Source organism: Castor canadensis, chromosome 13 (assembly GCF_047511655.1).
Source record: "Castor canadensis chromosome 13, mCasCan1.hap1v2, whole genome shotgun sequence".
Classification (NCBI taxonomy): domain Eukaryota; kingdom Metazoa; phylum Chordata; class Mammalia; order Rodentia; family Castoridae; genus Castor; species Castor canadensis.
In genome coordinates, this window is record NC_133398.1 from 79,937,058 (window position 1) to 80,454,453 (window position 517,396).

A 517,396-nucleotide genomic window follows, 5' to 3' on the forward strand; every position below is an offset into this window, starting at 1 on the left:
AGCCTACAAGTCAATGCAGTTCCTTAATATGACTCAAATTATTAGACAGCAGCTGGTCAAGAACTCAGAATTCAATCATCACAGACACCAAATAAGGAGCAAAGAAGAAAGAACAACTCATGGAGCTGTCGTCGTGGTTACCTGGTAGTACTGATGGGCTTTGAAGTCATGTGCTTACTTACATGAGCCATGGGGGTGCTACTTGAGCACTCACAGCACGCATTATCTCAGCTATACTAAACTTAATTCATCCACTTCTCATTAGGAATCCCATACCCTCCACCAGCCCTCCGGCAAGGGGACACATGACTTTCTTCTTTCTGGTATTTCTTAGGAGGATAAGAAAAATACTTCCAAGCACAGTTTACATTCAGTCTATTCAGCTCAACCCCTTTTGGAAACTAATACCTTTCCATTTCACTTACTCACACATACTAATACAAAAAAAAAAAGTTTTTTTTATGATTGGAGTATTGTCACTTAATTGCATAAAAAATTCCCAAATTTTTCCCTTAATATGATTGAAACAATGGATATAATATGAATAACCCAGAACAGTATCTTTTGGGCATTAAAGGTCTTCAGAATTTTGTTATTTTAGGTTGAATACTGACATGATTAGTGTATGATTAAGGTCTAAAATCTCAGCAGGTAGGTCAGAAAAACTGTTGGTTTTGCTTTTCCTTAGCAATTGAGAAACCAGCTCTGTGGAGTTTTAAAGAAATGGACCAGATATCTTAGTGAATGAGATAGTTCAAAAATTCCAAAACTCTCTCACTCAGGAGTTGGAAACTTTAGGGAATTTCTTTAATCCTAAATTAAAGCTGTCACTGAATTTGACTATGAGATTGCATAAAATAAACTTTGAGGCCAGGTGTGATAGTAATCCCAGCTACGTGAGAGGCAGAAATCTAGAGGATCAAGGTTTGAGACCAGCCTGAGCAAAAAGTTATTGAGACCATACCTCAATCAACAAACAGGCATGGTGGTTCACAACTGTAATCCCAGCCATGAGAAAGGCATAGGTAGGAGAATCGAAATATGAGACCAGCCCATGCAAAAGCAAGACCCTATCTGAAAATAACCTAAAGCAAAAAGGGCTGGAAGCATGGCTCAAGTGCAAGGCCTTGAGTTTAAACCCCAGTACCACTGAGAGATACAGAAAGAGACAGGGAGAGAAAAAGAGAGAGAGATGAATAAATCTTGCATCAAAAGCTGAGCTATGGCCAGGTATAGTGGCACATCCCTATTATCCCAGCACTCAGGAAGCTGAGGCAAGAGGATCATAAGTTGGAGGCTAGCCTGGACGACACCGCAAGACCTTGTCTCAAAAAGAGATATAGATATTCCATCTCCCATGTTTTCACCTTTGTTGCAAAGTGGCCGAGATTTGGTTTGGAATGACCGTACCTCTAAAGTGCTGCATTCTTAAATCTGATCACTTAGGGTTAAGATTTATGGCCTTTTCTAGTAAACAAGAAATCTTCACATTCAGAATGCTTTCTTGTAGTCTAGGGAGTCACATTTGTACTTCAGTTAACAAATCAACCACCAGGTTGTTTTCTTGGTTCTTTTCTCTTTTCATGGTTACTTCATTCCCAGTTTCTTCTTTCAAAGAGAACGTGTCTGGTATTGTGACTTTGCTGTATGGTTTCAAGAAGCTGGAGTGGAAATGACAGCAAGTTTGGCTTTGGTCGAAGGGAAGAACCTTGGGTTTATAAGTGTCTCAGTTATTTCCAATAAATTGGAGGTCACCACAAAAGACATTAGGATCATAAATCTAGCCTTTGAGTACACACTCCCTCTCCCCAGCGGGGAACCTTCTGGGATCGTTTGTCTGCTGTGCTGTTCATTATCTTGTCTGCATTATTCAACAGCTCTGCTCTTGCTCAATGGCTTCAGAGAGCCTTGCACAGCTGCAGCTTCCTCCAGTTTTTACTTAAGTTCCCTCTGTGATAGAAAAAAAAAATTATGCCATGAAGAAAAAGGGAAAAGAAAAGGAAGAATGAAAACCTGTATTTGAAAAAAAAAAAAAAGAAAGAAAAGAAAAGAAAGAAAACCTGTCTTTGATGCCCTAGGTAATTGAATCCACATCAAAATGGGAGCGTATTTGTTTATTTTGCAGTAACTGTGTCAGTTACACTCTGGTATTTGGAGATCCAAAAGAGAAATCCTTATATTTACATACTAAGAATATAAGGTAAAAAAAATACCCCAAGACACCTATAGAAGATAATGAAAAGGCAAAAACAAACAAACAAAAAACCATTTCATTTCTTGGAAATACTAAATGTAAGCTCTCTCTTTCCTTTTGTACATGAGAAACCAAGAAAGTTTATTAAAAAATCACCAAAAACTCTGCCACGTGATTCAAAGAGAATAAACTATGAAGATAGGAAAGGGAGGCACCAGTTGGTTTAGCTGATAAAACGCTGCTTAAAAAGGTAGGAATCTTTGCCTGTGGTTGCTTCAGTTAGGCCATATTTAACTGATCCCTCAGGTAAGCTACTTTTCAGAAAGGTTGACAGTATTCATGATCATGTCCCCATTTTATAGGACTCCCTGGAATCTTACCAAACACTATCAATAGTAAAATAAAATATGGTACTGCATTTGTCAACTAGGTGCTGAAGGAAGATCATTTTTCCAATGACCAGAAGTACGAACCTACTTTTGAAAATAAAAAGTACCTGATAATAAGAACTGTTAAAAATGGCAGGAAGGAATAGACAGAGCAAGGATTAAACCCACAAAAAACTCATGGAAACATTTCAGGCCTAGACTTAGAGTAAATGCTGATGATTTTACCAAAGTCAGTGAGATTCAGAGGACTAATGAAAATTTTGTAATCAAGACTAAGGAGACACACTAAGATCAGTACTAGTCCAAACATTTTATGGTAAAGAACATAAAAAATTTGAAATGAAAGGAAAGTCTATGAATAAATCAGCATTTAAAAATAGATTTAGTTCAGGTCATTGGTAAGGAATTATTAAGGTATCCAGTGATAGCAGGATGAGCCATCCATTTTTCTACAAAAGCTTTGCTTTGACTAAGCTGTGTTTGGGATGAGAGTGTGAAGAGAGGGATACTTGTGGACCAAATAAAGTGATTTACATTTGCTACTGTGGCCCAGGAGCCTCTGATCTTTAGCAAGAGAATAAGGTCTACAGAGGTTACAGTCCATGTCCAGAATGGAACGTCTTGATCCATGTATAATAGCAAGGGACTGCAATTTCCTAGCATTAGATCATCATATTAAAAACCAAGGGAGCTTTTCAGCACCACCATTTGATCAGATTAAGATCCTTAGATTTGTACAAAACACAGCTTGTTAGCCACCCAAAGTCTGAAAGCATCTCTAAAGTGTCATAGAAATGCTAAGTAGTCTCAGGCACCTGGACAATGGCTGACATCCAAGTAAAAGCCAAAGACCTCCTCAATTATCAGGATATTTGTTACTGGGGAAAATCTAGATAATTAACTGAATCTGTGATTGGAAACATGTAAATAAATGCCTGAAACTTTTATCCAAATCCTTGGTACAGTTTTTTTCTAGACCTCCTAATGCATACACATTAAATGCCCTGAAAGCAAATATGATCTTTGTCACTTTCTCTCTAGGATGTAAGACATCAATACAACAAAACTGTAAAAGCTATATACTACCCCTCAAAATTATTTTTTGGAATTGTTAAGCATACCATATCTGAAGCTGCTTGCTTAAACTATTGAAATTCAGTTTTTAAATTAGCATTTGCTCTTTTCTATTAGATTCAATTTTGCATTTGCTTTATATATTAATTCTCTTTCTTAGAAAGACTAGATGGTCACTTTCAATTCAGTTAATTTAATTCTCCTCATTACCACCCTTCAGTATACAGTCAGTACAAAATAAAAGGTTTAAGATAAGATACATACAAAGTGGCTCCAGTATCACAGAGTAGGATCCCAGATTGATTTTGTGAAAATAACTTCTATGTTTTGGGTTGTTTTGTTTTTAGTTTCACCATTACTAGAGTAAATTCTCAGGTTTTTGTCTGCTAACCAAGACAAATTGTGTAACAATAAGAAAAAACTCAGAGTGTTCCAAATGTGTTATTTATACCCAAAGTCGAAAGAGAGAGAAGTTTCCAATGTAAGGAAAGCTATGTTAACCAATTATATATAATTAGGGACATAAAAGACGGGGAGAAGGTAGACACACCTTTTAAATATACCATATGATGTTAAACTAAATCTTTAATATTTCAGGTTTGCGTATTACTATCTAGTCTTTATCATTGACCATCTTTTATAAGAAGAAACCCTGGCTTTAGAGTAACAGGAAACACCTTTGTTCAACTACAATGTCCCAGACATAGTGGTTTCTGCTTCACTCTGACTTCCAGGTCAGTACAAGACAACCAGAGGAGTTAGGGAGAGGGTGAGAAGAGGCCAAGGGACTGTCCTGTGAATAGTTCATGCTCTTTTTAGCTATTAACTTTGGGTAGATAGGTATCTCTGCGTGTGTATGTGTGTGTGTATATGAGCGGTGTTGGGGTCAAACCTAAGGACTCATGCACAGTAGGCAAGCACTCTACTGCTGAGCTATAGGCCCATGGAGTAAACTGTTTCTAAAAGCAGACATCATAGTGCGGAACAAAGCTCAGAGACTGGCATGAAGTGCTAGCTATGATCCCGCTAATTATAATTCAATTCCTGTTCTATATGGACATCCATATATTCGTCCATGAAACATAACTTTTTAAGAAGGGACTCAGGCACAGATATAAACCATCTACCACATATTATACCTGAGACTTACAAATTGTGACCCACGGAGTGATTCCAGCATGCCACCTGTTAGTTGTATAACACAAGCTGAGAATGGTTTTTTTTTTTTTTTAACATTTTAAAGTTGTTAAAACCAATCAAAGAAAGATGATATTCAATGACCATATAATCATATAAAATCCAAATTTCAGTGTCCAAAAATAAAGTTTTATTAGGAAACAGCCACACTCATTCATTTGCATATTGTCTACGGCTGCTTTTGCACAATGCAGACTAGAATAGAAGGTAGAATAGTTGTGACAGACACTGTTTGGCCAGCACAGCCTAAAATACCATGTCACTATATAAAAAAGTTACTGGTTCCAAAGCTAGACTTCATGCTAGGGATAATGTATATACTATTAAATTTAAGCAACTATAGTTCCAAAATATTCTAGAATGTTTTGAATTCATTCCTACTATTACTGAATCCCTTGTGCATTTTCATTCTACTTAAAGAGCTTTTTCCCTCAAAGAAACATTGTCAGTGTTAATAGTTTTTAAAATTTGTGATTATGTGAATAGTAATACAAAGATTAGTGCTTTCCTTTTCCTTATTTCTTATCTTTTTAAAAATAATATCTCCTCTCTTTCTTTCTACCTCTTCATACATTTTATATGATCTACTTCTATCATAGCTGAAAAATTCCACTACCCTTAGAAATGAATCAAAAATACTAGCTTCTTTTCAGGCAGTGCTAAGAGTCCTGTAGTATAAATACTTTCCCAAATAAGGCTGGCAAACTTGACCACTGAAGCAGCTGTAAAAATGGAAATGCAATCACAGAAGGAGTTATCAGCCTTATGAATTGAGGCGTCTTGACACTACTTGACATTCATTCTCAATTACCAAGTTCAGGTTTCTTGCCTTCATGGAGCCGCACTGCAGAGCACCTCACATAAATGAGTGGATTCTGGGCAGCCATGATGGTATAAGTAACGTGTGCTTCCCTTCTTCAAAGGGCTTGGGTCAGCCAAGGAAGCACTAAGCATTAAATTATTTCTGACAGCGGCCACAGGCTTTTAGAATGTAACCCGCCTCTCTCTTTCAGATGTTTATCTTTGAGGAAACCACTCACATCTTTATTGCAGTCATAAAGTCTGTCGTAATGATAAAAATAAAAAGGCGTTTAACCTGTACCTACACACTAGAACAGAGCTCTGGGGATATTAATGGCTTTCTCTTGTACTTTCTTCACTTCTAAATTACACGCCAAGACCTGTGGAAAGTTCAAAATGGAGGATTGCTATGGAGTTTACATGATAGTCAGGGATGTGTCAGAGAACTTGTCTCCCCAAGAATATGCGTGGAAGTTAATAATAATAATTTAAAAAGCTGAATTTTGTCCAGACATGCATGCTTTTGTTGCAGTGTTCATAGTAACTTCGTGAATTATAAGATGCAAAAATATCTGTGGCTTCTTTGGAATTTGACATTTCATAAACTTGTGTAATGTTAGAACCCAAAGGAATTTGTTTTATGCATTCATACCTTACTGAACGTCTAATATGTTTCAGACATTATGCTACACAAATACACGTGTGATTACCAATTCTGTTCAATACTATTAAGGAAAACAACAAAGTACTTTGAAAGAATCTGACAGGAATTATTGACGTTTGGCTTGGCGAATGTCAGGCCAGGATTCTCTGGGGAAAAGGTATTAAGCTAGAGGCAAAGGAAGAGATGCCAGGCAAGGAAAGTGTTCATGACCAGTGGCCAATGACAGGAGTATGGTCCTTTCAAGTGAGTGAACAGGTTACTAAGGTTCTGAGATGTTTTCAATAAATTTTTATCTCATCAACAAGAATAACAAGGTGATTCTACATGCCACTAATTGAAATTAAGATTTCTTTTTGTAGGAAAGAAAGGTGTTATGAACTTAATTATTTAATTTGGAATTATGCATTATGTTCACTCAATCATGTGTTAAGTAGGAAAATTAAATTTCTAGAAAGTGCCTGACTTAGAGTCAACTAAATGTGTTCAATATCTGAATTTTCTCAACTTTTTGGTATTATTAGTTGTAACAAGAAATGACAAGACAAGGGGATGGAAGCATGCATCATATCTGTGCCTGTATCAACATGACTGAGATGCCTTAGTTCTGAAAACCATTTGCCCAGGAAGGGGCTCCAGAAGACTCAAAAGTTCCAGAGCAATGTTATAACCATGTCACCTATAAAACCACATAGGACATACCTTTCTTTTATATAAGCCTCTCACAAGCAAATCACTAAAGAACAGACAAGAAATCCAGTGGGAAAAAAAAATAAGACAAATTATTTAAAATAGATAACTCACAAGAAATACAAATATCTGTAACCATGAGATGTGGCTGGGGATATAGCTCAGTGGTAAGCACAAGCTTTGCATGCATGAGGCCCTGGGTGGGATCCCTAGGACAAAAAAAGAGAACCCCTATTCTCAATTAAAGAAATTCAAATTAAAGCTACATTATGATATCATTTTCAAGTACTTAACTATAAAGACTAGAACAGTGGAAAATGCAGAATCATGGCAAGAATTTGGAGGCTTCCACACACACTGTTGAGCATAGTGTAAATTGGTACTCTATTTGTGAAACAATGAGTAGCTATAATTATGAATTTATTTATGTAGCATTGTTTTAAGATAAATAAAAAAATTAAAGTAGCTAAATTGCTCAACAATTTGTTCTTAATAAAATACAGGCTAATCAGACAACAAAATGCCTTGCAGCCATTAAAAAATGAGGCACATGTGTCCCTGTTGATCGAAATGAAAACACCATCAAGATAGCTTAAAATAAAATAAAAGGACAGTGTGAATATTAAGATTCACTAATATTCCTCTAATGAAAATACACGTGTGAATTGTGTCCCCCCCCAAATCCAAATGTTGAAGCCCTATTGACCCCAGAGCTCAGAATGTGACTATATTTAGATATAGGGCCTTTAAACAGGTGATTATGTTAAAATGAACAGTTAAGGTAGGCCCTATCCAATCTGATGCATTTATAAGAACAGAAAATTTGAACATACAGAGCGGCACCAGTGGTGAGCTCATAGAGAAAAGGCCACGTGAGGACAGTGAGAAGGTGGATGGCTATCTTCAAGCCAAGGGAAGAGGACCCAGGAGCAACCAAACCTGACAAATCTTGATCTTGGACTTCTAGACTCCAAAACTGTGAGAAAATGAACTTCTGTTGTTTAATTACCCTCTCTTTGGTCCTCTGTTGTGTCATACACACACATATACATAAGATATTTCTAGATGTACACTTGAGAAACAGCTGATGGTATTTATTCCCAGAGAGTGTGACTAGAAGGTCAGCGGTAGAAATGAAACTTTTGAAACATTTGTAAAGTAAACTGAATGTTTAGAAGCTTTAAAACAAGCAAGTATAAAGAAACTTTATCTGTGTATAAAAAACCCAGAGACTCTATAGCTGACATGTCGATGAACTATAGAGGTGAGGTCACTGGACTAGGAGATGAACTCAAGCTCCACTGTGTAGGGCAGAACACTGAAGAAAGAAACTGAATGAAAAAGGAGAAAAAAGAGCAAAACTCCAAGGGATTAATAAATTATGAACACTGTGATGAATGTTGAGCAAGTTGGAATCAACCTCAGAAAGGTTCAACATAGGAAATAGGTGTCTTAATTCTGAAGCCTGCATCCATGAGTAGCACATACTTCTCTTTTCATTGAACACGAGTAGTTTTTAAAAATCAGAAGAAGGTAACTTCCTATGCAGTTGGCATTTTGAGTCATCACTCATTATTCACATGAACTGATATTTTATTGAATTAGTATATGCCATCTGAAATCTGCATCAGAGTTCAGTCACAGGACTCATGAAAATTGAGGAGACTGCCAACTGTGTCTATAAATACAAGTAAATAGATAAAATATATTAATATTTTTAATGACCATTAAGATTCCAAAGTTTCTTTTGTGCTGAAAAAGTAGTTTCTCAGTTTATTACTCATTATTTTGGAAGTTTTATAGCTATAGAAAATAAGACTCAAAGTATAATTGTCAAAGTTGGAACTAGGATTATCTTGCCTCTCTTTTGTAAACCAAATGTGTTATTCATCCAACTATGCTGATGTCCTAAAACTCAGGCTCAGCGCAGCCTCTGTCTAGAAGCCCCCTGTTACTTTTATGCAGAGTGAATACTCAATCCCAACATTTGAATATGGTTCTGTCTGCTGCACCAGGAGTGGTGCTGCTCATCTGTAATCCCAGCACTTGGGAGGGAGAAGCCAGCCTGGGCTACATAGTGAGACCCTGCCTCAATAAACAAGCAAATAAACAAATAAATAAAAATGAAAAATAATATAGCAGTAAGATGAAGAAAACTTAATCTCCAAAATAAAAGGTAGTTATTTTATTATATTCTATATGTAGGCCTGACATCATACTTTAATATTATGCTTTATTCGCTTAACATGGTTATAAATATTTTTCGTTGTTGCTACTATTTCTATAATTATTTTCCAATTGCTACATACTATACTAACATATATAGCTTTATTTTAACTATGTCATTATCTCTTTGAGATTAAATGTAAAGGCAACATAGTAATGCTTTGGCAAGCTTCACATATTTGAATTTGATTCAAGTCACTAAATATATAATTTTTTCAGTTAATTATTCTAATGATCTCCCCTCTTGAAAGCATTGTTATCGCCAAGGTGTGAACTAACATAAGCCAACATGGAAAATGTGAAAACGTACCTTGAATAAATATCAAATGTTTTGAGGAAGCCTATGCTTTAACAGGAACCTGTCTAAAAACGCCATTTGGGTGTGATGCTGTCCTAGTGATTAAAGCTGTAGTGATCACCACTTCAGCCCAGATAGCAGTGTGGTTTTGTCCGGAAGTCAAATCCCATGCAAGCAAAATTCCTGGAAGAAAATTTTTTTCTCACCAAAGCTGTTTACGCCAAGGCTGGCCATTTAGTGTATAACTGGCTGTGACTGGCACTCACAAAGCTGTGACATTTTCTATCAGCAACAGGGTAGTACTGGAAGCCCAAATAAACATTTATGTGCTGCAGAAGATGACCTGACTTGGGAAGAAAGGAAACAGAAAAGAAGCCAGCTCTTTTCCACTCTCCATGGACAGCGAGGAAAACGCAGTGCTGTCATCCTCTTCTCTTCTGCCCAGTTTCAGAAAGGAGAGAAGATGCTGCCTGGAGAATAAAGGATGAAGTCATGTGAGGTATTCTGTTCTAGAAAAGGCAAATAAAATAAAGAGAATATTCATTAAAGGGGTCCAGAGACCAACTGATAATCAGGGAAGATAGAAAACAACGTTGAATTGTAAAATACCATTCAGTTGATAGTGCTCCAGAAAGGGAAGTGACTAGAAGTATATGGGGAAATAAAAAGCTGCATTTAAAAGCTATGGCATCACTACATTGTTTCTCACATAGCTTGCTTCTCTAACAGCTAAATGTTAATATGACCACGAGAGTATTTTTTGCCTCTCCCATTAGCAAAGATTAAAAAGAAGGGCTGGCAGTGTGGCTTAAGTGGTAGAGCACCTGTGTAGCAAGTGGGCGGCCCTGAATTCAAACCCCAATACCACCACCAAAACACAAAACAAAAAGAAATTTAATATCCAGTTTGGGCAGGTCTGTGAATAAACTGTCTCCCACCTATTGGAAATATAAACTCTGAGTGGAACTAATAGATAAAACTTTCTTAAGCTTCTTTCACACTCACTGACTTGTGGGTTCCCTTACAGAGAGACACTTAAAAGTGTGAAAAAAATCATGCCAGATAGTTTATGATCAAGAAAAACTGGGAACAACATACTTACACATACTTATGCATAAGGAATTGATTAAATAATCATACATCCATACTGTGAAATACTATACATAAGGTAGAAATAATTTAAGAAAAACTTCTAACAGTAGAATATCCGATATATACTAATTGAAAATTAATACAAATGCCTACACTAGTGATAATAATGACAAAAATAAAAGTTAGTATTGTAATATTGTGTGATTCCAACCACATAACGTTATGGAAAAGGCAAAACCACGGAAACAGTGAACAGATCAGAGGTTGCTGGGGTTGGGGGAAGGTGGGGGGTGAGTAGGTGGAGCACTGAGGATTTCTAGGGCAGTGAAACCATTCAGTGTGGTAACTACAATTGTGGATACTTGTCATTACACACTTGTTGAAACCAACAGAATCTAAAACACCAAGAGTGAGCACTATACAAACTATGGACTTCAAGTGATCCTGATGTGTCAACGCGGGTTCAAAGACTATAGCAAATGTCTCACACTGGTTAGAATGCTGATGGTGAGATCAAGGGGAGACAGGGAGCATATGTGCTTTCTACTCAACTTTGCTGTGAGCCCAAAACTGCTGCAAAAGTGACTTATTAATAATTTTAAGCTAATACTTATTGAGAACTTACTTTTCATGTTATGCTATACCCTTTACAAGCATTATCTGACAAGAATTTTAGTATGCAGGTAGTATTTTTGTTGGCAGATGAGGAAATATGAGCTATTTAAGGAGGTTGTACAAAGTGTTCAAGGACGTTTGTAAAGGACGGAGCTAGGTCCCCAACCCAGACATGCCTGGCTCCCAAGTCCAGGCTTTTGGAGTCCCAGGGTGCTGAGGACTTATTCAGAAATCAAGGTCAAGTCTTTTTTTCTTGAGACACTGTTTCACTATGTAGCTAAGGCTGGCCTCAAACTCTCAGTCCTCCTACCTCTATCTCCCAAGTACTGGATTACAGATGTGAACTCCACTCAAGGTCAAGTTTTAATCAAAACTCCCAAATGTAGATTCCTAAAGTATACAATGATCCAATCTTTAGAAGAAAGAAATAGCCTAGTGAATGCACAGGAAAAAATTTAGCATGCTAATCAAACTGTTAACATCCTTTATCTAGTGAAGAAAAAATTATGATGTATAATATTATGTTTATTTCTACAATGTTCATAACTTTTTGTAATAACATTTATTAATTTCTTTTCCTTTTTTCTTTTGGTGAGGAGTTACTTTGTAGCCAATACTGGCCTTAACTCCTAACCTTCTGTCTCAACTTCCCAAGTGCTGAAATTACAGGTGTGAGCCACCACACCAAGCTGCATTTATTGCTTTCTAATAAGAAAAACTAATAAGATTAAAAATGCTTGCTTTCTGAAAGTTGATTGCAAAATGACAATCTCTAAAATGACTGCTCTGTCCTTAATAAATGTTCTGAGAACTTCTAAATTCAGGGATTCCCAATTGCCAGCCTGTGCATGTGTCACAATCAAGCTAAGGAAAATCTCATTGCCATCACCTATTTTTCAGCCCCAAATGCCCCATTCTACCCAGTTCAGTACATCTGGGAAGGAGCTCAGGAATTTACATTTTTAAAAAGTTCCCCAGGTGATTCTGATACCCAGCCAGGTTTGGGAATCACTGTCTAAGGGAATATGATTTATGCAGATCAAAAGAAGAAAGAGAGAGGAGAGCCATATGGTATGTTAACTCTTTCTTTACTTTCATTTAAAGCTGGTGTCTCGGAGAAAAGGTTGCTATATCAACAGACTATGTAACTCAGCACATGCCTTCATCACCGAAAGGGTGACTTCAATCCTATTCATCTGAAATAGGGCAATAATTCATATTTACCTTGGGATGGAGGGAGGGAGGGTGTTTGTAAGGTTTTGTAACTGAGTTAATTAAGATGAGGTGGCATTGGTATAGAGACAGACAACCAGGCCAAAAGAGCATAACAAAGAGCACAGAAACAACCCAACAGAGGTGAGGGCTTGGCTTGTCACAGGGGTGGTCACAGATGGCGGGAAGGATGGTGTTGCGCAGTGGACTCTCCACATTTGGGGGAAAACTGAGAGTAACACTTAGCAGAGTAGATGGTGTTGATCAGGCATTCAGGGTTTTGCTTTAAAAAAAAAAAAAAGGAGGCGAGCGCTGGTGGCTCTCACTTGTAATCCTAGCTACTCAGGAGGCAGAGATAGAGAATTGCAGTTAGAAGCCACACTGGGGAAATAGTTTGTGAGACCCTATCTTGAAAAACCCCATCACAAAAAAAAAAAACAATTGGGCTGGTGGAGCACTCAATGTGAAGGCCCTAAGTTCAAACTCAAATACAGCAAAAAAAAGAAAGAAAGAAATATAGGGTTTTTTAAATCCCCTTTTAAAATCTTTTTTAAAAAAACTTTTTAAACTTTTTTTTTAAATCTTACTTCACTCCTCATCAGAGGAGGTGTCAGTAGCCATCAGCATGCCTGTTTCCTCCCCACCTCCTACCCACTGCTCCTTTCCCTGGGTTCTTTCCTTGCTTGTCCTCCATTTTCTTCACACTCCACCTGCTCTCCTGGATGATCTCATCCATCATGAGGACTTTGACCACCAAAGACAAAAAGAACCCCCAAAGCGATTATTTCTGATGGAGGCTTTTGTCCCAAATTCCAGGCTCATATTTCCACAGTTTTATTATCTTCTCTCAATGCTTTTCCTGTTGTAATTACAATCTAAGTTAACAAAATTGCTACCCAACAAGTTTCCAAGGTAGGAATTTCTGAGTCATACTTCTCCCAGTCAACTGACCACCAAGTTCTGTAATTTACACAGGACTTCTTATTTCTTGACAACTTTCCAATCATATTACCTTTGCCTTAATTCAAGTCCTCACCATTCTCATCCCTGTAACTGCAGGTTTCCAATCTCACCTCCCTACTTTCCACCCTCCGTGGTCCTGTTTATTCATCATGTTCCAAAATAGAGTGGTTTGCCTTTAAATTAAGTTGGTTAAAAAAAAAATCAAATTACATCTACCACTCCCCACCCCTCCCAAGGGAATGCTGGCTTGTGAAGGCCTAAACAACTAAGTCCAGATTCCTTATCTGGCAAATGACAATATTGACAGCAATAGTGTATGAGTGCCTATTTTACAGATGAGTAAAGTGAGGTGCCAAGAGGTTCATTATATTTCCAAAGGTGACTTGTAAGCAATAAGGCTGGGATTTGAACCCACACTGAATCCAACACTAAGATTCCTGCTCAGTTTGAAAGTCACCTCCCTGATTTAACTCATCTGTTTGCAGTTCTGTCTCTCTAAATAAGCTATGAGCTCCCCGTGGACAGGAATATGATCTTATTCATCTTTGTGTCCCTTGTGTCTAGCATACAAAGGTGCTTAGTATATACTTGTTTTTTCAAAGTGGATGAGGGAACAGAGAAAGGAAGAAGGAACAAAGCATTGGAGAAACTGCTCAGGGTGTTGTAAGACCATGATGCTGTTTTATAGTGTTTGAGGGATTGTCGTGTAGAAAGGCTTTCTTGTCTCTAGAGTAAGGATACTTCATCTGAGCTCCATGAATGGGCTTAGGGAACGCATTTTTCTAGGACAAGTGTCCATAACTTTCATTAAGTCTCACAAAACTGTCTGTGATCCAACAAAAAAAGGCTTGGAACTATTTCTCCAGAGAAGAGCAATGAGCAGATGTTACTGGGAGACCAGCTTCAGATCTCTGTAGGGAGGAAATTTATAACAAGAAGAGCTGTTGGAAAATACAGCCTTTACAACAAAATGTCAAAAGCTCTGCATCAGTGGAAGCAATCAGGCAGAGGCCAAATAAACATGTCCAAAGATACAAAGAAGGAATTGCCACAGAATTGCAGGGCGACTAAAGACTCCTCTGAAAAAACAAAACCAAAACCAAAAACTACACTCCCTCAGCCTGTAAGATTCTGTAATTCTATGACACAATCCATAATGCAGTGTCTTTTCTTTTGATTCACAAAGATTTTGATTCCTTCAGAAATCTCTCTCTCAATATGTCACTTTCCCTATCATTTTTAAATTTCTTCATATTTCTTAGCAAACCCAAACAAGTTATATATAAATTCTGTTGAATTTTCAGGCACTGGTAATTCCAACTTCTTTTCCTTTAAAATTAAAATTATAAACACACCCTAATTATATATATTAATGGAATTGACTTTGATATTTCCATACGTACTTCCATTGTATACTGGTCATGTCCACCCACTCTTCTACTCACTCGCTCCCTCCCCCTCCCCCTCTGCCCTCCAGCCCTTTCCAATCTCTACTAATCCCTCTTCTACTTTTTAAAAATTCTCTATATATGAGAGAAAACATGCTATGCTTGTCTATTTGTATCTGGTTTATTTCACTTAACATGATGATTGCAAGTTCCATCCATTTTTCCTGCAAATGACAGGATTTCATTCTTATTTGGTATATACCCTAATTACTCACTTGTCACTTTTCTTGCTTCATAGATTATCGAGATTTTTGTTAACACTCCACAAAACTTTAAATCATAAAGTGCAGAAATAATTGTTCTACTGACCTAACCCCTGTTAGTACCCAATTTCCTGTATTAGGTCCAGTTTCTTTTTTTTCTCTCCTCAAAGACACTTACTTATTTAGTCCACAATCAGTGTTGACATAACATAAACTCTCAAAAATATTTATCTTGCTATTCTCCAAAAGATAACACATGAGTTTAATTTAGTGATATGTAGGAGCTTTTCCTAGTAATGTTTTCCCATATGCATTTCATCATTTGCATCTCCAGGTGATTAAAATAATGCAATACATTTTTAAAAGGATGGATTTGGGGAGGTATGGGAATTATTCAGAAAATAATGTCTGTTTCATGTCAATTTTGTTTGCATCCTGAAGTTGTCATATCTTTACTTAGAGAGAGAATGGATATTTGTAGTATTGTATTAAGAGCAGTTCTCAGAGTTACAATGAAAGTAAGTACTCCTTATTTGGTAATAGACAACTTTTATGTCATATTATCCAAGAATAAACTAAGACCTTTGCTCCTTTATTTCAAATAGTCAGACTTTCATGGTGACCCTTTCAAAATGACAAACCAGGTCTAAAATGGATTAGCTTCTTGCTTCTCAGTGTGAGAAGTAATGAGTGAGGCAAATGTAAATCACTTTCAATTTTTTAGTCTCTTTTTCTTTAGAAATATTGTTTTAATCCACAATGTTTATACATATTTATGGGCTACAGTGCAGTGATTTGATACACAAATACAACTCGCAATGATCAACTCAGTATGATTAGCATTTCATCTCCTTAAACCTTTGTCCTTGCTTCATGTTAGGCTACCTTAAACTCCTCCCTACTAGCTCCTTATAAAACATATAATAATAGTCCTCGGGAGACTGAGACAGAAAGATCACAGTTGGAGGTCAGCTTGGGTTACATAATGAGACCCTGTCTCAAACACACACACACACACACACACACACACACACATAATAACAATAATAATAATAATAATAATAATAATAATAAATTGCTGTGAAATACAGTCACTCTTCTGTGCTGTAGAACGTTAGAAAAAATTATTCTTCCTACGAAGCCATATTTTGGCACTTGTTTTCCAACCTCCGTTCATTCCCCCTCCCTCACTGGTTTGTTGACATAAGTCAAAGAAAATCCATCAAAAAGAACATCAACTCTGAAGATGTAAATAATTACCTTCTCCGGTCAATACTTGCTGCCATCTTCTGGTCAAAGAGAAAATTGCAAGGGATGGACAAAGCTTAAGAGAGAATGAGGTCAGATTGGTAGTAGGGTGGTTATACAGGGCAGGGAGAGGTTAATTATCCAAAATTTTGCTTTAAAAAATATTTTCTATCCCAGATTCAGAGCCAATCCCTCCTGACTACCTGAGGGGAGAAGAAGGTAGGAGGCTGATTGGCTGTCTACCACCCAAGGTAATAATTATTTGCTCTGGTCCAAGAGTCTGGTCATCTACACCTTTATTTCAAGTTCCCCTTCCTTCCTCCCAGATTGCAAAGCCATAGAAACCATTTCTTATTGTGAGGAATAAAATTTCCAAAAGTGTTGCCTGAAAGAAAGGTGGTTCTCCTTGGTGAGAGATTTCAAACTGGCAATTAGAGGTGGAGTACAAAATTTAGACCCAGAGTTTTATTAAATTGGGGATGTTGGTTTTAAGATAAGGAGAGTTTGCATTAAAAGTCAGACAGCTATATTCTTTTGGAAAATTGGAACATCAGACCTCAGTGGCCTCTGTTCCCATACGGCTGGAACATATGGCTAAGTTTACTGGATGAGACATGGGCTTTTCTGCTCATCACAGCTCCAACCACTGCCTGTTGCCTCTCTACCTGAAGCACAGGGGTCAGTTGCTTATATATATATATATATATATATATATATATATATATATATATATATATATGGAATTCATTGTGACATTTCTGAATATGCTTGCATTGTACCTTGGTTAGGCTCACCTCCATGGTATTTCTCCCTCACCCCCTCCCCTCTGCTTAAAATGATTACAAAGGTTTCATTGTTCTATTTCATATAAGTACATAAAGCACATCAACCATATTCACCATCCTTTACCCCCTCCATTCCCCTCCCTCTCCCCACAGTACTCACCTCCTCACAGAACCTATCCTTCATTTTTAATTCCATATTCACTGTTAAAATTGGTTTCTCAATGGTATCTCAACTGTGAATATACCGTGCTCTGGTCAGATTAATCCCCTTTATTACTCTCCCTTACCCTTTCCTCCTACCCCTCTTATTCGAATAAGATCTTTCAGTTAGAGACTTTTCTTCTAATCTACCTCAAGCAGAGTCTACTAATTGTCTACTCTTCCATTTTCTCCTTTTTGTTAGTAACTGACACCATTATTACTAAAGATGATATGGACTTAACTGAAAATTGTATTTTTCCTCTTCCCTTGCAGATGGCAGTGACCAGTGAGATATATAGATATATAGATATATAGATATAAGCTTGTGGGCAGGATTTCTGGGAATATTCTTTAAATATGGTTGACTCGACTACAAGGAAATCACTTTTTCTGTCCTTCCACCCTTCCTTTTTCTCCCTGATCAAAGAGCAGACATGATGGCAGGCGCTTTGGCAGCTATCTTGGATGCTGAGTTAACATGAGGTTGGGGAGTCCAGGGCTCAACATGGTGAAGAAGGATTGAACAAACATGAACTTTTGACAATGATAGTGTTGACATACCAGCTCTGGACTGTCTCCAGAACACTTGTATGTGAGAGAAAAAATAAATTAAGTGAAGCAGTAAAAGAGTTGGGCAGGATACACAGATGTAAAAATAGTATGTTAAAAAGTATAGCTTTTATATTCCCAAGATTAATTCACAAGAAGATATGATAGGTAAGACAATCCCATTTATAAAAGCAATAAAAAAAAGACAAAATACTTAGGGATAAACTATACCCACCTATATGAAGACAACAATGAAACACTCCTAAAAGGCATGAAATAGACAAAGAAGTGGAAAAACATGATTGTCCTTGGTTAGGAAATAAGTCATTACATACCTTTCATATGCTATTCCACCTTTGTGTGTGTGTGGTGGGGGTAATGGGGTTTGAATTCAGGGCCTATACCTTGAGCCACTCTGCCAGCCCTTTTTTGATGGGTTTTTTGAGATACAGTCTTGAGACTATTTGCCCAGGCTGGCTTCCAATGGTGATCCTCCTGATCTCTGCCTCCTGAGTAGCTAGGATTATAGGCATGAACCACCAGCACCCAGCTTTAATTCTCTTTTTTATTCTTGCACTTTTCTCATCCCCACTGCCTGTTGTTGGTCCATCATCCCCTTCATTTAAAATAAAATTATTTCTGAATGCTTTCTAATAGGTCTTCCTATATCTAGCCTTGTCCCCCAATAAACTGTTCTCATTCCTCTCTTCTCGGTGCTTTTTCAAAAATTCAAGTTCAATTAACTTAGGGACATTAAATGATCCCATACCTAGACTTTTCTTCTTCACTCTTATTGCCAGGCTAACAGCTACTATATCTCTAGACTCAGTTTAATATCACTTCCTCCAGGAAGCCTTCCTGACACCACATGTCTGGATTGGTTGATCTTCCTTTTCACTCCCATTGCACTTTCTCCTTCCACACATCCTGCTGGAGGGTATGGAATCATTGTTCATTTGTCTAACTGTAAGCTTCATGACAGGTGTGTTGTTCACCATTTATTCTCAGTGCCTAGAACACAGTAAGTGCTGCATAAGTATTTCTTAAAAAAAAACAAGCCAGATACTGGTGGCTTATGCCTATAATCTTAGCTATTCAGGAGGCAGAGATCAGGAGGATTTCAGTTCGAAGCCAGCCCAGGAAAATAATTTGCCAGACCATATTCCCAAAATACCCAACACACACACACACACACACACACACACACACACACACAAAAAGGCTGGCAGTGTGGCTCAAGTGATAGGATACCTGCTTAGCAAGCATGAAACCCTTAGTTCAAATACCAGTATGGCAAATAAATAAATAAATAAATGAAATGAAAGATAAATTCTATTTTTAATTTTAATTAGTGAATTTATTTATTTATTTTGTGGTGCAATAAATCAAATCCAGGGTTTTGTGTGTGCTAGGCAAGCACTCTACCACTAAGTGACACCCAGCCTGTATGTATTTCTTGAAGGAATGAATAGATGGGTAGGAAGATGGATGGATGAATAGAAGAACTTAATTAGCTATTTATGTGGAGCTATCTGAGTTTATATGTTGATAAGATTAATATTAAAAACTATATATAGCTCTTTTTAAAGAGATGACCAGGGAAATAGAGCAAGAGGAAGATAAAAGACAGGATGCTCTAATTAGGAAAATTTTGGCTTCTGCAGGTTTACTTAGAGAAACTGTTAAGTAGATTGGTTATTCCAATCAATCAAATAGTGAATAAAAACCAATTAAAAATAGGACTTAGAAATGAAAATCCAGACTTTCTGGAATAATATGGCAGATTACAAGCTTCTACCATGTGACTCTGGGAATCGTAAGAGTTAGGGTAAAAAACAGACTATATTCCAAGAAGAGAAAAGGAGGAAGATCATTGAGAATCAACAAAGAGGTGACAAGACAGCTGAAAATCACAGAGAAACAGAAAAGCAACACAGAGAAAGCTAGGAAATAGTTCATAATTCCAGCTCTGGGCCCCCCCAGTGGAGAGGGGAACCTGAAGCCATAACCACAAGGTAAGCCAGGCAGTCCTGGTGACAACACACTGGCAGTCCTAGCTGCAGGAGTAACACAGTTTCCTCAAGCTTTAAATCCAGTGTGGTGAAGTGACTTGTCCCGCATGGCTGGCCAGTATTGGAGAAGAAATCCATTTCATCATTCCCCATAACTTGGAGAGCGATAGCTAAGCACCATCTGGAGAGGGGGCCTGTTCTTTGAGACTGAGTTACTCTGGGGACCTAAAAACAAGGTACAATCACAAATCAGGGGGCCTGGGGACACCCTGCCACAGTGTCTGACTGAGAGATGGCCATAAGAGGCAGCCATGGCGAGAGGGAGGGTCAAACATGGACATATCGAGAAGTTTAAGCAGTTAGGAGGTCTGGAGTGTTCATGGTCAGTGGCTCCACCCTCTGTGGTGAGACGTGAACCCCATTTCCTGTGGGTAACTGCAGAGATTGAAAATTCTGAACCTGTGGCCTGCAAATTGCTCAGCCTCTGGATCTGCCTCCCTCACACATGTGGTTTGCTGCCAGGAGGGACTTGGAGCCCTGAGCCCAGATCTGGATGATCACTCCATGTCTGCAACTTCTTCTCTCCCACAGGGTGGTATACTGTTAGGCAGGGTCTGAAAGTGCTGAGACCATTAGGAAGAGTGCCTGGATCCCTTAGGTCTCTTCCTGCAGTGCAGACCTCAGTGCTATTTGCTTCCCCAAATCTTCAATGCACTTGGGAGACACTCCTTTGCTTGGATATTTGCTGCTCCTGAGTGTGCAAACTGGGGACCTCCAGGGTGAGTGGCAACCTGCCTGTTCCACAGGCTACAAAATTCACTTGGACAAGCAACAGCTCTCCATACATAAAGAAGAGAAGCATCTAAAGTGAATGCATCCCTGACACTGACAACAAGCCCTTGCTAGCCAGCACTCAGCCTGCATGGAGCACCAACCTGTACAGGGGAACAGAGGAGCTACAATAGACTCAGCTATCACCCACCATCCCCACCTCGCACCTGGTACATTCTAATATTAAAAGACTTGCAAAGAAGCTTCTCCAAGTATTTGTCTTCTTTTTTTATTACTATCGTTTCTTTTTATTATTAATTTTATTTATAATTTGAAATTATAACTTAAAATTATGTATTTATAATCTGAAATTTATAATTTAAAATTTTGGTTTTATTTTATAAAATAGTTCATGTATTTTCATTCCCCTTCTTTCTCTGATCTAATTTTATTTATATATTTTCTCTTTATTTTATAGGCAGATATTTATCTCTTACTCATTTTTCTTCCTCTTCCTCACATTATTTTGCTTTTTTACTTCTCTTTCTTTTCTTTATCCTTGCTTCTTCCTTCTTTTTTCCATTTCCCTGCCCCCTCCTTTATTTTGTTATTTTATTATTATTACTTTTACATTTATTGATCTTTAATTTCGTACTTTATCCTACATTATTTTTGCCTCTTTTCTATAGTTTTTGGTAGCATGGCAATTGCCTTTAATAGATTTTTAATGTATTTCTATATCTGGTTTCATTTCTTTTGGTGATGTTGCTGTTACAGTATTGTTCTTTTTTCTTTTTCTTTTTCTGTTTTTTTTTTTTTCCATGTTTCTGAGCAGTACTGGAGTTTGAATCTTTAAGAGAAAGCTGCTCACTAAGAAAATCCCAATGTAACTCTGGAGACAGAGCCATCTGAACAGATGTGCAACTTACAGCACAGAAAAATAAGAAATATGAAAAAGCAAGGTGACATGACTCCTGCAAAATGTCATAACTCTTCAATAACAGAACTCAAAGACATTGAAATGATTAAAATGCCAAATAATTGAAAATTCTAGTTTATAAGTGATAAATGACCTCAAAGAGGATTCAAATAAATAGATGAATGAACATCAAAACTTGGATAAGAAATTAAGCAATTTGGATGAGAAATTCAGTAAAGAGAATTCTGGAAAAAAAAAACAAAATCTTGGGAAAGAAGAGCTCAAGAGATCAAATAAAATACTCGATAGAAAGGATCACTAATAGTCTAGATTAGGCAGAAGAAAGAACATCAAGAATGGAAGACAACATTAAGAAATTATTATATTCAGATAGCAATAAGGAATAAAAGAAGAAATCATGACTACAACATTCAAGGGACACAATAAAGAAAGTAAACCCTTGAATCAGGAGGATCCTAGTTTGAGATCCACCTGGGCAAATAGTTCACTAGATCCCATATCCAAAATAACCAAAGCAAAATGGACTGAAGGTGTGGCTCAAGTGGTAGAGGGCCTGCTTTGCAAGTATGAAGGCCTGAGTTCAAACATCAGTCCCATCAAACAAAAAAAGAGAGAGAAAAGAAAAGAAATGATTTTTTATATATTATCAGATCATAATGGAATAAAATTAGAAATCAATAACAAAAGAAACTACAGAAATTATACAAACACCTGGACGGTGAATAACACATTTTGAATAATCACTGAGTCACTGAAGAAATTAGGAGGGAAATTTCAAAAATTTTTGGAATCAAATGAAAACACAACTTACCAAAATCTGTGAAGCACAGTAAAGGTAATTCTAAGAGGGATATTTATAGCTATGAGTGCCTATACTAAAGAAATCAAAGAGTTCTCAAATAAATAACCTAGTGATGCACCTCAAGGTTTAGAAAAATAAAAGCAATGAAATCCAAAATTAGTAGACAAAAAGAACTATACTACAGAAAAGACAGCTCTTCAACAAACAGTGCAGGGAAAACTGGTTATTCACAGGTAGAAGACTGAAACTAGATTTCTATCACTCATCCTGGACAAAAATCAGCTCAAAATGGATCAAAGACCTTAGAAGAAGACCTGAAACTTTGGGATGGTGGAATGGCTCAAGGGGTAGTACACATGCCTAGCAAACATGAGGTCATGAGTTCAAACCCCAGTAATGCAAAAAAAAAAAAAAAACAAAAAAGACCTAAGACTTTGAAATCACTAGAGAAAAACACTAAAGGCAAAGGCAATAACTTTTTGAACAAGACTGTAAAAACTCAGGAAATAATAGCAAGAATTGACAAAAGGGCTTCCACCAAATTAAAAAGCTTCTGCACAGCAAAGAAACAACCAGAGTGAAGACAGCCTACAGAATGGGTGAAAATCTCTTCCAGCTATTCATCTGACAGGAATCTATATCCAGAATATGTAAACAGCTCAAAAAATTAAACACCAAAAGAACAAGTAATCTAATCAATAAATGAGTAAATGAATTTGAACAGCTCATTCTCTAAAGAAAAAGTTTAAACAGCCAATAAATACATGAAGAAGCTGGGAGCAGGTGGTTCACGCCTGTAATCCTATTTTCCTAGGAGGCAGAGATCAGGAGGATCGTGGTTCAAAGCCAGCCTGGATAAATAGTTCATGAAACCCTATCTCGAAAACCCATCATGAAAAAGGGCCAGTGGAGCGGCTCAAGTTGTAGGCCCTGAGTTCAAACCCCAGTACCACAAAAAAGAAGAAGAAGAAGAAGAACTGTTCAACGTCCTTAACCATAGAGGAAATGTAAATCAAAACTAAACTGAGATTCTACTTCACCCAAGTCAGAACCGCTATCATCAAGAAAATAAATAAGAACTAATGCTTGCAAGAATGTGGGGCAAAAAAAGAACTCTATACACTATTGTTGAGGATATAAATTAGTCTGCCCACTATGGAAATCAGGATGGAGTTTCCTCAAAAAAAAAAAAAAATAGATCTACCATATAAGATCCAGCTATATCACTCCTGAGTATTCACCTGAAGGAATCAAAGTCAGCAAACAACAGAGATACTGCATGCTGGTGTTTATTGTTGTACTAGTCAGAAGAAACAAGCTTTGGAAAAGCCTAGATGTCCATGAACGGATGAATGGATAAAGAAAGTGTGGTGCATATGCACAATGGATGATTATTCAGCCTAAAGAACAAAATCATGTCATTTATAGGAAAATAGATGGAACTGGTGATTGTGCTATTTAATGAACTAAGCCAGGCTCAGAAAGACAAATATCTCATGTTTTCTCTCATATGCAGAATTTGGATCTAAATTTAAAAAAAGTAAAAGGGGGATTACTTGAGAAGAGAAAGGGCAACAGTGGGAAGGGGGAGGGGGAAAAGAGAGAGTAAAGAGATGGGTGAAATATGATCAAATGCCCTATATATGTATGAAAACATCATAATAAAACCCATTGTTTTGTAGAGTTAATATTTGCTAAAAAAAATTTTAAGGAAAATGAAAATCTAGTAATACAAGTAAAACACCATGTTCAACATTCTGGATGGTGTAAGATGAAGAGCAAAGAACACAAGACACATGAACTTAATATTCTGTTTCTCCTGTAAAAGTTTCATTCATTCATTACACTATTATTGTCTACAACACATCAAGGACTTTCTTTGAACAAAATTTAAGAGGCTATTTTTTTAACTATAATTTCAAAGACATAGGAGGAAATACTTTAAATTTCCCTAACATCTACCCTAGAACTTATTAGTTCAATTTTAATTAATCCACTAAACCGTTACATGACTAAGGCACAGAATTTCTGGTATTTTCTAATGCAAATACAAATTAACCATTAAAATGGACACAATGTAAATTACTCACTCACATACAATGGAAACACAAGGTAGTTGGAGATTTTGCAAAGTAGTTCAGAAGGGAATTTCTCTCATATATTACAAAATCCACAGGGTGGTGTCAAGTATTCACTCATGTTTGCAAGTACAGAAAACCATAGCTAGGTGACACAAATTCCTTTAACATTTCATATCTCCCTTTTCTGATCAGTGGTGTTTAATATGCAGTTTATGGAAAGGTTATGAAAGTCAGCTCACAGTTTGAGATGGACATTTGCATGCAAGACATTTACAGGGAATAATCTTGCTAATAATTCCTGTAAGGGAGCAGGGGAAGCCATATTGGGCAGAAGGTAAGTTGCAAAGCAATGGCAACAGAGACCTCAGCTGAGCCTATGAAAACTGTGATTCTGGGACAGCCTTTCAAAAGTCCTATTTCAAGACGTGGAAGTTTAGTCCTTGTGTTATGGTTTGAACATGAAATGTCTACCACAGCTCATGTGTTGAATACTTGGTTCTTCAGCTGGTGGTGCTATGTTGGGAGGTGGTAAAAATATTGGGAGGTAGGGCCTAGCTGGAGGAAGTGGACCAGTGGGGGTGTACCCTTAAAGGTTATACCAAGCCCCTGGTCCCTTCCTCTCTCTCTGCTTTTTGCTTGCTACTAGGTGAAGAGCCTCCTCTGCCAAATGTTCCCACACCACGATATTCTGCCTCACCATGGGTGAGAAACTGCCTGACTATGGGTCCAGAAACAAAGGTCCAAAAGACCCCATGGACTGAACCTTGGACCTGAAATCATGAGCAACATAAATAATTCCTCCCTTTATGTAGTTGACTCAGCTATTTTGGCCACAGCTACACAAGACTATGGTGACCCTTGGTATTCACCTGTGTATGGTTTCACGAAGACCACCATTCCATTAAAGACATGCCACCTTTCAATAAATCTAAAATGTTCACTCTATCATTTAAATTAATTGCATTACTCGCCCTTTTGACTTGGGAGAATTGTCATAACTTTTACCTTGCTTTTCGATACCATTTGCTTTTGGGGGACATACTTTTATTTTCACAAAATTAAGGTCAGGGAAACACTCATCAGACCACACAATGATTTAAACACAACTGATAACTATGTGGGACTGACTGAGAGCTTCTTTACCTCAATTGAGCTGTGTAATGCGCAGGCAGGAATTAAAATGCTTCGGTTTTGAAATTTCTTTTGACTTTTTTAAAAAAATTATGTTTTTGACTATGCTTGGTCAAAATTGTGTGTTATAAATCCATGAATAAAGCAGGCTTGCTATTACTAATACAGAAATTGGTACCAAGAGTGGGGTTGTTACTGATAATGTGGTTCTCAAGCCTTTGGAACTGGCTTATGGGAGGAATTGGAGAGTTTGGAGAAGCAGTCTGGCAAAAGGCCAGGATGCTGTATACAGAGCTTAATGGGAGTTTCTGGTGGGTTCTCAGAAGAGCAGAATGCCAATAGAAATGCTGATAGTAAAGACTGCTCAGAAGGTTTCAAGTGGAAACGAGAATTCTATTGGGAGGCCATTCATGCCACATTCTGGTAAAGAACTTATCTACATTTTATCTACATCCTGAGACTTTGAGTGAGTCTGAATTCAAAAGAAACAGACTCATTAATTTGATGGAGAAAATTTCAAGACAGCATAGTATTTGCACTGTAGTATGGTTATCATTAGCTGCTTTTTTCTGGGTTTACAGTGGGAGTTAGGAGCAAGAGGCCGAGCAGAAAGACATGAAAAATGTGGAGTTTGGCCAGAAAAGGAGCATGCCTGAACTGGGCAGGCAAGGAAGGTGGATTATTAAAGAGAATAGTGCCATTAAAAATAAATCAAGTACATTACACTAAGACAATAGGAAAGATGCTTTTGGGGCATCTCAAGAATCAGTCAGACCCTACTAATCTTAGGATCAAGTATGTAAAAGTTTTAATTCACTTGAAAGACTTTGCTTTGAGAAGAAAGCTCACCCTACATATACAGGGCCACCTATGGAAGTATTTTCCCAAGCTCAGCCACTTGGGCACTCAGAGGCTGCTGCAGCCATGGCCCAAGAGGGCCCTGCTACTGCTTGGCAGCAGACCTTGGTTACAACCATGTGATGCTAATTTTGTGGGTATACAGAACTCAAGAATTATGGGGCCTTGGAGTCTTCTACCCAGATTTCTAAGAAAGGCCTGAGAAGCCAAGCAACATGCAGCAAGGTTGGTCAGGACCCCTGAAGGAAGCTCTGAGACGGCAATGCATGAAGCTGTGAGGGTGACGTCTAAGTTGCCATGGAGACCACAGAATGTTAGAGATGCTAGCTATGTGGACCTTTTGCCAAGGAAAGTGAGTGGAACCAGCCCAAGAGAGAGGCCACGTGGGCTGCAAATGGCAAGGCCGTAGGGATAGGGCTCCCTAAGCCTGTCGGAGTTCCCATCACAATGCCACATGCCCCAGATGCCAGATCTGGAGCTATAGGATTTGATGTTTGCCCTGATGGGTTCCAGTCTTGCTTTGGTCCCTTTTTCTGCCTATTTTCCTCCCTATTGGAATAGAAATGTGTGCTCTGTGCCACTATATCTTGAAAGTATGTAACCTTCTTTTTGATTTTTATAGGAGCTCATAGCTTAGAAATTGTCCTGAGTCTCAGAAAGGACTCTGGACTTTAACTTATGAACAATGTTGGAACTGTTAAGACTTTGGGGACTCTTGGAGATGGGATAAATGCATTCTACATTATGAGACAGCCATGAGCCTTTGGGGCCAGGGGCAGATGTTATGGCTTGAATATGAAAAGTCTCCCACAGGCTGATGTGTTGAAGGCTTGGTGGTGTTATTTTGGGAGGTGGTGGAAACTTTGGGAGGTATGAATTAGCTGGAGGACATGAGTCACTAGTCACATGCCTTTGAAGGTTATACCAGATTCCTGATCCCCACCTCCACACTTCCTGTCCACCACTAGGTGAACAGCGCCACCTCCACTTGCTCCCGGCATCACGATGTTACTCCTCACCACAGGTACAGAATCATGGAGCAAGTACCACGGACTGAACCCTCTGAACTCACGAGCAAAGTAAATAATTTCTCTCTTTAAACTGTTCTCTTAGGTATTTTGGTCACAGCTATGCAAAAGTAACTAATACACCCTGCACTAGCCAGTCACTGGATGTGGGCTCCTCCTGGGGAGAGGGCCATCGGCCTGGGGAGACACCTCTCTTCTGTCCAAGGCAATGCTTGAAAAGGGACTCAGCTGTGAACTGTTGCCAGCTATCAGAAGCTGGGGGATGTCTTGGTCCTGAGGGAGCTGGATGGTGTCCTATGGCATCTTTGTCATATGTGTGTATGTGTGTGCATGTACACATAAATGTATATGTATATATAACATATCATATGTTATAATATACATCAGGGTATAATTAATGTATTATAAATTGTAATACAGAGGTATAATATATATATCAGGGTATGTACTATGTATATATGTATATATATATATGGGTATAATGAATGCATTTTAAAGTTTTATATATTGATCTTATGATAATTATTTTTATTTCCTCGATGAGTTAGAACTACATTATTCTTGGCCCTTTGTTGCATGCACTTGGGTCAAAGACAGTACAGATTTATACCATTACTAGGATTAGTGACTGTGAACAGCCAAACTAATAAATAATGAGCTCAATATATTCTATCCTTTTAGGTAAAGAGAATAAGAGCTGTACGAGTGAATAAACAAAGATTATTCTAAATATTGTATTTGGAGAACCAAGTATTCAGGACAGACAGATACCAGCATTATAATGCAACCAGGTACAAAGGAGCAGGTCTTTTCTCAGGCAGGGCCTCCCCAATGCCTCCTTGCAGATCCCATAGGCTTTCCTAATCCCTGACACGTCCCTCACCTCCCATCATGATGACTGGCACATTGCCTGTGGCTTTCCTTATGATGCTCTCAGCTGCTCTGCCACCCTGCTGTCCTAATGATTCTGGTATGGAGATTAAAATATGATTGACTTTCATTTGTGTTGAGACCAGAGTTAACAGAAGCAGCTTGTTTTTCTAACCAAGGTGAGCTTTCTCACCATATGGGTGTTAATTACAGATTCATGTTAGTTCATCGATTTAACATGAGGGCAATTGAACATATCCATGATTCTGGCTGATCCATGCAATGTCCTCCAATTTCTTATGTAGACGTGTTTAATGGCTTTTGTAATGTAGAAAATGAACCTTTAAAGAAAGTCAATTGGGAAAATAGAAATTTAAGGATTAAAGAAAAAGTTATAGCTGAGCTCCTGGTGAATAAGTACCCATTTCAAAAACAGTAGTGAAAAAGGAACCAAAATTATTCATATGCCAAAACATATATACATACTCTGTACATACACTCTGTACATGAAGTTAATTCTCTAAAAATATTGGGGTTTAGTAAGTCTGAAAAATAAACCTAGCTAAATAGAGCTTCTTTATATCAACTAGGTCCAAGCATTTTCCCAGATTCACAGAATGAAATCTGTTTAATTAAATTTTTGAGGAAGAAAATATTCAAATTGGTTAAAGATGTATTAAGATCATTAAATACATATAGAAATATATGTGCATTAAGTTAGGGGTTATTGATTTTCTAAGTCAATGGTATATCTCTTCTAAGTAAGGAAAGCTCACCTCATAGATTTGAGCAAAAAATACTACCCAAAGCAGGGACTTTGATTTGCATCCTCAGATTCAAAACATGTCCTGGCACATAATAATAGATAGCAATAATAATTTGTTGAGTAAATAAATGGCTGGATGGTGAAATTGACAAAATAAGCCCCAAAACACCACTTACATAATTTTAAAATACATTAATTGTACCCTCATATATATATATATATATATATAATATATATATATATATATATATATTATACTTACCCTGATATATATAATATATTATATGTGTATGTTGTAACTTGTAATACATTAATTATATCCTGATATATATTATAATATACAATATGTTGTACATATGTATACATTTACGTGTATGTGAGTGAAAGCTCGAATCCGAGAGGACTAATGAGATGACTGATTAAAAGGCACAGAACAAGGGACTGAATTGAGCATTGGCAAGGTTTTTTAGTTTGTTTGTTTGTTTGAAACAGGATGTAGCCCAGGTATGTGGCCCAGGCTGGCCTGAACTTGCGATCTCCTGCCTCACCCTCCCAAATGAGGGAATTACAGGTGTGTACCACCATGCCTGGCTTAAAGTTTTCTTTTTTTAAGGCTAAATGTAGAGATGCCTGAGTTAATTCAGTTACTCTAACCTTTAATATAGAGCTTTCAATTTTTTTTAAGGACCTGACATTTACATCCAATATGATTTCTTCACACTGAGCCGGTATCTCACTGCTGCAATCTCAAGAATGGAATTCCAGTAGTGTCCTTTAGTGTTTCTTTTAGTAGGAATCGAGTCCCTTCTGGCCATTCTGCCTACTCATGATACAAGTTTCATCAGCATCAGCTGTATATGATCCCTGTACTCTTGTACAGTGCACAGAGTGCCTAATTCTGGCCAAGTATTTTAAGAGAAAATGGTATAAAAGTGATCTCTATTTCTGTTTTTCTGTATCCTAAATCAACATTGATCCACTTTTATGAAGTCTTCCTGTTTCCCCAAGCAGTAGGAACCTATTCTTGTAGGCTCCTGTTGCACATTGAACATATGTCCATTATGGCAGTTAACATACTCTACAATTGATCATGTGCCTTCCTTCCTGTAGATCAATGTTCCTTGAAGGAGGAGTATTTCCATAGCTATTTATAACCTGACTCGATAGTTGCTTGGCATATATTAGTGATTAGTCTGGTCTACTGGCTCTTGGAAAGATTTATGAACTTCAATATGCCTGTCAGTATTTGAGGGAAGATTATATATGACCAAATTAACCTTCAAGAGATATATGTTAACCAATCCTTGAAAGAGTAAAGAAAACTTTTTTCTATTGCAACACTTCACCTCACCTTCCTCACTCTGCCATAGCGTCTCATATTTCACTACTTTATGTTGAGACATGTGAAATTGATGGTAAAAAACAAAACAAAACCCCAACTATTTTAACCTAGAATATCCAGCAGTATCAAATGACAACCTAATAACATTAGGGAAGAAACTACATCCTGCAGATAGCAGCAGGAAAGGCAAGAGGCAGGAAACAGAGAATCAATACCAAGGACTTCCATCTTCGTCAGGAGGAAGAAGGAAGGAATAAAGAAATGGGTAAAAACTTCAGGAGAGGATTCCAAGATGGCAGCTAGAGGGGGGAAGCAGAAAGCGTGCCTCCTACAGTGAAATCTTGGAAAAATGCTGAAGACACACCTGGCAGGCAAGGTCACCGAGAAGAGGCAAAATTTTGACCCCTTCACACCTTCAGCCTGCACAGAGAATCTCCACTTCACGTTAAATGGAGAAATCAGGAGGGCCCCCAGGCTGCCAGACACCCACGCCCAGACAGCTTGGGAAGACATGGACAAGGTGAGCTAAGCAGTATGTGGTACTTCCACAGACAACCCTGGGCCAGATCAGCATAGCCCCCTGGACAGACCGACCCCCACCCAGGGAAAAAAGAGAAACTGAGTAATAAAAAATAAGAACAATAAAGACACGTGGCAAAGAGGGTGGGGCGCCCTGAGCTCCCAAGAGGGGGGAGGAGAATCCTTCCCAGAACTGTAAATAAACAAGCCCGGCCTGGCCAGAGAGGCTCCGGTGGGAGCAGGGGCGCGCACCCAGCAACCAGGAGCAGAAAAGCTTGTGAGAGTGGTGGAGGGAGGAAAACTCCACAGGCGAGGAGGGAAGACCCACTTCCCATGTGAACTGTAAATAAACATGCAGGCCTGAGAAACCAAGTGTGGTGTTACCTCCCCCAGTGTGCTTGGAAAGGGAAAAGCTTGTAGCAGCAGCTTGCGCACAGAACTCTGAGTAAACAAAGCCTGCAGGGCCAGGTGAGTGTTAAGCTCACTCCTGACATCTGCATAAATAAGGCTCGCAGCAACAGCAGGCTGACAGCAGGGGGCAGGCAAGCCACAGCCACAGATAGCCATTCACAGAACTGTCTCCAGACTCTTTTTTTTCTCTCTCCCTACCTTTGATGAGAAAACAACCAAACTACACCTGCAAGCTGAAAAACTTACTGAAACTGTATTGCATTTGAACTTGGGACACTTGGTGGGTTTTTGTGTGTGTGTGTGTGTGTGTGCAGTTTTGTTCTACTTTATGTCTCCCCTTTGATGAGACAACTACAGAACAACATCTGAGGCACCATCTCCAGGACTGGAGGCTGAGGGATGAACACCAAAATTATTAAGACTGAAACTTCATTGCATTTGAACTTGGAGGTTTTTATTTTTTATTTTGTTTTATTATATTTTATTTTATATATATTTTTTATTTCATTTACTTATTTTTATTTTTATTCTTATCTCTACTCTTTTTATTTTTTATTTTCAATCCTCTCTCTGTTTCTCTAATGTCTTTTCAGCTTACAGTTGATTAGTATACTGTCTCCCTGTTTATATCTTTTGAAACTTTTTTGTTTGTTTCTTTGTTTTGTTTATTTTCTACTTCATTATTTGTTTTTCCCTTTTCCTTTAATTCTTTGCTTTCCATCCCCTCTCACTCTTCCATTCTAAATATCACTAGTGCTATTATTACAAGTCAGAAAATACTTAATTGCACACAGTACAAGGACAATAACAACACCAAGGGAAATGACAAGAAGACAGAAAAAACAGGGAAACCAGTTTCCCCACAGCAAAAAATTAGTACAGGAACCAGAGGGAAATGAAGAAAACAGATACTCAGATCCAGACTCCAACAAAATGAAGATAAACTATGCCAAAGAACCCAATGAAGCCCACAAGAATAATTTAAAAGAAGACATACTACAAGTACTCAATGAGAATTTTATAGAGATGATACTGGATAGGGTCAACCAAAATGTACAGGAGACACTCAAAAAATTCCAAGACAACAAAAAATAGAGAATTTGAAAAAGCAAAAGAAGAAATAAAGGAAACCATAGAAGCACTGTATAAACACCAAAGTGAAACAGAGAACACGATTAATAAACAGATAAATGAACTCAGTACAAAAATAGACAACATAGGGAGGAAATGACCCAGGATATGGAAAACCTCAGAAAAAAGAATGAAACAGAATTGCAAAACAAAATGGAAGGCCAATCCAGCAGAATAGAGCAAACAGAAGACAGAATCTCAGAACTCGAAGATGAAATGGTAATTAAAGGAAAAACCAAAGAACTATTAATTAAACAACTCAAGACCTGTGAAAAGAAAATGCAAGAACTCACCGACTCCATCAAAAGACCAAAGGAGAGAATCATGGGCATCGAAGAAGGAGAAGAGGTGCAAACAAAGGGAATGCAGAATATATTCAACAAAATAATAACAGAAAATTTCCCAAATCTAGAGAAAGATATTCCCATACAGATGCAAGAGGCCTCCAGGACACCAAACATACCAGATCAAAATAGAACTACCCCACAACATATCATCATTAAAACAACAAATACAGAAACTAGGGAAAGAATATTGAAGGCTGTAAGAGAGAAAAAACAAATAACATACAAAGGTAAACCCATCAAAATCACAGCAGACTTCTCAACAGAAACATTAAAAGCAAGAAGAGTGTGGGATGAGATTTTCTGGGCACTGAATGAAAATAACTTCAACCCCAGGATACTCTACCCAGCAAAACTATCATTCAAAATAGATGGAGCAATAAAAGTCTTCCATGATAAGCAGAAACTAAAACAATATGTGACCACAAAGCCACCACTACAAAAGATTCTTCAAGGGATTCTGCACACAGAAAGTGAAACCCAACATAACCATGAGAGGACAGGCAGTACCAAACTACAGGAAAAGCAAAAGCAAGAAAGTAGAGAGTAACCTCAACTTAGGTACACACAATCAAACCTTCAAACAACTAAGACAACTAAATGACAGGAATCACCACATACCTATCAGTACTAATACTTAATGTTAACAGACTTAATTCACCCATCAAAAGGCACCACTTGACAAAATGGATTAAAAAGGAAGATCCAACAATTTGTTGCTTATAGGAGACCCATCTCACCGACAGAAATAAGCATAGGCTTAGGATGAAAGGCTGGCTGGAGTAGCAATACTTATCTCTGACAAAGTAGACTTCAAACCTACATTGATCAAACAAGATAAAGAAGGACATTCCATACTAATAAAAGGAGAAATAGACCAAAAGGAAATAATAATTATCAACCTATATAAACCCAATGTCAACGCACCCAATTTCATCAAACATACCCTGAAGGACCTAAAAGCATATATTAACTCCAACACAGTGGTTGTGGGAGACTTTAACACCCCAATTATCATCAATAGATAGGTCATCCAAACAAAAAATCATTAAAGAGTGGGTGGTAAGGGAGGGGGTGGGGTCAGGGGGGAGAAATGACCCAAGCATTGTATGCACATATGAATAATAAAACAAAAAAAAAAAACCAAAACAAAACTTGAGGAGAGACCTTGAGCTGCCCAGATCCTACCAGGGGTGGAGAGGTGCTGAGTTGCTAGGAATGTGCAGAGTTAGCAAAAAGGGTCCCCAAGGAGATTACAGTTGTAACCTATACCCTGTGGGCCACAACCACAGGGTGGGAAAATGAAGAAGGGAGGAGGGAGGAAAATGAAGAAATCTGGGTTACATTTGTAAATGCATTGGAGAAAACAGATCCTCCCTTATGACTGTTTTCATTTCATTTTGTCATTTTTCAAGATACTTCAAATATTTTGAAAACTCAATGATGACTACAAAGACTTTAAGAATCTGCTATAAAGATACAGTTACTATCTTTGAATTCTTGTACATTACTAATAAAGGTTTAAGAAGATGGAGGTATAGCACACTCTCCTGGCCATGTGTGCATCAAAACAATGAGAATAAGCACCCCTCATTTGTTTCTTAATGTTATTAGAAATAAAGTTAGTGGTGGCCCATTTTCAAGGCAAAGAATTTAACCCTGAATGGAAGTTAATCAAAGATGTCTTATACTTGGGCTAGGTGTGTGGTTCAAGAGGTGTCTGCCTGCCTTGAAACTGTAAAGCCCTGAGTTCAAACACCAGTACCACCACCACCACCACCAAAAAAAAAAAGATTTCTTATACTTGACACCAAAAGAATAATCCACAAAAGAAAAACTTAATAAATGTACTTGATCACTCCACCAGCCCCACCATCTGTTATGTTTGGATGCTTATCCCTTCCAAGTCTCATGTTGAAACTTAATTGCTATTGTAACAATATTAAGAGTTAATTAGGCCATGAAGCATTCATTCTCATGGGTGGATTAAATGACTTAATGAAAGGCCTTTTGAGTGTGGGCTTGCTCATTCTTTAGCAGACTAGTTCAGGAATATTTTCATTGCAGTGGCCAAGAGGAAACAGCAAGTGCTTTTGAAGATATGCTTGTAGGGCAACAGCTAGTAGTATTTCAATTGGTCTGAGCTAGTCACATGACTGAATGTGGGTGGGACAGAATGCCCCACTCACAATGGGAGAACACTGTCAAGTGCCAAGTTGAACAAGATTCATAAAATGGGTTAAAATAATGGAGCCAATGATGAAATTAATACAGAGGGAGTCAGGAACAAACAAACCAATGTATATTATGAGAAGTTGTGAAAACTAGAGTAAGAAAAAATAAAGAATGAAAAAAATAATGGGAAGTAGAGGTAGAGATGGAGCACAGGTGCCAACGTTGGTAGCTGGCTAAGAAAAGCCTCTTCAATTAGGATATATGAGAGACTTTAATATGAGGCAGGATCGTTTGGGGGAGATTTGAAGGAACAAAAATTTAAAAATACTAAAATAAGAGAATAAACAAATGATAGTGAAGAGAAGTCAGCTGGGAATCATCAGCTTGATTCCCATCAAGCCATGTGGTTCCATGATCACTTTTATATGTTTATTAAGTGCACTAAAGCCACATATCTCTTCCTTTTTTGGCACTGCTGGGGTTGAACTCAGGGCCTCATGCTTGCTAGGCAGGTGCTCTACTTCTTGGGCCTATACACCCCTAGCCTTTTCAGCTTTAGCTATTTTTTGGATAGGGTTTCACATTTTTGCTTGGGGCCAGTCTTGATCCTCCTACCTATACCTCCCAAGCAGATTACAGGAATGTGCCACCACACCTGGCCAACCACACATCTTCATTTTGCTTCTCACATTGTTTGTAGGGCCTCTAGTCTGATGATGAATTCAGTATTTCAAGCTGAGTCAGTCACCATGTTTGTCTTTTATACCAAAGGCATTGACAAATTTTATGTAATTGGGGAGTCAGTTTGTACTGGATATGGCCACTAAAAGATAAAAAGAAATTCTATACCTAAAGTTTTGAACATCCCCGGAGACCAGAGCAAATGCCTTACATACCCAGTGAATAGAATTAAACTTTTGTTTAACAAATGGTCAATTAGCAACACAATGTTGAAGGAAAAAAACAAAGCCAAATTTGTGTTCAATATCAAAAAGTTCCAATCAATTAAGATTTTCTTTTAAAAGTATGAATCTGCTGGGTGTCGTGGCTCATAGCTCTAATTCCCAGCTACTCAGGGGGCAGAGATGGGGAGGATTGAGGTTTGAGGCCAGCCCAGGCAAAAAGGTATGGAATACCTCATCTCAACCAACAAGCTGGGCTTTGGTATACCTGTCATTTCAGCGATGACAGGAGGTATAAAGAGGAGGATTGCTGTCCAGGCCAGCCTGGGTAAAAATGCAAGATCCTATCAAAAAATAACTACAGCAAAAAGGGCAGGTGTGTGGCTCGAGTGGTAGAGGGCTTGAAGCATGAGACTCTGAGTTCAAACCCAGAACCATAAAAGTATGAATCCACATGAAAAGCAAGAAATCCTTGGTATGCCGTAATTAACACTCCAATAGGAGAGAAATCAATTCGGTAGTAAAAATATCGTTTAAAATGCTATAGTCATATAATACATGACTAATTTTTAATTTACCTGAAGTTTCGTTAAAAGAACACTTAGGATTTATTTTATAAAATATATAAGAATTAATTTACAATCACTATCATTTAAAAAGAAAGTTTGTCTTAAAAATTAGTGAGGAAAAGAGGATAGAGAATAATACTCAAATGAACTGTATCATTGCATGAACGTGGTGTAATGAAAAGCACGGAAAGCTATTGAGTACTAGGAGGGTGGGGGGATAGGGAAAGAGAGAGTAATAGAGGATGTTTAATACAATTAAAGTATAACATGGTCATGTGTGAAATACCGCAGCCAAAGCCTTGAATAAAGGATATACACTTAAAAAATGAAGGACGGGAATATAAAACAGGTCTTGTTAGGGGGAAGGTACTAGTGCGAGCAGGGAGGGTGAACAGAAATGGTGAATATGGTTGGTGCACTTTATGTATTTGTATGAAAACAGAACAATGAAACCTGTTGAAATTGTTTAAGGTGGGGAATGGGATGAGGGAGAATGATGGAGGGGGTAAATCTAGCCAAGGTACATTGTAAGCATATATGGAAATGTCATAATGAACCTCCTCTGTACAACTAATATATGCTGATAAAAAAGTTTTAAAATATTGGTGATTATCGATTTGGAAGGATTTCACGTACATAGCTCCACTAGATGGTGCTCTTTTAGTTTCCTGGAGGTTAGAACTGAAGCAGTTTGAATCTGTAGCTGATGCCTGACTCAGCTAATTTCATGTTAACGAAACCAACTTAGTGCAGCTGACTTAGAATTTCCTTGGCTAGAAAAGGCAGAATGTATAATCTAAGAACAGTATAAATGTGATAGTTAATTGATATAAACTATTTTTTTAGCAGTGGAAAAACACTTTCAAGGAAATGATTCTGGGGACATTACGTATGTGTTCTTTGGGAAATAATGTTTTATAAAATATGAACAACAGAAACATTTTAGATATTAGAAGGTTTTACTTAACAAGTGATTGTTGAGCTAAATAATTCAAATAAAAGCACGCTACTAGAGTATATGAACCACAAATACATCTGTAGCCTTTTTTCATAATTATAAATATATCCTTTATCTCTAACAGTGAATGTGATTTCTCCTTGTAAAAAAACAAAGGCTATCTTCATATGACATAGAAAATATTATTTATTAAGGTATTGGATGATTTTATACCTTCTACAGTACATCTGAGTGTGTGCATGAGCATACAGACTGGGGATAAGACCTATATTGTTTTCTCTTAATCCCACATTCAGAAATAGTATGTCTTATCAAGATTTACAGAGGTGCATAAACTTAGAAAACAGTTTTAAATTCAGTTTTTTAAACATTTCTTTATAGACTGGTTTATTTCCTGGCAAGTAGCTGTTAAATAAAGAATGCTAAGACATAAACTGTGGTTAAGTAGTCAGAAAATATTTAGAAGTGAGTGTTCGATTTACTTATGGATGAATTAAGATTCTTACAAGGAATAATGTCATATTGTGATCATAAAAGCATATACTAGAAAAAGAAGAGTTTACTGCAAAAATATTAGAAAGGTATTGTGTTAATGAACCTCTACTAACAATGAATATCTGAATATTAAGATATTGAGGAAGCTGTGTGCATTTAAGTATAAGTTTTGACATGAACTTAGTTTTGTAAATAAAAGTATACTGCTGGCAAACACGGGGCTCAAATTTACTAAAATCCCTTTGTGTTATCAAAACCTACCAAATCCATGAGATAATAACTTTTGTTAGACATCTTTCCTCTTGATAGAACTGAATACCATAGACTGATGATTTATAAATAATAGAGGTTGTTCAGCCAGAAGGCATGGGATGAGTATTTGGTGAGGGCTTTCTTGCTGTAACAGAACAGGGTCAAGGGCATGAAATGGCACGAAAGAACAAGTGTGCTAGCTAAGTCTCTCTTCTTCAGGTCTAAAGCCTCATAATGTCTCATAATCTCATCTAATCCTAATTACTTCCCAAAGGCCCTGCTTCAAAATTCCATTAACACGAGTTTGGGAATTGAATTTCAGCACATCAACTTTAGTGAACACATTCAAACCACAGCAACATCTCTTAAATAGATCATAAAACATGCTTGCATTCAATAATGTCTAAATTCACTTTGGTTTTCAGAATTTTCATCTTGCTCGATATTCCTACCATTTTGATATTGCTGACCACCTCTTCCTCCCATAAATCCTTCTTGGATTTCTGTCTCTCTATCCCGGGTATTCTGTCTTTTCCTCTCTTGTCGTGTTCATTTGGCTCCTCCCTAATTGAGTGCTTCTCCACCATTCAGCCTTTATTCTGCTTTTCTTTCTCCCAGTTCTTTACTCCAAAGTGTCATCCACACATTGAGTATTGCTGATTACTTCTGTGGAGGACTCTCACTGGAATGCCATTCTTTAATTTCTAACTACCACTAGACTTTCCTCCTGAATTTTAAATTATTCTTTATCCTGGATATTTCTGGTTAAATTTCAAATCTCATGGAACCTACTTAAAACTGAGCTCCTTATCACTCTCTATAAAACTAGTGCCTTGTTTTCTCATTCCTGTTGCTATGAATAATACCATCCTGGAATTATTTTACTTACTTCATCCACCGTAGTTAATTAGTCTCCAAGGTTGGTAAATCCCACTTTTATGACTTCCATCACATCTATGGCTTTCTAGTCATTTCGATTGCTATGGCCTGGTTGAGATGCATAATTACTTCCCACCTATATCTCAACAATGGCTTTCTGGCTGCTCTTTAACTCTGGGACTTTCCTACCCCATTCCATCCTGGTCAGTGCTTCCTACCTGTATGTTTCAGTTGCATTAACAGATAGGTTGCATAGGCTAGGCAAGGCAGAGTTTGGAACTGCACTTTGACAGCTGGGAATGGTGGTATACACCTTTAATCCCAACACCCTGAGGAGGCTGATACAGGAGGATCTTGGGTTTGAAGCCAGCTTGGGCTACATAGTGAGTTGGTGGTTGGGCCTTTGGAGGGCGTCTTATCAAAAGCAGCATCACACACAGGGTCACACAGACTCCAGTGATTCACAAAGGAAGGAAAGAGAACAGAGAATGGAAATTGAGATTTTGGTCAATATTACAAAGTTCAAATCAGCTGATTTCTGGGAGATAGCTCGAATCCTCTCTAAACCAAGATTGACTCACAAATGGAAAGGATGACTGGACTGAATGAACAAGGAAAGTCAGTTTTATCCATGGATTCAGAATATAAGGAGCCATGTAACACCAGACTCCTGTGCCACAGGACAATTAGGAACACTCTCTCAGCACCTATGTGCTATGTGTGTGGCCTATTTTCTGCACCCTTCACTTCTCACTGAAGCATCCTTGGCAGAGACCCCTCCTCATAGCAGTAGGTATTTACAGAATTGTTAACTACATACAAAATTAAGTAGTAAAAGGGGCAAAAGTGTGTCTAAGGCATCAAGGAAGAGCATACAACCTCAAGGATTGAGTGAGCACAGGGACAGAGTTGAACACTCAGAAGAGGACCCCTCCAGCTAACATGTAGATTTCTACATATGTAGATTGCTTGGCTGGTCTCTGTTTTTGTCTGAGTTCTGAGGATGGGGAATGATGAGATTGGTTCTGATGTTTTTGAGATGGCATGATGAAACTGATTCTGCAAGTGCTGGAGAAAATGGAAGGTAGATTCAGGTGCTACTAAAGCGATGTGATGAAGTGTGACTTGAGGCTGAAAAGTCCAGGAAGTACTCTCTGACCAGATGACATTTTGACACCAAACTGAATGACAAGGAATCAGCCTGTAAAATTAACCTTATAAAAATCTGAGATTGACAAATAATGACGGGCATCCACATTTGGGACCATTTTTATCTGAGAAGAGGCCAATCATTTTAGATATTTAAACCCAGAGGAAAGTGCTTAAAATTCCCTTATTTATATTTCTCTTTCAAGTATTGTGGTGTGGACCACAAAGTAATCAATATTTTAATACACATTCAGATACTTTTACTTCCTAACATTTACCAAATACCCTGAGCAAGGATATTAAAGCTTCTGTGGAATCTCTTAACTCCCAGGCTCATCTCATTTTCTGTGGTACCTCCTAGTTGACCTCAAGTTAGCAGACCTTTTGAAGAATTATTTAAAAATAATCATAGATTCACAGGAAGTTGCAAAAAATTATACATGGAACATGTATGTTGTTAATGTACACTTCACCCAGTTTCTCCCAATGGTAGTGTCTTCAAATACTTGTAATGCAGTATCAAAACGAGGAAACAGGGCTGGTGGAGTGGCTTAAGTGGTAGAGTGTCTGTCTAGCAAGTGTTGAGGCCTTGAGTTCAAACCCTGGTACCACCAAAAAAACAAAACAAAACAAAACAAAACAAAAAACAAGAAATAAGGACACCTGTAACATACATGGTACTTATTCAGATTTCATCAGTTTTATATGTATGTCAGTATGTGTTGTAGTTCTATGTAATTTTGTGTCCCACTACTGCAATCAAGATTTGTAAGTATACCACAAAGACATGACACCTTTCTTTTACTCATTTGTGGCCACATCTATCCATTCTGTTCAAACCTAACTTTTGGCAATCATTAACCTGGTCTCCATTTAATTTATTACTGTTATTTAGTTATTATAATTTATTATTGCTATTTTTTGCAGTGCTAAGGATTAGACCAAGGGCCTTGTGTGTGATAGGCAAGCACTCTAACATTGGGCCCCAACCCCTGCCTCATTTTAAGAATGTCTTATAAATGCAAGTTGGGTATGGTGGTACATGCTTGTAATCTCAGTACTTGAGAGGCTGAAGTAGGGGATTTAGAATTTGACTATAGCTTGGGCTACATAGTTAGATTCTGTCTCAAAATACAAAACCACAAAACAAAAAAGACTTTTATAAATGGAATCATACAGTTTTCATGCAGCATAATTCTCACAGAAAATCCATCTGAGTTGTTGCATGTATTGGTAGTTCATTCCTTTTTACTGCTGAGTACTATTCCATAGTATGGATATACTACACTTTGTTTAGCCATTCATCAGTTGAATAAAACTGGGTTGTTTTTGGCTTTGGCTATTATAAATTATGCTGCTATAAATATTCACATACAGGTTTTTGTGTGAACATAAGTTTTCATTTCTTTGGGATAGATGTCTAGAAGTATAACTGCTGATTCGTATGGTAAACATACTCTTAGCTTTTGTAGAAAGTGGCTACATCATTTTACATTCTCATCTCCAGCACACAAACAATTCAGTCTCCACAATGTCACCAGCACTTGCTACTATTATCAGTATACTTTAAACCATTCTGATAGGTTAAATATGGGCAGATATTCTTTCATTGCAGCTTCAATTTTCATTTCTCCAGTGGAAAATGATGTCAAACCTGCTTAGTCGCCATCTGCAACTCTGAGAAATAAAGCCTGCTCGTGTCTTTATCAATTCTCCAACAAGGTTACGATTATGGTTCCAAATTTCAGTTCGCTCTAATACTATGGAGAGAAATCCTTCCATATGCATGTATAGTTGATCCCAATAACATTTCTGTAACATTCCTATTCACCAGTTTTAGAGGAACAAATTAGTACATTCTCCTGTAAAAAAAAATTAAACTTCAAAGAATGAAGAAAATATACACTACCAAGAGTCCCACCATCTAGAGAGAACTACTGTTAACATTTGGTGAGTATACTTGTAAATTTCTTTCTGTATTTTCTGAACATATATTCTCTGTACACTTAAAAACACGTCCATAACTTGTGGTGTCATTCTGTACCTTGTTTCTCACAAGCAGATGTTATTGACATCTTTCCATATTAACATAGATCTTAATTATCCTTTTAATGTCTACATGATAACCCATTATGGGTATGCATGAGTTTACTTAACTAGCTTCCCTATTAGTAAATGTTTGTTTGGTACCAATTTGATAAAGCTTTAATAAATATTCTTGTGGGAATACCTTTTGGGATTTTTATAGTTATTTTCTTGGACTTAATCTCTAGATTTTTGCTAATTCAAAAGTCATACATATGTATATATATGTGTGTATATGTTTATACACTGATAAGTATATAACTATATATATGTGTGTGTATATAAGTACATTATGTGTTTGTAGATGTTTACAAACTGCCTTTTAGAAAGATTGTGTTGATTTACATTTCTATCTCTACTGCCCTAGTAAGGTTCATATGAGGTTCTCACCTTTTCTTCCTCTCCCAACAAAATTTTTTTTCTTTTAAATATTGGAGCACATTAATCCAAGTAACTTTTTATTGTTCCTATTTTTCCATTAACTAAAATGTCCATTTCCTCCAAGAAGGCCCTATAGAACCTTTAATTTTAGGTCAGTAACTCTGTAAAGATGGCTGTTATAGTCTAAGTCTGCTATTTGACCTTCAATGGGGAATGATAAGGACAAGCAGTACACCACTGACATTCACTTGTGGATAAAGGAACTAATATTTTGAGGGAAAAAAGTCAAGTCCAAGATCACTACAAGCAAGCACAAACTTCATAGATGGAAACTATGCCATGCAAAGTGAGCACAAAACAGCAAATTTTATCTGCAATAATGAGACATTTATTGCAAGTTGGATGATACTGCAGTTTGGGTTATCTGAATGTTTTTTGCCCCCATTTCATCAATTGATCAAAAAATAAAATATAGTATTTTAATTATGATCTAGAGAAAGAGCAATTTACACTGATATATTACCAAATATGAACCTTTTCAACTTTTTTTTGGGGGGGAGTAGTCCTTGGGCTTAATTTTCAAGGTTGAACAGAAATTCGGTGTAATGCATGTACCTATCTTCTACATGATGACATAGTTTTGCTTACCAACTTCCTCAGGTGAACTAAGTAAAACAATAACTGAATACAAAATAGTATGTTTTAGTAATTAAGAGACATATATTCAGGATTTACCACCTAACATTAGATAAGGATTCAGTTACCATATGCTTATTATTCTCTGACCTTTTTAATGGCTGTTTAGCAATTAAATGCTCATACTTCTAGCTTTTCACCAGCACCCTCCTCCTCCTTTAATTTCTCAGGATTCTCCTGCATTGTAGATAAGTAATATGAAGTATTTTCAAGATACTTAAAATGTATTTTTGGAGTGAGTTCTGGAAGGTTTTGTAACTTTAAATTTATGGTACTAGATACAACAGCGGAATTTTGTAGTTACTATACATTAGGCTACTTATTAAAAGTACAATAACAAAATACCTTATTATGTAGGACTCTATCATTTCCTAGCATTTTAATCTCTATTAATTTCTTTATAGAGGTATTCTGAGGTAGATTTCTAATGTTAGCCAAATGCAAAAGAAGCTGGTGGAGTGGTAGTGAGTCAGGAAGGGCTGGATTCAGTTCTGTGTGACTTTCCTCCTAACATCTCAGTTTCATTATCTTTAAGACAGAGAAGTTGATGTCTCTTTGTGAAAGCTCACGAAGGCCTCAAAAACAAAATTATATGAAAATAATTATGACTTCATGTAAAATAAAATTTTACATTTTTTTTGCCAAGCATTTTATTTGCAGAGGCAAACCATAAAACTTGGTTTATGGTTTGAAAACAGGTTTGAAAAACCTGGTGACTATGCACAAAATGTAGTAAAATGATACAGGAAATAGCAGACATCATCATTATTATTTCATGCAAGGAGAAAAAGTTTGAAGTACTCCTGCGTCTAAAATCCTTGAGATGATTAATCACAATTCTCTAAGTCACACATCTACTGTCTCCATGACCTCAGGCCTTTAGGATTATTTTTATATAAACCCAAGCGGGTGGAGCTGTGAAAGAGCTCTAATTTTTTTTTAATTTATTTTTTAAATTTTAGGTCAGAAACTGTAAAGGCTCAAGGTGAGAGTCTAGCCTCCCAGGATTCCCTGGGGGGCGCTCAGCAGTTTCTGGACCGGCTCTCTAACTTTGTAATTTTCAGGGAAACGTGTCACTCTTTGGAACGACAGGCGGCTCCTCGTAAGTGACTTATCCAAAAAGAAGGTTGCCCGGAAGGGGTCTTGCTCTATCTAGATCAGCCCCTCACATCCGTTTGCAGCTGGGGAAGTTAAGGCATCCCAACAGCCAGGGGCGCGTCCATGCCAGGAGCGGGAGGACTGGGAGGAGCAGTTACAAGCGTCCCTACACCCAGGCTGGCCGGACCGTCCTAACCTGTAATAATGGGGGATGCTCTCTGGGACACCCCTCCATGAAGCCTCGGGCCTAACAGCTGAGGGGCTGGAATACTCCCACATCTTACTTAGGGACAGTACTTTCAAACGCTTGGAGCTGCGGGCCATCTCTTCCTCGAGCGGGGAAGAGGCGTTTCCCATCGGACCTTCTGCGCCTCGCCCCCGCCTCGTCTGCTCTGGCAGGTGGAGGCGGGGCCGAAAAAGTTCGCAGCCAGTGACTTACGTCTCGTTGCTAGGCGACGGGGAGGGGGTGGGGCCGACGGGGAGGTTCAGGGCCCCTCCCGCAAAGGGCACGCGCCAGACTGGCGGCCGCGCAGCCGTCCTTTCTCCTTCTCGGGGCGGTGCGCCGGGTCTGCGGCGGCCCCGCCCCCAAGCTGCAGCCTGAGCTGCGCACGCGCGGTTCGAGCGGCCCCCTTCGCCCTCGCTGAGCTCGCGCTGGGGCTGGGCGTCGGGCACGCAGTGGTGCCGCAGCCGGAGCCGCCCTGAAGCGGGTGAACCGAGCTGCCTCGAGGAGGGGGCGGAGAGGGGTGGCCGCTGTGCCCTCCGCGGCTGAGGAGAAACAATGTTCGAGTCACTGGTCGTGGACGTGTTGAACCGGTTCTTGGGGGACTATGTGGTGGACCTGGACACGTCCCAGCTCTCTCTCGGCATCTGGCAAGGTAACGAGGCCGCCGCCGCCCCTCAGCCTCGCTGTTCTGATCCGGGCTTTGACTTCTCCGGGCTTCGGGCGAGCCGGGCGCTGCCACCTGCCGCCTCCAGTCAAGTTACGTAAACCCGGCCTCCGCCCGCGAGTTTGGTTTTGGGGGAGGCGAGGAGGGTCGCGAGTGCGGGCTGAGGGCGCCCGCAGTGGGCTCCGTGCGTCCGGAGTTCAAGTTCGCCCCCGGCACCGTCGGGCTTGTGCGGTGTGGGCCACGGGAACCCGTGACCTGCCCGGGGCTTTGGTTCTCCCTCCGTGGGTTGTGACTAGGGTTCAGGGGACCCCGCGGAGTATCGCACGCTCCCTCGCACGTGTCTCGCCGGGCCCTGAGACGCCCTCTGCTTCCTTCCCGGCCTCACTTTATGGCCTCTCCTTCCGGCCACTGAACCTGGACTTGGGCTGGCTCCCCCCCCATGGGGGCCTGAGCTGCGCTGATAACGAAAAGGAAACGCCTGTGCAGAATAACTCACAGGTGGCCTGGGTGTGGTCAGCTCACACCGGACCCAGGAGACATGTGGGCCATGTGCAAGGCTTTAGGGTTTTGTGGGCTTAATCAGTTAGGAAAGAAAAAAAGAAAAGCAGAAACTAGATGGGCATGCAGCATCTGAGACCTGTAAACCTCAGGGATGGACTTGACACTACACTGCTTAGGTAGCGAAGGACCGAAGCTGTACTTGTGTCCCTTTACTGTGGTGCCTTACCTTAATTTAGAACCTTATTTTTAGTGCTGCCATCTGTTTGGTATTATACCTTTATTTATTTTAAGCGCCCATTAGAAATTAGAGTCCTTTTTAGGCTGAATGACTTAGGCCAAAGTTAGGGCTTTTTATTTGTGTGAATAATGTATCTATCTATCTCGTTATCTCTCTTTGTATTTATTTTACTTTATTCTTGGATGTGCACACACTTTCAGCCTTCTAAAATATTTGTTTATCTTAAGTCTTTTTGTTTTTGAAATAATGTAAGCAAGTAATTTAGTTTGATCTGAAAAGCCTTTTGTACCTACTGTTGTTACCCAGTATCATGATACAGTGTATAAAAATATGGACGGAGTGCTAGCACGGTCTCTGACTAGTACTAGAAAAGTGCAGTTGTTGCTTTTCAGCTGCAAAGTGAAAATAGTAAAACCTATCTATATATATCTCAGAAGCCTTCAAATACCTGAGCTGTGATTTGATCTTAGTGAAATGTTGCTTTTACATTTGAGGCTTTTTATTATTTTATTTTGGTGGTACTGGGATTTGAAATCAGGGCCTCATCCTTGCTAGGTAGGCACTCTACCGCTTGAGCCATTTCACCAGCCCATGCTTCTACATTTAAGGTGGAGGTTTGTGTAGATAAAGTAAAATTCACTCTTGTAGTGTATAAAAGGCACGTATTCACTATCACAGTCGTCGTTCAACCCCCATCCTCCCCCCAAAAATTCCCTTGCTCCTTTGTAGGTGACTCACATCATCTCCTGTCACTGATCTGCTTCCATCTCCGCCATTTTGCCTTTTCAGAATGCCGATGGTTTGTAGCTTTTTACGTGTGACTTCTTAACAAAATGTAGTTGAGTCATTCATGTATTGTATGCATCAGTATTTCATTCCTGTACTTTTGAGTACTGTTTCATTTTATGGATGTACTATAAATATGTGTCCATTTACCAGGTAGGGGATCTTTTGACAGGAATAAAGCATCCATTTGAAGGTTTTGGTATGAACATAAATTGTATTTCTCTTGAATAATAAGAGTGATATTGTGGGTCATATGGTACATGAATACATAACTTTATGAAAAATGATGCGCTGTGGTTTGAATGCGTCCCGCAAATGATCAAATGTTGGAAGTTTGGTCCGCATGTAGTGATGGTAACAGATGCTGGTATCTTGTATGGGTAGGGCCTAGTGGGAAGTTGTTAGTGGTTCCTCACTCTGGGTTCCATCTCCCTGTGTGATCTCTCTTTCATGTGCTTGTGCCCTTGTGGTACCATCTGCTGTAAGTTGGGGGGCTGTATGTGTGTGGGGGGAGGGGGAAACCCGTCAGAGTTAATCACTATGCTGTTTGGACTTTCAGCCTCTAAAATTGAGCTAAATACACCTTTTTTTTTTTTTGGTGGTACTGGGGTTTGAAGTCAGGGTCTTACACTTGCTATGCAGGCACTCTGTCACTTGAGCCACTTCCACCAGCCCTTTTTTTGTGTTGGGTACACACACAACTTATCTGGGCTGGCTTTGAAGCTCCATCCTCCAGATCTCTGTCTCTTTGGTAGCTAGAAGTGGGTGTACTAGTTTGCACTTTAACCATATTGTACCAGGATATAATTACACTACATTCTCACCAGCACTTGGTATTTTCATAAAATTTTTTTTTAGCCATTCTAATTCATCGTGGCTTTAATTTGCATTTCATCAGTGATTAATGCTGTTAAATACCTTTACATGATCTTTGCTGTTTATTTCTGTTAGGAAGTGTCCAAATCTTTTGCTTATTTTAAATTGAGTCTTTTGTTTTTCTATTGAGATTTAACTTACATTTTATAAAACCCTTCCTTTAAAAATGTACAATCCAGTGTTTAGTATAGTATAAAAAATTGTGCAATCATTGCCGTAATTCCAGAACATACAGACACCCTGAAATTAAACCTCATGCCCCTTAGTAGTTATTCACTATGCTTTCCCACTCATGCCCACCCTGCCTCTGGCAGCAAATAGTCTACTATGTCTTTATGGATTTGCTGGTTTTGGATATTTAATTTAAATGGAATAATACAATGTGCAGCCTTTTGTTTCTGCTTACTTAATTTAAGATTATATTTTCAGGATTCTCCATATCGAAGAATGGAGTGAATACTAATGTGTGGATAAGTCACATTTTGTTTATGTAATCAAGTTGGTGGATATTTATTTCCACATTTTGGATATTTTTGATAATGCCATTATGAACATTCATGCACAAGTTCTTTAATGGACATATTTTAAATTCTCTTTGGTGTATACCTAAGAGTGGAATGGCTATAACAAACATATGCTGACACTGGTTAGCCTTTTGAGAAACTGCCAAATTCTTTTCTAAGGTGTTTGTTTTCTTATTGTTGAATGTTGAGAGTTTTGTGAATTTAAGTCCTTTGTCAGGTAAGTGATTTGAGAATAATTTCTTCTAGTCTTCCTGGTCTGTCCTTTGCAGAGCAAACATTTTAATCTCAGTTTACCAAAAACTTCTTAGATGAGTCATGCTTTTGGTGTTATATTTGCAAAATCTTGGCAATGTTAAAAAAAGATGCTCTGGTTTTCTTTACAAGTCTTTTTTAAAATTTTTATTACTATATATTCATTGTACAGGAAGGAATTCATAATGAAAATTCCGATTTGGCTTATATTGTACATTGATTACATCACCCCATCACCTGTCCCCACCCCCTTTCTTTAGAAGTTTTGTAGTTTTACCTTTACTCTCCCCAAAGTTTGTTTCTGTAATGTTTTTTTACAAACCAGAACCCATTTTACCTTAGAAACATTGTTATACGTGAATGAGGAATTTCCAAAAATCTGTTTAATTACAATGTAGTGCATGAGTGCTATAATACTGGGCCAAATACAGTAAAAAATTGTTGGAAACATCTGTTTTGTGGTGGGGAAGAAAGGAATTGAGCTTTACCCCATGTGCTCTTAGCAAATTTTGAGGTTGGTAAAGTTTATTTTTTATACGTGTCTATTTACATTTCTCTCCATTCCCATGTATCATCTTGTTAGGGAATGGTAATATTTCCAGATTCATCATAGAATCCTTGAAAGTAAATATCATTTTACATATTTCCTTCAAGAGCAAGGCCATGTCAGAATTAGCATAGGTGCTTATTATGAATATAGGTTTATGAATACCTCAGAAATTATAATTTGTTTGAAGTAAAGGGACCAAAATCCCAGAGTCTTTCTTTTCTTTTTTTCCCTTTGTACTGGGATTTGAATTCCGGGCTTCTTGTTCAGGCTCTCTCCCATTTGAACCACGCCCCTAGCCCCTTTTCTTTCCAGGACTGGAGTTTGAACTCAGTGTCTATATTTGCTAAGCAGGCACTCTACCACTTGAGTCACTCCACCAGCCACCTCTAGCCCTTTTTACTTTAACTTTTCAAATAGGGTCTTATGTGTTTGACTGGGCTGGCCCCACATTTCAATCCTCGACCTCCTGTTTAGCCAGGATTGCGAGTATACACAACTATGCCCAGCTTGTTTGTTGAGGAGGTCTCACCAACTTTTTGCCTGGGCTGGTTTTGAACTGCCAGTCTCCTGATCTCAGCCTCGCTAGTAACTGGAATAACAGTTGTATGCCACCACCCCCAGTGTGTTGTGTGTGCCTGTCTGTGGTTCCCCCCCCCATTTTTTTTTTTTCTGCAAATAAATGACACTGGAGATTGAACAACTAGATACAATTTAAGAGAATAGTAGGGCCAAAAGTATTAGAATTTCAGAACAGTAAATGTTGCTTGTATGAGAGAATTATCACTTTTTTTTGTAACACTTTGCCCTTTCTTTAGTTTGCACCTCTAACTTTTGTTTTCTCTAAAATTATACCACTTGGACAAATTTGTAATTTACTTTGTTACGCCTGACATCTTTATGTAACATTAAAAGCTCAGAAGATCTTGTTTTTTAGCTAACATACGTATTCTTGTTTCTGAGATGACAGTCTTCTGTTTTAGAGTCTTAAGTTCAGTGGTTACTTACTGCATTCTTCAATCAAGACAAGATTCCTGATTTTAAGCACTCATTCTTCTGTGATAGGGATTTCCTTGGGGGCCAAACAAATGATTCTTATAGTCTGGGGATAATTACCAATTCTAATTCCTTAAATATTATTTTCACTTTCTAAAGTTTTTAAAAATTCAAGTATACATCAGTGTTGCAAGATTTCACAGCCTACATCCATGCGCTCACTATGTAGATTCTACTACATGTATTTTACGGTATAGTTTGAGCATTGGGTTAGTTCTTTAAAAGTCTGGTAAAGTTTAACAGTGAACTGTCTGGTCCTGGGCTTCTCTTTCTTGTAAGGCTTTTTAATTTATGGCTTCAGTCTCATTTTTGTTACTAATCTATTTAGGTTTCTTATATCCTTTTTGTTCAGGTTTTTTTTTTTTTGTGATGTCAGAATTTGAATTCAGGGCCTCATGCTTGCTAAGCAGATGCTCTAGCACTTGAGCTACTCTGCCAGTCCCTTTTTTTGTGATGGGTATTTTCAAGATAGGGTGTCCTGAACTATTTCCCTGGGCTGATTTTGATCCTCCATCTTTTATCTCTGCCTCCTAAGTAGCTATGATTATATGCATGAGCCACCTGTGCCCAGTTCTTTGTTCAATTTTGATAGGTCATATGTGTCCAGAAATTTGTCTTTTCTTCTAGATTTTCCAGTTTATTTGGTAGGTTTTTCAAAATAATTCCTAATGGTTCTGTTAATTTTAGTGGAATCTGTTGTAATATCCCCCTTTTCATCTCTAATTTTATTAATTTGGGTTTTCTCTCTTTTAGTTTGTTAATTTGTTTATGTTTTCAAAGAGTGCCAACTTTTTGTTGGATCCATACTTTGTATTTTGTTTAGTGTCTATTTCATTCATTTCTCCTCTCTATTATTTTTTATTTCTATTGATTTGGGGTTTAGTTCTTGTTTTTCAAAAACCTTGAGATTCATCATTAGATTGAGAGATCTGTTTCATTTTTTTAAAATGTAGGTACTTTTAGCTATAAACTTACCTCTTAGTATAGCTTTTACTGTATCCTATGAGTTCTAGTATGTTATGTTTCCATTTTTATTTGATTCTAGGAATTTTTAAATTACCTATTCTTCACTGACTTTTTCATTCCGAAGTGTGTTGTTCAATGCCCATGTGTTTGTATAGTATTTCTAGTTTTTCTTGCTGTTGATGTCTAGTTTCATTCTGATTTGATCTAAGATTCAAGAAATTATTTCAGTTTAAAAAATTTTGTTAAAACTTGATTTATGGCCTACTAATAATCTATTTTGGAAAAAGTTCCATTGCTAATGAAAAGAATGTGTATTCTGTGCTGTTGGATGGAACCTTCTATACATGTCTGTTAAGTCCATTCGATCAGTAATTTAACTCTGATATTTCTTTGTTGATTTGTTTTCTTTTGGTCTTTGTGTCTTATCTATTTGTGAGAGTGGTGTATTGGGTTTATGTGCTATTATTGTATTGAGGCCTATCTCTCACTTTTTGTCCAAAAGTATTTTGTTTAATAAAATTGGGTACTTTGACATTTGCTACATATGTATTTATAATCATTATATTGTCTTGATGTTGTTCCCTTTATCGATATGTAGTGATTTTCTTTGTCTCTTCTAACTCGTTTTGGCCTAAAGTCTATTTTGTTGGACATGAATATAGTTACTTCTGCTTTCTTTCTGATTCTGTTCACTTGGGATACCATTTTCTATCCATTCACTTTCAGTCTGTATGTCTTGGCCTGTGTGGTTAGTTTCTTGCAGACTGCATAGACCCATTGTTGGGTGTTTTAAAAGAATCAGCTGGTCTGCATCTTATAATTCAGGGTTATTATTGAAAGGTTTATACTTGTTACTGTTATTCTGTTGTTCTTCTGGTTGTTTTGAATATTCTGTGTTTGTTTCTTTCCCTCTTATTCATCTTAGAGGTTTGATGTTTTGCTGTGCTAATAATGTTTGAATCTTTCCTGACTTTCATTTGCTTGTCTACTCTTCCAGTAAGATTTATTCTTTCTTGTGCTGTCCTGTTGTGTTTATTTTTCTTCTTATTTTGGATGTAGTTTTCACTTATATGTCTTTCATTATACTGGCATGAGTTGCTTAGTTCCTTATCTTGGAAAGTCTTTATTTCTTCTTTGATTTGGAAAGATAACTTCTGGGTATAATCTACACTAGTAGGTACTTCCTTTCAGGATTTAAAATACATCACTCCATGCTCTCCTGGCCTTTAGAATTTTTGTTATTTTGATTTATTTATTTTTTTTTGTGGGACTGGGGTTTTGAATTTAGGGCTTCATGCATGCACTCTACCAGTCACACCTCCAGTCCATTTTTGTTCTGTTTATCTTTAGAGATGGGGTCTTTCGAACTATTTGCCCAGATCTCAGTCTCCCAAGTAGCGAGAATTACAAGTATGAGCCACAGGCATCCAGCTTCTGATGGGTTTTTCTTTAAATGTGAATTGACACTTTTAATATTCTTTCTTTCTCCTGTGCTTTTGGCAGTTTAATATGAAGAGATTCTTTTCTTGTCATGCCTACTTGGGATTCTAAATACCTCCTGTACCTGGATGACCATAACTTTTCTAAGATTTAGAAACTTTTCTGCTGTTATTTCACTGAATAGTTTTGCTTATGCCTTCAACCTATAATTCTTCTCTATTGTCTATTCCAGCTATGTGTATTTGTTCTTTTGATGTTGTTCGAGAGAAGTTATATCCTCTGTTCATTTTTTATTTTTTCCTCTTTATTAATAAGCTGTCTGAATGTGGCAATTTATCAGCCTTGTTGTCAAGTCCTAATTATTTTTTTCCTCCCATGGTACGGGTGATTGAATCAGGACCTCAGTCTTGCTAGGCCAGTGTTCTACCATTTGAACCACAACTGTAGTCCTTTTTTGCTTTAGTTATTTTTCAGGTAGGGTCTTACTTTTGCCCGGGGCCAGCCTCAGACCATGATCCTCCTTATCTATAGCCTTCAGTTTAGCTGGAATTATAGGTGCATGCCCACCACACCCAGCTTATTGTTTGATATGGGATCCCAGTAACTTTTTGCCTAAGATGACCTTGAACCATGACCTTTCTGATCTTTGCCTCCTGAGTAGATGGGATTACAGGTGTGAGCTACCACACCATGCCTTTGCTTTTTTAAGTTTACTTTTCACGTAGGATCTTTTACTTTTGCCCAGGCCAGTCGTGAACTGAAATGCTCCTACCTCTGCCTCTTGACTATCTGCTATTACAGGCTTTAAAAAAAATTAGCATTTATTAATTATGCAAAATAAGGGATTTTTATTGTGATGTTTCCATACCTGCATACAATATACTTTGATCATATTCACTCCCTTATCATCCTTTTCTCCTCTCCCCCTCCCACTGCCTCCCCATAAACCCCCAGCTTCACATTCATGCCCTTGTTTTATTTTATTAAGATCTAGCGTCTACATTATCAAAGAGGATATGTGATGTTCTTCTTTTCTTTGAGTCTGCAAGCTCTGATATTCTTTATTCCACTTGATCTAGTCTATTGGTTACACTTTCAACTGAGTTTTTAAAAAAAAATCTGATACGTTTATTAAACTTTCACAAGATTTTTGTGAAATTGCTATTTCATTGATATTCTTCATTGTCTTCCTTAATTCATCCATGTATTTATTTGTATATTTTGGAATTCATTGATCTTTTAATAATTATTCTTTTGAATTATTTGACTTTCATCTACTTTAATATATTTGGATTCAGTTGCTAGAGAGTTATGAATTTAAGCAGGCATCATCTTGCCTATTTTTCTATATTGTGTTTCTTTTTTTTTTTATTCATTTATTCATATGTGTATACATTTGTTTGGGTCATCTCTCCCCTCTGGCCCCCTGTATTGTGTGTTTCTGTGTTGTGATTTGCACATTTGTTAGGATGGCTATCTCTTCTACTTTATGTTAGGGACTTACTAATTAACCTTCTTTTGAGGATGTGCTCCAGTTGGACTTAGTGTAGTTTCATGTGGTTAGTGGGTTTTGACACAAAATGTATTGTGTCAAAGAGGTAGGAGAACTGATTGCTTTTTCTGTAAGTCTTGCAAGAGGGGTCCTGCTGACAGTTCAGGCAGGTGTGGTGTAGACAGCTGTAGGTACGGGATGCATCATCTGTACACATAGATGATGTGACCTATGCTGAAGTCCCTTGTAGGGACAACTGCTGTGTTATTTCTGCCTTCTGTTCCTGTGGGGGTGATTTTCAGGATTGGGGGCTTTCAGTCTCCCCTTGTTGTTTAAATTGAAGTGTTTGCAAAGGTTCTAGTGGGACTAAGTTGTGGTGAGTAAGGTGCAGTGTCTCTCAGCTGGGTTAGAAATGTAGCTCAGCAACAGAGCATTCATCCATTGTGGTTGAAGTACTGGGCTTGCATAAGAAAGAAGATAACAAGCAACAGTAACAATAAACAGAAAAAAACTTCCTAAGGAAATAAAGTAAAACTAAAAACAATAACCACAATGCCAAAAGCAGAATGGAATTGAATAAAAATATAGAATAAAAAGTTAAAAATTAGTATGGATAAAGTTAATAAAAAAGAGCCATAGCAGAAAAGTACAAAAGGGGATAAAAAGGAAAAATGGTTAAAACATTGATAGAGAAAAGAAAAAATGTTAAAAGGAAAAGAAATACATTAACAAAAAAGTACTAACAAAACTAAGAATTTCCTTCCTGCTAAATTTTGTTTCTGATTATGCTGGAAAGACTGGATGTTCACAACTTAGGCAGAGCAGAGGTCTTTTTCATGTCTTCTTAGTTTCTGTGCCACTTGAGAACGAAGGCTGGGGCTTATTCACCCCCTTTCTTTTCTTTTGGTGGTCACCAGGAAACAGTGGTAGTGGTCTGTGGCTGCAGCCTGTTGGAATACCTGTCGGCTTCCTGTCCACCAGAGTGACTTAGATTGGGCTGCAGAGCTCCTCAGGCAAAGATTTACTAAAGTTATTTGGACTGGGCACTCCATAACCCAGGCAGACAAGGACATTGGAGTATGTTTATAAGCTAGCAGGTTTCCTTTGCAGTGCATACTCCAAACGTAGGTTTGATGCCTGGCACTGTAGTATGTCATTGAGTCCAGTACCTTTTCTGCTGGGCACTTTGAGGACAAGAGATGTAGTATATGTGCTGAGATGGCCCCATGTAATCCATTGCCCACTGGTTCTGAAACTTAACTCCCTTGAGAAATCACATGTGACTGCTTGCTTCTGGGACCCCTACAGCTGGATCCTAACTGCTAGTTTTAAAGGGGAAGGCATCCTCTATTCCTTTACAAATTGCAGTCCAGGTTACTACTGTATAGAATTCTCAGTGGACTCCCCCCAACCCTCAAAGAGCATACTGACTCTAAGGGTAGTTGCCCACTGGATCAGGGTGTTAATATTGTTGCTAGGAACTGGAGATAAGAAAATGCAGGTGCCTTTGACTCCCAGAGCAGTAAGTTCAGACAAGACTTTCTCCAGATGACTTCCTATTTATAGCACTGTGAGAATAGTGTCCTCAGAGTCACTTTGTTATGCAATTCCCCAGGTGTTTTGTCTGATCAGATTGTATTTATGTAGGGTGCAATCCTGTGCTTGTAGCACACTCTGGGGCTCTCTTCTTCCCTGCCCACTGCCACATGAGTGGTTCTGTGGTACTCTCTTTCACCCACTGTTCCACTATCCCTGTCCCACTGTCTCTCTAGGTTTTTCTCATCTCTTCCTCTTCATTATTGAACCTGAGCATTCTGCCATAGTCACCCATCTCAATAAGCCATTGCTTTCCAGTTTACTGATTCTATCTTATGAGGAAGAGACCAGTTGCTAGTCACCTCTGATCCACCATCTTGGATGTCCACTTTGTTTTTTGACAAATGCATACTCTTGTTGATCCCTATCAAGATATAGAATGTGACTGTCATCCCAGAAAAATCCTTCCTGATCCTTCCCAATCAATTCCTCCCTCATCTCCTGAGGCACTCTCTATACTGATATTTTTAAAATCATGCAACCTCTATTCCTGCTTTGTAAGAATAATTTTTTTTTTCCTTCAAGAATGTGTGTAGGATTTTCTCAAATGCATTTTCTTCATTTATCAATATGATCATAGGATTTTTGTTCTTTGGTCTATCAATGTGATAGATTGCTTGAATTGGTTTTCAGATGTTGAACTGACTTGCATGTGTGCAATAAATTCTACCTGTAGTACATAATTCTTTTTACACATTTTCAGATTCAGTTACCTAATATTTTGTTAAGGCTCTTTGCATCTGTTCCTAAGATGTATTGGTTTCTGCTTTCTCTTGTAGTGTCTTTATCTAGTTTTGTTGTTAGGATAATGTTGGCCTTATAGAGTGAGTTAGGAAGTATTCCCTCTGCTTCTGTTTTCTGTAAGAGGTTGTAAATAATTAGTATCATTTTTTCCCTTAAATGATTGCTAGAACATCAGTGAAATGATCTGGGCCTGGTGCTTGCAGTTTTGGAAGATTTTCAGTTATTTAAATTCAGTTACTCTCTTTAATAGAAATAGGTCTTTTCAGATTATTTTTCCTGTATGAAGTTTGTTATAGTGTATCTTTAAAGGAATTAATACATTTCATATAAGTTTTAAAATTTGTGGGAATGTTTATGATACTCTTATGCTTTTAACTTTTATGGGATTGGTAGTACTGGCTCTTCTTTCATTTCTGATATTAGGAATTTATGTCTTTTTCCCCTTGCTTTCTTAGTTAACTTCCCCATAAAGTTACTTTTCTTGAATTTTTTAAAAAGCTTTTGGTTTTATTGATTTTTCTTTTGATTTTCTATATGTAATTTCACTGATTTTTAATTTTTGTTTATTTTCTTCTGAATAGTTTGGATTTGACTTTTTTTTTAGATTTCTAAGGTGAAAGCATAGATTATTGGTTTTAGATCTTTTTAAAAGTTTGATTGATTTATTTAGCAATCCCAGGGCTGAACTCGGCTCTCATGCTTGCTTACTTAGCAGGCACTCTACCACTGAGCTACATCCTCTGACTTTAGACCTTCTTTTCTAATGTGTGCATAAATTTCCCTTTAAGCTCTGCTTTTGTTAACACTTTTTTTTTTTTTTTTTGGTGGTGTTGGGGCTTGAAGTCAGGGACTACACCTCCAGCCACTCCACCAGCCCTTTTTTGTGATGGATTTTTTTCGAGATAGGGTCTTGCGAACTATTTGCCTGGGCTGGCTTCGAACTGTGATCCTCCTAATCTTTGCCTCCTGAGTAGCTAGGATTATAGATGTGAGCCACCTACACCAGCTTGTTACACTATTTTTGATAGTTATATTTTCATTTGATTGAAAATACTTTAAAATTTCTTTTATGACTTCTTTAACCTAGTGTTATTCAGAACTAGGGTTCTGAAATGTTTTGTGATTTTCCACCATTCTTCCCATTATATTAATTTCTAGTTTAATTCCATTGTGGTCTGAGTATAATGTCTTCTAAATTTGTTAAGGTGTGTTTTAATTATGACCTGAATATAGTGTATTTGTGATGTTTCCTGTGTGTTCCAGAAGAATGTATATTCTGCTGTGGGATGAAATGTTCCATAAATGTCATTAGACATTGGATCCATTGATTAATAGTGCTGTTCAGTTCAGTTGTGTCCTCATTGATTTTCTGCATGCTATCTCTATCCATAAGTGCTAACAGTTGTTGCAGACTAACTATAATAATGGATTTATCTATCTCTTTTTACAGCTCTATCAATTTTGCCACATGATTTTTGTCAGGTACATATACATTAAGGAATGGTGTGTCTTCTTGGAGAATTGACCCAAGTCTGTTGGAAATGTAGGCCCCAAAAATGACCACGTGTAGAGGAGTGATCTGGCCAAGAGATTATTGCCGGGTGGGAGAGGGGGGGAGCCAAGAGAGAGAGAGTGAGAGGGGCAGGGGCTTAAATACCCCTCAGTGAGACTCAGCATGATCTGATTGGTTAGGAGCTTATGGTTCATGCTGATTGGAGGTTGGGGCAGAAGGAGAATTCAAGCTAGACTTGAGGCAGGACCGTGGCCCTGGAAAACAGAAGCTTAAGGGTGCAGTAAGAACTGAAACCTATCAGCGCCATTATTGCCAACATTCCTCCCTGTTTTGTTTGTTAAGGAAGTGGGGGGTGTTGTGTTTGCTCTGGCTTCTTCGAGCTGGCAAGGGGCAGCGTAGGGGAAGGGAGGGTTAGTTGGCAAACAATGTTGGGGTGGTTTGCTTCATTATGGCATACACCCAGGCTCTGAAAATGAAGATTTCCTCTTCCCTGAAGTTGATGAAGGTCCCTTTTAGCCATTGGTCATAAAGAGTCTCGAGCCAATTCTCCAACCTCCGCATGGTGGGTATCAGCCACCTATCCTTGTGTTTTGGAGAGCTTGGTATCCCTGGAGGTAAAACTGGTTAAATTTTTGATTAGCAATAGCAGACATGTAGTGTGATACAAGGGAGGAAGCTTAAGAATAGGAGAGCAAGAAACACAGGCTTTAGGATGGGCATTGGCCAGGAGAACCACTGTGAAATGTTGTTCCCTAGACAATTTCAAGAGTCCTCCAACTACAGAGAGAGAAATGGGTGGCCATATATTATCTAAGACCCAAACAGGAATATTAGGAGGAGCATAAAAAGGTGTCTATTCAGGGACTACATACCTAGGGATCTAAATTCTGCAAAATCCTATAACTGCCAGGAAAGCTGTAAACTGTCTTATGGTATGGGGGTTGGGAAATGGAAGATTGGGTTGATGCATTTATGACTCAGGGAGTGAGTCTGTCCCTTTAAGACCACACCTAGGTAGGTGACCTGTGGGAGGCAGGGGCTGTCAGGATTTAAATGTAACACTCTTGGATAAAAGAGAGCTTTAGCTCATTATTTTATATAAATTGACACTTTTAACTTTTTAAGTGTTTGTACCATATTTAGATAAAGTATAACATAACATTGTTACAAGGAGGTCATTTAAGACACATAGGCAAATGTGTAAATGAACTCTGATTTAGTAGTATTTAAAGCTTGACAAGATCAGCAGAAAACAGAATAATTTCTTTGATAAAATCTTTCTCTGTAATGGTTTTTTTGTAGATGTTAGTCAGAACAGAACAGTATTAAGATAATCTTGTTATTTCATAGACATAGAAGATTTGATTTTAGTTTGACATGACCCTAAAAATCTTTTAGGCAACTCTTAGATTATATTCAACTTTAACTTTATCACACACCGAAGCTTTATTATACACTTTTCAAACTTATTTAGACCTTTATACAACATACTAAACCCTTTGATGGTTATTCCTTATCCTTCCTATTTGAAACAATCTTTAGGACAAACCCTTCTTTACAAAATCCCTTCTCATCCAAAAAACCATTCCTTTTTCCTTTAACTTCTCAAAAATACATTTATTACCTATCTATATCCTTTCCAGTTGTTTACTTTGTAACTTGTATTTTAAAACTAACTTGTATAAGAATTTTAAATTTATTGTAGAGGCTGGAGCAACTAATTAGTAGTAGCCCTTACTGTTTTTAGGAATAGGCAGAAGGCCTCATCATCCCTCAGGCTTGAGGGGATATTGATTTAGGTGTGAAAACTGTGAGGGATTTTTGAGTTTTATTTGAATAGGGGGGTCGTCCTGGCTCACCCTACACTCATCTCATCAGTCCACACTGTGGAATCTCTTTGTTCTTGAAGGAGGGGGCAGCAGAGATAGCTGCCTGGGGGAGGAGAATTTGAGCTTTTAATTGAGATAGTAAATCCTGTCCCATCAGGGACACTGGAGTTTTAGGTACTATGAGGAAAGAGTGACAGAAGAGGAGGTCTCCCCAAGAGCAGGCCAGAGGCCAGGTAAATTAGCGCTCTAGGGGCTGGCCAGATTTGCCTTGAAAGATAACTTTTGTCATTGGACTGGGGACCAGGAGAAGAAGGTAAAACAGAGAAATGGGCTCTACTGTCTAGGAGGAAAATGACCTTTTGTTTTTCTGCCATTATGGCTCCTCAACATTGATGCCAAGAAGTGGAGTGTGGACAGGAGGCTTGGACCCATCAATCCATAGGAGGAGGCACACTTCGCCTTCCATCTGGAGGCGGGGGCACTTAGACCTCCAGTGGTTACCCTTGCAGAGGGCAGGGTCCCGGTTGGGGGCGGGGCTGTCTCCCGGGCTGTCCCCCTTTTGAGCATCCTCTGCAGAAGTGCCCCTCCTGTCCACCACGGTAGCAAGTTCAGGATACAGGCCCCAGTCAGGTGGGGCCCTCTCTGAGAGCAGCAGTAAGGCCATGGTGTCTCTTATCTTTTACCCTCTTGTTAGTAAGGTCCCAGACATACAGACATAGCCGTAAATACAGACATGGCTATCTGTATTACTTGGTTCAGTGACTTTTCCCTTCAGCCACAGTCTGAGTTTTTTACGAATATGTGGGGCTGACTGTTAGAAATTTATCTTTGAGGAGAACCTCTCTCACCTGTGACTCTGAGTCCACTGTGGTATGCTTTCTGATAGCATCCTTAAGATGCTGTAGAAAGGTAAGAGGATTTTTTTTTTTAAGTTGTTGCTGTAAAGTAAAGTTATTTTACATTGACACCTGACACTCTGGAGAGCAACTCTCTGAACTGTTCTGGGCCTCAGTTTCCTCACTTGAAGAATGAGGAATCTGGTCTAGGTTAAACTACATTTTTCTACTATGAGATGGCTGAAGTGACGTTAATGCCACTTATCTTCTTTACCATTTTTTTAGTAATGCTGGGGAATTGAACCCAGGGCTTTGCACATGCTGGGCAGACATTCTCCCATTGAGCTACTTTCACAGCCCCAAATATTATTATTATTATTATTATTTACTTTGGCTGTACTGGGCTTGAACTCAGGACTTTATGCTTGTAAAGCGGCACTCTACTGCTTGAGCCCCATAATCATTTCCAACCTGAGTGGCCTGGGCCAGAACCCATTGCTTCTCTAATGAGATAAGAATCTGGTCTAGTAGAAGCATAGTATCCTTTCATGTCAGTTGAAAGGTTTGGATCACAGAGGTAAAGGCTTGAATGTATTTGGGCATCAGTACAGCTGTTAAGATGTTTTTAAATTTCCCTTAGATCTGATAACTGGAAGGGGACATAGATTTGCCCTCTTCCTACCATTGCCTGTTGGAGAGGGAAGCACTCATTAAGAGGTTCTGAGTATTGGGGTGGCTTAGAAGGTAGAAATTTGTATAGGGGACCTCAGTTTACTTTTTTACCTTTATAGAAAAGGTCTAATTGGTATTGTAATTTAAGGAACCCTGTGAAGGCCACTTCTCTTGGTCACCCAAGGCATACTGAGGCCAGGCCTCAGTACAAAGCTTCCAATATCTACCAGCCAGAAGACTGGAAGATTCCCATCTAGAAAGAACAAAACATTAGGATCCTGTCTTTTAGCTAAAAACAGGCAACCTCTTTAATAAAGGCTATCTTTTTAGCAAAGAAATCATTTGTAAAGTTAGAGAAGGGCATTCAGAGGGCATTTCAGGCCAATAACAGTACCATATGGGACAACTAGTGTTAATATTTGGAGGGAAAAATTTATGTTGAGGCCAAAGGTATAGAAAATTGTGAATGAGAAGTTTAGAGACCACAGTAATGTCCATTTTGCTATTTCTGGAACTATGACCTTTAGATAACAATTGGCTTACAAGGGCTTGGTCTGATGCCCTGAGGTGTGAGGTGGGCTAGGAGCAGGACTTGTGTAAGGCGCCACTCCCTCTACTCACACCTGGGACAAATGACCCTGACTGCCTAGGCCTGATCCTGCGGCCTGTCTCCCCTCCCCCCTTCCTGTGTACTATGCACACACTTATTCTAGGGGAAGTGGCGGTGGGCCATAGCCATTGCCACATGTGGCTGGTGGCCCAGGATTTGCTGGGTCTTCTCTATGGATTTTCTTAGCTATGGCAGGTGTTTTTGCTGTGTCCAGAAGCCGGCATCCTGTGCACAGGTGCACCTGTTTGCTTTCCCTCCTCCCCTTGTGGGGGCGAAGTTACAGCCTGAGCGTGGCAGCTGCAGTTTCTTTGTAAGCGCTTTTGTAAAGTAGCTGATTTAAAGTTACTTTAGACTGAGAGGCCTGGCAAACTAGTTGGAATAACTTAAGTCATAAGGTACCATGCTACAAGTTTTTCATGGGAGGCAGGGTCCCAGTAAGCCCAGGGAGGGGAAGAAAGACAGAGACAAAGGACACACGGTGAGACCATGGAGGAGGCAGAAAAGGTGCGCTGACATCTTAGGTAAGGGAGGGGAAGGCAGAGCCTGGAGGCTTGACACAGGCCTGAGAGATTAGCCATCACCTGTGTCTCTAGGTTGCTCCCATTGATTGGTACTGGCAGGCTTTCAGCAAAATGAAACCTCCACTCTCCAAATAAATCCGAGGTTTGGTCTCAGCCCAGCGGCTGGGAGCGTGAACTCTCCAGAGCTGGAACCGCCTTGAGGCCGGAATTGGCAAGGAGTGGCTTGCTTAACTCCATGACAGGGAAAGTTTTTCAGGAAGCTAGGAGGAGATAGGTATCGTAATTTGTTTGCATCTCTATTTTTGAAGTGAGTTTCTTGTAGATGACTTATATTTGGTTTTTGTGTTTTTATTCACTCTTGCTATTTCCTGTTTAATTGATATATCCAGACTCTTCCCGTTTAAAGTTAGTATTGGTGTAGTTTATATCCCTGGTATAATATATAGTTGATGGCTTTTTTTCTTTTGGTGGGACCTGTGTTTGAACTCAGGGCTTTGTGCTTGCAAGAGTAGTCATTCTACCCCTTGAGCAACCCCTCCTGTCTGATATATACTTGTTTGTCCCTTTTTCTGCAGAGCACCTAAAATCTTTGGAATTTCCTGTGGTAGGAGTGGCTTTTGTTATTCATAATGAGCTCCTTCATAAGTGAAGGTGACTTAGGTTACTGTCCTTAGCTAGCCTAAGGATGGAACCAGTCACCAGAAAAACCAAGTGGTTAGGGGATTGGAATTTTTAGCACCACTCACCAACCTCTAAGAAAGGGGTAGACTTGCAGACCAAACTCTGTAAAAACTCTTAAGGAGAGTTGATGAGCTTCTGGGTTGCTGAATTCATGAGGTTGGTGGGAATGCAGTATACCCAGAGAGGGCATGAAAGCTCCATGCGCATTCCCCATATCTTGCCCTGTCCCTCTCTTATTTGGATTCTTTGTGATATCCTTAATAAGAAACCAATAAATACTTGCCTAAATTTTGTGAGCCATACCAGCAAAGTATTAACTAAAGAAGAGCGTTCGTGGGAATAGAGTAGAGAGAAAAAGAAAATTTATTTGTATGATTGCACTTTTTTCTCTCACTATATCATTTACACTTCTTTAAAAACTGTCTTAGGGTTTACAGTATTTATTTAAAACTAATCTGAGTCCATATTTGATAGAACAATAATGTCACCATTTTGGTATTTAAGCATAAGCTCTGTCTTAGTCTTGCCAGGTGGTGGAGGATCCAAGATGGTGACTTGCTTGCTCTACAGCCTCAGTGACTGGTCCTTGGATAGAGGCCCAGACATCTCCAACCACCCACAAATCTTTGTGTAGGACTTGCTGTCCTACACAATATGTCAATGAATGTGTTAGTCTATATAAACCATCTGCCCATCTTTTTGTCAGGTTGTTTTGTTGTGTGTTTTAGTCGTAGAAGATGTTTGAAGATATATTTTCTGAATATTGGCCCCTTTGCAAATAAATGATTTGCAAATATTTCCCTCTATTCCATGTGTTGCCTGTTTACTGTTGATAGTGTTCTATAAGGTTGAAGAGTTTTTAATTTTATTACAGTTCAATTTGCCTTTCTTTTTCTTTTGTTGTCTGTGCTTTGGTGTCATATGAAGAAATCATTACAAAATGCCCTAGAACTTTCTACCCATGATTTAAGTTTTATAGTTAGGTCTTAAATTTAGATCTTGGTCTGTTGAATTTATTTTAGCATATGGTGTAACATAAAGGTACAGCTTAATACTTTTGCTCATGGATATTCAATTTTCCCAACAACTTTTATGGAAAAAAATGTCACCAGTGCCAAAACTCATTTGACAATATACAAGAAGGCTTATTTGTACAATTCCTATCCTCTTCCCCATGCCTATGTTTCTCTATTCTAGTATGACAGGTTTTGATTAATGTGGCTTGCAGTAAATTTCAAAATCAGGAAGTATGAGGCTTCTTTCTGTTTTTTTTTTTTTTCTTTAAGATTCTTTTGGCTACCCAGAATCCCTTGAAATTTCATGTGAATTTCAGGATGGATTTTTGTGGTTTTGGACAGTGTCTCACTGTGTATCCCAAGCTGGCTTGAAACTCAGTATTCAGCCCAGGCTGTCCTCGAGCTCATGGTCTTCCTGCCTCAGCCTCTCTAGTTCTGGGATTTACTGGTGTGTGCCTCCATGCTCAGCAAGGGTGGATATTTCTGTTTATTCATAAAAAATTTTGATAGGGATTGTATTGAATCTGCATTGCTTTGTGTAGTACTGAGGTTATGACAATATTGACTCTTCCAATCTATTAATATGGGTTGTGTTTTCCATTACATCTTAAAGTTTCATTATATATGTCAGCTTCCATAATTAAGTTTATTCATAAGTATTTTTGCTGTTATTGTAAATGGAATTGTTTTCTAATTTCCTTTCTGTATCGTTCATTTTTATTGTATAGAAAAACAACTAGTTTTTATGTATTGATTTTGAGCCCAACATTGTTTAAAATGCTTATTTTAGCAATTTTTGGACTATTTAGAGTTTTCCACATACAAGATGATGCCATCTGTGGATAGAGATAGTTTTGCATCTTCTTTTCCAGTTTGGGTATCTCTTCATTGTCAAGTTGCTTGCTATGCTGTGTTGTTAGAAATGGCAGAGACTGGCATTCTTATCTGAGAAGAGAAGATTTCAGACTTTCACTATCGAGGATGATGTTATTTGTGCATTTTCCATTCATGGCTTTTTATTATGTTGATGTAGTTTTGTTTTATTCCTAGTTTGTGGAGTGTTTTTTTGTCATGAAATGGTAAGTTATTATTCATTATAAATAATAATTTTAGCTTCCTTCTGCATCACTTTGAAATTTATTTTTTCTTCACTCTGTTATATGTGGTATATTACATTGATTTGCATATATTGAATCATTCTTGCATTCTGGGAATAAATCCTGCTAGGTCTTGGTGTATATTCTTTTTATCATGCTATTGAATTTTGTTTACTAGTTTTTGTTTAGAATTTTATATCAATATTTGTAAAGACCATTATTCTGTAGTTTCCTTTTCTTGTAGTGTTTTAGTAATGCTGGCCTTAGACAATGTAGAAGAGTTCCCTTCTATTCAGATTTTTGGAAGAATTTGTGGAGGAATATTGAGGGTTGATGTTAATTCTGTTTTTAAATGTTTCCTAGACTCCATCAGTGAAACACTCTGGTCTTCAGTTTTTGTTACTGTTAGGAAGTTTTTCATTACTGACTTAATGTCTTAATAGTTGCAGATCTATTCAGATGAACTATTTTTATCATTATTTAGTCTTGGTGTATTGTGGGTTTCTAGGAGTTTGCCTGTTTCATTTATGTCATTCAGTTTGTCACTGTACATTTGCCCATAGGTTCCTCTCTGGGGATTAAACTCAGGACCTCAAATATGTGAGGGAAGTACTCTAGCACTGAAGTACACACAAAGCCCTGTGCACCATACTTTCTTAAAAGCTTTATATTTCTGTAAAATTGGTAATGATGTCTCCCCTTTCATTTCTGATTATAGTTCTTTGGGTTTTTTCTTTACATTTTTTTTTAAATAGTCAGTCTAGTTAAGGGCTTGTCAGTTTTGTTGATATTTTTGAAGAACTGTGTCATTTGCTGATTTTCTCTTTTTTCTATTAAGCTTATCTCTGCTTTTTTATTTCCTTCCTTCTGCAAGGTTTGAGTTTGTGTTTCCTTAAGATATAAACGTAGGTTGCCATTTGGGATATTTTTTTCTTTTGTAATTTAAGCATTTGTATCTTATATTACAGCTTTCACTGCTTCCTATTAATTTCAGTATGTTGTGTTTTCATTTTTCTCAAGGTACATTATGTTTTTTCTTGTGATTTTTCTCTAATCCATTGTGTGTTTTTCATATATTTGAGGACTTTTCTATTTTCCTTCTGTTGTTACTAGATTCATTCCATTGTTTTCATAGGATACTTTGTATGAGTTCAGTGTTTTGAAGATTTTTGGCACCCATTTTATTACCTTGCATACAGCCTCTCCTAGAGAATGTTCCATGTGTATTTGAAAAAAAGTGTGATCTTTTGCTATTGGGTGGAATTTTCTATGTATGTGTGTTTGATCAATTGGCCAGTAGTGTTGTTTAGGTTTTCCATTTCTTTTATAATCTTCCATGGTTATTGCCATTGTCATCTATTACTACAGTGCTACCTATTTCTCTCCTTAATTCTTTCTTTTTTTTTTTTTTTATTCATACGTGCATACAATGTTTGGGTCATTTCTCCCCCTCTCCCCACCCCCTCGATACCTGGCAGACTATTTTGCCCTTATTTCTAATTTTGTTGAAGAGAGAGTATAAGCAGTAATAGGAAGGAACAAGGGTTTTTGCTAGTTGAGATAAGGATAGCTATACAGGGAGTTGACTCACATTGATTTCCTGTGCATGTGTGTTACCTTCTGGGTTAATTCTTCTTTTTTTTTTTTAATTTTTAATTTCTGTATTATTATTTTAGGGAAATAAAAGTTTGAGAACAAGGACTATACCACATTCTCCTTTTTGTCTTCAGCTTCTTGAACAGTGATTGTCACATGTAGGCATTCAGTAAACATTAAATATCCCACATGTTTCCTGAGTTATTTTTTCAAGAGTGATAATATTTTTGAAAAAATATCTACTTGCAAAAAATAAACTGTGAGTACATAATATGCACATGGTATAATATAAGCCATAAAGTGCCTTAATCTTGAAGCCCTGGAGTATTTCTCTTCAAATACATTACATATATATTTGTAACCACATATTAATACATGAAGATGGCCTGTAAAAGTGTTTTTTTTTATTTTACTATTCATATGTGCATGCAAGGCTTGGGTCCTTTCTCCCCCCTGCCCCTACCCCCTCCCTTACCACCCACTCACCCTCTCCCTCTCCCCCCACCCCCTCAATACCTGGCAGAAACTGTTTTGCCCTTACCTCTAATTTTGTTGAAGAGAGAGTATAAGCAATAATAGGAAGGAACAAGGGTTTTTGCTGGTTGAGATAAGGATAGCTGTACAGGGAGTTGACTCACATTGATTTCCTGTGCATGTGTGTTACCTTCTAGGTTAATTCTTCTTGATCTAACCATTTGTCTAGTTCCTGGTCCCCCTCTCCTATTGTCTCAGTTGCTTTTAAGGTATCTGCTTTAGTTTCTGTGCGTTGAGGGCAACAAATGCTAGCTAATTTTTTAGGTGTCTTACGTTTCCTCACCCCTCCCTTGTGTGCTAAAGCTTTTATCATGTGCTCAAAGTCCAATCCCATTGTTGTGTTTGCCCTTGATCTAATGTCCACATATGAGGGAGAACATATGAGTTTTGGTCTTTTGGGCCAGGCTAACCTCACTCAGAATCCCTTGACTTGAAAGAGGTAATTTTGCACAAACTTGATGTTCTCCAATTCCATCCATTTACCAGCGAATGATAACATTTCGTTCTTCTTCATGGCTGCATAAAATTCCATTGTGTATAAACACCACATTTTCTTGATCCATTCATCAGTAGTGGGGCATCTTAGCTGTTTCCATAACTTGGCCATTGTGAATAGTGCCGCAATAAACATGGGTGTGCGGGTGCCTCTGGAGTAACCTGTGTCACAGTCTTTTGGGTATATCCCCAAGAGTGGTATTGCTGGATCAAATGGTAGATTGATGTCTAGCTTTTTAAGTAGCCTCCAAAATTTTTTCCAGAGTGGTTATATTAGTTTACATTCCTACCAGCAGTGTAAGAGGGTTCCTTTTTCCCCCCGCATCCTCGCCAACACCTGTTATTGGTGGTGTTTCTGATGATGGCTATTCTAACAGGGGTGAGGTGGAATCTTAGTGTGGTTTTAATTCGCATTTCCTTTATTGCTAGAGATGGTGAGCATTTTTTCATGTGTTTTTTGGCCATTTAAATTTCCTCTTTTGAGAAAGTTTTGTTTAGTTCACTTGCCCATTTCTTTATTGCTTCATTGATTTTTCGGAGAGTTTAGTTTTTAAGTTCCCTGTATATTCTGGTTATTAGTCCTTTGTCTGATGTGTAGCCGGCAAATATTTTCTCCCACTCTGTGGGTTTTCTCTTCACTTTAGAGACCATTTCTTTTGTTTAGCAGAAGTTTTTTGTTTTATGAAGTCCCATTTATCTATGCTGTCTCTCAGTTGCTGTGCTCCTGGGGTTCCATTGAGAAAGTTCTTACCTATACCTACTAACTCCAGAGTATTTCCTACTCTTTCCGGTATTAACTTTAGAGTTTGTGGTCTGATATTAAGATCCTTGATCCATTTTGAGTCAATATTGGTATAGGGTGATAAACATGGATCTAGTTTCAGTTTTTTGCAGACTGCTAACCAGTTTTCCCAACAGTTTTTGTTGAAGAGGCTGCTTTTTCTCCATCGTGTATTTTTAGCTCCTTTGTCAAAGACAAGTTGGTTATAATTGTGTGGCTTCATATCTGGGTCTTCTATTCTGTTCCACTGGTCTTCATGTCTGTTTTTGTGCCAGAACCATGCTGTTTTTATCATTATTGCTTTGTAATATAGTTTGAAGTCAGGTATTGTGATACCTCCTGCATTGTTCTTTTGACTGAGTATTGCCTTGGCTATTCGTGGCCTCTTGTGTTTCCATATGAATTTCACGGTAGATTTTTCAATCTCTTTAATGAATGTCATTGGAATTTTGATGGGAATTGCATTAAACATGTATATTACTTTTGGGAGTATCGACATTTTTACTATGTTGATTCTACCAATCCATGAGCATGGGAGATCTCTCCGCTTTCTATAGTCTTCCTCAATCTCTTTCTTCAGAAGTTTATAGTTTTCCTTGTAGAGGTCATTCATATCTTTTGTTAGGTTTGCACCTAGGTATTTGATTTTTTTTGAGGCCATTGTATAAGGAATTGTTTTCATATATTCTTTTTCAGTTTGTTCATTATTAGTGTATAGAAATGCTAATGATTTTTCTATGTTGATTTTATATCCTGCTACCTTGCTGTAGCTATTGATGGTGTCTAGGAGCTTTTGAGTAGAGTTTTTTTGGTCTTTAAGGTGTAGGATCATGTCATCTGCAAATAGGGATATTTTGACCTTTTCTTTAGCTATTTATATTCCTTTCATTCCTTCTTCTTGCCTAATTGCTCTGGCTAAGAATTCCAGTACTGTGTTGAATAAGAGTGGAGATAGTAGGCAACCTTGTCTGGTCTCTAAACTGAAGAGAACACCCACAGAGTGGGAGAAAATATTTGCGGGCTACACATCAGACAAAGGACTAATAACCAGAACATATAGGGAACTTAAAAAACTAAATTCTCCCAAAACTAATGAACCAATAAATAAATGGGCAAGTGAACTAAACAGAACTTTCTCAAAAGAAGAAATTCAAATGGACAAAAAACACATGAAAAAATGCTTACCATCTCTAGCAATAAAGGAAATGTAAATTAAAACCACACTAAGATTCCACCTCACCCCTGTTAGAATCGCTATCAGTAGCAACACCAACAACAAGAGATGTTGGCGAGGATGCGGGGGAAAAAGGAACCCTCTTACACTGTTGGTGGGAATGTAAACTAGTACAACCACTCTGGAAAAATACTTGGAGGCCACTTAAAAAGCTAGACATCGAGCTACCATTTGATCCAGCAATACCACTCTTGGGGATATACCCAAAAGACTGTGACACAGGTTACTCCAGAGGCAGCTGCACACCCATGTTTATTGCAGCACTATTCACAATAGCCAAGTTATGGAAACAGCCAAGATGCCCCACCACTGACGAATGGATTAAGAAAATGTGGTATCTATACACAATGGAATTTTATGCAGCCATGAAGAAAAAGCAAATGTTATCATTCGCTGGTAAATGGATGGAATTGGAGAACATCATTCTGAGTGAGGTTAGCCTGGCCCAAAAGACCAAAACTCGTATGTTCTCCCTCATATGTGGACATTAGATCAAGGGCAAACACAACAAGGGGATTGGACTATGAGCACATGATAAAAGCTTTAGCACACAAGGGAGGGGTGAGGATAGGTAAGACACCTAAAAAACTAGCTAGCATTTGTTGCCCTTAACGCAGAGAAACTAAAGCAGATACCTTAAAAGCAACTGAGGCCAATAGGAAAAGGGGAAGAGGAACTAGAGAAAAGGTTAGGTCAAAAAGAATTAACCTAGAAGGTAACACCCACGCACAGGAAATCAATGGGAGTCAATGCCCTGTATAGCTATCCTTATCTCAACCAGCAAAAACCCTTGTTCCTTCCTATTATTGCTTATACTCTCTCTACAACAAAATTAGAAATAAGGGCAAAATAGTTTCTGCTGGGTATTGAGGGGGGGGAGAGGGAGGGGGCGGAGTGGGTGGTGAGGGAGGGGGTGGGGGCAGGGGGGAGAAATGAACCAAGCCTTGTATGCACATATGAATAATAAAAGAAAAATGAAAAAATAATAAATAGGCACAGGCGAAAAAAAAAAAAAAGAATTAACCTAGAAGGTAACAAAAAACCCTTGTTTCTTCCTATTGTTGCTTATACTCTCTACAACAAAATTTGAAATAAGGGCAAAATAATTTCTGCTGTGTATTGAATGGATGGGCGGGAGAGGGAGTGGGCAAAGTGGGGGGTAAGGGAGGGGAGAAATGAACCAAGCCTTGTATGCACATATGAATAATGAAACAATAAAAAAAATAAAGGTCTGATAGAATTCAGCAGAGAATCCATCAGACCCTGGACTTTTCTTTTTGGGAGACTCTTGATTGCTGCTTTGATTTCATTCTGTGTTATAGGTCTATTCAGGTGATTAATTTCCTCTTGGTTCAGTTTTGGATGATCATGTGTATCTAGAAATCTGTCCATTTCTTTAAGATTTTCAAATTTATTTGAATATAGGTTCTCAAAGTAGTCTCTGATGATTTCCTGGACTTCCATGGTGTTTGTTGTTATCTCCCCTTTTGCATTCCTGATTCTACTAATTTAGGTTTTTTCTCTCCTCATTTTAGTCTGGTTTGCCAGGGTTCTGTTGATCTTGTTTATTTTTTCAAAGAACCAACTTTTTGTTTCATTAATTCTTTATATGGTGTTTTGGTTTCTATTTCGTTGATTTCAACTGTTATTTTTATTATTTCTCTCCTTCTATTTGTTTTGGGATTTGCTTGTTCTTGTTTTTCTTGGAGTTTGACATGTATCATTAGGTCATTGATTTGGGATCTTTCAGTCTTTTTAATATATGCACTCATGACTATAAACTTTCCTTTCAGGACTGCCTTAGCTGTGTCCCATAGGTTCTGGTAGGTTGTGTTTTCATTTTCATTGACTTCCAGGAACTTTTTAATTTACTCTTTTATTTCATCAATGACCCATTGTTCATTAAGTAATGAGTTATTTAGTTTCCAGCTGTTTGCACATTTTTTGTCTTTACTTTTGTTGAGTTCTAGTGTTATTGCATTGTGATCAGATAGTGCGCATGGTATAATTTCTATTTTGATTTTGTCCGTTTGGTGTTCTGGAGGCCTCTTGCATCTATATGGGAATAGATTTCTCTAGATTTGGGAAATTTTCTGTTATTATTTTGTTGAATATATTATGCATTCCCTTTGCTTGCACCTCTTCTCCTTACTCATTGCCCATGTTCTCAGATTTGGTCTTTTTATGGAGTCGGTGACTTCTTGCATTTTCTTTTCACAGGTCTTGAGTTGTTTAATAGTCCTTCGGTTTTTCCTTTAATTACCATTTCATCTTCAAGTTCTGAGATTCTGTCTTCTGTTTGTTCTATTCTGCTGGTTTAAGGTAACACACATGTACAGGAAATTAATGCGAGTCCACTTCCTGTATAGTTATCCTTATTTCAACTAGCAAAAACCCTTGTTCCTTCCTATAATTGCTTATGCTCTCTTCAACAAAAGTAGAGATAAGGGCAAAATAGTTTCTGTAGGGTATGGAGAGGGTAGGGGGGAGACAGAGGGAGGGGGAGAAATGACCCAAACATTGAATGCACTTATGAATAAGATAAAAATTGAAAAAAAAAATAAAGTGTTGGTGTTTAATTCTTTTAGCTTTCTATTTACCAACACATAGAAAAAGAAAAATAATGTAACTTAATGTAAAAAACCCTTTATAATTCAGTCTACAATTTTATACATGTTACTCACAGTATTACCTGGTACTATGAAAACCTGAGATCTTATTTTACAAATGAACCAAAAGAATTGAAAAACATTTCATGAAAAGTATGTGCCATTATTGCTGATTGACAACTTCACATCTCTCTCTGTATGTTTATAAACAATCCATTGTTTTCTCTGGTAAATGCATCCCTTTTCGCATTCTTCAGCTGTGCATATATACATTTCTTCTGTCTGCTCCAGGGCTATATTCATGTAACCATCCAGGCAAGCTAAGACCGTTAATGATCCACTCCAGAGTTTAATTTCACCACAACTGGCCACCCCATGATTTGCTTTAAGAAGTAACTAGGGGCACAGACTTAATTTTAACAATTTTGGGAGATAGGAAACCTGGTTTCTTATTCCAGCTCTGATACTTTATGAGCTGTGTGATTTGGGCATCTCATTTCTCTCTCATGGCCCCAGGTCCTCATCTCTTGGCCAGGGTCCAGAACCTCTACTTCAGATCCCTCATCAGCCTGGCCCGTGTGTACTATCCCAGAGAAAACTGAAATCTTTGGCTTGTTTTTGAGATAGAGTCTTATATTTTTGCCTGGTCTGGCCTCAAATTGAGATTGTTCTATCTGTGCCTCTGGAGGAGCTGGGATTACAGGTGTGTGCTACTCTGCTTGGCTGAATACTGTTTATTTTAATCTGTTCTGCCAATCTGGGTCTTTTGATTGGGAAGTTAAAACTTTGTGTGTGTGTGTGTGTGTGTGTGTGTGTGTGTGTGTGTGTGTGTGTGTGTGTGTCAGTCTTCGGGATTGAACCCAGGGACTTGTGCATGCTAGGCAAGTGCTCTACCTCTGGACTCCATGCTCAGCCCTTGTTTTTTTTGAGACAGGGTCTCACTGTAGCTCAGATTGGCAATGAACTGTGTATCCTAGGGTAGCCTCAGACTTGCCATTTGCTTAAACTTCCAGAATGCTGGGATTTCAGGAGTATGTGCCACTATGTCTGACTAAACCATTTATATTTAAAGTAATTACAAAAAGGGAAGAACTTAGTACAGTCATTTTGTTGATTACTTTTTATATGTCTTACAGCTTTTTGGCTCTTACTTCCCCTTTGTTTCTTTCTTTTTTTGACAGCACATGGGGTTTGAACTTAGGACTTGCACTTTTGTGCTTGCTGTGCAGATGCTCCACCACTTGGGCCATGCTGCCAGCCCTTTTTGCTTTGGTTAGTTTTGGGATAGGGGCTTGCTTCATGGCTGGGTTGGCCTGTCCCTCCCTTGTTCTATTTATGTTTTCTGCATAGTTGACATGACATGTGTACACCACCTCTTATTAATTGAGACAAGGGTCTCCTGAACTTTTTGTCTGGCTTGTCCTTGAGCCACAATCCTCCTGATCTGTGCCTACCCAGAGGATTATAGGATGAGCCACCACTGCTTCCAGCCTTTTTTTGGGGTGTGGGGACGGGGGTGACTAAGGATTTGAGCTCAGGGTTTAGGTAAGTACTCTGCTGATTGAGCCATGCTCCCTACCTTAGTTGAGTTTTTTGTGGGGACATGTCTTGATACCCTTTTTTCTTTTGTGCATATTTTACAGATTTTTTCTTTGTAGTTACTGTGGGGATTGCATAGAACATCCTAATGTTATAATGATGTATTTTATATAGATACTAATTTTGTGTATAAAACCTTCTTTACTGTTGATCCTCTCTTCCTCTATATTTTGGTGTTGATGTAACAAATTGCATCTTTATATGTTGTGTACCCATTAACATAGACATTATGCCTTTATCTTTTAAACCCATAAGACGATAAAAAGTAGAAATGCCCAAATCACAGGAATATTAACTTTTATATTTGCCATCATATTTACCATTCCTGGAGAACTTTGTATTTTCATATGACATTGAGCATCCTTTGTTTTCAACTTGAGGAACTTCCTGTAGATTTCTTGTAGGGTGGGTCTAATGGAAATAAATCTAATGGGAATGTCTTAATTTCTCCTTTGTGTTTAGAGGAGCACTTAATTGGATATAAACTTAGTTAAAAGTTTTTTGCCTTTTTTTTTTTTCCCCTTCCTGCATTTCAAATATATTATCCAGCTGCCTTTTGGGTTACAATGTTTTTGTTGAGAAATCCACTGATAATGTTATTGAGCATTCCAATAGCCCAAACAGTTGTTTTAAACCCTGTGTGGGGTGGCTCACACCTGTAATCCTAGCTACTTGGGAGGCTGGAAATTGGGAGAATTGTGGTTGTAGGCTAGCCTGGGCAGGTAGTTCATGAGACCCCCATCTCTGAAATAACCAGAGCAAAATGAACTGGAGGTGTGGCTCAAGTAGTAGAATGCTTGCTTTGCAAATGAGGAACCTTGAATTCAAATTCCAGTCCCACCAAAACAAATAAAAAACCCTCTAGTTATTTTAAAGTCTTTTTTTCCCTAGTAAATCCTAAGCCTGTGATTCTCTCTTCTTTCCTCCCTCCCTCTTCTTCCTCCTTCTCTTCCTTTCTCTTCTCCCTCTCTCTCCCGCCCCCCTCTCTCCCTCTCCTGTCTCTTGGTGTAGAACTGGGAGTTGATCATAGAGCTTCCCACATGCTGAGCAGGTGCTTCACCACTTCAGCCACTCTCAAGCCCTTTTGTTTGTATTTTGGTTTTGAGAAAGGGCTTGCTAACTGCCTGAGCTGCTGTCAGCCTCTCAATCTTCCTGTCTCTGCATCCTAAGTAACTGGGGTTATAGATACATACTACTGTGCCCAGTGCTGTACTTCTTTAGAGTTGGTTTCTTGAGGTTTATTTTGTTCCTTTGACTGGACCATGTTGTACTGTTTCTTCATATGTTTTGTAATTTTTTTTATTGAAACTTGAGCATTTCAAAAGAGATCCACCTCTCTTAGTCTGTTCAGACTGGCTCTGTGCTGGAGAAAGCCTTTACTAGTTATCACTGAGTGAAGGCTTAAGGTATTTCTGGTTCTCTTTGGGCATGCAGTATGCCTTGCCCTATGTGTGTTTTTTTTTTTCTCAGTTCTCTCATATGTACAACTGCTTTAATGTCTAATATCTTAGAGTCTCACCTCTGCATCTCAGGGCCTGGTTGTTCCTTTTGTATTCTTCTGTGCTTAATCTCTTGACTCACTCTGAAGGTACAGTTGTGTATGCTTCTAATGTGTATTGTGTCTGCCACTGATTTCATTGGCCTTCAACCTGATATCCATACTGTGCCATTTTCCACCTGATCACTGAGTCATGTGAGACAGACATCAGTCCTCTTAGCGGTACCCAGAGAGTCCCACTGTCTTCTTTCCATCTCAAGGAAAGAATCAGATTTTCTTGATTATGCATTTCTTTGCTTGCTGTAGATTTTTAGCCAGTTTCTAAAGTTCCTATCAAGTTATTTTGGTTAGTCTGTTTTTCATTTGATATTTCTTTGGGAGAATAAGGCCCTGGAGCATCCTAGAATGTCATCTCACTTACACTGCTCCCTTTCTCCTTCACTTTTGCAAGACAGTTTGAGTAGATGCGGTATTCTAGGTTGGTGGTTGTTTACTTTCAACACTTTAAATATTTTATTCTTTATTCTTTTTGCTTTTGTTTGTAAAGTGAGTGTGATATAATTTTAATACATGTACCTCTATAGATACATTTGTTTTTCTCCTCCTCCTCCTTCTTCCCTCCTACCCCACTCTGCCCCTCTAACTCCCTTCTATTCTCTCTCTCCCCCCACTCATCCTCATTCCCTGATCTTTTGCTACTGACTTTTGCTGTGTAGCTGTTTGCCCAGGCTGGCCTTGAACTTTTGAAGTTTTGAGCCTACTGCCTTTGCCTCTTGAGTGCTGGGATTACCAGAGTGTGCCTTCAAGCCTGACTTCTTTCTGCTTTCTTCGAAGATTTATTTTCTGCAGTTTGATTTTTAATATGCTTCGGTAGAGATTTTTTTGGCGTTATCCTCCTTGGTGGTTTCTGTGTTTCCTGTATAAATGGTGTATTCTCCGCGCCCCGCCCCCCCACCCCTCCCCCCACCCCGCACCGCCACACACACACACACACACACACACACACACACACACACACACGCTGGGGCTTGAACTCAGGGTCTCCACTTGACCCATGGGGGTGCCCCCCCAACCCTTTTTTAGTTATTTTTCAAATAGGATCTTGCAGTTTTAGCCTTGGAACACATAGCTGTGATTACAGGTGCATGCTACCTAGCCCTTGTCCTGTATCATTAATTTTATAAATTTGTTAGCTATTATTACTTCAGAAATGTGTGTGTGTGTACGCACGCGCTGCACCCCTCTGTACTGTTTTGCTTCTGATACTCATACTAGCTGTGTATCACAGCTTTTATAATTGCCCTGCATCTTGGACATTCTGTCTTGTTACATTTTCACTCTTTTCTTTTCCCATTTGAATTTGGGAAGTCTATATTCATTTATCTTTGCTTATTGATTTTACATTTTTATAATTTATTTTCTACCTGTTCATTGCAAGTATATTTAAATAGGATTCACTTTTTCTTTATTCAGTTTGTTTATTGATCCTGTACTTGATACTTTGTTAGATTAATATCATTTATGTAATTATGATTAAAGCACATGTATAATATTAAGCTATATCCACAGAGAAAAAAAAATGTCAAAAAGTGAAATTTTGGTCAGACATACCACATTAGACTATGCAGAAGAATAAAGGAGAGCTACTGAAAAATAGGTAGATTCTGTTTTCTGTTATGTGTGATTATTTTTCTCTAGTATGATATTTAGGAATTAAGCATATGTAACTTTTTTAAATGAAAATGGTTGGATGTTTGAGGTTTGTTTTTATTACAATTTTTTTTTTTTATAGGAGCTGTGGCCTTCAAGAATCTTAAAATTAAAGAAAACGCCCTGGTAGGTTGGACTATGAAAATTTGTAAGCTAGTGCATTTAACTATGTATGCTTGTTTTGAATTAATTTGCCTTTAATTTAGTTAAATTTGGGGAAAATTTTGGAAGTTATTTTTATATAATGTGAATTTTGCAAAATGGAGCTTTAAGTTCTTTAAAAGTAAAAACTGACAGTGTATTTTTCCCATTTAAAATATTTATATTTAAATAAACATATTATTCCCATGTGATTTTGCTTTAGTGCTTAACCTGTCTTGTAATTGCTTTCAAGTTTTTTTCTAACACCATCTTAATGTATTCAATTCAGTGGCATGAATTATATTCACAATCTTGTGCAACCCTTACAGTATCTGTTTCCACAACTGTTTCACATCCCTAGGAGAAACTCAAAGCATTAAATAATAAGTTCCATTCCTTTTCCCATTGGCCATGGAAATTTTTCTTTATTGTTCACTGAAAACTCTGTACCTATTAAGCAGTAATCTCCCAATTTCCTCTCTCCATTCCCATAAATGTGCCTATTGGTACTTCATGTAAATGGTATCATGTCATGTTTATCTATTTATGTCTGGATTATTTCACTTAGTGTAATGTTTTCTAGGTTCATACATGTTGTAGCATATATCAGAACATCCCTTTTTATAACTGAATATTATTCCACTCTGCATGTATACCACATTTTGGTTTTTTTTTCATTCAGCTACTGCTGAGCACTTGGGTTGTTCCATTTGGCTCTTGTGAAAAATGCTACAATGAATATTTGTTTACATGTGTCTACTCCAGAGCCTCCTTTCTGTTTCTTTGGGTATATATCTAGGAATAGTATTGCTGGATCATATGATAATTCTTAGCTTTTTTTAGGAATGACAGATTTTTTTTTCCCAATCACATAATAATTCTATACTTAATCTTTTTAGGAATGATGATTTTTTTCCCACATTTGTTACATCATTTTGCATTCCCTCCAGCAGTGCACTATGTTTCTAATTTTCCTGCATTTCCTAAGTCTTCCATGATGTGTTATTTTCTGTTTTCATTTGGTAACAGCTATCCTAATGCATGTGAAATGGTATCTCATTGTTTTTATTAGAATTTCTCTAGTGACTAGTGATTCATCTTTTCATGTACTTGTTACCATTTTGTATGTTCTTTGAAGAAATGTCTACTGAAGTCCTCTGTCATACGAATATGTATGTGAATATACATATACATACACATATACCCACATTGCTGGGCAGTACTGGGGTTTGAACTCAGGACCTTGTGCTTGCTAGGCAGATACTCTACCACTTGAGCCATTGTGCCAAACCCCTATTGTCATTTTTTTTTTTTTTTCCCCTATTGTCATTTTTTAATCAGTTCTTTTGTTGTTGTTGTGGTTGAATTTTTGGAGATCTCTGTATGTTCTGCATATTAACTTCTTATGCAATACATGATTTAATATTTCCCCCATTCCGAAGGTTGACTTAACCCTCTGTTGATAGTGTTCTTTGATGCACAGACACTTTCAATTTAATGCAGATCATCTATTTTTATTTTTATATTAATTTTTTTATGTTATGCTGGGTGGGTTACATTGTGGCATTTACAGAAGTTCTTACAATATATCAAATATATCATACTTGAATTCATCCCCTCCAATTCGTCTGTTGTCTGTGCTTGCATTGTCATTTTCAAGAAATCATTACCAAATCTAATGCAATGAATATTTTTTACAGAAGTTTTCCTGCAAGCATTTTGTAGTTTTAGCTCATGTTTAGTTCTTTAATTTTCATACATGGCATAGGACAAAGGTCATATCTTTTGCAACTGACAATCCACTTTTCCTAGTACCACTTTACTGTGAAGGTTGCCCTAATCCTCAGTGAATGGAGAGAAGTAATTTGAAAGTTATTGTTTTGTAAAATTTTGCAAAAGGAAGTTTTAATCTCCAGCAGTAAACCTGACAGTGGAATTTTTCACCTTAAAAAGTATTTTAAAGGTGTTAATGATTCTGAGGTGGATAACTTTTTTGTTCAGTATTAATGTTGACCCTTACACACATTTACTTTGAAAAGAGGAGTTTTCATGAATTTTATTGACTTCAGTAATATTACAGTCAAAATTTAATGAATATAAATAAATGTTAAAGGTAAAAAGACTGTGCAAGGCAATTAAAAACCGTTCACATTATTTTGGGAAGAAAAAGGCAGTCATTTGTATTGTTGATATGTACTGATTCTTTCTATTTTTATTTTTTCTTTGTAGAGTCAACTGGATGTACCATTCCGAGTTAAAGTTGGTCATATAGGTAAGTCATACTCATTTGGTCATGTAGCCAGAATAATCTGACCAGTATCTCCCTTATGTAATGTTTTTAATGTTTCTGAGCATTAATAGAAAATATCATAATCATGTGTTTTTATTTAGGTAGAGCTTAGATGGGTACCTTAAAAGTATTGCAAGGTTCATGTACTCCTTCCTTGCCCTGTATTTGATATCTGTGTAGTTAAGAAATGATACCTCTTCAAATTGAGTTGAGAGCCAGAGCACTGGTCTTACCAGAAGCCATAACTGTCTGAGTTTTCTTGCTTTCTGACTAGTTACTTCTGTTTTGTTCTGATTAGTATGGAATATGTAGTGTAAAGAGGACAGTCTGGATTATGCAAGTACCATGGCCAGGGACCAATCTGAAAACTTGTTTCTGCTCTGGAAGGTTTTTATATTTCCAAAAAAACCTGTTTTAGTTCTTGTTTTGTATTATACTACCTGTTTTTATAGTTTGTATTTTAAATATATTGGTTGAACAAAAAGTAATTTAAGGTTTTTTTTTTTTTTTTTTTTTTTTTTTTTTTTTAAGGTGGGACTAGGGTTTGAACTCTGGCCTTCACACTTGCAAGCAGGTGCTTTACTGTTTGAGTAACCTCCATTTATTTTACTCTGATTATTTTGGAGATAGTTCTTGCAAACTAGAACTATTTGCCCAAGCTGGCCTCAACCTGTGATCAAATCTCAGCCTCACAAGTGGCTAGGATTACAGGCATGATCTGCCAGTGCCCAGCTTGAGTGTGAGGTTTTCATATATTGATTAAAAACTTGTCTGGCATGATTATTAGATTGTGTTGTAATGGTTTAAATATTGTGTCTTTAGTTTGGGTTTTGAAATTTTTTTTTTATTTAAATAAGATTTGTAACAAGATTTATATAATGTTATTGAAACTATATTGGTGTTACTGGGAACAGGTATTCTAAAAACTTGCATAAACTATGTGATGAAGGTCTTAACGATTTTGTGTACTGTGCTTAGAATTGGTATTAGACCATGAGACACAGAAAGTTTTCATCTGACATTTTTCATTGCTGAGGCTCAGATTTGTTCTATCCTCACTGAATTTGAAGACAGTTTATGCTAGGTGCAGTGACTCATAGCTGTAAACCCAGCTTCTTGAATGTGGTTTAAGGCCATCTTGGGCAAAAAGTTAGTGAGATGCCCATCTCAATCAATAAGCTGGGTATGGTGGTACACAAACACTTGACATCTAAGCTATTCTGGAGGCTGCAGATAGGAGGATTGTGGTCAGAGGCCAGCCCTTTGCAAAAAATGAGAGACCCTGCCTGAAAAATATCTAGAGCTAAAAAGGGCTGTGTAGCTCAAGTGGTAGAGTGTTGTCTGCCTAATAAGCAGGAGGTCCTGAGCTCAAACACAAGTACTGCCCTGCCAAGAAAAAAATTTAGCATACATAGGAGGGAGAAAATGTCACCAATTAATTTCCCCCCTAACTTTTTTTTTTTTTTTTTGACACTACTGGGGTTTGAACTCAGCCTTGCACTTATTAGGCAAGTGATACCACTTGAGCCTCGCTGCCCCTAGTCCTCTTTGCTTAGTTATTTTTCAGCTAGGGTCTTGTGTTTTTTCCTGGGAAGGAAGGCTTCAAACCAAGATCCTTCTACCTATGCTTTCCAAGTAGGTGAGGTGATTGGTGTGTACCACCCCTGTCTCAAGAAAGCCCCATCTGGCTTTCTTGTTGAGATGGGATCTCACTAACTTCCCCTACCAGTTAGCCCCAAACTGTGATCCTCCTGATCTCCACCTGCCAAATAGTTGAGATTGCAGATGTGAGCCACCATGCCTGGCCCTTTATTTGTTTTATTTTTTTATTTTTGGTTGCTAGGTCATTTATTTTCTGATAAGGATTTTAGGTACAGATGGAGGAAATGATTTTCCCAATTGCACATTGCTAATTTTTTTTTCCTTTTTCTTTTATTATTCATATGTGCATACAAGGCTTGGTTCATTTCTCCCCCCTGCCCCCACCCACTCTACCCCCTCCGTCTCCCCCCCACCCCGTCAATACCCAGCAGAAACTATTTTGCCCTTATTTCTAATTTTGTTGTGGAGAGAGTATAAGCAGTAACAGGAAGGGACAAGGGTTTTTGCTGGTTGAGATAAGGATAGCTATACAGGGCATTGACTCACATTGATTTCCTGTGCATGGGTGCCCTTTATTTTTGATAGCTTACCTGATACATTTAAATTCTAATAATGTGGTCAGGATTTCCCATAACTACCATCAGTTTGACCTCATATGTTTATTACAGTGCCATAATTATTTGGTGAATGCATATTTGGATATGCTCGAATAATCTCATTATTCCATTTACAACAGTATTACAGCAAATACATAACTTTAACAATTTGCTAAAAGTCATTGAGTTTCTACAGTAATTATTGTTGTATTTCAGTGTATGTAAATTTAACCTTAATTTAAGGAAAGGTAAAAATATATGTCACGAGGGACTGGAAGTGTAGCTCAGTGGTAGAGTAATTCTTACCATGTTCAGAGCCTTGGTATTGATCCCCATAACCACCAACACCCCTCCTCCCCCCCCACATATACCAGGAGAGGATATGGAGCTATTTAAGTTATAATGCAGTACAGTCTGTTTTATAGGAATATATCATTCCCTTGCCATTATTGGGTACTGCTTGTCTTCATTGTCTTTCAAAGAGCTCTTGCAGTCCTCAACAAAAAAATAGATTGATACTGAATGGTTACATTCATACAAATGAATATTTGTATCCTTTTTCTTTTTATGTAGGTAACCTTAAACTTACAATTCCATGGAAAAACCTTTATACTCAACCAGTTGAAGCTGTTCTAGAAGAAATTTATTTACTCATAGTGCCTTCTTCTAGTAAGTCAAATTTTTAAAAATTATAATTTAAATTACTCTTTTGTGAAGGGAAAATCTTTATATTTGATAATTATTTTTGCTGAAAATATCTTTGGGAAATATTTTGAGATTTTTAATATTTAAATTTGGTATTGGTTCAAATTAAATTGGTTTTTATTCTAAATTTTAGTGGACTTTATAGTTTTTGGAATGAGTATATTTAATTTTAAGGTAATTAAGTTTCTTTTTTTTACTTTCTATAGGAATAAAATATGATCCTTTAAAAGAAGAAAAACAACTCATGGAAGCTAAGCAACAGGAATTAAAAAGAATAGAAGAAGCAAAACAAAAAGTAGTTGATCAAGGTAAAGAAAATATTAACAGTGGTAATAAGAAAAATTCAATTAAGAGATCTCAAAATTTATTATAGTAGAATATTTTCTCAGGAGGCATTGAGATTATTTTACACATATGAGATGTTCTTACTACATGGGGAATTACATGGCTTGTATGTTTTGTTGTGTATACAGAAATTTTACCTGGCAGAAATTTCAGGCAAATAATATGCCTAGCTTATAAAGATAAGGTTTGCAGTTTTGAATAACAAGTTTATCAAACACATTTTCTTATCTTTCTAGCTATGCTTTTCTGTCACCTTTACATCAAGTCCTAAACCCTTTTAAAGATACTTAATCCCTTTGATATATTTATATTTTCCTTAATCCTTTTATTTGTCTTCTAACTTTACAAAAAAACCTGGACTACATGGTTACCTTACCACAACTCCTTTTTCATCAGTGAAAAAAATGTTTGTCAGAAATCTAATTCCTTTTCACCTGTCCTCTGGTTACCATCATTGGCTACTTTTTATGTGCTGACTCTTGCTTCTTCACCTAGTGTACCTTTCCTCTTAGCTTGTAGATATTCTATAGCCTCTTCTTCTACTTTTCCTTTTTAGTTTTTGGGGGATTTGAACCTAGGGCCTGTTGCTTGCTAGGCAAGTTCTCTACCACTTGAGCCATGCCCCCAGTCCTTTTATTTGTGTTTTGTTTTTGATGTAGGTTCTCATTAACATTGCCTGTGCTGTTCTCAAACTAGCAGTCTTCTTGCCTTCACTTCCTGAGCAGCTGGGATTATATCCAAATGCCACAATGTCCAGTTTATCTCTTCTTATTTTAAAACACAAAGTTGTATTCTTAGTGTAAGTCATTTTTCTTCTGCTCCTCTCTTCTTCATTATAGGTAAGCATCTTAATAGTATATGTATGTTTATTTCAATCCCTGCCATGTTTTTTTAAATGAAAACTCCAATAGTAAATGTTTGTCTGTTGACAAGCATTAATGGAGACTTAACACAATCTCTGGCAATACCATGTAGTTCTATTTTCTGTGTCACATTTCTTTCATCTCCTGTGTAGTTATTAATCCCTACCTCTGATCCTCTGTCCTAAGTCTCCTTGGGTTTTTTCTTTTAAAAGTTATTTTATTTTTAGCAAGATAACACATACACACAACAAACACAACTTTAAACATTGAATTTTACTGTAGGACTCATAATTAAAAAAAGAAAAATCCCATAAATCTGGCCTCTGACTCGCCGTATATCCTACTTCCTAGAGAACTACCATATTGCTTCATAAGATGCTCACAACTCTTAACTTGAGGTCTTGGAGGTTTTATTAATAGTTTAGATTTCATTTTGTAGGAAACAGGACACCAGGAAGGTTTTTTGAATATGCATCAACACTCATGGATTTGTTTTTGTTTTTTTTGGCAATACTGGCGTTTGAACTCGGCTGTGAGCTTGCTATGCAGATGTTCTACCACTTGAGCTGTGCCTCTGGCCCACAACTTGATTACTTGGTTTAATTAAGTTCATACTATATATATGTGTATGTTTCTGTTTATGATGGACTATACAGATCAACCAGTTGATATATATGTTTACTACTGAGCCCATAGTATACTCTTAATTCATATATTTTCTAACACAGATTTATTATTTTTCTTGATAAGTGGATGTGGATGTGACTGAACTATGTAGACTTTTGCTTAATTTTTCTATTTTGGTGTGGGAGTTTACTGTATCCCTCCATGCATAATGTATTAAATATGGAGCCTATTGTATTTTCTCCAGAATAAATCCTTGCATGGTCTAGTTTCAGTTTTTTGCAGACAGATAGCCACTTTTCCCAACAATGTTTGTTGAAGAGGCTGTCTTTTCTCCATCATATATTTTTGGTGCCTTTGTCAAAAATAAGGTTGGTATAGTTGTGTGGATTCATACCCGGTTCCCCTATTCTGTTCCACTGGTCTTCATGTCTGTTTTTGTGCCAGTACCATGTTGTTTTTACTGCTATTGCTTTGTAATATAGTTTGAAGTTGGGTATTGTGATACCTCCGGCATTGCTCTTTTTGCTGAGTATTAACTTGGCTATTTGTGGTCTCTTGTGTTTCCAAATGAATTTTAGGGTAGATTTTTCAATCTCTGTGATGAATGTCATTGGGATTTTCATGGGAATTGCATTAAACATGTTGATTGCTTTTGGTAGTATAGCCATTTTTACTATGTTGATTCTACCAATCTATGAGCACGGGTATTAAAGTCTCCTACTACCACAGTGTTGGAGTTCATATGTTTTAGGTCCTTCAGGGTATGTTTGATGAAGTTGGGTGCATATAGGTTGATAGTTGTTATTTCCTTTTGGTGTATTTCCCCTTTTATTAGTATGGAATGTCCTTCTTTATGTGGTTTGATTAATGTAGGTTTGAAGTCTACTTTGTCCTACTCCTGCCTGTTTTTGGGGGCCATTATCTTGGTAAATCTTCTTCCCGCCTTTTACCCTAAGCCAGTGCTTGTTTCTGTCAATGAGATGGGTCTCCTGTAAGCAGCAGATTGTTGGATCTTCTTTTTTAATCCAGTTTGCCAAACGGTGTCTTTTGATGGAGGAATTAAGTCCATTAACATTCAGTGTTAATATTGATAGGTATGTGGTGATCCCTGTCATTTGTCATTTAGTTGTCTTTGTTGTTTAAGGGTTGATTGCATGAGGCTGAATCATTGTTACTCTCTATTTTCTTGCCTTTTCTTCTCCTGTGGTTTGGTACTGCCTGTCCTTTCATGGTTTTGTTTGCTTTCACTTTCTGTGTGCAGAATTCCTTGAAGAATCTTTTGTAGTGGTGACTTGGTGGTCATATATTGTTTTACTTTCTGCATATCATGGAAGACTTTTATTGTTCCATCTATATTGAATGATAGTTTTGCTGGGTAGAGTATCCTAGGGTTGAAGTTATTTTCATTCAGTGCCCTGAATACCTCACTCCATGCTCTTCTTTTAAGGTTTCCGTTGAGAAATCTGCTATGATTTCAATGGGTTTACCTTTGTTTGTTATTTGTCTTTTCTCTCTTATAGCCTTCAATATTCTTTCTCTATTCTCTGTGCTTGTTGTTTTAATGATAATGTGTCGTGGGGTAGTTCTATTTTGGTCAAGTCTGTTTGGTGTCCTGGAGGCTTCCTGTACCTGAATGGGCATAGCTTTCTCTAGATTTGGGAAATTTTCTATTATTATTTTATTGAATATATTATGAATCCCTTTTGCTTGGACCTGTTCTCCTTCTTCAATGCCCATGATTCTCAGGTTTGGTTTTGGTGGAGTCAGTGAGTTCTTGCACCTTCCTTTCACAGGTTTTGAGTTGTCTGACTAATAGCTCTTCAGTTTTTCTTTCAATTTCCATTTTATCTTCAGGTTGGCAGAGTCTGCCTTCTGCTTGTTGTAGTCTGCTAGAGTGGCCTTCCATTGTGTTTTGTATTTCTGTTTCATTCTTTTTTCTGAGGTTTTCCATCACATGGGTCACTTCCTCTTTAATACTGTCAATTTTCGGCCATAATTCATTTATCTATTTATGGCGTTCTCTGTTTCACTTTGGTATTTATTCAGGGCTCCTATGATTTTACTTATTTGTTTTTGTGTTTTCTCATCTGTCTTGGAATTTCTTGAGTGCCTCCTACACACTTTGGTTGACTTTGTCTAGTAACATCTCCATGAAATACTCAGTGATTACTTGCAGCATTTCTTCTTTCAAGCTGTTCTTCTTGGCTTCGTTGGGTTCTTTGGGATAATCTACTTTTGTTTTGTTGGAGTCTCGAACTGGGTATCCATTTTCTTTTCCTCTGAATCCTTTATTTTTGGAAGGAGAATGGTTTCCATCCCTTTTTCTTCTTCCCATCCTTCCACTTGGTGCTGTTTCTGTCCCTTCTTGTGTGTAATTTAGTATTAGTTAACTTACAATAGTAAAACTAATGAAACCAAGAAAGAAATAAAAAAGAGAACCAAAGAAATCAACTGGAGAGATGGTGGACTAACAAATAGTGAATAACATGAGCACTTAGAAAGATAGAGAGTGAGAAAAAAAAAAATTCCAGGTTCTGGAACAATAGAATTTCAGTCTTAGTAGTTCTGGTGTTACTGCTTCAGCATACAGTCCTGGTGTTGGTACTTAAGCAGTAGCTCTGTCATAGTCTTGCCAGGTGGTTGGGTCAGGAGATGAGCTTTGTGGACCACTATCTGCCCTATTTCAGGCACCGGCTCATCAGCTGCCTACTGTCAGCTGGCTACTTTTGCAGGGTTTGTTTACTGAAAGTTTGGGTGGAGATCAGCTCCTTGCTCCTCCCTCATTCTCCAGTGCTCTCAGAGCACCCTGCCATCACTGCTGCATGTCCATTTCAGTTCCTTGTTTATTGTTCAGTTTTGTTTTTGCATGGCGGGAGTCTGTCTAAGGGGCTATGCTGGTTTATCCCAAGGGTGGCTGTGGGAATCCCAGGTGCCGCTTATTTGCTCACCTGTTGGTCTGTGTCTCCCAAGCAGGTTGGAGCTCGTGTCTGGTAGTGCAGGAGCCCTCCTGTTTTCTCAGTGTAATGTGGCATGGAGAAGCTTTGTGTGGGCTAGGGATTTGGGGTGTCGGAGTTTTGCTTATTCTTGGTGGTTTTTTTTTGCCAAGTGTGGCTCTAGCTTCTTAGTAAGATTTTGAATTTATGGAGCTCATGCTGTCTGCTTCCTCCTTCTAGTAACCACATTGGATCCCCTGCCACTCTTTTTTTTTTTTCAGGTTTCTTAAGTTTTTTATTAATTACGAATACAGGATGTATTTGTTACGGGGGGGATTCATAATGACAGTTCTGATTAAACTTACATTGTACATTAATTGCATTGCCCCCATCATCTCTTTATTGGCATTCTTGAAAAAGGAAAAGAGATAATAACTAGTGGTAATCAAAGGTATACTTTGAAATATTAGAATATTTATTTTTTGTTTTTTCCATTTCCCTGGAAAATACTGAAACTTGAGGTAATACCGTTTTCTTAAAATGAAACATATGGTGTGTTTCTTTCATCCTTATTTAAAAGGACAGAAGAAATGTATCTCATTCCTTGTTTTATATTGTCAGGGAGATGAGCCTACTATATTCAAATAATTCATAGTTTTAAGTACCAACAACTTTTAGTGGTTATCACTAATTTTAAGGGAGATTCTTACTTTGCTGTTGCTTTAATTCTTACCTAATAATTTGCACTGTTTTTCAGTTCTTTATTACTCAGGAAGAATTAACAGATAAGATTATAAAGTTTAATGACAGTAAGTTTTACAGAGTGGAGCATTAGTCTTACTGAATAAACCACCTATCGAAATTTTGTTCATTTAATTCCCTTTGAAAGTCTTTTAGTATGAGAGACTTGGAAAGAGGCTATTAGTGTTCTGTTAACAAATACATACATGCGTGTGTATGTGTGTGTGTGTGTACTTTTCATTAATGAGGTAAGTTGGTATGTGTTTTCATTCAAGTATAAAAAAAAGGGATATTTGCAATTGCAGAAAATCGGGAGGAGAAACAGGACACTTTTGCAGAAAAATTAGTTACTCAGATCATAAAAAACCTTCAAGTGAAAATATCCAGCATCCACATTCGTTACGAAGATGATGTGAGTATTTTATGAGATGAGTTTTTAAAAAATGCATTTAGATTTAGGGTTTTTTGTTGTTGTTGTTGTTTAATGGCCCTTATTCTGTATTGGCTAGCCTATTAAATGCTAGGAAGTGAAGAGATAGGGAGCTGAAGATGACATGATCTTTCTTTTTTTATAATTGTAGTTGTAGTTTTCAGTCCTTAGTGGTGAGTTCTTGGTTATATTTTCCTTAAGCTGTTCAAACTTCAGATCATGAAGGAAAATGTTGTTAAGAATTTCACAGTCATGTATTTTTACCTCCTAGAAAGAGCACTGGTCTAGGATTTGTTCGAGCTAGACTTAACTAACTGATCTTAAATAGGTTATTGTTCTCATAAACATATAATTTGCTTTACAGTATTATGTCAGTCTTTTTAAATAAACTTTTATCAATTAGAAAAATTCTGCAGATACAGTATTATAGTATAACACTAATACGTTAATATTTTACTGTTTTAATTTGTTTTAGCAAAAATACAATGTAGTAAAATGTTTTTTAAAAAATATTTGAAGTAGGTTACTTCCCAGAAAGTTAACCTTTTCCATAAAGTGAATTTTGTCCAACTATTAAAATATGTCAGTAAAATACTTTTTTCCATCTTTTAGATCACAAATCGGGACAACCCACTCTCATTTGGTATTTCTCTTCAAAATCTCAGCATGGAGGTACTTTGTTAAAAAAGAAACTTAACCATGATTTTGATTGTATAATATAGTCAAACTATTGATTATGGTAAATGTATACCAGCATCTGAAATAGTTGTGCATTTTGTTGTCTATGCTTAATTGGTATAGAAAGGGCATAGGCTGAACCATAAATGAGGGATAAGTAGATTCATACTTCAAACAACTGATTAGAAATCATTCTGAGCATGGTAGTGCGTGCCTGTAATTCTAACATTTAGGAGGCTGAGACAGGAAAATCTTGAAGCCTCCCTAGGCTATATTTCGAGGCTACTCTGGGTGAGACCCTGTCTCAAAAAATTAAAGAAAAAAAAGTTGGAGAACAAATTCTGCTTAAGATATGAGGACTTTTGTTTATTATGCTGTTAGACACTTTTGGTTACTTAAAATCCAATTCATCTCTAGCACTGCCAAAAAAAAAAATCTATTCCCAAATTTTCAGTGAATAAATACAAAATAAAAGTAATCATTTCTGAAATGAAGCTGATAAATCTTGGCTAATAAAAATGTAGCATTTCCTCACAAGATTGTGACATGTTCTCCTACTGTCTAATTTCGAAATTGAGGGACTTTTAAACAAGGAGCACCTAGAAAATTAGGAAATATTTGCTTACATTCAGAATGGATGCTTGTTAGTCATAAATATTTTTATAGGAATAAACTTTTATAGATACAATTTAGATCCATTTTCTCTACTTCAAGCAACTTTTCCTTTTCTAGAGATGAACATTTTTTTTTTATCTTGTTTTGTTTTTTTGATGCCAGAGATTGAATCCAGAACATTGGGCTGGCAATCTACCACTGAGCCTAGCATCTGAACTTCTTAAACTTTTGTATAATATATTAATTAAAAATGTAGGCATTTGGGCTGGAGGCATGGCTCAAGCCGTTGAGTGCCTGCTTAGCAAGAGGGAAGTCTTGAGTTCAAACCCCATGTAGCCCGCCTCTCCCCCCAAAAAAAGATTTAAAAAAATTAGCATAAATACAAACATTTTGTATGTTCTATCAGTTAACTTTTTTCCTCTCACAGTGCTTTTCAAATTTATGTTGCCACATGTAGCACAATTCAATTTCAGCATAGTATTTCGTTACATTGTTTTATATCTTGTGTCTGTTGGGGTTTTTTATGTACAATTTTTTTTCTAAAACATGTCTCTACTGCAAGGAAAAAGGAAAAAGAAAAGCTATAAAGGTTACACATTAAAGGTCCGGGGGCAAGTTGAAAAATAAAGATGGAGAGTTAGTCATTGGATCTGGTAATGTGAAAATCATTGATAACTGTGTGACAGCTGTTTTTAATTATCACTTTTGAGGATCTTTGAAAACTTGTTTGCCAGCTCAGAGCTATGCAGTAGAAACTCTTTCCAGGGTTGGGACCTAGCAGTCCATTTTTGTTTTTTCAGTGCTGGGGCTTTGACATGTCAGACTAGCATTGTACCTCTGAACTACATCCCCAGTCTGCAATCTCTGTTTTTAAAAATACCTCCTTGTGATCCTAATGCATGCTGAAGTTTGAAAATTGTACAAAAATGTGAACCATCTTTCTAAATGAAGAACCTAGCTGGGTGAGATGGCTTACCTCTGTAATCCCAGCACTTGGGATTCAAATTGTGAGTTGAAGGCCAGCCTGAGACTTTGTCTCCAAAAAAAAAGGTCAGGTTAATTTATGCTGCAGTGTTGTTTTTTTTTTTTTTTAAAAGTGTTTTGTAACGCAGAGAAACTAAAGCAGATACCTTAAAGCAACTGAGGCCAATAGGAAAAGGGGAACAGGTACTAGAGAAAAGGTTAGATCAAAAAGAATTAACCTAGAAGGTAATACCCACGCACAGGAAATCAATGTGAGTCAATGCCCTGTATAGCTATCCTTATTTCAACCAGCAAAAACCCTTGTTCCTTCCTATTATTGCTTATACTCTCTCTACAACAAAATTAGAAATAAGGGCAAAATAGTTTCTGCTGGGTATTGAGGGGGGGGAGAGGGAGGGGGCGGAGTGGGTGGTGAGGGAGGGGGTGGGGGCAGTGGGGAGAAATGAACCAATCCTTGTATGCACATATGAATAATAAAAGAAAAATGAAAAAAAAAAAGAACTAAAGATAAAAAAAAAAATAAAGTGTTTTGGTTCTCTCTCAGTGACTTTTGATTGTTCTTAGAATATAATCTGTAGTTGTTTTGTATTACATGGTTTATAAAACCTTTGTAATGGGAACCTAGGTAACATAACCTGCTTTTGCCTCTCTTCTTTTGTTTTACTTTTTTTCTCTGACCATACTGAGCTACTCCAGTTCCCTGAACATATCATACTTGCATATCTTTGAGTCTTTGTACTAGCTATTCCTACTCTGAATCACGTTTCCTTCTGACCTTAAAATTAACAATTTCTATTCATGCTGAATATTAATTAATCATAAGACAATATTTTTAGGGATCCATTTCTATAAGTTTTTTATATTAATAGGTCACTCATTATTTTATCTCACATGCCCTGAGTTTGATGTTCTGCCATGTTTTCTCTACTAAGACCCTAGTCATTTTGTTTTTAGTTTGATTTTCAGAGAGCTTCTTTGACAGGGCTGACTTCCAACCATGATCTTCCTGTCTTTGCCTGCTGGTTACCTGGAATTATATGCATGCACTACAAAGCCCAGTTCTTTTTGATTTTTTTTGAACACCAGCATGTTCCTTGAAGGCAGAGATTTTCTTGTGGTCAGCCAGTAGTCTCTGAATGAATGATATGTTTTCAAGGCATTTTCATGGGAAATTGGTTTTAGGGTATGATAAATAATGACCTATCACTCTGCCATTTTAAATGTAATGACCTTTTTGCAGCTGTTCTTTTCTTCCTTTTCAGACAACTGATCAAAACTGGGTTCCATGTTTACATGATGAAACTGAGAAACTAGTTCGGAAGGTAAAGTAAATACTCATGGACTTAGAGACTTTTAGACAAATGATAACATACGTAATTATGTTTATTTTCTTAACTCTGTGATGTGGCTCACCTAATTATTTGAGACTTCTGAAAATAGATTAGTTTGAAATGCTTCACAAAAACCTGAGATGTAATAAATTTGATTTATTTTCAGTTAATCCGATTGGATAATCTTTTTGCCTATTGGAACGTGAAGTCTCAGATGTATTATCTTAATGATTATAATGAATCTTTGGTAAGTAAATTCTTTGGACTTGTATATATGTATATTGATACCATATTTTCTAAAAGATGTAATTCAGTGTCAATAATCTAACATTAGAGCCATTATCGTTTTTTAGGAAAAATCCATTATAAGTTACAAAAATAGGTGAATTGCATGAACATGTATGTGCACGCATACACATACACACACACACACGCACATCTTAGTAGCTCATAGAGCATTCTTTTAAGTAGTTTAATGATATACTATTTATGCACTTTTAATATTTTGCTCTAAGTCCTCTTAAGTTTGAATTATTTTTTTAAATTGCTTTGAATTGTTTTTCTCTTGCAGATAATAGAATTTTGTAGGATTAAGGTGTATTGGTATGAATGTAAATAACAGCAATTTGTCTTTTATAATAGTACAACTTGAAGGATGGCATTGTCAATGAAAATATTATTCCAGGAGGGTATGATTTTGGTAAGTGTGTTTCATAAAATAAAAATGTAATTAATGAGTACAGATTTTATATTAACACTGGTAATACCACTGAATTATTTTGTTACATTCTCTTACGTAGTTAAGTATATTTATGATATATATGCAAAAGCAAAAGTACCTTATTTTTTTGAAGACAATTTGAAATGGTAAGTGAAATAATAAAGCTAGCTGGTATAGCATTAGTAGTACCATGATCTTATTGTTTGCCAAATGTGCAGTTAAAATTTTTTTCTTCACACTTTTTTCTGTTTTCCAAATTTTCTAATGAATACATACTACTTTTAATATGAGAAACAAGTTACTAAACTACACCAAGGAAAGGGGTAATGTTTCTTTGTCCTTGAAGAGCACACAATAAATTGGTGGTATTCAACTATGTTCTTGAATTTTACTGCCTGATGTCATTACCTATAGAATATCCTTCCTGAAAGTATTACTTTTCTTGACTTTAGTAATACTTTCTGTATTATTGTATCTATATGATAACCTTTTATTAATTTCTTCAAATGGCTCTCCTTGTGTCGATACCTTATTTTTTGCTTTCTTTTTTCAGTGTTGGGGATTGAAACCAGGATCTCTTGCATTTTAGGCAATAAATCTACAACTGAGTTACATCCCCAGCCCCTTGAGCCCACTTTTAAAATATTATTTTCATTGTTTTGAATTTGATTTCAGTTTGCTAATTCTTTCCTCATAGGAAATACTGAGAAAGGATGAGTTATGTTGTATGGCGATAATTCTTAAATCTTTTACTTTGGTTTTGACTTCTGCTTTGCCCTGTAGTCATTTGATACAGTTTGAGTCACAGTCTGTGAGGAAAGAGAATTTTATAGTAATTTGGTTAGAGAAAGTTTATATAAAGAATTACTGTATAAGGGAATTTGAGTAACAGGATTGACTAATAACAGAGCAGATGCTAAAGAATATAGGAATAGTAGATGAAAGGAACCGTCCCTACCCTAGGGTTAAGATACAGAGTACCTAAAGAAGCTCCTCTTCCTCACGACTGAGATTGAGACTTTGTTGAAGAAAACTTGCCCATCGCTCATTGAGAAATTCTCTGTAGTGTTGTGCTAGCAAAAACTCATGATCTGTAATGTTTTGGAAATTTGTCCTCTAGTGAATGGTGCCCTTTGGAGTGGTGTCTCACTGCATATGTTCCTCTATAGAGCATAGCAGGGTGCTGGGGGAAGTTGCTGTGTGCTGGCTGCTGTTAGCTGCTGTACACTGTGAAAGGCTGTGCTAAAGATGACCTTCATGCTGTAGGAGCCAAACTCTGGAGAAACCACCTGTTCTACAGAACCTAGGTGTTAATCCTGTCTCTTCAGAAGCCTTTTGTATGAGCATACTGGAACCAGGCAATGTAACTATTTCTTCTTGCAGTGTCCCTTCAGTGGTTTCTACTGATAAAGCTTTACATATAATAGCTGATAAAGGAAAAAAAATATTTAAAGAGCCTAACACCATTTTTCAGAACAGGCAATAAAGGTGAATTTGGAGCTCAGAGGCAATAAATTGATAGTTGGCATCCCTGTTAGGGAGGGCAAGGGACTGAAGGAGGTCTATCTGTTAGTCTCTACCTCTTTCTTTCCTTCCCTTCTCCCTTCCCTCCCTCTTTTCTTTCTTTTCTGTTTAACAGGAGAAGTAACTTTTTTTTAATGGGCTGAGGTAGGAATGATCCAGTAGAACATGGAAAATGAGTGATGCAGGAGGGATGGGAGAATTTCTGGACTGATATAATTTGAAAGGAATTGGAATCTGGTGCACAAGTGAAGAGTTTTACCTAGAGGTAGGAGCGTGCTCAGTTTATCTATAGGACAGAGTTTAGTTATAAGAGAGAAGTCATGGCTAGGTGAGTAGGTACATTAATAGGAGCTTATGGAATTTCTCTTCAGAGCTTGCTTTCTTTTCTTGCCTCCTTCCGTCTCTTTCCTTTTCTCCCTCTCAGGTGTTGAAGGTTGTTTTGTGGGTAGAAGGGACTATGAAATAGTTTTGTAAGTAAGAGAGTGAATTTGAGTAAGGCAGTGTTCTCAAAGTATGATTCAAATTAGCAACATCAGCATTACTTGGGAACGTGTTAGAAATACATGTTTCTATGACCTATCCTGGGTCTTCTGAATCCGAACTGTTGGGGATGAAGTTCAATATTTGATATAACAAGTTCTCTAACTGATTCTGATGAATACTAAAGTTTGCAACATTGAGCTGGCGTAGGGATTGGGCACATAGCAAAGGCACACATAGTAAATTAAATATTTTACATTTTGCAGGCCCTGTATAGTCTCCGACATGTATATGTCATTGTTTCTTTTAAACCTTTAAAAGTGTAAAAGTCACTCTTGGATAACTAGTCATACAAAAACGGGCTGTGGCATGGATTTGGCCAATTCCTGGACACAAGGAATGTTGTGTGATCCCTCAGCTGCATTAAGGATCCACTTGGGATTTCCAGCATTAAAGCAAGACCAAGGAGTATGACTGATGTTTTCCAGTCACATTCAGATGTTAGATGCAGGTGTGGAGTAAATGGGCTTTGCTGAGCAAGTACTGATGAAGTAAGGATAAAGGAGTTAAGGATGAATGATGAAAATAACTGATGATGGGAGAGTAGTGTGGATGGAAGAACAGGGAAAGGTTGATCCACGGGTGCTGAGTAACAGTGTACAGAAGCAAAAAAGTTCTGTTGTGCCATAGCATAGCCAGGTGGTCTATAGATTAACACCATTTTATTACGTATTTCAAAAATTTTCACCATAAAGAAGTATTTGAGGAGATAGGTATGATTGACCTGATATAAACATTATGCAATATATATGTGTATCAAGACAACACATGGCATCCTATTAGCGTGTGTATCTTTTATGTTCTTATGTATCAGTCAAAAGTAAACTAAAAAGATAAAATAGGTCTTAAAAATCAGTAACAACTAAAATAACTGGTAATAGCTTTTTAGCAGGGTAAGGATGGAACTGAGGACATGAAGCAGAGATGAAGGTTAGAGAAAAGGTAGCAGACCAATGAATTGTAGGTACAGTCTTTAAGTATTTATTTGTATTCAGATAAATATTCTTCGATGCCTAATGTGCAAAAAATCAGGTGCTAAGCCTTAGGGATGATTATCTTTGTATGCAAAGTAGCTTATAATTTAATAGATGATCTCCGTCTAGATTCTGCCATTACTGGTCCGTCTCTGTGTTCCTCATTGGTTTTGGCACTAAGAGCTGAGCCAAACAGGTAATCTTGTAATCATCTTCTTTCCCCACTCCTTTCATAAACGGAAAGGAGGAATCGGTGTATGCAGAGAAATTGAACAGAACTTCAGGATTTTTTTCATTTTCTTTTCTCTTTTTTGGTGGTACTGGGGATTAAACTCAGTGATATGCAAGAGCAAATGCTCTACCACTTGAGCCATGTTCCCAGCCCCTTTGCTTTTTCATTTTGTTTTTAGATAGAGTTTCCCAGTGTTGCCCAGGCTGGCCTTGGACTGACTGTGACTCTCTTACTTCCAACTCTTGAACAGCTGAAGTTACAGTTGTACACCACCATGACTAACCCCAGAACATCAGAAATTATAATCATAAAATGAAAGTCTACATTAAATATAATCTTTTTCCTCTTGGCATTTCTGATATTTATTCTCTAAAACTGTACTTGTACTAAAACTATTTTGTTGGACTGTTTTTCTTATAGAGAAAGTTCTTTTAAGGGTTATATTAGTGGGTGTGTGTGTGTGTGTGTGTGTGTGTTGGTGGTACTGGGGTTTTGAACTCAGGGTCTGGTGCTTGTTAGGCAGGCATTCTCCCACTTGAGTCATATCCCCAGCCTTATATTGGTGTTTTGAGGGGGAATTCAGTTAGCTTTTATTGTATTTGCAGAAGTCAGTATGAATTATAAGTAAGAAAGAGATAAAAGAATCTTCTCCACTGAATAAGGAACAGTTCATCTAACTAAATGATGGCAGTGTGGACATTGAGGAGCTGTAGAAAGGGTATAAAAAAGAAGATCACTATTTTCAGTTTGCTGTCTTTAGTGCCTTGAGACTTCAAGTATAACTCTAATTTTTAAAATTTGTGTTATTTTCCAGTATTTCGCCCCATATCTGCTAATGCCAAACTTCAGATGAATCGCCGATCAGATTTTGACTTTTCTGACCCCAAAATAAATTTGGATATTGAGTTACATAATATAGCAATTGAACTAAATAAACTACAGGTGACTTTTTTTTTGTTGAAATTTTAAATTGTGAGTTAAAATTTGTTACTGTTTGATAAAAGCAAAACTAAGGTTATGTTTCTCTAAAATATATGGTTACATGGTTGCATTTCCTTAAAAAGTTGGTAATTAACTTTTATCTTCAATAATTAAAAGTCCTGTAACATTTAAGAGCTTTAATTTTCCTTTTCTTTAGTATTTCAGTATTATGGAACTTCTTCAATCAGTCGATATGATGGTACAAAATCTGCCATATAGGAAATTCAAACCTGATGTGCCCCTTCACTACCATGCCAAGGAATGGTAAAATGCCTTTTTTTAAAATAAATATTTAAAAAATATGGCAGAAAAGTAAGTTTCTTGAATTTCACAATAATTCTTCAAGATATACTTTAAGTTCTAAAACTGTGATTTGTGGAATGAAATAGATGTGGCTCCTTTTGCTTATTATGTATGCTAATAAATAGACTCAAAGGCTTAAGGGATTCTTTACCAACAGAACTTACAACTGGAGATGCTAAAAACCATAGTTTTTATTTACTGTAGATGGATCAGTATTTTGGAAATTATTAAAAAATTGTTGCTTGATTTGTTTTCTAGCGGTGTCTTTTTGTTTTTTCTGACTTCCTTATCCGATTCACCAAATTATGTTTTAAAACTTGAAGAGATTGTGGGAGTCTTTGCAGTATAACTCCATTTTAGAATTTAAAAGTCTTGTAATTCCATTTTAAGAGCTATATTCTAGCTTTTAGAAATTATTATTCAACTGATTAAAATGTTAATGCTTTCATAGTTATATAAAGTTACATTCTTTTAAACAAAATTGAATTATTCTGCCTATTTTCACTTTGGAAAGAGGTATGATTAATAATTCATGGATCGTTAATATAAATAGGGTTGGGAGAAAGCAAGTGCTTAGATAACATACTATTTTCATAGTCTCTGTATTCTAGTTACATATATCAGAGTAGGAGCAATATCACCTTTTATACTGTTGATTCAAGGGTGTTAAGTATGGATTTTCTTTTTGTTTTTTAACTAGGTGGGCTTATGCTATACATGGTATTCTTGAAGTAAATGTTTGCCCCAGTTTACGGATGTGGTCCTGGAAGCATATTAGTGAACATAGACAAAAAGTGAAACAATATAAAGAGCTGTATAAAAAAAAGTTAACAAATAAGAAGCCATCTGTTGAAATTCTCACAGCTTTAGAGGTTAGTATTATTGCTCTACACAACTCCTCAGTCTTCAGTACCTAATACTTCTAAATAATTCACTGTATTTTTTTTACTGATCATGTTGTCTCTTTTATTTAGACATTTTTGTGCTCTATTCTTTAGTTGAGTAGCATAAGATCTAGTGAAATTCTCCAGTGAGCTTTTAAAATTTATGAAATTATTTTTAATCTGAAGGGATTTGGGTTATGTATATAGTAATGTGAAGCCTCATTTTATGTCTTTTTCTGCCTCAAAAGCCTAAGTGTTTTCTACATTATTTCCAAACTTCTCTATATTGATTTCAAAGCTGTACATTATGTGGCATAACTGCATTTCTGCTGTTACTGTCTGACTATGTGTTAAATAAGTAGACATCCCTGTGCTCGTATAAGCCATATGTCTTTCCTCTCTTCCTATCCCAAGTCTACACCACATGAAGTTATTCTTAAGTCCCTTCTCTTACATGAACTTCCTTGAATTTTCCTGTTTACACAGATCTTTTTCTCTTAATTCCTGTAGCTGTAGTCCTTATCAGCATCTTTATATATAATTATCTGTCTTGATAGTATTATATTCTTATCTTTTAGTATTGGGGCATATTCTAAAAGGACTATTTCACAGGTGAGTGAAGTACAGTTTAGAGAGATTAAGGGATGTTAGATTGTTGAAATTATGTAACTATTGGGTTTTTTTTTTTTTTTTTTTTTGTGGGAGTGGGGTTTGAACTCAAGGCCTCATGTTTGCTAGACACGCGCTCTGGCACTTGAGCCACATCACCAGCCTGTATGTAACCGTTCTGAATCTAGAGTGGATTTGCAATTAAAAACTTACAGTTAGAAAGTCACTAAAGATTTTTACTTTGATTTTGAAGGTGAAAGACTTTCTGAAGACATAGAGCAAATAGGAGTTTTTAAAGGCTTATTGGGTGGTTTCAGATATCCTTAGTTAGGGATCTTAACCTGAATCCTCTGAGTCAGCTGGATAGTAGAATACTGAGTTAGGTTGTTTTTAGATTAAAGCTAAGTGCTGTTTGCTTCTCTTGGAGGAAGAAATAGTTTAGGTTCTGGGAATAAATACCTGTGATGAAAGATTTAACTTATCTCAGTTTATTTCAATACCAATAACTTTGAAACTGTGAAAGTTAAAACCACTTTAAACAAGTTTTAAGCATCTCTAGACCTAGTTGAATGATCCTAATGATGTATGAAGGATTTAGGATTATATATTTAGTTGAAAATGACACTGATATGTTTATCCGTAGCTGTAGTTAAGATCCAGATAAAAGTCCTTTTAAGCCACACATGTAAGGTATCTTTTAGTATGTGTCTGCAGTTGTATAGCGTATGTAACTTACATGCATGATATGTATTTCTGTAAGTTCCTCTCTTACATCACTTTCCAAGCTAGCCTCACAGAATGTGAGAGATACATTGATGGATCTTCTGTTTTCTGCTTCCTATTATGTCTCTCTTCTTTTTTTTAAGTATAGCAATTTGGTAGATTATATACTAAAGTTATTTATGTGAAATTGTTTATTTAAAGTTAAGACATTTTTGTTTATATTTTTAGGAGTTGGAAAAAACCTTGGATGTCTTCAATATAACCATAGCTAGACAGCAGGCAGAAGTTGAGGTAACTTTACATTATCTTTCAATTAGTAGGAATAAATCTAAATTCCATGTGGATGTTACAAAGGCTATCAGTATTGTGCTGCAAGATACTGTTTTCTTAAAAGGGATCAAATTTGCTTTTTTTGAGGCCTAAGAATATTTGATTTGATATTTTATCACATGCATTTAAATCAGGCAGATTTATATGGGAATAATCCTTTGTAAATAATTATAAGCATATATAATAATTGTGCTTATAAAATTTCAGAGTTCATGTGAATGTGAAAAGCCAATGCTTATTCCTCCACCCCATTGCCATGTCTTGTAAGACAGTAAGGAGAACCATGTGGTCATTCAAAGTTCTAATGCTTAGCAAATGTATTTACTGTGTTCTGTTGTTAGTGTATGTATTGTTTACATTCATTTACTCAAATATTTTTTGGAAATACCATGCTTCCATTTCTTTCATTGCTAAAAAAAAGGTAATTGTCATCTACTTGAAAATTTATTCATTTTAGGTAAAGAAAGCTGGATACAAGATTTACAAAGAAGGAGTAAAAGATCCAGAGGATAATAAAGGATGGTTTGGCTGGCTGTGGACTTGGTCAGAGTCAAATACTACTAAACAACAAGCAGATGTCAAACCTGGAAGTATGTCCATTTCATTTTTATGATATAGTAGTCAATCTTGAGGTATGCAAATAAAGTTTTTCAGAAAATTTTCTAATTGAGATAAGTATATACCTAATGATATGTAGTTTAGATTTATTATTATCAAAATTATAAAATTGCTGAAGGCTTTTTTCTTTTTCTTTTTGGCAGTCAGTACTAGGGTTTGAACTCAAGGTCTTTTGCTTACTAGGCAGGTGCCTGACCACTTGAGCCATGCCACTGAGCCCCGAAAGCATTTTTAAACGTTAAATAACTTTTTAAAATCTTACTTATGTTTACAAAAGATTTTCATACCCTGAAAATTTAGTGAATGCATATGTCATAGTAAAAGGTAAATAAAAATTGCAGAATGTTCTAAGCCATTATAAATTTTTATCATATTGTTTCTTAGAAAGAATTTGATATTTGCTTGTTTGTTTCGGGGTGCTGGGAATTGAGTCCAGGGCCTTGTGTCATGCTAAAGTATGCAGTGGACCACCGAGCTATGCTCCAAAGCCCTTAACTTTTTTTGGATGGAACTGGAACTGGGGTTTTTTTTTTTTTTTTTTTGAATACAGGACTTTGTGCCTGCTTAAGCTGTGTCACCAGCCCTTTTTGCATTGGTTATCTTGGAGAGAGGGTCTTAACTTTTTGCCCAAGCCAGTGTGGACTCTGATCCTTCTCTTTTATGATTCTTACCATTGATGAGATGACAGGTGTGTATCATAATGCCCAGCAGTTGGTTGAGATTGGGGGGAGGGGGGGTTCAGGAACTTTTTGCTCAGGTTGGGTTTGAACCACCATCCTCAGTATCTCAAGTAGCTAGGATTACAGACATGAGTCCACTGCCCCCAGTTCCTTATCTATTTTTAAATGAATAGGATTTTGTTTTTTTTGAAATGGGATCTCAATGTGTTGGCATAACTGGGCTTGACTTGCTATCCTCCCACCTCAGCCTCCTAGGTAACTGAGATTACAAGCACATGCCAGTGGGCCTACCTAAGATTTTTAATTCTTACCCAGATGTTCAATAAGATCCTAGCTTCAGAGGTTTTGAAATTTAGAAATATATCTTATATTTGTTGACAGTATGACCCTGGCAAGTTAATTAAGCATTCTGACCCTCTGTTTTATCATTTATAAATTGGGAGAAAATTATACTACCTCTACCTACTTCGTATGCTACATGTTGCTTAATATAATATAATTCTCTTGCTTAGTACAGACATTTAGAAATTGGTATTAACAAATTTATGTTTAGTAATTTCTGTTTTTGGAAAATAATTTCTAAAATTGTCAGTGTTAGCCTAGTATTTATTGGTTCTTAAAAAGTATTACAAAAAGTAAAACTAGAATTTTGTTTATAAAGGCCACCAAACACTCTGTTAGTTTTATATTATTACGGGTTAAGAACACAAAGCACTTATTTATGATTTATAGTTCTTGAAGAAATGCTTACACCTGAAGAAAAAACTTTACTCTATGAAGCAATCGGCTATAGTGAAACTGCAGTTGACCCGACCTTGCCAAAAACAGTAAGATATTTTCTTGCCTAATACTGCCAGGCTTAATATGAGTTGTACCTGTTTCAATACTTTCATAAATACCTGCTGCTGATTTTCCTGTAATCTTTTTGGGTTCACAAATATTGTATTTATTTTAATTTCTAAAGTAGGAATGAAAGTTGTCCTTTTTTGTTTGGTGTAAATGTGGTGGTACTTTAATTGCTAAAGAGTGGTTTTTAAAGTATTTTGTGGTTTTTGAAATGAATGAATTATATAAGATATTTGTTGTGTTTATATATGCTTTTTTTTTTTGTTTTCCATTTTATTCTTCTGGATATTCCGTAGTTTGAAGCCATGAAGCTTTATGTTCACTTGAAAAGTATGTCTATTGTTCTAAGAGAAAATCACCAAAAACCTGAGCTGATAGACATTGTAGTAGAAGAATTTAGCACTTTGATTATACAAAGACCAGGAGCACAGGCAATAAAGTAAGTATTAATTTTTTTTTTAAAACAGGTTTAACATCCCTAATCTAAAAATCTGAAACCTTGATTGCTTCAAGCTCTGCAACTTTTTGACCCTCGGACATAATGTTACTAGTGGAAAAATTATGCAACTGACCTTATGTGATGGGCTGTAGTCAAAACACAGGCTTATTAAAAACAGTGCATAAAGTTAGCTCTAGGCTATAAATGAAATATAAATAATTTTCACATTTAGTCTTGCATCCCATTCCCAAGATGCCATGCAAGATATGTATGCAAATGCAAAGTCTGAAGAAGTTCGCAATCAGAAGTACCTGTAGTCCCAGGCATTTCAGATATGGGATACTCAATCTGTTTCTTAAAAGAAAAACATTTCACTATGAGGTTAAAGTTTAGGTTATAGTCTTTCAGTCTTGAAAAGCATACTGTGGTTTAACATACTCTCTTGTGTTTTTGGGAACAGATTTTTTTTCCAATAATGTATATTTTTACAATTATTAATGTGTTAATTATACATGTTCAGTAGAACACTATATATTGATGAAATGTAAAAGAACACTACAGAAAAATGCAAAAATAGTCAGCAGTTGCACCATACAAAAATAAACAACAGTGTAGTTTTTAATCTTGGAATGCCTTTATTTTACCTTTTGTCTCTCCCTCCCCTCCCCTGCCCTTCCCTCCTTTTACTTCCTTTCTTTCCTTTTCACTGAGTCTTGCTGTGTAGCTGTAGACTGGTCTCAGTCTTGAAATCCTCCTGCCTCAGTGTCCCAGGTGCTGAAATTGCAGCCATATACTACAGTGCCCAAATTTATTTTATGTTTGTTTTTAAAAAGTTTTTTTTTCTTTTTGCGATATAATTCACATACCTATAAGTTTATCCACTCAAAGTATACAGTATGTTGGTTCTTCACAACTGTATTATATATAACAATTTCACATTGGTATATGTACAAAGGTGCATAACTACTACACCATCTAATTCCAGGACATTTCAAAAAGAAACTTCTGTATCTATTAGCAGTCATTCCCTAGTGCTCTCTTTCCCTAGCCTCTGGAAACAACAGTTTGCTTCCTACTTGTAAGAATTGTCTGTTCTGTTCATTTCATATTACTGAAATCATACAATGCATTGCCTTTTCTGTTTGATTTTTTTTCACTTAGCATCATGTTTTTACAGGTTTATTCATGTTGTAGCATGAATTTATAGTTCATTCTTTTTTATTGCCTAATGATCATCCATTGTATGGGTATACCTCATTTTGTTGTTCAATCATTGATGAGTGGATATTTGGGCTGCTGTTGCGAATGCTGCTATAAATATTCATGGACAGGATTTTACTTGGTTGTAGATTTCAAATGTCTTGCTATACACCTAGGAGTGGAGTTGTTGCCTCATATGTTAACTCTTACAACTTTTTGAGGAACTGCCAGAGTATTTCCCAAAGCAGCTGCACCATTTCACATTCCTCACATCAGTGTACAAGATTTCCAGTTTCTCTGTGTCCTTACCCGCTCCTGTTACTTATTATGTGTCCTTTTGATTATAGCCATCTCAGTTGGTCTAAAGTGGTATCTCATCATGGGTTTGATTTTTCATTTCTCTGATGGTTGATGATGTTTGACATCTGTTCCTGTCTTACCATTTTGTCTACATATGTTCTTTAGAGAAATGTCCATTAAGTTCTTACCCAGATCTTTAAAAATTGGGATATCTTTTTATTGAGTTATGAGAGTTTTTTATATATTCTGCATACGAGTCTCAGTCTCTCATCTCTCTCTCTCTCTCTCTCTCTCTCATATTTTGCAATACTTGAGGTGAAACTCAGGGCTTTGCCAGGGTTGATGGTATATGTCTGCAGTCTCAAGACTGAGGCTGAGGCAGGCCTGGGCAACAGGGAAAGACCGTGTCTTAAAACTCACTCTCCTTTTAAGCATCAATATTTTTAATTTTGATCAATTCCCACTTTATGTTTAATTTGTTGCATGTGCATTTTGGCATATCTATGAACTCTTTGCCAAAGTCAAGGGCATGAATATATGTTAGATGTTACTCTATATCTTGTAAGAGTTTTATAGCATTACCTCTTAAACTCAGTTTATGATTCCCTTGTGGGTTCTAGACTCTTCTTTTTTGAGGAATTTCTGATTACTGATTTACTTCATACTAGTTACAGGTTTTATTAGTAAGATCTATAAAGCTTATAAATAAATCTGTATGCTATAGTAAGTTTTAGTTAATAGGTTTTTTAAAGTAATAGTAAGGTTTTACTGTTACAGGATATTCAAGCAGGGAAACGGGACACCAAGGCTTTTTAGGAAGCAGTATTTATTAGTGTGTTGGCAGCAGCTCAGCAATTCCCATCCAAAGGCTGAGCTCTGAGAACAAAGGGGCTAACCTTATATACCCTTGCAAGCAGGTTACAGAGCCAAAAAGCAAAGCAAAGTTTAACCCATATATGGTTGTATGCATCTCTGTTGACTACTTCACTCCCAGTGCTATGTGATCTTCTTCACATTTAGATGCTTTAAGTTTTATCTCTCTGCTATGCTATCCCTCCCTCCCCGCCACCGCTGCATAATCAGGACACAGACTTGCTTATTTCTTTTCTGGCCCTCTTCCTTGTTACATTACTCCTTATTAGTTGTCTAATTTTCTGTTTCCTCTAAAATCAGTATCTGTAATTTATGTTTCTAGGAATTTGTTCATTTCATTTATGCACCTATTTTGTGGGTGTACTATTTTTTGCAATATTCTCTTATAGTCTTTTTTATTTCTCTCAGTTCTGTAGCAGTGCATCCACTTTCATTTCTGATTTTAGCTATTTGTATCTTCCCTCCTTTTTTGCTTAGTTTAATAAAAGCTTAAGTATGTTGATCCTTTCAAAGTAGCAACTTTGACTTCTTTCATTCTCTGTTTTTGTCCTCTCTGTTTTGTCTCTAATCTGTATTATTTTTATTCCTTCTGAAGAAATTTGGTTTTTCTTTTTCTAGTTCCTTAATGTGATAAATGAAGTTGTTGATTTGGTATATAATAGGCCCTCCATCTCCAGCGTTCCACATTTATAGATTCAACCAAAAATATTGTTTAAAAAATGGTATATATGTATAACATGTTTTTATGCATTTAAAATGTGATTATTTCCTAAGTAATACACTATAATAACTATGTTGCATTTATGTTATACTAGGTATTATAAGAAATCTAGATTTTAAGCATACAGAAGGATATGTGTAGGTCATATGCAAACACTATGCCATTTTATAAGGAAAGACTTGAGTATCTGAAGATTTTGGTATCTGTGGGTGGTCCTGAAACTGATCCTTCATGAAGTCCAAGTGATGACTTTTTCTTTTCTTTTCTGTGGGTTTTGTTGTTGTTTTGTTTCTTTTCTTTTTTGATGTACTATCTTGCTAACTTTGCCTGGGTTGGCCTTGAACTCATGATTTTCTTGTTTCTACCTCCTGAGTGGCTGGGATTATGGATGTGTGCCATCATACCTGGCTCTATTTTTCTTTCTTTCTTTTTTCTGTGGTACAGGGGTTTGAACTCAGGGCGTAGATCTTTAGTCACTCCACCAGTTCATTTTTGTGATGAGTTTTTTCAAGGTAGGGTCTTGTGAACTTTTTGCCCAGCCTGGCTTTGATCTTCCTGATCTCTGTCTCCTGAGTAGCTAGCATTACAGGTATAAGCCATTGATGCCCTAATGTTTTTCTTTTTTAATACAGATGCTCCTTGACTTATGATGGGTCTCGATAAGCCTATCATGTTAAAAATAACTACACTTGAAAACTCATTTACTATACTTAACCTACTAAACATAGCTTATCCTAGCCTATTCTAGACATGCTTCAAGCACTTAATGTTAGCCTATAGTTGGGCAGAACAGTCTAAAATAACATAAGCCTGTTTTATAATAAAGTGTTGAATAGTTCATGTAGTTTATTAAACACTGTATTGAAAGTGAAAAATAATGAGTGGTTATATGGGTATAGGAGACACAAATGGAACATTTTATAATCACGATGGGATGCAAACTCTGATGTCACTGCTGATTTTTTCCCCCAATCTTTATCTTTTAGCCTGCCCTCCTAGAGGTTGTCTCTGTGTGAGCATAAGCTATTTACTAGTCAAAGGTTGTGCTGAGATCTCTGGACCAGAAAGATTTTCAGGCCTACCATTAGATCTCTGTATGAGTTGGAAGCTGCTTTCACAGTTCACGGAATTTACAGTTTTGTCTGTGTTCATCCAGGGCCTAGTAGCTCTTGAGTTCCTTCTCTGCTTCTGAAGTGGCACACATCTGTGCACGTACCCAGGTTTCTGGACAGTTTTTGAGTGAATTTATTACTCCTAATAGGAGTCATCTCTAGATTGGAATAATTTGTTCTTGCATGACTGGTAATAGTGGTCCTTTAACACATCTTGAGCCTGATACGAAGTCTTGCTATAGTCTTGCTCTAATTTTTCCTTAGTGGGCTGGAGGTGGCTCAGGTGGTAAAGTGCCTGCCTAGCAAGCATGAGGCCCTGAGTCGAAACCCCACTGCTGCCAAAAAAAGAAAAGAAGAAAAAAAAAAAGGTTGTTATTTTTCCTTAGTGGGTGCATCTTGGTGTATACATATAGGCTTTTGTGTTTATGGAGTGAGTGTGGTCCCAGGAGGAACTTCCTTAACCTTTTCTCTCTTTCTCTGATTCTGCTTGGTCTGCCATTTCATATGTTTGAATGTGGTTTCTAGGCCAGAGCTCTACTCCAGTTCTCTTGGAGTGCCTGCCTGGTATAGAGCTTTTGTAATATGGAGCTGGGGAGGGAGGATGAGAAATCCTGGCTACTTGTCCCTTCTGAGATAAAACTGAACCTTAGACTTGGAGCTGAGGGAAGAGGGGCCCCATCATGGCTGCACCTGTCTAGCATAGACTTTCAGTAATGTGGTATGGGGCTGAGAGTGAGAAATGATCATAGCTTTGATGGTACAGACTCCCTCTGTTCTTACTGAATTTTAGTAGATTTTCTTGAATGTTTTTTCTTTTTGCACTGTGCTCAGACTGATTTCCAGAGACTTTAATTTTCACCAGTTTCCCTTCATGGTTGAGTCCCTGGGCAAAAGGATTGCTGATTGCCTCATACAGCTCTTCTAGAAATCCTGACTTCCTGCCCAAGGTTTTTTTTTTTTTTTATTTAATTTTTGTGGTACTGGGGTTCGAACTCAGTGGTTCACACTTGCAAGGCAAGTGCTCTACTGCTTGAGCTATGCCTCCAGCCCTTTTTGGTCTGGTTATTTTGGAGATAGAGTCTCACTTTTTGCCCAGGCAAGCCTAGACTGCCATCTTCCTACTTTACACTTCCTGCCATCATTGGGAATACAGGTCCACACCCTGACTTTTCCTGGATTGTTCTCAAACTGTAATCCTCTCAATCTCAGCTTCCCAAGTAGCTAGGATTACATGTGTGCCACTGGCACATGATTCTGTGCTTGTCTTTTAATTCTTTGTTTTTATTCTTAGGAGAGGAATTGCTCATAAAATTGTGTTAGTTATGACTTTTTAGTTTTACATTGATTAAGCATTATAGGAATTTGTTACTTTAATTTTAGATTTTATTAGTATACCAAATATTAGCTTATCATGTTTTTTTTTACATAGAAATGAACATGTGAATATGGTTCTTTGTGAAATATACTATGTCAATTCAGAGGAATTGTATATTTTCTACTACATGGATATGCTGGAGTTTCAGGAAATGCAAAGTGAAATTGTCTTCACTAATTTTTATTTAACATTTTCATTTTGAAAAAGTCTTTAAAATTGTTTTCATTTCTAATTTTTGTCCTATCCTTTTTCATGCAGATTTGAAACCAAAATTGATTCATTTCATATTACTGGCTTACCAGATAATTCAAAAAAACCCCACCTCCTGTCTTCATTGGATGATATGTCACTCTTCCAAATTACATTTGAGATAAATCCATTAGATGAAACTGTTGCTCAAAGGTGTATCATAGAAGCTGAACCTTTAGAAATAATATATGATGCAGTAAGCATTTTCTATATTACTAAGTTTTAATGTAATTCTGTTTGCTTTGAGTTTGTGTTTCATGTTAATGATGCTTGTTTTAACAGAGGACAGTGAATAGTATAGTGGAATTCTTCAGACCTCCAAAAGAGGTACATCTAGCACAGCTTACATCAGCAACTTTGACAAAACTTGAAGAATTTCGAGATAAGACAGCAACAGGTAAATTGATGTTGGGGAATTAAATACTGTATGCTATATTGAAATTTTATTTATGTTAAAATAATTTTAGTAAAGTTTATTTTAAATTTATTTTCTGGACTGGATACAGTTTAATAAAAACTAACAAGCATTTTTTTTAACCTTCAGAAACTTTAATAATCACATTTAAGTTAATTGAAGAATTTTGTTTATGGTTTCAAACTGCCATTTGTGACAATAACAGGCTTGTCATCTTGTTATCTTCCTTTCTTTTTGTCTGTTTTGGCAGTACTGGCATTTAAACTTAGGGCTATGAGCTTGCTAGGCAGATACTCTACCATTTGAGCCTTGTCTCCAGTCCTTTTTTCTTTTGTCTAGGCTGTCCTTGATCACAATCGTCTTATTTATGCTTCTTGAGTAACTGGGATGACAGGTGTGCAGCACTACTCTCAGCTTTTATTGGTTGAGATAGAGTCTCATGAACTTTCTGCTAGGACTGGCCTTGAACCATGATCCAATCTTCACCGACCAAGAAGCTATAATTTTAAGTGTGGGGCACCTTGCCCAGCTCATTTTCCTCCCTTTTATAATGAATTTCAGAGTTTGCCATATTGGTCTCAGAAAATCAAAGCTCCATCTTTTTTTTGTTCTCTGGAAGAAGAAAGGTTGGATATTGTTTTGCCCTTTTTGACAGAACTTAACAGTCACCATTTGGGCTTAGAGATTTCCTTGTGGGAAGGTTTAAAATTATAAATTGAGGTTTGAAAATAGATATTTCAGTATAGAGATGATCTGTATGAGTTTAATGCTTTGTAACTTGTTGGGACTTGTTTTCTTGCTCCATATATGATATTTAAACAAATGTTCCATTTATGTTGAAAAGTCTGTCCTATATCTTCTCAGTCATATATTTAAACCTTTCTACATCTTTATTGGATTTTTTTCCCTCCTTTTACCATGTTGGAATAATTATTTAGAGAAATATATGGAAAAATACCTCACTGAACGTACATTTTTCTGTTTCTCTAACAGCGGTTTTTTTCTCTTGTAAATTTTGAAGCTGTAGTAGATGCATACAGAAATAAACTTTTTTCTCTTAGTAACCAAATCTTTTATCTATATGAAGTTGACTGTGTATTTTTAGCAATATCTTAGTTTTTTTCCCTTTATGGGCCTTTTACTTTTTTTGGTCCAATATCAGTATAGATTTGTAAGGTATCTTTTTGTTACAATTTGGTAGGTTTTTTCCTTTCTCTCTCTCTGCCATCCATCCTAATCTATCTATCTATCTATCAACATGACAGAGATGTAACCCAGGCTGGTCTCAAACTCAAGATCCACTTGTCTCATCCTTCTGAGTGCTGAGCTCACAGGCATGGTCTTCTAGGCATGGTGATTGTTGTTTCCTTTTAAAAAATACCTTTTTCTCTATATATTTTCAGATGTGTCATGTCAGTAACGTATAGTAGAAGGTTTTTCACTCTAGAATTATAGTCTTTATTTTTCTATTTGTGTCTGTTTGCATTTAATTTATTGAGGGTTATATCTCACATCTTGTTTTGTGCTTTTATATTTGCTTTTCCTATTCTTTTTTCTTTCTTGCCTTCCTTTAGATAAATTCTGACATTCTTTCTTCCCTCCTCTCCCATACTCTACCATTTGGAAATTAAATGTTCTCCCTTTTTTTTTTTCATTCTGGAAATAACAGCATATTTTCTCAAAATACAAATTTAATAAATTGTTAACCTTCTTACCCCTGACTTAGATGTTATTACTTTGTTACCTTTTTTTAAAATTACCGGTTTGTTTGTTTTAACCTTTTCCCTATGTCTTCATATGGTCTTTGTATCTGCTTGTGTGCTGATCTCTTCTTATGAGGACACCAGTCATACCATATTAGGACCTACTCTCCTTGTCTCATTTAATTATCTTCAACACCCTGTCTCTAAATACAGTCCCATATGAGATTCTGGGGCACAATTTTGGGGGAACACAATTCAGCCCATAATACCTTTTGCAGTGTTAGCACTGAGCTCCTCATTCCTGCCTCAGGTAGTTGGGTCTTTCTAGGTATTTGACTTCTGGGTGATTGGAGCAGATGGAATTAAACAGGATCAAGTGTGGAGTATGAATGTTGGAATTGTTAGTTTTGAGTGAGTTGTAAAATGTTACTTTTATAGTCACTAATTTACCTTTTAATCTTTTTTGGCCCAAAGCACTTTATAATGCTCAACTGACTGAGTTAGAGGCTCTGAGATCCTCTGAACATTATACTCAGGTTGAAATAATCAGGAAATGAAGGAGCATGCCACCTGACTGAAGCTTTACTCTCAGTACTTCTTCCTACCCTTGTTGCCTCTGGGTCCTTCCTTCCCTTTCCAAAGCAAGTGAAAATTACTTTTACTTACAAAATTGGCATGTTTTCTGCTTTGCCCTCTTGATTATTTTTTGTAATTAGACAAAAGAATCATTTTATATCAGTGGTATTTTTCTTGTGTATAAAATTGGTAGTTACAATCAGTAATGTTGTGAGTTGGATAATGTAAGTGAAATTCTTTGTAAATTTGCAGAGACATGTCAGGTGAGGTGGACATTTTATTTGTCCCATCCATTTAATGGTGGGCTTATGTCTGGCTGTGCAGGGATGTGTTGGTGATCATGCCACTGTAATTTTGTCATGAGGAAAAGATTTGCATGATTACTCTTTAATGCAGTTTCTATGAAGGTAGTCCAGAAGTTTGAAGAATCATTGTGCTTCAGAGTTAGAGCACTTAGGCATAAATGTAAGTACAGGTTGAGTATCCCTGATCTGAAATGTTTGGACCAGAACAGTTTTGGATTTTTTGGTATCTTGTTATATTCACATATATACAATGAGATATCTTGAGGAGGGGATCCAAGTTTAAATATGAAAATTACCTGAAAGTAATTATGCAATAATTTTAGTGTGCCTGCCTATTGATGATAACATGTCACATGCAGTTGTGTCATGACTACCTTTGGGAGTTTAGTGAAGCCTAGGGATCGTTTCTCAAAGTAATGGCTTTAAGTACTTCAAATAAAATAGGTAGAATTATGTAAAGACATTTTCAGAATATTTCTGAAATCCCCAAATGTGTGATTATAATAATATATTTTTTACTAAAATAGCGTGAATTAACAGTAGATCAAAAATACCATAAATTAAAAGTAGTAGTGGCAAGGTAAATAATATTTTAAGATATCTTCAACAACTATGTTTTATCATAAAAGTTAAAGAATATGTGACTTCTGTAGGTAATAGAAGTACAGTTACAGTAGTTTTGTTGCTTTTATAATTGAAGTTGATTCTAAATGTCAGCAAGAGTTAGTAAAAAAGAAGGATGTATTTTTTTTTTCTCATTCATTCATGAACTCTTATCTGAATTCCATTCACGGACCTCTGGTTAATGGTGCCTGATCTGGTTCATATTTCAGTATTCTCCCCCAAAAATGTAAAGGCAGACTTTGACTACATTGCTCAAATATTGGTGCATTACATCTATAAGAATTCCTTAATTTATCCATTAATTGTTTAGTAAGAATGAAAAACAGTCAGAAAAGAAAAAATTTATTTACTATAGAATGCCTAATTTTAATGCAATTCAGTAGCTTCTTATGATTAATTTTTCTCTTTTTGTATGTCCATTAATTTATGTGCATAAAATTTTCTTATAATCTAATTCATTAAAGATACTAAGTTTCTCTTCTTTCTAAAGAAAACTGGCATCTGTCCATCTCAGTCTTCTGAGACTTCTTGTAATTTTCAGGTACTTCTTAGAAAGTATTGGTATCTGTTGAGTAGTAATATCATCATCTTAGGTATTTGGGATGTGATTTGACTGGACCAGAGTTTTAGTTGTCTGCCCTACTTCCTCCAGGTTGATTGTAATCTTCTTGATAGAAAAGGTGGAGAAAGCAGGAGTAGAGCTGTTCAGTTGTTCATTCTATCTCTTACCATTGTACCGTGTACTCCAAGGAGAACTGGTTTGTATTTGCTTCCATAATATCTGTTATTTCTGCTCTGTGTATATCTTGTGGGTCCAAACAAGTTTTACATTTGTCTTTGGTAATGTACTTTTATTTTTGTGCATGTAGTCTTAAAATCTGAGATTATCAAGATCACTCTTTAGCTACTTTTGACTTTTTAATTCTTGGCTGAAATTCTCAATTCTAACTTCCATATTTATTTTCAAAGGTTTAGACTTTTTATTAAGCTGGATTACTCATTATCTTCCATTTTAGTTGTTACAAAATTTGACATTGTCATTTGTCTCGTCATTTTCTTGCCACTTTATAATATGGTATAAATGAGATGTACTAATAACCATTTTACTTTTGTTCTATTTCTAATGAGAAATATTTGAGCCAAGTAAATAAAGAAATCACCTGATGTTTTGATAAGACCTTCAAGAAATGTCTATTGAAGTAATTCTTCTTTGTTAGGGTATATGTATTGTACATCTTTTTTTTTTCTTTTTTTAAATATTGAGGTTTGAACTCAGGGCCTCATACTTGCTAGGAAGGCACTGTATTACTTGAGCCATGCCCAATCTTTTTTTTTGGATAGACTCTCGTGTGTTTGCTTAGGCCTTGCCTTGGGCCATGATCCTCTTGTCTACCCTTCTCTGAGATCAAAGCTGTACAATATCATGCCTGGCCTGTAATGTGCATCTTGATCCATCTTTTTTTTTCTCCACAGGGAGGTATACATTACATTCTTCAAGATAGTTGTATCTCTTGCTTTTACCGTTTTTCCTGTTATTAATTTTTTATCTGAATTGGGCTTGAATTAGATTGTAGACAAATACTTTAACAGTAAAAACTGTAGGGCTTATATTTATTTCTTTTTGTTAGAATCTCAGATTCCATTTATAGTTCAAAGTTTGTGTATTGGGTTATTATATATGCAGTAGAAGCCAAAAACATGAGATTAAATCCTTTTGCGGTTCTGGGGTTTGAACTCAGGGCCTCACACTTTATTAGGCAGGTGCTCTATACATGAGCAACCGCACCCGCCCTTGTTTTGTTTTGTTTTGTTTTGTTTTTTGAGATAGGGTCTCTTTTTATGCCCAGGTTGTGATCCTCCTATTTGTGCTTCTTTGCATAACTTTGATGTCAGGCACAGGCCATTGGTAGAGATGGGATTGCAGATACTTTTTGTCCAGGCTGGCCTCAAACTGTGATCCTTGTGATATCCTGCTCCCCCATAGCGAGAATTATAGGCTTGAATTGTGCCATTGCACTCCGTTAACGCTTCTGTTTTAGTCAGTTCCTCTTGATGTGTAGAGATAGTTTGTCAGAGTTAAATGTAAATCGATTGCATTTAAAACTCAGCAATCAAAATTTAGATTTTTTCTCTTAAGATTTTTTCCTAAGCTTTTATCTTATTACTTTATCAAAATTCCTGTAACAGTAAATAGCCACTGTGTAAAATTCAAATGTTATAGAAATATATCTTTAGAAAGTGGAAGTCTCCTGTATTTTACCTTCTAGACATAATCTTTATCATTTGAAGTTTGTTCTTCCATCTCTTTTCTTGTTTAGAATACATTGTTATTTTTATGAAAAATGGAGAGCTAATATAAAACATTTTTAACTTAATTTTTAAAATTAATATATTTTGGGTTTTTTTTTCTAGAAAGTTAAAATTTTGGAAGAGCCTTATTTGTTACATAGCTTTGTTTAGGTTGTTCATTCTCTTCTTTCTTCCTTACTTGTATTTTGTTGCATTATTCTCTATTAATTATTTTCTTTGTATCATTTTTTTCTTATGTTATTTTCTTCATCCCTTTTAGTTCTTTTTCTGTGAAGTGGGAACAGTACGTTCTTTGTCCCTGGCAGGAAGACAGGTGGTGTTTTTTGGTACTTTTTTTGAAATACAGGATTCTCTGATTGTGAACTTGATTGGATTCAGCAGCACCTAGGTGATTAGTAAAACATAACTCTGGGTATGTCTGTGAGGGTGGATCCAGAGAGAATTTATTAAGGGAGAAGATCAAACCTGAATCTGGACAGAACCATGCCATAGGCTGGGGGCCCAGATGGAATTTTGGGGGAAAAAAAGAGGAGAAACCCAACTAATTCATCCCTCCCCTCCCCTCCCCTCCCCTCCTTCCCATCCTCTTCCCTCCCCTCCCCCTTCCTCTCTCCTCTCTCCTCTCTCCTCTCCTTTTTTCCCCCTTTCTCTACCCCTTTTGTCCCCTCTCTCCCCCTCCCTCACCCCCCAAAACCATGAGGCAAAATAAATCTTGTGTGTTGCTTTGTTACGGTAGTTTGTCAGTGACAAAAGTGTTAACATAGGTGGAATCATAACGATTCATTTTCTTTTAATTATTACATTTATTTACTCATCCAAGTATTTGAGTCTAATTATGTATCAGACACTATACTAGGTTTTGGGCTGCACAAGAGTGTTCAGAATGGATGTAGTTCTTGTCTCTTAATCTTACAATTACATAGATAGAACAAATGTAAAACTAAGAGTCATCTATTTAAGAACTGTAATAAATGGTGTGTGGGTCCAGTCAGGAGAGAGAAACCACATAGTAGTTTGACCAGGAAAAGTTTAATGTAATGAATTAGTAACTATAATTAGGAATGGTCTCCTTCCTCCAAAGAGTAAATTTGAAGAGTATAGGAAGAGTAGTTGTAACAAATATAGGACTGAAAGAGTTCCCCGGGAAGAGGCACAGCTCTGACTCACTAAATGGCAGATAAGACATTGTGGTTCCATGTTGGCAAAACTTGCTGGCAATTTGCTATCAGTTGCCCCACAACTGATGTATGGAAACATGGTATTTTTATACAGGAGAATTTTATTCTGCCATAAAGAAGAATGAAATTTTGTTGTTTGCAGATAAGTGGATGGAATGGGAAAGCATCATCTTAAGTGAAGTTATCCAGGTTCAGAAGGCCAAAAGCTGCATGTCCTCTCTCATGTAGAATATAGACCCTCTACAAATACAAGCAATAATATATATACATAGAAATATATGAAGAGCATTTATCTGAAAGGGGACAGGTAGAGGAAACCAGGGAGGAAGAAATGAAGGAAAGAAGATAGCAAATAATAATGAAATATATCGCATCTGTGTAGGAAGAAGACATAAGGAAACAGGCTGAAAGCTATTAACACAGGATGGGGGAAAAGGGCGAGGAAGTGCAGTGGTGGGAGTTACACTGACCTAAGTACAATGTATGTACAGGTAAAAATCCCTCTGACCAACAAATAGACATCTAAGCAATAAAGGACAGGATTGAAAAACAGGTCATGCTAAGGGGAGGGCACTAACTAGAGAGGGAGGGTAAAAGAAGGAAGAGAGGTAAGTATGAGTGATGTACTTCCTATACAAGAATGGATATAGAATTTTTTTTTTTAACATTTTTTTTCTTTTATTATTCATATGTGCATACAAGGCTTGGGTCATTCCTCCCCCCTGCCCCCACCCCCTCCCTTACCACCCACTCCGCCCCCTCCCTCTCCTCCCCACCCCCTCAATACCCAGTAGAATTTTTAAAATGATTGAACTCACCATAAGAAGAGGACTAAGGTAGAAAGGAGAAAAATGTGAGCGAATGATCCAATTTGGGATATAATACATATATACATAGAAAATAACAAAATAAATAAGGAATCCCCTCCCCCCCCAAAAAAAATAAAATAAGGGTTAAGGTAGGACTTCCATGGAGTTCAGGACTTAGATTTAGAGAGGTAGGAATTCCTCACTTGGGTTGATGAATAGAGTAGAAATGCAGATGAAGATAAAGAAGTGCTTTAACAGTAGACCCTGGGGAATATTGAGGGCCATATTGTCTCTTCTAGATGCTTTTTATGACTCACCCAGAAAATAAACTGGATTAAAACTGCTTTCTGTGTTTAAATGTAAATTATTGGGGAAAAATGTAAACTGTGTTTGAGTCAGTTCTGATTTTAAGTTCCAAGTTTATTGGATGAGTATTAGAATTGTTTGGAGACCTATAGTTAACCTCATCCCTATACTTAACATCATCTTGTGTCATTTAAAGAGATTTTGCTCAGGTTTGCTTTGTATAGGGTATTTCTTTTTTTTTAATCCTTCATAAGGGTTTATTATTACGGCATCACAAAACTCTGTATTATGACACCATTTACTTTGGCTTTTGGGGAAGAAGAGCCTAGATAATGGTAAAATAGGAACCAGAGTACTTCCAAGTAGAAGTACATGAACTATTAAAATATTGAGCTTTGTGGGTTAGTTCTTTTAGAAAAATCATAGGACATTTCTGGCAAATGTTTTTTTTTTTAAATCTCTGCCTTTCTTATTCAGTACTCTTGTAACTTTTCCTAACTAGACCTATTCTGAAAGTTATTGGACTAAACTGCACATGCTCTTGACCAGAATATGAGGGTCTACATATTAAGTATCATTTTCAGTCTACTTTTTAAGAGTTTTATTCTTAGTGTAATCCACATTTAATATTTTAGTCCTCATGATAACTCTTTTGTAGTTTTGTTTCTGCCTTTCCACCCCCCGCTTTGGTCTTTGTGAAGTGAGGTAGCTTTCTATTTAAGTATCAGATCTCCTGAATCTTCATAAGTTGAAACATCTTTTATTCTCTCAAATTGATTCCATGGCTGTTCACACAGTTTTTTTCCTAAAAGGAGGGGACTCCCATATTTTACTCTTAAAAGATACTGGGCTTTGGTACATAAAATAGGTTAATTTGGTTACTAATCTCATGCAAGTGAATGTACTAAGTTTATTATAATTAGATGCCTCAAATGAATGAAGAGTTATTTAAGGAAAGGGAAACCCTGTTTGTATTTTCCTTTTCTGTTTATAGATGATGTTGATGAAGATTAATTAATGACCCAGGAGTTTTCATTGTTTTGGAGTAAAATCATTAATTCATGCTTTTTTTTTTAAAAGATATTTATATTTCATTTATACCCAAATTGAGTCTATGGGTTAAAAACATTTTAAAAAGAAATCACTCCAATTTTATACTAAAATTTAATTAAGAGTGTTGTAAGTATTCATTACCATGCATATGTATTAAATTTAAATTGGAAATATTTTGTTCAAGGTTATTTTAAGATTAATACTGATTTTAAATTATTTAAAAACTAGTAATTCATATGTGTAGTGATTCCTGTTTCTTGAGTTACTTATGAAAAGATTTAAATTTTTTACAGGTCTGTTGTACATTATTGAAACACAGAAAGTTCTTGATCTCAGAATTAATTTGAAGGCTTCATATGTTATTATCCCACAAGATGGAATTTTTAGCCCTACATCAAATCTACTTCTTTTGGATCTTGGTCATCTAAAGGTATATATCAATAATGTTTGATTAATAATATGGTATTTAGGGTGTTTCTTTGTTTTAAAATGTACTTTAGCTTTTGGATAGTTTGATTAGGCTTATTGATGTTTACATTTATGGTAGATATTAGGATTTGAGAAATCTTCCTTTCTAGTGAATAAAGTTTCATTTAATGAAAGCAAAGTGACCAAGAGAACTTTCCAGGTCAGATGTAAACTTAATTATATTTATAGAATTTGATATTCATGCTTAAGAAATTTTGTTTCTTTTTCAGTTTGAATCTTTTACTTGATTAATGTATATAGAATAGTGGGGCTACTGAAAGTAATCAAATGTATCTTCATCACCTGGAAACTTTTGCATATATAACTAAATATAGACATTTTAATAGTTCTGTGAAATTTAAATTGAAAAGGTGGTCTTGTATTTATCTAGTTACGTTTTTCTTCTGATTATAAGCTCTTTTTCTTCCCAAAATTTAAGTCAAGGATAATTGTCTTGTATTTCTAGATCTGTGCTATTCAGATTAGCTACGTGTAATTATTGAAATTTAGATAAAATTATAAATTAAGTTTCTTAGTTACGTTAGTCACATTTATGTGTTTAATAGTCAAAAGTGGTTACTGTGTTGGACAGCACAGATTCAGAACATTTCGATTATTATCAAAGTTCTATTGGGCAGTATTGCTGTAAACCTTGAAACATTGAGTCTTAAAACAATTTAAAGACTCAAGGGAGATAGATAATATTAGAGTGATTTTTCTGCCTGCCTAACAAACTGTACTTTTTCTTGATACTGACATTCTCTCTTATATTTATATCTATGTATCTGTGTATCTCCCTATCCCTCCCCTTCCCTCCCCCCACTCACCCCACATACCCACCCATCTTTACTCTGCACTTGGGATTTACATAGACCAACCAGATTTATGTTTATAATAGTGTTTTTACAGCTAATTATTTATATTTGAATAATTTAGTTACTGAATTGTTTCAGGCCTAACAGTATGAGGTAAGGAGTAATGATACCTATCTGATTTTGTGACATTAGGTAGTTTGCTTTACCTGCTACCTAAAATACAGTACTTTCAGACAGAGATACTTTTTGACAGTCTATTTCACATGAGCTGTATAAAATAGAGGGAAGTATTTTCTGTGTGTATGTACGTATGTACACTTATCTATATATCTCCATGCATATACATTTATATATATATACACACACACACACACACACACAAGATCTTTATTTCCTATTTGTATTTCCTACTGTGGAATGATCTCTAGGATGTTAAGTAAAACAAATAGTGTGCACAGTATACCAAGAAAGGGAGATAGAAACGTAGTGTGCTGGGAGCCATATAAATCCCAGTTAGGATAAAAAATTAGCCTTCCTAATATTAAATCCTGCATTCTTTTACTTATTACAAAGCTATCTAAATATTTGCCACTGTATCATTGAAACATAGTAAGCTAAATTTGTCTCTTAATGTTATTCTTAATGAGAAGACTTCTTACTAGATTTTAGATCTTTATAAAGGTGTATTATTTTATTGGACCATCTTGGTTTCCCCCTTTTAATATATGTAAATGGGAAATAAAAATGTGCAAAAATTCACTTTAAACATGTTCTCAGTATACACCTCATGGATTATGACCTTTTTAATAGCCTTGTATGTCTGCTTGCAAATTTACTAAATTTTTATTTTAGTGATCTGAAAGGTAAGAACTTACATTTTGAAGTATTTTGAATAGTCTAAACTGTTAAAATTAACTTCAAGGTGACAAGCAAAAGTCGTTCAGAATTACCAGATATGAAACAAGGTGGGGCCAACCTTGAAGAGATAATGCATAGAGCTTATGATTCTTTTGATGTTCAGCTAACAAGCATACAACTGCTTTATAGTAGAGTGGGTAAGTATAAAATTCATTATTGAGTGATTTTGTGGAATTAATCAGGTTTTAAACACTTTGAAGACCTTCCCATAAAAGTATTAGACTTTGTATTTTTAAATTAGAACTGATAGTAAATTTTGTCCAGTGGTATTCAACCAGGAGTTTTTGTGCCTTGAAAAACAAATGTCAGTGTTGGGAGACATTTTTGGTTGTTACAGGTAGGGCTCAGGGATACTACCTGCGTTTACAGGGAGAGGTCATGGTGCTACTAAACAGTTTATAGTGTCAGGCAAGCCCCAAACAATAAATGTCAGTAGTGCTAAGGTTTAGAAATCATCACCTATAGCAGTGTGTTCCAGCCTTGAACCAAGGATTGGTACATACTGGAAATGATATTTGTATTTCACAATTAGGTAACCAGAAGAGAGTTTTAGATAAACAGGTTGGAGATAATCAATTTAGGGACTTTGACAGCCCAGGCCACAAATAGCCACACAGAGATTCTGAAGGGTTAGTATCCTAGACATATCTTCATTCCAGTCATTTTGGTGTACCAGTCAGGCACCTCTGATCTATGTCTAGTTTTTTAGATGAAGTTAGAATTGGAAGTTGACTTAACAAGAGTCACTTTCACTTAAAGAAGGGCAGACTTCAGTTTCATTCAGCTCTCCATTCTGCCATACTGCTTCTGAATCCCTAGAGTTTTAATCAACCTTTAGATCATTCAACAGAGTTTGGTTATTATTTGTAGAGATCTGTATATTGAGTCATACTTTAATTATCTCTGCTGATTAAAAAAGCAGTGAGAAGCCAAAGTAATCTTTAAAATTATTAGTTTTTGTAGAACTTGATCAGTTTTCTTTTTTTTTGACTCTGAAGCAATTACTCATTTTTAATTTTTTAGATCTTTTTTCTATTGTACTGGGGGTACATTGTGACATTTACCAAAGTTCTTACAATATATCATAATTGATTTCATTCCCTCCATCATTCTTCTTTATCCCCCTTCCCTCCTTTCCTAGAACAGTTTTCAATAGGTGTCATTTTTCCTTTTTTATACATGAGTACATAATAGTTCTACCATATTCATGTTTTTCTTTAATTTTATTTGGTTTAAGATAGTGAACTAGGTTTGTGGTTTGTTTTCTTTTCCCCTTCATATTTTGGTTGTTGCAGAAGGAGCTCAAAAGTACAGTGGGTGGCAAAAGTAATTTTTTTTTTCAAAAGTCCATAAATTCTTTTTCGGGGAATAAATGCATGGCATTTTGGTATGTTTGAATGATACATTTTACTCACAAGTTTTTTTAAGTCTATGAGTCATACTTAAAATTTAAGATACTGAAATGCTTATTTAAAAAATGTTAAAATAACGGGCTGGTGGAATGGTTCAGGTGTTCAAGTGCCTGCCTAGCAAGTGTGAGGCCCTGAGCTCAAACCCCAGTACTTCCCCTCCTCCCCCAAAAAAAAGCTAAAGTAAAAATTTTAAAAAGGTATTATCTGAAGATTATTGGTATTTCTTTGATTTTTTTTTTTTTTAATGGTACTGGGGCTTGAACTCAGGGCCTATACCTTAAGCCACTCCACAGCCCTTTTTTTGTGAACTGTTTGCCCAGGTTGGCTTTGAACCTGGGTCCTCCTGCTCTCTTCCTCTTGAGTAGCTAGGATTAAAGGCGTGAGCCACCAGTACCTGGTTTCTTTGAATTTTTTTTGGTGAATACTATTCTTAAACATTTTTTCTCAGCAGGTTTTTTGACCTTGTGATTACTTTGTATAATTGTCATATAATCTCTTGAGAAATACTGAAATGCATGTGTCCAAATACATGTTTTTAACTCTAAAATTGGAAGTAATGGAAATATTTCAGTTATCTCAATACTGATGAAAAATTCTTTTTTTTATATATATATGTATTTTTTTCTTTTATTCATATATGCGTACAATGTTTGGGTCATTTCTCCCCCCTTCCCCCTCCCCCTCCCTCTCCCACCCAACCCCCTCACTACCAGGCAGAAACTGTCTTGCCCTTATCTCTAATTTTGTTGAAGAGAGAGTATAAGCAATAATAGGAAGGAACAAGGGTTTTTGCTAGTTGAGATAAGGATAGTTATACAGGGCATTGACTCACATTGATTTCCTGTGCATGTGTGTTACCTTCTAAATTAATTCTTCTCGAACTAACCTTTTCTCTAGTTCCTGGTTCCCTTCTCCTATTGGTCTCTGTCGCTTTAAAGTATCTGCTTTAGTTTCTCTGCATTGAGGGCAACAAATGCTATCTAGTTTTTTGGGTCTCTTACCTATCCTCATACCTCCCTTGTATGCTCTCACTTTAATAAAATCTATTTTACCACCTATCTCCAGGAGTCCAATGTCTCTTTTGCTAATTTTCCAAGACTAAGATTTTTTTCGGACTTAAAGAGCAGTTAGGTTCAAGTGTCAGGTGATATTATGAAAATGCATTATATTATATAGATCCCACTAATCTTGTTTATTAAAAAATTTTTTTTGGTGTGTGCAACCCAGGCTTTTGAGCATGCTAGGCAAGTGCTGTACTGTTGAGCTATGCCCCAAGACCTAATCTGGTTACAAAATTTTAAGTTTATCTCTTTTGGATTATAAATACTATGCCTATTTTAGAAAAATCTGAAAAATTTGCAAAACAAAAGAGACTGTTCTTTTTTATTTTACTTTTTTTTTTTTTAATTATTGTACTGGGGGCACAATGTGACCTTCACCCAAGTTCTTACAATATATCATGGTTGAAATCACTCCTCCATCATTCTCCTTAATCTAACTGCTTAGACATGAATACTATTGATATTTCAGTGTGTATCCTTTAGTCTTATTTCATTGTATGCACTTATGAGTATATGAAGTGTGCTTATGCAATGTTTGGACGTACTTGTAAATGATTTTTTTAATATGACTCACATTCCTTCCTCCTTCCATTCCTCTTTATAAATCACTGTGAGAATTAAAGTTTAAACATTGCCCAGAAAGATGCTATTTATTAATCTTGAATAAATTCCAGCATTTATTAGTTACTGTTAAACTCAGTTTTACCTGCCTTTTCCATTACTGCCTTACAGGCATGTTGTTTTTGGGGAAAGATAATCTGGTTTATGTAGTGATTGTCAATAGAGGCACAGTAGATTTGATTTAAAGTATGCTGCTTTTAAAAAAACAAGCATTTTTTTTAATAGGATACAGTCTTATGAAGCAGGACAAGAAAAATAATGAAAGGCAAAAGAATTTACCTGTTGATTGTGTATATTTTATATAATTAAGACTATTTAGATATGGGATCATTTTTTGTCCACCATGTGGTACATGAATATGAAGTATTAACAAAAATTTTAGGTCTGTGTGTTATTCAAATTATGCTGCTATTAAGCATGAATGTTTTTGTGTACTTAGGTGATAATTGGAAAGAAGCTCGAAAACTGAATGTGTCTACGCAGCATATTTTGGTACCCATGCACGTCAATGTGGAACTTTCTAAAGCCATGGTTTTCATGGATATCAGGATGCCCAAGTATGTATATTACCTATTTCATGTGTTTTTTGGATTTTCTGAGTAATTCTATAGCTAGGAAGATAAATTTTATTGACTTATTTGTGGTAAGATATAACAATAGCATTTACCATTTAGACTATTTCTAAATATTTAGGTTAGTGGCATTGAGTTGCACAATATATCTCTAAACTTTATCGTCTTCCAGCTGAAACTCCATGCCCATTAACAGTAGTACCCTGTTCTACCCCGTTCCTAGCCCCTGGCTGATACCAGTCTACTTTTTATCTTTAGTTTAGGTTCCCCATGTAAGTGGAACCATACAATATTGGTCCTATTTTGTCTGGATTACTTCACTTAGCACAGTGTCTTCTAGTCCTCTGTTTTTTAATTGGCCATCTTGCTGGTTGTTCTTTCATTTTTAATGTGAGTTATTGGAGTCTCCTGACTACTAGAGAGCTACTTCTCCCCATTCATTCTGTCAGGGTGTTGTTTTGTTTGTTCTTTTTTTTGTACTGGGATTTAAACACAGGGCCTTGTGCTTGCTAGGTGTATACTCTACCACTTGAGCTATGCCACCAGCCCTAATTGTGTTAGTGTTTGATTCATGTATGTTTGAGCTGTGATGTTTGGTACATATCCTCTATTACAGCCTTCCTTTGTGTTGAGTTGATATTTGTTCTAATGTGTTTTGATTTCTTTCTCATTTCATTTTTGTATATTGTATAGATACCTTTTTTGTGATTATCATGGAGATTATATGTAATATCCTAAAGCTGTTACACTCTGTAAAGTTGATGCCTACTTAGTCTCAATTACATGCAAAAACTACTTTCTTGCTCTACTCCTTTCAGTTGTTAATGTCCTAGTTTAAATCTTCAGATGTTCTTTGCCTATTTACAGACTTACAGTTATTTTTATGTATTTGCATTTTAAATCTTGTAGAAAATAAGAAGTGGAGTTACAAATCAAAATTATAATATTTTTATTTGTCCATACATTTATCTTTACTGTGATCTTTATATTTTATTGTTATCTGAAGCTATGAACCTAGGAGTAGAGAAGTAGAGAAGTCTGTTGAACTAGACTAGAGCATTTAGCTGATTTATTCTTAAATAGTTTTATACCATAAGTAGCCATTTCACCTATTCTGTCTATAGCACCTTTTGTCTCTCTTGCAAGCATTCAAACCTCAGCCACAGCACTATTTCAGATTTTTGTAGAAAGACTCATCTATAACAACCTACCAAGTAGTTTCAAGAGAATTGCTTCTAGCAAGGCAGCAGGAGAACATGGTAATGCTTATGTGTAAAAAGAATTAGGGAATTAGGAATACCTTATCTTTTCCCATATGATTTGTGGTATGGACCTTGTTTTTACTACTTATCCTTCTTACGAGGTAAAAAAGAAAGATTCACTTCCTCCAACCTCTTCCACCACCCCACCACCCCCGCTTTTTTGGGCTGATTTTTATTCTTTTGGAAGCTGAGACATCACCTCCTCCAGGAAGCCTTCCCCCAGTTTTCTTCCCACACCTTTCTTGTTGACTTTTAACTTATAGTGATGCTACCTAATAGCAGACATTATATATTGTCCTAATTCTTGTCCTAGGTTTCCTTCTCTTAGAAAAGCTAAATAGGCTGAGTCTAGGCAGAGGAATGCTTAGAATTTAGTTTAAGGTGGGAAAGAAAGCCATTCTATACATTCTGGTGGTTTTTTTGTTTTGTTTTGGTAATTCAACTTAGACATTTCAGAGGTAAGGCTTAAATTCTTTCCCAGATATCCCCCTGCCTATTTACTTTTATCTAATATTTCCTGCACTTTTTCAGTCTGTGATAAAGAACAAATATGTATGTGACTTCTTGTAAACATCAGAATATGAACTGATTTTTCTTTTTATTCAGCATTGTTTTTATTTCTCCCCCCCTTGGTAAGTATGCTGTAATATAGGATATTCAGAGTACCAAATAAAAGGAGGGAAAAGTGTGAGGGAAGAAAAGGGCAACTTACCTTGCTCTGGACTTGTTCTGTCAGTATATGATTAGAGAGAATATATGTGCTTGTTGCAGGGAGTAGGTACAGGATAGCAGGGATTAAAATAGTTGATTAAAATGTCTTTATGTATATTGATAATGGCTATAGGTTAAGACCAGGGAAGTGTAATTAAAATAATCATAGACCAGAAATAATGATTAAGAAAGATGAAATCTGAGAAATTTTTTTTTGTAATGTCATGAGCAGTAAAAAGTAAATATAACATTATGTAAAATCTGTAAACATTACAATGTCTGGAACCTTTCTTTGACGTTTGAGCTAAGTAAATTTAAAGCATATAAAGGAAGCCTGTGACTTAGTAGGTAGTGTTTTTTGTTTTGTTTTTGCCTGCCATCTTCAGATTGTACAACTTGGATATTTTAAGAAAATGAAGCGTTTAGATGTGTTAATTGTATTTATCCATAATGTGTAATGAGGTTAAACGAGGGTGTGTGGTTAATTACAAAGATTTGGGCTGTTGTAAATAAAAGAAAGCTTATACTTTTCTGAATGAATTCAGATACTCAATATGAGTGATTTGAATGAGTCAGCTTTAGGAAAAATGTAGGGATAAGAAATTTTGAATGAAAACTTTCTCTTTGGTCCATCTTGTAAATTCATTATGTTGCATCTGTAAGCAAAGGAGACTGTCAAGGCAATTTAAAAGAATAATGAAACACTTGGGTGTGGCTTTTTTGTTTGTTTGGTGGGACTAGAGTTTGAACTCAGGTCTTCATGCTTGCAAGGCAGGTGCTTTACTGCTTGAGCCAACAGAGTCTGGTTTTGAGTAATGGTTTTAGACATACAATTTCTTGGACAGATTAGTTGAACATGATAAGCCTTAGGTTTCTTACAGGAACCATGTACATTTGGAACTTACAACCTATGAGAAGTAGAAATAGGTTGTTTACTTCTTAAGTTGTGAAGACTGCTCACAATAATGCATATAAAGTGCTTTCTTCCATGCCTGTCACATAATATACATTTCACAAATAGTAATTGTCATCTATATTTGGCAAATAGTAGACAATACATGAAATAATAGAAAATAAGCCTTTTAGAGTCTAGTCCACCTAATGAGACTTTCACAAGGTAGGATGGAAATGGGAATAGTGATTTTTAGTGCTTAAATCACATTTGATTATACTTGTATAATTTGAGGGAGTCAGCCTGCCTCTTTCTCCCTCTCTCTCTGTCCCACTCCTTCTCCCCTTCTCCCCTTCTCCCTCTCCCCTTCTCCATCTCCCCTTCCCTTCCCAGCTCCCCTCTCCATCTCCCCTTTCCCCCTCCCTTTCCCCGCTCTGTTTCCTATCTCCCCTTCCCCCCTCCCCTTTCCCCTTTCCTCTTCCCCTTTTGCCTTTCCCCTCTCTTCCTTCCTTTCCCTCCCTTTTTACCCTCCCAACCCCCTGTGCTGGGGATTAAGCCAGGGTTTTATGCATACCAGGCAATCCCTCTACTAGTGAGCTACATCCCCAGCCCCAGTTACCTTTTTTAATTAATACATTTAAACCACAATGAAAGCACATCTATAATGATTCCTTTCTTTTAACAACAGATTCAAGCTTTCTGGACAGTTGCCTCTTGTTTCTTTACGAATTTCGGATAAAAAGCTGCAAGGAATCATGAAATTGGTTGAAAGCATTCCAAAACCTGAACCTGTAACTGATGCACCTGCCCCTATCAAGTCATTTCAGGTAATTTTTTAACATTTTTTTTGGAGGGAGCGGGTTGGTACTGGGGTTTGAACTAGGGCCTCATGCTTTCTAGGCAGGTGCTCTACTACTTGAGCCACTCTTCCAGCCCTTTCTTGTATTGAGTATTTTTGAGATAGGATCTCTTAAACTGTTCCCCTGAGCTGGCATCAAACCAAGATCCTCCTGAGATCTCTGAGATTCTCTGTAGCTAGAATTATAGGCATGAGCACTGGTGGCAGGCTCAGGTAATGTTATTTTCAGAATTAAAAGACTGAATTTTAAAAGAAAGTTCACAAGGAGTATTTGAAACAGCCATAGGAATTTCAGGTAAAATGATTTATAATTCATTTTGAACAGACATTTTAAGAAAGAAATTGATGAAATAGTAAAAAGTGCATTTAGATAAGGAAGATATAAAATAATGCCCGTTTTTTAGACACCTCCATTTTCTCTCACTAATGATAACACTGTTAACCACTGCTTCTGTACACACATGTTCATTCATGTATAAATATGTTCTTCAAATTTAAGAAATATGATTGGTGTCCTTTGTGTCATTACTATCATATATTGCATATCTTAGTGATACCTTAATGTTAGCAGTATAAATCTAGACCATATTGATACTGAGTTGTAGGAGTGTTGCATCTTTCATCTAATGCATCCTCTCTGGATGGATGGACGTTCATGTTGCTGTGAGTGTTCAGGTTATGAAAAGTGCTGTCTTGAACTTCCTTGTACATGTATTTGGTTATATTTTTATCCACAGACAAATTTCTATAAATGGAATTGTTGAATAAAAAAGTATATGAATTTTAAATTTAGATGAACTTAGCCAAATTTCCTTTCTAAGTTGGGTATTAATTTACAGTCCATTAACAGTGAATGAGTGTTTTTTTTTTTCCCTCTGCAGTAATTAATCTTATTCTTAGAAAATGTTGTCTTCTGGTTGATTTGCATTTCTATATGAGTAAGAAAGTCTTTTCCTAGGTTTAATGATTGAATTTTCCTTTTGGAAACTGCTGCTTATATCTTCTGTACTTTTTTCTATTGAATTATGGTTTTCCAGTTAAGGAAATTATATTGATTAGTTAAAATGACTTGTTTTTCTGTTTTGTTTTTTTTTATTTTACATATTCATTTATTTTTGCCATAAAAAGTCATTTTTTACATATTCAAATTTTTATAACTTCTGGATTGTGCATTATGTAAGTGTTGTCCTTCCAAGGTAATTTCAGAGGGAGAATATCCAGTCACAGTTTTCTTTGATATTTCCTCTGGTTTCATTCTCGTGAAAGTAATCTTTAACAATTACTTTTTTTCCTCTCTTTTTTTGTTGTTATATTTCCATGCATGCATATAATGTACTTTGATCAAATTTACCCCCTCTGTTACTCTCTGTTGTCCCCCTACCTCCCTTTATTTAACAGTTTTTAACAAGTTTTTTTCTTTTGAAATAATTTCAAACTTGAAAAATTGCAACAATAGCACAAAGAAACCCCACCCCTCCATCCATTTGAGAATAATTTGCTGACATAATGTCCTATTAGTCTTTACTCTACCATGTGAGCCACACTTCTAGCCCAAGTCTTAAGTTTTCTACTTAGGTCTATGTCCATTTTGTGTTAATTTTTTGTATATGGTATCTTTACTGTGTCTTCATTCTATTTTTAAATTTTTATTTCTAGATTTTCAGCTTAATTTATTAGAGAAGACCATTCTTTTTATTAAGTTGACTCTATGTGTGGCACTATTGCTGACTATTCTTTTTCAGTAATTTTTGTGTCTACCCTTTCCACCTGTGTCAGTACCATAGTGTATTAGTTATGCATTAGCTTCATGGTAAGTTTTAAAATCCGGTAAGGTAAGTTATCCAATTCTTTGTTTTTCCAAAATGTTTTTAACTAGTTTCTTTGCCTTTACATGTAACTTTTACATCTTCGTCAATTTTTGTAAAACTTCCTGCTGGGATTTTGATGAGAATAGTATTTAATAATCAATCTGGGGAGAACTGAAATTTTAACAGTATCAAATCTTTCAATTCATTAACATGGTATATTGCTGGCCTCTTTACCTTTTTATTTGTGGTTTATAGTTTAAACGTACATTTGCTATGTTGTTACAGCTTTATGTTCCCTCAAATCCATTTGTGGAATCCTAATCTCAATAGCTCAGGTTGTGACTATATTTGGAGATGGGTCCTTAAAGTCAGTTATTAAATGAAAATAATGCTGTTGTGGTGGTTCCTAATATAGCCTAACTGGTGTCTTTATAAAAGGCAGTTTGGGCATACAAAGAGATACCAGGGGTACATGTGCACAAAGGAAAGATGTCGTGAAGGTACAGCAAGAAGGCGTCAGCAGGCCAAAGGCAGAGGCCTCAGGCAAAATGAGTTCTGTCCATGCCTTGATCTTGGACTTGGTGGTCCAGAACTGTGAGAAAACATGCTTCTGTTGTGTAAGCCACTAATTTTGTAGTATTTTCTTATGTGAGTCCTAGCAATCTCATGTAGATTTTGGTACCAAGGAAGTGGGTTGTTGGTTATTACAAACACTTAACAATGTGGAAGTGGAAATGGTGAATACTGGGAGAGTTTTTGTTAGGAAAATCCTAGATTCTAGTCTTGAAGAAATAATTGGTAGCATGTTAAAACTGCTGCTGGTGAGACCTCCAGTAGAAATCAGGGACATGTTATTTGACACTGGAGGAAAGAGTATTCTTTTTGGTTTCACATTTTTTATTAGCATATAATATTTGTACAGGGGGATACATTATGATATTTACATATGTGCTTACATTATAGCTTAGTTAGATTTACATCCCCCCACCATTGTTCTCCCTTATCACACCTCCCGTCCGTTTCTTAGAACAAGTTCAACAGATTGCATTCTGCCATTTTCATATGTGAATGCAAATTACATCCAACATACTCACTTTTTCCTTATTCCTACCTCCAAGTCTGGAAGAGACTTGTTGGGTAATTCTTTTTTAAAAGTGGCAGAGGACTTGGCTGAATTGTTTTCTGGTGTTTTGTGGAATGTAGAGCTAGTACAGGATGAATTTGAACATTTAGCTGAGAAGATTGCTAAACAGACTATTGAAAGCAGAGTCTTGTTTCTCTTTCCTGCTTATAGTAAAACTTGACAAAACAGCTTTGGATAAGAATAATGTTTAAGGCTTTTCATTTAGGGAAGAAAAGATTTCTTACCCATCAGATTGTTCTGGCTAAGGCTCCTATAATAAAAGGCAGATTAATAAGAGAAAAGTATATGAAGTTATTTTATATAAGTTTAAAGTGAAATGGAATCTTCATCAATGAATACTTAAGAAACAGTAAAGTTTTTTATGGACAGTCCAGTCATACAGAAATAAGGTTGGAGGACAAAAGGATAAGATCTAACTAATACACTAGAGGGAAGTTTAGTGAGTCCTGTTTGTTCAGATTCTTTTTGGAATTTCTGTGTAATAGAGGCCTATCTCATTTTATCTCACTTCACTTTATTATACTTCATAGATAATTGGATCCTTCCTTCCTTCCTTCCTTCCTTCCTTCCTTCCTCCCTCCCTCCCTCTCCCCCTCCCCTCCCACTTCCTCCTCCTCCCCACCCCCTCCCCTCCCTGTTCCTCCTTCCCTCTTTCTCTTCCCCCTCCACTCCCCCCTCCCTCCTCCCCCTTCTCCCTCTCCTTATCTGCCCTTACTCCCTCCCTTTCTTTCATAAATTAAATGTTTGTGGCAACACTGTGTTAAGCAAGTCTTTTGGCATCTTTCTCCCCAGCAACATGTGCTCAGGTTATGTCTCGGTGTCACATTTCGGTTATTTTCTCAATATTTAATCTTTTTCAGTATTGCTGTATTTTGTATGGTGATCTTTGATGCTATTTTGTAATTGTTTTGGAATGTCATTAACCATGCCTTCCCAAATAGACATCAAATTTAATAGATAATTGTTTCCTGTGTTCTGATTGGTCCAATGACCTGCTGTCCTCCATCTGTCTCCCTGTCTTCAGACCTCCCTATTCCCCTGAGATACAACAATATTGAAACTAGGCCAATCAATAACCCTATAATAATCTGTATGTATTGAAGTGAAAGAAAGACTCACATAATCAAAACCTGGAAATGATTTGAGCCTTGTGAGGAAGACATGTCCAGCCGACAGGCAGAAAGTTAGGCTTCTTATGCCAGACAGTTAGCCAAGTTTTGAATGGAAATGTTTTTAAAGAAATTAAAAGTGTTACTCCAGTGGACAAATGGTAAGAAAGCAAAGAAGCCTTATTGCTAATACTAAGAAAGTTCTGGTTGTTAGGACAGAATATCAGACCAGCCACATCATTTCCTGAAGCCAAAGACTAATAATCCAGAGGAAGGCCCTAACTCTCTTAAATTCTGTGCAGACTGAGAAAGGTGAGGAAGCTGCAGTAGAAAAATTTAGAGCTACCAGATGTTGGTTCCTGAGATTTAAGTGAAGCTATCTCCATAATATATACAACTGCAAGATGAAGCAGAAAGTGCTGATGTAGAAGCTACAGCAAGTTATCTAGAAGAAGTAGCTAAGAAAACTGATGAACAAACAGTGAAAAACAGGTACTCAATGTGGACAAAACAGCCTTATTTTGGAAGACAGTGCCACGTAGGACTTTTATAACTACAAAGGAGAAATCAGTTCCTGGTTTCAAAGGACAGACTGATTTTCTTGTTAAATACTAATGCGGCTGTTGACTCAAGTTGAAGCCAGGGCTCAACTTAAGAATTGGGCCCTTAAGCATTAGACTCTATCTATTTGGCCTGTACTCTGTAAATGGAACAACAAAGCACACCTGTTACAACATGGCTGTAGGTTTCCAGTTGGACCTGAATGCAACCCTCTTGAGTTGTAATTGCCATGATTGCCTCCTAAGTCATTTCCTGACAGCTTTAATATTAGCTTGAGACAAGAGTCGTGTGCACATTGGCTTGGATGAAAGTTTCTTGTGTTGAGTACTGTATAAGCTTTCCCCCTGTGACCCAAGTTGCAGGGATGCACCAAGATTTCTGCCAGCCTTGACCACTTCTGTCAGTAAGTCCTCAATAAATTGTACTCCCTCTAATTTTGGATGTGTTTGCCTCTTTCTTTGGTTTTTTTTTTTTAATTCATTTATACACGTGCATACATTGTTTGGGCAATTTCTCCCTCCTGCCCCCGCCCCCACCCTTTCCCCCTCCCCCTCCCTTCCAGGCAAAAACCTGTTCTGCGCTTTTCTCCAGTTCCGTTGAAGAGTAGAAATAAGCAATAATGAAAAAGATGTAGCATTTTTGCTAGTTGAGATAAGGACAGCTATACAGAGAGATTCTTAGCATTGCTTTCATGTACAAATGTGTTACAACCCAGGTTGATTCATCTCTAACTGATCTTTACTCTGGTTCCTGATCCCCTTCTCGTGTTGACCTCTGTTTCTTTGGTTTTATAGCACCTTTTGGCTAGTACTTTTAAAGTGAATTTTCCCCACAATGATTTCGTACTGATTTGAGTATTTACTTTTTTTTTTCCAGTACTGAGGTTTGAACTCAGGGCCTCACACTTGCTAGGCAGGCACTCTACAACTTGAGTCACTTTGCCATTCTTTTTTTTTTGGCATGTGTTTGGGACTTTTTTGAGATGGGGTCTTGCTTTGTGCCCTGGGCTGGCCTCTAATCATGATCCTTCAGATTTCTGCCTCCCAAGTAGCTAGAATTGTAGGCATGAGCCACTGGCACTTGGCCTGAGCACACTTTTGAGACCTGTTGCTCAGAAAATGAAGAGTCCTTTCAAAATACTGCTGCTCATTGATAATGCATGTGGTCACCCGTAAACTCTGATGGAGATAAACAACAGAGTTAATGTTTATATACTTCCTAACAGAACATCTACTCTGTAGCCTGTTTAGTGATTTCCATTTTCAAGAATTAATGAAGAAGCACATTTTATAAGGCTGTTGCTGGTATAAATAGTAATTTCTCTATGCATCTGGACAAAGTCAATGGAAAACCTTGTGAAGAGAACTCACCATTCTTGATGCCATTTGGTACATTTGTGATTGATGGGAGGAGGTACAGCAAATCAACATTAACAGGAGCTTGGAAGAACTTGAGTCCAACCCTCCTGGATGACTTTGAGAGCATCAAGACTTCAGTGGAAGAACTAACTACAGATGTGGTAGAAATAGTAAGAAAACTAGAATTAAAAGTGGAGCCTGAAGACATGACTAAATTGCTACAACCTCATGATAAAACTTAACAGATGAGTGGTTACTTACGGATAACCAAAGAAAGTGAATTCTTTTTGGTGAATTTATAACTGGTGAAAATATAGTGCATATTGTTGGAACGACAACAGAGGAGTTAGAATATTTAAAAATATTTTGAATATTATATAAATTTGATAATACATTGTCAGGGTTCAAGAGGATTGGCTCCAGTTTTTTCAAAGACGTTCTACTGTGGATAAAATACTGTCAAACAGCATTGTATGGTAAAGAGATTTTTTATTTTTTATTTTTTTTGGTGGTGGTACTGAGGTTTGAACTCAAGGCCTCCTGCTCGCTAGGCAAGCACTCTACCAACTTGAGCCACTCTGCCTATAGAAATTGTTTTTATGTGAAAGAGTCAATCAGTACAACAAACTCCATTGTCTTATTTTAAGGTAATTTCAACCTCCCTAATTTTCTACCAGCAGAATTCTGACTGCCCAAAGGCTCAAATGATTGTTGATATTTTTTTTAACAATAGAAGTAGCTTAAAATTAAGTGTAGACATTGTTATTTTTATCCATAAGGCTATTGCATATATACTAGATTATACTAACTTTCATGTGCACTGGGAAACCCAAAGAAGTTTGTGTGGCTTCACTTTATTGCAGTAATCACTTTATTGTGGTGGTCTGAAATTGAACTTGCACTCTCTCTGAGGTATTGCCTGTATTCCTTTCCTCCAGATATAGAAAGGATAGTCCTTTGGAATGATGGTCTATGCCCTGCTTTTGAGGAAAATCACAGAATTCTTTTATGGTCTGCTTCAGGAGAAAAGTATTCTGGAAGTTCAATGATACTTTCTTCTGCTAGTTTTTCAAATGCAAAGTACTGTATTTTCTTGTAGCACATCCTAAATCCATCAGTGTCAAGGCTTACTGTATCGCTCCTTTATGCAAGAAAGTGTCATATTGCTTTAGAAACAGACAGCAGATCAGTAAAGCAGAATAATGTTCAAAAATAATTTTACAATATATGATTAAAATATATTTGATTTGTTACAAGGTAACAAATTGAAGGTAACACTTAAGTGAGGGAAGGATATCCTTTTCAATAAATGGTCCTGAAATAACTAGATTTCTGGGTGGGAAAACAAATGAACTTCATTCTGTATCTCATACCATATACAAAATCAAACTTGAGATGAAATAGATACATAAATAGACCTAATTGTAAAGACTGAAAGTATAAAATTTCTGGAACAAAAACTACAGGAAAAAAATCTTTTGTAGTAAAGATATTTTAAAATATAAAAAGGCGTAAACCATAGCATAAAAAAGCTCAGGGAAGGGGGCCGGGGGGAAGGGAGGAGAAATGACCCAAACATTGTATGCACATATGAATAAAACAAATAAAAAAAAAGCTAAGTTGGACTTCATACAAACTAATTCCTTCTTTTCTTTGAAAGAAACTGAAAAAAATAAAGGGCAAGTCATCCACCTGTCCACTTGAAAAATCTCTGCAAACACACTGATACTAGAAAAAATGTGCATCCAAAATATTTAAGGAGACCCAACAGCTCAATCAGAATGGATAAATAAACAACATGAAAAGATGTTCAACTTTATCCCCTACCAGGAAAATGAATCCATATTAAAATAACACCAAAGAATGACTAGAATTGGCTAAAAGTAAAAAACACAGTAACACTGTGTCTTAAAAGTATTAACACTATGAGAATTTAAAACTTTTAATCATTGTTGTAACTGAAAATGGTGTAACCTCTTTGGAAATAGTTTGGTAGTTTTGTTAAGTAAAGTTAAATGCATAGTTACCATTTGATTTTGGAATCCTAGGCTTTTACCTAAGAGAAAAGAAAACATGCCCACTAAAAGACATGAACTACAATGCTTATAGTATGGCTATTTATAATATTAAAAAGCTTTGAAAAACCCAATTGTCTATCAAGAATTGAATGAATGGATAAAAAATAATAGTATATTCATGTGATGGAATATAACTAAGAAAAAATATTGATACATACAACAATGATGAATGGTGACTGGGAAGAACTTAGTTCAAAAAAACTACAGGATCTTGTAAAGAACAGAACATGGAAATATTTACCAACTTATTTTACCAACTTAACAAATCCTGTGTTCCAAAACATAACAAATATAAAAGAGGAAAATAAAAGACCAATTTCTTTCACAAATATACATGTAAAAATTTCAAAACATTGTAATTTTTTAGGCAGCATAGTAGTTACTCTCTTAGAGGATGCCTAATGATTACAGGGAGCACAAGTGTAGCTTCTCAGTTGCTTATAATGTTCTGTATGTGTATCCAGGTGCCAGGGCTGGGTGTGCTCACACTTTGAAAATTTAGTGAGCTTTCTAACTATGGTTTATATATGCCTGTGTAGTAAGTTATACTTCAGTAATAGTATTGCTACCTCTCCCACAATGAGTTGATTTTCAGAGAAGGGCAGATATAATTAGCTGCAGTATATGCCTATTACAAAATTCCAGTTTAAACTAGAGTGAAATTTCTGGTGAGATTGGCAAAATTTAAGATCTTTGAAACTCCTAACTACTTGTGAGAATAAGGGGCCATACAAACTAATCTATTGCTGGTATTAGAATAATCACTTGTAACAACAATTTCATAGTACTTAATAAAGTAAACATATACAATCCCACTCTTTGGAAAAGTTTTGCACATGAGTGAGGCATGTTCAAGCATGTTTATAGTGGCTCCATAAATAAAAGCAAAAATCTATAACCAATACAAGGTTTCACCAAGAGTGGTGGCTAAATAAATATTGGTTTATTCATCAGTGTAGTATAATTTCGCAGTAATAATTGATAAACCGTTAATATTAAAATTTGTATTATTTTGTGAAACAAGGAAGTCATAGGAAAATATATGTGATATTCCCCCGTTTCTACAGCTTTGAAAGAGCTATACTATTTAGAAAATCATTTATAAGAGCCTAAATTAAAAACTAAATAAAAGCAAGATCATGATTAGTGGTGGGACGTGGTCAAGGTGGAATACAAGAAGATTCTTCTAGTTTGGGGTGTGGTAATGTTTCCTGGGTTGGGTGGAAATTTCAAGCATATTAATTTTTGAATCTGCATCTTTGAGAAAGGGTCTTGGTATGTAGCCCAGTCTGGCCTTGAGTTCATGATTCCTTCTGCCAATTGTCAGCTTTTCAATTCTGGAGGCCTTAAAGGTTGAGATTTTTGATTGTTTCTCATGGATGTCCTGGAGGTAGTTTCCTTGTTTAGTAATAAGTGTTAAGTTAAAATATAACTAAGATTTCTTTCTACTCACAGCTCATCTTCAGAGAAATAGTTAGGACAGTTCTACAATAGATATCTGGCCTTAAAATTGTGAAACCACTTTTTAAAGTCTGTATAATTTACTTTTTGAAATTAGACCTGATTTCTTCTTAGATTATTTGTGTTGAGTGGCTTTTTGTCAAAATTGTCTTACAGCTTTGAATAAAAAAGTCTTTGTGGTAATTGACAGTGAATTATTTTTCTTTCAGACTCAACCATCTACTTTGGCAATGTCACAGATTTCACAGAAAGTAATTCCTCTCTTGGAACTTCCATCCATTACTGATGATGGTAAAAATGAAACTGCTTAAGGAAATTTTCCTTATTATAACATACATAGTTAAAATAATTTCCATTTTGAGGCATATTTTCTTCAAATGACCATGTAGAAGAGTATAAATGTCCTTTCCTTTTAACCTCTAAGTTCTCTAACAAAGAGAAAAAAAAAGAACCTTACTAACATTTATATCTCCCGTGCATGGAAGACACTGAGTAGATGAGTAATTCAAAAGGGTGCTTAAAATTTGGGTTTATGTTCCAGTTCAGTTAAAGGGAAAAGAGTGGGACTTCTTGGCTGGGGAGGCATGTTATAAGAAAATTATGACAAGCAAGGGTAAGGTTTGCCATGTAAAGTCAGCATCTTCTCCGTTGGTAGCAATGTCTTGTAAGTCATCTTCCTGGCACAAAGAGGGAGTCACTATTCCAAGGCAGATTTCCTTTATCAATTTTAACATTCCTTACAAAAGGGAAACTTACGTTCTATCTTCAGAACCTCTTCTGTGTATGCCTTTTCTCAATATAATCAGTTGAGTATAATCCTTATGCTAAAGTGGTACAATTTGGAGTGGTATAGTCTGGTCTCTCACAGTCATACAAAAAACTTATAGACATTAGCAGATATTTGTGTATTATCAGGATCTTCTCACTCAGATTTCTTTAAGATAATACAGTTTGTTCCTTGGAGTTAATTTTATAGCAGGATATTTTTTGGTTTATAAAAATGTTGAATTTATAATTCCAAGGATTACTTGAGCTCAGTTTATTGTGCTCAAGGTTAAAAAACATCCCTGAAACTTTGTAGCTATCTAATTTTAATGTGGTATGTAGTTATTTGGTTAATTTTGCAATAGTAAAATCTATATAGTCTTTCTGTTATTCGAGAAAAATATCAAGTGTTAATTCTTACATGCACCTGCAAAAGTCTCAAATATTCTAGTATCAAATACCTGTTTTTTTATGAGCATATTGGAAAGAAAAAATAAATGTATTTTTCTATTTTCAATACTTTAAAAAAGGCTAAATATTAAGTAATAGAAAGTGCCATGTTGATACCCTTTTTTTCTTAGGGAATGTTTTCTTTTGTATGTGGTGATCAGAGAGGAGATGTTGTTTATAAGGTCATATACTCTTAATTTCAATTTTACATTATTAGGGATACAGTTCAGATTATTTTAGGCTTCCTTAAATGTCTTTTAGTAAATTTATTAAGTGGTTGAATGCTTTTCTAGTTTTTGAGCCTAAGTTTTTAATGTGAATTCATATACATATGTATATATGTATATTTATAGAGAAAGAGTTCATGGTGTGTGGAATCATTGGTATTGTGATTTGCTATAAAATTTTCTAATGCGATTTTGAAATAGATTAATGTTTTTAAAAGGTGATCATTAATCACCTCTAAGTTAATCTTTAAGTTAAAGATCACATTTTGAAAATTTTGGTCAAGATTTTTTTTGTTCAAAAGTAATGTATTTTCCACTGACTTTAATTCTTATGTTTATATTCAATTTTTAAATTCAATAGTATTTGCATTTATTCAGAAAAGTTATAAAAACATTACTGATCAGTTTTCTTGCTGACTTAAACAATACTGTGAAATTTAGATTCCGAGGAGGAATTTTTTGATGCGCCATGTAGTCCTTTGGAAGAGTCTCCTCCAATTCTTACTGGAGTTAAAAGTACTCGACCCAGAAAGTTACAAAAGCAAGAATATTCAAGGAATTTGTCCCAATTTAAAATACGATTTGAAGTAGCAGAGGTATGTACTGTGGTAAAATTATTATGGTTTATTTACATTTTTTCATTTATTAATATGTATAGCTTATTTATATAGTCTGATTGCTCACAGGCACTTTTTTTTTTTTTATCCTGCATATCTGTGTGGTTTCCCTTCATTCTTTTGAGAGTTAGGGGTTGAACTGGGTGCTGTGGCTCATGCCCATAGTTCTAGCTACTTGGGAATCAGAGATCAGGAGGATTATGGTTTGAGACCAGCTGGGCAAAATGTGCATGAGAACCCATCTCAACCAATAGTTGGACACAATGTCTGTCATCCCCATCCATGCAGGAAAGTGCAAACAGGAGAATGGTGGTCTAGGTCAGCCTGGGTGTAAGAGACTATTTTTGAGACTATATCGCAAGAACAACCAGTGCAAAACAGGCTGGCAGAGTGGCTCAAGAAGTAGAGTACCTGCCTAGCAACACAAGGCCCTGAGTTCAACTCCTAGTATAGAGAAGGGGTGGGGTAGATGATATTTTGTGGCTATTTAGTCATATCCTTTGAAAATGATTATTTATACATTGTAAGCACATATTGTATTGAGCAAGTATAAAATTGCTACTAAATTTTCAATGCATAACTTATCATATCATGCATACCTACTGTACCCATATATAACTACTATGTATGTAAACCTGTTTTCCATCAAGGTACTTTTTTTTTAATGGTACTGAGGTGTGAACTCAGGGTCTCACTTTTGCTAGGCATATGATGTACATGGTGGTACTTTCTGTTTCATTTCTTCTGTAGGTTTTGATTCAATTTTATCATCTTGTGGGAGATTGTGAACTACCTGTGGTGGAAATTGATGTTTTAGGATTGGGCACAGAAGCTGAGATTAGAACATTTGATTTGAAAGCAAATGCCTTTTTGAAAGAGTTCTGCTTAAAATGTCCAAAATACTTAGGTAAGAATATATTTTTGTTTTAAAAGATGAATTAATTTCATTGTTTGACTACTTGCTGTATATACTTTTTAGTCTTTAAATTTTGGATCCATTTATATTCTAAAGTAGTTTCAGAAGACTACTATATTTTGAGCTTATATTAGTTTGTTTTCCATTGCTATTGCAAAGTATCTGAGTCTTAGTAATACCTAAAGAGGTTCATGTAGCTCATAGTTTTAAAGGCTGAAAGTCCAAGTTCTAAGTGACTCTGTTTGGCCTCTGGTGAAGACCTCTTGGTTACTACTATCATTGCAGGAGCATATATGGTAGAGATCACTTGGTGAGACAGGAAACCAGAAAGTGATTCAGGCTCCAAGCTCTCTCTTCTGTAACTATTTATTCTCATGGGAACTAATGGACATCTCCCCCAAGACTACCTCAATCTCTTCCAAAGGCAGAGCCCCCAGTAATCTGTTCACTTCTTACTAGACTCTATCACTTAAAAGTTCTAACATGTAATACTGCCGTACTGAGGATCACACTTCTAAAACATGACCCTTTGGGGATGGGGAGAAACCACATCAAAACTACAGCAGAGATAGTTTTTAATTTTTGTAGTTAGTAGGTCAGGGTTGGGGAAAACTAGAGACCAAATAATAATAATTCTTTTCATTAAGGAAAGTTAAATAGGATTACAATTTAAATTTTTAAATGTAGGAACATTAAATTCCTTGTTACTGCTGTAACAATTTACCACAAATTTACTATCTCAAAGGAAAACAAATTTAATGTCTAAAGTTTAAAAAAAAAAAAAGGTCTAGGGAAGTAGTTTGATATTAGTCTCCCTGGGCAAAAATCAAGGTGTCAGAAAGAATTGGTTTTTGGAGGCATTAGAGTAGATACATTTCCATGTTCATTCAGGTTTTAGCTAAATCACTTACATGTGGTTGTTTGTTTCCTTGCTGCCTGTTAGCAGATGGCTGTGTTTTATTCCTGGAGGTCTCTAATGGTCCTTGCATTATCGCCTCCTACATTTAAAAATCAGGAAAGGGCACCAGATAACTTATACTGCCAGCTGTTTAATCACCTCTTACGTTTTGCTTCCACTCTTAAAAAATTTAGTGGAGTAGATTTGGCACACGTGAACAATCCAGGATGATCTCCATTTACCCTTAATCATATCTTCAAAGTCCATTTTACCATATGAGGTAACTTATTCTCAGATTCTGAGAGATCAGAGTGTATGCAGTTATTTTTTGGAAGGGAATAGTACTCTGCCTACCACAAACCCAGAGTCATAGTGGATCTATTACATCAAAGAGAATATTTCTGTTTTCTGCATTAGGTATTTGGGTGGGTGCTATTTATGTCTCTTATATTTTTTGATTTTTCCTTGGCAGGGAATTTTTAAGACAACTATTCAGTAGTATAATTTCATTAGTGTTATATATGAGTGTAGGTGATATTAATGAGGTTTGGTTTTTGTTTTTTTTGGTGGTACTGGGGTTTGAACTCAGGACCTCATGCTTGCTAAGCAGGCGTATAAGGATTGAGCCACTCCATCAGCCTGTTTTTGGTTTTTTTTTTTATCTTATTTTCAGGGCAGTTTTAGATTAATGGAACAGAAGACATAAAGATTTCCCATATACCCCCACCCCATGCAGAGCCCACTCCCCACCATAGTACGGTGTTTTTGTTAAAATTGACGAACCTATATAGACAAATAACTATCATCCAAGGTCCATAGCTGATACTAGGGCTCACTTTTTGTGTTATACATTCTGTGTGTTTGGACAAAAGGATAGTGGCAAGTATACACCATTATATTACCAGACAGAGTAGTTTTACTATGATAAAATCCTTTGTGTTTCAGTTATTCTTACTCTCTGGCTTGTGATACCTGGCAGTCACTGATCTTTTTTACTGGTCTCCATTTATTTTTTTTTTAACCTTTTCCAGCATGCCATAGTTGGAATCATACAGTATGTATCCTTTTCAGTTTGGCTTCTTTCACTTAGTAGTATGTAAGTTTCCCCCATGTCTTTTCCTGGGTTGGTAGTTTTTTTTTTTTTTTTGGCAATGAATAATATTCCATTGTCTGGGTACATATACCATGGCTTACTTACCCATTTACCTACTGAAAGGACATCTTGATTTCTTCCTGGTTTTGGTAGTTAAGAGTAAATCCATTTTAAGTAACCACATGCTGATTTTTGTGTAGACATGAGCTTTCAGTTTCTTTGGGTAAATAAATACCAAGAAACATGTTTGGTGGATCATTTACTTAAAGTATGTTTAGTTTTTCAAGAAACTGTCCAAATGCTTTTAAAGTAGTTGTATCATTTTGCATTTCTGCTGGCAATAAATAAGTGCCTATTGCTCCATATCCCAGCATTTTGGTGTTGTCAGTGTTCTGGATTTGGATCATTATAATAAGTATATAGTGGTAATTTGCATTTCTCTGATGTCTGGAGCATGTTTTTAGTATATGCCTATTTTCCATCTGAATATCTTCTTTGGTGAGACATATGTTAAGATCTTTGGCTATTTTTTAAAAGCAGGGAGCAGTTTTAATTAGTGTAGCGTGAAACTAGGGAGATATGATTTATAATTTTTTCCATATTCTGTCCTCATTGTATAATCCTTGAGAACTTGAGTATTAAAGATAGTGTTATAGTTATCTCTTGCTAAGAACACTATTATATGCTGCAAATAACACAGTTTTGTTCTGTTATGTCTTTTTCAATAAGAAAATGTTTGCTTTGATAATTGGAAAGAAAAGTAAACCAACTTGACAGTGTTGCCTGGTAACCCAGAAGTATTACAACAATTGGTAATTTTCATATTTATGCTTAGTTTTTGTTTGCTTCTTTTCCCAATAGAAAATACTTGCAAACAAAATCGTTTTGCTCTCGTTTTCTGAGGAGCAAGTAGCACAGTTAGTTATAAAAAAGAAATGATCTGTAAATAGTGTACTGAATCAGTGAATGTGTAAACAAACTGTGTACAAAGTGCGGGTCTTCTTAAGGGCTGAAGCTGTGATTTCCCATGTACAGTAGAAAGCTGATCTATGGGCTAATAAGGTTTTAAGTTTGGAGAACTTCTGGAATTTGTGGTGCTTTTTCTTTCTCAAGAACAGTATGATTAGTTTGTTGTCCTTTCTCTCAGTCTCTAGATGTTAACGTGTAGCGGCTTTAGTGCTCAGGTTACCATTGAAGTGGTAGAGCACCTGCCCAACTTTACCAACCATAAGTAATTTGATGAGGATAGTTTTAAAAGTTTCTTCCATGGCAGTTTTCCTAGAAAACCAGGTTTTGAACAGAAACAGTGTTGTAACTTAAGACTGTTATATAGTGGTAAGATTATTTTTAATCTAAGGTACAATATAGAAAAACTTTCTTGTATCACATACTTGATTTGTCTTCTCAACAACTGAGATTTTAGAAAGAGCTCTCATGATTTTCTTTCTGTTTCGGTGAACCAGGACCAGAATTCTCTTCATGCCCTTTCATTGTTCCTAAAAACCACTGTTTTTTCTTTAACAGATTTCTAGTTTTTCTTATCTTACCTCTTGCTTAGGATGAAGAAGGTTTGAGACTTTAGTGTTGAGACACAAGGGAAGGGAACAGAATTGTGAGGAGAAATTATATTTTTTGAGTTTAAAAAATAAAGAAGGAAACTTACTGGGTAGAATTCATTCCAAGACCCAGAATTTATACAGGAAAGCCTTTTTCAATTCTCTAATTGCTGATATTGCCTGTAATTATTTTCAGTTTTCCTACTGAAAGGTAATTTAAATATTATTTTTAGATGCAAACAAGAAACCAGTTTATTTGGTCACAACATTGGATAATACAATAGAAGATCTGTTAACATTGGAATACATGAAGGTAAGCAGTTCCATTTATATCTGCTTATAGGTAAATCTGCTGACGTTTTATCATCAAATTTTGGAAGTTTTGTAATAGTTTGTTTAATCTTTATTCTAATGTAATAAAGAATAATTCTGTAACTCCTAACACTTTAAGTTTCCATTCGTCTTATTGTGATTTATGAATGCTTCATATAGCAAAATAAAGTAGCCTGTGTTCTAATTACAAAAGACCTATAGTTTGATTAACTGTCCTTCCTAGGTACTTCAGAAACACATTTTTAGTCTTGATGGAATTTATTGTTATATAGGATGCAGAATGATTATTTCATTCCATTTTCTACCATTGTCTGAAGTTACTCAATTTTCCTACTGTCAGTGACTTCATTCCATTCTTACTAATTTATATGTCTATTTGTGAAGTTTTGTATGTACTCTGGCCTATTTATGATTTATTCCATGGTCTCATTGATGTTATTTTTATGTAAGTTTTACAACATTTTAATACTTTATAAAAACAATTGTCCAAAGAGCATTTTAGTACTTTTAAGACCATTTTTGCTATCTGTTATTGATGTAGCTATTTTAAGACTTTTGTTGGTATGTTTACATTAACTTTTAGATTGTAAAAGTGTTCTAGATCTAAAGAAAATGAATAACAAAGAAAATAGGGAAACAGATATATATATATATATATATATATATGCATACACACATACATACATATACATGTATATATATATCTCTATATATAGTGAAAAAGGGGAGGAAGTCCTGTTATTTCCAACAACCTAGATGAGCTCAGAGGATATTATATTATGCTAAGTGAAATAATCCAGGCACAGAGAGACAAATATTGTAGGATCTTACTTATATATTGAATCTAATGAAATAGAGAAGAATGGTGGCTACCAGAGCTGGACTGGAGGGAGAGGGAAGAATGGAGAACTATTGACAAAAGGGAAGAGTCTCAGGAATAGGTTTTTGTTTTGTTATACAAAAGGGTGATGTTAGTCAGTAATAATGTATACTTCAGAATAACTAAAGGTAAGTTTCAAATGTCTCACCACAAAAAAATGGTTGGCAAGCAAGGTGATGGGGCTGTAAGTTAGCTTGATTTAATCATTCTGCATTGTATACATACATGAAATGTCATATGGCAACCCATAAATGTATACAATTTTGAGTCCTCATTTATTAAATAGTTGCTAGAGAAGCCCACACTTACCAAATTTCTTTTGTTTTGGTAATGTAGTTGCATTGTTCTAGTGAAAAGTTTCTTGTTTGGGTAAATATATATATAGCATATATACACACACGTAGTATTTATGTATACATATGTATTTGCCTAGTGTATCGTTACCTTTTATATATCTATATAATATACACATCTGGAAAAATTACATAAATGTATATTAGAAGTATAATGTAATTATATACACACAGGTCTTCCTAAGATGCTCTAACAGATTTATTTTTTCTTGGATAGGTTGAAAAAAATGTGCTTGACTTGAAAAGTACCTATAACAATGTTTTACAGCTAATTAAGGTATGAGTAGATAATCATTTATTTTTAAATTAGATACTTTATTTCTTTGTCTTAAGTTTATAATGAAAACTATCTTATAGTTATAAGATTTTTGAGGATAAAAACTGAATAGAATAAATTGAATTCTTTGTAAAACATAGTACCTTGTAGAAACTACACAAGTAATTTTTTTTAATTGACCTATTGCTAAAATCAACATTGTTCTGTAGGTGAACTTTTCCTCTTTGGATATTCATCTACATACTGAAGCTCTTCTGAATACAATAAATTATCTTAATAATGTCTTTCCTCAACCAATGGAAAAATCAGCCCCAGTGTCTGTTACAGAGACTGAAGACAAAGGAGATATCATTAAAAAATTAGGTATAGTTTTTTAAATTCAGTCTTTTAAGCCAATTAAATCAATGACTTTAGGCTTTGGACTTATTAAGTTGCAATATTGACTTCAAAATTCTATTGCCTAGACTAAAATATAGAAGAATTAATTATATACCAGGTTAATTTTAGAAAATAATGGTAAAGGAAACAGATTACTGGTGAGGAAAAGTTATTTATTATATAATTGGTTTTAGTTGGAGATTATACAGTAGAAAGATTTGATTTATGTTGAAGTTCATGCATTTAATAGCATTATTTTAGATTACAAACATGAGACAGACAAAATTTGAGTTGATATCAGAATGTATTTTTAATCAGAATACAGGCTGAGCATCCCTAAACCAAAAACTTGAAATTTGAAATACTCCAAAATCTAAAATACTTTGAGTGTCATATAGGTACTCAGAAAGTGTTATATTTTTAGAGCATTTTGGATTGGGAGTTTTGGATGGTGGATGCTTAACCTACTTTTTCAAAGCAGTGAGCATTTGTAGTTCTCATAATGGCAAGGATCCTCCTAGTAATTACTTCATCTCATTTGATAGGTTTTTTTTCAGATGATTATTCTTCTCTGGGAGCAGTGGTTTTTTTAGCTTATTTGCTTAGGTTTTTGTGATTGTTTTTAGAATTCTCAATTCAATAGGGAATATCTTTGGTTTCAGTTGAATTGGAAATCAGGTTACTTTAATATTGTCATTTGTGGTGATTTTACAGTTGCCTTGTAAGTGTCGTGTGATAACCACTTAAAGTTTTCCTGTGTTTGACAATATGATTTTTTTAGGTTTAAAGGTATCCATGAATGAAGATACTATTACTCTACAGATTTTAGCAGAATTATCATGTTTACGGATTTTTATTCAAGATCAGAAACGAAACATTTCTGAAATTAAGATAGAAGGTAATAAAATCTCATAAAAATAAATTAAAAATTATTAAATGAAAGTAAAAGCAATTATTCATTCTTTTATTCCCTTAGGACTTGATTCTGAGATGATTATGAGGCCTTTAGTAACTGAAATAAATGCAAAGCTAAGGAATATAGTTGTTTTGGATTCTGATATAATGGCTCTCTATAAAAAGGTAAGAATTTGTTTTTGTTAACACATATCCCTAAGAGTGGTCTGTGGTCATACTTAGCAGTTAAATAGACCGTTGTCCTATTTTAGCAGTGTGATTTACTATATGTATGGGTTTGGAGTCCAGCATAATGGAATACTTAACTTAGTTCTGCTTATTTTTTTAGCTTTATCAAATTAGTTATGAGCTTTAGCACATGACCTAATCTCAGATTCCATTTTTTCATTTGACCAAGTACTTTATACTGTCTTGCAAATAACCAGTGATCCTGGAACAAAGAGTTTTGGGGGGAGGCTAATAAATACCCTTTCCCACTTTTTTTTAAAAATAAATATTTCAGATACGAACATCAGAAGGTTTAAATTTTACAAAAGTATTATTGTTCTGGATGCTTACTAATACATCGGTCATAAGGTTAGGAGAGTCCTTGAACTGGATGGTTGGTGATTAAAGGGTAGCTATGTTGTTACTGAGTGTTTCTTGACTAGATACTTGTGAATTTGTACAGTAATTAGTGAATAATGAGGCATTTAGGTCAAATGGTATATTCAAGGGAGTAAAGAGAATATCAAATTATAAGTTCAGGAAAATTTGAAGTACTTCTTATTTTTTAATTTTTAATTTTAATTTTTTTATTATTCATATGTGCATACAATGCTTGGGTCATTTCTCCCACCCTGCCCCCACCCCTCCTTTACCATCTACTCCGCCCCCTCCCTCTCCCCCCCACTCCCTGGATACCCGGCAGAAACTATTTTGCCCTTATTTCTAATTTTGTTGTAGAGAGAGTATAAGCAATAATAGGAAGGAACAAGGGGTTTTGCTAGTTGAGATAAGGATAGCTATACAGGAAGTTGACTCACATTAATTTCCTGTACATGTGTGTTACCTTCTAGGTTAATTCTTTTTGATGTAACCTTTTCTCTAGTTCCTGGTCCCCTTCTCCTATTGGCCTCAGTTGCTTTTAAGGTATCTGCTTTAGTTTCTCTGCGTTGAGGGCAACAAATGCTAACTAATTTTTTAAGTGTCTTACCTATCCTCATATTTCCCTTCTGTGTACTCGCTTTTATCTTGTGAATGAAGTTCCATACCCTTGGTGTCCTTGCCCTTGATCTAATGTCCACATATGAGGGAGAACATACGATTTTTGGTCTTTTGGGCCAGGCTAACCTCACTCAGAATGATGTTCTTCAGTTCCATCATTCAGCGAATGATAACATTTCATTTTTCTTCATGGCTGCATAAAATTCCATTGTGTATAGATACCACATTTTCTTGATCCATTCATCAGTAGTGGGGCATCTTGGCTGTTTCCATAACTTGGCTATTGTGAGTAGTGCTGCAATAAACATGGGTGTGCAGGTGCCTCTGGAGTAACCTGTGTCACAGTCTTTGGGTATATCTCCAAGAGTGGTATTGCTGGATCAAATGGTAGATCAATGTTTAGCTTTTTAAGTAGTCTCCAAATTTTTTTCCAGAGTGGTTGTACTAGTTTACATTCCCACCAACAGTGTAAGAGGGTTCCTTTTTCCCGCATCCTCACCAACACCTGTTGGTGGTGGTGTTGCTAATGATGGCTATTGTAACAGGGGTGAGGTGGAATCTTAGTGTGGTTTTAATTTGCATTTCCTTTATTGCTAGAGATGATGAGCATTTTTTCATGTGTTTTTTGGCCATTTGAATTTCTTCTTTTGAGAAAGTTCTGTTTAGTTCACGTGCCCATTTCTTTATTGGTTCATTAATTTTGGGAGAATTTAGTTTTTTAAGACCCTATATATTCTGGTTATCAGTCCTTTGTCTGATGTATAACTGGCAAATATTTTCTCCCACTCTGTGGGTGTTCTCTTCAGTTTAGAAACCATTTCTTTTGATGAACAGAAGCTTTTTAATTTTATGAGGTCCCATTTATCTATGCTATCTCTTAGTTGTGCTGCTGGGGTTCCATTGAGAAAGTTCTTACCTATACCTACTAACTCCAGAGTATTTCCTACTCTTTCCTGTATCAACTTAAGAGTTTGGGGTCTGATATTAAGATCCTTGATCCATTTTGAGTTAATCTTGGTATAGGGTGATATACATGGATCTAGTTTCAGTTTTTTGCAGACTGCTAATCAGTTTTCCCAGCAATTTTTATTGAAGAGGCTGTTTTTTCTCCATCGTATATTTTTAGCTCCTTTGTCAAAGATAAGTTGCTTATAGTTGTGTGGCTTCATATCTGGGTCCTCTATTCTGTTCCACTGGTCTTCATGTCTGTTTTTGTGCCAGTACCATGCTGTTTTTATTGTTACTGCTTTGTAATATAGTTTGAAGTCAGGTATCGTGATACCTCCAGCTTTGTTCTTTTGAGTGAGTATTGCCTTGGCTATTCGTGACCTCCTGTGTTTCCATATAAATTTAACAGTAGATTTTTCAATCTCTTTAATGAATGTCATTGGAATTTTGATGGGAATTGCATTAAACATGTATATTACTTTTGGGAGTATCGACATTTTTACTATGTTGATTCTACCAATCCATGAGCATGGGAGATCTCTCCGCTTTCTATAGTCTTCCTCAATCTCTTTCTTCAGAAGTTTATAGTTTTCCTTGTAGAGGTCATTCATATCTTTTGTTAGGTTTACACCTAGGTGTTTTATTTTTTTGAGGCTATTGTAAATGAAATTGTTTTCGTATATTCTTTTTCAGTTTGTTCATTATTAGTGTATAGAAAAGCTAATAATTTTTCTGCATTGATTTTATATCCTGCAACCTTGCTGTAGCTATTGATGGTGTTTAAGAGCTTCTGAGTAGAGTTTTTTGGGTATTTAAGGTATAGGATCATGTCATCTGAAAATGGGATATTTTGACCTTTTCTTTACCTATTTGTATTCCTTTTATTCCTTCTTCTTGCCTAATTGCTCTGGCTAGGAATTCCAGTACTGTGTTGAATAGGAGTGGAGATAGTGGGCATCCTTGTCTGGTTCCTGATTTTAGAGGGAATGGTTTCAGTTTTTCTCCGTTAAGTATAATGTTGGCTGTAGGTTTGTCATATCTAGCTTTTATAATGTTGAGGTACTTTCCTTCTATTCCTAGTTTTCTTAGAGCTTTTATCATGAAATGGTGTTGGATCTTATCAAAGGCTTTTTCTGCATCTATTGAGATGATCAAGTGGTTTTTGTCTTTGCTTCTGTTAATGTGGTTTATTACGTTTATTGATTTTCATATGTTGAACCACCCCTGCATCCCTGGGATGAAGCCTACTTGGTCATGGTGAATAATCTTTTTGATGTGTTGTTGAATTGGGTTTGGCATTATTTTGTTGAGGATTTTCCATCAGTATTCATTAAGGAGATTGGCCTACAGTTCTCCTTTTTGGAGATGTCTTTGCCTGGTTTTGGGATAAGTGAAATACTGGCTTCATAAAATGTGTTGGGCAGTTTTCCTTTCCTTTCTATTTCGTGGAACAGTTTAAGGAGGGTTGGTATCAGTTCTTCTTTAAAGGTCTGATAGAATTGAGCAGAGAATCCATCAGGTCTATTTCGTGGAACAGTTTAAGGAGGGTTGGTATCAGTTCTTCTTTAAAGGTCTGATAGAATTGAGCAGAGAATCCATCAGGTCCTGGACTTTTCTTTTTGGGGAGACTCTTGATTGCTGCTTCAATTTCATTTTGTGTTATAGATCTATTCAGGTGATTAATTTCCTCTTGGTTCAGTTTTGGATGGTTATATGTATCTAGAAATCTGTCCATTTCTTTAAGATTTTCAAATTTATTTGAATATAGGTTCTCAAAATAGTCTCTGATGATTTCCTGGACTTCCATGGTGTTTGTTGTTATCTCCCCTTTTGCATTCCTAATTCTACTAATTTGGGTGTTTTCTCTCCTTAGTCAGGTTTTCCATGGGTCTGTTGATCTTGTTTATTGTTTCAAAGAACCAACTTTTCATTTTATTAATTCTTTGTATGGTTTTTTTGTTTTCTATTTCGTTGATTTCAGCTCTTATTTTTATTATTTCTCTCCTATTTGTTTTGGGATTTACTTGTTCTTTTTTTTCTAGGAGTTTAAGATATATCATTAGGTCATTGATTTGGGATCTTTCAGTCTTTTTAATATATGCACTCACGGCTATAAACTTTCCTCTCAGGACTGCCTTAGCTGTGTCCCATAGGTTCTGGTAGGTTGTGTTTTCATTTTCATTGACTTCCAGGAACTTTTTAATTTCCTCTTTTATTTCATCAATGACCCATTGTTCATTAAGTAATGAGTTATTCAGTTTCCAGCTGTTGGCACATTTTTTGTCTTTACTTTTGTTGTTGAGTTCTAGTTTTATTGCATTGTGATCAGATAGTGTGCGCGGTATAATTTCTATTTTCTTATATTTGCTGAGGCTTGCTTTGTACCCTAGAATATGATCTGTTTTGGAGAAGGTTCCATGGACTGCTGAGAAGAATGGATATTGTGTAGAATTTGGATGAAATGTTCTGTAGACATCAAGTAGGTCCATTTGATCTATTGTATATTTTAGATCTTGGATTTCTTTATTGATTTTTTATTTGGATGACCTGTCTATTGATAATAATTGGGTGTTAAAGTCTCCCACAACCACTGTGTTGGAGTTAATATATGCTTTTAGGTCTTTCAGGGTATGTCTGATGAAATTGGGTGCGTTGACATTGGTGCATAAAGGTTGATAATTATTATTTTCTTTTGGTCTATTTCCCCTTTATAAGTATGGAATGTCCTTCTTTATCTCATTTGATCAATGTAGGTTTGAAGTCTACTTTGTCAAGAGATAAGTATTGCTACTCCTGCCTGTTTTTGGGGGCCATTGGCTTGGAAAATCTTCTTCCAGCCTTTCATCCTAAGCCTATGCTTATTTGTGACAGTGAGATGGGTCTCCTGTAAGCAACAAATTGTTGATCTTCCTTTTTTAATCCATGTCATCAAGCGGTGCCTTTTGATGGGTTAATTAAGTCTGTTGACGTTTTTTGATGGGTAAATTAAGTCCGTTGACATTGTAAGTGTTAGTACTGATAGATATGTGGTGATTCCTGTCAGTTTGTTGTCTTAGTTGTTTGAAGGTTTGATTGTGTGTACCTAAGTTGAGGTTACTCTCTACTTTCTTTCTTTTCTTTTCCTGTAGTTTAGTTCTGCCTGTCCTTTCATGGTTACATTGGGTTTCACTTTCTGTGTGCAGAATCCCTTGAAGAATCTTTTGTAGTGGTGGCTTTGTGGTCACATACTGGTTTAGTTTCTGGTTATCATGGCAGACTTTTATTGCTCCATCTATTTTGAATGATAGTTTTGCTTGGTAGAGTATCCTGGGGTTGAAGTTATTTTCATTCAGTGCTGAGAAGATCACTCCCCAAGCTCTTCTTGCTTTTAATGTTTCTGTTGAGAAGTCTGCTGTGATTTTGATGGGTTTACCTTTGTATGTTATTTGTTTTTTTCTCTCTTACAACCTTCAATATTCTTTCCCAAGTTTCCAAACTTGTTTTAATGATGATATGTCATGGGGTAGTTCTATTTTGATCTGGTCTGTTTGGTGTTCTGGAGGCCTCTTGCATCTGTATGGGAATAGAGTTCTCTAGATTTGGGAAATTTTCTGTTATTATTTTGTTGAATATATTACGCATTCCCTTCGCTTGCACCTCTTCTCCTTCTTCGATGCCCATGATTCTCTCCTTTGGTCTTTTGATGGAGTCATTGAGTTCTTGCATTTTCTTTTCACAGGTCTTGAGTTGTTTAATTAATAGTTCTTCAGTTTTTCCTTTAATTACCATTTCATCTTCGAGTTCTGAGATTCTGTCTTCTGTTTGTTCTCTTTTGCTGGATTGGCCCTACATTTTGTTTTGCAATTCTGTTTCATTCTTTTTTCTGAGGTTTTCCAAATCTTGGGTCGTTTCCTCTTTAATGTTGTCAATTTTTGTCCTGAGTTCATTTATCTCTTTATTAATCGTGTTTTCTGTTTTACTTTGATGTTTATACAGTGCTTCTATGGTTTCCTTTATTTCTTCTTTTTCTTTTTCAAATTCTCTGTTTTTGTTGTCTTGGAATTTCTTGAGTGCTTCCTGTTTATTTTGGTTGAGCATATCCAGTATCATCTCTATAAAATTCTCATTGAGTACCTGTAGTATGTCTTCTTTTAAGTTATTCTTGTGGGCTTCATTGGGTTCTTTGGCATAGTTTATCTTCATTTTGTTGGAGTCTGGATCTGAGTATCTGTTTTCTTCATTACCTCTGGTTCCTGTAGTAATTTTTTGCTGTGGGGAAAATGTCTTCCCGTCATTTCCCTAAGTGTTGTTATTGTCCCTGTACTGTTTGCAATTAAGTATTTTCTAGCTGTAATAATAACACTAGTGATATTTAGAATGGAAGGGTGAGGGGATGGAAAGCAACAAATTTAAAGGTAAAGGGAAAAACAAATAATCAAGTGAAAAAAAAAACAATACAAAGAAACAAACAAAAAAAGTTTCAAAGATATGAACAGGGAGAGACAGTGTACTAATTAACAGTAAACTGAAAAGGCATTAGAGAGCCAGAGAGTGGATTGAAAATAAATAATGAAAAGAATAATGATAAGAATAAAAATAAAAAGTACGTGAATGAAAGAAAAAAGTGTATGTATATATATATATATATATATATAATATAATAAAGTAAAATATATAAAATAAAAAATAAAATTAAAAAAAAAACCTCCCAGTTCAAATGCAATGAAGTTTCAGTCTTAATAGTTTTGGTGTTCGTCCCTTAGCCTCCAATCCTGGAGATGGTGCCTCAGTTTTTATTCTGTAGTTGTCTCATCAACAAAAAAAAAAACCCACAAAGTGTCCCAAGTTCAAATGCAATACCGGTTCAGTAAGGTTTTCAGCATGCAGGTATAGTTTGGTTGTTTTCTCATCAAAGGTAGGGAGAGAGACAAAAAAAGAGTCTGGAGACAGGTTTGTGAATGGCTATCTGCGGCTGTGGCTTGCCTGCCTACTGCTGTCAGCCTGCTGTTCCTGGGCGTGTTGTTTATGCAGATCTCTGGGGTGAGCTTAGCATTCATCTGGCCCTGCAGGCTTTGTTTACTCAGAGTTCTGTGCGTGAGCTGCTGCTACAAGCTTTCCCCTTTCCAAGCACAGTGGGGGAGATGACACTGCACCCACTTTCTCAGGCCTGCATGTTTGTTTACAGCTCACGTGGGAAGTGGGTCTTCCCTCCTCGCCTGTGGAGTTTTCCTCCTTCCCTCACTCTTACAAGCTTTCCCATTCCTGGTTGCTGGGCGCTCCTGCCCTCTGTGGCCACGTCTGGCTTGTTTATTTACAGTTCCGGGAGGGATTCCCCTCACCCGCCTTCGGTGCTCAGGGCCCCCCACCCTCTTTGCTTCGTGTCTTTATTTTTCTTATTGCTTATTACTCAGTTTCTCTTTTTTCCCCGGGTGGGGGTCGGTCTGTCCACGTGGCCACACTGATCTGGCCCATGGTTGTCTGTGGAAATACTCACCATGTGGTCCGCATCTTCTCAAGCCGTCAGGGCGTGGGCGTCTGGCAGCGGCCCCAGGGGCACTCCTGGTTTCTCTGTTCAACGTGAAGTGAGATGCTCTGCGCAGGCTGGAGGTGTGGAGGGGTCAAAGTTTTCCCTCTTCTCCGTGGCCTTGCCTGCTGGGTATGTCTCCAGCGTCTCTCCAAGATTTCACTTTAGGAGACACACTTTCTGCTTCCTCCCTCTAGCCGCCATCTTGGAAAATCTCCCTGAAGTACTTCTTGTGTCAGAATTAAGCATTTGGAATTTGACAAGAAGAAAGGAAATACAAAATAAACTTTGCTGATAATATTGATGAGAGTAGTGATCACCCAATTTTGATGTAAAGGCAAAACGTTCTTATTCCTTACTTTTTCCTATTATGGTTTATTTAGCATGAGATTAAGAGAGTGCAAAACATCAAAGGGGCATGACATATAGAAATAAGGAACAAAGTTTTCAGAAGACATTGTTGGTTTTCTTCTACTATTACTTTAAAAATAACAGTATAAGTTTTGAGTGTATGAAGTAGATTACCCATTTTATTTCCCTATCTGTGCAGTAAAGGTCACAGAAGTAAAGGTTCCTACTAAAAGTCATACCAAGTAGTTACAGAACTGAATTAAAACCCAAGGCATTGATTTGTTTTTTGTTATTCTCTGTAATTTTCTTTAAAATATATAAACAAGATTAAAAATTTCATTTTACAAAAAAGCTACAGATGCAAGAGTCTGTTTCTCCCGTCTTCTTGCCTGACTTCCATTCCCTACCTGTGTTTCTTGCCTGTAATTCCACTGGACATGGTTTTTAAATGAGCTGCCATCTTTAGTAACTGTCTAGATGTCATGGGACCAGAGAGGCAAATGCTTTTTATCCTGTGTCAGAACTTGATCGTCGTCGTGCCATCAGTGCACTATAGTGCCTGTGTTTGTTTTAGGTATATTGATCTCTTAAGCCCACCAATGTTAGAGATTAGAGCCCTCAGACCAGCTAGCTGACTGTACTGGAGCAGCATCCTCAATTCACCATTGTGTCTTTGTATGTGTGCTGTAAGGTGAAAAAGATTATGGCTTACCTGATGCTCATGAAATAAAATATTACAGTAAATTTGTGTCTTATATTTTCTTTATAGAAATGTTTCCTGAAAATGAGCATTTACAAATCCATTGTTCATGCTTGTTAATTCTAAGTAATAAGTATACACGTATCTTAAATTTTTCTCTACTTTTCTGGCCTTGCTATCATGCTAATACTGGCTTCATAAAATGAGTTGAGATATGCTTTCTCCTATTTTCTGAAAATTCTATGTAAATCTTATATTTTTTTCTTTCTTAAATCTTTGGTGTAATTCACCAGTGAAGTTTTTTTGTCTGTTTATTGCATGTGGTTGAGATTAGAGTTCAATTTCATTTTTTCCCAATATGTCACTGAATTTCCTACTACTATTTATTGAAATGGCTATCATTTTATGTAATGATCACAAACCCCATTCAGATTAGAATTATATTGTTTGGCTTTAACGCTTAAGAAACTGAAGCATATCAAGCTTTTCCTCATGAGGTCATGTAGCTGGTAGCTTGGATGTAAAGACCAGTAATTCTGGCTCTTTAGTTTATGCTCTGAATGTTTTATACTGCTTCTCAATTTCATATTGATTTAGTTACTAATCTTAATTCTTAAGCTTTATAATTAGTCTTTTACTTGTTACTCTTCTTCAATAATGCCTTAACTTGTCTTTGACCTTTGTGGTTACATACAAATTTTAGAATCTTCTTTCAAGGTTTACTTAAAAAAAAATTTCACTCAATTTTTACTTTTGTCTCCGCATGCAACAACCTCCCCCCCACCCCAGGTTTGTACTTGGGGCCTTAAAGTTGCTAGGCAAGCACTCCATCACTTGAGCCATGCCCTCAGCCATTTTTTTCAGTTATTTTTCAGGTAGGATCTCCTGCTTTTTTGCCCAGGCCAGCCTCAGACTTTAGTCCTCCTTACACCTCCAGCATAATTGAGATTATGAATATAAGCCATCACTCTCAGCTTATTTGTTGAGTTGGGGCCTTGCTAATTTTTTGCCTAGACTGGTCTTGAGTGGTGATCCTCCCAATCTCTACCTCCTGAGTAGTGCACAGGTATGAGCCAAAATACTGGTGTCTGGTCAGTATTTTGTCTTTAAAAAGCAATCAGTTGGCCAGATGCAGTGGTTTAAGCCTGTAATTCTAGCTACTTGGAAGGCAGATTGGAAGAATTGTAGTTCAAGGCTATCCTGGGCACAAAAGTTGGTGAGATCCCATTTCAACCAATTGCTGTGGGCAGTGACACATGTTTGCCATCCCAGCTGTGTGTGAAGCACAAATAGGATTGAGGTCCAGGTCGGTCCTGTCATAAAACAAAACCCTATCTCAAAAATAACCAAAGGAAAAAAGGATGACCAGTTGCTTAAGTAGTAGAGTAGCTGCCTAGCAAGCACACAAGGCCCTGAGTTCAACGTCCAGTACTGCTAAAATAAAAAAATAGATAAAATACGATTGTTTTTTAATGTCATCAAACATCTAGTGAATGCTTACAGTTCCTTAATTGTCTTACAATTCTTTTAGTTTGTTGGGGTCACAGTCTACATAGTTGTATTTGATAAGCCTTTCAGGTCTATTTTAATGTGCAAATTTCCTTCAATCTTCTTCTGTCTTGCATGCACCATTTATTCTATTTCTGTAGAATTTTTTTACAGCCTGGATTTTGCTGATTATATTTTCATGATATTTAGCATGCTCCTGTAGTGCCTATATTTTCTGTAAATTAATAATTAAATCTTAAAGCATAATTAAATTTAGGGCTTTTGGGGACTGGAGCAAGGTTATTGATAATTTTTTATTTACAAAGGAGACAAATAGTTTATAACTTTTTTGTTGTTAATGTTAGGTGCCATCTGTTGTGCTTTCTTCTAATTTGATCTTAAAGTATCTGTTTGAGGAGTGGCCACAGCCATGATAGCCACTGTCTAGGTGTGGCTGTGTTGGGCAGGTGAGACAAAAAGGCAATACAGCAAATACATGACAAACATCTTAGTTCCATGAGACGAGAGGAGAGCAAGGCCAATGGGAAGCCCAGAAGCTTTTGGGAGCTCAACAAGTGGGTAGGAAATGAGTGGGCCCACAAAAGAAACGGGAGGGGGGAGAGGAAAATGGCCCACTTGTTCTATATCCCAGTGATCCCAAACTCAACACAGCCCACAGCTGCTACCACAGTGAAGTCTAATAACCAGCACCAGAGTCATGTAAATAAGTTCCCCTTTCTTTTTCTTTAAATTAGCCAATCCACAGCCCCCTTGGGAGAGCTAAGATATATTGCCTGGGGACTTTAACAAAGGCAGAGTCCATCAGGTCCTCTCTGAACTGTAAATATCTTTTGTACTGGTGGCTTAGTGTCATTAATTGCTTTTGTTTATATTTATCATGGAAGGTCTTTATTTCTCCTTTGATTTTAATGGATAACTTTGCTGGATATAGTAATTTTGGTTGTCAGTTTGTTTCAGGGAGTTGAAATACATTAGTCCATGCTGTCTTGGCCTTTAGGGTTTTTGCTGAGTGGGATTCTGTTATTCTGATAAGTTTTTGCCTTTGTAAGGAGCTTGGTACTTCTCTTTTCAGCTTTTAGTATTCTTACTGTGTTCTATACTCTTGAAATTTTAACTATAATATGTGGAGAGATTCTTTTCTGGTCATGTCTTCTTGGGGTTCTAAATACCTCCTGTTCTTGGATGTCCCTTTCTTTTCCTAGATTTGCTGAATTTTGCCCATGATTTCATTGAATAGGCTTTTTATGCCCTTAGACTGTATCTTGGTTCCCTGTTCACCACAGATTGGTAGATTTAGTCTTTTAGTTGTGTCTCAGTTGTAATTTTTTTCCCTCTGTTGTGCTATCTGAATGTAATAGGTCCACATCCTTGTCTTCAATCCCTGATATTCTTTTTTCTGCCTAATTGACATGTTTTCCATTGAGTTTTTTATGTGATTTGTTAAGCTTGTCATTTCCAAGATTTCTATTTCTTTTTTCTCCCCAAAAGAATTTATCATTCAAGTTGCTGAATTTCTCATGCAAGTCCTGTTCTTTCTTTATTTGCTTATTTGAACCCTCCTTAAGGTCATTGATTACATTTAAAACTATACTTTTGAATTCTTTGGCATTTCAACCATTTCAATATCTTTGTATTGAATTATTGAAGAGTTATGAAGTTTTGGAGGAGTTTTCATAGTTCTTGTTCTATGTTGCAAATCATACATCTGTTGGGATGGATATGTCTTCCAGTTTTATGTGGAGGTCTTCTTAGTGATCAGTCCTCTTTTGAGATCTCAATACCTAGTACCACTCAGAGAAAAAAACAAACTGTCAGAGCAACAGCACCAAAACACACCACATATAGAAATGCAAAGAAAAATCAATGAAGAATAATTATGATACCACAAAAAAAAACAAAAGAAATGAGCAAAAATAGTTGTAATAAAAGAATGAAATAAAAGATGCAGAGAAAGGAAAAAAGAAAAAGCAAGTTTAAATAAATGTAAAAAAGGGATGAAGAGAAAAGGGAAAGAATGTGAGAAAGAGGAACAGAAAATAGAGGAAAAACTGATACAAAATTTAAAAATGTAAATAAAATTAAAGGTAAAAAGACATAAACATAAAAAAATTAAAAGTTAAAACAATACATACACTAGAATGAAACAAAACAAAAGAACCTGAAAGTCAAAGTTTTGGAGATGCTTCTTTCCAGGTCCTTTATCAAGGAATTGAAATTCACCAGGTCTGGCATCAGGAGGTGGGTCCTGTCTTTATTCTATTGTAGCTCTTCTGTTTTTCCACTGTACATGTTGGTGATGTATCCAAATTGATGACAGGTTGGTAAAGATATGTTATCAGCATTAGGGTTATATTCAATTCAGTAGCTTATTTTATTTGTCTACTGAGAGACTCTCTGCTTGCCCCAAAATGTTTTGAGGCCCAGGCCATACGGGTTCCTTTTTGTTCCAGAAGACCCCCATTTTGTACATCCAGTGACAACAAATGTTAAAGCAGAGGGGAATTCTCCTTCAGTGTGTTGGAGAGTGGGGAAAGCAAATAAGAATATTGACTTCTGTACTGGTGGAAGAATACCAAGGGAACTTGGCAATCCTACCTGCTGTTCTCAGAACTTTCAAATCCTATGGAGCAGTAAACTACCTTGTGGTTGAAAAGAAGGTGATGAAAGGAAGGTGGTGGACCAGGGCTCAGAGCTGTCAGTCTCTCCTAAGCAGTCAACTATACTCAGCATTGTGGCAGCCTGGTCTGGATGTTCACAGTTTCAGTTGTAACCCACAACAGAGGGCAAAGGCCACTGACCACTTGAGCCCTCCACAACTCAAGCTCCCAACTGTAGCTTTTTATTGGGTTTGTATCAGACCCTTCTCCTCTCCACAACTGCCTGTCATGGCTGCCTTTCACACAAATACTATGTTAGGGTGTTCTGAGGCTCCCTGACTTGTGATTGTGTTTTTTAGGTCCTTAGAGTAGCATAGTCTCAAACAGTAGGTTCCCCTGTCAAGATGGCACCTAACTACAGTTCTTTAAGATACAGGAAGCAATGCAGTAGATTTTTTTCTCCCATGCTAGCATACCATACAAGAGGAGTTAATGCTACATCAAATCTAGATTTAAGTTTTCTATAAGAACTGGGTTGTTTTGTTTTTTGGGGGTTTTTTTTTTTTTTTTTTGCTGTGTTTTAGAACTGTGATCTGCTGTCATCAGGACTGCTTAGGTTACCTTGTGGTTGGGCCTTTTGGTCATGTCCCTACTCCTTCACCCATCACAACCAACCATGGTTGGAATTTCAGACTTTTCTACTTTGCTCTGCCTGTTTTTTCATTTTTTTTGTTTGTTTTGTTTTGAAGCTATCCTCTCTTCTTGATTCCTCATGTTCTAAATCTCTTTCTTTCCTTAGAATATAGTCTCTCCTTTGTTAGCCTGGAGCCTGGCTCCTCTCATTCAAGGAATCCCACAGCAGAAACTTCTAATTTGCCATTGCACCCTGATACCTTTCTTTTTAGATTTCTGTCATTAAAAAAAAAATCTTTAATATTTCCCTTTCAGTCTCCTTTTTTTCCCATTCTCTACCGATTTTCACCATGTGTTCATGAATTTTTTTCTACTTGAAGTCTTTACTGTATTAATCATAGTAATTAAAATTTTTTTGATCATTAGTTCCAATGTCTGTGTTAAGGTGAGACTGGTTCTGTTGATTGCGTTGTCATTTGTGGGTTATTTTTTCTTGTTTTATTGTGTAGCTCATAATTACTTTGACTGTCAGACAACATAGAATAATGAGAGACTGAGGTAAATGATATTTATGTCTGGAAATGTTCTTATTTTATACTTTTCTTTTTAGTCTATTTGGTTGCTTCACATTCTTTCAGTTGTATTGTGCTTAGAGTGGAGCCTGTGTTTCTGGGATCCTCCATGCTGATGTTTGACCTTTCTTCTTGGCATCTCAGAAACTTCTCTTTCTATCCTCTTGGGTGTTTTTCTTTTTGGAGACTACTGTTACTTATTTCTTGGTGCTTGCAAGCTTGATGGGAAGGAGAGGGAAGGAAAGGTGGCTTGGGTAAGCTTGACAGTTCTTCTGGTCCGTTTTCATGCCTAGTCAGGCCTGTTTCAGTCTCAGAAATGGGGGATTTTTGGTGATCCAGTCCCTTCTTCCCATGTCATCTGAATGATTGATAAGTTTGGTGGCTCCTGTGTGTTCTTGTGTTCTACCCTGTCCAACAGAAGGGATCTCTCATAGTATGGTTGCAGCAGGATTACCTGTTCTTCTCCCAGATATAGAGAGTTTGCTTTTATACTTGTTCCTAGGATTTTATATCTTCACCTGAGTGTTGAGGTCACCAGGGTTTACTGACCTAGTGTCTTAAGGCTTTTACTCTGAGAAGTAGATAATCCTGGTGGTGCTTTGGGCCTTTTCTGTAGTGGAGGTTTCTTCTCTTTTCCAGGACTATGCCAAGGAAAATGCTCTAGCTTTCTACTCTGCCTCCAGTCTTTCTCATGAGCTCTCAGCAGAAACCCATGAAGTACCTGCAGTTTAATGCGTATTACTCTTGTGTTTGTGATTCCCAGGGATTCTGTAAATCACATCAGTCCACAGTCAGCCTTTATCATTTAGCTAAAATAGTCTGCCTAGATTGTATGATAATTGGCATCTCTTATCTCCTGAGTACCACAAGTGAGCTAGTGCTTATCTTCTGTCTGTTCTTGAAGGTACCTGTTTTGCCTTAGATATTAGAGTACTTTGTTGTTCTGTGGTCTCATCTTTCTATTGGTTTTAAGAAAAATTATAATAGTTTATCTGATTATTTCTTGTTGTTAGGGTTTGGAATGACCTTCTCTCCAGCTTTGTGCATCATTGGCAGAAGCAGAACTGTAGATTTCTTTTTAGTCCCATCTTGTACCTCAGCCTTAGGAAATCCCTCATACTTTTGGTTCTTAGGATTTATTGGTTCTGTGGTTGGAATTGATTTGCTTGTTGGTGGTTCTTCAGCTCTCTCTTCTAGCTTTTAGAATTTAGGAGAGCCAAGAAAACTTTAAATTAAATTCGTGCTTTGCCAATGTTCCAAACTTTTAAAAAGTATTTTAAATGTCCTATTAGCTCCTCCATTTTTAACTGGTACTGCAGGGATTAAAATTTTAAGCCCTGTAGATAGTTCCTGGTTGGCAATTAATAAGAAGCAGGAAGTATAGAAATAGGAGGGAGACCCCTTTGAAGACTCTGGAACGCTATTTACATGCCTCTTAAATCAAGAGAAGTGAAAAGTCGATTTGAGTAAGTTGTACATGTAGTATTTTTTCCAACTTTAAAAGTGAGTGGAAAAGTACTTTTATATGATGACTTGTTACAAAAGTGTAAATGCCAAATGAAAATGAATATTCGATATTTTCTCTTCTGTTTTCCATAAAAAAAAACAGCTGAGGTAGAATTATGAATTCTATGAAAAGGGAGTACACTTTACAGTGTAGTTTCTAGTAAAGCAGTTAGAATCATTGCCTCATTTGTATTGACTTGAATACTTGGAAGATTTTCCAGATAATATGTGTATATTTAATTATTTTTTGGCTCTGTTTTATTTTTGTCCTGAATGCACATTACTTCAAAAATGGATTTGTAACAACTGGAATTTTCTCTCCTTCAGGCTGTTTATATCACTGGAAAAGAAGTTTTCAGCTTCAAAATAGTTTCTTACATGGGTGCAACTGCTGGCATTGCATATACAGATATGAATGTGGTTGACATTCAAGTTAATTTAACTGTTGGATGCATTGAGGTAGTGTTTGTCACAAAATTTATATATTCTATATTGGTAAGTATTTCAATGATTTATTCTTTTATACTAGTTAGAAATTGTTGTATCAAGCACAGATGAAGAACAAAAAGAATCGCTCACCTTATTTATTTTTTTGATTTTTTAATTTTCTGAGTACCATATATAACAACAGAACTGTTCAATACCTTATTTATATAACATTTTTTATAAATGTTAAAACATTTTCACATGGGAATATTCTACTTAATCTATATATTTTATATACTAACATATTATAATATATACCATGTAATACATTGCTTATTTTATATATATATATATAGAGAGAGAGCGCACGCATACATTAATTGAAGTCCTTATTTTACACATCATTAGCTTAAATCCTTGCATTTCTTAGCTTCTGACTAAACTGACTTCTAAATACTGAACATGTAATTGAAGTTTGTTTCAGTCTCAAATCATCTGTAGGAAAATTATATTTTTGAGTACATTATTAAAAATGTTATCAATCAGAGGCTTTAATGAATTAGATCTAATCTCTGACTGACTCTACCCTAGGCCTTTGAATTCTAAATTCTGCTTTACATTTTTTTTTCTGTTTTATCCTTGTTGCCGTGTATTACTTTTTCTTGTGACTGTCATACTTATCTCTGTGACATCACTATTCTTTTTATTTGTTTTGTTTTTTTGTTCTATTGCAAGGCTGGTGATCTAATCCATGTCCTTGCATATTGCTAGGCAAGTGTTCTATCACTGTGCTATACCCTCAGTCTACTATTCTTTTGAAACACTATCTAAGTTTTGGTGTACCAACTAGATAATCAAATCCAAGGATGTTGTTGAACATATAGGCCTAGTATAGCAATACTCATAAGCAAGGAGGGAATTTATTTATGCACTTGGATATATTTGGAGATGTGGAGCCCATTTCTGTTATTTGAGAATTTTGACTTGATTCTAACTTCTTGTGATTTTTTCTTTCGGCACTGGCATTTGAACTTAGGACCTATGCCTTGAACCACTCCACCAGCCCTTTTTTGTGATGGGTTTTTTGAGATAGGGTCTCATGAACAATTTGCCTGGGCTGGCTTTGAACCATGATCCTCCCAATCTGTACCTCCTGAGTAGCTAGAGTGACAGGTGTAAGCCACCCTCTCTCGGTGATCTTTTAAATGGAGATTATCATGAAGTTTTTCTATAGCTATAGAGTCTTTTTGTACACAAAAAAGATTTACAAGTATTCTTTGTCTAATCTATTTTTATTATTGAAAAACATAATTTCAGAACAGCTCTCTTTATCTTATACTTTAAATGAATGTTTTTGTTTTTCATCTGAACATGAAAGTTAAGTTTAAATCTAGGTAGTTTTTTTTAATAACCATATCAATGATGAAGTGCTTTTTCTAGAATTTGAAAATTAGAACACTTATTTGAGAATTTTTAAACATACTTTATAGATTTTAACTCTTACAAACATAAATAAGCTGTCCATTGAGCTTGTATAGGGAAATTTGTTTATTTAGATATTAGGGGGAGTACAATAATAAAGGAAATAGATATCAGTAAAACATTCCACTATCCTTATTTTGCTTTGTTTGAGGGACTAGATTTTATGTTTTATCAGTACCTTTTTGGTGTTTTTTCCCTCAATTTTTACAGCAGGAAATTAAGGTTTAATATGGACAGTGAGACTTTGAATAAATGTTTGATTATACAAAGTAAAAGTTGTTTTTATAGAGGCAAAGTTACAAATCAGTATATATTTAGTAAGTCTTCTCAAAGATAATGTTAAGATTAAAATTCTGTTATCCTTGTAGGCTTTTATAGACAATTTTCAAGCAGCTAAAAAAGCCTTGGCTGAAGCAACTGTTCAGGCAGCAGAAATGGCTGCTACTGGTGTAAAGGAACTGGCACAAACGAGTTCCAGATTGGCATTGGATGTTAACATCAATGCTCCAGTTGTGGTCATTCCACAGTCTGCAGTTTCTGAGAATGTGTTTGTTGCTGATTTTGGACTGATTACAATGACAAATATGTTCACCATGGTAACAGAGAGCCAGAGCAATCCACCACCTGTGATTGACTTGATAACAATAAAGCTGAGTGAAATGAGACTATACAGGTAAGCTTTTCACAAGTAGGTTGCAAGTAAGATGCAGTCTTCTTATTAATTTTTACACGAAAGTCTTTGGTATCTTGTGTATTCTCTTTACAGTGGGATTTTATTTTCTTATGACTGCTTGATTTTGTGACTCTCTCACAAGGATTTTCTAGCAACATCAATTAAGTTTTACTCTTTAAAAACTAGAAAATATATGAAAACTGTTCCTTGTGTAATCAGAAAAACTGCCAAATTATCTGAGATAGTATATTTGTGGGGTTTTTTTGAAGTTAATAAGTTGTAAGGCACCATATCACTCAAACTATTCTGTCAGCTTTGAGTATTTTTGAAGCAACTTCATTGAGAAATAATTGACCTGTAATAAATTTGTACCTAATAGTTGTTCACCATGCTCCCTTCTTAGTCATTAAGACTAGCTATGATGTCATGTCCCTCTTCCTAACGTTTATAATTTATGACTTCTAACTGGTCAGTCTGGTTAGGAGCTCATCAATTTTATTGGTCTTAAGGAACCAGTTTTTGATTTTATTGTTTTCTCTGTTTTTCTGATTTCTCTTTCACTGATTTATACTTAACATTACTTCATTCTGTTTACTTTAGGTTCAGTTTTGCTCTTTTTCAAAGTTTCTTTAGAAAGTTTATTGATTTGAAATACTCTTTTGTTCTTTCTTTATTTTATTTATTTTTTTTCTTTCAGTGGTGGTACTGGAGTTTGAACTCAGGGCCTCACACTTGCTAGGCAGGCACTCTACCACTTGAGTCATTCCACCAGTCCTATTTTTTATTATTGTACTGGGGGTACATTGTGACATTTACAAGAGTTCTGATAATATTTATTAGTTGAATTCACCCTATCATTCTTTTTCATCCCCTCCCCCACCCCATTCCTGGAGTAGTTTCAACAGGTCTCATTTTTCCATTAACATACATGAGTACGTAGTATTTCTACCACATTCACCCTCCTACACCCTTTCTTTATTTGCTCACCTCCCACTGGTACCAACCCCCAGACAGGACCTCTTTTGCCTTCCTGTGTAAACTATATGCTCTATCTTCTCTCTATAGTTCTCTTCTTGCTGGCATTTTATCATATAAAGTCTCACTGTACCTTTTATGCTATAAAACATCATTTTATAACCCCCTGGATATTGAGTATTACTAATCAGAAGAATTTTTCCAGAGGAAGTAATCTTTTCACCCAGCACAGTGATAGTTCATGAAATTTATCTAGAGAATGATACTTAATAAGAGATACTTATGAGGATCCAAACATTAATCACAGTAAAGAATAGGAAGCAACAAATTTTTAATATAGAAGACTGATTAAATCACTTATGGTAAAGTCATGTATTATAATGCATAGCCTTTAATGTTGTACATACAGCATTCCCCTGTATGGTTTTTAGATTTCTCAATTGACCTCCATTACGTGGAGATTGCAAATAGCATGTATATTTAAATATAGTGTTATTCCATATAGTTCTTCAAGAAGCAGGTTGATGCCTGGCACAGGTTGAGCCCTGTGATACCCATATTTCTCTCCCACTGAGTAAATGATAGCTAAAATTATATAGTCATGTCTTTGCACCTTGTTTAAAGTTTTGCTGCCAGTTAAAATATTAAGTACTTTATTGAGGAGTAACCATTTGAGGAACAGCAGAAAGTTTGTATGGTCACATTGTCCTTGAAGAGGTCAGTAACTTACTTCTCTTATCCTTATTCCTGAGTATCAGTCCTGCTTTTTATGAGTGTTTGGAGAGGCAAATATGGTTTAACTTAATCAAAATTGTACACTTTCATCTATTTTGACCCACAGAAATGAAAATTTCATGTGGTGCAACTTCATTTCTTATAAAGTAAGGGGATATATGGTTTTTGCTACTTATCTAAATCAGTGAATTAAAATGTTTTTGTAATGATGTCTTATATCATGTTTGTTTACTGGTAATGTAGAGAATTCTTATTTTAAGGATTTTCTATACTACTTGTATATTTTTGCCAGATTTTTCTGTATCATAAAATCCTGTTTTAAGAATTTATTTGTTGGGCTGGAGGTGTGGTTCACGTGGTAGAGCACCTGGAAAAAAAAAAGAGAGAATTTGTGTATGGAACATTTCAGCTTCTAGAATATCACTTAGGTTTCTAGTGGGGTCGTACATCTCTCATTTTGATATGGGAAAAAAAATTAATATAATATTTTTCTCTTCACACAAAAATTACTGATTTCTAGTATTTTATATAAAATGGTAAGTTAAAGTTTATGTTATTTTTTTCCTATCTGAATGTATATGAAACAATTAAAAATAGTTTTATTTCTACTGATAGATCTCAATTTATTAATGATACATACCAGGAAGTACTAGATCTACTACTGCCTTTGAACCTTGAAGTACTTGTTGAGAGAAATTTATCCTGGGACTGGTACCAGGAAGTTCCTTGTTTTAATGTAAATGCGCAGCTAAAACCCATGGAGGTAACTTGATGATTTCTGTTTCGTTTGCTGAAAAGTATTGCTTGGAGACATAAGAAATTGTTTTTGTAGAATTTGTATATAATCTGCTGGGTTAATTTAAATAGTAACAGCCAGGCTTGGTGGTTCATGCCTTTTGTCTCTGCTACTTGGGAGACAGGCAGAGACAGAAGGATCTCCAGCTCAAGACTATCCTGAATAAAGTTATTGAGATCCTATTTAAAAAATAAAATATAAAGTAGCTGGGGTGTGGTTCAAGTGGCAGAGTGCTTGCCTGCCATGAACAAGGTCCCTGGCTTCAATCCATACTACCACAAAAGAAAAACAAAATTGAGATAGTGGTTTATTGACTAAAACTTATTTTATGTTCTCCATTCATTCTTTTAACAAATATTTGCTTGCCTAATGTTTGCTAACCCCTTGTGCTAGATATTAGAGACAGTGATAAAGAAGCCGTGACATCTCTTTGGCTTCAAGGAACTTGCCACTTGAAGGCAGGGGTTGCTTGTGATGGTGGTCTGGAATATGCAGTATTTAAGCAGTGAAAAACTAAACTGATGTACAATTAAAATAGTTACGAAACATAAGGTTCATGAAGGGAACCTATCAATTAGATAAATTAATAGAGAATTTAGTGGAGAGGTTTAGGGTGGAAATACAAATTTGGGAGTCATCAGCGTATAATATTTAAAGCCATGGGTAGAGATGAAATAACAAAGGAGGGGTTGAAGATGCAGATGGGCAGTCATCTTAGGTGTAACTTTGCCTGCCTGTCGGTTGATACTGCTTTATAGATTTCTAATGGAACTCCCACAGGTTAATATTTTTCCATCTTGACTAGATGGAAATCAAAACTCTGTCATATGCATTGCTGCAATGATAGCAACATACATCCTGGAAGGTTTCTTTAAGAAATCTATTAGAAATGAGACCCCATCTCAAACAATAACTAGGTGCAGTGTTATGCGCTGTCATCTCAGCTACATGGGAAGCGTAAATAGGAGCATCACAGTCCTGGTTGGTCTGGGCAAAAAAGCAAGACCCTGTCTCCAAATAACTAAAGCAAAAAGGACCGGGGGTGTGGCTCAAGTGGTAGAGCACCTTTCTAGCAAGCTCAATACCCTGAGTTCAAAACTCCAATACTGCAGAAAAAAAAAAAAACTTATTAAATCTTCTCCCCTCCTTCCATCCCCAATTTTCTTTTCTGTTTCTCTTACAAAAATTTTAGTGAAAAAGAGAAAACCATCTTGTTCAAACTTTTAGACTTTAAGTCAAAATTATATTCAGAGTTTAAAGCATGGAGATGTCAGCTGAGATTCTTTAAGCTCTTACTGTATAAGATAGTATGCATGCTTTAACTTACAGAGTTGGACATGGTATCTTCTAAAGGTAAAGACTTGAAGTCTCTTTATGTTGGTAAGACAACAGATAGGAAACATTAACCATAATTAGCGGGGGGAGGAAATTTCCATTTTTCATGGGGCAACAGGAATACTGTTTTCTCTCAGTCTTACCCAGGAATAATCTATGCAGAATGTCCAGGTGATGCTGCAGACCACCTGCAGATCATGGGCTACCTTCTGGAGCATACTCTCTAGGGGAAGTTGGGTCTTCTCCCCCCTAAATCACCTTAGTTGTTAGCAGCCATTGCAGCTCACTGCAGAGCACACATTTTTGGACACTCTTGAATTTCATCCTGTATGTCATGGAGAGGCTGGAATGAGTCAATTAGTATAATGTATCCAGACCAAGTTCTACAGTTTGTGATTTCTAACTTAAAACATTTTTAGGAGTTGTACACATAGCCTATTCTGATATGTAGAAGTCATTCCTAAGCATTCTTAGGATCTTAGGGTCCTCCCTAATTCCTCCACTGAGTTGTGATATGAATAAACAGTGATAATTAAAATTAGTGAAAATTAAAATTATTTTGGGGGGGCATTTAATGGGCATGTACTAATTGATGTGGTTTATAAATTGTAATATTTAATTTTAATTTATATGAGCCTATTATGTTAGCAGTGTTTGCTACATAATAGTCACAAAGTAACTGTCATGAATAAAAGAATGAAAGCATAAAAAATACAAAACATAAGCAGCATGAGTAATGTACACATGTACTTAATCTTAAAAACTGACTAGTTGGGTATACTGGTGCATACTTACAATCCCAGCTACTTGGAGAGATCAGACAGAACATTGTTCAAGGTCAATCCAGGCAAAAAGTTATAGAGACCCCCATCTCAACAAATAAGCACAGAGCGGTAGGGCACAGATACAATCTCAGCTACATGGGAGGCAGGGTTAGGAGGACCATGGTTCGAGTCTGGCCCCAGTCAAAAGCAGAAGACCCTGTCTGAAAAGAAAGAATAAAATACTGGAGGTATGGCTTAAGTGATGGAATGCTTGCATAGCAACATTAGGCCCTGAGTTCAAATTCTAGTACTTCCAAAAAATAAATACTGTATCTCTGAAAATATAAAGGAAGCCTATTAAAAATAAAGCTGGTCAATTTCATAAGATTAAAGTTATCCCTTTGGGATTATAACAAGGAGAAGTAAAAGCAGTTTGGACAAATTTCAAAGTAAGCCATAAGTAGCAAAGAAAACTGTTTTAAGTATATAAAGTTAAAACTCATAGATTTTTTTTTTATATTATTGCTGTTTGAATCAGTAGGATTTTCCAGAGGAACAGAAAATATGGAGCGTGCATGTGATTGGGGTTAGTATTTATTTTAAGGAATTGGTGGCCATTATGTGGAGGCTAAGAAGTTGGAGATACTGATGATAGGCCAGTAGGATATTTACCCAGGGAAAAATTGATGTAGCAGGAGTCTGAAGGCAGAGAATTCTTGCTTGGAGGAGGTTGGTGTTTTTTCCTTAGTGAGTATCTAACTGGCTAAACGAAGCCCACCCATGTTATGGAAGGTAATATGATTTACTTAAGAATTCTGTTTTAAATGTTAATCTCATCTAACAAAATACCTTTATACAGAAACATCTAGAATAATATTTGGCAAAATAACTACTGTGACGGACCCAGTGTGGCACATACAAGTAAACACATACCTTATAAGATTGGTCTTTGCTGGTGGATTTAGTCTGAAATCAAAACACATGGGATTGAAGTTAGTGCTTTGAGTTCTTTAAGTTTATGTGAACTTAAGCATGTTACTTAACCATTTAGCTTCAGCTTCTTATAAAATCAGTATTGTATTCTGTACACCTAGGACTTTGTGAGGTTCAAATAAAATAATTCATATAAAACACGTGAGCTATTTTTCATTATACAAATATATATAATATATATTTTACAAATATATACACAAATAATATGTAATACAAATACAAATAAATACAAATATATATATGTATATAATTTTGGTGGGATCGGGGTTTGAACTCAGAACTTCAGTTGCTATATACCTTGAGCCACACCTCCAGTCCATTTTTGCTCTAGTTATTTTGGAGATGGACTCTCTTGAACTGTGATCTTCCCAATCTCAGACTAGTGGCTAGAATAACAGGCATGAATCACTGGTGCCCAACAAGATTTTTACATGAGGTGCTTACTAACCAAAAAAGTACAAAATACCTAGATGACAATTTAAGATGAAAGTTCATTTTAAAGGTTGAAGTGATTGGATTATATTATATGTTCATAACAGATAGTTCAGAACTCACCTCTTCATTGGTACTGGCATATGAGAATGTTAAGTGCAGGAAGTAGTGTTAAAGAGCAAATCATTTTTCTTTTTTTATATGAATTATCTTTTTCTTTTTGAGTTTCTAAAAGTTGATATTTTTAACAGTTTATTCTTAGCCAAGAAGATCTAACAACAATTTTCAAAACATTATATGAGAATATATGGTATGAAGATGTCAGTGCCTCACCTGCTGTAAAGAAAGATGAAAGTATCATTACTAGTACTTCACACCATTCAGGAGGTATGTTCTTAACCCTACATCATTGCTCACTTCTCTGTCTTCTCTTTTGCCCTTCCTTCCTTTCCTTCTTTCTTCCTCCTTCCCCCTCCCCCTGGTTTGGGCAAAATAGGGTTTATAAGTCCTTTTTCTAATTAATTTCATTTAGGAATTTTTAAATTATCCCTGTTATTAGTGTTATTATTCTGTTGATTTTTTTTTCTTTGAATCAAAGTTCCTAGTCCTATTGTTTAAAAAAAAAAATCTTTAGTATTTAGTCTGGTTTTCAATCTGAGTGATGCTTTAGTTCAGAATGCCAAATTCTAGAATATTAAATATTACAGAACAAATAACTGAAAAAGGTAGAAGAGAAAAAGCTTTCAAAGAAGTAAGAAAGTTAAATTCTGTAGACCTACATTGCATAGAAGTCATCTCTTAGATTAAAAAAAAGTAAAACAACTAATGATTTTTGAGCAGAATAAGTAAACTGAGACTCCCCATGCAAGCACATTTTCATGAAATATCAGGTAAAGGTAAGATTAAAAATTTTTCAGGGGAAATAAATAAATAAAAATTTTCAGAGAAAAAGAAGCAGGCTGTCTATTAGCGGTTGGAGAAAAAATGATTAGATGATCGATTTTTGTTTTTGTTGCTTTATCAATAAAACTGGGTGAGATGGGATGGCTGTATGATAAAAGATAATAAAACAGTTTTTCAAAATTCTAAGCAATGTATGACTTTGAAGTTAGGGTTCTATACATTGTCAAACCATCATCCAAAATGTGAAAACAAAATATTTCTCAGATTTTCAGTGACTCAGAATTTACTCAAATTCCCTCATACCCTCTTCTGAGGAAATTTATTATTGTTGTTTTTTGTGGTACAAGGTTTGAAATCAAGGCCTACACCTTGAGCCATTTCAGCAGCGTTTTCTTTTGAGATAGGATCTCCCTGGTCTGGCCTAGAACCACAATCCACCTGATCTCTACCTCCTGAGTAGTTAGACTTACAGGTATAAGCCATTGGCACCCTGCTCTAAGGAAATTATTTAAAAAATAGAAAGAGGAAAATCGGGGATCAAGCCACAGTTGTTACCCATTGAAAAGGAGTCCCCAAATTATTTATGTAACTAGGATTGAAGTAATTGATTTTCATTAAAAAGAAACTCAGAATGTTTTAAGGAAAAAAAAAAAAAAGATGGAGTAATATCTTAAGAAAAAAGAGACTGGAGACATAGTTCAGTGTTACAGTATTTGCCTAGCATGCACAAGGCCCTGTGTCTGATTCCCCAGCATAATAGGTGTATTGATTAATTAGCTATATTATGTAAGTGATTCAGAAAGTAAGACATGTTCTCTGTTCTTAAGAAAAAAGTTTCTACTATACTCTAGTGCAGATCTGAAGGAAACTCAATTTTTCATAATTTTTGAGCCATTGTTAAAATGTGGCACAAGAAGACCTCTTCATTTGTTAGATAATACACTAGTGAAATTCTAGCAGCAGTCAGTAGTAGAACAAATTGTAAATCTCTTCACTGAAAAATACCCTATAGTTAACACATGAAAGGCTAACATGTAGTTGCCAAAACATGTTTAGATGACTTGGTTATGGATCAGGGTTTCCTGTGTAGCAAGAGCAGCTCTCTTGCTGCAATCTATTGAAAGTTAGCCCTCAACACAAGGGTTCAACTGACCGGAAAAAAAAAAAAAAAAAAAAAAAAAGGCAGAGGAAGACTATGTAAAGAAGAAAGTAAATGGTATTAACTGATACAGTGCAAGTAAAGGTGAAACTGATTAAAGCTGGAAAGAAAAAGAGGAGACAAGTGAAGGTAATGGACTTAATGTCTAAAATTAATGGAACAGGAAATAGAAATTTAAATATATAATTTTTAAACCATTTTCTCCTGAAAATTTTTACACATATGCCAAATTATTGGAATTCAGTAATGAAGCCACCTGTTCCTATCACCCACTTGCAGCAGTTAGTATCATGGCTCTTTTGTTACTGCTGTACCTCTGCTTCTCTTTCCTTTCTTCCTCCATTCCCCTAGAGTATTTTTAGGCAAATCTCAGATGTTACACCATTGGTTGCTATTTGTCTATAAACAATAAAGACTTTGCTTTAAAAATACAGTTATGTTAACATTATCACCCATAAAAATTAACCATACTTTTGAAACCATAAAATACCCACTTACCATTTATGTCTCTCCTGATTGTCTCATAAATGTCTCTTTATAAGCTTTGATATTTACCTTAAAATATCAATTCGCAAACAGTACTGAATTTGGATATAGCCTTATAGCAGAGCTTTAAAGATTATGTAGCAAAACAGTGACAACACTAAAGAGGAAAGTATGTGCCAGGTACCAGTGGCTCATGCCTGTAATCCTAACTACTCAGGAGGCAGAGCTCAGGAGGATCGCAGTTTGGAGCCAACCTGAGCAAATAGTTTGTGAGACCCTATCTCGAAAAACCCTTATCACACAAAATTGGGCTGGTAGAGTGGCTCAAAGTGAAGGCCTTGAGTTCAAGCCCCAGGACCACCAAAAACAAAAAAAAAGGAAATATGCAGAATCATAGTTGGAGATTTTACCATATCACTGTTAGTAATTGGTAGAGAGATAGACAAAAAAAATCGCAAAGAATATAGAAGACAAACATGGTGAACAAATGACTAATTGATATTAATAAATACTTCCATCAACATTTGCAGAATGCAGTATTTTTAATTGTTACTGGAATATTCACAAAGATAGACCATTTTGGGGATCATAAAATTAGACATAACAAAAGGATATCAAAGGTGATTGAAATATTTAGACACTTAACAATTTCTAAATAATCCAACAGTTTCTAAATAACCCATGGGTCAAAAAAACAGATGACAAGGGAAATTTGAATGGTGGAGGAACATAAAACATCAAAACTTGTGGAATTCAACTTAAGTAGTGGTGAAAGACATTTGTAGCTATAAATGATTAGAAAGGAACAACAGTTTAAAATCAAAGTTATCACATTTTCCACCTCAAGAACTAGACGGGCAACTTAAACTCAAGGTAAATCAAAGGAAGTAAAATAAAATAAAAATATGAATAGAAACCAACAAAAGAGAACAGAAAAACAACACAGAAAATTAGCGAAGTCAAAAATAGTTTCATTGGGAAGACTAATAAAATTGACAAAGCCCCAGCAAAGTGTCATGATAATGAAAGAGAACACAAATTCCCAGTATCAGTTTTCAATAGATTACTACAGATTACTACCAGGATAATGAGTAGAAATTATGAGTAATGACAGTGAATTTTGCAGCATAGTGAAATGTATAAGTTTATTGTAAAGCACAAGTTGCTGACATGAGAACAAATCAAAATTTTGATTAGTCCTATATTTGACGGGTATTGAATTTCACTATTGAATTCTATAAAATATTTAAGAAAGAAATACCAGTGTTACACAAACTCTTTTGGAAAATGGGAGGAGGAAGTGGTTTTCTACTCAATTTATAAAATACACATTTCTTTGATATTAGACTAGAAAATACCATTTGAAGAACAGAATTTATACCAATATCCCATTTGAACACAGATGCAAAAATTCTTAACATATTAGCATGTCAAATTAGGAATATGGATATAAGGAAAGTTTGTCTTGACTAAGTGGGAATTATCCTTTAATTTAAAACAGCAACTTAATTCATCAAGTTAACAGAGTAAAAAGGAAAAATCATATAAACACCTCAACAGATGGAGAAGAAAGCATTTGATAAAACTCAGCACCTATTCGTGGTAAAAGCAAGAAATACCTAAGGGGCATATTTGATGGTGTCATGTTGAAGTGTCCCCTCTAGAAAAGAATGTCCATGACCACCGTTCCTGTCGACATTGCGGTAGCAGATATTGAGCAGTAAGGCCAAGAAAAGAATTAATAGTCCTGGAGATGTAAAAGAAGTATCATTGCCTTTTTTCTCAGACAGCTTGATCAATTAATTATATAAAAATCCCTAAGATGTTCTTGGAACAAAATAAATGAATTTAGCATTTTAAAAAGATAAAGGTTAATATATAAAAATCTTTTATTAGGAACAATTTAATACAAATTTTGAATGCTTTTTGCAATAGAAGAGATCATATAGGACCTCTACACTGACAAATACCATATGCTGATGAGAGAAATTAGATGACTTAAATGTGTAGAGAGGTATATCGTATTTGTGGATTAAAAAAAACCTCAGTATTGTTAAGATACCAGTCTTCATCACATTGATCTAGAGTCACTTTAATGCCAGTAAGACTTTATTTTAATAGAAATTGAAAATTTGCTTTTAAAATTTATATGGAGTGCTAAGAACCAAAAATAGCAAAAAAAAAAAAAAATTGTTAAAAGAAGAGCAAGGTTTTACACCATTTAATTTTACAACTTGCTATCAATCTGTAAAAATCAAGTCATACAGAATTGGCAGAACTCAAGTATACTAGAAGACTTAACATTTACACAAATACAGTCATTTTTAGCAGAGTTTAGTCAGTAAGTTTAGCCTTTACAAATGGCGTCACAACTGTATAAATGTGGGAAAAATTGAATCTTGTGTTTACATCATACACAAAAATTAAATTGAAATGGATAAAAGATCTTCATTTGTGGGATAGGCAGAGATTTCTTAGGTAGATAAAAAAGCACTAATCATAAGAGAAAAAGTATAGACTATCACAATTTTAAATTCTTGCACATCAAAGATTTTATCAAGATAGTGAAAGTCAAGCCTCATACTGAGACATATTCATGATACACGTATCTGATGAGCTTCTTATGTCCCAAATATATTAGCTAGCTATAAGTCAGTAGTAACTTTTAAAAAACAAAGTAATGACCAAAAGATTTGGATACTGGAGAGAGGATGCTATGTAAATGAGCAGTAAAAGCATGAAAAGTTGCTAATATAATTATTAGGGAAACTTCACAGTTTTCAGGCTAAAATTTAAAACGATGATTAAGTGGAGCAGCTGAAACTCTCACTTATCACTGATAGAAATGTAAAATATGAAATAGTATAACAACTTTGATAGAGTTTCATAATTAACCTATACCTGCTTACAACAGAGCATTTCCAGACCTAGGTGTTTTAATTCCACCCTATCTGCAAAATAAGTGTGTATAAACATAAAATGATTTATTTGCCATTGTCAAATGTGTAGACACTCCAATATTTGTCAGTAAAAGAGTGAATAAATTTATTTTCAAAATGTTTAACTATTTAGGTATAAGAAAGAATGGGCTACTAGTACATCCAACACCATGGGTGAATCTCAAAAATACTGTGTTGACTAAAGAAGCCTAATAAGAAAGATTTGTATTTTTCATTTATGTGGAATCTGTGATGTTTGATATCAGACGGGTAGAGATTTGGGAGATTGGCTGGAAAGTGTAGTACTAAGGTAACTTCCTGAAGTAATTTAAGTGTTCCATAATTTAATTGAATGTTGGTAACATAGATGTATAATTTGTCATCTCATTTAATTGTCACAGATTAGATACATATATTTCATTTTATGTAAAGCTTATCTTAATGGAAAATGAATTACCTGGCATGGTGGTACTTTTGTCTGGAGTTGGATAAGATTGGGAGTTGATATGTTTTTATTATAAGCCCCTTTAATATATAACATGTGTTTATACTACTTTGAAAATTTAAATGTAAAAAAAACAGAATTTTGAAACCTGATTAGCAGAAGTCTTTAAAATGACATCTAAAATATCTAGTTTGGTCTTAATTTTTTTTTAAAGAAGTTTGACTTCTAAGCTATTTGTTAGGTATCTTAATATTCATTTTGCATAGACTGTTTTGCTTAATTTCCAAAACAAGTTCAGTGGTTGTTTCTGTTACTCTCTTTTTACAAAAGTAGAAATGGAACCTTCAAGAGGAACCAGAAACAGAGTGTTTAGTTAATAGTTACTGTGGAAGGAACCTGAAGCCAGGAGTTCCACATCTGAATTTTCTAATTTTTTTAATTATCTTGAATATCATTCTCCTATACTCATTGAAATAATAATTGTTAAGTCTGCTTCAAAGTTATTTCTAAAGGCAGCCTTCATAACATTTTATTCAATGATTTTACTTTTTGTAAGGAGCAACTGTGGTGACTGCTGCTGTGGTAGAGGTATATTCGCATGCTTCTCAAGTTAAGACAACACTAAACGCCAGTTTCAGAACTGATTATCTCACTATGGCACTGTATAGTCCAAGTCCTGAACAGGTAAGTTGAGGGAGAAAAGAAACTTAAAAAAAATTTATTTATTTATTTATTTATTCATATGTGCATACATTGTTTGAGTCATTTCTCCCCTCTTCCCCTGTCCCCCTCCCCTACGTTCTCCCCCCAACCCTTCCCCCTCCCCTACCTTCTCCTCCCCTACCCTCTCCCCCCCACTCTCCTCCTCCCCTCACTTCCAGGCAGAACCTGTTCTGCTCTTATCTCTAATTTTGTTGAAGAAAAGATATAAGCATAATAAGGAAAACAAAGCATTTTCCTGGACTTTTCTTTTTTGGGACACTCTTAATTGCTGCTTCAATTTCTTTTTGTGTTATAGATCTATTCAGGTGATTAATAGCCTCTTGGTTCAGTTTTGGGTGGTTGTAATTTTCTAGAAATCTGTCCATTTCTTCAAAATTTTCAAATTTATTAGAGTAGAGGCTCTCAAAGTAGTCTCTGATGATTTCCTGGATTTCTGTGGTGTTTGTTGTTATCTCCCCTTTTGCATTTCTGATTTTACTGATTTGGATTTTTTCTCTCATTTTAGTCAGGTTTGCCAGGGGTCTGTCTATATTACTTATTTTTTCAAAGAACCAACTTTTTGTTTCATTGATTCTTCGTATGTTTTTTTTTTTGTTTGTTTCTATTTCATTGATTTCAGCCCTTATTTTAATTATTTCTTTACTTCTGCTTGTTTTGGGATTTGCTTGTTTTGTTTTTCTAAGAGTTTGAGGTGTAGTAGTAAGTCATTGATTTGAGATCTTTCAGTCTTTTTAATATATGCACTCATGGCTATAAACTTTCCTCTTAGAACTGCCTTTGCAGTGTCCCATAGGTTCCAGTAGATCGTGTTTTCATTTTCATTAACTTCCAGGAATCTTTTAATTTCCTCTTTTATTTCATTAATGACCCACTGATCTTTGAGCAATGTGTTGTTCAGCTTCCAGCTGTTTGCATGTTTTCTACTGTTGTTTTTGTTGTTGAGTTCTAGTTTTAATGCATTGTGATCAGATAACAGTGCATGGGATTATTTCTGTTTTCTTATATTTGCTGAGGCTTGCTTTGTGCCCTAAGATATAATCAATTTTGGAGAAGGTTCCATGGGCTGCTGAGAAGAATGTATATTGTGCAGAAGTTGGATAAAATATTCTGTAGACATCAGTTAGGTGCATTTTATCTGTGGTGTGATTTAGTTCTAGAATTTCTTCATTGATTTATTGTTTGGATGACCTGTTTATTGGTGATAGGCGGATATTAAGGTCTCCCACTACCACTGTGTTGGAGTTTATATATGTTTTTAGGTCCTTCAGAGTATGTTTGATGAAATTGGGTACATTGATGTTGGGTGCATATAGCTTGATATTGTTATTTCCTTTTGGTGTTTACCCTTTTATTAGTATGGAGTGTCCTTGTTTATCTCGTTTGATCAATGTAAGTTTGAAGTGTACTTTGTCTGAGATAAGTATTGCTACCCCTGCCTGTTTTCAGGGACCATTGGTTTGGTAAATCTTCTAGCCTTTCACTCTCAGCCAGTGCTTATTTCTGTTGATGAGGTGGGTCTCATGTAGGCAGCCAATTGTTGGATCTTCCTTTTTAATCCAGTTTGCCAATTGGTGTCTTTTGATGGGGGAATTTAGTCCGTTAACTTTCAGTGCTAGTATTGATAGGTATGTGGTGATACTTGTCATTTAGTTGTCTTTGTTGATCGAGGGTTTGATTGTGTGCATCTGAATCAGTGTTGCTTTCTACTTTCTTGCCTTTTCTTCTCCTGTGGTTTGGTATTGCCTGCCCTTTCATGGTTTTGTTTGCTTTCATTTTCTGTGTGCAGAATTCCTTAGAGAATCGAAAAGAAACTACTTTTACTTGTGAAAAATTTTATAGATGAATGCTTATTAAGTAACAATTACTGATATTTTGTGTGTATTTTGTAGTGTCTGTTTCTCTGAGAAAAATGATTAATCTTTTCTCTTTAATAATACTTTTAGCCACTTGCTTTTTTTTTTTTTTTTTTTGATGGCACAGGAGTTTCAGCTCAGGACTTCATGCTTACAAAGCCAGCACTCTTTTTTTTTTTTCTTTTATTATTCATATGTGCATACAAGGCTTGGGTCATGTCTCCCCTCTGCCCCCTCCCTCTCCCCCCCACCCCCTCAATACCCAGCAGAAACTATTTTGCCCTTATTTCTAATTTTGTTGTAGAGAGAGTATAAGCAATAATAGGAAGGAACAAGGGTTTTTGCTGGTTGAGATAAGGATAGCCATACAGGGAGTTGACTCACATTAATTTCCTGTGCATGTGTGTTACCTTCTAGGTTAATTCTTTTTGATCTCACCTTTTCTCTAGTTCCTGGTCCCCTTCTCCTATTGGCCTCAGTTGCTTTTAAGGTATATGCTTTAGTTTCTCTGCGTTGAGGGCAACAAATGCTAGGTAATTTTTTAGGTGTCTTACCTACCCTCACCCCTCCCTTGTGTGCTCTTGCTTTTATCATGTGCTCAAAGTCCAATCCCATTGTTGTGTTTGCCCTTGATCTAATGTCCACATATGAGGGAGAACATACGATTTTTGGTCTTTTGGGCCAGGCTAACCTCACTCAGAATGATGTTCTCCAATTCCATCCATTTACCAGCGAATGATAACATTTCATTCTTCTTCATGGATGCATAAAATTCCATTGTGTATAGATACCACATTTTCTTAATCCGTTCGTCGGTGGTGGGCATCTTGGCTGTTTCCATAACTTGGCTATTGTGAATAGTGCCACAATAAACGTGGGTGTTCAGGTGCCTCTGGTGTAACCTGTGTCACAGTCTTTTGGGTATATCCCCAGGAGTGGTATTGCTGGATCAAATGGTAGATCAATGTTTAGTGTTTTAAGTAGCCTCCAGATTTTTTTCCAGAGTGGTTATACTAGTTTACATTCCCACCAGCAGTGTAAGAGGGTTCCTTTTTCCCCGCATCCTCGCCAACATCTGTTGTTGGTGGTGTTGCTAATGATGGCAAAGCCAGCACTCTTAACGTTTGAGCCATACCTCCAATCCATTTTGTTCTGGTTATTTTGTACCAAGAGATGAAAGTCTCTTGAACTGTTTTTCCAAGCTGTCCTCAAACTTCTATCTCAGCCTCTCAAGTAGCTAGGATTACAGGTGTGAGTCACAGGTGCCAGACCTGATTTAATGTCTTGTGCTCTTTCTTTTTTGGTGGTACTGGGGTTTGAATTCAGAGCTTCATACTTGCTAGGCAGGCACTCTACCACTTCAGCTACTCTTCCAGCCATTTGCATTTTTATGCATTATCTTTCATATAGGTAATAATGTGAAGAATAAAATTAAAAAGTAGTATTTTTATGGATTTTTTTCTTTTAATTAGAGAGCTTTTGAGAATAGAGAATTGGGGTAGTGTAGTATGTAGCTCAGAGGTAGAGTGTGTGCTTAGCGTGCACAAGGCCCTGGGTTCAGTCTCCAATATCCAAAAAAAAAAAAAAAAAAGAAAAGAAAAGCAGGTGCCATAGTATTGTAGTTCATGACATAAAAGTATACTTTACACTTATGTTTCTGTATAATTTTGTATGTATTTTCTCTTCCACAGACTTCCTTTACAGATGTTCGTGATCCTTCTCTGAAACTTGCTGAATTTAAATTGGAAAATATTATAAGTACCATAAAAATGAATACAGATGACTCAGTATTCTCTTCTTTTTCATTAAAAAACTGTATTTTAGATGATAAGAGACCTCATGTCAAGAAAGCAACTCCTAGGTGTGTTTTGAGTTTTTTGCTTGAGAAATGGTTAATAAGTTTTTTAGAGCTTATCTCCAAAGTTGCATTTCACTTTCTGTACACATGTGAGGGATCGTCAAAGTTTCAGTTCAATTAAGTAATGGTACTTACTTAATCTTTGAAATGTTCTGGTTCGGTTATGTTCTATTCTTACTGGAGAGTTGATGGAGCGGTTAGATAAATAGAAATAATTAGTGTGATTAACTGGGAAATGCATGAGAAATTAAGAAAAAATATGCCAATGTTCAAAATTCTGATAATTTCTTAGACATGCAGTTTCCAGTTTATGTAGCAATTATGTTTCACAAGTTTTATTTGGAGTATCTTGCAGATCCTAGAGCTAAGCCTTCAGAATGCTTATTTGCTATCAGTGAAAAGAATGTATTTGGTTTTTAGTGTTACTCATATGTAGGATTGTTATTATATTTTGCAGAATGATAGGTCTGACTGTTGGATTTGACAAAAAGGACATGATGGACGTAAAATACAGAACAGTAAAAGATGGTTATGTAACTGATGTGGTATTTCAAGAAATGTATATTTGTGCAAGTGTGGAATTTCTCCTGACTGTTGCAAATGTCTTTTTTGATGCCTACACCACAGGCACTGCTGTAGAAACCAGTGTTCAAACATGGACTTCCAAGGAAGGAGGTTAGTTATCAGCTAAAATATGTAATATCTATGTTACTGAAATGCTACAACTGAACATACCTTGATTATCAGCTTCTTAGATGAGAGTAAATCCATGCGTGAAAAACTGTAGAGTAGGAGGAAGACCTTAATATTTTTTCTGGAAAGATAAGACATTTTCATTTGTTGAAGGTGCCAATATTGGGTTAAAAAATTACGAGATTTTTTTGTTTAGAACAAGTCATTTTGCTTATCTGTAGGCAGTAATTTGAACAAATTTATTGGTGGAATAAAAGAAGCAGGGGAATTTTGGACCCTACACTCTTTTTTATAATTAAAGACAGTATTTTAATTTAAGGCACTCTCTAAGATATTTATTTGCAGCTTTTAGTATATAATTTTTCTTTTATTTTTACTTTTTCAATATGGGGATTGAACCCAGGGCCTTACACTTGCTAGACAAGTGCTGTACAACTTGAGCCAAGCCTCCAGCTCTATTATCTTTTTACATACTCATTTTATAGTATAAAAAATATCAAATTGAGAGTTGGAAACTAGATAAGTTTCCAGTTCTGCCTTTAAATAGTGGAGTTTTTTTTTCCTCATTTTAAAAATGTTCCTAGAAATCTTTATTAAGTGGATTGCATGTACTTAGCATATGCTTAGCCTTGGTACCATTTAAATAAAAAGAGTTGCAATAGATGTTTTTGGGATCTGAGTCTTTTGTTTTACTTAGAATGAAGTAACTAACATTTTGTCATAAGTAATAAATTACTCATAAATAATATAGCAAATACATGTATTAAAGTTTTTATTTTTATTTCAATATTAGTACTTGTACAGGAACCAATGAAGTGGGAAGTGAATATTCTTATTAAAAATCCTGAAATTGTGTTTGTGGCTGACATGACAAGAAATGATGCTCCAGCCTTAGTCATTACAACACAATGTGAAATTTGCTGTAAAGGTGACCTTGAAAACAGTACAATGACTGCTGCCATTAAAGATCTCCAAGTTAGAGCATGCCCATTTCTTCCAGTCAAGAGAAAGGACAAAATCACTACTGTGAGTCTGCTATTTAATAATCTGCTTAATGTAATCTAGTTTGGATTTACTGTATGCCACTTTAGGAAATGAAAATTACCTGCATTCATTTTTTTTTTAATTTTTATTTTATTCATATGTGCATACAATGTTTGGGTCATTTCTCCCCCCTTCCCCCCGCCCCCTCCATTACCCGCCCCGTTCCCTTCCCTTACCCCTCACTGCCCGGCAGAAACTATTCTGCCCTAATCTCTAATTTTGTTGTAGAGAGAGTATAAGCAATAATAGGAAGGAACAAGGGTTTTTGCTAGTTGAGATAAGGATAGCTATACAGGGAGTTGACATGCATTGCTTTCCTATACATGTGTGTTACCTTCTAAGTTAATTCTCAAACTAACCTTTTCTCTAGTTCCTGGTCTCCTTCTCCTATTGGATTCAGTTGCTTTAAAGTATCTGCTTTAGTTTCTCTGCATTGAGGGCAACAAATGCTATCTAGTTTTTTGGGTGTCTTACCTATCCTCATACCTTCCTTGTGTGCTCTCACTTTATCATGTGATCAAAGTCCAATCCCCTTGTTGTGTTTGCCCTTGATCTAATGTCCACATATGAGGGAGAACACACCATTTTTGGTCTTTTGGGCCAGGCTAATTTCACTCAGAATGATGTTCTCAAATTCCATCCATTTACCTGCGAATGATAACATTTCATTCTTCTTCATGGCTGCATAAAATTCCATTGTGTATAAATACCATATGTTCTTAATCCATTTGTCTGTAGTGGGGCATCTTGGCTTTTTCCATAACTTGGCTATTGTGAATAGTGCTGCAATAAACATGGGTGTGCAGGTGCCTCTGGAGTAACCTGTGTCACATTCTTTTGGGTATATTCATTCCAATCTTGTTCTTTAAATACCTTCCTTTCTGGTTGGAGAGCCAAAATTAGAATACTATTATTCGAGCTTTAACATTTTTCATTTTTCCATATGTTCTTCTTTGTTTATATTTATGGGAGTATTCTCACCAAAAAGTTGCTTTTATCTTAACACTTTTCAGCTAGGATCTTATTTTGACTTTCAAAATGCTATTTGACCTTTAAGGCTTTCTACATATTGTTTGCTGTGTTGTTTTGATTTTATTAATTTTTTTCTCCTATTTGGATGTTTTTGCTCACATAATGTGTGTTTACTTGTCTCCGTATAAGTTATTTCAGCTTTCAGACATTTGCTTTGACATACTTCATATTTTAATTTTCCTCTTAGCGATATTCTTCTGGGTTTGCTTTGTTTTTCCAGTGCTGGGGATTGAACATAGAGCTTCACACATGCTAGACAAGCACTCTACCACTGACCTAGTCCCCAGCCCTTGAATTTTACTCTCTGCAGTAGCTGCTTGGGCTTTTAAGCATGGTAGAGCCACACTTACCATTTTTTAGGAATATGGTATAATGGTTATATCATAAAGCAGGGAAGCTAGGCCCTTTCCATCATCTTCTATTCCTAAGATACAATTTAACCTGCTTGCCCAAAGATAGTTTAAGCATATCTCTGATATCCTGTTGGGAATGACTGATGTGATAAGGAGAGAACATGTAGGGGATACCTCTTCTCCCTAACAGCCCTATCCAGCAGTTGCACATACCCCTTCGGTCTTATCCCTCTGTCTAGAATTTAGTTATATGTCAACACACAGTTTCAAGTGAACCAAACAAATTCGGTTTTTCCCAACAGTCAAGATGCTTGCCTGATTCTCTTCATTATGCGTTTGTTTTTCTGTTTTAATAGTTGCTGTTCTGTTTTCTTTAGGTTGAATTGTTAGTTTTTTAGCTTATTTTGTGTGTGTGTATGTATGTATGTGAATGTTCTTATGCACGCTAGGGACTAAATGCAGGTCCTCACACAAGCTAAGTAGAGACCACTGAGCTTATACCCAAGTCCCTTTTTCTAATTTCTTTTTTTTTTTTTTTTTTTGCAGTACTGGGGTTTAAACTCAGGACCTTATCCTTGCTAGGCAGGCGCCCTTTCACTTGAGCCACTCTGCCAGTCTCTTTTTGTTTGCTGTGTATTTTAGAGATAGGGTATCAGGAGTTATTTGCTTAATAAACCTCAATCCTCCTTAAACCTCAATCATCCTGATCTCTACCTCCCAAGTAACTAGGATTATAGATGTGAGCCACTGGTACCTGCTCCCTTTTTCTCATTTCTTGACAAATGTTTAGACAATTGATTTTTATCCTTTTTTTTAAGTTTATGCATTTAAAGGTCTAATTTTTCCTTTAAATTCAGAATTAGCTGTTTCTCTAGTTTGTTGTTATTGTTGTGCTACAGATTGAATCCTAGGCTTGCCCCTCCCTCCACTAGTTTTGATGTCTTGTGGTTTTCATTATTCCATTAAAATATTTTCTTATAGCTTGTTTTATTTTTTACCCATGTGTTAGAAGGATTCTGTTTAATTCCTGTATACCTTCAGGTTTTTATTTATAGTTTTGGTCTTAATTTCAGTGAGATATTTTAACATACTCTGATTTTAGTCCTTTGAAATTTGTTGAGACTTGTGTTATTGCCCAGGACATGATTAATTTTGTTTCTGTGAAAGTTTAACATACATAAAATATATTTTGTTGTTTGGAATGACATTCTGTTTTGGTCAGTTTTACCCATAATGTTGTTCAGATCATGTGTATGCTAAAGACTTTTTTTTTTTTAGTCTATTTGTTTTATCAGTTATTGAAAGAGATCTGTTATAATCTATTTTGGTTGTGAATTTAGGAAGTTGTTGCCTATGCCTATATGTTCCAGTGTACTTCCTACTGTTTCCTGTAGTTGTTTAAGTTTCAGGCCTTATATTAGGTTTCTGATCTACTATGAGTTGATACTAGTACAAAGTGAAAGGCAGAAGTCTAGTTTCAGTCTTCTACATGTGAATATCCAGTTCCTACACTGAATTTTTGAAGGCATCAACCTGTAGGATAGTATCATCTTTGCTTTCTGCCGAGTGTACATTGATTTATTTCTGACTTTATTTATTTATTTTTTTTGGTGGGACTTTGTTTGCAAGATTTCATGCTTGCAAAGCAGGCACTCTACTGCTGGAGCCACACCTCCAGTCCATTTTTCTTTGGTTATTTTGGAGATGGGAGATGGGAGACTCACCAACTATTTGGCTGGGCTGGCCTCAAACTGTGATCTTCCAGATCTCAGCCTTCCAAGTAGCTAGGAGTATAGGCATGACCACCAGTGCCTGATCCATTTTCAAATCTTAAGAAAAGTAAAATCATAATGTCGGTGTTTATTTTATATGTATTGTGAATGTTACCTTTTTCGTGAATTTATATCTGTAACTGTCCTGCACTTAGCCTACACACTTTATTTATTTATTTATTTGAAGTATTGGGGTTTCTTTTCTGCAGAGGACTTTTCTTTTTCCAGGTAATGGGGTTTGAATTTAGAACCTTGTGTTTGCTAGGAAGGTGACGCTCTCCCTTGAGCCATGCCCCTAACCCTTTTACACAATGTTTTGATTGATGCTAGGTTTTTCTCAAAATTATTTGCAAATGTTATATTCTTGCTTGTTCCTTGAATGCCATTAAGAATCCATCCTTATCGTGTTCCCATTTGATGTGAAATGATATTATAATGCTTAATACTTGCTTATAATTCTGTGTGTGTAAGACCTTTAGTATGTTAAGAACTAATGTTTTCCATATTTAATTCTAAATGTAAAAAAATATTGATTGTGAATAAGTGTGGAATTGTATTGTGTATGAAAGAACTACCATAGTTTTTCCTACTAGGATAAGTTACACTGATAGTTACTCCTAGAGTAGCCTTATATTTATGAGTTAATTCTAAATTTGAGGATATTTTAATTCATTCTTATTATTTTGTTTGCTAAGAATATTTTAGGATTTTATAACAGAGGAATAAAACTGTTCTATTGGGTGGCGTGCCCATGGGAATGATATTTGTACTGGTACCTGAAGGTTAAGCCTGGGCAGGGGGAATCATAGAAGTATGATTCATACTCCTATGCATTCTAGGAAATACACGTTTCTACTCCATATTTACTCAGATGCTAATGTCTGCACTCATGTTTAACCTTTCCTCTGGTTGTTAAGTGCTCCTCAACTTGGAGCAGTCCATCCCACCACCAAGTTAATGCTTAGAAAGTAGTGAGTTTATAGTGAGCTTTTGTTAGGTGTCTGTCAATGCTCTATACGTGCTTCTGAGATGCTTCTTTGAAGGGGAAGCAGTAGCAGCATCCATATTAAAAATGATATAAGAAAGGGAGTAATATGGTGAAAGTTAGAGTAGGAAGAATAAAAAATGGTAGAAATAACACAAAAGTCACAGTGGGTGTACTTGGAGATCAAAGTAACACTAGCAGGAAAATAATTTTAAGAAAGGATTCTACAAAATGAAGTTATATTATATGGACTGTATTATGGAAAACTTGCCTGTAATATAACTGTGGTGAGAATATACTCTGTTAAGAGCTAGCTACATTTTCAGTTCTAGGGAATTAACTAGACAGTGGATTTGGGGAAGAAATTTGGTGAGAAAATGCAAATACATGTAAAAGGTTCTTACAACTTGAAACATTTTAATTAGCTTTTGGTCCAATTGAAACCAGGAATTTCCTTTAAGCTCCTCCCCCACCTCAAACCCTTGGTTTCAAATGGACCAAAAGCCAATTAAGATGTTTCAAGTCGTAGAAACCTTTTATGTGTTAGTATTTTCTGGATTTTCTTTCATTTTTGCCATATGAAGATGAAGCGATAACACAATTTTCTTTTGTTGAGAATCTAGGATTATGTATTGTAATGTAGTTATACTTTCCTATCCTTAAAAATTAAAGAAATAGTATACTGAATTTTAAGTCATATGCCAGTTGATCTTGCTCATTTATGTGAGATTTCCTGGTGAATGGCCTTAGGTTTTAATTTTTCCTTATTAGTAACAAGCAGAATTGCAAGGTGGCCTCCCAAGTTTCTGTCCCCCGGAGTGTGCACATACATGCACACAGTAGTATTTTCTCTTATAGAGTATGGGCTGGAACAGGGGATATGATTATGTTACTAATCAATTGAGTTTGAGTTCATCAGAGGTAGATTGTTCTTGTTGAAACAACAGAGAAATAGTTGAAAGATGGTTTAGGATCAGGGAGATACTCTTCTGCTGGCTGTTAAGGAGTAAACTGCCATACTATCAAGAGAGCCTAGGAACAACCAGTGGGAACAGAAAGTGGTCCCTGGCTGACAGTAAGCAAGTTGAAATCTACTAACAACTTGAAAGTAGATCTTTACCAAGTTAAGCCTTCATACGAGGGCAGAACATGTCTGCCCTGATTCCAGCAGAATTCCAGACCCACAGAACTGGGAAATAAATCTACATGTATTGTTTTAAATCACTAAGTTAGCAGTAATGTGTTACATAGCAGTAGAAAAATAGTGTGCAGATTTTTTGACAGTTGTTTAAAACGTGGAAGGAACTTTGGAACTGGGCAGTAGGCAGAGGTGGGCAGAGGCTGGAAGAATTTTGATGACTAGGATAGAGTAAACCTAAATTATGTTGAACACACTCCTAGTAGAAGTGTGGTCGTTGAGAACACTACTAGTAAGGGCTCAGAGGGTGGACATAAAAGACATATTGAAATTTTAGGAGATGAGGGACTTTATATATAATGACAGAAACCTTTCCAGAAATTTTCTAGTAGGTTGTGTGCAGAGTAGAACTTCAAGTGAAAAACTTTCTTGTATATATAACAAAGGAGATTTCCAAGTTCCCTGGTTTCTTGCTTTTGATAACAAAAAGGAAAATAAAAGGTGGACTTCGTGGGAAGAACATTTAAGGAAAAAGAACCAGGACTTAATGATTTTGATAATTCTCAGTCTTTCCAAGTGGCAAAAACTGCTAAGAGTCAGAAATGGGTGCCAAAAGTATAACTTAGAGAGAAAAGATTGTATGATTGTACAACCTTTTGCTAGAAAATTTAAAAGAAAAAGTAAGTATCTTGGCTAGGGGAGTACAAGTTACAGATGGCAAAGGGTCCGGGATCTGCCTAACTCCGTGGCTCATGCTTAGGATCTTTCATGAGATTTCAACAAAGCTTTCGGCTGAGGTGTTTGTCTTCTGAAGCTTCACTTGGGCTGGTGGATCTTCCTCAGTTCATTCACATAGCTATTGGCAAGAAGCTTCAGTTCCTTACCACATTGGCCTCTCCTTGCTATTACATAGCTTCTGCTAGCCAGTGTGAGCGGCCAAAAAGAAGAACGGTATCATTCGTGATGGAAGCTGAGTGACTTAGAGAGTGTACCTCAGAAGTGAAGAAATAATATATATTTTATTGGTCACACATGCTAAGACTAATACAATGTACCGATCATTGTGAGCCATCTTCCGGGATGACTGTCATGTACAGCTAAGACTTATAGTGCCATTAATATGTGCCAACAAACTAATGAGGTTAAAAAAAAAAAAAGCTGCTCTTAGGTGATTCTCGGTGCTAAATGTATTGACCAACTTACTTTGTTATGATGAGTATTCATTCTGATTTCCTGTGCTCATGCCCAACCAGTTGCTAAATATGTGGTTATCATTGCTGGATTTGATACTGTTATCCTCATTTTGCAGGTGTGGAGTGTGAGGTTTCTGTACCCTAGTTCCTTCTCATATAAGTGCTAAAACTAGCAAGTAGGGGGAAAATGTTTCTGCTAAATTTTACTAAATTAATATTATAGCTAATAAAATTGTTCATACTTTCTATTATAAAGAATGAATTAATAGAATAAGAAGTGTGTTGTCACTTTTTATAGTTATTTACTAATTATTTAACATCATTAGCTATTACTAAGAAAGTCTCCAAGTAGACATCTTTTAACATTAATTTAGTGGTATTGATTTTTCTGTTGTAGGTTTTACAGCCCTGTGACTTGTTTTATCAGGCTACTCAGATAGGTACAGGTCCACAAGCAATTGATATATCAGTAAAATCTCTTACGCTGAAGGTAAGCTAACATATACTCATTCAAATCTTTTGCATACTTTTTAAAACAAATAATTATTATAGCAAGTCTTATACTTGTTAAATAAACATAAAGATGAATTTGGTTTTGAAAACATTTTTATGAGACTTTTAAAAATATATATACATTTTATGATTAATATGATCTTGTATTTTGTTATAGACATTTGACTGCTTTTGTAGTTAATTCTAATATTCCTGTCGTGTACACTTGATCAATTTGATATTTACAAGATCCATGTAAATATTTTAGCAAACTGAAGTTACAAATTAAAATTCTTTCATAGACAATAAATTATATCTACTATATTGTGGCACTGTTGGTTCATTTTTACTTCCTCCTGACCATTCAGCAAGTATATTTAATATATCTTCCAATACTTTTTCTTTTCTACTTAGGTTTCACCAGTTATCATAAATACCATGATTACTATAACTTCAGCACTTTATACAACTAAGGAAACCATCCCAGAAGAAAATGTTTCTTCTATCTCACATTTATGGGAAAAGAAGGATACAAAGAATTTAAAAATGTGGTTTCTTGAAGAATCAAATGAAACTGAAAAAACTTCTCCTACAGCTGAATTGGTGCCCAAAGGAGAGATGATGAAAATGAACATTGACTCTATTTTTATAGTTCTTGAGGCTGGAATTGGTCATAGAACAGTGCCTATGCTTTTGGCAAAGTCAAGTTTTTCAGGAGAATGCAAAAACTGGAGTACTCTAATAAATCTCCACTGTCAGATTGAGCTAGAAGTAAGCATCTGTAGTATTTTTCAGTTTTCATAGCAAATAATGCTAACATCTACAAATTTGTGCCCTTGAATGGTTGTTTTTATGTGTACCTTATTTTTACTTCTAAAGTATGTATCTATTCCAATTGATTTTATCTGATGGTGATATTAATAGACTTGATTGGATTCAAAATTCTTGTTTTTAGGAGTTAAAATTGAATAACTTTCCCTTTAAGAGGGTAGTAGACTAATTTTAGGAATATATGGGTTACTTTTAGTAGTAATATAAAGAATTGGAACAAACATTTTACTTCCCAGTTTGTCTACATAGAATAATTTCCAGTGATATTTTGGTTAAATTGACTCCACATTTATTGGAAAGTAATCTGATAATTTGCCTTACAAACGTGAGTATGAAAATTTATAAGATTTTATATTTACGTGTGTAGTACAGAGTTACGTAGTGACAGGTATAACTGATGGTGACTAGATTGCAAATTTTCAAATTATGGTTGGAAGTTTGTATATCTTGCAGGGGATTTAATCTAGGATTTACAGGAGATTTGGGACGTTGATGTACTGGTGAATCATGGTACTTGCCTTCAATGGCTTTTAGTCAGTGAATGTAAACAGAAATGTCTTAAAAATATATGGGATAGATGAATTGAGTTTAATGCTTAGTGTCATCTAAAGATGCTTAAAAAAGGACACTGACTGGACTAAAATCTAAGGGATGAATATGGACTATAAAATCAGCTATGTGAGGAAAGTTGAAGGGGAGTGTGTATAAGAAGCTATTGAATGGTTTTCCTGTAGAAGAGATAGCACAACCACAAAATGTGGTGGGAAGCAGCATGAAAATTATTTTAGAAAATAACAGAATGCTTTAAAAAAATGTAAATTCTGTTTTTTAGGTTCATTATTACAATGAAATGTTTGGAGTATGGGAACCTTTGCTTGAACCCTTAGAAATTGATCAGACTGAGGATTTTAGACCATGGAATCTTGGAATAAAGGTATACATAATTGTGTGTGTACTTAAACACTACTTTTCTTAGAGTAGTTTTAGGTTCACAGTGAAAATGAGAAAGTAGGATTTTTACCATACACTCTCTGCCTCTGCACATGCATAACTTAATTATTAATACCCCTCATCAAAGTGTATGTGATACCTGAAAAAAATCTCAAAAATTGATATTCACATTACATTGAAGTCTTCAATTTTATTGTGAGCCTTGCCTACAGACTTCTGTTTCACTTCAAAATAACTATCAAATCTAAAGTCAGTGCTTCCTGTCCTTCTAACATAAATAATTATTGAATAGTAATTATATGCTAGACATTGTTGTAAATAATGAATCTTTGCTTTAACAACAACCTCCTGGAAAAGATAAGTCATCTGTTGTTTTTTTGATAGTACTTGGGTTTGGATGTCAGGTCTTCACACTTGCTAGGCATGTGCTGTCCTGCTTGAGCCACAGCTCCAGCCCTTTTTGCTTTGGTTATTTTGGAGATGAGAGACTCACTTTTTGCCGAGGCTAGTCTGGATGTTAATCCTCTATTGTACGCTTCCCCCATCACTAGAATTACAGATATGCGCCACCACACCCAGCATTTTCCTCTTGAGATGGCGTCTCAAGAACTTTTTTGCCTGAGCTAGTCTGGAAACATGATCTTTTTATCTTAGCCTCCCAAGTAGCTAGAATTACAGATATGAGCCACCAGCTCCTGGCAAGATAACAGTTTTAATCCACATTTGATCATATGAAATGACTTAAGACCAGAAATGTTAATGAACTTTCCTAAAGTAAGAAGAGCTATAAGGTAGAAGAGATGGATGCAATTCGAACTGGGAGTACCCACTCATAATTACTGTTTCAATGCCTCTGTCATTGTTTTGGTTTTTTTTCCCCCCTTTAGTACTGGGGATTGAATTTTCTTCTAGGTAATGATCTAATCTGAATTTTCGTTGTCCTCTTAAAGGAATATCTTATCTATCCAGTTGTCTTTCAGTCTGTCTCTTGAGAAAAGAATATACATTATTATTTGCTTAAAATATATTGTAAATTTATGAAATCATGAGAATCAGGGTCTTTAGATGGATGAAATTATGCTTCTGAAGCAAGAAATTACAGGATTACTAATGTTTTCTGTCTCATAATTACTGAGTCAACTACAGACAAATATTTAGGGGCTTAAAGTCAATTAAAGAAATGACAAAGGTGGTTAGCTTGGCATTTTCACCTTGTGTTAATCATTTAATTTAATCTTCTGGATATTTCAGATGAAGGATTTGGATAAAGAAATCTCTTTGGTAGTTTCTTTTTTCTTTTTTTTTTTTTTTTTTCATTAATCCCCCCTTCCCCTTCCCTCTCCCCCACCCCTTGCTTCCAGGAAGAACCTGTTCTGCCCTTTTCTCTAATTTTGTTGAAGAGTAGACATAAGCAATAATAAGAAAGCATAGCATTTTTTTCTAGTTGAGATAAGGATAGCTATACAGAGAGTTTGCTAGGATTGCTTCCATGCACAAGTGTATTACAACCTGAATTGATTCATCTCTACCTGACCTCTTCACTAGTTCCTGGTCACCTTCCCATATTGACCTGTCATTTTAAGATTACTGTATTAGCTCCTCTGTAGTGAGGACATCAAACACTTTGAAGTTTTGGGTTCCCTACCTATCCCCATTCCTCCTGTATGTGCTCTCCTCTTAGCGTGTGACCCAAGTCCAATAACATTGCTGCATTTGCCCTAGATCTAAAGTCTGCATATGAGGGAGAACATACAATTTTTGGTCTTCTGAGCCTGGTTAACCTCACTTCAGATGATGTTCTCCAGTTCCATCTGTTTACTTGTGAATGATAAGATTTCATTCTTCCTCATGGCTGAGTAAAATTCCATTATGTATAAATACCACATTTTCTCCATACTCTTCTTGCTTTTAAGGTTTCTGTTGAGAAATCTGCTGTGATTTTGATGGGTTTACCTTTGTATGTTATTTGTTTTTCTCTCTTATAGCCTTCAATATTCTTTCTCTATTCTCTGTGCTTGTTGTTTTAATGATAATATGCCGTGGGGTAGTTCTATTTTGGTCAAGTCTGTTTGGTGTCCAGGAGGCTTCCTGTACCTGAATGGGCATAGCTTTCTCTAGATTTGGGAAATTTTCTGTTATTAGTTTGTTGAATATATTATGAATCCCTTTTGCTTGGACCTGTTCTCCTTCTTCAATGCCCATGATTCTCATATTTGGTGTTTTGATGGATTTGGTGAGTTCTTACATATTCCTTTCACAGGTTTTGAGTTGTTTGACTAATAGCTCTTCAGTTTTTCCTTTAATTTCCATTTTTTCTTCAAGTTCTGAGATTCTGTTGTTGTCTTGTTCTAGTCTGCTGGAGTGGCCTTCCATTGTGTTTTGTATTTCAGTTTCATTCTTTTTTTCTGAGGTTTTCCATATCATGGGTCACTTCCTCTTTAATATTGTCAATTTTCATCTTTAATTCATTTATCTCTCTATTTATAATGTTCTCTGTTTCACTTTGGTGTTTATTTAGGGCTCCTATGAGTTCATTTATTTGTTTCTGTTTCTTCTCGTATTTTTGGTGTCTTAGAATTTCTTGAGTGCCTCTTGTATGTTTTGGTTGACCATGTCTAGTAACAGCTCCATGAAATTCTCAGTGATTACTTGCAGGATTTCTTCTTTGAGGTTGTTCTTGTTGGCATCGCTGGGTTCCTTGGCATCATTAATTTTGTTTTGTTGGAGTCTAGAACTGGGTATCCATTTTCTTCATTTGCCTCTGAATCCTGTTTTAAATTATTTTGGGGGGAGAATGGTTTCCATCCCTTTTTCATCTTCCCATCGCTCCACTTGGTACTGTATAACTATGTTCTTAATAGACTATTTGTGGTTTCAGTCATCTGTTTTCTTTCCCTTAGTTAAATTTTGTTTTGTGGGTGTATTGGATTTTTAGCTTAGTGTATGTATGCTATTTCTGTTCCTGGTCTGGGTGTAATTTAACTAGTATTAACTAACTCACAATTGTAAAACTAACAGAACAACCAGAGGGGGGAAAAATGGGGAGAGATGAACAAATACAAACAAATAAGAAACAAGACACACACACACACACACGCACACACTTGTGCGAAAAACTCCAGGTTCAGAAACAATAGAATTTCAGTCTTAGTTGTTCTGGTGTTAACTCTTTTAGCATCCAGTCCTGGTGTTGGTATTTAAGCAGAAGCTCTGTCGTAGTCTCGCCAGTTTTTTTCCCTGTCTTTCAGTGGCAGCTGCTTAGTCAGCTATTCCCTCAGTGAGATGTGGCTTGTCCTCAGGTTCTAGAGATCAGCTCTGTAGCTTACCAGCTGTCCTGCTTTGGAGTTGGGTTTTTGCTGTGCTGGTTTACTGGGGGCTTTTTTCTGTGCCTTGCCCCCTTTCTCTGGGGCAAGGTCAGTGATCCATCAGCTGGCCCCTGCTGTCAGCATGTTGTGATGGTTTGCTGATTGTTTTTCAGTTTTGCAGTGTCATTTGACTTTGCATGTTGCTCACTGGCTCAGGAGATGAACTTTATGGACCACTACTGCTGTGTTTCAGGCAGCCACTTCACAGGTCTGCTGTTGGCCCAACTGCCTTTCCAGCCTTTGTTTACTGAACGTTCGAGCAGAGATCAGCTCTGGGCTTCTCCCCACTTCTCTGGTGCCCTTACAGCACCCCGCCCCCTCTGCTGTGTGTTAGTTTTCAGTTCTTTGTTTATTGTTCATTTTTTTGTTTTGTTTTGTGTTTTTGCAGGGGGGAGGAGGTCAGTTTCCCCAGGGGGCTATGCTGCTTTATCCCATGGGTAGCTAGAGGAATACTGCATGACACTTGGTGCTCACCTGTTGGTATGCTGGATGTCTCCCAAGCAGGTTTGGAGCTGGTGTCTGGTGGTGCAGGAGCCCTCCTGGTTTCTCAGTGTAACGTGGCGTGGAGAAACTTTGTACGGGCTAGGGGTTCAGGGTGTCAAAGTTTTGATTCTTCTTGGTATTTTATTTCCTCCAAGTGTGGCTCCAGTGTCTCAGCAAGATTTTTGATTTATGGAGCTCACTCTGTCTGCTTCTGTGCCCTACTTGGCATCTTGGACCCTCCTCTCTCTGGTGGTTTTTATAGGTCAGAATATAGATGGACAGTGGGTCTATGAATCATAAAAAGAAGTAAATGGTATTGATTCTTTCAAGTCCTGGACTTACTTGTGTTCTACCACTTTGGCCTAAAAGTTTCTGCCCTTTATGACCAACAAGCTAATTTACTTTTCTTGGCTATTTTGCTATGAAGTAGGTGCTTTTGATTTGTTTTCAGATGCCACTTAAGCTTAGTAATTTTAGGGATTTTCTATCACATCAATGGGAATGAGAAAAAATTTCTTTTATACTTGCCCTTGTTCTATGTGACCCCATTTGGCATATCCAAGTAATTTCAGTAAGTTCCAGAACACATAAAATTTGTCACTTTCTCTACTGGTATTTTTGGGATTTGCCTAAAGTTTGATTTTATTTTATAGAATGAGTTAATACTATGTTCCCAGAAGAAGATTCTTCTCTTATATGTCTATAATTTACCATTGTAGATGAAAAAGAAAGCAAAAAAGGCCATCGTTGAGTCAGATACTGAGGAAGAAAACTACAAAGTACCAGAATATAAAACTGTCATCAGTTTCTATTCAAAAGACCAATTAAACATTACACTGTCTAAATGTGGCCTCGTAATGTTAAATAATTTGGTCAAGGTAAGAAATAATATTTGAAAATTAAAATGTGGAGCTACTAATCTAAATGTAGACCCTTTTATCAGATGAATGTTTTATTAACTTAGTTATTTGTTTCATGTCCCTTAATGTTCTGTATACCATTTAGTTTTCCATGTTTTGTTTAAGAAAACTCTCTCTTATTAGGCCTTTACAGAGGCTGCTACTGGATCTTCACCTGTATTCATAAGGGATGTAGCACCATTTATGATTTTAAATTCTCTGGGACTTACAGTCTCTGTTTCACCAAGTGATTCTTTTACTGTACTCAACGTTCCTATGGCAAAATCATATACACTGAAAAATGAGGAGAGTTTGAGTATGGATTATGTACGAACTAAAGACAATGACCATTTCAATGCGATGACCAGCCTAAGCAGCAAACTCTTCTTCATTCTTCTTAGTAAGTAATATGCTTCATTTCTTTCCTGAGGCTTTATTTTCAATTACATTTTCATGGTTTTTTTTTTTTAAACCAACATCTGGAGTATTTTTTTTTTTCCCTTTTGTAGCGTTTTTATTCCTTTTGTCACTAAATGTTTGTATTCCAGTTTCTGACTTTACTTGCTCAATGTATTGTTTAGAGCATGGTAATTAACTGCTTTGTTGTGGGGAGAAAAAATGTTAGATCTGACACCTCTTTTACAGATCACATATGTATCTTGGTAGGTATTCACCAGTTTTGTTGCTGAATGAATTTTGTTTGTTTGAATTCATACAAATGGTGTATTTCTGTTCTTTGGGGATTTGTAAGTGGTTTTTCATAGTCTGCCTGTCGAAATGGAAGACTTTTTTTCTTTGTCTTTGCTGCTTCCCATAAACTTTTCATTTTTATGGGAGGTAAATGTATATGGATTCTTAAATTTTCATAATGTCTAGTCATTATGATAAATAGTCTCAAGTCCTTAGCCATACCATTCTTTGATACTCTTGACATTTAAGTAGTTATTGAAGAGGGCATCATTTGAAAGGCTAACTAGACATTGGGGAAAGGCAAACTAGTATATAGCTAGTTAGAAAATAATGCTTACAGGTGTTTCAGATGTCATCAGGGCATTGTTCTTATCAATTTTACCTGTATTTGTTTTTGAACTAACATTTTTATGGATGGGGTGAAATTTATGCATATAATAATTTTAGGTAAATATTTTAGATATATTAGGTAAATATCTATAAAATTTTGCTTAATCAAACCCGAGATATATTTTTAAAATGATACAAGTAGTTGGAAAAATTCAAAACTGAAAAAGTATTGTTAGCTTGGTATTCGCCAATATCTCTTTGAAGGTGTTAGGCTCTGATTATTATGACAGCAAACTGTAGATCATTCTCCTTTAATTTCATAGTAATTCTTAAAACTCCATTACTCTTAAAAGATTTGCTATTGTTTTGGGTTAACTTGAAGGAGATTTTTTTTTTAATTAAAAACATTTTTGGAGGGGTAAAATGTTGAAGGTTTTAAATGAGTGTTGTAAAAGTAAGTGGTGACTTCTTAAAATACTCCTTTATATATAGATAGATTATATCCAAAGACTTCAGTGACTGATATTTTGTTGTTTAATATTTAAAATTAATAAATAGTGAACTATAATAAAAACTTGCAAACATCTGTATTTAATTTAGCACCTGTTAACCACTCTACTGCTGATAAGATACCTTTAACAAAAGTGGGACGGCGTTTATACACTGTAAGACACAGAGAATCTGGAGTTGAAAGATCTGTTGTTTGTCAAATTGATACAGTGGAAGGAAGTAAGAAGGTAACAATCCGCTCACCAGTGCAGGTATGAAATGACTAATTCTGGAGGAAGTCCTATTATGCATATCTGTGTATTAATAAAAAAATTAATGTGAATGATTGGCAAAAGACTATAAACTCTTATAGAAATACAGCTAGTATCAAGAGAGTCTTACCATTAGTAGCTGCACTACTGTAATCAGATTAGTGGAAGAATTTCAGTCAGTACAATTTTTTGAAAAATTATTTCAGTCCAATAATTTCTTATTGTACTGCTTTATAAAATAATTTTGAGCACTATTTTGTAAAAGAAAAAATAGTGATCATTATTTCATTTAGGTCTTTATAATGTGCATGTATCCTTTCTTTTTATTTAGAGATTTTTTTAGCCGGGTGCCAGTAGTTTAGGATTATATGCCTGTAATCCTAGTTACTTAGGAGGCAGAGATCAGGAGGATCACGGTTCAAAGCCAGCCTAGGCAATAGTTCATAAGACCCTATCTAAAAAATCCTTCACAAAAATAGGGCTGATGGAGTGGTTCAAGGTGAAGGCCCTGGGTTCAAGCCCCAGTACTGCAAAAAAAAAAAAGCAATTTTTTAATTAGAGAAAAAACAGGTTTATTGAGGTATATATGAGAAACTGGGTATAGTTAAAGTTGATTTGACAGAAAATTACACTTACAAAACTTTAATAGAAGTCAAAATAATGAACATTTATTATTCAGAAAACCTCTCTCTCTCCATACTTCCCCATTTGTAATCATCCATTGATCTTTTCTCACTGTACACATTAGTTACAAACACAGTGTTGCATTTTATATAAATGTCATGGAATATACAATAGAATTTGGTTTCTTTCACTCAGCAAAATTTTGTATGTGTCAACTCTGTGTTTCAGTGTTGTTACATGCAGTTTTGTAGGTTTCTGAGAAGTAATCCATTATATGGAGATATTACCACATTTTCATTTTGAGTAAATCTTTGTATATGTTGAGAGTTAAAATATAAAAGTTCAGTTTTTCTATATGACTTTCCAGCTGTTCCAACCCAAATTATCTTTTCCCACTCAATTGCTTTGAGAGTTTTGGCAAATATCAGTTGGCCATGTATATTGATGGTTTATGTCCGAACTCTGTATTCTCTTTCATTGCCCTGTTTATCTTTATCCAGTATCACACTGTCTTGATACTACCTTAATCTAAGTCTTAAAATCAGCTAGTACAATTTGTCCCACTTTATTCTTTTCCAAAGTTCTTTTTGCTATTGTACATCCTATTTCAGTTTCCATTTTAGAATCAGGTTATCGATTTTTATCAAAACTTTTGATAAAATTGGCTTGTTATTAAGTTTTAATTTCTGATCATCTATGACTAGCATTTAGAAGTACAGACTATATTTATATTAACCTATGTTGTTCAGCCTTACTAGACTCGCATATTTGTTCTAATAGACTTACAGTTTTATTGATGTGGACGAGAAGATATCTGAAAATACATCCCTTCCAGCTTGGATGTGTTTTTTTTTTTCTTTTCCTTTTTGTTTACTGGAGGATTTTAAAAGATTATTATGATGAATTATATTGATTTTAAAATGTTAACTCTATTCCTAGGATAAGCTTCTCTTGAGCATGAAATATTAAATTCCAAGAGCATGTTAGATTTGATTTGCTAAAATTATGTTTAGAATTTTTTGCATTTATGTTCATGAGGAATTACATTCTAGAGTTTTAATGTCTTTTGGAAAAGTTTTTAACTGCAGCGTCAATTGATTTAATAGATAGGGAACTATGTCTTTGTTAGTGTATTTGGGTGGACATATTTTTAAAATGTCTTTAGATTCTTAGGTTAATAATATTAATATATCATTTGTTTTTCTTTCCCAGATTAGAAATCACTTTTCAGTCCCAATCTCTGTTTATGAAGGAGACGCCTTATTGGGAATTGCTTCACCTGATAATGAGTTCAACATACCATTAGCATCCTACCGGTGATTTTTTTTGTTTGTTTACTCTAAACTTTCATGGAATTTTTAGTTTCAGATTCTATATAGCATGTATATCTTTATACATAAAGATACAATATAGTTATATTTCTTTAAATCAAGTATTGATCAAATCTACCTTGTAAAATAGCTCATCTAACTTATTCAGGTTCCAAGGCTCTTAGTTCTTTTCAAAAAAAAATATTATTTAATGTATTTCATTTATACCATGTAAATTATTTGTGGTTTTACTAGTAAATACACTGACTATATGCTTGCAATATAGCCATCATAACCATGGTTTTATGTTCATGAATTATAAATATGTCTAATAGAACATGATGGGTGATTTCTGGATTCATATTAAGTGATTTTTAGGGTTTTTTTGGAATCCATTTGGGAAACAAAGTATAATATTAATGTACATATTTATCTGCCTGAACACAGGCATAGAGTTGTAATATAAATACCTTATCTTAAATGTTTAAAGTAATTAGGTTAAACTTAGTATAAAATATTTTATTTTAAGAAAAATTAACAATAAGATGACAAACTTAATTATAGATTTAATATCATAATAAATATGTTTAGGATATTTAAGCTGGAATTGAAAATAATCCCTTTTTTATGGATATTGAACTTACTGGAGAATAAAAGTTGTAGAGTTAAGCATGATAGTTTATTTAAATTCCATTTCAAAGCACACACTAGAAGTGGGTATTCACACCCATGCTCCAGAAGGAATAAAGCAAAGACACAAGCAGTTGTAAGCTGTCCCCTTGGCCTGTTCACTCTGAACTACGCCAGAACGTTTAGGATGGGACTCCTGACGCTTAGAGTGCAATCTAGCTGTTGGACAGAGCACTTTCACGTGGCAGGCACACGAGTCCTTAGAATTGTTTCACTGTTTAACTCAAGTGTGCTGAAGCAACAGAACTTCTTGTTGAGAAAACAGTGACAAAATAGTTTACAATATCTGACCTTGTTCTCTTGAGGATTTGGGGTTGGTTATAAGTCTACATTAAAGATAGCATGAAGCTGGGCACCCACCTCATGCCTGTAATCCTAGCTATTCAGATGGCAGAGATCAAGAGGATCTGGTTCAAAGCTAGCCCTGGCAAATAGTTCCACGAGACCCTATCTTGAAAAGACCCTTCACAAAAAAGGGCTGGTGGAATGGCTCAAGGTGTAGACCCTGAGTTCAAGCCCCAGAACTACACACACACACACACACACACACACACACACACACACACACACACAACACAAAAGGTAGCATAAAAGATACATTTAAAAAGTTTTGTAAAGGCTTGGCATGGTTGCTCATGCCTACAATCCCAGCTGTTTGGGAGGCAGAGATTGGAAGAATCACCTTTTGAAGCCAACCTAAGCAAAAAGCTAATGAGACCTGCAAATCAACAAAAAAACTGGGTTTGGTGGGACAGTTCTGTAACCCCAGCTATGTGGTAGGTGTAGTTAAGAGGATCACAGTCTGAGACCTGCCCCAGCCCAAGTAAAAGATGGAGGACCCTATCTAAAAAATAACTACAACAAAAAAGGACTTGGGGTGTGGCTCAATTGGTAGAGCACCTGAGTTCAAAACCCCAGTACTGCTCCTCCTCAGAAAAATCTGAGAGGAACTTTCATTGTATCCTTGGATAATAGTAATTGCTTTCTGCTTTTCATTTAATATTTGCTATATATTTTGTGACTCTCTATAATAGAGTATACTTTATACTTTTTTGTTCAGGATAAATATTAATTCATTACATGATAGAAAATCTATCCTAATTAGAATTATTAGTGACAACCAGCTAGGATTTTGCATTAATCCAATGTTCATGATATACTTAATATTTAAAATATAAGGTCTTAAATGAACATATGCTTATCTTTCTCTATAGAATTTTACCACACTGTTTACACTTTTTTTGATGGTCCTGGGGATAAACCCAGGACCTGGTACATTCTAGGCAAGTGCTGTAACACTGAGCTACATCCACAGACCTGAATATGTTGATTCTTAAATTTAATTAATTTAACAAATATTTATCAAGTGTTTCCTTGTGAATGAGGCACTGTAGGATACCAAAATTAGATTTGGTCATTGTTACTGAGAGATTGATAACAGTATTTAAATTTATGAGATAGGAAACAGTGGGTTGAGATAGGTACAAAAGTGTTATAGTTACCCAAAACTATGAAAAACAAAGATCAATGTGTGACTCCTAGAGGAGGTGGGAGTTAGAGCTGAAGACTTGGCTTATGTGGTACAGTATCTGTCTAGCACATATGAGGTCCTGAGCTCACACCCCAGTACTGCTCCACCCCAAAAAACAAAACAAAACGAAAAACTCAGGTATTCATGTTCAGTACAGTTGGAGGTAGAACACTTGCACCGGACCCTGCTTCGAACCTCAGTTATCCCCCACCCCAAAATACTGTAGAGCCAGACATGATGATGCATGCCTGTAATTCCAGGTTCGGTTGGGAAGATTATGATTTGAGATCGCCTCGGGCCACAAAGTTAGTGAGACCCCATCTCAATAAGCAAGGCATGTCTTGCACCTGTAAATCACAGCTCCAGGGGATGCATAGGTAGAAGGATCATGGTCCTAGGCCAGCCCCAGGCAAAAACCATGAGACCATATTCAAAAAATAACTAAAGCAAAAACTATGGGCATGTGTGTGGCTCAAGTGGTAGAGCACTTGCCCAACAGGTGAAAGGCTGTGAGTTCAAACCTCTATCCTGCCAAAATAAATAAATAAATAATCAAATATTGTTGAAATGTAAGTAAAAAATGTGATACTCAAATATAATGAAAAGTTATGTGATAGTTTTTTAATCACCATTTTCTTATTCCCACTTCTTGGCATCTGTACCTCACATTTCAATAAAATATCTATTGAAAGCTTTCATTTGATTAACTTTAGAAAGCTGGTGATTATTTTTCCAATGCTAATATATTTCCTTCATGAGCTCAGTCGTGGTATTTACTTCTTGTTGGGACCATGTATCCAGAGAAGCCAGCTTTCTTCAGTTTTGTGTACAAAGCACATGGTCACATGGTCTGCTTAGCACAGGTGGTTAGTGGGATTGTAGACCTTCTGTAAAAGCCAGTTAGTGTCTCGGAAATGTACTTTAAAATGTAAGTGTGTAACAAAACTGACTTCTTCTTAAAAGTCAAATAACTGTCTATTCAAATAACTGCTCGAAAAATATATATGAAAAAACTTAAATTTATTATGGTGTCATGAAAATAATAATTTCACTCTTCTGAAGCAAAGCATTTTAAAGTGTATTGTTTCATCTTTTATGCAGTTCATTTCTTTTTCTGAAGCCAATCGATGAGGACTACCAAATGTGTGAAGAAATTGACTTTGAAGAAATGATCCAAAATGAGGGAACTTTTCTAAAGAGGCGATGCCGATCTCTGACCCCTTCTAAGAGATCATTTTACATTAATATCGTCCCAGAGCCAGACAACTTGACATCTCTGTCAGTGTATTCAGAAGATGGGTGGGATTTACCATACATAATGCACTTGTGGCCACCCATCCTACTCCGAAATCTTCTTCCTTACAAAATTGCTTATTATGTAGAGGTATTCTGGAATTTCATTGTCTTGTCCTTGACTGTATAGCTTGAGTTTTTTTAAAATTATGAACAATTAAAAATGTTTTGACATTGGGCATGCTGGTGCATGCCTGTAATCCTAGCTAAGTGGTAGGTGGAGATAGGAAGATGTGGTTCAGTATCAACCTGAGGGAAAATATTTATGTGGGACCTTCTCTTAAAAAACAATGCAGGCATCATAGTACATGCCTGTACTCTCAGCTAAGCAATAGGAAGAGAGGAGTATCACAGTTCAAGGCCCATCCTGGGCAAAACACAAGACTATCTGAAAAAGCACTGGGGGCATGGCTTAAACTGCAGGACATCTTCCTAGCAAGCATGAGACTTAAAAAACTCCAGTACTGCTGGAAGTTTTGAAGTAAAGGTTGTAGTAGTAGTAAAGCAGAGATAGTACAAAGATTCTTCAAATGGAATTGTTTCAATTTTATTCTGATTTAAAAAGATAGTTAAAAATAGTTCTCATGAATTTATCTTAAAATCTGACTATCACAAATACGGTATGCCATTTAAAAATCTCACAAAGGTAATATATGGTCCTATAAAAATTTAGATAGTAGAGATAATAAAAGTGCCTATAATCACTACCCAAAGGACCACTTACTTTAGAAAATATATTATCCAGTTTTTTCATGCATGTGTATGTCCTATATCATGTTTAAAGATGAATACTAATTTTTGAAACATACGAGAATCAGTATTGAAACAATATTCAAGTATTAGGCTTAAACAGTAAAAGCTTGCTACTTTATATTATATTTAGTTCTAAATCTCTAAAAGAATTGTATGCACTATAAAATGCTTTTTCTCTTAATTAAGTACTCTTTGTTTTAAAAGGTTAATTATGGTACCCTCCTATTAACAGGAAACTCTCCGTCTTAAAATTTTATGAAACCAGGTGCCAGTGACTGACTCCTATAATCCTAGCTTGGGAGACTGAGGGGAGGATCATGGTTCAAGGCCAACCCAGGCAAAAAAGTTAGGGAGAGACCCCATCTTAAAAGAAAAAACCTGGGTGTGGTGGCTCATGCCTGTCATTTGAGGGACTGCAAGAAGTGTAAAAATAGGCCAGCTTAGGCAGCAATCAAGACCCTGTCTCCAAAAATAATCAGAGGCAAAAGGGCTAACTGAGTGACTCAAGTGGTAAGAGCACTTGCCTAGCAAGTGGGAAGCACTGAGTTCAAAACCCCTCCCCCAAAAAAGATTTTATGTAAATATTCTATTTGCCATGCTTATCAAATGACAAAAAATGGTTCTTCACTGTAGTGTATTAATTATAGGTTTATTATACTTTGAAAATTACTATATTTTGCACTTTTCTGGTATACTTTTGGGTGGGGGAGTTAATATCTGTAGCTTAAGAACATTAGTTTTTCCATATGGGTGTCAAATTGTGATAGCGACTAAGGGTTTACACTGGCTGTCAGACTGGAGATTGCATCCTAGCTTTGTCCCTTACAAGCTGTATGTTTTTAGGCAGTGTGTATTCTTTCTCTTAAGCATTTTTTTGTAGTTTATAAGTTGGGAATAACAATAAAATTTTCAAGGTTTGGATATGGGGAGAAGTGGATTAGTTTATGTGAAGGATTTAGTGCATGCCTGGGATGCCCATAGTGGCCTCCCTCGGATTAGCTATTCTGGCACTGTTTTTGTGTGATACTGGTAAAGGAAGGCCCGGGAAGAGATGCTAGAGCACTGGTGAGGTAAGCAGTGTTCTGCTGATGTTTGCATCCCATAGTTTCTAATTTGATGAGTTTCAGGATCACACTGTCTACCAGTTTCCAAAGGATGTGATCAGTTGTTAGCAAATGTGGTTAGGAGACTCAAACTGAAAGGTCACATAGATAGGAGCTAAGGTAATGGAAGGTGGGTGGAGAGAAGTGAAGTTTTGTGAGATACATAAGATGTAATATAAATCGTTTGAAAGTGGGTGAATGCATTGTTCAAAATCAAAAATGGAAAGCATTAGGGAATGCATTTTTCAGATTACTGTTGGTTTTCTCCCACTTTTTTTTTATTTTGCAGTTTTCAAAACTATAATCACTAGTAGTTAAGATTATTTTTTGCTTTACTAATTACAGTGTTTTATAAATTCCGGTGAAGTTTCAACATTATATTATTTAGTCTTCACCATGGTCTTGCCCGGGGGGGGGGCAGTACTGGGGTTTGAACTGAGGGCATGGTATTTGCTAGACAGGTGCTCTACTACGTGAGCTATGCCCCCAGTTTTAGTTTCAGGTAGGGTCTCATTTTTGCTCAGGGCCAGCCTTAGCTCATTAATCCTCCTACCTATGGCCTCCTTTGTAGCTGGGACTACTGGTGGGCACCACCATTCCCATCTTACTGATTGAAATGGGTTCTTGCTAATTTTTTGCCAGGGCCAGCCTTAAACCACAATGCTCCTGAATGTAGCTGAGCTTACCAGGTGTGAGCCACCCCACCCAGCCGGTATAGTTTTTAAGTCAGTTATTTAAATCATTTTAAGAATATAATTTCTCAAATCTAGAAGAAATGTTTTACACTGTTGGCAGAGTTAAAACTTGAATGTAAGTCTTCTGACTTGGTATTTTCAAAAGCATTTTGTGTAGCATTTGGAATAATTAAATGGAATTTGGGGGTATGTTATTCAGAGGCATTTTAAAGTATTTTTTTTTATTACAGGGGATTGAAAATACAGTTTTTACTCTCAGTGAAGGACATTCAGCTCAAATTTGTACTGTACAGATGGATAAAGCCAGGCTACATTTAAAATTACTTGACTATCTTAACCATGATTGGAAAAGTGAATATCATATAAAACCTAATCAACAAGACATTAGTTTCATCAGTTTTACCTGCATTGCAGAAATGGAAAAGACTGATTTAGATATTGCTATTCATGTGACTTATAACACTGGTCAGACTGTTGTGGCATTTCATAGTCCATATTGGATGGTCAATAAAACAGGCCGGATGTTACAGTACAAAGCAGATGGAATCCATCGGAAGCACCCACCTGATTATAAAAAGCCAGTTCTCTTTTCTTTTCAGCCAAATCACTTTTTTAATAACAATAAGGTATGGTAACTTGTTTTTCTTACTTTTGCTCTTATATTTAGTTCCTTGTCTCTCCTTTCTCAATTTTTGGACCTCTGAAAAATAAAATATGAAAGTAGATACAAATAACATTTGTCAAATGTTTGAGGTTAAAAAGATGAACATTTAATGTTGAGAAATACACAGTGCATTAACAAAATATCTTTTCATGCTAAAAAGTGGAAAATTATCAACTTAAGCTTTTTAAAGTTACCCAAATTTTAATGTATTCCAATTTTTTTCCTTAGGTTCAACTTATGGTAACCGACAGTGAGTTGTCAGACCAGTTTTCAATTGACACTGTTGGTAGTCATGGAGCCATTAAATGTAAAGGCCTAAAAATGGAGTACCAAGTAAGCTAACCCTGTGCTTGAGAAATTTTTATTTAAGATGTGCCTGTTGGGATTTAGTAACATAAAGCTTCATGGTTACTCTGACATTAACAATTTCACTGGAATTTTGGAGGAAGAAGCCAAATTTAAGTAGTTGGTGAGCCAAAGTAATAAACAGATGCAACATGTATAGATAACTGTGTTTGGGTAAATTTATCCCCATTAAGGAGCAGAGAACTGGAGTAGCAGCCTTTAAGCTACTGCAAGGAATGTAGAGGATCTCTAGAAAGCTTGAAGGTGACAGCACTGAATGTGGGAAGAGTAGTGCATCTAGAAAAAAATAAAATAAAAAAAAAAAGATGTGCCTGTTGATACTTAGTTAAATTTTGTAAGGATGCCATGAGAGCAGTTTTTTACTGTTCATTTTTTCCCTTAGGTTGGTGTCACAATAGACCTCAGCAGTTTTAATATTACCAGGATTGTGACATTTACGCCTTTTTATATGATTAAAAACAAAAGCAAGTATCATATATCAGTGGCTGAAGAGAGGAGTGATAAATGGCTCTTTCTTGACTTAGAACAGGTAAGTACACAACTTTCAAATATGTGCTTCTCTGGGTTCTCTTCTCTTCGTGATGTTCGATGTCTAAAATTATAATGTAATCTTTTACATACCTAACTTTATTCCGGTTCTGTGAACCTTTATTAAATTTTTATGCTAGGCTCTAGGTATTTAATTGATAAAAAACTGGACCTTGTCCTCTAGGAATGCATAACTTGATTCGGAAGGTAGGCACTTAACAATTACTAAACAGTTTGGTTAGATACTGCAATAGAAGGACAGATGAGGTAGACTTGATTTCTTTTCCCAAGGGAGCTGTCAGGAATGCCTTAATAAAGTAAGGTAAGCCAGCTCTTACTTCAAGTTATTTGAAGGTGGCAGAGGTAACATAGGTGTGAAATTTTGATTTTATACTATCATTAGTTTTATTTCTGAATAAGGGTTTTCTGAATGATGGATTGAGATTGATAGAATACTCACTTTTGAAGAACTTTTATTGTAAGTAAGTGGTAGCATTATAAGGGAAGTATTCAGTGTTTTTTTCCTTCTACATAAAATCATCCTTGTAGGAACATTGCTCTTGAAATTTAAGAAATTTCTTTAGGGCTGATTTTGAAAGTAAATATTATTGTTGATCTGTAAAGTTTTTATTATTTTTTTATGATAATTTTTTCTTTATAACAAATTTTAAGTTAACTTTTTTCCCCCTATAACTGCTTCTGGCTTCCATTTTTATTGGACAGTAGGCTATGAATCTATCATTTCTTTAGAGGTGATTTTCTTTTTCTCTGACTGCCTTCAAACCTTTCTTTTCTGTGTCCTCTAGTCATATCATTATAAGTCTGTATCTGGGTTACTTTTTATTTATCCTACTTGAAATTCTTTTCTCCTAGATCTGTGGATTAAAATATTTCATGCTTTCCATAAAAATTAAAACTAGTATCTCTTTGAATACTGCTTCTCCTTTGTTCTAAGGCTTTCCAGGTAAATCCTTGGTATGGCCCATGTTCTTGCCTGAAAAATAGCACAGATTTCTGACAAGACCTTGACTTCTCAGCAGTGTGGATAACTGGGAAGAGAACATTAGAACCAGAAGTATAAACAACAGTAGGGAACTTACAAGGGTAGAATATTTGACAGGTTTGAGGGATAGCAGAAGAGACCAGTGTTACTGAAAAGCAGTAGAGGACAAAGCAGAAGGGTAATGAAGGATATGCATATAGATACTTACTTGTAAGCAGTTGGAGTGTTTTCGTCAGTAATTAAACATAGTAAGTTCTCAGTAAATATTTGCTGAATGAATATGATTTATTTTTGTAAGTGTTCCACAAGCTGTCATTGAGTCATGGTTCTTTTCTAATGGTATCATGGATTGAACTCAGGACCTCATGCTTGCTAGACAAGTGCTCTGCTACTTAAGCCACACACTTAGCCTGCATGTTTTTATTTATAGCATTTTTATCTCTATATATGTATCACTTACAGATACTGTCAGATCTTGATTATCTTTTAAAAACTAAATATGTAGTTTTCCAATTTTTAAAAAGCTTCAGATCTGTAGCTTTTCAACTGTTCATATTTACATTAATTGCAATTAGAAATGCCTAACAGCCAGGTGTCCCATTTCCAAAATAAGCAGAGCAAAATGGTGGCTCAAACAGTAGAGTGCCTGCTTTACAAGTGCAAAACCCTGAGTTCAAACCCCAGTCCCACCAAAAAAAAAAAAAAGAAAAGAAAGAAATGCATAACAACGTTTTGTACTTTTACTTTCTCGTTTCTTTTTGTCTCCAGTTTAAGATTAAGATAATTTTCTTTTGATAATTTAAAATTTTCGTGTTCTAACTTTGGCTTATAGTGATCAGCCTTACTTTAAGATGCATACTCATATGATCATTACCTCTCTTACATTGTTACTTTACGTTCCTACTTTACTTTACTTTACGTTCCTACTACAAAATACAATAACATTAGCACTTTCTCAAGTCTCAGGAGGTCTTGCAAATAGCACTTAAAAAGGACAGTGTACCTTATTAAACATAAAAGCACAGTATAAGGTAGGGCTATCAAGGAAAAACAGGCTTGAGTGTTTAGAATGCACGTGATTTTCAGCTTTTTCAGGTCATGACAAATACGGTTGGATTTGTTTTCTTGCTATTTTGACTCTCCAAGGTAAGTTCCTGCTCGAATGCAGATTTCAGTGAAGGAACATTCTAAGCCTTTTAAATACTTAGCCTTATGCCATATCTAGCTCCATTAATTACCTATAATAGATGAATGGAACTGTTTTTAACAAGCTAAAATACTTAGCTCTTATAACCAGGTTCTGATACAAAATTGTTTCCAGATCTTGTATGGTAGTGATCAGGTTTCACACATGAAGAGTCTCACTGAAAAATGTGAAGTGACAAGCCTAGTTCTCCGTTCTCATTCTTTTAGTTCTTTGTTTCCAGCTCCTGTTGTCCAGTCTTCTTTCTGGTGTCTGCATTACCTCCTATTAATTAGTCTGATTTCCAGATCACTATTATCCAAGTTGTTTCTTAAGATTATTTTTTTTATGTATAAATTTTTGGAAGTACTGGGGTTTGAAATCAGGGACTCGAGCTTTCAAAACAGGTGCTCTGCTGCTTGAGCCACATTTGCTCTGGTTTATTTGGGAGATAGGGATCTCATGAACTATTTAGGCTGGCCTCAAACCATAGTCCTCCCAATCTCAGCTTTCCAAGTGGCTAAGATTATACCCAGCATCCAGCATTTCTTAAGATTGTTAACTTTCTTTCCTCCTCTGAATTTTAGCTACTTCATTTACCTTTTTTCCCTATCTGATGACCAAGAGGACCCTAGATTTAATACATGTCCTGAATTATGATTTGTGACTCTTTTGACTACTTCTTATTTGCCATCTGATGCCCAAAGCTGATTTTGAGTTTTAGCAACTAAATGTATCCTTGCTTTAAACTGATCTTCTGCTTTCTCGTTCTTGGTTCAGATTTTTCAACTCTTCTTTGTAAGATCTGAACTAAATTAAAGTCTCTTTCCTCCTAAACACTACTTCCCACTGTTCTTCAACTTACTACCATTGCTGCTTATATTCATGGTGTCTATAACACACAACTCATCTCTCAGATGACAGTTTACAGTCTTTAGCTAAGAGCAGTGTTAAAAGAGAGTTTTTAAAGTTTACGTTACTATTCTGACAAGTTTATTAATATGATGTATTTATGATGAAATCTGTTTTTTGTAAATATATCTAATACATGTTTTAGTGTGTCCCCTTTTGGCCTGAGGATGCTTCCAGTAAACTTCTTATTCAAGTTGAAGGGAGTGAAGGTCCTCCCAAAAGGATATATCTTAACAAGCAAGAAAATTGTATTTTACTGCGTCTGAATAATGAGGTAAATTGATTCTTTTTGCATGTATCAGTAGAAAAGCTAATATATACATACTGGTATTATATTTTTTATTTTTGGTGATTTTTTTTCTCCTTTCACCAAAAATGAACAAACATTTCTTTTTAGAAAAGGAAAACAGACATGTAAAATAATTTGTTATGTAGAAAGTTAGTTGAAGTGATTGGAATATTAGAATGTGTTGCATCTGATATTTCACACATTTGCATGTAGTAGATACTCATAGTTTCAAAAATACAAAACAAAAATATGAATTGTTTTCTAACTTATCTCCCTAAATTATGTTTTAAAGTTATAGTTTTATTATTAAATGTTATTAGTTAATATCCTTTGGAAATGTTTTCTTTTCTTTCATTTAGCTTGGAGGTATAATAGCAGAAGTTAATTTGGCTGAGCATTCTACAGTTGTTACATTTTCAGATTATCATGATGGAGCAGCTACATTTTTATTAATAAATCACACCAGGAATGACCTTATTCAGTACAAACAAAGGTAAAATTTATCACAAATGCAGTAATTCCTCATTTTGGCAGAATCTAAGTGATAAGACATTGTCTTCATAATGATTCCTTAAGAATGTAAACTTAGAGTGCCTGCTTAACAGGTGCAAGCCGGGGTTAAAAAAAAAAAAGTAAATACTGATAATGGCATTGTGATTATGTAAAACAATGTCCCATTTTATTTTTTAAAAAATATAATAAAATATGCATGAGTAAAACTGAGTTGATAGCCATGATTTACATTTATTCATTTATTCATTCCTTTATTATATTGTACTGGAGTACATGGTGACATTTACACAAGTTCTTACAATATGTCATCATTATCCTTTACTTCCCCCGCCCCCACCCTGTGTTCCTAGAATAGTTTCAGGACATCTTGTTTTCATACATGAGTACATAATTTACTTTTAAATGCTTCAAAGAAAGAAACACAGATGAGCTAAAGCAAGTGTGACAAAACCTTGGCCATTGTTGAATTTGGTGAGGAATATATCAGGGTTTGTTAAGAATCTCTGAATTTTGTTTAATTTTATTTTTTTCATAAGCATAATATAAATGTTAAATTTTTAGATTTGTCAAACAATAGTCACCTTCTCCTTGCTGAGATCTGTGGGAAAAGGACTGCTTACTATATACCATAGTTAAATCTTGATAGTTTAGGACTGGTTTAAAACTGCTGTTAACACCCTTTATTTCAATTTGCTGTGATACCTTATTCTCCTAGGCTACTACAATTGATACAACTTTATGGTCCCTTAGTTGGCAGTTCCAGTTTATCTTGAATTTATTCTGTCTCGGTTTCTTTTGGTTTATTTTCACCTGTTACTTTTTAGTGGGCCCATTTTTATCTGTGCGTTTATACTGACTTTCCATGTCCAACTGCAAAACTTCCAATCATTGATTAAAGTCAAGCAACCATTCAGTAGGGACCACAGGAATAAGCTAGCAACTTAGAACTCTTCCTTGCCTGTTATTCTCTCATATGTTTGAGGTTGAGAAAGAAGATAATCCTGTTGTTGTTTTTTTTATTTTTATTCATATTATAATTTTATCTTAGTCTGTTTGGACTGTTAAGAAAAATATCTTAGACTGAGTAATCTGTAAGCATATTTATTTCTCACAGTTTTGGAGGCTGGGAAGGCTAAGATGAAGTTCCTGCAGATTCTCTGTGAAGGCTCACTCTCTGATGTGCTTTATAGATGGCATCTCTTGCTATGGCTTCACATGGTAGAAGGGCAGGGCAAGTCCCTCAACCTCTTTTATTCCACCAATCTCATTCATGAGAGCTCTGCCATCATGACTTAATCCACCCACAGGACCAACCTCTTTATGCTATCACATTTGCACTTGAGTTTCAACATACGAATTTGGGGAAGGGTGCACTCATTTCGCATTATAGCATATTGGTTGATTAAAACTGATAATAGCAAATAACATGACTTCTCATTTGCCCTTTAGCTTCGGGGAGCCTTTCCCAATCACTGTTTACAGAACTAAGCTGTACAGAAAATTATTCTGTTGTCTATTCTGTCACTTCTATCAGAGACAGTACATAGTTGGTAATGTGCTAGGTTGGAGCTAAGTTAATCATTTACATGTTGAGGATGCCATGGGACATTATAGCTTAATTCTCTGATAGCTCTTGTTGAGACTGGCTAAGGCTGAACTAGAGACCTCTTAGTCTTTTATTTCACCTTGACTATACAGTTTTCTTTGTCGTACAGTACAGATACAGAAATTTAAATTTTTATCTATTGCATTATTATACTTGTAAAACTGATGGATAAGGGAGGTACTAGAATGTGATCCTTTGTTGAAATTTTGAGACTTAAAAAAACTTTAATGGAAATTTACAAAATTAACAATCTGGAAGAGTGAACACTGAACTTAGATTTAAAGTTGAAGTAGTTATTAAACCAAGAACTTGAAACATTGGTTTAAAAGAGTATTGAATTCAAAATCAATTTGAAGGGTTGATGCTATTTCAAACAGTATTTAGTGGGCCCCAATATGCTATTTTCATGTATATATGCATACATAATATGCATAAATGTTATGTATCTATATTACCAATACATAGGTAAATATTTCTGCACACACATATATACACATGTCGATCCTGTTCACCCTCCAGTACTCTCTCCTTTCCTCCTCCTCCTCCACTTGCTGATTCTGCCCTCCCCCAAACAATCCCCCTTTTACACTCATGTCACATTATTATTGTTACTATTACCATTTTAGGTCTATATTCCTCAAATGAGCGAAAGCATGCTTATGGCTTTTTGGAATTTGGCTTATCTTGCTCAACATAATGATCTCCATTTCCGTAATTTCATTTCTCTTTATGGATGGATAATACACCATTGTGTATCTACCACATTTTCTTCATTCATTCTTTGGTTGGTTGTTGTCTACCTATGCTGCTTTCAAACCCTGGCTATTGTGAAGAGAGCTGCACTAAACATGGGTTGTGCAGGTGTCTCTCTTACATGTTGATTTACACTCCTTTAGATATATGCCCCAAGAGTGGTATGGTAAGTTCATCAGGTATTTACTTCTTTTCATTTTTCTTAAAGCTCTTTTCCACTGTTGTCAAATATCATATGCAGATAGTTCTAGTCCCATTCTGTTCATATTCTATATAATCTTTAGTTATCTTGTCCAAACTCCATTTACTTCCCATGTACTGGTTACTCCCTAAATCTTCTGTTGAGTTTCAGGCTCCTACCTCCTCCTAAATGTCACATAAGATCCTAAAGTGATTCAGAGCTTACCTTATCATTTGCACCATAAAATCTACTCCTCTTTTTTATCCTCTTTTCAGTAAATGGCAGTGTCTTACACTCTTGTCATCCTAGACTATCTCGATTTGAGACACTGGGCAAAAGTTAGTGAAATCCCATCTCAGCAAATAAGTCAGGTGTGGTGGCACATGTCTGTAACCCCAGCTAACGGAGGCGTAGGTAGGAAGATTGCAGTCCAAGGCTGACTCCTGGACCCAATCTGAAAAATAACTAGAGTAAAAAAGTGCTAAGGCATGGTTCAAATGGTAGAGTGCCTGCCTAGCAATTATGAGGCCCTAAGTTCTAACCCCAGTACCACCAAAAAAATAAAATAAAACATGTTTCCAAGTTTGCCTTTCTAAACATTTCTCTTTTGTTTCTTAGTTCTTACCTCATACTTATGAAAAACTGAAGTTCGTTATCTCCTGAATGCTCTAGGACCTTGTCTGGATTTTTACATTTATGGATGCACCTTAACTTCTTTAAAAAGCTCCACTTCTTTGTGGTCCTTCCCTTCATCTCTGTACCCAGGCCGTGATAGCACTTTTGCATACATAGGCTGTAGAATGCTTTTGTCACAGTGTATTGACATTTTCTTTGAATTCCCATTCTACCAAAGATAAATACTGGTTAAATATGTTCGTAAGAAATATTCTGCAGTAAATTCAGCAGCTTTCCATGTTAATTTTAAAGCCAGATATATTTGCTATTCAGCATATTTATGTTTGATTTTTTTCATGTAAAAAAATGAGGAATATTGGGTGGGGTTTTGACTTCCCTTTCTTTGGCTTAAAAAAAAAAGGTTGTTGATTGTGACTTGCATATAAAGATTATAGTAACTTTTTAAAAATTCGTTAGAGAAAAACAGTCTAAAAAGAGAACTATAACCTTTGTAATTCCAGCACTGTCAACATTTTAGTACATTTCTTCCCATTCCATCTCTCTCTCCTTCTCGCTCTCTCTCTCCCCTCCTATTTATCCCTCTCTCATTTTAACAACTATAATAAATTTGTTTTAAAGCACAACTTTTAATAAATATATGTTTAGAATTTTTTTCACCTCCAGGTATATAATGTTAGAATCTATTTATGTATTCATTTTGGTTTTTGAGGCAGTCTCACTGTGTAGCCCAGGCTGTCCTCAAACTCATGAACCTCTTGCCACAATTTCCATAACACTGGGATTATAGGTGTGTGCCACCATACCAAGCTTGTTGAAGAATAGAGTTCTTCAGCTAATTTGTAATAATTATAATAACTTAATTATTTATTCCTTTCCATATTTTGTAGTATGGATTATCTTCTAATGATTTTTTGGAATATATGCATCCTGCTTCTATTCTACATTGTTTTTAGTTCTCAAAGATTTTTTATAACATTTTGAATCAGTTTTTAGCATGAAACAGTATGTGCTAATTGATCCATGAAAAATCTTGAATGCGTTTATGATTTCTTCAAATCTTTGTTTTCCAAATTCCCTATTTCTTATGAACATTTGGGGGTTTTGACCCAGATTCATCTATAATGGCTGATTTTTAAAGATTTATTCAAGGCTATTTGGAATTTGCATTGTTTTATAACATTAACAAAAAATTGACTTATTTATCTAGTTTAGGTATTTACCATTCCTACTGAAGTATATTTCTTTATCTTAGTTCCTAAAATGTTATTTTGAATCATTTCTGGCTTAGTTGGAAAAAGTCTTGAGGTACTTTTTACATAAAGGTTTGTGGATAGTATTTTGTGGTATTGCTTATTTGAAATGTTTCTTACAAATTAGCAGTGACATAAAATTTAAGAGAGAACCTTTTTTCTTAAAATTGTATAGTCATTGCCCCATTTTTGACATTCCATATAGTATAAAAATGTGATCATTTTTAAATAAATTTTATTGTGATTTTTTTTTGTTGTTGCTATTTGTTAGTTTCTTTTTGGATCTAGGGCTGAACCCAGGGTCTGCTTTGTCACTGAGCTACACCCATAAGATCCTGTGTAGTGTTTTGTTGTTCTTTTGGTTTTTGTTTTTGCAGTGTTAGGGATCAAACTCAGGACTTTGTGCATGTTAGACAAGGCCCTCTACCTGTGAGCTACATCTCCAGCCCTCCTACGTAGTTTTAAGTCAGTTGAATTTTTAGATTTTTATGTCATGTCTTGTGATTTTAAAAATAACTGAGCTACTCTTATTTTAGCCATCCTAAGATCATTGCTCAGGGAACAGTTACCAAATTCTCTTAGGTTTGGTATGGATAGAGGAAAGTAATTGAAATATTTTTTTTTGTATTGTAATTTGAGTTAAGACAAAAGCAAAGTAGTTTCAGAGACTTGAAGATATTTCTTTCCTAAGTGTGACAAATGTTTCTTTTTTAATATTCTTGTTTTCTTAGTGTCTTTTTCTTTTAAAAGGTGAAATATTTATACAAATAGATGTTTTTTCATTGTATAAGAAAAAAAGATTTTCTAGTCCTTATTAGAACTTCAATCATCTCAATTAATGAACTACTAATTAATGAAATATCATTCTGGATTCTTTTCATATTACGTAGTTACATTTAATTCAGTGCATTTTTGCTGTTTCTGTCAGTTCTCTCAGTGAAACAGAAGATTCTCTTCCTCCTGGAAAAGCAGTGTTTTATGCATGGGCTGATCCAGTGGGCTCTAGAAAGCTGAAATGGAGTTGTGGAAAAAGCCATGGAGAAGTAACACAAAAGGATGTAAGTATTAGGTTGACCATTATGGTGTTATTTGTAGCCTTTTTGTTTCTTTTAAAGGTACTGTTTTTCAACCTTGCTTACTTTAAGGGCTGTTTTGTGGCTACACTTCTAAGAAAACTGCCAAAAATTTAAAAAAACAAAAACAGTATTCAAGGTTCTTTTCTTTTTTGAATTTTTACCTTAATTAGGTTTTCATTATTTCATATTCCAACCCGAAGCTAAATACAGTTGGAAACAAGTAAGTATTAGTTACTACTCTGAAGGAGTAGAACTGTGCATATTTACTCCAATAAAAGTATGCAACCTATAAGGCAAACATTTTCTACATTTAAAAGAAAAAAAGTTATCTACTAGTGTTTCATGGTCATTGTGCAAAATAAGTTCTATAAGGCTTTATATTGATTACTAAAACCTGGAAGTAGTCTTATTGTCTGCATCACGTTCATTATGTTTTAAAAGCTGAAGTTCTGTGTAAAGAGGGGCTGTTAGCATTCACCTCATACACGCCCGTTATCTGCACTGATGGTCATCTTAGCTTTATTGAACTTCTGTAAGAAACATTTAAGGATCTACTAAGGACGCTAAAAATATTTTATTTCTGAATGGCAAGCTATGAAGATGAAGTTATATATATTTTACAGTAATATAAAAATCTTTTATAAGTTATTTATGTTTTATGTGTCTTCAATATTCATCTTAATTTTACCTCTATTCAATTGTCTTTTTTCTTACCTTTTGTTACTATTTCTTCACTTACAAGAGGCCAGTGATTCACGAATTCCTATTTTAAAGGGAAGGCTAAACAGCTTATTAAGTATGTTTTTGCTCTGGGTATTTTTTGTTAGTTTTTTTTTTTTTTTTTTAAATAAATGCCCTGTATCAAATTAAGGCAACTTAAGTCTTCTCCTAGTTTGTTTAATTGTGTGTCTAAGTGGATGACTGTTGTCTTTTAAATTCTTTTGATTTTTACCTGTTGAAAATTGTTATATGATTTTTTTAAACTTTGTCTTATTTAGAGGATGAATTATATGATTGATTTTATAGGCCAATTTCACATTTATGGAATTGGCTTGCTAATGCTTTGTATATTTATGAGAGAAATGGGCCTATTGGGAGCTACAATGTCTTTTCTAGGTTTTCATATCAATGACGTATTGACTTCTTAAAACTGTTGAGAAATACTTAAAATTTTCCCATTTTCTGGAAGAATTTATGTAAGATTAGTATGATTTCCTCCTTGAATGTTTAATAGTTCACCAGTGAATTCATGCCATCTTACCCTGCAGTTGTCTTTGTTAGGAAGGTTTTAAATTATGAACAGTATTTTATTATTAGATAGAGGACAATTCAGCTTTCTATTTGTTTTATTTTGTTTTTTAATACTTTTAAATATGTTCGTAATACCCATTTTAAAATATTTTCAATATTTAAAGTGATGCTCTTTTTCATTCCTGGTATTGGCTATTTGTGCCTTCTTTTCTTTTTTTCTTGATGACTAGTCATGAATTTTATTAGTTGCTTTTTTTCCCTGCCAGAAGCCATTTTTTTCTCTTTTTATGATGCTTTTTATACGTGTGCTTCAGTTTCACCAATTTTTGCTGTAATCTATATTCTTTTATTTGATCTTTCTTTGGATTTAACTTGGTAAGTTTTTTTATAAGTTAATAGATTATTACATTATACTGTTGAGGCTGCCATAACAAAGTACCATAGAGCAGGCGATTTAACAGCAGAAATTTATTTCTCCAAGTTCTGGAGGCTGTAGTTCTGAGCTCAGGATGCCAGTCCTCAGCTTATGATGAGAATTGACTTTCTGGCTTGCATATCACCACCACATGGCATTGGTAGTGATGGGGAGGGGAAGCACAGCTCTGGTGTCTCAAATGACACTGATGATAGTGGATCAGAGCCCCATCCTTATGGCTTCATTTAACGTTAATTATTGTTCCCATCTTCAGGTATAGTCACTGAGTAACCTCAAGCTACTTATTTTAAGGGAACACAATTCAGTCTATAGATGATACCTAAATCACCGTTTTGTTTTTGCTTTTTCAGATCATTTGGAGTCATTTTAAAATGTACAAATTTTTTTCCAAAACACAGCATTGGTTTTATGCCCCAATTTTTGATGTGGTGTATATTATCTTTTAGCTCAACATATTTTCTAATTTTCATTGTTACTTAATTTTTATATTTTGATTTAGTGGAGGTTATTGCTTACTTTTTAAAAATGTGCCAGTGTCCTAGTAATCTTTGTTTCTAATTGAATTCTACTGTGATCTAAGAGCACACACAGATTTAATCCTTTGAAATTTATTTAGATTGGCTTTATGAGACAGCATGTGGTCAATTTCAGTAACTGTTTCATGTATATTTTAAAAAGAGCATATGTTCTGTAGCTTTTCAGAAATACGTCAGTTTGTTCAAGTTTATTGTTTAAATCTTCTGATGGATTAATAAATTCATTTCATGTTAATGTGAGAGGTGTGATAAAAATCTCCCATTGTAATCATAGATTTCTCCTTTTGGGTTTGTTATTTTAGCTTTTATATTTTGAAGGGAGTTGATTAAGCAGGTACAATTTTGAAGTCTTACATCTTCCTGGCAAGTTGATCTTTTAATCAGTAATGCAGCGGTGCCTACTACAGAGTCTTCTTAGGCTCAAACACTTAAGCTCACAAAACACTCCATCCACAACTTGGATCTGCCTTCTCCACAGGATACCAGCCAGGAACTGGCATCTGGTGGGGAGCATCCTGCAGTCCTTTTGGTGGAAGTCCTTATAGCAGTCCCCACAGCAGCTTAGACACCACAAATGACAAGTGACAGCATAACTCACTTGGTGTGTTAGAAGCCACCCCAACTTAGAAACCTCTGTTCCACAGCACCATATACATTTCTCAATAGCTCATGAGCATAACTTACAGGGTTTTTTCAGAGAATGAACAAACATCACACAAAAAAGCATAAGGCTGTTAATTTCCTACCCTGTTACAATATGCATTCTTAAAATAATTTTTGAAAAATTTGATTGACAGCATAATTATATTCAGTTTTGGAATAAATGGGATGTTTTGATATATGTATATAATGTGGCATGATTAAATCAGAGTAATCATCATACCCATTACTTTTCCTACTCCTTTCTTTTTCTTTGGTAAGACATTTGAAATTTACTCAGTTATTTTAAAATATACAACGTATCATGCTTAAGCATGGTCATCCTGCTGTGCAATAGATTTCAAAATCCAGTCCTTTTGTCTATCTGAAACTCCTTTCCCTTTAATCAGCAATTCTCTATTCCCTCCCTTCCCACCACCCTCTTCCACATTCTGGTAATCATTCTATTGTTACTTGTATTCAACATAGTGAAAGAAGTTACACAAGGAAAATAAATATCATCCAAATTGGAAAAGAACTAAATTGTTCCTTTTTTGCAGACAACATGATCTTATATGTAGAAAACCCTAAAGGATTCCAACCAAAAAACTTAAATAATAAATTAATTCAGTAAAGATGCGGATATAAATTCAACACTGAAAATCCAGTGGCATTTCTATATATTATTAGTGAACTACTTGAAAAGGAAACCAAGAAAACAATCCCATTTTCAATAGCTACCTAAAACAAAATTCGAAGGGGTAAGTTTAACCAAGAAGATAAAAGATCTCAATTATTGAGAATTTATTAAACACTGATAAAAGTGATTGACGAAGATACAAATAAATGGAGAGGATAATTTGTGTTCCCATATTGTCATAATTAATATTGTTGAAGTGTCCATACTACCCAAAGTATTCTACAGATTCAGTATATTCCCTAAAATTTACATTGAACCACAGAATAGCCTGAATAGCCAAAGCAGTCTTGTACAAAATAACAAAGCCGAGGGTATCATATGACTTGACTTCAAAATATACTACAACCCAATATTAATCCAAACGGGATGGTACTGGCATGAAAACAGACACATAGATCAGTGTAGAATAGAGAACCCACAAATAAGGTCAGTTTTTACAGTGATGACAAGAAATAAACATTGGGGAAGGAATGGTCTCTTCAATTCGGGGTGGTGGGAAAACTGGATATTTACTGCAAAAGAATGTAGTTTGCTGGATGCCAGTGGTTCACACCTGTAATACTAGCTACTCAGGAGGCAGAGATCAGGAGGATCACAGTTTGAAACCATCCTGGGTGAATAGTTCATGAGACCCTATCTCAAAAATACCCAACACAAAAAGACAGGGCTGGTGGAGTGGCTCAACTAGTAAGAGTGCCAGCCTGGCAATCGTGAGGTCTTGAGTTTAAACCCCAGCACTTCCCCCACCCAAAAAAAATGAAATTTAATCTCTTATCATTCACTATATAAAAAGATGAATTCAGGACTGGAGGTGTGACTGAAGTGTTAGAGTGCCTGCTTTGCAAGACCAAAATCCTGAGTTCAGCCCCCCTCCCCCCAAAAAAAAATCAATTTGAAATGGATTTAAGACCATAGGATATGAAACTTCCAGAGAAAGCAGAGAAAATTCCTTGACAAATTTTGGGCAGTGATTTTTTTTTTTATTTTTTTTTGGAGGGGGGGACAGGGGAGTTAAGACTTCAAAAAGCCTAGAGAGCAAAAACAAAAATAATAAATTACATCAAACTATAAAAGCTTCTGCATAGCAAAGGAAATAATCAACAGAGCGAAGAGACAGCCTACAGGCCATTATACACAAGCACAGCCCTGCCAGAGACCGGCCACTTACCTCCCTCCTTTCCACAGGCTTCTTTGGACTTGTTTCAACAGTTTGCAAAAGCATGGTGGGTTACTATGCAGTTCTAGGCATGTGGAGATAACAGAAAGAAAGGCATATTAGAAACTGGTGATCGGTGGCATCCAGATAAAAACCCTGAGAATAAAGAAGCAAAGAGAATTTAAACAAGGTGATAAAGGAAAAAAAAAGGGATATTTATGACAAATTCAGCAGAGAAGGATGAAATGGTGGAGAGGCGGCAGGAGTCATTTTGGCAGTCCATTTGAGTTCGGCTTCACATTCTGGAACCCAGATAATGTCTTCAGGATGTTTTTTCATTCAACTTCTTTGAAGACTCATTTGATGACTTTTTTGGGAACCAAAGAGGTCCTCAAAAAAGCAAAAGTTGAGGTGTGAGCTCATTTTCTCTGCCTTCAGAGGATTTCCATCTTTTGGAGGTGGGTTTCCTTCATTTGAGATAGAATTTACTTCATTCTGGTCACTGGGTCACAAGAGTCTCACATCATTCTGATCCAAATCATTTGGTGGCAGTGGGGTGGGCAACTTCAAATCTAAAATAATTAATGACAGGAAAATCACTACAAAGAGAATTGTCAGAAATCGTAAAGAAAGAGTAGAAGTTGAACAAGATGGCCAGTTCAGGTCTTTAATGATAAATGGTAAGGAACAGCTGCTATACTTGACTAACAAGTAATTCAACCCATGCATGTAACAGAAGTGTTAAACAAGAGCAAGCACCATTTTGGGATTAACACGAACTTTTTTTGAAGATTTCAAACGAACTTTCAGTATCACTGTACCTAATTTAAAGTAAAAGCAGCTGTTTGGGACCCCTGTTTGTCATAGAGTTTTGAGTTGCTACTGGATTCTCACAATGAATTATTGTTTTTTGTTAAACGTGATCCTAAGTAAGCCTGTGGAGCTAGAACAAGATAGTGCTCTAACACCAGCCTGGATCTACTTTCCATTGTTTTTGAAATGTGAGCCAAGTAGTACCAGTCTTCTATGAAGCTAACATTGCCATGATGAATCTTCTGCAGAAATAATTTAGTGATGAAACACATTTATTCATTAATAGTATTTTTGGTTTAGTAAGGGTTTTTTCTAGTTCTGCATGAATGTAGCAACTTAGAACGTTTTGACAATTATTTAAATATTTGTAATATTAGCTTAGGTTTTAAAAGAAGTTGGTAAACTGCGTCTTTGTCGTTTGCTTAAAAAAAAATCCAAATGTGGTGCAAAGAAAAATGTGTGTGGGGGGGGAAAGACAGCCTACAAAATGAAGAAACAATATTTATAAACGACATATTAGATAGGGTCCTAAGTTGCAAAATTGTCAAGAAACTCAGACAACTCAAAAGCAAGAAAACAAATAACATTTAAAAATAAGTAGAAAATCTAAATAGACATTTCTCAAAAGAAGAAAACCTGTATTCCTGACCTACTAAAACATGCTATAAATTAGTCTTGTGCCACTTCTTCAGTAACATAAAGATGTTATCTTCATTTACCTTTTTCCATATTATATGCTATTGTGTGCTTTGTTTCTAAATAGCTGTTAAATCCTGTAAGAAGTATTTTTTATAATTGGTATCCCACTTAAATTCACCTTTGACTGATTTTTATTTCTTTTAATTTTTTAAATTTTTTTATTATTCATATGTGCATACAATGCTTGTCATTTCTCCCCCCTGCCCCCACCCCCTCCCTTACCACCCACCCCACCCCCTCGATACCAGGCAGAAACTATTTTGCCTTTATCTCTAATTTTGTTGAAGAGAGAGTATAAGCAATAATAGGAAGAAACAAGGGTTTTTGCTGGTTGAGATAAGGGTAGCTATACAGGGAGTTGACTCACATTGATTTCCTGTGCATGTGTGTTACCTTCTAGGTTAATTCTTTTTGATCTAACCTTTTCTCTAGTTCCTTGTCCCCTTTCCTATTGGCCTCAGTTGCTTTTAAGGTATCTGCTTTAGTTTCTCTGCGTTGAGGGCTACAAATGCTAACTAATTTTTTGGGTGTCTTACCTATCCTCACCCCTCCCTTGTGTGCTCCCATTTTTATCATGTGCTCAAAGTCCAATCCCCTTGTTGTGTTTACCCTTGATCTAATGTCCGCATATGAGGGAGAACGTAGATTTTTGGTCTTTTGGGCCAGGCTAACCTCACTCAGAATGATGTTCTCCAATTCCATCCATTTACCAGCGAATGATAATGTTTTGTTCTTCTTCATGGCTGCATAAAATTCCATTGTGTATAAATACCACTTTTTCTTAATCCATTTGTCAGTAGTGGGGCATCTTGGCTGTTTCCATAACTTGGCTATTGTGAACAATGTCGCAGTAAACATGGGTGTGCAGGTGCCTCTGGAATAACCTGTATCACAGTCTTTTGGGTATATAAGAGTGATATTGCTGGATCATATGGTAGATCAATGTTTAGCTTTTTAAGTAGCCTCCAGATTTTTTTCCAGAGTGGTTGTACTAGTTTACATTCCCACCAACAGTATAAAAGGGTTCCTTTTTCCCCCGCATCCTCGCCAACACCTGTTGGTGGTGGTGTTGCTGATGATGGCTATTCTAACAGGGGTGAGGTGGAATCTTAGTGTGGTTTTAATTTGCATTTCCTTTATCGCTAGAGATGGTGAGCATTTTTTCATGTGTTTTTTGGCCATTTGAATTTTTTCTTTTGAGAAAGTTCTGTTTAGTTCACTTGCCCATTTCTTTATTGGTTCATTATTTTTGGGAGAATTTAGTTTTTTAAGTTCCCTATATATTCTGGCTATCAGTCCTTTGATGTGTAGCTGGCAAATATTTTCTCCCACTCTGTGGGTGTTCTCTTCAGTTTAGAGACCATTTCTTTTGATGAGCAGAAGCTTTTTAGTTTGATGAAGTCCCATTTATCTATGCTATCTCTTAGTTGCTGTGCTGCTGGGGCTCCATTGAGAAAGTTCTTACCTATACCTACTAATTCCAGAGTATTTCCTACTCTTTCCTGTATCACCTTTAGAGTTTGTGGTCTGATACTAAGATCCTTGATCCATTTTGAGTTAATGTAGGTATAGGGTGATATACATGGATCTAGTTTCAGTTTTGTAGTTTGGTTGTTTTCTCATCAAAGGTAGGGAGAGAGAAAAAAAAGAGTCTGGAGACAGGTCTGTGAATGGTATCTGCTGCTGTGGCTTGCCTGCCCGCTGCTGTCAGCCTGCTGTTGCTGGAGGCCGTTATTTATGCAGATCTCTGGGGTGAGCTTAGCACTCACCTGGCCCCTCAGGCTTTGTTTACTCAGAGTTCTCCTGTGATCAAGCCGCTGCTACAAGCTTTCCCCTTTCCAAGCACACTGGGGGAGGTGACACTGCACCCGCTTTCTCAGGCCTGCATGTTTATTTACAGCTCACATGGCAAGTGGTCTTCCCCCCTCTCCTGTGGAGTTTTCCTCCCTCTGCTGCTTTTACAAGCTTTCCTGCTCCTGGTTGCTGGGCATGTGCTGCACTCCCGCCCTCTCCCGCATGCTTGTTTATTTACAGTTCTGTGAGGGATTCTCCTCCCCCCCATCTTCAGTGCTCAGGGCACCCCACCCTCTTTGCTATGTGTCTTTATTGTTCTTATTGCTTATTACTCAGTTTCTCTTTTTTTCCCTGGGTGGGGGTTGGTCTGTCCAGGGGGCTATGCTGATCTGGCCCAGGGTTGTCTGTGGGAGTACCACGTACCGCTTAGCTCACCTTGTGGTCTGCGTCTTCCCAAGCTGTCTGGGCACTGCCGTCTGGTGGCCCGGGGACCCTCCCGGTTTCTCCATTTAACGTGAAGTGGAGATGCTCTGCGCAGGGTGGAGGTGTGGAGGGGTCAAAGTTTTGCCTCTTCTCGATGGTTTTGCATGTAAGGTGTGTCTCCAGCATCTCCAAGATTTTACTTTAGGAGGCACGCTTTCTGCTTCCTCTTTCTAGTCACCATCTTAGAATCTCCTTCTTTTTATTTCTTCCTACATCTTTGTTTTTCTATTTGGGTTCATTTTCTTCTCTAGCTTTTTTTTAAGTGTGAGTCTACAGCTGACGTTCTTTGTTGGTTTTGTCTGAAAATGACCTTATTTTGGCACACATTTTGCCCCCCTTTTGTGGAATACTTGTGCTGAATCTCAAATTTCAGGCTTGAATTTTTTTCCCATTTGACTACTTTCATGGTTTTTTTCATTGGTTTTTAGTTTTACGCTGGTGTTCTCAGGTATAGGTTCCTCTGTATTTATCTTGTGTATTATGCTTCCCCACAGCATAATAAATCAGAAGTCTTGTCTGTCTGATCTGAACATTTTTCAACTACTTCCTCCCCAAATCTAGTTTGTGCTCATTTTTTCCTCTATTAGGAGTCCAGAGTTATGTAAATGTTAGACTTCTCATTGTGTCTGATAACTTTTGTGTGGTTTTAAAATATTGTCTCACCCTTTTCTTTCCATCCTTCAGAAGAAATATTTTCTTAGGAACTATCTTCCACTCTACTTTTCTTGCTGTGGGTAACCTTTTTATAAAGTCACCCATTGAATTCTTAATTTCTGTAATTAAAATTACCAGTTGTAATTGTGTTTTGGGGGAAAAAAAGTTTTCTGTTTGTCAGACAGCTAGTCTAGAGGCAGATTTCCTAAATATACAAGGATTTAGATGACTTGCACCTGATCTTCAGTCCTGTGAGGACTGGTTTCATTCCAATTTACTGTGGTGACTAAGAGTATAGTCATTTGGGTACTTAACTAGAAATTTAAAATTATGACCCCATGTCTTTGGTATTCCCTGTATCCCAGTTTTGATTCTCCCATTCCTAGGAAACTACCTAATATTCAGCTAACTTTCTTAACCTAACAGTTTCTGCTTCTAGTTTTAGAACTGGAAGTTGACTTCCAGAAAAAGCTGCTCCAAATGCAAAGCTCTCAAAAATCCTTTTTTCCCAGATCTTAGCCCCATTTCTCTCTTTTCAAACATGTTTTCCTTTTTATGTTTTGTCTGGCCTTTGTTACTAGCTATAGAGGCAACACCACCTAGTCATAAAATGCCAGAACAAAACTCACAGTATTTAAAAAAACAAAACAAAACTCACTAAACCTTTTAAACTATTACTATTACTCATTCTTAATTTTTCCACATGGAAAGTCATACGCAAGTTACATGAGTTGTTTTTCCTGTTCTTTTCATTTTCCTGGTTTTTTTTCTTGTTTGACTGGCTGTAATCTTTATATATTGTAGAAATGGAAATGATGATTAGAACTAGGGGTATAGCTCAAGTGGTAGAACTCCTGCCTACCAAGCCCCAGTACTCCCAGTATTAACAATGATAATGATAAAAATGATGATACATCTTTTCCCCTTATTTCTGATCTTAAATGAAATGCCTTCAACATTTTGTTTGTGATCTTCATTGATTTTGATGAGAAGTTGAAGAACTTACCATATATTATTTGTTTGCCAAAAGTTTTGGTCATGGTTGAATATTGAATTCTATGAATTTTCCACATAATATTTACATGGCATTCATTTGCTTCACTTTATTTTTGCCACTTTTTAATTCCTTCTGTAGAATTTCTTGAGTCATTGTCTGTTGATGGTTGACCAAGAATTTTTGTCTGTAAGCCTCTTTATTTTGTGTACTTTTCTTCAAGGAAAGATATTTTTGCCAAGTAAGAAATTCTGGGTTAGAGTTCATTTCTTTTAGCATATTGGTGATATTTTTCCACTGTCTTCCAATGTTGCTGTTAAGGAAACTGGTGCAGTTATTTTTTTAAATTGTATTTAAGAGAATTGCCTATAATTGACCTAATTCTAATCTTTTAAAATTCTTGATTATTGGATTCACTTGGGGACAATATTGTATTTTATTATAAAAGTCTTATTTGATCTGTTGATTGGCATTCTTACATAGTTAGATCATACTAATTGTTTGAAACTTATAAAAATCTGAAATTCACTACAAGCTATTAGAGACACTTCATAATTATTTGGAAATAAGATTTTTTATCTCAGTGTAGTGTTAGTGCTATGTAATTTATTTTAGAAAGTATAAGTAATGTGATTGCTACATGACAATTTTAAGTTACCTCCTAATTTTTAATTTCTGTAGATTATATCCTGATTTTATACTACATATTAAACTTTTCAGTTCTCAGAATATTCATTAAGTAGAAATTCTTGCCTAAGTATTAATTACTGGTATTTGCTGCATTCATCTTGTCATTGAACCTCAAGACCCTGATTTGTTTATATAAGGGCTTCGCACACAACCCTAAGATGAACATTGCTTTATAAAGCCTGCAACTGAGTCATCAGATAGTTTTATCCCATCTCATTCAACTGTGAAATGAAGTATGAGTTTCAGACTAAAACAAGTTTTTTTCCTTTTTTTTTTTAAATTGTTGTGCTAGGTGGTGTTTTTACAATATACCAAATATGTCGTAATTGCATTCATCCCCTCCATCATTCTACTTTATGAAACTTCTTAAAACACATTTAGTACATTACCGTAGACTTAGAATAAAGTAGAGAAAAATAGTATTTTGTGTCATTGATTAGCCTACAAAGGAAAACTATTTAATTAGATTTTATTAAGATGTTAAAAGTAGTTAAACAATTGACCTGTCTTCCTGAGTGATAACTTCATAATATTAATGGCAGTGGTTATACTACATGATTTCAGTGAGTAAATTTTCCAAGTATTATACAAATAATTCAATTAGTTGTCATTAACCCTATGAAGTACCTAACACCACCGATTACTTTAACTCTACAGTTTTTACAAATATTCATTTATTTTGCAACCCCAGCCCTATGAAATAGGTGGTATTAATACTCTTATTTTATAAATGTAGAATCTAGACTTTGTGTTGGTTGGAACCAAACTCTTAATTTTTTTTTTTTGGTGGTTTTCTTTTAGGATATGATGACGCCTATAAATTTGGGGGAAAAGACCATTTATTTAGTTTCATTCTTTGAAGGCTTGCAACGCATTATTTTATTCACTGAAGATCCAAGGGTGTTTAAAGCAACATATGAAAGTGAGAAAGCTGAGTTAGCAGAACAAGAAATTGTGTTGGCATTGCAAGATGTTGGAATTTCTCTTGTCAACAATTACACAAAGCAAGAAGTAGCCTATATAGGCATTACAAGGTTAGATGCATTAAATTTTGGATAAATTTAATCTGTCCTTAATTATTAAGAAATGATAATTGTGAAATCAAAAATCTTTAGTTTTAGTGTTTGCACTATTCATCAATACTGAGGTAATTCAAAGTTGCAGGTACAACTGAGGGGTCTTTTTTTACCTTTTAAATTAAAAATGTTATAAATTTATAAGTCCCTTATATTTTTAAGCCTTCAAATGCTCTAAAAAGTTAATTTACTCAACTTAGCAAAAGCATACTTCATTTAACATGTCATAAAAAATGCTTAATTGTCTTTTACCATCTATCACAGTTCAGAGTATACTGTGGATTTTCTATAAATACTTGTTGGTAGATTAAAGACAATCACTTTCTAATTTGACTGTGGCACTTGATGATTTAGTAAGGTTAATACTGTGTTTATCATTAACTATATGAGACATCACCAGTTAAGCTCTTATCGCTTTCTTATGCTGCTGCTATTCCTATTCATTAGTATTTAATTTGGAATTATAATATATAATATGCGTTACATACTATATAATGCCTAATGTAGAGAGTATTCTTCCCAGACTATATAACCAGTTTGAATCCTTTATTTAAGTTAAATTCCCAAATATATGCAAAAGGTATATGATACAAATTTAAGTTCAGTTTCTATGTAAATTAGATGTTGTTGGCCTCTCCAAATGGAATAAATGCCATTTCAAAAGAAATATTAAAAACTTGTCTTAGAAATTTTTATTGTTCCCGCAAGATGTAAATTTTTACTATTTAAATAAAAAAGCCACTTGGGTGTGATGGCAGATATCTATAATCCCAGCTACTCAAGAGGCACACAGGCAGGAGGGTCCTGAGTTCTGGGCAAGGTATAAAGGCTTTGTCTCAAAACCAACAACAAAAAAGGGCTGAGGGGCACAGCTCAAGTGGCGGAGTGTTTTTCTGACATGCGCAAGGAAGGGCCTGTGTTTAATCCCAGTACTACAAGAAAAGAGTAAAAAACAGTCATGCAGTAATAGGTTTTAAGGCCATTAAGCCAATTACATGTTAATCTCCTAAGCTAAATGATATGAATGCAAAGATATATAACGCATCCTCTCTCTCTCTCTCTCTCTCTCTCTCTCTCTCTCTCTCTCCCCCCCCTCCCTCCCTCCCCCACTTGAGCCATGCAGCCACCTGAGCCATGCCCTCAGCCCTCTACCTTTCTATTTATTAAATGGATATAAATTTTTAGGAAGAATAAATAAATTGAATACTTGAATACATACATAAACAGTAAAGTCATTTTAGACGATAGGCATTCTGTAGTTAGGTTTTTAGCCATTTAAATTTCAGTACAATTGCATTTCTTCCATTCACACTGCCATAGATTACTACCTTATACTTTATCTCTCCTCAGACCCCCATCCTCTCTTTTCTCAGCTCACTACTTTCCATCCCACTTTAGTAAAACTTGTGGCATCAATAGTGAACTTCCACAGATCTATTTCATCCTCCATTGTCACAACTTCGTATTTGCCATCATTTTATAACCTACATCCTGTACCAACCTATTTCTTAGAGCTGCCATATATATCCCAGGTCTGTTACTAGTTAAGCATATTTTTCTACTTTTTCCCTATATTTCATTCACTTGCCTACCTGAGGACATTGATCCAGTTCTCCTCTTTCTGTCCTAAGTCTGCAGCTTTGTCTCTGTATTAGATTGCTGTATTTTCCTTCTATCTATTACCAATTTCTTTATTTCCCTTCATATAAACTCCTCAAATGTGTTGCCTGTTTCAAAGAGTTTAATATAGTCACTGTATCCAATTCCTTTTCATCCATTGTTTTCTTTAATAGCTCCAAACAGTCTTTTGCTTTCAACACTCATAAAACTGGTCTTGTATGTTTCATTTTTCATGATTTCAAATATCATATATATTCTGTTTCTCTTGGGGAAACACACACATACCCCAAACACACACACATACATATATATCTCACATTTGGTCAGATCTTACCTGAGCTGTAATCTTGTATGTTTGACTGCTTACACTAAATCTGCTTGAACGTCTTAAGACTTCATATGTGTAACACCAAACTTCTAATTTCTTCCTTCTACCAAAACCTGCTTTCCCATGGGAATTATTAATAACTAATTCCTTTTAGTTGCTCAAGCCAGAGACTTTGGAGTCATCTTTGATTCTTCTGTTTCACACCCCAGATATATTTCATATTTAAGTTCTGTTCTGGCTTTACCTTGAAAGTACACCTAGTTTCTGGATACTTTTTATTATCTCATTGTTATTACCTTAGAGTCATTACCATTTCTCAACTGGCTTATTGCATCACACCTAACAAATTTTCCTACTTGTAGCCTTGACCCCTTTTTCCCCCCTTGCCCCACAACACAGGAAGTACTCTAAAGAAAGAGGAAGTCACATCATGCTGCTGATCTCATAGTCTTTCAGATGTTTGTTTCTTAACTCACTCAGAATAGAGTTCAGATTCTTTACAGTGTCCTGTAAAACTTTGCTCTGTTTGGCCTCTCACATACTTTTGTCATCTTCTAATATTCATGTGTTACTACCCTCTAAATTCCTTGCTTTTCTTCATACACTACAGCTACCGCTGTAGGGTCTTTGCTATAAATGGTCACTAACCTGAAATATTCTTACCCACTTGTCTGCTGGATGAATCCTTCACCTCCTTTAAGGTTGCTGATTCCTCACCTTCTCCATGAGATCCCCACTGAATGTTGCATTTTAATACTGCAGCTCACACCTCTTTGTATATCCCAAGACTCCATATTCCTGTTACCCTTCCTAATGTTTCCTCTTTCAAAAGCATTTCAACTACTGTATATTAAAATTAACTCATTATTTATTGGTTGTCACTTCCTAGCTAAAATAGAGAATGGCAGAGATGTTCACTAATATTTCTCTCAACACCTAAAATAGTGCCTCAATAAGAACTAAGTAAGTATTAGCTGAATAAATTGATGTTTTAAAACTTGTAATATGCTTGTTTGTAACTGAGGATGTTGCAGAATTTTACTGAAGATTTTATAATTCATCTCAATCCAGTTAAAATGAAAATAATTATAAACTAGTACTATAATTTTTGCTTTCATATATAAGTTCTGATGTAGTTTGGGAGACAAAACCCAAGAAAAAGGCAAGATGGAAGCCAATGAGTATAAAACACACTGAGAAGTTGGAGAGAGAATTTAAGGAATATACTGAATCTTCACCTTCAGAAGATAAGGTTATTGAGTTGGACACCAACATTCCGGTAAAATTTTTAAGTACCAATGTGAGGTTTTCATTTTGTATTGTAATTTTGATAACTACTGAATTTTAAGGAAAATCTGGCTTACTTACAAAGCAAATTGAACAAAATTAATACTGATACACATACTACATGTAAAATATTTGAAAGGTGTGGTTACATGTATTAAGAAATTGAACTTTCTCTGAAGATACTAGATGTTAATTATTCTTTCAGTTAATAAAGAACCAAATGTTTGTTTATATCTTTTAAAGTTATTTTTCTTTTGTTGCTTTATTTTTATTGTATAAATTTTAATAAATTATGTAAAAATTGATACAGTCAAGCTATAAGGATTACATGAATATATAAATTTTATGGCTATGAGGTATAAAGATTTGAATCTAAACCTAATCAAATATTTAATCTACAATGTAAAATTATCTTAAAAGTTTTTTGGCTTAAATTTCCACTTTTAATCTATCATAGAAAAGCAAAATTTCATGTCTTTTTGTGGGGGGGGGGTGTTATTTTTTAGGTTCGCTTAACACCTACTGGTAATAACATGAAAATTCTGCAGCCATATGTAATAGCTCTACGAAGAAATTATCTTCCCGCATTAAAAGTGGAATATTGCACATCTGCACATCAGTCATCATTTAGAATTCAGATTTATAGAATACAGGTAAGTCTTTCTGAATATATAAGCAAACATATTAAGAAATCAGATGCAGTCCTGTGTTTTATTTTTGGGTTTTTTTGGTGGTACTGAGGTTTGAACTCAGGGCCTTGCACTTGCTAGGGAGGTGCTCTTCCACTTGAACCACACCTCCAAATCCTTTTAATTTCAGATGTTTTTCAAATAGGTCTCTCTTCTAAGGCAAGGCCAGTCTAGACCACTATCCTCTTACTTATGACTCCCACATAGCTGGGATGACAGACTTTGGCCACGTGCCCTGCTTACTGGTTGAATTGGGGTCCGATGAGCTTTTCTGCCTTGGCTGACCTCAAACCGTGATCCTTCTGATCTCCACCTCCCGGTAGCTAGAATTAGAGGTGTGAGTCAACATGCCTGGCCAAACATTTCTGGTCTTTTGTCTTGTTTCATTTGAGGATTTGTGTGTGTGTGTGTGTGTGTGTGTGTGTGGTGTATGTGGTACTAGAGTTTGAACTCAGGACCTCTCACTTGCTAGCAAGCGCTCCACTATTTTATCCATACCCTCAACCCTTCCTTCTTCTTAAATCTTATTATTCTAGTCATGTTGTGTCATTGATATACTTACTGTGTACTGACCTGTTGTTTATTTTTTTAGATCCAAAATCAGATTCATGGTGCTATTTTTCCATTTGTGTTTTATCCTATTAAACCTCCAAAGTCCATCACCATGGACTCAGGTTTGTTTTCATTTTTTGTTTACCATCAAAACACTTGTTTTAGTTTATTTTATCACTAAAATATTAAACCATTCTCAAGCTTAGTTTTTGCAGAATCATTGAAACATTAAACTCCCTGAAAAAGGACCAGGAAGTACTCAAATAACTTCACCAAAACTTCAAGTGAATACTAAAAAGATTAATTAGAAATGTATATTTTATAAATTTTTAGAAATACTAATTTTAAGGCTGTATTATTAATATATGAGCCTCTAACTTTAAAACCTTTGAGGACCTTTGAATAAATAATGAAACTGTTCAAATTCAGAACATTTTCCTGTTTCACAGGGAAACAGTCCTATGATCTCCACATGAGAATAACTGACACCCTTTCTTCTCCTAAGTTATCTTTCTTCCTCCTTCTTTTTTGCCTATCTTTCTTCCCTCTACTTTCTCTTTGCCTACCACCTTGCTTCACTTCCTGTGCCCTTTGTTTCCCATGAGAGACCACACCATGGTCTCTACACTTTTCTAGGGGATGCTCGTTAATTTGCTTGGAAGCATTTGAACCACTGTGGATGCTTAAGCCCCCCACCTAGAGGTCTAGTTCAAGTCTTCAGAATCTGTTTTCAGTTTCCCTGCTGATTCAAATGTGTACTTCTGGTTTAAAATCATTAATTTTTAGAATTAGTTGTCCTTAGATGACTGCAGATAATAAAAAGTTCAATTATGGAATTTGAAATTAAAATAGTAATGGACCTTGAAAATGTCAATAATTTTAATTGATATTCATGATTTAGTAACTGATTTAATTATCCATTGTAATGTATATTAAATTGACAGATAATGCTTGTCATTGGCATCATGAAAATAATCATGTATAACCTTTACAGCACCAAAGCCCTTTACAGATGTGAGTATTGTTATGAGATCTGCAGGACATTCCCAGATATCACGTATTAAGTAAGTGTTTTCATATATTTCTTATATGTTCACTTAGTATTTTGGTTTAAATATATGAATTATTGGCCCTCTTTTTTTTTTTTATTTTTCTTTTATTATTCATATGTGTATACAAGGCTTGGTTCATTTCTCCCCCCTGCCCCCACCCCCTCCCTTACCACCCACTCCACCCCCTCCCGCTCCCCCCCTCAATACCCCGCAGAAACTATTTTGCCCTTATCTCTAATTTTGTTGTAGAGAGAGTATAAGCAATAATAGGAAGGAACAAGGGGTTTTGCTGGTTGAGATAAGGATAGCTATACAGGTTGGCCCTCTTTTTTTGCACTCTTCAAAATAAATTTCAGAAAACTAAAAGAATTAAGCATAAATACTAAATTTAAAGGTCAAAAGAATCTGTTAATTATTTTATAATCTTAGAAATTCAAAAGGTTCCCAATGAAATATACCTTAGTGTTGACAATTGTTGATTCTAGAACTTGGGTATTATTTTCTTTCTTTTTATATTTGTTTTCTCTCTTTAAGTTGGGTGTAATGACCATATATTGCTTTAGAAACAAGGACAGGTAATACTTCCATATTCACTCACTACTATTTCCAAGAAATAGAACATAGATAGAAACATTCATCTTATGTGATTCTCCCCTATCTCATTCTCCTCTCTTTGTGACTGAGATAAATGATATTACCTTGTTTTCTAAAATGATAGTATTATTGTGTATGTATACCTAAGCATTATGCTGTTTTAATTTATTGCAAACCGTAAACAGAGTTCTGAGGCTTGTTTTGCTAGTCAAAAGTTTTGCTAAAATGTACTGATGTTATTGTATGTAACTATGGTTTATTATCACTGTCATATTATTGATAGTTTACTTATCAATTTCCTCTCTACAGCTTTTTTCATATTTTGGGTTTGTTTTTATAAACAAAGTTGCTATGATTTATTTTATGTATCCATCTAAAAAGTCCTTAGTTCAAAGCTCTAATATTTATCTAATACTTTTTTCTTATCTAATATCTTTAATGCAGTTACTTGATGATGTTTTAATATTTTCTAATTTTTACTGTAGATATTTCAAAGTGTTGATACAAGAAATGGATCTTAGGTTAGATCTTGGATTTGTCTATGCTTTAGCAGGCCTTATGACAGAAGCTGAGGTGACTGAAAAAACGGAGGTAAGACTCACAGTATTAACATCTGATAGGAAGAACTAAGGAAAGAGGAGGACTAAAAGAGTTACCAACTTTGTGGATAAATACAAGGGCAAATGTACTGCTTTTCCTTTTCCTAACTGTTCATCCAGATGTGGCTCACAAATCGTATGTCCGCGCATTTAAAATGCAGTTCAGCACAAAGTTGTACAACCATCAACGCTGTGTAATTCCACACCATTTTCTCTACTCCACAAGAAATACTTTAGTTCTGTGTAGCCACTAATATACTTTCTGCCTATGTAGCTTTTTCTATTCTGAACATGATATACATGAAATCATATACTATGTGGTCTTTGGTGAAGAGCTTCTTTTACTTAGCATGTTTTTAAGGTTCACCTATACATACCACTATTCATCAGTTCATAGAAATTTGGATTATTTTCACATTGTGTTTTGAATATTTGTGCACAAATTTTTCTGTGGGCGTATGTTTTTATTTCTTTTGGTTATATACCTAGATCACATATGAACTAAGTTCAGTCATTTTCAAACTGCCAGTTTTCTAAAGTGACTCTTACCATTTTTTATTCTAACCACAGTGTATGAGGGGTCTTATTTCTCCATATTCTTGCCAACAGATATTCTCTGTTTTTCTTTTCTTTGTGGTGTACTAGGATTAGAACTCAGGTTCCTCTGCTTACCAAACAGGCACTCTGCCTCTTTAGCCACACCCCCAGCCCTTTTTGCTTTAGTTATTTTCTAGGAAGTTTTCATGTTTTTGCTGAGACCATGATTCGTCTACCTATTCCTGTCAGGTAGCTGGGATTGCAGGTGTGTAACACCACACTCCTCTTGTTGGTTGAAATGGGGTCTCACTAGCTTTGCCTCGCTGGCCTCAAACCATTATCCTCCTAATCTACACCTCCTGACCACCTGGGATTACAAGAGTTCAATACTACACCCAGCCTGTTTTTTATTCTAGCCATTCTAGTGGGTGTGAAATAGTTTTTCATTTTGTCTTTGATAACTGATGATGTTGAGCATCTATTGATGTCTTAATTTTCCATTTGTGTATCTTTAATGCAGAAATATTCATTCAGATCCTTGCCTATTACTAATAGGTTATTTGTCTTCTTATTATAGACTTAAAGAACTTCTTTATGTATTCTGAATACAACTCCCTTATCAGATACATGATTTGTAAATATTTTTCCTGCCTTATGGGTCCTTTTTCACTTTCCTGATGTCATCTTTTGAAGCACAAAAGTTTTTAATGTTAATGATGTCCAAATTATATTTTACTTGTTGTTCATGTGTTTGGTATGACTCCTAAGAATCCTTTGCCACATCTAGGTTCATAGTATTCACTCTTAAATTCTAAGCCTTCTAGCATTTTAGCTCTTACAATTATTCTCTGATCCGTTTTGAGTTCATTTTTGTATATGGTGTGAGATAAGGGTCTAAATTGCCCTTCTGCAGGTGTCTATTCAGTTGTGCCAGGACCATATCTTGAAAAAATTATTCCTTCCTCTGTAGATTAATCTTGGCACTTTTGTGGAAAATCATTTGACCAGAGACAACATTTTTAGTCCACTCATCTATCTGTCCTATGCTAGTACCAGAATATCTTGATGATCAGTGCTGTAGTAAGTTTTGAAATTGGTGACTGAGTCCTCCTTCTTTGCTCTTCCTTTTCAAAATCGTTTTAGTTATACAAGTCTTGCAGTTCCATATGATTTTTAAAATCAGCTTCTTCAAAGAATTCACATGAGTTTCTGATAGGGATTATTGCATTGCATCTTTCAATCAATGCAATATTAACAATATAAGTTTTCTGATCCTTGAACATGAGGTGTTTTCCCCTTATGTAGATTTTTAGTTTCTTTTAACAATATTTTACAGTTTTCAGAGTACAACTTTTACACTTCTTTGTTGAATTCATTCCTAAGTACTTTATTATTTTTATAGTATTATGCATGTTGGTTTTCTAATTTCAGTTTTTGATTGTTCATTGTTAGTATGTATAAAAATACAATTGGTTTTGTGTATTAATTTTGTAATCTGCAGTCTTAGTGAATTCGTTTCTCCTAGTTATTGATTTGTGTATTCTTGTTTTTTACCTATCAGATCAGATATGGGTGCTTTTTTCCTTCCCTAATTGGTCTGGTACCAACTGTAAAATGTTAAATAGAAATGAAAGCAGACATCCTTGTATTGTTTCTGATCTTGGAGGAAAAGATTTTCAGTCTTTCACAGTTAAGTGTGACGTTTGCTGAATATTAACATGTGTGTATATTATTATTCTGAAAGATCCTTCTATTTTGTTGAGGATTTGTGTGTTCATATTCTGTGGTTTTCTTGTGATGTCCGTTTTTGGTTTGGTGTCAGAGTAATCTTGACTTTATAGAATGGATTGATAGATGTTCCCTTCTCCTGTTTTTGTTTTTGTTTTTCTTTTTTCAAGGAATTTCTGAAGAATTAGTATACTTTAAATGTTTAGTAGAATCAGCAGTGAAGCCAGCTGTACCCAGATTTCCTTTCTGGGTTGGTTTTTCTGTTTTTTTAACTAATTTAATTCCTCACTTATTGTGGATCTATTTACATGGTCTGTTTTTCTTCTGGAGTCTACTTGATTAGTTTGCATGTTTGTAGGAATTTGTCTCTTTCATCTTTTTTTCTTTTTTTAACATGTTGGCTGAAAATTGACAGTATTTCATTGTAACTCATTTCTGTAAGGTCAGTAGAAATGTCCCCTTGATTCTTTTCAGAGAATCAGCTTTTGGTGTTCAGATTTTTTTCCTTTTGTTTTACTGTTCTTTAGTGCTTTGATTTCTGCTTAAATTTTATTATTTCCTTCTTTCTTCTGGTTTTAGTGTTGGGTTTGCTTTATTTTTAATTGTCTAATGTAGAGTATTGATTGAGATCTTTCAGCTTTCTTAATACAGCTATTCAGGTAAAAATTTCCCTCTTAAATACTAGTTTAACTACTCCTATAAGCTTTATTATGTTGTGTCTTTATTTTCATTTACTTCAAAATATTACTCATTTCTCTTCTGTTTTTTTTTTCTTTTGCCTATTAGTTATTAAGAACGTGTTGTTTAGTTTCTGTGTATTCGTGAGTTTCCCAATTTTTTCTATTACTGATTTCTTTTCATTGTGATTGAAGAATATAGTTTATATTATTTCTGTCCTTTCAAATGTATTGTGGCTTGAAGTATTTTCTGTTCTAGAGAGTGCTCTCCATGTGCTGTTGAGAAGTACGTGTTTCATACCATTGTTGTGTTGACTGTGATATCTGTTAAGGATAGTTGGTTTATATTGTTGTTCAAGTCTTCTGTTTCGTGATTGATCTTCTGTCTAGTTCTGTACCCATGTTTGAAAGCGGAATATTAATGTCTCAAACTATTAATTGTTGAATTAATGTATTTTTCCTTTTCATCTCTATCAGTTTTTGCAATATGCATTTTTCTGTGTTATTAGGGGCATATAGGTTCATAATTTTTATAACTTTTTTATTACTACGAAATGTGCCTTTTGACTCTAGTAAGATGTTTTGTTTAAAAATATATTTTTGTCTGGCAATATGTATCGTTCTTGTTTGCTTCATGGATCATTTTCTATCCTTTTACTTTCAATCTGTTTGTATTAATGATTCTACAGTGTGTTTTTATGAACATCACACTGTTGTGTTTTAGTTTTTACAACCATTTTGATAAGTGCTGCCTCTTGATCAAATTGTTCATTCCTATCTTGTGTTACTGATATTAGATTTATGCCTACCATTTTGCTTTTTGTTTTCTGCATGTCTCATCCTGTTGTGTTTCTCAGTTCCTTTTCTACTGCTTTCTTTGCATTAAGTGAGCATCTTCTTACGAAGCACTCATATTTCTGTAGCAAACTGTTGGTAATGTTTCTTCCTTTTTTGTGTGATTTCTCTAGGACTTAAAACACACATCTCATTAAAGTCAGCTTCTGATTTATACCGGCTTAGCTTTAGTGAACTATAGAAATGTCACTCCTGTATTGCTCTATTCCATCTTCTCCCTCTTAGTAGTATTAATCTTATACACATTGCATCTATTATGTTACAAACCCAATAATACATTGTTGTAACCATTACTTTACCATCTGTTCTCATTTCTTGGTATAGCTCTACTTCCACATACCTTTTTTTGTGCTTTTTCTGGAAAATATATTACATTTCTATATATTATAAGCTCAACAGTATATGTCTGTGTAATATGAGGTCTTTCCTGGAGAATAGCCTGTATGCTCTTGAGAAGCACACATAATTCTACTGTTTTTGAGGTAGGTGAGTATTGGGACTATTTGGTTTATACTGTTTTTCAAATCTTAAATAAGACCTTATTTAATCAATTGTTTTGTGAATCAGTTAAGAACCTTTACCTGTGCCTTTAAAAAAAAAGGATTCAAATTAAGGTTTGGAGTCATATGCTTAAATTAATATTTCTTATAAGGCAAATTTGTTGCAAGAAATTGTCAGATATTGTTTATCTGCATATATCATTCTGTTGCCTTCATTTTGAAAGATAGTTTGGCTGTATCTAGGAGTCTTGGTTGACAGGGTTTTTAGCACTGTGGCTAGCTGCCACATTCTTGCCTTCTTATTTCTATCAGAAAGTCAGCATTAATCTTACTGGGCTTGCATCTAACGAGTGACTTTTCTCTTTCTACTTTCAAGATTTATCTCTTTCTACTTTCAGCCCTTTTACTAAGATGATTTGAAAATCTTCAAGTATTTTTTTTGTTCCATTCTCTGCTCACCTCCTTATCTATATTAGTATATTTAATGATGTCCCACATTTCTGTAAGACTTCATTTTTCTTCACTCTTCTTTCTCTGGTTTTTGATAGTATAATCTCTACACATTTATCTTCAGGTTCTTGGAATATTTCTCAACACTTGGAAAAAACAAGTATAAGTGTTTGGAAGAAAAGTGTTGATGATTGTCAAGAATGAAATATTAGCCACTTCATGCAAAATTATTTTCAGTGCCTTCTTTTAAAATTATATTACTGTCCTATGTAGCTTGCATTAAGGAAGGTACCAAAATGTTATAAGCAGTTATACAGTTGTGTTCCATAGAAATAAATACACACAGAACTATGTTGATAAAACTGATTAGTGTCCTTTTGAGGTATAATACATAACCACATGAAGAAGAGCTTAGTATCATTTAATGAAAGCATAAAGATACACTTATCAGTTTGTGACTGGCATGCAGTGCGTTCCTAACAGTATAAATGTAGTTTCTCTTTTGAGGCACTAGCTTTCATCACGGTATTATATGCGGAGTTTTCTGAAATGTTTGAGCTGTTAGCTTTAAATATCTCATGCAAACAGGTCCTTTCAGTTTTTAATACTTTATGTTCCTTTTGTAGATTGAACTTTTTCATAAAGATATAGAAGCTTTTGAAGAATATGAAACAGTTTCATTAGTAGATCAATCACCGGTCAGTCTCTATGAGTATTTTCATATATCTCCTATCAAGGTAGGGAAATATGTTATTTTCATTGTCTCTTTTAATCTGCATAATCACAAATTGATCTTTTCAGGGAATATAGCACTTAAATTATGTTTTTTAATGGTATAGAAATTTTTTAATTTTACCATTGCAAATACAAATAAGTGATCTATTAAATTTTTCAGGTAATTTTTCACTATGCAGAAATAATAGTGAAGTCACCCATAGCATATATTCTTATATTTATATTTGCCCTAACATTATTTTGCCTTAATTTTCTGTTAAGATTTTCAAAATTTTATGTATCATGTATGTATATGATGAGTTTTAAATTAATTTATAAAGTGGACTTTATTTTAAGACTTGGATGGTGAATCAAAATTAAATCTTAGGTTTTTGTAGTTTTTGGTTTTGCTATGTTTGGTGGTACTGGGGTTTGAACTCAGTGCCTTTCCCTTGCTAGGTAGGCAGTCTACCACTTGAGCTATGCCTCCAACCCAAATCTAAGTCTGTACCACAGTTTCTGAGTTACTTGTAGCATATTTGAAGAAAATTATTGCACAACTATATTTAAAGATATATGTGCAACAGAACACTAACGTGCTTTTAACTGGTTTCATCATACCAACTTAAATTCTAACAGTTGAAATGTTATACTTTCAGAAATATTTGAGTTGTCTTGAAAAGCTTCAACCTCTCAGTTGTTAATGTTAGTAACGAATGTATAAAAATATTTTACTAGGTTTGCCAAAAGAATAAAATTAAAGCCAGGTGTGGTGGTACATACTTGTAACCCCAGGGCTGCATAGTGAGATCCTGTCTCAAAAAAAGAAAAAATAGGATTAAGCTAAATATCATATTGTCTTAAGTAGTTGAATTTAAATTTTAAACAGAGGTATATTGGATTTTTTATTTCTTTAACTTTTCAGTTAGTATTTTTTGGCACAACCTAGGTAACTTTGAAATCTTACTAATGGTGTAGTGAATTTAAAATGAACCTAAGTTTTTTTTTTTTTTTTAAACCTGAAATTGTCAGTATGAAGAAAATGCTATTTAAAATATTTTTCTCTTTATTTTTTAGTTACATTTAAGTGTTTCACTGAGTTCAGGGAGAGAAGAAGCTAAAGATTCAGAACACCGAGGAGGATTCATTGCAGTTCATTCTTTAAATCTTCTACTGAAGAGTATTGGTGCCACCCTTACAGATGTACAAGATGTAGTGTTTAAGTATGTTTAATATTCAGATCTGTGAAGTGATGAACAGTCCATTTATATTTACCTAAAAATTTTGTAAATGAGAATGTGGGCAAAGTATCTCGCAGATCAGAGGCAAAATGTGGCTTTTGCCTTTAAATGCATGAAATGCAATCAAAATAACATCATTTTATCTGTTCTTAATGACTAAATGATAGAACAGTTATTAACTAATTTCCTTCAGAAAAAGAGACATAGACTATGTGGTTTTATTCACTTTAGAGCATTTGGCCTAGGGAAGGATTGCTAAGACATGATGTTCAAAGATGTGGTGCTTGAAAGGTATAGCTTTGCGATCGAGGTTCTACAAAGGATATATGACTAGAACTGAATGCGTGTAGTGACATGGGAAATGAAGGGATCATTTTAAACATGTTGTAGTCAAAAACTTATACTTAGGCCAGGCATAATGGTACACATGTGTAGTGCCAGCACTCAGAACGCTGAGGTGGGAAGATCACTTAAATTCAGGTATGTGCTGTGAGTGGGTCTCCAAGTTAGCCGATTTTAGTTCCTCTGTAGGCAGGACCTGCAGCAATTGAACCCTGGCCATTCCTAAGCAGCCACCTCCATTTACCCCAGCATGTCAGACATTTTCTGTGTGGACCATGGTAGGACAGAATTGGGTAATAGTTGTAGAGGTCTATTAAAGGGACGCAGGGAATCCCCTAAATTATGTGCACTTGTGTGTATATTGGTGGTGACTTCAGAGAATAAGACCCATAGATTTTTTATCAGATTCGTAGAGCATTCCTTGATCATAATGTACAGTTGCATGGGGAAAAGTACTAGAGATTTGGAGGGAAAAAAAAAAAAAAGAAAACCATTTATCAGTATTAAAAATTTTTAAATTTCTCTTCCCTCCCCCTCTGCATATGCATGTGTGTGGGTATGTGTTTATATATGTATTTGTTTATCTCTTTTTTTTCAGACTTGCCTTTTTCGAACTCAACTATCAGTTCCATACAACATCTGAACTTCAGTCTGAAGTGATAAGACACTATTCAAAGCAGGTTTGTCTGAGATTATCTTACAGTGGGACAAAATGATACAGACTAGTGAAACCTATTTGTTCAAGCATGTGTAATGTGTGTTTGTCAAGGGAGTAAATGGTCATTTTCAAAATCGTAGAACATGGGCTTTTGTCTCAGACTTTGAAGAAACAAACCAACATTGCAATTTTTTGTCCTCATCTTCATATTTTTCAGCCAGTGTTAGAATTTTTTTCTGGATCACTGTTAATTGGTAATTCTTTAAGTAAAATATTAGCTAAATAATTCAACACATTTATTTTTAAAAATGGGTTCAAGAAAAACTACTAGTAACTGATTAACACAAAATATTTTTACTATAAAGTTGAGTGAATCAGATATCTTATTTTAATGGATTTTTTCATCTCTAGAAATATTCTGTATCTTATGACATAGACTCAAGAGATCTGGGTTTGGATCCCACTTTTATTTCATACCTACCATGTGACCTGGGCATCATCTTACCCAATAACAGCTGTTACAAGTAATGTTACAGTGAAAGCATGTTAACTATTCTAGGGGTTTATATAAATATAATGTCACATTATCTCTATTACTATAACAACAAAGTGCTTTTTAAAAATAAGGAACATGTAAATGGATAAATGAGACCTGTTTGAACTATTCCAGGAATGGGGGGAGGAGGGATAAAGGACAATGACAGAGGGAGTGAATTCAACTATGATATATAGTAAAAACTTTGGTAAATGTAACAATGTACCCCTAGTATAACAATAATAAATAAAAATTTTAAAAAAGCAAAGAACAGTGATGAATAAGGTGATCTATATAGGGTTAAGTATTGAAATTAGTAGTGAAGATGGTAGCCTGAGAAAACTGGATTGTGTGTACCAAGTAGTCTATAAGAATAGTGGGCCTAATAATCTGAATTAATTAATGTTCATATTTTATTTTTAGGCCATTAAGCAGATGTATGTTCTCATTCTTGGACTTGATGTTTTGGGAAATCCTTTTGGCTTAATTAGAGAATTTTCAGAAGGCGTAGAAGCATTTTTTTATGAGCCTTACCAGGTAAAACAGTTACACTTTCATTATATAAAATGTCAAACTAGTACTTTTGAATAGACAATGCATTTTTATTGTTAACTTGAACTGTGGGTGTAAGTAGATTTTGAGAGACACACAAAATGATATACTAATTTGTCAGAAACAATGGTAAGAAATTTGGGGGAGTTATGAGGAAAATTTCTACTTTTTCCTTAAAATTTAAAGTTAATAAGACTTTAAACATACACTGAATTTTAGGAGAGGGTTTAAAAATGATATACTGAATTTTAAATATTCTTTTGGAATATGGTGGATGCTGGCCAGGCACAGGGTGGCTCACACCTATAATCCTAGTGACTTGAGAGGCTGAGATTACAAGACCCCATCTCCAACTCCAAAATAACCAGAGCAAAATCGATTGGAGGTGTGGTTCAAGCCATAGAGCTTTGCAAGTGTGAAGCCCTAAATTCAAAACCCAATTCTACAAAAAATAAAAATAAAAAGGTGGATACACTTCAAACTATAATAAAAGAAAGATCACCGTGTGGGTAGTTTTGCTTTGTACTGAAGTATGGACATAGAGAAATAACCATAGAAGCTGACACCATGCAAAGCAGTCTTATTAATGAATGAGAAAAAATTATCTGTATGCCTTAAAACTTTGTATCAAAACATCCATTACTCTTGTACTCTATATAAAATGCATAGGATAATCAAAAAAATAAAACTAATACTTATTTTGTACATTGTACATTTATTTTATACATTGTAAGAGATACATTAAGAATTTGAAATGTTTTATTTCTTTTTTAAAAAACTTACTGGGGGGGAGGTGGCCAAAATAATGTATATACCTGTGAGTAAATGTAAAAATAATAAAATAAGTTTAAAGTTAAAAAAATATATATATCAAGAGGGCTGGAGGCCTGGCTGAAGCAGGGGCGCCCTGAGTTCAAACCCCGTTACCACCACCAAAAAAATCTTTACCAAGAATAGTTTAAACTGTGTTTTTGCTTTCATTTCATCATAGAATTTACAATACAGAGCAAAAATCTTTACTTTGGTAATTACCAAACTCTAGACTGTTTATGACAACCCCCAATAGATATCCTTTACACTTTCATTGTCATTTGAAATTGTCCCTGAGAATTCTTCTCATGCAAGGGGTTTTTTTGCTAGCTTCACTTCCTCTGGGACATCTTTATTCTTCTCATCACCACTTTCCTTATTTATATCAATAAGCTCATCTTGAAATGTAAACTTTTTTTTTTTTTTGTCACTTTAGGGGGCCATCCAGGGTCCTGAAGAATTTGTGGAGGGAATGGCACTAGGATTTAAGGCACTTGTTGGTGGAGCTGTTGGTAAGAAAGAGAATACCAAGTTTTATTGTGGTAGAAATGAGTGACATATTTGCTTTTACTAATGATACTACAATTTCTGTTAGGTGGATTAGCTGGTGCTGCCTCCAAAATCACCAGTGCTATGGCTAAAGGAGTAGCAGCTATGACTATGGATGAAGATTACCAGCAGAAGAGAAGAGAAGCCATGAATAAGCAGCCAGCTGGTCTTAGAGAAGGCATCACTCGTGGAGGAAAAGGCTTAGTTTCTGTAAGAAAGTTCATAGGGTTATGACCATTTTAGGGAATAGCTTTTAAAACCATATTCTATGAATAAGGAAACAGAAGCATAACTCTCACTTCTTAAATTATTATTTGGATATTGTAAGAGTAATGAGTGATGGACATATAAAATGTTATCAGTCTCCAAAAACATTGTGTTAGGTAAAATACCTGGGACATATGTTGATTCTGTGGTATAAAAAAGAACTTTGTATTTTTTTGTTTGTTTATTTGTTTAAACCAGAACTTGGTTCTTCCAAGCATCCTGTGAAAGTATTGTAAATTTTTAATTGTGCTTTCCCTCTAGGGATTTGTAAGTGGCATTACAGGAATTGTTACAAAACCAATTAAAGGCAAGTATAGTAGTTCTTTGGTTTGATTCTGTTTTCATTCTTTCCAATTGTGTAAAGTGTTAACCATTTGTTTTCTTTCTAGGAGCTCAAAAAGAAGGAGCAGCTGGCTTCTTCAAAGGTGTTGGGAAAGGTTTAGTTGGAGCAGTGGCCAGGCCAACTGGAGGCATCATAGACATGGCTAGCAGTACCTTTCAGGGAATCAAAAGGTAAATCTCCTTGATATGTGATATGAGTAAAATTCCTAAGCCATGAGAAATGAAATAAACCTCCTCTTTGACTTTGAATGCTTAGTTATGAACACTATCATATGGCAAGTTGCATATGACTTCCTAATTCATTTTGATTCTTTTAAGTTGCTGCCATTCTGTCATTTCAGCATTGCAAAGTTCTTATTTGTCATTCATTCCTAGCAACTTTTCCATGAACAGTTTGGCAAGTTAAACAAGCTTTTCAGTTATCTGAATTGAAATATGCTAATGTAAAACTATGTATCAGTTATAAGATTGGCAAATACAACATTCTGTCCTTTTTTGCCCTTACTTCATGATCTCACTTTGTTATAAAACTGTCATATCTATTCCCTCTCTTTCTCTTCATGTGTGTTTCTGTTTTTATAATAATCCAGAATTTAAGATAGGGAAAGGGGATCAGTCTCCTCTTCCTGTAACTTTCATAAATATGTTTTGAATCATGGTCATGAGAAGCTTAAAAAAATCTGTGAACTCAAAATGTACAGAGAGCTGTGCAGACTTTGGCCCAGAGCTGTTGGAATTACCTTCCATTTAGCTAAATCCTTATAATTCTGTACTGAGCTACATTACCTTTAAGGATGAGGGACAGAATAAAACATTTTTTGAAAAAATAATGACGAATAAGAGCTTTAAAATTACGTACTTGAGAAGAAGTAGATTGAAATGAAGAATGGGTTGTAAGAATCTAAATGTGAAAATATAAATCAGTGGATAAAACTAATTGAGCTATATGAAAACAGTATTGGAACCAAATTAGTATATGATAATAAAATGCAATTTGGAAGGGAATGATTGGCATGAAACGTCCTAATGTCATTTGTGAAGTGTATATACTTAATATTAAACATACTTTGAATAAAGTAATTAGCTCATAACAAAAAATTAACCAGAAAGATAATTTTGATGATGTATTCAGCTCACAAAATGGCCTCAGTTTTTGTAAAGCAAAAATGGGTAAAATTTTAAGAACTTCACAAATGTGTGATGACAGTGGAATAATGTAGTATTTCTCTCAATTTTGATAGATCAGGAGACAAAAATGAAATAGTTAAGAAACTATTTAATATGCCTAAATTTTTATGTATTTCTTTAATACATAAATATCAGCATGGTGTCTCATTACTCGAGGAACTAGCAGCGAACATACTGGCAATGTTCTGCCTTCTTACAGCTTACATTTTAGTGGGAGAGTAACAGACAAAGAAACATGCTAAGTAACGAAAAATACTATGAAGAAAAAATCAAATTAGGGCTTAGGATGTGACTCAGTAGAGTGCTTTCCTAGCATATATGAGGTCCTGGATTCAAGCCTGCCTTCTGCCAAAAATAAAAAAAAGGCAGAGTAAAAGAAATAAGGATAACCAAAATGGTGCTATTTTCTGTGCCTGACATTCAGGTGTGCTTCAGTCATAAGAGTTCATTTGAGGAGAGACTGAGAGACTTGAAAGAGGAAGGGAGTGAACCATGTGTGAAGAACATGCCAGATAGAAGAAACAGAAAGTAAAGCCTGACGCAGGAGTGTGTTTGACCTGATTAAGGAACAGCAGGACCAGTGTGCCATGAGTACAGTGAACAAAAGGGAAAGTTGGAAAAGAGCATTATCAGAAAATGAGTAGGGGATCAGATCACATCCAGAGTGCAAGCCAATGTAAGAACTTTGGCTTTTTCTTAAGTAAGACAAGAGTCTTTGGAACATTTGAAGCGTAAGAGTGATGTGAGCTGGGTGCTGTGTTGAGAATAAACCACACAAGAAGAGCAGGGCTGAAACCATGGAGTATTTAAGAGGTATTTGCAGTAATTTTTACTTCCAGAAGAGAGATGATGGTGATTTTTTGACCGTTACGGTGCTAGAGGTTATAAGAAGAGTTCGTGATCTGTATATATTTTGAAGGTAGTGCCAATAAGATTAGTTGATGAGTTGGATGCGAGATATAAAAGACAGACATTCATCAAGGATGATTATAAATTGGAAAAATAGGGTTATACTTTTAGGGAAAGAGGAAACTAGAACTTTTATTTTAAATATATATTAAGCGTAAAATATCTCTTAGACACTCAAGTGGAGACATAAAATAGTTGTTTAGTATAAGAGTCTGAAGTTTAAGAGAAAGGTCTAAGGTTAAAGTTTTGAGATCTGTGAGCCAGTAATAGGGTATTTAAAGCATGAAATTAGATGAGATCACTTAGGGAATGAGAATGCTCGGGGACCGTAACACTTAGAAGCTGGGGAAATGAGGACCCAGCAAAGGCATTGGAAAGGAATGACCATTATTGTAGAAGGGTAATCAAGAGTGGTGTTCCAGAAGCTAAAAAACAGATGGCCATAGCTTGTACTATTGTTTAAAACAGAAATCCTCTTCCCATTCATAATATGTAAGGCTGTTAGAGGTTTAATTTGAAAATCACATGTGGTTCTTACAACAAAACTATGCTTTCACAGTCCCCTCTGCTTAGAATACCCATCCCCAGTTTTCAGCAGGACTTACTTCCTTTATTCAGAAGTTTTCCCTCTGAGGCTCTCTGTGAATACTCTAAAATTTCATTTTATCCTCACCCCCATCCAAGTACTTCATATTTCTCTTCCCTTTGTTACCCCTTTAGGTCTTTGACCACTATTTAATATGCTATGTATTTTACCTTGTTTGTCTCTCCTGCAAAAATATAAGTTCCATAAGTGCAGTGGTTTTGTCTTTTTCCACAGCATTTAATTGACAGTATTGTCAATTAATGTAATTGTCCACTTACATTTACATTGTCCGTTTACATTTACTTATAGCGAGTAATACAGAGATCCCATTGCACTGTATTATGTGTCCTATGACTGCTGTAACAAATAGGGCCACAAACTTAGAGACTTAAGCAACCGAAATTATTCTCTCACAGTTCTGGAGTCTGGAAGTCTGAAATCAAGATGTGGGCAGGGCTTGAATCCCTCTGGAGGGAAGAATTTGTGCCTTGTCTCTTCAGCTTCCAGTGACTATACACAGTTCATTTCCTGCCGTCATTGTATTGTCTTCTGTGTGTGACTAGCCTGTCTAGGCACATATAGTGGCATTTAGGATCCTCCTGGGTTGTCTAGGATTATCTCATTTCAAACCCTTAATTTAATCATATAGTAGTCCCTTTTATTCAGGGTGTTGTATAGACTTTGCCTGTTTTCAACAGGGTAACATTTTATAAAACTATAGTGTACTGTGAAAACCAGAACACTGAGTTTGATAGAGCCCAGTTTGATATACTTACCTGCTTGTATATGTATTAATTCTGTGTGTTTTACCACTTTCTCTAGATCCATTTACCCATCTCCGTAGTCAGGATAATAAATACTTCCAGCATCACAGAAATCTATCCTGTTGCTTTTTCATAACTACATTCACCTTCTTACTCACCCAATACTCTAAAATCCTTCCTTAAGCAACTTTATACAGATGTTAAAAATTGAGACATGGCTTACACCTATAATTCCAGCTACTCAGGAGGCTTGAAGATAGGATCCCAGTTGGAGGCCAGCTCAGGCAAAATGTTAGCTAGATCGCCATCTCAACAAACAAGCCAGGTATGATTGCACACATCTCTCATCCCAGCTGTACCAGAGGCCATAGGAAGCTCATATCCTCCACCTGATCACAAGACCGTACGTGAAAAATACCTCAAACAAAAAAGGGCATCACAAATTGTGAAGCTATCACCACAATCAAATTCCCAAACATTTTCATTACCCCAAAAAGAAATTTCATGTTCCAAGACACAAAAATGCACCAAAAACTGTTGAACAATACAGGGTAGGGGGAGGGGGAAAAGGATAAGAAAGAGTAATAGAAAGGGTGAGACTGATGAAAGCACAATATATTTACAGTAAAGTACAATATATTACCAAGGCAAAACCCCACTGAACAATGAATAGACACTAAAACAATGAAGGGTAGGAATTTAAACAGGTCATGTTTAAGGAAGGGTGATAGTAGGAGGATAAGGAAGGATGAATATGGCTGGTGTATTTTCTACACATGCATGAATGTGGAACATTGAAACTTGTGAGAGTCACTTTAAGAAGGGGATTGCAGGAAGAGGGAGAATAATGGAGGGAATGAACTAAACTGGTGTGCGATATATGTATACATAGAAATGTCACAATAAAACCCCTTGAATAATTATATATACTTATAAAAATTCTTTTAAAAAAAGAAGGAAAAAGAAATTCCATGTCCTTTTAGCAGTCACTCACCATTTCCCCCTCCCCCTTGGCCAGCAGCCACCACTGTTCTACTTTCTATGTTTATGGATTTGCCTATTCTGGACATTCCATATTAACGGCACTTAACAGTATAATGTTTTCAAGGTTCATATATGTTGCAGCAAAAAGGAAAGCTTCATTTTTATGGCTTAGTAATATTTTATTTTATGGATATACCACCTTGGTTCTAACTAAAATTGTTTTCTTAATTTCATTTTTAGATTTTCGCTGCTAGTTTATAGAAATACAACTGGTTTTTGTATATAGGCCTTTTATTCTGCAGCCTTACTGAGCTTGTTTATCAGTACTAATTGCTGTTTTTGTGGATTCTTTATAATTCTTTAGATCAAATCATTCAAGAGTAGCCATAGTCATACTACTTTTCTGACTTGGATGTCTTTTGTATCTTTGTCTTGAGTAATTGCTTTTATCTTTATTCTAATCCTCTTTGTGCTAGTTTTGGGTCTATTTGCTTTCCATTTTCTAGTTTCTTAAGGTATAGAGTTGTACTGCTGATTTTACATCTTTTCTTATGTAGCCATTCACATCTGTAAGTTTTCCTCTCAGCTCTCTCTTTGCTGCATAAGTTTTTTTATACTGTGTTTTTTTAAAAAATTATTCATTTATTCACACGTGCATACATTGTTTGGGTCAGGTCTCCCTCCTGCCCCCTGACCCTACACTCTCCCTCCCTCCCCCACTCAGTTCCAGGCAGGTCCTGTTCTGCCTTTATCACTAATTTTGTTGAAGAAAAGACACAAGCCTAATAAGCGTTTTTGCTAGTTGAGTTGAGGATAGCTACATAGAAATATTCCTAGCATTGCTTTCGTATACACGTGTGTTATGACCCATGTTAATTCATCTCTAACTGATCTTTACACTGGTTACTGATCCCCTTCTCATAATAACCTCTGTCTCTTTAAAGTTTCTGTATTAGCTCCTCTGGAATGGGGACATCAAACACTTTCATGTTTTGAGTTTTCTACCTATTCCTGTATCTCCCATATGTGCTCTCCTCTTGTCATGTGATCCAAGTCCAACCACATTGCTGCATTTGCCCTTGATCTAAAGTCAGCATTTGAGGGAGAACATATGATTTTTGGTCTTCTGAGCCTGGCTGACCTCGCTCAGAATGATGTTCTCCAGTTCCATTCATTTACCTGCAAATGATAAGATTTCATTCTTCTTCATGGCTGAGTAAAATTCCATTGTGTACAAGTACCACATTTTCTTAATCCATTCATCAATAGTGGGGCATCTTGCTTGTTTCCATAACTTGGCTATTGTGAATAGCGCTGCAATAAACATGGGTGTGCAGGTGCCTGTGGAGTAACCTGTGTTGCTGTTATACTGTGTTTTTGTTTTCATTCATCTCAAAGTATAGTGAGTTTCCCTTGTGATTTCTTTTTTGACCTTTCATTATTTGGGTTTCTGTTACTTGATTTTCAGATTCTTTTATTTCCAAAATGTCTTCTCTTACAGATTTTAGTTTTATTTCATGTAGTCAAATAATATATTTGCACTTTTTTATTGCTTTTGTATTTATTGAGACATGCTTCATGGCATAAATTATAATCTATACTAGAGAATGTTCCATTTGCTTGTGAGAGGAATATGTATTATGCTGTTGCTGAGTTCAGTGTGCTGTAGATATTTGTTAGGTCTAAATGGTTTATGGTATTGTTCAAGTCTTCTGTTTTCCTTACTGATGTCGTCTGGTTGTTATCCATTACTGAAGTTAAGATATTAAAATTTTCAACTAGTGTTGTTGAATTCTCTGTCAGATTTTGGTTAATGTCTTTTGGTTGCTCTTTTGTTAAGTGCCTGTTTGTTTATAATTTTATATCTCCTTGATGGATTGACCCTTTTCTCATTATGAAATATCCTTCTGTATGTGTAACAAGAATCTTTTGTTTAAATGCTGGTTTTTTTTCTTGTATTAGAATAGCTATTCCAGCTCTCTTATTTACTGTTTACATGCAATATCTTTTTCCCCATCTTTTTTACTTTCTACCTACTTGTATTTTTTTATTCTAGAGTGAATCTCTTGTAGGTAGCATATAGTTGGCTCATTTTTTAATCTACTTTTAATTATAGAATTTATATATACACATACATGTACATTTCCTATGTACCCATGTATCCATATATATGACAAACAGGCAGAAATGTTAAATGAAATATTATCATACAAAATTCATCAACTTGTATGTGTTTAGAATAACACACATCAAACTGAAGTGGGAATATGAGAGTATCTGAACATTAGAAAACCATGTCATTTGGTTTCTAACATTAATAGATTGAAGGAGATAAACCATATGATCACAATTACTAGAAAATAAATCCTTACATAAAATTCATTGCTCTTTCAAGATTTTCAAAAAATAACAACAGAAAAAAACAATTATCAGACTAAGAATAGAGATTTCCATGGGTTGATAAAGGATGCCTTAAAAAAATTAAAAGTTGCTATTTTCTCTGCTTTATAGAGAACTCAAAGCTTTCCTGTAAAGTAAGAAATGAAATAAGGATGTCTGCAATTCCCCTCTTTATTTAGAATTGTACTAGAGGAATTACACAATATAATAGAAAAAGAAAAGTATTAAATTGGAAAATGAAAAGGCAGCACTGTCATTACTTACCAATATGCTTAATTATTGTCACAAAAATCCAAGAGAATTTATTAACAAACTTCCTTATAGTTTTACATTTTTCTAGAGAATTTATTTATTTCATTAAAACACTTAAAAATAGAGAAGTGATATGGTATTCTCATTTTATCTAAAAGATTTTTAGTAGTTTCATTTTTAATGCTTTAGCAAGTTTTTGGATAATTTTTTTTAAAAAAATCATTTAAAAAGAAATTATATTTCTTTTCCTTTAGAGCTACAGAGACTTTTGAAGTGGAGAGTCTGCGACCTCCTCGGTTCTTTAATGAAGATGGTGTTATCAGACCTTACAGGTTGAGAGATGGTACTGGAAATCAAATGTTACAGGTAAATGAAGAAAAATGTTAGAATTACATTAACTTAGTCAAGGTAACTTTTTTTAAGTAGTTATATATGCTTTAAATACATATTAGATTATGTAGGCTTTAATACATTTTGTTTAGTTCCATTTAGAAGTTTCTTTTATTTACTTAGGCTTTAAAGTACATTAATTTACTATAAGATTTTTTTTTCTTTTTTACAGGCATCAAAAAGTTTGATGTGAAAACAGTTAATGCATGACTTTGCAAGTGAAAGCCAGCAGTAGATTTTTAGTCTTAAAATTTTACAAACAACGTACAGCTGTCTCAGTATTTTGAATATAAAGAAAAGATTTTGTATAGGTAACATTTTAATAGGAATTTCAGTCATCTGCTCGTTTTATAGATGATTCTTAGTTCTGCACTGGATTTGCTAAATGTGTTGAAAGCCAATGTGCCTCATGTACCTTCATAATTGATGGTACATATTTTTTAACCAGTTAAACTATTTCTATTTGGATACTTCCTTTAAACCATTACTAGATTTTACATCATATATAAAATTATCACCAATTAGGCACAGAGAAAGCAAAACAAAACTCAGGAGCACTGCTATTACAGATTATTTGTGGGCTCTTAGGCTTTTCTTTGGAGGATGCTCATATAAGTCCATGTAAAGCCTTAGGAGATTTGATAGGCAGTTTACATGCAAACCAGTATCTTTTAGTAAGGAAGGTTAACTTTTGGAAGATAGAATATCTTATCTGTTCAGACAACTTTCTTACTTGGTAAATAAAACTTCTTAAAATCTGCATCATGGTGTAAGTAATAAAATACACTAGTCTATACCAGTGTAAAGTTGTTTCTGTGGTTTAGATGTGGAATACTAAATTACAACATTTGTTTAAAAATAAGGAATCATTACAATGTATAGACTTGAAAATACTCATGGTAATAAAAACTCAATATTTAGGACTTCTCATGTTTAAAATAACCAGGGTAAAGATTTTAAAACTTTTAATATTTTATCTACTGCATGCAGAGTTTATAATCATCTTTATATAATTCATCTTTCTTTGAAGCTTCTGTTAAAATGTAACAGTTCATATACAATGTTCAGTATTGTGATTTTAAAATACTTTTATAACATCAAAATGTTTGCATATTGGAATAGAATTGGCCTCCTATTAAGCAGTTATACTAAAGGACATACTGTGTAAAATCTCTACGATGACGATGTAGTGTATCATCCTTCGAAGATAGAAAAGTTGCAGAACTCACCTATGGCTAATAAAATTGAAACACTTTCCCCAGTAACTGCCTTCCCTCATTAGAGCATGATTAACGTGTTGCTAACAGTTTACTAGATTGAAAGTTGAATGGTTTTCAAATCACCTTTTAAGAAACTAACAATACATGTTAAGAAACTTTTATTAAACTTGGTAGGATGTAAGGATGAATAGTAAGGAGAATTTAGAAATATACTATGCTTATAGGGACCATGTAATATGTAACCATTTCTCGTGGTTGATAATAGGATTTCAGTGGAAATTAAATTTATTTCTACACCATAAATTGTTTTTTGACGCTATAAACTTTTGAATATAAAGGAATTGTTTTCTGACTGTGTATATTTAAAATGCATATTATTTTTAGCAGGCTAGACTTAAGACCATTTTCAGTGACTAAAAATCTCATAATCTTTGTCAGCCATTACTTTTTTTCAGCAACAGTTTTAAATACAGTATTAACTTGAATACCTGTAGGAATTTGCCAGAAGCCTTGGGATGTTTGTAGTTGGCATTTTTCTCTTACAGGTAGAAGAAATGGATTGTTGCTTTAGTGGTAGTGGCACTTTTCTAACACTAGTGTGTTAGTAGCAAATGCATTAAAACTTATAAATACTAGTATGGTGGATAATAATTAACATGTAAGCTTGATTTAAAATCTTATCTACCTAGGTTTCATCTAAGTTATTTAGTGATAGAGCCTTAGGAAATGTTTGATACTTACAATGTTTCTCCTTTCATTTTCTAAAAAAAAGGTTTCTTGTATTCACAAAATTATACATACCCATATATGGCATACATGTCACATGTAATAGTTAAGTGTAAAGTATGTAATATATAACATGTATTCTTCCATTGTGTACTTTTCTATCCAGAAAGCAGCGCTTTCTAGATAAAGTGCTTCCAATAGTCAGTTGAAGTTGCCTACTAGAGAAGTAGAATAATTTTAATCTTAACAATAGCATTAAAATATTTTATACATTGGGTGTGTATAAAACTATGGAATTTAGTCTTAAGTCTATGAAGTTATGAAATATTGTATCCATAATTAAAGCCTGAGTCACAGCTGAAAAAGTTTGCTTTAAAGAATTATTCTAACTCCTTGAGCATTTCATAATTTTACATTTTCCAGGCAATTTTCCATACTTTTCCATACTAACTAACCTTTATGCTTCTTTTTTCTTTACCATGCTTACAGAAAATTCAGGTCTACAGGGAATGGATTATGTGTCACAGTAACAGTAGTGATGATGATGATGATGATGATGATGATGATGATTAGTCAGAGCTAAACTGTTAAAATTCATATATTCTTTATCATTTGACTTGGAATGTTTTGTATGCTTGGTATCACAATGCCCATATGCCCATTTTTAGGGAGGTAAACACTTTTTTCTTTTAAAATGTTTTTCTGAACATCATGATAAAGCAAAATAATTGCATTATTTAAGCACAGAAAAAAAATGTATTTTACATCCAAAGTAGGGCATTCTATGTATTATAGATTTGCTTTTATATATTTCACAATTGTGTATTACAGTTTGTCTTTAAGATTTAAAGTTAGACTTACATGAAGTTTTTAATGTTCGCTAGTTTTATTTTAAATAATCTGTTTATTTGTTAGCAAAATGCCCTTTAAAAAAATGTTCTCTGTAAGTTTTCTGGTCTATAATGTTATACCATTGTTTAAAAAGAGCAAGAGAGAGAGAATAGTAATAGCTATCCAGTGTTTTATATTTATTTCGCATTTTAAAGATATTTTTGTCAAATTTCTTTCAATAATAATAATAAACTTATATAACTTGAAGCAGTGTCAATTTGTTGTTCTATTCCAGAATCATGTAAGTTGAATGATTATAAGTTAATGATTTGTCATAGATGATGAGTAAAGTAATTTATAGTCTAAGAATGAAAAAAAACTTTTATTTCTTTAACTCACTTTTTATTGTTTCACATAATACATTTTTTGAAACAATGTACAAAGTTGATTTTTACAGTCATTATATTTACTAGTCAATTTACCTGTCCATACAGTATATCCCTATTACAAAATGTTATCAATTAATTCAAGACAATAGAATAATTTTTATAATAAGCATAACTGTATATTTTTTCTAGCTAATAAAGAAAAATGTTATCTCTGTCTCTGAAAGATTCATAAGCAAATCCATTTTACGTTTTGAACAATGGAGGTCTTTTTTAAAGAAAAATTTAGCCAAGCATGGTGGTATGTGCCTGTAATCCCAGCACTTGATAGACTGAGGCAGAGGGGCTCCTGAGTTCAAGGACAGGCTGGGTACATAGGGAGTTTCAGCCCAGCCTGCATTACACAGTGAGACCCTATCTCCTATGTTCTCCTAGTTCCCTAGTATATCAGACATACTAAAAACAAACAACAGCAAAATCTAAAAATCATTATTGATAGTTACAATGCCTAATCCCTGTGACTGCTATGCGTTTGCATCAGCAAAGGACTGTTTACCTTGACTTGTGTTAAGCTGTTTATTTATATTGACCTTATATGTGATCATAGAAGATAAGTAGCTTGCTTGTTTAACTCTTGGTTTGACTCAACCCTTTATTTCTGTTTTTTTAATTCTTAGGTTTATCAGGCTTTTATTTCTATTGATCTTTTATTCTCTGTATTCTTAGAAAATGGCTATTCTAGATATTAAAATTACTGAGCTTACTAAAAGCAAGAAAGTCACTAAGCAATAACCATCTCTTTTGAATTTTCTGTCTGCCTAGCATTCATTCAAATTAAAATGAGATCAAAGTGTATGTAGTAGGACTAAGAAATATGCAAATGTCAAAGAATTTAATTACTGTTTTCATCACAATAACACTCTTCTGAAAATAAGTAAATAAAAACAGTATAATTAAAATAGTCACTACTGATGTCAGAATGAAATTCTGTTTGTCATGCACCCAGTGTGATACCTTTTCACCCTTTGCCCAAATCAGAAACCACTGCTTCTGCTGGAAGCTAGAAAGAACACAACCTATTAGTGTATTTGTGGATGCCTGAGGAGGAAAAGGGCTTGAAGTGTCTTCATTGGCTTCTTATAATTACAACTTTGCTAGGTGTAAAGCCTTTGTAAAATAGAAAATGCTAAATTATTGGTTTGCAAGCATTACTGAGTTTTCTTCTTGTTAGTCTGTGATACTTAGTTCAATAGTACCAGCTTCGTAAAGATCATCTTCTGTTTCTTAAGAATTTATCTGATTGGGCTGGCAATGTGGCTCAAATAGTAGAGCACCTGCCAAGCAAGTACAAGGCCTTGAGTTCAAACCCCTGTACTGCCACGAAAATAAATAAACAAGCAGAAGAGAATTTATCTGGAAGAAGTTCTGGTTTCCATTTTAATAAAAAAGAAAATAGAAGGTAGGATTACATTTATTTAAAATCTCTCCAACAGTAAAAAATTTAAAGCAGTGTTATAGTAACTAGTAAACTTTACTCCTGTGGTCTTATGATGTCTTCATCTTTTAATTTTTAGCCCCAAGAAATAAAAGATATTCTTTAACAGTATATTTGCCCTTTCCAGTGTCTGGGCGGGTGATCTTGTTGTTGGGGGACGTTTGTTTGTTTGTAAAACAATCTTTACAGGCTTATGTGACCACAGGTTAACTGGTTTTCCAGCTTTAAAAAAAATGTTGCTTATATTAGAGAAAAAATTGCATTGAAAATTGTTCCTTTGTTTTATACTATTGTTTTCTTGATGAAAATATAGAACCAGGCAAAATTATCTTCTTGTTCTCACCAAATAGAATATCAGTTCACATTTAAGATTCTAATGAGGTGAATAGTTGTTCTGTTTATTAATCATTTATTTATCAAGTAGAACTTTTAAAATGCTGTCTCACAGAAAGTCTAGTGAGAAAGCACTGTTGGAAAATCGATTGTATAATATCACACCTTTCCCTATTCTGTAATGTTATTTACATCCCAGACATTTATATGATCATTGCTTATGTGAAAAAATGAAAGTAATATTCCCGAAGAAAGTGGTTACCTGTAGGGATTTTTTATTTTTACTTGTTTAACTGATACTTAAATAACTTTGAATACTGGCAGGAAGAAAACTTTATAAAACTCCTGAAATGATGCACACCAGGACTATGGATAAGTAATCTAAGTTTATAAGATTCTATAAATGAAATAAACACTCACTTTAGATATAGATAAAATAAATTGAAATCCATAGTAATATTGCTAATTTTCAACATTCAGCATAGACAAAGAAGTCAAATTAGTTTTAATTTAATCAAGATACTATAAATTTTTAGCTTTTGAAATCATTCAAAACACTCATGTTGAGTGTTGATTTTAAGATTTAAGTTATTAAAATGTATAGCTAGAGCCCTTGTAGATCTGTGACTAGGACACATTCAGTGTGGAAAACGTACTATCATGTCTATGTCTCATGGTCATATAAATGCTAAAGAAAAATGGCTGCTATTGTAGCTACTAGTTTGATTTAAATTATATAATGATATTTCATAGTAAACTTTCCTGTCGTGGTGAGAAGAGGACTAGAAATAACCATCCCAACTGCTACCAAGTGTTTTTCTGCTGTATATTCAAGCCTGAGCTTTTTGTTTTATAGATTTCCTTGCAAATGAGTTTGTAATAGTGTCCAAATATTATAGGTCCAAGAGGTTTCAATTAAATGATACTAAGTACACACAGATTATTTATTTACATCAAGTAATAATTAAGATGGATATGCTAAAAGAAGGTTTTATTGTTTATTCTATCCTTGCTCATTTGGTACAAATGAGGATCAATGTAAAATATGCAGACTATTGCCAGGCTTAGGGGATCATACCTATAATCCTGGGTACTCAGAAAGATCATGATTCTAGGCTAGCCTGTTCAAAAAAGTTAACAAGACCCCATTTGAACAAAAAAACCTGGGCATGGTGGCTTGTGCCTGACATTCCAGCTTCATAGGAAGCACAAAGTTGGAGGATTGCAGGACAAGGAAAACAAGACCCTGTGGGAAAAATACCTACAGGAAGAATGACTGGGAGTGTGTCTCAAGTGGTAGAACACCTGCAGAGCAAGCATGAGGCCCTGAGTTCAAACCCCAGTACCACAAAAAAAGAAGTTATATGTATATGTACATATATACATATATTTATACACACATACAGAGAGACCAGTCTATAAACTATTGATTTATATATGTAAAATACTAATCTTTTAATTTCAGTGGGTGAATAAATATAAACATTACACAAAGTCATAAATCAAATAATACATGATTTCAAATAGGTCTATATTGGAGAACTAATTAGAATAATTTATGATAAGGGTTTATGGTTTTGTTTTAGTGTAGACATTTTTAGGTCCATAATTACCTAAGTGTGGTAAATTTAGCAGTTATTCCATGACAACCTATATATATATGTATGTATATATATGTGTATGTGTGTAAGTATATATATATATATATATATGTATGTATGTATAGCAATACTGTGCTCCCAAATAGTAAAACTGGCTTTCACTGTATGTATGATGAAAGTTGTATATATGTATTCAACAGGGATTTTTATTAAATTGAATTATATCACTCCTCTGGATCTTAGAGATCCTTAAATATGTAAGCATTCAAAATTTTACAGGTATTGTGTTTTTAAAAAAATAATCAGCATAGATTAAGTATATACAATTTGTCTTACTTGATCATGCAATATTTTTATATTTTAAATTCCCATTTATCAATTACTTTACATTATAGCTACAAAGATTTTTTTCATATAGTAATCCAAATAATACATTAATTGCCATTTTATGTTTTTACTTCATCATAAATTTTTATTAACAGGATTATTAGCTTCTAAAGATTAAAAAAGCATCCCAGTCATAGAATAATCAATCTCCATTGTGAATAGCATAGTTTTTTATATTTCTGTAGCATATAAATGTCCAGCAGAACCTTTATTTTTGTAGCTGATAAAAAACTTTTCTTTCTCATTGAACATATTGTGTACCTTTGAGATTTTCTTCTTTAAAAAATCTTCTCTTAAACTATGTGTGTGAGTGTATGTATACGTATAATACCTGTGTCCATTTTGTATGAATATAGAGAGTTAAGTTGTCCCATGTGGGTAGTATATTCTTTGCCATCATAGGTACTTTTGAACTTTATCAATGTTGTCTTTGAGTCCTTTACAAAGATACCATTACTTAGTTGCCATTAAGTAAGTTGTTGTAGAGGGAGGCTGTTTTTGTTTGTTGTATGTTTCTTTTCTTTCAGAAATTACAGATGTTTGTAATTAGCTTCAAATACTACCTTAATAGCAATTGGAAGATAACTGCATTCAGCCGTCATGGTCTTTCCTTTTATTTTTGGAAGAGAATTACAACTAATCTGCAAGAAAGGGCTTAAAAATAGCAATGAGATCACCAGAGTAGTGCTGGACACTCTTCTCCTGGCTTCATCTGAAATTTTGAGTAAGTGGACCAGAACTAGGAAACAAAGACTTACTGAGTTTTACTCTTCATTTTCTAACTCTCCAGAAGGATACTTCTGAATGGGATGAGAAAACTAAAGAGAGCCAAATTTTGTGATCCAAGCAAATTAGTGTTATTAACACCTATCACACTCGGATGCAGCTCTCATGCTTCATTTCTTAGTTTAGAAAAATCTCTTGAAAAGTTTTTGTCACATCATTTTCAAAGGCCCAGACTTTGGAACATTTGATAAAAGTATGCATTATATACCCACCAAATTTATTTTAGACTGACAGAGTCTCTCCTAGAACCTTCCAATGTTGTGTAAAATTTATTTTTGAATAATCTTGTCTTTCCCTGGAGACAATAGTTCCATTTAGGGGAGGTTCACATTTTCTCTTCATCTCAGGTGTAAAATTACTGATTCCCTTTTTTAATCGAATAACTTGAATGAGACTAGTTTGATTTCTAAATCTCTTTAAAAATCTGTCACCACTGTATCTGTTAAATTTATAAATACATTAAGGAAAGATAAATACTATTACAATGGAAATTCAGTACATTTTAACATTAAAAGAAATCCTCAGATGTTAAGCTCATTATGGTTCCATTTGAGTTTTACCTTTTTTTTTTTTTTTTAAACCAAGGATGTGTAAACAGGGCTAAAGTCTATAGTGAAAGTTTAGAAAGACTTCAGCCTTAATTAAGCTAAAGGTGCTAAATTCTAACTCAGGACTTTTAACTCATAACTTCTCTACTGATTTCTTGGAGTTCTGCCCTATAATTTCCCCTTACCTTCTTTAGACACCAAAATTCTCAGTATAAGGTGAATAGTAAAGCTCACCCAGAAGCGTTTGTGTCTCTGTGTGCTGTACGCACACACACACACTCTCTAATAGTTGTTAGACAACTTTAGTATAAATTATGAAAAGTTTTTTTGTTTTTTGCCATACTGGGGTTTGAACTCAGGGCTTCATACATGCTAGGTAGGTGCTCTACCACGTGGAATGCCTTCAGCTGTGTGTGTGTGTGTGTGTGTGTGTGTGTGTGTGTGTGTGTGTGTGTGAGTGAGATTTGAATCTAGGACCTTGGTGCATGCCCCAGGCCCTCGCACTGAGCCACATTTTTGGTTCAGAAAAAATGTTTTTTTGTTGTTGGCTGAATGTTCTATGAAAGAAAGGATGTATTCATTTACCAAGTGAAATAATTCATTGTTATATAAAATTAGATTGTAGGCCTCTTTCACTGATCAGAAAATATTTTAATGTCATTTATGAAACTAAGCCCTATGTTTTTGCTCTTTGTTGTTACAATTATCAGATGAGTGATAATTGTAATGAACTGTTACAGCAATTTTTCAGTGAAAATTCACCACCGTCAAGAACCCAGTGGAGGTATTGTGAAGAAATACACATTTAGATATTTTGGTGATGCCTAAAGTCTGAGGTAGTTGTTTTAGCTAGCAATTTCAAGAAAATTTAGTGTTTAAATACAAGAATGGGAGAGGCTGGATATTTCATATGAAGTTAATTTTTCTGGAATAAGTTGCCAAGCTATTTTGAATTTTAATAATGCCAAGAGTAAAATGTGTGATTAATTGCATATGTATAATTGGATTTTTCCTGCCATGATTGGGCAGCATAGTTTATGTAAAACTATAAAAAAATTTTTAAGCCAGGCACTGTGGCTCACACCTGAAGTCCTGGCTCCTTGGGAAATTGAAATTGGGAGAATTGAGGTTCAAGACCAGCCCCAGCAAAAAGTTAGCAAATCTCCATCTCAACCACTAAAAATCTGAGCATGGTGGTTGCATGCCTGTCATCCTAGCTACACAGGAAGCATAATAGGAGGATCGAGGTCTAGACAGGCCCTGGGACAGAGAGGTATTTGAAAAACACCTAAGGCAAAAAGGTCTGGAAGTGTGGCTCACATGATAGGGACAGCAATACCACCACAAAAAAAAATTCCTAATGCCGTGTATTCATTCATTTTATAAATCTCTTGATTTCCTGTTACTTGTGTATCAGATGTTTTTCAAGATATTAGGGTTACAGGTTATTGGGGATAAAACACATGCCATGTTAGAGGCCAACTTTGTAATGTCAGGATCCTCAGTCTCATTCCTGTTTATTGTTTAGCTGGCACATGCAAGGCTTTAAGGAATTACAAGAATTAAAAAACATATGAGATATGACCCATCTCTAAAAAGAGAATGATCCCTAGACACTACATGAAACTTGAAGCATTGCAAAAGATGTGAGATAAACCTTGTAGAATATCTGAACCCATAGTCCAGTTCACTGTTAAAATGAGATTCCAATACGTCTACTGGAATATGAAAATATATATAGTTGTCCCCTGGTATTCCCAGGGAGTTGGTTCTAGTACCGCATTGGTTCTAGCACATCTATGAATGTTCAGGTCCCTTACATAAAATGACAGTACTTGCATATAACCTATGCATATGCTCTTGTGTGCCTTAAATGATCTCTGGATTACTTATAATACCTAGTACCTTGTAAGTGCTGTTTAAACAGTTGTGATACTGCACTTCAGGGAATAATGAAGAAAAAAGTCTGTACATGTTCAATATAGATCCAATTTTTTTAAATAATATTTTGATCCCCATGACTGACTGAATCTGCAAATGCTGAGCATGTAGATATGGAGGCTCTAATATATTTTTTTTATTCTAATTCATTTTGACAATAAAAATTGTTATTTGAGATGCAGCAATATCTTGTGTGGCAGGGCCTGGATTCTTGAAGCAAGTAAACCTGAGTTCAGTTCTGGCCTTTTCCTTTCACTAGCTTTACAGTGTTTTATTATACCTGTCTGACCTCAGTTCTAGACTGTATAGTGGAGATCATTGTAATGTCACTTGTCTTGGTGGTGTTGCTAGGATTAAAATAACTGAGATAATGTATATAATTATTAATATAGTACCTAATTAAGAACTCTATTGTATTTTTATTATTCCAGATGAATACCAGTTTATGCTAGTTCTTGGCCACCATTATATAGACTGTATATTCCTCATTTGTCTCCTCTTTGCCAAGATAAAAGCATCATTAAATCTCATCCTTTTTGTTTCCTTCCAAGGTTAGTAGAATAGTTATAATACCATGATAATTTCTGCACACTAACTCCTAAACAGTAGAAACAGCAAATTCTTAGTGATTTAATTGCTTTTAATTTTATAGTATTTTGAAAGAAATGTTGTTTTTCAGTATACACAGTATGGATCGACAAATGGTGCTCAGCAGAGGTCTGTTGGACCTTCCTTAGTGAGACTTGTCGCTATGCCCTCACATTGTTCCTCATGCACTCTCTCTGGTTGCTCTAGAATGTTCTGGGTATATTAGCTGATAGTCTGCCATTGTCAGTGCACACAGCTATTGCATGAACACAGTTCTGTCCTTCAAACTGATGTAATTTCTTTTCTTTGATTTCATGTCAGAGGGTTATGCTCAACCTTCCTTTTTAAGCTGTCACCATACCTATACCTGTGCTTTCACTGACAGTCAAGGTAGGTCAGTAAGTGGAAAGAGACAGAAAGAAGGATTCAAGATTAAATAAAGGATAATTCCTCTTCAGATGTGATTTAAAACAACAACAACTTACTTTACAGGGAAAGCTAAAAGTCACTTCTCCCTTTGTGTGTGTGCTGTGTGTGTGTGTGGTGGGGACGGGTACTGGGTTTCAACTCAGGGCCTACACTTTGAGCCATTACACCAGCCCTATTTTCTGATGGGTTGTTTCAAGATAGGGTCTGGCGAACTATTTGTCCGGGCTGGCTCCGAACCCTGATCCTCCTGATCTGTGCCTCCTGAGTAGTTAGGATTACAGTCATGAGTCACCGGCGCCCAACTCACTTCAATACTTGTTCACGTTTATTCTAGTGTATGTGATGTCATTGCACTGTAAGATAATTGTTTTTTACTATCTTTGTTCATGAAGCTTGGGTGAATACCTTCTTTTCTGAACCATGATACTCAAGTCTCAGATTTGAAGTGATTTAGTAAAACATTTTTTGTCCCTAAATACTTAAATAATTCCAGGGAAGTTACACTTACAGCACTTTTCTCTAAAGAAAAGATTCTTTTAAACAGGTCTATTTGCTTCCTTCTTTTTCTTTCTTTCTTCCTTTCCTTTCCTTCTTTCTTTCTTTCTTTTTCTTTCCCTCTCTCTTCCTCTCTCTCTTCCCCTCTCTCTTTCTCCCTTCTTTCCCTTTCCCCTTCTCCCTTCCCCCTTCCCCTTTCTCACTTTTCCCTTCCCCTTCCCCTTTCTCACTTTTCCCTTCCCCTTTCTCACTTTTCCCTTCCCCCTTCTCACTTTTCCCTTCCCCCTTCTCACTTTTCCCTTCCCCCTTCTGACTCTCAATCCTTCTGCTTCTGGAATGCTAGGATTACAGGCATGTCATCACTCCTGACTCATTTTTCTTTTAATCCCCCATGTATCTGTCTTTTAAAAAAAAAAAATCATACCTATATGAAACACTTGTCTTTTAAAGGAAATATATTGGTCATATTTTATATATTTTTTTACTAACCTATGTGTTCTGACCCATTACTCAATTTTCTTAAATATATTTCCTCTAAGTGATTAACATTTTAGATTGTTTGGAATTTAAGTTTTTTCATGTTAGTGGTTTGTTCCTGGCATCTATTTTTTCATATTTTGTGTTGCTTTTTCAGAACTTTGCTAGTTGATAACATTTGGATAATTTTAGTGTTAGAAATACTCTCTGCGGACTGGGGGTGTGGCTCAAATAGTAGAGCATCTGCCTGACAGGCGTGAGGCCCTGAGTTCAAATCCCAGTACTGGAAAAATACACACACACAAAAGAAGAGAAGTGACTGTGTGTGTTACTAAAAGTTTTTAGCTTACATTCTTTTTCTAAAATACTGGGATTTATCTGACAGGAAATATGATGTTAGTAGAAAATAACCCTGACACCATTGTTGCTGAGTCTCTACTTCTGTGTTTCTAAATATTCTGTTTGGATTTATTTGTTTACGTTTAATAAAGTGCCATATACTTACTCATCATTTCTAAATGCACCCGTTAGCCAGTAACCATTCATTTTAATTGTTGCTTAAGAGATTCTGACAGTTACAAGTAGTGAATGCAGTTTCTGTTGTGTTTCTCTGCTTATTTCTTTTAGAAAGTTCCAAAACATAAACTTTTAATGAATAAGGCAAAATGGGTTTTTCTTAGCAAAAAAGTATATAAATAAGAGTAACATGTCTGAAAGTACTAGCTGTTGATTATTTCAGCCAAATTTTGATCCTTATGTAAATGCCCTACATAGTGATTCCTAGTTTGGCTAATTCTTTTATTTTAAATGATATCACACATTATTTTAGTAGAAACATTCACAGCTAGCTCCTGTTTGGGAGGGAGGAATGTGGGATATTGACATTAAATTATGTGGACACTGTTGATCTACAAAAATTCACCCAAACTGAGCTGACTTAACAGTCTCCCTCATCAAACGACCATTCTCCTAGATTACCAGAGACATTTTTGAGGTATCATGGGGGAAGTGTGACTGTCAGCATAGGAAGAAACATCATGATGTAATGAAAAACACTGGAATTCAAAGTGAAGAAACCAAAGTCCTGAGCTGAGATTTGCAGCTAACCCCAAACAAGTCACTTGGCTGTAATCCTACCTAATTACACACCATTGTTGTGAAGATTAAATGGGCTGATTAAACACCTGATTCTCAAGTTTCTTCATGTGTAAAAAAAGAAATTGGTATGGAAGAACAACATTCCTTTCAGGTCTAACATTCTGAAGTTTTCTTCCTAAAATATATATTGGTGTTTTGAAAGATACAAATCTTCATATAGAATGTATTTACAAAGCCAAATAATTAGGAAATTGTAGACTCTACACTGTGATGAAAAGTGAAAGTAACCAATAAGCTTATCAGGCTCCCTTCCCATGCTTCAGTAGGTTTAGTTTCAAAGTTTCAGATTCTGCTTATAATGCTGTTCTTACTCTTTTTCTCACGTGTTTGAAATGGTGACATCAGCATAAATTTTCGGTGAAAGATTTATCTTTGATGTTTATTCAGATATATCTACTCCAATAACAAAGGCTCCAGTTTATTATGTTTCACAGCACACTGCTATTCCCATAATGTCCATTCATTTTTCAGGTGTTATGCTTACAGTTTTGGATGAGTTCCAGAAAGTGTTTCATGAATTACTTTTATATTTCTTTTGGATTTTTTTAGCTTTTATTTATACCAATTGTTATTGTGACTTTTGAAATTGATTAAATTGCTTATAGATTTGATTTAATTTGAGTCTGGAAATGAAAAGTGATGAAAGGTGAGATCAGCTACAGTGCCCAAACTTAAAATAACATTGAAATAGAAGGTGAACTATGATTTGTACATTATCTTGACTTCTGTTAGTAGTGGTGTTCTTAAAGAAATGAACATTTGTATTCTCAATTTCAAAACTTTGCCATATAAAACTAATTTATTTTCAAATACAAAATAAATTGAAGCAAAGGATGTAAAGTTAAAGACAAAACCTTCACTTCTGTCCCCACCATTGCCCTTCACAAACCCTATTATGTTGTTAACATATTGGTGTGTGGAAATTTCTTATGCATATACAAGTTAAGTGTACAAGTATGTGTTTCTGCTTTTCTTTCCTCCATACATTCTATTCAATAATATAATTTCATTTAATATATCTTGTACCTTTTTCTGTAAATGTTCATGCATATCTTTTTATTATTACTTCATTATGTCCTCTTGTATGGCTGCACCATACTTTATTTAACTAGTCCCCAATTATGAACATTTAGATTTTTTCGCTTTTAACACAGTACTGCTATGAAGAATCTTGTATGTATGTCTTGGCATACTTTCATTTACAATAAATCCTACCACTGGAATTGCTGACTTGGTGTATGTTTAGTTGTTTGAATTTTCTTGATTTTTGAGTTTAAGTTGAATATTTTTTCATATTTCTTAGTCACATTTTGGTTTTTGCTAAACTACCTATTCATCTCCTTCTTCATTTTCTCTTGGTCTATTAAAACTTTTTGAATTCTAAAGATTATGAAATACCTCCTATCTCTGTATTAACAAATATTTTCCCAGTTTATGCTTTGGGTTTTGTTATTTTACCTTATTTCTGTTTATTTGCTTATTTTGCCATTCCTTTCTATGTACTTAGCAATTTTTATTTTAGCCTTTCCCAGTCCCAAGATTAAAGTGTTACTTTATAAATTATATTAATGTCCACTAGGATACTTCTCATTTTCCTTTCATAATTCACTGGATGTTGTAATTTTCTAGATAAATTTTAATATAATTTTGTCCAATCACTCCTCTTCCTCTCCTTCACCCTCTGCCCTCCAAAAATCACCATCTTGCAATCAATTTGAGAGAAAGCATGAGAGAGCAGAGAGGTAGTTTAAAACTAGAGGGAAGGTGGTGAATGATATCTTTCTTACAATGAATTGTTATATACAAGAATAAGGCATGGTTTTTTCATTCATTCATTTTTACTCCCCTCATGAAGTATATTATACCTTTTGACAAGAGTGGTGGTGCACAACTGTAATCCCAGCACTCAGGAGGCTGACAGGAAGATCACAAGTTCAAAGCCAATCTGAATTATATTCAGAACAAGACCCTGTCTCAAAACAATAAAATGTTACAACTTTTATCATATAACTTCTGCACATTATTTATAAAACATACAAGTATTGCATCTTTTTATTACCCTTATAAAAAGGATTTTATTCTTCATTTCCAAATTGATTGCTGGGTTTTGTATACTTAGTTTTCCAGACATATTGTCATCTGCAAATAATTTCTTCCCTTTCCCTCTAATAATTGATGCCTTCTCTTTATGTCTTCTTAAAACACCCATTTCACCTAGTTTTTCAAATTTATTTACATATTTATAAATTACTAATCCTTGTTAATTTCTTCTGAATCTGTGGATATGTCCCCTATTTACTTTTAAAATATTTGTGATTAGTTACCCTACTTATTACAGTAAATACTAAAGATACTTTTTGCTCATTATTTTAAAATCTTTAAAGTTAGAAACTTCTTCCATGCAAGTAGTCTGCATGCCTCATCCTGCTGCTTTATTTTTTTATTTACTTTTTTTCCTCCAATAAAAATGAAGACTGTTCTATCAGCCTTCTGTACCAAATTATGGAGTCACATTATACCTTCTAAGCTAAACAGTTTGTCTTTTTTGTTATGCCATCATGGAACATGATTTTCTAAACTCTTCATGTGCTTTTTCAGAATTCCTTGAAGATTTCCTTGACCTTGTTTGAATTCTTAACATGCCTCGTTACATAGGTTTTGTAGGCTTTAGAGTCTCCTGTTCTCCCAGAAACTCTCTGTTCCTTATTTTTTAATGAGTTCTAAGATTGGCAAAGATACTAGGTCTAGAAGAAAGATAGGGAAATTCCAAAGAGGCAGAGCAGGGAGTAATGGTCATTTATGTGATGCATGTATTTAAATATGTGTGTTTAGATATGGTTTTGTACGGATGTGATGTACTTTGAAGATAAAATAGCTATAATAATTTAATTCCTTATTAGATTGAATTTAAGCCTTGTAAGGTAGCAGTATCTTCTAAAAATCTAGCATTTTTAAAGATTGGTATTGCTGTGGTTAGAGTAATCTTAAGTAAAGCGGCGCAGTAGATACTTTTAAAAGGAAATAAGCAGTGGAAATAAATGTGCGTGTCTAATTCAATTTTCTGACGTGTGCATATTTACTGTGTAAGTGTGACAGTGTTTCCCTTCGCTGAGAATCAGCTCATCATGGAATGTCATCAACTTTCTCACTCTCTTTTAGGTCATGGAAAATGGAAGATTTGCAAAATACAGATATTTTACCCATGTCATGATCAATAAAACAGACATGTTCATGATAACTAGACGGTAAATTCTTTCTTTCTCTAAAGTAATGTGATAAGGGGTTAACTGACATCCACTTCTGAGGTGAAGAAGTTGGTACCCACCTTTTCCATATCAGTCTCACTGATTGCTGCTGACTTTGATCCTCTTGCATTAGAAGGCTAGTTCCTAGTACTATAAAAATTCATGCTCAGCTTTGTGTATGCTTGCAGATAAACACATAGTCACACACAAGCACAATTACGTATTAGACATTTTCCTGGTAGTTTCAAGAAATTCAGTAGGTACAGAAATTCCAGAAAGCTATCCTCTCAAAGCAAACTGAAAAAATACCCAACTTCACGTTACCCTAGAAGTTAGTAGTCCTCATAAGAATGCATATAGACTCGTAAGTGTGTATACAAATGGAAACATAACGTGAGTATGCCAACTGTAGTGACATCTTCAGATAGACCTATAGACAGTGAAAGGATAATTGCAAAATACACAGTGGCACAGCCTCTGGACATGGTTAGACTTGTACTGGAGCACCACTAGGTTTGTTCCACGAGCCCCTGCAACCCAGGATTGGTAAAGGGGGTGAGGTGAGAGCTTGGTTGGCTTGCTTCTCAGCCAGAAGCAACTATTTCTTTAACTCGGTTCCTTAAAGTAAGTATATGTTACTTTAGAAAACTGTGGTTGCACCTATAGTGAGTGTTTCAACTCAGAAGAGAAATTGGGGAAGAAAGAGACCTTTTAGGAAGAATTAAACAAAAATATTTTTATTTCTTGATTTCTTCCTCCAAAATGGGAGAATAAGAATTGATTAAAATAAAAAAGCCTAAGATGGTGATTTTTTTTTAATTTCCTTCTAAAATTGACAATGATAGCACTGTATTTTGCCTGTGAAAAACCCAAAGTTTGTTATATGTTGTTCTGTTCAACATGATTAGAAATCCTCATTCTGATATAGGCTGGGAAATATATTACTTGGAACCTTAGTAATAAAACATTTATTCTGAAGTGCTGGTTACATAACAGTTCCCCAAAATATTGGCTGATAATTGGCTCTGTAAATGTTTTGTTTCTTTTTTTTTTTTTTCTCTTGACATTTTATTTTTTTTTTGGAAGAGCTCATCTGAGTTTATTTTTTTTTATTTTTTTTTTTTCATTTTTCTTTTATTATTCATATGTGCATACAAGGCTTGGTTTATTTCTCCCCCCTGCCCCCACCCCCTCCCTTACCACCCACTCCACCCCCTCCCGCTCCCCCCCTCAATACCCAGCAGAAACTATTTTGCCCTTATCTCTAATTTTGTTGTAGAGAGAGTATAAGCAATAATAGGAAGGAACAAGGGGTTTTGCTGGTTGAGATAAGGATAGCTATACAGGGCATTGACTCACATTGATTTCCTGTGCGTGGGTGTTACCTTCTAGGTTAATTCTTTTTAATCTAACCTTTTCTCTAGTTCCTGGTCCCCTTTTCCTATTGGCCTCAGTTGCTTTAAGGTATCTGCTTTAGTTTCTCTGCATTAAGGGCAACAAATGCTAGCTAGTTTTTTAGGTGTCTTACCTATCCTCACCCCTCCCTTGTGTGCTCTCGCTTTTATCATGTGCTCATAGTCCAGTCCCCTTGTTGTGTTTGCCCTTGATCTAATGTCCACATATGAGGGAGAACATACGATTTTTGGTCTTTTGAGCCAGGCTAACCTCACTCAGAATGATGTTCTCCAATTCCATCCATTTACCAGCAAATGATAACATTTCGTTCTTCTTCATGGCTGCATAAAATTCCATTGTGTATAGATACCACATTTTCTTAATCCATTCGTCAGTGCTGGGGCATCTTGGCTGTTTCCATAACTTGGCTATTGTGAATAGTGCCGCAATAAACATGGGTGTGCAGGTGCCTCTGGAGTAACAGTCTTTTGGGTATATCCCCAAGAGTGGTATTGCTGGATCAAATGGTAGATCGATGTCCAGCTTTTTAAGTAGCCTCCAAATTTTTTTCCAGAGTGGTTGTACTAGTCTGCATTCCCACAAACAGTGTAAGAGGGTTCCTTTTTCCCCGCATCCTCGCCAACACCTGTTGGTGGTGGTGTTGCTGATGATGGCTATTCTAACAGGGGTGAGGTGGAATCTTAGTGTGGTTTTAATTTGCATTTCCTTTATTGCTAGAGATGGTGAGCATTTTTTCATGTGTTTTCTGGCCATTTGAATTTCTTCTTTTGAGAAAGTTCTGTTTAGTTCACGTGCCCATTTCTTTATTGGTTCATTAGTTTTGGGAGAATTTAGTTTTTTAAGTTCCCTGTATATTCTGGTTATCAGTCCTTTGTCTGATGTATAATTGGCAAATATTTTCTCCCACTCTGTGGGTGTTCTCTTCAGTTTAGAGACCATTTCTTTTGATGAACAGAAGCTTTTTAGTTTTATGAGGTCCCATTTATCTATGCTATCTCTTAGTTGCTGTGCTGCTGGGGTTTCATTGAGAAAGTTCTTACCTATACCTACTAACTCCAGAGTATTTCCTACTCTTTCTTGTATCAACTTAAGAGTTTGGGGTCTGATATTAAGATCCTTGATCCATTTTGAGTTAATCTTGGTATAGGGTGATATACATGGATCTAGTTTCAGTTTTTTGCAGACTGCTAACCAGTTTTCCCAGCAGTTTTTGTTGAAGAGGCTGCTATTTCTCCATCGTATATTTTTAGCTCCTTTGTCAAAGATAAGTTGCTTATAGTTGTGTGGCTTCATATCTGGATCCTCTATTCTGTTCCACTGGTCTTCATGTCTGTTTTTGTGCCAGTACCATGCTGTTTTTATTATTATTGCTTTGTAATATAGTTTGAAGTCAGGTATTGTGATACCTCCTGCATTGTTCTTTTGACTGAGTATTGCCTTGGCTATTCGTGGCCTCTTGTGTTTCCATATAAATTTAACAGTAGATTTTTCAATCTCTTTGATGAATGTCATTGGAATTTTGATGGGAATTGCATTAAACATGTAGATTACTTTTGGGAGTATCGACATTTTTACTATGTTGATTCTACCAATCCATGAGCATGGGAGATCTCTCCACTTTCTATAGTCTTCCTCAATCTCTTTCTTCAGAAGTGTATAGTTTTCCTTGTAGAGGTCTTTCACATCTTTTGTTAGGTTTACACCTAGGTATTTGATTTTTTTTGAGGCTATTGTAAATGGAATTGTTTTCATACATTCTTTTTCCGTTTGCTCATTGTTAGTGTATAGAAATGCTAATGATTTTTCTATGTTGATTTTATATCCTGCTACCTTGCTATAGCTATTGATGATGTCTAGAAGCTTCTGAGTAGAGTTTTTTGGGTCTTTAAGGTATAGGATCATGTCGTCTGCAAATAGGGATATTTTGACAGTTTCTTTACCTATTTGTATTCCTTTGATTCCTTCTTCTTGCCTAATTGCTCTGGCTAGGAATTCCAGTACTATGTTGAATAGGAGTGGAGATAGTGGGCATCCTTGTCTGGTTCCTGATTTTAGAGGGAATGGTTTTAATTTTTCTCCGTTAAGTATAATGCTGGCTGTAGGTTTGTCATATATAGCTTTTATAATGTTGAGGAACTTTCCTTCTATTCCTAGTTTTCTTAGAGCTTTTATCATGAAATGATGTTGGATCTTATCAAAGGCTTTTTCTGCATCTATTGAGATGATCAAGTGGTTTTTGTCTTTGCTTCTGTTAATGTGGTTTATTACGTTTATTGATTTTCGTATGTTGAACCACCCCTGCATCCCTGGGATGAAGCCTACCTGGTCGTGGTGAATAATCTTTTTGATGTGTTGCTGAATTCTATTTGCCATTATTTTGTTGAGGATTTTTACATCAATGTTCATTAAGGAGATTGGCCTATAGTTCTCCTTTTTGGAGGTGTCTTTGCCTGGTTTTGGGATAAGTGTAATAGTGGCTTCATAAAATGTGTTTGGCAGTTTTCCTTCCCTTTCTATTTCATGGAACAGTTTAAGGAGGGTTGGTATCAGTTCTTCTTTAAAGGTCTGATAGAATTCAGCAGAGAATCCATCAGGTCCTGGACTTTTCTTTTTGGGGAGACTCTTGATTGCTGCTTCAATTTCATTTTGTGTTATAGGTCTATTCAGGTGATTAATTTCCTCTTGGTTCAGTTTTGGATGATCATATGTATCTAGAAATCTGTCCATTTCTTTTAGATTTTCAAATTTATTTGAATATAGGTTCTCAAAGTAGTCTCTGATGATTTCCTGGACTTCCATGGTGTTTGTTGTTATCTCCCCTTTTGCATTCCTGATTCTACTAATTTGGGTTTTTTCTCTCCTCATTTTAGTCAGGTTTGCCAGGGGTCTATCGATCTTGTTTATTTTTTCAAAGAACCAACTTTTTGTTTCATTAATTCTTTGTATGGTTTTTTTGGTTTCTATTTCGTTGATTTCAGCTCTTATTTTTATTATTTCTCTCCTTCTATTTGTTTTGGGATTTGCTTGTTCTTGTTTTTCTAGGAGTTTGAGATGTATCATTAGGTCATTGATTTGGGATCTTTCAATCTTTTTAATATATGCACTCATGGCTATAAACTTTCCTCTCGAGACTGCCTTAGCTGTGTCCCATAGGTTCTGGTAGGTTGTGTTTTCATTTTCATTGACTTCTAGGAACTTTTTAATTTCCTCTTTTATTGCATCGATGATCCATTCTTCATTAAGTAATGAGTTATTTAGTTTCCAGCTGTTTGCATGTTTTTTGTCTTTACTTTTGTTGTTGAGTTCTACTTTTACTGCATTGTGGTCAGATAGTATGCATGGTATTATTTCTATTTTCTTATATTTGCTGAGGCTTGCTTTGTGCCCTAGGATATGATCTATTTTGGAGAAGGTTCCATGGGCTGCTGAGAAGAATGTATATTGTGTAGAGGTTGGATGAAATGTTCTGTAGACATCTACTAGGTCCACTTGATCTATTGCATATTTTAGATCTTGGATTTCTTTATTGAGTTTTTGTTTGGATGACCTATCTATTGATGATAATGGAGTGTTAAAGTCTCCCACAACCACTGTGTTGGCGTTTGTATATGCTTTTAGGTCTTTCAGGGTATGTTTGATGAAATTGGGTGAATTGACATTGGGTGCGTACAGATTGATGATTATTATTTCCTTTTGGTCTATTTCCCCTTTTATTAGTATGGAATGTCCTTCTTTATCTCGTTTGATCAATGTAGGTTTGAAGTCTACTTTGTCAGAGATAAGTATTGCTACTCCTGCTTGTTTTCGGGGGCCATTGGCTTGGTAAATCTTCTTCCAGCCTTTCATCCTAAGCATATGCTTATTTCTGTCGGTGAGATGAGTCTCCTGTAAGCAACAAATTGTTGGATCTTCTTTTTTAATCCATTTTGTCAAACGGTGTCTTTTGATGGGTGAATTAAGTCCATTAACATTAAGTGTTAGTACTGATAGGTATGTGGTGATTCCTGCCATTTAGTTATCTTAGTTGTTTGAAGGTTTGATTGTGTGTACCTAACTTGATGTTACTCTCTACTGTCTTGCTTTTTCTTATCCTGTGGTTTGGTGCTGCCTGCCTTTTCATGGTTAAGTTGGGTGTCACTTTCTGTGTGCAGGATCCCTTGCAGAATCTTTTGTAATGGTGGCTTTGTGGTCACATATTGTTTTAGTTTCTGCTTATCATGGAAGACTTTTATTGCTCCATCTATTTTGAATGATAGCTTTGCTGGGTAGAGTATCCTGGGGTTGAAGTTATTTTCATTCAGTGCCCGGAAGATCTCACCCCACGCTCTTCTTGCTTTTAATGTTTCTGTTGAGAAGTCTGCTGTGATTGTTTTGTTTCTTATGAAGTACTTTATATGTTACTTTTCAGGTGTTTTAGTTTTTCTAGTATATGTTACACTATAATTTCCCACTAAACATTAATCTACATCCCACATGTAGATTGATTTTCATTCTATTCAAAATATTTTCTAATTTCTTTTGAGATTCTTTGATCCATAGATTATTTTAGAAATGTCTAAGCATTTGGAAGTATTCTGTTACTGGTTTCTAGTTTAGTTCCATTATGATCTGAGAATGTACCTTTAAAGTTTCAGTTCTTTTAAATTCACTACTTTTTTTTGTTTTGTTTTTGGTTTTTTGTGGTGCTGAGAATGGAACCCAGGACTTCACACATGCTAGGGAAGAGCTGTACCACTGAGCCATACCCCAGCCATAAATTCATTAAGCTTCTTTATGACCCAGAATATAGTTTATCTAGGTGAATGTTCCATGTGCACTTGCAGAGAACATGTAAGTTCCTCAGTTTTTAAAGTGGATTATTTTCTCCCCTCTCCCCCAGTGGTGTATTGTTCGTCACAAAGGGAACATTTGGACAACTCACGTGTGAGTGGCAGTACACTTTTGATGAGTTTACCAAAGAGCCATTCATTGTTCATGGGAGAAGATTGCGCATTGAAGCAAAGGTATGTTGAATGGATTAAAAAAAATTTTTGAAACTGAAAACACATTGAAATAGTCATCTTTACTTTGGAAATGCTTATACCTCTTTTATAAATGTTGCTTTGCTTAGGCTTTTTTTGTTGTTGTTCATTTATTCACAGCTTACTCAGGCTTAAAGAAGAAAAAAGCTAAACCAAAGAAAAAAGTGCTATTTGTTTGCTATTACATTAAAGACAGCATTCCTGGATCCTTATTTTGTACTCAGTAGCAGAACCCTACCCCCATGTACAAAATAACAGCTAGTGGCTATTAACCTCTGCTGTAGCCCATCTGGTTTTCCTGGCTTTTTTTCCTACTTTTTTCTCTCTCTAGTGATGACAGTTCCTCTTATCTCTTGATTTCTTCACTTTTACCTTTTATTGAGACCTTGAATCAGCAGTCGTCCTTTTTTTTAAATGGCAGAAATCAATTTGCATAGATAATTTGGGGTACTTATAGGAATTGATAGTAAAGTTCCACCTTGTTTCTCCTGTGGTCCTAGTGGTCCTACCCATATTAATAGAGGCAGACACCACCCTTGTCCTCAGGAGTCCCACTTTTCTTTCTGTTTGTCCCTTAAATGCTTACTGTCTGCTTTTACACAGTTCTTTCCCACAAATACTAATAGAAAGCCAAAGGAGTGTAAACAGTAGAGGAAAATCGTAGGATCCAGGCACTGCCCCAATTTCTTTGATTCTACACTACTTTATTATTGCATGGCTGGTTTAAAATGTCATGAGTACATATATATTCATGCGAACACACATGCACATGTCCATATAGCAATGTATATATGCATATATACATGTGTATCATTTTTGAGCTGGACTCAGAATTCTGCAACATACATCAAGAACTGAATGAGAAGTCATCTGGAGAGGAAAAACAGTGACACTACTCCCAGACTTACCTCCTTCCCATTTTCTGTGTGACCATTTATGGCCTTAGTAATTGAAATCTCACCGTAGTTTTTTTAACCTAGATTGGGTGATAAGGAAAATGTTACAGCTTCCCATTTGTTTTGATTCTTCATGGTTATCTTTTCTTGGCTTTTTTAAAGTGCAAGATTTATGTAAGATAGGTGCTTTAAGCATAGACTGTTAAAGTTGAATAACATTTCTTTATTGTATTTCTACCACTGACTCTTTTTTTATGAGTTTATGTATTCTATTTATAGGAACGGGTGAAATCTGTATTCCATGCCAAAGAATTTGGAAAAATAATTAACTTCAAGACTCCAGAGGATGCTAGGGTAAATATGATTCTTTTACTTAAACCAGATAGAAGCCTTTCACTCCAAGCAGATAAATTCTGTTGGGAATTTCTGCATCTGTTGAGATGACCATCTGGTTTTTGTCCTTCATTCTCTTAATGGGGCAAACACATTCATTGATGTGCGTCTATTGAACCATCCTTGCATACCTAGGATAAAAAACACTTGATCATGCTGAATTACCTTTTTATTTTTATTTATTTATTTTATATCCTTTATTCATATGTGCATACAATGATTGGGTCATTACTCCCCCATTCCCCCCACCCCCTCCCTCTCGCCCCCCCCTCCTCGCTTCTAAGCAGATACTGTTTTGCCCTTATCTCTATGAATTATCGTTTTAATGTGCTGTTGGATTCAATTTGCTAGTGTTTTATGGAGGATCTTTTACATACATTCATCAAGAATTTTGACCTGCTACTTTCATTTTTTGCTGTGTCCTGACCTCATTTTTGTGTGTAGGAGATGGTGGCCTCATAGAATGTGTTTGGAAGAATTCCTTCCTCTTCTGTTTTTTTTGGAATAATTTAAAGAGAACTTATATTATTTGTTCTTTGAATGTTTAGCCAAACAAATTTGATGGGTCCCCCCAATTCCCAATACTGGAGATTGAATTTGGGTCCTCACATTTGCTAAGCAAATGTTCTACCACTTGAATCACACCCCAGTCCTGGGGCTTTGCTTTTTTTTTTTTTTTTTTTTGGCTGGGGGAGGGGCGGAAATAGTACTAGGGTTTGAATTCAGAGGCTTGTATTTGCTACACAGGCAGACTAGTACATGAACCACACCCCCAGCCCTTTTTGCTTTAGTTATTTTTCAAATAGGGTCTCACCTTTACTTCCAGGCCAGTATGAATTGCATGTTTCTCTTTATGCTCCCTGCATAGCTGGGATGATAGGCATGTTGCAGTATGCCCAGCTTTGTACTGGTTGAGATGGGGTCTCACAAACTTTTGCCTTGGCCTGCCTCAAATTGTGATTCTCTCAATCTCTGCCTCTCCAGTAGCTGGGATTATAGGTGAAGTTACCATGGTAGCTGCTGTGATAGCTTCACCTGTGGGCTTTTCTTTGATGGGAAACTTTACTAGCGCTTCAGTCTTCTTACTTATTATTGGTTCAAGTTTTCTGTTTCTTTAGAATTCAGTCTTGGTAAGGTCTGTATGTTTAGAATTTTTCCATTCTAGGTTATCAAATTTGTTAGCATATTGTCATAATAATCTTAAACTGTCTTTTATATTTCTGTGGTATTAGCTATCTCCCTTTTCATCTATGATTTTGTCTTTTTCTCCTTAGTCTAGCTAAAGGGTTTGGCTCATTTCTTCAGTTGATTTTTTTTTTGTATTTGTAGTCTCTATTTCATTTATTTACCTCTGATCTTTATTATTTCTTTCCTTGTATTAATTTTGGGTTCGGTTTATTCTTGTTTTTGTCTCCTTGAGATGAAATGATAGGTTTACTTCTTTTTCCCATGATGCTGAGGATCAAACCCAGAATATCATTATGCATAAGCAAGCACTCTATCCCAGAGCTCTGCCTTTCTTTGAAGGAGACATTGATTGCTACAGATTTTCCCCTTTCCTGCCTTTGCTAGGTTTGGGGAATGTTGTACCTCTTTTCATTCATTTCAACAATTTTATTTTTTCGTACTAGGGTTTTTGAATACAGGGACCTCACAGTTACTAGACAGGCACTGTACCACTTGAGCCACACCCACAGCCATTTTTTGCCTTTTAGTTATTTTTCAGATAGAGTCTCATGAATTTTGCCAAGGACCAGTCTCAGACTGCAGTCCTTTGCTTGCCTCCCTTCCACATGGCTGGGATTACAGGCATTCACCACCACATCCAGCTTATTTCAAGAAATTTTTAATTTCCTTCATGATTTCTTTCCTGATCCATTGGTTGTTACAAAGTAAGTTGTTGCCAAGTATTTGTATAATTTCCAAAATTTTTCTTGTAAGTGATAACTAGTTTTATTCTATTGTCAGAAAAGATCAATACGATTTCAGTTGTTTTTTTTTAATTCGTTTAGACTTGTGGTCTGTCATACAATCTATACTAGAGAATGTTCCATGTGCTGATGAGAAAAATGTGTATTTGGCAGCTTTTGGATGAAATGTTCTGTAGATGTCTGTTAAGCCCATTTAGTCTGGAGTGAAATTGAACTGTTTCTTCCTGGATTTTCTGTCTGGATGATCTATCCATTGCTGAAAGTGGGGTGTTAATGTCCCCAACTAATACTGTATTACAGTCTTTCTCTTCCTTTGGGTCTATAAACATTTGCTTTATGTATTTGGGCTCTCTAATACTGGGGTTGTATATAATTAGAATTATTATTTTCTCTTGCTGAATTGGCTTCCTTATCGTTAGACAGTGACCTCCTTTGTCTCTTTCTACTGCTTTTGATTTAAAAGTCTTTAAATATTACTACTTCTTTCTTTTGGATTCCATTTGCATGGAATATCTTCTTCTGTCTCTTCATTTTCAGTCTTTGTGTATTCATAGGGGTGAAATGAGTTTCTTGTAAGTACATATTGTTGAGTTTTGGATATTTATTTATCCATTCACTCTATGTCTTTTCATTGGAGAATTTGCAGCAGTCTTACTACAATCCTTAGGGTACTTGGGTTTCTACTGGGTTCACGGTCTCACCACAGTGGGACTAGTACTGGACTCCCGGACAAAGCCCAAAGCCCTGTGCTACCATGTGTTCTGCTTACCAGCGAGTGGAGTCTTACTCCCTTCTCTGCTGCCTGAGGTTGGAGAAAGAGTAGTGATTGCATTCAACCAACCTGGTTAACACCCTTCCAAGTGTAATGGCCTGATGGGTTTTGGCCAGCACTGGGTTTCACTATAACAGGCCTGGTACTGGCTCTCTAGTCTTAAAACCTGGACTTAATTTTCTCTTCCTTCCCTAAGCAGGAAGCATTTTCTCCATGCTGGACTGGGAGTGACATGGGAAACTCTTAACCTTCCTGACTTCTTCAGAATGTCTTTTTCATTTTTTTATACTAAAAGCAGCCACCATGTATGTTCTCTCACCTGATTTGTGGCTCCTGTGAAAGTAATTTGGTGCAAGAATAGCTGTTCAACTTTGCACATTTGTGGGGAGGCATCTTAAGTCTTTTTAGTCATAGGATAACCCTATATCAACTCTAAGACTCTCACCCATCATGCAGGCCCCATAATAATGGACATTATTGATAGAAAGGTTTGTATTATATTTATATTTCATTTTTGTAATTTCAGTTTCTTTTAGAGTAGAAAATATATCATGGGAGCATCAAAAATGCCCAAGAATGTTGCTATGCTAATAACATAAAAGTGTATGTTATTATTTCTGTTCGGGAAGACCATAGAGAAACATTTCTTCTGTGAAATCAAATCCAGTAGCATCATTTGAGCCATCTGGGCTGTTTGGGTTATTACTCCTGTAGTATAAATTCTAAGTATTGACTGACAGAATATACCTAACTAAACTGGAAAAGCTGGCTTCTGGATTTCCACTCATTAGGTTTTTGTTTCATTGCAAGTTTATTAAAGTAAGTAAATGTTGTTTTATTTCCCCACAACAGTGGATTCTTACAAAGCTCGAAGAAGCAAGAGAGCCTTCTCCAAACGTCTGAGGGAGCACATGGCCTGACAACACAGCCATCCATTATTATAGCTTTATAACATACCTTCCAGCATCTGTTCAAGAAGAATATCACAGAAGTGATTTCAAGTATCCTGTGTTCTAGATGTTTAAAAAAAATCGGAATCAGATAAAACAGCTATGAGATTAAAATACTTCAATTCTGGGGATCCATTCGATTTCCCAACCTGAATCACGCATCTGGTTATATTATATTTCTAATTGTTTTCTAAAAAGAACCATTTACTCCAGGTCATTCTCTGCACTAGTGGAGAGACTGTCCATTGTCAGGCTCTATAATGGAGTAAAGTTCCTAGTTTACATTGTAAACTTCTACCATGCTCACTTCAGTCTCCTTGAATGTTGGGCAATTTATCAAATTAGACATTGTCTCACTGGTATCAAGAGAACTTTGATGGTGTCTTTTTTCAAAATCATGAAATTCTTTTTACAAATAAATATTTTGGTATTATTTTCCATATTTTTTAAATAAAGTGTAGGTTTGAATTATACTTCAAATGCATAGCATGATTATGAAAAACAATCTTTTTTGAGATTGAATAATACCCTTTCAAGCCTCACCTTAAAAAGCCTTGAAAAAATATTATACCCGAAAAGGGAAAGTCCCTCCTAGAACTTTAGAGCCTTAAAAATACTTCCTCAAACCAACTTTGTGAGATCTATTTGGCTTACCCAGTTCATGTTTTTTAAAGAACTGTTGAGTTCAAAGGAAAATTCCTAAAGCCTTAATAATACATACTTTCTATTCTCTGGTAACAAGAAGTAAAATTTCCTGCATCTTAGATACAGTGAGTTATGCATCAGAACAGGTAGCCCTTCTCATAAATAAATGTATGTATCCTAATAACCTGTTCTGTTGGCCATAGATTAAGAATTTCTGGTTTGCTTTCTCTATAATTATTCACATGAAAATCACCTATTTAAATGTATAGGCTCATCCATTATGGGCTGTACATTAATCAAAAACAGCTTCTGGGTTTTTCTTCCTCTTGGTTTTTGTCCAAGATCTCTGCACCTTAATATTAATGGACTATTTAAAGTGAAAGGGGATGAATGTATGATTGTGAACTATGAACAGAATAGTGCAATGTCTTGATTAGTTATTGGATTATCCAGAGTACTTTATATATGTTGTATATGCTACCAAGTTGTTATAAACTGTTTTCGCAAAATCTGTATGGTCAATGATTGTGAAATTCTCAGCCTTGACAAACCCTTGTTTTGTTGTAAAAGCTGAAATAAACAGCATGCCAGACTGTAATTGTATTTCTTGCTCACCAAATCCTACAAAGTACTGTTGATTTCTCTCCAATTACAAAAACACATTATCAGTATTTTACCCCAGAATGCTTTCTTTGCTGAACAGTTAAATCAAAAGATGATCAATTTCAAGCCACATGACAGTGTGGGTCCCCACGACTACCTTTGTTCCTCGTAAGGTATATACTTTCTGTTTTGCATACACCAAAATTAAACCTAAGAATAGAGGTAGTCAGAAAGTTTACATCAGGTTGTGCTTACCTGCAGTGTTACTCTCCCAGAGTTCCATTCAATGGCATTAGTGAAATACCTCATTACCTACTCCATTTCATGATTTCAACATTCAGAAAATTATAGACCCACAGCATAGAAATTCGTTTCATCTCTGGCAACCAGCAGAAGTGGGCCTTATTACTAGTGAACATACAGAACTATTGTGCCTATCCTTCCTGTTTTTTTACCAATAAAAACGTAGAAATATCTCCTCTTACTCTCTATCAATCAGTCATCTGCCTCTCACCTCTCATCACTTCCTCTCTAGAATAAAAGGACCCATAATGTCAAGAGCTGTCATTTGTCATTGTTTTAAAAGATCATCTTCATCTAAACTAAAAGAAATCTAACATTAATATGCCACTAGGTAATGAATCTTTAGCTTAACATTTTATAAAAGTTACTTGTTTAGTAGTCTTTTTTACTGTAACAGAATCTAAAATCTTACTGTATTTGATAATCTGCCCTAAATTATTATAGTGCATGCACTTCTCTAGTGTCTTCCCTCTTAGAATGTATTTGTTGCTTCTTCCCTTGTGTTAGCAGTATCTTGAAACTTTCCACAAGATCAGTATATTATAGCTTGGTTATTTTTTGGTCCCTAAATAATCATTACCACCCATAGTCAGTCCTTGCTTTCCCCTCATGCCTCTGTTTGGAGGCAACTGTTCTATGGCCTTCAAATAAGTTTTCCTTAAACTTTTCATAATCTCTCATTTTTTCTGATGATGAGTAGTAGTGAAACATCCCACAAAGAGGTACTCTTCCTGCCTGGTAAGAAAAAATAAAATAGATTCTGCTCAGTGCTGAATTTTCTGAACCTTGATATCAGTCGTCAATTGCCTATAATATTAGTTGATTCTTCAGGCTGTGCCGAGTGCCCCCTCAAATTGACCCCTCTGTTAAGAAGGCTGAGAGAAGTGGTGAACGTGAACACGTGTGCTGTGTGCACTGAAGGTGGAAGTCGCTATCTGAAATGGCATTTTCATGACACAGCCAACACAATTCAGAGAACTCCAGGACTACTGCTAGGTCATTGCCTTTTTACCTTTTCTCAGGGTCAACCAGAATCCATAGGGCCAGTGTTTTTTATATGTCTTAATCCATTAGATAATCATGAAATGAGTGTAAGTGCAAGACCAACATATTTTTAAAATGAAATTAAAACAACAGACTATGTAAGAAGGTTAAATAAGATTTCCTGAAACAGTGTTTCAGTTAAGTACACCATATACTGTGTGTACTAGGTCAAAATAAAAAGTATTACTTTCTATTTTAAGCTGTAATTTACCCCCCACCCTCCAAAAAAGCCATGTGCCTTCTGTCCAGTGACTATTGGAACAGTGTGGATCGTGTGGAGCCTCCTAGGTATAGACCAACAGATCCACAACTCAGGAAACCTCCATATTGTGAACATAGTCTTCAGAGTGAGAAGGTAGGACAGCTTTTGTTCTTGTTTGTAAAATGCTTTCTTTTCCTGCTGTGTAACAGATACCCTCATATGACTTCAGTGGGACCAGAAAAAAACAGAGAACCTCAGTCCACAAGTGACACCCAGAAAAGACCAGAGGTATTTTAGCCAGGTATATTTCATCCTAACCACTAAGAATTTTACTAAAATTGCAGATAGAAGTTTTCCTTTTCAGTAAGTTGAATTTACTCCATCTACGTTCTGGCTGATTCACCACACAGGTGACAAAGGCCCTTAAAAATGGAGAGCTAATAATACAAGGTACATTCATTCATTAGGGGGTGCTTTACAAATGTCTGCGTTTTAACTAAAAATAATGGATTTCCTCATTTAAGTTGCAAGTAAAAAATGTAGATAATTTGCATTCTTTGTGTTGAACTCAATACAAAACATTCTGATTTCCTTTGGTACTATACAGTACCACATACAGCTCCTTCACTCTATAAAGGAGCCCATTCAACCTCCTATCTAATCTTTTTAAATACACTGTTGAAGTTTTACCTTATTGTTAATGCTGTCCTAATCAAGGTAGCATTATTTAAAGTTTTACAGTTCTTGTGTATTTTCAGTTATTGGCCAACATCTACATTAGGGCAATTTTCCCCCATTTTTCTTTCTGACACAATTGGTATATAGAGTATTCAGGGCTGTCTAAGAAACAAGGCCAGCACCTTGCTGTGTGAGAGGTAGGCTGCATCCTACTGTTACAAACCTCATTCACGTTTCTTTCATTGAAACTTTTTGTACTTTATTTCCTCTTTTGTAAAGTAAATTCTTTCATGTCATTTAAAATTTTTTTTTACTTTAGGATTATGGATTAGTTTTTTAAATACTGTGGTATGTTTTTTCTTTATTCATTTATTCATAGGTGCATACATTGTTTGGGCCATTTCTCCCCCTATGATATTTTTTAAAAAGGAAAATTTGGGGTACCCAAGAGCTTCTTAAGAAGCATAACTTCAGATTTCATAGGTTATTATGTTTTTAAATTTGTGTTACTTTATACAAATATAAGAAGTTTGTATTATAGTTAACACCTACTGTACTAGATATCACACTGCCTTGATTTAAAATCTGTCACTGAACATCATTTCACTTTGTGGATATCTTAATGTGTTTCTTCTAGTGAAGTCCTTGTAACAAGAACCCAGTGAGATTGCTACAATAAAATGTCTAATAATTAGAAGCGTACCTAAAGCACATATTGAAAACCTCAGCATTTTTGTTACGCTGTCATGCCTCCAGTGTTTGGTTATCTAAAAGTTTCCAATTTTGGGGACGAAAAGCATTCAAATAATAATGTCATAAACAACACTGTAATAGTCCCGGTAACAGCGACTGTATGCCCACACCCGCACACGGGTGTAAATTATATCTGGGGCTTGTTACAAGGTGAGAGAGCTAATGACTTTTAAAATTATCATCTCTATATAACTCTGCATTATGCTTAATGAATAATGAAATTTTCAGGGAAGGAGCACATAAAATAATTTCTCTTGCTAATTTTTATATTGACCAAATAGTTTGTGCTGCCTTGAAATGCTTATTTGGTAATGCTTCTTGATAAAATTGTGGTCATTGGTTATGATCATTTGTTTTTTTAAATACCTATTTCTGTATCACTGCAATATTTCCTTCACTTGTCTGCTCCTTATTCCTCTTGTGAGCTTGGCCCAGTTGTCTGTTACACAGCTTCTACCTTAATTTTGTCTTTTGATAAGTCAATTTATAAATACATTGATAGTGACATTCTTACTCTTGAACTGACCTTAAGTCTTTTTTTTTTTCCTAAAAACTGTTGGTCATGCTAATGACTTTTCTCTGAAAAATACTTCTTGGTATTGGTAGATTCGGATTGCATAAGATAATTGCCCAGTTTAACCATGTATATTCTTGTGAAATTGAGTCCAATAAAGCTTTCTTGTCTTTAGTCTGCTTCAGTTGTGAATTATCGGGTAAAACAAGGAACGTTACCAGTAGCCTTCCCTTGCCTAAATTGTACCCGCTGTGGGGCCTAAATAAAGATCTCCCCAAGAGACCAAGGTCCTGAGTTTTCAGCCAAAGTGAGCAGCTTTCCAGCCCAGCAGGATCACTGCTGCCTAAAAGCTTGAGTGATTCTTCGTGACCTCTTAGCCAACCAGCCAACACTGTGACTCTCAACCTCAGTACTCTCAACTCTCAATCATCTCATTTTCTCAGTAAGCAAGGAGTATATTTTGAAAGATGGGCTAGGGTGGTATTTCCTGAGGAGAATCGATATTGGCAGAGGCTATTACCTCTGATGTGGAGAGTTCAGCCTTTCCATGTCTTAAGGACATCCTTTGTTACCATCCTTTGAATGACAGCCCTCCTGCAACTAGTGATTGAAAGCCATCATTTTCTTGTGTGCTTTAAGCATCAGCCAAAGTTAACAATAACAGTGCTACAAAATGTTTGGAATAGAAAACAAAACCCCACATTGTTTAATTTCCTTGATTGTGATTCTTTTGAGTCCTTTTCATGTTAATTGGCTGATGAGACTGTTAGTCCCTAGTGTGTGGGAAAGAAGGGTAAGGAGTGATGTTTTTCTTTTTCTTTCTCAGTAAGTATCTTGAAGAGCTAATCCCCATCTCTTTGGTCTCTTATGGAAAATGGTTCTGGCTATTCTTATACCTTTACTGTTTCAGACAAATTTTAACATCCATTTGCCCAGTTCTTCATGTCTTGAGTTGAGATAACTTTTTAAGGATTAATGTTGCTACTGTCAGTTTCAGCCTTTTCCAGCATTAATGCTTTTCTTCAACACTTCACACTTAAAATTGTTACAACAGAATGGGAACCTACTGAAAGGACGGTATAGAACAGTTACAAGAATGCCGAACACAGTTCCATAACATATGTAACTGATTTGAATACATTCTGCACAGACACTAATCAGCTTTCAGTAAACCCCATGGTAGGCTGAAAATGCATTGAGCACACCAAACACATGGAACATCCTAGCTTAGCAACACAGTGGGCTGTGGAGTCTGAATTGTTCCCCTATGTGATCACCTGGCTGACTGGGAGCTGTGGCTTGCTGCTATCATCTCAAGAGTATAACACCACAAATTGTTAGCATGAGAAAGGATCAAAATTCAAAGTACAATTTCCATTGAATGTGTGTCACTTTTTTGCCTTCATAAAGCTGAACCTAAAGTGGGAGACCGGCTGGAGAGTGATTAAACCGATCACACCTTAGAGCCCTAGGTGAGGTGCTCAAGTGTATGCCCTCAAACACAAAGCAGAAACAAAATCCTGGGCTTTTTTTAGTTTGAAGCACTCTATACTGTACAGAGGATTCTACATCTAATTTTGCTGAGTAAGCTACTGAGGAACTCCAGCATAACATGCTAAATACAGACTTATTTCAAAGGGGATAAACTTAGGAAAGCTGCACTACTATAAAACCTGTAATATTTTCCTCTTCAGAAGCTGAACTGTCAGCCATGAGCTCTAAGAAACACAACATAATCCGTGCTAGTGAAAGATGATGGTGTATTCTTAACCTCCTCACAAAAGCACAGCATACAGAGTTCAAACAGCAGGTCTGTGGTGACCATCTCAACTTTGGCAGGAGTTGCATAATATTTGTTTAACAATTTGCACTTTAAGCCACTTCATAAGTTCACAAGGCCTGACCATATATATATATATATACATGTATACACAGCTTACCAACAATGCAATATATAAGCTATCTAGAGCCATTTACCATATCTCAGCTTTGGCTTCATAGGAACCCAATTGTGGCAAAATAACAACTAGATACATAGATATATTCATTAATTTGGCTAAGAAAGTTGACACAAAAAAACTTTTAAAAAAAAAAATCTTTGGTAGCATATTCAAGGTTCATACTTCAGCATTAAGAGAGGAAAAACAATGGAAATTAAATAAAAAGCATTAAATTGATTTCACAACTTTAAAGAAAAGTCACCCTAATTAATCAGAGTTCCAAAAGTATGATCTATAAATTAACAAGCCCCTCTGTTACATGACTTTTAATGGCTATCAATCTTAAACACAAAATAATAATAATAAAAAAAAAAGATCACAGGGGCCTTTTAAAGTTCTATAAAATACCAAATTCAAAATTTACATAAAACCTTATAGCAAAGATACAAGAAAAGAACTAGAAAAACAACGGAGGAACAAAGACTCAAAGGTTTTGTAAATTCATATGTCCCATCATGCCCCGTGGTGTGCATCATGTCCTAAGTGCCTGGCTCAGCTGGGGTCTGAAGCGCTTGGAAATGGTGTCTTCTGTTGCAGGAGCAGAGGGCAGTGGCTTTCACACTAAGTTGAATTCCCTTAGGTTTAGTTGTAGAATTGTGTCTTTGACAGCAGCAAACACAAAACGGATATTCTCTGTATCTGTAGCACATGTGAAGTGGGAATAGATGACTTTCTCTTTGTCAGGATTCTGGTCTTGATAAAGCTTCAGGATAAAGTCTCTGGCAGCTTTGACATCCTGCTTTGGTCCTGATCATGATTGCAAATAGAGGAATAAAGACAGACAAGACTCACTACCATGTCCTCCCAAGAAACTTTTTTCTTTTTTTTTTTTTGGTTAGTACTCAGGGCCCCCCCCCACACCAAGTTGCTAGGTAGGTGCTTTACCACTTGAACCACTCCCCCAGCCTTTGTGGTTTTGGTCCTTTTTCAGATAGGGTCTCACATTTCACCCAGGGCCAGCCGGAGCTGCAATCCCCCTACCTTTGGCCTCCTGTATAGCTGGGAGCACAGCATGAACCACCATGCCTGGTTTGTTGGTTGGGATAGGGTCTCACTAACTTTTTGCCCAGGATAGCCTTGAACCATGATCCTTCCAGTTTCCATCTCCCAAGTAGCTGGAATTATAGGTGTGTGCCACCATGCCCTGCCCAAGAACCATGTTTAATGTATTCTTGTTCTTATTTAGGACAAGAATTATTTACCTCAAAGTATCTGAGGGAATAGTTTACCTGAAGTAAACTATTTATGAACCCATAAAATAGTATTTAAAGTTTCCACTGGTATCTAAAAATTGTAAGGTAATTTGTTTAAAAATAATGGCCCAGTTTAATTTTCTGATTTGAACCACCTTTGAAGAGAAGTAACACTTAATAATCTTAGACAGACATCTCTGGGCTCAGGAGAGAAAGACATACAGCTGTGGGAGGATAGGAAGAATGTGGGAACCAACACATTAGATTGGTTTTAAGAGTTCTAAATCGTATAACCAAGGTGACTAATAAAAGAAAAAAAGTGCTGACACATTGACCCTCTAAATATCATTGTCAAACTTAGTAATATGAGACCGGTATCAGGCTTAATTGGCAATAGGACAAGAAAGTCTCCTTCCTTAAAATAACTTGGGTGTCCACAAAGCAGATGCTGCCCTCAAACCCAAGTGCTCTGGCTGGCATTAGGAGGGCAAATAAATGGGGCACAGTCTGCCTTCGAGGAGCTAACTGGGGAGAGAACTCGGTGACAGAGAAGATAGGTGACACAGCATGACAACTGAGAGAGCAAGAGGAGGCAGGGTGCCAAAGCAGCAAGAAAACGGTGGCATACCAGTGCAGGTCCAACAGGTATGGGAGAGTCAAAAAGTACTTCCTGGGTTGGGGGAGTGCTGAGCTGAGACCTGGCGAGCCAAAGCAGTCAACGAAAGAAACTAACAAATGTGTTCCAGGCACTGGGAGAGGCCCCATTCGTCAGTGGTGAGGTAAACTCCCACAAGTGCAATGACAGCTTTGATTCTAAGGTGGGAGTGGTGAGAGCCCAGTGTTCTGGGCTGAGCAGGAAGGTCCCCACCAGCCATGCTGAGGACTGGAAACTGATGCTGGGGAAGCGGACAAGGTCAACATGGAAGCATTGCTCCCAAGGCGAACACTTACCTGTGTATTCTGGGAAGTAGCTAATTAGATGAGAGTACATGATTTTCTCTTCCAAAAGGTCCTTCTTGTTTAAGAATAAAATCACAGATGAGTTTAAAAACCAGGGGTAGGTGATGATGGTTTTAAACAAGGCTTTGCTCTCTTCCATACGATTCTAAGTGAGAAACAAGGGACTTGGGATAAACTAAAAACAGTGGTATTTGAGGAACAACAAGCTAAACAGCTAATGCATCCATGGGTCCTCACTCCTGGCTGGGTCACTGCTCTTGCTGAAGTTGATGAGCATGTGGCCCATAGGGCACCAGACCTTCCTGCTTCTGTTTCCTCTTTGTGACTCTTCCCCCATCCTGGGTACCCCAACTTCTCTAGCCCAAAACTAACATACAGGAATCAGAAAGGCTTCTGTGCAGCTTGGAGCAGGAAAGTTCGTGTCCACATTTGACAAGTTTTCTGCGTCATGCAATTATTGGAATTACCAGATGGGCAAGAGCCAGCTTCAGATCTGAGATGGTCACTTCAACTGGGTGTGGCTTCCAGACTGTGCCTCAGGATTTGTGAGATGAGGAATGAAGACACTCCCATCCAGCAAGGCCAACCCTCTTAGGGCCCTTAGGAATGCTACACGCTGCCCAAGAAGGGAAGTAATGCTGCCCAGCCTCCACCCTGTGCACACTTCACAAGTAGGACAATGTCTACATTCAATAGACAAGCATACTATGGTCAAAGCCCACGTGATAGTGGGATCTCCTAACAATTATGCACAAAGACAGTAGCAGTAAAGATACTGGCAAGAAAATATTAAATGCCCCACCTTATGGAGAACAGTCAGTGCACATAGAGTTCATATCTAGTGATAATAGCTGCTGTCAATAGCGTTCTCTCTCCAAAGTGTTTTTAAGAAGGGGGAAGCAGACAGACTGACAAACATCAGAGCTCAACACGTGCTCCAGAGGGATGTGCCATAAATCCCACTTCCTAAGAATGACTCCCAGACCCCAGGGCTCCTCCCACTTGGTGCATCTGATGGGATTAGGGTCCAAACGTATTACCATAAAGATAACCCCACACCTGTCTAAAACTTCTTTAAAATATATTATGATCTTATTAATGATCTCCAGGGAAATACAATGTATGAAAAAATTTCCTATACGGCACAGTGAGTGGGTACAATACCTATCTACAACCAGGAAGGAAAAGTCTGGAATGGCAACCACTTTTCTCCAAATATGTTGTGATTTTTCTAGGAGAGGAGAAAATGCTTCCTTTCTAAGCTCATGGGACTGAATTACTAGTCTCTTGTGCACCTAATTTTTTAACTTTCCTGAGAAACACCACAAGTAATTCCTGAGATAAATTTGGAGCTAATTGTTTATATTGATAACTGGATATCTGTTTTTTAAAAATAATTCCCCCTTGAGAGAGCTGAGCAACATCCCAGCTGTTCTGTGCTGTTCTTTGCACAATAATACAAGTAAATGAGTTAATCCTCCACTAGCTAATGTGGCAGCACTCCTCAAGAAAAAGTCTGCTCTTCAGAAACACAGACATGATTTGCGCATAGTTATGGCCTAATCCTGGACAGAGCTCTTCATTGATTCACTTCATGTCCTGGAAACAGACATTTTTCTAAAAGGTTTAGGAGCCCCCTGGCAAGTTCAGGAGGGAGAAATTCATGGCATCCCACAGGAAATACCCCAATTTCACAAAGAAATAACTGAGCAGTCCTTTTTGTTGTCACACAGATCCAGCTAATGGAACTGGACCCAGCCATGTCAGCCATGGCTCTGCAGGGGACACTGAGTGCCTGACTTAGCTGGATCAGAGAGTGAAGGGACCACTCCACACATCTGGCACTACGGTCTCTGCCTATTCTACTAGAGAGCTAATTTGGGAGCACCATGTCCTATGAAGGTTGGGCAGTCTGCTCAGATAAAGTTTATTGAATTAGTTTTGCTCAAATCTGTGCATTAGAATCCTAAATCCCCCTCACACCTAAACCCAGTAAATATAACTAGTGCAGTGTCTAAACAGCAGTGTTTTCTAAAAAGCTTCCCAGGGGGGTTGCAGAATGCCAGATGAGAAGTTCTGTTTCTCAGTGGTTTCTACCCTCCACAGCACATTAGATTCACCTGGGGAGCTTTTGTAAAAATCCCCCTCTCGGGCCACACCCACCATCAACAATTAAGTTTGAATCTCTAAGACTGGACCCAGCTCTGGGTTTTTCATTACATTCCTCAGGAAATCCCAGTGTTCGACTAAGTTTGAGATTCAACGATGACCTCGTTCATACATACAGTCTCGTACCACATGACTGTCAGCCACTGGGTGAATAACAAACCACATATATGATAGCGGTCCCGTAGAAGGTAATGGAGCTGTACACTTTTAATGTTTAATATGTTTTGTTTAGGCACTATATTGCAATTGCTACAATATTCAATACAGTAACAAAAAGAGATGATTAGCAGCTGTAGTCTGATGGTCACAGAATGACAAAAATCACCTAACACTGCATTTCTCAGAATGCATCCTTGTGTTTAAGTGATGTGTGACTGTACTTGGATTGCCCGGACCTTGTTAAAATGCAGGCTCTGATTTAATGGGCCTGGAGTTTGCATTTCTAACATTTCTACCTAACCTCCCCACCAAGCATACCTCATTGTCACACTCAGCCAGGACCTGGTCATATTCACTCAGAGCAACCAAGAAAATGATGGAGGTGACACTCTCAAAACAGTGAATCCACTTCCGTCGCTCAGATCGCTGGCCACCAACATCCACCATCCTGCTCAACACAGATTACAAAGAGTTGGAATGTGTAACCCCGAGGTGAAGGACGTGAGCCATTATACCATGCAGTCAGTGCTCTTGGGTTCCTCACCGATCGTTACAGAGTGAAGAGAGGTTCTAAGTTGAACATGTTTGAGCACTGCCTCAATGCAGTAAGGGACCACTGAATGATTCCTAGCAAAGGAAGCACAGAATGCAAATGAAGTTTCTGAAGACAGATGCAAGTGACTCAGGTGGGGCCCACCTGGGTAAGAAGATGTTTCAATAGTCCAGGGAGAAAATACCCACTTGGGTTTTGCTCCAACCAGCCAAAGAACCAGATACAAAAGGGACAGGAAGGCAAGCAGTCTTCTAGGTCCCCTCAGCTTTCTTCAGGCCCTGGGTCCATTCTTGGTTTCATAGTCCCTCTAACTTACCCACAGATCCTTTCTGCATTAACTGAGTGCAACCCTTCTTACCTATAAAGACCTGCAAATGCTCTCTACCCAATACAGAAACTCAAAGCCTTTATCTGTGTCTTTGGGAACAATTTCAGGACCCACAGCCAAGGGATTGCTGATGTGAATGCCCCAGGTATAGTATGAGTCAAGTGGGCCCCTCCAAAGTAGAAAAGCTGCATTGCTAGAGATCCCACATCACCACAGCCCACCTTTGGGCAGAAGGCAGGCTTGCTATTAACACATCCTCAGACATTTTAGGCAAAACCAGGTATCAAGTGTTTTGAATGAAGCATCTCAGTTTTTAAATATTGGCTCAAGAGTTTTTCATAACCCTGAAAAGGCTATACCTGTGGCTTCAGTATAGCCCACAAGTTGCCAAATCACAGCCCTTGCAATTCTGCCTCACCTCTTCCACACACCAATCCCTAAGGGCACTGAACCAGTGCGGCGAGGTGATCCACAGGCCCAACCCATGCCTGGTATCCAGAAAGGGTCTGGGAACAAAACCAAAAAGGCAGGCCTGCCCTTGAACCAGGCCCTGAAGGTGCAGGCATTCTTGCAATGACATGTTCATTTCTGTCCCACCTTGCAGCAGTGAATGGAGCTGGGAAGAGAAACCAGCTATTTAGAGGTCTGGGCTTGAAGAACCCTTTCAAAAAAGGCCTCCATTTCAAAGACCAGGATGCTCCAGCGAGAAAGATCCCACGGGGTGGGGGCGGGGTGAGGCACTACAAGCTGTAACTAAGGAGATGTTGCTGGTGGATGATGTGAAACTCAATGATTGGCCTTTGGAAAGTAATATAAAACCCACTTATCAAAGCCCGAGGAGGATGAACTTAGAAAAACTACAAGTCTTGTAAACAAAACAAATGTAAGCCATGGGAGAAGCTATGAGCAGCACTAGATTCCGAAAAGGTTTAAATTTATGCCCCACAAATATGGGGGCTACCATTAAAATCAGGGATCTGCTAACTGAAGATGCAGAGTATCTTTTGAGCCACCCCACCATCAACACAGCAATTCTGAAGAAGTGATGAGATATAATTGTGGGTGACGCAGGACCTGGGTGTGGAAGGACTTTTCTCAACTAGAAAAGTACGTGCAATAGTAATTGTGGGAGGAACGAGGGAAACAATGGATATAAAAGTGCTTTGAAATTTGCAGTGCTATGTACATGCCCCATATTGTTCTGGGTTTTTTTTTTTTTCATGGGGGTTGAATTCAAGTCCTCCCACTTACCAGGAGTAGCTCTACTGCTTCAGCCACACCTCCAGCCCTATTATTATTTACTTTTCCCATAATAGAGTATAATGAGGATCTACTCAAGTCATCCTAAAAGTATTTCTGTCAGTGGAAATTCATACATTTCACACAACTATATGTAGTTCGCATATATTATGTAAATTTAATATATATTTTTCTGTTCTTAGCTTAAGGATACATCTTGGAGAAGAAAATAGAGGAAAAGAGAAAAATTATTCGACATTAAGGTAAAGATATCATTCGTTCCGTATGTTCAATGTGCGTGTCACACAAGTTACATGTCACACAAGTTATATGTGTGTGAGCATAAGAATGATCACAATTCCTGGAAAGAAAGCTTCTTCCCCAAGGGCAATAGAAGGGGAGTCCCTCTCCATTCTAGGAGTAAGCCCTGCACAATTCTAAATGCCCTGTAACAGAGAGGGTCATTCTGTCCTAAAGGATATAAAAATGCCTGTACAGGAATAGCACATGGAAGACTCCATCTAGGGACTTTAAAGACTGGGGAAACTCTTAACGGACCATGGCTGAGAGAGACTTACCGAAAGATGATGTTTTCTAAGTCAAACGGATACTCAATGATGCCAGTGGTGGGCACTCGGACACGGAGCACATCTTGCTGCGTTGGCACAAATGATGGCATGGCGATCCGATCAATGTCAGTCAGGTAACTGTGACATTAAAGAATGAGAAGCTCAGACTTCTTTTACAGAAGGGAGAATGTTCACCCTACTCAAGGAAAGTCACCCCAACCCACAGTGTCTCCACGGGCACACAGATGCCCTCAATAACGTTCTGAGCTAACTCTGGCTGGCCTCTCCTCTTCAAGTGTCCAAGTGACCAGGAATGAGACATGCTTCCATGAGCCTGCTGGGAAATCTGCAGGTCACTTGTGCCTTCCTCCTGGACTCTCAGCTCCATCATGTCTGTGTGGCTGTGAGGAAGGCAGGGCTGGGGGCTTGGGAGGCTGGAAATGGCCGTGACATCCCACCCAGAGCATACTCCCACTTACCCTCATCCAAGAACATCATGTAACCTAGACACTGTACTCTGAAGCATCTGTGCAATAAATTATGTGGAGTTTCTAAGAAAATGTACAGATGTAAAACAAGCCAAGGAGAAATTCTTTCAAAATAACAGCAAGTAAAAGTTTTACTGTTAAAGACACTGGGAAATGAAACATCTAAGATAATCCAAAATTTGTCTTGTGGCTCTCTAGTAAAGCTCTGAGTTTCAAACACATCACTTTTTCTGTAATGAAATGAGAGAACACTTCTTTAAAGTGTTCATTAAAAGGCATTTTTTAGCAAAATAACTAAGTCAGGTCCTGGCCAACAGTAGAGTTGGTGACTCTGAGCCCCTTGACACTGAGGGTGGCCCTGCCTTCTCTAGTACAGCCTGGACACCAAGGACTGAGTAGTCAACTTGAAGGTGAACCAAGGGGTAAGAAACAAATCCCATTCACCTTACAGCCTCCAGTTCAAGAAGCCAGGTCTGTGGGCAGCTCCTGCACCTACACCCATGCCCAGGGCTATTGCTTCACTGTACAAAAGATCTCCCTTATCCAAGGATTCACTATACACAGTTTCAGTTATTCACGGTCATTCATGGTCAAAAGTATTAAATGGAAAATACCAGAAATAAACAATTCATAAGTTATTTTTTTAGTTTTTATTTTACAGAGCTAAAGAAAACAATGGGTAAGTTTTAACTGTGTGTCATTTCTGAGTAGCATGATAACAGTCTGAGACTGTCCTACCGTGGCCATAGCTCACCCTTTTTCCAGTGTATCCATGCTGTATACACTACCTGCCTATTAGTCAGTCACTCAGGAGTGGTCTCATTTATCAGATTTACTGTCATGGTATCACAGTGCCTGTGTCTGAGTAACTCGTTTTACTTAATAATGGCCCTAATAATTATCCTATTTTATTACTACTAATAATAAATTAGTGTTGTTAATCTATTTTGTGCCTAATTTATAAGTTAAACTTTATCATAGGTATATATGTGTAGAAAAACACATAATATATATATGACTTGGTACTGTGTTCTCAGGCATCCACTGGGGGTCTTGGAACATATAGAGGGGGGGACTGTATATTTCTATTTGTGATTTTTTTTCCATGGTACTGGGGTTTGAACTTAGGGCCTCACACTTGTTAGGCAGGCGCTCTACCACTTGACCACTTCACCAACCCTGTTTTGTGTTTGCTATTTAGAGATAAGGTTTCATGAACTTTTTGCCTGGGCTGGCTTCAAACCACAATCCTCCTGATCTCTGCCTCCCAAGGAGCTCGGTGCCCAGCTCTGTGTGTGATATTTGATTCACAGCAGCAAACTGTGTGGTTCTTGAGAGTGGAGGGCATTGGTTGCCCTGCAGCCCTTACCACACTACTGGAACATTACAAGCATTCACATTTTGGTGACATGAATGCATACCCAAATAAGCAGACATCACTGCAGATGGCTGAGAACCACTAACCTAGACCAAGGAAATGCCCAAGTATCTTGTATTCTGCAGATTCTAAAGATTGGGCACTGTCTGCGTTTATGAGCACTTTTTTTGTGGTACTGGGGTTTGAAGTGAGGGCCTCACTCTTGCTAGGCAGGTGCTCTACCACTTGAGCCATATCTCTAGCCCTTTTTGCTAGCATTTGTGCCTGAGCTGACCTGGACCTTGATCCTTCTATTTCTGTTTCCTGTATAGCTGGGATTTTAGGCATGGACCATCGTGCCCAGCTATTGGTTTAGATGGGATCTTGCTAACATTTTGCCCAGGCTGGTTTTGAACTGAGATCCTCCTGATATCCACCTCCCAAGTAGCTGGCAATACAAGCATGAGTCCCATTTTTTCCATGCCAGCTCTGTCCACCACCCTAGCCACTTACCACATCCCTCTCAATGGACTTGCCTCATTTCTCAGGGTTACATTGAGTTCAACAGTTCTGGTGGGTCTTTTCCAAATGAATCTACACCAGGGGTCTTGCAAAAAAAGGAGGCCAGAGGGAGGACCTTCACAAAGCCAGAAATACCAGGTAGTCTCAGAGAGGAATAGGAGGGCTCTGGCTGTTTTTGACTTTGACCTGGCCTTGGCTCTCAGGCTGCTCAAAACAGTTGCACCTCCTTGGAACACTCTCTCTTCTCTATGTGAGTCCAACACCTTATTAGGGGTTCTTTTCTTTTCCTGCCTAGATGCTTTTTTGCTCCTGTATGAGACTGATTGTGCCGATCTGGATTAATGATATTGAACACTAGGCCTGAATCAAATGCCAAAGGGAAGCCAATGAAATCACAGGAAGTAACTAACATTCCTTTTCCTGCCCTCTGCCTTGTCCAGAGGGTGGGATAAACTGCCACCCAAGTGCAGAGGACCATGGCAGCACATAAAGGAAATAGGTCAGTCTTGGGGAAGGGAGAAGGAGCTGGACTGCAGAAGCAGGAATCATCAGTTCTTCAAGAAGGAAGGAACTATCTCCATCCAGCTGGACACACTGCCTTGGAAAGTTCTTAAGGAATTTTCTGTGAACTCTATGGGGCAGTTTTCATGCATATAAATGGGAGGAGCCCTTTTACCATCAGGGATTAATGGTTTAAAACTACAGCTTAGTAGAGCTGTAGATAGAGTAAAAGAGTAATAGGCTTTGACAGGGATCAATAAACAAGTTAGCTGAGCTTCCTGGGTGTTGGGCCTGCAGATCCATGTCTCCGCCACTAGAGGGAAGTATGAGATCAGCAGCTGGTCTAACCTGATTAGGGCGCTAGAACCTGCTGTCTTCTGAACAGGCAGCCAGAAAGGCAGAGGGATATGGATAGGAGGAAGGAGAAAACTAGAGGTAGGTATATTTCTTGTTTAAATCACAATTTCAGAACCCCAAATGAGATCAGTTTCACTAAGGGAACTTCCCAATTTAATTGGGCCTCTCACTGAAACACTGAGGAAAAGTGTGTACCAGCCCAAAGTTAGACTTTGATCCACACAGGATTGAGACAGGAGACAATATCAAGAATTAAGGGAGAGGCAGCAAAGCAGAGGGAGACCCCACACACACACACACAGTTTAGCCCATCTTAGCAGGCAGCGAGGAGCTTCTCTGAAGCTGCCAAGTTTGCCTGAAAGCACCGTGGGCAGCCTTGGCAGGGCTCAAGGCTCAGGCTCGGTACTCACTACTTGGCAGAGTCCGACAGCTGGTACTCTCTCCTTCTGTCATAACACTCCTGGATTCCCGGATCCTGCCAGAGCTGCTTGATGGCCTCCACCTGGTCCCTAGAGAGTGCTGACACCTTGTCCACTTCCACTTCTCTGATTACCTGGGCATTTTCCTATTCAAAAGACAGAGAACCTTTCAGTAGCTGAAGGAAAAGAAACCAACCACTTGGTGGTTTGGGGACAGGACTGGTTTGTGGGGTAAGGACCACCACATGCAGGGATGTGCCCAGCCATGTCACTCAGCTGCTGCCAACTCGAGTAGAAGTGACATGGCTGCACAGCCCAGGGAACAGCACTTCACAGAGCCCAAGACCTGCAGCTTCAGTCCAGCAGCACCTGGTGTCACACCACCAGTTGTGGACAGAGAAACCATGCGCTGTCCACCCAGCCACCACGCTCGATGTCCTCAGTAACATCCCACTTGTTCCAGCGTCTACATCATCAACAATTTATAAATAACCGTTACGAGTATCAGGGTGGTGGTGGAAGTGGGGCCACCCTGGGAGCAAGCAATAAGGGTGTGCATTGACTTTGGAATCAAAAAACAACACTAACTATCAGTCTGCTGATAGTTGGTATTGATATTTTTCTCTTCATTTAAAAAAAGTAATTGACTTTACTCTCTAGAACCATTTTAAGTTCACAACAAAATTGTGCAGAAAGTACAGAGTTCCCATAAATCCTGCTTATTATCATGTGTTACTGACAAAATTCTTTCCCATTGGGTGATCTATACCCATTGCACTCCTCAAACACCACTGATTGGTACAACGTATATTACTACCTCTTTCCCTCCCTCCCACCCTCCCTCTGATGCTATTGCTGTATTACTATGGTAATTGTAAAGGTCATTACTACTGTAATTATTACTCCTACAGCAGATACCATTCACTGGCCACTTATGTGCCAAGGGCTCTTGCTCTACTATTTCACTTAGTCAACGGAAGCATAGACCAGAACTCTTTCCAAATCTTAGACAATGACAGTGTTCAGGTTGGCTGCATCCACATTTCCATGAGTTGGCACCACAGCCTCAGCATCCCTTCCTTGGCCACAGGCCGCAACAGAGAAGCGAATCCTGCTGAGACAGGACCCACCTTCCCGCCTCACTGTAATTACATCACGCAGCTGGGAGCTCAAGAAATATCACCTGGGAGCCCGCAAGTGTCCACGGCACCCTCTGCAAAAGTTGCTTTTCTCTTCATTGTTCACCTTATCCATCAGCCAGGGGAGGCGGCTCTTACAGGTTCAGGGGACTCGGGGTGAAGCCAACGGCTGTGATTGTATCAACGGGACTTTCCTCAGACCTATCACAGAAGTGAGGGAGCTCTTCCCTGAGACTGTGGGGTGCTCAGGCAGACAGGACCCCAAACAAGGTAGACAGGCTGGTTGGTGGGAAGTGCTCTGGACCAGGAATCAGGGAGCTGAGTTGGGAGATGTAAGGAGCCTGACAAGTTACCCACCTCAGAGTCCTCATTTATAAAATGAGTCAGTGATTTTCAGAGAACGTGAACTATAAACTATGGAATATTACAAACATGGAAGTACAATTAGCCTTAATATTGTCGCAGCTGCCTCATGAATATATGTACTTTTTGGTGGTACTGGGGTTTGAACTCAGGACCTCACACTTGCTAGGCAGGCCCTTGAGCCATAGCCCCAGCACTGTTGGTTTAAGTTTGTTTTTCAGATAGGGTCTTACACTTTTTCCCAGGGCAACCTTGGACCACAGTCTTCCTACCTCTGCTTCCCAATAACTGGGGTTATAGGCATATGTCACCATGCCCAGCCTCTCATACTTCTTTTGCAGAAATAAAACATATCAACAGTCCATAAGCCTTGACATCTAACTCTGCCCACCACTGTTGGCCAGAGAGAACAGACATGTTGCCTGAAGCAGCAGCACTGTCCCCCATCTCCCTGCTTTGTGTAACCACCCTGTCTCCTCCAAACAGAATCAGATGGTCTCTTCCCACCCTCTGCTAAGAACCTAGCACAGTGCCTGTGGCTTCTGTTGATGTGTGTCTGTGGTACATAGGAAGTGTATCTAACAGACAGAAAACCACAGCCAAGGAATGCAAGGGCAGGAGGGCAGAGCCTGTGCAGTTGACAGCAGGGTCACAAAGGTGCTCGGGGAGTCTCCTGGAGGAGGATGTGCTGGGTGACTCTGGGCCAAGTGTGGTTCCAACTCCGCCTCTAGTGGCAGTCAGCACTTGCTTCTAGTGCCTCATAAACTGCTCTCCTTAATTTAACTTAAAGCCAGTTTAACTGTGAACAGTGCTGTGACAATCTTCAGGGATGTCACAAATATATTTTTACCTCTCTTCCTCAGAAGTACTGCACTTCACAGTAAATGAAATGAGAGCACATAGTCTTTTTTTTGGGGGGGGGTGGGACTTTAAAAAGCCAGTGAATAACTCACCATACCCCCTCTGGTGACTGTGAAAGCAAGAGAAAGGATGGAGCCACCATCAGCCAGTCATCCCAAGACACCATGTCATGCCAGAGTGCACATGTCGCATGAGTAAGAAATCAACTTGTAAGTTTCCATCCTCTGTGAGTTAAGTAAGCTCACCCCAGGGCATTAGTTACTACAGCGTAGCCTACCACGTGTCCTTACCGCCCCATGTTGCACTAGACAGACCCGGCTGCTTCCAGGAAGGAGAAAACATGGACGCCAGTGAGATGTCAGAGAGGAGCACAGCCTTCCACACAGGCTATGAAGCATGAGAGCCAGGAAGAAGACAGACCTGAGTTCAGTCCAGACAGAAAGGCATTGTCTGCTCAGTCCAGGAAGGGGAGTTTCGGGGAGTCTGGCTTGAAAGGAAAGTAGATTGTGGGCTCTTGGGAAACCCAACAGGACTTGAGTTTGGAACAGACTCAAGAGGTCCAGAAGTCTCCAAGTTCAGAAAACTCTTCTTTGTCATGGCCTCCTGGTTACTCTTCCAACCCATCAAGGTATTCTTTTTAACTTTTTATTTTGAAATAACTGAAGACTGACATAAATGTAGGGGAAATGGTACAAGTACTTCTATATCTTTCTTTCAAACATTTTATTCAAATGTTAATAATTTACTACCTTTTTTTTTCACCACTCCTCCCCTTTCTCCCTGTGCATGTACAAACACATATACACATACCCTCATGCACGTGCACCACACAGACACACGGGCATGCACACGAAAGCTGCGGACATGTTGCCTCTTTATCTCTGAACACCAGCATGATCTTCTCTTGTATAAGCCCCCAGCACGGTGATCAAAATCAGGAAATTAACATTAGTACACATTATCTAACGCTCAGACCTTATGCAAATTTTGACATTTATTTCATTAATGTCCTTTATCTGGTCCGGAGTGCAGCCTAGGGTCACATGTTGCATTTAGTTGTAATGTCTCGTTAGTTTCCATTTAGAAAGGAAACTTCTTCAGTCAGAGAAGTTTTTGTCACTCTGGGCGAAAGTGGACTGCCAAGTGGCTGCTATTCAGTCACAAGGCATCATGAAGATGGCTGTTAGACAAAATGGCACAACCTAGACACCAGAGAATGTCCCAGAGGCAAGAATTAGGAAGGTAGGGAGGAATGAGGAAGAAAAGTTACCTATCTATTTAAATAGAGGGTTTATTGAAATAGGGGATGGATGACTTTTGTATAGCATTACCAATGTCTGAGTATCACAGGAGTCGGGTACCATGCACATTTTCCTTGGGTATAGCCAGGGGGGTCTCACACAGAGCAGGCACCTTGATGGGCACAGTTCACCTGCCTCTGCAATGCACATACTGTCAGAGCAAGAGGACCTCCCCTTCTGCAATGAGGGGAAGGTCTGTGACATGTAAGACTGGTTTCTTCATCACATAGGAAGAAGGGACAAAAAAATCTGGGAGAGGACTGGAGGTGGGGGAACACGGAGGTGGCCAGCATCTAAGAGATGTCCAGGATAAGGTGGCCCTGTAGATCACAGAAGAGGCCCAGACTAGAGCAGCACTGAGCTGAAATTGCCTCACACACTTGCTGATTAAAGAGAGAGAGAAGAAAAATCAACCTGAAAGGAATAAATATGACAAGAGCAAAGCCAGTGGATCCAGAAACACGACCAGGCTCTCAAAACACAAAGTTCACCGCAACTTTTCCTTTTCTCCTTGCTCAAAGACAATCACCATTTTCACTACTTTGAAGGGGAAACAAGGAAAACAGATGTCTTTCATGTGTGTTTTGTCAGAAATTCCCAGCCTTAAAAGAAGCTGCTGATGAAGTGGTGCCTTGCTGGCCTTACACAGGAACCCATGACTGCTGATAACCGTCACCGTCAAGCACAGTGAGCCCTTGTGGCTGGAACCAGGAGCCCAGAAGGCTGTCTGGCCTCCACCAGGCCCTCACCATGGAGATTCCTACACCGTTAATGTCCCAGGGCAGCAGGGGTCACAGCCTCCCTTTCACATCTGGCTCCTCCAATAATCGGGTGAGGTGGCTTTGCCTCCCAAGTCAGGGAGCTAAGGCTCTTGGTCTTTGGTTACATACCTAAGCATTTTCATTAATTTTTTCATTTGTATATTTTTAATTGGAAAATTAAAATCATATATATTTATTAAACAGCATGTTTTCACATATATACATTGTGGAATGGCAAAATCAAGCTAATATATGAATTACCTCAAATATGTATGTTTTTCATTGTGAGAACATTAAAATCTCTCATGGCAATATTCAAGTATCATTACTAACTTAGTCATCAGGATGTATAGTAGATCTCTTGAACAAATTCTTGTCTAGTGACATTTTCATTAAAATTAATATTCATTAACATGTGTTACATGATAAAAACTTAATTTGATAACACTTCAAGTGTCTACTGTGATGTGTAATGCCCATAAAATTAACAACCTTTGTAAAAACAAGTGGGATTAAAATAAAATATATGATTAAAAATGGAATGATGAAAAGCGAGGTTTTCCAACTTCTGTATAATCATGTCTCCTTATTTTAGCAACTGCATCAAGGTCCAGAATTATACTGCATACTCTATTAAAAATTACGAAGTAAGACTTCACTGCTCGATAAACTATCAGCTTTTAAAAATATTACGTTATAATGCTAGCCAACTAGGACAGGACAGGAGCTTTGCCTACAGATAACAAACAAGGAATTTCTGCTGCTTCCAATAAAGAACAATGAAGAAATTTGGATCCACTCTTCCACTAAGAGCAGCTAGAAATGGTAGACAATTAAAAAATATATGTATGTGAATGTGCTAGAAAGCTGAGAAAGAGTAAATGATTGCCAAGCCGCAGGAGAAGATGGTACCCGAGGAGCTGAGCCCAGCTCAGCTCTCCCTGTGACCTCTGCCTGTTCTGGAAGAGGCAGTTGGAAGCTCAGAATTACTGTTTTCAACATCACAGGGCTAGGATAACAGGTTGAGATTTAAGGATTAGCAAGAACAAAAGGCCCTTGCAAGCCTTTTAGTTCTGGGTTGAGGGGCTGAAGGGCAGCCCTTAGGAGGTTGCAGCTCAGCTTGAGATCATGGGAGCCTCAGAAATCAATCTCCATCCCCAGACACCGGGCAGGAGAAAAGTAGACTCTCTTTCAGAGTTTAGAAAACAACATCTTCCATTTTCTCAAACTCTTTCCTCAAATCTGTGTTTAGCATACCATGCCCACTTGCTTGGACTTGTCTTATCTTCTTATCTTCTTAGAAAAGAAAAGTCCAAGAAAGGTGGCACATAAAAAGATGGAAAAAGTTATGCCAGGAAAACACCGACCCAAAAGAAGCAGGAGTCGCTCTTTGAACGTAAGGGTAGACTTCGGGTGAAAAGCGTAGGTTGCCGTAGAAGACAGGGCTATTACAAATGACAAAAGGTTCGGGACAACATAGCTCTAAAGTTTTATGAAATTAATAGCACAGGTTCAAAATAACATTTCACAGATCAACCGGAGACACAGACAAATCTTCATTTATGGGAAATTGTAACATACTTCTCCCACTAACTGATAGAATTTTAAATATCAGGAAAGATATAGACAGTTCAAGCATTATGGCCAGCGAATTTGACCTTAATAGACAGAATCCTGCATTCAGAATAACTGTAGATAGACAGATGGATAGACAGATAGATATAGAGATAGAGACAGAGGAGATAGCTATCCTAGCATACCTAGAATGTTTTTTAAATGACTCATGTTGTTTGGATCTTTAATGCCCCTCAACAGCCCGTGTGTTAAAGGCATGGCCTCTAGCTATTGGGACAAATGAGTTGGAGCCTTTAACAGGTAGGACCTGGTGGGAGGTCTTTAGGTCATTAGGGGTGTGCTCTCGAAGGGGACTGGAACCATGTTCTCTTGCTCTTTTGCTTCTTAGTATGATGAGCCAGTTTTTTTCTGTCACACGTTCTCACCATGATGTGCTACCTTGCCACAGGCCCAAAAGAAATGATGTCAATTGATCACGGACTGAAACCTCCAAGAATCTGAGCCAAAACTAACCTGTTATCTTTACAAGTTGATTCTCTGACTTGTCATAGTGACAGAAAGCTGGCTAACACAATGACCATTTACGTGTTAGTATTTCACATAAAAATGTGCTTTTCTGGCTTCTTTTAAACTACAACGGAGCCTCACACAAATGCTAAGAGAGCAAAGAAAAGGAGTAACTTCAAGAAAGGATGAGTGAAGGAATAGGCTAATATGGCCTGATGGATGGAAGGAAAGGGGGCCTGTATCCCCTTTTTGGTCACCACGAACATGGATTACTGATTGTGTGGGCCATTCCTGATGGTACATCCCAAAGGTGGGGACTAGATCAGCTCTTTGCTACATCACATTTCATGTAACATTCCTTCTCCTAAGATGTTTTGGAAACATCTTCAGTGCAGAGGAACATATTCAAGCAAAAAAGAGCATGCAAAAGTCCACACCTCAGTCCTCCAGAAAAGGACCGAGTGTACAGTCATCCCTCAGTATCCTCAGGGATGTTTTTTAGGACTCTTTGTTGATACATCTAAGGATGCTCAAGTTGTTATATAAAATGGCGTAGTATTTGTATAGAACCTACACATGTCCTCCCATAGACTTTAAATCATCTCTAGGCTACTTGGGCTGGGAATGTGACTCAAGTGGTAAAGTAATACAATTACTGCTTAGTAATACAAGGCCCTGAGTTCAAACCCCAGTACCACAAACAAAAAAACAAACAAACAAAAAACAACCCTAGATTCCTTACCTAATACAGTGTAAGTACTTTATAAACTATTGTTTAGGAAACAATAAGCAAGTGCTTATTCTGTATCAGCACAGTTTTTTTTAGAGTATTTTTTATCTACAATTATTTGGATCCATGGATGTGGAACCCACAGATAGGGAGGGCTGACTCTGTTCAACCAATGAAAGCTGCTCCTTCCAAGATGCTTTGTGAAGAGCTCTTCTAGTTTTTAGCACAAATTTGTGTTATACAGGAGAATTCAGTTTTAAAAGAGAAAGATCTGTCCCTCTTCATATTTTTCAGTTTCTTGGCTTTATCCAGATAGGAGCCCAAACATGTATAATTAGAGAAAAATGGCCAAAGACTCTCATATTCAGTGCCTTAGCAACACAGGCTGATTCTACACTTTCACAGTACCATGAAAAGTACCCAGGGTGGGGGTGGAAAGGACTCTGCTCCATGAAGTTACCCTGGGATTCAGGCTCACTGCTGGATCTCCTAGTTACCCTGGGATTCAGGCTCACTTCCAGATCCACCAGTTACCCCATGATCCAGGCTCACACTCAGTGGCTACACTAACTTCCAGGGCCCTGGAGTCCACCACTAGGTTATTGCATCCAGTCTGCAGTGGAGGGAAGAGGGACAAGGAGGCAATGCACAGGAAGTTTTCTGAGCTAGGTCTGGACCTGGAAGACTTCACTTCTGGACCCAGTTCATTAGCCAGGACTGTCTAAAGGCTCTACTTGAGTGCAGGTGAGGCTAGGAAACATGGTCTCCCTGTGCACTCATGAGGAAAGTGAACCAGAGTTTGGCATTGCAGAGCACTGTGTGTTGCTCACAAGTTCTCAAAGTCTTTTACTGCAGTGATTTCTGGCATCTATATGATTCCAGTGTGTACTTTTTGTATATCCTGGGTAAACTAGAGCTGGTGGACCAAGTCCAGCTCACTGCCTGCTTTAGTAAATAAAGTTCTACTGGAACACAGCCATACCCTGTCTTATTGTCTGTCTGCTTTTCCATCGATCACAGCAGCATCAAGCTATTGCAACAGAGCCTGTACGGTCCACAGTGCCTGGACACTTATTATCTGGCCCTTCGCAGAAAATGTTTGCCAAAACCAGATGGGTAATTTCTAATTAAGCATGTCCAAGTCACACACTGCTACAGACTTCCCTCTCATTCACTCGTTCAGTGGGCATCCACTCTTAAACTACTGTCTATTGTCCTTACACTCAAGCTTCTAATCTTAACAGAGGATTATAACAGATACACAAAGTGTGGAAAGGGGAACATTTAAAAATTTTTAATTAGTATAAAAAGCAAGAGAATTCCACCTGTGCAAATGTCTCCACTCTTCAGAATTCTCAAAGGGCAACAACCAGAACTAATTTAGATTGTGGGCCTCCTCTGACACCACAAGCAGGTAGTGAATTAAACAAAGATGCCACCAAGTGGAAAAAGGTGGAATTTGTCCTGATTCAGATTCCTTTTCACGTATTTTAGGGAATTTTCCCATTTTCTTCATTCTTTAACTTCCGTATGCATGCCTGCGTGCTAATTTCCTGGAGGTTTGACATTGCATGGCTTGTTTTTATGAAATCTGTGTGGTGCCAATCAGCCCAGGGCTAATGAAGGAGGCATTTCCAGAGAATGTGAAATCCCAGACAACAGGCAGATCTTAGCAGGGGTGGACAGCCTCCATAGTGGGGCACTATTGACCCTCAGTAGAAGTCAGTGGTCCTCCTTCAAAAAAGACTTCTATAAGACAACTCCAAAATCTAACAGGTTTTATATTAAAATAAATGTAAAGGGAAGGAAATGCTAGGTTTGTTCAACTTAGTAACACCAGGCAGGCAGATACAGCCAAGGCTGAACTGAAGAATAAATATTAAGAAATACATTCTTTGATTACACCAAGGCTTGGCTTGTGCTATCTGGATAACTCTCTCCTTAAAGCCCATCTTAGAAGCGTAATTCTAGAACTTTCCTGTGTATGCCTCATGGTGATTCCCTCTCCCTGCCAAGAGAGAGACATTAAAACCAGCAGAGAACACAGAAAAACGGTCAGATTATGAGTGCAGACAGACTGGAAACTACAGCTGGCCTGAAGGAAATCTGGAGTTCCAATATTCCATAGCTCTTTGCACCCTGAGGCCAGAGACTGTAGGACTCTGGAATTCTGGTTCTAGCTGGTCAGACTAAACGAACTGAATTGCCCTTTCCTGTCTTCACCCCGACTTCTTCATCAGCCTGGTCTTAATTTACAAAATGAGCTACACCACAGTAAAATTAAGGGGTTCTTCCATGTCGAAACACTTTTGTTCACTGCAGCTATGGTCAGCCCAAGCCCATATGCAGTACCAGACTGTCAACAGAGAACACTGATCATAATCTTCTTCTTTATCCTCTTCCCTCCTCCGTCCCTAAACACCTTCCTAAAAATATTTAGGAAGCCTCAAAGCAAGCAAGAAGTCCAGGTGATCCTCCTCATCCACTGACTCCACATTTGTGACACTGCTGACTCACTACAATTTATACGTGACCCCCTCACATCAAATCTGATGGCACTTTCATGGTCATTCTTAGAGAAGTGCAGAGTAGTGAAAAATCTGAGCCGCCTGAGATGTTCTCAGTTGAGGTCAAACGAGGCAAGGATCTGCGTTCTTGTTTCAGCTCTCAAACTATAAACAATCATTCTTTTCCTGGAACACCAAGTGCCATGTCTTCAGCCTTCTTGTACTTTTTTTGTTAGTGACCTCATGATTTAAAGTGGCCTCCAAGTGTAATGCAGAAGTGCTGTGTGGTGTTCCTAAGCACAGGAAGGCTGAGATGTGCCTCTTAGAAAAAGTACACGTGTCAGATGAGCTTCCCTCAGACGCGGGGAGGACTCAGGATGGAATCCCAGCTTAGATATCAGAAAGGACCTTTCGATAATTCATCCAGGCCCCAAGACCTGTTTCCTCACTGGTAAAATGAGGTAGAAGTAGGGGTAGATGATCTTTTCAACACTAGCATTCTATAGCTGAAAAATGTATTCTTTAATTACAAAGCTTCATAAATAATCCGTGTTGTGGACACTCTTCTTACAGGTATGGAGTCACTCTTTACAGAAAGCCCAAAAGCAAGCGTCACGATTCCCCAGGAGGACAAGTGAGTTATCCTTAGTTGAGGATGTGAAGCATCGCCACCACTGAAGATCAGGGACCAGCAACGGCACAGAGCCGCTAAAGACGAGGGGCTGTGTCTGCCAGGGATTCAGAGTAAGGCTATTTTGGGTTGGCCCTAAAAATCATTAAGATGACCAATGTGCTGTACCCCCTCTCCTCTGTCTTACATATCTTCAAAATAGCCAGGAAGATGGCTGTGATACCTCCCAAAGATAGCATTATCCCAAATTCTTCTCTCTCCCTCTCCCTCTTTTTGTCTCGTCACACACACACACACATGCACTCACCAGTGACCTTGAGGTCTCTGTGCCAACCTGCTGCAGAGCTGCTCAACCACTCTTCCATGCAGTGACAGAGTCTTTGCAGTAATCCAGTGAGTAAGGAAGCCTGTAAGGCCCATGCCAAGAATCTCTGCCCTCAAGTACTTCAGAGGTATACAAAACAGTTGGCCAAGTTCTATATTTCCCAAAAAAAAATTCTAACTCAGCAAATAGCAGAGGATGTGTTGGTAGTGAGTAGCAGGTATCTGTGTAAACCTTAGACACAGGGCTTTCTCTGAAAGTCCTCTCAATCAACAAGCCATTCAACCCAGTGGATTCCACTGTCATTACACAATGGATGTCACACTGAGTCCCAGGAGACATAGACAGAAATCTGCAGAGGATGACTTAACAGGTACAGAATCCGTTGTGATTCAGAATCCCCTAGAAATAGCCTGGTCTTGTCATTGGGTATGGGGGAGACATCCAGTCTAGTTGCAGGCTTTGATAGGCCTCAGGATTCACCCAAAGTCACTACTCCTGTGCTATGTGAAGTATATGAATTTGTCCTTCATCTCTACTGTCTGATCTTGTCAATGTTGAAACTAGTTGTATTTGTGAATGTTTTTTAAGCACACATAGTCTGCCTATACCTATAGCAGCATTTCTCAGAGTGGCATATTATATTTTTAAAAACCATAAAACATAAGTATCCTAAAAAAAAAAAAAGTCCCTTTTCCAAAGAAGTTGAGGACAAAGTCTGAAACAAAGTTATCCAAGATTTTTTAAAAAAAACTATAGAACTTCTTTAAAGCATGTGTATTTGGTGTGAGTAGGTGTGTATGTGTATACATGTGACTACATGTGGTCATACTCACCTTGGGCCAGGGGCCTGTGACAGTCTAAATGTCTGTGCCCAACCAAAATTCATATGTTTAAATCTAATCTTTAATGTGTTGGTATTGAGAGGTGGGGTCTTTGGGAGGTGACAAGGTCATGAAAGCAGAGCCCCTTCTAAGCCTTCTTGCCCCTTCCACCAAGTAAGGACAAGCAAGAAATTGTCATCTATGAGGAGTGGTCTTTACCAGACACTCAGTCTTCTGAGTGCCTCGATCTTGGACTTATAGCCTCCACAAGTACAAGCAATAAATTCTGTTGTTTATAAACTGCCCAGTCCAGGTATTTGTTATGCCAGCCTTCAAACACTAAGAGATCTTAGTCTCATTTTTGTACTGATGTACCCCCAAATGCCTAGATGGGTGACTGTCACATCAACATTCTTTGAATGAATAAATAAATGAATGTTACAGGGAGATCTTTCCATGTAGACAATACTGACAAAATGTATTCAAGTGAAGGAGAAACGTACACTAATGACACACAACAGCTCAAGAAAATGTGTACCTGTGCACGCCAAACTAATAAACACTCAGTCACTTACAGAGTGCACATACTTAAGATAGGGGAAAAACCCTGACACCACAACAGGACATTATCAACAAAACATGAGCATCATAAGCTGTGACAATCATACAAAAAGAATGACATTGAACAGAGACACCCAAACAGAGTGCAGAACCTTTAATGCGATCATTTTGTTGTGATTTTCCAAAGAGGAACTTTAGGGTACCCTACTTGCCAAACTTAGGTAGCTTCAGTGGCCACGGGGGCCCCATTTTCTCAGAGGGAATAACTGATGCATGGACCCCAGCCAAATCCATAGTTTATAAAAGTAGGAGTCTCTTGCGCAGGAGTCAAACCTTCATTGTTCAGTCTCTAGTCTCATTTACACAGAGGCAAAACTCAGCCCGCTTGGCTTTAGACAGAGGATGCCATCTGTGAAAAATCTGGGGTTTCACAAGGAAGGGTCATAATGCACAGTGTCTTGTGACCTTAGTAGTTCTACCTCCCACTTCCATTTCTACCTTTTTTTTTTTTTTGGCAGTACTGGGGTTTGAACTCATGCTTGCTAGGCAGGCACTCTATTACTTGAACCACTCCTCCAGCCTCCATCTCTACTTCTTACTCTCTCTCCTGAGAATTGAAATTTAGGGATTTCAAAATTTTCATCTTTTCTTTTTTCTTTCTTGGCAAGACTGGGGTTTGAACTCAGGGCCTTGTTTTGCTAGGCAGGTGTTCTGCCACTTTGAGCCACACCTTTAGTCCTTTTGCTTTTAGCTTTAAAGGGAGAGAGAAGTGGGGCTGGTGGTTGCCTATGACCCTCCAGGCTAGAAGAGACCTCATGCATAAAGTGAGAGCCAGAGGAATGTTCTCTGCAAATCATGCCTGGCAATTGGTCTTCTGCAACCTAAAACAATGCTCTCTGGACTACAGTCTTTAAAGCAAAGACCTTCTTCAAAGGAAGAAAGGGGCTCTCAAAGAAAGAAGAAGAGCTCAAATGTAAGAAACCTTTTTTTATGGTAAGTGCAAACGAGTGTAAGAAAATACCCTAACACCAACTGTTTCCATACAGAAGACCTTACAAAGGTTCAGCCAGAATGGCATGCACGGGTTTTATCGTGAAGTCTTTCTCAGAGTTAATATGAAGGTAAGGACTCAGCCATTCTCACTCTTAGAAAGCAAGAGAGAATGAGAGAGAGAGAGAGAGAGAGAGAGAGACTGATTTAGAGTGTAGAAATACATCTTTGTTACTACTTTTACATTCAATAGCATACAAGTGAGGAATAAAATATGTTCTTCTTAAAACAGAGTATGGAAAACCAGTTAGTAATACGCACTCATGCTGGTCCACACAGCCTTTAACCGTTACTCTAGAAGGTATCACTGATACGATAAATGGTTCTTAAAATCAGTCAAAGATGGTTGTTAGTAGTTTAAATAAATGTCAATATCAATATGAAGTTTACAAAAATAATAAACATCACTGATTTAGCTTACCTGGGACCATAAAGAGCCTTGACTGATGAGCTGGACTGTTTCATTCCACTCTGACTGCTGTGGCCATCTAGCGGCAGCTTCTGTAACTGCAAGTTCATCCACAGAAACAAGTTCTGTGTGCTTGCCGTGTACCCTACACCTACAACACCTCAGCCAGAATGACATGGCCAGGTTTTACGTTGAAGTCTTTATCACAGTTAATATGAAGGAAAGGACTCAGACATTCTCATTCTTGGAGATCGAGAGAGAACGAGAGAGCAAGAGAGAGACTGAGTTAGAGCTTAGTGGAAGGCACATCTTTGCGGCTAACTTTTAAAGCCAGTAGAACATTCATCACCAACATAGAGTCCCTTGAAGGACGATGTTCTATCAATTCGAATTTTATCTCTACTCCTCTGAAGTGCATGAAAATTGACAAGAGAGATTAAGTTGTTTCTGCTGGAAGTGAAAGTAAAAGAGTAGTAAAGGGACAGACCCCAATAATCCCAGGCTCTCTAGGCTGTGACCTCGTGCTCTAAGACCAGCTCTGTATGGCTACAGGCAAAGCCACCCAGGAGGGCAGCCATTTTCCCTTGCATACCAGGGCCTGTGTGAGGCTTTCCTACTCCGCACTGAATTTAACATCATGCTTCCAGAACCATGTTTCCCCTTGACTTGGCTTTTATTTCAAAAGCACGTACATCTGGGCTGTGGCTACCTCTGCCCATCCACTACCCCTTCAAGCTCTCAAATCCTGCTCTATGATGGGGCTAGTCTAGTTTTACAGTTCTCCCTCTACACAAAACTTAGACATATTTGAAAATTTAAAATTTTCCATACAGGTCCCAGAGAACCATCCACATCCAACAACATTACTTTTTCTTTTCTTTCTTTCTTTTTTTTTTTTTTTTTTTTGGTGTTTCACTTTTTCCATTCTTTTCAATAGTCTGAAAAACTCTTAAGCACACAACAAATATTTGGGTCACAGCTTGCTTTAATGATGTGCTTTTGAAATGGTTTTAATCCTGGATTCATTTTTGGTTGTTGTTTTCCTTTTGTAGTGAGAACCCACAGGCATGTCTGCCTAGGAGCAGCGTCAGGAGATAGGGAGCTCCAGATTTCCCAAGGGCCTCCCATTCTACCTGGAGGCCGCTCTACTGCCCCAGCTGCAATCTTCTGAGGGAATGGCCTACCTAGCTTCAGTGTAGATGGAACATGGAGACAGGCGACTGCCTCTAGGGAGCGCCATGCAGGTACCACTCTTCCTCTGTCAGCCACTTCTCTGTCTGTAAGCAAAACCAGGTTCAAGTGCACAGCTTTGAAGGAGGGGAAAAAGCCTCCATCCACTTAGCCTGGCAGGATGTGGAAGCAGGGAGTGCCTTGCCTCAGTAGTGACTGTGGCAGGGTAGGGTGGGGGGACAAGGGATGGGCTGACCACATGGCCACAAGCCCGCAGTGTGTTTCTGGCAGGTTACAGGCTGTGAAAGGAGACCTCCACCATGACTGGGCAAGATTAGCTCTGGTTCTGGATATAATTAGTCCAGATAGCAAAGTTTTGTCAGAACATGGTGCCAAATAAAAATGCAGGCCATCCATTTGAGTCTGAGTTTCAGAAACACAGCAAATACTTTCTGAGTGGAAGGCTGCCACATGCATTTGAAGAAACTTGTACCAAAGTAGGAGTTCCATTTACTGAAGTATTTCCCCATAGTAAAGACATTAAAAACATCAAGATTCTCTGCATCAGCAACTGTTTATCAACAACGGTGGCTTCTCCCTGCCTTTCAGGGCACATGCAGCACAAGTAAGTGTATCTCCTGGAGGGAGAAAGGAGAAACCCCCCACTGGTCCCTGAACCACAGCACCGTTCTGCCTTCTGGGGCTCTAAGAAGCCCACCTCTCTGCAAAACACAAGCTCCTTCTCTCACAAGCAAGAGAGGAGAGACTTTTTCTCCCTCTCACCCCAGACTTCAGGTCATCTTCTCCTGTGACTCTGTCACCAACAATAAGTGCAAGAGGCCCTCTGATTCAACCAAATTGTGGGCTGAAAATATCTGAAAATCACATCTGTACTGCACATGTACAGACTTTTTCCTTGTCATCATTCCCTAAACAACACAATTTAATAACAACTTATACACGGTTAGGTATTATAAGTAGTCTAGAGATAGTTTCAAGTATATGGGAAGGCTGGGGGCAGGGCTCAAGTGATAGAGCACCTGACCAGCAAGTGTGAAGCCCTGAGTTCAAACCCACAACTGCTAAAAAGCAAATAATAATAATAATAATAATAAAAAGCATATGGGAGAATGTGTGTAGGTTACATGTAAATACTGTACCTATTTTTAGAAGGAGGCATCTGTGAGGACAACTGTACTTCCTTCCATGGTTAAAAAAAAAGTAAGGAGCACGTACACCAGTGTGAATGTACTTAAAGCCACATCAAACGGCTAAAATGCTAAAGCTCATATTGTATATATTTTACCACAATTTGAAAAATAAAAAGGCAAAGAAGCCGGGCATGGTGGCACATATATGTAATCCCAGAACTTGGCCTTAATTTATTTATTGCGGGGTGGTACTGGGGTTTGAATTCAGGGCCTCACACTTGCTAGGCAGGTACTCTACCACTTGAGCCACTCAGCCAGCTAATCCCAGCGCTTGGGAAGCAGAAAGATCAAGAGAATTTGAGGCCAGCCTGGGCTACATAGCAACATCCTGTCTTAAACCCAAAACCAAAAACAGGTAGGAGCAGAGGAATTGCCTCACTGTCAGGTGACATATAGCTCAGTGCAAAACCTGGTGTATTGTCACTTCAGAATCTTCTTCAGGTTCCTTCCTGCCTCTAACACCCAGCCAAAAGCCACATCTGGGCCTCCTCTCCTCTTTACTTTCACTGTGGTGAACATGGCTTCCCAGCTGCCAGGATGTCTCCTTGGCCCATGCCATCTCTTGCCTCCAGAGACAAGCACTCTCGGCTTCTCATCTCCACAAAGCCTCCCCAGCTCTCTCCTGTCCACTGATCTTGAGGGAAGGCTAGGCCTCTGATTTATCCTGCCGTTTAGCAATGCCTGCTCCTCAACAATTTCATTTTTTATTTTCTAAATGTCACACTGGCTTCTCAGTAGCCAAGCATACTAATGCATCCTTATTCAACCCAGACTCCCCTGACTTACAGGTACCAAGCTTTCTCACAAGTCCTGGTGCCTACAAAGTGCCTTTTATACTACTGGCATCTGCTCCATCCTGTGCCAGGCACCTCTGTGCACCCCACACCCCCCACTGCACAGTGATGTGCTGAGGGGACCTATTTGTGGTCCTGGTGCAGACACCAGCGAGTCACATGGAATCCCCTGTAGTTCCAACATCTCTGTGCCAGGAGCAGGAGCTCCTGCTCTCCACTCCCACTCTGGACAACTTTACTTCCTTCTCTGCTTTGCTCTCCCTACTCTGGCTCCCCCAGCCGACCAACTCCTTCCAGAAAGCTCTTCCAAACTCCAGTGAGCTGAATAGCGTCCCCACCAAATTTATGTCCACCTGGAACCTCAGAAAGTGACCTCATTGGGAAACAGGGCCTTTGTAGTTAAAATTGAGATGAGATCTCGTAGGATTAGGGTGAACTCTAACTCCAAAGAGAACATCTTTACAAGAGACAGAAAAGGGCACAGAGAGACACAGGGAAGAAAGTGATGTACATGGAGCTGGAGCTTGGAGTAAGGTATCACAAGCTAAGGAATGCCAAGAATTGCCAGTGGCCACCAGAAGAGAGGAGAAAAGCCTGGAATGGATTCTCTCCAGAACTTCCAGAGGGAACCAACCTGCAATACCTTGATTTCTGACTGTTGACCTCTTCACCTGTCACAGGATAAGTTGTTGTTCTCAGCCACTCAGCTCATGGAAGTTTGTTATAGTCATCCCAGAAAACGAATACACAAACCAGCTGGCCAAGCTCTGGGTCTCCGCTTCCTGCACAGGCTGGGGTCAAGGAGAGAGCCTTTGCTAGGGTCCCTACAGACACTTGTGGAGCTTCAGGGAGGCCGGGGGCCTTGGGACAAGGACGGCTGAAAGAAAAGGGAAAGAAATGAAGGGAGCAGAAAGCATCTCTAGCCAGATCTTCCACTGCTCTGATCCACTATAGGGAGAAAAAGCAAGAGTGTGCCCAGGGATGGAAATAATGAAGTGGGAATGTCTTCTGGTAGTGTCACTGGACACCCAGGCTGTGTCCAGTGCTGCTGTCTTCAGGTTCTTATAAACAGGATTAGTAGCACCTGTCTCCATGGGTCTCACAGAAAAAAACCACACCATCACCAAGGAGGGGGGAGGTCCACAGGTCAGAAAATAACCTATTAAGCCAGAGCATTCGTTAACTGATGGTGCTCTCCTTAACTCGATGTGTTTAATGGACACAGCTTCATTCATTAACTGTGATAAGAGGCTACGATCCATCCCTCACCAGCACCAATGAGCAGCGGGTCCTTCGTGTGTCCTAAACGCGCAGCCTGCTCTGTTCTCTCCAGGTCTGGTGAGGCAGCGGGGGACCTCTGTTGAGAGTGTGATAAACTTTGCTCTTTGGTAGTGAAACTCGGGAGTTTGTTGGAAATGCAGAATCTCAGATCCTGCCCCAGACATACAGACTCAGGACCTGTATCTTAACCAGATTCTTGCCAGGCAGTTTGTGTGCATAGGAAACCTAGAGACACTTGGGAATAAAACATGACCTTGACCTCAAGGGCGATTCTTACAATATCCTGCTGGAATATAATTATGATATTATAAATCAATGAGAACCTGAACTCTGAAAGGTTGACGAACTTACCCAGTGTCACACAACCTGTAAACAACTGGGTGGGATTCAAATTTTGAATCCAAACACATCTCTTGCCAAAAGGGGAGATGACAACATGGTCACTACTTAGCATCCTAAGAATCACGTAGGAAATGAATGACATCTGAGAAAGTCTTCATAGTTTTATATTCACTTTTTATTTACGGTTATGTACAATCTATGTCCCTACAAGTGCTTTTCTTAAATCAGCATTTACAACGAGCAATATCATGACAGTAAGCCATCTTTCCCTCACACAAGCCAGTACTCCTTCTGATAGTTTCCTAAGCAAATATAAAAGGCAAAGAAATTACATATTACTTATATGCTCTATGGTTTGGATAAGATTCAAGTGATTTCCAAGGGTCTGTGTGTTGAAAGCTAGGTGCCCTGTATGGTGATGCTGATTGATCGAACTTAAGAGGCAGGGCCAGGAAGGAGGTCCTTGGGTCACTAGGGGCTCTGTTCTCAGAAAGGACCCTGCTAGTTCTTGTGAAAGGATTATTAGAAGGAGACTAAGCCTGGTGGCGACCCCCTCTCCAGCTTTCTATTTGGTGATGGGATTTCTGATTTCTTCCTCCCCCACACAGTCCTGCCATGATGCAATCTGCCATCACCAGAGTTGAGCCAATGCTGGCATCATGTCCTTGAACTCTCAAAACAGTGAGCTAAATAAACCTCTTTTCTTTATGAAGATAGCCTGCCTCAGGTATTTTGTGACAATAATGCAAAATACAAATGTTCTCTAATTTTTGGAGGGGGGCAGGGTGTTAAGGAAGGAGGCAGGTAGTGTGACTGCTGCTATGGGGCTTTTAGGCTGGGACCACTTGCCCAGAATATAAAAGATCTCCTGAATGTGAGTGTATGCTTAGCCACATGGTCAGCTAAAGGCTCCTCTTGACTCACTACCAGAAGTATCACACTTTAATCAGGTGTTCCTGGATCCCCTGCAGCTGTCCTTCTCTGGGCTTTGTTCAGCCAGGCTGAGCTGGCAGCTGTGCCTCTCAGTCGGACAGCTGCTTTGCTCTGTGTGCTCCACTGGACTTGGGGCTGATTGCTGGAATGTGCGTAAGGAGGAATCCTACGCAGTGACGGTCACAATGGCTCTTGCCTGGGAGGCTGGTTGTCAGCTCTCCTTTAAAAGAGCTGGATGAAATTTCTCTACAGGTTCCCTGGTCTTCCTGCCTTCTCCTATGTTAGATTAGAAAACATTCAGTTGACATTTTGTACAGATACCCTTCCTTAGCCTTTTAGGGTTCATGGAGAACTGGCAGCTTTAAAGCTCCCTCCAGGCTCCCCAGGTCCCCAAATCCTGAGTTCCTCTGTCTCTGGGCCTCCCAGCTGGATTCCTGGCCTCCACAGCAGATTCACTTCATGGTAGGGAAACCCACTTGAGAACTCTCCAATGGGCCTCAACCATAATGGCAGCCTCACCCTGGCCCATGACCCTATGTTGCCAAAACTTGGGTGTTAAACAGCCTGGGCCGAAGCACAGAGTGGGAGAGGGGAGTCCAGATCACCAAGCGCATATCTTGATTCTCTGCTGCTGCTGATTAATGCAATCAGCGGTACTGTTTCAGAACACACAGTTGCACTGGATCTCCACTAGATTCTACAGAAAGTAACAATAGGTTGTGATACATTTTCTGTCTGGGAGAGATCCCCGATGGGACCCCCATTGTAGTTAGATACAGCAAGGGCTTATCTCAAAACAGCTGGCACAGGTTAGGCAATGGCAAGAGTAATTCTCCAGCTTGAGACACCCAAGACGCAGGACTGTTAATGAAACAGCTTAGAATCCGTGATGCTGTTTTTGTAAGAAGGTTGTGTTATATGTGGACCGGTCAGTTCTAACACAGATACCGACCTTTGCTTTTTAAAAATCTGCCTGTGCAGCACAGGACAGGGCCAAGGCCAAGTGGATTAAATCTAAGAAAACAGCTCTTCATCCTTAACCTTTAGCTTTAAACTCTGGCCAAACATTTCTGTCATTTAGAAAGCGTGATTTACTTTTAGATAAAGCGTTTTTTCCCTCTTCAGCTGAGAACATACATAGTTTCTCAACCACTTTCAAAAGCAATTAGAAATGCCTCAAAAACAGTTATTTGGTTCCACTGCAGGAGTGGGTAGTGCAGAATAATGCCAGATTCAATAGGTCAATGCCCCCCAGCCTAACCAAGACCAGGAAATGTCAGGAGAGAAAACCACTCACAAGTCAGATAGGCCCAGTTCAGAGAATGGCTAAACTTCAGGAGGCACTCTGGGGCCATCCTGGCTTTGTGTGGGTGACAACACAGGTGTGGATTCATCTCTCTTATATAATTGCTTTTTATATCACCAAAGAGAAGAAAGGAAAAAAAACTAAACAACTATAGTGTCTTTCCATTTATTGCTGACCTGACTGCATTTACTGGAACTCTGGTTTTTTTCATGAGGATTCATATTGGCATTTGGTATCTATAAGTTTCTGTCTAGAGAACTTCCTTCAGTATGCATGCACATAGGTATGTACTGACATATGTACATAGCTATGTAGATATGTCTGTCTGTCTGTATGTGGTGCTGGTGTCAACACCAGGGCCTCCCACATGCTAGGCAAGTGCTCTACCACTGAGCTACACCCCCAGCACAGTATTTCTTTTAATGAAGGAATGCTAGCTGCAAATTCTATTTTGTGTTTGTTTGGTTTTTCTTCTGGGGATTTCATTATTTCTCTTTAATTTCTCTAGTTTAAAAAATATTTTTATTAACACAAATCAATTGTACAAAGAGGGGTTTCATTGCAATATTTACAACTTACATATAATATACTTTGATCAAATTTATCCCCATCTGTGTTACTCTTTCTTATATATATCATATGTATAATGTGCTTCTACAATATTCACTCCCTGTTACCTTCTCCTTCCTCCATTCTCCCATCTACTGGTTCCCCCACAAATGTCCCCTTCTACAATATTATATTATTATTCATTTTAAAAACAACTCTATTGTTATATAATCACACACCACTCACTTCACTCATTTGAAACGTCCCAGTCAATGGTTTATAGAACATTCAAGGGGTTGTGCAAGAATCCTATTTAATTTTAGAACATTTTTCTTACTGGCTAGAAGACTGTACTCATTTGTAGTCTATGGGTTAAACTGTTTTCCAAAAACATACACTGACGTTTTAAGCCCTGTACCTTGAATGTGGCCTTATTTGGATGTAGTCTTTTCAGATGCAATCCATAAGATGAGGTCATTACAGTGGGCTCTATCCCCATCTCACTAGTATCCTTACAAGAAGAAGGAAGCTTCACGCGCACACATGCACGCAGAATACCATGTGGAGGCAGACCTAGACCTAGAAGAAAGATAGCAGCAGAGTGGCCTCATGCTGCCATGAGACAAGGAACTTTAGGGTCTTTCAGAAGTTAAAAGAGACAAGGAAAGCTTCTCTCCTACAGGCGTTAGAGAGATCAGGATCCCTCAACACCCTGATTTTAGACTTCTAGCTTCTGGAAGTGTGAGACAGCTTTACTCCCTCTCAGTGGCCATGTAGTGTGAGCAAGAAACAAACCGCATTTGCTCCAAGCTGGTGAGATTTGAGAATGATTTGCTTTTGCAGCATTAGCCCAGCCTATCGTAAGTGACAAGAATGCTATAGATTCAAAAACTCTTATCATATGAAATAAATTTTTCTGAATTTCAGAGGATCCTGATCAATTTCTTCTCCTGGTGCACGAGATTATGCACGATCTGTGTCCTGCCAGTCTGTCTGTCTCAGCTCCTCCCAGGCAGCTTTGTCTCATCATTTCCTGACTTCTTACAGGGAACTGCATGAGGCTCCCACCCTGTACATCCTGTCTGTGCCCTCCCTTCCTTCATATGGGAACTACCCATTCTTCCAGACCCAACAAGTGCCTGCTTTTAGGGACAAGAGAACTGAGATGGGACGATGGTGTGAAAAGAGGGAATGAATGAGATACTGCACTGACAAATAAATTGGTTTTAAAAGGCAAGGGCCCAGAAGTAGTCTTAAGATGAACTTTAAAAAAAAAACTTTGCAGAGAAATTTTTTGCAAGCCTGTGTCAAAGTTTCATTTAATGCTCTTTATAAGAAAAGACTAATAACAAGGAGAAAATAATCCAGTCTGGTTAAAGATTATTAGGTTAGCAGATCAGTTAGGGGGTGGGGGCAACCATGACTTCCCAGAAGTTCTTAATCATTTGGAAGTGTCAGAAAACTGCTCAAGCATTTAGTCAGGAAGGCGAATGACTTCCCAGAAGGAGGCTGTGCGTTATGTCATGCAGAAAGCTCTGCTGCACACCAGGCTTGCACCATATTTGCTTCTCAGGAAACTGGCAAGAGCCAGTCTTGGCCTGATTGGTTGTGGTTCACTCATCAGTTTCTAGCATTTTTGGATTTTGTTTTCATTCAAACATTAACTGAATATCTACCAGATGACCAGATGTTATGAAGATAAAAAGAAACCCTCTGCTGTGCAGGGAGCTCAGAGCCACATGCAATCATGATTTAGTAAGCATATGAAACTGTGCCTTGAGGATTTATGTTCCTGGCTATGGGAGTGATGTAGAAGAAGCCCATTTGCTTGGATTCTAGTGACAACAGGGGCAAGGAGAAGTGCAGAATAAACATAAAGAAGAACTATTTCTACTTTGGAGCACTGCAAAGCGTTATCAGGGCATCTTGATCCTCTGGGAGTAGAGAATGGGCATGGTGTATCCAGGATGTTCAATGAACCTGGGCATGAGGAGGGATGTGGCAGGGGGAGGGACAGAGGCTGATGGGACTGAGGAATATAAATTTGATACTGAGGACATGGGCTGAGCTGACACCAAGTCATACTAGGAAGAGGAATGCCTGGTCAAGTGACTCTAGATAATATCTTCAGTTAGAAAAAACTGAAAAGAAAAGAATGAAAGGCTGTGAGATAAATAAAAATCACTATAACAGTACAGGTAAGGAATGCTCAGAGTCTGTTGGATGTATGATACTTTGTCATGGATTTAGTCAACACCCACTTCCTTGCAAAAAGCTTATTGGAGATCAGGGTATTCATCCATTTACAACACAACTCATTTGACAGATCAAACATGGCAAATGCCTAAGAAAACTACAACTAAAATGCTGCCGTGGTTCAGAAAGTATAAGAGAATAGGCGATCAGGAGAGATTTCAAGGAGATGGTCCCCTTGATATGAGTTATAAGAGAGCCATGGAATCTGTGCTGATCCCAGGGAACTGAAGACTCAAGAGACAGGATAAGCAAAGAAAGATCTGAGAGTAAGAAAGCAAAGGGACAATAATAGAAAGTACTGAGGTCCAGCCCAGCAAGAGTTTAGATGGAAAAGAAACACTGGGAAACTTGGCAGGCTATGTGGAATTTGGGCTGAATTTTGTAAGTAATGCAGAGCCACTGAAGCTATATGGGTTGGGAAGCCATCAGGTCAGCTTGAAGAAGCAGACAAATGGGATCTACTGTAACAGCTGGGCTACTCTGTGCAGGCAGAGACCCAGAGCTTGCAGGCAGTGAGAAGTGTGAGCCCATTTCATAGAAGCAAAACAAGTAGACGCAAGAGGACCCATTAAAGACGTGATACAGGGGCAAGGAAGAAGACGGTGTTAACCTCCACCAAGGAGAAGAAGGATAATGGTGTCATTATGAGAAGAGGGAAAAATCATAGAGGAAGAGTAACCTGAGCAGGGGCAACTGGGGAGAATTCGGGGGGTCAGTGTGGAAGGGCTGTGACTGGCAAATCAATCACCAAATTCATTTGCTACAGTCAGGTGTGAGTTAGGATGAATTATTCATGAAGTCTGTGCACAGCATACCAGGTGTTTAAGGACTTGCACAGGTAGGAGAAAGCACTCCATCTCAGGTATAATGGAGGGAGATAATACACATGCCGAAAATTATTATGAGCAAGTATACAACAGGTAAAGCATGTGCCAACCGCATCAGTAAGTGAGATGCAGAGTGGTGGTGGTGTTTTGGAGGTCTGCTCATGGGATCACTCCACTAGTATTATTCCTGCTAGCTGATGCTCTTGGAGTTAGATCTGCTCTCTTCAGGAATGTGACAGAGTGCTGAAGCTGGCAGTGGCTGTCCAAGTGGACCCAACTCCACGAGCCTTTACATCTGGGCCATTGCCATTGTTTACCGATAAAATACCCTTAAAAATCTTTGCAATAGGACTTCTGCTGATAAACTGTATACTTTGGAAAATTAATGAGACTGTATCAGTGATTTCTTTTCTAACATGTTTTAAAATGTCATCAAGCGAAGGTGTCTAAAGTGGAACCAGGATGCTATCAGTGTCACAGAGCTCTCTCTGTTCACATTAATCTTCCATGGTGTTGCCTCTGAGCCGTGTCGTCTAACAAGGAATATTGTACTGGAGGTTTTGGCCAGGACAGATAGACAATAAAAATAAATAGAAGGCATTCAGATTAAAAGGCATTCTGCATATGAAGTATGATCTTGCATATAGGAAATCCTAAGGAATATATTTTCAAAATGTTAGAATTAATAAGTTCAGAGAGGATGTGGGATAGATCAGTTAAATGATAAACTGCATCTTATATGTTAATGTTACACACTGAATGTTGGTGGGTTCCCCAAAATTAACATATTGAACTCCTCACCCCTAATGGGATGCAGGTGGAGGGGGTCTACATGAAGACATGAGGGTGGTGCCGTCAGAGAGGATTAGTGCCTTTAAAAGAAGAGACATGAGATCCATATCTCTCCCTCCTCTCTCCCTTCTTCATATACCCTGCTCCCCGCCCCGCCCCCATCATGTGGGCAGACAAGGTAACAGCCACCATCTGTGAGTGAGGAGAGGGCTTTCTTATCAATAACAGAATCTGCTGCCACCTTGGTCTTGGACTTCGCAGACTCCAGAACTGTAAGAAATAAATGTCTATTATTGGGCAGAGGTAGAGCCAAGGCCCTGGGTTGGAGCCCCAGCCACCGCAAGAAAACAAAAATAAATAAATAAATGACCATTATTTAAGATTCTCAGTCAAAGGTATTTTGTGATAGCAAGTTGAGCTAAGAAAGCTATGAGTCAACATTCCCAAAGTGAAATTAAAACAATTCCGTTTAGAACAGCATCAAAAAAGAATACAATACTTTGTAATAAATTTAACAAAAAAAGGGCAAGATTTATATAATGAAAACTACAAAAGATTACTGGAAGAAAGGAAAAGATCTAAGTGATGTTTGTTAATCTGAAAATTTAATACTATTAAGATAGCAATACTCCCCAAATTGACTTATATATTCAATAAATCCCTACTCAAATGCTAGCTGGGTTTTGTTTTTGTATAAACTGACAAACTAATCCTAAAATTCATATGGAAATGCATGAAACCCAGAATAGCCAAAACAGTCTTGGAAAGAGAGGACAAAATGGGAGGACTCATACTTCCTGATTTCCAAACTTGCCACAAAACTATAGCAATCAAGACTGTGTGGGGTAGGACAGAAGGACAGACATAGATTAATGGAGTAGAATTGTGAGACCAGAAATAAACCCTTGCATTTCTGGTCAATTGATTGTTTCCAAAGGTGCCATGGCACTTCAATGGGAAAGGACAGAGCCATCAAACCATCTATTCAACAAGTCATCTATTCAAACAAATCAGCTATTTAACAAATCCGCTGTTGGGACTACTGGATATTCACGTGCAAAGGAACGAAATCCATCATTCAATATATAAAAAGTAACTCAAAATAGACCACCCATGGCTAAAGCTGTAAAGCTGTGAAAAGAAACAGAAGAGTATATCTTTGTGACCTTTGGTGGCAACAGATTCTGAGAGATAGCACAAAACATGAAACAAAGGAGAAAATAGGTAAGTTGGATGACATAAATATTCAAAACTCTTGTGCTACAAAAGACATTATTAAAAATGTAAACAGACAACCCACAAAACCACAAGACAATATTCGTCTTCACTATTTAAGTCATGTATCTGATGAGGGAATCCTTTTCAGAGTAAAGAAACCTTAAAAGTCCATAATAAAAGGCAAGACTGCAACTTAAAAGTGAACAAAACACATTTAAATAAACATTTTTGCAAAGAAATTATACAAATGACTGATAAGTACTTTTAAAACTGTTTACCATCGTTAGCCTTCAAGCAAATACAAATCAAACCTACAAAGAACGATCATTTATACCCACTGTGATTGCTACAACCAACAAGAGAAACAATGAGCAGCACTGATGAGGATTCGGAGAAGTTATCACCATCGCCATCGTACATGAGAGGATTTCTAAAACTGAGCAGCCACTTTGAATAACAGTTTGCATTTCCTTACCTAGTAAAACATAGGTGTTTTAAGGACTGGGGTTTGGCTGAAATGCCTGCCTAGTAAGTACAAGTTCCTGAGTTCAAACCCCAGTATCTCTGAAAAAAAAAAAAAAGTTCCAAAACAACATAGTTATTATATGACCTAGCATGTCCACTCCTGGGTCTATACACCCAAGAGAACTGAAGACAAATGTCTACATAACGCCTGTCCTTGAATTTTTATTGTGGTGTTATTCATGATAGCCAAAAGTTGAAACAATCCAAATATTCACCAATAAAAGGATAAAGTACCATGGGGGGGGGTACTTGTGGGAGAGGGAATGAAGAAGATTAAGGTGAGGGGATATGGTTGGTGGACTTCATATACTTACTTGAAATAGAACAAAGAAACCTCTTACAACTGCTTTAAGTGGGGCAGGGAGGGGGTTGAGGGGGAGACACGGTGGGGGTGATCTAACCAATGTACAGTGTAAGTCTATTTGGAACTGTCACAATGAATCCCCCCTGTACAATGAATATATTCTAATAAAAAATTTTTAAGCTATGAAAAAATAAAGAAAATAAAGGGCTAAAGTACTGATATCATGCTACAACAAGGACGACCGTTAAAAATATTATGCTAAGTGAAAGAAGCCAATGGCAAATGACCATGTGTTACAAGTCACCATTGATATGAAATGTCCAGAATAAGCAAATCCACCCAGACAGAAAGTCACAGAGGGATCAAGGGTATCATTGTTCATTGGGGGACAAAAATTGTTGTGGTGCACACCCAAGTTTAAGAACCTCTGCTACAGTCTGAAAAGGTAGAGGTGACATTCATCCAGCAGCTGTTAGTCCTGAATCTGGCTCATAGGCCAGGGAGAGAGAGCTATGTACATGGCATCCATCCCTCAGTGATGGAAAGTCACATTATGATAATGGAACACCAAATGAGAGCATGCCAGTACTGACATAAAACCTCTTCCCCAACAGGGCGATGCAAGAGAATTTGCTCCATGGACAATCACCCCCCCCTCCCCACCGCCTCCACCCAGTCAAGATTTGGTTTTTACAAAGATTAGCAGAAACAGAAACATGTTGCTCTCATTAAGAAAACTTGGTCTCTGGGACCAGGCTTAGGTGGATGCTGAAGCAAAATGACAACATGTGAACTTCAGTATTTTGTGCTCTGAACACCTAAATTTAGGTGTCCCTACATGCAGTAGGGCGACTAATGGAAAGTCTGGAGGAGCCATACCTGGGTTCCCACCCTCTACCACCATCCCACCTTGTCATAAAACTATAATTTGCTCCTTCAGCCTCAGAAAAGGAAGGCACCAAGGACAGTTTGAGGAACAATATGTGTTAAGTGAAGCCTGTGTACTAAATGGTGACACCTACCCCCCCCTTGCCTCCAGCCTCGAACACCTGCTCAGAAAAGGGCTGCCAAACATCAGAGGAAAACAGACCTAACCTGGAGAAAAAGCCTATGACAGGCATTGAAAGTCCATAACAAAACAGGCCAACATGTCATCACTCACCCATAACACAGAACTTCCTGTTATGCCTTATCATGCTACAATGGCATGTCCTCTGGCTGAGGGAACAACTTACTGAATCCCAACAAGCTGGGATGGTTGTTGAGGGGGGAACCCCAGGTATGACTCCCCACAGACTTTCCATCAGCCAAACTGTTGCCTTCAGAGACCCCATCTTTCTCAGGGGTGGCAATGGTGGGCCTCTCCACACAGGAGAAGCCTGAGGTATGCAGTGCTCTCAGGTCCGACTCACTCCCTCTGTCTCGCTCAGTAGATGTGAAATTTCAGCTGTCTCCTTCAGGTGCTTAGAGCTTACTCACCTGCACCTGCTTTTCATTTCCCCAGGTTATCTTGTTATCAACATTTCCAGTGCATTTTGTTCTTTGGGTTTTATAGGGCTTTCTTTAAAACAAACAACACAAAAGTCCTACCCTACTATCATCTTAGGGAAAATGAAAAGCCAAGGTTAAAGGGCAGTTAAAGATAACGTTCAACATAAAACAAAAAGGACAATGAAGCCACTTGGGGGAAACAGAGGTACTGCAGAGAACAGAACAATTTTACAGACCTCCTAATAATCAGTATCTTCAAAAATCAGAGAAAAGTCTTTGAAAGAAGAACAGAATGGTGTAAAAAGGAACATCTGGAGGACCAAATGTTGAAAAAAAATTCAATAGACAGATAGGGGAAAGTTGAAGAGATTCCCCTAGATATAGAATAGAAAAAAAGATGTAGAAAAAAACAAACAGAATTATCTGGGCAATCTAACATTTGTTGATGGGAGTTTAGAAAACAAAAATTGAGAAAATGGAAAGAGACTCATCCAAAAGTTCCCAGAACCCAAGTTTAGGACTCTGCAGACTGAAAGGGCTCCCAAGGATCAGCACGGTGAGTGGAAAATATGCTCCTCTCTTGAGGGTGAAAATTCTCTGGGAAAGAATAGAGAATGAAGAATCAGACTGACATTAGATTTTTCAAAAAGCATATGCAAGGCCTGGCATGGTGGTACACAACTGCAATCCCAGCTACTCTGGAGTCATAGTAGAAGGATCAAAGTCCAAAGTTAGCTGCTGCCAACAAAAACTACAGTCCCAACCCGGAAAAAAAAAAAAAAAAAAACTAAAGCAAAAAGGGCTGGGGACATGGCTCAAGTGGTAGAGCAAGTGTGAGGTCCTGAGTTTAAATCCCAGTACACACCTACTCCCAATAAAATCCAAAACAAAGACAAATGTAGGCAAAATGTCAGCAGATTAATGCCTTCAAAATAAGAATGAAAATTACTTTCAACCTACAATTACATACCCAGATAAATACCGAATAGACACATGACATTCAAAGTGCAAAAGAAATTCTCTCCCAGAGCCCTTCTCTTAGGAGAGAAGAACTCCAACCGGGCACAGTGACTCATGCTATAATCCCAGCTACTCAGGATTGGGAGGATCATAGTTCTAGGCCAGCTGGGAAAAAAAGTTTAGGAGACCCCATCTCAACCAATAAGTTCAGCATAGTGGTGTGCACCTATCATCCCTGCTACATGAGAGGCATAAATAGGAGGATTATGATCCATGCTGGTCTGGGCAAAAATGCAAGACCCTATTAAAAAAAATAAAGTTGGCTCAAATGGCAGAGCCCCTGCTTAGTAAACACTAGATCCCATGTTCAAACCCCAGTACCACCACACACACACAAAAAAAAAACCTGCTGAAAGAATTCAGGGATTCCTCCTTTCTCAATGGTGGCCCCTCAACCAGGAGGAGCCTGGCATATTCTCTCTTGGGAGGCCAATGAAGGAGGCACTCCAGGCAAACATGGAGTGAGCCAGAGAGAAGAGTAAATGAAGCCAAGTGAGAAGTAAAGGGAAGCCTCACCACAGAGGTCACTGTTGTCCAAGAGAACAACAAGCAAGCTTAGCGCAAGTGGATGAAGGGCAGGAAGTAAAATGTATCTGAGATTGCAAAATGGAATTTACAGATGATATAGTAGTACTTTATCACATTATGAGGAATTTTATAATTTAGTCTGAATATTTAGGAATGCCCTAATAACAGACACGTAAAGCAATTTTCTTGGAAAAAGTTAAAAAAGAATGCAATCCTAGTTTTAAAAAAGACTCAGCTTTGAATGCTATTTATATAGTTGTAACAGTGCTAAATGATTTTATCACAAATATTACATAATAAAGAAAAATAAGTGTGCACGCACATTGTGGAAGAGATATAAAATTGCTTCTATAATAGGAAATAAGAATATACATTAAAGCTTCAAAATATGGAGCTTACTAACAAAAGAAATTGCTAAAAATTTAATTATTTCTGCATAGTGAGTCAGGGACGAGGCAGGAGACTGTTCTTTTGTTACCTTAAGTCCTATAGGATGGTATTTTAAGATAGGTATCTGTGTTACTTTGATTAAAAAAAAACTTTAGTTGAAAGAGCTTGAACATTTTAATAGCTCCTCTTTCATACCTCCTCTTCCCTATCTGTAAAGTGGGAATTCTATTTTAGGGTATTTTTGTCTTAAATAATCCAGTTGTAAAAGTACTTTATAAACCATAAATAAAGCTACATCCAAGAGCTACTTTAAGAAATGAAGAGAAGAACCGTGTTTCTGATTTTAGTCAAATGTAAAAACGCAGCTAGGAATTACTGGGTCCTAAGTCGAGGCAGGTCCTAGGTAACACATACATACACAAACCACACTCACAGCTGGAAACTGGGCTGCCTGGTTAATTACAAATTGTGCCAAATAAGCAGTTACAGTATTAGCCATTGATGAATTACAAATTTTGAAGGAATTACAAGTACCTGCTACCACAGCCATCCTGAGTATAACCTAGTCTTTCTAGGGCGTCAGCAGGTACTTTCAGGACCCACCATCACAGCAGTCATCATAACAAACATCAGTGTGCTAACCATACCACACTGGGCACAGGAGCCAGCTTGTACAAAGCTGAAATGTCCAGGTGACATCACATTTGACACCAGGATCCCCTTCCAAAAGGCACATGGACAGCTTGGAGGATTCAGAGAAAAAAGGCAAGTACTTAAAACACCATATCTTAAAATGTATCCCCCAGAATTTCCTACCAACCTTGCCTCTTCATAGGGCAGTTTCATGATTGAAAGTATTTGGGAAATACCTTAGTTTCTTTCCAGAAAGTTATGGTACATGTTAGCGTGTCAGATGTCCCCTGGCCACTTTGCTTTGTCTAACCCGTCTTTCTATAACGCATTTGGCCACTTTAGATTTAATGTTTAGTTCACCTCCACTTGAGGAATAATATACTTTGGGATATTGTTTTAAGGGGGTTAGAAATTCATATCTGTAAGACAATATTGAGCTAGAAGTATTTACTTAATGTTAAAGGTAAAAAAAACCAAAGAAAAAAAGAAAGGGGCTTTGGCAAAAAAAAAAAAAAAAAAGACATTTCAAATCAGGATTGTGAAAAAGTACCATTTCATTTCTGAAACAGTCCTTTCAGGAAATGTGTGTGTGATCTGTCCACACAGAAAATGTGACCCGTGCCTGGATTATCCTCACCTTAACTGACTGACCTGAAGCCATAGGTACAAGTGGCAAGTTTTCACAGGCCGCAAATAAAGATTATTGAACTCTTGGTTACCAAGTCCCTCCAGAAGAGCTTTGCCCTAGAAGGCCCTGTTTATTGAGAGCCCCGAGCTACAAACATTTTAAGAGTACAAACTCCTTGAATGTTCCTGAGCACCTCTGTGGCCAGGAAGTAGGAGTGGTTGCCAGGGAGGATGGCGCGCTCCCATCTGAAAGGGCGTGGGCGCCTCTGTCTACACCTGCTCCTCTGCGCTCACTGCGAGTGCAGGGCTGGAGATCTTAGTGCACCGCCCTGCATGGTTCCGTATTTTATATTGCCACAACACTCAGCCACAGTGATCCACCCCAAGAATTAAGATGTGAAACTCCCTGAGCCTGGCTCTCACCTCAGCACCACAGGTTTGTTCTACTCAGATGACAATGGCAGAGTCCTTGTCACTGTAAGACTGGGGCTGTGGGCTGCTGAGGGTCAGAGGTGAACCAGACAGGGAGGCAGGACTGACTGGACCTGTCAGGAGTTCTCACTCCTACGGCAAGGAACTCCCCGACACATTCTTTCAGCCCAGAGAGGGAATCAGAGATGTTCTCATGGAGGAAGTGACATTTGAGCTAGATCTCTGACCTTTCAGGAAAGGTCAAGGTTACTGATGATCAGCAAAGTGCTTCAAGTGGGTTGGGATTAATCACACTGTAAGCCCCACTCATGGTATGCTTGGCGTTTTTAACGGAATATTCCAGAAAACAGGTATAGGCAGACTAGCACGTTTTTACACCACTATCCTGCTTTGTTAAATCTTAGATTATAGGACATTTGTGTTCAGTCTCACGTCACATACAGATTTCCTATCTGGAGCTCCATTTCACATCCCTTCTTTCTCTCCAAAGGTAACCATGCTTCTGAAAGCAGCGCAGTATTTCTGATTTGCAGTTTTCTCTTCTCATTCTCCCCCTCTGTGGCAGATGCTGTTCAGAGGCCTTTTGCCTTTGGAAGAGTTCTCTGAGGACTCTGAGTGGAAATGAAGGTGGCCACAAATGACAGGCCTATTAGCCATGTCTCTGACTCCAGCTTTTTCCAGGGAGCCTGGAGCAGAGAGGTGGAGAGAAGGAAGAACTGGGTGTGACCTGTCCTCCGGCACCATTTGCATAGCAGCCCATCTGGACTTGATGTAGGTACTCTGAAAATTCCACCTCTCTGGAGACAAAGACCATGCTAGACCAATGATCAGAACCCTGGTTTCAAAAGTTCAGCTCCTCCAGCTCCTAGCCAGGTGACCATGTGCAGGACACTTAATCTCAGTGAACCCCTCTCTTACCTGCAAACTAAGACTCCACCTCCAGAGCTGCAAGCCTACCAGGGCAGAGTCTGTGTGCCTTCCAGACGGAGCCTCGGCACCTTGAACTTGTCTCTATTAGAGCATCTCACAGCTTTGTAAAAATTGTTGACTTACTTGCCTTCTCTCCTAAACTGGTAACTGTTAAAAAAATTGATACATACTATACATATTTATTGGATACAGTGTGATAATTTGATACATTTATACAGTGTGGAATGATCTAATCAAGATAATTAGCATTTCTATCTCCTTAACCATTATCATTTCTTTGTGTTGGCAAAGTCTTCTATTTCCTTCTAAAACATACAGCAGGTTTTTGTCAACTACGGTCACCCTACAGTGCTGTACAACACTAGAACTTATTCCTACTATATAATTGTATTTGGTATTTATTATCTGATCGCTCTCTGTCCCTCTTCCTCCCTCACACCCCTGCCTTCACAGCCTCCCATGACCACTATTCTACATCCTACCTCTATGAAATTAACTTCTTTGGGGGGGCAATACTAAAGTTTGAACTCAGGGCTTTGCGCTTGCTAGGCAGGCACTCTACTGCTTGAGCCTCACCTCCAGCCCTTTTTACTCTGGCTATTTTGGCGATATGGTTTCAGGCTGGCCTGAATCATGATCCTATTTTATGCTTCTTGCCACAGCTGGGATAACAGGCACGCTCCACCATACTCAGCTTTTTTAGACTGAGATGGGGTGTCATAAACTTTTTTTTTTTGGCCTGGACTAGGCTAGAACTATGGTCCTCTCAATCTCAGCCTCCTGTGTAGCTTGGATTGACAGGTATGTACCACTGTACACAGCTATTGTTTGAATTGGGATCTCAAGAACATTTTGCCCAGGATGGCTTCAAACCACAATCCTCTTGATTTTAGCCTCCCAAGTAGCTAAGATTACAGGCAGGAGCCACTGGTGCCCAGCTGTAAATTAACTTTTTAATATTCACATATGAATGAAAATGCACAATATTTGTCTTTCTATACCTAGCTTATCTCACTTAACATAATGTCTTCCAAGAATTGCTACTTTTTTGAGAGTAGGGACCATATACCTGTTACATTATAGAGGTTTAATAAATATTTGAAGAATTATACTGATCAAAAATATATGTATGATCTAACCTATTTACATATATATGTATTTTATGACATATAAACAACTAGCAGGTGTAATTCTCATTTGGCAGCATAAAATAGCATACGTGGTATTGGTGTCTGGAACCACACACCTCAGTGTTAACACTTTTATTTTTGCACCCGGAAATGGACCCGCGATGGTAACTGAGCCCTTAGACTCTGAACTTGGGCCATCTGAGGTCAAATTCAAGTACTGTCAATTATTTGTCATGGCAAATTATTAGGCCTCTTTGTTTCTGATTTCTCATCTGTAAATTAATCCAATGAAAACAAACTGCACCAGGGCAGCAATTTATTCACTAGTCCAGCCCCATACCTTGAACAGGGCTGCACCATGGCAGATTCTTGAGGTAGAATCTAGTTAGTGAGGGACAGTCGGATGCTGGAAACCACCTCCTAGTGCTACAGTAGGGTTGTGTGGTTTAACATGCACGAGTGTCAGTGTGATGCCAGATTCTCTATAATAATGACTTGGCTTAATTTTCCATGACTGGAAGAATACCGTCAACGAATCAGCCTTGATTTGCATCCCAACCAAGGGTGCTGTAAACCTGGCTTTTTCCACGGTGTGATGACCAATCTTAGGGCCACTGGTGGATTTCTCTGGCCCTCCTGCTTTGTGGGGTGCATGATGAAAAGACTTAGACCCCAGGTAGTGGGTAATTGTCTTTGTTCTTCATCTCCCCCTTCTTTAAAGGTTGTTAGGCACACAAGTTTCCGGGAAATCTACGAAGTGGTTGAGAAATACTAACAGCTGTGAGAGATGACACGAGTGGAATTTTTTGACACTCTGACGTGATGTGAGAGGAGCAAGTGCCAAGTATGCTCCAGATTAGGGAGAACAAAGGCAAAAGGCTACTATGTGGGGAATTCCACAAACATACTGAAAACATAAAATGGCATAAAAGTCAGGTTAAATAATGTAACCATGTGGTTATCAAGAGCCCTTTAGCCTTGACACCTTCACAAAGTACCCTCTTCAAACCACTGTGCTTTGAAATAACATTTGTATTTTTTCCTGATGTCAAAAAGCTTCTTTCATTCTTCATGCTTATGAAGGTCTATTATAAAACCCTGCAAAATACCAGAGGAATTATTAAGACATTTGAAGATTTCACCCCCAGCCAGAAATGACCACTGTTAACATTTTGATAATTCTCTTTTGTACTTTATAATTTATATATAATTAAAAAGCAACTTGTGACTATAGTGCATAGAACTGAGTATGGTGTCTTTTCCACCTATATTAGATGAATCTTAGTGTCAGGTGAGGCACCTTGCTACTGCTAGGGGCTCCTTAATCCTGCCAGATTTCCAAATTACTGGCATCTTCAACCGAAGTCTGGAATATGTGAGGAATAAGGAAACCCCAAGATCTCACTACAGTGAATTCTTCTTGGGTTCTGAGGTCCCTTTTGGTCTTCCTTATTTTTTCCACCTTTTACAGTCTTGTCAAGTTTGTATTATATAAAAAGTCTAAAATTTTTAGTTGTACTTAGCTAGAAGAGTAGGGGAAAACGTATGTCTACTCCATCTTTCTGAAAGTGGGAGGCCCCATTTCTTCTCAATGACCAAATATAGCACGACCTATTCTGGATTATGCGCTCCTGGATTGATCAACTGTGCCAATTGGGTTGTGATGAATACTAGTCATCATGGGTTGATCTTCCAAGTGTTTTAGGGAAAGAAAGATGTAAAAAGTAGGAGTATAGAAAGAAGGCTCGCAATAAATGCTTTCAAACCGAATGAAGCAGGAAGATACAAATGTCAATTATTTCAAAAACTTCAAATAACTTTCCAATAGAATAGAGAGGAATATTCCAATACAGAGGAAACTCCTAAATAAAAATAACTTTAAATATGCAATGTTAATGTCCCCCCCCCCCACACTTACCTTTTCCTCTATCTGTGAGCTACTGCTTGCATTGACTTCTAAAAGTGCTCTAAGAAAACACAAGTAATACCTGACTCTACTGAATACACAAAGATATTTACATCACTCATGGGCCTAAATGCCAGGATTCCTGTGCATACAGCAACAGCAGCAACAGTCAAAGTGACCTCCAGCACGATCCTATCACCGCTCTACCTATCTTGGCCTCAGATTACCCATTGCAGCAGGCTTCATCACCCACTTTTGTTAAATTTCCATCTGAGAAGTGAGAATTTAAACAATCCCTATCATAGCCACTATAAGCTATGAGTAATGAAAACAAGTCTTTTTCACCACCTTTCATCATAAATTCTTTTCACAAGCCCATAAAAACATTGTCAATTTTAGAAAAACTTTAAACATTTGATCACTTGCTTGAGACTATACAAACCAGATCCTCAGCTCCTGAGACATCTCACAGGAATCCTGCTTTCTGTAGGGTTTTAGCCAACAGGGCAGATCCATGGGACCACACAGAACTCTCCACCAAAGGGCAAAGCCAGAAATGTTGAAAGAAGAAAAAGATCCACAGAACACTCATTGCCATAACTAAGTTTTCAGCCTGTTCCTAACCAAAAGAAACAGGGTGCAAAAATATGATCTCCCTTTTTAAAAAAACTTAGAAGTCTGCATTCACTCCAGCTGATTGCATCCTCTGATGGAGGAGGCCATGATTTCTCTTGAGATATGGAATTCTGGAAATCTGGCTAACATAACATTCTAATTCAGCTAAAAGCCCCCCTGATCCTCAGTACTCACTGCTGTGTGAGAGGAAAGAGAACTAGAGACATGGGTTCAAAGAAGTCTCAAGGGGCCCCTCTCACTGATGACAAAAGCAGGCTTCTGACACATCCATCATCAACAAATGTCCCATTCCTGCTTTTACAGTGAGTAAGTCTGGCCAAGGATGCAGTTTAGTGAACAGACTAAATGTGAGAGAACAAATAGATGCAGTCTGATGAAGAAAGGATTTTTATTTATAATAAAGCCCTCTGAAAGCATAGGCAGAATCAGAAACTTTTCAATGTTTGTATTTGCTATCTTTCAAGCTCTACATAAAGTTGGCAAAGCCTCTTGGAAAAACAGTATGAATAATCAAGTTATGGACTGCTCCAAAGCCAACTATTAGTTCCTTTCTCTCTTCCCAATTAAATTTCACATAGCACTTCAGACTAGAGCTCATGTGCTGTACTGTAAATCACGAATCTAGGTGACCACCTCTTACCTTTCTTCCTTCTCCCCATAGACCAGGAATCTAAAAGGCAGGATGAGCCACAATTCATCTCTGTACTCTGAAGATACAGCACAGTGTCTGAGTAAGTGATGAAATGAATAAATAGATGGGATGAATGAATGAACTGATGAGGGATAAATTAGCAAATTTTGAATCCCAGGCTGCTCGCTACTCAGAAATTTTCAGATATGACAAAGACAGACATAAAACCACAGCGTGATTTCCCAACAGAGAGGAAAGACTACAGCTGTAGCAAGGGACCCTCATTTTCGCCTTACTTTATATAAAGTTTTGAAATACACCACTCTGTGTGAATGTTTGGCATGCTAACAAATTAGTACGCTTCTTTTAAGCAGGTAAGAGATCCACTGGTACCAGGTAACTGAAATACAATGAAGTTGTTTTTTTTTTTTTAAAGTGGTCATTAACTTGTAATAAGAATTGAGGGAAATTAATTTAATGAGACATTTAACACAATATATTCAAAACATCATTTCCAAAAGTAATCAATGTAGAAATTATTAATTTTATATTTGCACTTCTTTTATTTAGATATGTCTTTGAAATCCAATACTTATAGCAAATCTTGATTCAAACTAGCTACATTCCCAGGACTCGATAACCACATAGGGCTATAGCTTCCATACTGGACAAAAATGGTTAGAAAATGAATTCAGTCTTCATTTGAACAATTTGGATTTCTGGTGTCCCCCCACCTACCCCATGACCCAAATCATTTACTCTGGCATTATCAGAGTGCTTAGAGATATGTCAATTCTTTTTTTTTTTTTCATTTTTCTTTTATTATTCATATGTGCATACAAGGCTTGGTTCATTTCTCCCCCCTGCCCCCACCCCCTCCCTTACCACCCACTCCGCCCCCTCCCTCCCCCCCCTCAATACCCAGCAGAAACTATTTTGCCCTTATTTCTAATTTTGTTGTAGAGAGAGTATAAGCAATAATAGGAAGGAACAAGGGTTTTTGCTGGTTGAGATAAGGATAGCTATACAGGGCATTGACTCACATTGATTTCCTGTGCGTGTGTGTTACCTTCTAGGTTAATTCTTTTTGATCTCACCTTTTCTCTAGTACCTGTTCCCCTTTTCCTATTGGCCTCAGTTGCTTTTAAGGTATCTGCTTTAGTTTCTCTGCGTTAAGGGCAACAAATGCTAGCTAGTTTTTTAGGTGTCTTACCTATCCTCACCCCTTCCTTGTGTGCTCTTGCTTTTATCATGTGCTCAAAGTCCAATCCCCTTGTTGTGTTTGTCCTTGATCTAATGTCCACATATGAGGGAGAACATACGATTTTTGGTCTTTTGGAGATATGTCAATTCTTAAAAAAAATCTGAAATTGCCTTGAGGTATGTAGGACACACATACTAAATTAAAAGAGATTTGAGGTTAATTCACATTTTTCAGTTGAAGAAGTTGAAGACAGTCACATAGCTAAGTCTTCAGGCCACAATTACAACCCAGGACACCCACTCCATGTACAACCATGGCATCCATCTCACATTGCCCTTAGAAGTCTGAGTGCAGTACTTCCTAGCAGGGAAATATCCTGCTTAAGTACTGAAGAGGAAGTATCTCTCCTTTCAAAACGCTTACCCAACTCCTACACCAAGATCCAAGTGGCTTTCTGGGGTGAGAAAGAGGTTAGGTGTCAAAAGGAAGCTATTTCTCCAATTTGAAAGAGGTATTTAGTTCTCTTCCAATGGCAGGGGAACCTTTAAAAAAATAAATCAATTCCTCGTTTTTAAAGAACAACCATGTAGCATGCATGCTGGATCAAATGCCATGTCTGAGAAAATGTCACCATCAAAGCCAAGTACAACAACTAAGCCCCGCAAACAAGATAGAATCTTAGTGGAATTCATAAAAAACAGCTGTCTTTCCTTCTATTTGCATTGAGTCTAAAATTAAGTAGTATTTCTTGTTTAACTAAATATACAAAACTTTACTCCAACAATCAGAAAACCATGTTTTTATTTTTATTTTTTCATGCTTCCTCTCTTCCTAATTCTTACCACACAACCCTCACTTTTATTTAGTGGGCTTAAGTCATGTGAAAGTTTCACATGTTGGAAAACTCTCAATCATCCTCCCTCTCCCCCTCCCCCTCTCCCCTCCTTCCTCCCCCCCCCCATCTCTGTCTCTCTTTTGGGGTGGTACTGAGGGTTGAACTCAGGGCCTCACACTTGCTAGGCAGGCACTCTATCCCCTGAGCTACTCTGCCAGCCCTCTCTCTGTCTTTCTCTATCCTGCCTCTCCCTCATTTTTATTCTCCACTGCCTTCACTAACTACCACCATCACCTCAGTCTCACCCGCTTTACCCACTAATTGTACTCAGTACAATTAGCACTGCTGACAATCAGAAGATGTGAATTTTATTCTGAGTTTTAGAATGATTTGTGATGTCAGTGAGATAAACTTGAAATGATTTTACTTACTGAAAAGCAGAGAAAATGAGTAAAAATGTTGGTATTTCTGTGAACTAAATTTCACTATGAGAGGAGACAGATTAACATAGACTAGGACTGGGTGAGGTGGGGAAAATGGTGGTGATGGATGTAAATTGATTAAACTGTTTGCGCGTGTATTAAATATGTGTGTGTGTGAGCATAGGTTTGTTTTCTTAGCTCTGTCCAAAGAAAGAGCAAGAAACATATGACAGCCAAGTGGCAGTCACCTCAGCTAGCATCCATAGCTTGACTTCTGAGTACAAGTCCCCTGTAGAGGGAACAAGATCTCCTTAGAGAAATGGCTGTCAAAAACAGGGACAAGGGAAGTAAATGTCAGCCTGAAATACATGTGCCAAAAGCCAGAAAGTACTTGAAGAATAATAACTGACAGAAATAGATTGAATTGGCCAATTTCCACCATCAAAAGAATAATTATAATATATTGAAAAAAAGAAATAAATGAGAATCTTGTGAGTTTTGGTGATAAAATATACCTAACAGAATATTTGCCATTTTAACAATTTTAAGTGTACAGTTCAGTGGCTTTACACATATTCATGTTATGTGCAACCATCACCATCATCCCTCTCCAGAACTTCTTCATCTTTGCAAACTGAAATTCTGTACTCACGAATAAACAACTACCCTTTCCTCCCCTTCCACTCCCAGGTATCCACCATACTGCCCTTCTCCTTTCAGTGCTTGTGAATTTACTCCACAGTACCTCCTATCATATATGTCCCTTTGAGTCTGGCTTATTTCACTGAGCATAATATTTTCACGGTTAATTCATGCCAGGGCATGTGCTAGAACTTCACGTCTCTTTAAGGAGGAATAATGTATGTATATGCCACATTTTGTTTACCCATCTGTCCACTCGTGGATGTGTGGGTTCTTCCCACCTTTTAGTCATTGTGAAAAATGCTGCTATGACAATGAGTATTACAAACATTGGAGCCCCTGCTTCCAAATTTTTGGAATTTCTGCATATTCAGAAGTGATAATTCTACACTTAATTTTTAATAGATATGAATATTTATTTCTACAAATTGATCTTTAAGTTTGATGAGTAAAAATGTGTCATTATAGTTTGATTTTGCAATTCTCTTAGTATATGAGATAGTATATCAGATATATATGTAATAAAATATTTTATAGGGAAGCAGCTAAGATTAGGACAAATTTTTCCAAGTCAAATCTTCCTGATTTTATCAAGTACCCAATACATCAAAGGCCTTCTCAAAAATAAATGGATACATTAGGTGCATGTTATAATATTCTCTTAAGAGTTTATTATAGACCAGCTTTATAAGCCACAGAAAATAAAAGGCCTATATACAGCTTTTGGGAAACAGGCAGAAAGCTAAGGAGGGCCAAGACAAGTCTAGGGACTTGGTGGATGCATTCCCAAGAGAGGGGCCCTGAAAGGGAAATCAGATGATCTGGGGAGACGCTAGGAATAACAGGCTAACAAACAGGTCTACGGTAACATGGCTGTGGAGCATTGGGCCCATGCCTCTATGCAGCTACTTCCGTAACTTTGTGACCAATAATCAAAGAAGGCCTTTCCTCACTGGGAGAGGGGACATCATCCCCAGAGGGGAAATGCCCATCCAATTTCTTCTACCAGAGAGGATTCCCACCAGGGAAACTATGTCACACCCCATGCCAGGAGGTGGGCAGGTTATGTCCAGAGGGCATGTATACGCCACAGAAACTTGCTAGCTAATAAATGCAAAAAATCTGGCCATTAAAAAAATGACCGCTTTGCACCCATCTATGCAATGCATGTAATACTGGCAAGGAGCAGGAGCAGGATAACCACATAACAGCAAATGTCACTCTAAATGTTACTTACCTACCGCAAGGCCCGGGTACTTTCACAGTGGCTGCATCTAGTGGAAATCACCTTAGCCAAGAGATCAAAACTTAGCATCAACAATAGTGACACAAATTGGCATTAAGTGCTTCTTATGGAACCTAACAGGATGGACATGTCACCATGGAGTGCTCTTTATTTTTAATAACAGTTTTACTGATATGTAATTCATTTTCCACACATATACCACTTACAATGTACAGTACACAATTCACTGATTTTAAGTATAGTCACAGAAATGTGTAATCACCACAATGATTTTTAGAATGTTTTCATCACACTCAGAAGAAACCATAGACTCATTGACAGTTATTCCTTAGCTCTTGCCCCTAAGTCCCTCAGCCTTGGGCTACCACCAGTCTCCTTTCTGTTTATCCAGATTTGCATATCCTGGAATTTTCATATAAATGAAGCTATACAATATTTGGCATTTTGTAACTGGTTTCTTTCATTTAACATAATGTTTTCAAAGTCCATACCTTTTATTTCTGAATAATGTTCCAGGATATGGGTATACCATATCATATGCATATCCATTTTTCAGTTAATAGACATTTGGATTGTTCCTATTTTTTGACTATTATGAACAATGCTGCTACAAGCATTCATTTACTTTTCTGTGAATATATGTCTTCAGTTCTATCGTGTATGTACATATTTGAGGAATTGCTAGGTCATATGAAGTTCTGTGTTCTATCTTGTTAGTAACTACCAGACTGGTTTTCAACATGGCTACACCAGTTTACATTCCCATCTGTATTATTCAAGGTTCTCCAGAGAGGTAGAATCAATAAGATAATCAAATGTATATAGAAAAGGAGATTCGTTATAGGAATTGGCTCATGTGGTTACAAAAGCCAAGAATTTCCACAATTTTCTGTCTGAAAACTGGAACCCAGGTAAACCAGTGGTGTACTTTAGTCTAAATGCAAAGGCCTGAGAATGAGGTGCAATTCCTATATTGAGTCCAAAAGCTCAACAACCAGTAGCACCAGTGTTTGAGGGCAGGAGATGAATGTCCTAGCTCAAAGAGAGGGAATTTGCCATTCACCTACCTTTCTGCTCTATTTAGGCCCTCCACGGATTGGATTATGCCCATCATTACTAGTGATATCCTGGAGACACTCTCACAGTCACACCAAGAACTCATACCAGCTATATTGGCATTCATTAGCTGAGTCAAGGTAGCACATAAAATTAACCAACATACTACCATACTGTATGAGCTTTCCACCACATGGTTTTTCTGACATTCTGTCCAGTTTTCCTCCTCAACTGCCTGGGGCACATCCCTAAGTTCTTCAGATTTCAACTATGAACCATAAAAGAGCTGGATTGACTTAGAAGATACTTAAGTCCTTCACACTTTGAAATTCTACAGCTGTATCATCACACTTCTCCAGGGGGTATTCAGGATGCATCTTCTTGTGCATGTACATTTTTCTACCCTCTGGACCCTCTAGCTTCACATTCAAAAGTATTCAGAAGAAAGTATGTCAGTTCAGAACAGTAATAAGACTTTATTCCTTGTCCTTATTCCCTAAACAATACACTGTAACTATTTCCACAGTATTAGGTATTGCAAGTAATCAAGAGATGACTTAAAGTGTATAGAAGGATGCGCACAGGTTCTATGTGAACACTACACTATTTTATAGTAGGGACTTAAACGTCCATGGTTTTTGGTATCCACAGGGAATCCTGGTTTCTTAGAGAACTTTAGATGGAAATAGCACTCTATTTCTATATTAGCCAAGAATCTTTAGTCGCATTGAAACAGATGAGCCAGCACATAGTGGGAACATTTCATGGTCTTTTTGCCACAGCACAGTGCCCTTGGATGGGTCTTGTTGCATATTTAGGTTTGGTTCCCAGTCATTGGCCTCTGGGCACCTCACCAAAGAGCAAGCCTCCATCCCACATCCAAGATGCCCCTGGGACAGCCAGGGAGACAGAATGGAATGTTCCCTTTGGCCCTTTCTATATCAGGCTCCGGGGATATAATTAGGAGGCTTCTCCTAGAACAGATGTGTGGGGTATTAGTTAGGTTGGAAAGAATCCATGGAGAGAAGGGCGAGAGGAGAGAAGAGGCCTGATATCTCAGGAGGTTTTATAATGTGAAGATAATCTGATCAGTGATGAACCAGCCCAGCTCTTGGGGGAAGCAGGGATGCTTTTGGAGTTAACCAACCTGGGGGAGGATGCAGGTTCTCCCCACATTAGAGAGATACTTCAGCAGACATGGATCTCAGGGCCCAAGTACAGTGCACTAGACATTTTCTTATCTCACACACAAAAAAATCCTTTTAAGGTGGGGGGAGTACAGGTTAAAAGAATTTTCCCAAGAAGATTGTCTTCTTATGAAATCTCAGAATATTCCCATTGTATTATACTCCAGTTTTAAGATGGGACATCCATTTCCTAAATTGCTTGGAAATTAAAGATCATCTGGCCCAGTTCTTTCATTTATAAACAATGAGGCAGGATCAGACAGGGCCAGTAGTTTGCCCACGTGATCCAGTTAACCAGTTTCAAAAAAGCTCCATTCCAATTCCTGCATTGCTCCCTACAATAGGCCTTACTCTTATACTCCAAGAGTGTGTCAAAGAAAACAGGACTAGTGTTCTCCACCTGGATCTGTTCACCAGCTCTCCTGCAATTTAAAGGCTCCAAATAGTTTATTGATGCAAAGTTGAAGTTGCTGAATAAAGGAGTTTTAGCCACTTTTACTAATTTTTAAATTGATAATATTTATTTTAAAATTAAAAGATAGTATTTAAGTTATATATTTTTCGGTGGTATAGGGGCTTGAACTCAGGGCCTTGTGCTTGCTAAGCAGGTGCTGTACCACTTGAGACACGCCACCAGCCCTTAGTTATTTTTCAGATAGGGTCTCACACATTTTGCCTGATCCTCCTACATATGCCTCCCACATAGCTGGGTGACAGATGTGTGCCATCACGGCTGATCTAGATTTCTTTTTTTTAATACAGAGAAGTACAAAGGAACTTAACTAAGGCAACTTATATCACTTTGCTAAGATAAACTTGATTTACAGTTTTAAAAGTAAATTGAGTATAACAGAAAGATAAAAAGTGAAATTATCCCTCCATCTGACAGGCCCACTACTCCCCAAAGTTAACCATTTCACAGTTGCTTATTATTTCATGAAAAGTAATATATAAGTAGGTGTCTACTTACATATTCTTTTTTATTTTTATTTATTTTTTTTTCTTTTATTTTTCATATGTGCATTCAAGGCTTGGTTCATTTCTCCCCCCTGCCCCCACCCCCTCCCTTACCACCCACTCCACCCCCTCCCTCCCCCTCCCCAATACCCAGCAGAAACTATTTTGCCCTTATTTCTAATTTTGTTGTAGAGAGAGTATAAGCAATAATAGGAAGGAACAAGGGTTTTTGCTGGTTGAGATAAGGATAGCGATACAGGGAGTTGACTCTCATCGATTTCCTGTGCGTGGGTGTTACCTTCTAGGTTAATTCTTTTTGATCTAACCTTTTCTCTAGTACCTGTTCCCCTTTTCCTATCTTTTTTATTTTTAAAGGGATGTCACTTCATTCATACACACATCTTTCTGTACCTCACTTTTCTCATGCCTACTATATTCTGATGATATATATACCTCTACCTCATTCTTTTAAAAAAATGTAAGCATTTGAACACACTCCAGATAAGCTGAGTCCCATTTATACCACTGTCAGAATATACTCTTTGACTTGTATAGGAACTGTCTTAGCAGTTCAAAGATCACTGCCATGCTTTGATTGTTTCAATTTGCAAAATAAATTTGAAAAAATCTCTAGCTTGATTATTTCTTTCAGGAAAATGATATAAAATAAAACATATTCCCCATTCAACAATTGCAAATGTTCTCCACAAAAAGCTTCTCAATTCCCAGACTACACCCAACAGACACTCTAATCCTGATTCTGCTCTGGTTCCTTGACTATTTGACCCCTGTGTAAGTATGGATGGTAGAGACAACACTGACAGTTGTGTGAGCTAGTTGGATCTCAGCCAGAGAGAAAAGAGTTTATGAAATGGCTGTAAACACAGATTTGGAGACAGAGAATCCTGTGTTCACCTCACTGACTGCTTTCATAATCGAACTTTTATGAGCTCGTACTGCCCGTGACTCTGACCTCTCCTTGGAAGGCTAGAAGCATAGTGGTTAATAGCTCTACCTGGGACCTCAGGCCACTCGCGGTCAGTCCAGTTCTGACAAGTGATATCTGTGTGATCTTGAGGGAAGTTCTTTAACTTCTATGAACACCAGGGTCCATATCTCTAACTGGGGTAGGTACAGTTCCTGGCATGGATTCACATGGTTGTAGTGCCAGAAGTATATACCACACCCAGCTATAGGGAACTCCTAAGGTACTGGAAAAAGTAGCCTGTGATCATCAATGACACAGGTGACACCTGAGCTCCATACCTTCCACATGATGGCACATCAATTGAGTAACACTCCCAGTCCTGTCCCTTCCTCTCTTTTTGCTCTTCTCTGCTGTGTTGTTGGAAGCCTGCCCCTGGATGTAAGGCCTGGAGTCTTCCAAGCTCATAGAGACCTTATGGGTAAGTCTGTCACATTCTGGAATGGGGACTAGAGAGGTCACATCATATGCAGTGATGACCTACACTCCAGAAGCTTTAGCCTTAGCCACCATGATATATTTTGGTCACCTCATGCTTTACTTCTGTGTCGTATTTCTCAGTTACTTTATGACTTGGTTGGTGAAGAGGCTATTATCTATTGAGTTGCTCTTCTCACTCATAAACAATTGGCTCTTCCCTTCAGCACCATCCTTTGGTCCTACTGGAACCCTAACAGCTACCTGGTGACTCAGCTTGAGAAGAGTCATTCTCATAGACTTTATTTCCACAGGAAGAGCACATTTGCAGCTCAGCAAACACATCCAGAAACACCATAATTGATCCCTCACTGGATTCAGAGCCCATGACTGAGCAAGGCTTCTTCATTATCTTGCAACTCAGAAACAACATTACCAACTGCCAAGTATTTATTTGGAAATACATAGCCATGTAGATTTCCTATTTTTGCCAAATTTCTGAGTTCCAAAGTCAAGGAGATAAAATTATATCATGCAGGAGAACATCAAAGTCATTCTGAGGCTGTGGCTATCAGAGCCTGGACAAAGTTCTCAGACACCTTTGAGTTTATGATATTACCATCACACAGACTTTCCATGTCTCTCCCTTCACAAACACTTATTGAACCGAAAGGGACATGGAGATGAACAAGACATGATTCTCTACCTCAAAGAACACTTAGTCTAAAGTGAGAGAGATGCATTCATAAAGAATTATAACAGAAAAAGGTAAATGCTAGATTTTATAGGTACACTGTGAAGAGTACCTAACCCAAAGGAGGATGGAAGGTCAAAGAAAGTCTTCTATTGTACTGACTTCCTTATTTAAGAGGAGTAAGTGAAGTTAGCTATTTATGAGCACAAAGGAAATAGGTTTCCGGATGTTCTAACAGATGGTGAACAAGAGGCAACAGAGAGGCATGGAATAAGTAGGAAACCACAATCCAACAGGGAAAGAAGAGGAGGCTGAACAATTTGTCAAAGATAAGTTTACAAAAGGCCAGAAGGTGGCCTTCAGGTCACCTGCATAGGATCATTAAAAATAATTAGATTCCTTTGCACCAGAAGTTGGCTCTCCTGTGGATTGGGTTTCTGGCAAACTGGCCTACATCCATGTCAAACATTAGAGCTGTGAAAGTAGGAGAAAGCACACGAGACTTTAGTCTTTGTGGGTCTTCCATGCTATTGGGGATGACAGCAACTTGACTAAGCAGTGTGAAGGGAAGCAGACAGAAGAGAATGTGCAAAAGTCCTGGGCTGGAGGGAGTAATGTAGATACAAAGCCAAGAGAAAGGAAGTTACTGTGATTGGAGCCAAACAAGCAAGCAGCAGACCTGCAGTGACTCTGGGGCAACAGCCAAAATGTTTGCCAAAACAAAGAGCCTGCAGTCTGCGTTATTGGATGGGGTTTTCTCCCTTAAGGTGCCAAAACTCAGAGCAATTAACATATTTATCACCTCAAACATCTATTGCTCTTTGTGGTGAAGCATTCAAAATTCTCTTATTTTGAAATATACATTTTTGTCAACCATGGCCACCCTATTATGCTATAGAACATTAGAACTGATTCCTAACTGTAAGTTTGTACTCACTGTACACATATATCAAAACATCACTTTGTACAGCACGAATTTGTACAATTATGTGTTAATTATTGAAAAATAAATAAAAACAAACTTTAAAATGGCTCAAACTATATGAAGTAACAATTTAAGATTTCTGATCTTGTCCATCCGGAATTAAAGTGGCAAGTGTGCACTCAGGCATGTCTGTACGCAGGTATGTATATATGCATGCATGCATATGGGTGATGTGTGTACGCGTGTAAGGATGTGTGTGTATATGAGATCTGGAGGAGGAAACAGAGATAAACAAGATTGCTCTTGAGTTGCTCAGAGTGAGCTGGCAGAAGCAGTCCTGAAACAGAGCATCATGGCACAGAGAGAGATGAATACTAACATAACCTTAGAGCACCACAGAGACCTGAGGACTCAGGGGACATAGGGAGAACCCTCAAGCAGGGCTGTCTCCTTCAAGGGACACAGCCTCCTTTAAACCTTTGAAGCCCTAGGATACCACACTAGTTGTCCATCTTCACTCCTCCTGGGCCCAGCCTTTAGAAAGTACTCTTAGCTCATGCCATTCATTTATTCATTTAATTCATAAACCAATATTTATCAAGTGACTATGTCACTATGGGTTGGGTGTTCAACTCTAAGCTTCCTAAGGGAAAATAACTAGTTGTCATCAGTTATTCATGCCAAAATCTCAGGGCAGAAAGAGTAGGGAATATCAAGTAGGGCCATGAAGTGACACCTGTGATGACAGTGACAAGGATCACCTCTGGCAAAACACAAAAAATCAAACCAAAACATTGTAATGGCAACTTATCTACTGTGCTAGGGCATAATCCCAAAGGACAAGTTCCTGGTTTCCCCTTGCACAGAGGCTGCTGTCTCAAACACGCAGACAGCTGGGCCAGCCCAGTGCTCAGAGCAAGAGGAATTATCTCTATCACTCTCTCAGAGAGGACTGGAGAGAGCACAGAAATAGCATGGTTGGTGAGAGTCTCCAAGCCTTTTAACCCACTGTCCCAAGATCTCAGAGAAATCAATCAACTTGAAAGACATCATATGACTTCTGCCTCATCTTCCTCCCATTGTCACCTGTTCTTTCTGCAAGGACTTTTGGGCTCTTTCTTGTGCATGGTGATAGGTTAAGAGCACAGGAGATGAGGATGCCAGAATCCACAGGAGGGGCCACTCACTTATTCATCCAAAAATAGGCATTAAGAATGGTGGAAGGGTTGAATTCAAGTATGATATATTTAATATAGTGTAAAAATGTTTGTAAATGCCACAGTGTACCCCTACCTAGCACAACAATAAAAAAAAAAACAAAAAGAGGTATTATCCTCAGGAGAGGGACAGAGACACATCTGTAAGCCACACACACTGTAAATATGACTTCTTCATCCCATGTTTGCCAACTGTGTTTTTCTGATTCTTATCCTGGTACCTTTTAATGTACCTGAAAAGAACACCTAGGTTGCATGAGGAAAAACAGCCAGTACTGATACTTTATGTACAACATTGCAGTTGACATAGCGTTTTATTATCTACAAGATTTGTTTTTTTTTAAAAGAAAAGTAACCTTTTCAGGACACAGCAGATATGAACTTTTGATTCTGAAAATATGCTATTCATATGTTTAAATTTTACGATATCAGCAGGAGCCAACCCAGCTCTCACTGGAGAAAGGAAATAAAACCACTGAGACAAGGCTGGAGGAGTGGCTCAAGGTAGTGCCTATCTAGCAAGCTTGAAACCCTGAGTTCAATCTCCAGGATCTAAATAAATAAATAAATAGATAAAAATATTGAGAGAGTGCTTTGGTTATCAGCTTAAGACTGTTCAGGATGTAAGTGACAGGGCAGGAATTCAATTTCTTGCCAGCCACTGTCACAGTCTGGCACACCAAGAGCCAATTTGACCTTGGAAAGAAAGACTTTCTTCTTTGGGGGTAATTATTAACATTGCAGAAGTTTCTACACTAATCAACTAATCCAAATCATGAACATAATGGTTATGATACAATATCAAAGCAAGGGAAGCTTCCACACACCTTAACAAGGAGGACATTCCATGTGAGCACAAAGCAGAGGTAAAAAGATGGGCAGGAGTTTAGGGCCTGGGAGAGAATTGGTAGCCACTGATGAACCGTGATGACCTCCTACATGTATGGTCTTTCAGCTACTTTTACCACCCTCAGTAGAAATGGAAGGGAGCTAACTTATGAGTAGCTAAAATGCAAGTAGAGTTATTCTTATTATCCTCTACCTTTTTTTCCAACTAATCCCATCTTACCTTTTTTTAAATAATTAGAAGATTAGAGGTGTTTGAAAAAATTAGACAAAAATCAGTCATCTTCCTATCCTTAGTAAACTGTATACGCACACATAGGCAAATAACTTCTTAAACAGATATACTATAAATAACTAAGTTAAACAAATGCATCCAGATCTTCTAATTACAGAAAGAAAGTGCCAAAATATTTTAAAAATTGATTTAGGGAAAAAACAAAGCAATCTATAAAATGTGAAAGCTATTTTACATTAGTTTAGATTGTTTTAAATTAAACTTGACATAGTTTAGGAGTCGGAAATCAAAATAAAGTACGTGAGATAAAATGTCACAGAGCTCCCAGGAAACATTTTAGCTTCCAAAGAGAAGCATCAGTGAAAACAGCAAACTGTTCTGGGCTTCAAATGAATATAGATTTTATGGCTAAAGGCCGGTGTACTGGTAAAACAAACAAAAATCCAACCAAAGAAAAACCTTTGAAAAATTTATTTCTGTTGGATTTTGTTACTATATTCAAGTGGAACACTCCCCAAAACACTCCCTTAAAAAAAAAAAAAAGGTAATGCAGAAAGGATGCTAAGTAGAGTGTTTGTTTAGGATACTATTGCAGAGTTTATTAACCAGTTAATTTAAAAAATCTACCTCTAAATTCCGTAATACCAGATGAGCACCTGAATCCCTTGGCAGGACTCCAAACCAACCCCAGGCCAGAAATTTACTTCTTGGCACAAGTTTATAGCATTCATTTCTCAGGGAAAGCAGTGGAGGGTCAGAGAAGGCAGATCTTCCTCTCCACCAGGAGAAAGCCAGAGGGCAGCTGTGCCAAGAGAAGCAGCTGTGGAGGATTTGGGGGTTTACAATGTTCATTAAAGAGATTTGAATGTTGAGGGTGTTTTGCAAGTTCTTCATGTTGAGGGTAACAGTGAAGCTGTTTATAATTTAAGAGTTAGGACAAATATTTTACCTATCTTGGACAAGTGGAGAGATGCTCACATTAGTTTCTGGATTGTGGAATTTCCTTGTTTCAACAGGGCTTTTAAAGCATTTGGGCGGGGGGATAACCTCATAGCAGTTTAGAGGGAGGAGAAGAAATTCGTATTTCATAAACTTCATGAATTAGTATTTTAATGTCAAACCAAACTCATTACTCATCATCGGCCCCAAGCCCTTCTTTCTTCAATTCAGACTTAAAACTTAGTGGGTGGTTAGTTTTGTTGTGAGGGTAATTAACGAAAAAACTAGTTCTTTATCATCCTATTCTGTCTTATTTTCCAGTCTTGTATATTTCAAGCTCTAATTATAGCAATTTTCACACTAAAGACAATATTGATGAGCCAGAGAACTATTGGGATAAACTGAAAAGCTGCTGCCCAGTATTTTAGTGGAGAATTTGTTATTGTTCTTGATGTGACACCAGGTGGAACTCCATGCTCTCAGTCAAGAGAAAAAATGTACCGTGTGATTTTTATTACCCAACAGAACATGGGAAGCAGGGGCCTGAGTTTAACATTTGCCAGAGAAGCAGCAACCCTGGGCTACAGCCAAAGTCAAAACATTAGTCTCACTGTTCCCAAAGGTTCATGTAGAATCTGACTTTTCAAACTGGATGAAGAAGTGGGACAGGAAAATATATTTAAACAGATGTTTTAAAAATTAGAAAATGAGGGAGTCTTAAAATATCCCAAGCCTTGAGAAACTCTTCTAAAAAGTGACACAAAATGGCCATTTTCACTTAACAGTGCCTGATTTCCATGTAAGAGCTTTTAACAGACTCTCCTGCCTCCCACTGAGACCTAAAAGTTAAGCCGGAAGCGTCAGCTATGCAGAAACATGAGACATCATCAAAGGTCTTTTGGATGTTAAAACCATACTCTTTCTTGATCCTGTCCGGTAAGTACTAAACTGTATCGATCAAATGTGAAGTTAGATGTTTGACACTTACAGTTCAGACCTAATTCATATCTCAACTAAAAATATCTATTAATGGTGAGAAAAACCATATAACTACTTAATTCCTAATAGAATTAAGCGTAGCTAAAATCTACGCTTTGGGCTTGGTATCAACATAACCTGCATCCTTGATTCTTTTGTTGATTCAAAAGACACAATTTCCACATGGTGACCACAGAAAAAGGAGGATGAGAAGATTCTAGTGACACTACCTAGAGAGAGTGAGACTCAGCTTCTTCCTCTGCTCCTCATCCTTACTATGTCGCTGGAAGCTCTTAGCATGATGTTACACTGGCCATGTTTGTTTCCTTTGAAACAAACCTAGAATCTTCCCCCAGTTCAAAAATCTGCCCCAGTTCACCTAAAGATGCTGTCAAAACTATTGTCACCTAATCTAACCAGCCCAGTGGAACAAAATAAACATCTTCAATGCTGCCTACTTCATCTACTTTTGGGGGGAGATTAACTTAGTATTTCATGGAAAAGATCAGCAGAAGTCTCCCTGCTTTCAAATCTTGATAGGAAAGCAAAATCCAAATTGAACACATCCAGACATGTCTGTGGTTTTTTGACCTTGGCTGTCTAATCAGAATCACCTGGAAAGCATCTAAAACACAACCCAAGTGTTCAAGTTGCTTTCCATTGCATTAACTGAACCTTCAAAAGGGTACCCTGGAATCAGCATAAAAGCTCCATAGGTTATTCCCAGGTTATGCCAAGTCTGACAACCATTGTTTAGGAAGTTCCAGTGCCTGATAAACCCAGCAGTCAGAAGTGGAGTTCCAAGAAACTTAATGACAAGGACCTATTTGTCCATGTATGGAACATATGAACCTTCAAACAGAACTTGCAGAGGCCTTGTGAGTCAATTCAAGTAAAAAAATACTGCCTTTGAAGAGGAGTGGTTGGCTGGATGGTCTAAGCCCTCAGCCTCAACTTGGACTTGGAATTCAGCAAAAGCTTCTAATGGAAATGTCAGATGCTCTCTGAAGAAAAATTCAAGCCTCACCACTCTAGAAACAGTGTGTTCTAAATTGTGTACCTGGAGTGGTATAACAGGCAAAATAAACTTCTTACTGTTTAATCATTAACTCTTCTTTAAATTTCTTTTTTCATTTTGTTTTTGTTGTTGTGCAGAGGCCTCATAATTAAGTTTAGGTGAGTTACATGCAAATAGAACACCACCATAATATAGTTAAGAGCGCTTATAAGAGAGAGAGAGCAGGGAGGAAGCTGGGATTGGCTTCCAGGAAAGCCTGTAGCCTTTCTGTTTTCCTAGAGATCACAGAATCTAGAACTGGAAGTCAGGTGGTGCTGTCCTTTGCCCCTGGGAAACTCTTTCTAAATCATCCATGCAGATTATATAGAACGTCAAAGAGGATGAAATACTTGCTTCACTGTAGGAAGTCTTTATTTAATGAGAGTTTCCAAAGTTAAAGATGCACAAGTAGCACATACTACTAAACTCCTCTGATATCAGTGATGTCATCACAAGTAAAGATGAATTATAAGCTAACTCAAGCTTAGGAGCTCTGCTGCTGGGCAAATGCCCTTGTGACATTTATTCAAGAAGTCATAAATTCTAACATGTCCCCATAAACCATTCTTGGAGACATTCATAAAAATTAAGGCCTATCAACACAGAGAGCAAACACATGTGAATCATTTCTTTAAAAAAAAAAAAAAGAGTAAACAAGGTATAAGAAAGTAATCTATGCTCTGTCTTAATTGAAAAAAAAGTTGGTTAAAAAACAAATACTAAACTTTCTGATAATTTTTCTTTAATAAGCAATATTTTAAGAATTAAGCAAAGATTTCACAATGTAGTTGACCAGTGATCTCACTAACAAAATAAAATCTCTAAAATTACTGCTAATTTTTTTCCATATACTTTTAAGAAAGTGTTCCCCACTATGAAAACACACATACACACACCAAAAAAACAGACAATGGAAATAACTCAGCAATAAGAGGTGAAGACAAGATTTTATTACTGTGAAATAAAAACTAATTAAGATTTTATTCATTCCTGTCTTAATTGTTTCAAGTTACTCAGTATTTTGTAAAGAAGATAATATATAGCAGGCTTTTTAAACTAATTACTAAGTATACTGGAACATTAATCATTTTATCATTTTATGACCTAGGCGTGGTACTTTGTTATAGTTTCATATCTAGAATCAGGACTAGCCCACAGAGAAATTATTAGATAATAACAGCCCACAGGGAAACAATAGAGAAGGATGGGTGACAATGACCTAAACAAGTAACAGAAGAAATAATGAGTCCATTTTTCATTTGTGAGCTTGACTAGTACTACCTTTATATTTCTTGGGTGCCATTTAATTTGTAAAGCATTGCCTTTTGCTCATGTTCGCTTATAAAGTAGACAAGCCTGTGTTGTCTGCATTTAACAGATGAGGAAATGGAAACAAAGAGGTTGTAACTTCCCCTAGGACCAGGCTCAGCAATCCACAGTTCACAGACCAAATCCACTTGTTGCCTGAGAGGATTTTTATATTATCCGTGAGGTAGGAGGAGTTTTTATGTTTTGTAAATGGAGTTTACAAATGAGTCACACTCATTTGTTTACTTATTACATATTGCTTATGGCTGTTTTCCATGCTATAAAACCAGAGCTGAATCATTGTAACAGAGACTATATAGCATACAAAGTCATAAATATTTAATCTCTTGGCCTTTTATAGAAAAAGTTTCCTGATTCCCACAGGGGAGTCATGAACCGAACACAGACTGGAAAGTCAATCCCATGCTCCTCCCACTCAATTGTCTCCCTCTCCTTACACCATCCCAGCCATCTGCTTTGCAGGATAAGAGCATGAATCTAGATCTTTAAGGAAAAAGGAAGAAGGCATTGGGAATAGAGCCAGACACTGCTGGTGAGGAGACAGTAGGTACACGTGACTTGTTTCCAACTTGAACAGGTGGCACATGGACAAGAATCCTGCCCTGTACAGACCATATCCACAGTCTCACCCATACCACATTTAGACAGTAGAACTTGAGACTTTTTGAGTTGATTCTTATAATAGATTTAGGAAGTAAGAGTTGATGCTGGAATGGGTGGAGAGTCAGGGATGTTGAGAAGGACTGAATGTATTTTGCATATAGGATAGACATGAATCAGGCGGAGCCAGAGGGCAAACTGAACTAGGTTGGACAGTGTTACCCACAAAACTCATGCCAACCCAGAACTCCAGAATGCAGTATCATTTGGAAACAGGGTCTTTACAAATGTAATATAAGATGAGGTCACCCTGGATTAGTGTGGGCCCTAATTCAATGGTGTCCTTATATGAAAAGTCAAATTTAGACAGAGACACAGGACAACACTATGAGAACACAGAAACACATACAGGAACATGGTACATGAAGACAGAGGCAGAGACTGGAGTGACTTGTATACAAGGCAATGGATACCAAGGATTTCTAGCAGCCATCAGAACCTAGGAAATAAGACAGAACAGACTCGCTCAGAGCCTCCAGGGAACACCAATCAACCTTGGTTTTATACTTCCAGCATCCAGAATTGTGGGAAAAAAAATAAGTTTCTGTTTTAAGGCTTCTATTTGAAGTAGGCAAGTGGAGATGGCCTTCTCAGAAAGCATTAAGATTGAGAGAAAAGGAGAAGGGGCTGGAATGTCAAACCCCGTATTATTTTTTTTGTTTAAAATACAAACTCAGAGTACCTCCAGAAGACCATGAAGGAAAGCAAAACAAAAACAGAAACCCAGAGGCCATGATCACTAAACCTGATTAGGCTTTATAAACACATGTTGCCAAGGTAAGCAAAACTGGTTAACACTTGAGCCCTTTCTTCCTAATAGTTCTGTTTACAAATCCATCCCTGGATTCCATGCTTCACCCAGTCACCGACTCTATGACTGGGAAATAAAATACATTCTCAGCAGAGGAAAACAGTTAAACTGAAATCACCAGGATGTAACTGCCATGCATCTTCTGTAAATCTCCACAGAAAGCCCAATCTTAGCATATTTTTATAGGGTGAGTAAAGATGAACTGTACATTTTCAAAACCATAATGGATGTACCCAAAAGTAGTGAATAAATGGGTCATCACCATCACTTCTAGAACCTCTCAGTGGCTTAATGTGTACCTCTCACATTGCTTGGCACCTGATAAAATTACCCCACACCCTTTTCAGTGTAACACTGTGAAAGGTTGAAACAGTAGGCAAAACACATCTCTTCAAATGACTTTAAGAAGCAGGAAATGATGGTAATAACGTGATGATGTAGAGATAACATAAAGGTATGTCTAAATTGAGTGCATATTGTGCTTTCCTATGTAAACCAGTCATGGAGCAATAAAACATTTTAATTGTTTGAATGCTATGAAATTTTTTGTCTAGCATATTTATAAAATACACATGAGCACAGGTGCCACCAGTTTATGGTAAGGTTGTCCATACTAAAGCAGGTCATTTCTGGCATTTTAGCAGCAAAATTCTTTTTAAATAGATCCATGAGAGACTCATCTGACACAGAATTTTTCTGTTTATCATTAGGCCACATCATTGATTATTTAAAGATTCTTCAAGGAATTCTGCACACAGAAAATGAAAGCAAACAAAACCATGTTTTGCTCTGTGCACCAAACCACAGGAGAAGAAAAGACAAGGAATCAGAGAGTAACATTAATTAATTCAGCTGCACACAATCAAACCCTTAAACAACAAAAACAATTAAATGACAGGAATCACCACATACCTATCAATACTAACACTGAATGTTAATGGACTTAACTACCCCATCAAAACACACTGTTTGGCAAACTGGATTAAATAGGAATATCCAACAATCTGTTGTTTACAGGGGACCCATCTCATTGACAAAAACAAGCACTGGCTTAGGGTGAAAGGCTGGAAGAAGATTTACCAAGCCAATGGCCCCTGAAAACAGGCAGGAGTAGCAATACTTATCTCGGACAAAGTAGACTTCAAACTTACATTGATCAAACGAGATAAAGAAGGACACTCCAAACTAATAAATGGTGAAATACACCAAAAAGAAATAACAATTAATAACCTATATGCACCCAATGACAGTGCACCCAATTTCATCAAACATACTCTGAAGGACCTAAAAGCATATATAGATTCCAGTACAGTGATAGTGGGAGACTTTAATACCCCCCTATCACCAATAGATAGGTCATCCAAACAAAAAATCAATAAAGAAATTCTAAAACTAAATCACACCATAAATCAAATGGACCTAGCTGATGTCTATAGAATATTTCGTCCAACTTCTGCACAATATGGGTTCCAGCCCATGGAACCTTCTCCAAAATTGATCATATCTTAGGGCACAAAGCAAGCCTCAGCAAATATAAGAAAATAGAAATAATCCCATGCATTGTATCTGATCACAATGCATTAAAACTAGAACTCAACAACAAAAACAACAGTAAAAAACATGCGAACAATTGGAAGCTGAACAACACATTGCTCAATGATCAATGGGTCATTGATGAAATAAAAGAGGAAATTAAAAGGTTCCTGGAAGTTAATGAAAATGAAAACACGACCTACCGGAACCTATGGGACACAGCAAAGGCAGTCCTAAGAGGAAAGTTTATAGCCATAAGTGCATGTATTAAAAGGACAGAGAGATCTCAAATCAATGACCTAATGCTACATCTCAAACTCCTAGAAAAACAAGAACAAGCAAATCCCAAAACAAGCAGAAGTAAAGAAATAATAAAAATAAGGGCTGAAATTAATGAAATAGAAACAAACAAAAAACATACAAAGAATCAATGAAACAAAAAGCTGGTTCTTTGAAAAAATAAATAAGATTGACAGACCCCTGGCAAACAACTGAGGAGAGAAAAAACCCAAATCAGTAAAATCAGAAATGCAAAAGGGGAGATAACAACAAACACCATGGAAATCCAGGAAATCATCAGAGACTACTTTGAGAACCTATATTCTAATAAATTTGAAAATCTTGAAGAAATGGACAAATTTCTAGATACTGTTAACCATCCAAAATTGAACCAAGAGGATATTAATTGCCTGAGTAGATCTATATCACAAAATGAAATTGAAGCAGCAATTAAGAGTCTCCCAAAAAAGAAAAGTCCAGGACCTGATGGATTCTCTGCTGAATTTTATCAGACCTTTAAAGAATAACTAATATCAACCCTCCTTAAACTGTTCCATGAAATAGAAAGGGAAGGAACACTGCCTAACTCATTTTATGAAGCCAGTATTACACTCATCCCAAAACTAGACAAAGACACCTCCAAAAAGGAGACCTATAGTCCAATCTCCTTAATGAACATCGATGCAAAAATCCTCAACAAAATAATGGCAAATCGAATCCAACAACACATCAGAAAGATCATTCACCATGACCAAGGAGGCTTCATCCCAGGGATGGAGGGGTGGTTCAACATACGCAAATCTATAAATGTAATACAGCACATTAATAGAAGCAAAGACGAAAACCACTTGATCATCTCAATAGATGCAGAAAAAGCCTTTGACAAGATTGAACACCACTTTATGATAAAAGCTCTAAGAAAACTAGGAATAGAAGGAATGTACCTCAACATTGTAAAGGCTATATATGACAAACCTACAGCCAACATCATACTTAATGGTGAAAAACTGAAACCATTTCCCCTAAAATCAGGAAAGAGACAAGGGTGCCCACTCTCCCCACTCCTATTCAACATAGTCCTGGAATTTCTAGGCAGAGCAATTAGGCAAGAAGAAGAAATAAAAGGAATACAAATAAGTAAAGAAACTGTCAAAATATCCCTATTTGCAGACGACATGACCCTATATCTTAAAGACCCAAAAAACTCTACCCAAAAACTCCTAGACACCATAAACAGCTACAGCAAGGTGGCAGGATATAAAATCAACTTAAAAAAATCATTAGATTTTCAAAACACCAACAACAAACAAATTGAGAAAGCATGTATGGAAACAATTCCATTTACAATAGCCTCAAAAAAAATCAAATATCTAGGAGTAAACTTAACAAAGGATGTGAATGACCTCTAGAAGGAGAACTACAAACTCCTGAAGAAAGAGATCGAGGAAGACTACAGAATGTGGAAAGATCTCCCGTGCTCATGGATTGGTAGAATCAACATAAAATGGCTATATTACCAAAAGCAATCTATATGTTTAATGCAATTCCCATCAAAATCCAATGACATTCATCAAAGAAATTGAAAACTCTACCCTAATGTTCATTTGGAAACACAAGAGACTATGACTAGCCAAGGCAATACTCAGCCAAAAGAACAATGCTGGAGGAATCACAATACCCAACTTCAAACTATATTACAAAGCAATAGCAATAAAAACAGCATGGTACTGGCACAAAAACAGACATGAAGACCAGTGGAACAGAATAGAGGACCCAGAGATGAATCCACACAGCTATGCCCACCTTATTTTGACAAAGGTGCCAAAAATATACGATGGAGAAAAGACAGCCTCTTCAATAAACGTTTCTGGGAAAAGTGGTTATCCGTCTGCAAAAACTGAAACTAGATCCATGTATATCACCCTATACTATTTTCAACTCAAAATGGATCAAGGACCTTAATATCAGACCTGAAATTCTGAAGTTAGTACAGGAAGGAGCAGGAAACACTCTGGAAGTAATAGGTATAGGCAAGGACTTCCTCAATAGAACCCCAGCAGCTCAGCAACTAAGAGAAAGGATGGACAAATGGGACTTCATAAAATTAAAAAGCTTCTGCACAACAAAAGAAATGGTCTCTAAACTGAAGAGACCACCCACAGAGTGGGAGAAAATATTTGCCAGCTATACATCAAAGGACTGATAACCAGAATATACAGGGAACTTAAAAAACTAAACTCTCCCAAAATCAATGAACCAATAAAGAAATGGGCAACTGAACTAAACAGAGCTTTCTCAAAAGAAGAAATTCAAATGGGCAAAAAACACATGAAAAAATGCTCACCATCTCTAGCCATAAAAGAAATGCAAATTAAAACCACACTAAGATTCCACCTCACCCCTGTTAGAATAGCCATCATCAAAAACACCACTAACGACAGGTGTTGGCGAGAATGTGGGGAAAAAGGAACCCTCATACACTGCTGGTGGGAATGCAAGTTAGTGCAACCATTCTGGAAAAAAATATGCAGGCTTCTTAAAAATCTAAGCATAGATCTGCCATAGGATCCAGCAGTCCCACTCCTGGGGATATAGCCAAAGGAATGCGACACAGGTTACTCCAGAAGCACCCGCACACCCATGTTTATTGCAGCACTATTCACAATAGCCAAGTTATGGAAACAGCCAAGATGCCCCACTAGTGATGAATGGATTAAGAAAATGTGTATTTATACATAATGGAGTTTTGCTCAGCCATGAAGAAGAATGGAATCTTATCATTCACAAGTAAATGGATGGAACTGGAGAACCTCATTCTCAGTGAGGTTAGCCAGGCTCAGAAGACCAAAAATCGTATGTTCTCCCTCACATGTGGACTTTAGATCTAGGGCAAACGAAGCAATGTTGTTGGACTTTGGTCACATGCTAAGGAGAGAGCACATACGGGAGATATGGGGATAGGTAGGAAACCCAAAACTTTAAGTGTTTGATGTCCCCACTGCAGAGGAATAACACAGTAACCTTAAAGTGACAGAGATCAAATTGGGAAGGGGATCAGGAAGTAGTAAAAAGGTCAGGTAGGGATGAATCAGTTCAGGTTGTAATACACTTGTGCATGGAAGCAATGCTAGGAATCTCTCTGTATAGCTATGCTTATCTCAACTAGCAAAAATGCTGTGTCTTTCTTTTTATGGCTTATGTCTACTCTTCAAAAAAGTTAGAGATAAGGGCAGAACAGGTCTGCTTGGCAGCAAGGGGAGGCTGAGGGGAGGAAGAGAGGGGGAGGAGTGCAGGGGGGAGAAATGGCTCAAACGATGTATGCACATATGAATAAATAATAAAAATAAAAATAAATAAACACCTTTCTCTCTTGCACTTTTTTTTTTTTAAGACAGGATCTTCCTATGTTGTCCGGGCTAGCTTCAAACTCTTGCTCCCTCTGCCTCAGTCCCCTAAGTACTAGGATTACAGGCATGTATCACCATCCCCAGCACTTGATTTTCTAAATTTATTTTTATCACCATATTATTGTTGTATTGGGGGTATTTAGTGACATTTACAAAAGTTCTTACAATATATCATAGTTAAATTCACCCCTCCATCATTCTCCTTTATCTCTCCCTCCCCCCATTCCTGGAATAGTTTCAGCAGGTCTCATTTTTCCATTTACATACATTAGTACATAATATTCCCACCACATTCACTCTCCTACAACCTTTCCTTATATCCTCCCCCCTCCACTGGTGCCACCCTCCAGAGAGGACCTATTTTACCTTCCTGTTCTCTGCTTTTGAAAAAAAGGCATTTTTGTTTGCTTAAGATAGCGTACAGGGAGTTTGTTTGTGACGTTTCCATGTATACATGTATTATAACCCAAATTGGTTCATGCCCTCTATTTTTCTCCCTTGTACCTTAGTACCCTTCTTATGGTGATTATAGCAGGTTTAAAAATTCTATATTAATTCTTGTATAGAAAGTACATCAACCATATCCACCTTCTTAACTTCCTTCTTTTACCCTCCTTCTTCTGTTAGTGACCTCCCCTTAGCGTAACCTGTTTTTCATAATATTGCTTGTATGTGTATTATGTCTATCTCCCACATATGAGAGAAAACATGCGGCCTTTGTCTTTCTGAGCCTGGCTTACCTCACTTAATATGATGTCCTCCAGCTGCATCCATTTACCTTCAAGCCACATGGTTTCATTCTTCTTTATGCTGGCTCTAGATTCTTAATGAACTCAAACACAGTATTATTTTCCTGAATTACAATATACCATATATACCATCTGAAAATTTGTCTTCTCCCATTTTCCCTACTCTTATTATCCTCTGATCTTTAACAGATTCACATTTTAAATAACCAGTGGCAGAAGAATAGCAAATGCTAGCTTGACACCATCACTTCTTGAGAACACTTTGTGATCTGGGGCATCAGCATTGCTCTCATAAACTAACACTTAGTTCCCAAGAAGGGCCAGCTCCCAACAGAAACAAATAAATCCCACGGATTTATCTGAGTAGTCTATAGTACCTGAGTCAATCTATTTCCTAAGACTGAGAATTCCTGAAGACCTGGCCACTTACACCCAATGTCTCCACTGAAGAAATTAACTAGGTTTCCTAGTTCAAAGGGATGTGCCTTCCTTTTCCAGTGGCTGAAATAAGTAACCTCAATAACCATTCAAATTTCTGACCCTCCACAAACCACATAACAGCACACTACTGGCTGTATTTCTTACTGAAGTTCTCCACCAGAAATACGACCATCAGGATAGCAATCCATCACACTCCTCTCAAATGTCAACTCCATTCTGGAATTTGAGCTCAAGAGCTTCTATCATCTGACCAAGGCACTTAGAAAATCTTTTTGTTTAAAGACATTCACTCACCTGAGAGAGAAGGCATGCATTCACAGAGAGAGCCAATACCCCTGATCACTTTACCTTGTTCTGTTCACATACATATTGTATCCTTAGGGTCTCCATTGCTCTAATCATGGCTTGCATGGCAGTGAATATGTTCTGGTAAACCAGCTTTGTGAAGCCCTTTCTATCTTCATCACTGTAACCAGACCCATGGATTATTCTCATTTGCTTGATAAAGGTGCTTTTCCCACTTTCACCAGTTCCTGTAAAACAAGTGAAGAACATAGTCAGCAGACTTAGAAAGGAGCACCTGGCAGTATTAATCCTTAGCAGAACAACAAACAGGTTGGTGGGATGGACTTGGCAAGGGTTAGCCAAATGCTTATGTGGTTTTAGGTTACAGGGTAGTGCCATCGTGAGCCCCAGAAAATGCTTCCCCACATCCCTTGCCCTGAGTCCTTGGAAGTCCTGAACACTTGAGGGCTTTGCTGCTGTTCACATTGACAGGGGCAGTGATGGGGGCTGCTTCTACCTGCAAAGATCCTTTCAGCAGCAGAAACACTTGGAGAAGAGAAAGGGCTAATTAATTTGCCAAATCGTGTCTTTCAGATACTTGAATATGCTTGATCCTTGCACAGTGAAACACTGGTTCCCAGCTATACCAAGTGTCTAGATTATTGCTTCTTCTCATGTTCAGAAAATTCTTAAAAACTCACAACATTTGCCCATGGCAGCCAAGGAACATGTTCCAATATTAAACCATTCCCATTGCTCTTAAATGTGTATAAATGTCCAGACATAATGTGGGAAATATGACACCCAGACCAAATTTTTAGCAGATTGAGATACTGCTTGAAAGACATTAGAAGTTGCAGTGTACAGAGATTTGTACAATGGAATTAAAACATTTCCTCATATTCTCTGTGATAAATGTAATAAATCATATGAGATTCCATTACCACTGTCTGAACCTGTATTCTATTCATGGTTAATTTGCAAATCTAGTACATCTTTAAAAATTTTATTAACAGTTTAGTTTATAGGTCCTCAACAAGCCAAAGTTTCTTCAAGTTGAAGTGAAGGAGAAACTATCTAAGAACTAAATTGACTCTAGCTGGACACTTTAAATAAGCTGTTATAAAAAGAGAAAGTTGTCTAGCTTAGTATTTCTGCCTAAAGAACACATATTTTGTTAAATCCTAGCTAGAACAACATGAAGATTTTGCTAAAATGAAAGCAAATTATGCTATAAGAAATGATTTAATTATAAATATCTCCACATTCATCCACTTCTCATTGGCCCCACAGAATATCCAGACAAAAATTATAATCAAATTCAGTCATTTCTGATACTTTGCTGACTCTTAACCACATAAACCATAGTTGTACATATCTTTTTTGACATCATAGTTACAAAAACATACTTTTTAGAGTGAGAGGATGGGACATAGTGACAATAGTTTGCTAGCTTAATTATAACCTGTAACCCATGGCATGTTGGTTACCATGTGTACTCTTGTCAGGGCTCTACAAATATTAGGGTGAGGCCAATTGCAAAGGCACAATTAAGATGAAGCTCTTAGTATTTGATAAGATTGTTCTTTGTAAGAAAAAAATATTCCTTTAGATTGATTTTGTCAAAACACAAACTTTCTCTTCTGTATCCCTCCCCATTTTCAGCTCAAAACACTCAGTGACTTCCTTTTTTGCTCAGGAAGACAAAACTCTTTCTCATAAGCAAGAGAGGCCTTATCATCCTCACCAGCCTTTTCTCACCATGTACTCTCTCCCATCCTCTGCAATCCAGTCACAAGAGCCTTCTCTCAGATCTGCCCTTTTTGCATCCTATATGCATGCTGTTCCCCTTTCCTGGACTGCTTGTCCCTCCTACTGTCCACTTTTGCTTTTGGCTCTGCCTGGCCTCCCTCACCAGGGCAGGTCCCAGTACTCAGGTTGCTGTGAAAATCTCTGTGTAGTCCTTGTTCCAGCTACACTCTACCATTGCTGTGATTCTGTTTAATATGTGTCTTCCCTATCAGTCTGTAAGCTCCATAAGGGGCCGTTTTATTTTCATTGGCTCTCATTGTGCCTGGTATAATACTTGATACTTGGTACATGCTTAATACTTATTTTTAAATTTATTTTTAAATTATGGTAACATACACATGACATAAAGTTACCATCTATCTATTTTTAAGTGAATAGTTGAGTATGTTAAGTTCATTTACACTGTTGTACAACCAACCTTCAGAACTCTTTTTCATCTGGCAAAACTGAAATTCCATATCATTAAACAATGACTTCTCCTTCCTCTTCTACTCCCGATTCCTGGAAACACCTTCTTTCTGTCTCCATCACTCTGACTACTCTTTCTAAAAAAATTCTGGGATATATTCATTGCATAGGAGGGATTCACTGTGACAATTCCAAATAGGCTTACATTGTACATTGGTTAAAATTAAATTATATATATATAATCTATACACAAATTATATATATATAAAATTAAATTATATATATTATATATATATATAATATATATATATTATATATATATATATATATATATATATATATATATATATAGGTGGCACTGGGGTTTGAACTCAGGGCCTCACACTTGCTAGCAGGCATTCTTACCACTTGAACCACTCTGCCAGTCCCAATCTGACTACTCTTGATATTGGAATATAAGTGGAATTATCCAGTTTTGTCCTTTTGTGCCTGGTTTATTTTACTTAGTATGACATCCTCAAAGTTTGTCCATGCTATAGCAGATGTCAGAATTCCCTTCCTCTTAAGGCTGAATAACATTCTAATACTTTTAAATATAAAATGGTAATAAAAAAATCATCCACTTTCAATTTCCTTCACTGTCTACCACATGGGAAAATAAGATATAACAATCCTCTTTCAACCACCCTGTGTTCAATATGGGTCAAAATGGCTTTGACCACAGCAAAAACAACCATAAAAAAATGACTGAGAGTGAACCTTATACTGATTCTCAGGGACCCCTTCTAGGGTCCTGATATTCGCAAATTTTTAAATAATCTCTAAGTGCCAGACACTACCCAAATTATCTTCTTTAAACCTTGAGCCATTCTGTGAAATATGTGCTATTATCTTCATCTTACAAATGAGAAACCTGGGACTCAGGCTTGTCACATAGTTAGCAAGACAAAGAACTAGGATTTACTCAACTGGATTCTAGTGACAGCTTTCTGTCAGAGAAGAAAGTCTGGGTCATGAGCGAAAGGACTTAGTTACATGGCCTAATGGAGGCAAATCTGAAGCTCATTTTTCTAAACCCTGAATTCTAAACCCTAGCTGAGCTGCCATCTTGCTGGCATACCTTGCCAGGGACATGAGGGAGGACCTTCAGACAGGTGAGTGTCCTCACAAGCGGGCTCACCATTACCTCGTTCCAACCTTCAGAGACAGTAAATGTGGGTGCCTTGGAGATGAGGCTGAGGGTCAGGGAAAGCCCAGGTTGGGTACAAACACATAAAGAGTTAGACGCCTGGCCACCAATGCCTCAGCTGTCAGGGTTTGCTACAAACATTACAACTCCTGGAAAGAATGTTCTTCCCCTCCATCCTTCCTCCAACACCTGGGCTTTCCCCTTGGCTCTCAAGGGACTTTGGATCCCACACTGGTAGCACATTGCCTGCTTGTTTGCACCTTGATTTCTCAGTCTACTCCTAATCTAATAAGGGTCTTACTTAGAAATTACTCATTGGTACAACAAACAAGGAGCCTGCTGCTACACAGTGACTCTCTAAGAACTGTTAAATGAAAGAATGAACAAATGTGAGGCATCACGGTTTTCCTCCACAGGTCTTGTATCATGGACAACCTCAGAAAATTGAGCCATGAATTGTACGAGGTGCCACAAGACTGGGTGCCCCCCTGCACACCCATGTTTATTGCGGCACTATTCACAATAGCCAAGTTATGGAAACAGCCAAGATGCCCCACCACTGACGAATGGATTAAGAAAATGTGGTATCTATACACAATGGAATTTTATGCAGCTATGAAAAAGAACGAAATGTTATCATTCGCTGGTAAATGGATGGAATTGGAGAACATCATTCTGAGTGAGGTTAGCCTGGCCCCAAAGACCAAAAATCGTTTGTTCTCCCTCATATGTGGACATTAGATCAAGGGCAACACAACAATGGGATTGGACTTTGAGCACATGATAAAAATGGGAGCACACAAGGGAGGGGTGAGGATAGGTAAGACACCTAAAAAACTAGCTAGCATTTGTTGCCCTTAACACAGAGAAACTAAAGCAGATACCTTAAAAGCAACTGAGGCCAATAGGAAAAGGGGACCAGAAACTAGAGAAAAGGTTAGATCAAAAAGAATTAACCTAGAAGGTAACACACACGCATAGGAAATCAATGAGAGTCAACTCCCTGTATAGCTATCCTTATCTCAACCAGCAAAAACCCTTGTTCCTTCCTATTATTGCTTATACTCTCTCTTCAACAAAATTAGAGATAAGGGCAAAATAGTTTCTGCTGGGTATTGAGGGGGTGGGGGGGAGAGGGAGGGGGTGGAGTGTGTGGTAAGGGAGGGGATGGGGGCAGGGGGGAGAAATGACCCAAACCTTGTATGCACATATGCATAATAAAAGAAAAAAAAAAAAAGACTGGGGGCCCCTGTAAGCCATTGTTTTACAATGACTCTTGGCTGTCCAGTCCGCACGTGACAATGTGAGGGTCTGTGGGAGCATTCTACTGAAAGAGTGAAGGCAAAACAGGCCAAATTGGTATGCTGATTGTTTCCAGCTGAAACCACTTGGTCATTTGGCCCGACTTCCCTACATGGAACAGGTCACAGAGATCCTTTTGAGAGGGATGTCCTTCCCATACCAAGGCTGAAAAACAGAGACTGTAACTAGGGCTGTAATGAACCTGAATGCACAAACTCTGAAATAACTCTTTTCTTCTATTGGCTTCTACATCACCTCTTCCCCCTATATCTCTTAGTAACATCCCTAGAATTTACTGTCCTATTCCTCTTGTCTAGTTGTCCTGTCATTACTTCACAAATGCATTGTTCTTTGTCTGAAGAGCATAAAAGTGTCAGGCTTTGGTCATGTCTTCAGACTCTACTCTCTTATGAAGATTTTCGTGTACGTGTAAAATCAACTTTTATGCTTGTCATTTGTTAACCAGCTCTTGTATTAATTGGGTTCCTAGATCAACCCAGTGAGCCTACACGAGAAGTGGGATAGAGAATCTCTCTGTCTCTGTCTCTGTCTCTGTCTCTGTCTCTCTCTCTTTCTCACACACACACACACATACCCCACATTCTTCTGTAAAAGATTGGTCCAAAGTCCAAAGTCAGATTAAATCTCTGCTCCCACAGAGTCCTGGGGTCCCCACTCACCCCCCGAGTGGGACACTGCCAGTTTATTCCACCCCAACAGGGCTGAGCATTGGTCCAGTGCTAAATTACCTCAAGCAAGCATTAATATTTGTACATTTTATACACAAAGAAACTAAAATGAACACAAGATTATGTAGCCACCTCAAACAAGCTGTGACTTTGGCTCTGAAGCCAGAAAAATGATTCCAGACACATTCAAAATTCTGCACCAACACACAGAACCTTTTGGAAATAAGGGCCATTCACTTACAAGAAGATAGAACCAACCTTACCACCAGCTCCAAACACACAAATACATTTTAAGAGTTATTGATTTTTTGCTCTTGGATTTGGAATCTTTCAAAAATGAAATATTTACAGTGGTTTTAAGATTAACAAAATATATATAAATGCATTCAATAAATACAAATATTTAAAAACATTCTTTAGTTTCAAAATGCAGTTGTTCAAATAGAAAATAAATGTAGGGCAAAAATAGGACAGGTTAAAGGCAAAGAAGAGAGACTGAAAGACATCTATGGCCAAGGGCTGAGGACAAGGACACAGAGACCCTCTGGACAGGTCCTCTTGTTCTCATTCAAGCCTCCACATAACTAAGTTAGTATTTTCTTTTTCCATAAGGGAAACTGAGAATCATAAAGATTAAGCAGGTTGGTCAAGATCCCTCAGCTTGTTAGTTTTGGGACCCAGGTCTTAGTTCAGGCCTATGTTGGTCCACACACTTCCCATGACACCACAATGGGCTAGTTTTACCCTGGGTATCTCCCCAAGTAAACAGCCCGACACACCTCTCCTCCTGTGCTGAGATCCCAACACTTGGGATTCTCTCTCAGCCTTCAGAACTATGCTCTAAATGACATGGTTCCAGCAGCAGGGGGGAGCAGGAAAGGGGGAGGTGAAGGTAGGAGATAGCATCATTGTTTCCATGACAGCTGTAACAAGGACTACAGGGACCAGGTAAACTCAAGCTAAGGATCTGAGTTGCAGTTCCTCACCTGGTTGAGGCAGACAATGAGCACGCAGGGAAAGTAAAGGAAAACTGAAGTATATGGTTCTTGGAGTGAAAATTGTTGGTGGTTTTAATTGGGTGATTTTGACTTTGAGGATTGGGTGACATAGTTTTTATAGCCTAGTTGATTCTGTATTAGAACGTGGGTGTGGGTCCAGCCACTTTGCCTCTTGTGCCTTTGTGAGGACTTTCTCACCAGCTCAACCCACAGCATAAGAGGCCGGGCAGCAAGCCTACAGTCTGAGCACCCGCAGATGGGAGCTCAGTCCAGGAGCAGCTCTTTGGTTCACGAGGAGGGGAAGCATTTTCACTAGAAGGTGAATTTAGGTGTCAAGGTACCAAGGTATTTACTTACATCTGATGGGAGTGGGGTCCCCAGTCCAGAAGGCATTCCATCCTGGACCCAATATGAAAAAAACACAGAGGAGGAGGAGGAATAAAATTAGAATTCTGTTTCTAGATTTTGCTCTGAATATAAATAAGGGAAATGGCTCTTTTCCATTTTGTTTTTGTTTCACTGTTTTCACATGCTATTTAATGACATTCAGTCAACATAGGGCCATGTGTACAATGGTGGTCTCATACACTTAAGAAGAAGCTGAAAAATTCTTATCACCTAGTATTTTTACTGTGCCTTTTCATGTCTAGATACGTTCAGACACACAAATACTGTTGTGTTCCAATTGCCTACAGTATTCAGGACAGTCACATGTATACTGGTTTGTAGCCCAGGCACAACAAGCCATAGCATGTGCCCTAGGTGTGTGACAGGCTATGTTGTCTGGGTTTGTGTAAATGCACTGCATAAGGACAAAAGTGCCAAACCATGCATTTCTCAGAACACATGCGTGTCGTAAAACAATGACAACTGCACTCATAAATGCTGATCAGCACGAAGAACCTGTGGTACTTGAAGAACTTCTGTCATAAGTCAGTGCTTAACTTCTAGGTAAGGCACCCCGGCCAGTAAGAGTCACCAGAGGACCTAGTGTCCTTGTCTCTGCCTTTATGCTCTATGATCTCCTAGCAAGGGACAAAGCTGCTTCTGATCTGAAGAGCTCAAACCCTCCTGACTCTCTTGCATGAGCTTTGCTCTGGCTCTTTGACCTCCCCTCCACCGCTAAACAAGAGTTACGTCCTTGTCCGTGGTAGACACTCAGTACTGGTTAAGTGGACACACAGCTTGCTGCTCTGCCACGGTTGGCATGTACAGATAACTCGTGTTCTATGTTAAGCTAAATCTCATCTCCACCTGCCTCCTGCTAACTGTGGGTAGAGTTGACTGAGAGTTTTCCTACAGCACATTTGCTCTTGACTTTCCATTCAAATAGTGTTTTTAAAACCTTAGTCATGAGTGTACCAATAATGTGAGTTTTGTCATATCCATCTGCCACCTGTATGATTATTTAATAGCTTTATCTGCTACTTAAATAAATTTGTTCTAAAAGGAAACATGTTATAAATGAAAAATCAGTATCATTGACTATATTAATCAAATTAAATACAAAATAAGTAAGAACAACAATATTCCAACTAAAAACAGCTTACCTATTTCCAATGATCTGAGTACCACATTTTGGAAAATACAAATAAATAACTGTCCTCCTTCTGTGAAATCAAACCTTTTACTTCTCATCATTAAAAGGATTCCCTCCTCACCCTTCATCCCCTTTTCTCTAGAGAATTCTGAAATTCTACCCATGAATTTCATCCAGATACAAAATAGCTGAGAGCAGAAACTCATGCAACTGAAAAAGGGCCAACAAAATGTCTTCACATTAAAATTCTAAACTTTCTGGGATTTGAGAAAGCAATATGAGATTAGAGTTTCAACTTAATTTTAAATATACAGAAAGACTCATGGGGGAAAACAAAAAGTTGCTTTTAAGAACCAGGAAGGAACAGAGGCCAAAGCAAAATAAATCCTCTTTGAGTGACAGACCACGGATGTCAAAACAGAAAGTCGATTATTCTAGAATTTATCCCAAATTCAGAAAGACTGCCTCCCTGAGAACCAAAGCAAGCTAATAAATTTTCTCAATGTGCAGAGTGTTTCCAACAGTGCCTGTGATGTTTTCTGAAACCATGAAGAGAAGCCACTGTTTTTAGCTCAGTGTTACAGGAGGCAATGTAAAGAACTCGCAGCAAAAAGGAAGGCACCATTCTGGATGCTGGTGATAGTCTAAATTACGTGACCAACAGGGAGAAGGAGATCTGAATATGTCTGATGTGACCAACTTGTTGGCCAAGGACAGGCACCTTTTTCTCTTTAGTTCCCATATCTTTGGAACCTAAAACAGAGCATGCAGTAGGAGTCTAATAAATAGTCACCACTGGGTATTTACTGACTGTAGACAACCAGGATGATTTCAGTTTGAGGAAGCAGACAGGAAGTGGAGTTTCCTGGTCAATGTGGAAGGCCACTTGCCCTGGTGCCTGCTGCTTGCCCTTCCTGGTAAAGACACTCAAAATCTGGTGCTAGCAACACTGGAGGCGCAATCCCATATCAGGGCTTTTGTGGGGTGCAAATAGATGAATTAAGAATTTTCTTTTTTTATAATCATTAAACAGGAGCAGTTCTTAAGTGCAAAGAGGCCTGCCCAGAGGAGAGTGTTATGACTTTCTCTGCTTGAGCCACTCCAACTTGGGCTGACCTTAGGCTATGGCTACTGACCTTGGATGCCCAGGCAGTAGCTACCCACTCAGTGGGAGTTTCTGCACCTGTGTGTGCCACCATCATGGTACTTGTCATTGTAAAGATACTCATCTGTGAGAAAATCTGGCCTTTGATGGGGAAAATTCGTAATGATTCCAACCCAAGTACAAAGCAGAATCCATGGGTGGGTAGAAGGCAGATTTTGAACTCCTCAGTTGTATTAAGTTTGGCTGGCCCTTGCAGGAGCCTGGAAATATGCACTTTAACCAATACTTCAGGGGTTCCGATGCACTGAGTCCCTGAACTCGTTGGAAAACAGCTCTGGGGCTTTCTAAAGGGAGTTTCTTCTAATAGAATCTACCAGGACCTGGAATGTCCAAGCTTACATCATATTCATTTGAGTTGAAAGGTTTTTCTACCAAGTTCCAATTTCATTTCTGCATGAATAAAATACCCCCTCAGGGGCTGTTTTCCAATTTCCAGAGGGGAAATTAGATTCACTTATTCAGTTCTGCCCAGCCCCCATGTCACCATCACAACTATAGTAACTTCGCCAGCTTCTGTTCTTGCACATAGAGGAAATACTGTTTTTAACCATAAAAGGAGAAGCAGCAATGACTTAGCAACACTGAACCAGAAACAACTGGAGACAGGGGTTCAGAGCAACTCTGAACAGAAAAAATCAATATAAAGCTTTTGAAACAAAAAGAAAAAGTTGAAAGAAATTAAGTAATGAAGCTCAATGGACAATTTAATAATTTTAAAAAGAATAATGGAGAACAATTCAAAAGAAGCTGTATTATATTTCATAGTATTTTGATTTACTAATATGCAAATTACCTTTACTGACTACACAGAAGAGCAGTAAATTCCAAGCACAGTCAGACTTCTACATTAGTGGGTTCCAAATTCATACGCCCAACTGATCACGGATGTTATAAACATATACACAAGCATTTAGCTGAGTATTAATTACTTTATATCAGGAAACGGTTGACATTAATTTACATTCATTTTTTGTATATAGTCACATGACTTAGAGATCTTTGTCACTGCCAAACATTATATCTTTATGTAAAGAGTTACGCAGTTCAGCGAGCTGTGGTGGCATATGTCTGCAACACCAGTGCCTGGGAGGTTGTGAATCCGAGGGCAGCCTGGGCTACCTAGCAACTTTAGGCTACAGAGTGACCCTGTCTCAAAAAAAATAGTTACACAATTTAACTCATTCTGTGTCAATAGCTCATCTGAATATGATTCTGGAAAAGTAGTAAAATCCATAGACTCTTAAAAATCAAATGCTTGTTAACAACAAAGCTATTTTGGAAAACTTCCCACATATCCATTATTTTTCCCATGAAATGAGTAAGTCACACAGATGACAGGAAGAATCCTATCCAAATAAGCTCTGTGGCTTACTGATAAATTACTAGTGATTGCATTAGCCTGACGCACTTCTCCTGGAAGGAGGGTCATGGGCTCACTTTTTGCTCCATAAGACTTTGACCCAATTGTTTTATTAAAAAAGGCAACTTGTATGCATTTTCATAAATGATTGTAGAATATTCCACAGTCCACTGTGCTTTCGAAAATTAATATTTCTCCCATTCTTGCTGTTGACATTCACCAAGAAATCACAAGGTGCTGGTAAGTCATTGGCCTCTCAACCTTTGAAAGAATATGAGGACGAGCCTCACATTAGAATGGCTAACTGAAGAATGAGCCTAGGGGCTCCTACACAGCTGTTATGACTGTCCAGAACTTTGATTTTGCTCATGTTGAAGCAGAATAGAGCAAGGATCTTAAGAAAAAGAAAGAAGCTCTGAAAACAGACAATGAACTTAAAATCCTTACAACTCTGTAAGGGCAGGAAAGGAGATAAATAAATGCTAGTTAAACAAACGCTGCTTCTGGAACAATTAAATATGATATCAGGTTAAGAAAGAAAGCATGGGAATTCCAATACTGTAATTCTTTAAAAGGATTATATGTTGTTATCCCTCTTTATTCTTTTAAAGTCCTTCTTGGACTTCTGGAAAGCAGCCAATTTAATAACTAGTTTTATTCAGATTTATACACATATATAAATAGATATATAGTGGTTTTCATTCTGCCATTTTGATCAAAATATGTGAATTTACCTTTGAAATATCCAATTTAAAAATGAAACAAGTAAAGAATAAAGAAAGTACTAACAAGATACTGGCAAGGTGATATCATCCACCTAAAACTCAGGCCCTGTCACTTTTGGCAATTGGACTAGAGCCTATTCTTGTTATACCATGGCAAAGAATTTGGTATTTTTTGTCCTTTCCCCAAGATTTTGTAGAAGGCTCAGCTTAAAGGTAATGGATTAGATTATCAGACAGAGGACATTTCAAGGAAGCATAGCATTCAGGTTATGGCATGGCATTGCTGGCTGCTTTTAGCCAAACTTACAGAGAGAACTGGAAGCAAAGGACAGCAAAGCACAAGAAAAGAAAAATTCACAACTTGGCTAGAAAAGAACCAAGTGCAGAGGTGCAGCCAAGGACAATGTGATTGCTAAAGAGATTGATGTCACTGCAAAGAAGCCAAGTGCTTTGCATTGCTACAAAAGAAAAGATGAATGGAGAGAATTTAGAAACCAGGAGAAGCCATTACAGACTCAAAGGCATAGAAATTAACATTTGCTTCAAAGACTGCCATTTGAGAAGAGTGCACTGAATAGTTTGTGCCTATGACAGACTTTAGCATCATCCATGTGGTTCTAGTTTTGCAGGCATGCAGAATGAAAGAGTTACGGGGCCATGGAGGCTTCCACCAAGATTTCAAAGGAAGTCCTGGGAGACCCAGCAATGTATGGCAGGGGCAGAGTCCCTGCAATGGTCCCTCACAGAGCAATGTGTGGAGCTGTGAGAGTGAGGTGAAGCTGCAATTAAAACTCCAGAAAGAAGAAATATGCAAAGCTTGTTAAGTAAACCTATCGGCTGCAGCAGAGTCAGCCCTAAAGTCAGCATGGCTGTAGGAGTGGTGTTGCCCAAGCCCTTTGGGGCTCACACCCTGCCATAGGGTGCCCTTCATGCTGGTATGGAGCTATAGGATTTCACATTTGCTTGCTGGGTATTGGTCTTATCCCTCTTTATTATGCCCAATTTCTCCCATTTTGGAAGAGGAAGGTTTGCCCCGTGCCTATCACACCATTGTATCTTGGAAGTATGTAACTTGTGCTTTAATTTTTTTATAAGGGCTTAGAGCAGAGTGTGCCTTGTGTCTCAATGTCTCAAAAGAAACTTTAGACTTGGACTCTTGAGCAATGCTGGAATAGTTAAGACTTCAAGAGTGCTACAGATGGATTGAATGCATCCTGCATTGTGAGACAGAAATGATGCTTTAGAGGACAGTGTGGAATGCTGCAGTTTGGATCTGCAACGATCCTCAAAGGCCCACGCGTTAAAGGTTTGGTCCTCAGCCCACACTACTGGGAGGTGGTGGAATCTTTAGGCGGTGGGGCCTAGTGAGAAGTCTCCGGTCATTGGGGGTGTGCCTTTGAGGGGACTGTGGGATTCTGGACAAGCAGACTCTCTCTCTCTCTCTCTCTTTCCCCTGACACCACATGCTTGCTGCCATTGTGTACTACCTCACCACAGGCCCAAAAGCAACATGTCCAATCAATCACAGACTGGGTCCTCCAAAATCAAAAGCCAAAATAACCTTTTTCTCTTTGTAAGCTGGTTATCTCAGATATTTGTTACCATGACACAAAACTGATTAGCATACCATCTCACTCTGCTCATAAATATCTTGTTTATGGGTAGACTGTTTCCAAAAACACAGGCTACAGTCCTTTCTCTATTATGGGTTAAAATAACCAGGATAACTACACTTTCTGGTTGCCCAGGACAGCCCTAATGATACCCATTGTTCTAAAGTAATTAATAATAACAGTCTTTTCATACTCAAGTACCCTGGTCTAGCACATAATCAGCCTGAGTTCAGGTCCCTATGCTGCAAAAAAAAAAAAAAATCCATTAATACCTAGATTTTCCTTTTATACAACTTCCACACTAACAAATAACTTAGATTTTCAGTAAGAAAATTGTGGCAGATCTTAACATGCTTCTTTTATTGAGAGGATGTATTTTTTTCATTACTACAAAACCAGCTAACCGACAAAATCCAACTAGCTGTGTTGATACAGACAGTGGGGAAACGTGAGCAAAACAGATCATTTTGGCTAAAGGAAACCTGGACATGAGACAGATATTACTTGTGTTCATTCTGTTCCTAGTGGCCTACTTACAAGGAAAAAAACCTTTCCACCAAAACTCAACAGATGTAGCTTCAAGAGCTGTATTTAAACATAAAAGAAATTCTGTTATTACAAGAAATGAAGTAAGTAAGCAACCTTGACCTCCTTCCCTCTTTACTCTGTTGTACCAATTGGTGGGATGACTTTGCTGTAAAAATAACAAAAGTTATTCCTCCAAGCTATAAGGAAGCAAAGGATGATCTGAGGATTACTGCTCTCATTTTATCCAACCATAGAGATAAGTCCTGTGGCCTTTTCTTTGAAATGATAGAGAAGGTGGTATGGCACAGTAATTATTACAAGGCCACCCATTGGCTGATTATTTTTCCTTGGAGTTAAAGGGTCTATTTCTACTGCAACCTCAGATTTAATTCACTAGCTAACAGTATAAACTTGGATAACTTACTTAAACTTTCTGAAGCTCCATTTCATCAATTAAGTGGGTGGAATAATAACATCCTCACCACCACTTGTTGTAAGAATTAAAAGCACTTTTAATTGTAGAAAGCTTTACATTCACAAATGTAAAGCAATGTTATAGTTATTACAATAAATTATAAGGGTGATAATCATGAAAATGGAGAGGAAAAAACCAGTGTAGCAGCTCAGGAGATAAAATTAGAAATGGAATTAGAAACTTTGAGGCCAAATACTCAGAAAATAGTACCTGAATTAGGTTCTTAGGCTGCTGTGACAATGTATGGCAAACTGAGTGGCTAAAAACAACAGAAATGGATTCTCTCACCAGGAAGACTCTGCTCCATGCTCCTCTCCTAGCTCTCAGTGGTGGCTGAGAGCCCTTGATGGCTGTGACCCTGTAGCAGCACAGCTCCAACTGTGTCTTTGCCTCCATGTAGTCATCCTTGATCTTTATGTCTTTCTCCTACTTTCACCCTTCTTATAATAGGACAGATCACATTGTATTTAGGTTCCCCACATCCTCTATGACCAATACTAGATCACACTTCTAAAGTCCCTTTTCCAAAGAAGGTCCCATTTGCAGATTCCAAGCCCATCATGAATTTCAGAGGCGAGGCACTTTTCAAACCAGTAAAGTGCCTATTTCACTCTAATACACTTGACATACTAATTATTAGTAGGGTGTTTACAGAAGTGAAGAGGATAGTAGGGGATTTCCTGCACATTTTCTAGATGTGGCAAAACTTTTTGTCCTCTGTCATCAAAGGCAAGGGGGCTGTTCATTGTTCCCACTTGTCTTAAGCATCATCACAACTTTTGTTAGCATGTTAAAAAGCTTTCTCCTTATAACTTTTCCTGTCACACTATTTTCTTTTCCTGTTTTTTTTTTTTTCAGCTATACTGGGGTTTGAACTCAGGGCCTTATGCTTGCTAGGCAGGTGCTCTACCCCATGAGCCACACCCCCATTTTGTTTCAGAGACAGAAGCTCACTAACTTTTGGTCCAGACTGGACTTGTACTGTGATCCTCCCATCTCTCTCCCCCAAGTAGCTGGGATTACAGCTATGATCACCATTCCCAGCTTTTCTCACACTTCTTTTCTCTGTGTAACAATTTCCTCTGCTGTTACTTTATGAGGAGTAAAGGTGGGAAGGCTATTAAATTTCTGCATTCATGTGGCAAGATCAGATTAATTTCTTCACCGACAACCCCAGAAACTTGGACTCTGAGATCCTATTCCCTTTCATTTGGTCAGTATAGTGTTCAAGTCTTTAATTTTTAATTTGAAAGACTTTCAATAGGACATATATTCTCTAGTTCAGCACAAACCCCATCATGTTTTTTCCCTTATACCTATTGTATTGTATTAGGTCCATTCATACACTTATGGTACAGGCTGAAACCCAGAGAGCATTTGAGTTTGCCACCCATGGAACCCACAGTCTCTAATAACCTAGGGCCCTGGAACAACCCGCCTTCTAACACCAGAACTGTCACTTCACCACATCTCACCCACAACTCCCCTACTTGACAATTATGGCCAATGATTTCCCTTAATAATAAGTTGTTTTGAAAATCTTCTCAGTTCAGCTTTTATCTCCCCCACAGCTAGGTTAAAAATAGCTTTGTAGTTCGTACCCTCCTGCAATACCTAGCCTAACAATCTGCACAGAACAGACCTTCACATGTTTGCTGGCTGAAAATGAAAGGGTCAGCCATGGTGCCACCCTTAGAGTGATACAAAGGAGCCCCCATTTTAGAGGGCTTCTTCTGGTCCCCTTTACCTTCTCCTCAATGAAGGGGAAAAGGAAGGTACAAGGATAAGGGGATGTGCCATGTCCCCTCCTTGGCTTCAAGACCCTGAAACTTCCCGGCCCAAATGGTTCCAAGCTCACTTCTAGGGCTCATAGGGGCCCATCCCCAAAATCCATCTTCGGAGCCAGATATAGAACTGGTGTACAGTTCCATGGCCTGAAGGGAGGAGAAGGGACAGATGTTTGTGAGGACGTGTAGACAAAGCTTGGATGTGCTAGGCATGGTGCATATAAAGTCCTTTGCTCTGTGGGTGGCGGGGGTAGTGAGAAGAGAAGACTAGTCACAGGATTGAATCTGTACTCTTGCCTGGACCATGCAAACGTTCAATGCCTCCCTGGCTCAATATGCCCTCAGGCTTTTTTTTTTTTTTTTTTTTTTTTTGTTGTTGTTGTTTTTTTTTTTTTTCATTTTTCTTTTATTATTCATATGTGCATACAAGGCTTGGTTTATTTCTCCCCCCTGCCCCCACCCCCTCCCTTACCACCCACTCCACCCCCTCCCGCTCCCCCCTCAATACCCAGCAGAAACTATTTTGCCCTTATCTCTAATTTTGTTGTAGAGAGAGTATAAGCAATAATAGGAAGGAACAAGGGGTTTTGCTGGTTGAGATAAGGATAGCTATACAGGGCATTGACTCACATTGATTTCCTGTGCATGGGTGTTACCTTCTAGGTTAATTCTTTTTGATCTAACCTTTTCTCTAGTTCCTGGTCCCCTTTTCCTATTGGCCTCAGTTGCTTTAAGGTATCTGCTTTAGTTTCTCTGCATTAAGGGCAACAAATGCTAGCTAGTTTTTTAGGTGTCTTACCTATCCTCACCCCTCCCTTGTGTGCTCTCGCTTTTATCATGTGCTCATAGTCCAATCCCCTTGTTGTGTTTGCCCTTGATCTAATGTCCACATATGAGGGAGAACATATGATTTTTGATCTTTTGAGCCAGGCTAACCTCACTCAGAATGATGTTCTCCAATTCCATCCATTTACCAGCAAATGATAACATTTCGTTCTTCTTCATGGCTGCATAAAATTCCATTGTGTATAGATACCACATTTTCTTAATCCATTCGTCAGTGCTGGGGCATCTTGGCTGTTTCCATAACTTGGCTATTGTGAATAGTGCCGCAATAAACATGGATGTGCAGGTGCCTCTGGAGTAACAGTCTTTTGGGTATATCCCCAAGAGTGGTATTGCTGGATCAAATGGTAGATCGATGTCCAGCTTTTTAAGTAGCCTCCAAATTTTTTTCCAGAGTGGTTGTACTAGTCTACATTCCCACCAACAGTGTAAGACGGTTCCTTTTTCCCCACATCCTCGCCAACACCTGTTGTTGGTGGTGTTGCTGATGATGGCTATTCTAACAGGGGTGAGGTGGAATCTTAGTGTGGTTTTAATTTGCATTTCCTTTATTGCTAGAGATGGTGAGCATTTTTTCATGTGTTTTCTGGCCATTTGAATTTCTTCTTTTGAGAAAGTTCTGTTTAGTTCACATGCCCATTTCTTTATTGGTTCATTAGTTTTGGGAGAATTTAGTTTTTTAAGTTCCCTGTATATTCTGGTTATCAGTCCTTTGTCTGATGTATAATTGGCAAATATTTTCTCCCACTCTGTGGGTGTTCTCTTCAGTTTAGAGACCATTTCTTTTGATGAACAGAAGCTTTTTAGTTTTATGAGGTCCCATTTATCTATGCTATCTCTTAGTTGCTGTGCTGCTGGGGTTTCATTGAGAAAGTTCTTACCTATACCTACTAACTCCAGAGTATTTCCTACTCTTTCTTGTATCAACTTAAGAGTTTGGGGTCTGATATTAAGATCCTTGATCCATTTTGAGTTAATCTTGGTATAGGGTGATATACATGGATCTAGTTTCAGTTTTTTGCAGACTGCTAACCAGTTTTCCCAGCAGTTTTTGTTGAAGAGGCTGCTATTTCTCCATCGTATATTTTTAGCTCCTTTGTCAAAGATAAGTTGCTTATAGTTGTGTGGCTTCATATCTGGATCCTCTATTCTGTTCCACTGGTCTTCATGTCTGTTTTTGTGCCAGTACCATGCTGTTTTTATTATTATTGCTTTGTAATATAGTTTGAAGTCAGGTATTGTGATACCTCCTACATTGTTCTTTTGACTGAGTATTGCCTTGGCTATTCGTGGCCTCTTGTGTTTCCATATAAATTTAACAGTAGATTTTTCAATCTCTTTGATGAATGTCATTGGAATTTTGATGGGAATTGCATTAAACATGTAGATTACTTTTGGGAGTATTGACATTTTTACTATGTTGATTCTACCAATCCATGAGCATGGGAGATCTCTCCACTTTCTATAGTCTTCCTCAATCTCTTTCTTCAGAAGTGTATAGTTTTCCTTGTAGAGGTCTTTCACATCTTTTGTTAGGTTTACACCTAGGTATTTGATTTTTTTTGAGGCTATTGTAAATGGAATTGTTTTCATACATTCTTTTTCCGTTTGCTCATTGTTAGTGTATAGAAATGCTAATGATTTTTCTATGTTGATTTTATATCCTGCTACCTTGCTATAGCTATTGATGATGTCTAGAAGCTTCTGAGTAGAGTTTTTTGGGTCTTTAAGGTATAGGATCATGTCGTCTGCAAATAGGGATATTTTGACAGTTTCTTTACCTATTTGTATTCCTTTTATTCCTTCTTCTTGCCTAATTGCTCTGGCTAGGAATTCCAGTACTATGTTGAATAGGAGTGGAGATAGTGGGCATCCTTGTCTGGTTCCTGATTTTAGAGGGAATGGTTTTAATTTTTCTCCATTAAGTATAATGCTGGCTGTAGGTTTGTCATATATAGCTTTTATAATGTTGAGGAACTTTCCTTCTATTCCTAGTTTTCTTAGAGCTTTTATCATGAAATGATGTTGGATCTTATCAAAGGCTTTTTCTGCATCTATTGAGATGATCAAGTGGTTTTTGTCTTTGCTTCTGTTAATGTGGTTTATTACGTTTATTGATTTTCGTATGTTGAACCACCCCTGCATCCCTGGGATGAAGCCTACCTGGTCGTGGTGAATAATCTTTTTGATGTGTTGCTGAATTCGATTTGCCATTATTTTGTTGAGGATTTTTGCATCAATGTTCATTAAGGAGATTGGCCTATAGTTCTCCTTTTTGGAGGTGTCTTTGCCTGGTTTTGGGATAAGTGTAATACTGGCTTCATAAAATGTGTTTGGCAGTTTTCCTTCCCTTTCTATTTCATGGAACAGTTTAAGGAGGGTTGGTATCAGTTCTTCTTTAAAGGTCTGATAGAATTCAGCAGAGAATCCATCAGGTCCTGGACTTTTCTTTTTGGGGAGACTCTTGATTGCTGCTTCAATTTCATTTTGTGTTATAGGTCTATTCAGGTGATTAATTTCCTCTTGGTTCAGTTTTGGATGATCATATGTATCTAGAAATCTGTCCATTTCTTTTAGATTTTCATATTTATTTGAATATAGGTTCTCAAAGTAGTCTCTGATGATTTCCTGGACTTCCATGGTGTTTGTTGTTATCTCCCCTTTTGCATTCCTGATTCTACTAATTTGGGTTTTTTCTCTCCTCATTTTAGTCAGGTTTGCCAGGGGTCTATCGATCTTGTTTATTTTTTCAAAGAACCAACTTTTTGTTTCATTAATTCTTTGTATGGTTTTTTTGGTTTCTATTTCGTTGATTTCAGCTCTTATTTTTATTATTTCTCTCCTTCTATTTGTTTTGGGATTTGCTTGTTCTTGTTTTTCTAGGAGTTTGAGATGTATCATTAGGTCATTGATTTGGGATCTTTCAATCTTTTTAATATATGCACTCATGGCTATAAACTTTCCTCTCAAGACTGCCTTAGCTGTGTCCCATAGGTTCCGGTAGGTTGTGTTTTCATTTTCATTGACTTCTAGGAACTTTTTAATTTCCTCTTTTATTGCATCGATGATCCATTCTTCATTAAGTAATGAGTTATTTAGTTTCCAGCTGTTTGCATGTTTTTTGTCTTTACTTTTGTTGTTGAGTTCTACTTTTACTGCATTGTGGTCAGATAGTATGCATGGTATTATTTCTATTTTCTTATATTTGCTGAGGCTTGCTTTGTGCCCTAGGATATGATCTATTTTGGAGAAGGTTCCATGGGCTGCTGAGAAGAATGTATATTGTGTAGAGGTTGGATGAAATGTTCTGTAGACATCTACTAGGTCCACTTGATCTATTGCATATTTTAGATCTTGGATTTCTTTATTGAGTTTTTGTTTGGATGACCTATCTATTGATGATAATGGAGTGTTAAAGTCTCCCACAACCACTGTGTTGGTGTTTATATATGCTTTTAGGTCTTTCAGGGTATGTTTGATGAAATTGGGTGTGTTGACGTTGGGTGCGTACAGATTGATGATTATTATTTCCTTTTGGTCTATTTCCCCTTTTATTAGTATGGAATGTCCTTCTTTATCTCGTTTGATCAATGTAGGTTTGAAGTCTACTTTGTCAGAGATAAGTATTGCTACTCCTGCTTGTTTTCGGGGGCCATTGGCTTGGTAAATCTTCTTCCAGCCTTTCATCCTAAGCATATGCTTATTTCTGTCGGTGAGATGAGTCTCCTGTAAGCAACAAATTGTTGGATCTTCTTTGTTAATCCATTTTGTCAAACGGTGTCTTTTGATGGGTGAATTAAGTCCATTAACATTAAGTGTTAGTACTGATAGGTATGTGGTGATTCCTGCCATTTAGTTATCTTAGTTGTTTGAAGGTTTGATTGTGTGTACCTAACTTGATGTTACTCTCTACTGTCTTGCTTTTTCTTATCCTGTGGTTTGGTGCTGCCTGCCTTTTCATGGTTAAGTTGGGTGTCACTTTCTGTGTGCAGGATCCCTTGCAGAATCTTTTGTAATGGTGGCTTTGTGGTCACATATTGTTTTAGTTTCTGCTTATCATGGAAGACTTTTATTGCTCCATCTATTTTGAATGATAGCTTTGCTGGGTAGAGTATCCTGGGGTTGAAGTTATTTTCATTCAGTGCCCGGAAGATCTCACCCCACGCTCTTCTTGCTTTTAATGTTTCTGTTGAGAAGTCTGCTGTGATTTTGATGGGTTTACCTTTGTATGTAACTTGTTTTTTCTCTCTTGCAGCCTTCAATATTCTTTCCTTAGTTTCTGAACTTGTTGTTTTAATGATGATATGTCGTGGAGTAGTTCTATTTTGATCTGGTCTGTTTGGTGTCCTGGAGGCCTCTTGCATTTGTATGGGAATATCTTTCTCTAGATTTGGGAAATTTTCCGTTATTATTTTGTTGAATATATTACGCATTCCCTTCGCTTGCACCTCTTCTCCTTCTTCGATGCCCATGATTCTCAAGTTTGGTCTTTTGATGGAGTCAGTGAGTTCTTGCATTTTCTTTTCACAGGTCTTGAGTTGTTTAATTAGTAGTTCTTCAGTTTTTCCTTTAATTACCATTTCATCTTCAAGTTCTGAGATTCTGTCTTCTGTTTGTTCTATTCTGCTGGATTGGCCTTCCGTTTTGTTTTGCAGTTCTGTTTCGTTCTTTTTTCTGAGGTTTTCCATTTCCTGGCTGTTTTCTTCTTTATTGTTGTCTATTTTTGTCCTGAGTTCATTTATCCATTTATTCATTGTGTTCTCTCTTTCACTTTGGTGTTTATACAGTGCTTCTATGGTTTCCTTTCTTTCTTCTTTTGCTTTTTCAAATTCTCTATTTTTATTGTCTTGGAATTTCTTGAGTGTCTCCTGTACATTTTGGTTGACCCTATCCAGTATCATCTCTATAAAATTCTCATTGAGTACTTGTAGTATGTCTTCTTTTAAATTATTCTTGTAGGCTTCATTGGGTCCTTTGGCATAGTTTATCTTCATTTTGTTGGAGTCTGGCTCTGAGTTTCTGTTCTCTTCATTCCCCTCTGGTTCCTGTACTAATTTTTTGCTGTGGGGAAACTGGTTTCCTTGTTTTTTCTGTCTTCCCATCATTGTCCTTGGTGTTGTTACTGTCCCTGTACTGTGTGTAATTAAGTATTTTCTAGCTTGTAATAATAACAATGGTAATATTGAGAATGGAAGAGTGAGCTGAGATGGAAAGCAAGAAGTTAAAGAAAAGGGGAAAACAAATATACAGACAAGAGGGAGAAAGCAGAACAAGGTATCAGACAAGAGAGTTTCAAAGGTATAAACAGGGAGTGTTAGTGTACTAATCGACAGTAAGCTGAACAGACAATAGAGTGACAGAGAGAGGATTGAAAATCAAAGATAAAAAAAATAAAAAATAAGTATATGAAAGTAATATCTATTTATAAAATGAATTAAAATAAAATGGAAAATAGAAAATTAAAAAAAACAAAAAAAAAACAAAAAACTAAAAAACTTCCAAGTTTATATGCAATGCAATTTCAGTCTTAATAATTTGGATGTCCGTCTCAATCTCCAGTCCTGGAGTTGGTGCCTCAGATGTTGTTCTGTAGTTGTCTCATCAAAGGGGATGCATAAAGTAGAACAAAACTACACTCACACACACACAGAAGAAAAAAAAAAAAAGCCCCACCAAGTGTCCCCAGTTCAAATGCAATACAGTTTCAGTAAGTTTTTCGGCTTGCAGGTGTAATTCGGTTGTTCTCTCATCAAAGGTAGGGAGAAAAAGAAAAAAAAGCGTCTGGAGGCAGTTCTGAGAGTGGTATCTGCAACTGTGGCTTGACTGCCTGCTGCTCTCAGCCTGTAGCTGGCGGCGTTATTTATGCAGATCTCTGGGGTGAGCTTAGCACTCACCTGGTCCCACAGGCTTTGTTTGCTCAGAGTTCTCCTGTGCGGGGGAGGGGGGGCTCTGCTACAGGCTTTTCCCTTTCCAAGCACTGGGAAAGGCGACACTGCCCCGAGTTGTCAGGCCTGCGTGTTTATTTACAGTTCACGTGGGAAGTGGGTCTTCCCTCCTCTCACAAGCGTCCCGCTCCTGGTTGCTGGGCGCGCCCCGCTCCCGCCAGAGCCTCTCCGGCCCGCCCGGCTCGTTTATTTACAGTCCCGGGAAGGAGTCCCTTCCCCCGATCTTCAGCGCTCAGGGCGCCCCACCCTCTTTCCAGCGTGTCTTAACTGTTCTTATTGCTTAGTACTCAGTTTCTCTTTTTTTCCCGGGTGGAGGTCGGTCTGTCCAGGGGGCTATGCTGCTCTGGCCCAGGCTTGTCTGTGGGGGAACCGCGGTACCGCGAATCTCACCTGGTCCGCGTCTTCCCAAGCCGTATGGGCGCCGGCCACTGGCGGCCCGGGGGCCTCCTCGGTTCTCCGTTTAACGTGAAGTGGAGATTCTCTGCGCCGGCTGGAGGTGTGGAGGAGTCAAAGTTATGCCTTTTCTCGGTGATTATGCCTGCAAAGTGTGTCTCCAGCGTCTCTCCAAGATTTCACTATAGGAGGCTCGCTTTCTGCTTCCTACCTCTAGCCGCCATCTTGGAATTCCTGCCCTCAGGCTTTATGAGATAAATAACAATAGCAAAATTCACTTCTTTCCCACTTTTATCCAGGGCATACCCTCAGGCTTTATGAGATAAATAACAATAGCAAAATTCACTTCTTTCCCACTTTTATCCAGGGCATACTCTGTCAGTCTGGGCATATTTTTTTGCAGATCTACTCAGTAAAGAAACGTCTGACTTTTAGTTATTTGCTTAAAGAATAGTAGACTAAAACTAGATTAAACCCTCATTTTCATCCAAGATTTTTTAAGAACAGAAGCATATAAGAATGATACCTATTGTTGGCTAAATGGGCTAAGATTCTTCTGTGTTATCCAGTGTTTTGGGACCAGCTATGAAACCCAGGAAAGCCAGAAGTGATGTCACATACATATGTGGTGACATATATATCGATATTCACCCTGAAATTACCATCATCCAGCTTCTAAATACAATGGACCCTTGGTATCTTCAGGTATCCATTTCCAAGGAGACTGTCTTGAGGGAACTCTCCAAATTCTCAGAATGCATAGAGTTTGAACACAATGGATAGTAGCGAGACTGAACAAAAGCTTCTCCATGTCACTGGGCTGCAAAGTACACCCACAGGAATTTTTTTTTTACCTCAGTTGATTAAAACCACATGTAATAAATCCACAAATAAGGCAGGCTTACTGTATATGCATTATTATAAAATGCATTCAAGTTAGGCACTGAAGTATAAAGTATAAAGTTAGGCAATAAAGTATAAGAAAGCATTTAAACTATCTTCAAAGTAGTGATTAAACTGCATAATACTTTTTTATAATCCAACCACCATCTACACATTGAAATCCAAACAGAACCTAACGGGAGACGTAAATGAGAAGACTTTGGTAGGACTCTACCAAGATCTGGTTGTCCACTGGAAAAACAAAATTAGTTACAAGTTATAATGTGTATATTAAAATGTCACTTCCGTTATTAACCACAGACACTGCAAATTTAGTTACACTAGGTCTCAAGATCAGACTCTTGGGTTGGGTGTGATGGTGAATACCTGGAATCCCAGCATTTACGAGGTTTAGGCAGGATTGTGAGTCAGACCAACCTGAGCTACACGGTGAGCTCAAGGTCATCTTAAAAAAAAAAAAAATCAGATGAGATTTTCCCTTACTGGTTATATTACTGTTAGTTCAGTTCCTGGTTTAAATGCTATTTGGAAATAAAAATTCAGTTCTGATTTTCCTCATGAACATTATTTCCAAGCAATCTGCTTAGTCTTTCCATCTCCCCACCTTCCCAAAACATACATTTTTTTTCCTTTTATAGGTTTAAAGGAAAAATTTCAAACTCTTTAGCAAATTAGCTGAGAAATTTTCACTATACTTTGTACAGAACTTATATGTCTGCAAATCAATGAACAAACAAAATCAAGAATCCGGACTACATTTTTTTGAGTCAGTTTGATGCACATTCTCCAGTGTTTCTTTTCCTTCTCTCCCTCTTCATTCTGCCTCAAAACCCGAACCCTGTCTTGAGTTCCTGGAGGATTCAATTTCCACTCACCTACTAATTTTTTTTAACAATGAAAACTCTGACCCACAGTAAACAAGGTGTTTAATTTCTTCTATTGTGATATCTGGTCAACCACTGAATGCCATACTCTCACCTTCTGTCCACCCAACCTCCTGCTTTCTCCCATATAGTATATCTGATGGGACTAGAACAAGAGGGAAGGGATCTTGTAATATTCATTCTCTCTCGATGGGATCTTCCCTGGCTCCTAAAGGCTGGCCAGAAGAGGAAATATAATGAAAAATGTGCAGAAAGGATTATTCGTCTACCACATCTGTTTAGTGCCTTTGGGAAACAAGACACAATAAGAAAAAGACTTTGTGTCACGCTCTCTGTTTTTCTTACAGGACAATAATTTTCATTCTTCTTGGTTTATTTGGTAGAAAACATCTGTCTTAATATAAAGAAATGCTACACAAGCAATCAATTATTTCCAAAAGTTCTATAACATAACAGAAGGAATCCAGAACACCCAGATTCTGGGGATCAGTTATTGGCTTGTTTTCAGTGGGGCATTGCTAGTGAAAACAAAGGAAATGTGAAGGCTTTGAGAGACTGCGAGAATGATTTAGAAATGAAATGAAAATAACGTGAGAAAAGATGCCCTGAACATTTCTACGTTATTTTTTAAGCTTTGGTGTTTGGTATAAAACAGAGGGCTTGTGGGTGAACTTTATCAAAAACTAACAAACTTTTCTTGGTCCTAAACTATGTGGTACATTACACTGACTGGCAAATTTGATTAGGTTTTTTATATATTAATAAAAATTACATTCTGCTCTTTTAAGAATTTCAAGATCACTTTAAAAAGGATTATTCTCTGAAAATTAAGGAAACAAATGACCCAAGCCTTGTATGCACATATGAATAATAAAACAATAAAAAAAAACATACATCAGAGAAAAGATGGCCTCTTCAACACAATGGTCGTGGAAAAACTAGATATCCACATGTAGAAGACTGAAACTAGATTCCTATACACCCTGAATAGAAATCAACCCAAAATGGATCAAAGACCTTAGTGTAAGACCTGAAACTCTAAAACTACTATGGGAAAACATAGGAGAGACACTTCAAGATACAGGCAGAAGCAATGACTTTCTGAAGAAAACACCAATAGATCAGGAAATAGTAGCAAGAAGTGATAAATGGAAATGATGCACCAAGTTAAAAAGCTTCTGCATAACAAAGGAAACAATTACAGAATCATGAGACAACCCACAGAATAGGAGAAAGCTTTTCATCCAGCAGCAGATTAATATACAGAGCATATAAAGAATGCAAAGATTTAAACAAAATAACAAATAATCCAATCAATAAATGGTCAAATGAACTAAACACGCACTTTTCAAATGAAGAAACACAAATGCCAATCAATGCATGAAAAAAATTGTTCAACATCTTTACCCATTAGGGAAAAGCAAATCAAACACTGAGATTCCATCTCACTCCAGTCAGAATGCCTATGATCAAGAAAACAAGTAACAAATGCTTGCCAGGATGTGAAGGGGAAAAGGAACACTTGCACACTGTTAGTGGGAATGTAAGTTAGTATAACCACTAACTTACATTAGTGGTAAATCAGTATGGAGGTTCCTCAAAAAACTAAAAGCAGAACTGCTATACCACTCCTATGCATACTCCTAAAAGAACCAAAGTCGACATACAACAGAGACACCTGCACACCTATGTTTATTGTGGCACTATTCACAATAACCATGTTACAGAATCAGCAGAGGTGCCCATCAGTAGAAGAACGGGTAAAGAAAATGTGGGGTACATACACAATAGAGTATTATTCAAGCACAAAGAAGAACAAAATCATGTCATGTGCACAAAAATCTATGGAACTGCAGACCATCATGTTAAGGAAAATACACCAGACTCAGAAAGATCAGTATCAAATGTTTTCTCTCATATGTGAAATTTAGAAGAAAAAAAGCCAAGGAGGGTTCTTAGGGATATGGAAGGGGATAAGAGGTAGGGGAAAGGGGATATGAAAGGACTATTGTGATCAAAGTACATTCATTATTTGTATGTTTGGAAATGTCATCATGAAAATCATTACTGTGTGTAATGAATATACATTAATAAATGGAACACACTAAATATGAAAAAGTTAATAAAAGAAAAGAAAAAGAAAAACAAACAAACAAAAAAAAAAACCCAGTACCACCGAAACAAAACAACAACAAAAAATGATAAGGTAATAGGGTCAACCTCTTCCAAAATAATCTACCATCATAGCTCTATTTGGCCTTGATACATCAAAGAAACAAGAATTAAATTAAAATCATGAACTTTTTTTCTTTTGTTTTTGTTTTCTTTGAGACAGGATCTTGCTAGACAGCCCAGGTTGGCTTGATATTCAAGATCCTCCTGTCTCTACTTCCAGAAGTGGTAGGATGGTAAACACCACCATACCCCACTCACTTTAGCTTTCTTAATACCAAAGAATTTTTGGATTCTTATAGTAAAGAGTCACAATTAAAATGCCCACAATAATCAACTTCTAACTTATTTTCCATCCAGCATTACTTGATGGAAACCTTCCAACCAGTGAACCTTAACATAAGCTGAGAGGAGAAAGCAAAAGTGGCTTTGGGGGGCTTTCTAAAGATTGTCTTTGTGACAACCTAGACAAGGACCACTCTCATTTACTAGTCATGTGACCTGTTGAAAAACATGTACAAGGAAAAATGGCGTATCAACATGGCAAGCCAGATTTAGGAAGATAACATATGTCATTCAGAAAAACTTCACAAATATTTATTATTAATGAAACAGTGAAATCTCCATCATTGGACTTGCTTTTTGCTCACACTCCTCCTGCCCACCTCTTGGCTATATCCTGGCTCCTTACTTTGGTATGTGTACCTAAGACTGTGCAAGAGAGAGACAGGAGCAGGGGAAGGAATGTTCACAGAGAAACTGCATGTATGTCAGGTACTACACGTCCATCTTCATTATTAGCATCTCGGTATCATTGGCACTAGGTCTTAGCCACATGGGGGAAAAATCACACCTGTATGGCACATCAAATATCTTGAAGGTGAGTCAAATACCTATAAGCAAAAAATTTAGATGATCAAAATCCTTCCCAAACATAAGATGAATGTTTGTCCAATACTGCATTGGGGGAGTACAGGGAATTTTAGTATAAACAAAATGTAAAATATACCATGAAAACAACAAAGATATTGCTAGGGAAAAAAAAAACTGTTCCAATATAACAAAGAGTTTTTATTTTTCACTTAACAAGCTATTGAAAATCAATTTTTAAGAACATTAATAGAAAACATAAAAGTACAAAAAGGCTATTTACCAAAAGAAAATACAAGAAGGCATATGAAAAACATTTGGCCTCACTTTGATGAAAGAGTACAAATTAAAACCATGACATATCATATTTTATCTGTTAGAAGGGCAACATTGACAAAAATTCCAGTATTAGTGATCTCATCGGAAAACAGACACCATTCTAATTTATTATTGTGCACAGCAATGTGAAGGGTGATAGGAAATCATTCAAAATGTGATCCTGTATAATCCTGTAATTCCAATCCTAGAATATGTAATTCAAATAAACCACTGAACAAGTGACCACAGACACCAGAGAATGGGACAATGGTCACAATGTTATATACAATAGCAAAAAAAAAAAATGAAATTCACAAGAAATGAAAACCAATTAGTTACCATGACTCTATACAATGGAAATACTATATTGCTAAGAAAGTTGATCCAGAGGAATTCTTACTGACACGAGATGATATTTACAGTAAATGTTATAGATTAAGAAGATTAATAAAGATTAAAAAGGGCTGCCTGGCCATGAAGAAGAACGAAATGTTATCATTCGCTGGTAAATGGATGGAATTGGAGAATATCATTCTGAGTGAGGTTAGCCTGGCCCAAAAGACCAAAAATCGTATGTTCTCCCTCATATGTGGACATTAGATCAAGGGCAAACACAACAAGGGGATTGGACTATGAGCACATGATAAAAGCGAGAGCACACAAGGGAGGTATGAGGATAGGTAAGACACCTAAAAAATTAGCTAGCATTTGTTACCCTTAACGCAGAGAAGCTAAAGCAGATACCTTAAAGCAACTGAGGCCAATAGGAAAAGGGGAACAGGTACTAGAGAAAAGGTTAGATCAAAAAGAATTAACCTAGAAGGTAACACCCACGCACAGGAAATCAATGTGAGTCAATGCCCTATATAGCTATCCTTATCTCAACCAGCAAAACCCCTTGTTCCTTCCTATTATTGCTTATACTCTCTCTACAACAAAATTAGAAATAAGGGCAAAATAGTTTCTGCTGGGTATTGGGGGTGGGGGTAGAGGGAGGGGGCGGAGTGGGTGGTAAGGGAGGGGGTGGGGGCAGGGGGGAGAAATGAACCAAGCCTTGTATGCACATATGAATAATAAAAGAAAAATGAAAAAAAAAAAAGGGCTGCCTGTACTCAAATTCCTGGTATCCTAGTCACCTGCTGTGTCACCTGGAACAACCCTCAATGACCCCATCTGGAAAATGGGAATGTTAATAGTACAAGCATTTAAGACTAGGGAGGACCGAACCCAAGTAAACAATAAGTGCCAGTGTCATTTTGAAGTAAAGTTGATTTTATTCTTGCACACATACATGTGCGTACACTTTTAGGTTGTCATTATTGATAGCAAATGTTAATAATGGCAATCATTGCATAGTAGAGATACCATGGTTCTTTTTATTCTTCTGCATAAGAAAATTTAAAAATACTACTCCTGCTTTGTCATAAGCCTGTCATGTCTATTGGTTGTTAAAGTTTAAATCTAAGTATTTTTGCTCAGTTTTTTTTCAGTTTTAGTATTCATTTTACTGTTATGGCTATTGGGATACAGTCTGTTTCCTCCCTATTCTCAATATGAGTAGGGCTGGTGGAGTGGTTCAAGTGCTACAGCACCTGCCTAGCAAGCGTGAACCCCTGAGTTCAAACCCCGATACTGAAAAAAAACTTCAATGTGAGGGCTTCATGTCCTGGTGACTATTTTAATACCAAGGTCATCTATTTTATACAAATTTAAAAAAATTAATACTTCACTGAAAAAAATTTGGATTGGATCCCCAAGATGATTGTATCAAAACATTCTGACAAAACTTCTGGTGGAAAGGTCTATGGTCATAAAATGAACTAAGACTCATTATGTCTCCTTCCTAAATCTTCAGGAAATCATGAGTGTGATACTTCAAAGTGCTCACTGACACGGAGTGCAGTACCCCATGCTGGATGCCAAATTGGGATATGATTTCCACTTTGACAATTAAAGATAAGTCTTGTACCTGAATTACATGGTTTTGTGGATTTTTAAAAAATGAAAATGGAGAAATGATATTTTTCATCCATCTGACTAGCAAAAGTCAAATTCAGATAATAGCAAAATATTGGTGGCTCTGTGGGGAAATTGAATTTTTCATTCATTGCTGTTCAGAGTAATAAATTAGTACAAATGCTTAGAAGAGAATCTGACAGCATTTTTAATCATAAAAATGCATATTCGAGATGGGCTATTATGGAATACTATGGACTTATTGGTATTTTTAGTATGTTAGTCATATTATGGTTATATAAGAGAATGACTACTAGAAGATCAATGATGGAATATTTAGGAGTCTGAAATGCAAAAAAGTTCAGTAAAAATAAGCCAAAACTATATACATATACTCTCCTCTCTCTTTTAACCAATTTCATGTTTCTCAAATCAGAAGCTTGCTCGGACATTGCCTTGTAATCAATGTGACACACAGCTCGCACGGATTCCTTTTCTTTTTAATCATGGTGATCAAGCTGGTTTTTCAAGACAAAGGCCCCTTTGCACTCCTTCATTTTTAAGTGAGCTACAGATGTAGAAATGAACCAATGGGGTGTGGGGATGCCCCTTCAAGCAGCCCAGCCCTGGGCAGCTGCCAAGGAGGCATGAAGTACCTGTATACACCAACTAAAATGAGTGAATGAATTAGTCAGTGAAAAAAACAAGGATAGAAAAAGGAATGAGAGAGAAAAATAGAAAGGGACAAGGGGAGAAAAGCACAGTCCATTCAGTAGAACTATGGTGAGCTGGACAGCAGACACAGTTCCCAAATTTATTATTCCCCTGAGCAAGTCTGGCCCACTGGGAAAATGACCAGAACACAGTGTGCATCAACAATGTCTCTGTGAAATCAGAAAAGACCAGCTTGCTTTCACAAGTGCTTTTATGTTTTAGGGAAAGTACAGACATTTTCATGAGTACTCTCAATCCATAATTACTCAATTTTTCACCAAGAATGAAATACTGGTTAATAGGGAATATGAATGGCCAACATTAGGGAGTCTTTCTGGAAGAGAATGAAAGTCTTTTCAATAGCTAACAAAAATATGATGGGACAACAAGATAAGGTCTAGATAAACACGACAAGAAGTAAACTGAGTGTGAACTCATCTGTCTCCAGAGGAACGAGGGGTCCAGTGGTTAATAGATGATTATTTCATGGGAGAAAATGGCACCAGAAAAGGTGTGTCACCTTTAGCATTCATCACTAAACTTGACAATTCTTAATCAAGAATGAGCAGAAATAAAAAACACTTTCTTAAAAATAAACAGGGCATTTTTGTAAAATGTATTTGCAGCAACAATTTATAATCATATTTTTGAGGAAAGAGTCAGAAGAACCTGTAGAGACCATCTTACTCAATTCCCTTATTTTGCTAATGAGTTCAGAAAGGCTAAACTGCTTCCCTAAGATCTTGGAATCATTTAAAGCCATAACCCAGGACCCCAGTCCCATACATCCCAATGGCACTACTTCATTCTTTCCTCTCAGCCCTTCATCCTCTGAAATCTGTCTCAGCTTCCTAGTTTTCCAGGATTTCTTTAGGAAAGTAATTTTTAAAAATTCTTCATACACTGTACAACATTTGAGTACAGACTGGATATGATAAAATATTATGGGAATGTCATTAATGTTCTTATTTGATAATGGCATTTTGTTTATGTGGAGGGATGCTCTTAACAGAGAAGCATTTAGAAGACTATACCATGTTTTCTCCAACTAATTTTCATGTCATCCAGCAAAACAGGATAGATGAATGGTGAGCAAATATGGAAAATTGTTTACACTTGTTGAATTTACATGGAAGGAAAGAGTTCATTATAATATTGCTTCAAATTTTTATTTTTAGAATACTTCACAATAAAAATGAGGGAATAAGCCTGGCTCGGGTGGCTCATGCTTATAATCCTATCTACTTGGGAAGCTGAGATCTGGAGGATCACAGTTCGAGACCAGCCCAGGCAAAAAAGTTTGTGAGACCCCATGTCAACAGAAAAAAGCTGGGTGTGTTTGGGGTCCACTTGTCATCCCAGCTACGTGCAAAGTGTAAATGGGAGGATCACAGAGTAGGTCACTCCCCATCATAAATGCAAGACTCTATTTGAAAAATAATTAAAGAAAAAAGGGCTGGAGGCATGGCTTTGTGGCAGAGCACCTGTCTAGCAAGTGCAAAGCCCTGCTTTCAAACCCCAGTATCACAAAAAAAGGATATAACTTATAAAAAGGCATGTAAGAAAAAAGTAGACATCTCAGGGTCAGGAAGCATGTATGTAGGAAGCATAAGTACAAGCTCGCATTAACAGAAGAAATTCAGTAACTCAGAGCTTACTAAACTTAACGAAGTGGTTGATCCAACAGAGACAATTTCCTTGGCTATTTCTCCCCATCACATTGCCAATCAAGAAACAACCTCACAGCCAGGCACATCTGTAATCCCTGCTACTTAGGAGTTAGTGAAAGGAAGATCATGAGTTTGAGGCCAGCCTGGGCAATGTTAGCAAGACCCTATCTCAAAAACAAAAACAAAAGATCTGGGAACACCATTCAATCCTCAGTACCACAAAAAATAGGAAAAGGAAAGGAGAGGGGAGGGAACACAAAAAACTCTGCAGAAAAGCAATGCCTAGGACTCATTTGAGGCCTTAAGTGAAGAGTTACAACCTTCTTATTTTCCCTAGGGTAAGGGGATGGCAGGAAAAATAAGGAGAGTCCTTTATGCCTTCACTAAACAAGTGTCCTTCACTGTTTTAAAAACAGACCCATTCCTCCTGACATCCTAAGCCTAAGACTTCCAGATGCTACCTAGCTAAGTGAAAGTGTAAATCACAAAAAAGTTGTCTTCAGAGAGCTCTCCTTGCCACCATCACAATCTTCAAGTATTTCAACAGTCCTCCCTCCTAAAGGGATCACTACAAACACTTACATTTATATATATAGTTTTGTTTTGTTTTGCAGTCCTGGGGGTTGAGCTCAGAAACTCATGCTTGCTAAGCAGGTGCTCTGCCACTTGAGCCACACCCTCAACCCTTTTTTGCTTTATTTTTCAGATAGGGTCTGGCATTTTTGCCTGGGGCCGGCTTCTACCAATACCTCCCATGTAGCTGGGATTATAGGTACATGCCACCATGCCCAGTTCAAGATTGGTATTTTTAAAAGGGGTTTTACTATACAGATTTGAATAGGGTTCACAGTGTTACATGGTACCTATTAAAATACATGTTACTGTACCCTGTAGGCCTCTAAAGACCCCAAGGAGGCAGAGCCAGGCAACAAGGCTGGGACGAGCATGGGACACAGTTAAATTTCTCTTTCCTATTCTCATTCATCCTACCTTATTCGGTCAAATAACTTCCCTGACAAGTCAAGGTAATTTGTTTTGGGGGTAAAGAAAATACTTCTTTAAGATGCCAAATGTCTTTTTAGAGGTACAGGGAGAGGGAATGTCATGCAAGTATCATCAAAACTTCATGGTTTAAAAAGCTTGGTTTATCAAGCAACAGATGAATGGATAAGCAAAACGTGGTATATACAGACAATGAAATATCGCTCAGTATACAAAGAAGGGATTTCAGGTAGATGTGTTACCATACATGAGCCTGGAAAATATCAAGCTAAGTGAAATAATCCAGACACAAAAGGACTAATACATATAATCCCACTTAAACAAGAAACGGCTCGAACAGCAGATTTATAGATACAAGAAGTAGAATAAAGGTTAACCAGAAGCTGAGAGGGCAGAGAGGAGGCACGGGCAGAGGGGAATGGAAAATTACAGTTTAATGAATTTAATGAATTTTTCTGTGTGATGAAAAAATTCTGTAAATAGAGGTGATGGTGGCACAACATTGTAAATGTACTATATGCAGATGAACCAGATGAACTGTAGACTTAAAAATAGTTAAGATGATAAATTTTGTTATGTATCTTTTACCACAAAAATAAAATTGGGTTTAATAACCTAATTGGTCTAACTCATAGACTAATGCTTAGCATAAAACCCAGGAAGTTTGAATTTGATTACATTTGTTTAAATTTTGATGATATTATACTAACAAACATCAGCTGCATTTTTTATTTTCCTAGTTACCTATTTTCTACCAACCAAATAGAGCCTTAGAGAGGGTCTTTCTTTCTTTCTTAGAAAATCTCTTTTCCATTGTTTCACCTTCTCTCTCTCTCCAGAAAAGAGCCTAAACAACTTACTACATACTGACTGTCCTTCAGAGGTTTCAAAGCATGATGAATAAGGATGTTTTCAGTCCACAATCAATATTTTGTGAGTCTGTGGATGTTTCTGGAATAGCTGCTTATGGGACTTAATAAAATCCCATAAAAAAAATAAAACCACAAGTTAAGAATGTGGATTCAGGAAACTTGGGAATTCCTTCAATGCAATTTTACAATGGCTACTGAAACAGGCAACAGGAACGGCTTTGGCTTTGTGCAAGGGTATGAAGATACCTATCCCTTTAGTACAGAAATCATGAGTCGATAAAGCCCAAAACCATCATTTAAATAAAGTCAGGAGGTAGTGTTGCTCACATGTGAGCAGAATAGGAAAGACCGGTGGAAACTGTCAGGGGAAAGAGAGGAGAGCCTGGATGGCCGTCACAAAGAGGGAGCAGCTAAACTAATTGAAGAATGAGGATTGAGGGTGAGGAGGGCGTGTGAAGAGCACAGAGGAACAGAATCCACAAAGGTTGTCACATACAGGGTAAGGGCAAGATCCAGCAGGCTGTTATAAGGAATATATTCTAGGACATTGAAAGCAGCATGAAAAAGGGGGGCTGAAGCTGTTCAAGGTGGGGATAAGGATTGTTCTGAGTGACTAAGAACCATCTACTCACACTTAGCAGAATTCCATCTGCTAGAAAATACCTGTTAGCTCTTAAATTCTACAGGATACATTGCAACAAAAAATCCGATATTTGTTTCATGCTTGATGGAACTTGTATTTTTAGCCCTTCTTAACAGTATAATCAAAAATTTTGAAAATATAAGATCGAACAACTTTATGCTTATAATTTATTTTACCTTTCGAAAGGAAATTTCAATTAAGTCTCCCCACTCCTGCATTAACTAGGAAATGTTGGGTCCATTCTAAGTCAGGTCGTTTTAAGTGACCTTTCTCCTGAATTATTTGGCTTCAGATTCACGGGGGTCTTTGCAGGTCTTCGCTAGTTTATTTCAGCCAGAGTCAGAGCCTAGTATCAGACTTCTCAACTTCTAAGAGCAAACATGGGTACCTGCTGTCAAATTTCCAGAGATATCAGAGTCTTTCTGGGTTGTTCACACACACCCAATTGATTCAATGGCAGAGGATTAATGGATCAAACTACCCACAATGCCCAACTGCACAGCAAGTGCGAAGAACCAAAACCAAGTGAGAACGACATTCATTCAGCTAGGGAACTCTATCAGCTCAGCAATAGAACTTAATGTAGACCCATTTTTCTCCCGAGAGCTCATGTTATGTGTTATCATTAGGAGGGAGGTTCTGAATCCATTTCCTTAGGAAGTGAGTCTGTTTCCATGGTGACAAGATACTAAGGCCTTTAAACTCCAGGACAAATGAATGGAGCATTCACTAAATAAGGCAATTTCTGGGTATTTTCAAGAGAGATAATAGCTGTAAGTCTTGCCAAACACTGATTTGTTTCATTTTTTAAGTACAGAAGAGGTCAATGATGGAGAAATGTAAGGGAACTGCATCCTGAACCAATATTGACTCTGAATCAAGGATAAAATATGCCTTATTCCCAGAGGGGCTTATCTTGTCAAATGAAATTATGCTGGCTTACCTCCAATGGTGCTAACATTATAATTGCTATGCATTCAAGCAACACATAGCAACAGGAGAAATTGGGGTTTTTTTCCTAATGAGCAGTCCAATTGAAGTGCTTCCTAAATACTATGGATGGTTAATCTCATGTTTTCAAATAGTGACAATGAGCTCATAAATCTAAATGCATAACTTTTTAAGTCTAGAATCTTGTGTGCTATTGTACTACCTATTAGACAACTTTCTATGGAGTGCAACTTTGAGGTCTTACAATTACACATTCATTTGTAAGATTTTATGTGGAATTGCTTCCAAGAAAGACCTGCGTGACTTTTACAGGTTCTCTTCACCAAACTTGTCATGAAACTGGATGGCTGTGGACTATGAAGATTCTTGTCAGTTACTACCATTTTCATAAAAAAAGATGTCAACCCCATTCCTCTGCTCATTGGCTTTATTTTATCTTTAAGACATGAATCTGCCCTCACCAGACAAAGTGCTTCAAAGGACTTTCCATCAGGTTCTTCTCAAATTCTCTCTGCAACACAGATAATTGAATGATAGTCTATACTTTTCATCATATTCATGGCTCTCCATCTGGACACATTCAAGAGCTAAAAAACCCAATTCCCCAGAGCGTTTGGTTCCATGGGTACATGGTGGAGTCCAGGTATATACACTTAAAAAGCTTCCCTGGTGATTCTGAGGCTCACCAGAGGTCATCAGAATGATTAGACCTATGAGCTCACTTTTTAAAAATATTTATTTATTACACAAGTTGCACATGAATACATTTCTCCTTATTTAAAATGTAAAAGTTAAGTCTTCTGTTGGCCACTTTTCCCCCTCCAGCCCTCTCAAAAGTGGGCATCCTTCCGGAACTTTCTATTCGTTTACATACATGCATATTTCACAAATGCACCAGTTAATATATACATATATGAAAATATATATACGTTTTATTTTTCAAAATCATTTTCTATAAGTGTCACAACATATTGCTCTGCTACTGTTTTCATGTAATATGTCTTGAGGTCTTTCCATGCAATACTTGTTTTCCTTTTTTTTTGGTTCCAGCACTGTGGGGTTTGAGCTCAGAGCCTTACACTCGCTAAACAGGAGCCTTACCACTTAAGCCACTCTGCCAACCCTTTTCCGTTGGTTATTTTTGAGAGAGTCTCACTTTATGCCTGGACTGACCTGGATTACTGTCCTATTTGTGCTTCCTGGCATAGATGGGATGACAGGCATGTGCCAACATGCCCAGCCATCGGTTGAGATGATGACTCACAAACTTTTTGTCCTGGCTGGCCTCCAACTGCTATCCTTCTCATCTCTCCCTCCCAAATTGCTAAGATTAAGGATTTAAGCCACTGCACTCAGGCTCTCTCTCTCTTTTTTTAAATACTGCATAAGAAGAACATGCCACAATTATTTTAAAATCTCATCTGTCTAATATGGTAGCCACATTGTCTATGGAGCACTTGACTAAGACTAATACAAAGTGAAAGGTACTGTAGGTATGAAACACACACCAGATTCTGCATCCTTAATACTAGGGAAGAAAGAATGCCAAATATCTTATTAATAACCCTTTATATTGATTATACATGTGGAAGTAATAAGATACTAGATACATTGGATCAAATAAAATACTAAAATTCAATGTCACCTGCTTACTTCTGTCAATGTAATGATTACAAAATATAAAATTACATGTGGCTTAGCTTATACTTCTACTGAATGACTCTGTTCTACAGGCTGGGCATTCAGCTTATTTGCAATCCATCTGACATTACAAAAACATGCCATAGTGGACACTGTTCTATATTAGTGGTTCTTAACAGGGGGTCATTTTGCAAAGTACAGACACATTTGTCACAATTTGGGGATGTAATTGACATCTGTGGAGTGGAGGGCAGAGAGGCTGTTAAACATTCAACAGAGCACAGGATGGCCTCTTGACTTTCATGTGCAGTAACATAGAGGTCATGTGACAGGCCCAGGTACTTGTTCTCAAACACTGTATTTTTTATTTTTATTAGTTAGGAGTGATCTTTCCAATCAAATCAGCAAATAGAAATATATTACATGGAGGCTCAAACCTACAATCCTAGCACTTGGGCAGCTGAGGCAGGAGGACCACAAGTTCAAAGGTAACATGGGCTACATAGCAAGACCTTGTCTTGAAAACACACACACACACACATACACACACAGAGAGAGAATAGATCTAAACCACATTTCAAGTTTCCATGAAATGCATTTCTGTAATATATTTGCATTTTTACCTAGTCTTTTTCAGGAAACAAAATTACCTTCTCCAATTTTCAATTTCCGTATTTACAAAAATACAAATTTTAGCTATCATAGTTCATATGCTGAGGTGTTTTTTGCACGAGATAGCAAATGTAAGGTCCTCTATAGCCATAAGCACTTTATGTAAATTGTGACCCTTATCAGTTTCCTCTGCTATGAATTCATGACATAGAACTGATTTTAACTTTCTTTCTTGGAGTGAACTTGAATCCCGAATTCACTCTTGGTATGATTGACAACAGGCAAAATGAAACAGTGCTGACCACACTAGCAATGAGTTCTAACTAGTCACCATTGCCCTTACAGAGGCAAAAAAATACATTTTGTGGGGCAGTTTCCAGAGTACAGCATTCCACTCTGGCTAGCAAAAGTTTGTGATAATCCTCACTAGGTCCGGGTCTAAAGTGACATTTACTGACTTTCATATTTTTGGCCTAAAAGATTGTAGATAATAAAGAGGGGCAGGGAAGATAAACAGAGAGAAGAGCAGGGCTGTTAGCTCACAAGTACAGAGCTGTCTTCTTTGTTTATGTGCTGCTCCTAGAAGGGTCCTAGCACATGCAGCCTAAAGGAAATTCTCAATAAAGAACACAAGATGGAGAAAAATAGTTACCAGGTTTCAAAAAAAGCATAGATGTTAGACCACAGATTCAGAAGTACAAATGAGGACCTAGCAAACTTGTAACATTGACCAGACCTGTGGGGGGTGGGCAGAGCCCCTCTCACTAGTCATTCAGACGAGGAAAGGTAGACTGAGCCTTCCTGAGGGGCACAGGTGGAGAAGGGATGGTGATGTCTCTCAGAACGATCAGCTCTCTCCCATTCTGTTCCCACTCCTCCCTCACAGAGCCAAGGCATGGGCTGCAGGAGGAGCACGGCTGCCTTCCCAGCCCCCTTCAGCTGGCCCAGTGAAGGAAGCAAAGGTGCAATTTAGACATCAAAGTTCTGCTTTCAGGAACCCCTAATGGGATTCAATTTGGAAAGAGAATGTCAAGCCACTTCTGAGCTCAGCAGGCATCTCTGCTGCTTGGTATTTTCAGGTAGAAACTCCAAGTCAGACGAGTCTGCCAAAGCCCAGGCAGAAAGAGCTATCTGTTCAGCCCTTCACTGATAAGAAACCTAAACCCATTATGCACTGCCTCTCCCTCTGGTCAAGGACTCTACCGTCCCTGCAGCATCTGAAGCAGAGTGTCCAGCCTCATGAAACTCTTTGGCCGGCCTGCCTCTCTCTCTCTCTTCTCTCTCTCTCTCTCTCTCTCTCTCTCTCTCTCTCTCTCTCTCTCTCTCTCTCCTTCTCTGTCTTGGGGGAGTAATGGGGTAGGTATAGATGGCACAAGTTAGTAGGGAAATATACCTCTTCAGAAGCACAGCAGCCGCTCCCCTCCAGTGCTAGTAGGACCAGAATTGTCACCCCAACAGGCTTCCTGAGCACCTGTTATGTGTCAGGTAGTGTGGATCAGATGGACATGATCCCTGCTGCTCAGGAACCTACAGAGTAGTGACTGTTAGGGTTTGAATATGACTTGAGTGTGTCTCCCAAAGGTCTATGTGCTGTAAGCTTGGTCTCTGGAGTGCTGTGCTGAGATGATAGAACCTTTAAAAGGTAGAGCCCAGTGGAAGGGGTTAGGTCCTGGGGCATACCCTCAGAAGGGACCAATACTGGTCTCATACAGGAGTTAGTTCCCAGGAGAATGGACTGTTACAAAGCAAGTTTGGCTACCTCAGTCCTCTCCCCTGATTCTTATCTTACCATTTGATCCCCCTTCCACCCATACCCACCCTGCAATGTCACTAGCATGAGGGCCTCACCAGAGCTGAGCAAATGCTCATGCCATGTTCTCAAACCTCCAGAATTGTTAGCTAAATAAGCTTCTTTTCTTTATAAACCACCCAGCCTCAGTTATTTTGTCACAGAAACAGACTAACACAGTTAGGGACACACAATTCAGCAAAAGACCACTTCAAAGTATAGTAAGTATTGCAGATGGGGTCACTCCAGTAAGAAATTAAGGTTGAAGGAATAAAGGACCAAGGCTACTTTTGCACTTTGGTTTCTCCCGAGTTTAACAAATTTGAAAGTCTCTATGTCTGATTCCCTAAATCAGAAGTAGAGCCATCCCTCCTGGGATGGAGGATGTATTCCTTACGTAAGTCACTTTGGAAAGTTTTATAAACTTTAGGATCAAGAATTTTATTTTGATTACTTTTTTGTTATTGTTCAAGGAGAAGTTGTCTCTGGCAAAAATAAATATATGTTTCCTTAATCCTAAGGCCATTCCCTCTCCCCAAGAAAATTCTAACAGCTTTATTGAAATAAGATCTATATATCATAAAGTATACCAATTTGGTGTGTATGATTTAAGAGGTTTTGGATCATTATTGAGTCATGCAATCATCACCATTATCATTTTAGAACGTTTCTGTCATCCCAAAAAGAAACCTTGGACACACTAGCAGTGACTTTCACAGTCACCGGTCCAGACCAGGCAGCCACTAACCTACTTTCTGTCTCCATAGATTTACCTATTAGGGACATTTCACATAAAGGAACCAACTGATACGTGTTTTTCTTGTGAGTGGTTCTTCAACTTGGCAAAACGGTTGGGAGGTCCGTGCATGTTGTAGCATGCTTCGGTACTTCGTTTCTTTGGAATGACAAATAATACTTTATTGCAGCACATTTCATTCATTCATTCACCAGTTGATAGACCTGTGGGTTATTTCTACTTTGAGGCTATCATGAATAATAGTGCTATAAGTATTTACATTCAAGTTTTGTGTGGATCTATGGCTCAGTTCTCTTGAGTATACAACTAGGGCTTGCTTTATAATTAACCTTTTATAGAACTACCAAGATATTTTTTAAAGTGACTGACAAATGAACAGAACTTTTTCAAAGAAGAAATCCAAATGACCAAAAAAAAGAAAAAAAAAAAAACCATGAAGAAATGCTCACCGTCCCTGGCCATAAAGGAAATGCAAATCAAAACCACATTAAGATTCCACCTCACTCCTGTTAGAATGGCTAGCATCAAGAACACAAACAACAAATGCTGGTGAGGATGTGGGGGAAAAGGAACCCGAATAAACTATTGATGGGAATGTAAATTAATACAACTATGGAAAACAATATGGAAGCGCCTTAAAAAAAACTAATAGAACTACCATATGATCCAGCAATTCCAATATTGGGTATACCCAAAGGAATGTAAGTCAAGTTACAACAAAGGCACCTGCACACCCATGTTTATTGCAGCATTATCCACAATAGCTAATCTATAGAAACAGCCACAATGCCCCACTAGTGATGAATGGATGAAGAAAATGTGGTATTTATACACAATGTAATTTTATTCAGCCATAAAGAAGAATGAAATTTTGCTGTTTACAGATAAATGGATGGAACTGGAGAACATCATCTTAAGTGAAGTTAGCCAGATTCAGAAAGCCAAAGGCTGAATGTTTTCTCTTATATGTGGAATATAGACCTAATACAAATACAGGCAATTTAATGAAAAACAGATCACACTAAGTGGAGGTCACATGCTAGAAAGGGAGGGCAAAAGAAAGAAGTTAAGGAGGTGAATATAGTTGATATACTTCCTATAAAGAATGAATATAGAATTTTTAAACCTCTTGAAATCATCATAACAAGAGGACTAAGGTAGAAAGCAAAAACTAGAGGAGATGAACCCATTTGGGTTATAATACACATAAAAATGGAAACATCACAAGGAAACCAATGTATAGCTATCTTAAACAAGCAAAAATGTTTGTTTGTTTGTTTGTTTGTTTTTTACAAAAATGGAGAACAGAAAGGTAACACAGCTCCTGTTTGGGTGGCGGGGGTTGGTACCAGTGGGAAAGGGGAGGATACAAGGAAAGGGTGTAGGAGGTGAATATGTTAGAAATACTATGTACACGTGTATGAAAAATGGGAAAATGAGACCTGTTGAAACTATTCCAGGAATGGGAGAGGGGGTATAAAGGAGAATGATGGAGGGGGTGAATTCAACCAGGATATATTGTAAGAACTTTGGTAAATGTCACAAGGTACCCCAAGCATAATAATAATAAAGTTTTAAAAAGTTAAACTCTAAAAAACATAATAAAGTGATTGAATCATTATTACTGAAATAAAGGCACATTTTATAATTCACGTCCATATTTAACACAGGGAACAACCCTCTCACATTTTCTAATAGCCATTATTAAATTAACGCTACACGTCAAGTTAGTGGCATCTTCAAATAATGAAAATATGTTATTTACTGGGACCCAACTAATGGAATCGACTTATTTTAATGCTCACTTAGTCTATAATAGAGTCATTCCATTGTTTTAGAGATGAGGAAACTAAGGTTCAAAACTGGGCTACAGTGTGTAGCTACCATCGCCGCACAGCGGTGGTACAGCTGTCCTTATATCTCTGTGAGGCATGGTTCCAGGGCCCCTTGCACATACCAGGACCCACAGATGCTCAAATCCCTTACATAAAATAGCAGTGTTTTCATATAACCTCTGCACATCTTTCTCTATACTTAAAGTCATCTCTAGTTTCAATGTAAAAAGTTGTTATATTGTGTTACATAGAGAACAATGACAAGAAAAAGTCAATACATGTTCAGTATGGATAATTTTTCCCAAATATTTTCAATCAGCAATTGGTTGAATCCATGGATGTACATCCCACAAAACAGAGAGGGACAACTGAACTAGCATTTGAACCCAAGTCAGTTTTTCTGCCAAAATCTGACTTTCTTCTATACTTGCATGCTGTTGTTCAAATAATCAAAGTGTAAGAGCTATCTTCTATGAATTTACAACCTCTGAGACAGATAAATTCATAAATACTTGAACACGAGACAGGCTATAAGTACTCAATAAAATTGGCTTTCGAGTACTCTGCAGGGAACAGGAATTAATCTTGACAGAAGGAATCTTGGAAGGTACTTTGGAGAGTGGGACTGAGGGGTCTACTTTAGCATGTATAGAGACTTCTTAAATCAATGCTCTAAGCCTGTGCCATCCATGAGTGTAGACATAGCTCTATGAGCCTATGGAGCATTTGAAAGGTGGCTAGTTCCATATGGGAGGTGCTATAAATACATATAGAATTTCAAAAGACAGTATTAAAAAGCGTGCAAAACATCTCATCAATTTTTATATTGAGTACATGTTGGAATAAAATAGTTTGGATATGTTGGGTTAAATTAAAATGTATTATTAAAATTAATTTCACCATTGTTTATCTTTAAAAGTGTGGTTAACAGGACACTAAAATGACAAACATGGCTGGCGTTGTATTTCTATGGGACAGCACTGCTCCAAGAGATAAATATGTTGAAATAATTCTTTGATGTTGTTGAAAAGCCAAAAGTTGAAGTGGGAAATAAACTTGGGAAAGAAGATAGGGCAAATTGTTAAGGGCTCAAGTGACTAGCAATGATGAGTAGTTAGGACTCTGGACTGGATGGAACAGAGTCAAAGGTTTCAAGGAAAGGAATGAAAAAAATCAGGTCTGTGTCTCAGGAAGCATATGTTGCCACCACCTAGGCAATAAAGATGACTGAGATGACAAGGAAAGAACAAGAACAGCTTCCCCTACTTCCATCCACAAGAAACCCTTCCGTGTTCCAAAAAATGCTAGACAAATGTACCGTCATAGAAACATCCAGCCAAACTTGGAAGCAGAAAAGGAGGCTCCCAGCTGCCATCAGCAGAGGGACGATCAGAGCAATGGGTCATAAGCTCAAGGGTGGCAAGAAAGGACATAGAAAGGACACAGGCCACTGGAGCTGGGGACTGAGGCTCTCCCGTCTGTGCAGGACAGGAAGCCCAGGTTCTTACACTGCATGTAAATGGACAAGAAATCTAATCACATCAGTAAATCTCACACCAAAGAAGCTCTTCCCAACAAAGACAAGGATAGATGCTTAGAAAAGAGAAGACAGAAGAAAGGTAAAGTGCCAGCACAGGAGCTTCTACGGAAGAATATCAGAAAATTGGAAGACAGTGAAGGGAGGTTAAGTGAAGACAGGATCAGAAATGGGGGAGAACCAACGTGTCACACACTAAGGAGATGTACACAAAGGTAAGATGGTGCTGCTTCTGATGTGGAGACTATGTTACCCAAGACCTCAAACAGGTAGGTGAAATAGAAGAAAGCAAGAAGTAGTAATCACAGATTTCTCTGAAAGTCTTCTTTCTTAAGAAGAGTTATTGTAAAAATTTAGGCAAAAAACAGGACAGATGAAGGAAGGAACAAGGTCTGGGAGATGACAGACAGCACAAAAGGGGATGGAACAGGGAAGGGGTGTGACTCCCACCTGAGGTTTGGAATGACAGTCATGTGATCTGCAGAGCAATCCTGATGTGAGTGCACCTGTGGTGGGAGGGTATGTGAGAAGGTCCAGCGATGCTTCTGTGCGGAGAGAGGCAGGCATCCCCATGAAAGCTGCTGAATGGCAGAGAGCCTGGTTACCATCAGACTCCCTCAAGCAAAATTATGTCACTTTTCCTGGCAGAGTCTAGATCAGAAGTTACTCTAGTCTATGTGCCCAGGAATGCCCACAGAAGGTTGGAAAAGCAAAGCCTCGCTAAGAACCCAGGCATGGTGAAGAGCGAAACCAGAACTAGTAGGACAAACTGGGAGGTCAGGAGGAGCCTGAGGAAGAGAGGCCAGACCCAGGAAAAATGCAGCTCAGAGCAAAAGCCAGTCTGTCTAGCAGTTAATGGTCAAGTATAAATATGAATTTTTCCATTTTTATTTATTCCCAGCAGCTAAGTCTTTTAAGTATGATAATAAGCATTACATTGACTTGTAAGTGGAAAAGGCAAGGAAACACTAAATGCAGCCCAAGGTTTTCCTTCAATTCCTTTTATCCACTCACTTAATTTTCTTTGATGTGCCCCATTTGTGGGGATGGAAATATGGAGAATATGAAAGAGGAAGAGAATGTAGAATGCAGATTTTATTTAATTCTAACAGCTCAAATTCAATAGACTCAAGGCTTCTGTTTATAGACAAGCCAAGAAAATAATCACCAGTTCTTTCCTTCAGGTCCTGGAGGAGTCACAGCTGGCATGAAGAAGTCACAACTCCTTTACTTTGATGCTAGGGTATTGCACTTTAGGAAAATATCTGCTTTCCTGTGAGCATATTTACATTGTATAAACTTTGGAATTCTAGAAACCTTGAGAAGAAATGGAGACTGGTGGCCAAAACCCAAGGGCTCAGAGGAAGTCCTGACCAGTGTGGACAGGAAGGAACATGAAGAGTTTTGAGATTAAGCAGAAAAGCCATTATTATCTTGAAAATGATAGGTTGGTCTTCATTGGCAATGGGTGATTTTTTTTTTTTTTTTTTTTTTTTGCCTGCGTGTTATAAGGAATGAAGAAAGGAAGGTCATAGTGACAACAGGAATGCAGGCAAGAAAAAAAGATCAAAGGAAGAAAACAGAGGAAAGAATAATTGTAAGTTCACAGGGTAAGACATAAGACACAACAAATTTTCTAGACAGATCTTACATCTTTCTCCTTTCCTGAATCAGTCCTGCCTTTTCACATTTCTCTTTCCCCTTGTCCTTCATTAAATAAAATTTTATAGAATACATAACAAGTTAATCTCAAGTTATGACACCCAAAAGGTGTCTTAGAATAGACAGCCTTGCTACAATATGTAATAAACTGATCCATGACCTGTGAGCCAGTCTTTAAAAATATTTATATTAGAATCATAACATGTAATTAGAAACTGAAATCAACTAGGTATAAACAGAAATCAAATCAGTTTGAATTAGCCAAGGTAATAGAGTCTATCACAGAAATTAGATATTTTAAAGCAATAATTAGCCTTAAAGGCATTTCATGCCTTGAAAACCTTGCGAAACTTGCTCCGTGTGTCTTTTAGGAGATGCTGCATATCTTAAAGTAAGGTCAGACCAGATCCAATTAGGATGCTCCTGAATACTTTGGGGTCATAATTTAATGGGCTGTAATAATTATTTACTAAATGCTTGAGTATGACTTAAGGAGCTAATACTGCAGGTAGATAAGTACATGCTTATAGAACTAGGTGATTAGGAATTGCAAGAATAAACCCTGAATAATAAACCAATTCATTTGCTAGTGTTCAATAATAATAGCATTTACCTCCACTGTAATGAGGTTATAGGTCACTTTAATATTTAAAGAAATACTTTTGTCAATCTTTGAACACCTTTAGGGAAAAATCTAAGTTGAAGTTTTCTGTGTAAAGGATGCTGGTTGCAACTGATGGAAGCAATACCAGAAAGTCCAAGGTTCCAGCTTCCCCCAAATCACAATTCATCTGTGCTCCAGGCCTGAACACAGCTAAGCTGGCTTTGTTTCTCCAGAGCCACTTCAGGCTCCATAACAGATTGATGGAGGCAGGAGGGAGAGTAAGGGATGAGCAACAGAGCGAGGAAAGTCTTGCAGCAAAGCCTCTACACAGGACCTAGAATGCTGGACATTGGGTCAGGAGTCATCGCAATGATCAAAGACAATCAGAGGGCCAAACAATTAGACTTTTAATATCACCTATGTAGTTCCCCCCTTTTTTTGAGCTTTCTCTTCTTCCTTGTGATTATTAGACCAGAAGTTAGGGGGAAAAATTGAGGCTGGCATGCAACTAACTTCACCATAGAGAAGCAGAGAATCAGGAGAAAAGAGGGCACACGAGCTTAGCAAAAGAGGGGACTGAGGAAACACAGTGAAGCAAGTTGCCACGATCATAAATAAGGTGTGGCATGAAAGCCAGTCTAACCTCAGCAACAGAACAAATGAGCTTCGCCTGAGGATATTTAAGGTACAAAGAAAAAGACAGTTAAGTTTAGAGAAATCATTACTTTCAGTGGCTAACTTCTAAATTGAGTCTTCTGTGTGATAATTTCAAGGGAAATACATTTTTTTCAGGTTCCCATAGGTCTGGAAAGGCATTTAAATATTACTAGTTCTAAACTAATAATTAATGGGAGAGAAAATACGTCTGCAACTTGGGATGTATACATCACATAGACTGTTTCTCTTAAGTATTAACGTACATACATTTTCTTCTCTCACTTTAAAATGAGTGGGAACGTAAGGATTCTCCACAGATGACACACAGGACTGATAACCTCTGAGAGTCTCCGTGTGTATAATTAACAGTAGCCATTGCCTCAGACAAGCCCAGAAATCTCAGTTGCTTAGTCTAATGAAGGTATCTTTTCCATTTACAACCAGTCTCACACAGAAAGGCCACCCGCCACCATGTTGGAACTATGCAATCTGAGCCATATGGCCTCCAGTTTTGGCATGACAAAAGGTACTGCCTGCCTTGTCCCAGAGGGGTGTCTGCTCAAGTCCTATGCTCCATATTAACTTCAAGGTAGGAGGAGAACTGCAGAATAATGTGCAGAACACTTGGTGAGCACTAATTGTTCTCTGCTGCATACCCCCAACTTTCTAAAGAGGAGGAGTGAGTCAGACATGCACCCCACTGGGGTGAAATCAATGAGGGAACCTTTCTAGAGAATAGTTTGCCCTCTCCAGTGTTCTTTGGAGACAAAAGATAATGTGTGTGGACAAGCTAGGGAAAGCTTATGATTTCAAACTTCCTATTCCTACTTAATGTTCAGCTCTTTGTCTGGGGCTGTGGCTCAGATAAGAAGATTCTACAGTCCTGTTTGAATTCACGTGTGGTTAGAACCCAACTTTCTCAACTTTACATCCAATGTCATGGAAATGAGGTATCACTTCCTTCTAGAATGTGAGAATTCTGCTGAAATATTGTGATAGTCACTTTGTGTAGCTTTGACCAAATATCTGACGGAAATAATTTAAAGGGAGGAGTTATTTATTTTATTTATTTTAACTCATGGTTTCAGGGAGTTCAGTTCATGGTTGCTTGGTCCTGTGCACTTGGGCAGAACATGTTGGCAGCAGGGGCCTTTTGACAGAGGGGTTTCTTCACCCCTGGGGACAGAAAACAGAGGAAAGGGGATTATAGGAAGGGCTACAGGAAAGATATAAGCTCCAGGACCTACTGGAGCCTACTTCCTCCAGCTAAGTCTTACCTCCTAAAGTTTCCAGAACCTCCCAAAATAGTGCCACCAGTTGGGGACCAAGTGTTTAAAACATGAGTGTGTGGAGGTCATTTCATATTCAAATCATAATAGATATAAAAGTTAACTAAATTTTACACATGAAAAAAATTACTTTCAGGTTTTACTTTAGTAATCATTAACACTTGAAATTAAAATTACCTGGAGATTTTTTTTATATGACTGGTATCATATAAAACCAGCTGTGCCAAACCAGCTGAGTTAAAAGGTCTAGAGACAGGCCCAGACCATTATTTTGTTTTTAAGCTACCTAGGTAGTTCTCAGAGGTGTTAAGATTAAGGACCTCAATTATAGAGGTGAATCTAACTTCATCTCTTAGAAATTACCATTTTACACTGGTTTTAAATCTGGGAATCTTGAAAAAGTGTTAGAGTCTGGGACCCATCACAAATATTCTGATTTAGTTGTAATTAAGGGCCTTCACATTGGGGTGACATTCTTTACATGACTTTAGTGTGAAACCAAGTAGAAGGACTGGCATTTTATGGCAACACAACCATTCCTGACCTCCCTATTAGACCAGAGGTGGTACAGCCCAAACTGGGGAGGGGGAGAGCAGCATCTTAGGCACTGTCCATGGTGCTGAACACTGTTGTAACAAATCATTAGTAACTGCTATGACCATTTACTACTGTTAAAAATGACAGACTAAAAATCTTCTATTGTTGAGTATTTTCATCATATATTTTGACAGTAGTGGGGTTTGAACACAGGGCCAAGGCAAGCTCCCTCCACTTAAACCACAACTCCAGTCCTTTTTTCTTTTAGTTATTTTTCAAAGAGGGTCTTGCATCTCATCCCTCCACCCCTACCCCCTGCCACCAGGTCAGCCTTGACCTCTATCTGCCAGTTTATGCCGCCTATGCAGCTGAGATGATAGATGAGTGCCACTACACCCAGTTTTTTATTGGCTGAGATGAGGTCTTGCTAACTTTTTGCCAAGGCTGGCCTCAGACCACGATCTTCCCTATCTCTGCTTTCCAAGGAATTGGTATTACAGACATGAGCCTCCGAGACTGGCCTACTATTGCAAACTTATTTCCAGTTGGTGCAGCTGTATTGTTTTATTTCTTAAAGAGAGTTAATACAGTGTTTTAACTCCTGTAGTAATGTTTTTCAACTTTCTCTACATCTTTATCACAATTAAGTCAACCAGTCAGTAATTTCTTTGCTCCATGATCTATAAACCTCTCGAGGTTTTATGGAGACACTGTCTGTCATACTCCATCCAACCACAACTTGGTAACAAGAGTTGAATGAATGCTATAAACTTTCCTCAATTTATGACTGTTCTTAGAAACAGAGCAAATGTTTTCCAGTGTAAATGACATTATGAAAATATGAGCCTGCTCTGTTAACCTGAAAACGTCAAACATGTAAACCCCACCTAATCAGCAAATAGCTCAGAAACTTATGCCTCTTCCTGTTCAATTCCATCCAGCATGCACAGAAATGTAACAAACCACACATAAACATCCTTTGTAATAGCTGTACCTCTGGTCCTCTGCAAGAAATTCTGAATAAAAAGTCTTAGATACCAAGGCACTATGGATATGCAAATTCACAAGCTGCTTGAAGAGTTCATGGGAGGGAGGACCCTTTATCTTAAGTGAAAATTATTTAAGAACTCATTTTAAATAAAACCAAGCTGAGCTTGGACACCTGAATTAACTGACTTGGGGAAAAGGAGATTAAGTATCCCTATAACTTCTTAAACACTTCACATTTCAGAGAAAGAATTTCAGAGAAATCCTGTTTCCTCCTACTTAAAAACTTTATTGCTTTAGCCAGTTTGATTATTTTAACAATAAAACAGAAGCCAGTTCTCAGACCTTGACCCAATGAGTGGGTCTCGTAGACTCATCCTTTTAGTGGATTCAAGTTGAGGTGTTTTCAAAACCATACAAATCTGACCATTCTTCAAATGATATAGGCCACCACTTCTGCTGGGACTGTCATCAATGAGACAACACTTCTATCTCCCAGGAACTAGTTTACCATCATCCAATTAAAAAAAATTTTTTTAGCACAAATTCCTTAATCTTCTGGTATTCCCTCGCTGCAGGTGGATCCTTCCTATTACTAATCACTTTCAAAGCACACTCTGTAGCCTCTAGAAGCAGGAAGATGGAAAAGGAATTTGAAGGAAGCAATTTGGAATTGCTCCTTGCACTGCAGGAGCTGCATGGTTGTTTTGATGTTGAACTCCTAACTTTCACAGGCTCTGGTAGATCCCAGCACTCCAAATGACTGGCCCTGCTACTAGCATAGCTCTACAGCAAACTTGTTTTCTTACCAAATGACCTTATGCTCTCCACGGCACCAGGTTCTTTTATGGGAGTTGACAAAAAAATCACAACTGCTCCCATCTCGCCATCAAGTTTGCATCAATGTAGTGTGAGGTTTGTCATTAGAACCCACAGACAGAGGCAGCAGTGAGGAATCAAACAATGAATGATCATGGCCCCCTGGACTGAGACATGCTTGGTACCCGGCTTTCATCTGAGCACCACTTGGCCCACTCTTTATCACTGCCTCTGTGGTTTTGGTCTCATATAACTCTAGAAAACAGCTTTATGTCTAGGGCCAGTGACAGGCCTACACCGATTGAAAAAATCGTTTAGAGCTTGTCATACATTGCACTTCCAATATGACTCAAGAATTGATCCGTACGTTGAAAAGAACATGTCCAGCCACGTGTTGCTACAATTTAAGATACAGACTAACACAGCTTTTCTTTTTTCTTTTTGGTGGGACTGACATTTGAACTCAGGGCTTTGCACTTACAAGGCAGTTACTCTACCACTTGAGCCACACCTCCAGTCCAACACAGCTTTTCTTAAACTTATAATATGGGGCGGGGATGTAGCTCAGTGGTAGCCTAGCATGCACAAGGCCCTGGGTTTGATCCCAGCACCAAAAACAAAAAAGAAAGAAATTCATAATATGTAAAAAATTGAATGCGGGTGAAGGAAATATTTTCTTGCCAATCTAGCCAGATACTCAGTTTAAACAGAGATGACTGTCCCTTAAACCTCATCCTCATCTAATGGTTCTGTAGTGAAGTTTTGAGACCCTCAAGTACCTCATATCTGTCCGTCCTTAAGAAGGAACAGTCTTCAAATGCAAAGAGGATTCATTACCAGGACAGGGGACAAACCAGCTGGGCAAGAGTGCAGAGACTGCCAAACACTCCAGAGAAACTAGAAGTCTGTAATTTTTGTTAATGATAAATCCTTCCAAACTGACTTGTATCCACAACACAAACTTGTGGGTCTCGAGCATGCTGTGACTCTTATCTCAGACTACACTGTGATACTAGCTATGATGTCTGTGACAATTTCTAGGCTACAGCCTCTGCCCTATTCTCTGAACCATCCAGCCCTGGGAGACTGAGAAGGAGGTGCAGGAGCTGGAATGAGGAAGTCTCTAAGGAATCAGGATCTCTGAGAAATGGGCCATCAGTCTCACCCTATGCCCCTTCCCTAAAGCTGGTATACCAGATCATGCAGCTGGCCTCAGGCACCCCAAGTAAACTAGCAGACTTGGCTCTAAAGCTGGGAACAGCTGAATGCAAAGGAGCAAAACAGGTGGAGGTGGCAATTGTCATCAGACAAGAATACTTTGTCAGCACAACTTGTACACTCTCACTTACCACAATGATTCTCTCAAACCAAATGTTCCTGAGACTAGAAGCTCTGGGAATGGGAGAAGGGGCAAGTCTGTTCTCCTCTGACAACCAACAAGGACAAAGATTTGGAACCAGATATCAGAGGATGCTCCAAGTTGGTACTGGTTCTGGGTTCCTGACCTTGGGGCACATTCTTTCATTTCCCCAAGAATCAAGTTTCTCCAGTTTTATAAAGTGACGTTAGCATTGCAAATTCAAGGGCAATCTTGATGTTTGAAGTCTCTTGTCCCAGCATTTCAAAGACCCATAGTTCCTCCTACCATTAAGATTGCAGGAAATGCTGAGGAGACCCCAGATGTAGACGTTTCAATGATGGTCTTTCTAAGACATGCAAAAACAGATGGGACTTGATGTCTCCTTGGGCAGGCTCTCATTTAAGCCAACTGCAAATACTAACTTGTTGAGTTGTGAAGGACCTGGGCAGAAATTACTGCCCATGGCCCATCTGCACGTTCCAGCTCTGCCCCTGGTTTCCTGACCATCCCTCTGCAAGGATGCTCATTTCTGTCCTCCTCCACACATCTGCTGGGTCACACTACAATCCAGGAATTTACTCAGTCAAAATCGATGAAGCATCTCCTATGAACAGGGTCTTTTGGAAAGGTTGCTGCTGTCTGGCAATTTTAGTTTGGTTGGCTATGCTATTGGTCAACTCCCGACTGCCTTCAAATCTCACTTCATATATAATGCATAACTAGCATGACCATATGTCCTGGTTTGTTGGGACAGTCCTAGTTGTGCATATGATGCTGGCACATCTATTAGCAGTGCCCATCTCCGCTCTCAGACCATCCAGTTAGAACGTGAGACTGTATGGACAGGATAACTAGATCTACCTGCAGATCTCACGGGCTTTGTGGGACTGTGTGTATGAGGGAGGGGTTGCAGAAGAGAAAGAACCCACATTTCTTGGGCCCACATGAAACCTTGGTTATGTGCAAGGCTGAGACTAGCTGGGGAGAAAACCACAAAGCTTGCTGCCACCTTTCAAGGAATCAGTTCTTTTGGAGGCAGCCTACCGGATGAAAGGCATAGAATCCGAAGCCAGATTTACTGTTACAGCCATTTCCTAGCTATGTACAAGCTAGGCAAGTTATTTAACCTCTCTGTGCCTTAGAGAGGATGGAAAGTGGATACAATAACTATACCTTACAAGGTTGTTGAAAAAATAACATGAGCCAATCCATGCATGAAATACCAACAGGGGTTTTCCACCACAAAAAAATTGCCCTGGTGTCAAATGTCTACACATTGATTAGACACAAGGGAAGTCCACTTTCAAAGGAAATATGATCCAAAAGACTTTGGTGTGAGGACTGGCAAAATCAACCCAGTCTGGGCCAGGAATGGTGGTGCATGCACATATAATTCTAGCCACCCTGGAGGTGGAGAAGAGAGAATTAGTATCCAAGGTCAGCCTGAGCAAAAGCACAAGACCCTATCTGATAAACTAAAAGCAAGAGGTTTAGAGGCATGACTGAAGTGAAAAAGTGTCTGCCCCCAAGCTCAAGCCCAGTACTGCAAAAATAATTAACTAATAATCAATCAGTAGATAAAGTCAACCCAGTCAGTCTCTCCTTGAGGAAGTAAATGCTTAAAGAACAAGGCAGGTTTCTGAGGTTGAATCTCAAGTGACAGTGGCTCCTGTTCTCACAGTTTGGCCCATCACAGAATCCTTAGGACTCAGAGTGCCTGAGATCCTGGAGGAAACAGCCATGCCACCCATACTCTGGTGAACCCTTGTTAGAAGCCCCCAATAACATTTGTTGTCACCTTCAATAAATCCATAGAAAAAGATGTGTGTGGGAAATCTGGGCCCTCAGGCCTTGCCACACACTGGAACCTTCCATGTCTGAAACCTGAAATTGTAACATCCTACTCTCTAAGCACAGCTTCAGATCAGCTCAGCAACCAAGCTTAGAAATACCTTGGATTCCTCAAATCACATTGTTCTTCAAACACAGTCACCCCTCCCGCTTCTTTCTTTGTTGTTGTTGTTTACTTTTGGTTGGTAGTAGCCTGGAGTTTGAACTCGGGGCCTTCTGTCAGTTAGGCACATAGTCTACCACTTGAGCCACACCTCCAGCCCCCATTTTTTCCCTATGCATCCCAGATCACGCGTCCTATCACTTAACCGTTCTTTCAGTGCCACTGTCCTTTCACCTCCCAGTGTTTGGCACCCAAAGCTTCCAACCCTGGATTGATCCTACTGAGCACGTGAAAGCCCCAAAGCAACTGCAAAATGATTTCACCTTCTGCTGCGACTCAATTACAGTGTAGAATGGAGGCAGGTTTCCGAGGCTGTGCTCTTCCTCAGCTTTAGTTTCAAATCCATTTTCCTCCCATCTTCCTCATAAATTCATCAGCCTTTCCCTCTCACTCCTTCCCACTGCAGCTGCATTTGTTAGTTTTCCCATCAGGATAAAGTACAGCCTCCTTATCCCCTGTTCATTTGACTTTCTGAGATCCTGTCTATCTATCCCTTGAACATCTATCACTCAACGCCCATTCACTCGTCCATCTTGCTTGAGCAGTTTTATCTGGATTTCTTTTTCTTCCCTCTGTTACATCTGACAATAACACTGGATTTTTTCTTAATCACAATCCTATTTGATCCCACATCCCAGCTGCCACAAGATGTAATCATTTGTTTCACTCTTGTCCCTGACACCTCCTGTATATTTCTCTTGTTGCATGATGCGTCTGGGGTTGCCTATTAGCCATGTCTCTCTTTTCCACAAGATATTGGGCTCTGTAAAGTCAGGAGTGTGGTCCTGCTTATCTTTGTATTCTCAGGTTACTGAGCAGTCTCTAGGAGGTACTTAAAAGTGGCTGGTTGTGTTGCTGGAAATTCCACTAACCAGAAGAACTCTGTTCTCACACCTCCAGGCAGCCATGCTAAATCAGAATCCCTACTGACTTCTGCAGTGCCAGCACCTATATTTGTTTTGCTCAAATTGCATCTAAATGGATGCTGAGAGACTGCCCACAGCACTCACTGATGCACTGCTAGGACCCTTGGACTAGCACAAGAGCCTCACCCTATCTCTAATGGGCCTAATTCCCCAAAGAAGAGACAACATAGCCTTTGTATTGTGTATTTGCTCAGGAAATGGAGGCCAGCCTTAAAGACTGAGTTAGTTGGGAAAGGATAAAAAGAAAACAAGGAAGAAAGCAAGCTTTCAACTAAAGCCACTCATTAGCACTTCAGCTGGTACAGCAGAGAAGCTCTGGCCACATGAAACACCAATTCGGGAAATCTGGATTCCCCTGACTCCAGATTCCAAAACAAATGACTCTCTGTAAGGTTATGAAATTCCAGTAAACGTCTGTTTGGGAATTTCATCATTTTTGTTTTATCATGCTGGTTGAGAGGTTGGGACTTTTTTTTTCCCCCTAATCTTTCAGATTAGTTCTATTTGGCTGCATTTGCCCTACTTCTGAGTGAGAGTAAGGTAAGATGCTGTGTCTCATAATCACAGGTTCTGAAGGGAATTTCCATTATCTTCTTTCATGTTGCCTGCCCTCCAACTTCCTCCCCAAAATGCTCCTTGGTCAGCCCCTTTACCAGTGCTTCTAAAGCTTTTCTGTGCAACCTAGTCACCTGGGCTCTGCCAAAATGCAAACTGTGACTCAGTAGGCCTGGGGTTGGATTGGAAACCAGCATTTCTAGACGTATTTCAGGCTGGTCTGGGGACTACACTTGAGTAGCAAGGTTTTCAGTGGACCGGAAGCGTGGGTATTAGCTTTCTTTGCTATAACAAACACCTGAGATAATTAGGTTAAAAAGAGAAAAGGTTTATTTGGCTCATTATTTCAGAGGACAGTCAGCTATGGACTGTGTTGCTTTGGGACTGTGTTGGCACAGAACATAATGGCAGCAGTGCGTGGTGGAGCAAGCTGCTCACCTTATGGTGGCCAGGAAGCAAAGAGAGGAAAGAAGAGACCAATATCCCCCAATCCCCTCTGAAAGCATACCCCCAATGACCTAAAGCCTCCCTGTAAACCCTCCTCTTAAAGGTTCCTCCACTTCCCGATAGTGCCAAGCTGGAGACTGAGCCTTTTAACACATGACCTTTGGGGAGCATGTTAGCTCCAAACTACGGCAGTGTGTCATCCAGGGAACAAATAAGCTGCTCCAGTGACCATTAGGAAGAAAGTACAAGACTTCTGTTTGTGCTAATTTTATCAAAAAATATGAAATCTAAAACAGTTACTCTTACTGGGTCCATCTGATAGATGACCTCCCATGATATTGTGTAAAAGGCATCCTGAGGAAAGGAGGAAATCAAATGCCGTGACTCAGAGCAGGAGAGGACAGTGTGGGACTCATGTGCTCGTGCCCATTTGGCTCACTGTGATACACTGCAATGTGAGTGTTACAGGATTTATGGGATATAGTATTCAGTTTCAACTAATCTGACCCTCACAAAGTGTCCCAGGGGCTGAACCAATGCCAGGAAACTGCTAATTAAAGATGACACTAAGATCTGCATCTGCCAGCCAAATTTGATCAAGAAATCCAAATTTATAATGGAGATTATTTGGAATATGGACTTACAGCCATCTTTACAGATGAACTTCAGATTACACTGCACCTGTAAATTGTATGTGCATATCACTTTCAAGGAAGCACTCCCTACTCTAGGAAGAACATGTATGAACAATATTTTACTTATGTGGAGAACTGAGTCTGGTATACACCAGAGTGGCTTCTCTTGCAGCAGAGAGCAAACATCATGGCAGCTTATGATTAACCCCAACTCACTGTCTCCAGGGTGACCCCATTCAAGCCACATCGTAGTTGAAGTGGTCCTAGGAAGAGCCAGACATCCCAGACTCCAAAGCCTGTGAGGTTGAGGGGGACTCTCAGAATTTACAGAAGGAAGAGTGCATGTGAGACCTGAATACAGCACTCCAAACTATGCCTGTGGGAGACCACAGTGGCATCCCAACAATAAAATAAGAGGGATTTGAGCTGATTATTTTGAGAAGCTGCAGCCACAGACATTCTGAAAACAAAGCAGAAGCTTTCCTTTTTCCTAAAAAAAAAAAAAAAAATCTCTGCTGTGAGAACCTCTTGCCCTGTGCCGGCAGAGGAGGATGGTCCTTTACCAAGAGAGCAGCACTGACTTAAGCTGAATGATCAACGTTAACCTTGCTTAGCATGTTTTTCCTGGGTCTCTCCCCATCACTGCACTTTCCTCAACACCCTCCAGCCATTTCTCTGACAATTACTCCAATGGCACGATTCTATCCTCCTTCTACTTTGCCTGAGTGTCTCGCAAAGAATAGGGCACAAAATAGAATTCCTTAGCTAAAGTATGGTGTAACCAGTGCAGAATAGAATTATCACCTTCTTTTTCTCACACAGCATGCCTCTATTGATAGGCCCTATGTCTTTTTACTCCTCCTTTGTCATGTCTTTCTCATTTGTAATTCCAGATTTATCTCTCAGTCTGAGGCCTTAAAACATGAACTGCCACAGGACCCAGTCAGTCCACTCCTAGGATACACATAACTGAAAGCGGTTAAACTAGTCACATGCGTTTACAGCAGCACTGTGTACAATCACCAAAATACAGAGTCAGCCCAACTGTCTGCCAGTGAATGGATGGATAAAGAAGTTGTGGTGTGTGCATACGATCAAGTATTTTTCAGCACATAAAAGGAATGAAGGACTAGCCTATGCTGCTGTGTGGATTAACCTTTAATGTTATGCTAATGAGAGAAACAAGACACAAAAGGTCACATATTGTGTGATTCCATTTAGATGGAATGTCCAGAGTTGACAAATCCACAGAGACAGAACATAGGTTGCTGAAGACCTGGGGAGGGAGGAGAGAGGCAGGGAGGGCAGCGATGTAACGAGTGTGGAGTTGCTTAGGGGTGATGAACAGTGCTAGGGAATTACACAGAGTGATGGCTGCCCAGTGAATGTGCTGACAGCCACTGAATTGCTACTTTGAGGTAGTTGGTTTTGTTGTGAATTAACCTCAATTAAATCATATGCATAGCTGGGTGCCTCACGCCTGTAATGATAGCTACTTGGGAGGCAGAGATCAGGAGGATCATGGTTTGAATTCAGCACCGGGCAAATAGTTCTTGAGATCCTATTTCAAAAATACCCAACACAGGGCTGGCAGAGTGGCTTAAGTGGTAGAGCACCTACCTAGCTAAAGTGAGGGCCTGAGTTCAAACCCCAGTACTACCAAACATACATATACACACATGAATTCTTTCAGTTCTAGAGGTCAAAAGTCCTGAAGCCAAGGGTTGGTGGGGCTGTCTGACTTTTGGAGGCCCCAAGGGAGAAATTATTCCTTGCCTCTTTTCCTTGCCTGTGGCTTCTTCCTCTATCTTCAAAACCAGCAACATCTTCAAATCCCTGTCTCTCTGATGTCCACTTCTGTTATCACTACTGCTCAGACTTCAACACTTCTATATCCCTCTTACAAGTTCCCTGTGATTATGCGGGTTCTACTTAGTTAATAAAGGATTCTTCCCCAATTCAAAATCCTCATCCTAGCTGCAAAGTCCCTTTTGCTGGGGAAGGTGGCATTCACACTTACGTGCCCCCCAAAAGTACATGTGTTGGAAGCTTAACTCTCAAATTCATATGTTGATGGAGTTTGGACATAATTAGAATTAAATGAGGTCATGAGGGTGGGGCCCCCATGATGGGATTAGTAGATTTAAAAGAAGAGGAAATCAGCACTAGCTCTGTCTTACCATGTGCCCTCCACCATGTCATAGTGCATGAAGAAAGCTCTCATCAGATCCCCAGATGCTGGAACCAAGCTCTTGGACTTCCCAAACTCCAAAACCATGTGCTATAATAAACATCTATTCTTTATAAATTACCTAGTTTTAGGTATTTTGTTATAGGAACAGAAAACAGACTAGGACAACAGGTTTCAGAGATTCCAATGTGGACATCTTTTAGAAGCTAATAGCCTTCAATGAATATCTTTCTTTGCTTACGTAAGCTGGTGACTGTTGCTTGTAACCACAGTCCTATATTTTCTAAATGAATGTGGACCATGAAAGTAGCAAGAAGGATTTGGTGATTTCTTGACTCTAACAGAGCATGACTAAGGAAATCTGTAGGAATTTTATGTTTTGCACAATGCTTTTCCCCAGGAACAAAGCAGCAAGGTAAGCAGAGGCCTAGTTAAGAACTAAAGGGCCAAATGGATAAAACTAGGTGGAGAGGATGTGGAAAAGTTGAACCAAAGCCTTTAATCAGACTAGAGAGAAGCTAGGATGAGATTGCACCGAGAGGAGCAGGCAAACAGGAACTCAGATTATGTATAAGTGTCCAAGCTAGAAAGACACTTAGCACAGACATCAGTCAGAGTGCCCTCCCGAGTCAGGTGACAGCCTCCCACTGTCACACCTGAGTCTGTTCAGAGGTTGCCTCAGCCCCAGGAAGTCTTTCTGAGGCCGCCCAGGCAAAATCAGCAGCTTTCTCTGCCCACAAATATAAATTGAATGCTTACTGTGTTGTACTGAACATTATAGTCACAGTGACAGCTTCCAAAGAGGAATATGCTTTCAACATCTTATTCCCCTGCCTAAAAGCGTCTGGGACACCATGGCAGAGCCACATACCAGCCACATTTTAAAAAGCCAAGAAACTAAGCACGGTGGCACAGGCCAGGAATCTTAGCACTCCAAAGGTTAAAAACTCAAATGTGAGGCCAACCTGGACTGTCTAAAAACACCAAAAACAACAAATAAAACATATACATATAAAAGAAGAGCCAAATGCCAGAAAAGCTAAAAGGAGAGGAGTTTGCTTTGATGGTTGCATTCAAAGGCACCTTTCTTCCCTTTCTCCAGATTCACCATTATATTTTAAATATCAAGCTTGGAGTCATAAAATGTTCAGAAGCTTTTAGGACCACTGCTTTTCACAGGCACATTTCTTGCAAGTTCCCCTAATCTTATGAGCAAATAATCAATTACATGGGTAGTTTACCTACCGGATGGGCCAGGCCACTTCATTTCTTTGAGCTTCTCAAAGGCAAAGCTGTTTGACTGTATCTGCCTTAATAAACAAACTGTTAGCATTACCAATTAATTTGACTTTGACCTAGAATTTTTATTCACATGAAACAGAGTGAGTTAGGTTCTTATTAGGATGTAGGGATTCCTGGAAGAGCAAAGAACATTCTTTGTTCAGTCCCTGGTCTTCAGGGTTTAGGCATCACTCATATTTCATTCCCTGAAGTCACAGCATGAGTCAGCCTTGTCTTTATAGCTGCACGTTTATTGGAAGGGGATGGGTTGTTTGTTCATGTAGGGTGAAGAAGCAGTGAGGGAAGCTGGGTATGGCCTTTTTTCTCTGCTTTCAGGTTATTATCTGTAGTCAGTACACACTGGGAAAACTATAAGTGACCTAAAGTAGCACAGAGAGCTGGAGGTGCCTGCATAGGCATGCTGTCCCTTGGACATTAAATTCACACTCGAATTTAATTATGGCCATCCAGAATTACTGCCTTCAGTACCAAGAACTTACCTTCCTAAAGTGATGTTCTGTAAACAGTGACTTTTACAACCAAAAACCAGTAAGTAAGAGACAAGAGTAAAACCAGAAGTGAGTGTTGTGGTGCATGTCTATAATCCCAGCAGACGCTGAGGTTAGAAGGGTGGAAAGTTCAATATCCCTCCTCCTCCCAACGGATACAGAAACCAGCACAATGTGAGTTGTAAATGCAGCAAATGCCCTGCCATTTTCCTCACCCTTTCTGGACAATTCCTAAGCAATGTCTCCCTGTGAAATAAGGTTTCCCAGCTCAGGTTTTGCACTGAAGGAAACCAGTGTGTTCAGTTGAAGGTGCACTGGTAAGATTCACAGCAAAAGCAGCAGGACGCAAGGATACACGTGGTCAGCACAATTCCTAGTAGCATGAATCTGCCTTCAGATGTCCTGCACTTCTCATGACAGCACTGATGTCACATGTTCAGTGCTGGTGTCCCACACATTTGCTCATGGTTGTCTCAGGCACAGGAACCAGTTTCTGCCTCAGAAGGCGGAACCTAGCACAGGGTGAGGGAAGACACCTCCTTCCAAGAAGCACAGATTCACAGGGCAAGCAAAAGAGTCCCCAGGCCACTCACACGTACACAAAGTAAGATTAGCGAGACACTGTCACTTACCTGCACCAGCGTCCTCCACATCAGCTCACTTTCAGAGAAGTGAGATTCTAGAACTCAAGTGCATCCTACACTTTATCTTACGTGTTGACAAGAAAACCACAGGCCAAGCAGCTGAAGAAGAACGGTATGCTACACACATTCAAGTTATTTTTAAACATCTAAAACGTGCTGCAGCACAGACGATATGCCAGGCCTGGCTGTGGAGCTAGAGATTCCACGATCTTCTCCAGGAAGAGGAAAGTATCGGTCGGAACCTTGAACGAATCCCTCCAGGAAGGCAGACATGGCACTCCAGCAATCATAACTGCCCTGTGTTTCCAAGTGAATTGTAACAGCCACACTTCCTGCAGCCGGCACTCCACCCATCTGTCAGATTGCCTAGGGAGCTGGATGGATGGGAATACTCCATTTTTATTCAGATCTTTGAGTAACCGGTGTGAAATTATAGGAAGATAGAATTACTCAAAAGAATTCAATAAATTCCCTCTTCTTCTTTTCTCTCTCTCTCCTTCCTCTCTCCTTCCCTCTCTTTCTCCCCCTCCCCCCCATAATCTAGGAGCACCAGAAGGGCTATCAATCCAGGCTTTAGAATCAAATGTCCCTGGGTCAAATTCTGACTCCTTCCCACCTAGTTGAATGGACCCAGCTTCCTGGACCCCCACCAGCCTTTCTTCTCATCTGTTAAATGAAGGTCATAAACTAACACACCTCTGCCTCAGGTGTTGGGGTACAGGTATGACTTACATGAGTCACACAACGCAGTGGTACACAATACAGGACCCAGCTGCTCTGACCTAACATGCCTCTCAGGGTGGTCCAGATGGTCACTCATTCAGTAAATGCACTCCCTCAAAAGCCTTCATTGGCTCCCCACTGTGGCAGGATAGTTTCAAAACTCGTCTCTGGCATTTGAGGTCCTCTGGCCTGCTCTTCACATGGATTCTCTCCATTGTCCCTCAGCAATCAACGTTCCAGCTTTCTGTGAGCTACTTGGGTTTCTTGCTCATGCATGTCCTATGCCCTAGGGTGCCTGAGTCCATCTCCTAACATTTAAGTCGGAGGCTGTAAACTAATAACCCTGTGACTGTTTTCCTGTGTTTACCTTCATGGGATCTTAGCTTGCTTTTAATAGCTGTAAAAATTACAAGATTTGCCCAACAAAGTGGATTTCTAGATTCTCATAAAGTAAGACCTGGCCACTTTGTGAACGCTTTCCTACGTGGCAACCGTTGGTTTTGCCTAAGTAGTGGCCATCCATTTAGGGAAGAGCTTACCTTATGCAAGTTACCCTAGTCGTCACCATTCCCTATAGCACTACACTAGCCTGCCTTTCTCATTAAGTTAGCAGCTCGGTCATTTGAAAAATTTCTAATCCCTGATTGTCTACAACCCTTCATAAATTCTTGATTCTTCTGTATCGGAAACAATATTTCTTTCTCTTTTTGAGCTTTAACAGACATATGTGTTATTTTATGTCACTGGCCTCCTTATCATATAATACTCAATACTCCTGTTTTTACTGCCCTTTCTGAAGTACAAGCACCTTGAGAAACCATCCCTGGGCCGCACCTGCCTTAGTAACAAGTACGAGCAGGCAGCTGATCAGTACTCTAATCAAACAAAGGTCTGGGATCTGACCAGGAGACAGGCTGACTGTCTCACAATGCCGTCGTGCAGAGTTTTCTTCCTAGGCTAGGATAAGTTTGATAATCAAGAGAAGACAAAGGAATTACTGAATCTAGGAGCAGAGGGCAGGGAGGAGGTCTCTTTGGGAGAGAGGGAGCCACATTTATAAGCCTGTTGGTCAACTTCTAATTTTGTCCTTTGATTCATTTGTAAAAAAAATAAAATAAAATCCCTATGCTCTTAATAACAGATGGACTATAATTCTGTATTTCATTAGCACTTTATTTTGTTTTGTGTATTATTAGACATTAACCGTTTAGGAACACACAAAACCATGAGGAGCAAGGTGGTGCTATTACCTCCAATTACAGAGACAGACAAAACGGTACTTTGCATGAAAAATCTTATCTCCTAATATTTCTTCCTTTCTCTCTCTCTCTCCCTCTCTCTGTCTCTGTCTCCCTTCCTTCCTCCCTTCCCTTCCTCCTTTCTTTCTTTCTTCCTTTTTTTTTTTTTTTAAGATAGGATCTCACTATGTAGCCCAGGCTGTCCCTAAACTTGTGACCCTCCTACCTCAGCTTCCCAACTACTGGGATTATAGACGTACACTACCACACATAGCTAACACTCCTGACTTTTGAAGACTGAAATGGATACAAAGCCTCATGGGGGAAGAAGAGCGGGGATGGATGAGCTGTTTGAAGTGGACAGCAATGTGTCTGTCTACATTCTTAAGCTCAGATCAGATCTGTCACAAGACATCCTTCACAAGCACTCTTTTCTACAAACTACTCTCTTTCAACTATGTTATCCAACTACACATTCCAAAGAAAAGAGGAAAGAAAAGTAAGTGCACCTCACCCCTGTTAGAATAGCCATCATTAGCAACACCACCACCAACAGGTGTTGGTGAGGATGCAGGGAAAAAGGAACCCTCTTACACTGTTGGTGGGAATGTAAACTAGTACAACCACTCTGGAAAAAAATTTGGAGGCTACTTAAAAAGCTAAACATTGATCTACCATTTGATCCAGCAATACCACTCTTGGGGATATACCCAAAAGAATGTGACACAGGTTACTCCAGAGGCACCTGCACACCCATGTTTATTGCAGCACTGTTCACAATAGCCAAGTTATGGAAACAGCCAAGATGCCCCACCACTGACGAATGGATCAAGAAAATGTGGTATCTATACACAATGGAATTTTACGCAGCCATGAAGAAGAATGAAATGTTATCATTCACTGGTAAATGGATGGAATTGGAGAACATCATTCCGAGTGAGGTTAGCCTGGCCCCAAAGACCAAAAATTGTATGTTCTCCCTCATATGTGGACATTAGATCAAGGGCAAACACAACAATGGGATTGGACTTTGAGCACATGATAAAAGTGAGAGCACACAAGGAAGGTATGAGGATAGGTAAGACACCTAAAAAAGTAGCTAGCATTTGTTGCCCTTAACACAGAGAAACTAAAGCAGATACCTTAAAAGCAACTGAGGCCAATAGGAGAAGGGGACCAGGAACTAGAGAAAAGGTTAGATCAAAAAGAATTAACCTAGAAGGTAACACACATGCACAGGAAATCAATGTGAGTCAATGCCCTGTATAGCTATCCTTATCTCAACTAGCAAAAACCCTTGTTCCTTCCTATTATTGCTTATGCTCTCTCTTCAACAAAATTAGAGATAAGGGCAAAATAGTTTCTGCTGGGTATCGAGGGGGTGGGGGGGAGAGGGAGAGGGTTGGGGGGTAAGGGAGGGGTGGGGGCAGGGGGGAGTAATGACCCAAACATTGTATGCACATATGAATAAAAAATTAAATAAATAAAAGTAAGTGCAGGCCACATATGCACATAGTTTACAAAAGCTTGCTTTAAGGAGCTTTTTTTACTGTCACCTAGAGAGCACATGAAGAGGTGTGATAATGCTGAAGCCACCTTATATTGTACAGTTGTTCACCATTTACAAAGTATCTGTAGGCTGGTGAGGTGGTACACACCTATAATCCCAGCACTCTGGAGTCAGAGACAGAGAGATCCCAAGTTTGAGATTAGCATGGGGTACCTAGAGTATGACACAAACAAACAAAGATTCTTGCCTGATGTATCAGAATCTAAAAGGTTCCTGCACAAGCAAGGCCTCGTGTGGTGGAATCACTATAGCACAAGGAAGGGACATGGTTGGTTGGGAAGGGTTGAGATTACATCTTTGCACAGACTAAGTTAATGGGAAATGGTGAGAGGTAAGGGAAAGTGTTTTAAAGAGAACAATTCAGCAGCGACATGCCTGACAGACAGTCTTGAGAATAAGGATGGGAGTTTAGAGACCAGGACAGGCCCCTTACTTGAACCTAGTCCAGTGACTTTCCAGATACATTCAACATTTCTATTCCAAGATGGGGATCATGTCTTCCCTGCTGAAGAGGAAAAAGCAAAAATTCAGAGGAACGTGAGGCCCCCAGACTACATTGGCTTACAGTGGTGGGAAGAAAGGCAAGTTTCCATGGACTGTCCTGCTTCTCTGGTCTCCAGCTGGCCTACACAGGACAAGAACTAAAGAAACCACAATGTGTTTCACATCCCAAGTTTTAGGTAGTTATGAGTGTTTTGGGTTCAGAACAGCTTGAAATGACACCCAAAAAGCTACTGTCCTAACAAGTCTTGGGAAAATGTCTTTTTCCCTAGTCTCCGAGTTTTGAAAAGAGATCCCAGGCACAATTTGAAAATGCAATGGATTAACTGGTGTCTAGGAAAGGTTAAGGGAACTGAAAGATTTCTCAGCAGTAATAGGAAGCCCTCTCTCAAATTATAACTAAGCTGTAACGTTTGTTAGAGTAGAAGACCTTGAAATTGACCTTGGTCCGACCAGGTTTGCTCAAGTCTCTGGTCAGTGACAGTGCCTCCACCATGAACTGGCAAGTACCGCCTGCACCTCCATGTCTACTGCAGAGAACTCTTTTTGTATAAAGCAAAGAAGTATCAACATGTTACAAGAATCAGAACACAGTATGTCTTTTGGAACAGAAACAAAGTGACCTGCATTTTATGTATAAGCCTGGAGATTTAAACTAAGGCTTTCATGTGACCTTACTCTGCCTGACATGCATTCCCCAGAATTCCCACCATTATTCAGTGTCTAGCTCAAATTTCAACTTTTACATGAAGTCCTCTGACTACATCTGAACCATCACAACTCCTTGCTACTCTCCTCGCTTGGCTCCAATTATGAAACACTGTGTGATGTAGCTGTGTGCCATGTTACAAAGCCCTGGTCCACCATTTGCCACTGTTGTGACATCTTTTATATTTGCATTCCCCACCCCCCCCATGGCGTGTTCCAGCAGTACACAGCTAATGCTTGTTGAATATTTGTTAAATTAATGTTGGAATCATTCCTTGATATAGCACATCAGGGATTAGAAGAGACTAAGTAGATGAACTACAGATTGGGGTGAGGGTTGCTTCCCCACCCCAAATGAGTGTCACAGCTACATGAGCACAGAGGAGGATCTTTTGTGACAAATGCGTTCCATGCTTCTTCCTAGCTCTTGTTCAGTTAAATGACAGCAACCATCCATGGAGGCCTTTCTTTTCATGTGCTCTGTGCTGAGCGAGTAACACACACACACACACACACACACACACAAAGAAGATGAAAACAGTAGTTATCTCCTTGACCCTAAGAGCTCACGAGTAGGAGGGGGCAGCAGTGGGATTCTGCCTGGAAGCCCCTCCTTTTATGCAGCCATCAGGCCACTCCCTTCTGGACTGTTGTTGCCAAAGCACAATGCTGATTGTGAGATCACAACACACCGCACTTCTCATTTCCTGCTTGCTTCCTGCTGCTCTCAACTAACCTGTGCTATCACTTGACAGGCTTGTCTTGTGATAAAGGAAGTCTGGACAACAGCACAGACAGGAAATGAATTTCACTGTGGCAAAATTCAAATTGCAACCATGTTTGACAAGAGAGAGATAGGAACAAAGCACTCAAGACTGTTAGGGATATTTAAAGAAAAAAAAAAAGACAAAGACAAGATATGAGTCCTTTGGAAGACTGTCCAAGCACAGGGCTGTGTTTATCTTCCAGGACAGGGGCACGCTGGTGCTCCTGGAGACTGCAGGAGAGAGCTGTTATCTCCTGGACAGGCCTCAAGTCCACGGATGCATTACCAAGTGCACTGCATACACAAATGCCCGGCATGGCAAGTGCTTCTGAACATAAAAATGCAAAGCCACTTCATGTTCTGCATGTTGATATGCTCCTCTGTGAAAGCCAGCTATACTTTAGCTTGTCATCTACAGACAGTGTCACTAAACAAATGTCATTCAGTGCCTCAAGTACAAACATCATGCTGGGATCGATAAAAAGATAAAATTTTATGAGTGACTGAAATTATGCCATGTTCATTAAGCTGATTTTAAAAATCTTCAAAAGAGGACAGTGTTTACAGTAATTTCTTTTTCCTAGACAAAGGCTTCTTGCAAAACACAGTCTTGCACAAGTGGTTTTTTTCTGGCTGTTTACAGAGGATTAGAGACCTGACAGAGAAATCAGAACTCCCTTTTGTCAAAAGGTGCTTGCTTTCTCCTAGGACTCCCCCTCCAGCATCCTACATTGAGGGCTTCTGCTGTGTGGTGGGCCACAGATTCAATGCTCATTGGGGTATACTTTAGGTGGTAATCGAGGAGAAAGGAAAATAAGAGAGAAAGCTGATTCTCAATTTTATACTTATTTCAAGTCTTGAATTTGAAGCCTGATTTGATTTGTTGGGAGACAATTTTATAGTTATTGGCAGCACTTCCAACAAATGTTCCTCAGGATTTGATTCCATCACCCATCAGAGGTGCTTTGACAACCAGTCATTATGTCTGTATCTCATTCAGTTCCTTCTGTGATTGCTGCATTTGTACCATGCAAAACACGTTTGGGTCCACAGCCTGAATTTCTCTGGAGAACTGGTGGACAAACCTTGCAGAAAGGCTGTAACTAAGTGGGCTTGAAGGATCACTGTATAACTTTAAAAGACAGGAGGGAGCATGAGGACAAAATCTACAGCATGGTGTCTAACACACAGAGTAGCTGGGTGAAAAACTTCTGCCTCAATTGCAAAGATTCTTTTTCTAACCTGTCTTCTTCAGCATGCTTTTAAACGCTGGTCTCACCTAGGGTTCCACCCTCAGTGCTCTTCCTGGTAGAATATAGTCCAAGTAGACAGCAGAGTACGATACTACATAAAATTCTAACTTTCGCTAATAAATTTTTCTATTGAAAACCTTTGACTTCACTACATGGAAACTTTTGTCCATGCTGAACCTAGCAGCATACTACTTAGCCTGTTTAGTCATTCTGTGTTAATCTACCAATATCTTACGGGATTCCGCAAAGAACCCTATTACTTATTGGGGCTCTACCAAAGCATCCTTCTGACTGAGCAAGCTTTGCAACCCCATCCCTAAGAAAGCATGGGAACTTAAAAAGTATTTGTTAACTGAGTGAACAAGCTGAAGTCCCATTCATTGTTCCAGATTCAACTCAAATGCACTTCTGTGGAGACTTCCGTCACCGAGGTCTGTGATAATGTCTGACCTCTTGTGTAGTGTTATCACAATATACCCTTATCTCCCCAGGTCAATCCCTCCTCCTCTGCGCTGGTGTTGGATACCCCTACTCCTCTCAGCACTGGACTAGTTTCTCACAGGCAGTGCCTCCTGCTCAGTGACACTTCTGAGTCACCTAAATATGTAAAGTTGCTTCAAATCCAGGAAACCATAGGTCTGTTGGCATATATCTGAGATTCCCATTGCTTATAGAAACTGAAGTGAAAAGCAAGGAACCAGGATAAAACCACTCTTCATAGAGTTCTTACTAATTCCTGATCTGTTTATGGTTTAAAGTGTGATATTTCAGTACTTGTGTACCATGTGTAATCATGAACTCATAGAAACTGGCACATCCATCACCCCAAATACTCATCATTTCCTTGTGTTGGGAACCTTTAAAATCCTCTCCCTGCTACTTTGAAATATACAGTCAATTATTATCAACCCATAGCTATCCTGCAGCGCCACAGAACATTCAAACTTACTCCCATCTATCTGCACTTCTATAGCCATTAACCATACTCCACTGTCCCCCACCTACCCTCATGTACTTCCCAGCCTCTGGCAACCACTATTCTACTCTCCACACTTCTGTGAGATCAACTTTTTTAGCTTCCACATATACCTGATGACATATGGTATGTTTCTCTGTCCCTGACTGACTTCATTTAACATAAAATCCTTCAATTCCATCCATGCGGCAATTACTAAATTTCTAAAATGAGCAAAACAAAAAACTTGTAACTGTATACATTTTGCTATTGTTTAGATCTTAAGTGTCCCCAAAGGCCCAGATGTTAAAGACTTGGTCCCCAGTGTGGTGTTGTGGGAGGTGATGGAACCTTTAAGAGGTGGGGCCTAAAGAGAGGTCTTCATGTCATTAGGGGTGTACCCTTGAAAAGGGACAGTGGGACCCAAGTACCCTAGTGGAATCTCTCTCTCTCACAGGCCAGTCCTAAGGTGAGCAGTTTTGCTACACCACACACTTCTGCCGGGATGTGCTGCCTCCACACACGACCAAAAGCAATGAGGCCAAATGGATCATGGACTGAAACCTCCAAAAATGTGAGGAACATTTTATAACTTCTAGTTTAAAATATATTAGAGGCTCAGGTTTGATTATAATGCCAAAACTGCTTCTACTTAATAGAGTAATAGGAAAGAGAAAAGATAGAGTACACCCCTTTACCTCCTCAAAATGCAAAACAATAACTATCACTGATGACCAAGTTCCTATCCTGATATCAGAGTTCAGAATTTTTACCAAAAAAAAGCTTTGCTAGTAAAGCTGGGGTTTTTTTTCTTCACTTTTTTTTTAAATCTTATGAAAATTTGAAAGCAATTGGTTTCTCTTTTAACCACTACCTGGAATAAACAGGTATAATATGTGAATATTCTCCCTGGCACAATGCATGGAAATTGTTATTGCAACAGGAAATGAACTTATATAAATTTTAGTGCAACATATGTTTTTGAATAAGGCTCTATGGTCTTGGATGTTTTAGGAATAAACATTTATAATATTTTTCAGGCTGGGAAAACAAAGCATATTTATGTAACAACAGTAATTCTATTCTTGGAGATGGATCCAAGATAGTTGATTACAGGTGCCCTTCAGGCCTGAAGAATCAGAACAATAAAGGAAAACCTGTATTTTGAGGGAAATGGTTGAGGAAGAACTCTGGAAATCAGCCAGGAAGTGATGGGAATCCGAAACAGGACCAAAATTCAGGGTAAGGAAGAAAGTGCCAAAATCCCAGTCATAGCACAAACTGGTCATCCTACTGGCAGAGAATTCCCCTGTCTTCATAGGCTTCAAATCCAGCTTGGGATGCTGGTTAGTCTAAGAGCAACTGCTCTGCTCCAGAAAAGGAACTCATTTTGGGGACTCCCTAGCCCCTAGAACCGAAGTTGCTACAACAGCCACTTTAGACACCATCCTGTCTTAGGGGTGAGCAGCTGGCCCTCTGATACCACCAGAAGCCTTGGGCTACATTTGCCTCAGAGTGGAATAAAGCCCTCAGCATCCTGCAACTTTAGAACCAGCAGCCACCACAGCCACAAGTCCAAGATCCACCCATGTTTGCCTGTGGGAACTGGGGAAGGTCTCCTCCCTGGCCCACAGCCTTGGGACTTCAGGTGCTATGCACAGTCCTGGCTTCACCTGTGCTTGCCCTGTGGGGCCTGGGGAAGATTCCACCCACACTCTGCAGCACCAGTATCATAGCAACCAGTTCCCCAAACCTGGCACCACTCACACTCGCCCCATGAAAACTAAGATGGTCTCCTCTCCAGCCTACAGACTTGAGATAGCAGAAACTGATGCAAAAAGCCATGGCTTCACCTAAGCTTGTGTCTCAGGAGCAGCAGAAGGTCTCTTTCTTGTCCTGAAGCTCTAGCACGGCAGATCCCAATGCCACAAGCCTCAGCTCTACCAGCTCTTGCCCCACATAACCAAGGGACATTTTCACCATGTCCTGTAGCTCCAGACCCACAAATATCAAAGCCATAAGCCCTGGAGCCACCTATGCTCAACCCACAGAACCTAGGACAGATCTCTTCCATGTCCTACACCCACAGGAGCAGGGATACTCATGCCTCAAGCCCAAATATCACCTATATACATTGTACAGGACATAGGGAAGTTCTCTTCCATGACCTGCAGACTTGCGACCACATCTACTGATGCCAAAAGTCCTAGGATCCCTTGGGACTTGAAAAAAGTACCACCTGAAACCTGTAGCTCCAAGAAAGCTTCTGTGTTAGGGATATAAGCCTAACACCATCTACAATAACCTAACCAGACCCAGGGAAGGCACACTTTACATTCCAGATACTTATGTCCATACTTATCAATACCACAGGCCCCAGCATCACCTGTGCTCATCCTACAGGACCTAGGGAAGGTCCCATTTCAGCCTGTGGCTCCAGAACTGTGGCCATTGGTGTCACAGGCTCAGGCATCTCCAGTATTCATCCTAAAGAACTTAGGGAAGATGTCCTTCACATGAAATGCTGTGTCTCAGGTTTTATGGCTGCTGGTGACTTGACTTCACCTATGCATGCACCAAGAGATCTAGGGACAGTCCTCACCACATCATTCTCTATTGATACTATGAGCTGCTGCCAAAGTCTCAGTGCCATTAGTGCTTAACTGTAGGCCTGAAAACCTGCATCTCTGGAAACCTATCTCTGCTGTAAAATCATCAGTTACCTCCATGAATTGCTTTAGTCTAGACTACTGAGCCCCTCATATACACTGCTGACATCAATCAAAACCAAAGAAGTCACTCAGGTTTTGATGACATATTCAATATACAGCAAATGGACCTAATAGATATTTATAGAAAATTTCATCCAATAGCAGCAGAACACACATTCTTCTATCAGCATATGAAGCATTCTCCAGGATAGATCATATAATAGGTTGCAAATCAAGCCTCAATAAAATTTTAAAAGTGGAAATCATATCATGTAGCTTCACAAGCCACAATGGGATAGAACTATAAATCAACAAGAATGGAAAATATACAAATATATGGAAATTAAGTAACATACTCCTAAATGACCAATGGATAATTAAAGAAATTAAAAGGATAATTAAAAAAAAATTATTGATGGAATTGGAGAACATCATTCTGAGTGAGGTTAGCCTGGCCCAAAAGACCAAAAATCGTATGTTCTCCTCATATGTGGACATTAGATCAAGGGCAAACACAACAATGGGATTAGACTATGAGCACATGATAAAAGCGAGAGCACACAAGGGAGGGGTGAGGATAGGTAAGACACCTAAAAAAGTAGCTAGCATTTGTTGCCCTTAACGCAGAGAAACTAAAGCAGATACCTTAAAAGCAACTGAGGCCAATAGGAAAAGGGGAACAGGTACTAGAGAAAAGGTGAGATCAAAAAGAATTAACCTAGAAGGTAACACCCACGCACAGGAAATCAATGTGAGTCAATGCCCGGTATAGCTATCCTTATCTCAACCAGCAAAAACCCTTGTCCCTTCCTGTTATTGCTTATACTCTCTCTACAACAAAATTAGAAATAAGGGCAAAATAGTTTCTGCTGGGTATTGAGGGGGGGGAGAGGGAGGGGGCGGAGTGGGTGGGAAGGGAGGGGGTGGGGGCAGGGGGGAGAAATGAACCAAGCCTTGTATGCACATATGAATAATAAAAGAAAAATGAAAAAAAATTAAAAAAAATAAAAAAATTATTGAAGCAAATGAAGATGACATCACAGTTTTTATTTTTACTATTTTGTCTTTTTCTGTACTTATTTTATAATTTCCTCCTTCACTATTATTTCTTATACTTAAACCCATATATCTTGCTTCTTCCCTCTTTTTCCTTTTCCCATTTTTTCTATTACTTAATTAGTAATACCTTTAGCTTTAACAATCTTTAGACTCTTAGTTTATCCTGTAAGTATCCTTGTTCCTTTCTTTACTTTTCTTTTTTTTTTTTTGGGCAGGGGGAGTACCAGGGTTTGAACTCAGGAACTCACACTTGCTAGACAGGCAAGACTCACACTTGGGCCACTCCTCCAGCCCCCATTTTTCTAACCTTATCAGGTATGTAGTTGATGTTTCCATTTTTTAACAACATTTAAATATCTGGCTTAGTTCTGAATTGTTGTTTTGTTACTGCTCTCTTCTGAGTGGAGGTGGGGATTGTAAGCCCAACAGAAGGCTTCCCATGAAGAAGAGCCTAATCTTTTTTTTTTTAAATACTAAAACAGATATCCATTTCCAACAAAGGGCCAAATCACATGGTATAAACACAAGAAATATGAAAAAGCAAGGCAATAGGACTCCTCCAACAGCTCATAACTCATCAATAACTGAACCCAAAGATACTGAAATGTTTGAAATAACAGACACAGAACTCTAAAATAGATTTTAAAATGATTGGTAACCTCAAAGAAGATTCAAACAAACAGATGAATAAGGAAATCAACTCAACACTTGGACTAGAAAGTCAGCAACATGGATTGAGAAATTCAGCAAGGAAATTGAGATGCTGAAAAAAACCCCAGAAATGTTAGAAATTTAAAATTAAATAAATCAAATTAAAAAGAATGGATAACATCACAAATAGGTAGATCAAGCAGAAGAAAGAATATTAGGGAATAAAGATAAAGTTGAGGAAATACTACATTCAAATGGCAATAAAGAAAACAAATAAGCATGACCATAACTTTCAAGAACTGTGGGACATAAGCAAGAGATCAAACCTAGAAACCTGTGGTATAGAAAAGGGAAGCGGGTTACAGGCTAAAGACACAGAAGACCTATTCCATAAAACTATAGTAGGAAATTTCTCAAAACTAGGGAAAGATATGGAAATTCAAGCACAGGAATCATTTAGGACCTCAAATAGGTATGACTAGGACCCATCTTCTCTGTGTCACATTACAGTTAAAATTTCAAGACTTTAGGATATAAAAGAACATTGAAAGGTCCAAAGAAAAACACCAACTTACAAGGCAAACTTGTCACAATTGCATCAAAACTCTCAGCAGAAACCCTAAAATCCAGGAAAGTGTGGAATAATACATTTCATGCCCTGTGAAATAACTACCCACCAAGATTACTACATCCAGCAAAGTTACCCTTCAAAACCAGTGGAGAAATAAAAACTTTCCCAAAGGCGCACAAACCAAAGCAATTCATGAGTACTAAGCCAGTATTACAGAAAATACTTAAAGGAATCCTATACACAAATGAGGAACAGAAACAGTCACTAACACAAGAGCTCAGGAAAGAATAAATTTCATGAAAGAAACTGATGAACAATGAGAATTAGGAAAGAATGAAGCATGTCTTACTCAGTAAACCAGCAAACTGAATAAGAGAGAGAAAAAAACCAAACAGTACTCAAATTACCCAGGAAAATAACAAAATTACAAGAATAAGCAAATACCTGTCAATAATAACCCTCAATGTAAATGGTTTTAAGTCTCCAATAAAAAGATGAAGTCTGACTGATTGGATTAAAAACAAGATCCAACTATTTGTTGTCTGCAAGAAACAAAACTCACTAGCAAAAACACACAGATTGAAAGTAAAAGGATGGAAAACTATATTAAATGAGAAGGAGTAGCTATATTCATATATGATAAAGTAGATTTCAAGCCAAACTAGGTCTAAAGACAGAAAGAAAATCACTACACATTAACAAAGGGAACAATATTTCAAGAAGATACAATACAATATTTAATACCAATTAAATATTGGTGCACCTACTTTCATAAAACAAACAACTGGATGTAAAGGAATAAATAGGTCTAGGTATAGAGACTCTGACAGCCCACTGTCATCAACAGACAGACCATCTAGACAAAAAATCAACAAGGAAATTTCAGAGTTAAACTGCACCATAAATTGAATGGACTTAACCGACATCTGTAGCCATAGAATATACATTCTTCTCAGCAGCCTATAGAACTTCTTCCAAAACAGGTTACATCTTAGAACATGAAGAAATCTTTAAAAATACAATAAAATTGAAATAACTTCCCCCATTTTATTAGACTACATTGGAAAAACTAGAAATCAATAGCATGAGAAACTACAGAAAATACAAACACACAGAGACTGAACAATGCACCGTTTGAATGATCAGTGGGCCATTGAAATGGGGAGATAATCAGAAAAATCCTACAATCAAGTAAACTGAAATCACAACTTACCAGAACATTTGGGATACAACAAAACCAGTGATAAGAAGAAAGTAGGTATGCATACATTAAAAATCAGAGATATGCCTCAAGATCTTAGAAAAACAAGAACAAGCCAAACCCAAAATAGGAGATGAAAAGAAATAATATAGATCAGAGCTGATATTAATGAAATTAAATCAAACAACAAAACAAAGGATCAGTGAAACAAAACGTTGGTTCTTTTAACATATAAATAAGATTAATAAACCTTTAGTTAAACTAATCCAAAGAAAGAGAAAGAAGACTCAAATTAATAGAGATTTAAAAAAAGAGAGAGATGTTACAACAGACATCACTAAAATCCAGGGGGATCATTAGCAAATATTTTGAAAACTTAAATTCCAAGAAATTGGAAATTTTTTTAAATGGATAAATATATATACATATAAATTATATGTATATAATATATATTATATATACACATATAAATTATATATAATATATATTATATATGTATATACATATATATATAAAACCTACCAAAATTGAACCAAGAGGCTGTCACCTAAACACATCTATAACAAGCAATGAAACTGAAGCTGTAATAAAGAGTCTTCCAAAACAGAAAAGCCCAGAATGGACATATTCACTGGTGAATTCCACCAGATCTTTAAAGAAGAACTAACACCAATACTCTGCAAACTATTCCATGAAATAGAAAAGTAAGAAATACTACCAAAGTACTTTGGCCAGTACTAACTTGATACCAAAACCTAATCAGAATATAAAAAAAACAAAATTATAGACCTATTATCTTGATGAAGATAGGTGCCAAAATTCTCAATAAAATACTTGCTAACTGAATTTGACAACACATTATACATCATACACCATGATCAAACTGGTTTCCTCCTAGGGATGCAGGGATGGTTCAACATATGCAAATCAATAAATACAATGCAGCACAAAAATAGAATCAGGAACAACAAATCACACGACCATCTCATTAGATGCAGAAAAAGACTTTGACAAATTCAACATCCCTTTATGATTAAAAAAAAAACCCTAAGGAAACTAGGAATAGAAGGAATATATCTTAAAATAATAAAGACTATATATAACAAACATATAGCCAACATTATAACAAATGGGGGGAAAACTGAAAGCATTTTCTATAAATGCTGTTATGAGACAAAGTGTATACTTCCTCTATAGTTGTTTGATACAGTGCTTGAATTCTTAGCCAGATCAATAAGAGAAAGAAATTTTTAAAAATACAATTAGGAAAAGAAGAAGTCAAATTATCTGTTTGCAAACAATATGATCTATGCTTAAAGGACTAAAGACTCCATCAGAAAATTCTTTGATCTGATAAGCTATTCAATAAAGTAGGATACAAAATCAACAGCTTTTCTATATACAAATAACAAACATGCTAAGAAAGAAATCAGCCCCAAAACCAAAATGCCTAGGAATTAAAAAATAGTCCAAAACCAAAATACTTAGGAATTAACCTAAGGAGATGAAAGACCTCTATAATGAAAACTATAAAATACTGAAGAAAGAAATTTAAGAAGACACTAGGTAATGGAAAGACCTCCCATGTTCATGAGCCAGCAGAATTAACAATGTGAAGATGGCTATATTACCAAAAGAGATCTACAGATTCAATACAGTTCCCATCAAAATTGCAGTGATATTCTTAAAAGAAATAGAAAAAAAAATCTTAAAATTCATATGGAAGCACAAAAGTCAATGCAATCCTCAGCAAAAAGAGCAATGCAGAAGGTATCAGAATATCTTCTTTCAACTTACACTACAGAGCCACGATAACAAAAACAGCATGGTATGGGTACTGGTACAAAAAGGGATCCATGGAATAGAAGACCCAGAAATAAAACCACAAACCACAGCCATATGATTCAGACAAAGATGGCAGAAACATATGTTGGAGAAAAGACAGCCTCTTCAACAAATGATGCTGGAAAACTGGATATCCACATGTAGAAAACTGAAACTAGACCCTCTACACAGACCTTCTACACAATCCATTCAAAATTGACCAAAGACCTTAATGTAAGACCTACAACTTTGAAGCTACTAGAGTAAAGCATAGGGAAAAACACTTCAAATACAGGTATAGGCTAAGACTTTCTGAATAGGACTCTAATAGCTAAGATAATAGTAAGAATTGACAAATGGGATTGAATCAAATTAACAAGACTCTACATAGCAAAGAAAACAATTACCGAGTGAAGAGAAAGACTACAGAATGGGATAAAAATCTTTTCTAATTATTCATCTGACAAGGGATTAGTACCCAGAATATATAAAGAACTAAAAAAGAAAATCAAAAGAACAAATAGAAAAATGGAATAAAATAATAGTCACCAGAGACTGGGAAGGTGAGGGAGGAAAAAGGAAAAAAAGTTAAATAAAAGGCCCCAAAACACAGAGTGGAGGAATTAGTACTGGTTTTTCTATAGAACAGAAGGATGACTATTCGTTAAAACAACCTGTGATATTTCAAAATGACTAGAAGAGTACAAAATTCTCCAAACAAAAAACTGTTTAATGTTTGAAGGTGTAGAAGTGTTTATTGCCCTGATTTGATTATCTCACACTCTATAAATTTATTAAATTACTAATAATGTACCCCCATAGGTATATAAACATTATATCTCAATAAAAATTCCATCCTGGGGCTGGAGGCATGGCTCAAGCAGTAGAGTACCTGTCTAGAAAGCATGAAGCCCTGAGTTCAAACTCCAGTGCTGCCAAAAAAAAAATTCTATCCTTTCTATTTTACATAGAAAGAGAGGAGACATCATTCATAGGAGGAGAAAGAGGAAACTGGATAAAAGGAAATGTGTTTCAGAAGAGCAATAAAATAGTTTCCTACTTAGTAATTAAACCCTGCTAGATCATCAAAGTAGCCTATGGGATCTCTAGAGAAGGAGATGTTGGCCATAGGGCACAAAATTTCAGTTAGGAAGAATGAGTTCAAGAGATCTGTTGTACACCATAGCAACTACAGCTAGTAACAATGTACTGGATAACTGAAAATTGCTCACAGAGGAGATTCTAAGTGTTCTCGCCCTCCAAAAACATATGTGAGGTAATTAATATGTCAAAGAGCTTGGTGTAGCCACTACACAATGTATACATACAACAAAACATCACGCTGTGTACCACAAATACATACAATGTTCACGTGTTAATTAAAAACAACTATTTAAGAGACCCTGTTGCAATTGGTACCCTCCCTGTACCCAAAGGAAAGGTGCATCCTTACCTCTAGAGACAGAGGGTCATAGACAGGAATCTGAACACACACTCCTCATCAACCTTGTGATGAGGAAGTTTCCCCAGCCCAATACCATCAGAGCACAGTCTTTGTCTAATCAAGTCTCCCCACAACTGTCCACTCCTATCAAACTCAGTGTAAAAAAATCCTTGTAGTCTTCATTTACTTACAAAGGCTCCTATGTCCCATGAAACTTGCATTAAATGAACTTGTATGCTTTTCCTTCTTACTCTATCTTTTGTTATAGGGGCTTCAGCCATGAACCTGAGATGAGTAGAGAAAAAGATACTTTTCTTCTACTATACCAAAATTTTAAAAGCCTGAGTCTCTCCCCTTCCACTAAAACAAAAATGTTTTCAGGCTGGGTGCAGTAACTCAGGCCTATAATCCCACCTACTCAGGGGTTGGAGACTGAAGAGATTATGGTTTGAGGCCAGTCTGGGGAAAAAATAGCAAAACCTCATCTCAACCAATAAGCTGGGCATGGTGGTACACGCCTGGCATCCCAGCTACACGAGAGGTATAAAGAGGAGGACCATAGTCCAGGGTGGTACAGTCAAAAGTGAGGCCCTAGTCAAAAAATAACAAAAGCAAAAAGGGCTAGAGGCAAGACATAAGTGGTAGAGTGCCTGCCTACCAACTGTGAGACCCTAAATTCAAACCCCGTTACTGCCAAATTTTTTTTTTCATTCCACAAGTTTTTTAACTAGTGATAAAGCTTAGAAAGTCAATAACCCTGGTAAATAAGAATTTTTTTGTTTATTTATTCACATGTGCATACATTGTTTGGGTCATTTCTCTACCTTGCCCCTCTCCCCCACCATTCCCCCCTCCCCTCCTCAGTTTCAGACACTGATTTTGTTGAAGAAAAAAACATAAGCATAATAAGAAAGACAAAGCGTTTTTGCTAGTTAAGGATAGCTATACAGAAAGATTCCTACTATTGCTTTCATGTACCCATGTGTTACGACCCATGTTGATTCAACTCTGACTGATCTTTACATGGTTCCTGATCCCCTGCTTGTGATAACCTGTCATTTTAAGGTTTCTGTATTAGTTCCTCTGGAGTGGGGACATCAAACAGTTTCATGTTTTGGGTTTTCTACCTATTCCTGTATCTCCCGTATGTGCTCTGCCCTTGTCATGTGATCCAAGTCCAACCCCATTGCTGCATTTGCCCTAGATCTAAAGTCCACATATGAGGGAGAACATATGATTTTTGGTCTTCTGAGCCTGGCTAACCTCGCTCAGAATGATGTTCTCCAGTTCCATCCATTTACCTGCAAATGATAAGATTTCATTCTTCACGGCTGAGTAAAATTCCATTGTGTATAAATACCACATTTTCTTGATCCATTCATCAGTAGTGGGGCATCTTGGTTGTTTCCATAACTTGGCTATTGTGAATAGAGCTGCAATAAACATGGGTGTGCAGGTGCCTCTGCAGTAACCTGTGTCGCATTTCTTTGGGTATATCCCCAGGAGTGGGATTGCTGGATCATATGACAGATCTATGTTTAGATTTTTAAGAAGCCTCCAAATTTTTTTCCAGAGTGGTTGCACCAGCTTGCATTCCCACCAGCAGTGTACGAGGGTTCATTTTTTCCCACATCCTTGCCAGCACTTGTTGTTGGTGGTGTTTTTGATGATGGCTATTCTAACAGGGGTGAGGTAGAATCTTAGTGTGGTTTTGATTTGCATTTCCTTTATGGCTAGAGATAGTGAGCTTTTTTCCATGTGTTTTTTGGCCATTTGAATGTCTTCTTTTGAAAAAGTTCTGTTTAGTTCAGTTGCCCATTTCTTAATTGGTTCATTGATTTTAGGAGAGTTTAGTTTAAGTTCCCTGTATATTCTGGTTATTAGTCCTTTGTCTGATGTATAGCTGGTGAATATTTTCTCCCACTCTGTGGGTGGTCTCTTCAGTTTAGAGACCATTTCTTTTGTTCTGCAGAAGCTTTTAAATTTTATGAAGTCCCATTTGTCCATCCTTTCTCTTAGTTGCTGCACTGCTGGGGTTCTATTGAGGAAGTCCTTGCCTATACTTATTTGTTCCAGAGTGTTTCCTGCTCCTTCCTGTAGTAACTTCAGAATTTCAGGTCTGATATTTAGGTCCTTGATCCATTTTGAGTTGATACTAGTACAGGGTGATAGACATGGATCTAGTTTCAGTTTCTTGCAGACGGGTAACCACTTTTCCCTGGATCACGGAGGTCAGAAGGTCTGTGACTGTGTTATGGTTGCCATCTTGGATCCTAAATAAGAATTATTGACTGCAGTTCACAGCAGGCTATACATTCACAGCACTGGAGTCTTTTCTGGCTATGCAGGTTTGGGCAAACAACCAAAGCCTGAGTGGAAGGCTTCTAGGCTCTCAGGAGGAATGGTGGGTAGGAAGTAAAATGATGGCAGAAGAGGAGAATCCCAGAGAAACTCTCCTTGTGCTAACTCAAGGAGGAAAGTCAACCAGCAAATCATTTGTTCTGACTCACTAATGTTTCTCCTTTTATATACCAGGATCTGTATTTGGAGGTGTGCAGTTCTACCATTTCACCACTGGACTAACAGAGACAGACTAGTGTCACTGTCGGAGTTCTTCCTTCTTTCATCTCTCCCTTCTCTTTATTCCTTCCTTCTTTCCTTCCTTCCTTCCTTTTCTCTCTCCTCCTCTTCCCCCTCCTCCTCCTTCCTCTCTCACTCACTCACACTCAGAATTTTCTCTTCACACTTCAGTCACTAACTACCTAGTGTATGCCAGTCTGATCTCAAGACCTACACAATATTTGGCACAAAGAAATGCTCAATGGGTATTTATGAAACTTTTCAGGAGTCCACAGTCTCTGCTCCCTGGTCACATGTCTCATGCATCTTGATATCACAGAGAAAGCTCAAGGGAGAACTGATACATGAATGTTGCCATCAGACTTGCTTTTTTGTTTCTCTGCCATTTTATCATGGATGAAATACAAGTGACAAAAAAATATCCAATTAAAAAGGAGGTGGGTATTATGGGTTGGAATCCACACTAAAACGGAAGCCAAACCAAGAAGCCTTGGTTCTACTTCTGATTCTTTTACTAATTAGCAAGTTTCTCCTCAGTTGCCTCAGCTTGCTATACTGAAGCTGAACTATGTGATTTCTGAATTCTTTACAAGATCTGAGATCCTATTATAAGTAGCACTGTTTTTCCACTCTAAAATAAAACTAGATAAAAGACTATCTGCTGGCAAAGAGCAATTCTTGATAAGTTTCATATAGTCTATTGAGAGATATCACCCTTTCCCGGTAATGGGGGGAGCAATTCAAACAATGGAGTCATTCAGGAAGTGTTTACCAGAGCCAGAAGAGCTAGATTCTTGGTAGGCACTGCAAGTGAAACAGAAACATTGTACATGCTTTATTTTTCTCCCTAAAGGTAGACAACTATTCTTTCCTGTCAAGGCCTTGACCCAGGAGAAACTAATGTAATTGATTTGGGAAAATTACCAGCAATTAAAAGTTACTATTTTCTAAAAAGGAAAAAAAAAAAAAAGCTATGTATGACTTAATCAAAAAAATAAATTCTTAGAGGTAATTTTCCAGTTACTGGGATAATAAACTTCACTCTTACTAAAGCTCTCTCATCTTTTAAGTGGGAATATCTACAAATTTCTTTGAAGTCAAGCAACATTTTTCCCTACAAACCAATTAACTTGGCTTTTATATTTGGAACAAGTAGTTAATGAGTATTATCCTGTGATTATACAAGAATCTCGACCTCTTCAATTCTTTCATTAATATGCATAGCCCACTCTTTTCAGGAGGGTAAATGGCCATTATCAAAGCAAGCAAGAGAAATATCAAAAGTGAGATCCATTGTCAGATGCTGTGCCTCGTGCACATTGGTAAACCCACTGAGTCTTATTAAAGACTCCAAAGAGAAGTGCTTAGTGAATACTGCCATCAAATGAATTGTAACGGGTTTAATTAGTTGTAGTCCATGGGGAAGCAGCTTTCTGGATAGATGTTTTAAAAGGAAATACTGCATGGCTCAAAAACTTTAACCTCCCTAAGCTCGTGTTTGCATCTCTCTTAAAATTCCTACATTGAAGCCCTAATCGCTATGTGATGCTATTAGGAGGTGAGGCTTTTGGGAGATAATTTAGTTTATTTGAGGTCATGAGGGTTCCACCCTCATGATGGGATCAGTGCCCTTAGAAGAGGATGAGACATCAGAGCCTCCTCTCTACCATGTGAGGAAACCATGAGAAGGTGGTCAATGCAAGTCAAAAAGAGAAAAACCTTACGGGACCTAACCCTGATCTCAGAGTTCCCAGCCTCTGAAACTGCCAAATAAATGTCTGCTAATTATGCCACATAGTGAATGGTATTTTGTTAGAGCAATCCAAACTATAAGATATCTTCCTTTTCTTATCTTAAAAAAATGGACTTACACAGAATGATTTGAGATCCTCTTGAGTTTCAACAGACCATGACAATAGGAATAGGATAGACAGTCACAGACCTAGAGTAAGAGAATTTCAAGGTAATCACTAAGAGATAACACGTGGCATGCTGAAGGCATATATAAGAAATCAGAATAAGTGGTTGCTGAAGAATTCTGAAAATGGGCACACCATAAATCAGTGAGTGGGAGAGTGGCAGGATGGAGCCACTATTGGAGGCTTATGAGTCAAGAGAGTGTCTATGGGAGCTGGAGTGGCTTAGTGACAGTCCTTGAAGGGGATGTGCTGGGCCACACCAATTTAGATGTGCTTTACACAGATTAAGATGATCTGCCCTCACACAACTGTGCATGGTACAAAGAATGGTTGTGAAAACCTGAAGATTTCCAAGGGACTGGCTCTAAAGCCCAGCACAAACTCTCTGACTGCTTAAGGGTCTCTTCAGTACCTGCTTGCTGCTCTGTATTCCTTTCTTAGGGCTATGCTATCAAAATGCCACAGACAGAGTGGCTTAAACAACAGGAATTTATTTTTCAGTTATACAACCTGGGAAATCTGTGATCAGGGTGTCAGCTAATTCAGTTCCTGAGGAGGGCCTGCTTCCTGGATTGTAAGCAGCAGCCTTCTCACTGTGTGCTCACACAGTGGGAAAAGGCAAAGAAAATCTCAGTTGTCCCTTCCTATAAGGGCACTAATCCCATTGGGCCAGAACTACACCCTCTAAAATTAATCCTAATTATCTTCCAGAAGCCCCATCTCTAAGTCAAATTAGGACTTCAATATTTGAATTTGGGGGGACAGGATAATTCAGTCCATAATATTCCTCCACTGGCTTTCTAAAACTCCCATCTTTCTCTAATGTAAGAAGGCAGGGGTCTCACAAAAATCCTTGAGTGGCAAGAGAATCCCCAGAGCCATCTTATTGGGTTCATAAGAGAAAACACTGAGCCAAAGAGGGTTATACTCAAGCCTTTAGATCTAATGAAGTTTGTCTTGCTAAGTTTTGGTTTTGCCTGAAACATTTTACCCCCTTTGTTTTCTCCATTTTGGGAATTAGTATCTCTCCTATGCCTGTGCCACTGTTATACTTTGGAAACACAGAACTTGTCTGGCTCCACAGGTTTGAAGGTAAAGAGGAATTCTGCCTCAAGATGAAACGTACCCTGAGTCTCACCCAAACCTGATTTAGATGATATTTAGATGAGACTTTGGATTTCAGAGTTGATGCTAGAATGAGTTGTTCTCTGTAAGGACCCAGTTCTCTGGCTTTCTGGAAGGAAATGCTCATGCAGCCCTCTTCAAAGGCAATCCTGCATCTGAAGCACTGAGCAGGCACATCCTGGCCTGTAGAAACTATAGAGGTTGACCACCTTTTGAACAAGAAGAGGATCCAGCCTTGTACCCAGACCTGCAACAGGAGTGACAGCCATGATGATTTCTGAGTTAATTCTTCCCTTTTCTTGAAGAATAAAGCATGTTCACAGACAAATTGTCCCCCTCATGTGGTCCTGTAGGATCTAAGAAGCCCAAAGTCCTTCTTTTAAAGATGCCCTGTTTTTTCCTGTTTCCCTCAGTATCAACTAGAAAACTTCATATTAGAACAACTACATTTCTGTTCCAAGATTTGCTGAGATAACTGATCAAATATATGGTTCGTGCTCATACTGGTCTCATTATCAAAGTGTTCAATCACATCCTTAGTGTTCTCTTCAGAGAAGTCTTCCTAATCATCATACTCTGGTTCATTCTTCCTTAGAGATTCCTTCTTTGATTAATTTCTCCAGTTACCACTTTACTAGACTCCGGAGGAACCAAGCCTTTCCTTCACTTTGCTTAGAAATGTCCTCAGGTAGGCAAAATAGCAGATTAGAAGTATCCACAATTTTGACTTTGTGAATGTCTCCGTGACAAAGGAGAGGCTATATTCTGAAGACAGAAAGAGAGGAAGAGCACTGGGAATCGCAAAAGAGGTAGCAGGGCATCAGGAAAATAGAGAGAAACAGGCAACAAAGAAAAGCAACAGACAGTTCAAAACCCATCTTCAGCTCCCCATGAGGGGAAGTGGAAGCTGAAGAGGCCATCACAAATTAAGTCAGACAGCCCTGGTGGCAAACTGTCAATTCTATGTGCAAGATAAACCCACACCTCCTGCAAGCCTTAAATCCAGTGCAAGGATTTGATAAGACAGTGACTGCTCTGGTGAGGAAAGCTAGTCTCAGTGAAGAAAGATACTCTGTTGCTCCCCTTATCTCAGAGAGTGATAGCAAGGTGCCAGCTCAACAAAGGACCTATTGTTTGGGACTGAAATACTCTGGAGGCCTTAAAACAAGGAACACTTATGGCTTGGACAGTCCTGAACACACTGCCACACTGTCTGAAAATAGGTAGGAATAACTATATTTGTATCTGATAAAACAGACTTCAAACCAAAATTATTCATTAGGTTACTTCATATAAATAAAGGAAACAATTCACCAAGAGGAAAAAACAATTGTTAACATATATGAACCAACTGGCACATCCAATTTCATTAAACAAATACTACTGAACTTACAAACACAAAGCTGTCCTTCATAATTGAATGAGAAATTAAAACCTTCCACAATAAACAAAGACTAAAGAAATGCAGGACTACTAAACCCTGACATAATAATAGTGGGAGACTTCAATACCCCTCTGTCACCAATAGACAGTTTATCCAGACAAAAAGATCAACAAAGAAACTTCAGAATTAAATGACACTGTAGACCAAATGGATTTTAAAAGACACCTACATAATATTTCATCCAGCACTGTGCAATACACCTTTTTCTCAAAGTACACTACATTTTAGGGCATAAAGCAAGTCTTAACAAATATAAGAAAGCTGAAGTAAACCCCTTTCATTCTATCAGACAGCAATGAAATAAAACTACAAATCAACAGCAAAAGAAACCACAGAAAATGTTCAAACACATAAAGACTGAAAAATACATTGTTCAATGAACAGTGGATAATTAGAAAAATAAGGTGAGAAAGGGGAATTAAAAAATTCCTAGCATCTAACGAAAACAAAAATGCAACTTAACAGAATTTTTGGGATACAGTAAAGGCAAAAGCTATGAGTGTCCACATCAATAAAACAAAAATAAATAAATAAGCTAATGGTGTACCCCAAACTCCTAGAAAAACAAGAATAAGCCAAATACAAAATTAGTAGACAAAAAGAAATAATAAAGATTAGAACAGAATAAAATGGAGACTTAAAGAAGAATCAATGAAACAAAAAGTTGGTTCTTTGAAAAGATAAATAAGATTGATAAACCCTTAGTTAAACTGACCAAAATAAGGAAAAACCAAATTAATAAAATTAGAGATGAAATGGGGGACATCACAATAAATATCAATGAAATCCAGAGGATCATGAGGGAATACTTTAATAACTTGTAATAAAATAGAAAATCTAGAAGAACTGGACAAATGTCTAGGTGCATTTGACCCACCAAAACTGAAACAAGAAAATATAAACCACTTAAACACACATATAAGAAGCAGTTAGACTGAAGCAGTAATAGTCTTCCAAAAAAGAAGAGCACAGGAATGGATGGATTCATTGTCAAATTCTACTAGACCTTTAAAGAAGAATACCAATGTTCCTCAGCTATTCCACAAAATACAAAGGGAAGCAATGCTACCAAAGTCATTCTATGAAGCCAGTGTTACCCTAATACCAAAACCTAATAAGGACACACACACACACACACACACACACACACCAAGGTCCTCGATGAACAGAACCACAGAATTCTCAACAAAATACCTGCAAACCAACTGAACACATTAGAAAGATCGTACAGCACGGTCAACCTGGTTTCATCAGGGATGCACAGATAGTTCAACACATGCAAATCAATAAATGTAATATAGTATATGAATATAATTAGAAACAAATCATATAACCATCTCAACAGATACAGTACAAGTTTAGGACAAAATTCAACATACCTTCATGATAAAAGCCCTGAAAAACTAGAAACAGATGAAACATACCTCAACATAATAAAGGATATATATGACAACCCTATAACCAATATATTCTAAACAGGGAAAAACTGAAATAATTTCCTATAAAGCCAGGATGAGGCAAGGGTGTCCACTCTCCTTACTTGCTTTCAACATAGTACTAGAATTCCTACCCAGAGCAATAGGCAAGAGAAAGAAATAAAAGGGACACAAATGGGGAAGAAAGAAGTCAAATTGTAGGGGAGAGGGTGGGGGAGGGGAGAAATGACCCAAATAATGTATGCACTTGTGAATAAATGAATAAAAAAATTTTTTACATAAAGACAATTAATTCAGAAAAAAAAAAGAAGTCCGATTGTCCCTGTTTGCAGATCACATGATCCTATACATAAAAGAATGTATAATCAGAGCAAAATGGACTGGAGGTATGGCTCAAGCAATAAACCACCTGTTTTGCAAGTATGAAGCACTGAATTCAAATCTAAGTCCCACCTCCCCCCATGCAAAAAAATGGCTGGAGGCATGGCTTAAGCAGAACACCTGCCTAGAAAACACAAAGCCCTGAGTTCAAACCCCAGTACCAACAAAAAAAATTAATGGAAAAAGTGCTTTTTTTTTTTTGCCCTTATTTCTAATTTTATTGTAGAGAGAGTATAAGCAATAATAGGAAGGAACAAGGGTTTTTGCTGGTTGAGATAAGGATAGCTATACAGGGCATTGACTCACATTGATTTCCTGTGCATGGGTGTTACCTTCTAGGTTAATTCTTTTTGATCTAACCTTTTCTCTAGTTCCTGTTCCCCTTTTCCTATTGGCCTCAGTTGCTTTTAAGGTATCTGCTTTAGTTTCTCTGCGTTAAGGGCAACAAATGCTAGCTAATTTTTTAGGTGTCTTACCTATCCTCACCCCTTCTTTGTGTGCTCTCGCTTTTATCATGTGCTCATAGTCCAATCCCATTGTTGTGTTTGCCCTTGATCTAATGTCCACATATGAGGGAGAACATACAATTTTTGGTCTTTTGGGCCAGGCTAACCTCACTCAGAATGATGTTCTCCAATTCCATCCATTTACCAGCGAATGATAACATTTCGTTCTTCTTCATGGCTGCATAAAATTCCATTGTGTATAGATACCACATTTTCTTAATCCATTCGTCAGTGGTGGGGCACCTTGGCTGTTTCCATAACTTGGCTATTGTGAATAGTGCTGCAATAAACATGGGTGTGCAGGTGCCTCTGGAGTAACCTGTGTCACAGTCTTTCAGGTATATCCCCAAGAGTGGTATTGCTGGATCAAATGGTAGATCAATGTCTAGCTTTTTAAGTAGCCTCCAAATTTTTTTCCAGAGTGGTTGTATTAGTCTACATTCCCACCAACAGCGTAAGAGGGTTCCTTTTTCCCCGCATCCTCGCCAACACCTGTTGGTGGTGGTGTTGCTAACGATGGCTATTCTAACAGGGATGAGGTGGAATCTTAGCGTGGTTTTAATTTGCATTTCCTTTATTGCTAGAGATGGTGAGCATTTTTTCATGTGTTTTTTGGCCACTTGAATTTCTTCTTTTGAGAAAGTTCTGTTTAGTTCACTTGCCCATTTCTTTATTGGTTCATTAGTTTTGGGAGAATTTAGTTTTTCAAGTTCCCTATATATTCTGGTTATCAGTCCTTTGTCTGATGTATAGCTGGCAAATATTTTCTCCCACTCTGTGGGTGCTCTCTTCAGTTTACAGACCATTTCTTTTGATGAACAGAAGCTTTTTAGCTTTATGAGGTCCCATTTATCTATGCTGTCTCTTAGTTGCTGTGCTGCTGGGGTTTCATTGAGAAAGTTCTTACCTATACCTACTAACTACAGAGTATTTCCTACTCTTTCCTGTATTGACTTTAGAGTTTGGGGTCTGATATTAAGATCCTTGATCCATTTTGAGTTAATCTTGGTATAGGGTGATATACATGGACCTAGTTTCAGTTTTTTGCAGACTGCTAACCAGTTTTCCCAGCAGTTTTTGTTGAAGAGGCTGCTATTTCTCCATCGTATATTTTTAGCTCCTTTGTCAAAGACATGTTGGTTATAGTTGTGTGGCTTCATATCTGGGTCCTCTATTCTGTTCCACTGGTCTTCATGTCTGTTTTTGTGCCAGTACCATGCTGTTTTTATTGTTATTGCTTTGTAATATAGTTTGAAGTCAGGTATTGTGATACCTCCTGCATTGTTCTTTTGACTGAGTATTGCCTTGGCTATTCCTGGCCTCTTGTGTTTCCATATAAATTTTACAGTAGATTTTTCAATCTCTTTAATGAATGTCATTGGAATTTTGATGGGAATTGTAGATTACTTTTGGGAGTATTGACATTTTTACTATGTTGATTCTACCAATCCATGAGCATGGGAGATCTCTCCACTTTCTATAGTCTTCCTCAATCTCTTTCTTCAGAAGTGTATAGTTTTCCTTGTAGAGGTCTTTCACATCTTTTGTTAGGTTTACACCTAGGTGTTTGATTTTTTTTTGAGGCTATTGTAAATGGAATTGTTTTCATACATTCTTTTTCAGTTTGCTCATTGTTAGTGTATAGAAATGCTAATGATTTTTCTATGTTGATTTTATATCCTGCTACCTTGCTATAGCTATTGATGATGTCTAGAAGCTTCTGAGTAGAGTTTTTTGGGTCTTTAAGGTATAGGGTCATGTCATCTGCAAATAGTGATATTTTGACAGTTTCTTTACCTATTTGTATTCCTTTTATTCCTTCTTCTTGCCTAATTGCTCTGGCTAGGAATTCCAGCACTATGTTGAATAGGAGTGGAGATAGTGGGCATCCTTGTCTGGTTCCTGATTTTAGAGGGAATGGTTTCAGTTTTTCTCCATTAAGTATAATGCTGGCTGTAGGTTTGTCATATATAGCTTTTATAATGTTGAGGAACTTTCCTTCTATTCCTAGTTTTCTTAGAGCTTTTATCATGAAATGATGTTGGATCTTATCAAAGGCTTTTTCTGCATCTATTGAGATGATCAAGTGGTTTTTGTCTTTGCTTCTGTTAATGTGGTTTATTATATTTATTGATTTTCGTATGTTGAACCACCCCTGCATCCCTGGGATGAAGCCTACTTGGTCGTGGTGAATAATCTTTTTGATGTGTTGCTGAATTGGAAAAAGTGTTTTTAAAAAGATCCTATACCATCAAAAATTCCTAGATTACTTTTGGCAATTTAGCAGGATATAAAATAAACATACAAAACTCAGTAGTTTTTCTGTATATCAAGAATGTACAGGTTGAGAAAGAAATCAGGAAAACAATTCCACTTACAATAGCCTTTAAAAAAATACCTGGGAATAAGTTAACTAAGATGGTGAAGAACTCTACAACAAAAGCTATTAAAACCTTGAAGAAAGAAATTTGAAAAGGCACCAAAAGATAGAAAGACCTCTGTGTTCATGGATTGTCAGAATTAATACTGTACAAATTGAAAGCAGTCTACAAATTCAATGCAGTTCCCATTAAAATTACAATGACAATCTTCACTAAAATAGGAAAAACAGTCCTAAAATTCATATGGAAGCATAAAAGACCCCAAATAGTCAAAGTAATTCTAAGCAAAACGAGCCACACCGGAGGTATCACAATAGCAGCTTCAAATTGTACTACAGAGCCAGTATGGTAATGCCACAAAGCAGACATGAAGACCAATTGATCAGAAGAGCCAGAAATAAACCTACACAGCTACAGTCTCTGATTATTTTACAAAGGAGCAAAAAAGTACATTGGAGAAAGTACACCCTTTTCAAAAAAATTGTGCTGGGAAAACTGGTTATCTACATGTAGAAGACTGAAACTAGACCCCTGTCTCTCACCTTGTACAAAAATCAATTAAAAATGGATAAAAGATCTCAATGTAAGACCTGAAACTTTGAAACTACTATAGGAAAACACTGGAAGATAAAAAGCTAGCCAATTATTTTCTGAATAGAATTCCAATTGCCCAGGAGATATGAGTAAGAATTGAGAAGTGGGATTTTATCAAGTTAAAAAGCTGCACATCAAAGGAAATAATTACAAGAATCAAGAGACAATACACAGAATGGAAGAAAATCTTTGCCAGCTATTCAACCAAGGATTAATGTGCAGAATACACAAAGAACTCAAAAAACTAAACACCAAAAGAACAAATAATCCAATTAATTAGTGGGCAAATGAATAGACAGTTCTCAAAAGAGGTATTAATGGATAATAAATAAATACACAAAGAAATGTTCAACATTCTTAGCTATAAAGGAAATGCAAATCAAAACTATACTAAGATTCTATCTTACTCCAGTTACAATGACAATCATCAAGAAAACAAATGCTGATGAGGATGCAGGGTGAAAAAAGAACCCTTATACTTGCTGATGGGAATGTAAACTAGTGCAACCATTATGGGGATCAGTATGGAGGTTCCTCGAAAGTTAAAAATAGACCTACCTTATGACCCTGCTACACCACCCTTGGGCATATCCGAAGTAGTGTCAATCAACATGCAAGACAGGTCTGCACAGTCATGATTCTCACAGCACCATTTACCTGGCCAAGCTACAGAATCAGCTAGGTCCTGACAACCGATGAATAAAGAGAATGGGGGTGCATATAAATAATGGGGTATTATTCAGCCATAAATAATAATGAAATTATGTTGTTTTCAAGAATAGATAGAACTCTAGATCATCATGCTGAGCAAGACAAGACAAATATCATGTTTTGCTCATATATGGAACGTAGGCCTCAAATGAAGTGATGACGAGGATGATGGTACATGAGTATAAAGAAAGACTATGGTGGAGGGAGTCAGTGGAGGGGAAAGGAGAAGATACTAGAAGGTGAAGAGGAATACATATATATATACACACACACACATATATAAAGATAAAATAATGATATGCATAAGATAACACATATATATATATATATGAATGTAGCATCATGAAACCGACCAAATATTGTTTGAAAAGGGGAGGTGGCAGGAGAGAAGTAAAGGGAATAGAGAAGTTGAACTTGTTCAAAGAACACTGTACACATGTACAAAGTTATCAAAATGAAACCCCTTGTGCTATTAATATGTGCTTTTAAAAAAGAACAAATGTCCGGGGCTGAGTATCAATTTTGTTACTTGCAAGTTCCACATTCTACAACATACTGAATGTGAACACAATTAAGTGACGTTATTTGCCACTCTGTAACAAGGATCAGGATTTCTCCAGTTGCCAACACCTGTTCTTCATTTCCATTTGAGATCTCACCAAAATGGGCTCTAGCATTCATACATTTACTAACATTTGTTTGTGATTATTTCTGTGTTCTCCAAGAAGATGCAAGGATGCAATTTTCTCCCCAGCTCTCTACCTTCTCAGTGCTCACCAAAATTACATTTAACATCATATTTCTAGTATATACCTCAAAATTCTTTCAGCTTCTACCCATTGTCCAATTCAAAGCCACTTCCGTATTTTTTGGAATTTCTTACAGAAACACCCCACTCTTCATTCCAAACTTTGTATTATTTCTTCAGGGCTGCCCTAACAAAATCCCAGGCTTAGACAACAGAATTTTATTTCTCACAATTCCAGAGCCTAGAAAGTTCAAGATGCTAACCAATTCATTCCTCAGGAAAGCCCACTTCCTGGCTTGCAGGCAGCCTCCCTGCCACTGTGCTGTGTCCCCAAAGTGTGAAGAGAGAAAAGCAAAGTCTCCGGTGTCCCTTCTTATGTGAGGACATTGATTCCCTTCAGTCAGGGCCCCATCCTCATGACCTTATCCAACCCTGCTGACCTCCCAAAGACCCTGTCTCCAAATACTATCACATTGATGGTTAGGGCTTCACCATGAGAATCAGGGACAGATATAACATGCCCCTCTATACTCACAAATTAAAACTAAATAAGCCATTTATTCATTAATGCCGAATAACAACCAAATAAGCCACTACTATTACACACTTTTGTTATAATATTATGGATCAGAGAAGAGATAAATAAGAATAATCAATTGAAAATATTTTGAGATGTAGAAAGACTTGAGCAAGATGCACTCTTGCTCGTAAAGGGACAGAAGATGAAGATATGAATGCCATTTCACATTCTCATCAGCCACAGAGGATAGGAAGGTAAAATCCAATTTTTGCCTTCTAACTTGCATAACACCACACTGGTTTTGCTCCTTAAGACCTTCTTCTCATTTGCACATCAAGGATGATTTTTGCCCTTGTCAAACGGGAGCTTTCATAATGCTTAATCAGATGGAAAGGAGGAGGATTGGAAGATGGGAAGTCAGTGGGTTAGAACACACTCTGAAACTGAACCACATGGTGCAGAGCTTCAGTCTAGCCACATGTCTTTGCTTTATACCTGTCTCAAGTGGTATTTAGGCAGCTAGAAGACTGGCAATCAAAACAGTGGCTGTCAGGAACTAAGAAGGCTGAGATTTCACCTTACTTGTAAGGTAATAACTTAGCTTGCCAGAGTTTTCACGACTGATAATAGAGGACCTGAGATTCCTGGGTCAGAGACAAAAGATGTTATCACATCATACTTAGATAGAAAGCAGCATGGACATCAGCATATTTGCATCAGTTCCCCTGCCCCAAACCCCCAAGAGGACTGCATTGACAGACCCAGATAGGTACCTGAATGCTCAGGAGTTGTGTGACATGGGAGGAACTCTGAGTTCAGGAAGTTGAACTGTTTAGAGTGGGCAGTAAGTACAACTTTACTTGACTCTTGAGAAAGACACCAGCTCTATATCCCCACACTGTGTGCTATACCAAAATCCTTAAAAAGAGAATGCCTAAAAAGAACAATTAGTGCTTTGCAGTTAAGACATGCAGAAACATGACAGGCCTGTGGGGAAACTGCCTCTCAACGGTGTCCATGAAGGTGGAAAGCAGAAATTTCTCACAATGACTTTAAATGTTCTTCATTTATATTGCCCCTTTTCCATTCCTTTTATTACACATGTGGTCTCTAAAGAAAAAGAAGAAAAGCCAAAGCAACAAAAGTGGTAAGCCACTTTTCTGATACCCCACTTTTCTGATGCTGGTGGATTTGAGCAATGTATGTGTTGAGCCTATCATGGCCTGATGCAGAAGTTTAAAAACGAAGAACTTTTTACAGTGTGCTACCATACAGACACAAGTATACCCAGAACACTCTTGTGAACTGCAAGTTTCTAAATATCGGTTGTTCCCTAAAAGTCAGTGCTAAGACCATGAGAAATGCACAATTTAAACATCACTGTAAGAAAAAACTAAAGACAAAATAAATAATATTGTCACTTCTAATAACATCAGTAAAAGAATTAAATAATTATAATATAATGGAAGCTATGCTAAGGACATATATAAATGATCTTATTTGCTTTTACAAATAAGGAAATAGATGGCATCCCAAAGGAAATAATTTAGTCAAATTGAGTATGGTAGTGAATAGCTGTAATTCCAGCACTTGGGAGGCGGAGGCAGGAAGATCAAGAGTTTGGGGGAAGCCTGTGTTATATAGTGAGACCCTGTAAGAAAACAACAAAAAAAAAGAGAGAGAAAAATTTATTTTGTTCATCAAGGGCCATACAGAATCAGTGATAGTTGGAAAGTTGATATGAAAACCTAGCTCTTACCCAACCTGCCATTTTGCATTCTAACAAAAAAGACCTTACCAAAGACTAAGGCTAGCAGGTAAGCCAAGTTCAAACAGCATGGGAAAGTTCCTCCCCTGCAATCCTATCCAGACATCACTCCTACCATCTGGGAGGATGCGTAGCTCCCAACACTGTATCTAGCCAGGTGAAATACCTCATTCAAGGCCCTCATGCTCTTTGAGAATATAACCAGGTAAATGCTTTACATAGGTTAAAAACAAAGTAAATACTAATACCTAAAATGCAAACAAACAGATCAAGGGCAAAAGAAAGGAAGCCAGAAACTCGCTCCTACTCAACATCACTAATCATCAGGAAAATGTAAATCAAAACCACAAAGAAACACTCCTCAGAGTTACTATTTAAAAAAAAAAAACTAAAAAGATGACAAGGCTTGAGGAGGATGTGAAGAAAGGGAAGCTTGGTACACTGGGAATGCGTATCGGTACAATCTTTAAGAAAAACAGTATGGAGGCTCTTCAAAAAATTAAAAAAAAAACAACAGGTCCTATCTCAGGACTGGTACCAGTGGGAAGGGGGGGATATAGGGGAGTGGTAAAGGAGAGTGAATGTATGGAATATTATGTATTCGTGTATGAAAATGGAAAAAATGAGACCTGTTGAAACTCTTCTAAATATAGGGGGAGGGGAGATAAAGGAGAATAAAGGAGGAGGTAAACTTAACTAAGATATATTGTGAACTCGTTTGTAAATGTCACAATGTACCCTCAGTACAAGAATAATATGATCAGAAATTTAAAAAATAAAATCATTTCCATGTATAATCACAAAAAAAATTAAATAGAAATATCATGTGATTCAGCAATCCAACTTCTTGGTATTTTTCCAAAGAATTGAAATCAGAACCTCAAAAGACACTTGCACATCGATGTTCATTATTCACAATAGCCTGGGTATGAAACCAACCTCGATGTCCTGTGATGAGTAAATGGATAAAGAAAATGCAATATGTACATACAATGGAATACTAGTCAACCTTTAAAAAAAAAGGGACATCTTGCCATTTGCTGTCATATGGATGGATGGACTAAAGGACATGCTAAGTGAAATAAGTCAGGCACAGAAAGACAAATACTGTACGATCTCACTTAGATGTGGAATCTAAAATAGTTCAAAATCAGAGAAGCAGAGAATAGAATGGTGTTTACCAAAGGCTTGAGGGAGAGGAACATGGGCAGGTGATAGTCGAAGGGAATGAAGGTCCACTTACACAAGATAAATTAGTTCTGGAGATCAGCGATACAGCTAACAATACTATATCGTACACTTAAAATCTGCTATAAGGGAGGATCTAATGCTAAGTGTTTTCAGCCAATAACAATAATGATAATAGCAATAGTGGGGCAGGAGGGAATTTTAGGAGGCAAAGAAATGTCTCTGACCTTTATGGAGGTGACGGTTTCAAGGGTAATGAGATACCTACACAATCAAGTTGGATGCATTAAACATATACAACTTTCTAATGCTATCCTATCTCTACAAAGTGGTTTAAAATGACCCATTCATAAGCTAACCTTATACAATATGAACTAACCTCAAAAAATTCCACCATAATTTGGTAGGTGCTGATGATTTGCCACTAAATTGCTCCCAGTGTTTTATCTCTTCCTTGCCAAAATTTTAATCCTGTTGGAAATAACAGGCACATGTTGATTAAGGATTCTCAAGTGCTCTTCCCACAGAATAAACAAAGACAGAGCAGCTAACAGTGTTGCCGGCCAGTGACAGCAGTACAGAGGTTACTGCTATTCTTCGCGTTTGGAAATAGTGTTAGTCAGAGTGTGTGAGGCTCTGTTGCAAAAACAAATAAGTCCCCAAATCTCAGCGACTTAACCCAACAAAGATATTCCTTTCACTCATGCATATAAAGTTAAGACACATGTTCACAGTGTGGCAGCTTTCCTTCAAGTGGTGACTCAGAGCCCAAGTGCTCCACTTGTAGCTCTGCCATTTCTAGCCAAAGGCCTCAGAGATGACTACAGGAGGAGACAGTGTGGTTGGTGAATGGATCAGCCAAGGAAGTGAAGACCATCAACAATGCACGTGACCCTTTCATCTCATCTGTATCACACAGGGTCAGTCAAACCACTCTGGGTCCTCAGCTCTTGGGGTATCTGGATCTCAGTGTTTTTACAATTAAGTCCTGGGAACCTGGGCACCTCGATTTTGACATTGTGTCACTTGGAAATAAACAGTGAGGCACTGACATGAACCTAATTCTCCAATGCTTTCTCTTTCTTTACAAAACACCAAAGGGGAGATTTAAAAAAAAATCTTAATTTTCGGAATATATCCTCAAAATATTCTCTCCTTATCACTATTCCTAGTCCCTTCCACAGAAAGATAAAATATCCCCTGAAACTCTCCTAGTCTTAACGCATCCTCCCAAGAGCCTCCTGACCTTGTTGTTTGCTCTGTCTTTCCTCTTCCCCACTTCTGATCTCCACTATAGTCTAGCATGGCCTCCCTCACTTCTCTAACCTTCTCTCTGCATCCACTGCCTACCTTCTCCCATGAGAGCACATGGGCTGACCCAGTGTCAATCTTACTTTTCTCTGTACCCACAGTTCTTGGCACAGAGAAAGTCCTCAACTGCCCAAGGAATAAAAGCAAATGATTTAGGCACTGAAACAAATGTTACCAGCAGTGCCACCATGGAACCTGACACGATAAACAGTGGGACTCACCACTGGATTCCATCTGTCTCCAAATTAGCCACCAACTTTTGAGAGGAGAACAAACTCTCCCAGTGCCTTTGAGAAACTATCCCAAATTAACTGGGATGTCAGGAAAGAATGCTTTTGAAGCCACTAAAGAGAAATCAACCTTAAGGGACATTTACTTGCAGGGTAGACTATCAGAAGTGCCTTCTCTCATCTACTCAGGCAAATGCCAACTCTTTTGCAAGGTTCTGATCAATTCTCATCACCTCCTGGAAACTTTGCCAAGCCCCATCCATGAAGAATTGGAACTTTCTGCTCTCCGCTCGCCAGACACTCAGCATGTGCTCTCTCACACTTGGATCACCACCCAACACAATGCTAGCATCCCTTTTCTTACAGAGGAACTCTCTATGAGAGCAGAACGACCAAGCAGGAGGTGAACACACACTCTTCCCCTAACCCAGAATCATCCTGATTCTGTGCTTACATCCTCTGGGGCCTTCAATCAATACATCCAGTCAACTCTACCTTCGACACATACACCAGATCTAACCAATTCAGCCAGTCTCCCTGTCTCAGTTAATTTTTCTATTGCTATGACAAAACAAGTTCATTTTGGCTTACAGTTCTGGAGGCAAGGAAGTCACCAGTGAGGGCTTTATGCTGCATTGACTCATGGCAGAATGCCAGCCAGTACACATAGAAGGGAGAGAGCACAGGGGTGGACTGGCTCTGTAACAACCCGCTCTTGCAATAACCAACATCTACAGCAATGATCTAATCACCTGTTAAAGGCCCCACCTCCTAACACTGCCACAATGGTAACCAAATTCAACATGAGTTTCAGGGTGACAAACCATAGCATTCTCTAGCCCAAATCAACATGATAGGTGACTTGGACAATTTCATGGCATCTTGACTGGCATTCCTGCTTCTGTCTTTCCCAAATTCAGTCTATTCTCTGGCCAGCAGTCAGAATTTTCTTTACAAATATCTCCTCAATTTGGCATTCATTACTCCCCCTTGCCTCCTATAGCACTGAAATTGAGAACCAAAGCCCTGCTTCTCCAGTTGTGCTTCCTGTCACGGGCTCTCCCCCTCAACCCAGACACAATCTCTTCTTGCTCTTCCTCAAACCCACCAAGCTAATTTTTGACATGTGGCCTAGACCACATGTCACTCCCTGGTACTCTGCTCTCTGTGTACCCTGTTCACCCAATCCGAACTCCTCTCAATAGTCACCTCCTTAGAGTAGTCCTCCTTTTGAAATGAGACCCACCAGTCCACCCAGGTCTCCTAACCTTTACTCTGCATTATTTTTCTTCATAGCACCAACCTAACCTAAAATCATTCTGCATAGCCAATTATTATTATGGTATAGTATAAGTACCAGGACAGCAGAGGTTTTGAATTGTTCTCTTCTGAATCCCAGAGGCCTAGGACAGGACCTGGCCCACAGTAAGCTCTCAGATATTTGAAGGAATAATTGATTGTTCACTCACTGAAGCATACATAGTCACTTTCTGAAAATCTTTCTTTGGTACACGAGTGCCTTCATGATTCTTTCATCACTTAATGTTTTATCAGAGAATATATTTGCCAAGCAACTGAAGTAGTGAAGAAACCAATCACCTCATGGTAAACCACCTAAGGAGCAAGGGAGCCTCTCATGATAGAGTCCTGGAACATTGAAGCTGAGGTCTCAGTGGTGATCCATCATTATGAGAATAGCTCTCAAGGTGTCAGACCTGCGCCATCCAATATGGCAGCCAGAAGGCATATAGACAACTGAGTATTTCAAATGTGGCTAGACCAGACCAAGATGTGGTGTTAAGTGTAAAACACATACCCAGATTTCAAATATTTCATATGAAAAAACAAATTTAATGTCATTGACAAATTTTATTGTAGACTACATGTTGACTAATATTTTGATACATATTAGTAATATATTTTACTAGATACTTATATTTAATAATAATTAATTTTAAGAACGTTTACTAAATGTATTATTAAGATTAATTTCACCTATTTCTTTTTACTTTTTAAAAATGTGGGTACATGAACACTGAAAATTACATGTGTGGCTCGCATTGCAGCTTACCTTCTATTTCCATTGGACAGCACAGATGCAGAGAGATTAAGTGACCTGCCAGTGAGATGGGTTCTCTCACACTCTTTCCTACCTACCAGGCCTGGGCTCCCCACAGGGAGCTCATTTCCAAGGACAGTAAGGAGCAGGAAGAGGAACATGGCACCTAGCTCCATACTTCATAGTGTGTGACTTTGGGCAGCTCCTCTCATCTTTCTTTACCTGTTCCTCATTGGTAAAATGAAAAAAGTGTATCACATTCCTCAATAACTTGCAAAGATGAAAAGAATTAATGTATATAAAACCTTTAGAGCCAGGTGCTGGTAGCTATAATCCTAGCTACGCAGGAGGCAGAGATCAGGAGGATCACAGTTCGAAGCCAGCCCAGGCAAATAGTTCATGAGGCCCTAGCTCAAAAATACCCACCACAAAAAAAAAGGGCTGGTGGAGTGGCTCAAGGTGTGCTTGAGTTCAAACCCCAGTGCCACAAAAAAAAAAAAAACCCTTTAGAATAGTGTCTGGCATATAGTCACTGCTATATAAGTTCACTGCTATTATTAATTAGTCATTTGCTTTACATTACTGCTATGTTAGTATTAAATAGTCAATTAAATAGTCAGCTGCTTTAAATTAATGGCCAGAAGACTTTTAAAGTATGATAAACTGTGGTGATCTATGATCTATGAATCACTTGTGTTAATAGCTATTTCTTTTCTTTCTTTCTTTTTTTATTTGGTGGTACTGGTATTTGAACTCAGGGCCTCCTGCTTGCTAGGCAGGCACTCTACTACTTGAGCTATGCCTCCAGTCCTTTTATGCTTTATTTTTCAGATAGGGTCTGGCATTTTTGCCGAGGCTGGCCTCAGACTGTGATCCTCCTACTATGCCTCCCATGTAGTTGGGATGAGAGGTGTGTACCATCACACTAGGCATATTAATTGAGATGGGCTCTCTTTTTGCCTGGCTGGCCTCAAACCTCAACCTTCTTAATCTCTGCCTCTCAAGTAGCTGGGATTACAGGTGTGAGCTAGTGCACCTGGCCTGTTAATAGCATTTCTATAATCAAAAGTACCAGTCAGATTACCAATTCATTTCTGTCCCTGACAAACTCATTTTGGTACACTGAGAGAGTTGTATGTACAAAGTCTTGTGTTACATGAAAATCCAAACACTGTTAGTGACCAAAGGAATATGAAGAGCCCTACTTCTGCCGTCACCACCAAGACAAAAAGCACCTGGATTCTGCTAATGCTATCCTATGGCTGAAGGGATACCACGGGAAGTCAGGGCTATGTGAATTGAGAGATGACTGAAGCCAGTCTCTTCCATTTACTTCTGAGAATCTGTGATTTCTCAATTGCCAAGGGTCACACTGCAAATTAGAAGCATCACCGGATTTACACCATAGACTTCTGGCAACTCATTGGAAGCTTTAGATGATACCAGCTTTTTCAGGTAGTTCAAAGTTGAAAAGTCCCAAAAGAAAAAGGAATTCATGAAGCAGATGCTGCCACAAATATAACAAGAAATGTTTAGAATTATGGAACAAAAACAAATCAGAAATAATATTTCCAATTATAGCACTAGCAAGTATCTTAGGATAATTAACATAATCTTTGAGTTTGCCTACTCATCATGAAAATTAGAACAAAACACCTCCAGGTTTGACCAACACAGTTCTCCTTAAAGAGAAAAATAATTTTAAACAATTTTCAGAAGCTCAAGATGAGCACTTTAAATAAATGAAGATACTTTTCTTGGATGATAAGTTTCTGACCATTTTCTGGTTTGCACCAAGATTTAATTATCTTAATGGCAAATTCAAATGGTTTTGTAAGTGCTAACTTCACATTATCTGCTGTGTGTCAGCATAGGACAGACACGCAGAATGGATTGGCTTTCCTGGGTTATGTCAAGTTGGTATACACTACCTTCAGGCCTCATTTTCCCCTAATGTGCTCATGTCAACTAAACCAAAGCCTCTTCCTCACTCCCTCCACCTGCTCCATCCCCTACCACAGACCCACATTACATTGCCAGGCAAGGGAGAGAATCTTCCTCATCGAATGGCAGTTTGACAACGTTCAGGGACATTCCAGGTGTCTTCTCACACATGGGCTGCCCACAGGTCACCTGCAGCTCTGCATCAACAAGTAGCGGCAGATAGAAGACATTAAAAGGTTTGACTCAACCCACTCAGCTTTTAGAATGGAAAAGCAGAATTTGAACCAAAAACCTTGATTTGAGGTCTGTCAGCTGGTGGAGCTTTTCAGCTGGTAGGCCTGTGTTTTAAACTAAAGGTTTCAGGACTGGGGAGGTGGCTCTGTGGTACAGCACTTGCCTCATAAGCATGAGGCCCTGGGTTCCATCCCCAGCACTACATTTCCAAAAAAGCTTTATATTTCATTTGCTCTATTTCATCTTATTCTTTAATTTCTTCTTACATAGCTTAAAATTTCTATTTCAGCTTGGCTGAAAGCCAAGCATGGCAGCATACGTCTCGTAATCGCAAGAGGCTGAAGCTGAGGTAGGAAGTTCAAGGCCAGTTTAGGTGACAAAGTGAGACTATGTCTCAAAAAGCAAAACAAAAACCAAACAAAAAAGAGTAAGCAGCTAGATATGGTAGCACACACCTGTAGCGTCCAGGAAGCTGACACAGGGGGATTACTTGTGCCCAAGAATTCAATGCCAGCCTGGGAAAACAGCAATTCTTGACATAATAGCAATTATTATGTCAAGAAGAAGAAGGAAAGGAAAAAGGAGGAGGAGGAGGAGGAGAAGAATAGTAAGTATGAGTTACCACTGAAGATTTTTTTGATGCTGTTATCGCTTAGGGTATTGGAATCTAATACTAAACAATCTATGACAGTTGTGGCTAATTTATAGTAATTAATGTATAAATGTGATTACCTCATTTGATTATGTTTAGAAATAGTACTTACAGATTTAAGAGTGTAAGATTTATTTAATTAAACCTCAGGTTTATGAGCTCTACTTGGGTCACTTATGTCCTTAGCTTTTGCTTGCCAACTTTTTCAGAAAATACTATGCTTATAAAAATTAATATTTCTTGGCTGGGCACAGGGGCTCAAACCTGGAATACTTACTGCTTTTGGAGGCAGAGATCAGGAGGATAAAACACAAGGCCAGGCAAACAGTTCTCAAGACCCCATCTCAACCATTAGAAGCTGGGTGTGGTGGCGCACACCTGTTGCCACAGCTACTTGGGAGGCATAATAAAGAGGACCACTGTCCAGGCTGGCCCAGGCACAAAGCCTGGACAGTCTCCAAACAACCAGAGCGACAGGGGCGGAGGTGTGGCTCAAGCGGTAGAGCACCTATCTACCAAACACAGAGGATGTACTGAATTCAAACACTAGTACCTCCAAAAAAGTGTGTGTGCGGGCCCGAGTGTGTGTGTGTGTGTGTGTGTGTGTGTGTGTGTGTGTGTGTGTGTAAAGCATTTGGGGATACTCAAGTTTTTAAAATGTGTTAAATTTTTTGAAATATTTAAGGTACATTTATTTGACTTCGTAGCAAATTGGAAACTAATCAAAGAATTAAGTGAAATACACGTTTGGCTTTTCTTAACAAAAAAATTACTAGGTTTACAGAAACGTCTAAAGGGTTATTAAAAGCAAAGGAAAACAAAGTTTTTACATGTTTCTGCTTTAATAAATTCAGTATCAATTAAAACATACACCTACAAATGGGTCTTTGCTCTCAGAAAGCATCTGTGAAATACTGAAAACCACACTGCAAAAAATGACAGCAAGCCTGTCACACATCACTGCAACATGGAGGACAGGAGAGTGACAGCCCTGACACAGCACAGCCCATCTGCTGGCTGGTAACATCACCTTACACCCTTTCTCCCATGTTAGACGCTGATGTTTCTGTCTTGGAATTCCTTATGATTTGGAAAGAACCCCTAGACCTCTTTTGAGATATTCAAAGACTGAGTGCAAAATAGAACGGATGAGCTTTTATTACACAGGATACCAGGTTAGCTGCTATTACAAAGGGTCTAGTCACTCATGGTTCAAGGCTCATATGCCCAGGCCACTTCATGGTATCAGAGACATTGGCCTTTTCTATCATGTTGCTTTTTCATCCCCAATACTGTACTTCCCTCATGGTGAAAGATGGCTGCTGTAGTTCCTACCACTAACTCAGCATCCCTTCCTAGAAGGAAAGAAGGGATTCTTTCAAGGCCCCAACCAAGAAACTGCCTATACTACTTCCATCTCATGGGCTGTAACTTAGACACATGGCCACATCTAGCAACAGGAAAATGGAGAAATTCAGTCTTTAGCTTGGTGTCCATGTGTCTTGATAAAACTTGTAGTATTAAAGGAGGAGGAAACAATGGACATTCAGGAGACTTCCAACACTTTTAACATTAAAAAAATGTTCAGGGGGACTTCAAGATGGCGGCTAGAAGTAGGAAGCAGAAAGTGAGCCTCCTATAGTGAAATCTTGGAGAGACGCTGGAGACACACTTTGCAGGCATAATCACCGAGAAAAGGCATAGCTTTGACCGCTCCACACCTCCAGCCAGCGCAGAGAATCTCCACTTCACTTAAATGGAGAAACGAGGAAAACCCCCGGGTCGCCAGTGGCCGGTGCCCACTGGGAAGACGCGGACCAGGTGAGCTTCATGGTACATGGTACGCGGTTCTCCCACAGACAAGCCTGGGCCAGAGCAGCATAGCCCCCTGGACAGACTGACCTCCGCCCGGGGAAAAAAAAGAGAAACTGAGTACTAAGCAATAAGCACAGTTAAGACATGCTGGAAAGAGGGTGGGGCGCCCTGAGCGCTGAAGATTGGGGGAAGGGAATCCTTCCCGGGACTGTAAATAAACAAGCCAGGCGGGCTGGAGAGCCTCTGGCAGAAGCAGGGCGCGCACCCAGCAACCAGGAGCGGGGAAGCTTGTGAGAGTGGAGGAGGGAGGAAAACTCCACAGGAGAGGAGGGAAGACCCACTTCCCAGTGAACTGTAAATAAACACGCAGGCCTGACAACGGGGGTGCAGTGTCACCTTTTCCAGTGCTTGGAGAGGGGAAAGCTTGTAGCAGAGGCTCCCGCACAGGAGAACTCTGAACAAACAAAGCCTGCAGGGCCAGGTGAGTGCTAAGCTCACCCCAGAGATCTGCATAAATAACGCCTCCAGCAACAGCAGGCTGACAGCAGCGGGCAGGCAAGCCACAGTTGCAGATACCATTCTCAGAACTGTCTCCAGACTCTTTTTTTTTCTTTGTCTCCCTACCTTTCATGAGAGAACAACTGAATTACACCTGCATGTTGAAAAACTTACTGAAACTGTATTGCATTTGAACTTGGGACACCTGGTGGGGTTTTTTTTGTGCATGTGTGTGTAGTTTTGTTCTACTTTATGCATCCCCTTTGATAAGACAACTACAGAACAACATCTGAGGCACCAACTCCAGGACTGGAGACTGAGAAGGACACCCAAATTATTAAGACTGAAACTTCATTGCATTTGAACTTGGAGGTTTTTTGGTTTTTTGGGTTTTTGGGGTTTTTTTAATTTTCTATTTTTTCATTTTATTTTAATACATTTTTATATTTAGATTTTTCTTTCATTTACTTATTTTTTATTTTTATTCTCATCTTTACTTTTTTTATTTTTGATTTTCAATCCTCTCTCTGTCTCTCTAATGTCTGTTCAGCTTACTGTCGATTAGTACACTAAAGCTCCCTGTTTATATCTTTGAAACCTTCTTGTCTGATACCTTGCTCTGTTTTCTCCTTCCAGTCTGTGTATTTGTTTTTCCCATTTCTTTAACTTCTTGCTTTCCATCTCAGCTCACCCTTCCATTCTAAATATCAACATTGTTATTATTACAAGCTAGAAAATACTTAATTGCACACAGTACAGGGACAGTAACAACACCAAAGACAATGATGGGAAGACAGAAAAAACAGGGAAACCAGTTTCCCCACAGCAAAAAATTACTACAGGAACCAGAGGAGAATGAAGAAAACAGGTACTCAGATCCAGACTCCAACAAAATAAAGATAAACTATGCCAAAGGACCCAATGAAGCCCACAAGAATAATTTAAAAGAAGACATATTACAGGTACTCAATGAGCATTTTATAGAGATGATACTGGATAGAGTCAACCAAAATGTACAGGAGACACTCAAGAAATTCCAAGACAACAAAAATAGAGAATTTGAAAAAGCAAAAGAAGAAATAAAGGAGACCATAGAAGCACTGTATAAACACCAAAGTGAAAGAGAGAACATGATGAATAAACAGATAAATGAACTCAGGACAAAAATAGACAACATTAAAGAGGAAAACAGCCAGGATATGGAAAACCTCAGAAAAAAGAACGAAACAGAACCGCAAAACAAAACGGAAGGCCAATCCAGCAGAATAGAACAAACAGAAGACAGAATCTCAGAACTTGAAGATGAAATGGTAATTAAAGGAAAAACTGAAGAACTATTAATTAAACAACTCAAGACCTGTGAAAAGAAAATGCAAGAACTCACTGACTCCATCAAAAGACCAAACTCGAGAATCATGGACATCGAAGAAGGAGAAGAGGTGCAAGCAAAGGGAATGTGTAATCTATTCAACAAAATAATAATGGAAGATTTCCCAAATCTAGAGAAAGATATTCCAATACAGATGCAAGAGGCCTCCAGGATACCAAACAGACCAGATCAAAATAGAACTACCCCATGACATATCATCATTAAAACAAGTTCAGAAACTAAGGAAAGAATATTGAAGGCTGTAAGAGAGAAAAAACAAGTAACATACAAAGGTAAACCCATCAAAATCACAGCAGATTTCTCAACAGAAACATTAAAAGCAAGAAGAGTGTGGGGTGAGATCTTCTGGACAACTGAATGAAAGTAACTTCAACCCCAGGATACTCTACCCAGCAAAACTATCATTCAAAATAGATAGAGCAATAAAAGTCTTCCATGATAAGCAGAAACTAAAACAATATGTGACCACAAAGCCACCACTACAAAGGATTCTTCAAGGGATTCTGCACACAGAAAGTGACACCCAACTTAACCATGAAAAGGCAGGCAGCACCAAACCATAGGAAAAGAAAAAGCAAGACAGTAGAGAGTAACCTCAACTTAGGTACATACAATCAAACCTTCAAACAACTAAGACAACTAAATGACAGGAATCACCACATACCTATCAGTACTAACGCTTAATGTTAACGGACTTAATTCACCCATCAAAAGGCACTGCTTGATGAAATGGATTAAAAAGGAAGATCCAACAATTTGTTGCTTACAGGAGACCCATCTCACTGACAGAAATAAGCATAGGCTAAGGATGAAAGGCTGGAAGAAGATTTACCAAGCCAATGGCCCCCGAAAACAGGCAGGAGTAGCAATACTTATCTCTGACAAAGTAGACTTCAAACCTACATTGATCAAACGAGATAAAGAAAGAGACATTCCATACTAATAAAAGGGGAAATAGACCAAAAGGAAATAATAATCAACCTGTATGCACCCAATGTCAACACACCCAATTTCATCAAACATACCCTGAAAGACCTAAAAGCATATATAAATGCCAACACAGTGGTTGTGAGAGACTTTAACACCCCATTATCATCAATAGATAGGTCACCCAAACAAAAAATCAATAAAGAAATCCAAGATCTAAAATATGCAATAGATCAAATGGACCTAGTTGATGTCTACAGAACATTTCATCCAACTTCTACACAATATACATTCTTCTCAGCAGCCCATGGAACCTTCTCCAAAATAGATCATATCCTAGGGCACAAAACAAGTCTCAGAAAATATAAGAAAATAGAAATTATACCGTGCATACTATCTGATCACAATGCAGTAAAAGTAGAACTCAACAACAAAAGTAAAGACAAAAAACATGCAAACAGCTGGAAACTAAATAACTCATTACTTAATGAAGAATGGATCATCGATGAAATAAAAGAGGAAATTAAAAAGTTCCTGGAAGTCGATGTTATCTCAACCAGCAAAAACCCTTGTTCCTTCCTATTATTGCTTATACTCTCTCTACAACAAAATTAGAAATAAGGGCAAAATAGTTTCTGCTGGGTATTGGGGGGGGGAGAGGGAGGGGGTGGAGTGGGTGGTAAGGGAGGGGGTGGGGGCAGGGGGGAGAAATGACCCAAGCCTTGTATGCACATATGAATAATAAAAGAAAAATGAAAAAAAAAAAAAAACACACTAAGATTCCACCTCACCCCTGTTAGAATAGCCATCATCAGCAACACCACCAACAACAGGTGTTGGTGAGGATGCAGGGAAAAAGGAACACTCACACACTGTTGGTGGGAATGTAAACTAGTACACCACTGTGGAAAATTTTGGAGGCTACTTAAAAAGCTAGACATTGATCTACCATTTGATCCAGCAATACCACTCTTGGGGATATACCCAAAAGACTGTGACACAGGTTACTCTAGAGGCACCTGCACACCCATGTTTATTGCGGCACTATTCACAATAGCCAAGTTATGGAAACAGCCAAGATGCCCCACCACTGACGAATGGATTAAGAAAATGTGGTATCTATACACAATGGAATTCTATGCAGCCATGAAGAGGAACGAAATGTTATCATTCGCTGGTAAATGGATGGAATTGGAGAACATCATTCTGAGTGAGGTTAGCCTGGCCCAAAAGACCAAAAATCGTATGTTCTCCCTCATATGTGGACATTAGATCAAGGGCAAACACAACAAGGGGATTGGACTTTGAGCACATGATAAAAGTGAGAGCACACAAGGGAGGGGTGAGGATAGGTAAGACACCTATAAAATTAGTTAGCATTTGTTGCCCTTAACACAGAGAAACTAAAGCAGATACCTTAAAAGCAACTGAGGCCAATAGCAAAAGGGGACCAGGAACTAGAGAAAAGGTTAGATCAAAAAGAATTAACCTAGAAGGTAACACCCACGCACAGGAAATCAATGTGAGTCAATGCCCTGTATAGCTATCCTTATCTCAACCAGCAAAAACCCTTGTCCCTTCCTATTATTGCTTATATTCTCTCTACAACAAAATTAGAAATAAGGGCAAAATAGTTTCTGCTGGGTATTAGGGGGGGAGAGGGAGGGGGCAGAGTGGGTGGTAAGGGAGGGGGTGGGGGCAGGGGGGAAAAATGACCCAAGGCTTGTATGCACATATGAATAATAAAAATAAATAAATAAATAAAATAAAAAAATAAAAATAAATAAAAAAATGTTCAGTTTGTCCACATTCATATGTAAAGAAAATCTGAACACTCAGAAAAAAAAATAAGATGCACACAACAAATCTTTGCTTCAGAAATACCAGTTCCCATGCAATGTCAGTGTGTAATAAAGTTTGCATCGATACAAAAGGGAAGTTTTTTTTTAAAGACAGTGAGTTAGTCATAATTTTATGTTTATTTAAAGGTTCCGCTATTAAGCCCTTTCTACTTTATCAAGTCAAACTATGCTTTCTTTTATGCAACAATGTTGATGCTAAATGGCAATTCTTTTTCTATTTTCTAAATATTTATGGAGTATCTAGGCATTATAGAAAAAGCACAGGATTCACTAGTTATAATTGTCCCTTTACCTATAAAATGAGAACCTAGCAGAAGATGGATGGTTCAGACAGTTCCAAACAAGGATAAGTGCTATTTTTAAAAACAAACACAGGACTGAAGGAGTGGCTCCAAGTGTAAACACACACATCTACCAGAGATGTGTGTGTGTGTGTGTGTATGTGTGTGTGCATGTATAGCTATATATCTACATATACTTTTATAGGTATATATAACTATACACATAAATACACATACACACACACACACACACACACACACCTGTGGGTTTGAACTCAGGGCCTTGAACTTGCTGGGAAGATGCTCTACTACTTGAGCTATACCCCCAGCCCTTTCACTTTAGTTTCTTTTTCAGGTAGGGTCTCGTGCTTTTGCCCAGCTGGCCTCATACCACAGTCCTCCTACCTCTGCTTCTCATATAGCTAGGATTCCAGGCATGCATCACCATGCTCAGCCCTCAATTTTCATATCTTGACACCACTAACTCAGGCATAACAACATATTCAAGAGGAATAATTACGAAGATATCGAACATGTAAAACAAATTCTGGAATTTACCAATTCTCGTTTCTTTCAAGGCCCAGCCTTGGAGGGACTGAGGTTTGAACTCAGAGCTTCATGAATCTTTCTAGATCATCACAACAGAATAGAGATGTGGGTCTGGGTGTAAGCAGAGGCCTGTTAAGAGTTCAAGATCCCATGTGAAACTTTTCCTAGACTCATCAACTGCCTGGATGTGGCCCTTTGACAGTTATTCAGACACTGGGGAAAATGACAGCATGTGTTAGAACTCCCAGAAATATGGCTGCTCCTATTTTTAAATCTTCTTTATCTATGACATCCCACTAATCCACAAAACAACTCCATAGGGTTGCATGTGAGAAGACCACCTGAAATAGATCCCAGTGGACTGATGACAATACCCAGAGGTCTCTTTTCTAGTCTAACCTCAGCACTGAAATTGATTTCATGAAATTGAATACTATGTCAATAACTAGAGCAGTTTTCCTTTATTTTGCAGTTGTACTATCTGGATCTGGTAGGGATAAAAAGGGAATAATCTCAGATCCTTGATACCAAGACTATTTCCATACAAAAAAAGAATTTTTGAGGTAGAGACCGGATGCCTTCACATAGATGTGCACATTAACTAGGGTGGTGGTGTCGTAAAAAGCTCTTCTCAAATCAATTACATATCAACGGTGCCTTAGACACTAAGAAATTCAACATGAGGACTTGACTGGCTCAATGAAAGAATGGGCTGGCAACTAAGAAAGTAGACCTCTGGCCTTGGCTCTTCTGGCCAGCTAGCCCTGTGACATATGTCAAGTCTAGTCCTCTGGATTTAATTCGTCCTGTCCATTTTTTGTTGTTGCTGTACTGAGGTTTGAACTCAGAGCCTCACGCTTGCTAGGGAGGCTCTCTATCACTTGAACCATTCTATTAGCCCAATTCCACCTTCTCCATACAATGACGGCTTGCACACTCTGTGGTGAGGGACCAAGTGTTTGGATTTGCCATAAGGTGAAGACTGATACATTTACAAAAAACAAAGTATTTTTTAAAATACTCTGATGCTGCATCAATGTTAGACTGCTATAAGAGCTCCTAAATGCTTCCTCTCAATTTCTGTACTGGTCTTGTGTGCACACACCTGCCCGGGTCCACACCTACATTTTCAGTGGTGTTGACTAAGGCTACCATGACTTCGATGATAACTCTACAAAGGACCAATTATCTTCATTTACTTGAGGGTAATACAATTAGTCACATTTGTCAATTATACATTAGCTGAGCAACAAAAAAACAAAAAAATCTAAGGGAAAAGTTACTCAAAAAGGAAGGCCTTATCCATGGTAGATTCCAGAGAATAGTAGCATGGATAATTAATTGTGGAAACAGAAGATGCCTTTCAGGCAAAACAAATCTGAGCCTTTCTTCACATTCATTTTTTTAAAGTAAAACATATGAGACTATATCAAATTTTTAAAAAGCAAACATAGTCAGGAATATTACTCTATGGACAGAAATACCAGCCAATGTTCCATGGAGGGAGAATTTTCAAAGAGAAGACTGATATATGATAGCTTGTTCTAGAATATACTTCCTCAGCAGCATTAAGTCCATTTTAGAAAGGACTTACCTAGTGGCTATGAACCACAAAGCCACTGTAATTTATGGTAGCACAACTTTTTGAGTGAACATCAAAGTACAAGGGTCTATGCAAATGTTGCATTTCATAATGATTCTTGCCAAGGTGAAAACGTACATATATATTTGCTCTTACTCTTTGTCCACCAGCCTGACAAGTGGAACAAATGTGGAAAGAGCCCTACAAATTGTCCAGCTCAGACACTGAAGACCTTTCAGCCATTTGATGAGAGAGAAGTTGCTTCCACTTCAAACACAGAATTTTCTCTCAGCAGTCAGACCCTGGTGCCTCCTGGATTCTACTAAAAGTTTGACTTTGGAGTCTCAAGTGACAATCAGAGGCTAGTCAGCTCTTAAGCTCAAGGATGATGCTAAGTGTCAGCACCGTGACACTTGCTTGAGGCCTTACCAAAATATAGAGTGTCAACTCCACTCCAGAATTGCTATTCAAAGAGCCTCAATGTGGCCTGCAAGTTGGCATTTCCATGGGGTCCCAGGAGCTGCCAATACTGAGGCTGATGGTCCTGGGAAACAGTTTGAGAACCCCTGGTAGAAAGCATCTGTTGACAGAAAGGCCTTGAGCTCACCTGGTCCAAGCCTTTCATCTTATAGGTGAGAGAGGACCCTCAGATTCAGAAAGGATGTCTTACTCACGTTCATACCTGGCACTCAGTCTCCATCCACACATACAAATGTAGGTGTCCAGTTGAAATTCACTGCTCATCTCAGAGCTCCATAGTCATGGGCCACACAGTGATTGACAGTTACATATATTATGGTGGCCCCACAAGATCATAATGGCTCTATTATGAAAAATTCCTATTGCCTAGGACTTTATTTATCTTTTCTGTGTTGACGTATGTTTAGATACACAAATATCACTTACCGCTGCCTACGATGTTCAAGACAGTAGTGCGTTGTGCAGTTTTATTGCGAGGACGTGCAGTTGACTATACCACTTGGGTTTGTCTGAGAGCCCCCTGTGATATTCCCATAACAAGGAACTCACCTAACGATGCATTTCTCAGAGCAACTCACCATCATGAAGCGACTCATGACTGCTGTGTGTGCACATCAGGTCCCTGCTTTCTGAGAAGATCGTCGGGGGAGGCTCTGTGCTGTGGACCCTCCTATGCACCTGCCTGGCAGCACCACCGGGCCCACTTCAGGAGGTGGGGAAGGAAGGAGACAAGGGCTCAGGACATGTTTACTGCTGGTGTTAACATGTTCCCAGATTGACTTCAGGAAAAGACTTCCCATTCAGAGAAACTGGGACATGAACTGATCAAATTTCTTTTTCCAGCTCTGATTCTCAACTTTCTAGTCTTACCACTTCTCGCTGCTCTTTGCTGTTAACTGTTTTTCTGTATTTCCACAATTCCAGGAATACTGTCCTGTCTTCTTGACCTTGACCCTCTATGTAAAATGGACTTCTGAAGCCTAAGGAAGTGGGAGGGTGACAGAGAGATCTGGAACTTCTAGTCCCTGAAACTTCTGGTTGTCAGTCATTGGGTGGATGTCACCCACAAATTTCAGGAAAAAAACATAAATTTTGTGAAATTTAAAACACATATGGAATGAATTTCAATGGCAGGATTCCAATAAGTAATTTTCTTAAACTAAAAAGTATGTTTGAACCTGTTTGTCCACTCTGTTGTTGAAACCATTTTGTTATCATTGTAATTAACACCAAGCAGGAAGCACACTACCCAGCCCAAGCTTCTTGCTTGTGTTCAGAGTCTAGAAAACTTCAGCTGGTTTTGGTACTCCCATTTTACATGTGAAAAGTTTACTCAGGAAAAAATAGCATTGAAAATAAGACCAATATATTACCTATCTGATCTAAATAAGACTAAACGATCATGAGGATTTGGTTCCTCTATCTGTAAAATGGGTATATCTACATGTATTCATTGAAAAATATTCGATATTTTAGAGTCCACTGGCCTCTATCAATTTTGATTGGTCAGATACCAATGCTCACATAGTAACTTTCAGAAAATATTACAATATTGTGCCTGACCTCTGGGTCAGAGGCCAGGACTTGGGAACAAGATAGTGTTTGGTCTCATGGAGCTTATAATTCAGTCTGGGAATGGTAGATAGATAAACCAACAAATAAGCAAAAAAGCAAGTGAGAATTCCAGGTCAATTCCAAGATAAAAGCTTCAAAGAAACAAAACTGAGTAACAGAATCAAGCAACTAGGAATAAATCACGCAATAGTTGTGTGACCACGACACAACAGGCCTTGTAGAGAAAAGATAAAGAGGAAACAGTGTGGAGAGGGAGTAGGGAGAAGAAAAGATTGTTCCAGGCAGAAGGAAGAGCCAGAGACAAGAAAATTCAAAACACAGAAAGAAGGTGAACAATGAACCAGCGAAAGAACACGCTGACGCACATTCTAAGAGGAGTGTGAAATTTATTCCAAGAAAAAAGTGTAGGACATTGGATTTAAGCAAGGTAATGACATGATCTAAGCTTAAAGTGGACCAAAGAAGGGCCAGTGTGGACAGTGGCGCCAGGACAGTACAGTCATGCTGGATGGCAGGGTTAGGCCCAGCCTCAGTTATGGTAAGAAGCTGTGAGCTTGTGCAACATTTTAGCACTTGTGACAGTGCTGGCGATGGTTCCTGGGAGTTTCCTGGGGGGGTACGTGTGTGAAATGTTCCTGTCCATATAAAATAAACATGTGATTAAAAAAACAAACACGAGAAGCTAACCACGTTCTGATTAAATGTGCCTTGGTATTTAAAGATATCTGCTTCCTTTTCTTATCATGCTTCCTTTGTCTCCAGCTTCTAGTTAGACTTTTCCTTCAGTTTGCATTTCCCACCCCACTTAGAAAAGACCACACTGCCTTCTTCCTTAATGAATGCTCAAGCTTGGGAGCAGACCTTTGTCATTTGGGGCTGCCTAGCATCTGAGCACCATCTTTTGGGGGAGGAATTCCAAGAAAGGTAGAAGACACCTGAGTCCCTTCACTGTGGTAGATGCCCAAGGCCAGCAGATTTTTATTCAGTTGAAAATAAGTAGCACTGACTTTGTGCCAGAAACTAAACACTAAAAATTGTTGACCACTCATAAGAATATTTACCCAGCATTGGCTATTCCCACCTAATAGATGAAGGATGCATACAGCTGATCAGGAAGAACCTAGCCTTAAAACCCTGGCTCCAAAGGATGGCTCCTAACCATCATGCCATACAACCTCCTCCACTCCTTGGAAAGTGACACAGGATACAGGAGATGGTCACAGGTGAGGGGCAGTGCTGCTGAGGATGTGGGTACCTAGCGCAGTAGCAGCTACAGGTCAGGGTGTGCCCACTCAGCTGTGTGTTCTTGCAGCCTAGTCTGATGCTGGCATTTGCTTTGCTGAGACTCCCTTGGATTCTGCCTTTTTGCTGAGCCTGCTCTCCAATTTCCACAGATTCCAACTTTCCTGCTTCCCTTACAATAAATTATTCTTCTGCTTAAATGATCTGCAACCAAGAACCCCAGCCAGCAGGGAATTTACACATCTGCAGAGAGCCAAAGCTAGTAATGACAGACAGAGCTCCTGCAGAGGCTCTGGCGGCTCCCTCCACCTTTACAGCCCTTGGAATTCCACTCACGCACTTCCTTCCCCTGACAGTGCTTGCAGCTATGGCTGCCTCACTCATAGGGACCCCTGCCTCAGCTTATCCGCATGCAATGACAGACACATCTGTGTCGTTTCTCTGGCCATGGGCCACCTGTCACCTCAGATGGGAGTTCTTATCATCATATTATTACCCTTTGAGGGTTAACACATTACTTGGCTTTTTTTTTGGGGGGGGGTTGCCAAATTTTGCTGTCAGATCTTTCCATTTTATATCTGCTAACAGTTTAAGACTCATTAAAGTCTCAAAAATTTGATCTTCTAACAACATACTTTAGAAACTTGGCTCTTTAGGCACTTAGATATTGGTAATTGATTTGAATTAGTGCACTTCATATCTTTGTTTCAAATAGCTTAAGCATCTTTCAAGAAATACAGTAGTTCTATGCTGAAAGCCAGTAGGGCCTTGGAGAAATGGCTGATTGCTCGCATGGGCGGATTCCAGATGAGCCTAGAGCACCTTATGCCAGGAAGAAAAGAGTGCTCAAGAAAACAATGGGGTGGGTCAGGGGAATCTCACTGCACAATCTGCTACAATCTGAGCACCAAATGAGCCTGACTGTAACAAACAAATAAATGGTGGCAACACAAAGACTCTTGCAGTAGAAAGTGAAGTGTCTTCCAGTAAGTACAAAGGGAGTGCTGGAGTTACAAAACCATTTTGCAGCCGCCATGTCATAAACTGGATCAGGCAGAAATAATCAACAGATACTTAATCAAGAAGGACATTTTGGCAGCTGGGGATAGTTTGCCTAGCTTGCATGAGGCCAGGGTTCAATCCCCAGCACTGAAAAAAGTAGTTCCCAAGAAGGGCATTTGTATGAGGAGCAATGTGTTTATATCATCTCAGAAATCTGTATCATCATCACAAGTCTCTCCACAAAGTTATGATGCAATGATTAAAATAGGTAACATCTTCACCAGATGACCAAACTTAAGATCACCAACCAGGAATGGATGGACATTGTACCTCTAGATGTGACCCCCTGAGAAAGACATCCCCTATGCAGTGTTCCAGCCAACAATGCATAGCAGGAATCTCTAATCATAAGAAAATTAGATAAATCCAAAATAAGGAATGGTATATTTACAAAAGGGAGAAGGGACTGTGTTCTTCAAAAATTCAAAATCACAGCCAATAAGAGCCTGCAGAAATGTTTCACATTAAAGAAACTAAAAAGATGTGAGAATCAAATGTGATTGTTAAGTCTACACTTGACCTGTACTGGGAATGAAGAAATGCCCAGGACATTCTTGGGCAGCTGACACAAATATCACATCACGGTTAAATTTACCAATGTTTCACAAGTGCACTGTGCTTATGTAAGAAATTGTCCTTATTTTTAGGAAAAAATACACTGAAGCAGTTAGAGGTAAAGGGCACACTGCATAGAACTTACCCTCAAACATTTCAGATAACCTGAACAGAACACTAATTCTAACCACTGGACAATAAGTGAATTGGAAAAAGATTACCTGGTCTTTTTATATTCTTATTCTTGCACCTTCATACATTTCAAAATGTTTCTAAATTGAAAGTTAAAAATAAAAGATTTGGGGGAAGAGAATGGCTGCAAAGGGACACAGGGAGCTTTGGGGATGGTAGGAATGTCTAGATCATGGTTGTGCTTGTGTTTACACAACTGCTCATGTTTGCCATATCGATTTGTACACTTCACGACTGGTGACTCTTACTGTATGCGAAATACTTCAGTGGAGTTTAGTTGAAAAGGTTTCAAAAGGCTCTGTTTGCACTAAAAGGCAGAAAGTAAAAGGGTACTTGCATTTTCCTCGAGAAGTCTGTGGGGAATGTTGTGTTATGGTTGGAATCAGAGCATCTGGTGAGGTTTATTTAGTCCAGCCAGCATGGACAGAGCAACAGATGAAGCCAAACAAGCTCCCTTTCAGAAGCATAGTATGTCCCCAAAGTCTTTACTTTAACATCTATTTTATAATGAACACAATACTCACATAAATAATTAAAACACAAAAACTCAATGACATCTTCATATTATCCCAGATCCTGAGAATATCATTTACTGTCAACAGAAATTTCCTTTGGTTGATGTGGAGAGTTTATATGTATACACATGAACAGTCCAAGCTCCCACCTGTACACAGCCGTTAGCATCCTTCATGCGCCATATTGATACCCAGCTCAGACCAGCTCTCCTCCAGAGGCTCCGCATTCCCATTCTGCCTGTACCACCTCATAACCTCCATTAAACTTTTATGACCATCTTCCTCATTAACAATTATCTGTAAACTATTCCTTCTCACCAGAGCTCTTGGAAATGATTCCTTGCACTGAGCACCATGCCTGGTACTCTGGAAAAGTCCATTGGATTGAACTGAACTAAGATGAAGGAACATTGGTATATTTACCATTTCATCCCCCTTCTTCTCCATACAGCCAGGAAATTCTCTGTCACTTTCTACCAAGGAACTCACACTATCTCCTCCATTTCCTCTAGTGGACTTCCTGTCCACAAACACAATAGCTAGTTCTAAAATGGGATTTTGTTATGTTGAACCAAATAAAACATTTTGGGACCCAGATTTTCAATGCAGTGGTATAAATAGGATGAGAGACTTCAAAAACAGTTTATGGGTCAGAAACCCCTAAAAGAAACTCAAAACAAAACTTTTCTGTTAAAGCACTATCAGGAAGGTTCAAACTGCTACACAACCCACAACTGATCACTTAAAATGGAAAATGACACCTCACTAGTGCCTAAAAGTACTCAACAATGAAGTAATGACAGCTGTCACCTACTGAGCACTAAATGTCAGGAAAAGCCCAAAGAAGTTAGTCCATAGCTAAGAAACCCTGGTAGAGCCAGGGTTTGAACCCAGGCAGTCTGGCCAAAGAATATATATATTACCCCTACTCTAGTGTTACTGGCTAAATTATGTACTGTTGCCAAAAATGATACGTTGAAGTCTCAACCACTTATAGTTCAGAATGTAACTGTATTTGAAGATAAGGTCTGCAAAGGGGGGATTAAGATACAATGAGGTCCTTCCCTTGGGGCCCTAATCCAATAAAAGTGATGTTTATGAGGGGCTAACTGGACACCAGGGATGTGCATGCAGAGCAGGAAGGCCACATGAGGACACAGCAGAAGGCTGCTGTCTTCAAGCCCCAGAGAAACCAAACCTTCCAAAACCTTGATCTTGGACATCTAGTCTTGAGACCGTGAGAAAATGTATTTCCACTTTTTAAGCCTCCCATCTGTGATATTATGGCAACTCTAGCAAATGAATATCAGTGGCATTAAGTTAAATACCAATTCCCCTTCCTTCCAGAGAGTTCCAAGATAAGGTGTGCATACAAAGTTAAGCCATTGGGTTGAGTTAAGCCACTCAACCCAATTAGCAAAACAACACTTCTCCAAGCTTCATTGAACATGAAAATCAATAAAAGATCACATTTTCTCCTTACACTCAACACCATCCATCAGTGTTATCAGAACTTCCTTTTGTCCTGTTCTAATCTAAGAAACTGACAAGGAATTTCTTTCTACTAAACCATATCCTTTATCTTGCTCATCTCCTCCTTATGAGAAGGCGTCACACTGACATCTTGCAATTACTAGTCTTAACCAAACAACAGCTTTTATCTTTCCCTACTGGACACTTGATTCCTGCTTTTATTAAGAGCAAACAGGATACTGCTCTACTGTGTGCACTTCAGAAACACTCATCATTGTTGCAAAAACATGCTCCATTGTGGAAGAGTTGGTGGCTTTGGGAGCTACTCCATGTTCATCTTGCGTTCCAAACTCCCACTTACAAAGTGGAGCTTTCATCTAAGGCATTTGAGTAGCGGATGCTCAAATCCACCCACTATGTATGTAGTCTCAGTGAATTTTCCACCGAAACCGTATGTCATCAAGCGAAATAGTCTAACCTTCCCTGGCTCATGTATCTTCTGAGTCATTGCTTGAGAAGAAGAAATGGACTATGTATGCCACACTGAAAGAAAGCAGAGGTTTTAGGCCCATCTTTGAAGTTTGGGACAGCTCCATGAGGTTTGGAGACTGTATTTTTAACAGGAGAAATGTCATTGATACAATGTGCCATCCCAGTTGGGCATGATGAAAATGGGGTCCCGGGAGGTCAGGCCGGCGTGAGAGCGTTGGGGTAAGGGCTGGGCAGGGACCTGGAAGTTCAGGTGGCTGTCACTTGGATTAAAGTGGATTAAGACAAACAACTTCCTCCCCTACTTTGAGTACAAAAGAAAGCATTTTACATCAAGCAGGTTTATATTAGCAACACCGTATGGCTCAGCTTACAACATAATTTTTCATGCAAAGAGCCTGCATTTGTCAGACTCTTGGTATATTCCAGGCACTGTTCTTCACCCACTGACACAAATCTCAGCCTTTCAGAACGAACTAAGTAAGGTTCAGGGTGCCCTTGAAAGGAAAAAGTATGCAACTAAAGCCGGGTCCACCTGTATGGCTTGTGGAGCCTGGAGCAAGAGTACCAACAAGCGCTGACTACTTACTTCAGAGTGTTAACCAAGCTAACCAACTACCATTAAGTCCTCCCCCATATCAACTGATGGCAGTCTAGAAGGCCAGGCTCAATTCAGTACTCTCAGACCTCTGAACCAGACATGGAAGGGCAGGACTGGCCACTGGACAGAATGCCTTCCTTCCCTACTTGGGTTCCTTCTCTCCCCACAAAGCCCTCTTGGACATACCAGTGGACCCCCAGCCTGCTTTCCCACACCCCTCCACAGCCTCAGCAATGACCAAGTCTGCCCTACTGGCTGAGGCCCTAACAGCAGGCTTGGGGCCATTGGGGCAGAGGATTCCATTAGGGCCCTGAGGGGGAGGAGACATCTGGGTGTTTAGCCCCATGGTGGGGGAGGGGGATCTCTGTGAAGAACCAGAACACGCAGGCCTTCTAAACCCTGGAGTTAGATGCAAGGGGCTCCTTTGCCCAGGTCAGGTCTGCAGCAGTGCTGACTCTTTTATGCTAAGGAGATCCATTTGTCTTTCCTGAAGCTTTCTGGGAGGGCAACTACTTACGTTAAAAACAAATAAACACAGACAGTAGAAGAGAGGAGGATTCCTGTCTGGAAGGGATGCAGAAAAGAAGCTGAAACACATGCAGCTCTATAGAAAAAATATAGACAGCTGATGTCATGGTGTGCAAGAAGGAAAAGGTCACTTATTCCTTGGGCAGTGAATGAAGTGAATGGCATTTCATAGGAGAGAAGAGGTGACACTTGCCTTAGGCATAAATAGGTGCCTTAAACTTTTTCTTTCTTTGTGAAAGGCTTTGCAGACACCAAAAGAGCCAGGTGAAGAACTGGGTAAGGGATGTTTGGGTCTGTGCAAATGGAAAGGTCGCCCACAGACACATGGTAGGCCGATGGAGGAAGTCGCTAGAGTCACTGCAGAGGCCAAGGGCATGGGGTCTGCTTTGCCTTTTCTCAACAGGGCAACTCTTGTCAGTTTTCCGGGCCTCTGTTTTTAATTCTCTAAAGTGGGGAGGGTTCCCGCCTGTGTCATCAGATGAGGCCCATAAGAACCCGGCCAGGTGTGGCATCTGATAAGCACCCAGTTAATGGTACTTTGAATTTAAGTGGTGCGCACCCTTCCCCTTCAGCTGAACCTGAGCTCTGAGTCAGGCAGTTCCCACCACCACTGACCCCACCATCCAAGTCGGGGGTCCGCAGAAGTTGTGTGCAGGAGGCAGAAGGGTCGGGGAGGCTCAAGGATAGAGGAAGCTCTAGGCAGAGGGGCTAGAAGCACTCAAGAGGCCAAGTGTAAGTCCTAGTCCTGTTTTGAGTTAGGGAAAGGGGTGAAACAAGAGGCTTCGAAAGTCGCACAGACGCAGGTGCAAAAGACTGGCGCCTTAAGGTCTCCAGCTGCCAGCATCCGCGGGCCCTGATAAGGAAAAAAGTGCAGGAGTGGGGGAGAGCGAAGGGGCACGGGCGGGTCACCCCGAGGGAGCTCGGGGCTCGGGGAGGCGCGGCCACTCACCGAGCAGCAGCAGCTTGAGCTCGCGGCGCGCGTCCTTCTTGTCCCGGCGCAGCTGCCGCTCGATCTCGGCGCTGATGCGCTGGGACTCCTTCTCCTCCGCCGACAGACAGCAGCAGCCAGCCATGGCGCGCACAGCACCCGACCGGGCGATACGGTCCTGAGCGCACTGATCCTCCGCCCGGCTGATCCACGCCAGGCACGGAGTTTTGAAGAGAAAACACCTGGGCCGATGTGGACTTTGGAGTGAGAGGCCCAGATCTCCTGGGCTTAATCCCTCCTCGGGGGTCAGCTCTGAGGCAGGGGCGAGTCCCGAGGGTGGGGAGCACTAATGTGCACCCCAGATGCACAAGCAGAGAGGTTGGAAACGTTGCCGGCTCCGGGAGGGTGCGCGCGCCCCTTGGCACAGTAACGAGACACCCACTTGGGCAACGCAGACCGCGCTTAAAAAGTTGAGGCGTCACTGCAGGGGGTGGGGGAGGCTGGGATCTCCCGGGTCCCCGGGTCTCGCAGGCGAGCAGCCGGCGCCGTGTAGGTTGCAGGCAAATGTCCTGGGTGGCCCCTGCCTGGAAAGTTCCGAAAGCTCAGCAGTGACTGCAGAGCAAAGCAGAATGGAAAGGTTCCTGACTGCGCGGGAGGCAGTAAGTGGCAGGAGGAGGCGGAGCGTCTCGAACCTGCAGCCTTGGCGACTGCCCGAGTTGGCCCTCGGGGCACTCCCAAAGCCGATGGTGCCTGGGGGCAAAAGGGGAGGAGGTTCGCGGAGCTGGGGTGGCCTGAATGTGCGAGGGCAGCCCTCACACCTGCTCCCTGGCTGTGGCGTCCCGGTGCAGGGAGGGCCACCTGCCAAGTTTGCTGTAACCAGCACGCTTGTGGCCGCCAGCCCCTTCTCCCTGCCAGATCCGGGTTCCGACAGGTGAGCGACCTTCGCCAGCTCCCAGGCTCCGTGGAGGCGGCGGCGGCTGCAGCCGGGATGAGTGGAACCGAATGAAGCGACTGCCGCGGAATCCACAGCGCGCCAGCAGCGAGGCGGAGTGTCCGCTCCGCCCTGAAGTTGAGACTTAGACACCAGCCTCTCCACCGTCACCCGCGGGGTTCCTAGACAGGCTCCCCCGGGCTTCTCGGGCGCCCCAGGTCAGCTGGGCAGCCTGCCTGCGAAACGTCGCTGGGCCCGCGCCCGTGGCTCTGCGCTAGGAGCGGCCAACGCGGGCTCAGGTCTAAGAGAAGCGCAACGCCAAGGGTAAACACCCTCCCGCCCCTCCCGCGGCGCCGGATGAGAGGACTGGACCGGGTGGGGGGGTGCAAACCCGATGGCTGCTTTGCATGTTAGGATGGTGCAAAGGGCTGGCACGTTCCCCCCACACCTGGCAAGGTCCCTGCCCCAGCCCTGAAGCCCGACAGCCGCGGTGGGAAGGTGCGTCCGCTCAGCTAAGGTGGCCCCGCTCCTAGGACGTCCGGATCATGTTTGAGCAACGCAATGAAAACATGGCAAATGTAAAAGCACCTCTTTGCAACTCAAATGGCACGACAGAATGAAGATTACGGCATCCGATTTGTGTTTGAGAAGATTTTGAGGCAGAAAAGGGGAAAGGGATCCTGTGGGCGACAAGGAATGTTCTTTTCCTTCTCAAGCCAGTGTGTGCCATGGGCACACATGATGGCGTTAGGCAATTACCTAACGCTTCCTCTATAAAGAGCAGGCCTAAGTGCCTTAGGTGTGAGTGGCATATATTTTATCAAGTCAAGCGTGTGAGTGGAGTGGAATGTCATCCTGTAAAGAACTTGGCACTGTAATGCTAGCTGGCTGCAAGGCCTTATTTTACAGTTTAAGAAATGTAGGCGAATCCGGCATTGAGAATGAATGTGCATACGTTCTTAAGTGCTTAACTCTGTAATTTCCGTGCAGGCATAAATGGACAAGAGCAGCGACCCCTACAGGAGAACTCCTGGACATTCCTTCCCCATTTAGTCACTGGCTTCTCCCTTAACTTTTAACAGACTGATTTACAATTTGAGAATAAATTCTCTTGGTTTCTCATAATTATTATTTAAAATTATTAAAACTAGAGCGAAGTTGAATTCCAAAGTAACTGCAAGAAATTAACTGGAATAACTGACCTGCTAGGTCATGTTGCTAAGACTTCAAAAGTTATGAACCGCCTAGATCACGGCAAGTCTTCCCTGGGATGGTCAATTTGGTGGTAAAATCAGAGATCTCAAATGTGTCCTTCCCCTTTCACCAAACTGGTAATCCCTCTCCAAACAAAGAAATCAGGGCCAGGCATGGTGACACACAGCTGACATCCCAGCACTCAGGAGGCGGAGGCAGGAGGAGTCCACGTTCAAGGCCAGCTTAGGCTACACAGGAGACGTGGTCTCAAAACACACACAGCAGTAATGGTCAGGCGGAATCCCCTGTGACACATCCATGTCCCCATGGACAAAGATTCTATTATGATGACAAAAACTCAAAATAACTGAAATGTCAAGTTACGATGTATCCATACATTGAGATATGTCATTAAATATTATGACTATGTGACTGTCAAATATAGTTGTGCACCACACAGGACATTTTGGTCAATGACAGACTGCATGTATTGTGGTGTTCTCACACCACTGCATCACCAGGCGGGGGGCGGTGTAGCTCAGTGGTAGAGCATTTGCCCAGCACATGTGAGGCCCTGGATTTGATCCCCAGCACTGAAAAAAAAAAAAGATTATATCTGTCTTAGTTTGTGTAAATACATTCCGCAATATTCATACATCAATGAAATTGTCTACACAGTTTTTGGAATATATTCCCATCATTAAGGGATATGCAGCTCTATACAAATAACAAAGAATTGGGGCAAATCATCAAAATATATTAAGTGATGCTGAGTGTGGTGTGACATGACTGTAATCTCAGCATTTGTGAGGCTGAGGCAAAAGGATGGTAAGTTCAAGGCCAGCCTGAGGTATGAGACCTTGTCTCAAACAAAACAATACATTCAATAAAAAAGGCAAGATACAAAAACATGAGAAGTATGATACAAATTTTGAGAATCTGCACTGTTAAGAGGAACAAATACGAAAAAGGTAGGTTGCTCTGGGTCATAGCTGTCTGGTTGATTTTAACTCTCTGAGAACTGTTGGGGGGCTACTCACAAAGTTATTTAGATCCCACTTTTCTCAACTGAAAACAAGAGGAATGGACCATAATAAATTCAAAGGGTTCACTCAACTCTCACAGTTATTTCTTTGATGGCTTTTAACACTTACAAAAAGGCATTAAAAATAATCATAAATCAAAGATGCTGAGCAGCTGGTGATCGACCTGGGATATCACAAGTCAATGGTTTTATACTTCTATGTTTTATTTCTCTCTCTTTCTCTTATCTTTAGGATGGGAGGTCAAATAAGAGTAATTTTATGTTACAAATTTAATTGAAATGTCTTTCCAGAAAGGGGTAGTTTTGAAGAAAAAAACCATTCTTGATGAAAGAGAATATCTGTTTTCCTAAATTATTCCAAAAATGCTGTAATTCTCTCTTGCTCCTTTTGCAGATTAGAGCTCAGAGTAGACATGGGTTTCAAATATCTGCCAATTGCTGGGCCCTACAGGTGAGCTCAGTGTCTGCTATTCCTCTGAATGTTCTCTGGATCCGTGCCAGCCCCATGCCGGGCATTGAGAATTCCCATAACCAGACAATTTCAGAGCTCAGGTCTACCAGAAGAAAGGAAGACTGAAACCCTGAAGCTGACCTACCCTTTCCAACCTCCCAGGGGAAGTGACGCATCCCCTACGCAACTCTCCAAAGCCGATTGAGGTGCACAGTGGACCCAGCACCAACTTCTCCCCAGGCTCAATCTCAAGGCCCATGGCTGTCCTGGAACTCCAGACAAATATCTCTGCGTGTTCTTCTCACCTCCATGCCCTATGCTTGCTGTTCCCACTTCAGGGAATGCCATCTACTATCCCAGGCAAAGTTAGATCAGTTCTTTTCTGAGAAACCATCCCCCCACTTCTTAGAGCCATTGTCCACAGCCACCTCAACACCTTTGTTTCTCATTTCACCATCTCACCTATCACACCTGTAGGTGTCTTCAAATCCATGCTGCTCACAGGTAGAGTTTTTCTTACTTATTCTGCTATTCTTAGATTAGCAAATTTTAGCAGGCTGAATGAAAATTGAAACCAAAAAATTCATCTGAATTGAGAGAAAAGAAGGTTCTTATGATGGAAGACAAAAAAAAAAAAAAAGGATCAATAAGCAAGTCCACAACACATAAGAGCATGAGTTAGGAAGAACTTGTGTGTATGCCCACCCCAGCTTGCCACCTGTCCCTAGAGAATGAGTGCTCTGTCTCCAACTCAGAGCTGCAAGGAAAAAAATAATAAAAGGCTGGAAAGATGCTACTCTTTTTTGCAAATGTATTACCTATTGCAACATAGAGTAAAGATACGACCTTGAGGAAAACTCACAAAGCTAAAATAGTGCTATCACAAATGCAGTTCTCTGTTACTCCAAGTGAGTGTTTTTCAAACTGCAGTGTGACTCATGCCTGGGTGATGACTGGTATTTCTTTAAAGACAAAGAGCAAAATAGAAAACTATCAAAGCATGCTGCATGTTCCATCATTTCATAATAACTGTGAGAACCAACTCTTCAGCAGACAGAGGATGGGGCTCATCTGCCCATATCCCAGAGGGGCGGGCCAGTGATTTCAAATTTCTAATGCACTTCTGTCAGTCCAGCGTGTTCCCAATTTTTCATTCAATTCTGTTTTTTCTTCTCTTTTTGAATTAGCATGCAATAATAAGAGGGGGTTCATCATGATAATTCCACAGATGTGCTAAGTCCAATGTGTTGTCTAAAATGGGCTGAGTCCTTCTCCCCCTTGCTCCCATGCCCTCCCATCATCTCCAACTTAGAGGGTGAGCATGGATGGGCAATGACGGATATTTAGATGAATGAATAAAATGTGCCTGGTTGTACTCAGCATCTATTTTTCTAAGGCAAGCAACATGTCAACACCGCTCCAAAATATTTTCTGCCTGAAACCTTGAGACTGTTTATTATATACCTTCTGCTGTAAGGCTGGAATTTCAGGTAGTGAAGTCTGTCTTCAAACACACATGACCATGAATAGGCAGGAATTACTATTGTTTGCTTCTGACTTTTCTTTTGCTTCTGATCCTTTTTAAGGATCTCAAAAATGAAAAAAAAAAGAAATCTTTAAGATGAGGATTTACAGATTTTTATATTGGCTGTTTTCTTTTTGTTTTTGTCTAAGCTTCACACTCTTCTTATACCATTCTCATCTTGAATAAAGTGGCGCTGACAACCAAGTACATATGTGTCCTCTATGTTTTTGTGCTCTTATAATCACATGTGAGCATGTATAATTAGATATAAGAAGAAATGCCCTGATAGACATATAGCCATATACACAGAGGGAGTCTGTCACCATTAGTCCTAAAATTGGAGCTCATTATATAACCTCTGTATTTTGCTTTTCAGATAAGAATATCTTGTGGGAATCTTTTTTAAGTACACTAGTTTACCTCTGATTCATTCTTTCTAATGGCAGCGTAATATTCCACAACGTGAATGGAACATACATTATTCAACTTTTCCCCTTTGGAGGGCATTCATTTGTGTTTAGCTTTGGCCAATGAAACAAATCCGTAATAGCATCTTTGTATATAAATCTTCATGCACTGGTGTTTTTATTTCTATGGGTTAGATTCCCAGGAAAGGGAAGAATACATACATTTTTCATTTAATAGATGTGCCAAATGCTTTTCCAAAAAGACTAAAACATTCTCAGTTTCTGCAAAAATATGAACACCCCAGTCCCTCCATCCCCATCAGTCACAAATATTATTGCTCATTAACTTCTGGCAGCCCTAAGGGAATAGAATAATATTGAAGTGTTTCTTTTCTTTTCCTGGCTATTCACAAATTTGTACATCTCTTCCTATGCTTGTGAGCATCTGTAAATTGTATATTCATGTTCCTTTCTCATTTTAAAAAATTGAGTCAGGGCTGGGAGCTGTGGCTTAAGTGGTAGAGGGCCTACCTAGCAAGTGCAAGGCCCCGAGTTCGAACTCAAGTACCACCAAAAAAAAAGGGTCATTTGTCTCTTCTTGAAAAGCCAAAAATTCATCAATATTACATATCAGTTCTTTGTCATTTGAGTTGCAAACTTGCAGATACATTGCTTGTCTTTTACCATTCTAATGGAGTCATTTGGCATCTAAAAGATTATATTTTTACTCAGCCAACTATCTCTGTTTTCTTGTGGAGTTTCCAGAGCTCCAGTCTGTGTGAGAGGATCTTCCATTTCTAGACTGTACATGTAGCATCATAGATTTTTCTGCAACCATTTCCATTATTGTAACATTTCAGTGTTTTAATCCATATGGTGGTTTTTTTTTGTAAAGTGTATAAGGCAGGAGACTAATTTTGTTTTCTTTCAGATGGATAACCAGTTCTACTGACGTCATTTATTGAACATTCGATGATGAATTAAACTTCATTTTTTCATAGATTACATTCTCATGCTCACTAAGATTCATTTCCTTGAGGGCACCCCTGAGTTGTGCCTTAACAATGTCATCTGTGGTTGCCCAGGGGTGTTTTTCCTATTTTTGCTGCCACCACTTCTGACCAAGCTACCAGCATCTCTTACCTGGAGACAATAGCTTTATCACTGGTTTGCACTCTGGACCCTCTAAAATACACCTGCCACAAGACAGGACAGTCATGATGACTTTTTAAAGTCCCAAACATAGCCCATAATTCCCTAGATTCAAATGCTCCTATGGGTTTCCCGCAGAAAATAAAATTCCCTTTTTCTAAACTCCAAGCCCCCTGGCCATTGCCTATCTCTCCTGCTTCCTAACCTAGCCTGTCCCTTGTGTTGAACACCTGTGCCTTCCTTACTTGAAAGAAGAAAGGCTGTCTGCTCTGCTACCTCCTCATGGGTCTTCCTCCAAATTAGAAAATACTTGATTGTTACTTGTCAAGTAGGTCTCTCAACACAGATGTGACTTACTAAGCGCAGGCTTCCCTGACCACTTGCCTAACATACCTTTCCTCCCAGTCCACATCCACTCCCACATTTTTACTGTAGCATCTTTCACTACCTGGCTTCCTTTGCTTTCTTTATCCCCTACAAGAAAAGAAGGTGATGTCTGTGAAAGAAAGGCTCCTGACAATCTTACTCACTACTATATCCCTAGGGCCTCCATCAGGAGAGGACCACAACATCATAAAATCACACCATCAAGCTGTTCAGATCCTATTTTCAGCAATAAAGTAAAATCTTGGAACACTGAGAACCATGGTGTTTTATAGATGCCTGCTTTATCCTACATTATATAATAGCAAGGAAAACAAAATGTCCCTGAAGACTCTGGATTTGTGGACCTAAGACCCTGCCTGTGTTTTCCAGGAAATATTGATGACAAGTGACAGAGACTGGATATAAACTGACTCAAAGTGCAATTTATTGGCCCTTGGGATGGAGAAGTTTGGGGGTGCTCTTGATTTGAAGCTCCACTAACCCCAGATGCTCACTTGATGTCACAAGGAGGGCATTTCACGGTCAATAAATATTTGTTCAATTAATGAGTAATACCTGTCTCATTGGACTATTTTGAAGATTAAGAGAGATGGACTATCTTAAGCCTTCAGCTCCTTGCTTGGAGCTAATAAGCACTCAATAGTAGTAGATGGTTTGGGTTTTATTATTATTACTATATTACTCTTCTATATTACTTTAGATTACTCATCAGTTAAATTTTCATTTTTCATTCAACAGACACACTCCTGGCTACTGTCATCCTGTGAAGAAGGAAGAGTTTGAGCTTTGCACAGTCATTTGGAGTAATGCCGACATCTGGTAGCAACAGTGGATGGGAACTTGTTCTGAGACTTCCCAGCATGCAGAGATGACAGATACAGACCTTGCATGGCCTGTCTGACCCTGGTAAGAATGAAACCATTGAGTCCTATTGAAAATAAGTGTTGGTTTTAAGTATCTGAATCAAACATGCAGTTTTCACAAGGTTGTTAGAATGGAGCACACATCTGATGAACTCCAAAGTTCTCCTCTCCTAAACACTATATACATTCAGTATTTTCCTTCATGATTTTAAAATCCATAAATTGGAAATGTAGAGTTGGTGGGTGTCACCAGGTGGTTGTGTTCTAACTTTGGAAGAGTCTGAGTTATTCCTTGAAGATCTGTTAGGCACATGGGGTCCACCCACCCCCATGTTAATGTCATTGTGGAGATTCAAGATGAGCTGAAATTCTTGGACACTCCTTCCTTTGGGAGGTGAGCCATGTGTGCCCTCTTCCCAAAGGTGGACACGCTCTGTGGCTGTTTGACTGACAGATGGGTTGGAAATGACACTGTCAGTACCATGGCTGGACCAGCAACTTCCTGGTCCTGTCTCTTAGATGCCTCATCTCTGAGCTTCACCTCAAGTTAGTCTCTCCCAGCAGAGCGGTCAGATGGCTGCCAGAAACTCCATGTTTATTCATATCCACTGACAGCTCCAGTAGAAAGAGAGCTCCCTTCCCAGCAGTCCAGCATGAACACCAAGACAGACTCTGATTAACTGAACTTGAGTAATATCCCTCCATGAGCTGACCAGTTATGGCCAAGAGAACAGAATACTCAGACTGGCCAGGCCAGGTGAAGTTAATTTTAGTCCTGGATTTTTTTTTAACCCATTGTATCCAGGATATTATAATTTGCTCAGTACTGGAATTGTTAATGCATTTTAAGCTTCAAATTTCAGTGTGCATTTTACACTGGAAACCACCTCCTTTTGGATGAGCCCCACTTGAAGTGTCTGACAGTCACATGTGGCTAGTGGCTATGGTGCTGGCCTGGGCAACTCTAGAGAGTCATTGTGGGATAAAGGAATGGAGCAGAACAGAACAGTGTCGAATAGAGCATAATGGAGCAAAAAAGAAAGGAAAAAACTCCAACCTAGAACAAGTGGGGGAAAGAAGACTTGGGGGACACCTGACAGTTGACATATCTCTTCTGAGTAGACATAGAGAGGCAAGAAATGGAGCAGCAGGCTGTGGGGACCCAGCTGAAACACAGTTCAGTCATCCCTTGGTATCCATAAGAGACTGGTGGCAGGACACCCCAGATACCAACATCTGAGGATGCTCAAGTCCCTTAAATGAAATGTGTAATATTTGCATGTAACCTATGCAATCCTCCCATATATGTTAAGTCATCTGTAAATTACTTATACAATGTAAATGCTGTATAAATAGTTGTTATACTATATTATTTAGGGAAAATGACAAGAAAAATCTGTATATGTTCAGTACAGATGCAAATTTTTCCTTGAATAATTTTGGTCTATAGTAGGCTAGACCCATGGATGCAGAACTCACAGATATTGAGAACCCACTGCACTTAGAAGCAAGCAAAAGAATTTGGGCATTTCTGCAGATGACCTACCCAAGAGATGCCAGGACCAAAGATCAATTGAGAGAAGAGCACTATGTGGAAGCCATCATGGGCAGGTGACAACCTTGGACCAGACCTCATCCTGTCCTCCACCTGATTCCTACTTTTGGAACTTGGGCTAAAGGAAAGACATAAAGACCATGAATTGACTGAGGAAGACAAGATTGGACAGAATTTACCATACAGTGACCTGTGTGTGGAGGGAGTCATAAGAAAGAAATTCAGTCAGATGTAAAAAACAAAGTTACATATATTGCACAGCTGACTGTATTGTCCTGAAAGCACCATATCCAAAACAAAGCTCAAAAACCCCTTGTGCTTGGTAAGGACAGAAATACTCCTTTCTTCTGTAGGCAGGAAGTTTGACAGTGGGTCCCAACAGCCTTTCCCCCCTAGGAATATTTGGCAGTATTTAGAGACATTTTTGGTTGTCCCAAGTAGGGAGAAGATGCTAGTGGACAGAGAGGCAAGGTACACTGCTAAACATCCCACAATGCACAGGACAGCCCCCACCGCACAGGGTAACCCAGCCCCACTGTCAGTGCTGAGCAAACTGGACTAAGCAACTGGAGATTCTTGAGAGGAGTGGAGGGCAGAAAAGCAAGATTTTTCTGTGGGATAAGGCTATCACAAGAGGCAACCAAAACCTCAAGATATAATGTACTATCCATGATGTTGAGGAAATTAAATCCTGCCTCAAATTGCAACTTTGGGGACAAACAATAGACTCAGGCTTGTCCAAGTCTGAGGCCTCTCAGTGCTTCCTGTTCTGCCCCCTCATTCACATCTCTCCCACCACACTCCTCAAAGGAAATTTCTCCCACGCTGAGGTAAGGGCTGAGGTGGGACCAAGTGCCCTGTAGCTGTTTCTGCACTGTAAAACAGAAGGCAAAGCCACAGGCGGTGAAATACTGCAGCAGAAACTACTGTCAGAAGAAAGGATCAGGCTGGACAGTGAAATAAGCCTCTCACCTCCTGCTGAGTCTTCTCAGTGGCCTCCCAAACATCATCTAAGAATCACCTGGAGCCGGGCACAGTGGCTCATGCCTGTCATCCCAGCTACTCAGGAGGTAGAGATCAAGAAGATCAGCATCTGAAGCTGGCCCTGGGCAAAAAAAATCCCACAAGATCTTACCTGAAAAATAACTGAGGTAAAAAAAAGGGCAGGGGGTGTGGCTTAAGTGATAAAGCACCTGCTTAGCAAGTCTGAGGCCCTGAGTTCCATTTTCAGTACCACAAAAATAAATAAATAAATAACAGATAGGTAGATACATACATACATAAATACATAAATAAAATATTTAAAGAATGACCTGGAAAGTTGGTTGAAGCACAGATTTGCAGGCTGGCCTCCAGGGATTCTGAGTCAACAGGACTGGGGCCTGCAGTGAGATTTGTTCAGAGTTAGGCACAGAAGGTTTGCATCCCTGCAAACACAACTGGTTGGATACCCTAAGAAGGGTCTAAGATTTTGCATTCTAAACAGCTCCCAGGCCATGTGGAGGCTGCCATCAGCAGGCCACATTCTGCCTTATGCTGCCTGTCTCCCAGGCCTCACACAAATCCAGTCATCTCCAGAGAAGGTGCCTGATGACCTCTGTTTCTCCCCCCGGGTTCTAGAAGTTACCATACCATGTCACATGGCAGAGTGATGTTTTGGGGTCATTTTCCTGACAACACACTTCCGGTTTCCCTAGAAATCACATTTCACATCTTTCCAGTTACCATGGGAATCCTGCACCAAACATATGAAGATATACCATAGATTGGTTGAATGAACACAGCTAACATTTATTGGGTGTTTATTAGGTACCAGGAACTGTGCTAGGTACTTTCCAGAGCTTACCTTAGGTAATCTTCACAAGAGAACTGCATGGTAGGTTATTAGTTCCCCATATTTTACAGGCAAGGTAACTAAGGTAAGGAAGGTTACATGACCTCTTCACAGAACTGGAGGGTGATAAAAGTGGTTCCTCTATCAGGGCCATCCTCTTACCCACTATACCATCTTAAATACATAAACGACTCTGGTCTCAGGAAGCATTAATACAAATTTAGAAGGCATTTTTCTTTTTCACTGGAGTCCATGTGCTGGACTGTGTCTCTCTGGGGAAAACGCTGGCTGTTTGATTGTAACTTTGACTTGGGACTGAACCCTGATTAATCATTGCAGTGATTTTTCAGTCCTAGAAAAAGTAGGAGAAGCAGCTCTGGGTGAACAGACGTGATTGTTTGCCTTGAGAGCTATCCATCTCTCAATTTTGTGAACATCCACTCCCCTCAAAGTGATTAACAGAGAACTAATGATTGCTTCTGGCTCTGTAGATAAGCACATGACTCAGGTCAGGCCAATCAAAATGCTCCATGTCCTCAGCCATTCAAACTGTCCAGAGGAAGCACGTAATCCAGGCTTGGCCAATCTGAACACTGCATTTCTTTAACACAGAGACTGGTTCAGGGGCCAGCTACGTAGAATCCCTCCTGAAATGTCTTGGAGTCATTTGAGAGGATGTGTTTCCTCTTTCTCCAAGATGTCTAGTTAGACATATGAAATAACCTGGGGCCTCTAGTCATCTTTGCAAACATATGGAACATTCTACTTGAGTGTGACACCAATGTAGAATCCAAGCCACAAGATGAAGGGAAAAAAAGAATCCTCATGTCCTGTTTTTGGTGGCACTGGGGTTTGAACTCACACTTGCTAGGCAGGCACTGTATCACTTGAGCCAGTCTGCCAACCCTTTTTCTGTGTTGGGTATTTTCAAGATAGGGTCTTGGGTACTATTTGCCCAGGCTAGCTTCAAACCATGATCCTCCAGATCTCTGTTTTCTATATGTAGCTAGGATTACAGGCATGAGCCACTGACACCCAACCTAATCTCCTGGTTTGATCTCCTTATTATTTGAAACCCATATTCTCAATGACTTGAGCCAATAGATTTCCTTCTTTAAGCTGGAATAGATTGTGTTTCTATCACTTAACAGCTAAAAGAATCATGACCAATGTACTTGACTCATGAGAAAGAAGAAAGTAGATAATAGAAGAGGTTAAAAAAAATAGTGACTGGCAAAAATTGAGCACTCAAGTGTCCACGAGTGATTATTTTTACAATACCCTGTGTATTAGTCAGCTTTCCAGTCTATAACAAATACTCAAGACAATCAACTTATAAAGAGAAAATGTCTGTTTTGGCTCACAGGTTTTAGTCCAAGGTCAGTCCCCATGGCTTTTGGAACTGTAGCAAAGCGACATATCTTTGTTGCTTTACAAAGTACAAGGTAGAGCAAAACAACTTACCTCATAGCCAGGAGCAAAAACAAAGAAAGAGGAAGGGGCCAGGGTCCCACTCTCTTTGAGGCCCAACGAATGATCTATAACCTCCCACCACCTCTTAAGAGTTCTGTGACCTCCCCATAGCAACATACTGGGACCAACCCTTTACCCTTTGAATCTTTGTGGGACACTATAGCTCCCTGATAGTTTAATACTTACTTCAATAACATCCACAAGGAAGACTAATGGTAAATGTCCATCAAAATCTTCCTATTCTGTCACAAGAATGAGCTGAATATGGGCCTCAAAGCAGTTACACCTAGTAAAAATGAGTTAAAAATAGGTACTTTTTAGCATTGGCCTGTGGATTGTGTTTTGGGTTGACATTGTGAACAACTTTCTTTCTGGGATGATCGTGACTGTTTCACTTACTGTTTAAGGACAGATAGTTCTTTGGTTTTATGCATGCATTAGTAAACTATTTTGATGCAGCAAATTTACAAACTATTCTGAACATGTAGAAAAGCCCCCATGTTCGTCACCTGTTCTCTTACCACAAGCTGTCTCTCTTTAATATGGGACCAGAGGATCATGAAGCACCAGCTTGTCAGACCGGCTTGTACCTATATCAAAATTATTTAATTGAATTTAAAAAAAATAAAAGAAACAATGGCATTGCTCTCCAAATTTGGAGAGCTAAAGAGATCCTGGTAAGTGTTTACATAAGCAAACCAAAAGACTTTAGTCTAAGTGATTTCTTTGTTTGTTTCTGTTTGGAAGATTATTTAAAAGAGTGACATGGTTTCTCTCTGGCCATTCTCTTTATTTTCTTTTGCTCTTCGTTAATTTTATGTGCCTGATACACTGGCCTAGGACCTCAAAGTCACTAAGTGCCACATAAGGACCTGATTGCCAGCACAAACAGGTCTGACAGGTTTAGTGACCCCACCACTACCCAGCCAGGAGCAGGCTATTCTCCAGTAGCAGACGACCAAGTCCAGGATTATTTCTGATTTCAAATCCAGAGTTCAACTTCAAGGCTGTCTTCCACCCACCCTGCAATGGCTGTCAGTCAATTCAGATCTTCTTTTGCAAATGTTGATTTGGATCTGTGACAAGAGCACCAAAAGGAGTAGGACCTGCCTTCCTTGCTGATAGAACCGCTAACCATGTCAGGGAAACAGGTCTATCTATAGACTTGATACACATATGAAGGATGTATTCTAAAAGTGCTTTATTGTTTGATTCCAGTTAAAAATATTTAAAGGGTATTACAGGCAGGAAGCTCTTTGTGTAAGAGGATATTTTTTCTATTAGAAACATTTGCTTAATGACCATGCTAGAATGCAACCCTCTTCCTTGGAAATGGTCATTTCTCAGAATACTTCTAAATAAAAGAAAAAGCCAGTTCCTCAGCTCTTTGTGCTAGAATTCTAGTATGACTAACATTTTCCCTACTTTTTATTTGGAGAACTTTCAAACACAACAGTGAACATTTGTAAACTACCTAAATTCGCTGCTTGTTAGCATGTTTCCCTATTTGCTTTATCTTCTGTCTCAGTCTCTCAAAATATGTATTTCCTGAACTATTTGAAAGCAAATTGCAGACATCATGTCTCTTCTCCCTAAAATAAGGATATTCACTTACAAATAGCCAGTATGGTTATACCTAAGACGTGTAAATGTTCCTAGTACAATTCAATACACAATCCGTGTTCAAATTTACCCAGTTGTCTCAAAGATCTCTTTCATAGCTACGTATTTTTTAAGTCTAAGACATAATCAAGGTTTATGCACTGCATTGGGTTGTCTTCTTAGTCTCTTTAACTGAGGACAGTCCTGCTTTGGTGTTTGTCATCCCATTGATTTTTTAACTAGTTCAGGCCACTTGTACAATATCCCACAGTTTCCATCTCTTTGATGCTTTCTTTATCGTTTGATTCCAGTTAAAAATATTTGAAGCATATTACAGGTCATTTGGGTTGCTCTTCTTTCTTCATACTATAGACATATAGTAAATATGACTTAAAATTTTAAATCATACATTAAAATAAAAACAGGAAATCAGCTGATTCCATTTTCCAATGGATGAGAAAACCCAGTGATTCATGACCTTACTATGAAAGTGTTGTCAGCAGACTTTCTTAGAATTATAAAATTGCAGACTCCACCCCAGAACTGTTGAATGAGAATCCAGAATTTAATAAGATTCTCTGGTGATTCATATGCATATTGAAGATTTAAGATACTGACTGGGGAACGGATGTTTGACACTGGATTTTCCAAATGAAAGGGTTATTTGTGGAACACACTCTTAGGACACAATATCCATTTCCTCCTTTTCCTAACAGTAATGTAGGAATTAAAGTTTTTAATTTCTCTTGAAATTAGAAGTTGCCATGTTGTGCAGTTCTGACACATAAGATGGAAATGAAGGCCATGGATGGAAGATTCTGGAAAAGAACACATAGTCACCTTGGCACACATTTTGCCCTTCTTCTACTTTCTTCCTGGTACATGGATACAAAGGTAGAGGCGGAGGGGCCATGCGGCCCCACCCCCATGCTGAGGTTGGCTGTGTGGAAGGAGTTCCACAGGGCCCTAGGCTGCTTACCTGTGGACCTTGTTTATGCAGGTGAAACGTGCGCTCTCACTGATGACACTGTGGAGCTGAGTTTCCTGTTTCTTGCATGGTGTCCTTCTGGGATTCAAACAAGTTCTTGACAGATTTTAGGAAGCCACTGTAGTACAGAGTCCCCACTAAGAGAAGAAGCAGATTCTTTCTCTTTTTTTTTTTTTTTTGTCTCATTTACAACTTTGTCCATAGAGAGACTGAAATGTAAAATGTATTCTGTTTCCACTTGTGAACAGGGGCAACTGAGTCTCTTCCAGAAGGCTGTCATTCAAGAGACAGACTCCTGCAGCAAGAGATTTTAATTGTAATCCTCAGATCACTGCTTGCTGCATACTCTATCTCTTATTGACAGAAAAGGGTGAACAAAATCTTGCCCTGTGTTGCCAAGATTTTCTCCTATGACACCAATTCCAGTCATCTTCAGTGGTTCACCACCTTTGATAATTTCTCTAGAATTTACCAAAGAAAAAGAAACGTGTGTACATGTATGTACACACATGCACAGGATGGCATGTTTCTTTCCAAATATATCAACATACCTGTTCTAAAACCAACTCGACATAGTTCTTGTGTCTCCACTTTTGTCACTGTTACTGAACCAACTTAGAACAATTTTTAATCCCCAGTATTTAGTTTCTTCTCAGGTAGGGATAATTAATTCCTGGTTAGATGTAATAAATTCAATAAGGACCTTAATGAGTTATCATTCATCTTTGAAACATCTTCCCTATCCCATAATAAATTGGTAAGTGCTTTATATTCAGTAGAAGGCTCATAAATATTTGTTGAATGAATCTATCCACCAAACATTTATTAAGCATTCTGTTTGCAAACAGTATACCTGGCCACAGAGATTAGCAAACTTCTGTTAAGAGCCAGATAGTAAATATGTAAGGCTTTAATGTGTCGAGAGCAAAATTCAGTGTATTATGTTGATACTTACATAATCATTTAAAATGCAAACATTTAAAAATTTAAAACTATCTGTATTTCACAACCATATACAAACAGGAATGTAAAATAAATCAAAGACTTAAATATACACTCTAAAAGCATAAAACTTGGAAGAAAGCATGGGTGTAGACCTTCCTGACTTTGGATTAAACAATGGTCTCTTAAATACAGCACCAAAGCAAACATAGATAAATTGGCCTCCAAAAAGCACTTAGGAAAGTGAAAGGCAACATTCAGAATAGGAGGAAATGTCTCATAAGAGTTTAATATCCAGAATATATGAAGAATTGCAAAACAACAATACAAGACTAAACAACTGAATTAAACTTTTTAAACGGGCAAAGGACCTATATAGACCTCTGCAAAAAAAGACATACAATCAGCCAATAAATACATGAAAAAGTGCTCAGCATTGTTAGTCACTAGGGAAATGCAAATCAAACCACAATGAAGTACTACTTCATATCTGATGGGATGGTTCTAATAAAAATAAATTAAAAAACAAAAGGAAAGCATGAGTATCAGTAGATGCAGAAGAATTGAACTCCTTGACATTGCTGGTAGGAATGTAAAATGGTACAATCCCTGAGGAAATAATTTGACAGTTCCCCTAAAGGTTAAACACAAACCTAGCACAAAACCCAGCAATTCCATTCACAGGTCTAAACACACAAGACTTGAAAACAGGGACTCAGACACTTGTACCCCAATGTTCACTACTTCAGTAGTCACAGGAGCAAAAAGGTGAAACCAACCCACATGACCACCAACAAATGAGTGGATAAACAAAATGTGGATGAACATACAGTGGAATATTATTCAGTCATAAAAAGGAGTAAAGTTCTGATATGTGCTATGTGATGGTTAATTTTTGGTACCAGGTACACTGGATTAAGGGACATTCAGAAAGTAAAGCATTCACTCTGTCTCGGTATATGTCTATGGGGATGTTTCTGGAACAGATTCACATTCAAATCAGTGCTCTGAGTTTGGAGAATCAGCAGTTAATCAGCTGAAGGTCTGGTAAAGGAAGGTGAACTTCTTTCTTTCTCTCTTCCTCCATCCCTCTCTCTTTATGTCCCTCTCCAGCCCTTGATATTGAAACTCCAGGTTCTCTGACCTTTGTACTTCACCTGACTCCTATATTCACAAATAAGTCTCTCTCTCTCTCTCTCTCTCTCTCCTGTGAACACTTGCTGTTTTCCATCTAAAACCCCAGATTCAAGCCACACCTGTCTTCACTTTGTGTTGGATTTGTAGACCACTTTAATCCATTCCCTTTCCTTTATGCTTCTGATTAGAATTGGCTGATGGAGAGCCCATAAGCCAGAGGGGAATGAAGTGTAGGTCTAAACAATCCCAGTCCTTTATTTCAGGTTCTCTGGAGTTGGCTCTGTACTCAAACTAAAGACTGGAGCATCTGTTGGTGGCTTCTCCTATAGCTACTAAAGGACCAAGGTTTGCTAATGGCTCCTCATGGTGCAAGACTAGCATGTGTACCATTTCTTGTAGTGTCCCTTTACCTTGTCTAGCTCCAACCCTAATACTGGTAGGCCCAGGACAGGAATATAAATGGAGGCCCATAGGCCCTTGGCCCACCCTCTGTTCTGTCCACCCTAGCTCCACCCTGCACCACAAAGGACTTTCATTCTGTCCCTTCATCCACAGACAGCTTCCCTTGTCCATCCTCTGTCATAGGGTATTCTCCACCCTCAGGAATTGGGGAACAAACCCCAGAGATGGACAGGAAAGGCCAGGGCACAAGTGTCTGAGGCATGGTCTTCATCTCCTGACCCTGTGTCACTGACCCAGATAGGTTGAGGGTGGTTCTGATTTACCCACACTTAAAATAATCCCTTTTTAAAACTCTTTTGGGCAACCATTTGAGCACCATGTTTTCCCCATTGGAACCCCAAGTGACACAACTGTGCTTCTACCACATTTGCCCTTAGTCCTAGCTGGTATGAGAGTGCTTTCCAAAGCCCTTGCGGGTACCTAGGTTCCTTTGGTCCACAGAGTTCCTAAGGTGGTGAGGGCTGGAGCCAGCTGCCCTCCTGTCATGTTGCACAGCCTCAGGGAGAGTCACGCTCAGACCTACCACAGGCTTTGCTGTAGACACAAACCTTGCCAGACCCTGGCCAGAGTCAAGGGCATTCTTAGGGCTGGAAGGAGTCTTGTCGTGATGGAGCCAAATGCTGAGGACGAGATCCAGAGAAAATAAGTGAACCAGGAAAAGCTGCGATGCATTGTGATCAAACTCTCTGCTTTATGTGCCGAGCAGCTGCTGAGCAATCAAAGGCATTTAACCATTCCCTTCTCATATCTTATGGAGCTTTTTAATTCAACCCATGGGAAAATCTCACAGAGAATTTTTCTGATTCCTCCTTGCTACTTTTAATGTAAAAGCAAATTGAGAACAAGCTATAACAGTAGTCCAAAATGCAATAAATTTTATGATTCCACTGATATGGAAGGCTCAGAATAGGGAAACCCATAGAGATAAAAAGGAAACTAGTGTTTGTAGAGGCTGGGGGTGGGAGAATGAGAAATACTAATAGGTATGGGTTTCTTTTGGGGGTGATAAAAATGTTCTAAACTTGATTATGGTGATGGTTGTAAACCATTTATAAATATTAAATGCTGAAAAGCACTGAATTGTGCAGTTTAAGCAGGGGAGTTTTGCGCTGTAGAAACTACATCTCAATAAACTTACTTGAAGAACTACCCATAGGAACCACTACTGTTTTCTGTCTTATAGCTCAACTTTCTAATGTTCATAGAAAATGCAAATAACTGTCTAGCTCTATAGCCCTAGCTAGCCTCAGACTTGGATCCTGCTGCATCAGTTTACCAAGTGCTGGGATTACAGATACACACCACAACATCTGGCCACAAATAATTTTATATAGCATAAACAATGTGTCAATCATTGTACTAATATGTCTACATAATATTATTTAATTCTTCCAACAATACCATTAGATAATGCTGTTAACTGCCTCTTCGTCCAGATAAAGAAACTGAGGCTCCAAGAGACTATATCATTTGCTCAGTGTTACAGAGCTTAGGAGTTTGTGTAGCTGGGGATCAAATCCAGAAATACTGGATCCCAAAGACTTGGGCTTAAAAAATGTGTTTTATTCTTTGATTATTTCCATAGTTACTACTGTACATATGATAAGGACTGCTTACAGAAAACAAGAGGAAACATCTTGGCTTCTGAAATACCTTGAAATATGAATTTTGATGAAGAAGGGGTGTATGTGTGTGCCCAGGTGCTGGGTATCAAACCCAGAGCTTTGCACATGCTAAACAGGCACTCTCCCACTAACCTACACTCTCGGCTCTCCACCAGTGTTTAAAACACTCTCAGTTTGATTTTCTAAGGCCCTTTTGGAAAGTCAGACTGCAGATTTGTGGGTGTAACCGAGCTTATAGTTCTGGGGCCCTGGTTTCAATCAAATTGTGCCTTATGGTCTTTTTGAATTGGGCGTGTTGATAGACTACATTGAAAATCCCTAAGATTTTCTTCTGTGTTTCAAAGAGTAGCTGAATCAGAAATCATTAGAAAGGACCTCTGAAGTACATATTCAAATGTACTTATTCTCTTTTCCTTGGATTTACAGGATGTAAAAGGTAGTACTTGCCAGAATGTAAAAACTGCGTATATATCTCCATATTTAGCAATATAGTTCTCTCTCTCTCTCCCTCCCTCCACATTTCCAGTTGCACTTCATAGATGGATTTCAGCTGGTCCTTTTTTCTGATTATATAAACTTGACAATGATTATTTGGACTGTTTTTCAACCATCACACACATTTCAGGAGTGAAACCAACTGCTAAAATGCATCAGAAACCCTTTAACTGCAATTCTTGCCAGAGTTCAGAAATATGACTTGACCATTTCAGCATGGGCATTTATATGCACAGATTTTCAGACACTTAGGTTGTCTGGAAGCAAGCTCCTTATTTCCTGAAAGGCCTTGAATCTTTCATTGTCTCGCTGCTGGCCAGCCACCCAGCTTCCTCTAGTTGAGAGGGAGGGGGTGGGAAGAGAAGTTTGGGCAAAAATGGGTTTGAACTTCAAAACGCAAGACCTTTAAAGAAAAAGAGCGTGTCTTAGTGATCAAAAGAGCAGAGGCTCAGCCAGTGTCCACCAATGGGGAGGCTTTTCAGGTGCAAACCACCAGCACCTCAGTCCAGCACTAGTTACTCAGCTGTGTTTGTGTGTGTATGTGTGTATGTGTGTGTGTGTGTGTATTCGTATGTGCTAGGGAGAGCTTGATGTGTTTGCTATTTATTGAGAACCAACATCTATTTCACATAATGAATCCTTCCAGAGAAACCATTCGTGCTAATACTTTATTTTCCAGCATACTTCCATGGAAGCGTGACTTCTTGAAAACACTGTGGATATTTAATAGGCACCATGTTGTTTATTCCCTGGGCTTACATGGTTTTATAAGTTAAATAAAAGCTGTTTTTAATGTAGATAAACAAGTATAAGACTGTGGACCCTTTGCTCTTCTGGGGAGTGAGTCATTTGCGAATTGACAGTGGAGGGCTTGTGAGAAGTTTCCAGACTTGCCATGTGACTGCTTTTCCATACATCTTCTCCTGGCCCTTAGCAAACACCTGAAATTGCCAGTTGTTCGCTGAGATTGACAATAAATCCAACCAGGAATGTTTTTAATATCCATACAGAATTTTGATAAAGTAACTTTTGGTTCTCTGCTATTCCCGTAAAGCAAAACAAACAATATTCTAATATCATCATTTCTTTTTCTATCAAAGAAACCAAAGCAAAAATCAAATAAAAGATATTGGGCAATAAATATAGAAAACTAATAGAATTTCAGAAGGACAGAGCTTCTTTTTCAAAGATGAGGAAACTGAAGCCAAGAGACATGAAGTGACTTGTCTAAGGTCATAAAGATCCAGAGTGTCTATGGAGGGGACATCATGATTCCTTTGACTGCATAACGATCATGACAATCTCCTGTGAAGTGGACTCAGTTTTTTGTGTCATCTACAGTGGATCAGCACTCAGATCAATAAATACAGGCTTCTCTGGAGAGACCTTGAGTAATGAATGGAGGAAAGGTTGTTTAATAGTCACAGAAAACAGGAGAAGCAAGGAATAAGATAGAGAGAGAGTAGAGAGCAGGCCAGGTAGATGCCAACAGGTCTCCTGGATGGAACCTAGTCCCTATTGGCCATCTCTTGGTCTCAAAAGATGAGGTGGTAGAAAACACAGAGAGAAGCATGTAGGTTGGTGACTCTCAGCCTTGGCAGCACTTTAGAGTTCCCTGGGGAGCTTTAAAAAAATACCTGTATGCTGAGGCCACAGCCCAGCCCAGTTTCATCAGCATGTATTTAAGGTGGTCCCAATGTATATACCCAGCTCTAGATAAACCTAGCACAGAGCCATTGCAGGAATGGTGGATGTACATTATCCCTAAATTCTTGAGAGTGATGCTGCTTTCTTCTCTACAGTTCCTTGGAGTTGCTGTCAGAAACAAGGTATGTTTTTTCTTGCCCTGCTGACACTCTTTTTAGTAGTTATTTAGTGACATTGGACATGTTCTGAGTTTGAATCACCCAAGTATTGGCCATCTTTATTTTTGTCTTATTATTTCTGCATAATGATGCAAATGATGGTCATTTCTCCCCATTCTGTCAGTTGGCTGTGTGATGCTCAGCTGCCTTTTCTGGGTTCATTCACATAGTTGCATTCAGCTGAACTGAAGCACATGAGACAGCCTCACTCACTCTTCTACAGCTGCGATTGGCTGTGGGCTGGGTCTCCTGGATTCCTTCCTTGTGACCATTCATCTTCAATAGATAGCCTGGCTTCCTTATGTGGAAGTCTAGGGAACATTCCAAGAAAATAAAAGTGAAGCTACCAGTCTCCTAAGGCCAACTCTTCACTCCTGCTGCATTTTATTGGTCAAAGTAAGAATGATGACCCATATAGAATGTGTGCCATGGGCCACTCCCTACAGGAAATGGGGTTGATTGAGGATCCCGTGCTTTGGAATCCATTGCTGAGTTGTGCACAGGCCACACTGGATACTAAGGTGGACATTGACCTGGGGGACACAGTCTCCTTTCTTATCCACCTTTGGCTCATGACTTCCTCAATGGTTTTCCTGAAACTTTATCTTAGACACATCTACCAAACCTTTCTCCCTTTCTCTTCACTCAGAGCCTTGGCTCTCCCAACTTTTCCTCCTGATTTCCCTTACACAGGCTGGTCCCCTAATAAGATCCTTGATGTCTTGCCTTGGCATTTACTTCGTGGAGGACATGGATTAACCCAGCAATTTAAAAGATAGCCAAGAGTCAGAGGGTGGAGAAATAAACTCTATGTCTTGATGGGAGAAGCAGGAAAGTCACATTGAAGAGAAGCACATCTTTGAAAATAATCAACCATGATCTCCCCTCACCTCAAGAAATGCCTCCTCCCTCATTGTCAGCCCAGGCATTTTTGGGTTAAATTGATTCTATCCCTAACACCATGGTGAACAAGGGATTTGTTCCTTGTCAATCAGACATTTGTGGATGGGCATGAGAACCAATCAAAACCAATGACAAGCAATGAGATTTTTGTACAGTGACTTTCCCATTGGACTTAAAACTGGGAACACAGGAAGTGTCAGCCCCTGAAAACCATGAAGTTTAGAGGAGGCTTATTACCAGCCAGTGAAGTTGAGGCCTGCTCTATACTTGGTCTCTCTGGTACTTTAGCAGAGATGTTGGGGTGCCTCATCACCTTTTGAGGATAGAAATCTGGGCTCCCTGCTTGACATTTGCTGGGAGAGGTGCCATAATATGCCTGCAGTGTTTTGCCAAGGTAGGGCAGTTACTGTCCGAAAGTTTTCTATTTTGCTATGATGCTTATTGCTCTGTCCTTAATTAAAAAGTCAACTCCCATTGGAGCCTTTTTTGTCTGTACCCATTGGTGTTTCTGAGTCGCCAATTTCTTCTGATCTAAGTTTGGTATGGATCTATGAAATAGAAAGAAATTCAAGGAATTCGTCACTACTCAGATTCTGAATTCTAGTTGGTCTCTTCCCTCCTTACCTTAAGATCATGTTTTTGTTTTTTGGGGATTGAACATTGGGTCCTGCACATGCTAAGCAAGAGCTCTATCACTGAGCTAACTGACCTTTTTAAATTTATTTTGAGACAGGGTCTCACTAGATCACCAAGGCTGGCCTCAAACTTGTGATCCTCCTGCCTTAGCCTCTTGACTAGCTGTAATTGCAGGTCTGTACCACCATACCTGGCTCTTATGTTTATTTTGCATATAACGTCTAGGACTTTTAGTTGCACTTGGCAAGAGGAATAGAGAAAAAGATGTATATTCATCTTTCCAGATGTCCAATGAAATATATTTTAATCAAATTTCAAGGATGCTTTATTTTTATTATAGTTGGGTTTATTTTTGATGATAAAAATAACACACTAAAAAATTTCCTAACTCTTCTACTATCTTAAATATGATGTCTTGAGGATCATTTGTTCTTCTTGAGGACCCTCAATTCTTTGATTCTCCTCATGGAAGCTAATTATTGTCTTTTGCTCCACTACTCAATTACATCAATGATCACAGAAAACTACTTAGCTGGGTAGAGATATTTCTGCTACAATAAATGTCTAGTTGGCTGTGGCTTTCGAGTTTTTAAAAAATAACTTTTCATTTTGTGTGAGCTAGAATAAAAACTGAAGTGATTATCATGGGTCAGACACTATTAAATACCTTTGTCATATTTCATTTAATCCACACAGTGGTATAAGGCATTGACACACTATGACCTCTATATGACGGGTTTAGAGAGGTTACATATAACTTACCTCAGAATGCTGGTTAAATAGAAGGAAAGCCAAAAATCCGACCAGGGCCATGTGGCTGCAGTCAAAGCTCCTAAGGGCTGCATTAACTGCCATGAGTCATATGTAGACTAAGTGTGTGTAGAACTGAGAACTCTAAGAACTCAAGCTTAGTGCATTTCCTTTGTGATTTGTTTTTTAGGCTTCAAAGATTCATTTTTCTTTAGAATTTAAGATTGTATCCTGGTCTGCAGAGATGTCTTTCTCCTGTTTATCATGATGTATGTTCACATGCAGGATTTGGACCTGGGTGGGTGGCAGAGGAAAATGTCAAATGCCATAAAATCTGTTCCTCACACTCAGAACCCTTTATTTACCCCAGAGACTCTATTTTGCTATCTGTGGACTGAAGGCATCGCAATGCTCCCATAAGTTTTCCTAAGCAGCAGAATTAATTCTAAGAAGGATTTCTCAACACAGGTTCACTCAATCTTCTTCGTTTTGCATTGATAAGAAGAAAGCCCATGCCTTTGAAGACAGAATCTGTGTGAAACAAACATGGGAACAGACTTGTTTAGGACAGGGAAGAAATATATCTATGCCCAATTTCCAGATTTCCCACTGTTCTTTGTGTTGTCCATCCTAAGAATGCCAATACCCCATGGTATTTGTCCCTGGAGACTAACTACTATTAGAAAAGAAAGGAGTTAGGAGTTAGAATGAACAGTGATGTTTTGTCATCAACTAAAATGGGTCCCTGACTTCTCATTGACCCTTGACCTAGCCTCCGTTTGCCCTCTGGATTGCCTGGACTTTGGGAAGATGATATTTGAGTTGCTTATATCGAACATGTGTCTAGTGCAAAATTTGCAATAATAAAATCTAACTTTCTGCTTAGTAGGAAATTGGCAGAAACTTGAAAAAAGAAGTTGATTGATTAGGCTTCGATTTCCCCATCAAAGAGCTACCTTTTTGGCTGTGTCAGCTAGGCAAAGAGTTGAGGATGAAAATTCTTTAAAATAGGTATTCAAGATGACTGAATTTGGAGAGGCAAAACGGTAGAAACAATGGACCCAAGTGCGGGAGCTTGTTGATTCTGCTGTCCACTTGACATTTATTTCCTTCACTAACCCGACATCCTGAAGGAAAGAGTTAAAACAGCAGCTTGCAGGGCCAGCTGAGAGCCAGGCAGGGAGCCAGTGAGCACTTAGCTCTGTGGTGTTTCATCATCACACAATGCACTCATGCATAAAGAATTTGCTCTTCAGAGTTTACTGCCCACATCATTTTATTTTCTCAAAACACATCCATCTCTTGGAGAGCTCAGAACTTCCAGCTTCTGCTTTTGGAAGTCTTGAGATATTTACCAACCATGACTCCATCTGCAGAGGAGTCAAGCCAAGTCACAATTCCTGCTCTCAAAAGCTCTGACTGAAGCTGTGCCAAGTGCCTTCAAGTATGGAGTGATCAGCTCTTGGACCAGCCACCCAGCTGCACCCTGGACAAGCTGAACTACGAGGAAGGGAGGGGGTGGTTCTCAGTGTGACACTTGGCAGAAATCTCCAGGCCAGCTCTGCTTGTCAACCTTCAGCTGGGAAGAACATCTGTCTGAAAGTATGAAAGTTGGGGCCAGGTGAGAAGCAAACCAATGCTGACAAGTGTGACTTAATTCCTCCGAAATGGAAGGTTTGCTTAATGAAATAGTGCCTTTCATCAAAAGTTTTCTGGAAGGTTCTAAGCACACAATTCGTTAACTAATTTGCACCATCTCTCCTGATCAGGGTCTCACCAGTTGGTATTTCCTTGCAGTAGACTATCACCTTAATCTGAGTAGGTTTCTGACTCTGTACTAGTTTCTTATAGCTGCTGTAACAAAAAAGCACAAATTTGATTGCGTGATAACAACACAAATCTTTCTTGTAGTTAGAGTGATCAGAAGTGTAAGATTACAGTTAAAATTATGGTGCGTGCAGGGCGGCATTCCTTTGTGCAGGCTTGAAGAAAAACTTATTTCCTGGTCTTTTCCAGTTGCTGGAGACCACTGAGTGCCTTGGTTCTTGGACCCTTCCATCTTCAAAGCCAGCAAAGGCCAGCTGAGCCCCTTCATGTCACTCAACACTGACTCTGCCCCCACTTCTACTTTCAGGGACTCTCATGATCACATTGTGATTGCCTAGATATAATCTTTCTCTCTTAAGATTACTAACTAGCAACCTTGATTCCCTATTGCACATAAGAGCACATGCTTACAAGTTCTAGAAATTAGAATTTAGGCATCTTTGAAGGACAATTATTAGGACTTTTTTTTTTAATTGACATTTCTTGCAAGACAGGTTACTGGCAACAAATTCCCTCTATTTTTATATCTGAGAAAGTATTGCTCCTTATCTTTTGAAGGATAATTTCACAGGGTACAGAATTCTAGATTGGCTTTCCCCTACCCCATTCAAGACTTTAAATATTTCCCCCATTCTCTTCTCTCAAATTTTTTCTTTATCTTTTCTGCAGTTTGAATATGATATGCCTTGATATAGTTTTGGTTTTTGCTTTTGCTTTTTTTTTTGCACTTACTCTGCTTACTGTTCCCTCTGCCTGTTGAATCTGTGGCTTGGTGTCTAACATTATTTTGGGAAATTTTCAGTTTATTAATACTTCAAATGTTCTATTTTTCTCTATCCTCCTTCTGGTATTCCCATTACATGTATATTACATCTTTTGAAGTTATTCTACAGTTCCTGAATATTCTGTTCCATTTTGCATTTTTGTTTTCAGTTTCTTTTCCACCCTGTTTTTTGGCTATCTAAGGTTTTATTGATATATCCTCAAACTCAGAGGTTCCTCAGCCATATTCGGTCTGCTAATGAGTCCATCAAAGGTATTATTTATTCCTGTTTGTGTTTTTAATTTCTAGCATTTCTTTTTTTCTTAGAATTTCTACCTTTATGCTTACATTGTCCATCTGTTTTTGCAAGTTACCTATTTTTCCACTGGAGCCTTTAGTATGCTAATCACGGTTGTTTTAAATTTCCCTTCTGATAATTCTGGTGTTCTTGCCGTATCTGAGTCTAGTTCTGAGCTAGCTCTTTCTCTTCAAATTCTCTCTCTCTCTCTCTCTCTCTCTCTCTCTCTCTCGTGTGTGTGTGTGTGTGTGTGTGTGTGTGTGTTTATTTGGTTGGGTGGGTTTTTTTTTTTTTTCCTTTTAATGTGGCTTGTAAATTTTAATTTCAAGCTGGACCTGATGTGCTGGGTGAAAATGATTCCAACAAATAGGCCTGAGGTGATGGTGGGAGCTGGTGGGGGAGAAGTATCTATTGACCTATGATTAGGTCTCTGTCTTTCAGCGAGGCTGGGCCTCTGGGCTGTGAACTGAGTGACCCTCAGTTTTTTCCTGCCTAGGACACCCTTAGGACAGGATGGCTGGAAGGCTCTGGAGTTGTGCGTTTCCTTTTCTGTAGTTTGCCAGGCTCTAATAACACCCCAAAACAGGAAAAGCCACTTGGGAGGTACAAATTGTTCTGATGCCTATCAGAGTGGTTACTTTTTCCTCCTCTTGGTCCAAAGCCAGAGGACTCTTCTCTGATCTTCACTGTTGAAGATGTGGTCAAGATCCAGGAGATAAAAGGCTGGAGACTGGGCCCCTCTCCTTGAGTTCTTCATTCTCAGCTGTTCACATTCATCCTCCACAATCCTTCATTTACCTTGCAGGTTTTCCTACCCTGGTACCATACCCTGTGGTTTGTGCTCTGGTAAGCTGTGATTCTCTTGTGTGTCTTGTCTCATTGCTTATCTGTTTCTCCAATTTTGGGAGACAGCAGTGGCCTCCTGTGGTCTCCCCCTTCTGACAGATGTATGGAGGGCTGTCCATTATTCAGGCTTTTACTTATTTTAGGACAGAGTACTGACTTTAAGCTTCTTTTGTATCACAGCAGAAACTGGATGTCTTTTGTTTATTTTTAATATATCTGTGTATATATTTATAGTGTGTTTCTTATAAACAGGATATATCAGGCACATTAGTTTTTTAGCCAATTTGATGATCTCAAGAAATTACAACATAGAAGCATAAAAGTTGATTTTATTAGTGATTTCCTTGAATAATTCACATTTAGAACCACTAAATTAAGTTCTCAGTGTCAAATTCTACTGAAAACAGCCAATTTAGCCAGGTGCTGGTGGCTCACACCTATAATCCTGGCTACTCAGGAGGCAGAGATCAGGAGGATGGAGGTTCAAAGCCAGCCAGGGCAAAATACTTCACGAGACCCTATCTTGAAAAAAAAAAATCACAAAAAAGGGCTGGTGGAGTGGCTGAAGTGGTAGAGTGCCTGCCTAGAAAGTGTGAGGCCCTGAGTTCAAATCCCAGCACTGCTGCCCCCTCAAAAAAAAAGTTGATTTACCCTAATCCCTCCCCCTCCCAGAGTTTACCTAAGTTTCATTCCAAGTTCCAGAAAAATGGGTACAGATTCTTTTTAGGGATATCTTTGAATAAGTTTTCCCTAAAATATGCTAAGCTACCACTGGGTTTTCCTGTTTCTTTTTCTGGAAATATCTTCTCACTCTTTCTTTAAAGAATTATACCTAAAGAAAGTATTTGGGTGAAAAAAAATCAGTTTTATGGACTGATTTGGAATGCTAACAGTAATTTCTGAAAAAGTAGCAGCATTTTGTTTTGAATATAATTTTATTTCACATTGGATAATCTCAAAGTACAGGTCAGGCAAGGGAGCTCATGTCTGTAATTCCAGCTATTTGGGATGTGGAGATTGAGAGGATTGTGGTTTGGGGTCAGCTTGGGGAGGATGGAGGGAGGCGTCCAAGAGATCTCATTTCAACCAATAGAAAGCTGGGTGTGGTAAGGCATGGTGTCCCAGCTACTCAAACAGAAGCTCAAACAGGAGAATCGTGATCCAGTTCATCCAGGGCATAAATGCAAGACCCTATCTGAAAAATAGGTAAAGCAAAAAAAAAAAAAAACAAAAAACAGGGGGGTTGGGGGGAGAATAGTAGGAAGGCTGGAGGTGTGGCTTAAGTGGTAGAGCACCTGCCTAGCAAGTGCAGTGCCCTGAGTTCAAACCTCGGTACTACCAAAACAAACAAACAAATAAATGAATGAATACATAAAGTAGCCTCCACTCCAATTCTCATTTCTTTACAGTCTAGTCCAATGAGTTAGTTAGTGCTTAAATACAACTCCATACATTCCAACACATACTAGAACAAACTATTCTGAGATTAGTTAACTAACAAAATGGTGACATAAGCTTGGGTTTTTGTTTTTGGCATGGAAGACAGCCCCTCATTCTAAAGTCCTGTTTGGTCAGGATCTGAAACATCGTCCCTTAATTTTTATTGTTCCCAAGGACATATCTTTTGAACCATCAAAAATTTGAGAGACTTAACATCCTTTTTTTTTTTAAGAAGACAGATATTGTCTCTCAGAACATGGCTACATAACGTCCCTTTACTTTTGTGATAGTTTTAAATATGTGTTCTCGCTTTTCTGATTTTCTCCCAATAGTCAAATGTCACCATATTGTCAACTCTCTGACAGATCATTCCTCCTTGCCTCTAACTATGTCAGCATCATCCTCTGGCCAGAAGAGAAGGTCAAAGTACCATGGTGTCCATAAGGAGGCAGCTGGCCTGAGGCCTCTGGAATCCATCAGTCAGGGCTGGTGGGGCTAAGCCAGGAGCCAAAGGCCAGGGCTGCACCAGTGGAGGAGAGTCTAGAAAACCTCTATAGGGAAGGAAAATAAGGTTGAGATGTCTTGGTCACTGTTAGTCAACAATTAAAAATCATTTATCTGAAAAAACAATGCTGCAGTCGTAGCTTCTAAGAAATATGGAGTTTTGCATGATTATTTCTCACTGCAGACCTGTGAGCTCAATCCGTTTCATTCTAGGGGTTCAGGGGTTAAATTGTAGCCCGCAGACATGAGGCAAAACGTTTTAGCCTTCATTGATCTTGATGGGTCCCTGTGGCCACTCCCCCACTCGTTGAACCCGTCCCATAATCCCCACTACCTTAGCTGGAGTTTCCCCCGGGACACCCTGTGTAAAGGATTTGTTGGGAGTTTATTTAAGAGGTAGTATCAGAAAGCACAGCAGGAGAGTGTGGAAGTGAAACAGGGAAAGAGAAAAGCCAACAGAGGTCGCTGTGAGCCTTGGCCCTCTTGGGGACCCTCTGGGACTGTGCAGAATGAGTCTTAGGTCACTGCAGGCCAAGAAGCTGGAGTGAGTATCCATCACCTCCTGTCCCTCACTGATTGAGAGTCACTAATGAAGGGGTCAAAATCTGATTTCAGAGAATGCTAGAGGGATGCAGGCAGTCCCTGACCTGAAGGTGAACCTCGACCTCCAGTGTGGACCACTGAACTTGGAAGGCAGGCCACCTCCGCAGTTTTGTGAAAGATAGCCTAAGAGCACAGGGCCTAAGAGCTTGGTGCATTTGTCTGAGTTTGTGGTTCTGTGCCAGTGTTTGGAAGGCGTTTGCCTGGTATTCTGGGAATTTACCACCTTTGGTGCAAAGCAAGTGATCCTACAGGGAGAACTGGACAAGCCTTAGCTCAGGAATGGAAATGAAGCATCTGCAGTGGTTGTGAACCTTCCTTCCTGCCTCTGCTGGAGATTCTCACCCCATCACTCGGCGATATGAGGCCCAGTCTTGGTTCCACTGCTCTGTTAAAAGTTGCTGTAATTAGGTGTTCTCTCCTAGTCAAAGAAGAGCTTTGAAAGATGGTATCTAGAAAGACTGGTAGGAAAACACTTTTTATTTATTTATTTTTATTTATTTGAACATTTTCTGATTTCTTTTTTTTTTTCCCCCTTTTTCTTTTAGTATTCATATGTGCATACAAGGCTTGGTTCATTTCTCCCCCCTGCCCCCACCCCCTCCCTTACCACCCACTCCGCCCCCTCCCTCTCCCCCCCCCCCTCAATACCCAGCAGAAACTATTTTGCCCTTATTTCTAATTTTGTTGTAGAGAGTATAAGCAATAATAGGAAGGAACAAGGGTTTTTGCTGGTTGAGAGAAGCAAAATGTGTAGCTATACAGGGCATTGACTCACATTGATTTCCTGTGCGTGGGTGTTACCTTCTAGGTTAATTCTTCTTGAACTAACCTTTTCTCTAGTTCCTGGTCCCCTTTTCCTATTGGCCTCAGTTGCTTTTAAGGTATCTGCTTTAGTTTCTCTGCGTTAAGGGCAACAAATGCTAGCTAATTTTTTAGGTGTCTTACCTATCCTCACCCCTCCCTTGTGTGCTCTCACTTTTATCATGTGCTCAAAGTCCAATCCCCTTGTTGTGTTTGCCCTTGATCTAATGTCCACATATGAGGGAGAACATACGATTTTTGGTCTTTTGGGCCAGGCTAACCTCACTCGGAATGATGTTCTCCAATTCCATCCATTTACCAGCGAATGATAACATTTCGTTCTTCTTCATGGCTGCATAAAATTCCATTGTGTATAGATACCACATTTTCTTAATCCATTCGTCAGTGCTGGGGCATCTTGGCTGTTTCCATAACTTGGCTATTGTGAATAGTGCCGCAATAAACATGGATGTGCAGGTACCTCTGGAGTAACAGTCTTTTGGGTATATCCCCAAGAGTGGTATTGCTGGATCAAATGGTAGATCGATGTCTAGCTTTTTAAGTAGCCTCCAAATTTTTTTCCAGAGTGGTTGTACTAGTCTACATTCCCACCAACAGTGTAAGAGGGTTCCTTTTTCCCTGCATCCTCGCCGATGTTGCTGATGATGGCTACTCTAACAGGGGTGAGGTGGAATCTTAGCGTGGTTTTAATTTGCATTTCCTTTATTGCTAGAGATGGTGAGCATTTTTTCATGTGTTTTCTGGCCATTTGAATTTCTTCTTTTGAGAAAGTTCTGTTTAGTTCACTTGCCCATTTCTTTATTGGTTCATTAGTTTTGGGAGAATTTAGTTTTTTAAGTTCCCTATATATTCTGGTTATCAGTCCTTTGTCTGATGTATAACTGGCAAATATTTTCTCCCACTCTGTGGGTGTTCTCTTCAGTTTAGAGACCATTTCTTTTGATGAACAGAAGCTTTTTAGCTTTATGAGGTCCCATTTATCTATGCTACCTCTTAGTTGCTGTGCTGCTGGGGTTTCATTGAGAAAGTTCTTACCTATACCTACTAACTCCAGAGTATTTCCTACTCTTTCCTGTATCAACTTAAGAGTTTGGGGTCTGATATTAAGATCCTTGATCCATTTTGAGTTAATCTTTGTATAGGGTGATATACATGGATCTAGTTTCAGTTTTTTGCAGGAAAACACTTTTTAAAAAAGCAAGTGTTGGCAGTGGATTTCATGATCCTTTTTTTTTTTTTGGTCTTAATTATCAAGATGAAGACTTATTTTCTGAGTTAAAATGCTTATAAACAGAGATAAGCAATTCTCATTATACACGAGTATTTTCATGTGCATGTCTGTGCACCCAAGAAGATCAAACTGTGTTTAGATTCTACAGGTATATTCACATATGCAGAGAATGTTTTTAAAGGCTTGGGGTTAATTTCTTCTCCCAACTGACATGAATATTTGTATGGGCTTTTCTCCTTTGTTCAATAATGACTGAGCTGAAACGCTGAGGCATCTCTCACACACACACACACACACACACACACACACACACACACACACACACACACACACACACACACACACACACAGAGTTCTAGGTCAATTTGATGGCCAAATTGACTTTGCATTCTTACTTCTCAGCTCCAAGTACCTGGCTATCCATTCTTGCCATTCCTCGAGTCTACGTATTTCACATTTCTGGCACAGCAGTTACTTCTTTGAGCCCAACAGGGTGCCCGTTAGCTTTTTGCTAATTAGCTCCAAGTCACAGAAGGAGGGATGGTCAGACTTTGGAGGCTACATGTCAGGTAGGCCTGGCTTGTGGACATTTTCCAGGTTTGTAGAAATGCTGTGCCTTAAGGTTCCAAGGTTGGCCTACAGAGCAAATGAGAGAGCCAGTGGTTAGCACCTGGTCACATTGGTAGGTTAAAATCAGGCATGGCAGGACCACCCTTGAAGTCATCCTGAATACATTAAAAACCAGTGCCACAACTCTGTAATCCCACCACCCATTCACCAGGATGTCATTGGAATGGGTTTTTTGTAACTCCCACAAAGAAAGCAGGCCCCTTTTTCGAAGGTGGCTCTGACCCCAGAATATAAACTTTGGTGTTCCAACTCTTTGTGGGACCTACGCCTCAGGTGTGCCTGAGCTGAGGCCATGTGGGGCCCATCTGTTAGTGGGGCGGGGTTCCTGCTGCACCACACACACAATCTTCTTGGCCACAGGTCACAGGGCAGAGGTCCCGCTTTCAGATGTCTGGGACTTGCCAAGCCCTGCATGGCCACCTGTCTTTTCCTGGTCTTTTCATTACTAACGCTGTCCAAAGGTCTACCATCCAAGGAAATGAACAAACTGAGAGCTGACTGGGAGATACAGGGTCCTCATGTCAAGCCGTCCCTCTCTATCAGGCAGGCCCAGTCCTCTGAGTGGCAAAAATACCTCCCCTCAGGCTGCGTGGGACATGCAACCAGGGAACCCTGTCACTCACCTCTGAAAACATGGGGCTGTGCAATTACTTTCTTAAAGAGGACAATTTGCCTTATTTTCTCTTCAGGCTTATGGGCCAGAAAGATAGTTTGGTCTTTGATATGCATGCTTGAGGAAAACAGGAAGGGAGAAAATTAGCACAGATCAAGTTTCAACACCTTGAATTGTATTTTTTGGGTAGTACTGGGGTTTGAACCCAGGGCTTTATGCTCGGATAAGCACTCTACCACTTGAGCCACTCCTCCTCCCTTTTTGCTTTTAGGTTATTTTTAAGATAGGGTCTTGTGGTTTGCCTGGGGCCAGCTTGGACCACCTGTCCTAGCTACATCTTCCACATGGCTGGGTGCACAGGCACATGCCACTATGGCCAGCTTAACTGTTGAGATGTGGTCTTGATAGTGGGTTTTTTTTTTTTTTTTTTTTGGCCTTGAACCTTGATCCTCCCAATCTCAGCCTCCTGAGTAGCTGGGATTACAGAAATGTAGCCTAGCACTCAGACTGAAACTTTTAAAAGATTTTAAAGAGACCTACATTTTATAACCAGGGACCTATTTGGAGTGGGCACCATTAAAATAGATTGTGTTCGGTTCCTTCTAACAGTTGGGACTATTCTTTAGTTAACCCTGGTAGTGAAACAAAGGAAAGGTGGAAATGAATAGGCAATTTAAGACAAAACTAATAAGCTAGAAGCTGGCTCTTATCCACTACCTTCTACTCTCCAACCCTGCTCTGATTTCAGTAAAGACTTTACATATGGGAAAACTGGTAAGTATGAGTGTGGTAATGATTTAAAGTTAGACACAGAAAACCAAGAAGCGGGCGGTTCACCATGAGAATCGCTCCGCACACATCATCGAATGGGCCATAGTTGTTCTATAGCATTGAATCCACCCTCACCTTTTTTGCTGTGGCCGCAGGTTTTCCTCATCACGAAGCACCCTTGGGTTGTGGACCTGCCACTTCTGGTATGCCTGCAGTGGGCAGCTACTTTTTATTGGTGGTACTGGGGTTTGAACTCAGGGCCTTGCACTTGCAGAGCAGGTGCTCTACCACTTGAGCCATGCTT

At 37.9% G+C, this 517,396-nt stretch overlaps 2 protein-coding genes and 1 pseudogene across 6 annotated transcripts; 2 read left to right on the plus strand and 1 right to left on the minus strand.

Annotated features, from left to right (window-relative positions):
* The first annotated feature begins 45,105 nt into the window (after nucleotides 1-45,105).
* On the plus strand, nucleotides 45,106-283,002 carry Vps13a (vacuolar protein sorting 13 homolog A). 3 transcript variants are annotated; one of them, XM_074052093.1, is made up of 72 exons: nucleotides 45,106-45,366; nucleotides 77,310-77,353; nucleotides 79,598-79,640; nucleotides 82,430-82,525; nucleotides 82,768-82,869; nucleotides 88,376-88,482; nucleotides 89,113-89,172; nucleotides 92,040-92,099; nucleotides 92,275-92,355; nucleotides 92,751-92,808; nucleotides 96,914-97,041; nucleotides 97,238-97,344; nucleotides 98,084-98,255; nucleotides 99,828-99,890; nucleotides 100,387-100,519; nucleotides 101,960-102,054; nucleotides 102,370-102,512; nucleotides 108,352-108,538; nucleotides 108,625-108,739; nucleotides 117,915-118,051; nucleotides 119,827-119,959; nucleotides 123,356-123,473; nucleotides 127,042-127,180; nucleotides 136,941-137,022; nucleotides 138,615-138,769; nucleotides 139,541-139,697; nucleotides 143,487-143,566; nucleotides 145,037-145,096; nucleotides 145,306-145,459; nucleotides 146,256-146,372; nucleotides 146,451-146,554; nucleotides 162,242-162,409; nucleotides 164,191-164,495; nucleotides 166,821-166,968; nucleotides 170,777-170,912; nucleotides 177,014-177,141; nucleotides 180,725-180,894; nucleotides 181,349-181,566; nucleotides 182,378-182,610; nucleotides 189,499-189,591; nucleotides 190,008-190,364; nucleotides 191,257-191,358; nucleotides 195,943-196,101; nucleotides 196,267-196,522; nucleotides 197,743-197,903; nucleotides 199,740-199,843; nucleotides 203,160-203,442; nucleotides 206,133-206,528; nucleotides 206,795-206,899; nucleotides 207,315-207,461; nucleotides 210,704-210,832; nucleotides 211,207-211,340; nucleotides 216,715-216,844; nucleotides 228,509-228,741; nucleotides 231,857-232,010; nucleotides 232,525-232,671; nucleotides 233,300-233,381; nucleotides 234,254-234,323; nucleotides 235,391-235,496; nucleotides 240,878-240,988; nucleotides 242,043-242,188; nucleotides 243,147-243,228; nucleotides 244,165-244,278; nucleotides 245,540-245,615; nucleotides 245,699-245,862; nucleotides 246,181-246,226; nucleotides 246,309-246,432; nucleotides 253,599-253,710; nucleotides 270,295-270,380; nucleotides 276,676-276,799; nucleotides 277,993-278,067; nucleotides 281,662-283,002. In XM_074052093.1, exons 1-72 carry the CDS (start codon nucleotides 45,270-45,272, stop codon nucleotides 281,710-281,712), a joined length of 9,492 nt encoding a protein of 3,163 aa, XP_073908194.1. In that variant the 5' UTR covers nucleotides 45,106-45,269; the 3' UTR covers nucleotides 281,713-283,002. The 3 variants fall into 3 exon arrangements, with proteins under 3 accessions (XP_073908194.1, XP_073908196.1, XP_073908195.1); XM_074052095.1 differs by lacking the exons at nucleotides 270,295-270,380; nucleotides 276,676-276,799; nucleotides 277,993-278,067; nucleotides 281,662-283,002 and adding an exon at nucleotides 253,907-256,778; XM_074052094.1 differs by lacking the exons at nucleotides 270,295-270,380; nucleotides 276,676-276,799; nucleotides 277,993-278,067; nucleotides 281,662-283,002 and adding an exon at nucleotides 256,170-256,778.
* LOC109699941 (dnaJ homolog subfamily B member 6-like) lies at nucleotides 218,695-223,320 on the plus strand (annotated as a pseudogene).
* Nucleotides 283,003-288,244: 5,242 nt separating the features above from the next.
* Nucleotides 288,245-482,676, minus strand: Gna14 (G protein subunit alpha 14). Of its 3 annotated transcripts, none has more exons than XM_020184937.2 (7): nucleotides 482,544-482,676; nucleotides 362,118-362,302; nucleotides 299,307-299,461; nucleotides 295,681-295,809; nucleotides 293,301-293,430; nucleotides 290,646-290,799; nucleotides 288,245-289,248 (listed from the first exon to the last, which is right to left on the minus strand). In XM_020184937.2, exons 1-7 carry the CDS (start codon nucleotides 482,665-482,667, stop codon nucleotides 289,058-289,060), a joined length of 1,068 nt encoding a protein of 355 aa, XP_020040526.1. In that variant the 5' UTR covers nucleotides 482,668-482,676; the 3' UTR covers nucleotides 288,245-289,057. The 3 variants fall into 3 exon arrangements, with proteins under 3 accessions (XP_020040526.1, XP_073908198.1, XP_073908199.1); XM_074052097.1 differs by lacking the exon at nucleotides 482,544-482,676 and adding an exon at nucleotides 423,061-423,566; XM_074052098.1 differs by lacking the exon at nucleotides 482,544-482,676 and adding an exon at nucleotides 384,827-385,103.
* Nucleotides 482,677-517,396: the final 34,720 nt, after the last annotated feature.

What these genes read in the sequence shown, in the direction of transcription:
- Vps13a (XM_074052093.1), top strand. Translation starts at nt 45,270, where the DNA reads ATGTTCGAGTCACTGGTCGTGGACGTGTTGAACCGGTTCTTGGGGGAC. An exon ending in AGTTAAAGTTGGTCATATAG is followed by an intron (nt 79,641 to 82,429) that starts GTAAGTCATACT and finishes CTTTTTATGTAG; the next exon opens with GTAACCTTAAACTTACAATT. An exon ending in ACATTCGTTACGAAGATGAT is followed by an intron (nt 88,483 to 89,112) that starts GTGAGTATTTTA and finishes TCCATCTTTTAG; the next exon opens with ATCACAAATCGGGACAACCC.
- Gna14 (XM_020184937.2), bottom strand. Translation starts at nt 482,667, where the DNA reads ATGGCTGGCTGCTGCTGTCTGTCGGCGGAGGAGAAGGAGTCCCAGCGC. An exon ending in ATGTATGTGAACAGAACAAG is followed by an intron (nt 299,462 to 362,117) that starts GTAAAGTGATCA and finishes TCTTTTGAATAG; the next exon opens with GAAAATGCCCAGGTAATCAG. An exon ending in CTACTTCCCAGAATACACAG is followed by an intron (nt 289,249 to 290,645) that starts GTAAGTGTTCGC and finishes AATCATGATCAG; the next exon opens with GACCAAAGCAGGATGTCAAA.